At 43.3% G+C, this 576,716-nt stretch overlaps 1 protein-coding gene across 2 annotated transcripts; it reads right to left on the bottom strand.

Moving 5' to 3' along the window:
- Positions 1–272,852: 272,852 nt before the first annotated feature.
- Positions 272,853–540,210, bottom strand: RASSF9 (Ras association domain family member 9). Of its 2 annotated transcripts, none has more exons than XM_069629322.1 (2): positions 540,039–540,210; positions 272,853–278,669 (listed from the first exon to the last, which is right to left on the bottom strand). In XM_069629322.1, the coding sequence occupies exon 2, from the start codon at positions 278,651–278,653 to the stop codon at positions 277,418–277,420; it is 1,236 nt and encodes a 411-aa protein (XP_069485423.1). In that variant the 5' UTR covers positions 278,654–278,669; positions 540,039–540,210; the 3' UTR covers positions 272,853–277,417. The 2 variants fall into 2 exon arrangements, with proteins under 2 accessions (XP_069485423.1, XP_069485422.1); XM_069629321.1 differs by lacking the exon at positions 540,039–540,210 and adding an exon at positions 538,318–538,720.
- Positions 540,211–576,716: the final 36,506 nt, after the last annotated feature.

The following is a 576,716-nucleotide window of genomic DNA, read 5'->3' as shown; positions in this document are numbered from 1 at the left end:
GGCATGAGCGGGGGTGGGGGGGAGAAGGGTGATACGGGGCATGAGCGGGGGGTCGGGGGGAAGAAGGGAGACACGGGGCATGAGCAGAGGGTGGGGGGAGAAGGGAGACACGGCGCATGAGCGGGCGTTGGGGGGAAGAAGGAAGACACGGGGCATGAGCAGAGGGTGTGGGGGGAGAAGGGAGACACGGGGCATGAGCGGGGGGTGGGGGACTGGAGGGAGACACGGGGCAAGAGCGGGGGGTGGGGGGGTACAGGAGGGAGACACGGGGCATGAGCGGGGGGTGGGGGGGAAAGATGGGAGACAAGGGGCATGAGCGGGAGGGGGAAGAAGGGAGACACGGGGCATGAACTGGGGGGTGTGGGGGAAGCAGGGAGACACTGGGCATGAGCAAGGGGTGGGGGGGAAGAAGGGAGACACGGGGCATGAGCGGGGGGTGGGGAGAAGAAGGGAGACACAGGGCATGAGCAGGGGGTGGGGGGAAGAAGGGAGACACGGGGCATGAATGGGGGTGGGGAGGCAGAAGGGAGACACGGGGCATGAGCGGGGGGTGGGGCCACCCCCGCTCGTGCCCCTTGTCTTCCCTGTTCCAACAGGACAGACACGGGGCATGAGCAGGGGGTGGGGGGTAAGAAGGGAGACACGGGGCATGAACGGGGGGTGGGGGGAAAGATGGGAGACACGGGGCATGAGCGGAGGTGGGGAGATAAGAAGGGAGACACGGGGCATGAGCGGGGGGTGGGGGGACGGGAGGAACACATGGAGCAACGGCGGGGGGTGGGGGGAACAGGGGAGACACAGGGCATGAGTGGGGGGGTGGGGGGAAACAGGGCACACAGGGGGCATGAGGGGGGGTGTGGGGGGGAACAGGGCACACACGGGGCATGAGCGGGGGTGGGGGTTGGAAAGGAGGGAGACACAGGACATGAACGGGGGTGGGGGGTCAAGGAGGGAGACACAGGACATGAGTGGGGGGTGGGGGGAAGGAGGTAGACACAGGGCATGAGTGGGGGTGGGGGGAACAGAGGAGACACAGGGCATGAGTGGGGGTGAGGGGGAAGGGGAGAGACAAACGGGGCATGAGCGGGGGGTGGGGGGAGGGGGAGAGACACACGGGGCATGAGCGGGGGGTAGGGGGAGGGGAGAGACATGGGGAATGAGCGGGGGTAGGGCAAGGTGGGGCCCCCACCCCTGCTCATGCCCCGTGTCTGCCCTGTTCCAACAGTGCTGACACGGGGCATGAGCGGGGGTGGGAAGGAAGAAGGGAGACACAGGGCATGAGCAGGGGTGGGGGGTACAGGAGGGAGACACGGGGCATGAGCAGGGGGTGGGGGGTACAGGAGGGAGACACGGGACATGAGCGGGGGGTGGGGGGCTACAAGAGGGAGACACGGGGCATGAGCGGAGGGTGGGGGGAACAGGGCAGACACGGGGCATGAGCGGGGGGTGGGGGAGGAAGAAGGGAGACACGGGGCATGAGCGGGGGGTGGGGGGGAGAAGGAAGACACAGGGCATGAGCGGGGGTTGGGGGGGTGGAAAGAAGGGAGACACGGGGCATGAGCGGGGGTGGGGGGGAGGGTGACACGGGGCATGAGCGGGGGGTCGGGGGGAAGAAGGGAGACACGGGGCATGAGCGGAGGGTGGGGGGAGAAGGGAGACACAGCGCATGAGCGGGGGGTGGGGGGAAGAAGGAAGACACGGGGCATGAGCAGGGGGATGCGGGAGGAGAAGGGAGACACGGGGCATGAGCGGGGGGTGGGGGTACTGGAGGGAGACACGAGGCAAGAGCGGGGAGTGGGGGGTACAGGAGGGAGACACGGGGCATGAGCGGGGGCTGGGGGGGAAGATGGGAGACAAGGGGCATGAGCGGGATGTGGGAGGGGGAAGAAGGGAGACACGGGGCATGAACTGGGGGGTGTGGGGGAAGAAGGGAGAGCGGGGGGTGGGGGGAGGGGGAGAGACACACGGGGCATGAGCGGGGGGTAGGGGGAGGGGAGAGACACACGGGGCATGAGCGGGGTTGGGGGGAGGGGAGAGATACCGAGACACATGGGGCATGAGCGGGGGTGGGGGGAGGGGAGAGACACATGGGGCATGAGCGGGGGGTGGGGGGGGAGAGACACATGGGGCATGAGCGGGGTGTGGGGGAGGTGAGAGACACACCGGGCATGAGCGGGGGGGTGGGGGGAGGGGAGAGACACATGGGGCATGCGCGGGCATGGGGGGAAGGGGAGAGAGACACGGGGCATGAGCAGGGGGTGGGGGGAAGGGGAGAAGGGGAGAGAGACACGGGGCATGAACAGGGGGTGGGGGAAGGGGAGAGACACACGAGGCATGAACGGGGGGTGGGGGAAGGGGAGAGATACACGGGGCATAAGCAGGGGGTGGGGGGGAAGGGGAGACAGAAAATAACACGGACATGAGTTCGTTTGCAGGCGGCAGATCCCGCTCCTCGGCCCTTCGCTGGCCACATTGTGCTGATGCCGTGAGCGGGGGCTGGAGGAACAGGGGAGACACGGAGCATGAGTAAGGGGCGGGGGGGAAAGAAAGGAGACATGGGGCATGAGCAGGGGGTGGGGGAAGAAGGGAGACACGAGGCATGAGCAAAGGGTGGGGGGGAAGGAAGGAGACACGGGGCATGAGCGGGGGTGGTGGGGGAAAGAAGGGAGACGCAGGGCATGAGCGGGGGGTGGGGGAAGAAGGGAGACACGGGGCATGAACAGGGGGTGGGGGGGAAGAAGGGAGACACAGGGCATGAGCGGGGGGTTTGGGGGGGAAGAAGGGAGACACAGGGCATGAGCGGGGGTGGGGGGGAAGAAGGGAAACACAGGGCATGAGCGGGGGGTGGGAGGGGAAAGAAGGGAGACACGGGGCATGAGCGGAGGTGGCAGGAAGAAGGGAGACACGGGGCATGAATGGGGGCTAGGGGGAAGAAGGGAGACACGGGGCATGAGCGGGGGTGGGGGGGAGGAAGGGAGACACGGGGCATGAGCAGGGGGTGGGGGGAAGAAGGGAGAAACAGGGCATGAGCGGGGGGTGGGGGGAAGAAGGGAGACACGGGGCATGAGCACGGGGTGGGGGGAAATATGGGAGACAGTGGGCATGAGCGGGGGTGGGGGGAAAGGAGGGAGACACGGGGCATGAGCAGGGGGTGGGGGAACACAAGGGAGACACCGGGCCTGAGCAGGGGGTGGGGGGAAACAGGGCACACACGGGGCATGAGCGGGGGGTTGGGGGGAACAGGGCTCACAAGGGGCATGAGCGGGGGTGGGGGGGAACAGGGCAGTGGCATGAGCAGGGGGTGGGGGAACGGGAGGAACACACAGAGCATCAGCGGGGGGTGGGGGGGAACAGGGGAGACACAGTGTGGAAACAGAAAAATTGATATGAGGCCGGGAAGCCCAAAAGGAAACACACCAACACAGGTTACAAAGGACATACAAAGAGCTTTATTCAAAGATACAACAATTACCAAAAGTCAATTGACAAACGGATAGCTATTCGGCCCTCAGAGTAACAGAACAAACCATCAACGGTAGTTCGCCGTGTTAGTGTGAGAGACCGAACATTGGGATACTCTGGTTTTTATACTTTTTATCCGGCTCTGGCCAACCCCCTCGCAAGTTAACCATTCTCTGAACTAGACCTAGGGTTCGTTGCCAGGTCAATCCCATAATGTATGCATTTGATCAGTTCCGCTGATACAGTTGTTCGTTTACACATAGGTCAGGGATAGGACAAGGTCTCAGTTCGCGACCCTAACAAGTGGCCTGCGGGCATATTATTTATTCACGTGTGCGGAGGCGACAACGGCCAGAATCCCACTCGAAATGTCATTTGGCCTCCATTTTGTTGTTCAGGGTGACTTCCACACTACAAGAGAACCTAAAATGGCGGCTAAATCCAAGATGGCGATTTACACAATACATTAAGGTCAAGACCTTGCCACGGAATCTATGTACACAATGTTTTAGACTACTTGGCGTAGGCCAACATACATTCAAACAATGCAATAGGAGGTACAATATTATTTCGATTTCCACAGACCCTCCTTTTGGCCTATGCCAAGTGCTAAACATCATCCCTAATACTTTCGAAAATAACTCCATGTATTATCATCCATAGATTCCGCATCATTGTCTGTAATGTCTATAGCCATAAGGTCGTTCATAAGAACCTCTTGTAACATGAATTCTTTAGATGCTGTATCTGGGGTATATATTTTATGTCCTATTGCGCTCACTGCTTGAGCACAACACCCCCCTATCATTCCACACATACTTGGGAGGCATTGAAAACAGCAACAAAGGAATAACAGGATCCCTAAAATAACCATAATAACGGAAAGCACCTTCCAACCCCAAGATCGCAAAGAATCCCAAAACAAAGTACTAAGGTTCAAGTCTCCTACAGGGATATGGACTTCAGAACTGAGAGTATGTAAGTTCTGAATTGCTTTAAAAATTGTTGGCGAGGAGTCTGGTACGAAAACACAACAAGCGGACCCCACTAATTTGCATACTCCACCTCGTTCTGCCAAAATGACATCTAATGCCATCCGATTTTGAAGTTCTACCAATCTTATTGCCTTTTGCTCTAAGGTCATATTGTAGAGTATGTCCGTGGTCCGGTTGATCGTTCTCTCCAGTACCCTTGCTAATCCCCTAATGTTCTCCGAGTTTGCTATTTGTCCCCAAAAGGGCACTACTGATTTCGCTATGTCCCCCAATACTTGCCCAGGGGTATCTCCGTTGTCGTCTCGCCGCGGGCGAGCCTTAGAAATCTCTAATGTACTTGCTACAAATACCCCGGGAAACAATATTCCTAAGTAACAGGTTCCCTGCCAATCCTTGGGCAACCAGGGAAATGCTAAACTACCACAAACAAAATAAACAGGCCCCCCTACATACAGAGGCCTGTTTTCCCCAGTCAAATTTACAATGTTTTTACAAGCTTCAAAATCTCCCATTGGCCAAGTGCCGTTTCTCTGTACACAGAAGGGAACTGAGTCAGGACTATGATTTACAGAATAAAAAGGAGGTACAGCGTCCTTATTGCCTATCGGAGCCATTTTAAAGGAGATCAAAGTTTGAAAGGGAAGAGATAGTTTGCCAGACGGCCTAATAGAAGCGACGTTAGGTTTACTTCTATTTGCGAAAAGCGAGCATCCCAGGGGAGTCAATTCACGTTTCTCAAAATCATTTAAATTAGTTCCATCAAAGTTCCCTGAGATGCTATCATTCCATCGGCCAAAGAATAGTGCTCTAAGAGAGGCATAGCAAGCAGTTGTTAAAGGTAGAGGATGTATATACCATCCCAGTCCCTTGTTCCCATGTTGCGGTAAATGAGTACAAATCCAACAATTACTCTTATTAAAAATGGCATGAGTAGCATTCATTACTATCATCAGAGTGTTATTATGATACTTCTGTCTATGTTGGGAGTCTCTAGGGGACAGAGTGTGAAGGTGTACAGAGGGAGTCAAAACAGTTGGTACGATCTTGGTCGGTAATAAAGTTTTCAAAGGATAGATTTCTTCGAAATACCAAAGTCCTACAGCAGCAGTTTCAAAAATAACAATGATCAAAATCAAAACACAACAGTATGTTTTCGGGGCCTAGGCACATTGTTCATTGTTCGATTTGGTCACCCCCTTATCTAAAAGTCCAGTGCGGGGAGCAGCGGTGAAGGTGGCAGGCATCGTAGTTTCTCGATCGACGGCCCCAATGTTCGTTGCTGGCGACACTACAGTCGCGTGATTTCTTATTCCTTCCCAACCCTAGCCAGCAGAATCCCTTTTTGCTCAACAAAACTTTCTCATAACAAGACAATTTTCCAATCACTTCCTTTCCAGATGCACGACACTCGTGCAGTAGTTCTATTTCCGTGGTCGAAGGTTGTACCTGATGGTACCCAAAATTGTGTGGTCAGGAAGCAAAGTATCGTCACTTCCTGAGGGAAGCGACGTATCGATGGCGACGGAAGTCGCAGGGCTCGAAACAGTGTTTTCCGGAAGTGGTTTTTCAAAAGAGTGTGGAGACAAAATGGACTGGTCCCCAAGCTCCTCAGGCTCAGAGAACTTCTCAGACGCACTCACAGCGCTGTTTGCTACTCCAGGATCAGAGACTGTAGCATCAGCGAGGGGTTCTGCTTCTTCTGTAGCGTGTGGCGTCGGGTGAGGAAGTTTCTTGACGTGCGTCGCGTGAATCCAGTTCTTCTTTCCAGCCACCCGCACTGCTGTCCTGGTGACCAATAATACCTGATGGGGTCCCCGCCAGCGAGGCGCGAGACAGGAAGACCTCTTGTAGGCCTTCACGAGGACCCAACTTCCAGGCAGTATATTGTGTCCTGGGCCTGTGAACCGTACAGGTAAAGCAGAATTCACCTGCTGGTAAATAAAATACAGATTTTTAGTTAACTGGTTACAGTAGTCTACAAGCAATACATTTTCCACCTCCCTCAAGGCTTTAGGTTTCGGGAGACCCCAAATGTTAGCAGGTCTCCCCATTATTACTTCAAATGGAGAAAGCCCAGTTCTAGTCTTAGGTGTGGTACGCATAGCTAATAACACAATAGGCAAAGCATCTGGCCATTTTAGTTTGGTATCAGCACATGTTTTTGCAAGTTTGTTCTTTAAAATACCGTTGTGTCTTTCTACCAACCCAGCACTTTGAGGATGTCTAGCTGAATGAAATCGTTTCTCAATACATAGGGCTGCACATATTTGCAAAATTACTGCTGCGATAAAGTGAGGACCATTGTCTGACCAGATTATCCTCGGGAGCCCAAATCGAGGAAAGAATTCTTTTACCATAATCTTTGCAGTGGTCATGGCGGTAGCATCTTTGACGGGGAAAGCCTCGACCCATTTACTGAAGGCACAAATAATTACAAGAACATATTTTAGATTATTACATCGCTCCATTTCAATAAAATCAAAATGTATAACCTCAAAGGGGACAGAAGGGGGCCCAAAACTTCCCCTTGGAGTCACTGTCCCCTTACCCACATTGTGCTGTAGGCAGGTCATACAGTTCTGGACATGCCTCTTTGCAGTTTCCAGAATCTTGTCATTCACCCAGACCTGTTCTAACATTCTCGTGATCTGCTGGGCACACACATGCGTAGGACCGTGTGCCATCGTAACCATTGCCAATACATAAGAATCAGGAAGCAACCATTTCCCTTCGAATGTATGCACCCAACACCCTTCGTCATCCAGTTTCCCCATTCCTTCAGCCCACTTTCTAGATTCTTCCATCGTGGCATCAGTCTGAATATCTCGCACTAACCCAATACCTTCATCCATTATGCAAACATCTCTCATTTCCCTCGAGGCATACATGTCCGTGCTAAGGTTTGTGGCCGTTTGTCTGGCTATCAAATCCGCAAAAGCATTCCCTTTGCCCACATCATCTATGACCTTGCGATGTGCTGCACATTTCATGATCGCTAACCGTTTAGGGAGTGAGAGTGCCGAAAGTAATTGCACTATCAAGGGGCCATGCTGAATCTTGGTCCCATGTGAGGTCAGGAACCCTCTTTCCGACCAAAGTTTTCCGAAGTTGTGAGCCACCCCAAATGCGTACTGGCTATCAGTATATATATTTACTCTTCGCCCTTGGGAAAGTTCACAAGCTCGGGTCAACGCTATAATCTCTGCGGCCTGCGCGGAGTTATGCGAAATTCTCTTAGTTTCGACAACTTTGCTCAATGTAGTAACTGCATAAGCAGCTGTAGATGTACCATTCGAAAGTTTGAAGCAGGAGCCATCGCAAAACAGCTCCCCTTCTGCATTATCCAAAGGAGTATCTATGAGATCTACCCTGCCCTTCGTTTCTTGTTCGGTGGTATGCAGGCAGTCATGTGATTCTTCGTCACCGCAAACAGTGTTTTGCGGGAAAGGTAAAAGTTCAGCCGGATTGAGAACACAACACCTCTTAATTTGAATATGAGGGGCAAACAGAATGAGTTCATACCTTGTTAACCGTGCTGAGGTGAGGTGTTGCGTTTGGGTTTTGTTCAATAAAATATCAACAGAGTGAGGTACCATCAAAATCAAATCATGGCCTAGGACCATTCCCTCACTCTGTTTTACAGACGCGGCAGCAGCAGCAACAGCGCGCAAACATCTTGGCAAAGCGCATGCGACAGGATCAAGAGCGGAGGAGTAGTAGCCGCACGGCCTATTCTTCCCTCTGTGTTCCTGTGTTAACACAGCCAAAGCACATCCATCACATTCATGCACAAACAACACAAAGGCCTTGTCATAATTTGGAGTACCCAGAACCGGTGCCGAACATAGCGCGGTTTTGAGAAGCTCAAATGATCGTTGATGTTCCGATTCCCATGGCAGTGGCAGAGAAATGCCCTTCTTCGTCAAAGCCAACATCGGTTTTACCGCTAGTGCGAAATTCGGGATCCACAACCTACAGTAGGAAGCCATACCTATCAGGGCTCTGACTTCCTTCTGCGTATTTGGAACAGACATGCCAGAAATGTGTTTTATTCTTTCAGGTGTCAATCTTCTCCCCTCCTTTGACAGGAGGTAGCCTAGATAGGCAACCTCCTGACAACAATATTGAAATTTTTTAAGCAAAGCTTTGTGACCATTTTTAGCTAGATGAACAAGCAACAGTATAGTGCCTTCTTTACAGGCATTCTCAGAATCTGCAGCCAAAAGCAAATCGTCAACATATTGAAGCAGCGTGCAAGTAGGTGGCAATTCAAGGGTGTCGAGCTGCTCTTTCAAGGCTCTACTATAAATACTAGGACTTTCAGTATACCCTTGAGGTGCCCTTGTAAATGTAAATGAGCGTCCCCCCAAGGTGAACGCAAACAGATATCTGCTTTCTTTATGCATAGGGATACTAAAGAAGGCGTTTCTCAGATCCACAGCGCTGAAGTGTGTAGCCGTAGCAGGGATCATTGTTAATATCGTCGTCACATGAGGCACAATTGGAAATTGTGGGGCGACCACTCGGTTAATAGCACGAAGATCAATTATAAACCGGTATGGAATTGCATTGTCGCCTTTCTTATATTCGGGTAAGATCGGACTGTTACACAAACTACCTGTAATCTCTTCGATCACCCCACGATGTACAAAATCGGAGACAATGCATTTCAAAGCACATTCGCCATCGACTGATATTTTATACTGCGGGATGCGTGGCAGTTTCAACCCATGTTTCAGGACTATTTTAACGGGCTCAATCTGTAACACTCCGACATCATTGTCGTCCACCGCCCACAAACATTCCGGGACAATGCTAAACTCGGGAGGTAAAGGTCGAATCAAGAACTGAGAATTAGTAAGTTGCTGTGGTGAAACCGTTAGCCGTACTCCATCCGAAGAACAATGAATTACTGTATTCAATTTCTTTAACAAATTCAACCCCAGCAAATTCTCTCCACAGTTCGAAGTGAGAAGAAAGGGACAATGGTCCGTAAAGGGACCCAAAGAAACGGATACCGGCGCAGAAACCGGACAGACAGTTGGTACACCAGAAAACCCTACGGAAACATTTGTTTGCCCTGACAGTGGGATGTTTGGAACCCGAGAATGATCAATGGAGCACTTCTGTGCTCCAGTGTCAATCAAAAACTGGTGTTTCCTATTCCCCAATAATAATTCAACGTAGGGGCCTTTTTAATTAACGGGAATAGGCAAAGGTTCCAAACCCTGCTTCGGGCAATCCTAATAATACGGAGCCTCGTCAGAAGGAAGCTCTTCAGAAAGGTAGGCAGCAGAAGGGTGATCAAATATGTTTCTCGAGTCCATACTCGAGGTCTGATTTTCCCGTGAAAAAGGTTGCTGAGAATCTTGTAAAAGTTGACCTCTGTCAGGGCCCCCTGCTCCAGGGCGGCCCATAGGTCGTCTACCCATACCTCCAAATGCACTGTTTGACCTCTGGCGAAGGACAGGGCACTGTGCTCGCCAATGACCTTCCTGGCGGCAATAAGCACATTGATTAACATTTACAGTACTCAGAGGAGCATTTCCTTTTGGAACGTACTGACCTCTAGTCTGTGTCGTACCTCCTCTGGGGTTTCTAACAATTTGCTGCAATAATACTTTGGTTTTCAAATCTCCCTTTCTCTTTTCAATTTTCTCCTTTTCATTATTAACACGGTTCTCATAATACTGAGCCATGTGCAAAACCTCAGATTGAGATTTTGCCTGCCAAGCGCTCTCTGAGGACATAATTTGTGACTGGATGTCAGGTAACAATCCACGTACAAATTTGTCCACGAACAACCTTTTTCCCGACTACCTAAATCCTGTCCACTGAAGTCAGAAAATACCTGCTCGAATCTATTAAAAAATTTGGTGGCGCCTTCAGTTTTCCCTTGGACACAGGCCATAAGCTTGTCCCAAATAATCCTTTTCTCTGGAATTATAGTTTTTAGTTTAGCAACAATCCTATCAGGTAAAGTAAGTATTACCTGTGGCGGTTTCTCACCAGCTGGTCTTTCTCCATCAATTCTAATCATATTTGCCCACGTATCTCCCAACCTCGGCACATCATCTATTGTCCGAACCTGTTTCCATACATCTACGGGTAGGAGTACAGGGAATAACAAGTCAATGTCACTCAAGGTGAACACAGAGGAATGTAAGACGGACTCTATTTCTTTGTAAAACCCCGTCGGGTTTTTCCTAATATCGGGAACTGATTGTCTAATTGTGTTCACTTCCTGTCGTGAAAACGGGACATGAACAAATTGCAATACATAATGTGCAGGGATATCCACAGCGGGGGCACCAGTCCCAGCGTTGGCGGGGATCTCAACTTTTGGGACAAAGGTCGGAGGAACCTCTCTCATAGGCAACTGAGATATAGGTACCTCCGGCCGCTTACTAAGCAATAGAGCCAGGTCGAGTGCTAAGGCAGCTGTAGAAGTGTCGGGCGAAAAAGCCCTTTTACAAATCCCCAATAATTCTATGGGGCAACTAACCCTCTTCCTTACACATTCTTCTTGCAGGTGCTGTACCATCACCTGAATTACCTTTCTTTGCATTTCTACTGTATACTGACTATACGTGTCATACACTTTGTCTGGCGGCATCGATGAATCCAAGATCCATCGAACCGCATCTTTGGTACAAATTCGTACTTCCTCAGGTGCCGCTCTTCGGCACGGAAGGAACCGTTTCTGTACATATATTCTATCGTCCTCATCATCCTCATCTCGTGATTTTTCAAAGTCTTTCCTAAACTCAAACAATCTTTCAACATGTCCATATACTTTCTGCTCTGTGTCCCTCGAAAGTGCCAAAGCATTCAGATCTCTCACCCCTTGTGGAAGATCCGAATTTTGTAATCTACCCCACATCACACACAAATGAGTCCCCAAACCTTCGATAAAGACATTTTTCTCGGGAAAACTATTCAAATTAGATAATGTCCAAAAAACATTAGCTGGATCACCTTTCTCCATGCAATGCTTAGCCCATGCAAACCTGTTTCCTATCTGCAGAAAAAGTACTACGAGTCACAACCTTTGACCCTGCACCTGGATCAACTTCAATCAATACGGGGCCACTCGGGAGCGGAGGTATAGGTAAATTTAACAAAGGTGCAACTATCGGTGCAGGGGGAAGGGGCGGTGCGATAGGCGGAGGAACAACAACCAAAGGACTAGGAACAATAGGCTGTACAGGGGGAACAGGAATAACAACAGGCGCGACAACAGGAATAGGCAGAGCGCCTAAAATAGGGGCATACGGAGGTGGCGCTGAGGCATCGGGCCTGCGTTCATTTAATAATTTCTCAATAAATTCCTCAGAAACATGGAAATCTTTAGAGGGGTACATTTTTTGGACTCCGAGTGAAAAGGCTCTATCCATATTTGTAACTAATTCTGACCGCTTTTCTATATCATATAATGATGCTTTTTCAGCGTTTGTTTTATGACGACGTGCATGTTTATCCCTACTTTTAAGCTGCTGCGATGCTTCTTTCTTCCAATTTTGTAACACATCAAAGGCTGCTGGTCTAGCCTTTTTCTTTAACAAGATCGATTCTAAGTATTCGATACGGGGGATCTCAAAACTACCGTTGATTGGCCACTGAAATTCGGAGGATTGTCTGGTCTGTCTGTGCCAAATATCATTAAATATGATACTTGCAATGCCATACTTACATGACATAGTACACGCCGGCGACCCCTCCTGTGGTGCCGGGCGGCTAAATTCCAAAGATTGTCGATCGCTGCGGAACAGAGCCCTAAAACAGCTAGACAATTTCCCAGGCATTTCACAAAAAATTGGTGTTACCTGGTCCTATAATTGTGTCTGCAGATACGCCAAATTCAAATTGTCAGGGTTAAATTAAGAGCCGGGTCACGACTGCACCTGACCAAACCTAAGGAGGACTGTACTGTTTACAAAAGAACTTACCTAACAAATTTTACCTTGTGTTTGGTGGTTTCGGCAAATCTGCCCGCCTCAAAATTGGACCCTCGTCAAGATGCCGTGTCAGACCACACGACTATCGTCCAAGGATCGGATCTTGCAGCGCTGCCGAGGTATCGCGTCTCGATCGGTCGGGCCCGCAGAATCACACCGTCCGATCCCGGTTCGATAGTCTGCGTCAACCTTCAATGATCCGGCATCAATCTTGAGGGTCCCTATTCAGGCGCCAACTGTGGAAACAGAAAAATTGAGGCCGGGAAGCCCAAAAGGAAACACACCAACACAGGTTACAAAGGACATACAAAGCGCTTTATTCAAAGATACAACAATTACCAAAAGTCAATTGACAAACGGATAGCTATTCGGCCCTCAGAGTAACAGAACAAACCATCAACGGTAGTTCGCCGTGTTAGTGTGAGAGACCGAACATTGGGATACTCAGGTTTTTATACTTTTTATCCGGCTCTGGCCAACCCCCTCGCAAGTTAACCATTCTCTGTACCAGACCTAGGGTTCATTGCCAGGTCAATCCCATAATGTATGCATTTGATCAGTTCCGCTGATACAGTTGTTCATTTACACATAGGTCAGGGATAGGACAAGGTCTCAGTTCGCGACCCTAACAAGTGGCCTGCGGGCATATTATTTATTCACGTGTGCGGAGGTCACAACGGCCAGAATCCCACTCAAAATGTCATTTGGCCTCCATTTTGTTGTTCAGGGTGACTTCCACACTACAAGAGAACCTAAAATGGCGGCTAAATCCAAGATGGCGATTTACACAATACATTAAGGTCAAGACCTTGCCGCGGAATCTATGTACACAATGTTTTTAGACTACTTGGCGTAGGCCAACATACATTCAAACAATGCAATAGGAGGTACAATATTATTTCGATTTCCACAACAGGGCATGAGCGGGGGGGTGGGGGTTCACAGGGCACACACGGGGCATGAGCGGGGGTGGGGGTGGGAAAGGAGGGAGACACGGGACCTGAGCGGGGGGTGGGGGGAAAGGAGGGAGACACAGGGCTTGAGCGTGGGTGGGGGGAACAGAGGAGACACAGGGCATGAGCGGGGGTGAGGGGGAAGGGGAGAGACACACGGGGCATGAGCGGGGGTGGGGGGAGGGGAGAGCCACGCAGGGCAAGAGTGGGGGGTGGGGGGAGGGGAGAGACACACGGGGCAGGAGCGGGGGGTGGGGGGAGGGGAGAGACACACGGGGCATGAGCAGGGGGGTGGGGGGAGGGGAGAGACACACGGGGCATGACCGGTGGTTGGGGGGGAAGGGGAGAGAGACACGGAGCATGAGCAGGGGGTGGGGGAAGGGGAGAGACACACGGGGCATGAGCGGGGGGTGGGGGGAGGGGGGAGAGACACACGGGGCATGAGCAGGGGGTGGGGGGAAGGGGAGAGACACGCAGGGCATGAGCAGGGGGTGGGGGAAAGGGGAGAGACACACGGGGCATGAGCGGGTGTGGAGGAACAGGGGAGACATGGAGCATGAGCGGGGGGTGGGGGGAAGAAGGGAGACAGGGCATGAGCAAGGGGTGGTAAAAACTGGCAAGGCTACCTCCAACCTTGTAATGAGGTCCATTGACTTAAGGCACAAATACTGACTTTCAATCAATTTTAAAATTACAGCAAGAACTTTTGCATTTCCATTGTGGTAAATAAAACTTCCTACATACATCTTAAATGGTGTCATGCTGCACTGGAACAATGCACTTAAAGCCAAAGGAATGGCACCAATTTATATGTTATTTGGAAAGTATCGACAAAAGAAAACCCAGCACCTGTTTCTACATTACCCATAACACATTATTAACTTTTTTACTGAGATTAATGTATTCATTTCTGATTTTATGAACCAAAACTTTGGTTTGTGTTTCCAATGAAGCATCACATTGCTTAATTCTTCAATTTCAAAAAATGTTTCCATCTGTTTTTAAATGAAGCATCATATTGTACAGGGCAGGTTGGAGTGCATTTAATTCAGAACATGTGAAACAACATTAAATATAATAGTGATGCCTTTGGAAATGCAAATCAAAGTCTATTGTAAAGACACTAAGAAATAATAGTGTACATGAGACTTAAAAATAGGGAACACCCACAGTTTCTCGTTTAGTTTTTGGTTGTTTGCAGTCTTTGGCAGTTTGTTTACAGTCCTTACTGAGGAGAGGAGAAGCCACTCTACAAGAGCACCACGCAACACTGAGCGTTCTCAGAGTTTTCCGTTGAGTTTTTGGTTGTCTGCTGTCTGTGGCAGTCTGGTGCCTGGCTGGAGGCACTGCCTAACCGACATCCCTGTGTGCCATGGGCACCGCCTGTGGGGATGCATCCCGACCCGTGGAGCCTGCTGAATCACAGAGGTCGCTAGCGTGCTGTCTGACTGTCATGAACGGCAAGGTGAGTGCTGGGTCAGTCTGCCATGCGCTCCCTGTACCAACTCATGTGAATCCCCCTGTTGCACCTCTTACGCCACCGCCACCGCTAAACCCCTGCCCTTTCAACACTGAGGTCGAGATCACTGCAAGGACAGAGATTTATATTGAGTCTACCGCTACTTTTAATGAAGCTCCTCAGTGGTCTAATGTTTGCGGACCTATGAAAGAAGAAAGCGCCCCCTCCAATTCGCCTGCTAGTGCCTTGTCGTATCCAGTTCCCCTCTATCAGTGACTCACAACGCTGACCTCCCCAATATTCTCCCCAATATTCTTATCAATACTGAAGAGAACTTTTACCCCATGGTGGGGTAGCCCAGCTCCTTTTCCTCCACCTCCCCAAGCATCGCATTCAACTATGAACTTCTCGGTCCTGGGCCAAGCAGGACATCTCCACCCTCTGCAACTCAAGTGCAGCCTACCCCCCGATTCAGCAAGCAGCATCAGCAGCAGCGACAGCCACCGGAAGTAGGGACTGAATACTGTTACCCTTGATGTTGTTCCATCTCAAGGAGACAATGGCCCTCATTACGACCCTGGCGGAAATCGCGGTGCAAAATGCACCATGGAGCACGGCGGAAAGCTGCCGATAGCGCCATGGGGGTTGGCGGATTTTCCGCCCCATTCCGACCTTGGCGGGGCGGTAAATCCCCATCCCCCATTTTACCCTTCCCCATTCCCATTTTTACCCCATAGGGTATAATGGGAGTGGGGAAGGCGTTAATTACGCCACCGTAAAATACGGTGGCGTAATTAACAACAAGGTCCCGTAGCGCCATGGATTTCTCCGCCCGGAAAAACCAGGCGGAAAACGCTCCATGGCGCTACGGGAACTCGTAGTAGGGCGGACGGGTCCGCCGCGAATAACGCTGGCGTAAACCCACTCCGCCAGGGTCGTAATGAGGCCCAATGACAAAGTCTCCAGCAAAAGACCTTGGCTTTCTTCAACTACGTGGAGTGCTTCCTGGAACGCTCGAGACGTAGAAGCTCCCATCAAATTAAATAAGTCTACATCAACATTCTAGAACAATCCCCACAACAACACAGGTGAAAATGTCAACCATGGGCCTACATAGGGAATCAACGTGAATACGGTGGCCGCCCTTAGGCTTACCTTGGCTCCATTCATGAAATTGCATGAAAGCCTGAGTGACTAATTAAAGGATAACACCACAGTGTTAGCAATGTTACACTCCAAACTCCTGCTTATGCAAGGCTTCATAACAGCTCTACAAATCTGCTGCACAGTATTTTGGACCCAATTATCTTGGAAAAAGACAAATAGAGATTAGAAAGATATTCAGTGCATCTTGATCTGTCACAGGAAAGTACCCTAAATATTACTCTTGATCAGCCAACCTTTTCAAGTAAGGCTCCGCCCTCTAGTAAATTTAAGCAGCCTAACCTCACTATCAACTGTAATAAAAGTACATCGACAAAGGACCCCCTCATCTCCAATAACAAAGGTGTGAGTCTTACATCAAGTTTAAAAGAGCCTGTAAATAGACCAAACATGGTGCCCGCAGACAGTAACAACAATGTGGCAAGTACAGATGAGCTTGACCTCAATAGCAGCACAATTGTGATTGAACTTGCTGAACCAAGTTATCTGGCACTTGAACTGGACCAGTCAAACACAGCTGTGACCCTGGGAACACAGTACCTTGCTGAACCCTCAATAAACGAGGAAAGTACGGCCCCACAGGAATACAACATTTTCACAATGTTACAAAAAGCAAAACAAAATGGTGGTAACCCAGCCAAAGTGACTCCCAAAGTTAGTGTTAGAAAGGGTTCCTCGTTGGGGAAAAAAAAGCAAGTCAAAGAGCAACCACGAAAAAAAAAAAAAATGCTAACACTCCTCGAAAGTCTCGATCCAATGAGAGCAGACCGTTTGTAAGAAATGTATCTCTACCTGCCACCAAAGTCTCTCGGCCACATGACATGAATCCTACCAAAATGAAAGTAAGAAAAGGAGTCGGATCTCCAGAATATACATGACTATATATCTCTACACCAGGCTGTTGATGTTCAGTCTTCCTCAGATCCGCGTATGGATGTTGAAGAGGATTTGCTAAATATCTACATCTACACAATGTCGGACACAGAAGAGCTGGAAGTGGATCTAAGTGCCACTATCGTTTCTGAAGGAGCGCAAATTCAGCGTGGCCATCATGCCCACTTTGAGTCTGTGGCAGCTCACAACGGGGAGCCGAAGAGGGAGCCTCTGTCTGAGGTTGAGAACAATCCCATAAACATAAGTCTACACAACCAATCCTCGATCTATGTCTCTCGACTAGCCTCTGTGCATCAAGAGGAACGTAAACCCAGCTTGAGCAAGTTTGGCCACCCCTTTCGAACATTGGAAGTAAAAAGAAAGCAACTCCAACTGCTTGGTTGGCCAACTTGGAACGACTGCTCCTGATATTGGACAAATAAAATATCTAGGATGTGCAAATAAAGTGACAGACTTGGAAGTAGTTACAGAAAAAGAGAAACAAAACTACAAGTCCTTTTTGCACGCAAAGACGCTTCACAAGCATCTGGCATCCAAAGCTGTCACCACCCGATACTTGCCTTCAAGAGAGAAAGAGCGAGGCAGCTTGCCTGACCTGATGCATCTAAAAACCAGCGACTGCTTACCTTTGGAACACAAAAGGAAGGCACTTATCCACGGTGTTGAACAACCGAGATGGGAAAACCTTAACAACAGGACGACTTCAAGAAATCAACTTCCGGCTAAGACTGTCAGGCCACTGAGAAGCCAGTCTTTTTCTGGAATGGGTTATTTACATCAATGATCGGCTGATATTGAACATAGTGAACATACTGAGATTACTGCAGCATATCCCCAACTTCAAACTAATTACTACCAATAATTTGAAGAGTATAGATTTCCCAGAGGAGGACCGACTAGATATGGTGATCATTTACCTGCTGCCCAACTTCGTCAAAAAATGACTTCTTGACAAGGCTTCCAATTTGTTAACAATGGGTTTCGACTTAAGAGAGTTAACTCTAAATGATGAGGAAGGTCACACTGGACTTAAACGCATTCCCCATATGCCAGCTGTGGAGGCAGTGGTCAAAAGCACAGGACCCGTGATCCAGTACAGACAGCCTGAGAGGCCTTCTAGTAAATACCTAAAACCAGGAATGAGCCTAAACAAACGTGATTTAACAGTCACCTACACGGTTGAGAGCTCTGTATCAAACTCCACCGGCCACTCAGATAAAGCACATAGAAGAGTCCAGCATTATGTAGAGGATTGGAGTTGGTTGGCAGTGGCTCTGGCTACCGATGAAACTCAATCATAAGAACACAAGCAAAGAGAACTAAAAGATCCTACCATCGGAAGCTGGAATACAAGAGAGTTTAGGCACTTATTTGGACAGGGGGATCTGGCTCACAATTTCTATTATTATATTATTATTATTATTATATGATGATTTGTTTGCAGAAAACTTGGATGAGGAGCCCTCCATTCTTGCCAGGTTACACAATCTATCTCAACCCGGCCTTCAAAGGCCCGAAGGGAAGACCAATGTCTGGTCTACTGATAGCCTTAAAGCAAGAGGTAAACTGGCAAGTTCTGTCTTTGGAGAATCTGAACCCTTACATCTAGGCGCTCATGATCAGAGTGGGTGGGCTCAACCCTAATAGTTTGAAAATACTTATCGTTTTCAACCTCTATTGGAGTATATTAGGGCTGGAGGATGCTTCCTTTTCAACAACAATTCTGAATTTATTAGACACCTCAAGAGAAAAGTGGCACAACCCTTATTTAATCCTCTGTGGCGATCTTAAAATGTACTGCTTTGATGAAACTTAAAGTCTCATTACATCCTCAAACCCGGCGGCGACTGAAGCCGAACTGAGAGGCTTAACATGGCGAAACAGACTTCTGTAGAGAAACAGTGAGAACTTGAATGGAAGCACTGAGGGCGACCGCCCAGCTAGAGAAACATGGGGAAACGGATCAGGTGGCAAGAGCCTAGACTACTTCTTTGTCTCATGCAACCTGCTAAGGCACATGAAGCATTTAACATTTTTGGAAACATCATAGAGTGACCATAACATACTATAACTCACATGCAGGGCCCTTAAAGAGCAGCTGACCGAGAACTACTCAACAGCTTTGGAACTGGTCCCTGGGAGAAATTGATTATGTATTTACCCAGCTAGAATTTAACTAATGATTAGCAGATTTAAAGCCTTATTGAGCCACGATCCGACAGCTATACACCAGAACAAATCCTGGACTTGCCACAGCGAGATGATCGACTTTGAGGAAGCAAGGGGCCATGGTACAAAGCCAACCTTTACCCCAATACATACATTTGATCCAGTTGTGTTCATTCATTGATTTAGCCCAGACTTTTGACACAGTCGATCGTGCAAAGCTCTGGACCAAGTGTGAAGCCTGGAAATGCCTGATAGAAATTTTGGAAGTGGTAAAATATCTGTACACCGGAGCTTCTTTAAGGATCAGACTGGAAGAGAAGGGTCTGCTCTGTGAATCAATTCTGACCACGAAAGGCCTGAAGCACAGCTGTTCTTTAGCCTCTGCTCTATTTAACCTTTTTATCTCGGACGTCGCTAACACCGTGACAAAAACAAGAAGTTTCTCTCCTAAATTAGGTGATGAGAACCTGGTTAGACCTTTGTACGTGGACGACCTGGTCCTTTTAGACTAAACCCTGATTGGACTATAGAGGCAACGTGATGCCTTTCAAACATATGTCAGCGAAAATGGCCTTAAGATCAACACCAAGAAATCACAAATACTGACATTGGAAACAGCAAGTGGAAGAAGAAGCACAAGCCTTCCTGGTTTCTGAATGGCGAGAAACTAGTAAAAGTAAGCATGCTGTCATATCTAGGAATGTGCTTAAACATCAGCACCAACAATGCCCCAAGAGAGGCCATATTTAATCCTCTGTGGCGATCTTAACATGTACTGCTTTGACTAAACTTAAAGTCTCATTACATCCTCAAACCCGGCGGCGACTGAAGCCGAACTGAGAGGCTTAACATGGCGAAACAGACTTCTGTAGAGAGACATTGAGAACTTGAATGGAAGCACTGAGGGCGACCGCCCAGCTAGAGAAACATGGGGAAACGGATCAGGTGGCGCAAGCCTAGACTACTTCTTTGTCTCATGCAACCTACTAAGGCACATGAAGCATTTAACATTTTTGGAAACATCATAGAGTGACCATAACATACTATAACTCACATGCAGGGCCCTTAAAGAGCAGCTGACCAAGAACTACTCAACAGCTTTGGAACTGGTCCCTGGGAGAAATTGATTATGTATTTACCCAGCTAGAATTTAACTAATGATTAGCCGATTTAAATCCTTATTGAGCCACGATCCGACAGCTATACACCAGAACAAATCCTGGACTTGCCACAGCGAGATGATCGACTTTGAGGAAGCAAGGGGCCATGGTACAAAGCCAACCTTTACCCCAATACATACATTTGATCCAGTTGTGTTCATTCATTGATTTAGCCCAGACTTTTGACACAGTCGATCGTGCAAAGCTCTGGACCAAGTGTGAAGCCTGGAAATGCCTGATAGAAATTTTGGAAGTGGTAAAATATCTGTACACCGGAGCTTCTTTAAGGATCAGACTGGAAGAGAAGGGTCTGCTCTGTGAATCAATTCTGACCACGAAAGGCCTGAAGCACAGCTGTTCTTTAGCCTCTGCTCTATTTAACCTTTTTATCTCGGACGTCGCTAACACCGTGACAAAAACAAGAAGTTTCTCTCCTAAATTAGGTGATGAGAACCTGGTTAGACCTTTGTACGTGGACGACCTGGTCCTTTTAGACTAAACCCTGATTGGTCTATAGAGGCAACGTGATGCCTTTCAAACATATGTCAGCGAAAATGGCCTTAAGATCAACACCAAGAAATCACAAATACTGACATTGGAAACAGCAAGTGGAAGAAGAAGCACAAGCCTTCCTGGTTTCTGAATGGCGAGAAACTAGTAAAAGTAAGCATGCTGTCATATCTAGGAATGTGCTTAAACATCAGCACGAACAATGCCCCAAGAGAGGCCATATTTAATCCTCTGTGGCGATCTTAACATGTACTGCTTTGACTAAACTTAAAGTCTCATTACATCCTCAAACCCGGCGGCGACTGAAGCCGAACTGAGAGGCTTAACATGGCGAAACAGACTTCTGTAGAGAGACATTGAGAACTTGAATGGAAGCACTGAGGGCGACCGCCCAGCTAGAGAAACATGGGGAAACGGATCAGGTGGCGCAAGCCTAGACTACTTCTTTGTCTCATGCAACCTACTAAGGCACATGAAGCATTTAACATTTTTGGAAACATCATAGAGTGACCATAACATACTATAACTCACATGCAGGGCCCTTAAAGAGCAGCTGACCAAGAACTACTCAACAGCTTTGGAACTGGTCCCTGGGAGAAATTGATTATGTATTTACCCAGCTAGAATTTAACTAATGATTAGCCGATTTAAATCCTTATTGAGCCATGATCCGACAGCTATACACCAGAACAAATCCTGGACTTGCCACAGCGAGATGATCGACTTTGAGGAAGCAAGGGGCCATGGTACAAAGCCAACCTTTACCCCAATACATACATTTGATCCAGTTGTGTTCATTCATTGATTTAGCCCAGACTTTTGACACAGTCGATCGTGCAAAGCTCTGGACCAAGTGTGAAGCCTGGAAATGCCTGATAGAAATTTTTGAAGTGGTAAAATATCTGTACACCGGAGCTTCTTTAAGGATCAGACTGGAAGAGAAGGGTCTGCTCTGTGAATCAATTCTGACAACGAAAGGCCTGAAGCACAGCTGTTCTTTAGCCTCTGCTCTATTTAACCTTTTTATCTCAGACGTCGCTAACACCATGACAAAAACAAGAAGTTTCCCTCCTAAATTAGGTGGTGAGAACCTGGTTAGACCTTTGTACGTGGACGACCTAGTCCTTTTAGACTAAACCCTGATTGGTCTATAGAGGCAACGTGATGCCTTTCAAACATATGTCAGCGAAAATGGCCTTAAGATCAACACCAAGAAATCACAAATACTGACATTGGAATCAACAAGTGGAAGAAGAAGCACAAGCCTTCCTGGTTTCTGAATGGCGAGAAACTAGTAAAAGTAAGCAGGCTGTCATATCTAGGAATGTGCTTAAACATCAGCACCAACAATGCCCCAAGAGAGGCCATATTGCGAAGCAAAGTCAAGACCCTAGCTGCTCAGGCACAGATTATTTCGAACAGGTATTGCAAATTTACCATTAAACCACTACTGACATTCTATCGTATGAAGGTGTACCCCATTCTTACATATTGCTCAGAAGTGTTTTTTGCTCTCCCAGTTAAAACCTGCCTGCTCCTGGAGGGCCTCTTTTGGAAGAAGGTTTTGAATCTACCAAGAAGTATTCTTATCCAAGTCATAAGAATGGAGCTTGGCTTAACCTCCATGTAAACCTTTGTGGCTTGGAAATCATTTAGCTTGTACCGCACATGTATCCTTCCAAAGCCGCTTCTGAGCTACAAACTTGTGCAAGAAGCCATCTCTGAAGGTTTGGATGGTACATTGTGTAAATGGAAGGTCCTCTGCACGGCAATCCTTGAGGACCAAAGGGTCCCAGAAGCCACACTGGTTGCAAATCCAACAGTGTGAGACATAGACATTGGGCACAAGAATGGATCTGGATGAGAATGAAAGATTTGTTTTTTTGCTCTACGAGGCCGGCCAACTAAAATCTCGTTCTCTAAATGTGCTCCCCAACTGCCTTGTGAAGTTTCCAAGCCTACATAATCGAGCCCATTTTATACGCTTTCGATTAATCCTCTACCTGATTAGAGAGGTTCTTAGTGCCAGGTCAACTAGGAACACAGAAGAGCCAACTTGCAGTCAGTGTCCTCAATCGGGTTTGAAGGAAACTTTACAACATTTGGTTCTTTTCTGTCCAGGATATACAGAAATGAGGACAAAATGGCTGGGCAAATTCATCCAAGATCTACCGTCGATCTCAGCAGATGAGTGGTGGAAAATTCTGGCACAGGGCATGAGACTTTCAAGACAATCACCCTTATAAACCTTCTAAAGGAATCTTTTGTTTGAATCAAAAGCCTATAAACTTACCGAATTTATAAAGGATAAGTGAAATTGACTCACAGTCATAGTGGAGGGAGACACCTATTGAAGCTATTTGATGTAAATGTTGTAAATGATGAAAGTATGTTTTCCAAAACCATATATTAATTAAAAAAATAGGAAACTCATCACTGTTCAAATCTGAATAGGAAATCAATGGTTTTCTAATGTGGCTTTGCAAATGCTGATTTGCCAGGGAACCTTGCAACAAGCTGAATCTATTTTCAGTCCTGTAAACATTGTTGATGGGTGTTGGGGTGATAACCCATGAGATTTGCTTTCCATTGAAGATAAACAAGTATATTTATCTTACCTAGGTGACACCCATAACGTGTATAGGTGTCACAGATTATTTCGAACAAGTATTGCAAATTTACCACTAGCCCACTACTGACATTCTATCGTATGAAGGAGGACCCCATTCTTACATATGACGCAGAAGTGTTTTTTCTCTCCCAGTTAAAACCTGGCTGGGCCTCTTTTGGAAGTAGGTTTTGAATCTACCAAGAATTAGTCCTATCCAAGTCGTAAGAATAGATCTTGGCTTAACCTCCATGTATGCCATTGTGGCTTGGAAATCACGTAGTTTGTACCGCACATGTATCCTTCCAAAGCCGCGCCTGAGCTACAAACTTGTGCAAGAAGCCATCTCTGAAGGTTTGGACGGTACTATGTGTAAAGGGAAGGTCATCTGCACAGCAATCCTTGAGGACCTAAGGGTCCCAGAAGCCACACTGGTTGCAAATCCAACAGTGTGAAACGTAGACTTTGGGCACAAGACTGGATCTGGATGAGAATGAAAGATCTGTTATTTTGCTCTATGGTGCCTGCCAGCTCGAAACGCCTTCGCTAAATGTGCTCCCCAACCGCCTTGTGAAGTTTCCAGGCCTATATTATCGAGCTCAATTTATGTGCTTTCGATTAAACCTTTACCCGACTAGAAAGGTTCTTAGCGCCAGGTCAACTAGGAACAGAGAAGAGCCAACTTGCAGTCAGTGTCCTCAATCAGGTTTGAAGGAAACTTTGCAACATTTGGTTCTTTTTTGTCCAGGGTTTGCAGAAATGAGGACAAAATGGCTGGGCAAATTCATCCAAGATCAACCGTCGATCTCGGCAGATGAGTGGTGGAAAATTCTGTCACATGGGATGAGACTTTTAAGACAATCGCCCTGATAAACCTTCTAAAGGAATCTTTTGTTTGAATCAAAAGCCTATAAACTTACCAAATTCATAAAGGATAAGTAAAATTGACTCACATTCGGAGTGGAGGGAGACACCTATTGAAGTTATTGGATGTAAATGCTGTAAATGCTAAAAGTTTTTTTTCCAAAACCATATGTTAATTTAAAAAAAAGGAAACTCATCACTGTTTAAATCATAATAGGAAATCAATGGTTTTCTAATGTGGCTTTGCAAATGCTGATTTGAAGTGAGCCTTTCAACAAGCTGAATCTATTTTCAGTCCTGCAAACATTGTTGATGGGTGTTGGGGTGATAACCCATGAGATTAGCTTTCTATTGAAGTTAAACAAGTATATTTATCTTACCTAAGTGACACCCATAGCATGTATTGAGATGTCACCCAATCAGATAGACCCATTTCAAGGGAAATATCTTAAGAAAAAAGATATTGGATATTCCACATAGGCTAAATGTATGGTCTTTTGTAAAGATACAATCAAACATGATCATATGGTAGTAGCTGTATTTTCCAAACTCCCCAGCTTCAAAGAGCCAGAATGTAGTTAGAGTGTCACCTCTTGACATCAATTAAGGTAATAAAGTTTACCAGTGCCCAGTTAATGGAATATCAGACAAAGGGGCCTGTGAGAGCTGTTCATATGATTCATGATGCAGCACGTTGTTTCACAATTCAAGGAAATTAATCTCATTTAAATGTAGTACCAGTAATGCATTTGAAAACTATTTTTCACATAAATCTATCAAGACAGGGCATACAATCTAAAGAAAATAATGCTTTACTCCCACAAGGTTCTTCTCTAGCAAATTACTTTAAAAAAGATTTCTGTAGGAATATTAAAATGAATACAATTATAAATCTTAAGTAAGTCATATTTTATTGCATACATGTATGCAATATATCCTTGCATTGGTAGGAAGCATGGCAATACAGAAATCCATATTTCATCGATGTGTCATGTTGCTAAAATGAGATTTGGAAGAAAGGTGATTTTGAGCTTAGAATTGCCCAAAGTGTGCAGCCACCTCTCTATCACAGGTTTAGAAATATGATCAACCTTTGACAATTAAGTAGTGTATTCTCTGGGAGTATCTGTCTGTTAATTATGCCTATGGAAAGTACTGACCAATTTAAACATGTGATATCACAATGTCACATTGTGGGAATAAATACCATTATAAAAGTAGAATCACACAGGGAATGGAGAAGAGCTAAAGTTGTTTTTGTGCAGTAAAGAGAACACCTATTCCAAATGGAAGAGTTCTGATCTTGGATATGTCTTGATATAAAAGGGTCCTTAACCACGAGGAAACCGAAAGAAGATTTACCCGAGGCAGATATGCTTTCCTAGAGGAGAAGGAGAGAAGAGAGAATTCACAAGCTGCCAGCTGACTTGGAATTCCCTGGAAACACTCAAGGGTCCTTGCTGACTCTGTGCCTTAACACAATATTCAAAAGTGAGTATAGATATTCCTCAATGTAATTGGACCTGTGCCACTGGAGCCATATGTATGTTTTGTCCCAGGAATGGGTGGACTGGGAGTTACTTCAACAGGGGGAGATGCTTCCACATAGAATACATAAAAATGTAAAGTGGGAACTACACTTTGCTTTTTAACTGTACGCAACAGCAAGCTAGATTTGTTTTAAATGGGAAAAGTTTCTCAAAGAATAAAACCAGATCTGTGTAATCTCAAAGTCAATCAAATCAACACCTACAGGTTTTCACAGGTCTAGTCTGACACCAGATTTGTGGAAGGGTATACATATCCACATCTCCATTAATGAATTATAATTTGTGAAGTGTATAAATCATGGATATTTAAAAAACAGAGTAGAGATAAAAGGGAGCTTAGCTGTGACACTTCTTTTTCCATAGCAAATTATGCCAAAGAAAATTACATTAGCTGTTCACTCATACATCACACCATAGGGACCCTGCACCATTGAAGGGATATTTATTCCTTTATTGGAAAAATCATAAAACTATATTCCAATGTTGAGTGGATTAACCTTGACACTGTGCATTCTGAATTAATAGAACAGCATTTCTAAACACATGCCTAAAGAGTCTGATGCAACTCGCCACAGTTTGCATTCAACTTCCGTGCATATGCTAGAAACCCACAGCATTTACAAATAGGGGGAATGCATTTAAAATATATTTTACATAAATGTTATTTGTCTATGCAACTATTATGCAATATTTATACTTGCTACTGATAGTGAAAATAAAGTGTTTTAATTTGCTAGGAGATGTAGATGAATATACTCGCCGATAAGCGACAACGTAATTATTGCCTTGGATTGTGTTGTTTAGAAATTACATTGTCAAATTAAATTAGAAATTGTATTAATTGCTCTTGTGTGAATGCATATGCTCAAGCTTTCTTAGTGACATTTGCACAGGCAGGCCAATACTTATTTCTGTACACCAGCCATCAATATATGTGTATATGTTTTATTGTGGTGACTACACCAGCATACATGTCAGATCTTTTAAGATTCAATTAAAAATAGGACTACGGTGCATCCCCTAATTTAACGCCACATAGTAAACAATCCTACAACACAATTCGGGCACAAGAAATTGGCTGTATTAGCAATCAAAATGTCACTGTAATTCAAATAAAATAACCTGAGAGGTGGGGCTTCCTTTCAAGTCATTTTGCTACATGTTCTGCTGATGTCTCATTTGTTTGTACATACCCCCACTGCTAATACTGTAGAAGTGGAGATTCTGACTTGGTCACACCATATTCCTTGCTTGACAGATCTATAACAAAACATGGTCTCAGTACTACTAAATGATCACCATAATGCATATAGACAATATATCAAGATCATTTTGCTCAGATCTCTAAATGTTCTAATCAAATTACCTTGTTATAGGAAATATTCTTGCTGTGTTACCAATTTCATGGCCCATTGTAGTGCTCCAGGACCCTATTGTTTTCATCTAACCTACCTATACAAGTGTTTCCATTATATGGCTCTTCACAGAATCTTAATGCTGTGATGTCATCATGCAACGACTTCACTGTGTAGCCACACTAGACGTCTTTGCATGATGACTCCACCACGTTGCCCATGTGTGACATACAGTATCTATTAAACAACCAATTGCAAAAAGTACATAGATTTCTTGTAAGACAATCTTATGCCTAGCGAGTATTAATGCATAGTCAATGAAAAATCCACCATGACCAGGGCTTCATTATTTAGGCAAATGAAATTCAGTCAAATGTCTCAAGCATGCAAAATCATGCTTAAAGAAAGAATCACCTTGACCAAAGAATCGATGGTCATACAAGTGTTGTACCCTGTGGTTCACATTATTTATAATGTCCTATGCATACTGACTATATTGTAAGGGTTTGCAAATGTCACCACTCTACTTTGTATAGTATGTAGTATTTTCTTGGTTTTCTATGTGTCATGAGGTCAGCTCATAGTGGACATGCCACTATCATTCTTACATGTAACTAGCAATTTAAAGATGTAATGTGTGTTAACCTAGCCTATGTAGATATCTTACAACATGATATGTTATTAAATGGTGGAAAAATTGTGTCCATATTGATGGCTATTCTATGAATAAATATCACCATACATGTTCAGACGCTACTATTCTTGTAGTTATCTTAGAAAATATGTTGTGATGTAGTGTAAAGAAGGTATCTGTATTAACACCTGCTCTATGAATGAATATTACCATAAATGATCAGACAAAATGTTCTTGTAATTATCATAGAAACAACAATGTTCACGTTAAATATATATATATATAGCCTCCTCTTGCTACTGAGAAGCCGTCTTTTTTACTGCAAATACATTTTTGAATTAAAGTTTGAAATCTTCTTAAGCAAATTTTTCTTGCTGTGCAGTGGTCTGCTTTCCTATTTACTGGACATATTCGGCGAGCACTTGCTGATGGACACTAATGGATTTCATTAATTGGAGGGAGTGCAGCTTTTAAAGAAACCCGACCTCGCGGTCCGTGTTTGCTTTTCTACTTCATATATATATATATATATATATATATATATATATATATATATATATATATATATTCAATGAAAACACTTTGTTAACGGGACATTATGGTTAAGTTGCACTACTAAAAAGCTATGAAATTCAGTGAAAAAACTTTGTTTTAACAAATCCTTTAACAAAGGTTTGTTAAAGGGACATTATGGTTAAGTTGCACTACTAAAAAGCTATGAAATTCAGTGAAAAAACTTTGTTTTAACAAACCCTTTAACAAAGGTTTTCATTGAATTTCATAGGTTTTTATTAGTGCAACTTAACCATAACTTCCCTTTAACAAAGTTTTTTCATTGAATTTCATAGGTTTTTATTAGTGCAACTTAACCATAATGACCTTTTCAATAGATGAAGACCACTAGCATCCTAGGTCCTCAAAGTGGGAACACCGGGCGGTAAAAAAAAGATTTTTCTTCCCAAACAGGGACGCCTGCGGCATCCCGGTGTAGGAAGGAAAATCTTTTACCAAGATGGCCACCATGGAATGGGAAGGCGGAGTGTATACAGAGAACACAACAGGGCATCAGCGGATGGTGTGGGGAACAAGAGGTCAACAAGGGGCATCATAGGAGGGGGGACAAGAGGAAGACACGGGGCATGAGTGGGGGGTGGGGGGGACAGGGGAGACACGGGGCATGAGCGGGGGTGGGGAGGAACAGGGGAGACACAGGGCATGAGCAGGGAGTGGGGGGAACAGGAGAGACACGGGGCATGAGTGGGGGGTGGGGGAACAGGAGGGAGACACGGGGCATGAGCAGGGGGTGGGGGGTAACACAAGGGAGACACGGGGCATGAGCGGGGGGTGGGAGGGGAACAGGGGAGACACGGGGCAAGAGCGGGGGATGGGGGAACAGGGGAGACACGGGGCATGAGCAGGGGTGGGGGGAAGGAGGGATACACGGGGCATGGGTGGGGGGGAACAGGGGAGACACAGGGCATGAGCAGGGGGTGAGGGGAGACATGGGACATGAGCAGGGGGTGGGGGAAACAGGGGAGACATGGGGCATGAGCGGGGGATGGGGGGAACAGGGGAGACACGGGGCATGAGCGGGGGTTGGGGGAATGGGAGGGAGACATGGGGCATGAGCAGGGGGTGGGGGGAACAGAGGAGACACGGGGCATGAGCGGGGGGTGGGGAAAAAAGGAGGGTTACACGGGGCATGGGTGGGGGGAACAGTGGAGACACAGGGCATGAGCAGGGGGTGTGGGGAGACATGGGGCATGAGCGGGGGGTGGGGGAACAGCGGAGACACGGGGCATGAGCGGGGGCTGGGGGGGAAAAAAGGAAGTAGACACGGGGCATGAGCGGGGGTGGGGGGAACAGGGAACACACGGGGCATGAGCGGGGGTGGGGGAAGGGGAGGGAGACAGGGCATGAGCAGGGGGTGGGGTACAACAGGGGAGACATGGGGCATGAGCGGGGGATGGGGGGAAAAGGAGGGAGACATGGGGCATGAGCGGGGGTGGGGGGACCACAGGGCATGAGCGGGGTGGAGGGAAACGAAGGAGACACGGGGCATGAGTGGGGGTGGGGGGAACAGGAGGGAGACACGGGGCATGAGTGGGGGGTTAGGGGCGAACAGGAGGGAGACACGGGGCATGAGCGGGGGGTGGGGGGAACATGGGAGACACAGGCATGAGCGGGATGGGGGAACATGGGAGACACGGGGCATGAGCGGGAGGTGTGGGGGAACGGGAGGGAGACACAAGGCATAGGCGGGGGACGGGGGAAAAGGAGGGAGACACGGGGCATGAGCAGGGGTGGGGCAGAACAGGGGAGACATGGGGCATGAGCGGGGGGTGCGATGGAAAAGGAGGGAGACCCGGGGGGTAGGGGGGGAACAGGGGAGACACACGGGGCATGAGCAGGGTGTGGGGGGAAAAGGAGGGAGACACGGGGCATGAGTGGGGGGTGGGGGGGAACAGGGGAGAAACGGAGCAGGAGCAGGGGGTGGGGGAAAAGGAGGGAGACACAGGGCATGAGCGGGGAGTGGGGTGAACAGGGGAGAGACACGGGGCATGAGCAGGCGGTGGGGGGGAACAGGGGAGACACTGGCATGAGAGGGGGGTGGGGGAACAGGGGAGAGACACGGGGCATGAGCAGGGGGAACAGGGGAGAGACACGGGGCATGAGCGGGGGGAACAGGGGAGAGACACGAGGCATGAGCGGGGGGTGGGGGCAACAGGACGAAGACACAGGGCATGAGCTGGGGGTGGGGGGAACAGGAGGGAGACACTGGACATGAGCGGGGGGGTGGGGGGTAACACAAGGGAGACGCAGGGGGGTAACACGAGGGAGACACGGGGCATGAGAGGGGGTAGGGGGAACAGGACAGACATGAGGCATGAGCGGGGGGTGGGGAGTACAGGAGGGAGACACGGGGCGTGAGCGAGGGGTGGGGGAACAGGAGGGAGACACGCGGCATGAGCGGGGGGTGGGGGGAACACCAGGGAAACACAGGGCATGAACGGTGGTGGGGGGAACAGGAGGGAGACATGGGGCATGAGTGGGGGGTAACAGAAGGAAGACATGGGGCATGAGCGGGGGTGGGGGTAACAGGAGGGAGACACAGGGCATGAGCGGGGGTCGGGGGATCAGGGGAGACATGGGGCATGAGCGGGGGGTGGGGGGAACACAAGGGAGACACGGGGCATGAGAGGGGGTGAGGGGAACACGAGGGAGACATGGGGCATGAGCAGGAGGTGGGGGAACAGGTCAGACACAGGGCATGAGCGGGGGTGGAGGGTACACGAGGGAGACATGGGGCATGAGCGGGGGGTGGGGGGAACAAGAAGGAGACATGGGGCATGAGCGGGGAGTGGGGGGGTACATGAAGGAGACACGGGGCATGAGCGGGGGGTGGGGTTAACATGGGGCATGAGCAGGGGGTGGGGGGTACACGAGGGAGACACGGGGCATGAGCGGGGGTGGGGGTAACACAAGGGAGACACGGGGCATGAACGGAGGGTGGGGGATAACACGAGGGAGACACGGGGCATGAGCGGGGGGTGAGGGGTACAGGGCAGACACGGGGCATGAGTGGGGGTGGGGGCTACAGAAGGGAGACACGGGGCATGAGCGGAGGGTGGGGGAACATGAGGGAGACACAGGCCATAAACGGGGGGTGGGGGATAACACGAGGGAGACACGGGGCATGAGCGGGGTTGGGGGGAACAGGGCAGACACGGGGCATGAGCAGCGGGTGGGGAGAACATGGGAGACACAGGGCATGAGTGGGGGGTGGGAGGAACATTGGGGACACAGGGCATGAGCGGGGGTGGGGGAAAAGGATGGAGACACGGGGCATGAGCGGGGGTGGGGGAAAAGGAGGGATACACGGGGCATGAGTGGGGGGTGGGGGTACACAAGGGAGACACGGGGCATGAGCGGGCATAGGGGGAACATGAAGGAGACACGGGGCATGAGCAGGGGGTGGTGGGGGAACACGAAGGAGACACAGGGCATGAGCTTGGGGTGGAGGGTACACAAGTGAGACACAGGTCATGAGCGGGTGGTGGGGGGTACACGAGGGAGACACGGGACATGAGCGGGGGGTGGGGGTAACACAAGGGATACACAGGGCATGAGTTTGGGTTGGGGGTACACAAGTGAGACACGGGGTATGAGCGGGTGTGGGGGATAAAACGAGGGAGACACGGGGCATGAGCAGGGGGTGGGGGAACAGGACAGACACGGGACATGAGCAGGGGTGGGGGGAACAGGGCAGACACGGGGCATGAGTGGGGGGTGGGGGGCAACATGAGGGAGACATGGGGCATGAGCGGGGGACGGGGGGAACAGGGCAGACACGGGGCATGAGTGGGGGGTGGGGGAAAAGGAGGGAGACACGGGGCATGAGCGGGGGGTGGGGGAATGGGAGGGATACACAAGGCATGAGCTGGGGGTGGGGGGAACAGGACAGACACGGGGCATGAGCAGGGGATAGGGGGGACAGGAGGGAGGCATGGGGCATGAGCGGGGGCTGGGGGGGAAGAAGAGAGACACGGGGCATTAGCAGAGTGGGGGAATGGGAGGAAGACACGGGCCTGAGCTTACTATGCAGGCTGCAGATCCCGCTTGTCAAACGACAAACAAAGATGGCGGGCGTCTCTCAAAATACGACGCACTGCACACTTCACTGCAGCCAATGGGAGGGCACAACATCAGACAAGCCGCTCACCCAATCCCTGTTCTGTCCGCGGAGCAAACAGGGAAGTCTGTCCGCGGACCGAACACAGATATCACTAATTTTTTGTGACCTACATTTTGGTAATTTTAAAAAAAAACTACTGGACAGAATTTCACCAAATTTGCAAAAGCACGCTTTCGGGACCAAGCCGCTGCTCCTGGTCCAAATTTGGTAAAAATCCGTCCAGCGGTTTGGGCTGTAGGCGTGAGCAAAGTTTTTTCCCCATTCAGTCTATGGGAAAAAAATAGGTCTTGGCACCCCCTTATAACTTTGCCCCCCCGGACGAATCCTCACCAAACTTTGCAAAAAATTCAGAGTGAGCCATATACTTTTTTTGCAAAGTTTGGTGAGGATTCATCCAGGCAGAGCGAAGTTATAAGTCGGCCAAAAAGTGCTCTTCCTATGGAAACTGCAACTTAACCATAACTACATGGCCACTAACATGGCCATGTAATATATATTACATGGACGGTGAAGAGCGTGAAGCGCGTCAGATTTTCAGGCACGCCTGCCATCTTGGATTCGCGGATGTCCGCAGACAGCGCGGTGAAACTTGTTTGAAGAAATACTATTTAGTAGAGTGTGTTGGTGTGTAAAAGTGTTTGGGAAAGCTGGAGGAGTAAGAGATGGGTTAAATGTTGTATTTATTTAGGTGGTAGAACCCCCTGTTGTGTTCGCTTTGTCCGCGGACAACGCAGATGTTCTGAAAGGTTCTAAATAAAGGAAATGGGTGAGTTCTGAGGACACTACGCCTGTACGTATTTTTCGCAAGCAAGCTGAAAGCGTTCTAAGAACACTCGCGGTGTCCTGAAATGTTCGAAAATAAATTAAATGGGTGTGTTCTGAGGACGGTAAGCCTGTCCGTTTTGTTCGCAGGTAAGTTGAATCTGTTCTAAGAACATATGAAGAGTCCTGGGATGTTTAAACACAATGGGGGTGTTCTGAGGACACTACGCCTGTACTTATTGTTAGCAAGCAAGTTGAAACTGTTCTAAGAACACTCGCAGCGTCCTGAAATGTTTGAAAATAAACAAAATGGGTGTGTCCTGAGGGTGGTATGCCTGTCCGTTTTGTTCGCAGGCAAGTTGAAACTGTTCTAATAACACATGCTGTGTCCTGAAATGTTCATCAATGGACGAAATGGGGGTGTCCTGCACCCAAGACTCTATACCCTGGCCACAATCACCGCAGCATATCACACCCATAGTGGCTTATAACTTTGGGATCCAAGAACAAATGTTGTTTCTCGCTAATGCTCTATATGTTGGCTTGTTGCAGATTTTTGGAGCAGTTAGATACCTGTTGACACATTCTAACAGTCTATTTTTTGTTATAATGAAGTGGTATTGATTTATCTGTTTGGATATTGTAAAATTGTGGGGTAGTTAAATAGCAGTTGGCGTATTCTGTCTATTTTTTGTTATAATGTAGTGGTATTCATTTATCTGTTTAGTTGTTGTAGAATCTTGGGGCAGTTATATAGCTGTTGGCATATTGTAACAGTTTATAGTTTTTTAATAGAAGTTTAGTGAATGTTTAAGTACAGTTTAGTTAATACATTTTGGTTTTATGAACATTAAATAATCGTTTGTAAGATTTGCAGGTAATCTCTGCTTTAGAGTAATGGTACTATCATTACATTCGAACCATCCACATTTCTTTTTATATATGCAGTATAGTGACCTGCATTGGTTGTGGCTCCTGTGTGGTAGATTATACCTATTGTTGTGAAGGTTTTCTTACCAAGTGATACTTGACCATGTGTGAATCCAGTCAGCTTGCAGTTGTTTTTGGTACCATCTGCATTGTAATGTAGAAGCATTAGTATTACGTATTTACTATGTTTTTGTTTTAGTAAGGTGGAGCGATTATCCGAATTGCAGGTAATTCATAATCTACCATGGTTTGTATTTTGTACAAGTTGCTGAAATGGAACGGATTCACAATTAGGTATTGATACATACACAAAGCGCTCATTGGGGATTTGTTCTTGTGTCACATTGTTGCACAGAGTGCATGTATGTTTCCACATGTATGAAATGTTTTTGTTTTCCAGTACTTGTAGTAAGTAAATTAGAAATTCTTGTGGATCTTCCTGTGAGTTTATAGTGAATTTCACCATTCCAGCACACTAGTCCAATTGTTGTCTATTCCATAAACACTATATTTGTTGTCGGGATTGTTTGTTGCATTTCTATGAAGTACTAACATTTGCAAACACAATTGGTCTGTACTGTGTAAGTAAATGTTGTAAACTATTGGTGGTAATTGAAATTGAATATTCATTGCTACATTTGCGTAGCAACTTACAACAATTACATTTGAAAGTTTGAATGGACCAGGTAGTTCTGTATCTGAATGCTTTTTTTTGGAGTTTGTCTTTCTTCTTTGAAGAAGTACCTGGTTTACTTTCCCTAATAGGTTCTTTTTTGATTGTGGTACTTGATGAAGTATTAGTTTCTTTTAATCTCTTTGGAGCATTTGCAGTGACATCATGTTGCATTTCTGTTTGATTTAGTTTTCTTTTAGAACATTTTACTTTTTGTGGAATAGGATATGTTTTTAGATGGGGGTGTATAGTGAATGAAGTCTATTGTATTCTGAAATGCAAGGAATATCAGCGTTTACTTTACTTGCATCACAGTTGATTAGAAATAGACTGTCATGTGTACGTAAGCGTGATAGTGCTATGTAGCTCATGCCTTCTTTAAAGACTGTGTTACCAATGTCTATCAATGCTTTGTCTAGGGGAAGACCTTGTGATTTATGAATGGTGACTGCGTATGCAAGAGTTAGAGAAATTGTTCTCTGCGTACATACATGTCTTTCAAGAGAAGGAATCGAGCTGTTGAGCGTCCTATCCTTTTCAATTCTGAAAGTTTGTCAAAGAGAATATTGACAAACTGAATGTTGTTGTCACGTGGGTATGTTTGAAAGTCAACAACTGTACCCAGTGCTCCATTAACTAGTCCTTGATCCACGTCAAGGTTAAGTTTAAGCATTACTCTGCAATTTAAGGATAATTTTAATATTTTTGCCAATCCAGCTGTGTTGGAGTTTGAATTTTCTAAACTATTTAGTCTCGTTGTGGCTTGTTCACACATGGGTAGTGTCATACCATGTATGCCTAGTTTGTCTGTGGCGCTAATTTAAATTATTGGTTGCATTTCTTTTTTTTAACATTGTTTCATTGAATTTAAAAGAGCTACAAGAGTTAGCATTAGGCCATACAATTGACATTTTTGTGGGCTAATTTTTCCATAACATCCATAGCACATGCATTATCGCCATAAAGTGCATGAATGTGCCGGGTTTTCAATATTGCTTGTGCTTCTTGAGATAATATACCAACTCTAATACTTTTTAAGATGTTGGCATACGTGAGATCTGCAGATTGCCGCATGTTTTCTGTTAATTCTCTGTATTGGAAATGTTGCCAAAGGTTGACATTTCCAATGCTGCCAACAGTTTTACGGCAGAGTTTGTGTCCTAAGGTTTTAAAAATAGGCTCACCTTTCACTGGTGTCAATTGAAGAAGATCTCTGAAAACAATAATGTGTTTTCCTCCAAAGAGCTCTTCGTAGTTTATTTTGAGTACTTCTTGTAATCTGAGGTGAATCAAAGGCAACATTAGGTTGGAGACCATGCTCACTTCATCTATTAATAGCATTTTCATTTGTTTTAATACTCTGCGTAGTTCCATTGCAGCTTCTGTAGAAAGTTTGTAATAGTCTAATTTGTTTTGGTGTTCTACTGGCAGGAGTAGTAATCGGTGTAAAGTGACACCGCCTATGTTGTAGGCAGCTAGACCTGTGGGGGCAGTGACAATAGCTGACAGTTTGTTGTTTGTCAATTGTTGAAGGAATTTACTGATGATTTTGATTAAGAATGTTTTGCCAGAACCAGCTTCTTCACTGACGTACAGTAGTATAGGTTTGTGATTTTGGCAGGTGCATTCTTTGTTTTCATATTGTACACCATGTGCAATTTCTTTTGTTACTTCTTCAAAAATGCTATGTTGCTCATTGTTTAGTTTTGATTGTAGTATAGTTAAGTCTTCTTTATCTTCATACTGACTCATGGTGTTTTCTACTTCTTTCATGGCTAATTCTGCCTCATTTGTTAATCGTTGGTCTCCCAGTGGTTCTTGGCTTCCTGTTACAGAAGGTTGACTACTGTCAGGCGTGTCCTTATCTAGTTGGGCCTGGAGTTCTTCTTCGTTTTGCTGTTCATTGTGCAACATTGTTTTGTACTGTGTAAAGTTTACATCAGTTATAGTGCTTTCATTTGCTTTGAAAGTGTCTTCATAGGAGTCATAGTTATCTAGTATTTCTTCTTCTTTTCTCCATGGTTTAAAGAGTTGTAGCAGGGACATGTAATATAGTTCTTTATGTTGAGGAGTCTTTAATGACAATTTGATATGATTAATTAAATTTGGTTTGATGAGTTTTACTAAGCTGCCTTAACAATCTGTCACTCTGTATTTACCTTTTTTTTCATCTGGTTTTACATTTTTTTTGTATGTGAAGTTTTGGGCTATGTGAATTAGACACATGGTTTCCAAAGTGGTACTTCTGTTTGGGTAGTATGTGTCCAGTAAATTGTTTTTTAAAATGTCTTGGCTATTGGGATCATGTTTGGCTATTGTTTCTATATCTTCGTATGATTTTAGAACTCTTTTTCTAGATTTAGCAGGACCAAGACTTAGCCATACTACATTTTCAGATTTTCCATACAAAGCAGTACCAGTTAAACGATCTGCTTCTTCATAGGAGCCACATTCTCTATGGGAGAGCATTTTTATGCCCAAGCTGTATAATTTCTGAGACAGTGTTTTGTCTGATGACAGGTCATTCCAGAGGTCTTGGAGCACTGTTTTTTCTGCTTTGGTTAAGTATGCTGCAACATATCGTGCAACTGCAGTGTAATTGTCTGCAATGTACTGCACCTCTATGTTTGCATTACAAAAGTGGGCAATGATTGCATTGTAATCATTGATATATGTTTCTTCTTCTGTTCTTTTTATGTAATATATATTTTTAGGTGATTTACCTTTAACACTATGGGCCTCATTACGACCCAGGCGATAAGGGGTTTACGGCGGCGTAAACAGCGCCGACCCTTACCGCCTGATTCCGAGGTCCCTTAGCGCCATGGCGGATTTAACACCTGCTTTTAGCAGGTGTTAAAATCCATGGCGCTAAGGGACCTTGTTGTTAATTACGCCACCGTAATTTACGGTGGCGTAATTAACGCCTTCCCCACTCCCATTATGCCCTATGGGGCAAAAATGGGAATGGGGAAGGGTAAATGGGGATTGGGGACTTACCGCCCCGCCAACCTCAGAATGGGGCGGTAAGTCCGCCAACCACCATGGCGTAAACGTAGTTTACGCCATGGTGGTAAAGGTACGACCCAGGCGGTAACTTACCGCCTGGGTCGTAATGAGGCCCAATGTCTAACTGAAGACATGAAGTTGTTCACTTGACCTGTTTTTGTAACCAGTCTAGGGAAACCAAAGTGGCATTTGGGGTAGTGTTTCCCTTTGTTTTTGTATTTGCGACGACAATATTTGCCACATTTGTGTCTTTGAAATTGTAAAATTTGTGCATGAAGATCACTATTTGTGGCTTCTGATGGAATTTCACAAGTGACATATTTTTCAATAAACTGTAACACAGTGGCGTCATTGTCTTGACCAAATTTAGGAGCACCTTTAATCCATAAAAGCATGTGGATGTGTGGTGCTCCTCTGGCTTGGTATTCTTTTCTCCAAAAGAAGTGTTGCACTTCTCCGAGGGGAGGAGCAGTTTTATTACAAATAAAGTGTAGCACAGCAATGAAGCGATGGTGAAAATATCTTGAAACATTAACAGGATCTAGAGAACAAAGTTCTCCAGGTGTTAGTATATCTATGTTTGTTTTGTTTTTGTTTGATATGCGTAGGAAATCATGTAAATCTTCCCATGCATATTCTGCACAACTTAATGTAACAAACCAAGTGCGTGGACCAAGGTTTCTTATCATACAACGTACATCTCCATGACGTCGAAACCAGTACTCTTTTGTACCACGCGTGTTTGCTAATAGATTTGTAATATTTGATTGTGAAACCTCATCATTTTGTTGCACTTTTTGTAATAATTGTGTAGCTGACATATTTTGAAAGTGGGATCCTGATTTTAATGTGTGTGCAACTCTGTAACATAAAGTTGCTAGTTCACTTTCAAAGAGTAGGTGGAATATGTATTCCACATTTTGTCTAAATCTGGAATTTTCAGAATACATCCGCAACGAGCGGTATTCTGATGCTGTTATTTGAATAGGTCTATCATCGTACCTTCCTCCTTTGCCAGTAGGAAAGAGAAGAGGAAAAGCATGTGCTTCTATACTTTTTTCCCATATGCTGATTGGTGATCCTTTTGTTTGACGCATTTGGTACGCATTTGGTATGCATTTGGTACGTTTCCAGTGCATCATTAGAGTGCAATGGATGAATTGTATAATGGTCTAAAGTATTGGATATTGTAGCAGGATCTAGGAGCTCAAATTGACCAGCTTCTTGTGTCTCTTGAATTATTCAGTGGTATCCTTCAAGTTTTCTTCAATATGAATTTCTTTGTATTATTCATTAGTTTCTTTTAGATATTGCAAGGCTTGTCTAACTTTATGTAAATCTACCAGTTGTTGGAATTTTTTTTGTCTTTTGTAGGTACACCATTTACTAAGATAATTAAAGATTGCTCCATGGGATGTTGCACTCCTAGAGTGTGCACATTTTGTTTTAGATCTAATGGTAAATACACTACGTTTCCATGAATACCTTTCACTAATTCAGAGGGAGGTAATTTTGCTGTTTTTGGTTGAAGGCGTATTATTGCTTGAAAGGGGTGCACTGTTTGAATTATTATGCTCTCATAAAAATTAAGTTGTTGTAGGGGTTTTGGTAGTGGTAATAATTCTAAATTATTTGTGATAGCACGTGAAGGAGTTTGGTTGTTGTCAATTTTTGTAGTGCAGTAACTGCAAAGTATTAAGGGGTCAGTTATTTCGTATTTGTTTTCTGCTATAAGGTAGAGAGCTAATTCAAACCATTTAGAATCTCCATTGCCTTCTATTTTGTATGTTAGGTCTACAGTTTTTGTGTTACTTTTATAAAAAAGTTCTACAGCAACATACACACACATGGTTTGGTACTTCAGCAGATGTACTTTTAAATTTCAGTATTTATTTTTTGTATGTGTGTAGTAGAAGGTTGCCATGCATAGAATTGTTGCGAATTGGCTTTAAAGCTATTTCATTCTGTAAGTGGCTTTCACTTCAAAAATATTTTTTCTGGATATAGTCGATTTCTTCAAGTAGGTCTTTTGCTGTACCATGTAGAAGAATGTTATTTAAATTGGCTAGTGCTAAAGCAGGACTTTTAGCATAATACAGTTTATAGACGAGATTTCTTATAGTTGAATCATGTGTTTATATAAGTTTGATATAATGGAAGTTGGTTTTGCAAGTAGGTCCTGAAATGCAGGCCAATGAAAGTCCTTGTAGTCCTGTGTACTTGCGCACTGGACAGGTATCCATATTTTGTAGTAGTTTAATTTTGATTTTGTCTTTGCCTTTCACATATTGATTGAGGAATTGGCGTAAAGACTTGAAAGATTGTTTGGGAATGTTTCACATTGACGTGCATGGGCATTTGTATACTAGACGTTCTGATTCAGTTGAATGGAGAGGTAATTCTAAGTTTTCTGGGGATAATTTTGTAAGCAGTATTTCTTGTTCCATTATGGTATTATTAACTTTTTCATAATCTCGTACACTGCTATGTATGGCAATTGTATTTGTTTGCTTTTGTTTGTATGCTTCTTCATTAAAATATGGTTCTGTGCTTGTAGTGTGACTTCACTCACCTCCACAGATACTTAAGAAGTTATTTCTGTTGACATTTCGTTTATTGAGAAGTCTTTTTTGTAATTTAGTCATTAGTTTTGTTAGTGTTTTCATTTTGTTTAACACTAAAATAAATAGTTTTCTTTTGAGAATGATTGCACTTACTATTAACGCTTATAAGATTAATTTCCTACGAAAGCTTTTAAGGGTTGTGTTTGATTTATCTCACGTTTTTAAAAGATTTTCAAGGACTCTCTGACAGAACATTTTTGCTAAAATACTTTTTTTGGTATGCTTACTTTGCACTATATCAAGATTTAGAGGAGCAGCTTTATCTGTAGTGGTAGCTGAATTTGTGTTAATTGTTTTCTGGTTCGTTTTACATTTTGATAGAGGAGACAAAGTTTCTGTACTTGAAGCTTGTTTTGTTTCGCCAAATGACTGTATTAGCTGTTTTGTTTGAACTTTTTTTACAAATTCTGCTAGAGATGGATGCTTATTTTAGACAATTCTATTTTCATTTGTTCTGCTTCTGCGTTGCTTTCTACGGACTTGATTTTTGATAGGCATTCTTTAGGGTCTGTTGCAAAAATAAAGAAGGTATGGGTTGGGGTGTTCTGCAATGTATGCGTGCTGTGTGCATGAGTGTCTGAGTAAGATGATAAAGATGTATGTGATGTGTGTGATTATGCATTGGGCAACTACAACTCATTGGGATGTGTATTCTTGAATTCATGTGCTACTAAACCGGGGTTCAGATGACAGTAGAAAGTAAGCTAGTGGTGTGGAGAAGTATAAATAGTAAATCTAATGATATATAATTAAAACAGTTGTTTGTTCTATAATATCAAAATTCTAGGGGCTGAGTTGGGTCTTTTGTGTGCCGAAAAATAGGAATTTGTGCGCCATTCTGCTTGTAAATCTCTGTTTAAGAAATGGGGATTTGTGGACAGAATGGTGCACAATCTCTATTTTTAAGGGCAGAAATACCATGAATTAGTTTGAGTAATAGTACAAATATTATGGTGGTATTCAACTTACTTTTTTTCTGGAATGAGCAGGCTTCTTCTTAGTTGTTCTTTGTACTTCAAATTCGGCTGCTTCTTTTCAGGAGAATGGTCTTCACTGCAATTGTAAAGGAAACAAATTAGTAATTGTGTTTGTATATAGCACTGTTTTTAATTTAAACATTGATTTTTTTAATTGACATTGACCCTCAGCGCCTTCCACAAAACCATGAAAACTATCTTATTCACATAAGATGCGTCGGACCAGTTGAATACATATCATATGTTCTTAATGCATAAGCTGTATTGCAATGACTAACTGTACCAACCAAAATATCAGTTCTATGCCTTGTGGAATTCATAATGTACCACTGAATGCCACCATTCCTGTAACTAAGCTCTTGCAAGTAACAGCGCCTCAATGCCCATGGGCTGCTTGCGCGCTATATAAATATAAATAAGTAAATAAATAAATGAATACAGTTTCATGTTTTTGTACAAGTATTATTGTTTGATATTTGAACATACTGCGTGCATGCAATTTTGTTAGAGTATGTTAACTCTTTATATTGTACTTTAAATATGTTAGTAAAACATGTTTTGCAATTGTGTGTGTAAAAAGAAATTAAATAGCAGATAGGTTTGGAAGTGACAGTTGATTATAGGAGAAGGAAAAATGACAGTAAGTTCATTTTATAGATTATACAAGCTAAAAGTCAGTTAATCTGTTTATATGAATCTATAAGAATTGTACATGCAAGTAGAAATCTTGGAGACTTGTACAGTATTTCTTGTAGAAGGTGCTTTCCAATGATATGACACTTGTACTCAGAGAGATTAACAGTACATTTGAAGTGCTGATCTAGTATGATGCAGTTAGATGTAGAGGTCTTGGATGTGATTGGAGGATGGTCGTGTGACTTCTTAGCTATATCCAATGAGGGAATAGCACAGAAAGTGAAATGAAAATGGTAGAAGGACTGCCCATGTTACGATATGTCCACGGACATGGCGGTAGTCCGCGGACATCGCGTGTTACATCCGGGGATTCTGGGGTGGGGAGGCATGCAAATGAGAATGAGCAGACCAAAGGATTGGTCAGTAAAGTTTAGTGGGTGTGTTTCTCAGAGTTTCTCAGATACTCTTTTTGCTGAGAGAAGAACAGATAGCTATGGCTGTGTGTTTACAGAAAACAGATTGTTTGGATTTTGGGAGACTCGTGGATACATTGTTTGAAGGTGCATGCAGAAAGCTGTGAGTAGCTGTAGATCTTGGATTCCCACATATGGAAGTGCACTGGCATGGAGTACGCAGAATGAAGTGGTTGGAGTTGCTACCTCTCTGTGCTACTTTGGAGACAGAGCAACATCCAGACATAATTGTAATTCATTGTGGAGGGAACCGTTTAGGACATGTGTCTGGAATTTCTTTGCAATTTGCAATGAAAGAAGGACTTGGGAAGGTCATGGACATGTTTCCAAATTTTCAAGTAATTTTTTCACAGATTGCGCAGAGACAAATGTGGCTTCGTTCTTCTTCATTTGGTCCACAAATGGAGAAAGCAAGGCGCAATGTCAATAAGGCTGTTTGTGCCTTTCTAAGAGATTTTGGCATGTCCTCTTTTCACAATGAAAATATTATGTTTCATAGCACATACATGTTTCCCAGAGATGGAGTGCATCTTACTTATGCTGTCAATCAGATTTTTCTGAGAAATGTACAAAATGCATTGCGACCTTTTTTGGAATTACAGCATCCATTTTGTATCAGGTGTTGAGCATTTCAATTTTTTCAAACACAAACACCACCAAAAGGCTCTTTTCAGAGCCACCACTTCCTCTCAGATAAAACTGCAATTGTTATGATAGGGCAGCACCCCAAAATTATAGATGGTTGCGGACTGTCCGTGGACTTCTAAAAAATACACAGGGCCCTGCTTCATTTATTTTCACTTCTATTTTTAAACTGTGAAAGTGGCTCCGAAAAAAGCCTTTTTTTATTTTTGTTGTTTTATTTTTTTTTTGTTTTTTTATACACGACACACTAGGAGAGGAGGGAACAGGAGGGTAAAGGGGGGACACCAACCACGGGGATAAGAAAGGGCGGGTGGAGAGAGGAAGATGTAGAGTGGGTTTTACTTGGGTAGTGAGCAGATCTTCTCGTGCTCTGAGACCAGAGCCTCAAAAGCACTTCAAAGTGTCTCCCCCCTGCAGAGTACTGCATCGCAGCACATACACACAACTGTGACCCTTGAAAGGTAAGGGTCATCAGTATTGTGTATGGCCTGTGAGGCAATTTGAGGAATACGCTGTCCCACAGGAGTGTTCCTTGTAGTGACAGGATCAGAAACGGAGGATGAAGTAGAGGAAGTCAACCTACTACGCTCCTCACAAGATACAACCTTGCGAATGGCCCCAGTGTGGAATGACTTTAGGTGTCGCTTCATGGTAGTTGTCCCAAAGCTGTATGAACCAGGCCGCCCGCGACTGAGTACCATTTTGCACTCTTTGCAGGTTACTCGGTTCGCACACGCCTTAGGAACATTACCATGAATGGTAAATAACCGCCACACCCAAGACTCACGCCGAGTGCTGGTAGTAGGGAGTTCCTCTACCTCATTCTCATCATCTTCTTCATCCTCCTCTGCATCCTCACTCCTGTTCCCCTCTTCAGGCCCTTTGGGAGGTGGTGGTGGAGGGGGTGGGGGTGGTGCTGAGGCAGATGTAGCACCAGGTGGCAGTACTGCAGCCATGGAGGCCATCAGGTTTCAGATTAAAATCTGGAAAGTTGGCTGGAAAATGCACTGTGTTCTGTAAAATAGCCAGAAACACAATGAGAATGAGCTCTAGGGTGTGGCCTTTTATAGGGGTGCATGTGCGCGGTTCGCAGACACGCGCGCTGTCCACGGACAGATCGAACACCAAAAAAAGGTTTAAAAAGTTCCAAAAAGTATGTAGAAACTCAGGATTACTATGTGGGACTTGTGCTATGGTGAGTTATTATTGAAAAATATTGTGGATTGCTTGAAAAGGTTGTTTTAAATTGTTCGGGGACACAAACAGTGTTCGCAGTCAGAACACACGCTCAGCGTGGGGGCGGTCATATTATAGCTTTGCGAACATGTCCGCGAAGAGAGCGGGTGTCCGCAGGACATCAAATGTACTGAAACTGTTTTGTGCATGCGCGTTGGTGTTCTATGGACACTGTTCGGGTCCTGAAACTAATTAAAAGTGCGTCACAAGTGAAACAAACAATTACGGACAGGCGTTTGTTCTTAGAATAGTTTTAACCCGTTCGTGAACAATATGGACAGGCATAGGACACCCTATTTTGTTTATTTGAGAACATCCCGGGACACTTGATGTGTTCTTAGAACAGTTTGAACATGCTTACGAACAGCACGAACAGGTCTAGCGTTTTGTTTATTTACGAATATTTTAGGACACCGTGTGTGTTCTTCGGACAGTTTCAGCTTGCCTCCGAACAATACTGTTACGCTCACCTGGTTCCCACGGGGGCGTCGATCTGAACTGGCCAGCTGTTGTTTCCACCAGTGAGACGCGTAGTGCCGAGATGATGGACTGGACTGGCCCACCCAGCTTCGTTTGTTTGGCTCGTAGGAATATCCTTCTGTAATGGAGAAAGGGAATTAACCACCTGTGGAGTTCGAGCGCTAACCCCACCTTCCCCTCTCCCGTAGTTCTTCCAACAGGTCACTTTTGGATTCCCTCTATGCTCTCACCTGATGGTTTGGAAAGATGAGCTCTCCGTCCTGCTTTGAGCGCAGGGGCGTGTAGATGACCAGTTTCTTCACTGGTGTGGAGGAGTTGGGGAGTTCCAGAACGGTATTGACTCAAATAATGCTATCGAGACGCCGTAAGTCTGTAGTTCGTAAGAGTTCAAAAAACGTCTGGCCTTCACTCTGTCCAATTCCTTTTAGGTTGCTGAATTGCCCTTATGAAGAGTTCCACGTGGCAACAGGTAAGATGCAGGTAAGGGTTTATATTATCCGGCTCAGTTCGATAAAATGGTGTCAATGTATAACATGTGGCTTTTCCCCTATTCAGGCGCTGATGTGGTATGAGGTCTTGGGGATTGATGCCTCCAGCGGTAAAACCAGGTAAGTCTATTGGGAAAAAATCGGTTTCCCCTTATTGAGCCTTGCTGTTCTGTTGTTTCCCCATAGGGGCCGGGGCACGGCGGAGATGCAGCGGAGGCTGCGCCGACCCGAAATGAGGTAAGTACCCCCTGTGGTAAATCAGGTAAGTCTTGGGGGGTAGCTTGTACAGTCTGAGAGTATCCCCTTGGCTCACCTTGCTGTTTTTGTCTCCTTAGGTGTCGGAGAGCGGCCACGAGATGGAGAAGAGTGTGATGGAATGCTGAAGTGCTGCAAGGCAGGTGAGTACAGCGCGGCGCTGCAGGATGCGAAGTAAGGCGTTTTTAAAGACTTCTTCTCCAGATCCATGGCGTAATGGATCAGGATTCAGGTAAGGATTAAAGGTAAAACTCCTGTTATGACCTTTCCCCCTTCTTTCTTCTTGTTTCCAGGAGCTCTGGACTCGAGGCGGGCGTGGCTGGAGACTGGAAGCTGCTGCAGGCACGGTGAGCTTTACGCTGCGGATGCAGAATAACGCAAAGCGTGTGCTGCTGTCCGGCCTTGGAAGTAGTCCCAGGTAAGTATTCTTCCACAGCCTCACCCGAGTAAAAAGTAGTCCCTTAGGTAAAATAGTCCCTCCTAAGCCTCATTTGGCTTGTGGCTTCTTGCAGCATGGTCTGCATCAGGTAAGTTTGCAGCAGGGTCTGCATCAGGTAGGTTTTCTACTATGAGCCTGGCGCCCATGGCGCCAGGACTGACTCTATTCTTATGAGCCTGGCACCATAGGCGCCAGGACTGCACCCAAACAGCCCCTAGCTGGGGTTTTTGGGCTTGCTCCAAATGGCATGATGCCTGCTTCCGGGTTTGCTGGGCCTGGTCTGGTTTCCCGGGGGCAGGCATCATGACAAATACAGACAGGTAAAGCGTCCTTAGGACACCCCCATTTTGTTTATTTACGAACATTTCAGGATACTGCCTGTATTCTTAGAACAGTTTAATCTCGGCTGTGAAGAATACGGACCGATCTAGTGTCCTCAGGACACCCCCATTTTGTTTATTTACGAACATTTCAGGTCATAGCATTTGTTCTTAGGACAGTTTCAGTTTGCCTCTGAACAATACGGACAGGTATAACGTCCTCAGGACACACCCATTTTGGTTATTTACGAACATTTCAGGACACCGCTTGTGTTCCTAGAACAGTTTCAACTCACCTGCGAACAATACAGACAGGTCTAGCGTCCTCAGGACACCCCCATTTGGTTTATTGACAAACATTTCAGGACACCGTGTGTGTTCTTAGGACAGTTTCAGCTTGCCTCCAAACAATACAGACAAGTATACCGTCCTTAGGACACCCCTATTTAGTTTATTCACGAACATTTCAGGATACTGCCTGTGTTCTTAGAACAGTTTCAACTCACCTGCGATCAATACGGACAGGTCTAGCATCCTCAGGACACCTCCATTTTGTTTATTGACGAACATTTCAGGACACCGCATGTGGTAGTTTGATTGCGGACATTCCGAACACCAGCTCTGTTCTTAGAACAGTTTCAACTTGCATGCAAACATTACAGACAGATATAGTGCCCTTAGGACGCTCCCATTTTCATTTCTTTACAGACATTCCGGACACCCACGCTGTCCACGGACACTTGACCTGTTTTTTAAAAAAAGACAAGAAATGAATAAGGACACAATATAATAATTTTACTTTATTTTATATGGATGTTAAATTTATGACAGAGAAGGTGAGGCGGAAATTGAAACAAAAACAGGAGAATTGAGGGTTTCAATAGGATTTATATGAGGTGAAGAAGGGATGGAAGTCTCATCAAAACATTTTGGTTCATGGAGAGGCTTTGGGGATAATTGACTGGGATATGGTGAGGGGGGACAGGTACATGTGGGACAATGGTATGTAGTTGTTTGTTTCAAGTGATCCTCCACAAAGTTATTTTAATTGTTAAAATTTGCCATGAGTAGGTCAATTTTTTCTTCTATGTGCTGAAGAGTCTTATACAATACTTTTTTTTCTTTAGTATTTTCAATTTTTGTATGTCTGTACAAAAAAAATGTATATGTTAAATGTATATAAAATAATATTTATTAATTGGTTTATATAGTAAAGTGTCTACCATTAGATTCACTATCTTCAGACATTTCCTCACGTGGGAAATGCTCCTCTAGCCACTCCAGAGTACTAGACATTTACAAATATATGAGTAAAATGCAGTGCACTTACTAGCTTCTTGTAAGGTGTGTTCTTACTGGTCTGTAGATCTGCTGTTGGTCTTAGTTGTGGAGTTTCTGTGAGGTAATCATGTTGGAAGACTATCTTTCTTCTTTTGGTATATTCCATTTTAGAACATATTGTATTTAAATGAATGGTTAATGTGTTATATATATGGGTTACACTTCTTATTTATTACTACATATAATGGTTATGTGTGCTGGTTTGTGAATTTGTAAAATGTTCATATGTTATGATATAACAATTAAACATAACCCCCAGACTTTTTGGGTAGTGGTGCTGTTGTCTGCATATGTCCGCGGACATTAGAAGAGTTTGCGGACATCAAATTCAGTAGAGGGGGTTCAGTATGTTCTTTGTTACTTGTACATAAAGTCAGAGATATTATTGTTAAGTTGTGCTACAAAAAACCTATGAAATTCAGTAAAAAAACTTTGTTAAAGGGACGTTATGGTTAAGTTGCACTACTAAAAACCTATGAAATTCAGTAAAAAAACGTTGTTAAAGGGACGTTATGGTTAAGTTGCGCTACTAAAAACCTATGAAATTCAGTAAAAAAACTTTGTTAAAGCGACGTTGTGGTTCCAAGTAAAACCGAAAAACCCTTGAAATTCGCCAGTTATGGTAAGCTAAGCAACCATAACTCGCGCCACCACCTTGCACTGCTAAGACTAACACCCACGACATCAGTGGTAGTTTTACAATATGCCATGGCTACTTCTGTTTGCATAACACCCTTTAAAATGAATAGAGGAACCTGATATATCCTAAAGCCCGTAAACCCTGGGCAGAAGAGTAATATATGTTTTATAGATTCCTCCGAGTTACCACAGACTTTACATTGGATGTCTGAAGAACATGTCCATCTTGCTGTAAAAGTGGCCACCTTAAGAGTGTTAGTGTGACATTGAAGGAACAGAGCTCAATCATACTCTGGGTCCACAAAGTCTAGATAGAGCTCAAAGCACTCTAACTGCTTCAAAAATAGATAGGATATGACTGTCTTTAAAGCAGCACATGCCCTTTTCATAGCATCACAAAACTTTTTTTACCACCTTTCATGAACCAGATAATAACTCTGCTAGGCTAGACCAAAATGTTAACAAATTCAGATCCACAAACCCTTTGCGGAAGTGCTTGAGTCATTTAAGAGAGCTCGACCCAGGAACAGTCTGCAAGCTGATAATTGTGTCCCTGTGTTTTACAAGTTCGGACTTGCGCTGCAATTTGGCCCAAAATAATAATGGTTTACTGGCTGCTAGTCCAGACACGTGCATAGGATCACATTTCCATCGCAAACTAGCCATTGGGGCTCCTTTTGGTTGCATGATTGAAGACCACCTTGATGTGTGCACACACACAACGGCCCCACAATGTGGCCATATAAAGGGTTGCTGCCCATCCCAGGCCATTTACAATTTTAGGGCGGGGGAACATGCACCTCTCCCATGTGTACTTATAAATCAATGTATTCCACTGCTATACTTTTCTAGGGTGGTCACAGCCTTAGTACAATGTGCTGCCCATGATAAGTCTTCTGAAAACCTAACCCCTAGATAATCATAGAAAACATACCTGCTCTAAAACACACCCTTCAAATAAAATCATCACATTAATGTTCTTACTGTGTTTATGGCCAAACACCATCACCTTGTTTTTTTCTGTATTCAGCTCCATTGAAAGTGCATTACATTTTTTAACAAAAATGTTCAGATCGTGTCTTAAACCCATAGAGTGGTAGATAACAGCACCACTTCATCTGCGTAAAGAAGGGCTGGAATATATCTGTTCCAAGTTTGGGGAGTCAAGGCCAGAAGCTAACATTTCTTAAATTATTACATTTACATACAGACAGAATAGGAGGGAGGTCAACAGCCCCCTGGCAAACCCCCTCTCGACCGCAACAGTGTCAGTGGTCTCCCCACCCAACTCCCCCCTTACAGAAGCTCCATTGTTAGTATAAAGTGATTGGATACTGGACAGCAACATCCCTGGAACACCCCTGCTTCGCCGGTTTCTTATTGTCTCCCTTCTTATACAATGGGATAATGATTACTTCACGCCATGATTGAGGGACAGCTCCCGTTTTTACAACATGGTCAAATACATGGGTTCACAAGGGGGCCCACATGGAGGGCTGGTCTTTTAACAAATTGATGGAGATTCCATCTGGCCCTGGTGCTTTCCCGCTCCCTTAACAACTTATAGCATCTTCCACTTTAGCAGTTGAGAATGTCAGTGGAGTTTTAGCACAATTCTCACTAGCTTACTGCTGTGGGGGTAAAAATGGCTCGTCCTGTGCACTTTTATTGAGTTTACTGAAATGGTTGAACCATTTTACAGGTGAAATGTGACTGGAGACAGGTCCCAGTGATTTCCCTTCATTTCCTCCAACCAGCCTCCAATAATTCACCTGGTCACTATTCACACTGCTAGATAGTAGCTCATACCATTTATTCATGAAATATTGTGACTTCATGGAGGCCACTACTGACTTATAATTTGCCTGAAGTCGCCTTAAATGGGGCTTATCAATCTTAACTGCATTTTTAAAGGAGTTCAGCAGATCCTGCTTTGCTAACAGACAATCCTCATCAAACCATGCCTTATTGTCCAGAATATACTTTCTAAATTGATTTACAGGTTTTAGAAAAGAGGGCAACAGAACCTTCACCATGGCAATATATAAGTATCCTACACTAGGAGTCATGGGGTCAGCTAGGCAGATACCCAGTATTTTGGAATCAATAATATGTAAATGCTTGACTTAATCACACGCTGGTCCATGAATAGACCCTTGGACCACCTGTTTTGAGTTGCCGGCAACAGTGATCAGACTTCCACCCCTTTGAACCCCAAGTTTAACACTCCCGTCCCACTCAGGACATAAAAGACAACTTAGTGGCAATTGGTCACAATACCTCCGCTTTATTAAATTTGCTTCCCATTTAGACTAATTGCCTCAAGACAGTGCAGATCATCTGAACCCGTTGGTAGCACTTTGACTGTTATGGCCAGTGCTGGGCTGATCAAAACTAACAGCCCTCCCTTAGGTCTACCTCTAAGGCCTTTATTTGCACCTAGACTAAAGGAACAAATCCCTTGCAACTCAATGTTATCCATAGCCCACTTTTCCTGGAGGCAGACACAGCTAAAAAGATGGATAAATCGAACCCAATCTGAGTACAAAATACGTTTTTGGACCCCTGCCACATTCCATGAAAGCACATTCAGGTCCTTGGTGGTGGAGGTCTCTGCCTCCTGCGAGTGTTGCTGGGGCTCCTGGGGTGGGCAAGAAAGGCTCACATTATTTATTCCAACCAGTCAGTCTACCTCATCTAATCCCTCAGCAATCCCATCCATAACTCTTGACAGCATATTTGACTTGTAAGAGTCACTGGATGAGAGGTAATTGGGTATTGGTAATCTGGGGCGTAGGAAAATATTAGTGTGAGCTGGGGGGCATGAGCTCAACTCAATTGATAAAAGCCCTTCCACCAGATCTCAATTAACTAATGTGATCTGAATAAAATATCGATTTCCCTGGGGCATCTTGCATCTTTCAGAGTGAACAATGTCTTCCCGAATTACAGATTTACAGCCTCTAACATAACGCAAACAGTGTAAAGACTTATTCACCAGTGACATTTGGTCTTCAAAACAACCTGGCCTCAGTTGTGGGACATCATACATAAACACATGCCTTCCTCGGCCCCACTCTAGGTACCACCCAGGATCAGGTTGGTGTATGGCTCTTCTTTGCAATTGGGGTGTATACCTGCCGACGCCCCTTGAGTTATCAGTGTTCCAACCGGTACTTTGGTCCCTATAAACATTGTCAGGTGGGATTGCCAGTAAGGGCTGCAAAACTACAGCAGTTGAACCAATACTACCTGTACTCTCAGTCCTTTTAGTAGGGAGGTGAGAACCCTTGAAGGATTTCCCAGAACAGGGTCCTTCGTTTGCTGCTAGTTTTAAAAAGAACAACCTTGTTTCCAGACAACTCTTTGTCACCTATCGCTGTAGGCGGTTGTATTACATTACCAGTCAGGATTACATTGCCCTTGTCATTATCTGGGACAGCTAGCCGTGCTGTCATGCGTGGTCTCTGTGGCCTTGACCAGTTTAGCCATGCCCCTTTTTAAGTTTACCAATTCCTTTGTGATATTACATAAAACAACCATTAAATCACTAAAGCCCCTGCCACTACAGAAACAGGCTGTTTTGGTAGACTTACTGCAGGTTGGAAAACTCAGGGACTTGGTCTCAACAATATAAGTTTGAACTCCATTTGTATGGATAGCTTTTCTCCCACCCTTCTTTCCTTCCCTCTCTATCCCTTCTTTCACGCACCCTGTCTCCTCCTCCTCCACCTCCACCTCTTCTACCAAAGCCTCTTCATTCCATATTTCAAAACTATTTGCTACAGGGATAGTAAATTCGTGGAGATCATTCGGATTAGTCATGGACAACTGCCCCACAGGTTTAAGAGTATCTGCACAAATTGTACATTGTGACTGAGCATGGTCATCTTGAAACTTCAGATGGGTAACTACCACAGCCACTATAGGATAGACTGGGGGATCAAATGCTTTCACTCTGAACTGCCCCTGCCTCTGTACTTTGCTTGGTAGTTTGCGCTAATGGGTAAGGGGGGGTTCATAACCCTGAATATCTCCAATGGACCTACTACTTTCTTAAACATGGCAGCACTAGAGCTGTATACTAAGGCGAGAGTTGCATTGCTTCTCTGCTCAGCACGGTCCGTAGATATTGACATTAGAAATGAAACATTAAAAATTGCACGACAATTAGAATTCAAGGGTTGACCACTAGGTACCTCAATGGCTCCTCACCTGGCAACAGCAGTGTCAATAGCAGTGTCAATAGCATCAATAGCTTCAATGTCTTCTAAGAGGTCTTTAATATCTGTTATGAGTACATTGACGTCATCAGTGGGTTTAATTAATTTGAATAGTTTTTTGTTGGCTTCCGCTGGGGATATGGAATTGGCTGCTTTTATTTTACCCATAACAATTTAATTCAGACAGCCGACACCCGATAGTGGATATCCAAAGGGGGTATTGCCAGAGTTCTGATCAGTTCTGCAAGTTCTTATCAGTTCTTCAAATAGAGCAAATAGAGCAAACGAGCCGGTACTGCAAATAGTGCAGGTTGTGCTGATTTCTTATAATAGTTAAATATTGATGGACAATTGTTTGATTGATTGATTGATTGATTGTTTATTTATATAGCGCATATTCACAATGTGTTTCAAAGTGCTCCAAGGCGAAGGAGGGAGCAAGGGAATATACAATGAACATTCTTACAAGGCCTTGAAACGTTCAGAATGTGAAATAAGTATCATAATAGGTCTGGAGACATTTCTGATAGTCCAAGACCTATGACAAAGATAAGGGGGTGGGGGGGGGACAGACAAGCAATTAACTTACTAGGCCTGACAACATTTCTGGTAGAGCCGGAGAATTGACAAGAGGTGTGGGCGGAGGGAAGAGGAAGGAGGAGAGGAACAAAACAAGAGACTATCGTACTAGGCCTGACGACATTTCAGATAGTGCTGGAGTGGGAGGAAGAACAAGGAGGGTGGGTTGATAGTTGACACTTAGTGGAAAATGGAGCAGACTTTAAATATGCTCTCTGCCACATCAAAACAAGTCCTCCATTATTACATGAGGCAGGAAATCCGCAAAACAGACAACAGTGCTCAGGGCTCCCGAATGATGATATAAAGATCAAACTTGCATTTTTCAGCAATGAAAACCACGTTTTCAGGATGCTCCTGTTCAACGTTCTGTCGTAGATGGTACCAACACAACCACCCATACCCTCGACAACCACAAACTGAAGCGCCCTGCGCAACAGGCTTATGCCACAAGGGTGAGGCTCCTGGTGTTTTATCCTCAGCGGCTTCCTTCCGTTGTCATGGGGAGAGGGTCGGGGCTCACTACAAACTGCTCAACAGAATGCACCAGCCGCCCCCGAACATTCAATTTAGTAATTAAAAACACTGCACACACATGTTCCCTTTTTTAGTACCTCAAAGCTCCACATCATAATCAAACAATATATTAAACGGCAAACAAACCACTGTTGTGTCAGCTCTGGGCACGAATAGTCCTCAATGGACTTCCAAAAACAGGATTTGGAGACACAAAAGTCTATTTTAGGGAGATTCAACTTGTTTTGGACTGTACCAGGGAGTTTTTGGGGCTGTCAAATCTCAGGTCAAATATACATTTTTAGGACAAATCTCACATCTCATATCTGGTTTGCAAAGCCTTGTCGTATCTTCTAAATGAAGTTTGAGGCTTGGTAAAAGAGCCTGGCTTATTTTCTGGCCTGAAAGACGTCTTATTAAAATGGAGAAATGGGTTTGTGCCCTGCACACCGAGCCTGGGAGAGGACCCATCAGTCTTCTGATGCAAAGAAGTCAGTCCACATGCTTTACAAAACATCTTCATCACACCTTCATATTTTATGGTGCAGTTCTGAGGCTCTCTGCCTTCTGCCTTGTTCTTGGCGACAACAAAATTGCAATTTTATCAACAATTCCTATAATGTGTTCTTGTCCACTGTGGCACACACAGTTTGTGTGTTCACTATAGAACAATGACACCTCAATTTACTTTGGCAAATATATTGATAGCATGCAATAAACAAAGTTGAAATGCATATTAATAAATGTGAGTATCACAAAGGTTCAAAGGATAACTAATTTTGTTAAGCACTTGTTGCTGAGGGCTGTGTTCCCACACCAGGTCACAGTTCCAAGTCCCAGCAAAGCAGATGTCACTGTTCCTCTCTCTGAAGTCCATACATTTGAGTACATAAACCTTGGTGACAGTAACACATACTGTTCAACAAAACAATGTATCTACATCAGAAAGCACTTGTTTTTAAGAATAACATTGCATCAGTATGATGCCGTTTTAGAGTTCAGTCTCTCCAAGTGAGTGTTTTAAAAATAAAGCAGCCACCTTTAATGAAGAGCATGATCCAATAGACAGAAGGTTATTATGTGGCAAAATTCAAGACAGTGGAGCCAATTTGTCAAAATTCATATCGCTGTTATCCCACTGGACAACACTGTTATTTTGGACAAATCATTTAATTTCACGGCACACTAATGTGCTGTGTTCTATGAAAAGGTTTACTGTTTCTCGTTTTGATGGCAATTGTACCAAATGGCAATTGTCCAATTGTCTGCTCTGGCATTTGATGTAGGCTACTGGAGTAGAAGGGGTCCCAGACAGGAAAGAGCCAACCAAATGTCAAAGGCTTCTGACAAGTTTATTGACTCCCCTCAGGGATTTCCAGATGTTCTTGCTCCTCCTGTCATGTTTCACCCTATGGCATGTGTACCACTAATTTTCAGATATAGACACGGTCTTGTATGTCACACCCTCTCTGAATACTTTCTGGTCCTTACACCAACATTAGACAAGTTGAACTCTCTCACAAGCTGCCCACATGAGTTCCAGATCCTCCTGCTCCTCCTCCCAGAGGATAACTGATGTCATGTGTCTCATCCACTCCCTTCCACAAACAGATATTGCCTGGTGCGTCAACCAGCACCTCAAATCCCTAATGTTTCAATTTTTGGTGAACATTGCTTCCCGATGAGGTGTCCCCAGGGAAATGAAGAATCACATACATAGTTTATCTCTGCTTCTTTCCTTCTTGGGGATTCATCTCCTTTAATTCTCTTCAAGTGACATTTGCATAGGTTGCCAACTTTAAATCATTGAATATGTCACACAGCATTGTGTAAACAAAGCCAACCCTAAATATAACTCTCTAACTGGATCATAGTTGCTCACTACCTCTCCCTATGCTTCTTTCTACTCAATTACTCTTACTTTACTCCAGTCTACTAACCCTTTCCCAAGTGTCCTAAGTCTACCCCCAAAGACAACCCCCTGACTGAGATCCAACCACTTGTCCCACTTTAAGCCATGTGCTCAAACTTCATTTGAGTACTTCCAAACTTTTGATCCAAATTTGACCTGGTAAAAACATCTGAAATTTGGCTGATACAATGATTCAACGGGAAATATCATCCAGGCCTCAATCAGAATGACTATCTCTCTTGAGAACCAGAGACTCTTTTGTACAGGAGCAGGTGGACATATTATCCCTAGGTCCCGCCCCCTCACCTCTGTCATATTGGAACAGTAGGAGAAAAGCACTATGTGAGACACCAGGTATCATCACAATAGCGCATTGAGTGTATGAGAGATAATATGCACTCAAACAACCTTATCGAATGTTCCCTGAGAGGTTGGAAGGATGTCTGGACACACAATTGGACATCATAGAGCTATAAGTGTAATCTGACAAGAGCAGAGTGATGTCATAGAGGAGAGATACTGACACTCACTGAAACCATATGCAAATAGAGTAAAGATGTATGTGAAGTAACAAGAGAAACACGTAATTGAATATCAAGAAATCATATATGCAAAGAAAATAAAGTAACCTGCTGATTAATAAATGTACATGCAGAAATGCAAGTTAGATGAGACATTGGAAAGCATAACATGGTTAGCATGGCCATGATGGAAAGATGGCTGCCAGACTCATATTAAAAGCATTCAAGCTACCTCAGAGACAGACCAGGAATGCAGAATCAGGAGACACTGACAGCGTTGTGTGAGAAATAAAGAGAAGTCTATTGGCTTGGGATGAAGGATACTATTTCAAGGAATAATTGCAAGGCACAAGGGGAATCAAAAATATAAGCCACGTATGTAAGACATTTTTCTCTTAAATTAAGCAAAGGAGGAAAACATCTGCAAGAGCCAAGTATTAGATAGTTAGAAATTGTATAAAAACTATGTAAGATGGAGTGAGCAAGTCTCCAGAGGCCAAGAAGTATAATGACACCCAGCACAATTGAATCAAAGAGCAGTAAATAGAAGGTCAAGATGGAAACATTTGTGGTCTCCTCGCATGCGATTCAGAAGTTGAAAACAAGGGCTATTCATAAGCCCAAATGAAGATAATAGTGTGCCTACACTCCCTTGAATGGCCCAGAATAGAGAGCAGGCTTTGAGGTCAACTACAAAGGAGAAACCTTGGTTTGGGGCCTGACCAATGAGAGACGCTGGACTAACTGGGAATGTGGGGAGCAGACTGATGTTGCTTGTGGCACCTGAGTTTGTTTGGCTTACATGCTGCTAGTGAGCCGAAAGTCCAAGGTTGGGAAAGCATGCCAATCAATCAGAGGGTCGATGCACTTACATGCTATACAATGTTGCAGAGACCAACCCGCTACCATTTTGTCTGCTATAATCAGTATTATATGTATTTTGAGGTAGTTTCAAGCATACCCACCAGATAAGTATCCAGTATCCTTATGGTTCTGTAGAGATAGTAACAATGTGATTGTCCCCAGACCAATGAGAACAACTCCAAAGCCTAAGCAATTACTTGTTTGCAAGAAAACATCCCAAAAACTGAAAAATGTCATCAGTGTGAAAGTGAAGAAGACAAAGAACACAAAAACAAAAAGTGTTTGATGGTCTTCCTGTAAATGTGTATGGAATTTGACAATACCTGAATCTTTTATAAATAACAAGAAGAGTGATGTAGATGAAATTGGGAAGAAAGCAAAAAAGAGGATGAATGTTTACCACAAAGTTATCTTGGTTTCTGCACAATATGAGCCGATAGCCTGGGAGAAGACCATCAATGTTGGTATTTCGGACTCAAACATAGGGTCTAGGGCAATTTTGCCTGTTGCCTCACATGATTATCATCTAAATCTAGTTGCACTTAATATGAGAGGATTGTCAAGGAGAGGGCCCATTGGAAGTATATTATGGGGGTATTGCTGCCTTCCTCTTTGTCGGTAGCAAGTTGCTATAAATCAACAAATAAGCCGACAATGAGAGAGGAAGCTGAGGTTTTTGCTTATTCGAATGGTGTGCGTCACTCTAAAGTTAACTTGGTGGTGCAAACTGCCTTTGGGGTCACCTGTTCATATAAAAATGTATGCTGATACCTCTGTAATGGCAGCTTCTTCTATTAATATGTGGACTTTTGATGTAAACTGGGTGAGGTATATGTACAAAAGGCTATGTCCCGTGAGCAGGCAATCACATGGGTAACGGGAGAATGCCAATAAAGTGGGTACTCGACCCACTTTCAGCATATTGAAAGGCGTGAGGAGGGCAGAGTTGCCCCCCATCAAAAAAGGGAATTTAAAGAGAATATTCCCCCTTCTTTGGGGGATGATAAATCTTCACACATATTCGATACAATTTTAATTAAAAGTATTAAGAGGATAGGCATCTCTCCCTGAACAGATCCACCATTTTGCTGCTATTTTCAGAGTTTTTAAATTTGAGTGCAATTACCACAAAAGGCATTGAAAGAGATAAATTCATAGATCAGAAACGTACACATGTGGCACTTATTAGTTTTGAATCCAGGGTTGTCGATTAACTTATATTGAAAGAAGTTTCTAAATTATTTCTTTTGCTACGCCTTATGAAGATGAACCTAGTTGGAATAAGATGGCACGTTATAATAAGACGGTTCCAGCTGAGGCAAACCTTGGAGTTTTCACTGGGAGTGGCAACTAATAAACAAGGAAGTGTTCATTTTGGGGGAGGAGAGATGCCAAGGGGCAGAAATGAGCAAGACTGCCTCCTCATTCCCAAGTACAAACTCCAAAAATCAGGGGGGACCAGCTTCCCTGTGTTAGCTGCCAAGCTATGGAACTCCCTCCTTTATGCCCTCAGAGCCGAACCCCCTTCTGGTGCTTCATAAATGGAGTAAAAGAATGGCTCTTCTCATAGAAAACTATCTCTGATATAAGCGACTATGCCTGATCGTCTGCACCATTTTTGTTGACTTAAGTGATTCGATAAACTGTATTCTGTGCTGAGGCCTGGCATTATAACCAGAACTATGCTCACCTTTGCTTTCTGTATGACTGTCTTTTTGCCAAGCGTCAGCTAAGTGGATATGTAACACCAGTCATCTGTGTATATCTTTTATTTTATTCTGTGTCTGTAACCTTTTTTCCAAGTGGAGGCACCCAGATGCCACATGGTTAGGTGCGCTCTACAAAATAAATACACTAGACTTCACTAAATAAGGAGCAGCCAATTAAGTTATTAACACTTATGAATAATATAGGTACATATGTTCCCCTAACCAATTCCTCCCTTCAATAGGCTTTTAGTTTGCCATGTAGAATGAAATAATGAATGATGCACATCGAGGTATAAAACCTTTGTATAATCACATTTGGGGGAGAGTTTGTGAATTGCTGCTTTTCATTCACCAGATTGCCCTACTTTGTTTTATGCTGATAATAAAGTAGTACTTTTCAATATTCATAGTCTGGTTATTTGAGTCCGAGATCACTATTGGTAATTCCATCTAGAAAATGAGACACTTCAAGGTGCTAGAGCACCTATTGGTAGCAGTGCGGATGGTTGTGGTCTAATCGGCCTAGGCCCAGATCTAGAATCTCAGAATCTTGATTGATTTCACCACTAGCCAGAAGACTGTGGAACTTCCAGGTGCCCCATTGATGACGTCCCTGTCCAGTCCCCGCAGGTGCCCTGCCAACTGAAGACAAACTGGTTGATTGGGGAAGAGTTGACGCTGAGGGACTCAAGCTGAGCTACGGATGTAAGTAGAACATCGAAGGTGGCAGCAATACGGGGTGGGACTGTATTGCAAATATATGTATAAAAGTAACAGGATTTTGGATATAAGAAATAAGAGAAATAGATACCTTGATTCCCGGTTCCAATAGGGACATAAGGTTATGCATTAAAACTCCAATCTGCTGTAATATTTAAGGATTCCTCAGGCAGGGCCAAGAAAAAGAATGTGTAGCAAACTCCAAAATGGAGTAAGAAGTGAGATGAACTACATTTACTAAAGATAGTAAAGGAAGGGTTACAAAGAAAATGTAAAAGTGCACATGTGTATGGGGTTATAGATATGTCAGTATAAAACTTTTATTGTGTCTAGATTAGTAGATATAAAATGATAGTAAAAAAAATAAGGTGATTATCTGATATTAAATCAAGAGATTGACCTCAATCAGGAAGATAAAGATTAAAGGAGAACAATAAATAAGTATAGAATAGACTCTTAAAACATTGATATGAAGAAAAGAAACAGTAAAAATTGATAGAAAGTGTAAAAGAAGGAATAAAAAGAACATCATTGCATAGATTTTGAAAGTGGTTAAAAAATGTCTTTGGTAATAAGCAGCGATTGATAGTGCCTGCTCAAATAAATCAGTCTAGTATACTTGATAAAATAAATAACCTCGGCACAAAAGATCTTGCTGCAGGATATGTGGGTCATACTCATACACTATTTGGGTAATTATTTAATTTGGGTATACCTAAGAATCAAATTCAACATGTTGGTAACCAGAGAGATTAAAAGTACTTGTCGCCGGTCACTTGATTATGTGGGGAGGGGGTTTTGGAAATACCGATACATCTGTTATGTGGATGCAAATCCCTGCAGAAGGTAAGGCTGGGTGTGACACAATCTGCTGGCCTAATGGACACCCTTTCTGAGAATCTCCTGTGGTAGGAATTTATGACTGGAAATATTCTTGCCTGCATCACTCACTTTACCCTGCTCTGGAGAGAAACATTGAACGTTTTTAATATTTTATCATGAAATTAGTGATTTTAGAAATTAACCTACGAGGGGGATTTTATGTAAGATTGTTATTTCCTTTTTATATCTGTTGTGTACATTTGAATAAACTATACCACAATAAAAAAAGAATTAAAAACAAAATAAGAGAATACATGATCTGGTAATTATTGACAGAAGAGATCAACTTGTCATGATGGGGGACACTCCTCTTCTACAACAATGCCCGACACTGCTGAGATATACACTCAAGATAAGACAATATCACATGGAGTGGGTCAGAGGAAAAATTGATAAAAACACTCATGCCGTGGCCTCAGGAGGGTTTATTGTCAAAAACAGTATTGCGACATATGACAAATTATTTACATGCTACACACAAGGGGAAGAAATTGCAGAAAAGATTAGGCATTTTAGAATTGCAGAAAATATATCAGCACAAGAAAGAAGAACCGCCTGAGACAGAGTGGATGCTTAATCAGCATAAGGAGGAGAATATAACAGCTTTGGCTCCCTTTTCCACTCCTGAAAAAGAAAGACTCTTTCCCCTTCTGAAAACAAGAGCACAGATATTGAGGAACAAGGATGTTATCCTTTAAAGGAATTGAAAGCAGTGGCAGGATATGTTAATCCAACATACAAGCACCCCGGTTTATAACAGTGAGGATAATGCGGAAGAGAGCAAAAGTAGAGAACACAAGTATATGCCAACATGCAACAAAAGTAAACAGCGTGATGATGACATACAGATGGATTTAGAGAAAGAGGCATGGTGACCAAGGGAAATAAAAGATAAGGCTAAGGGAGTGACAATAGTACAGAATGAATGCATCTGAGGACAGATATTACTTAAGCTAGATGATAAGGGCATTCATGGGGTTCGAGAAAAGGAAAGAAAGAGAAGTGCAGGAAAAAAGAAAGAGAGCATGAGAGAGCATACGAAGAAGAGGAGGAAAATGAGAGGAAGCAAAAGGAAGAACAATGAAGGAAAGAAAGAGAGACTAGAGGAGAACAAGCGAGAAGAGATAGAAATTCAGAGAATGCAAGTGCGCAGGTTGAAAAAAATAGCAGGAAGAAGAAGAGAAAATAGAGATGAGAAGAAGGGAAGATGAGATGAACAGAAATAGGGGACCAAGCGATGCTGAGATAGATTATCTATTTCATAGCACCATAGTGCGATCGATGCACAAGAACGATTTGAGGGATATATAGGATCATTACAGCCGCGCAGGGAGCTGCAAGGGATACTGAGAATACAGAGATGGGTTGACGAACATGATGCACAAAACATAGAGAAGAGGATTGGGGATTTATATAGGCAAATGAGAGATAAAGATGGGAATAAAACCCAAGAGGATATTAAACAATCTTTATCGAAGGAAACAGGAGGAGGGTCATATGATGCATTACCAGATGAGCATAGAGCAATGTCTTTAAGTAGACTAGATCTTGATGATGTGGAAACAGATACAAGTCACACAAGCAGGGGCATAATGATGTCAGATGAATAAAGGGAAGAAAATGAGAAAGCGTGAATAGGGCGCAGGCAGTTTCTTAAAAGATATGAGTGTAGAGAAAGGGGTAAAATGGTGAGACTAAGATGACACTAAAGAAAAAACACCAGAACCAACACCATACACTGAGAAACCACAAGCACGGGCTCACAGTACAGGGGATGTATCCCCACCTTGTATACACAGATGTTACGCTCACCTGGTCTCTGTAGGGGCATTGGGGCACGGTTGGAGCCCTCCCTTGGCTTGGCTCCCCTGTATCGGCTGTCTTCCCCTGCTTCTGCAGAGTATGTTGTTCTGGATGCTGGTGTTGCCCCTGGGAGTAGAGGGGAGGCAATGAGGAAGATACCGCGTTGAAGTGGAGAAGAAGCAAAGGCTCCCGTGTCACTGGAAGTTCGAATCGGGTAAGAAAAGGCCCCGACCCTGATGGTGATGGAAAGCGGGTGGGGTGGCTGGGATCAGGTAAGTGCGCCTTCAGCTATGGAGCAGCTGGAATCAGGTAGGTGCACCTTCAGCGATGGAGCGGCTGGAATCAGGTAGGTAAGATGGTCTTCAGAGCTGGAGTAACCGGAATCAAGGTGAGGAACAGCGGTAAGCGTTACGCTGCAAAGCAGAGTAACGCGAAGTGAGGGCATGTGGTTGGGCTGGCCTTATATAGGCTGGCTCAGGCCCTTCCCTTTAGCCACGCCTTGTGGATCCACCTTGCCCCGCCCAAGGACTTTGGCATGTGCCTCCCAATGCTGTTCTATGGCCACGTCTGGCCCTGATGCACGTGCCTTAGGCACAGAGTGTGCAAAGCACACATTTCCATGAGCTTGGTGCCAGAGGTGCCAGTACTGGGTCCATGTGGACCCTGAGGGTGATGAAGGCCTGGGCCCTTACCTAATGGCCATGACAACAGATTAGGGTTTCTACTAGGAGAGAGATAAATGGGCAAGAGTAGCCCCACCTAGAAGACACAAAACATAGGTAAGTATGATTATGGATCAGGGTTTTCACAATTTCCATTATTAGAGAATGGGGCAGGGCGACCACAATATATTCCATGGCCGCAAGTGGACAAGGATAATTTGAAATGTACATTTCCTAGTTTGACTTCAGGTGCGGCAAAATGGATTTTTGAGTTAGAAAGAATGACATAAGGAATTACATTAGCCATAGGTGACATGAAAGGCCTGCCAGCAGCCATCCTAGGGGAGAGGGCTGACGACGTTTGGAAGCTATCAGGATTTGTGGGTGTGAATGCACAAAACACGACACACACTGGAGCGCCATTTAATAATTGCGGAGCAGATGTATGTATCTCAGAGTACAATATCCCGATACATCAGATATTGGTGCAATCATGACTAGGAAGATGGGCAAGGATGAAGAGCCTGTTGCTTTTATTCAAGATAGTCAAGAGAGATGCAGTCTCGAGACGAGGGAACTGTGGGACAAAACCGTGGCATTATTGTACCACATTTTATGTCACGGACTGCCCGAGCCAGTGCAAAGGCAGATGAAGAAACAGGTTGGGATGGAAGTGAAGCCATGGCCAGAAATGCAATTGACTATTGTGCACCATTGCCAATTGTTACAAGAAAAGAATAAGAAAAAAGCTGAGAGTAGAAAGCAAGAGGAAGCAAAGTTAGTTCAGCAAACATTGACAAATTTAGGCATAAAAGGAGTGGTATTAATGAGTGATGCGGGTATGATGACACACAAGATGCGACTAGTGCAGTAGCGTAATGTAGCATACCCTGTGGATCAGAGTGGGTCCAATTTCTGGCCAAGAGGAAGAGCGAATGGACCCAGGGGAGGTTGAGGTGGATTTCAGAACCCTGAGGGAGGAGGAAGATTTAAGTGCAGACAACCGCAACAATGCAGGAATTGCGGGAGGATGAGACATATCACAAGAACATGTAGAAATAGACAGGGTATGCAGCAAAATTGGCAAGCTCCAAAAGGGGGAATGGGCTACGTTTCACAATGTAATACATAACATAAGCAAACACAGCAAGCTCCACTACAAATGAAATAACCACAAGGGCAACCACAGCAAGTGCCTATGAAAGTCTAACAGATACAGACCCATGATGTTCAGACACAACAGGCCATGGTACCAACATGGAACACAAATACCCGCACCTAAACTAGGAAGTGTGACCATGTTAGGAGGAAATCCTTTCACAGGATCATGAAGGAATAAATAAATATCTTGATAATTCAGCTCACTTAAAAAATGTCCGATGGTACCAGAACATGAAAGAAGTGGGAGAGAGAACCTCAGATGAAAGCTACTACGTGTGTTCTCTCACCCCCTACACCATAAATGCAGCCAGAACTTTTACTGCAAAAGAGAGGCCTGCACATGATCTAGCAGCGTGCACTGGCGGACAATTCGAAGGAAAATGGGCAACCCTACGATGGTGATCAAAGAGAACCTTTCCATATGAAGACACAAAGGATGGAGAAAGAGATGGGTTGGACAAGAAAAAAACGTTTGTATTCATCCCAAATTGGAGAAAAAATAAAGGTGGTCGAAAATGAGGAGGATGGAATGTTCAGATATAGTGGAAAGATCAGGAGTACCAGGATGCTGGAAGAAACCTCAGCAATTGGTCTATGGACGAGTGGCTACCAGCACAGGATGTGAAAAAGGAATGTTATCTTGCCACACACTCTTATTGAAGAACGAACCAGTAAGCGTAGTACAAATACTGAATGACATGTGTTTAGAATCATGGGCCAAATACTCTAAGCTAATAAAATGGACTGACAATGAAGCAGGTCCTGTATCTATAATACTACTAACACATGTGACAACATGCTTCAAGAACAAAGGCCTGGTTGGAGAAAATACAGTGGCAAATAGGTGCTCAAAGTGCCAGGAATTAAAAGAGGAACTGCTACACTGCTGGATTAATATTGGGCCTGTGTATCCAGAGCTTATATGCAGCAGCCTGAAAATTGGGGAGGAGTATTTTCCCTTGTGGTTGTACATGTTACTTCATTGGTGATTCCTCAAAGTGACCTCCATATTGACAATTTTCTGAAAAGTAATGAACACCTTAGAAGGAAAAGGTCGCTCAATCTTTGCTGATTGAAAAGGGAGAACTATTTTTTATAAAAATCAATAGAAGCCTATAATGATATTCCAGATGAGCAGGTGGCAATGTTATCCCTAGCTCCCACTCCCTCACCTCTGTCATACTGGAACAGCAGGAGAAGAACCCCATTTGGGACACCAGGTATCATCCAATTACTGCTCTCAAATAAACGTATCGAATGAACACCCATACTTAGAGGGTGGAAGGATGGCTGCACACACCATCATAGAGCCATATGTGACCAGAGGGGGTGTATGTAGAGGAGCAGGTGTACATGTTATCCCTAGCTCCTGCCTCCTCACCTCTGTCATACTGGAACAGTAGGAAAAGAGCCCTATTTGGGACACCAGGTTTCATCCCAATACTACATTGAGTGTACGAGCAATGATATGCACTCAAACAAATGTATCGAATAAACACCAACACTTAGAGGGTGGAAGGATGTCTGCACACACCATTGGATATCATATAAGTGAAATCTGACAGGAGCAGATTGACATCATATAGGAGAGATAATGAGACTCGCTGAAACCATGTGCAAATACTCAAAGAGTAAAACATTTACTGAAGTAACAAGAGAAAAATGCAATCTAATATGAATAAATGGTATATGCAAATAACCTGCTGATTAATACATTTATATATGCAGAAATGCATGGTAGATGAGACACATAGAAGTTTGCAGCAGAGGAAAGCATAACATGGCTAGAGCGCCCATGATGGAAAGATGGATGTCGAGCTCGTATTAAAACCATTCAAGCTACCTCAGAGACGGACCAGGGCTCCAGAATCAGGAGATGATGGAAAAACAGCTTTGTGTGATTAATAAAGAGTGGTCTATTGGCTTGGTATCAAGTTTGCTATTTCAAGGAATAATTGCAAGGCACAAGGGGAGTCAAAAGCAAAAGACAAGTACTTAAGACATATTTCTCTTAGATTAAGTGAAGGACAAAAACCTCTGCAAGAGCCAAGTATTAGACAATTAAAGATGCAGAAAACCTATGTAAGATAGAGTGAGAAAGTCTCCAGAGTCCAAGAAGTGTAAGAACACACAGCACAATTGAATCAAATATCAGTACATAGAATGTCAAGATGGTCACATTTGTGGTCTCCTCACATGTGATTCAGAAGTTGAAAACAAGGGCTATTCAGTAAGCCCAAACTAAGATAATAGTGTAAGACTGTAATGTGGAGGAACTTTTTGGTATGGAGCTATCTTTGAGGTGTACCTTTGCAACCTGTTTCTGATTGCTTTTTTGGTCCAATTATGTCTTCTTTCTATAATATTTGCTTATTTTTTCATCCTTTAATGTTGGGTTGTCGCATGGGTGTAGGTCAACACGGAGACACTGAGTTCCCCAACTCCGTTTGAGAAATATGAGAAAAAGACAGTTTGTGCCTGCACCTCTTTGCGCCAATTATAACACGTAGTAAGAAGTCACAAAAGTCGGTTCACTTGAAAAAGTTTTTCTTAATTTATTTGACTTGTCGTTTAGCCCTTGTTGGATGACACGTGTTTCGGTGTGTATCTCGCGCCTTTTTCAAATCCGGGCCTTTCTATTTCGGTTTTAATTCCCCCTCTGGGATAAGAAGAGGAGGAGCACGGAGTCAGATGTAAGAGGCAGAAATCAGATTAGAAATTCAACCTACCACCCCTGAATGGGAGGCCAAAATCGGAATAACTCTTGAAAAATGAGCAAAATGGCACTCTGAATTCACTGAATAATTATTTTACATGTGCAGTTGAATGAATAAGACAGGAATTTGTGTGGCTGTACTAAAGAGACAAGAAAACTTCCAAGCTATAAGGCAAGGTAGTAAACAACATGAATGCAGGTAAGAACATCGACTTTGGGAAGGAAAAACAGTGCAGCAGAAATTACACGTGGCAGAATTACTTTTCTTAGTTTTCACAGGTTTGAAACAAGCATACATCTTAGAAAAGAAGTTAAACATTCAAAATCGGAAATCGGTTTTACTGAAGAGAAACAAAGGCAATTAACAGGTATGATAGTAAAGTGAACGGGTGGCTCTTGATGGTGACAGTATGGGATTCTTTATAGGAAAGGAAAATCAGATTTTAAAATGGAAACAATTTCACGGGCAAACTCGGTTTTGTTAGCAAAATGGTTCTACTGCAACTATATTTCAGTGGCTAGATACTTAAAGAAAGACATGGTATGCAAGGAGGTTAATTTGCAAGGTTAACCTATTCACAGCGTGTTCACCTCTATGGGAAATTAATTAATGTATTCAAAATAGTACTAAGGACTTACACAACAGACTGAAATGATTTAGAAAGAATTGTGCTAACACAGGGAGACTAACACAGATTCTACTAAGGACAGGATAAACAGAGGATGCTAACAATCTATGGAAATTACTAGGGTTTCTTATAGGATTCTATAGGGTTTGGACAGAATGCAAGTTAACAGAGCAGGCTATGCAGTCTTTGGTACTGGGGGGGTGATATGGGGGGTGATATTTACAAAAGGCACTTGAGTTGGGTAATTTGGACAGCTAACTGGGTCTCTGGGCAGCGGGACAAGGGTATGGTCAGTGCACAGCAGCTGGGCTCCCCTTTAAGGGAACAGTGGGGCAACCGGGGTCTAGTCACAGTGGACAGCGGGGTGCATCAGCTGGGCAAGGACACGTCTGGTCACGCGATTCTCCCAAAGGGTCTGCAGCCTTTCCCCCTTTCTCTCTAAATTATTTGTATTTTTGTAGGGTTTAATTTTTGATAATGGTTCTGCCTGGATAGGAGGTAATGCTTGGATCTGGATCAGCTACCTCTGGCCTGGCTTTGGAGTCTGGAGTCTTGTAGGGTGAATGTTGAATGTCTGGATCTCTGGATGCTTAATGCCCTGAATTTTCAATATCAGATTTTTTGAATGTCCTCCTCCTTTTATAAGCAGAATGACATCAGAGGATTTTTACTATGTGGGTGGAAATAACCTGGACATACCTCTAAGATAGGATAGGTCAGGCTGTGGGTGTCGCCGCCTCCCTGTAAGCGGATTGGATCCAGGGAAGTCACATCAGTTTTAGTGTGGGTGTTTTTATGATGTGCTTTGTTTCACCACAGTGACTTTTGCCAAAATCAGTTATGAAACAAAAACGCTTATATTTACAATTGTTATCATCATGAAAATTATCCCATATTTTACAAGGAATGTCCAAACATCAAGTCTATCCGATTTTGCATCACCCTTCTGGCACTCTTTCGCAATTTCTATGGAAAAAATCCTACACATAGATATTTCCATCAAGTTTCATAACTGTGCCATGCATGCTTTCCCCAAAAATGCCTTGTTACTGTTGTTCGCTCCGAACACATGTCACAAAGACCCACATGGTCTTATTTTAATTGTGCAAAAATTACATTAAAACTGTCATGATTTCACATTATTGCTTCTTTAGATTACTGATATAAATGTCTTAATGAAAAAAAGTATTTTAAATCAAATGGATGGCATCTGTCACTGTAGGGCAGTCATTCAAATCTCCATAGCCAGCACTGCCCCCTCTGTGTAAGTTCTGAACAACAGGGTTACCAGAGCACTCCTTTGATTCTTGGCAGTTGAAGCTGAGGAGAGGTGTCAAAGGAATTTGCATGCGTGTGACAGGGCTGATTCCCCTTGGTCCATTGTCCGTTGCTGGGAAAATGCCAGATAGTGTGACAAGGTCGTGAATTTCCACACCTTGGCCCTTTCACAGTTTGTGGAGGGGATTCCTTTCCCAGGAAGGTTTGGTGCCTTTAATTTCCTGCCTAGGCCAACTTATTCTGCTGTTTTCAAACATGTATGTTTTCCTTTCTTTCACAGAAACCAAGTCTTATTGTAAATATATATATATAATATACACTTAAACCACTCCAGCTCAACCCATAAAATACTGTTTCTGTGCAAGTATTTGGGATGATTTCACATTTTAGCTTGAAAAAAGTGTCATGTCCCTGTTTTTGCAAAAATGTATTTATACATGTTAATTTTACATGGGGATTTGACAAGATGCATTTTTGGCATACATTTTCTGAAAGGCCTTGACAGATCAGATCAGTTTCAGAGCATAGAAAGATGCTGGAAATAGTTGTCTTTGTAATTGACGCATAGCCAGGGAGAAAGAGTTTTCTTTTGAAGTACTCTGCGTGGGTTAATTTGTTGCAAAAGTGAACGTTGGCTGTGCAGACTGAAATTAATTTCTCTCTTCTTCACAGATTTTAATTGATAGACAATGCCGTTCTGGGCAGGATAGCCTTATTTGATGATGTTCAATTGAAATATATGGACAGGGTTGTGTAGAATTACAACCGGTCGACGGTGTTTGTTACATCTAAAAGGGCTCCAATTTGCCCTCATTTTAGTTTGGGCAAACATTTGTACATTGTCCCACTTTCCATGAGCATAAAGTTGATCCTACATGGGAAGTGGTGATTGTATTGTCTCTGTCTGTTGTTTTGGATTGGGAATTTATCCCATTTCCTTCTTTTGTGTCATTTTTAAACTTGAGCAACATAGGATTAGTGTGACAATCAATGGGCTATTAAAAAATTGTCTATCCCATTAGATGTCACATGAGTTGCTTTAAAGAGAAAAACGGATTCTCTTTATTGTCCTGGGTTAACTTTCTTTTTCCTTTCCCATGTTTTACTGGTCGTCTCTTCCGATTCAAGTTTATTCGGAAGAGAATAGGTTGGGACTCTCAAGGTTGAATGCATTACACACTATAGAAGTGGTAATTTCATTCTTATTCTGTCACTATTAGACAGGCGTTGTAACACCGCAACCTAGTTGAGAGTGCACAGTAGGCAGCAATAGTACCTTTGTTTCGCTCTATCCTTCTGTCTTCAGCCACAACCTTGTTCTATTCCCTTTTTTATGAATAGACTTGAGTCCACCCCACAGTAAAAAAACGTTTTGGGTTTGGTTCTACGAACTGGACCTAGTCTTGGGTTCTCTGTTAGCTGCTAGTAGCTTTTACACAGTTGTGTGTTGCCTAATCTTTTGTGTGAACATTAATTACTAAGGGCAATACCCTGTCAATTTGTAGAAATTGCCCTATTGTTTGTTTATAACCTGTGTAGAATTAGAACAAAAGTGTGAGGTTTGCAATGAAAGTAACACCAGTGCACTGTCATTTTAAATGCAGGTCCTTTATGGGTGCAGCCTTGAGTTTTCAATGTGACAGCACAGCAGCGCAGAGCCATTCTGCATTTGATTTATTTTCACTGGATTGACATGAAGAAACAAAATGCAGTCATTCTTGGCGGCTATGTTCCATTTTGCCCCATATGTGCTCAGCAGACACAGCCCAGCCATTATTCTTGTAACTGCTGAAAATGCAGTTTTGTGATGAGTTGGCTTCTGTTGGGCTGGTAAATGTACTCAACAATATTCCCCTAACCAATACCTCCTTTCAATCGGTTTTTAGTTTACCATATTTGATGATGTCATACATGATGCACATCAAGGTATAAAACCTTTGCATATTCATTTGCCAGGTTGCCCTAATATATTTTATGCTGATAATGTAGTACTTTGCCATATTCTTTGAGTCTGTCTGGTTATTTGCATCCAAGATCATTATTTGTATATTCCATTAAGCACATGAGACGCTTCAAGGTGCTAGAGCATATTTTCACATGAGCAAAACAATTAGACCTTTGTCCCACAAGACTTGTAACACACTCATTACAAATTACTCTTGCATAAGCCCAATTTTAGCATGTCACTGGGAATCCAGTACTCACAGAATGATATTTCCTGCTGTAAATGCCTTAGAGGTAGATCTGAGCAGCACCATAATGAAAAGAGCAAGAGCGTCAATAAGTTCATTTTCTTATAGTCAAAAAAATGAATTGACCAGGGACTTCACAAGAGCTGTATGTTTCAAATGAACAGCATATTTATGTATTAGTCTTAAAAATAGGTAGCAGAGGAGTTACGTTTGGGGCGATTGCACAACACATTACCATAACCACAGATATTTTTCAAAATCATACTTTCTCAAATATACTCTGTTTTGAGCCAGTTAAAATGCCACATGCTGCTCCATGGCATGCCATGCATGTTCTGCTTTGAGCCAAGTAAAAGTACAAATGTACGGCCATGGTATGAAACAAAAGCTATGGAAAACACACACACACCTCTGAAACTAATGTTTCTAACTCAGGGGCATGACTACTAACTAAAGGGATGGGACAATGAACAAAGAAGAGTTGGTATATTTTGTCTTCAAGACCAAATATAATCTTGGAGACAGTCCACATATGTACGCAGTTTGCTGATGATCACTCAGAAGTTCACTTGACAGACCAAGAAAGGCTCAGAAGCACTGTATCTAAATGGTTGAATTCAACATGAATGATCAGACCCTCAACTTTTTGACAGCATAGCAGACATTCTCATGCAAAGTTTTCCTTCTTTGGGCTCCATTTTAAATCGTGGTGGATTAAATGTAGATGCCAATGCTCTACCCCATTTAAAAAATGTGACAAGACAGAGGATGGGCACTGAGCAGAGATAAAATCTCCTCCCTGCATTCATCCTCCATCTCGTCAGTGTGTTTCGGTGCACGCCTGCATCACATTCATGCAGGTGTAACACATATTAAATAGGCATCCTTTTTTGAAGCTGCTCAAACCCAGGCAGATTGCAAAGGAACTCCTTAGTAAATGCTGCCTGCCAAGCAGAATTTGCAGCTGCTGTTTACTTGTTTTACAAGATGGAGAAAAATGAAAGAGTACAAGTAAATTTGCATGACTTTAATCTTTCCTTTTAGCCTCCACCATCTGAATGTTAGAAATTGCATGCAGGGGATCTCACATAACATAACTGCTAATGCCGGTATCACTGTGTTCCTTAAAGAGTAAGGCTGTCTATATTAGCAGCATTGCCTTGCACATAGAAATAAACATGTTCAATGGTTTTGTTTACAGTTCAACATTTATTGTAGTCTGTGTGAGAGAAACCCAGTGGTTCAGAAACTTGTTGCATGGATTGTTTTTTTTACTTTAAGTAAAATGCCGAGCTACTGATAATTATGCAGCATGAAAAACACTAAAGCACCAGGGTTGAATAATATGGCTATGCCCCATACTTGGTTCCATTGTATGGAAATGCAACAGTGTGATTTTTGATATTATTTTTTTTTATTTTTAACGCCAGCAACATAAAGGCAATATGGTGCACAAATAATACAATACAAATAAAACCAACAGTAACATTATAATCAAGTGAAAGAGCAACACGTGCCACAATGAAGTTGCGATAGGTAGATTAACCACATGCTGGAGAAAAGAAGAAAGAAAAAAACACATCATGCACCATGAAAGCACGTAGATAATCTATACAGCAGGACACTACTACAATAACAGCAGGGCAACATTTCACATAATAGAAACTATTACAAAGTACACATTCCTGTAAGCACATTAGCCATAGATATCCAGGAACAGTCCCCAAATATCATCGAATGTATCATTGCTTGAAAGTGGCTTTGCGTACATGGACAAAGTCAGCAATTCTCCACCCCATCATCAATACAGAATGCATTGGAGGATTTCCACGCTAGTAAGATAATTCTTTCCGCAAGCATTCAACTTTGCAGCAGCCAGATTTTCTTTGCAAATGACAGATACATCAACAGGGTGCTGTCACCAAGAATCAAAATGAAAGCCCTTCTAGGAATGGCACACTGCAACACCATGCCCATTCTCCTACATACCCTTTCCCGAAAGTCTCTAGTCTTGTTGCAATACCAGAGGAGGTTGGCTCAACATACCCCTTGCCTGTTCACAATTCCAACATTGGTCACTTTCTAAAAGGTGCCTCTTAAACATTAGTTCAGGGGTACAAAATGTGTTTGAGAGTAGTTTAGTCTAGGAGGCCTTCAGAACCCCAATCCATGCTTGCCAGGCGGACATTGTTACAGAATATAAGCCAGCAGCCAGGGCTGATCACTTCACTCAGTACCCCGGCCTAGACATTTGCAAGCTCCAAATCCCATTTGCAATTGGATACAAGGACATTGTACAAGGTGGCAGCGGGATGGGCGGCCTGGGCAAATAGTTCCAGCATTGACCCAGCAGCACTCTGCATGGGTTCCGGCGGTGTGGTAACAGACTATTCAGCAACAAGCCCCCTCAGCTGTTCGTAACCAGCATAACTGCAGTGATGCAAGCCAACCAGTATGTTTGATTCTGCAAATGTTTATGTGACTAACAGTACAGTAGATGTATGTGCTGAGTCCCAGAAATCCAGGTAGAGGATGATTCATGTGCAAACAATTGTGCCTGATAACGCTGAAACTCTCATAAGCCTGTTTAATCAGTAACATACATCTATACATTTAATTGGCATTGTAGTGAGCACTTATTTTTAAATGCATTGACCAATACAGACATGCATATGGATGTGGTTCCCAATTGTGGGGTCTTGAATTGCAACTTTAAGTCCTGCAAAAATAGTTCTGTTTAGCTTTCATGTATACATAATGTTCTTAATCACTCGTGGGTGCTATATTCAACCCAACGTTTGCTTGTGTGGTGGAAGATGGCGTCAGGGAAGTTTGTGTGCTTTACTCTACAGTGCCTGCATTTAAAAGTGCACAGGTGTAGTTAAAGCATTTCTGCTCGTCATGGTCATGCTCAGAAAATATAGAAGCATGAAGAAGTGAGGGGCAGTCTATCTGGGAGCCACAAAGCCAAACAGTAGTCCCAGAAATCAATGTACTAAATCCAGATACCGGGTTCACTGGAAGAGGATGTTATATGGCTTTGAATTAATCTTCAGGAACTACCTTTATTAAAGGAGAGCTCACATTTGGCATGCCAGCCCTGATGTTCAGGAAATCACTGCTATAGGCTACATCAAGCCATGGAAGACCCACTTGTTGTCTAGCAAGAAGGGGAAAGTCAGTGGGTCTGCAGGTTGTATCCCTCTGTGTGAAACGTAATGAGGTTAGGAAGAAAAGACCATGCAAGAGCACTGTATCTCATGGCAGCCATATGGTTTCTGAAAAATGTGAGGATGTCTATAACATGGCCTCGCCTACAAGGCCATACCCCTCCCTGGGGAAGGCAGATGGGTGCAAGCACCCAACACTTCGGCTTTTGGGTGTACTGTAGGAGGCCAATTGGTGTGATGAAACAGTTTTAGATTCCCCACCCTGTATGTAGCAATATGAAAGGGTGACCAAGTCAAAATTGAATTCTGAGCTCCCATTCTACAATGTAAGACATGGGTCTACCTGAATATTCAGTAGTGAGTCACATGTGTTGCACCAATGGCCGCAGCAGGTCAGAGTGACTAACTGCATTTGAAATAAAAGGCAACTAGCCAACACCTAAACTAGGGTGGAGTTGTAGGGACATTTGGTGGACTTGGGAAGCCCAGAAGGAATGATAGTGCAGTCTCCAAGGACCATTTAATTATAATCAGACAGGCTTCTGCAGTCACAGTGCATGGTTAATGAAAGGATGAATTGGATATATTAGAGTTCGGGTCACTTGCTATGGAAAAGGGATCTGCAAGCCCTAATGGGGCCTTGTGAATGATTTCAACTCAAGATTTTACCTAGCTGAAAGTATTAGTAGACACAGTGACAATATCTGAGTATGGTCCTCAAAGATAAATTAATTTAAGGGCAACTCAAGGCCCAACATAAATTACGATTGGAGGTGCATTCTTCTTCTCTTCCTTCTATTCCTCCTTTAAATATTCTACCATTCTTCCCATTCTCAAAAAACCCTCCTTGGACCCTATAGTAGCTGTGAACGGCCATCCTTTCTCTATTCTACCTTTTATTCCTAAACTACATTAGTGTTTTGTTTACATTCAAGTTTCATCTTTTATAAACCAGCATTCCCGTTATCCTCTGTTCCAGTCTGGTTTTTGTCCAACACGCTCTGTTGAAAATGTTGTTCTTCACAACACCATCAAATTGCTCTCCCTTTGTCACACTAAATGTTTTTAAATTGTTGTTATCCTAAATCTATCTGCTGCCTTTGATTCTGTTGATCACCCTACTGTTCTTTCCACACATATTTCCCTCTGAATTACTGGTGCTCTACTCCATTAGTTCCACTCTTATCTTTCCAAAAGACTGTATTACGTTTACCGGCTTGACACATCACTTTTTCACTACCTCTCCAATTCAACATCACACATGTCTCGATGCTAGGCCCTCTTCTTTTTTCATTCTACACCATCCGTCTTTGCTCTTATCACCTCAATAATAATTTTTCCTGTTCTTTCGACGGGTATGATATGACAGACAGAACTTTTCCTCATTCTGATCCTTCACTGATACTATTCAATGTACTGTTTCCCACCACCTTTCTTCTATCTAATCATCAATTAATTCCTACTTTATCCACCATATTTCAAACAAAACTGAAGTGTTATTTTATTTGCTACTTCCCTCACGCTCCCCATGCTTCCTCCTGTTCTATTGTTCCCACTCTTTCTTGTCTTTCTCTCATTCTCCTACTAATCCGGGTGTGCCTCTTGACTCATTTCTTTCCTTCTCTCTTTATATTTCCACCACTGCCCAGTTCTGTCACTCTCCCTTTCATCATGCTTAACGTTTTCTATCGTTTCATAGAAGTAAAGGTCTTGTCGTCTCCTGTCCGTGTTACTGCTGTGCTCTTCCATTCAGACTGCTTCTAACCTTACCCCTCTCAGATCAGTCCTTAAGTGTACCTTCCGTCTTTCCTTCTCTCTCCTGCCCCTTTCTCTATTATGCCCTTTCTTCTCACCAGTTCCCATCTCCCCTTCGACTCTTGTTTACTATTTCAATTCCTGTATATTGGCTAAAATGCATCCATGGTCTTGCCCAAGTATATCTGTCTTCTTTGATCTCTGTATCTTCCCTTTCATCCCCTCAACTCCCAATCACTCCATCTCCTCTCTATCCCTAAACCTCCCTGTGCGCAATCTCACTTACACACTTTTTCTCCCTTCACTCCTAAGCACTGAAACACTCTCCCTCTAACAATTCAATCTTCTTCTGCTATTCATGTCTTCTTTTCTCGTTTTACGTTTTGCTTTATTTTGGCTCTTTCAGACTCATAAACACCTCCTTACATCGTGACTGTTTAGCATTTGTATTTGTTTATTGTACCTTCTACTATTATACAGTGTAGTTAGTGCTTTCGCAAAACCGCTTCAGAAATCCAACTAAAATACAAATGCACTCCTGGAAGAGGATATGGGATAGAAGGACTGTAAACCTTGCTCTCATGTGTCAGAATTAGGGTGTTTTAAACACAACTGTAAGTTTGCCAAATTAAATTCTATTGAAGTTACTATGAACAAATGCAGATTCTTGCTAGCCCACCTGAAAGATCAGGGTGTTTGCAAAACATTGTAGTTTTGTTTCACCTGTTGACAAAATGACTTTTTGTGGGCTAGCCAATGGGGTTAGTTCTAGGTTCATCACGCAGACTTTATCAGAAAGTAGGAATTTCCATTTTGAGGTCAATTCTCTGTGGACTGTGCTGAGGTATATATGCTGGACGTGCGGGATGCCTGCTTAAGTGTTTGCTTGGAACATTTGAATGCATTGTACCAAAAACCTTGAGAAAGTAAAATTCTGATTTACATCAACACCAGTTCTGATTGGCAGATTGCAGGGAGCAAATCACTGCTGGCTCAGGAAGTGATAATTGTTCCAATGGAATAGTGGCAATCCACCTGGCAGAGTGTCTAGTCCATACAGCGGGAGCACGTGTCAACTGCTTAACCCTGTGAACAGTGAATGTTTAAAAACTGTTTCTAAATCAATGCTTTGCATCAGTGGAGGTACTGTGTTTTCCAGTCATTGTGCCCGACTTGTGAGAACTATTATAACGATGGGGTTGTTGGTGTGTATTGCATTGGCCCATGGTTTTCCTTTAAGTATTGACAATCTAAGAAAAACGTAGTGTACAGCTATCTAGACGAAAAATCCACTGCAAGCTCAACCATGAACTTAACAGAAACGTGTGAGTTCCATAGAGTCCCAGTCACTCCAGTCACCACACGTTTTTTGCTGTTCCTGCAAAGGAGAGGAAGGCAGCTACTGAGCCTTTAATCTTTGGAATCTCCATTAAAAGCTGACTCCGGGCGCATAGCGCCGCACATGAGTCCCGTTGAGTCCCAGTCACCCCAGTCACTCCTGAGAAGCGAGTGAAGGCGAATATAGACCACGGAATTAGAAAACTGTCTGCCAACACCCGTCTCCATCGATGGCTGAATGAGAACGCAGCCTGAATGAGGAGTCTGGACTTCCGTCAACGGCGTCTACTGCTTCGTCTCTCACAGTAAGTGGTGTAGATAAAGCGCACTGCATGAATATGACATTTGCCACGAAAGACTTGAATAATATGAGGCTAACAGTTGAAACTGTGCTGAAGCAAGGTCTTGATTTAACAGATGCCGAGATCCTCAATATCTGCCATGAGAGACCAGTTGAGCACACTGAACATTCTGTACAAACCGGACAACTAGTAGAGGCAGAAGCATTGTGAGCATTGGGGACAAGTTCAATCACGAACATTGTGTTGAATTAATCGAATGAACCGAGTTCAGCTACACATATTCCTACAAAAGAACTGGTGAACATAAGCCAAACAGCACTGTCGGAACTATATAGAATTCATAAAAAGAACAAAGCATTTGGATGCGGGAACGTTGAAACATTGGGGGTCATTACGAGGATGGAGGAAACCATGGCGCTATTAGCGCTATGGCTACTCCCTTACCGCAAACCGGGTCCGGGTTCCCTGAATTTGGAATTACCGGGCCATTCCAACCTTGAGAACTCAGTATTTCCCCATTCAGGGAGCCCATCCCCATTCCCATTCAAGCTCCCATAGGGCTCACTGGGAATGGGGACCATGCTAACAACGGGCCCGTTGTTAGCATGCTGGTCCTTTAGCGGCTCCCACTAAGGGCGCCTGGTAAAACCAGCCGCCCTTAGCGGGACCCTCTAAAGGACCTCGTAATGCGGCGGTAAGGGGTTAACGACACCGGCACCATTACTGGCGCCGTTAAGCCCTTACCTCCAACCTCGTAATGACCCCCATTGTTTCACCCGGAAAAAAAAAACAGCAGATGGGAAATCTCTACATGAGAGCGTTCAAACAGCTTGCTGGAATTTACCACAATGAGAATACAGATTTCTACAGCAGTGCTTTTAATATGATATGATAGGTTATTTATAATGCACTTAATACCCAGCGGTTTTTAAGCGTGGACCTGGGGATCAAACCTGTGTTCTTCCGTGTCGTCTTGCTTCCAAGGCGAGCACCTTGCCCCTGGGCTATCCTCCCGAGACTACGAACTAAAAGGCTGACAATAGGAATCAAGAGAACCAAGAGAAAGAAAAGATGAGTGTTGCATGTACAGCCCAGAGTGGATGCTCTGATACACAAATGAGGAAATGCAACAAACAGGCCGACCTAATAATTGACACTTCTCAGGAACACGTTCATGAAGTGCTAATAGTTAACATAACTGAAGAAACCAATAAAGGCATTTACAGCCCCAGAACACCAAAGGAACAACAAATGTTGACGCCATTGACAGCCGTATTGATAGCAACTAAACAAAAAATAGGCGGTTCAACTTTAGTGAGCAGTCAATTGCAGAAGAGCTAACCGAACATCATTTAAGAATGAGCTTTATTGCAAAAATTAAAGTAAAAAGGAGGAAAGTAGCAGAAGAACTGGAACTCAGATTCCATCCATGGTAGTACAGCAAGAACATGCCAACTGTCAACCTGATATGGTCATAGAAGTGGGATCCACTAAAAAGCCGACTAAAGTAATCAACAAGAGATGTAATAGTCACAAAGGTCCACCCATAAAAATAAAAAATTACAGCAGGCTGTCTAGAGACTGTGAGATACAGAGGATGGTCTATTCTCAATGTTCTCAATATTCCAACCAGATAAGAACCAAGAAATCAAAAACGCCATAACTAGTGGCGTAGTTAAGGATATAAGAGCAACCGTACTGAATCTGCAAAAAGAGAAAAAAATCAAACAAAATGAAACATGGCATTCAAATTAAATCAAATGGCACTCGTGCTTTCTTGAGGACCTTATCAATGCCTCCACAGCGTATAAATGCACAAGCCAAAAAAGGAGCAGATGAAAAATCAGAGGACGTTTTAATGAATCAAGTAAACCAACCAAGACTCTTAACATCGGTGACACATCTTTCGATGAAACCGAGAATGAATCTGATTATGAGGATGAAGTTGGTGGACCTGATTTGGTTGATGACATCTCATTTTATATCAACGTGAATGAGGATTCCGCCGGTATGGACTAAGAAGAATTAATGATTCTGTCAACTCACAGTTGTCAGATGTCAGGAATGAACAGCGAAAAGAGTCAAGGGGAAGGTAGTAAAAGGTAGACTGTACCCCGCTGGGAAGTAAACAAATGTCATCCTTTCTAAATCTTTCAGAAAAATGAAGAAACCTAAAGATGGCACTTGAAAAAAAAAACAGACGACAGTGAGAACCGGAAGTTCACAGTCAACAAATGGAATCCAAAACACTCAAAATACAAATCCAGCAACGATAGACAACAGAAGAAAAATCTACATTTAACCAAAAGTATAAAAGAGGAATTGTCGCAAAAGATACAACTGGAGAACATATTAGAGGAAAGACATCAGGTCAATCTAAATCAGAGAAACGTCATGATACATTAGTGTCCCTTCATTGAGGACAATAACTTCCGATGGTATAGCAATCGTAGAATATGTAGAAGAGGAAAGAGCCGACAGCGGTTTCCTGCATTTTAGATCAAATCTGGTGAAGGATTAATTACTAAAGGGAAGTAACAAAATGTTAAGACTTGGATTTGACCTGACAGATCTAGACTCTGGGAAGTCTGGTAAACAAGAGTTGCAGATGAAAGAAAAACCACACAGTGTCAAAACCTCAAAAGGTGTGACCGAATTACAGACAGAGAGTGTTATCGATGTTGAAAGACCAGTAGGCACAAGAGTCATATTTGATTGCGAGAGCAATAGGACCAAAGCTACAGGTCACAGTCGCACATATGAAGTTAAACCCAATGATGTAAACAAATGGGGTTGGTTATCACAGGCCTTGAACAAATCAAGGAAGGATTAGCTGCAACATAGGTGCAAATACCCGACCAACACTGGATTAGTAGAGGATTTCAACACTTATTCAATAATGCCCAGCCGGAACGGAGCAAAGCCCAGATAATATGTCTACAAGATACATGGTTAAGATTAACACTGGTATGTGAAGGCTATGAAGTGCTGTCAAATCCTGCTGAAAAAGGAATGAATGGAAAACCATTTTGATAAAAGAGGAAAGTAAGTTAAAAGCGGTGAAATGGGGGAATCATAATCCATACATGACGTGGTCAATCTTACAACCATCAGAGCAAGAGAGTGAGCTCAGGCCGCACATTGTTATAATAAACATATATTGGAACCAGATTAACATGAAGGCACATACAATGGTAGATGAAGTAACAGCTATAATTGATGACATGCAGGGGCAACATCATAGTCCAATACTAATAATATGTGGAGATTTTAATATAAAATGCCTCGTTTCAAATGGAATCCCACTTAACGAGTCAAAAAGAAACATTGACAGCAACAACTCAACATGGAGAAACACAATCTATACATGTTGAATGGACAAATAGAAGGATATGTCCCTGGAAAAATGAACTGGTCCAATGGAATCTCTTCATTAACAATAGACTACATCTCGATAACAAGGAATCATCTTGATAAAGTAAAAAAGATGGATGTTGTATCACATTTGGGTTTGGTGCTCTTTACAAATCAATAAACAAACAAACACACAGACTAGTAGTGATCATAATATGCTAAAACTAACCTGGAGTGTCAACAGTACCTTGAGTACAGTACTGGATAATCAATTTCTTGAAAAAACTCAGGAGGAAATGAAATAAAACTTAAATCAAAAGATATCACAGGATTAACCGATGCATATATAGGTATGAGTCAACAAGAACAACATGACACCTCCTACCACTTTCTTTTAACATCATATAAGACTATAAAGACTCGGTTGAAAATGCCTCCACTCCAGCCAAGGCATAAGTACAGTAATGCTGTGGTAGAACAAAGGAAAAATCTAAGAAGAGATTTAAGACTTATTCGGAAACAAAACTACAGCTTAAAGGAGACGATGTAAGGCGACTGATAAGGCGCAGGAGACAGAAATATGAAAACTGGATGATTAGCTTCAAAATATTACGTGACCAGGAGCAGGCAGAACAAAAGATTAGAGCAATGTCCAACAAGAACTCTGAAGAAATGTGGTCAATAATCAATAACTTCACACTTAATCGACAAAGTCGCCTCAGCTGTGGAGTCTCAGAGGTCAATTGGCTGACGCATTATGCAACTGTTTTTGGAAGTAATGCAATCGATCACACAGAGAAACAAGTTCATACTCAGCATAAAAGGATGGTGGAGACGGATGTGCTTTTAAAAGGGGACGCAATGTTAAAGAGTTGGTGAGTAGGAATGATATAAGTATCAAATTGGATAAACAAACCACCATCACTCAGCAGTGGGGGCTACCTAAGTTGCAAGGACATGCCCCCTGCGGCACGTGTGTGTGCTGCCCTCTAACGAAACGTACCACTCAGGTTGACATTGGTCTGGCTAGACCTTGGGTTCAAAGGGAGTTCTCCAATTGCAACTCGTGCCATGTAATCTATGCTATTTGGTGTCCTTGTGACAAAATATACATTGGCAAAACGGAAAGAAAAATTAAAACCCGCATTAGTGAACATAGGAGCTGTATTAGATTAAGGAATTTGACAGCCCCCCTGGTAGGTCATTTCTTAATGCGGAACCATGGGTGTGACGAGTTAAGATGGACAGTATTGAAGAAAATTGCGGTAACTAATAATGTTGCAGTGGACAAACAGACCTTATCAAGGGAAGAAACCAAACTCATTTTTTTGAGTAAAAGCCATTATGTTGGTTTAAATGAGGCAATAGACTGGAGTTTCTAGTCTTAGTTGCTTCATTGAGATAGGTGAGTCTGACGACATAGTTATTATATTGTCCTGTGACTTGGGATATATACTGATTTTTAATTAAATGTGGACTATGTTCACCTACACACGTTTTGGTGTTTGGTTTGAAGACACATTAACTGGTGTCTTTCCGTTATAAGACACATTAATTGTTGCCTTTTCGCTATATTCACGTAAAGTTGTATGTGCGGCTCTAAGTCCTAATTACTTAGACGAACCGCGTTTGGAGTTACGTGCTCATGAGGATTTAAAATTTGCTTTTGTTAGTGCATGGTTACTGTGTGCAGCATGCTCATTCGTGCATTTGTCCAGCTGGGATGACGAGCCCCTTTTGGGCCCAGTCTAGTGGGCGTGGTGATGCGGCTACTTTGCCGTGTCGCGGTGACGAGCCGTCTCAGCTGATTGACGATTGATGGGCGTATATCTATTGACGTACCAGGCAACCTTATCACGTGATTATCACGGGATTGGACGTATGCGTGTATATACTGTGGATACGCTTCGCCCGCACGCAGGACGCTAAGGCTCAGAGGAAGATTATAGCTCCCCTCAGAGTATACTCGAGAGTAATTCAGGTAAGCGTGGCTGCTGTGAATAGGTCTATTAATGTAGCCGCTGTCATGAAACCTCGGGAAAGTGACTCACTCTGCCGACGTTGCTTTGAATTGTCTGCTTGGTTGTCTGGCTACTCCAACCGTAGTTGGTGAAGGGGTCCGATCGTGGGTGCTAGATGTTATATGTCATCACGATCATATGATCTGCCCCCCCTGTGAGAGCCATGTTATTTATTAGATCAGTACAATCTATGGTTATGATCAGACTTACTGATGAGTGCCAATGGTTTGTCTCTCTTCTGTTTGTCTCTCTTCTCTTTTGTTGATACTGTGTAGTTACACACGTGAGCCGCGGGTCTCGGTTCATATAGACCGGATTATGGTGGTCGGCTGACGGGATGACCACTGCTAGATTGTATTGAACTGATACATACAACGGAGAGTTTGATACCCTTTAGATTGAGGTAAGCGATTATGAGTGTGCATGATCTGAGGGTGGTCAGTCTCTACAACGATCTAGTCTACTCTGTACAGACGCTGATCGTTCAGGTTAAGATATCACCTGCCCAGGTGAAAGTATTATACTTTTCACTCGATCATTGTGTGAAATATTAAGAGTTATTCAGTTATATTATTTTATTATATTTTGTTATATCTTTTTGTTTACCTCATGTTACTTGCAGGTGGTGTTTGATTAAACAAAATGGGGCCTAATCTCCCCGTTCCTTATTCGGATCTTTTGATCTGATCAGTGTCTTTAGGCGCTTGAATACTGAGCCTATGTGTTTTTTTACCGGAGGCACGGATAGAGACATCTACAAGAGACTTGCTGTAAGCGTTTGGCATGCAGATAATATAATCATTGCATGTGTCCACGTCTAGTGAAAGATCGTGGGTGTTCTCACTGGAGCGGTGTTACCTAATCAGTGCCGGTTGTCCCAACTAGCTACGTGGTGTTGGTGGTGGTGGTGTTACTAGGGACATACCAATTAATATGGTGTATCCGTCCTGGGTCCGATTTTCGGACTTTTGAGATATTTGCAGTGGTAGAGGCTTATGTAGGGTACTTATCACCCCTTTTTTACATCCCGTTGATGAAATGTTACGGAGATGGTAATGATCTATCTGATAAATTGAGCAATTACGCCAGATTGATGCTGTTTATTCTGTGTTTGTATTTAGGTGAGTCTTTCCGGTGCAGTCTACTCGTTCCATTGTTCTCCATCTACTATCCACCTGACCACATGGGACCATAATACCCCTGAAGAATTTCTGTTTACTTAAACTTACACAGAAAGAAACATGTCGGGTTGGGGAATGTACTGTTAATTATAAACAGTTTCAAGTATAACTAGCTAGAGTCGGACTGGAGTGTAGCACTTGAGTCCGACTCAGTAGTGAGTGTGTATAGTCCACATTAAATATTGGACATATACTATAAACTTGTTTTTTTAGTATAATCATTTTTAGAATGATAATTATTTGTAAAAAGTGCATGAATTGATGAATGGTTTGAGAGAGAATGTGGTATGGTTGATGTGTGTTGCTTTGTGGTTTTTAGATGGGAATGTTATATTGTACCAGCCCACGTATGAATTTGGGGGACTGGTTTACGATGTGAATAATATCAACATTCTTGATAGTGTGTGTTTTTTATGATAATCTTTTTCAAGAAATGTTAATAAATTATATTTAATAATGCTGGTGTGCCGACTGGATCGAATTCAATTTGTTTCTACCCAGCTTAATGCTTGTAATACGACACCTTGTTGTATTCTGTGTCTTTATGTCATAGACCAATGGGTGTTGGGAGACAGATAGATTGCACTGGGACTCACCATATAAACACGAATAGTACTCTGACCTTCTTTGTTAAGTATTCTTGTGCTCTATCCAGGCCAGGTCACAGTATTGAGATATCCCTGGTATCCCCTGTTACTCTTGTTTTTTGAGGGAGACGGATGTGACTCACATCAAAAACATAATAATAAAAAAAAAGAATTCGACAGCAGCTGGTCCAGACGAATTGACAAATATAATACTAAAGACCAATCCAAAGGAATGGGCCAGCTTTATATCAGTCGTAGTTGAAAAAATTCAAAAGTGTAGAAGGTTCCCAACATCGTGGACATCAATTCCAATTCATTAAAAATCCTTGAGAGATGACCCCGCCAATTATGGGTCCATTGCATTATTAGATGTGATTGGTAAAATCTTCGCATCCACATTTGAAGATAGGTTAACACAATGGGCCAAGAGAAAAGCGATAGGAGACCCACATCAAGCAGGTTTCACAAAAGGCATTGGTACAGACCTAAACCTATTTACACTCTCATTGCTAAAATTGGACACAATTAGATCTAAAGGAAAGCTATATATAGCTTTCATTAACCTGAAACAGGTGTTCGACGGGTTAAATCACCAAAAACTGTGGATCAAACTTCAGGCTTGGAAATATCCAGAAGGCCTGTTGAGTCAAACTGAGGCCCTACATGAAAATACAACAACTTGTGTCAGGTTGGAATCTAAAGGTACCGTAACAGCGGCAATAAAAGTTAATAGAGGAGTGAAACAGGGGTGTCCTCTGGCAGCAATGTTGTTTAAACTCTATATAGCGGGTTTATCTCAACTCCTGAATCAGAGTTTCCTCCCAAACTAAACAACACTTAGATCCCATTTATTGGATATGCCCATGACCTCGTAAAACATTGATCAAACACAGATCGTTCTTCAGCATTTGCTAAATAAAGTGCAAGAGTATATGCAGGAAAAAGACCTGGTGATCAACACTTCCAAGACAAAGATAATGGTTTTACTGGAAAGTATGTGAAGAGGGGAAATTTCTTTAAATGGAAAATTGGGGAAGATAAACTTGAGATTGTCCAGTCAATACGAAACTTGGGGATAAACTTTAATACATCAATAGCTGAACAGGCATGGCAAATGGAGCTAGTTCAAAAGGTGTAAATGGTAGCTTCCCATGGGATGATACTGAACTCTCGTTAGAGTAAATTCTCATTAAAGCCATTGTGGAACTTCTATGTGAATAAGGTAATTCCAAATCCTGTCATATGGAGGAGAGGCAATGCATAACTTACCTAGAGCAACATGGGAAGTTTTAGAAGGAAAGTTTTAGAAACTGACATTGTGGCTGCCCAAAAGCTTGCCAATGGTTCTAATCAGGAAAGAACTTGGCATACAGTTGCTACATTCGATTGTTTTTTGGAAATCCATGGTTCTGTTAAGAAAACTGGCTGAAGAACAACCAGCGATAGGGTATATAATTTGAAAACAAGAAGGGAATGGCAGAGGTTCAAAGACCTTGAACCACTGGAAAGAAAGAGTGGGAAACATCTAATCCATCTAAACTCGTCTTTAAAACTGTTGATAAAAAATCCTGAGAAACGTAAAGAAAAAATAAAGCAAATAGATTGGATTGACAACTTGGAAGCTAAAACACACCTGATGGACACAAAAAATCATAACATATTTCATCTGCCGAGAAATACACTTCCTAAATACCTCAAAAAGTTCCCAAGTAAAATCCAACAGGACAAATTGCTAAGAATTAGACTAAATATATATCCAACTAATGCATATCACCACAGGGCTGGGAGACGTGGACTGAACGAAGGACAATGCAGATTCTGCAATGATATAGGAAGTTTGGAAACAGTTCAGCATCTATTAACTTCATGTCCAGCATTAACAGAAGAAAGAACTCTGTTCCTACTTAAATATGTGGAAAACTATAAAACGTTGACAGCAGACGAATGGTGGGAACTATTCCTGCAGGGGAATAATCAAGGAATGGTCTGTGCAGGGATCAATTTTCTCAAAGGAATAATGTGGAAAGCAGACCGTTAAAAACATTGTAATAGTAACAGGATTAACATTTTAGGTTTTTAAAATGCGATGAAGGGACATGATATAAGAAACAATGGAAAATGAATTTTAAGGAATGTATGGATTGATGAAATGTGTAAATAGTTTGTAAGTAAACTAAAAATTAATCAAATTAAAAAAAAACTTACCAGAAACCTTCAGAGAGTAAAATGTTTATTTACATCAAACCCAGTTCTGATTGGCAGATTGCAGGCAGCAAATCACTGCTGGCTCAGGAAGAGAGCATTGATCGAATGTGATACTGACAATCCACCCTGGCAGAGTGTCTAGTCCATACAGTGGGACCAAGCGTCAAATGCTTAACCCTGTGAACAGCTAATGTTGAAAAACCGTTTCTAAATCAATGCTTTGCATCAGTGGAGATACTGTGTTTTCTAGTCACTGTCCATGACTTGTGAAAACTATTATAACAGTGGGGTAGTTTGAATGTATTGCAATGGCCCATGGGTTTCCTTTAAGTATTGGCAAACTAAGGAAAACCTGACTTGTAGCTATCTAGAGGAAACCTCCCCTTCAAGCTCGATCTTGAACTTATAGATTAATGTTTGTCTTCCGAGGAGCCAACACATGGTAGTTACATATAGATGTGTGAATTCTCTTATGGAAACAACTCAGGATTACCTTTCCACTTGGACAATAAACTGGACATAACGGAGAGGTACAGAGAATGTGTGAGGGTCCCACTTTATTTGTTCGAACTCAAACATTTTAGCCTTTACTCAGAACAAATTAACTGGGGATTGGTTATGGATGGGGCTATCCCTAAAGTTTACCAACAGCTGGATTTTACATCAAATTTAAATTAAGGCAATTAGATATAATTCCAGAGGACTTGAAATGACCACTTGAAAGAGCCCAATCAATTCTACATCTTATCACAGGTGTTCTGCCATACGTTTCAGTCACTCTCTAAACGCTGCCGAGCAATATGGGATAAATGAGCAGAAACTCCTCTGTGTATGGGTATGGGACAACATGCATGTAATGAATCTTTACACATCTCTCAAGTGCACAATGCTGTGATAATGTGCAAGGAAGTATCAGTTGGCAGGCACACCTGCACACTGAATTTTGCAAGGTGATTTTAAATGGCATACTACAGACACTCAAACATATATTGCATGACCCTTGCTTAAGAAGGCCTCTTTAGACACTTTGATTCCATGAAAACATTTCCCCTTATCAGGTCTTCTATGTTTGAGGAAACTGCTGGAGAAAGTACTTTATAACTAACTACAAGTGCATGTAGTGACACACCATGTCCTTTCGCTCTAGGGGTTCACCATGAATTGTACACACAATTTTCATAACCACCATGATGTATGACTTTAGAATAATGGTGGATGAGGGTGTTAATTGATTCTTCTAGAGCTCTCTGAGGCATTTAACACCATGGAATCTGGTATATTACTGGGCTGCACGACACAGCACTGACCTAGATCAAATCTGCCCCACTCATCTAATGTAGAGCATCATACTTGATAATTTCAACTCAGCTACTTATGAAGAGAACTGCCTGTTAAAACAATGTTTGGTATTATCAAAGATCTCCACCCAATACTACCCTGCCCATGTGGATCTCCCTCTTCCCTGCTCCCCCTACCAATCCTAGCTCCTCTGTTACCCATGCACTGCACTTGTACCACCTTGCATGTGTCCCTTTGTAAAGCACACTGTTGCTTCTCAGTTAGGTTTGTGCTTTATAAATCCCATATTTTATTGCAGAGACTACGAACTGAAGCTAGTTTTTTCGTTCAAGAGCAAATCAACATACATTATCCATGTGACTGTGTTCTGGTAAATGTGTATCAGTGTCCAGGAGGTCCTGATTAATCACCCACACCTTTCATCAACAGACCACGTAATCCCAATTCTAGCCTTAAGACTGGCATAGAAGTGGACTGTTGTATTGCTAGTAAGCTTTTACATGCCCTACCCTCTTTATTTGCCACAAACATACACACCCACATACCATTTTGAGAGGGATTTCTTCATTGTAGACCTTCAGCAAAGTAGAAAGGCTATGTAAGCCGAAGCAGGCAGAAAATGTGTCTAAAGGTGAGATGATTAAAGAGTTACTTATTTACAACACCGTCAGATGGGTTTTACCTATAAGTGGTGAATTTTACTTTATGTCAAGATACCAATTATATTTACTACACTTCTTAGCTGATGAAAAAGACAATATTTTAGTTTTGGTGGGGTATTAGCCAACTCAACAGGCACCTCCTAGCCACAGCCTCTGTTAATGTTCATAGTTTCGCACCTTGAAACACTTGAGTATAGGTGCGTTATAAATGCCATATCATATTATATATCATATCATATCATAGTTACATTACATAATGTTAACATGCGCAGTAACCACTAAGCCACCTTTAATAGCTAGCCAATAAATTCCCTGTTGAACTTTAAAAAATACTTTTTTACCATTGACCTCTATAACAGAAGGGGTGTCACATTTAACACAGCCCATCAAGACCACCCTTTATCCTACCCTCTAAGATAAGTTTAAGAACCAGTGACTAAGAAAGCATTTTATTTCAGGATCCTAGAGACTACATATATTGATCTTCCAAAATAACTGGGTACGCCAGTTGGACACATTTGTCAGGACAACATACATGGAAATGGACTTCCACCCTGCAACCTGGGTATTGGTTGTTGTGGTTTCTTTTGATGACTGTGATATCCACAAGGAAACAAAGACTGGTTCCTCCTTGTGTTCTATGGATTACATTTTCCTGGACTTCAAATGAAAAGTCAAAGTGATAATGTGGTCCTCTGAGAGAGCACAACATATATTTGACTCCTTCAGTTATCTAGCCACAATAACTGCATCTCTAGCCTACAATAACTGCATCTCTTGCCTGTGTGTAATCTTCCCTTGTTGCCAGAGCATATCTGCACCTGAACTGGGAGGGCCAGGTATGATGGATACAGGGAAGAAATGTCTTACTTTTAACTTTTTTGTAGCTGTTTCACCTTCATGAACAAGGTTCTAGCAAGATCATAAACACATTATGAACTGTTGAAAGCTCTACTTCCAAGATACATTGGTCCCCATCATCCACGTTCAATCTGTTCCATTGTAGCTTTTTGTGGACCTCATAGGGTACCTACACAATGTGGCGGAATAGTCACCTGTCTTTTGTGGCACCTGCAAGAATAACCAGAAGCCTTGTTTTTGTATCAATGCTTTTCATGTCCCTAGGGTGTGCATTACTGTGATATTCTTTTCAATGAACCCACACCAGTATATACAGTTGTAATTTAATCCAAATAATCTCTTGAGATTGGAGACTCATGCCCCTTGTTTGACCTCAAAAGGATGGTGAACCTAGCTAAAAGACCTATGTTCACATTTAGAATAAAACATGTAGTATATGTCTGATAAGAACCTCTGAAGTGGCAAAATCCTTTCATGATTTTAGCAGACTACATCCCAGGTGGAAAACACTTAATCATATAATCCGTCAAAAGGTCTTGCAGTCATTTAATTGGTTATTTATAATGGGCTTAATACCCAGAGGTTTCTAAGTGCGGACCTAGGGATTGAACTTTTGTTGCTCCGCCTCATTTTGCTTCTAAGGTGCACGCATTGTCCCTGAGCTATCCTCCCAGCCCAGTCAGATCAATGTATATTCACCTGTATCATTGAATTGTTTGCCATCTTGCAATATTTATCTACGGCCAATGTCAATCTATAAACACATCATTTCCCAGACTCCTGTCATTCAAATTGTGTAAGTTATGTGTTTTGCTCATTGCAACATTTCTATGCAAGTGGTTAAAGTGATGTATGCTTAACCATGTAATGGCCACATTCCTTTATAGATAGAAATGCTGCCATGGAAGCAAGCAATCTTTCTGAACTTTGCTAAACTTTAACGTACAGTATCCCTGTGTGGGAAGGGCAGAAGGATAGCTTTTTTGTGTTGTTTATCATTCTTCATAGTCTATCTGTAGAGGAGGAGTCACGTACCCCCACCAAAAGCTCTGCCCCCATGTTCACTATATGTTGGGAACCAGAAATTGAGACACGTGCAGTACTAGTGAGGATGCTTGTACCAAAGCGAATCCTGGAAACAAGGTATCCATTTTAGAAAACCCTATATGCATTCACAAAGAAATAATGGCCTTTTTGGACAAAGTTCCAGAGGAAGTGTGAACATTTGTAAAAAAGAAGACTGGTGACTACATGCGGAGCATAGCTGATGCACCCAGAAAAGATGAATGAGGTAAAAGAACATAGACATTCTATTTACACTTGTACAGACGCAGTAACGCAAGTAAACAAAGTGATCTCAAGTCTGGCTACGCAGTGAATAGTTGGGGCGATGCACCAATGTATAACACATAGCAATATATAGAACCTGGATATTCCATGATGCACTTTAAGCAAGGCTTGAAATCCAGTGATTGGCAGAGGTTTTTCAATGTGGCGCAGTTGCAAAATAACTAATGGCAGAGGAGAAATACAAGGAAGGCCTGGCTGGCCCAGCACCAAGAAGTCAAGGCCACCTTGAGCCCGTTGTCCATCCAGTAGTTATATGAACGTGAGAAAGAAACAAACTTCTGTTTGAGGTGAAATGGAAAAAAAAACTGAAAGTGTCAAGAGTTCATCATTTAATAATATTAAATGCTGCAAAGAGCTTGAAAATGTGGTCTCCAGTCAAATGGTCAGATCAAAATAGACATTGGGTTGAGCTACACCAAAACCAAGAAGATTCTCCCTTTTATTCCCAGGCACAGAGAGCTTCTGCAAAGCCAAGTTCAAAGCCTTAATTGACCGGCAGACTGCAAGAGTGATGATAGAGGTTGGGTTAATTGTGAGGGACGGCATGATCACGCCAACCCTCCCTGCACCTGGAGTGGTAGCCTGCGTGCTGCTAGTGTGTGGAATTTTCCAGAAGGGCACAAGGGTGCCAAACCAATTTTAGAGGGCCACATATCAAAGAGCCCTATAGTTTGTGTAACCAATGAAGTTTCAAGTATTAGTATGACACAGAAGATGACTTGGATTTAGGATGGGCTTAGTAATCCCTTCCCCCGTCAGTATGGAATGTATACTTAGATGTTCACTGTAAGCCTATCACATCCCAAAATAAGTTTTTGTAGTTTGCCACATAGTGTGATGCCATTGATCATGAGTTTTGACTATAAGAGTTGTGAGTTTTTATAATATGCGCTGAAGGAAATCGAGGGAACATCCGTTGATGTCCTTTGTAACTCCCTGTTTTAGACAATTGCAAATAAAACAGCACCAAGTTTTCCCACCTCCTGAGTTGGTTTGATTATTCATGTTTAATTAAATTCTGCATAAGCATCTATTCCTAAGTAATGCTACCCGGTTATAAAAGCTCCTAGGTATATGGGTTCATATGCATTGGGCATACTTTGGTCTTAAAGCAATTATTTAGAAACGTTTCTTAACGGATTAAGTGTTCATACTAGCATTTTGTGATTTAATGGGATTTAAGTGTCTTTCAAGAGCTGATAAAACATTGTTGTTTACTTCTGTCAAAAGTTATATATTTGAACATTATCATGCTTTTACCCAAACCCTTCCCATTGATTAAACCCGCCCGATTCATCCCAATGTAGGTTGCTGATGTCTGGTAGTGCAATGATCACACGTACAAATATTTTCCACACTGCTGTATTTAAAAATGTTTAACTCAGGTTTGTTTTGTCTTTTTACTGTGAGTGCAACACGTCTATGTCAACTGTTAAACTTACATTGTTGTCTCTTCAAAGGATTCATGTTTCACTCAATAGTGGAATGTATTTGCTCATTTTAAAATTGGTGCCAAAGCAGCCCAGCATGAAGACAGTGAGGTGTAAGATACATAAAGCATGTTTTAACATGAACACGTACAAAGGTAACAATGCCATTGTGAAATCTAACAAATTCAACAGTAAATATGAACCAGCCAAGGAGAAATGAGAGCTGGACAATCATGTTGCAAGAGGAAAAAGTGAGCGTCCCCCAAAAAGGCATTTAAAACTCCCCAGTGAGAGACAATGATGGACACACCCCAGATGGGAATGAGACCAAGACCAAGTGCGGGTGAAGTAAAAAAGTAAAAGTTTATCTAAACCAATATAGGGCAAGCAGAGAACTCTGCAAACTCTGAGAGCGCTCTGCCAAACATCAGCAAACATTCTTATTTATTACAAAGTTGCATCATAGATGACATAAGCTATAGGGGGCACATACATTGTGGGGATTGGGTGGTGAAGACCAGACACTATATAATCCTTATGCCCGGTGCTCCAGGATTGGCAGAGGTCCACGTTGCGCCAGCGCGATGCTTGCAGGTCATCTGAACTCATCAGGGTGGAGCTTTGGTCAGTTGATGGTTGATTGATACATCGCTGACTCTGCTAACTTTTGCCCTTGTGGCCTCACACACTCACTCTTTGTTAACGATAATTCATAATGCCATGTAAATCCTACAAACCGTTATTCTAACATCACAGGAGGCATAAAACATAACTCTGAGTGTGAGTCGTTCGTTGTTCTAAAGAATATTATACATGGGGTGAGCAATAGGTGAGTAGTTTTCATGGGTTCAGGAGGCTTATCAGGGGGCACAGGCAGGGATACATCTGACATTCCTCCTTGTTAGATCTATTGACGGCCACCTTTGTAGTATGTTAGTACAAGAGAAAATGTATGGTTTTTATGGTCAGTCGGGTTTAGGGTGAACTGGGATACTACCGGGTCAGAGGGCACTCAGCCGGTACCTTAGGAGGAGCTGGTATGGGAGGCCTGTCAACCATATTTCTTTCAATCAGAGTCTGGGGGCTTGGAAGGGTGCTCGCTGTGTGCAGGCACAAGGGAAGTGTGAGGGGTTACAATTGTAGCATCACATCATTCACAGGGCCAGGGCTTGACATCTCAGCCTAGCCAGAGTAGAAGGGAAGGTGGGGGCTGTGCATGCAGTGGTACATGAGAAGGGAGAAAAGGCTCTGTGGCAAGTTGGGCCGTACATTGTTTATGTTATGGGGGGGCACACATAGAGCACACATTTAAGCGAGGTAGACATAGGTTAGTGTGTGCATGGGAAGATTAACGGGTCGGCAACATTCTGCTTACAATATGAAGTACATGATTCAATGCTCAGAGGTTACAAGTATGCTACAGAGGACACGCTATTATACAGTCGACACACAGCATTATTAAACCATACATATCACAATACTTAATTGAATACATTTGAAATCGTACATCTTAAGAAAATCATTAAGCATATATTGATAACATACATTGCTTTGTGTATTCAGTGACAACCAATAATCCTTGCTTAGTGATGAAAGACTTAAACATACACTTCATGGTTCTGCGTGCAATCTGGGATGGGTGAGGGTCATCTTATTTCAATATATATATATATATATATATATGTATATATACAATTGATCTCGTAGCATACACCACCAGGAGTGAATTTATTGTCCCTTCAGAGGGATTAGCTGTACGGGTGGAACAGGGTGGCACCCGGGCTATGTATGTGTATCTGGCACTTTCAATGGGGAACAGGGTTGGGGGGTTATCCTCAGCATATATCATAAATGTGGGTTCTGCGAGGGGACAGGACAAGTTTTATGGAGATAGCTTGTTTTTCTCAAACCCCAGCTTCAGCCCAGTCATCTGCAGATCAATGAGGGACTCCGGAAGGTTAAAGATACAGTGTTTTTCATGTAACTTGTTCGTGCCTAAACTCCCGTGAAAACAGGCCTGCAGGAGGGGCGCCGAGGGGAGGAGGGCGAAGGAAGGAACTTGCTCGCTGTGCGTGATCAGGAGGGGCGAGTTGTAGCCCTGTGAGCCACTTCGGCCAGTGAGGCCTAAGTAGTTATGTTCAAAATGGAGTCTGAGTGTGTCACAAAATGGAATTTGGTACCATCCTGCCAGATGAGCATTGCAGCCACATGTGTCGGCCCGCAGTCAACCTGCATTCCTGGCCACAGGCGTATGGGTGGCTGCTGGACGAGTCATAGTCTGAATGCTTGGTGGGAATGGAGGGGAGGGGGGCCATGAAGACCTTTCCTCCCATACAATAAAAAGAAAAAAGGAACATACAATGAGATCACACAAGTTATGAATAAGCTAAAGTAGAGTCTTTGTAGATTTACAAAATTCCAGTTCAGAAGTAGTCACTTACTTCTTTACAGATACAGGGGCACAAGTGAAATCTTTAGCAAATCTTTTTCCAAGTTTGTAACCATGTAATAATGTAAAGTGCAACAAAGACTGTCGATAAAGATCAAACTGACATCATTTGTTTTTATTTGTGGATAGGTTTTGGCCTTGAAACAATCAGAATGCACATAATTGGAGATACCATCTGGGTAGGGAGTATACCAATACCAGTAAAGCCCTAACTCTCTTATTACCTTACATATCATTGCACACCGATGTAAGCCAGCTAGTAAGTATGATATTATAGGTTATTTATAATGCACTTAATACCCAGAGGTTTCTAAGCGTGGACCCGGAGATCGAACCTGTGGTGCTCTGTGTCTTCTTGCTTCCAAGGCGAGCACATTGCCCCTGACCTATCCTCCCGAGACTAAGTAGTTTAGCTTTCACTGTTGTGTCCCAATTTTTTGTGGACCTCCATTTTACTGCTGTGTCTCAAATATAGGTGTTTTCTCCCACTGCACAGGTATCCCAAATGTAGGTGTTTCTCCGTGCACTGTTCAATCTCAAGTGTAGGCATTTCTCCAACTCCTCAGATATTCCAAGTGTAGATGTTTCTCCATGTGCTGCTTAGTCTCAAATCTGGGCGTTCTCTCCCACGGATCAAGTATCCCAAATTTAGGCAGTTCTCCATGTACTGTTTAATCTCAAATGTAGGCATGTTCTCCCACTGCTCACATATCCCAAATGTAGGCATTTCTCCATGTACTGTTGAATCTCAAATGTAGGCGTTTTCTCCCAATGCTCAGATATCCCAAATGTAGGTGTTTCTCCATTACACATTATATAGTCTAATTGTGTAAAAGAGCCATTTTGGCACCCAGTCTTAGGATGTAAGCTAGCTATGCTCGATATACTCTTCACAGCCAAACTGTTGGATAGCCTTTATAGACCCCTGCTGAGTTATGAGATATATTTACACTGTGCCCTATAGTTGTCCATTGTGTTCCGCGCAATAGGTAGTTTCCATTGAACATTGCCATGCCCTATAACAGCCTTCATTAGACAACACCAGCTGAAAACACAACCATTGCTGAGCTCCAGATGTCCAGCCATTGGGACACTACTACAATTGTGCTACCCTCCATAGACAGCCATTGAGATAAGCTTAATAGTAGGCCATAGTAATGAATTGTGGAAGGAAATGTGTTGCACCTAAATGTACAAAGAGGGCAAATGTCATGCAGGATTTAGATGTAGTTTTGGGAAAGAAATGTAATATACACACACATCACCTAGCCAAACGACACACAAACACACACCCACCATAAATGAGACGTGCATTCAACAACAACCCCAGACTATGGTCCTTAACACTATGGACACAACGAGCCAGTGCGCACAACCATTACCTTACATACCAGTCAATTTAGAACATACAACACACGCCCAACATAACACACAGTCATTCACAAACAAAAAACAACCCATGCATTGGACCTCACCCTTACGGATACACAAGCCAGTGCCCTCAACCACAACCATAAATACCAATCTATTTATGCATAATAAGCTCAAACACACATTCAACATAGGTGACATCTACTTACGACAAACATCTCAGACATTGGGCCTCACCCTTATGGATACAACAAGCCAGTGTACACAATCAACCCATCTGCAACTAAACAGACACAGACCCAGTTTCTCCTGGTTCTGGACCTATCCTATCCATCTACCCTCAATAACCAACCCTGTGCTCTTTCCTGCAGAGCCACATTAGCACATGGAGACTGCCCCTGGGTGGTAGCGGTGTGCGGTATAAACCATATAACATAACATAGCATAACATAACACACCGTTAGTGTGTCTGTTCATTTGCTTTGTAGATAATATGCTGCTATCCACATAGCAACTCTTGGGAACAGAATCCAAGCTGCAAATATACATTGTCCTAAGAAACTACATTGATGAAACACAACTGCTTCCTGGCAGGGATACATACATCTAAAACATAGAAATGTTCTCTTACAAGCTTTGATTTCTGTGAGTACAGATGAGCCAATAGGAATATAATGGTCATCTATGTTTTTATCTTTAACACATGTCTGTCCATTCATTTACTCTTACTTCCCAAATAACTCTCTTCAAATGGGGTAACCCTGATTTTTAGACCAATATTAGACATATTTGTCCCCTTTAAAAGTACATTCTATTTAGTCCATTTTGAGAATGTGATTTCAATCTTGTACTTTAAGCCTGAGGCCCTGAGTCCCTGAGTATTTTTGAATTTCACTGACTTTGATTTACCAACTATTCCCTGTTGACCACTCATTTGATGCATTGAGAATAACATTTGAGTTGCTAAGTCCACCCCTCCCCCACATCCGGCTGACTGAAAATCTTTTATGCAGCTCACTGGCTCGTGGAAGCAATTATATGCCCCTTTTAGCTAATGCCATATAGCTGAGTAACACAATGAGTAACTCAATTCTTAGGATAAATGGGTTTTATTGATCACACAAATATCCTCTTAATATTTGCATTATTATTACTAATATTATTATTATTATTACTATTATTATTATTAGTAGTAGTAGTATTCATCTTATTGTAGTTATTGAATGGCATCCTAGCTTTGGGAATCAATGGAGCACGTTGCAAATTATAGGGGGAACGACATTTAATGAAAACACAGATAAAAAATGAATGGGGAAGCAAAAACATGTTAGGAGGAGGGGGTTTCCTTTGGCGGCAAGCAATTTATAAGAACCAGAGGAAGAAACAGGAGGTGGCTAATTAACCAGACTCAAGTTGGGGGCGGGGGGATTAAGGGTGTAGGGTGTGTAGACCTAGGTGTTATGGAGGAGCCATTCCTTGAATGGGGAAAGTCTAGTGTTGATGAGGAGGAGCGAGTAGACAGAGAAGGCCTTTGTTCTGGTTCTTTTCTTTCTGAAGCAGCAGAGTTCAAGTCGCACATGCCCTTGCTTCTGATGGATCATAGGCTCTGCCAGATGTTGTGTTTCTCAGTGAAGTACCTTGGGGACTTCAGGACGATAGCCTTTTAGATGATGCAGCATGCAGGATACATCTCAGGGGTGCCAGAGTTCTCGCCGGAAGGCCTTCCAAAAGGACATTGCCACCATTGAGGTGGGACATGGGCAAAGCTTGGATAGCATATCTGAAATTGTTTTCTGTAATGAGGGGCTTTATTTTCTGAAGTAGAATAAGTTGGTACCAAACTGTTTGAAGGCGAGGTTTCTGTCAATGACTAACCTAAAGCACTTGTCATAAGTGGCTGGCTGGAGTGTGAAGCCCTCAAGGTTCATAGCAGAGAGCCAAGTCTGATTGTCCGGGTGTTTGGTGCTGTTGGTCAGCAGCAGGAACTCATTCTTGGAAGGGTTGAGCTTCAGGTAAGCACTGGCCATGCAAACAATCTGTTTTTCGAATATACTAGAGAGCCACTAGAAAAAAGAGAATATAGCTGTATTTAAAAAATAAATTGTCAAAACGAAAGATGCATTGGTGCTCCTTGTCTACACTTCTTAACAAGCTACTGAGTTTCCAAGTCTCTAAAATACGTCTGAAATGAGGACCAAGGCCCGTGTTTGAATTGTCAGCTTAACTTATCCAGGTTTATCTTGAAGTATCAGCAAGGTTAATTTCTTAATTGCAAAAACAAGGACTCAAACCCACTTCACATCTGAAGTTTTAACTGAAATATGGGCATTTGTATAAACACTTGTATAGCTTTATAATGCATTTTTCCTATGTGAATCTGTTACTTTAAAAAACACCATTCCTAGTTTTGATGGAGCAACAACATATTTTCATTTGTAAAAGATTCTTAAAGTTGGCAGAAAATGACACTTTACAGTCATTTAGACACCGTGCCCCAATATTGTGTTTGGTGTTGGTAGCACATGATACTGGACTTCTTTTTACAGAATATTTTTATCAAATGTTGGTATGTGTATAAGTATGTTGCATGCATTAATAACACTACACAGTGTTCTACCTCAATAGACTCAAGCCAATTCTCAAGCGTGACGCCTTTTTTGCTTTTGTTTTAGCCAGAGTACAGAAGGCGGTAGACAAATAGCCTCTCATTAGCAAATTACAGGTAAGCCTAAAGAAAAGTCAGTGGATTATGGTAATTCCCTTGCATCAGGGGAAAAAACATGGTCAGGAACAGCCAGTGACCCCGAGCCAAGGCAAAAAAAAAAAAAAAAAATCAGGCACGTGAATAGTTATTTTTTGTGGGGGTGATCCGAGCTCCATGCATATTGCACAAGCCGAATCTCCCATGAAAACAAAAGAAAAACCAAGATGGCTGACACCATAGTAAATAGAAAATGCACTTAGTACACAGTTTGTTCTCACCCACATTTCCAGACACCTGATTGGCTGAGCACCCTTCCCTGTGTGCAAATGGATAATCTTCTCTCTACGTTTAACATCAAAGCAACAAGAAAACTGCAGACCACAAACATTGATGAAAGCATGTTTAGGGCTCTCTATATAGTGTGCAAACTCTGTGGCCATTTCTGGCTCTGATGCTCCCCCAACTGGCTCTACTGCCCTCAACAAATATTCTGAGATGGCTGTTAAGAAAAAGAATTGTCTTGTGGCATTTAGGAATGTCTTCCTGGAATTTTAAAAAGCTGAAGGGAGCCCTATCAATTTGTCAATATGAAAATCACTATTATAGCCAAACTTGTATAGTTCTAATTGACACTTTTAACCTGAGGGGGTCATTTCTAACCTAACTGAATGAGAAAGGCATGGACAACTGTGTGGCATTCATCAGCTGTCAGCTCTCAGTTGGTGAGCGGAGATGGGTAACTGCCAAAGAAAATACTTCTCACCTGTCTAAAAGGTACTACCTTTCACAAACAAACATACTCCGTTAAAATGTCAAAAGATGATGAATCGGGCATCCTATGTTGAAAAGGGGTTCAGCTTCTAAAATCTCTGGCATTCACTTTGCAGAATAATGAAGGAACTAGTCAATAAAATGCAATTGATTTGCTAAAAGGTGACGCCGGCTTGAACATTACAGTCACCCTGCACTGGACTTGACCCACATGTTGTAATTAAGTGATTATGCAAGGATGAGGAGCACACAGCTATAAGTTGACCATCATTGATGCATGGATTACCTGTTGGAAGCAGCTGCATAAGGCAGTGCTGCTTAACAGCCGAGGGGCCTTTCCTCTGATTGTCCTCCGTGTCGCTGTGAAGTGCCCTCATCAACCAAATCCGATTCCCTGTTTCTGTGGATACCGGACAGCGCTATGTTTGACTGAGTCTGCATTGCTCAGTTTGGGAGCAACTGACCATTCTCTGACCCTGGCAATGGCCACTGAGTTTCAATTTTCAGGAAGTATACATAGACACTCACCCCGGCGAGTTAGTAAAACAGAGTTGATCAGCCCTGGTTGTGGGTACCCCCTCACATTTTACACTCTCCATATTATACCATATTATACTATATTATACTACACCAAGCTCTATTTTACGTGGCTGCATACACATTTTTCATTTCCCTGTAGACAAAATTGTTGGGCAGAACCCTAACGACTTACAGGGTATTGATTAATGTTTAGTTTCCTTGTAGGCCTAGAGGATCTGGTAGCCCTTCACCATCGATTCAGTATGTCTACTTGATGACATCTTATTACTGAGCCACCCAAGAGATGACCTAAAGGAAGGCAAAAGCACCACTTTTCCGCCAACCAGTTCATTAAAAAACATTATAAACCATCCTTCAGCCGCTAAAAAGACAGTTTATTTCACACCTTCAGTCATGGAGGCATGTGAACTAATTGTGGAGATAGAGTCCTCATTGGGACATGTATTCTCCTCAAATACCCACCCCCCGTCTTGTGGACACAAATCTGGAAATATCTTCTCCTTTACCTTTCGCTACTCAAGGATCACAACAGACAACACTACAGGCAACCTTGCAGCAGGGATTTGGGGGGCATTGAATGGCACCTGACCCTCTGGAGCACAATGTGGGAAGAGCTGACTGCTCCCTCTACTCATTGCCCACAAACCCCATAAAGTTTTGATATAATGAAACACAAAATAACACATGATATTGCCCTATCCAACAGATGTGATTTCTGAAGAATTTTTGAATCTTCAGAACAATTTGTTGAGCGTAGTTGAACTGTTGGTCAATTTAATGGACATGGCTCCTTCTTCTGAAGCCCTTGTGATGGCCCAGTAGACTGCTAGAATACACCTTGCAATTCATCATCTCCCAGGCTCTGCACACTCCAGTGTGCCTGCCCCATGGTCTAGATCATCCCCATGCTGCGTTCTCTGGAGGATCTTCTCGCCCTGATGGTAGATCTTCGATATGAATGCAGATCCCTGAAAGAAAAGTTTTAAGTAACTCCCCGATAGAGTTCTCCTTGCCAAATATCCAACCACACCGTATAGACAAAGAATCAGTTAATAAGATACATGCCTACTTTCAGCCCAGCCCTTAAGGAACAGCATGACACAAGGAAATAATGGAATGTCTGCTTCTTTTAACTGAGTTCCAGACAGGACCAACCAGGCCCAACTCGCCCATAACCATGAATCTTTACTCCCAAAATCCTAGTCGATCACAAAAGGAAGGTAAATGGAGGATGGTGTACAACTATTACAGAGCTAAAATCTCTGAGGAGCACTAGTTAACAAGAGGTGCCCACAGTCCTGAAGGCCCATTTATAGCTCAGACCCAAGAATGTGTTTTTTTATGTTCAAAGTTCATGAGCACAAATGCTACACTAGTGAGTTTCCTGTAGCGCTAATTAATAACATCATTCACTGGATCAGACATAGCAAAGGCTGTGGCTCTATAATTATAGTCATATTTTATCAGACACAAGGTACACTGATCCAGAAAATGCTCCTTTGATGGAATTGAAGTTTCACTCTCCTGTCTCTGAGATGGTAAAAGGCCCGCTATTGATTTCAATACTTACCCACCTAATGGTGTTGATATCCATGCTGCAAAACTATTGTTCCATGCCCACTGACCTATCGATGAGCCCTATACCTTTAACATCCAACAGCTTCTCTTCTACAGGCCTTGCTGTGTTACCAATGGCGAATATTGATAGCATTTGGCTAATTGACACAATGACCGCACTGGACATTAGCTATGTGCTAACTAACTAGGCTTTCCCCTCAGAGAAAGTAGTTCCTCTCTATATACCATCTTGGGGCATTGGCTTGTTGCAAAGAATTGGTTGCAACTGTTATTCTACCACTGCTCTGAAGGGCCCCAAGGGCTGCATGAGTGGGGAGATAAGTATTTGGCTCTTGACTCGATTCGGGTATAAACTCAGATTAGTGAAGATCAAATGTTCCAATGTTATGTGTTTCAAGTGTTTAGCTCCAATTCGACGCATGTATGAGCCCTGTGGCTGGTAAATTAGATCTCAGCCCACTTGAGAAGCTGGAGCAGATTCTTCATGCTCATTGATCACTATCCTTGGGGAACAGGGAAATAGCAATAATTGTAACATGGGAATACAATTCTCAATTTAAACCTTTACTAGAATGTATGGAGATAACCGCTGAACAGGATGACGTATAGAATATCCCTGATATTGAAATTAATTCTGGCCATTCCCGATAACCTGAAGTCTCAATCTTATTCATCTTATATTTAAAATTGGACCTCACAGCAGCTGATGGGATGCTCCAAGACTACCATCCAGCAGCTCTCACTTTCAGGAGAGGCACAAGCAGGGTCCAATTTGGATTTTAGTCTATTGAACTTAGATAGCTGGTCCTTGGCAATTAGCCCGAAGTCTGAGTTAAGCACAAGAGAGACCATGACCTAGTTTGCCTTAAGTGTGGCTTAACATACAATAGCCCCAGATGTACATCCCCTTGAATGATAATTCTTACCTCCAACAAAGGGCATGCATCAAATTGCACAAATGATAACAGGATTCTATCGCCATCCAAATCATTGTAGGGATCTTAGTTTGCTTGATCATTTTGTAGTGAATATCACCTCTGGTAATACTGATGTGGAGGTATTCTACAAAGACTGGACTTTTGCAGGACAATCGTTCCTTTTCCAACCTTTGAGTTGGCAAGTACAAAAACATGGTCCAAAAACAAAAAGGTTAATCTATGGTTTGATCAAAAATACAAAGTAATAAAGACTTGATTGACATCTGAACTTGCGGGAATTACATTCCCAATGTGGCCTTGATAAAATCAATGTGACTGCAATACAAAACTTTTATCTCTCTTATCTGCCAAAAATGGTTTAGCAGTGTATACAAAATATCTAGTGATCAACCAAACTGTGATTGACAATAATTCAAGACGTTCTGGATCCCGGTATCGCAATTTAACAGTCAGAATAATCCACTACAGATATCATTGCCAATGACAGCTGATATTTTTCCAATATATACTCAGATAATATAAAGCCTCAGACATAGATTTTCCCAATACATCCAACAGGATAATAGCTATAGGAATGGGGGAGGCTGTAGTGGTGTTTAATGTACCTGAGGTAATGAGAGCAATTGCTTCCCAAAAATCAGAGAAAGCTCATAGAATGGAAATGTTACCAGGTGATCTATTCTGATGCGAAACACAGATCTGGGAACCTTTTTGAACCCTCTTTTTTAATGTATTAAAATCAATTGGCACAGTCTGGCGGGACTCCATGTAATCGATTCCCATTTTCAAGAAGGGCAATTACTCTTTACCTGAAAATCATTGTGCTATACCTTTGCTTATTTCCACTGAAAAAATATATGAAAAAGTTCTGCTGGTTCGTTTGGAGGACTGCATATTGTGATGAATCTTATGAGATAATCCCTAAGATCCCCACACAGGCCCCTTCTTATGTGGCCAGGGAAATGCAGCCAGTACGTGATCCTGACCCTGGGGTGGTATTATGTGGAAGGATCACATGGGAGGGGACTCATGTCAGGGAGAGTGAGAGAACTCTCTAAATGATTCCCCTAATGTTCCTTAATGGCATAGTGTTCACAAACTGACAATCGTGAGCTAAAAACAACTAGGCACTGCAAGTCCCATAATGCCCATAGTATTGAGTTGAGTAAGAGGGAATCAGAGCTGACGAAGTGCCATAAGTAGTCTAGTTGATTGGAGAGAAGGCATCTGAGTGGGACTTCTAAAAATATAAATGGACTTCAGGTACAGAAGCTGGAGGAAGCATTTGGTCTAGTTTTCGAGGCAAAAGAACACTGTATAGGAGACACAGTAGATGTTGGGAAACGTGGCCATCCAGACAATGTGCATCGGGAAGCAGTGCTGAAGCAAGCCACGCCATGTGGACGAGGAGCTCCTGAAATGCATTGAATTGTTCTGGTATCGAGGTCACATCAGCAATCACACAGAGCTACCAGAGCTCAAGTGAAGGGCTGAGCATGCAGCGGCAGTCGAACTGGAGCTGGCAGAAGCAGAGGATGTGAAGAGACGCACAGCAACACCAGCAAGTTAGACGGAGATGCCAAGGCATAACAGAGAGTTGGTCTGAAGCAGGAGACCCGGGGCTCTCTGAAGGAGACCGATAGGTGAACGTAATAATTTTGAATACTAAACAAATGAACTGATCCAAACTGAGCACAACCCTCCTAAAATGGGAAACCAATTAGGGGGCCACTGTAAGCCGCATTGCCAAAGCCAGAGAACATTGACCTTCAGGCAAACTGGGTGCAACTCTCCTAATCAGGTGTAATGCGTGTGAAAAATGAACTAAAACATGGCACTGGTGCACAGCCATTTTGGACATCCACTTCCAAACCGCAATGAAAGTCTACTTTTCTGTGAGCTCAGTTAGAAGGCAGATCTGAATTCTGCAATGGTTGCATTATTATATTATGAAACAGAGGAGCTCACTATGAAGGATAGTTGTTGTATTGTTCACTCAAGGATGAGCCAAGAAGGGAGTTGGTGATGTGCAGATGCATTGATAAGGGGTGCTGGGAACGAACGCACGGGAGACAAGCTGGGCTTTTCCACTACTGTCCAAGTTTTTCTGCTCTTTGCCTAGCATGCTTGCTGTTGTTCCTTCGGCCGGGGGCAGTTTGCAAACTATGAGGGGTGGGGATCTGTCCCCCATAAGAAGAGAGGTATCCTGATGAGGACAGAGAATTGGAACCCAAGGTGTTGAAGTCTTTCTGAGAGGGAAAGACTCCAGACCAGACCTCTTTAGTCTGTGTGATCTCTCTGTCTACCTGCCTTGGGACTGGGTAGTGTTGTTGTGGCTGAGATTAAGTTTTCTCCTACAACTGCACCAACAGTGATGTAGAGCCTTTGTAGCTATCCTTGTCTGTGTGTTTATGTATAACCAATTTCATTTATTCCAATAGGTATATGTATGTTTATAATTTGTGTGAATAAAGGGCCTGTAAAGAGCCAATTATAATCCAATTGTTCGTCTAGGTATGTATTATTGCCTTCCTGAGTCCAAGAATGTTTGGTCCGTGTAATAGGGTGAGTAGTTCTGAGGTCATTACACGTGTCTGAAAAGCAAAACACCAGAGAGATAATTGTAACCCGCATGACCAGCTGAAATGAGGTTGCACACCCATAAACCAAAGATGCAGGAGCAAAGCCCCCCAACCAAGTGGGTTGAGAACTGTACCCTGCATTGCCTACAGCCAAAAGGCAAGCAAGGCAACCATTATTCCTTCATGGAATATTAATTTGGGAATAATTGGAACCCACTCTGTTAAGAGATAAGAGACAAAAAGATTGTTGGTTCAAATCACCTCATTTATGATTCTGATGTGGAGAGTTTTGGAAAACACATTCCCCCAGAGTATTTTTGAAGTAGTAGGATTTGTATGTTGGCAGGCAAGTACACCAGGAAAGGGACCAATTGTAGTCAGTCATGTCAAGTGAGTATTCCAGGAAAGAAGAAGATGATTTAAAGAACTGTGGCTGTGGAAAAAAGGGGTAGTGAAGAGGACGTGTTAATTCCATCCCCTTGTCTTGATAAACGGTTCTATTTCTGAAAGTGATTATTGAGTCATGCTGACTAAAGTGTTTCTTTTGAAGAACAAGTATGATGCGCTAACAAAGTGGTTGGCCTTTGAGAAAAGAACAATTGCATTGATTAATGAATTTGTGTTTTGCAGGAAAAGACTTTCATTGTTCCAAGCAGGAGATTGTGGGAAAAATGAACACTTCCTTTGAATTGTGAACACGTCTCTGAAAGAGAGATATTCACTTTGCCAAGAGAAATGATATATTGAATGGAAGAGACTTTGTATGCTACACTGAAAGGAACTTTGTTATTTCACAGAGCTTTCTTGAACTTGCATTTTGTTTTATATATTCATCTATTGATCCAGGGGAATTGAATCTAACCCTGCCCACAAGGATTACTGTTTAAAGACTTTGAGTTTGAATCAATATGATATTTTGTGGAATTTAAGCCAACCAAGCCAACCTTGTATAATGTTGTTGTTGTGTATATTAGTGTGGGGTTCAGATACCTTTTAGACATTAGGTCATTTTTCTTCAGCCTTAGTTTGTTAGACAGGGCTATCCTTGTTAGGCTAGGGAAGAGAGGTGTTCGTCTAAACTTTTTATTTATTTAATAAAATGGCAACTTGTGAGAATACTGTACTTTTGTGTCTGTCTCGCATTTCTGACCCCTCACAGTAGTTGAACACAAGATTGTATGTGCTATACAGGGTAGTTTTAGGAAGAGGAGATTTAGAAAAGAGCAGGTTTTGATCTCACTGCCTTAATTTTAAATCTATTGACTTTAAAATGAATCCCTGTATATTGTCTTTGTAGATTGTATACAGTTTTTAATATGTTTGCATACGCAAAATGACGGCAGGTTATAAGAGAGACAGGCACCCCTTCTCTGCTTAGAGTAGCACAGTCTCTTTATTCTGAAAGTAAAGCTTGTGTCCGATAGGGCGAGAGTGGTGTAAGCATAGCCTTTTTCCCAATAAATAGGGAAGTATGTCCTGTGTGCATATTGGCATCATTTATGTTCTTAATGTATAATAACACATTGATAATTTTGGTCCAAAATCCAGGCAGCGATGCTGAAATGATTGATGGAAGAAAAATAGGGCTTTTTGGTTAAGCAGATAAAGTTCACATTGTACCCAAAAACTCTAGTTGCAAAAAAAAAACAACTTGCAATACGGACGGATTTTAATTTAACGATTAATAATTCAAAAACACTGGCAGCGGTGTGGCAAAACTCGGGAGAAAGAAAAATTAACCCTGCTTTTATTCTGAATGGTGAAAGATCCCCTTACTGGACCCGTTCAAATATCTGATGGTGTACTTCTTCAGTGACGTATACAGCATAATCAATTAAAACAGTGCAAATGCATACAGTGCCAACGGGCAGGTGTGACAATTTCCATTATGTATAAAACAGATGATAACACTACTTCCCCTGCACTGATAAAGCTACGGCATAGACTACTGCCACTTATGCCGTAGAATGATGGGGTCACTAGGGTCTTTGGGTTTGGCTGAGCGACAGTTACTCAGACAGATACTGTGATTTCCTCCAAATGCCCCAGTACTTAGAAGTGGCCATTCTCCTGATTATCTATGTGGCTTATCTGAAGACTTTGTTATTTTGGGTAAAATTAAACACATAAATTGTGTTACTTTTGCACAAAAGAATAATATGGCACATTTCAAATGATCTTGAAGGCAGCAACCGGAAATGGCTCAAATGTATAAAATTGTTTGAGCTTAATTTTCTTTGAATTGATTCCTATATATTTTCTAACTCTACCAAAAATAATTTAAAGGCACAATTAACGAATGTGCCGGGAGACATTGTATACGCTCACGACCACTGGGAACAATAACGAGAGTATATCTGAGTATTGAAACACATTGGGCCACCAAACAATATATAACTTGGTTTGATTATCCAGAATATAGAATCTTATTAGCCGGGTTCTGCTTAGATAATCACCTGCTAGCTACTTTCACTGAAAGGAGGGGCATATGTCCACAGTAACTTCTGTTGGTACTGTTATAATGGTTCTATGTTCTTTCGTCTGACGTTACTACGAATGCCTTTTAAACGTGTATTAAACATGTATAACATTACGAAAATGTTATCACATTCTTTTTTTTTTAATTCTTTTTTTCGGGGCAGGGCCCGCCGGCCCGAGACCTTCCCTCCTCAACCTATTCTTTACTATTCACAAACCCCACAACCCCTTATCTGCCCTGTCCCAACCCCTACCAAAAATTTCGATTAGCTTTTTCGTAATTTCACATACGTTTAAAAAACAGTTGTAGAAATGACAGGCGATAAAACAACGTTATACCGTTATTATACTCCTGAACCTATAGCCCACTTACTGTTGTTTGCCTATTGTACTTAATTTTAAGACAAAATATGGTTAGACCTCGTCTTAATGAATTAGGGGTCGACGGTAGAGGAGACAGGCAGGTTTTATAAACTATGCATTATTAGAGAAAATACGTTGGCCCTCATTACGACCCTGGCGGAAATCGCGGTGCAAAATGCACCTTGGAGCACGGCGGAAAGCTGCCGATAGCGCCATGGGGGTTGGCGGATTTTCCGCCTCATTCCGACCTTGGCGGGGCGGTAAATCCCCATCCCCCATTTTACCCTTCCCCATTCCCATTTTTGCCCCATAGGGTATAATGGGAGTGGGGAAGGCGTTAATTACGCCACCTCAAAATACGGTGGCGTAATTAACGACAAGGTCCCGTAGCGCCATGGATTTCTCCGCCCGGAAAAACCAGGCGGAAAACGCTCCATGGCGCTACGGAATCTCGTAGTAGGGCGGACGGGTCCGCCGCGAATAACGCTGGCGTAAACCCACTCCGCCAGGGTCGTAATGAGGCCCGTTGTATTTAGCTACATCTCTCTTACTTGCTTTTTCTATTAGGTGTTTGTTTGGTTCTTAGTTTTATAGATTGTGACTATTGAAATGTAACTGCATTGCATCTTATTAACACCTGGCAATGCTTTAATCTTATTGCATTTTTCTAAAGATTTTATTTTCTCCCTTTGATCACTTTTTTTTTGCACTAACAAAGAGATGTAAACACTGTTTTCATGATTTTATTTGTATTGTGTGCACTCTGATGGCTTAACCACTGAATTAAGTACAATTATGATGACTAAGGGTGTGCTATAAGACTGAATCCTCTATGTAACAATACTGATAAGCCCCCACCTGAGTCTTCAACAAGTATTTTAATATTGATTGTACCCCGGAGGTACACTACATTTCTCAGAATCACAGTGCTCCAAATCATACTTTTTTTTTTTTTTCCGTGACAGACTCTTATCACAGATGGCTGTGCTGGCAGTTCTGATTTGTAGCATCCTCTGCTTGATTCGTGTTGAATGGTAGCTACAGTACCCTAGAGATATCCCTTTCGGTAACACCTGTGTAAATCCAGCATAGACTCAAATAGTCCGATATTGTACCAACAAGAGAATAGGTAGAATACAAAATCTGCCATTTGTGGGCCTTGCTATTGTCGGTCTTAGAGAGAAAGTGTTGTATTTCACAGAATCCGATATGGCCTATTTGTGAATAATATTTGAATTCAAGCTTGAAACCACACTTTCAAAAATGCCTATGAAGAAGCCTATGAAGGTTAAATGTGGCAGCCTATATTGATCAGGTGGTATAATGAAGCCAGCCATCAAACTTTGTTGACAGGTCCATTGGCTTCTCTAAAGCCAAGGACAGCTAGCCTTCAAGGACTACCTATCCAGAGCAGTGAGCTAACTTTAGTTAATAAAGTGAAGGAACTGAAGCAAGCTTCTTCATTTTCTGAATTTCACCCTGATCTGAATGATATCATGTGCAATCCTAAAGAGCCAGCCAGCCCAACATTGTTGTGGTGCCATCACAGCACTTATTTGCAGGTTCATGGATGAACGAAAACCCCAAGCCCAAGCCCAAGCTGTCATCTCTGGCTCTGGGGATAATTTCCCTAACTGTGTGTCATGGTCATGAAAGGAGGGGCACAGGCATGAAGGGGCCGCATGCACAGGAGACCTGGGTGGACACTGTCCTGGTACCTTTGGCACCAGGCTCTTGAACAAAAGTAAACAAGAACATCCATTTAACAACAAAAGCTTTTATTATGGACATAGCACTTCAGATGCATTAACCTTGAACATTCCATCCATTAAGCGGGATGCATTAACCTTGAACATTCCATCCATTAAGCAGCCCCAAGTGCATTCTTGGGTGTGGCTGCTAATGGATTGACTTTGCACGTGCTCACTCCATAGGAGTGGCAGGATGTGGCTGGTAAACCGGCCCTAATGGGCATGCCCACGACCTCAACTATATAAACTGCCCCGATCCTCAAGACAGACACTTTGCATTATTCTGCACTCGCAAGCAGTGTTACGCTCACCATCGCCTGAGGTCAGACTTACCTTTGAAGATCCTGCTTCCTGGACATCCTGCTTCCTGCCAGCAAACTTACCAACTGGGGAAGCTGTTCTTACCTATACATCTCTTTGGCGAACCAAGTATTCATCTTAACACTTTCCGGAATGCAGAAATCTTCATCTTGGCAACGCAGCTTGACCTGCTCCATCGTCGACAGCAGCACCTGCAAGGAAAAACAGAAGACAAAGTTAGACATCGAAAAAACAGTCAGTTTAAGGTTGCGCTTCGCCATACTTTGCGCTTTTCCTTAAACCATCACTTGCCTGCTGTTTAACATTGCAGTAGCATCCATCTTCCATCTGGCCGCGTCTCTCGTCTCACAGCTGCATTAAGGCTGCATTTCCATCTAAGGGAAGAAAACAGAAGAGAGACATTATTGCGGGCATAAATAGGAGCAACATATAAAGACATTAAACAGAATGAACAGCATCACAAGAGCTCAAGGACGACTTACCAATAATAATGAGAAGCATAGTCGCAGGAGCTGGATTGGCCTAAACCTTATCCGGGATCAGTGAAGGAACTAGATCCCATTTGACGCGCCCCTGCCAGAAGCAGCGGAACGGAGAGCTTATCTTCCATAATTCACAGGTGAGCTTCATGGGCTGGTGTATGCTCACAGAAACTGTACTTTGGTGTGAAGGGTTCGAGAGGTACAACAATCACAGATTGACACACTCACACACTCTTATCTCCACGCAGGAGCAGTATCACCACATACCACCACTCACAGCTTTTCTACTGTGGGAGAGGCCTGAAGGGGGTGATTCAAGTTCAGTGAGGGCTGCAACTGTGCCCCAACGCCTCTGCAGACAGGTGAGCATAACACTGTGGGCCTAACACTAGACCCATGGGGGCTGAGAGCAAAGGTAGGGCCATAGAAAGTCCTGGGCGCCCAGGTCTGTGGTTCAGTGGAATAATGCATCCTCTACATGATCTGTGTTTGACCACATTTTCGGAGGTGTGAACCAGGGCAGGTCAACAAGGCCTTTCATTTCTTCGAGGCCAATAAAATGAGTACCTTATGTGTTGTATAATAAACATCTGTTATCTGTCAACAGCTCCGAGACATCATTGTGTGCATAAGCATGTGCTCTAAAAATGCACGTTAGGTTAATATTTAAAGGAAGGATAATACCACAGTATGGAAATAGAGAAACCAAGGTCAAAGAGTGCAGCAGAACTGATCATGGTAAACCAGGACATTTTTGCCTAAATCCTAAGTGTTCCCCACGCCATGGAGGCCGAAGGGAGCATCAACATGTGGCAGAGGAGACAAAAACAATTCCTGAGGACAAGGGATTTCCAAAGTGATATGAGGCCAAGCACAGCGGATGACCAGTGCAGGACACTGGAGAAGGAATTCAGCATGCAACTAAGATGTCCATTTCATCAGTTGAGTAAAATGTTAACCTACATTGGGAGGGACAATAAATTCAAGCAGCTAATGCCAAGACCATCAGGAATTACTACAGCCAGAGATCAATCAGACGTTGGGACGGAGAGCAGTGAGTAATGAAGGGAATATGCCAGGGGCAGAGCCACAGAAGGATGGCAGATGTGGGAGCAGGAGTGATGTCAAGAGACAGAGTACCATCACAGAGAGGATACCAAGGAGGGATTCAGGGCCAGGCTAGAGTATCAGAAACAGGCAGAAGGAGGAGAGGAACCAGAAATACTGGTGGGAGCAGGAACACACCAGAAGTGATCAAACAGGTGTTGAGGCTCTGAAGGGAAACATCTGAGTAAGCTGTCTCATGAGCTTAGCCCACCTGACCTGTTGAACCCCTGAACCTGGCTGTGAAGGGCATAATATCACTAAGACTGAGGGGGAACTATATCCCTTTTTAAAGGGATAAGGTGAGATACACCTCAGATGTGAAAAAGGCATAATATGCCTTTAGAAAAAGGAATTTGTTGAGACTGTGAAAGTGTGCATCCCCAAAAATACAGTGATAACTCCCCAATGAGAGTCAATAATGGACACACCCGAGGAGGGTATGAGACCAAGACCAAGTGCGGGTGAAGATAAAAGTAAAGTTTAGCTAAAATCAAATATTGCAAGCAGAGAACTCTGCAAACTCTTAGAGCGCTCTGCCAAAACATCTGAAACAGCACATTCATATTACAAAATCACGCCGTCTATGACGTGAGCTATAGGGGTTACATTGGAGTGTGGCCGTTGGACAAAGGGGACAGGACAGTATCCATTCTGTAGGGGTGGTGCTCCCGGATTGGCTGGCATGGTGCTGGTTACTTTATGAAGCACATGGGTCAGCTGGGCTCATCTGGGTAGGGGCAGGGTCAGGCGATGTCCGAGCAGTTACAATTTATGCGAACTAACATTGCCCTTGTGCCCACACATACCTTGCATATAAGAGTTATATCACTAGACATTTGCCCTGCACAATAAAATTGTGACTACAGGGGTCTATTTGCCTAATCAATTCACAATAATACTTTGATGACACATTCATTATACATTCCTTTAGATCCCATGAGAGAATGGTTTATTGTTTGTTAGTGTGAAGAGAATATATTACCACACATGCACAAATGAGGGGCACGCCACTGTCAATTCTAAAGGCTTTGGGGTGAAGAGTCGTGTAGTCTATATTTCTTAAAACAGAGGCCCTCATTACAACCTTGGCGGAGGACCATGGTGCTATTAGCACCATGGTCCATGCCGCTAAGGTTACGATTCCGCCATGGTGGATGGCGGAATTACCGCCCCATTCCAAGGTGAGTGGGGCGGTAATTCCCCATTCACCATTTGCCCTTCCCCATTCCCATTTTTGCCCCCACAGGGCATAATGGGAATGGGGAAGGCGCTAATTACGACACCGTAAATTACAGTGCCGTAATTAGCTCCAAAGTCCCTTTGCGGGTTGGATTTTTAACGCCTGCTAAAAGCAGGCGTTAAACACCAACCCGCAAAGGAACACTTGTGATCAGGCGTTAAGGGTTAACGGCGCCAACGGCGCCGTTAAACCCTTAACGCCTGAGTTGTAATGAGGGCCAGAGTCTGTGGGTGCAAGGCAAGTTCAGGGAGATATTGTGTGTCAAGGGCATGGGGGTGGATACTTGGTGCGGGCTTCAGCGGAAGGGTGAGTGGTTACATTTGTAGCATCAGGGCATCAGTGGAAAAGGGCCTCTCGTCATCAGCCCAGTATGAAGGGGAGAGTGGTGGGGGCTGAATACGCAGCGCAGCATGAGAGGCAAGAGAAGGCCCTGAGGTCTGTTAAGTTTCTGTCGTGTTCAATTTGTGGGATCATATGTGAATCATTAGGATGAAATAAAACCAAGGTATTGTCATTACATGTACAGCAAATAATAAACGAGTTCTGATTACATTTTAGGATATGCTTTTTCATGTACCATAATCATCGAGCTGCACAAAATGTCTCTATTTACATTAGCCTCATGACCTTATCGGATATATGTTGTACACATACTAATCTTATACCATCTAAACACATTTGTGAATATGCAGAGTATCGAAAATCAGTGAGCATGTGGATTATGTATTTTGCATATAGAGCAAGCTGCTTAGCATCTCATACATTAACGTGGGTCTCAGATATGAAAAGATGGGGGAGCAACATCATAGGACCTAAGCATATATAGATCATAAAGTTGTGTATAGTATAGTGTTTTAAATATAATAATAAAGGAACGTTTTGTTATATCACATAGCTTCAGTCTCATAACACATAACCACAGAAGGGAATTTACAACCTTCATGGAGGGGATTAACACTGTCGGTGAAACAGGGTGACACAAAGGCATGGGGTATGCGTCTCTTACTTCAAAAGAGGAGTGAGGTTGGGGGGTTATCCCCAGCATACATCTTAGATGTAGGGTCTGAAAATGGTGGAACATGTTTGTGGAGATGGATTGTGTTTCCCAGACGCAAGCACTTGCCCGGTCACTTACAGGACAGTGGTAGATGGACAAAGGTGAAAGATACAGTGTCTGGGCCTCATTACGAGGTAGGCGGTAAGGGGTTAACGGTGTTGGTAATGGTGCCGGCGCCGTTAACCCTTTACCGCCCTATTACGAAGTCTCCTCGCGGGATCCGCAAAGGGCGCCTGGTAAAACCAGTGGTCCTTAGCAGATCCCGCGAGGAGACCAGGGAGCTAACAACGGGCCCGTTGTTAGCTCCCTCCAAATTCCCATTGAGCCCTATGGGGGCTCAAATGGAAATGGGGATATACCGGGTCTGGGTTCCTCGAATGAGGAATTACTGACTCTTCCAAGGTTGGAATGGCCCGGCATATCCTCATTTAAGGAACCCGGACCCGGTATGAGGTAAGGAGGAAACCATGCCTCAAATTGCGCCATGGTTATCTCCAACCTCGGAATGAGGCCCTCTGTCTTGTAACTTGTTCACGCCTAGCCTCCCGTGAGAACAGTACTGCTACAAGGACACAGAGGGGAGGAGGGTGAGGGAAATAACCAGCCCGCTGTGTGCGATCGCGAAGGGAGAGCTGCAGCCCTGCAGGCTGGTGCTGCTTCTAAGTTCTGTTTTAATATATACAAAATAGAGTCAGAGTCTGGTACAAAATGGAGTCAGTAATTGACGTCCTGGCGGTCCTTTGCATCCATATGGGTCGTCCTGCGTCTATCCGGCATCCCTGGCCACAGGCGCATGTGTAGCCGGTGGACGAATCATAATGTCAAGTGGGTTGGAATGGCGGTGAGGGGGCGTAAAACACCTTTCCTCACATACAACCGCCTTCACAGTGGAGATGGCACTCCTTAAGAGAATGTGTGTGAAAGTAGGATACGGTGTTGCATGGTAAGTGAGAAGGGCATCCCAACTCTCATCATTAATTGTACCACCATGTTGCCAGATCAAAAAATGTGTGCTAGACACCATCCTTATTGTGTGGAATACACATTTTGAGGAACAGATATAGCTATCATAAGATTAATTAGGTCACTGAAGTGGCAGGGCACAATATTGCTGAGATTGTAAAATGAGAAAAGAAGAATCTGGATACTAGTTCCTTGTAACAGTGAGTTTGAGCTAAGGCCCAGCTGGTATAACGTTGTATAATAAATATCTGTTATGTGTCTACAGCTCCAAAACATCATTGTGTGCATGACCATGTGCACTAAAAATACACTTTTGGTCAATATTTAAAGGAAGGACAATACCACGGTATGGAATTGGAGAAACCAAGGTCAAAGAGTGCAGCAGGACTAATCTTGGTAAGCCAGGACATATTTGCCTAAGTCCTACATGTTTACCCACCCCATGGGGGCTGAAGGGAACATCACCATATGGCAGAGGAGACAAAAAACAATGACTAAGGATAGGCGATTTTTAAAGCAATCTGATGCCAAGCACAGCAGATGACCAGTGTAGGGCCTTGGAGAAGGAATTCAGCCTGCAAGTAAGCTTCAAATTTCATTAGTTCAGTGCAATGGTGAACTACAGTGGGAGGGACAATCACTTCAAGCAACCAATAATGAGACCATCAGGGATTACTACAGCCAGAGACCAATCGGAAATTGGGACAGCGAGTAATGAAGGCAATATGGCAGGGCCACAGTCACAGAGGGCTGGCAGATGTGTAAGCAGGAGTGATGTCAAGAGACAGCGTACCAACAGAGAGAGGAAAACAAGGAGGGAATCAAGGGCAGGATAGAGGAGTAGAAACAGGCAGGAGGAGGAGAGGAACCAGAAACACAGATTGGAGCAGGAATGGACCAGATGTGGACAAACAGATGTTGAGGCTCCGAAGGGAACATATACTAAAAGCTCACAAGGGAACATTTGAGCAAGCTGCCTCATGAGCTTAGCACCCTTGAGATGTTCAACCCCTGAACCTGGCTATCAATGTGAAGGGAATAATATCCCTAAGAGTGCAAAGGGCACCCTTATCATGGTGGAGGGCACTCCTTCAGAGAATGTGTGTGTGTAAGAAGGATGAGGTATGCCTTAGTGAGGGAGAAGGGCATCATTTTCTCTCATTCTTAACTATGCCACCATATTGCCGGGTCAGAAATTGTGTGCTAGACACCATCCTTATTGTGGGGATTACAAATATTAAGGAGCATATATAACTATGTGAATATTATTTAGGTCTCTGAAGTGGCAGGGCACAATATTGCTTAAACTGTAAGATGAGAAAGGAAGAATCTGGGTACTATTTCCTTGTGAATGTGAGTTTGAACCAAGGAACAGCTGGGCAATATATCAGGTAGAATTAGTGTTATTTTGGAGATCTTGAGGTTGACCAGTATCAACAACATAGGGAACCCCAGGATACTTGGATATTTTACCTATTCTGACAGTGTTGATTTAGAGCATTCCCAAGAAAGGAGTTCCTATTAAAATTATGTCTGTATGAAGTGCTAAGTTCGAAGCTCTGATATGATGATATGAATTGCTAATTGTAAATATCATGCGGGAAGGTCCAGTGCTGATAGAATATAAGTTACTTATATGAACTATGGCCAAACCGAAATTTTTTTAATCAAGTCCTCAGTATATTGCTATTTTTATTGTTTTGTATCTTGTATTATATTTTTTTCTTTGTTTTTATACCTTTTTTGTTTGTTACGTATGAATTTGACTTGTATATAACAGAATATGATCTTAAACCAATGTTGTAAAGATTTTGATATCGAAAAACAACAATAATAAAAAAAAATAAAAAAAAGGAGTTCCTATTGTGTTTTAGATAAACCTGTAGGCTGAATTTTTTTTATTTGAGCCATCTCCACTATAAACCGGAGATGAATTGTACTTTGGAGATTCTGGGGGAAATGAATATTCCATGAAGGGGAAATTCTGGACAATGAACTATTGGACTCATTATGACACTGATGAGTTAGGCCAATCCCCATGAGTGCCATCCATTTTTCTTGTGGTTAAATCAAATTCTCACATTGTTTCATCCCAATCCATTCTGACTAATACAGATTGGTACCCCTACTTATTTGTTATGTCTATGTGGGATCCAGCACAGAGGCTACTAAAGGTTTGAATTAGTTTGACATTGCTAGTCGAACGCCCACCAATCTTTCATACACACAGATTATCTGCAGCCATGGCTTCTTAAATCGTGGGGAGAGGGCCAAAGCACAGAAAAAGGCTTAAACAATGAGTAATCACAAGGGTGTACTGCTAGTCCCAGCACTCTTGTAAGAATTGTTCTTATGGGGAAGATATACCCAGTAGTAATGGGTTAACTAGTTAGAGAGAAACTGAAACCACAAAAATTGTCAGTGGTTTAAGTTCCCTAGACGTTTTGGGAAATCTGTTTTGAAAAGATGTGTGTTCACCTACGATGTGGCCACTGTGAGTGGTGTTAGCGCTGTGGACATTTTAGACTTTACATATAACAGATGTTTCCCATTTCCAGTGTTAGAGGACCTACTGCTGTAAATATAGTAAACAAAATATTATTTAATGCACGGGAAGCTGTTGCATCATGCTGCATTTCACCTAAAGTGGATATCAAGTGGGGGTTGAAGGAGGCAAAGGGATCCATGAGCCAATAGTTGAATTACTGAGAGGAAGAGAATGCAAAGGGAGGAACCACTGCCAATGTGCAAGGGGTACTGTAAACTCTGGCAAGACAGAGTAATGAGAGTTTGAAAAGGTCATGATGGACGTAATGTAGCAAGACATCAGACACGTAGGCAAATATCAGTGTGAAAGAGCCACCGAGCAGAGTCAACACACAAGAACCAGTCAGGTATTCTGGAAAGATCTTCAGACACATGGATTGTGATAAGTAGGAGAAGCACCATCACAAGAACATCCAATGAAAAGAATAAAGAGGATTTCAGATGTCAGTAAGGGTTTGGGGAGGTCAGCAAAGAGACTGTGGTTTTCAGTCCAAGTTGAAGGGAGGGAAAAGAGAGACCAGAAGAAAACGAGAATAAGCTAACATTCATGGTAAATTTTGGTAGATGCTGTTACCTGTGTTTCAAATAGCTGGTAACAGTGCTCAGTTGTCCTTAAACTGTGCCTCAACAACAATACCTTTACAGAAAGCCAACACACAATTTCAACAGACTACCATCATCCTGGCCAATCTAAAACCTGTTCTGCTTCTGGATAGGAACAGAATGATATTAGGGCCATGGAGAAATACCAGCGGCTGCTTCTCAATTATGATTGCATTCTGAGTGGTGTTTGGAGTTCCTTGTGTTCTCCTGTGGTATTGTGTTTTTTTTTTTTTTATAATTCTGAATGGATCATATTGATGACAACTACTGGCCCTGTCTATGTGGGGTGGGGTGGAGGGGTCTCTACCCCTCTTGTCTGTGGTGTCCTTCTTGGCTTCTGAAATTGGATCTATTTCCTGGGTTATTCATTTGGAACACCTTTTCCTTGCATTCGATGCATGGTTGGAAATAGTCCTTCCTTCATGGACAGTCGAGTCTTGCCCTGCCCTGGTGATCTCTTGTGTTTCGTGGCAATAACACCACTGGAGTTATACAACATTATACCAGCTGGTCCTTAGCTCAAACTCGCATTGACATGGAACTAGTATCCAAATTCTTCTTTTCTCAACTTACAGTATCAGCAAATGTGTGCCCTTCCACGTCAGTGTCCTAATTAATGTTAACATAGTTATATCTGCTCCTCAAAATGTGTATGCCTGGTTGGAAATATTCCTTCCTTCATGGACGGTCGAGTCTTGCCCTGCCCTGGTGAACTCTTGTGTTTTGTGGCAATCAGGAATACATTGGTTGTTATTATGTTGGTATTATTATGGTATATATTGAGCATGGACCGATCTTTGAGAAGCAATGGAGAACTTTACAGAGGTATTCAACAATACAGATACACAACAGAGTGCTTTACAGAGGTATAGACCAGCACAGATGCATAACAGAGCACTTTTCATAGGTAACAACAGAACAGATAAACAGCAGGGAGTGAGATACCGAGGGGCACAGAGGAGGGGTACAACGGTACCGGGTAGCAGGGATAAGAGGGGAGGGCAGCGTCTATCGAGCCAGGTGTTGTGGGGGGCAATGTGGTGGCTCAGGTGTTGAGGAGTACAGACTCCTTGAAGAGGTGATTCTTGGTACCTTTTCTGAATTGTAGAAGTGTGAGGGTGCATCTAATGCTGACAGGGAGGAGGTTCCATAGTCTTGGGGAATAGGCAGCGAATGCTTGTTTTCTGGTCCTTTCCTTTATGCAGCAGCAGATTTCAAGTCTACAAGTGTCCTGGCTTCAGTTGGTGCACGGTTTGCCGGAGATGATGAGTTTCTCTGTGAAGTAGCTGGGAGTGTTCAGGGTGACTGTCTTATTGATGATGCAGCAGGAATTGAAGGTGATTTGTGTGTGCAGTGGGAGACAGTGAAGGTCGATTAGGGCTGGGTGATGTGGTCGTATCTGCGTAGACACGTAATGAGGCTTGTGGCAGCATGTAGGACACTTCTCAGGGGCACAATTGAGGACAACAGGAGTCCTTCTAGGAGGGCATTGCCCCCATCCAGGTGGGCTCAGACCCATGCTTGAAAGGTGGATTGAAAGCTGTCCGGAGGGAGGAAGGTCTTGACATTCCACAGGCGGGACAGCTGATACCAAGCTGTCCGAGTTTTCTTTGCTATGTGTGTCTTGAAGGAGAGGTGTTTGTTGATCTGGAACCTGAGGGTCTTGGTGCACAAGTTGATCTTGGTTGTAAAGCCCTCAGGGTTCATGGTTGATTACCAGGTCTGTATGTCTGAGTGTTCAGTGCTGTTGGTGAGGCGCAGGAATCCAGTCTTCGAGAGGTTGAGCTCCAAGTATGCAATGGACATCCAAGACTGGATCAGCAAGAGGAAGGTTTTGAGTCCTTGATGGAGTGGATCATATGATAACGCTTTGTGTCATCTGTGTATTGTTCGATGTAGATGTGGTGTGTGGCTACAGGACTCCCAACAGCTCCATGTATAGATTGAAGATCACTGGGGAGAGGATGTAACCCTGCTGGACTCCACAGGTGACAGGTAGTTATGGCAATCTAGAGGAGTCCATCTGAACAAACTGCTGACGTTCTGCGAGGTAGGACTTGAACCAGTTTAGGACAAGGTTGCTGATCCCCATGCCCCAATGTAGGGAGTCCATGAGCGCCTGGTGGTCTACTGTGTCAAAATTGGCTGAGAGTCGAGTGGAACCAGGTTGCAGAGGTGGGCATCTTCATGGATGATGAGGGCATCATTGACTACCTGTATTGCTGCCTTCTCCGTGCTGCATCTGGGTCTGAACCCAGATTGGTAGGTTTGGAGGAGATTGTTGGTGTTGATGTGTTGCTGTAGTTGCACATCTACCACTTTCTCCCAGATATCATGTCTCCCTGGACCTTCATCCATTCCTTTACACTAACAAACCTTTCACCAGTAAAGTTTACAATCTTCTCCTGTGCTTGACTGCCCTGATCAGGCTAGAGATACGCTACCGATATGCGTGGCTAAAATTGTGCTAATTAAATCCAAGGACTGCAAATGGGTAAGATGGAACTTACGGTGATGGTTAGGATCCTCATTCTCATGTCATATTTTCCATTCCCTCTTAATGTTCAATGTTGTTTTTGTGGGATATCTCCAAAATACGTTAACTGAAATGCGGGTGAATACATAAGCCTTCCAAATGTAATAGAGACCATACTGAAGTCACCAATGCTATGTAAATGTTCAGTTCCGTCCTAAGGTAAACAACATTTACATGTATTGAAAAGATCTGCATAAAAGTGCAAATGAGAGACACCTTTGATGAGTATAGTGACTTGTCATGTTTTGGTACGCTTACTCCAAATCAATGGATGTCACATACAATGCATTCTATGTCAGCACTATTACAGTCAGGAGAGTTTTCATTTTGAAGTGGATGCCCTTGACCTAAAAATGTGAATCCTTCAGATTGAGTATAAGCTTGAAATCCCCTGTCGTCTTTTAGAACAGAAATACCATAGGGAAGAACCCCCTTAATTCCTCTAAACTGGGACCTTGCTTGATACATCTCTTATGTAGAAGGAATTGGTCATAATTATGACTCCAGAAGGCAGCAGGTAAGATCACTCAAGGTCCATTTATTACGTTGTAACATGTAGGTAGCTATGGATCAGGGCTGAGCCCCAGATGGGACCCACTGGCACCCCCACCCAGGCTCACATCTTCAACTGCCTGGGCTGGAACACAGTTCACATCCAAACTTTTCTGGCACCCTGTCAACATTCTCTCAGTAGCATCATACAGCCAAGCATCCAAGGAATCTAGGAATAACAGGAGTCTATCATCGTCTCTGTGCCCTCCAGTGTCATTGTTGTCTCAGTAGAGTTGATACAGAGTATGATTTTTGCTGGAGGATGCAATGAAAAATGTATCTAGGAACATCCTGAAACTATCTAAAACAACAAACAAACGATGACAGGAGAGCACACACAATAAATCAATAAGGTTATGAATTCTCTCATCAACTAGAAATAGAGTGATGCAGTTAAAAAATATGTTTACAATGAAGTAATGCAAATACTTTGTATTTGCATTACTTCAAATGCTGCTGCGTTCCCTAACAAAATGACATCATTATTGTTGGTATGGGCCTGGCATTTCACTAATGCCACTACTGTTGGTTCTTTCAATGCTTCTATTAGTTCTGCCAGCAATTCAGTGTGTTGCACTGGGGACCCATCTGCTCTCCAAAATCCCCTCCTTCCCCAGCATGCCAACCCTCCATGTGCTGCTGTAGTCATGTATGCAGAGTCAGTGTATATTGTCACTGCACATCCTTTGGCCGTGTGTAATGCTTCAATTAGTGCTACTAGTTCTGCTGCCTGTGCTGAAAAATGAGCGGGCAACCATTTCTGCACTATCACTTCATACTCACCTTCTTCTAGGCATACCACGGCCACCCCCACATATTTTTCACCTGTTTCAGAATTAATTGACGCTGACCCATCTATAAAGTACACTTCTCCTTCAGTTAATGCCTCCTCACTGGCTGTGGGTGTACCATCATCTTCCCCTTTGTATGTAGCACAATTGTGTGTTTGCATGTCTTCCACTGTGCATGCTTCTGTGAGGAAAGTGGCTGAGTTTACTGTTTAACATCTCACTATGTGTATATTTGCGCTTGAGAGAATTATCTCGTATGCTGTGGCTCTTTGTGTAGTCAGTGTGCTCTCGGACCTTTCTAATATTGCAAAAAGTGAATGTTCCACGTACAATGTCACAGAACATCCCATTACAATTGTTGCACTCTTTTCAATGGCGAACTCTGCAGCTGCGAGAGCTTGTTCGCAAGTGAAGTGTCCTTGCAGCATTGCGTCTAGTGTACCACTGTAATATGCCACAGGCTTGTGGCCCAATGATGTTTTTTGTGTCAATACTGCTGTCATTAGTGTCCCATTGCAATGTGAGAATAAATAACATTTGCGCTCATAATCTGGGTTTGCTAGGACGGGTGCTGTCAATATCTGTTCTTTCAATGTATTGAAGGCAGTGTGCATGTCTTGTGTCCATTGTATTGCTACTTTCTCTCCATGTGCTTTCTTGAGCCCCTGTAAAAGTGGTTTTGTGTACCATGCATATTTTAAGATCCACGGCAATAATTGCACATGCCAAGAAATGTCTGCATTTCCTTCACTGTATTAGGTTCATTCACGGCTCGCACTGCTGCTACTCTGTCGGGGATTATTCTCTTGCCATCTTTAGATATTAGCTGACCCAAATACAACACTTCTGTTAAACCATATTGTAATTTGTCCTTGTCCACCTTGTAGCCTTTGTGTGCCAGCAGTGTTAATAATGTCACATAATCTTGCCTGCATTCCTCCTCATTCTTCTCACATAACAAGAGATCATCTACATACTGAATGATTTTGCTCTTTGTGTAGATATTTCCAAGATCTTCATGTAAGATCCTGTTGAATATGCTTGGGCTCTCGCAATACCCCTGGGGCAACCTGCAATGCTCATATCTCTTTCCTCCCAGTGTAAATTCTGTCAAATATTGCGATTCAGGATCCAGTGGCACTGAGAAGAATGCGTTCTTCAGGTCCACTACTGTGAAAAATGAAGCATCTTTGGGTATGCTGCACAAAATTGATGCTGGATTCGGGACAAGTGGGAATTCTTTTTGTATGTCGCCATTGAGGGGGCATAGGTCCAGTATCATCCTTCACGCCCCTCCCTTTGCTTTCTTAATGGGGTACATGCAAGTGTTACATGGTGAATTTGAGGGCACTATAATCCCTTGTTGTAATAAGGAAGATATAGTTTCTTTTATCCCTTCTTCTGCTTCTCGTAACAGGGGGTACTGTTTCACCCGGGGCAGTAATGCCCCTGGTTTGAGTTTTATTTTTACTGGTGTTACCTCACGCAACAACCCTACATCATGTGGGCCTGTTGGCCACACTTTCATTGGTACAAGTTGCATGTCATCATTGAAAAGCGTAGGTGGAACACCCACCACCGCCATGAGTTGCACTGGCACTTGTCTTGTCTGAATCATTATGTCACAGGGAATTGCTATCTCCATTACTATTTCTATGTCACTGTCTGAGTTAGTGTACAGTTCCTAGTCAGATACATCTCGCAGGTGTGTATTGGCATTGGTACACAACACTGTTTGCCATTCACATCCATGTATGTCTACTCCAATTATGGCAATTCTATGTGCGGACACCTGCACTCCATGCAAATCTAGGGACCTCACTGTTCCTGGCATTATCCCGGGGCGTGCTATAGGGCGGAACACAAATTCTGTTGGCACTCTCCATTCCTGGCATTTTAATTCGGGTACCACTCGTGCTAGTGTCTTTAGACCTTGAATGAACATGTCTGCATCAACCGGTATCCCACACACCTCCAGTGCCCTGGCTCGTGTATGTATTACTAGCAATGCTCGCAATGGGCATATCACAGGGGCAGAGCACACTATCCCTCTTTCTGTAAAAGAAATGGTCATATTGAGCTTGCTAAGGAGGTCCCTTAAATTTATTGGCGATTCTTAGCACTACAATAGGGGTGCTCGTACTGTTTTGCCCCCCACTGTTACATCTTATTCTTATGTGTATGGAACCTGGACCACCGCCCCAGACAACCCCTGTGTCTCCATTTTGAGATTAGATAACGGAAACCTGCTTTCTTGTAGACATTTTTCTGCTCCTGAATCTACCATAAAAATGAACTATTTGTTTCCTATCTCCACCCCCACCAGTGGTTCCTCTGCTGAATTGAGGGTCGTTGATAGTACTGGACATGCAAGTTCTCTCTGCGGGCTGTCCTATGCTGAATATCTTGTATTTCCTTCATTATCAAATACATTACCCGACACCACTGCCACTCCTCCAAATGGTGCGAGGGCACCATTTGCCTTTGTGGCAAAGGGGTTACCTCGAACAGGGGCCATGTGTTCTCATGATCGTGGGTGTTGTACATTTTTTGGGGGTGCTCAGTGATCGTCTGTGTACCTCTGATCATGTTGCTCTTCCTTTCTTTCACCACCTATTGGCAGCGCGTGTGGGCTTCCCGAGTAGGGGTGACCGTACTGCTGTTCATTTTGGTAATTATTCATGGGATGGCTTCAACACTCCCTTGAGAAATGTCCCCTCCTCCCACGGTTCCAGCAATTCCTGGGTCCCCCTCTGGTTCCCTGTCCCCCATACCTTCTGTACCCATAACCACTTCCTCTAGATCCTCTGTACCCACTTCTTCCTCCGTGGGCCCCCCTTCCTTGCCATTGAGGCCCTCCATACCATTCTTCACCATCCCACTGCTCTTTTCCATTCCATGCCCAGTTTGCTGCCATTCTGGTTTGTATTGCTATTTACCCTTCCTCCTGCTCTCGTTCTCTACCCGTGGGCAGGGCGGGGACTGCTGCTGTGACCTTCACTAGTTTCGTCTGAATTAATTTAGCTTTGTCTGCCAATTTCTTCTGTACTATCTCTCTTTCTCTTTCTTTGATTTGTTTGCAATGGTGTACTATTATGCTCTGTATTTATGGCCATCCTTTGGCTTCTATCCCAGCTATTTTATCAAGAACCTTCTGTATTTATTTGGGGAGGCCTTGTTTTATTATGAAATAAAATAGGGAGGTGGATTGGTCCCACGCCGTGCCTGTCTCTGACCTCCACATCTCCTGAACCCGTAAAATGAAGTCCATCGCAACCTCCTCCTCTTCCATTGTGCACTGCATTAGAGATTGCAAATCTGGTGTGTCGGGAAAAGTATCCCTTAGTGCATCCCATACCCTTGCCCTTACTGTGTTGAAGACTGCCCCATCATGGTAGTCGCAATCTAATGTTATTCCGGGAAAACCTGCTTTCGCCCAGACCCTGTCTGCTTGGTCACCTACTGCGGATACTAATAAACTTTTGACATCACCTATTGCCAGGGGGACCCCGGCAGTGTTTTTCTCAAATGCGTAGATCCATTTTCTTGCTCCTCCGGAAAGCGGGGGAAACAATTTTAAAAAGTTTGCCTTATCCATTTGGGCCCAGGGGATATAATTAGGTCTTCCTAACCCCCTTGTGTATCAGTGGCAATTGCAGCTTGCTTTTTGCTATCTTCCCGGTACTTACCTTTGTTCCCTTTCTGCCCAGTTTTGCCATTTGCCCCATTCTGTTTCTCGATCTCCCGTTCCACTCTTCTTCCATTGCCCTTCCCAAAGGTGTCTGTCCTATCCCCACCGATGCCCTACCTGCTGCGATTCCTAGTCTTCTTTCCTCTTGTTCTTGCTCTTCTATGTTGCACCAAAATTCCTCCTCTCTGACTGATGTCATGCCCCCTCTTTCTGCCTCCCCCTTATTTGCTTCCTGACCTACCTCTATTATTGTCGTAGGTGTGTCATTTATCCGGAACAGGATCTCCCCCTTCTTCCATCTTTCTTCCATCGACCTGCCACGTGACTGTGACATTTGTGTCTGTTCTAGTCTGGAGGTGCCTGATCCCCCTTGCTCACATATATCTCTCAGTCGGGATAGTTCACTTCAGGCCATTGTTAACCTTGAGTCTAAGTCTTGTGTGAACTTTTCAATATCTATTGCCGGGGTACTCACCTGTTCACCCGATCTCGGACACTCGTATGGGGGAGGTGCTGTGGGTTGAGGTGTGGTCGAGGGCATATGTTTTGACACATATACTGGCTCACTGTACCCTTCGGCAGGGACTGGTTTTGGCAGGAGGGGATACAATCATGCAACTTATATTTGACCTTCCTTTTCTTTCCCATCCTTCCCACTAGTCCCTGCTGCCAGGGGAGATGAGACCTGTTCTTTGATTGGTTCTTTACATTTGATTGGGGGCACTTATTCGAAGAGCCTCCATGAATCTAATATCTCTCTTCTATTGCGGTACTGTTTGCCTTTGTATTTCATATACAGACATGTGGCTACCATGTCCAGTACATTTTTGTCGAATGATCCTCTTTTGGGTCACACCTGAGGTTGCCCTTCCCCTTTTAACTCTGTGATCCATTGATCATGGTATTTTGTAATCCTCTCAGCGTAACCTGGAAAATTCTGACAAATGTGAGCTAGTGGTGTTTCTGCACCCATTCTGTCTCCAACACTCCTACCTTTACCTTATGATACTTGTATCATAGTAATACCATTTTCACAATACTATAGTGTTTTGCGCCCTGTATATAGAATTTGTGTCACAGTATTCAAAATCTATCTTCAATTTGTCAGACTTGATCTAAAAATATGCAAATCAGTAATGCAGTACCGATTCTGCCACGGCTTGTCCGTGGACACTAGTTGCAACAAACACAATAAGACACTCACATGACATTAACCAAAAGACATATCACATATAACATTTAACACAAATCTTCCTGTCTGTCCCCTCTTACACCTGCTATCTACCCCTTGGTAGTCTATGTTTTCTCCCGTTTCTGTCCCCTTTTACATGTCCCTTTTACCCAAGAAAGAAAGAAGAAAGCGTTTCTAAACTGTACTACTCCGAGCCTCCCTTTATATGAGATTCCTACTGATTCCACTTATTTTCTCTTTTACTCCCAGTACTAGTCGAGATAGCACTATGCAGCGCCGCCTTCCACCCCCTCACGGAGCTAGATTCCCATATTCCTCTTTCACCTCGTAATCTCCTTAACTTGTCCTAATGGCCATATTCAAAAAGAATAGAAAGAATATATTAGACCCACAAGACCTCCTTTAGCTATTTTTCCCTTTACTCTCTTTTAACCCCCCTTTCCTTCATCTGACTCTGTATACTACACCTCTATCCCTTCTCTAGCTTCCTTTAGCATCGCTCGCACTTGATACTCACGTGTCTGTCTTGATCCGAGACCCTCCGGACCCGGTCTGTCCAGGCGCTGCCCCGCACTCAATTACCACCCCCGGCTCCGGAGAGCAGTACGGTGGGTTTTGCAAAGTGGGACCCATACCCTCTCGCCCTACTGCGTGCGCACATCTAAGTTTACTGGTTGCCGTAGGTGGGCAGCTCTCTTGAGGGGGCATGACCTGGGTCTCCGCTTTGGGCAAGCAGAGAGTGCTCTACCCAACATCCGAAAAACCTCTACGTTTTGTTACAAAACCACATCACCTATGACGTGGGAACTAGGGATTACATGAATCGATGCAATTGAGCAATGAGGGGCAGGCAGTATGGAAATTGTATAGTCCAAGCTTCAGGATTGGTGAGGCTCCACGTGGTGTCACAGTGATGCTTGTAGGTCAGCTGGACTCGTCGGGATAGAGCGCTGGGTCAGGCAATGTATAGTCTCAGCTGTATTAGCATTTGCCCTTGTGGTCACACATACTCATTTAGTGTTGATTACAATTCATAATGCACTGCAAATCCTACAAATCATTATTCTAACATCACAAGGAAATAGCACATATCTCTAGGTGTTCATGATCAATCATCATAAAAATGCTATACAAATAGATGGACTGCTTCACAAGGTCGGGTGACTTATCGGGGGGCACATTTCAGGGATACCTCTATCACTCTCCTACGTTAGATCCAGTGGGGGACATCTTTATAGTATGTTAGTACAGGAGTAAATATATTGCCACCATGCTCAGTCGGGGTTGGGGTGAGCTGGGATACTACCTGGTCAGAGGGCACATAGCTGGTACATCAAAAGGCGGTGGGATGAGAGGCTTGTTGTCCATATTTCTTTAACCAAGGTCTAGGGGTGTGGAACAAGTTTTATGGTGCTATTGTGGCTGTGGAGGTTTGGGGGAGGGCGGATACTTGGTGCAGGCTTAGTAGAGGGGTGAGAGGTTACAATTAAAGCATCACATCATCAATGAAACAAGGGCCTTTATATGTCATCCCAACCTGAGGGGGGAGGAAGGTGGGGGCTGATTGTGTGGCACTGCAGGAGAAGGGAGAGAGGGCCCTGTGGCCTCTAGCTGGACTACTTTGCACGTTAACGTACACATCATTAGAACGTGAGGTAGAATTAGGCCTGTGTGGTTGCAGGTACATCAAATAATATGCGAGCTATGATCATAATATAGGCTACACGTTTACGTTTATCATGAGCACCATGTTACAAACTAAATTCTATCTACAACAGTCTTGTGGCTTTACCGTCTTGCATTATATACATTTGGAACAGTATGCAAGTTGAACATATGTGTGAACACACATATATTTGTAAGGCCAGTGAACATCTGGATTGTGTACCTTGCATTATATCGAAAAAGTAAATTCACATATCATACATTAGTGTGAGTGTTTTTCGGAGAACAAGATTTGTTCAATAGTATGGGGCCTAGACATATGACCAATAGCTTCAAGTGCAGTTAAATAGGTAAAGATCTTCTTGTTTCATTTTCTAGAATCAGTCCCTTCATACATTTCTACCAGGGGGGTTCATAACCTCTATGGCGCGATTAACAGTGTGGGTGAAACAGAGTGGCACACAGGTGTAGGATCTGTATCTGTTACTTCATACGGAGAACAATGTTTGGGGGTTATCCACAGTGTATGTCATAAATGTGGGGTCTGCAAGGGGACAGGGCATGTTTGTGGAGATTAATTGTTTTCCTCAAACACAAGCCTTTGCCCGGTCATCCACAGGTCAGTGATGAACTGCGGAAAGTGAAAGATACAGTGTTTGTCATGTAGCTTGTTTGCACCCAGTCTCCCGTGGGAACAGGCCTTCTGCAGGGACGCAAATGGGGAAGAGAGTGAGGGAGATGACTGGCACGCTGTGTGCAATCTTGTGGGGAGAGCTGCAGCTCTGCTGGCAACCTTTGTCTATGAGACATGTGGTACCATGTACAAAATGGAGTCTGGTTGTGGTACAAAATGGAGTCTGGGGTCAGCTTTCTGGTCAATGTGTGCATACATATCGGTCGTCCCGCAGCCATTCCGCATCCCTGGCCGCAGGTGCATGGGTGGCCGGTGGATAAATCATAATCTGCACGTGGGTTAGAATGGAGGCGAGGGGGTCTCAATGACCTTTCCTTCCATGCATCGATAACGATAGCCAAAAATGTAGAAGTATTTTTATTTATTCCAATGAAAACAGTGGATTGTAAGGAGGAAGAAAATCAGTACATAAGGTTTGTATCAACCACAATTGCTAACAATTATTTTAAATGCTAGACATTTTAGATTACATTTTCCAGGGTCAAACAAAAACAGAAGGTCCTGAGGAAGGTAGCCAAACAATCATTCCACTGAAACGTTAAACTGAAAGCAGGGGAGACAATATCTCCCAAGTTCCAAAAAACACTATGAGGAGCAATAGAAATTCATTTATTTGTAGACGTAAACTCTGATCAGAAACACAATGTCCAAAAATGTACATGTGGGTGTGTAGTGGGTATCACATCACATGGCATCACAGATAAACATGTTTGTTTTGCATATTTTAAAGAAACAATGTTTGGATTAGGTGATTGTAGAAACATTATACTTGAACAATGAATCAAGAAAAGAAAGATGCATTATTCATTAACAATTTTGAAAAGTGAAAATATTACTGGCAGTAATTGATTTATGAAGCAATTGAAAACCATAACAAAAACACTTTCTTTATTAAAATACCACACCGATAAAGTTGAAAATTGGTCATACTGTTTTTCATTAAGGTAAGTAGAAAATGATTTCCAAAAGTGGTATTGAATTAAAATTGTTAGGCACACCATTGGTCAAAAAGACTCTGAAACTAGCCAACAATACCAGGGATGGTGAACAAGATACTTGCAAGCCTCTCCAAAGTCCTTCAGTCAACCTCCCACTGTCGAGAGACTTGTCTTCCTGCAAATGTCCAGACCACAGCACTGTATTGGCTGATTCTACAAGTTTCCCTGACCTGTTACACAACCTGTATGATGGCCAAGGAAGGCTCCTCTCCTGGATGGCTTTTAATTTTGCAAACATGAAGTTGGTTTACTTTTAGATGCCAATGTTTTACCCTGTGGAGGTCCTGAGAATGTTCTATGCTTGAACAATGTGCTTTTCTGTCTTGTCAAGCTTGGTCCGAAAAAAGCTTTCCTCCCGAGAATAGCATATGAAAAACAACGCTCGGCTTGTTGGATTTTGTCTTCCAGTCTCACAGAATGATGTGTCCACCTGCCCCTGCAATTGCTGTGCCAGTCAGCAGATGCAGTGATTACATTCATTGCAGAATCTGATGATGCTTGGGCTTGCTGCTCAATCCTGATAGGTTTCCCACCACAGTCTTCTTCTGCATCAAATTTCTGAAATATTGTGGACAAATCTTTAAGGATAGATTGTGCTAAATACACCTGCTATGCAACCTGTTCTTGGAGAAAGTATGAAACCTGAATAGGCCTTATTTAAAGTTGTGTCAACCATTCCATTAACCTGGTGAACTCCCATCCAGAGTGTGAAGTATAGAGTCCATAGTTATTGAATTAATGAATTCCGCCTCTCGTCCTTCAGCGGGATGTATCCTGGAAATTAACTTCAGAATTGTCAGTTTGTGCAGGTAATACGATTCTCTATTGAGAATTGTTGGCATATACCTGAGTACTGGCAACTGTGCTGGGGAAGAGGGTAATATGTTCTCAACAATCTTTTCATTGTCGTGGCCTAGTTCCTGTTCCAGGAAATTAAGGTTCATCTAAATATGTTAAAGTGCATTAGTCTGTGTTCCTTGGATACAAACCTCCCTTTCTGATCAATATCAATGTCTGAACCAGCCTCTCTGTTATCCAAGGCAGAGTTGTTTAAATGTTAGTGATGGCTGAAGGGACTGCTTGATCAATCATATTTTGAAACTCTACTCTGGAATTGGGTAAGCAAGGGGAAGGGATGCATGTCCCTTTCTCCCCATCGCCAGCGTCATATACAGTGTAGTGTGATGAGACTATCTCTTTTCTCTCTCATGCCAGTGGATGTGTTCTTCCCTGCTCTTGAGGGGTATGATCTGCCCATATGAGAGCCCCTCTCGTATATCGATGATATTGTGCTCATGTCATGACATCTACTCTAAGAGCTCTTTAGGTTGTCATTGACAGTTATGCCAGTGTAAATCAATGTTAAGGAACTTAAAATTGTGGTAAATAAATCTTCTGCCCTTGTCTTAGTAAAGTCACGTAAACAATTACAGGGCATTTGTGGTGAATGGTGATTACTTGGAGAGCATTTCCTATTTTAGTTATTTGGGAGTTATTTCAATTCAGTTGTGGATATTCTCTTCTGATATAATAATGATTTCCTGCTGCTGGTGGTAGATTTCACTGAGATTAAGGTATGGTTCCATGTCTCAAATTGGGTTCCCACAGATGGTAGTGCCAAGAGTTTCAAAAATATTTTTTTAATAATTAGCCCAATTTTCTGGTTTTCAGTTGGCTGCTATTGTTTTTCATTGCTTTCAGAGTGGTTAGTTGCGAAACTAAGTCTTGAGCTTTTTCCTGAGAGTGAGGAACCATTCAATTCTATAGCAATACATCTATCCAAGTAAAACTAAACCAGGGAGGTCTACTAACAAAATCCATTCTGACATATTGAGGCTTAAAACAAAGCTGCACCCTAAACTCCTCAATATCATTTTTATATTCAAGACCTAAACATCGCACTAGATACAACACAATCTTTTCCACCTAAAGTTGCTGAAAGCGTCATCTCTTGGCTCCTTTATGCAGACGATTTAGTCATCCTGGATCAGACTCCGGTCGGATTACAGAGGAAATTGCTTGTTCCTCAAACCTATGCCAGGGAAAACTCATCGGTCATAAATATGACTAAATCTAATATCTTGACCCTATCGGCTACCAAGCGGAAGAAAAAGCCTAATTACAGCTGGCGCATAGGCAATGAACATTTGGAATCAATCAATGATTTCTTCTATTTAGGCCAGAATAATGATAACAAATGTGATAGGCCATATAAAAAGAATTTAAATTCAAAATGGAACGTCTCACATCGCAAGCAAAAATAATACAAGGCAAATATGGCAAATTCTCATGCATGCCAAATTTATCTTACTATATTCAGAAAGTAGTTCCAGTAGTTACCTATGGAGCTCAATCAAAACTCCCTGCAAATCATCCCAGATAGAATTATCTTGGAGGGATCTACTGGAAAACGATATTATCACTGCCTAAAAATGTTCCCATACAGATAATGTGCTTTGAATTAGGGTTTGTCTCCCTCCAAATGGTGGTTAATTGACAAACCCTGGCCTTATATAGGAAATGTCTAATGTACGCAGAGCACCGATTAACCTTACTTCCAACTATTGCAAACTATTTGGTGCGTTATAAATATATAAATAAATAAATAAATAAATAAATAAATAAATAGCAAGATAAATCCTTAGACTCATGGAAGAGACACTGTGTGACCATCATGGAAAAACAAATATTGACAAGAACTTACTTGTAGAAAATCCTGATCGTGCAAAAGTAAAATTATATCGGTGTGACTGGAGTATTCTCTGGGATAACTGGCAAAAATACAAGGCATTTATGAATGGTAATTTTACTATTAAATCATTGAAGCAAATTACAAAATACCTTTTAAAATTCCCAGATCCCAAATTTCGTAACTCCCTATTGCGACTCCGCCTTGATCTATGGCCTACTAAAGCCATAGTAGCTTTGAGATCCAAGGACGAAACATCCTCTGTCTTGTGTAGATTGTGTAACGATCCAACGACAATTGAAAATCTTGAACACCTTTTGGTCTCTTGCTCACGTCTGACCCCCATGAGGAATTAGTTCTTTTGCAAGTTTTTTCAAGAATTTAGGATACTGTTGCTGAATCAAATGTGGTATAAAATACTGAGTGCAAACTAGGTCTCTTCGAACATATCAACAATACATGTTTTGGTTAAATTAGACTTATAACGATAAGTCCCCAAAAGAAATCCACAATTTTAAGTTGGGTTATATACTTGGAATTGAGAATTAATTTGGAACTCGTGATATTTAACCTAGCTTTTGTGTGACCCATTCCCTGATTGTAATTGGGATATATGATATTTTAATCTAGTTTGCATCTTTGTCAATATCTATCTAATTGCATTTGTATGGCCTCTTCTCATTTGCTTTTGTTTGTTTTTAATGTATGACCGACTTAATAAAATGTTGATGTTGATTACGATGTATTCAACAAGAAGGAGGCAAATAAAATGTAAAAAGACTTATTATGTGAATATCTAAATTTGAAAGATTGAACCTCAACCAAAACAAATAAAGGTTTTAAATAATAAAAAAATAAAATGCTAATTTTAAATAGGATGGTTCTAGTCTTATAGCATCATGAATAACACATCACAGAAATATGTTTCCATTGTTTATTCCCTATTGTGATTTTGTATCCGGATTTTACATTCTTGATATTTGTATAACATTTTAGGAATAGCATGTTTGTGATTGGAGTGTATCATTTTATTGTGACTTTGGTTATGTGTCTATTTCGTTGTCATTTGTTTTAAAGAATAATGTATTTTAGTCTGGTCCACATACACCAGGATATGTGGTGATCCTGCTCCATGTAGCAAACAACCATGTGTTAACCTCTCAGGTAAGTATTGCAATGCATGGTCAAACATACGGATCAGACTGGAGGTAGAATGATGGGCACATAGAGCCAGCGCTGTGGAACCCCATCTCTGAGAATCTAAGACAACAGAAAGAAAGCCTTGGTATTGCCAACAGTTTTGGCTTTTGTGTATAGGCATGGGAAAGGCATTTACCAGGCACTGCCATACTGTTAATAACTGACCATTGATAGCAGCATCTGCAAAATGGTGAGAGTACCTGGGCATATAATAGCAGTACCTGGAAAACACCTAGTACTTTAGACAAGCTGAAACTGTTGGATTTGTAAATGATTGCTTTTAATAGGAAACTAGTGAAGGACATGCATGGTGCTTATAAACAGGGTGTGTGGGGTGAAAAGACAGCTCCAGAGTGACAGAGATGGAGTGGCCATGCTAGGCCCCTATTGTGAGAGTGAAGCTGGCTAACGTGGAGTTCCATTGAAATATAAAAGCCAGTACAAAACAGTGATTTTCAACATATGGCCCAGTGAAATGGAAAGAAATGGGCCTAGCCAACTCCACTAAAAAGGACTGGTGTGCAAATGAAAGGGAATCTACCCGAGAGCTTAGAACTGATGGATATGCCCAATGAATGGGAAGTAACATAGGTGCTGCAGAGGCTGACTTTGTATAAACTGGGAAAAGGCACCTTTGACAGATTTAAACCTGTAGCAGTGCATGTGGAAAGAAAAGACACATTTGAAACACTGCCCATTTGGAATATAAAAAGGAGGAATGATGCCTGACATTTAAGAAAAGTCAAGTGACGGATTCCGTTTATCAGGAATAACAAGACTTAATTTTCATCATATAAAATGACAGCCTGAAAGGAGCAATGTCTATTTTGTTTTTTGTCGAAGTGAACACTGGTTCCTATGTTAACTTTGGCCTATCTGTGTGCATAAGATTAATAATGAATGTACCTCTGTTCTAATATAGTACGAAAGAAATATTTGATTTATGAACAACATGCCTAGGTGTAATACATAATGTTGCAAGTTAAAGCAGTTGTGTCAATGTTAAATTCTATTCTTTTATAAGTATGGATACAGCTGGTGTTTTCCCCACTGAACTGAAAGGTCTGTGTCTTTGAAAATTTGAACTCAAGACCTGGGCTCAGCCCTACCCCTCCCCCAGGAGAAGAAGGTCTGGTTTTCAGTTTAAATGCTAAAATATACAGGGATTTACATCAGAATTGTGGTGTTTGCAGATAACAGCCAGCAGAAATGACCTTTAAGGTTAGGCCTCCCCATTAAGTGTTCATTAGCTTCAAACAAAAATCTTTGAAGCAGAGGAGGGGAGGCCATGATCACATGGGCCAGCCAGATGTCCTAATCAGGTCACAGAAGAGAACTGAAATGTAAGAATTTGTGGGGGCTGGTGTGAAACTCAGGGACACTTACAGTGCCTTGCCATTGACAAATATTCAATACATTTTCTTGAATAAAAAGTGCATTGTATGTCCCAGTTTGCTCATCCCACCCTCATATTCAAGGGGATAAAAAGCCGATCAGAAGTTTGTGTGATGGATACAACTGGAGTTATGAGAACAAATATGATTCCGGCCTTCCCATAATTCTGAGGGAATTGAAAGTTGTTGTGATGATAGGTTATAGAAGTAAGGTTTCAATCAGGAAGGGCAGTTTTGTGACTATTGCAGCTCAGGAGTAAATTGATAAAAAGGTAGCTCCTCCCAGGAAGGGCATGCCAAGACTGATTAGTATTTTCCAACTGACCATAGAATATATAACGCAAAAATATATATGTGCCACCAATTATCTGGAATATGAGGGTAGCTGCCATGTTGTTAGATTTTCAGAACCCAAAAGTGTAAAACTGCCTGCCATTTTGAAATGATACATGTTTCCTCCTCCCTCAGCCTCCATCATTCACACCCCCTAACTCCTTGTCCTATTAGGAGGCAGCAGGCATATTGGGGGAGGGAGAGAGTTGGCCAATCCATAGTGTGGGATTTTTGATAATAATGGAGTGTCATCAGCACAAGAGGGGACTTGTAAGAAAACAACTAGAGAGCACAGGAGAGCTGCCTAATCCATCTGTGCACCACCTTGGCAGGGGAACAAAGCTAAACCAAGACCTAGATAGAAGTAGGGATAAAATGAGACCCAGGGACGTTGCTTGCACATCTGGGAAACCTATCTGAGAGAGGCCTGTGGCTGGAGAGGGCTGGCTGGTGGGTAGAGGTGTGAGCTGCCTGCCTGTAAGAGTGTCATAGGATCTGGTGGGCCTCCTGAGGTAAGAACAGAGATCTCCCATGTAAGTAGATATATCCCAAAGCAATCAATCATGTGGGGAGCTACATGCCTTAATACCTTTCCCTTAGTGGGTGAATGGGGGGCAAAACTGGGTAGACCCTGTCCATATTGAACTGAAAAGTTACCTCAATGAATTATCTATACAAGAACACTCTATCCAGTTACATTGAATTGTGTTGGAATGTTTTTGTTTAAACATTACATTTGCATTGGTGGGTGCTCTCCATTAGTTGTGGGGGGTGGTGGGGGACGGTCAAAGCATGTATACCCTTAGCACAATTAACTAAAAATATAATGTAATGAATTCCGATAGGGTCATTTATAATGGGGTGTTTTTGTCAAAATTCGAAACTGACAGAGGATTATCCCAGTGCACTTTAAATGTTTCTAGTCTGTAATCTAATCGGGTAACCCTGCTGTTTAATTGAATCCGCTGGTGTCCCCAAAACTAAAATACTAACACTCTGCATTCCCTTTGAATACAAATTTTTCAAAACAATTGTTCCCTTTCAGTCCAAACCAGAATCCCAAGGCCCTGCATTTCATGCAAATAAAAAGCCCAACATTATTTTGCCATTGAGTTGCTTTCATGACTTTGGGCCTCATTATACGGTAGGCGGTGAGCCATGGCGCTGTTAGCGCCATGGCTCATGCCGGTAAAATACCGGCACCGCCTTGGCGGAAAGGGGATTTACCGCCCCATTCCAAGGTTGGAGGGGTGGTAAATCCCCCTTCCACCATTGCCCTTCCCCATTCCCATTTCTGCCCCATAGGGCTCTATGGGAATGGGGAAGGCGCTAATTACGGCACCGCAATTTTGCGGTGCCGTAATTAGCTCCGAGGTCCCTTAGCGGGTTGGATTTTAACGCTTGCAAAAAGCAGGCGTTAAATCCCCCAACCCGCAAAGGGACCTCGTAGTAAGGCGGTAAGGATTTACCGGTACCGGTATTTTACCGGTACCGGTAAATCCCTACCGCCATCCGTGTAATGAGGCCCTTTGACTTTCAAATAAAATTAAAAAAACGATTTCTTTTGATTGTGTCTATTTGTCAAACCCTGTCTTTTAATAAAAAGCCAAAATGATTTTGCTACTGTATTCCCACTCCCTGTACCTTGCCTTCAACTTAAGGGGTCATACATAACTGATACCTGGCGGTGAGCGTTGCTGGGATAAAAGAGCTTGATAACAGACTAAGCAATCACTGGGTGAATTATATTGTTTGTGGTTGAAATTGCAAGAAAACTGATGTAAAGTGAGAACTATCCATCTCTAAATGTTACGTGTGTGTTGTTGTATCTGTATGTTCATTAGAAATATAAGTCAGTCAATTGGTGCAAGTAATTTGAAATAGTGATATTGTGTAGAGCCACGGCATTGGTGGCTGATGTGGTGGTTGCTATTCTTCTGTGTCAAACCTTAAATAAATATGTATTCTTACCATACACCGGTCTGGTCCTAGCTCATTGGTGGTACAGAGGGTATTTGCTGGGGTGGTGCGAAATACGTTGGAGTCATCACTAAAGTTGAATCTGTACATGCGCGCCACCTTGCTTGGGGGGGAAAGTAACTCCCTGAGTTGAGAGTGACTGTCTAATTATTGTGACAGGTGGCTGAAGGTAGAACCTGGTTAAGGTATGTTTATTACAGCAGTAATGACTTTACAACTAAAATTTAGTAATTAACTTTCAGAATACTGCAGGCACTTCTAGCTCAATGTTTGATTGTAAGGCTTAAGAAACCTAGCTCAAAGATATCCAAGGAGGATATGTTTTGGACAGGGAGGCAGGAAGTGAGTGGATATGGCCATAGGGATTAGCATGTCCTTTGGCATTCAAGGGTGGGCAAACAACCAAACAACAAAAACACGTTTTGTATCCCTCCTCATCTGCCCTTTCTCCCTATCTTTGCTCTAATGCAATCGTTTTGCCACCACCTAATAGCAAAAACGAAATTTCAGAAAATATGTGTTTCTATAGGGCTTTTCCCATTGAAATGTCTTGCCATCTTGTGTATACAAGTCACAGTGTTTTACCAACTGCGCACAACACACCACACAAGCTATGGAACCTCCTCTGACCACAGGCCAATTCATGCAATTCATACAATTCGTGGTTGGTAAATAGCTTGACCTAGATACTGCTTAAAAGCAAATGAGGCATATGTTTTTTTGTTAATTGTTATCTGGCTCCAGAAAGGAGACTCTGGGCCTGATTTACAAAGTGTTTTTCGGTGTGATTTTCCCATTGAAAAACATCTCTGTGAATCAGGCCATGTATGTCTAGTTGTGAACGTTGTATCCCTAAACCCTTCTCCCCAGCCCTACTTCCCTTCACTCCCTCCTCTCCCAGCCTTTCACCCAGTATTTTTGGCCTTGGTGCTTTTCAGCAGATTTTATGTTCAAGGTGCACGTTTCAAAACACAAAATAAATTATATATATTTTTAAAGGAAAGCAACTTTTTCTATGAGCAGCGTTCGACTGGGACAATACAAACAATTATACATGAAGCTCATTGTGTGACTTTTCGTAAGAAACTGTTTTAGTAGCCTTTTTGCTAAATATTGGGAAAGTAGTGCGTTTTAATACACGCTGGGCCAGGAAATGTGGTCATAACGACAGGCTGTTTATTAAAAAAAAAATGTACACACTGGCCCACAATGAACCTTCGAGGCCGGCATTTGTGGCATTGACCTACTGTCCTTTGGGCCAGTCCAACCATGTCTGCACGCCAGAAGCAGTCTGTTCAATCAATTGATTTGCCATATAGTTATTTAACCTGGGCAACTTCTAAAAGGAAAGCCAATGACACACCAGGGATGTCAATATTCTGCAATCGTGCAGTGTACTCTCCATTAAAACCTGCTAATAAATATCAGGCCATTGGAACGTGAACACGAAGCTCATGTCTGTCAGAGCACACATAATCCACGAACAGGCTATTAACTCACACTTCCTGTAAATATCACTAATGCATGGGCTTCAGGGGGAGTGCAGCAAGAAACGAACGTCGCCATTGTTTCCAGTTCTATATTATCAGAGCAGCTATTTCCTGAAAGAGCTGTAAAATTCACTGAAGTGTTTCGACAAAGTCTGTCCTTGTTCGGTATAAGGTTTTTTATCTGCTCATTTAGACTACGCTACATTGAACTATGGTCGCTCAGATGTGCTTTCAAAACCCTCAGTCCATTACCGTAGTAAACTGATACAATGGTTACCGGTTACTTTGTCAATAAGCGACTAATGGCATTGACAAATATTAACATACAAAGATTAGACATAAATGTATGCGAGTTATATGCATGACTTTCCTTCATGCTTCTTTCTTTTCGGTGGCCTCCCATGCGTGGCTTTAACATGATGCAATTGAATAAGTACGTTCTTTATAGGTTCTCAACAAAGCACAAGGCACAAGTTGGGTTCAAATCAATGAATTACTACTGCAACTATAAGTCTAACGTTTTTGACAGGATGCTAATATTTTTGTTATGGCTCACTAGATAGTTTACCACCACTTAGGCTAGGTTCTAATAACAATTCCCTCATACGACATCCAGGATAACTATTGATTATATCAGTATAGTAATCACCTTGTCATGACACGTGGGCCTCATTGCGAACTTGGGGGCAACACATCTGTAATCTTTGCATGAAACACTTGCTGTTAGCACATATAAGAAGTTTGCCCCCCCCCCCCGACTTGGTCCACCGCAGCAAGTACACTGTTGACTGTTCTGTACTGGCGACAGTAACTTATACTTGTTGCTTGCCATGCTTGGCCTTATAGTGCAGTGCTCGAGTGAGACAGCTCCATTAGAAGCCAATCGGGCACCTCTCTCGTCCTGCGAGAGAGGTGCCCGACTGCTTCTCAAGGTGTACTAGCGGTGCTGGAGACAGTACAACTGGTAGCCTGTGGGGCAGCCCTGGACCCTGGTAGTGCTCCTCCAACTGTCCGTGCGGTGCTGGAGACAGTACACATTGGGGCCTTTGGGGCATCTCTCTCATCAAGGAGAATGAGATCCCATATAGCAACTCATTCTCTGTATGCTTGTTAACAACAAGCATGCAGAGAATCAGATGGACACTGTTGGTGCAATTGGAAAGGTTGCACCTTTCGGGGCACGCTGCGGCGGTGCACGCTCCAAACACGCCATTAACTCTTTAAGATGAAAATCTGCTCCTGCACGAGGAGCACGTGTGGTCGCAGGTGACTTTCGCCAAACCCTCTGCTCCCACGCAGAGACTAGGTCCGCGAGGAGCCTCCTCAAGGACTTTGATAATTTAAAGCATTGTGTATGTGCTGGGGAGAGCCTATGTATCCGGCTTTCACGTGGTTTGTAATGTGATTGTTTGAACTCAAAATAACGAAGGCAGGCAATAGGCGGAATGTCTGAGCCACATGGCAATATGAATCAGAGCTAAACTATTGCCCCAATGTCTATTAGGTTTCCTGGCCCGTTCCATTGGCAGCAGTGGTGCAACTAAACACACATTTCATGGGGGCAGGGGGCTACTTTTCAAATGTTGGGAGAGGTGGTAACTTCACAGACTGTTTGGGTAGGTGCAAGCTTACTTGTGTTCTGGAATCTTATTTTTTTTTTACACGTTCTAAAAAGAGTCTTCTTCTGGTAAAGCTTCAATGTCAAAAGCAGTTACCTCGCTGGATAATGTCGGAAATCACACACTTATTTATTTATTTATTCACATTTGTTGAGCGCACAGCAGACCAAAGACATTGTGGCGCTAGTTACAGTGTTGCTTATACTTAGTTACAAAACAATTCATGTCCGTACGGTTACATTGGACGAAATGTACTTTTTTACAGATATGCAAGAGCAGCAGGAGCACCTGAGAACAGGGTTAGTTGAATAGGGCAGTTTTGAGTTTTTTCGGAAGGAGAAGAGAGATGCGTCAGCTCTAGGGTCAGTAGGTAGGGAATTCCAGAGTTCAGGTGCGAGTAAGGGGAAGCCTATTCCTCCTGCTTTAGTTCTGTTGATGTGAGGTATTGCTAGTTGATTAGTGTATTGTGCTCTTCTTGGTCTTGTGGATTGATATCTACCTATCGTGTCAGATAAATAAGAGGGGGCTGTGAGGTTGATGTATTTATGGGTGGTTGTGAGAATTTTGAAGGAGATACGGTCTTTGACTGGGAGCCAGTGAGCTGCCTTTCTGGCTTGTGTGATGTGTTCTCTTTTTGGTATGCTGAGGGCTGCTCTGAGAGCATTGTTTTGGGTTGTTCGGAGCCTAGATAAGTTTTTTTTGGCGGTACCGGCTAGGAGCGCATTAGAGTAGTCTAGTTTGGCTCCAATAGTTGCTCGGGCGATGGAGAGGCAGTTATCCTTGGTTAGGAATGGTTTTATTGCGTTAATGAGTTTAGTACTCAGTGCTGAGGCCGAGACTATGGCGCTGACTTGTTTGTCCATGGATAGCGTGGCGTCTATGTGAACCCCCAGTGTTTTGACTGAGGATAGGACTGGGATGATACAATTGTCTATGTTAAAATTGATGTACAGTGGGTTGAGGTTGGAGAGGGTGGATTTCTGTCTTAGAATGAGGATTTCGGTCTTGTCCCCGTTCAAGCAAAGGCTGTTAGTAGTCATCCAAGCTTGAATGGTAGAGTAGATTTGCTGTAGGGTAGAGGCGTCTTGGTGATAATTCCCTGTCAGGGGGAGGAGAACCTGCGTGTCAACGGCATAATTAGTGTAGGTGATCCCCAGCGTGTCTAGTTTGTCAAATAGTAGTTTGGTAAAAAGATTATAAAGCGTGGGGGCAGTGCAGGAACCTTGTGGCACACCACAGTGGATGGTGGAGGGTGCTGCATGTGCTGTGTTAGAAAACACTTTCATAGCTCTACCCTCTAGAAATGATGTTACCTAGGATGCTGCCTCACTTGAGAAGTGTGCAGCGTGTGTCAAGTGATTGGTAAGAGTAGAGTGGTCTACCAGATCAAACACAGCTGAAAGGTCAAGGAGAAGGAGGAGAGCGGGCTTGCCTTTGTCTAGGATGTTGGTAATTTCATTTTTTAAGTCTAGTGGGGCGGTTTCAGTTCCGTGTCCCTTGCAGAACCCAGATTGTCTTTTTCCTAGGATTACGTTCGATTCAAGGTATAGTTGAATCTGTTTGTGAGCGGCCTTGTCAAGTAGTTTCAGGAGGAATGGGATTGTGGTTATGGGTCGGTAGTTGTTAGGGTTAGCAGGGTCTAGCGTCGTTTTTTTTAAGAGAGGGCATACCCAGGCCTCTTTAAGGCTATTTGGGACTATGCCCGTTTTGAAGGATGCATTGATGAAGGCTGTGAGAAGAGGGGCGAGTGGTTCTGCACAATCTTTGATAATTTTAGGGGGGCATAAATCACCCTTGCATTGTGAGGGTTTGAGGTATCTGAGGATGTCAGTGACCTCGGCTTCAGAGATTTCGGTAAATGCAAATTTGGGCATGGTTCTTACTTTTACATTAGGTTTTATCTGTGCATGTGCACTTTGCTTTGGTAAGGTATTGAAGTGGTGGGTTATTATGTTTTGGAGGAGGTTTATTTTTGTAAGCATTGCTGATTGAATGCCTGTACACCATGCCTCATCATTGACGATCTCATCAGGGCATGTAGGTGGTACGGTTAGTTCTTTGAATATATTGAAAAGTTCTTTAGAGTGGGAGTTGGCATTGGAGATGCAGTGGTTGTAAGCTTCAGATTTAGCAAGGAAAATTGCATCTTTATATTTTCTTGCTATGGATTTGAAGTTAGCTTTTGTGGTATCGCAGGGGTTAGACTGCCAATTTTTGAGCGCTAAGCGTTTGTCTTTGCGCAAGGTCTGGAGTTCCTCTGTGAACCAGGAATTGGAGTGGAAGGATTTTTTTTTTCTTTTTTGTTTTCCAATGGGGCAACGGTGTTGACAGCCATAGTGATGGTGTCTTTGAATATTTCTGCAAGGATGTTGGGGTTAGGAGAGAACGGGGGCGCTAGGCATGGCAGATTGAGGAGTGCACTGATGTTGTCAGCGGTGAGTTTTTTGGCACTTCTGGCTAGAGTCGCTGGTGCTTTGGTAGGTACTTTAGCGCTTAGTAAGACAGGGATGTCAAATAGGAGAAGGTTGTGGTCTGTCCATGGGAGGCTAGTATTGGAGGTGATGGCTGTGTTACAGTTGTGGTCTATAATCCAATCTAGGATGCATCCTTTAGCATGAGTAGGCGAAATGATCTTTTGAGAGAAGCCTAGGTCTTGGAGGTCTTTGGCTAGGGAGATAGCAGTTTTGTCTTTAGGGTCGTTGAATCCTAGGTTAAGGTCACCTATAAGTAGTGATTTTGTGGATTTTTAAGGTTGTTTCCTAGGAGGTGATTGACTTGACCTATGAAGTTGGTGGTTGGGCCGGGTGGACGGTATACGGTGTGAATATTTATTGTGCTATTTGGACAGAGTGCTAATTTGACTGACAGGATGTCAATGTTTTCTTCCTCTTGGTGGGGTATGGTTCTGATGTAGAGTTTTTCTTTGTGAATAATGGCTACCCCTCCTCCTGTTCTGGCTATCCTGTCTTGTCTAAGGATGGCATATCCATGTGGTAGGGCTAGCGAGATGGCTGGGCCGGAAGCTTCGTTAAGCCAGGTCTCTGTAATTGCGAGTAAGTCTAGATTTTGGGTAGATATTAGGTCATTTATTTCTAATGCATGGGCATTGAGTGATCGTACATTGATTAAAGCACATTGTATAGCGTTGAGCATGAGATTTTTGTGGGTATGGTGTGGGAGTCTGCTTTAGGTACAGCGGTACATTGAGAGTAGGCGTTACCACTAGGTGTAGTAAGCGTGGGTTTGAATTTGTGACATATAGAGGTATTATTACAGTGGTGAGGTGTGTGCACTTTAGGGGTGCGTGAGCTAAGTCTGCAGTTTCTGTGTGGTATGTGTGTAGGGGTGGCATGATGGTGGATGGGGAGGGTGCGGGCTCTGAGTCTGTCTAATCTGTGGCTGTGGTTAGGTGTCAGAGCTGAGTTATTTGGAGTTTGTGAGGGCTTGGGCAGGAGGTCCATCGTGTGTCCTTGATGATTCGAGGTGAACTGATGGTGGTGGATGTGCAATAAAGTAGAGGGTTGAGGTGTGGTCATAAAGGTGAGTAGCGTGCTAACTATGCACATGATGACGGGCAGAGAGTACATATTGTGAGTGGGTTCGTTTAGCTCATATGCTCGGGGCATGTATTACTGTTGGGAGCTTGATAGAGATTGCACAGAATTGGCCTAAAGGGCAGAATGCACAATACACTATATTGGCCTGAGGGCTGGGTTGTGGCTAACAAAATGGCTAGATTCGAATTGCAGAGTAACACAATGAGTGACTAGATTTGAGTTGCAGAGCAACATAACAAATGGCTGGATTCGAATTGCAGAGTAACACAACAAATTGCTAGATTTGAATTGCAGAGTAACACAACAAGATGGCTAGATTTGGATGGTACAGTAACACAATAAGTGACTAGATTTGAATTGCAGAGTAACACAACAAATGGCTGGATTCAAGTGGCAGAGTAACACAATGGCTTTGAATTTATATGGGCACAGTATGGAATGAGGCTGATTTATATTTTTGTGAGATGGGGTAGGCATACAAAGTTCCTTTTTTTGTGGCATAGAATGGGCAGAGTAAGGAGTGGCTTAGCACAGGTGCATATGCATTAGGTGTTTGGTTAAAAAAAAGATTATAGCGCTTTAGGCGGCTCATATGAAAATAACATGCATGTCTGGGGATAGTACAAGGGTTAGACATAGCCCTCAGGGTTACCTTGAAAAGCAGAGGTCAAAGGACATGGGAGTCTCTAGGCTGTTCCTGCAGTGCGGATTGCTGTGGGGGAGCTCCTACTCAGACCCCTGTGCGTAACGGTTTGGTGTAGCTTGCGCGCTGCGCATGCTTGCTCCCAGATTCCTCCTGGGAACTTTACACCGCACCAGCTTTAAAACTCACCAGCCGTCACTGAGTAACATTAATCGCTAATGGCAAAAAAGACCAACAAGCCAGTGCTACCAACTATGGGACAGGGTGCAGGACAGGGTGGTGGTGTCTGAGAACCCTACGGCCACTAAAGAAATGTAACATAATGATGAGATGATGGGAAGTGCTGTGTGCATACCCCAATTGCACAGCACAGGCAAGAAGGTAGTTCCACTAGGGACGCACTGTTTCCAGATTTCTTCATTCAACCCGGGGAGGTGAGGACAGCCTTTCCAATTAACATCATGGGTGTAACTTGTTCTGGAAATGTATAGAATGAAGCCATAATTCAGGTTGCTAATGTCAAGTACATAAACAATGAAGTTCACTGTAGTGTAAAATAATGGTAAGAATGTGCTAATCTGGTTTTTGCCATGCAAGTGGGTAATACACATGAATAGGTCCACATACTACACCCACACATTGGCACCAAAAGCTATTCTCATGGGTTAGATAACGAACGTGGGTGTAAACCTGCACTTTTATGAGTACATCATGTTTACCCAACAACATATCTACATATCCTTATACCTTACCCCGAGCAATGCAGGAAGAATACCATATTTTAGTACAGCAGACTTATCTCCACACACCGTGTGATATCAATATCAATATTTATCACAACGCTGACAGGGCTACCTACCTAATGACACCCATCTTCCATTATGTTGCATCTGGGATTCAGCTGTACCTGCACAGTCCACCTGGAACAAGAAAAGGAGCAAACATGTTAGTAGGAAAGTTAAAGGAAGACTTAGATATACAAAGAACCATACATTGCCTATACAAGAAAACGTTTGTTTTACGTGTTGTATTGGATACATGACATTGCTACTATTGGGTAACAACCAATGTGACTATTAAGTCGTGGTTTCCAGTTCTACCTGGGAGATCTTCCCTTGGTACTGGTCACAACTGAAGAGACAGAGAAGTACCACACACCATGAACATACCCACAGGTTCTAAACGGTCAGGGGGAAGGGAAGATTGGTGCTAAGAGTCGTACAACTCAAACCAAACCTCACAACTCTGCTGTTTCACTGGGACTACTGGGAGAAAAGACACACAGGGAACACTAGTCTTGGAGAGTTCTTCCAATCTCATCCCACAGCTATTCTCACCCTTTGTGTTTTACCCTGTGGGTTGTACCCATCTTCCCTAGCAAGACATTGCAGGGGTAGGTGGTTGCATACATCAGAGCTTCAACTCTGTGTAGTCTACGGGAGCCAGGAACAGGTAGGTTGCTACATGCTTTAAGTTACAGTTTATCTAGATGCTCAGCAATAAGATTAATCAATTTCCTCGTCACTCCCTGTAAAGGGGAGGATAGTTGCCACTTACAGGAGTACTTCACCCGCATGTGGAACCTGTGTTCCTTGCAGCTTGCAGAGAATGCAAGTCTTTATCCAACAGCAGTTAACACGTTGTTTCTTGGGTATAATTAGAGAACAGAGCCTGCCTCTGCATTGGAACACCTGCCATCATTCACAACTGGAGGACTTTGAGAAGGACTGCTCTCCCAACAGGGTCCAAACAAATTATTCTGTTCTTCATAAAATTACAAAATGAACCAGAGAAGGAGTGGAGAACCCTACCATATAAAGGTGCATGGTCACAGGAGATTAGATAAAAGAAATTCTGCCTCCAAGACATCTTCATCCTTGCATCATACTCAAACTGCTCTGCTCTGAAGGATGCGGAGGAGACAGGAATGAAAGAGAAGCCCATAGAAAACCAAGGTGAATTAACCCTTCCTCTGTATTCCTCTACTCTGTGTAACTACTCTAGCTCTGACCCCTGCAGGTTTATGGGTGTGACTCTTTGAAACATGGTTCACAGTAGCTCTCCTGCTGAGAGTTTCCTGAGTTGGAGTGAGGTGTTTCCCAACCTTCCAAAGGAGCAAAGAGAGACAGCTTTCCTGCCTATTTATTGGTAACTGCAGCAGAGACAGGTAGTCTGGCTATGAATCTGGGATCTACGTGATCTGACCGCGGCTGATTTTGCCATGGCAGGACAGTTCGCATGAGAAAGGTGCGAACCACCAAAAGTTTGCACCTTTCTCATGTGAACACACATACAAACCCACACCCCCACCCGCACCCAAAATACACCCATGACACACCCCCCACTCACACCATCAACACACCCCCAACATAAACAAAACCCACTTACCTTTTTCTTCACATTTAAAGTGGGAGTCACCTGTTTAACATTTTTACAACATTTAAGTAGTGGATTCCAAGTACCTGCTAAGAGAATTTGCATACAGATTAAAAAGAAGTGGCACCAGTGATTAATTCTGGCACTGCCTCCCCCCATGTAACCTTACAACTGTAAGTGGGTTGGCCCTGTAAATCAAATCTCACACTCTTGTAGATGTTTCCAAATTAAGATCCAACGTTCTTCACTATCCCAAGCTCATGCAATGTGAAGCAAATAATGTTTAGGTACAGGTTGTTAAAGGCAGATGGCAAGTCCATGGATGTAAGATATAGTGACATTTCTGCTAACCATGCATACTTAGCTCAGAAAATATAGAGATTGAGGCACTTTTGCTCTGTCTTCATAGCCGTTCTAAAACCAAATTGAGTATCCAACAATATGTATTTTGCTTACAACCACTCAAGCAATCTAAAATATGTAAATGTACCAAACAATGTAGTGTGTATTAATTGACAAGATGGGTCAGTTGGCTCTTGGGTCAATCTTTGAGTCCTTTTTTCAGAACAACAGTACTTATAGTCAAGTCATTGTTAAGAGTACTACAGTAGTACAGTACATTGTGGAAAAAAATGGATACTTGTAATGAGGCCCTATGTGTGTTCAGTAACCAATTTCTGAAATACTGCTGCGCATATAGTTACAGTGACTTTTAGAGCCATCATTGCTTCCTCAAATGTGGCCAAGATCTCCAGTCTGCAGATGTTATTCTTATTCAACAAATCTCCCTTGTAGTTTCTATTTAAAATGGGGTATTCAATGCCTTCAACAGAGCCAACCTTAGTGTCTGGCAGTTATTATTCAACCAGGACATATTCTGTTGTTTTCTCACCATACATTTCCATCTAAGTAAAGACATACACACAAGTTTAGATAGATCTATACATTCTGTGACCTTATTATCTCCAGCAGTGTATGTTATCTCAAGGCAGTAAAGTATCATGGCTGAATTGTCTTTTAAAACCTTTGAATATAGAAGGCTTTGTTATTCTATACATCACTTAGGTTCCATGGCTGTAATTCTATCTTCCTCCTATAAGACAGGGCTCCACAAATGTTCACCTCCTACGCTAATATGGTAGATCAATTCAGTCTATGCCCCTCATTACAAATTTGGTGGTAATTCAGTGGCAAATCTGCTAAAATATCACCATACTCATTTACGCTTTCTGCCACTCGGTCCCATGGGTATACCATGAGATAATGAGCGGTGGAAGTGTAGTGTAAATCCATATTTTTTGAGTCCACAGTACTGCATGTGGATTTTGGAAGAATAACTGTGAGCTGTGATTCTGTCTTGGTAGTTCTACCGATTTATGGCATTAAACTATAATGCTGAAGGTAAATCCTCCACTTCAAGTTCAAACTCAGAATTGCCACCACTTTTTTACCACACTACAGAACTCGTAATGAAATTCTTCCAAAATAGATAGGGGGTGTGTATATATTATAACATCGTAAGAATGCCTCTGGGCATCCATTTTCACCCAGATTCAACAAGTAATATGTCAAAGCATTAATGTTTGTATCGCCATGGTTTTCTTGATTTTATTAATGTTTTCTGGATGTTTGAAAAAGCTGGCGCGTACCAAGTGAAGTACCAGGAAGTACATCTTAGCCTCGGCACACTATCCGCTGGACCCTGGACTTCAGTACTCTTCCTGTGCAAGCTTGTGCTATCTGGCGATTTTCTGTGGACATTTGTGCGGACTAACGTGTGACAACATTGAAGCCACGCCCACCTTTTGCCACTGCCTACATAACCAGCCTCCCACGCCAGTGCACGCACACCGAGCGAAGTACCAGGAAGTACCTCTTAGCCTCGGCACGCTATCCGCTGGACCCTGGACTTCAGTACTCTTCCTGTGCAAGCTTCGCCCTTTCTGGTGTTTTTCTGTGGACTTTTGTGCGGACTAACGGTAATTGACTGTAGTAGTATAAACCTGAACGTATAAACCTGAAGGAATATACGTTATTAGCTGTTTACTTGCATTTTACAGTGTGACAACATTGAAGCCACGGCCACCTTTTGCCACCACCTACATAACCAGCCTCCCACGCGCACCATATCCATGGCGCTAAGGGACCATGGAGTTAATTACGCCACCGTAATTTACGGTGGCGTAATTAACGCCTTCCCCACTCCCATTATGCCCTATGGGGCAAAAATGGGAATGGGGAAGGGTAAATGGGGATTGGGGACTTACCGCCCCGCCAAGGTCGGAATGGGGCCCATTGTGTCTGCTGAATTAGCACTAGTCGAATTTGTTGACAAAAGTAATTTAAATGCAGTGAAACTCTGGATGCAGTCTAGAGTGGTGTAGAACCTAATTTGGCAGGTGAAAGATTCTCTATCCAAACTGGGCTTTGACCTCAGCATTGATCATCATTCTACTCAAGTGGTCCCATCTCAGCAAAGCCAACTCCAACCGCCCCAATCAAATCCTCCAGTGACCAAAAAACAAAGAAACAAGAGACAACACCCACTCTAATAAGCCGTGCACTTGCCAGCACAACACACAGTAGAAATAACTAGGCTCTACCGCAAGCCTTCAATCACTCTCCCTTGTCAGTTGGAACACGAGAGGTTACAAGCATCTCGTAAATAACAATCAACATCAGCTAAATAGTTACGATCTAGTACTCTTGCAAGAGATGTGGTTAACCACACACCCAATTTGGGAAGGCTTTGAAGTATTTTTAAATCTGCCATTAAGTCAGCAGTGGGTAGACCAATGTCAGGGCTCATTACTGTGGTTAAGAGCGGCTTTGTCAAAAAAGCTACACAACAGCTACAGGAACTGGGTAAAGGGGCACAGGATATTGCTCTATCAGAAAGATGGAGCAAATATGTTGAGCACTCTTGCTAGCAAAAACATCTCTAAAATGTGGGCAGTAATGAATCAAGCCCTGGGTCATCACCAAATCTGTACTCAGTCCTCTGCTGTTAATACGCATCTTTGGATCGCACATTTTAGTGAACTTTATGCAGTCCCAGAAAACAGCCCATACTTAGATGCATTAAACACACCAATCACTTTCAAATTGCCTTTTGATGAAACTGAGATTCTCCAACTTATAGGAACTGCTAGTAAATCGAAAGCAGTTGGCCCTGATGGCTTGTCCAATTTTGTCATGCAAATGCACCTGGAACTCTGAGCCTCCATTGTATTCAATATTTGTACTGCTGTCAACCATAGTCAAAACCTCCCACAAACATGGACTCAAGCGATAACGGTTCCGATCTATAAAAAAAGGCGATTGTTCATTGTCGGACAGTGATCGCCCAATCTCGCTGTTCGACGCTCCTGGCAAAATCTTTTGCAGGATCATACTCAAAGAATTAAATGCCTGGGTTGAAGAGAAATTACTATTAGATCCTTTCCAATTGGGCTTTGTTAAGGGATTGGGCATTATCCCTAACATATTTGCCCTTTCCATGATCAGGCCCACCAATTGACACAAGGACAGCCCCTATATTTGGGTTTTGTTGATTTTAGAGCCGCAATTGACTCAATAGATCGGTCTGTGCTTTTGCTTAAACTCAAAAAACATAATTTTCCCCTTTCTCTGTTATCATTAATAACACTACTTCATACGAACACGTCAATGCGTGTACGCATATCTTTAGATGGAATGCTATCACCAACAATAATCACGGACAGAGGCCTGAAGCAAGGCTGTGCCTTAGCCTCCTTCTTTTTTAACTTTTACATTCTAGATATAGGCGATTCCTTGACAAATTGTGTGGGTGATCCCCGAAAAATTGGAACACAACAAATCCCGTATTTATTATACGTGGACGACCTAGTTCTCTTATCACAAACACCGATGGGAATACAAAACATGCTATAACAACTTGACATGTATGCTCAGGTCAATAATCTAAATATCAATACTCATAAAACTCAGATAGTCATCTGCAACCCTAGACAGAAGTCCAAAACACATAATCACAAATGGCTTTTACGGCAGTGTAAACTTGAGAACATATGCCAGTACAGATATCTAGGTGTGGTAATTCAACACAGAAAATCTTTAATACAATACACATGTGAAATCGAAAGCAAACTGCAATCTTTGGTGTCTGAAACCAAAATACTTACTAAAAAATTTGGAAAGTTCTCCATGAAACATATCATCATGTTTTATAAGATGAAAGTGGCACCAATCTTATTGTATGGAGTAGAGGCTAGTCTGCCGAAACAATGCACATTTTGGGACAGCATAGAGTCCATTTATTGGAAACAAGTGTTGCAATTGCCTAATGGCACACCCTTAGCACTGATTCGCTATGAGCTAGACCTCTCATCACTTTATTCACATGTGACATGGAAACTATGTGCCTTATTTCGGAAGGCCTTAGTTGGCCTAGATAAACCATCTATCTTAAAAGTTATAGCGTACAATTTACTTACATTGAAGAATAGGTTTCCTTTGAAATGGCGCAAGCACACTATAAGTGCACTAAGCGATGCAGCTGTAACTATACATCTACTCATCTCAAACCCTGACCGGGCAAAAGTAAAAATATTTCAGCATGATTGGGCAGAAAATATGACAAAATGTTCATTGCATAGAGATTTTGACATCTTCTTGTTTGGTATTAAAAGGTATGGGACACCAGCGAACTATCTTGTAAAACACCCATGCCCCATCACTCGCAGAAAGTACATGAGGTTCAGGTTAAACTTGTGCCTTACTTGTGATATATTGTATAGGAGAAGAATTATCCCCATTGAGCAAAATTATTGTCGCTATTGCTTGAACATAAACCAAACAGAAACTGTACAACATCTATTAGTTGACTGCAAGGCAGTGAGTGCTGTACAAAGCAAATGCTTTAAGGATAAATTAGTGTTCCAGAACCATCTAACTCAGTACCAAAAATGGCAAATGCTATTTTCTAATCCAATAATCACAATACAAATAGCAATTGTTCCATTTTTGGAAGTTATCTTACCGAATCCTGTCTATGATGAGTAAAAGCAATGTCATCTTTCTTATTAAGTGACTAAGCCTTGAGAAAGCTGTAAATGGAATGATCCCGGTTTAGAATGAACATGCAATCTTACTTTGTTGCCTTATCTGACATAACAATTAGGCTGCTATGCAGGAGCATGAGGTCCATTTTTATAATTAAAACTTTAGATGCCATTGTATGTGCGTAGGATCAACGGAGAAATGTGATATAGTTTGATCCTGAATGTTTAGGACTCTTATTCTGATTTTTTTTTTATTTGAAGTTTTTAGTTATTTTAGTTACAGCCTTTTTGTTTTCTTTGTTATGTATGAGTATGATGTTAATTTTAACATTTCTATTTGTAAAGGAAATCTTTTTGTATTAATAATTTGAAAAGTTGATACATCAACTAAGAAAATTAATAAATAAATAAAAAAAGCTGGTGCAGAATGAATTCAGTCCTAGGAGTCCCATTCTGGGTTATTTAAGAGCAACCTCATAAAACAGGATCTAATCTTAGTAACTAGTTTCCATGTGCCTCAGTATTTTACAAAGAACTTTCAGGTATCTACATGTTATAACAACACAATCACCATCTGGCAACTTTATTTATTTATTTTATTTTATTGGGCATTCATAAGGTGCTTATACATCGAGAAAATGGTATTTCAATGCACCCATAGGGCAAGGAAAGGGGACAAGGGAAACAGCAAAACAATGAAAAAGGCAAAATACAAAGAAAGCAGCCCTACTAGGCCTTGTGAACATTTGGATCATGCAAGTACAGGGAGAGAGAAGGGACAGGGGAAGGGGACATTTCTAGAGGATCCACAGAGGAGTAAAGTGCCAGGAGGATAGCTGCAAGGCAACAGCTAAGTGCAATAGTCGGGTGAGGAGGCAACCAGTAAGTGCCATGTAGTGACCTCAAGATGAAGGAGGGGTCACCAACCCAACAATAAGTGCACACCTGTAAAGCAACAGGCTAAGTGGTGCCTGAAGGTAAGTGCAGGGGGAGCGGTGGATGCTGCAGGCGATCGGACTGAAGGCAGGATGCAGATGGACACATAAAGGCCCAGGCCACCAATCAACAGCTACTGTGTGGTTTAGCATGGGAGGGAGAGAGGGAATGAGGAGTAAAATAGGAACGTTTTGAGGTGGTTGTGGAACTTGGAGAGATCTGGCTGAAGATGGATGGAAAAGGGGAGGCTGTTCCAGAGGAGAGAGCCAGCTGAGGCGAGGGAATGCCACCCGCTCTCTGATTCGAGAAACACTTGCCAAACAGAGGGTTGGTGCCAGAGAATCTGAGGAATCTGGGAGGAGAGTACTTGGTGAGAGCAAGTTGCAAATAGCTTGTTTCCCGGCCCCACACAGTCTTATGAATGATGCAGAGGGATTTCAATTTGATCTTTGAAGCAACTAGGGGCCAATGAAGATATTTTAGGGCTGGAGGGATAGGGTCACTGAGCTTAAGGCCAAGGATAAATTATGCATCCCTATTCTGGATTAGCTGGAGGGGGCGGATAGAAGAAGTAGGTAGAATAAGGAAGAGGCTGTTGTAGTAGTTCAGCCTGGATAGTACCAGAGCTCTGGTCACATTGAGCTTCTGGGGGAAGGTGAGGAAGTGTATGATGCCCCTGAGGAGGTAGAGTTGGAAATGTGCCTTCATAGCAAGGTCCTAAATGTGAGGAATGAAAGAGAGGGAGGAGTCGAAGATAACTCCCAGGTTTCTGGCCTCAAAGGAAGGAGAGGTGGGAGAGCCCATTGAGGGTGGCCAGAATGCAGGGGGAAAAGAGGGAACAGAAGTACTGATAAAAATAATCTCAGTCTTGCTGGCATTGACACAGAGGTGATTGGAGATACACCAAGACTGGATAGCGGAGGGGCAGTCAGGAATGACAGAGGAGGTTACAAGAGAAGCAGAGGGTAGTCTGAATAAGAGTTGGGTATCGTCTGTATAACACTGGATGTGTGGTGCTAAATTGGAGATAAGGTAAGCAAGAGAAGAGAGATACATGTTAAAAAGCCAAGGCGAGAGGACATAGACCTGGGGAACGCCACAGGTGGAGCTAGAGGTGGGTGGGGAGGAGGAACCCAGGTAACCTGGAGGGAAGGTCAGTGAGGAAGGAGGTCAGCCAGTCCAGTGCCAGCTCTAAGATACCAAGGGTATTGTGGAGCCATTTTATGAGGATGGTGTGAATCACTGTGTTAAAATCAGAGGAGAGATTGAGTAGAATGAGTTAGAATCAATAGATGCAAGCAATTATTCACGGGCTTTCAGGAGAGCAGTTTACGTACCGCTGGATGCCTGGAATCCAGATTGATGTTCATCTTGAACCAACCCATTGCACTCTCCTCATCATAATGTGTCTTTGGGAATCCAAATATATTTGGAATCAGTTTAAATTGATTTAAATATTAATGAGGAGGTAGATTCTATTTGCTTATTTTAAATGTGAGATATATTTTAATTATTAGTATTGTTATTATTATTAGTATTATTATTCTATTTATTGAGCACAGACCTAGCTTCGAGATGGAATTGAGTGCTTTACAGAGGTATACAACAATACAGATACACAACAGAGCACTTTACAGAGTTAACAACAGAACAGATATACAGCAGGTGTAGGATACAGAAGAGCACAGAGGAGGGGTACAGCTGTACAGGGTGGTGGGGAGGAGCCAGGCAGACAGCGTCTAGTGAGTCGGGTGGTGCAGGGGCGACATGATGTCCTAGGTGTTGAGGAGGAAAGACTCCTTAAGTTACTGACCATGGACCTAGCTTGGGGAAACAACAGATCTCTATAGAAATCATAGGGTGAAGGACGGGGAGAGAGAAGCGGAGAGATGAGAGCTAACAATTGGGGAGGAGGAGGATGGGCAATTTGGCAGCAAGGCGATCCACAAGTATATGTTGAGGAAACATAGGGAGTAAAACAACGCGATCAGGTTAAAAAAATGGGGTTGCTTGAGGGATTTCTGCAAACAATGCATGTGTTTTGAACTATAAGTTATGTGCATTCTCTGGTGAATTGTATGAACACCACATTTCTATATGTGAGAGAAGAGAGCACCCATGCACTGGACTGGTCCAGTTACTTGCTGATAAGTCTCCCAGGTGGTGCATGAGGAAGGACCCCACCCTCTCTATGTCTTTTCTAGAAATGGTAGTACCATTATAAGGGGTCCTGTGGGATACTGCCCAGCACAACTACACATCCCAAGAAATCAAGATGCATTGGCAGTCCTCAGATCAATGCAACAATCAAGCTATTACAGAACACCTGTATTTTGCAAAACTGGCTTATACATGAGTAACAGGGAAACTGAATTTGAACTTTACCTGCAGGAAAATGTATGATCACAGACTTGCAGACACAGAAGGAGAGAGCATGCAGTGTGTTTGGAGTCTCTGCAGAGTAGAACAGCTGCATATCAATTTGGAACCACTTCCCACATAGAGCACCTCTATAGCCTCACATACCCATGCAAGCTGCAATGAAAATGATAAAAATTAATTCCAAATATGAAAGTGTTAATAATAATAACCTAATCAAGGGAATCAAGATGTCCCATGAGAATACCCAATGAGACTCAAGAATTCCAACTGACATTGGGACATACCTGTCCTGAATGAGCTTCGTGGTCAGACCCCCTTTCAAGGAATATAAAAGGGGCTCAGAAATATCTGAGGAGAGTATCATGGATATGCTCCCTTCATACAAGGGGAGATTCCTGAAGAAAGGATCCAGGAAAAGAGTGCTCTATGGAAGAAGTCATGGATAATCTGGAGAAGACTGAAAGCAAACATTCTATAAGTAGTCCAGGCCCAAAGCACTGAAGAGAGAAGATAACCAAGGTGTGAGTTAAACAACTCCCCAACTCGTGGGAGTTGGGAGACCAAAGCCTAAATTCATCGACCAGAGACCCTAAGGTAATAGCTGCGAGAGACAAAATCAGTGGCAGGAGGGTAAAATCATATAAATTGCCAACAAAACCCCAATGAGGAGAGGGGATACCCATTGCTGCACTTGTGAATCCATAGAAAAACAATCTCCAAGATGGGCCTCTTCTGAATCCTGAGGAAGCCAAGGACCAGGAGTTACCTATTGTGAATGTTGTAAAAGTCAAATTCTAGGAGGTAAATTTGTGACTCATGAGAGAAAGTCCAGGAAAGACCTTTTTATTATCATGCAATAACGCTAAGGTACAGGAGCGACATTGTGAATCATGCGAGAAAGCCGAGCTCCAAAGGTGAGCTGTTGAGAATACTGAGAGAAATCAGAGGTCCAGAAGAGACCTGTTGAAAATCCTTTGAGAAAGTCAATGTTCAGGAGGGACATGTAGGGCATCTAGAGAAAACCAAGGTCAAGTAGGGACCTGTTGTCAACTACTTGAGGGGAACCTCTGAAAATCCTGTTCGGTCCAAGATCCAGGATGGACTAGATGTCTAGGTAGCCACATATAAAATCTTTGAGAGCTCTAGAGAAAGCTTAAGAAACCAAGGGTGAGGGGAAACTCAGAAGTAAATGTGATAATACTTGAGGAAGCATGAAAAAGAGAGTATTGTGTTTCCTAAATCCTGGGAAGGATGAGAAGCAATGTTACATTGGAGATGAATAAAGGAGAGAGCAGGCTCTGGGTAAAACCACAAGTATATCTCTAGAGAAACACATTCTGTTGTACTAAAGAAAGGGTTGGACTTGGAGGATGAACTTTAAGAACTTTTGTTTGGGCCAATCCTTAAAGCATGATGTGTTGTTAGCATAGGTGAGACATGAGGCTAAAAGACAGAAGATTAGGTGTTGGAACTTTATTGGTCATACATTTTAGCACTGTTAGTTTAGGAACTCTCAAGGAGAGACAAGAAATTGCAAGGTTAGGTTGAAAACCTTATACATTAAAGTAGACATGTACCAGAAATCCCCACATTATTCTGATATATCCTGGATACCACTGACCTTAGGTTAACCCTATTGCTTGTAGTTCTGTCTATTGAACCAGTAGGAGCAAGCTATGGCCATCAAATAATAATAAATCAGTCCTGGTGGTGTTGTGACAAAATAAAAATGCCTATAATAATAAACCTATTGCCAATCCTTACCTCTAAATACAAATAGTGTGGGAAACAATGTCATGCAAAAGAAAGAAGTGTTCGCAAAATGATATGGCAGGATGTCAGGATGTTAGGCCGTTGGCTTCCCTTCCCTGAATTTTCTGCACGGGACAAGGCAGTTCACTCGAGCGTAGTACAGTCTCTGGCTTCTTTACCACAAGTATACAGTTCAATCATTAGCATCAGGGCCTTGTGGGCTCAAGTCTGTCCCTATCAAAGTCTCTTCATTCAGAGGGCCAGATGCGACAAAATAAAAAATATGTTCTTTTCTTCTTTCAGGTTTTCACAAGTACTCAATTCAGGTGATTCACTATTCAGCCTGTATCCCTCTCTTCCAGGCTCAAAAGCATAGCGAGCATATGTGCAGTAGGTGTTGGCCACTTCAAAACTTCTAAGAACAAAAACAAAACCTCAAAAAGGCTCTTTTCAGAGCCACCACTTTCTCCCGGAAAAGAATGCAATGGTTTACCTGCTGCCCCCCCCTGAATGCTTTGGAATTATGTGGTCTACCCCTCTGTCTGAGGACTTCATGGTCTGTGCAGGGGCCTGCACCATTTCATTGGCACTTCTATTTTTAAACTGTGAAAGATGGCTCCAAAAAGAGCCTTTTTTATGTTAGTGTTTTGTGATTTTTTGTTTTTTTTTAAACGCGACCCACAAGAGAGGGAAAGGAGGGTAGGGAAGGGGCACCAACCACAGGGATACGAAAGGGCAGATGGAGAGATGAAGATGTTGGGTAAGCCTCATCGAGGTAGGGGGCACTTTTTTTCATGATCCCAGACTGCAGCCTTGAAACCACTCCGGACCTGCTCACCCCTGCACAGTACCATGTCATAGTACACACACACAAACCAGTGACTTTTGAAAGGCAAGGATCTACTGTGGTGCGTATGGCCTGCAAGGCTGAGTCAGGGATCTGCTGCCCCACAGGAGTGCCCCTTGTGGTGACAGGAGCAGATGTCAAGGATGCTGCAGTGGAATTCAACCTAATACCCTGTTGGAAGAGGAGGACCCTCCAAACTGCTTCTTTGTGGCTGGATCCCGGGTGTCGCTGCATGATGGTGGTGCCATAACTGTACAGCCCAGGTTTGCCACGACTGAGGTGCACTCTTTGCAGTGAACCGTGGCTGCTTGACCCTTGGCTACCCCCCAACAGTGGGAAAAAGCCTACACACCCAAGACTCACGTCAGCAGCTTGAAGCGGGGTCTTCCACTACCTCATCCTCAACATCTTCTTGTTCCTCCTCTGCATCCTCATGCCTGTTACCCTCCCCAGGCACTTGGAAAGGTGGTGGTAGTGGAGGTGGTGGGGGTGGTGCTGAGGCAGAGGCAGCAGATGTAACAGTAGTGGATGTAATTATTCAGGAATCAACTCAGGAGCTCAGCAATGTAGCAATTAGCAATGTGGAGCAGTAAAGCAGAAATCCAGCCAAATCCAGAAACAGAATGAGGAGCAGCACTGGGCAGTGGCCTTTTATAGGGGTGGTGGAGAGCGATTCACAGACAGTCTCGTGCTTCTCAGACATTCGAACTCTAAGCCGGTCTCTAAAAGTTCCAAAAAAGTCTCTAGATTGGCAGAGGCATGCAAGGGTGAAGTTTCACAGTAAAACACTTTGGATTGGAAGCACTTGTTTGCTGTTTGGGGGCATAGAACCTGTTCACGAATGAGAGCAGACGCTCAGCACAGGCGCAGTCACATGGTGACTTCGCAAACGTTTGCAAATGGGATGGCTGTCTGTTGGACACCTATTGCACAAGATTTGTTGTGCGCACGCACCTAGGTGTCCAATGGACAGGTTTGGGCTCCCCAAACTAATTAAACGTGTAACACATGTGAGGCGGACAGTTCAGAACAGGAGCAGTGTTCATAGGACCCAGGGGGTTCAATGCATATGTGCCCGAGTGTCCGCCGGACATGGGTGGTCTCCCTGAACTATTTAAAGTGCGTCACTGCTTTGCGGACATGCCAGACAGGCCCGTTGTTTGTAGGAACTGGGGGATGAGATGAGCATGTGCCAGGTGTCTGCAGGACATGGGTGGGCTCCCCAACCTAATTAAAGTCTGCAGACCATGTGGTCATCAGCATAGGGCCAGGGGGTTCAGTATGTTGTATGGTACATCTACACAAATTAATGGTATGCTGGTAGAAAACTATCAAATTCAGTGAACAATCTTTGTTAAAGGGATATTATAGGTACTTTGCCCCAATAAAAACCTATCCATATTATGGTTACATGTAAAATCGAAAAACCACAGAAATGTTCCAGTTATGGTAAGCTAAGCAACCATAATTCGCACCACCAACGTGCACTGCTAAGACTAACGCCCATGACATTAAAGATGACATAACAAATGTGATGTGCAGGAGGCAGCTCCAGATCGTGTCTGCAGGTGTCAGCAGCCGACAACCAGCTTCTACTAGGACCAGTACGGTAGGATAGGCCTAAAATCTAAACCATTGTCAAATTCACCTACACCAATACATCAATATTGCATTAATTCAAACCCTCTCACACGTCTCGCAAATCTGGCTGTGCCTGCTTGAAATTTCACTGTCTGGTATTCAGGTTGCATTGATAGGCCTCTCTCCCACTCCACAGATCCCTCAAATCTGGCTGTGCTTGTTTGAAATTGCACTGTCTGATATTCAGGTTGCATTGATAAGCCTATCTCCCACTATACGGAGCTCTCAAACCTAGCTGTGTCTGTTTGAAATTGCATTGGTAGGCCTCTCTCCCACTACACAGATTATCTCAAATCTAGCTGTGTATGTTTGAAATTGCACTGTCTGGTATTCAAGTTGCATGTATAGGTCCCTCTCCCACAGTGTACAGGTCCCACAAGTCTAACTATGCCTTGTTTGAAATTGCATTGATAGGCCACAGATCTCTCAAATTTGGCTCTGTTTGTTTGAAATTGGACTGCCTGGTATTCGGGTTGCATTGATACGCCGTTCACCCACTATACCGATCTCTCAAATCTAGCTGTGCCTGTTTGAAATGACACTTTCTGATATTCAGGTTCTATTGATAGGCCTCTCCACCACTATACAGGTCTCTCAGGTCCAGCTGTGCCTTGTTTGAAATTGCATTGATAGGCCTCTCTTCCACTATTCAGATTTCTCAAATCTAGTTGTGCCGTGTTTGAAATTGGATTGACAGGCTACAGATCTCTCAAATCTGGCTGCGCGTGTTTGAAATTGCACAGTCTGGTATTCAGGTTGCATTGATAGGCCTCTCTCCCACTATGCAGGTCTCTCATGTCTAGTTGTGCCTTGTTTGACATTGCATTGATAGGCCTCTCTCCCACTATACAGGTCTCTCAAGTCTAGCTGTGCCTTGTTTGAAATTGCATTGAGAGGCCACAGATCCCTCAAATCTGGCTGTGCTTGTTTGCAATTGCACTGTCTGATATTCAGGTTGCATTGATAAGCCTATCTCCCACTATACAGAGCTCTCAAACCTAGCTATGTCTGTTTGAAATTGCATTGGTAGGCCTCTCTCCCACTACACAGATTATCTCAAATCTAGCTGTGTATGCTTGAAATTGCACTGTCTGGTATTCAAGTTGCATGTATAGGTCTCTCTCCCACTATACAGGTCCCACAAGTCTAACTATGCCTTGTTTGAAATTGCAGTTTGAAATTGCATTGATAGGCCACAGATCTCTCAAATTTGGCTGTGCTTGTTTGAAATTGGACTGCCTGGTATTCGGGTTGCATTGATACGCCGTTCTCCCACTATACAGATCTCTCAAATCTAGCTGTGCCTGTTTGAAATGACACTTTCTGATATTCAGGTTCTATTGATAGGCCTCTCCACCACTATACAGGTCTCTCAGGTCCAGCTGTGCCTTGTTTGAAATTGCATTGATAGGCCTCTCTTCCACTATTCAGATTTCTCAAATCTATTTGTGCCGTGTTTGAAATTGGATCGACAGGCTACAGATCTCTCAAATCTGGCTGTGCTTGTTTAAAATTGCACTGTCTGGTATTCTGGTTGCATTGATAGGCCTCTCTCCCACTATGCAGGTCTCTCATGTCTAGCTGTGCCTTGTTTGACATTGCATTGATATGCCTCTCTCCCACTATACAGGTCTCTCGGGTCTAGCTGTGACCTCTCTGAAATTATCTGATATTCAGGTAGCATGATTATGCATTGTCAGTTACACCCATTAGGACAATTCTGTAGTTACTAGCTATACCCCTCTTAACACCACATAGGTGGTTCACTGAAGTAAACCTCTCCCAGGGAGACCTACATTAACGACAGCCACTGGAATACCCCGGGAATATAACCCTAGCAAAACCTCCCTTACCCTACCGGAGAAAGCAACTGAACTAACCAACAGTAGTAGCTTACAAGACCTCCAACAGACTGAGCCCAAAACCTCCACCAGACAACCCCCGACACCCAGTACCACACCACAAACAGCCGGACCAAAGCAAAAGCAACTCTGCATCAACAAACACAAATAAAGACCTGCAAAAAACGCTCAAGCTCAAAATGCTGCCCAAACAACCAGGGCTAAAAGAAAGACAAAGATCAGAAAGAACAAACACAACCAAACACCAACAAAGACTTGCAACTGCACAACATACTCCCACAGACGGAATGACAACCAAACCAACGCTGAGAGTAGAGAGAAATCACTCTACCTAAGCCCATACCTCGCAAACAACCAGTCACCAGAGCGAGCCAACCCAACACACGAATCGACAACAACAGACAACCAAACACAACCTCGCGGAAGAAGAACGACAAAGCCAGAAACAACAACAAGAACTTAATTGATGCAATAACTCCTTAAATCACCAAAACTAGAGGAACTTCCACCCAACTTCCACAAAATTTGGAAGAACAAACTTATGAAAACAGAAACCCAAGACTGGACCTAGAAGAACTTTTTAAAAACACAGACACACCTGTACCAACACCCCTACTAGAGATCGACCTGGAAGAAAATCTTAACACCGATCAGAAGACAACACGACAATAAAGCACAAACGAAACCACGGGCCTCATTAGGACCCTGGCGGTAGCCCTGCCCTTATTAAGGGCAGGGCTGCCGCTGGTAATTAATTTTTACCGGGTCCATGGTATGGGCAATTACTGGGTCATGCTGACCTTGGCAGACCCGGTAATTGCCCATTCCATGGACCTGGTAAAAATGAATCCCCATTCCCATTTGAGCCCCATAGGGCTCAATGGGAATGGGGATGATGCTAACAACGGGTCCGTTAATAACAGGCCCGTTGTTAGCATGCTTGTCCCATTGCGGGACCAGCAAACGATGTCTGGTAAAACCAGACATCCACAGCGGGTCCCGCTAGGGGATCTCATAATAGGTTGGTACGGGGTTAACGGCACCCTCCTCGTAATGAGGCCCCACATCTTTAAACTCCACTGCAATCTAATAAACGAAAGATCCATGTCAAAACACTCAACAGAGATCTTTGACCTACTCTATGAAACAGCATTGACATCCTATTCATCACAGAAACATGGCTTGACAACAACTACAAAATCACTTTCCAAAGCTGCATCCCACCAACTTTAAATGCCTTCAGGCAAACAGGAAAAATAAAAAAGCAGGAGGTCTCGCAATAGCACTCAAATGACACCTGAAAATAAAAACAGACGAACCGCTCAACATCATCAACTGCGAAACCATGGTCATACACCTATGAGCGAACCCAAAAAGTAACATCACTTTCATCCTGGTCTACAGACCGCCGACATTGATGCAACCTTTGTAAACAACTTCATAGAAGCTATCAGCAACTTAGCCATCAAGCACACACATCTAATAATCTTGGGGAACTTCAACATCTGGTTTGAAGAAAAACACACCAACTTCCAAAAACTCACTAATTGGGCAGCTAACAACCATTAAACTACGACAGCTGATCAAAGGGGCAACACACTCAGCAGGACACATCCTCGATGCAATCGTTACCAAGGAAAAACTCATCACCATGGCACCACCGATAAAAATACTGTGGAGCGACCATCTCATCATCCCACTCGTCATCACACTACCAAACCAAGTGCACATCCAGCCCCCCAAGCTCGCAACCATCATAAAAAGGAGCTGGAAAACCATCAAGCTAGCAACCTAATGGAATAAATGGACATGACCAAACCCTCAACTACAGAACTAGAGCTGGCTGACCTAGATGGGAAAGCAGAGCTACTCCACAAGTGGATCGCTGATACAATCGAAAGCATCGCCCCAGAAAAAAACATTCACCCCCTCAAAAAATGGGCGATGGCACCATGGTTCAACCCGCTACTAAGCACCATGAAAAAGGACAAGAAGATGGAATTGGAATGGAGGAAAGAACACAACCAAGACAAGAAAATACTGTTCCAGAAACAAATCCACGCATACATGAAAGAAATACAAAAGGCAAACAGAAGGCATTATGATGACAGAATCACCAATGCCAGCAACACACAAAAAGAAATGTTCAACATCATAAAAGAAATGAGAACGCCATCTGGCTGCAACAGCACCCCAACTCCCTCAGAGAAACTCTGCAATAACTTGGCAGACCATTTCAAGAACAAAATCAGGGACACCCGACAACTCACACAAAACAGACCAACCAAACATAACACTCAACCAACCGGACCGGAAGAAGAGTCACAGCACAAACTCCAAAACGTTCCTGAAATTTCGGCAAAGGCTTTCATCAAGCTCGTTAAACACAGCAAGAAAGCATGAGAAAAAGAAAAACTGTGCAGTGTACAAGGTAAGTGGCAAGCATCCTACTGTCATGAATGCATGACGTGTATGATATCATATGATGTGCAATTGTATGCTATGGCATGCGTAATGCGCCTATACACACGTTTAGCAAAGCGCAACATGGGAATGGATGGTGGAACAAAGGGGAGACAGAGACAATGAACCTACTAGGCCAGGTGTGACTTACATCGCCCAAGTGCATGGGTAGGGGAAGGGGAAGATGCAGTACATGGGTAGAAGAAGAAATGAAAATAAGTAAAAACGCAGGCCGATTGTGCCAAGTGCAAGGATAAGTGCACACATCAAGTGGTGCAAGAATTGTTAGGGATACAAAAACAGTCCCCAAGTGTGGGGTCTGCTAGAAAGGCAGTGCAGGGGTTCGCATGGCGGGGGGGAGGTGGCATGGGCCCGACATCACAGAGTTGCCAGGTAACCAGTGCAGAATCAGTTTATGCCAGGCAGTCAGCCGGGGAGAGGAGGAGAAAAAGCAGGTGCAAAGAGAAAGGTTTTGAGGTGCTTCCGGAACAGGTGATGGTTCTCCTCAAGTTTCAGGGAGGCAGGGAGGCTATTGCAGAGGGAGGTCACAGCCCAAAAAAACATCTACCACCAACTGGTTGCTTGCAGAAGCGATTTACCCTGAGGGAGATGGAGGAGGATGAGGGAAGAGCTTGAGAACAGAGATATATTGTAAGTGGGAAAAAGAGTATTATTGTAAGAGTATTTACCATTTTTTTTTCAGGCAGCACCACTGCATGGGTTTGGTGCATTGCTATAATGTGGTACAGCAAGGCATGTGTTGCCAGTGTGACATGGACATGTAAATGAAAACAGGCTATTCAGTCAAAAACGATTTCTACATCTAAAATGCAAATATTTTTTTTTCACAGTTAAAAGCATATTTTTTTTTCCACCTGAAATTCCTCTGTTGCAGGAGACACATTTGAGGATTAATGAACTAACCTCATTAACAATACTAACAATTCTAACTCATTAATAATATAATGTGTTCTCCAGCGCAAAATGACATAAAACATGACAGGCTCTGAAAGTCATTTTAAATGCGCATCCAGATTTTTTTTTCTTTGCTTTTATCTGCACTCAGTATTTGCAGGAAGCAAAGACTCGAATAAGCAGGAAATCAGTTTGGTTACAGTTGCAACTGTATAGGCCAAGCCATATTTAGAGAGAAGGAGGGTAGGACATGATAGAATTTCATTGGTTGAACTCGTTTGGCAGGCTGTAACAGAGCTTTGCTAATGAATCTTGGGGAAAAATATCGGAGAAGACATTTTACACAGCTGGGAGAAAGACCTGGCTGGTGGCTGGGGATTTTCCTGATTGAAAAAGCAGATCCCAGTGCACTGCTGCAGAGACTGGGAATTCCAGTCAATAAGCCCCGGTTTGAGTGACGGCAGATGCTCGTCCTTGCTGGGGTGATTTAAGAAGAATTCATTGAACCACTTCCAGAAGGCGACCAGCCGACGAACTTCACATGCTGGACAGAGTGTGGGGGCAGTATGTATGTGTGCGAAACTATTCAGTCAGCGTGGAAGAGGGAACTCCAGTGTTTTACCAACATGTTTAATGTTGCGAATTGAAAATGTTCTTGCCGCTCTCTTTTCATTTTGTTACAGATAAGGTTGTTACTGTGCAATTTCCATTTATTTCTGTAAAAAGAGTAAGATCGTGTTGAAATGCAATTTTTTATAATACACAAAAAATATCTGAAAGCAGACGGATAGTGAATTTTATTTTTCTCTTTTATTTGTGCATCTACCATTACAGTACTGATAATATGGGGAGAGGTTTAGACAGTGCAATTGTCATTTTTAAGCTAGCTAAAAATAAGACTTAGTGGTAGCTGTGTGCATGATTCCATTCAGTGTATAAGTGTATGTTTTCTGAACGGAACATAATAATAATATAATGAAATAGACTACTGCTGGAGGTACATGAGTCAGCAGAAAGAGAGGCCCTGGACATAGTTCACAGATGTAGATAAGTTGGTGATAAATACTGCATGTTAGCTCGCTGCCGTAGATAAGACAGTGAGGACAGCCCATGGTGGCACTCCAATTGAAAATTTGGTGTTCCTGAAATGTAAGCCTGAGGCCTCTCTAATGATCACACGAACAAACTAAGCAAAAATAAGGGGTTCTGGATATTGGGGCCACATATAAAACAAAGGAATTATGCTCACCAGAAATACCACCAATAACGCATACCAACATAATGTATACCACTAAATGTATCAGTGTGCTGAAATAATGTATGTACACTGTAGTACTATATACTAAATCTAATCTGAATGCAAAGAGTGATTATTACTGAATTATTTTCATTTTGGCGGTAAGAAAATACCGCTAGGCCCAAATCTATACAAAATATCATACAGTCCCAGGGCCCAGAAGGCCTTGTGCATAATGCAGAGGGTTTTCACCTTATTCCTCGAAGCCACTTGGAGCTATTGCAGACAATTCAGTGCAGAGGAGATACCATCACACGTTGCGCAGTCCTCTTCTAGATGCGTTGCAGAGGGCAGAGAGTAGAAGAGGGCAGATTTTAAAAGAGCCTGTTGCAATAGTGCAGCTTAGAAAGAAGCCAGCTGTTCAGACAGTGACATTTTGGAAACTTGATTCAGGTTGGTAAGACACGCAGTGCTGCTTTTGGTGGCATATCTTTACGATTTATGCAGGAGATGGGTTAGTGGGGAAAACATTTCGTAGCATTGTCGGCAGGAAAGCAGAGAGCTCCTGTTTCAATATTACAATGTATGATATGGGTACATGAAAATGTTGCAAGCACATACCACTGAAGTGCCTCTTGATGGGAGGGGATGGAAAAAAAGACAGTATGCTTTTAAAGAACGTAATGGGCGCTCATTGGCAGATAACATCCGCAGAGGCACTTATAACACAGTGGTAAACATACTGCAGAAAATGTTTTCATACCTCCATTTTAAGGTGATGGGTGTGCATGTGGAGGCATGTCGATGCACAAATGTTGCAATCTTTTACTGAACTTTCTATTGTTCCTGCAAGTGTCCTGGCACATGCTTTCGAGTGCCAGGACACTTGCAGGCTGATTTTGTAATGATACCTATGAAGTGTTGTGCAGAACTGACAGTGTTAGATGCTAACGTCTTGGATGGCATTGGTGGAATAATGTGTGCCTATTTACTCGTACCCAATGAGGTAGTGGTGGACAAAAGATAGTGGAAAGGAAAGAAGGACTGCTCCTGCTTTACTGGGGTGCGGCCGTCGCAGTACTTTGGGAAACGCACATGCCACAATCTGCGCTTCTCTCCATGCTGGCCAATGGACATGTGACTTTGGGGATTAACCAAACAGGTACTGTTGGTGTGGTTCACAGGAAGGGACAGTCATACTGTTGTACATTACTCTGCCTAGTGAGGATGGCTGACATGCCGAAATGCATTGTTGTGACTTTGGGAGATGCCTTTGTCATAGATCTGCACAAGTATGCCTTAGAATGACACTTATATGGCAATTTTGGTTTGGAAGGAGTGGAACGAGCGCAGTTTCACCGACATGCATTCACTTTGCAAAGACGTGCCCACTTTTGCTACTGCCAATGTCATTGTCATCCACTACGGCGGCATGCATATGGATTACATGTCTTGTTTAGGTTTGTTCCATTGACTGAAGAGGTTGCTAAACAGAGTGAAGGGGCTTTTTCCTACTGCCAAGATGCTTTTCTCATCCATAACACCACAAAGAGTATGGGACAATGCTCCTGTCTATTTTTTCCGAGCCAGAGCCAGGAAGGTGTCTCGTCAACAGAAGCATGTATACATTTTTGTCCACTGGTGGGATGATCTTCTTCAACAATGACCTCATTAGTTGTGGAAATGTCGAGTTTTTTCCAAGCAAATGGCATTTAGTTGTCGCCCATTGGTAATGCTGTTTTGCTTGCCTGTCTACGAGATGCGGTTAAGAGTTTACTGTAACAGTCAGCACAAGAAAACACAAAACCAAATAAAAACCAAAAAAGGTGTTACTCTATAATCCAATCAGGTGCTCAGGGTGTGCATTCTGTGCTTTTCACCATGCTGGCCAATGGAAATGGGACTGTGGGGATTGTCCAATCAGGTGCTCAGGGTTTGAGTCACAGGATGGGTGGCAATATTTTTTTTCATTACTCTGTGTAGTGAATTCTTAGTCTTGTGCACTTAAACTCTTCAAAACGCAGGCAGAGATGGAGAGACGCACTGTTTTGATAGTCGGTGATGCCTTTGTGGGAGATTTGTTCCAGTATGCCATCGAAAAACGATTTTATGGCAATTTTGATTTGGAGGCTTTGTGGTGCTGTGGCGATGTGTGCAGTTTGGCACTGTGCTTGCAGTATGTCGACAAGTGTCCACCTTAACTACTGTACATGGTGTGGTCGTGCACTATGTAGTGTTGCATTTCGGTTGCATGGCTTGTTCCAGTGTGTACCTTCAACTGAAGAAGTTGATGAAAGTAGTGCAGCACATTTTTCCCACTGCCAAGGTGCTTTTCTCATGTATACCACCAAGAATATTATGGGGAGTATTCCAATGATTGCAGTCACCAGCTAGAGGTAGGAAGGGGTCTTATCAACAGAAGCTTGTGTGCCTTCTTGAGCGCTGCTGGGATGTTCTCCTGTGAGAATGACAACACTGGTTCTCGATATATACAGCTTTCCAAGGCAAATGGCATGTCTTTGTCGACCAGTGGCAATGATATTTGGTTTTCCAATCTACAGGCTCCACTGAAGACTCTATTGTAAGAATGTGAGCTGAAGTACAAAACACAAAAATACTTATAAAAACCGAAAAAAAGTCATTTCTATGGAAGCACATTTACAAACAAAAAAAAGCCTCTTTTCAGAGCCACCTCTACTAACAAAGTCCCCTACTCTGGTTGCAATTTATTCCCACTCTCCCGCTTGCGCACAGCACAAAAAGTCTGAGGACATTGCGAGATTTGCAGGCTTGCACGTGTCACATATGCTCCTTTTGCAGATGACGGCCATAGAAATGGGCCTGCGGGGGCTACGGGATTGCTCTATAAGGTTTCTGGGTGTTATTTGTACACACACACTGTGGTACACAATGTATTTGTTGAAAGAAATGCAGAAGGTGTGGTTATGGCTGTGTGTTTCAGGAGCCACAGCATATGCTTTTTGGGGGAGTTCTGAATATATTGATTGAAAGTGAATGGAATACACTGTGCAGTGGTTGCTCATTATGCATTGTATCTTGTGGATTTGTACTGCTATGGAGTACCTACAATGAAGTGACTGATTTTGGTTTATCTTTGTGAGGCTTTGGGTGATGATGTCGACATTACTGTTCTTCAATGTGGAGGGAAAATGACACAACATGTTACACGACTTTCAGTGCCATTTGCGATGAAGGAGGCACTTGCCCAGGTCATGCGTTTGTTTCTAATTTCCTACATAATTGTTTATCGCATTACGCAGAGACAGATGTGGCTGCATTATTTTTCATTTGCCCTGGCAATGCAGAAAGCGTGGTACATTGTGAAGAAGTCTATTTCTGCCCTTTTACGACATGTGCCAATGTCGTACTTCACAAAGTGGGAATATGACGTTTCACAGCACTAAGCGTTTTCCCCAGAAAAAGTGTTTCTCATACTATTCCTGCCCTTCCGATTTCTGCACACACTATCCAAAATGCCTTGCTGCCCTTCTTGGAAGAATTTTGGTACTAGGTCTTGTGCACTTAAACTCTTCAAAACGCACTGCAACATAAAAAAACACCTCTTTTTACAGCGAGCACTTTCTACCCGATTCCACTACAGTGTTTTCCAAAGGGCCATGCCTCCTTTTACGGTACGCGGCACCCTGCCTCCATCCATTGGCAATTCCATTGGTGAACTCTGAAATGAGCTTTCTTTATTTAACTTCTCTCCTTTTCCAGTTGATTTCTATTTATTTTGGTCTTGTAACAAACGACACAGAAGGAACGGAAGGCAAGGGCTGGTACGGAAGGGGCAGCACCTACAGGGATAACATAGGGGACATGCATAGAGAGGTGACCCCTCACTTAAATAGGCAGCAGTCATTGTCATGCTCCCGGACTGACCCTTCCCAAGCACTTCCAAGTGCCTTCCCTCTGTACAGTAGCACCTTGCAGTAGATGCACAATACAATGCCTTTGCCCGGTAAGAGTCCGTACCACAGCATATGGTCTGCAAGGATGTTGTAAAGATCCACTGCTCTACAGCAGTGCCCATGTTGTTGGCCGCAACAGATGTGGAGAATGCTGTACATGAAATTACCCTTCTTCATTGTTGTTGGAAGGGCAGACCTTGCCCACTTGTCCCTTGTGCTTTGATTTCAGTTCTCTTCACATGAAGTACAGACAATTCATGGTATTGCATTAGCTGTTGGACCTGCATTCACGGAGATGAATACATTCACAAATATAAGAATGCTTACAACAACAAGAAACACAGCTTCATTACGTGGAGCAGGAAGATAATTATTCGGCGATACCCATGCAGCTGCACTACTTTTTAAACCACCACTGATATTCTTTGCACCCCGAAGAACCTGCTGTTTCCTTACTTCTCTTTACATGCACTAGTATCTGAGTGCCCAAGCCGCATCAGCTTTGCCATTTTGCAGACTCACTACAAACTGTGACACCTGCAGTGAAATGTTTTCTCCAACTCTACGACCCACAGGCGAACCCTTGACACTTTCCATCACAGTGCTATGTGCAGAGACGTGTGTCTGTTTCACAGGTCATGGAAAGGCAAGCAGCACATCAATCAAAGTAATGGGACATTTAACACACCCACCATACACTGAGGGTTGCTGTTCCTTGTTTTTCAGTGGGCCTCATACAGCCAGGCATGCTGCAGCCATAAATTGGTAGGTTTGCACAGCAACCCATGTACTCGCCAGAACTACTTCAAATGCGGTAGCCTATCATATGAATCTGTAGGGCTGATGACAGGGGCAGTGTTACCAGCACACAGATAATGCCCTATGCATGCGCATAGCTGTGCAAAGACAGACGTGCTCTCCCACAACTATTTAAAAGTGCATTAGAAGATGCGTCCATGCGGCCAGTACTGGAGTCCTCCGGATACCTGCCTTGTGAGTACACATATGCCGGCCATGTGCAGTCTCCTATGAAACTCCATATTGCTTACCTGCACTGATCTCATGCAGTAATGTGCTGCACAGACATCAATGACATTTGTGATGTCATCTTTCATGTCATGGGTGTTAGTCTTAGCAGTGCACAGTGGTGGCGTGAGTTATGGTTGCTTAGCTTACCATAACTGTTGAGTTTCTGGGGGGTTTCGGTTTTACTTGTAACCATAGTGTGGATAGGGTGTTGTTACTGCAAAGTTACTGTACCATCCCTGTAGCTAAGGTTTTTGCACTGAACTTGGTAGGTTGTTCTTAGGGTAACTGAAGCATAATGTCCGTTTAACACATTTTTTCACTCTATTTGATAGGTTTTTAGTAGGCCACTTTAACCAGAACCTTCCTTTAGCATAGTTATTGAGTAAAGGGGAATTGGATTTTAGTAGCACAACTTAACCATAACGTCCCTTTAACAATGTTTCTGTTCTAAATTCTCCAGCATCCTCTATCTCTGACTGGATTCCTAGATAAATCATCAGGAAAACAAATTCTTTAGCTGACACATGCTCAACAGCAACATCCAGTCCTTGTAATCTCGTCACCCACATCATTCTTCTTGATACCCCATCCAAACCTCTTTTTATTGAAAACTGCCACCTGGCTTCTTGTAGGACACAACATCCCAACTTAGATTCCCTTGTCTCTTATCCTATAAGTGTAAAGTCTGCACCACTATCAATTAGCATCAATATCTCTACTCTATTGAGTTCAAATATAGATATGGGTTTTTTCACACTAACCCTCATAACTGCATTGACCAAATTCACGATTTCTAATACTTCAAATATGTCATCTTCCATATCTCACTTAGAACAATTTTCAATCACACCTCTGCTCTGACACAAACTTTATCTGCACCATTTTACTAAATGACCTCCCCTCCCACACAACCTGCAGTCAACATGTACTGCTGTACACTCCTTTACCATGGTGAAATGTTGTGTGCTCCACATCTATAACGTCTCTTAATCTGTCTGTTAGGCAGTTGACTAATCTGCCAACCACTTCCTTCAACTTTCCTGCCGCTATTATTCCTCCATTTTTGTACTTTATTTCTCCAATCAGTCTCCCTTCTTGCAGATACAGTTAAACATGTTCATCTTTCCTTTTGACTACAACATTACTCTCCCCAGTGACCTTATCGTCTGCTTTGTTCTGTTCTTTAATGCAAGATGCTGTAGTTTCTACTTGTTTAGCTCTCAGTAGCTCTACCCAAATCAGGACCCTTTTCTTTCCATAACTCTTAACGTACGCGATCATTGGCATACTTTCTCGTTAATTGGTCTCTTAAATGTTGTTCCTGACAGTGACCAAATTGACATATAATGACTAAACATCTCAAAACCATAAACAACTCTTCAACTGTCTCTTCTTTCTTTTGCTCTCCGATCGCAAAGTGGTACCTTGCTAAAATTGGGTTCTCTTTAACCTCAAAACGTTTGTCCAACTTGGCTATGCTGCATTCAAATATAGTCCATGTCACCCCGTTATCTGATTGTACTAGTTCAGGCAATCTTGTATAAATGTACTGCCCAGCATGCCCTATGCAGTGATATAACAGCACATAGTTCCTCTCAATAGCGTAATTTGGTCCGTAAACAGCCAGAACGAATTTCAAGAAGTCTTCCTTCAAATCTTTACTTCTGATAAAAAGGCTCTTCAGGCCAGAAACAGTTCTAGCCCTGGAATGTTGGAAATATTCTAGGTTATGCACTAATCTCCTTTATATTTGTATGTCCTCCCACTCTCAGTCTTACAGTGTTAACTATTAATTCACTCTTTATCTGCCTCCTCCACACGTTCCCTTTAATGTGGTTTTACTTTGTCTCCCTTTCCCTTGGCCTACATTATCCACCCCAAAGCATGACCAGATCTGAGGTCCTGCTCCAAACAGCAAACTCAATTGTCCTCCTCTACTAGCAATGAATGCACTACTCATTGCCGAGTAATAAGTAGTGCATCTCCTTGTAGAAGTTGCTCGGACAAGTAAACATGATTGTTTACACATAACACCAACAGGCTGTTAGGCAATGCCTCGCTGTGTCTCCTCTCATACATGCAATTATACATCGCAGCAGGATCGCCACAACATGAGCGCCAGTATCATCAATTGAAAGATGGTGCTGTTGGGAGCTAAGTCGTGTGCGCTTGCCACACCATCCGCTGCCATGCTTGCAGAGAGCAAAGGACAGTGATCGTAAGGTTAACGACTGCATTGCACTCATTCCAGAATACATGATTCCTGTCCGCATCTAATGCGAAATATACAAAACATTTGGGGGAAACAAGACTGCCAGACATGCTCTCACTCAATTTCTCAGAGTTACAATTGATGACAATTGCTTTTGAGGTGCTGATTCATGATGAGAAACAAGTTACAAAAACCTATCCATAATAATAATGGTTTCACATTTCTAAGCTACATATATGTGTTATAGTTATAGGTATTGGTATATTTGTTATAGGTACAACAATTATGATTGGAGGGTCCCTATCTAATAACTCCACCCAGGGGACAACCCACTACAGAAAACACATGTACTACTCTTAAACTTCATTGGTTGGTGCTACACTAAGGTAAGTATGGGCCCTCATTGGTTGGCATATAACACAACCAGTCTTGGGTACCAACAAGGTGTGAGGAAATCTGGAGACACATGATGGGGGTAGAGAAATCAATGCTCCACCGTTTTTCCAATGAAAGAACAGCCCTACACCATCTTGGCTCTATGAGGTCTGTTGAGTTCTTAGAAGTTGTTCTTGGGAGTATCTATGGGCTGGCATCCCTTGTCTGCAATGGCAGATGTCTTATCAAACCTTAGCACATTGTGACTAACTACTGTTTTTAATTATGTGTTACCAGACCGTGTTTCAGATTTTCTTTCCTCTATTTATGTGTCTTTTAGTTATTTCTAAGCGGGTGCATTTTGCCTGGCTGATCGCTTGGGGAACCCATCTCTCATGCATAATGTGTTTTTTGGCTTGTTCATTGCATGCACCTGAACATCAGATGATGTTTGCCTTCTAATGTAGCTAATGTACTGGTCGAGCACTTGTCGGCCTGGAAATTGCTATCTCATGCTCTCGCTGTTCCTGTGTGAAAACCACACTTCTGGTTCCCGCAGCCATGAAATTCCTTTATTCTGAACTGCTGTGCAGCCCTGCAGACTTCTGAGATTTAACTGTATTGGTTTCATGACTTAATTTAGCTTTGAGGCCCATCTCAATCTCCAGAGTGTGTGTCCTGCTGTTTATTAGCAATGTGAAAGAATGGCAATGGCTGTGTCATGTTTACTTTCATGCTGACACATTTGCTTCTCTATCTACCAGATCCTGATGCATATCAACCATAGGTTGTGTCCCCTGCCCATGTATTCTGCATCTATCCTGCCTGCAGTTTTATCTGCCCTATCAGTGTAGTGAGTCCCTCTCTTTGTACGCTGGAACATACCTCCTTTCTATATTGGTGTCAGCACACTACTTGTGCTCTATGAAATCTAGTTTTAGTTCCTACACTAATATCATTAAAGCTAACTAATTCTTTATGGCAGTTGCATTGCCAGGAGTATTCCAAGCATGGTTTAAAATATGTTACTATACACCTTATATTTTCATCTCTTTTGAGTTATGTAGGAGGGGCGGGGCTTCGAGATGGGCGCTGGTTAACATTTGCATTTCCACACTTTCCCCTCTGGTTGATTTATAGACCATACAAGTATTTCTGCAAAATATATTGTTTTGGCCCTTGGGTAACCATACTTTGCACATCCCATTTATTTCAACTTCTCTTGCAGCATGTCATGAAGCAATAGTCTCCATCACCATTACAATTGATCCAGTGTTCACTATAATTGTGTAGGTCAATAGGAGGTTCACATGGCCCTTTAATTTTCAAAATCAGATTTGTTTGAGTTAGCTTGTCCACCTTGCCATTACTATTCACTATTAATGTCAATTTCACTGCTCTTGATGCCAGCCTTTTGTATCTGTTCAGTGCTATATCCAGTATAAAAAATCCCAGGTGCACCTGAACTAGTATTGCTATTAGCACTTTAAAGGCATTCTCTAACTAGGTAGGAATGCATGGGGTAAAAGATATGTGAACCAGTCGTCATCCTCAATATCTTCCAACTCCTTTTCCATTTTCTCATGCAGCTCTTGCAAGGAGGAAATTGCCTCTGTTACGGTCTCATTTTGCATTGCTGTGAGGATGTCCAGAATGTATCTGTTTTGGAGGCTCATTAGCCTTATTGCCCTTATCTCCCCCTTTATGCCATTGAAACCCCTTACAGTGCTATTGATTGTTTACATCAATTCCCATCTGGTGGTTTGTATCCATTGGGAATCTGGTGCTATGTGCACCCCTGAGGCTAAGAAAACTGTGAAAAACATAGATGTTTTACTGCACAACTTGTGCTCATCTGGTATCTCATCAAATTCATAATTTGCCTTTGTGAAGAAATAATTACTTCTTTTTGTGCATTTTAGGTCTAAGGGTCTTGTCCTTCTGTTTTAGCTCATCGAAGGTAAGTCTGTTGCATTAAATGTCACTATTGAGCATTTGCCACCCCAAATCGGTGGAAGCTGCATATACCCTCTTGTGCCACAGGCCCAATAGTGGTCCTTGAGTACAGCTTTGCCAATTTTCTTAACTAGTAAATCCATGATACTTTTGCATCTTCCATTTTTCCCAACTTTCACTGCCCCATTATTCCTGAAACATAAAGTTGTCTTGTGTATTTTAGTGATCGGTAATGGTCCTGCTTCATCCTCCACACCTGTTAAAAGCTTGGCAGTTTCTTTCCAATTTTCACAGCACACATTGTCTGCATTCTTTATCAACTCTGCAGATGCAGACAGTATTGCTTCTGGCTTGCACCCCGTTATACCGTCAGCCCATTCTCTGGAGGAGAATATCTTCCCTTTTATTTGCAATTGAGGTCTGTTAAAGTAATTAAGTATATCTTTTTGCTGGGCATCTTTGCACTTTAATATTTAGTGATCCACTATTTGGACATCTACTCTATTTGGGCCTGATAACGTATTCTTCAGTACCGTACCTTTAAATGAATATTATCCATCACGTGTGTCTCTTTTATATAGCTGTCTACATACGAGAAGTAGGATACTGTCAAATACTTTATTATGGCCAATTGTTCTTGAAATTGTCCCCTTAATGTGCACAATACAAGGTGTGTCAAGAAATGTGCCCTGCGTGCAGGCACTTATTGAGGTATGAATACTCTAAAGACTGTCATAGGGTATGGGATGAGTGATCACACAAAACAGTTTTCGCTTGATTTCTCTCTCCCCACCCTCTCCATGGACCCATAGCATAAATTCTTGTCAAGATGGATGGTGTTGTCAAAATATCTTTTCATATACTGTTCACCATCTGAAACACTTTTTCCAACTCACACGTTTTCTTTGATTGGGCGAAACACACTTTCAATTTCCGGCTGCAAATCTGAATCCCTCTTTACTTCCTTTCAAAGGCATAGGTCGAACACAAAACAGAATTTGCTTATACTCTGTTCTTTTCTGCTCCATCTTGGAAGATCACAGCTTCTGCATGAGATTTCCATTCAGGCATAAAATAAATGAATTCTTATGTAATGTACCTCAGATCAGCACCTGTTAAGGAGCATGCAGAATCCATAGGAATCCATTAAGAAACACTTCTTGCAAACTATAATTTGTAGGTGACAAATGTTAGGCAGAATTACATGCAGCATCCCTTGGGAACACTACACACAATTAAGACTACAGGTGTAAGCACAATTTAACCTCTGGTATAAGTCTGTACTACACCGTTTTTTGGTAGCAGGGCTGAGCAGCCAGACTTATCTCAAGAGGGATGTGAGCAGTACATGATGTTACACAAAGGACTTGCAATCACAGAGGTTCAAACAAACACTTACCCAAGGTTTCTTTGTAAAATAATATACATTTATCAATATCACACTATAATACACTTCAGTACCAAACCAGTAGGTTTCTGAACAAGTTAGTCCTCCTGAAGTGGGAGCAAAAAGGCACTTCAGTAACTTTCAAAAGGGGTAGAAAGACAAGGGTTATAAGAATCAAACACAATTACTTTCATAGGCAGGGCACAAAGTTTCAGTTAATTACAAGAGGCAGTTCAATTCAATAGGCCAGGGCCAAAGTCAATGGATCAGTGTCTTGGATAGGATAGCACAGTTCTGGTAGTAAACAGTTAAGTCTTTGCCAATGTTCTTAGAAGTAGTTTGCACACAAAAAAAGTTATAGGTTGGTTTAGGAGCGAAGAAGACTCCTAAACTGGGAAAGTTTCACAAACTTTCACTGCATCAAAGAGGATTTCTCTACCGCATTTGTACAGTACCTTTTGGGAGAAGAAAAGCTGTGGCTGAGGCAGTTGTTCCTGGCAGTTCCTGCAGATCTTGCTGTTCCTGAGCCTAAGCCGTGGGGACAAGAGGGAGGATGTTGGGAGGTTCCTGCACTGCACAGCGACAGATCCACAAGCTTGGCAAAATGTCGGTTTAAGGTGTGAGTGCCTTAAAGTCCACAATTTGGTATCCTTCCCACTGGCTATCCGGTTTTCAACAGTACTCTGAAGAAAATTCGGCCAGTATGGAAATGGATTCCAGGTGGCTTGCGAGTTGGGTGTTCCCACCAGCTCAAGGGAAGAAGTCATCCTTGAAGGGGCTTATCTGTTGAGGGAGTTTCAGGCAATTCGGACCTGCAGCAGGGCTTCAGCGGGCAAAACAATGGTCCAGGAGTTGCAGCAGTCGTCTTCCTTCAGCTCATCTTCGGTTCTTTCGTTCCAGTGGTCGACTCTGCCTTCCAAGTCCCAGAGACCTGCTTTTAAACAGTTTTCTCCCATTCATTTCAGCCTAGCTGTCACTCACCCAGCAGGGTGGCTGTCCTTGCCAGACAGTCAGCCAGCCAATCACACCACAGTGCATACAGGTCTCCTAGAGGACTAAGCACAGGGAGTTTTGGGCACCTCACTCACATCCTGTCCACCGCCAGACACTAAGGCACCAGAGGGGGGTTTCAGTACAGAAGCCTGCCAAAGGCAAACGAACAAAGTGGCCAAACCTGGTTTGGCGCACAGAGACAAACACTAGAAGGACCTTTCCATAAAGAAATGGCAAAAAGATTTGATCAGAATCTGTTTTCACAGATGGGGCTCAGACGCCATCTTGAAAAACATGGCTCTGGTGTATTTCAGCTACTGGAGCGTTTAAACAGGTTGCAGTCGGGGAAATCATGGTAATATCGCTGCCACCACTCATTCTGAGAGGAAAGGGTAGCTTTTGAGGGCTACATGAGTTTTCTAGGCATAGGGAACACTAGGTATTCCCTACAGCACTCTGCTCAAAGGCAGTGCGTACTGGGTCTAGCAATTTAAAAAGACTAGCAAAGTCAATTTGACTTTACATTCACTGGGATACAGTAGTCAGTCCCAGAGAAGGTATTGAAACCTTGGGAAGTCTAAAATACATCCCTGTGCCACTGCACCGAGGGTGCTTTGTGACACACAAGAAAAAGATGATGCCAATGTCTAAAACTCCATATCCAAAGAACACCAAAGTAAAACACACATCAAAATACATGAAAGAGTGGTAAAAAAGGCTCACACTCTTTCCAGGTAAAATGTAAAGTCCTAGAAATCCAGCAACGTTGCTGGGGGTCTCAAAAGGTACGGGAAATTAGCACATTTATGAGAATTCTCTCTTAACACTTGTCCCCCCCAGACTAAGGGACAGGAGGATTTAATCCGCTCCTGGATGAATCTCCTTACTCCAGTCGGTCGAATATCCTGGAGAGAACATCTGCATTTTGGTGGTTATACCCTGACCTGTGTTCAATGGTGAAATCAAACCCTTGCAGGCTGATTAACCATCTCAATAGTTTAGGATTTTCCCCTTTCATTTGCATCAACCATCTCAAGGGTTGGTGGTCAGTCTGAATCACAAAATTAGATCCATACAAGTATGGTATAAACGTCTTAAGTGACCACACAATTGAAAAACATTCTCTTCCAGTAGTTGCCCACCCTGTTTCAGGTTCCTTCAGCTTCCTGCTGATGAAGCAAATGAGGTGCTCCCAACATTTCTCATCCAGCTGACTCAGAACTGCACCTATACCTGTATCGGAAACATTTGTTTGCAGAATGAAGGTATGTTTGTAGTAAGGAGCTCTTAAGAATGAAGCTCGACAAAGGGCTTTCTAAAGTCCTTCAAATGCTTGAGTGCGCTCCTCATTCAACCTGACCTTTTTGGGAAATGTGGGTGAGGATATCACATTCAAGGGAGAAGCTATGGTTCCATAGTTCTTTATGAAGTTCCTATAGCAACCAGTGAGGGTTAGGAAGGCTCTCACTTGGGTATGAGTAGTGGGGGGGCAGTTTTGTACAGCGTGTACCTTGCTAGGCAATGGCCTGATTTCACCTCCTCCTACCTCATGTCGAAGGTAGACCACTTTACTCTGACCAATTTGACACTTACTTGCCTTTATTATCAGATGGGCCTGCTCAAGAGCCTGCAAAACATATCCTAACTGATCAATATGTTCTTTCCAAGTAGGGATGAACACTGCAATGTCAACCAAGTATGGCATGCATAAGTCCTTCATCCCATTCAGAACTTGATTAACCATCCTTTGGAATGTTACAGGTGCATTCTTTAGTTCAAAAGGCATTACCTTAAACTGGTAGAGGCCTGCTGGGTGGAAAATGCAGTGTTCTCCTTGGCATGGTCTCAGGGGAGAACAGCTCAGTGGCACTTCCACTGAGCTTTGGAGACGTCTGTTGTTGTTGTAAATACTACTTCAAATGTATTATCATTCAGATTTCAGGTTTTTATAGTACTTCATTCGTAGTCAATCTTCCATGGATCGACTACTGTTATTTGCTTGTATTTCAATCAATTAGGCATCTTTTAGTTACAATGTTTTCTTTATTGTGATCATTATGGCAGAAGCTCTTGCCGATGCATTTCGGATTATGCCCTTCCTCAGGGTGAGTTTCTAAAAAACATTAACAGATTGGGGTTAACTACACCCCAGATATAATCAATTTGAATCAATCAATATAATCTGTATTTATCAACATTCACATTCCTTCTTTTCTGATTGGGAATGCCAACAAAATAACACATACCTGCCGTCTTCTAATGCGCTATTCCTCTTCATCAAATCACACACTATATTGGCTGCAAACAATTCCTTGTCTTAAACTTCTGCGTCAGGTCACATGGTACTAAACCAGGATGTATTAGGATCTGAAGATGTTTGTAATGACACTAGTGATATGGGGACCTACAGAGAAATTCTGGAAAGAAATTGATAATGTTCTACTTTACATACATATTAGAAGTATGTCCTAACTCATAGTAATTGTACTAGTGCTCACTCACAATTATGTAAAAGCGCACCTGGGCGAATCTATGTACTGGGTTACCTTATCAGGCCGCCAGTAGGAAGTGTTGCTAATCAGATCTCTTATCGGAATCTCAAAGCAGCGTGTAGCGTGTGGCTAATCCTTCCTAAAAGGAGGAAATGTGTATCAGTACAGTGACTAGCGTGTATTTACTAATAAAGTGTGTGCTACTGTGGGCTTCGCTAAAAATGCTTACCTATTCGTGTTTCCTTGCGTGATCCTCTACCTCAGTAGTTTCCCTTGGCAACAGAACACTGCGCTCCATCGATCCTGACTTTATTTACTACGTCATCATGTCTGAACGCGCGATGACGTGGTACGGTAGTTCTTTGTGTTCAAGGGAGTTGTAGTTCCCTATGTCCGGTATTCATGTGTAAGGTAAAACAATGCTGATTGACGAAAGGGTATCTATGCCCCCTTAGTTGCTTCATAATTATAACATGCTCCCAAAATAATGTGTGACATGGTCGAGTGTCATTGTACATCCAATAATGTAAATATGATGATTATGTACTGTTTTGAGTGCTAGTGTGAGCTTAGTACATCCAGTAACTCCATAAATGTTACCTAACCTCCTGATGGTGATTGCAATGATCAGCCTATCGATTGTCTTGTGCTGGTATTTTTGAATAAACAGTGTCACTAAATCAACACATTATAATATGTTACCTATTCCTCTAGCTACTCAATGTGGGTTCATTAATGCCTACTGTACATACAATTGTTGCAGAATAACAGGGTTATTAAGTGACAATGGTTATTGCTGAATCTTTGTTCATATCTATTCTTATTTATCCATATAAATAACTTAGTACATATTATGCATACTGAAGTTGTGGCATGGCATGGTTATACGTGGACACATGTTGTTTCTGGTAACACATAGAAGCTCAGTTCCCGTGAATTGTTAGTGGAACTTGCCCTGATAATCGATCAGCTACTTTTCATCAGTCTTAGTGATATGTCTGATACCGCCATAATTCTGGCTTCCCATTTTCGGTATTTGTCTTTGTGAAAAACATACTTACATTTTATTAAGTTAACAAAAAGCAGAATAAGTCCAATTCTTCATTCAAACCTGTGGGGGCAACCGTTCCAAGTCTGTCAATCCAATGCGCTTCTCGCTGTTCCAATTTCTTTGTGATGTTCATACGTAAATCTTTGGTCCTAAATACTTCCAAGATTTGGAACCTCATCTGTGATACCTGATGTTGATAATCTTGAAAATGCCTTGCTATGGGTGAATGACGGTTGTTTGTCCTTACATTAGATTTGTGTTCATTTCAGTGTATACGTGCCTTATGGCTGGTTTGTCCAACATATGTGAGGCCACACGGGCATTTAATTGCATATACTACATTCTGGGCCTCATTACACGGAAGGCGGTATTGATTTAACGTTACCGGTAATGATTTACCAGTAATGTTAAATCCCTATGTGGATCACGACCCCGCACACCGCTATTAGCGGCACCGCTAATTACGATGCCACTAATAGCAGACACGCCGCGTGCGCGCGACCCGCCATTCCGTTAATTACGCCATGCCGCTATTAGCACAGCATCACAAGGCCAGTGCACATGCAAATAGCGGCATGGTAAATCCCCCCAAACCCCATACCGCCATGGTGCAAATACCGGCATCGCGGACCACCCGTTAAGGGAAATGGGCAGTGTACCCACCTGCCACAGGTGGACCAAATCAGCACAGGTGAAGGCAATGGAGACTGTGGCAGCTCAAAAGGAGCACACCACACCCCTTCCCACACCCCTCCCCACACCAAGATGGTACCGATACTGGCAGCATTACATGGCCTGGAGGACCTCATTGCAGCGCAGCTGCCACAACAACAGGCAGCACAAAGGAGACGCAGGAGGAGGAGGGGAGGAGGAGGACGAGGAGGAGGAGGAGGGCAAGACAGGCACAGCAGGCACCACAACGGCACCTAATCATACCAGAGAGGCACCCACCAGTACCCAGGACCAGAGCCAGTCCATTCAACCTGGCCCCTGAGCAGATACACACCCTGTACCATCTGGACAGGGCTCCCATCACCAGCATCGTGGACATGATCCACGACGACATTGCGAGCCTCATAGTCATCAGAACTGCCATCCCCCCGCTACTGAAGGTGGTGAGTGTGCTCCACTTCCTGCCCACAGGCACCCATCAGCATACAGTGGGACAGATGCATGGCATCTCGCAACCAGTATCCTCACGCACGCTGAACCAGGTACTCGATGCAATCCTGAAGCATGCACCTGAACACATATCCATGCCACAGACTGGCCAGGAGATTGCAAACACAAAAGTTGGTTTCTATTCACTGGCAGGCATTCCAAGTTGCATCGGGGCCATCGACTGTACCCATGCGGAATTGGTGGTCCCACATCACAATGAAGCAGTGTACCGAAACAGGAAGCAATTCCACTCTATCAATGCCCAAATGGTATGTGACGCCAGCAAGATAATCACACATTGCTGTGCCAGATTCCCAGGATCAACACATGATTCCATGGTTCTGCGGGACTCAAGTATGCCACGCTACATGGAGCCACACACCGGACAACGTACGTGGCTACTTTTTGAGTAGCAGGGCAAGCACATGGCACCGTGATTTTGGGGGGGAGAGATACATACTCCAACTGGGTGTAAATGGGGGGGGGGGGATACATACTCCAACTGGGTGTGAATGGGGGGGGGAGATACATACTCCAACTGGGTGTTGACTGGCGTCCGTAGGAAAAATGGACATACAGATGTACGCCAAGTCCTTCAGGGAAGGCCACGATGTACCTGAGAAGCATCCACATGCAATTAGATGGTGCACGACTATGAGAACAGTGCAGGCTGCAAAATATTACACATCCATCCCCATTGCACATCATGCCACGCCACACATTACACACATCATCAACATGGCGTCAAGATGGTAATACAGAATCAGCGCATCACAGCATCAACCCAGCAATGTACCCTTGAATGCATGCAAAGGGAACACCCGTAGACATGGCACTGAACCACACACCTATAGCACCACGGAAGTGATGCTTCACAGCATGGCAACATTGGTGTCAGAATGTCAGTACACAAGCAGTGTGCTACAAAATTTGCCTGGCCCAGGGACACCTAAGACCGGGCCACACCCAGGACATGTGAAAACTACTGTTGTAGGCATTATTGTGCCATTTCTACTTGCAGGGTTGGCCACACACTTGCACGTTGCTGTCACACAGACCATCTGCATGTATGCGCACATATCAGCACTTGCATCACAATGCTATGTCAATTTGTGTGATGTGAACAGGCCGCCCTTGAGGTGAACAGTAACAGGACCCCATTCATACCCCTATACAGGTGATGCGGCCTATCCCCTGAAAATCTGGCTCCTCACACCTGTACGGAGACCACAGAACAGGCATGAGGAGGTAATCAATAATGCACATACCCGTACCCGCATCGTGACTGAGCAGACCTTTGGACTCTTGAAGTCACATCCAATGTGCATTACCAGGTCTGGTGCTGCTCTCCTGTATGGACATGAGAAGGTGGGCATGATCACCATGGCATGTGTCATGCTGCACAATATGTGTGACAGACGGAATAGCCCACTGCCCCCTGACGTTGGGATAGAAGCACATGATAAGGATGATGGTGTTGATGTGGACGGAGGTGAAGGGGATGCAGGCGTTGCAAGAGGGAATGGCCAGGAGGCACGTGCTGTGAGACAGCATCTGATCAGGCAATCAATCTGCGGAAAATGTTTTCGTACTGTCACATGGATATGGGGAGGAATGCACTGGTGTATGTCTCAGAGCACGCAATGGACCCTGTCGCCAATGAAGTACACACACACACAATGAAGATGTCCAAGGCTGTGTTTTCATCAGAAACCAGTGTATTGACTAACATAAAGGTGAAGAAGTGCAAGCCCCACAACATCCCACCACCCTTCCCCCCCCAACAGACCCATAACACCCTTCCCACCCCCCCACAAGATCCCACCACCCTTCCCCCCAACAGACCCATAACACCCTTCCCACCCCCCCACAACAGACCCATAACACCCTTCCCACCCCCCCACAACAGACCCATAACACCCTTCCCACCACCCCCCACAACAGTCCCTCATGTCTCTGCCATTTTTGCCATTGCCAATGCACACCTGGGTATCCCCATTAACTCCCTAATTGCAATTGTCCTTGGAAGGGTTTTGAGGGTTGCCAGACGTGCGCCTGGTGGTTCGCATCGAGCGCCTGAGGGGGCTTGTTTGAGTCGACCCGGAAGTCGAGGATGGGGCAGACTGGCCTTGTGGGTGAAAGTGGCGGTCCATTGTGTCTGCCATGCGGACAAGCACCTCCCTCAGACTTGCAATTTCATTGCATATCCTGTCTGTGTTGGTGTCCAATCGCTCAGTGGAGTGCCTCGCCGTCTGGACTATCTTCTCGGTGAGATTTGCAGCCTCAGCGACATGCTGCCCAACCAGCACGGTCAGCTCCTGTTGGCGCTGCAGGATGGCGGTGAATTGGTGATCAGTGCCGGGTGACCGTGCATTGGATGCCGTGCCCTCAGATGGCTCCAATGCAACAGGTGATGGTAGCATGGGTGACATTATTGCAGGGTTGGTGTCCTCGTAAGTCCCATCAGAACCAGGGGTCTGGGATGCCACGGGCTCTGGGCTTCCTGGGGGGCTTGGGGTGTGCATCTCCATGTGCTGGAGTAGGGTGTCCTCTGGATCGGAACAGGGGCCAGTGGCGGCTGCCTCACCAGCAGAGCTTGCCGCAGCTGATGGTGGGCCCTGGGTGTCTGGCATTGTTGGCAGTGTGTTTGCCTCCGGTGGTGGGGCCACAGTTGGTGGTGCAGCTACTGCTGCCCTGGCAGTGGCACTGTGACGTAGGCTGCCCCTGGATGTTGTAGGGGTTTCCTCCGGCTCCTGTGCCCTTGGCCTCTTTGATGTAGGTGGTGCCTTTGATGCATCAGCAGCATCCTCCCCATCTGTATGTGAGCCTGTCAGGGACGAGAAGGGGGATGGCATTGGTTGCGTTTCAATATACTCAATGTAAATTACAGGAATGATGCAGTTGTGGACATTGGGACTTAGCAGTTGTGGATGCAGGTGATGTGCCAGTTCAGTGCCTCATCCATGCATGGTTGAGTTTGGGACTTGTCTCTGGTGATGTGTGCATGTGTGTGTGTTTGGGTCTGACACTGACATGGTGATGGATGGGTGCATGTGTGGATGTGTGTCCATGCATGAGTGGGGTCTGGGCTCACATATGGGGGTGACTGTGCATTCACACCGCATCCTGTCATGTGTACACTCACCTGCATCGGAAGTGGTAGCCACGCCGACCTCCATGCTGCCCACTCCCTCGATGCTCTCGGTGGCAATCATGTTGGCGCATGTCTCCTCCCATTCCTTCAGGCGTATTGGGGAGCCATCTCCGCCAGCAGTGGCAATGCGGTGGTTCTCCGCCAGGATGCCCCTCACCCGCAGCCTGAGGTCGTCCCACCTCTTCCTGCATTCGCGCACAGTGCGCGTGCTGGTGCCCACGGCACTGACTTTGACTGCCACCTCCTCCCAGATGGCTTTCTTCTTGAGCAAGGTGGCGCGGCGCATATTATTTGCAAAGACTACCTCTGCATGCTCTGCAAGGGTCTGTGTCAACATGACCAGTTCCTCGTTGGTGTGCTTTTCCTTCCGCTGCCTGTCACAGGTTTTCTTCAGGGACTTGGGCATGATGCAGGTGTCACGGTTGATTTCACACAGCTCACTACTCCAATATGGTCCAGGGGGCAGAGGATGGCAATGGATTGTGTTTTTAAAGATGGCCTCCGTGCTCTTTCCCGTTCCGGTGCGATGACGCTATTTCCGCTTCCGCTATTTGAGGGTCGATGCTAATAGCGGTCACCGCTAATAGCGGTGACCGCTAATAGCATGTACAGTGAGGGCGGAGGTGCTATCAGCACTTTGGGCGGGCCCGGTAAGGTGCTTTTGCGGCATGGCGGTAGGGTCATTTACCGGCATGGCCCTATGCGCGTGTCCGCTTACTCGTAATGGTGCGCTATTGGCGGTCTCCTGTGAGGGCGGACACGCTAATAGCGCCATGCCGGTAAATCCCATTTTTTAGCACCTACCGTGTAATGAGGCCCTCTGTGTTTCACATGTTGCATAATCCTTCAACAAGATTTTTTCACCAGTACTTGAGTGAGTCATGATGTTACCCTTGGTCACGTTATTACAGTTATTGCACGAAAGGCATGGATACGTTCCCAGATGTTTCCTGTGTTGTTTTTTGGTTCGATTGGGGTCAGTATTCACTAGAAGGTCTTTCAAATTGTGGCTTCTTTGAAAAACAAAAATTGGTTGATTGCTGAAGTTACCTTTATGTCTTGCGTCACATTCTAGAACTGGCCAATGTTTGGGTATTGTTTTCTTGATCCTGTTTGATTGGATACTGTACTTAGAAATCTAATTGTGGGTCAGTTTTACTCTCCTTGGCATGGTTTGTCAGTGCTATTTGCCAATAGCCTGAAGTGAGATCAAATGTTCTAAGGTACTTGGCTGAACCAAGTTTGTCCACCAGTTCATCTGTCCTTGGTAAAGGGTGGGCATCAGTCTTTGTGGCTGAATTAAGAGCTCTATAGTCCACACAGAGTCTCAACTCTTTGGATCCTGCCTTTGGCACTAGTACAACTGGACTAAACCATGGAGTGGTAGATGGCTCTATTATCCCGAGATCAAGCATCTTGTTGACCTCCCCCTTCATGTGGGTTCTTACATGATCTGACATCCTATAAACTCTGCTTTTAACAGGTAAACAGTCACCAGTGAGAATATTATACTGGCCCCAAGCGGTCGAGCATGGTGGTAGTGAAAACAATGAGGCAAACTGAATTAACAGAATTAACAGAAACTTGCACTCCTCCTGTTGTTCTAGTGTCTGATTAGAAGAGAGATTGACTCCTTCTATCTTCTCATCTAAAGGCTGTCCTCTGAGTAGGTCAGGTAGAGGTTCACTCTCCTCCTCCTCTTGAGCTGAAGCTAGAATCATAAGCTCCTACTTCAGGTCTTGAGACATAAGCTTTTAGACAGTTGGTGTGAAAGACTCTGGGAGCCTCCTTAGGATTGCCCAAGTCCACCATATAGTTGACCTCTCCAAGTTTTCCCACAATCTTGAAGGGTTTGTCAATTGTTCCTGTAAGGCCCTCTGCCTTGTAGGTCCCATAACTAAAACTTGCTGGTCTTGAGTAAAGTCAACCATGTTGGCCTTCTGGTCATGCCAATGCTTCACCAGAGCCTGACCTGCTTTTAAGTTATCTGATGCTTCTGCCATCATGTGTGACATACTCCTCTGGAGACCTATCACATAGTCAGTGACTCTCACTGGCTTGAGGGAAGGAGCACTCTCTAACCCCTCCTTAATTAGGACCAAGGGACCTCTAACTGGATGGCCATAGAGAAGCTCAAAGGGACTAAATCCAACTCCTTCCTGAGGGACTTCTCTATAAGCGAACAAAAGGCATGGCAGTAGAAAGTCACACTTTCTTCTAAGGGGTTCTTCTAAAGCACCTATCATGCTCTTCATTGTACGGTTAAGACTCTCTACAAATCCATTGATCTGTGGATGGTAGGCAGTTGATAACTTGTAAGTCACTCCACAGTTCTTCCGCATGGCCTGCATATAGTGGGACATAAAATTGGATTCCCTGTCAGAGATGACTTCCTTAAGAAAACTTACAGTCACACTCACCTGTGTCTCTGCAGGAGCGATGGTTGAGCCTCCCTTGCCCCGGAGTCTTCACTTCCCCTGTTTCACCCGGAGGAATACCTGTCAAATACAAGGTTTACACTCAGACTTCAATTCACCCGATTCCCCTGGGCCCTTCCCTTCCCTTCTCTTTACTGTGTGTTGTGATGTCCCCCTACGGGCTTACCTTGATCTTCAGTAGGGTGTGCACTCCATCCTGCATTTGCAGGGGCGCGATTCACTCATGTGATTGGTGCCAATGTCTGCAGGCTGGGTTGAGATGCCAAACGCTGTTTTATGCCTTCACAGCGAGGCTGAGAGTTCAAGGCGCCAGTTTCTTCACTGACTAGAATGTCCTTCCCACAAGAGAACATTGCGCGGAGAATGTTGAGTGTCCAAAAATGTCCGTATTGTCTTTGTTTGCCGGTATTTTTATGGGTGAGTAGCACTGCATGTAGAAGCTAGCTGCTGATAGGTTTGAGCAGCGCCTTCAATTTGAGCGTGCCTGGTAATGTCTCTCCCTTTCCCTTGCAGGAGAAATTATGTGGTATTAGCACCTCGAGTCTGGGTTCAGCGCTACTGGAGACTTGGTGGTTAGGTAAGTTTGCACAGAGGCTTTTGGTAAGTATACACCGCGTAGAGAGAGAGAGAGTGCAGTGAAATAAGCACCCGCGTTATTGGAGCGAGCGCAATGAATAATGTCGCTTCTTTCTTACAGGGGTTTGTGCGCTCATGCAACTAACCTGGATTCCAGCGTTGCGGGAAGATTCGGCGAGTATGTGCAGCATTACTGATGTGTGCGTATTAACACTGTTCTTCTTTGTTCTTACAGGTGCCGGTGTAGAAGTCCCCTCTTGACTGGAGATAGCTGCGGCGTGGAGTAAGAACCAGGTAAGCTGAAGCTGAATGATCCGGAGCGGGTAAGCAGAAGTAGGGTAATCCGGAGCAGGTAAGCAGAAGCAGGATGATCCGGAGCAGCTAAGCAGAAGCAGGATGATCCAGAGCAGGTAAGCAGAAACAGGATGATCCGGAGCAGGTAACCAGGTGCTGGCTGATCCAGAGCAGGGCAAGTGTGTTGCTGATCCAGCTCACAGTAAGCAACACGAAGCACTGGAAGAATATTTGGTGTGGCTTATATAGCCAGCCACACCCAATCACTAGAGAGTGCATGAGTTATCATGCACTTCCTGTTTGGCAACAGGAAGTGGTACCCATGAAGTTACTACAAACACTAGGAAGGAATGAAAGGAGGGATTTGTTATGGGTTCTTTGTGTGCCTATGCCAGGCCTGCCAAGCCTCCACCCAGCTTGCCCCAACTACCTGCCTGATACCCATGACACTTACCGTGGGAAAAATACCAAGTTGGGCCTTAGCAACAGCCTGAACTGTAACAGTCCTCATAGGTATTGCTTCAGGATATCCAGTGGCATGGTCTACTACAACCAGGATGTACATGTTGCCTGAAGAGGTTGGAGGGTCTAAGGGACCAACAATGTTTATTCCTACCCTCTCAAAAGGGACTCCCACTACTAGGAGAGGCACCAAGGGTTCCACATTCTTGGCTCCACTCTTGACAGATGTCTGACAAGTGTGATAGCTCCTACAGAATTGGTCTACATCAGACCCCAATTTAGGCCATTAGAAATACAGAGAAAGCCTTTCCTTAGTTTGCTTGAAACTCAAGTGACCAGCCACAGGTATCTCATGGACTAACTGTAGGAACTGGTGTCTGCTCTTCAGAGCCACTACAAGTCATCTGTAGTCTCCTGGGATAGACTCAGTTGGTTCACTGTAGAAGAGGCCATATTCCCAGTACAACCTATGCTTCCTTGGCTCTTGCCCTTTCAGTTGGGAACCTGCCTGTTGGCTAAGACATTCAGTTGTAGGGCACCCCCTTTGACCTCTGCTGAAGTCTGCCCTACAGGGTCCACCTTCTGCCAGTAAAGACTGCAGCTCAGGATGGTCTGCAGGATCCAGATCTCCAACAGGGGCAAGACCTCCTTCCAGCTCTGATTCCTCAGCTGCTGATTCGACCACTCCTGGTTGTTCCTCACACTCACCCTCAGAAGGTGGAGGAGTCACAGAGGTGACTTTGGACAGTCCTCTTGGGGATGTCCTTGTAGGTAGCACAGGATTGCTTGCTGGCTTTTTCTTTGAGGTTTTAGTGTTCCCCTTTTCCTCTTTTCCTTTGAAATAGCAGTCAGTAAGTCCTATGGACTGGGGGTTATAGTTTCCTCTATAATGTCCCCTAGAGAGCCCCTTAAGGTACTCTCTCTGGCCTTCCTTGTCTGCTCCTGTTTCCTTTTGCTGGGAGGCCTGTGGGTGCTTGATACAACTCCAAGAGTCTTTCAGTCATTCCCCACCAGGACTCTCCCAGGTACTTCACTCTGCACACTAAAAGGTATCTTGGCAGTCATGTCATTGCACTGGATGAGAACTGGTATCAGGGGAAGCATTTAGACAGGGCCTCCAGCAAGCTTAGTGTGGTATTTGTGTGCCCTAGCAAGATCCTCTACCCTGAAAAGAGATTCATCCACTACAGTAATGCTGGCCCCAGTGCCTCTGATGGCAGGGGTCTCCTGACCATTCACAAGTACACTGTTTTTGTAATACTCTTTAGTTTTGTCTGGGATGAAATTATAGACATCTAAGTTCTGTTGTTCCCACAGACACAGGGACACTGGCTGAGACTTGAATGGGTTCCTCAGCCAGTAGGTGAAAGTTTCCACTTGCCATTTGTACTTCTTCCTCTGGGGAGAAGGCTAATGAGACAGTGTGGATCCCTGAAGGTTTACCCTTACATATGGGATCCCCTTTCACATGGTCAGTTGACCCACAAGCAAAACACTTTCCAAAGGTTTTGATGAATGGGGGTTTGGTCTGACCTCCATCTAGTTTAGCACCAGCTGTTTCACTAGCCTGATTCGGTTTCCCAGGGGACTTACCCTTGTTATGTTTGTGGCCCTCTTTTGGATTGGAGGTATTGGAACTATCTTTGTTATCTTTCTTGTGCTGCTTTCCCTCACCTTCTTCTGAGTAGCCGCAGAATCCTTGTGAGTAGTCCTGTTGGCAAGCCACAAGTCAGCAGTCTTTGCTAACTTCTTTGGATCAATTTCCTTAGAGTCAGCCAAGTGCTGTCTCAGCTCAGGAGAGCAGGCATCATAGATAGACTCCAACATAAACAGATTTCTCATACCTTCATAAGTGTTAACTCTGTAACTCTTAACCCAACCATCTAAGTTTTTCAAACATTCACACACCCAGGTAGCTCAAGGGGTACCTTCATGCTTTTTAAGGGTTCTAAACTGTTTAAAATACTGGGAAGGAGTTTTCCCAAACCTAGCTATCAAAGCTAGTTTCACATTTTCATATCCCATTCTGTCTATTTCCCCCACCTCCATTACAGCATCAGTTACAACCTGGGGTAGCCTAGACAAAAGCCAAGGAATCAGCTGATTCCCTGTAATTTCCTGAATCTCATAGTTATACTCAAAGGCAGCCAACCAATTCAAAATATCAAGCTTAACCTCATACATACTTACTGCATCTTTGGGCATGCAAGGCCTCTTAGGACTGGAAGACCTAGAAGACTCTGGGAGAGAACCGTTCTCAAGAGACAATTTCCTCATTTCAAGAGCATGTTGTAATTGCATTTCCCTTAATTTAAGCTATTGATGTTTACTTTAAGTTTTGTGCTTTTAGCCTTTTGAATGAATTCTAACCCAAGTGTCATCTTCTCAAGACAGACACACTCTGGACTCAGTACTGGACCTGGTAGGGTCCCAGTGGCTAATGGTTGAGGCCTAAGAGCAGGTAGAGGTACAGTATGGCCTACATTTTAAGACTCTCTGCCTCTTCTAACTCATCAATGACATTTGAGCTGGACTCTGAAACATTATCATCTTCATTATCATTTTCCACATGTGCTACAGAATTAGGTATTGCAGACCTATTTCTTAGACTTTAACATTCCAACAATGTTTCTATGAATTCATTCTTTCTGCCTTTAACAGTGAGGTTCCTAGTTTTACACATCTCTCTTAGTTGATCAACTGTTAAAATGGCTAGGGCTTCCTGCCTGTAGTTATCCATATCAGGCATGATAAAACAATTGCTTTCTTAGCGGTGCATAGCCTTGTGAAGGTTATTTGTAAGTAAGAGCAGCACTCTCAATGTAACATCTATACTTTATCCTCACCACTTGCCACCAGTATTAGGCAGAATTACATGCAGTACCCCTTGGGAACACTACACACAATTAAGACTACAGGTGTAAGCACAATCTAACCTTTGGTATAAGTCTGCACTACACAGTATTGTGGTAGCTGGACTGAGCAGCCAGGCTTATCTCAAGAGGGATGTGAGCAGTAGAAGGTGTTACACAAAGGACTTGCAATCACAGTGGATCAAACAAACACTTACTCAAGGTTTCTTGGTAAAATAATATACATTTATTTACACAGTTAGTTAGAAAACATTCCACTAGTAATAAGCATTTCAATATCACACTATATTACACTTCAGTACAAAAACAATATGTTTCTGAACAAGTTAGGCTCCAATGAAGTGGGAGCAAAATAGCAGTTCTGTAACTTTCAAAATCCGTAGAAACACAAGGGTTATACGAATCAAACACAATCACTTTCATAGGCAGGGCAAATAGTTTGAGTTCACTACAAGAGGCAGTTCAATTCAATAGGCCTGGGCCAAAGTCAATGTTTCTCTGTCTTGGATAGGATAGCACAGTTCTGTTAGTAAAAGGTTAAGTCTTTGCCAATGTTCTTAGAAGTAGTTTGCACAAAAAAGAGTTATAGGTCGGTTTAGGAGCGAAGAAGACTCCTAAATTGGGAAAGTTTCACAAACTTTCACTGCAGGATAGAGGATTTCTCTACTGCATTTGCACAGTACGTTTGCACAGTATCTTTTGGGAGAAGAAAAGCTGTAGCTGAGGCAGTTGTTCCTGGCAGTTCCTGGAGATTTCACTGTTCATGAGCCTCAGTCGTGGGGACAAGAGGGAGGACGTCAGGAGGTTCCTGCACTGCATGGGGACGGATCCACAAGCTTGGCAAAATGTCGGTTTAAGGTCTGAGTGCCTTAAAGTCCACAATCTGGTATCCTTCTCACTGGCTATCCAGTTTCAACAGCACTCTGAGAATAATTTGACCAGTATGGAGATGGTTTCCAGGTGGCTTGCGAGTTGGTTGTTCCCACCAGCTCAAGGGAAGAAGTCGTCCTTGAAGGGGCTTCTTTGTCGAGGGAGTTTCAGGCAATTTGGACCTGCAACAGGGCTTCTCTGGGCAAACCAATCGTCCAGGAGTTGCAGCAGTCGTCTTCCTTCAGCTCGTCTTCTGTTGTTTCGTTCCAGTGGTCGACTCTGCCTGCCAAGTCCCAGAGACCTGCTTTTAAACAGTTTTCTCCCATTCATTTCAGCCTAGCTGTCACTCACCCAGCAGGGTGGCTGTCCTTGCCGGACAGTCAGCCAGCCAATCACGCCATAGTGCATTCAGGTCTCCTAGGAGACTAAGCACAGGGAGCTTCGGGCACCTCCATCACATCCTGTCCAACCCAGACACTCAGGCGCCAGAGGGGGCTTCAGTACAGAAGCCCACCAAAGGAAAACAAACAAAGAGACCAAACCTGGTTTGGCAAGCAGAGACAAACATTAGAAGGACCTTTCCAAAAAGAAATGGCGAAAAAAGTCAATCAGGGCCTGTTTTTACAGAGGGGGCTCAGACGCCATCTTGAAAAACATGGCTCCGGTGGATTTCAGCTACCGGAGCGTTAAAACAGGTCACAGTCGGGGAAATCATGGTAATACTACTGCCACCAGCCATTCTGAGAAGAAAGGGTAGCTTTTGAGGGCTACATAGGTTTTCTAGGCAAAGGGAACACTAGGTATTCCCTCCAGCACTCTGCTGTAAGGCAGTGTGTGCTGAGTCTAGCAATTTAAAAAGACTAGCAAAGTTAATTTAACTTTACATTCACTGGTAGACAGTAGTCATTCCCAGAGAAGGTATTTAAACATTGGGAAGTCTAAAAGACATCCCGGGGCACCTGCACTGAGGTTGTTTTGTGACACAAAAGAAAAAGATGATGCCTATGTAGTTGTCTAAAACTCCATATCCAAAGAACACAAAAGTAAAACACACATAAAAATACATGAAAGAGTGGGGAAAAAAGGCTCGCACTATTTCCAGGTAAAAATTAAAGTCCTAGAAATCCAGCAAAGTCGTTGGGGTTCTCAAAAGGTAACGGAAATTAGCACATTTATAAGAATTCACCCTAACAACAAAGAGAAAAGCCGAAATTGTCTGGTTGTTCTCTTGAGTTTTGGCACTAAGCTGTGTAAATGTTCAAAGTTTCATGCATGGGACACGTATAGCACGAGTGTGACAATGTTGTTGGTGCCTTGGAAGCAATTAGCATTTTATTTAAAATGACCGCTATAATGTGCGTGCTTGCTGCTGACTCGCCAGTAGTGTATGCACACCTTGCCCGTCGCAAATTATATGGAATCAAGGTTGAGTCAAACACTTTCCTTACAAAACTGCCTCACAATTCACTTGTTATCTGGTTCATCCATGTGGTAGAGAGCTCAATTTCCCACTGATAAGCAAAACTGCACATTCCCATACAAACGCCTCTGTGTGCATTGGCCAATGCTGCTCATTGTCCTTGAAAAAATAATGTATTCATAAAATGACAACACATTGAATACCATCTAAACCAGAAGAACTGCATCCAGCTTCCGTATGCTCCATCAAAATAATGACACAGCAGCACATAAACATGCGACCATTGGTGCACCCGACATGGACACGTTAAAAGCTATCCAGATAAAATTAATGACAGCATAACATAGGGAAATGCTCATGAATAACACTTGTTAAGAGTTGCAAAGTTAAATTTACATGTGCATAAACTACGCCCCAATTTCAAAAAGCAGGCCTTGAAAGTAAGAGAATACATTTATTTGTGTGTATTACACTCCAAGCTGCATTTCTAAATAGCCTTTATAACGCAGAGTATTCAAACGCCGCTGTTTCTAAATTAGTATTTTCGCTATCGATGTCACCGTGACCTACATCTATCAATGTTTACTAGTGAAAGGAATGCAAGTCATTCGGCTTAATATTAAAAGGCACAATTGCCCCTGTACTGCTGGATCCCAGCTAGAGGTGATAACATTTAAAACACTATCACAAACTGTTGATACTTAAGTCTCAAACATGGTTCCTGCACGGATTGCCACTTCCCACGCACACCTCAATCGAAATACCAAGAGCTGGGCTGGGACAGCTCTAACATCCAACATAAATTCAGCAACATCATTAGTCTGCACAGTAGCCAGTTGCCCTAGAGATTCCAGATAATCATAGAATTAATTAGCGCATATGATGCCAGTTACTGTAGATGGATGTAAAGCACCTCTCCCTCAAAGTGAAGAAAACAGAAACCTAAGTTAGTTCTCGCATAGATCCTCAATACACACGAAATTCATAAGTCATAGAGCAAAGTCGAGACCGGTGCACCAAACGCTCAAGAAGGCTCTTTGCTATTTTCATGGTGGTAGCTGTAGGGGCCTGCTCCGGGTCACCGGGCAGGCCCCATACTCATGTCGGGGGAACCCGACAGGGTTCCGTTGGGCAGCGATCACGCCGCGGATAATGCAGTGGGGATCACCCCACTGCGCTTCAGGTCACTGGAGTCCACACTGGGCTGGGGGCACCCAGCACACGACGGCCACAGCTCTGGGGGCACCCAGGCCGGGGTCGTCCCCAATAGCCATTATCACATGGCCCACAGACAGTGGAGGTCGGTGTTGCCCAGCAGGGGCGCCTGCCTCGTGGAGGGCCCGGTCCCTGGGCCTACGCCACGTGGTTTTGCTCCAGGCAGGCACACAAAGGATGACACCGGAGCCAGGGTAGAGTGTGACTGACGAGCCGGAAGCGGCATGTTACTTTTATTGTGTTGGTCACGTGACTACTGCCACCTGACCCATGACAACATCCTGGGAGCTACCATGCTCCCAGGAAGGTTACTATGCAACACCACTCCATTTTTTAATAACAACAAAACAAAGCTTACGCCACTACACACTACTGCTCCTATAACCACTCTACTAATTGTTCACCACTTTATTAACCTGGGTGAGTAGTTCTACTATAACAGAATAACTCTCAGAGGTACTGGCACCATCTTACATTGCCCACCACAAGGGCAATTTTACACCAGTCCGTCTCTGCAGGCCCGAAGTTTTAATCAAGGACGGCGGTCACGATATCCATTTCTCCGCACTCCTGGAATTGCAGGACGCCAGCCTGTGTCTTCGCCACTGGTCAGATCGGGCAGCCACACCAAAGTCATCACAGCCGGCAAAGCCGCACCTGGGAAGGCCCAGGGGCCACATCAGCCTAGTCCATATTCTAGGGGCATCTGTGACGGCATCCTGGCACCCTGATGGCTGGCATGTTATTACCCTCCCTCGTAGGGCCTTTGTGAGGACACCACCAGTGGCAGGTTGCTTGAGCCACAGGACTGGGAAGGTGCCCGAACACCCCCACAAGAGCTGTCACCCCTCCCTTCTCAGCTAGGTGCTGGTCCCTAGATTCTTCGTCCAGGCAGGATGATCATTCTGCCCCTTTCTTTTTTCCTGTTCGGGCCCGATGGGGGTGACCGCCGCGCTGTGGTGGGCGGCCAGAGGGCATGCTGGGGGAGGAGAGGCTCATCTCTCACTGGCAATCCCCCTCCACACGGGTGGGGGCAGCGGCTCCTCCTTACTACCTTTGGGGGCCCAGTTGGATTTGGGCCCTCATCATTGTTGCTTGGAGGCCATCCCCCTCCTTTCAGGCTGCCACACAGGTCTTGGTCTTTTTTTTTTTTCTTCAGGGACCCAGGTGGTAATGGGCCCGCTTATCACTCCCTTCTCAGGGCCACTGCTGGCCTGGGCCGCCCCACCTCCTTTTATCTTGTATAGCCCGCTGAAGGGCTCCGTTACCTTCATTTTTTTCTTCTTTTGCGGGCCCAGTTGGAGTTGGGCCCACCTCATCATCATCTTTTTTTTTTTCTGCTCCACTCCGGAGCACATATCTTCAGTGGCGGGCCCAGGTGGTGACAGGCCCGCCTCCTTTCTGTTCCACTTCAGCCCGGAGCTCACTTCTGACCTGCACAGCCCCAGGTGATGGTGGGCCCGCTTCTTGTTAGGGCAAAGAGCAGGTCCACTTCATTGCGACTCGGGGCCGCCAGGCACCATGACGCGGTCGGTGCCGCAGGGCATTCCGGCACTACAGGTGAAAAAAGGGGGAGGGAGCTCACCCTCACATGTGTGGCCGACGGGGGGGCACTGCAACCCAGTTCTTTTTATTTTTTATTGTTGCAGCGACCGTCGCTGCTTTTCAGCTTCCCCCACCCGCGTGTGGGGAGGGGCAGGCAGCACATCTCATCGTAGCGGCCGCATCTGCTTTATATCTTCTTGGGGGCGGGAGCTCCATCTCCACCACCCGCTGCTGCGGGAGAGGCCGCCTCCATGGTGTGGGAGGAGCAGCACCTCCACCAGCATGCTCCCTCTCTTCAGGGGGAAAGGGGCCGCAGATCCACTCTCCGGGGGGCCGCCTCAGCTGTTTGGCGGCCGCAGCACGGTTTAAGTGCTGTGGCCGATGCCGCTCGTGGTTCGGGGCCACCTCAGCTGTGCGGCGGCCCCCATTCGCAGCTGTCTCCCTCGCAGCCCGCGCTGCCTTTCCCTTCATTGGGACAGTCCTCCCCCAGATGGGAGAGGGGGGGCAGCTCACGCGGCCACTGCAGCACATCCTCCTTCCCATGGGTGGAAAGCAGCAGCTCCTCCTCCCGGGGCCACCTCACATTGTTGCGGCACGGCCGCAGAATCTTCTGTCGCCCTCAGGGGACAGGCAGGCAGCTCGCCATCGTTGTTTTCCTTTCACGGGCCCAGTTGGAATTGGGCCCGCCACACCATATCTTCTTTGGGGCACGCAGGGCCCGTATCCTCGTCGACAAACTGGACGTGCATGGTATGATAGTACCTAGGTGTCAACAAGTCACAGCATGACTTAATAGCTTAGAAAACTCTATCTCCAATACAGCTGGTTTGGAGCAAATTTTAACATTGTATTAAAACTGTAGAGTAAGGCTAAAGCTTAACCTTGACGTGGAGCAAGGTTTAGTTAATGGAGCACTTAGTTGTAACGCTCACCTGGTTCCTACGGGGGCGCTGGTCTAGTCTGGATTGCTGTGGCCTCTTTTAGCGTGATGCGCAGGACCCGGAACACCGATTGGACATGACCTCCAAATCGTGCTCGCCTGGCCCGTAGGAATATCCTTCTGCAGATGAGAAAGGGGATTAACAGTCTGCAAAATAGTGTGCTAGCTCCCCCCTTTTCCCCATCGTTCCTCTCTAACTTCCTCCAAACCCCGGTTTAAGCTCACCTTATGGTTTGGAAGGATGAACTCTCCATCCTGCTTCTGGTGCAGGGGCGCGCGTTCGTCCTGTTACTTCACTGGTTTTCAGAATGGCGCTGGCAAAATCCACTTGACTTTCCTGAGCGATGCGCCGTAAGTATGAAAGTTCAAAGTTCAATTGAGGCCCCCTTTATGTTGTCTTTCTAACCTGTGATCTGTCCTTTATTTCAGTTGCAGAATGAAGGCGATGCGTCGAGGGGTTAAACTGCCGAGGTGAGTAGTGATGAGGGCGATCCCTCTAAATGTCCTAATCATTCCCCAGAAATGTCTCTTGTCCTTTCCCCATAGGGGCCGGGGTACGGTACCTGCCAACGGGAAGGCGCCGACGCGAAATGTGGAAGAAAAGCCGGTAAGTATTATGGCTGTTAATCAGGCTTTCCTTCTGTGTTCCTTCTGCTCACCTTTTGTTTCTTCCTCTCTCCCCTAGGTGCAGAGATATGGCGTCCGATGCCGACAGCCGCGATGGAGCCGGGAGATGTCTCGAGGACAGGTGAGTGAAGCGTGGCGCTGCAGCAAGCAACGCAATGCTTTTAAATGGAAGTCTTTCTTCAGGGATGCTGGTGAGAAGATTCCGGATGCAGGTAAGAAGTTTGAAATAGTCCTTGGTTTTTACCTTTCTCTTCTCTTCCTTCCTTGCAGGTCTTCCAGGTTCGAGGCGGGCGTGGCTGGAGTCCAGGAGCAGGAGCAGACACGGTGAGCGTTAAGCTGCAGGAAGCAGAACAACGCGAAGCATGAGCTGCTGTCTGGGCGTGGCTTAAAAAGCCTCCAAAGAAGTCCCAGGTATGTATCCTTCCCCAACTAGGTATGTATCCTTCCCTGGCCACGCCCGAGTGAAAAAATAGTCCCTATGAAAAAATAGTCCCTTTTAGGTCTCAGGGAGGCCTGAAGCGTGCAGCATGGTCTGCATCAGGTAAGTGCACAAAGCACCTCCCTTTATGAGCCTGGCGCCTATGGCGCCAGGACTGATGTCCAACATGAGCCTGGCGCCAAAGGCGCCAGGACTGAGTCCAAAGAGCCCCTATAAGGGGCCGCTGGGCTTTTACCCGAGGGCATGAAGCCTGCTTCTGGGGGTGCTGGGCCTGGCCTGGTGCTCCGGGGGTAGGCATCATGACAGCACTCCCCCCCAAGGCCCCTCCAAAGGTCGTTCCTCCTGGAGGTTTCGGTTTGTTTGGGAAATTCCGATGGAACCTTTTTACCAGCCGAGGTGCATGTACGTGATCACTGGGTTCCCAAGACCTTTCCTGAGGCCCGTACCCTTTCCAATCAATTAGATAGAAAAGTTTTGATTTTGAGATCTTAGAATCCAAAATGTTCTTCACCTCGAATTCAGGCTCCCCATCTATCTGAATCGGTTCTGGTGGCTTTGTTAATTTGGTTCCTGGGTGCACTGGTTTCAAAAGTGACACATGAAAAACGGGGTGAATCCGCATGTTAGCTGGTAGATCGAGCTTGACTGCCACTGGGTTGATTATAGCTTTGATCGAGTAAGGGCCTAAATACCTTGGATTAAAAGTTCGAGGCCCCTTGAGTGATAGGTGTTTGGTAGCCAACCATACTTGATCCCCTATTTGGTATGGAGGCGCCTCTCTTCAAAGCAGATCTGCATTCTTTTTGTATTTCCCTTTCGCATGTTGCAAATGTGCAGTTGCATCCTTGAAGGCTTGAGTAATCGTAGAATGCAAATGGTCCAATGCGGCCATTTCAAGGCTCAGAGGTGAGTCCAAGTCTGAAGTACGAGGGTGATGTCCATATAGGGTATAAAAGGGGCTCTGACCAGTTCCAGAGTGTATCGAGTTATTGTATGCATATTCAGCCACCCATAAAATGTCCTTCCAATTACCCTCCGATTGGTGCAACATACATCGTAGATATTGTTCAAGGGTCTGGTTCGTTCTCTCCGTCTGACCATCGGTCTGTGGGTGGTGGCTGGTCTAGAGTCTTACGTCGATTTGTGCCAGTTGACAACACTTTTTCCAAAAATGAGAAATAAACTGGCTTCCCCGATCGGAGACTAGTATGGACGGGAATCCATGCAAACGGATGATATTTTCGAGGAATTCCTTGGCAAGAACAAAGGCTGAAGGTAATCCTTTCAACGGAATAAAGTGGGCCATTTTGGAAAATAAATCCACCACGACCAGAATAGTATTGTAACCATTACAAGAGGGCAGGTCCATGATAAAATCTAGTGACAGGGTGTGCCAAGGTGCTGGTGGAATGTCTAAGGGCTGAAGAAGACCGGCGGGTCTTGTCTTTTGACCTTTGTTTTGGGCACAAACTCCACAGGACATCACGAAAGATTTAATATCCTTTCGCCAGGAAGGCCACCAGAATTATCGTTTAACCTTTTCCTCTGTTTTGGCAATGCCAGGATGTCCTTCCATCAGGGTATCATGATGACGGGAAATAACCAGTTCTTGCAATTCCTTTTCTGGCAAAAATAAGCGTCCTTGGAAGTAAGGTAAGCCATCCTTGACTGAAAAGTTAGACCCCCTTTTGATCCAATCCTGCAAGGCTGAAGATTCCAGGAATTGTTTCACTCGTGCTTGAATGTCTTCAAGGGTTTGTAAAGTGGTTATCCCCAAAATTCTTTGTTCGGGAATTATCGGCACAGGTTCTGAGTTTGTGTCTATTTCTTCCATTCCAATTCGGGATAGAGCGTCCGCCTTACCATTCTTATAGCCGGGGCGGTAGGTGATTACAAAATCAAACTCAGCAAAGAACAAAGCCCATCAGAGCTGTCGAGACGATTCAGCCTTGGCCGTTTTTAAATATTGTAAATTTCGGTGATCATTGATCACGGTGATGGTATGCCGGGCGCCGAGGAGATAATGCCGCCAAGCCTAAAGGCGGACTTAATGGCTAATAGTTCCTTATCGGTGATCGCATAATTTATCTCCGGCGGCGAGAACTTTCTGAACCAAAATGCTATGGGGTGCAGTTGGTTGGTTTCAGGGTCTCTCTGAGATAGGACAGCTCCCATGGCTAAGATGGACGCGTCGGTTTCGACTATATATGGGAGATCGGGACGCGGGTGCTTCAAAATAGGTGCGGACGTGAACTTAGCTTTCAACTCCTGAAAGGCCTGTTCGGCTTCCACGGTCCATTCAAAACGTTTATTTTTTTGCAAGAGTGCAGTGATGGGTTGCACCACACGTGAAAACTCCGGGATAAACCTGCGATAAAAGTTGGCAAAACCAAGCATGCTTTGGACACCTTTCACCGAACTAGGTGATGGCCATTTGAGGATGGCATCCACTTGCCGTGAATCCATTCGGACCCCTTTAGGTGTCAGGATGAATCCGAGAAACTCAACCTCGGTGGTATAGAAAACACATTTTTCCAGCTTAGCAAACAGTTTGTGCTGGCACAGTTTCTCTAGGACGGCCCTGACATGCTTTCTGTGATCAGATTCCGAAGAGGAGTACACAAGAATGTTATCGATATACACGACAACACAGACATCGATGAGTTCCCGAAGGACATCGTTCATGAAGAATTGGAAGGCTGCAGGCGTGTTGCACAACCCGAAAGGCATCACCTGGTATTCGAATAGTCCATATTTTGTACGGAAGGCCGTTTTCCATTCGTCGCCTTCTTTTACTCGTACCAGATGATAAGCCCCCGGAGATCTAACTTGGTGTATACGCAAGCGTCCTTCACCTGGTCAAGGAGTTCAGGGATCAGAGGCAGAGGGTAACGATTTTTAACAGTTATTTGGTTCAATGCGCGGTAATCGATACAAGTTCTAAGGTCGCCTTCTTTTTTAGGCACGAAGAACAAAGCTGAGGATGCCGGGGACTTTGACGGGCGAATGAAACCATTGGCGAGGTATTGATCTAAATATTGTCTCAAAGGCAGATTCTCTGGTTCAGTAAGGGAGTCAATCCTGCTCCAAGGGGGTTGTGCACAGGGCACCAGATCGATTGGGCAATCGTACGATCTGTGGGGAGGTAACGTGTTGGCCTGTTCCTTTTGGAAGACGTCCTGAAAGTCTTGGTACTCTGGAGGTAGTTGCACGGGGACAGAGGTTACTGATGCTAGATTAATCTTTGGATTTTCTGGGTAGCAGGTTTGTGCACAATCCGGGAAGGTTATTCTCTTCGCTCGCCAATCAATTCGAGGATTATGTGTCTCTAACCAAGGGATTCCGAGAATAAGCTGAAACTGTGGAGCCTTGATTACATCAAACACAACTGCCTCCCGATGGCCATCCGGACCTACAAGTGTCACCTCAGCTGTGGAATGTGTTACTGGTCCAGAGGCAATTTCGGTTCCATCTACTGTGGTGATGACATCTTTGTTGGTTTTAGGACGCAGAGGGAGGTTTATCCTAGAGACCAATTCTCGATCCTCATAGTTTCCTATAGCCCCGCTATCGATGTATGCCTTTATAGCATGCAACCGTTTAGGCTGTTCGGGATCTACGAGGACCATTGGCACAATGAAATGCTAGGTCTGAGAGTTAGTTTTCAAGCTCGGCAAGTGGACCCCTACGCTTGCCGGGCGTGGTCGTTTCCCGATACAGAGTTTCCATGGATTTTATCAGCGGCTCCTATCACCTTCTTGGGCGGCTTAACCGGGCAATCTCGTAGAAAGTGTCCAGAGGACCCACAATGAAGGCATAATTGCATCTGTCATCTTCTTTCCCGTTCTTTTTGAGTTAGGGGTCCTTTAACCCCTCCGATTTGCATGGGCTCCGAGGCATCAGCCCCCTTGGGGTTAGCGTGGGTTTTGGCCAACACCCGGGTTTAAAACTTGGACCGATCTGCTTTTCTGTTTTGCAGCCTGTGATCCAATTGGACCACTAAGTCTATATATTCAGTGCATTCTTGGGGCGGATTTACAACTTGTGCCAGGACATCTTTAAGTTCTCCGCGTAGACCTCGATAGAATAACGTGATTCTTTTATCCTCTGGCCAACCAGTTTCCACAATTAGTCTATTGAAGGTTGCAATGTAGGATAGAAGGTCTTGATTGCCCTGTCGCAGAGATAGAAGTTCGTCATCCAGAGCCTGTCCCTGGGAGTGTCGAGCAAATAACCCTTCCATGCTTGTTTGAAATCCTTGAAAATCACGAAGAATCGGGTCATCTTGAGTTACCAGTGGGACTGACCAATCGGCAGCAGAGCCGCTGAGATATGACAACACAAAGGCTACCTTGGTCTGATCATTAGGGAAGGCCCCAGGTCTGCATAGGAAGTGCAAACGACACTGATTCATGAATACGGCGAATCGTTTGGGGTCCCCAGCAAAGCGTTCAGGTGGGGCCAGCGGCATGTTTCCAGGTAGATTAATCTGCACCGGGTTACTGGAAACCACAGGAGCGGGGTTCCCCCCGGAACCGGGTAAAGGAGTTTGTCCAGCTTGACCTTGCAAAAGCTGTCTAGCCAGGTCATCAGCTCTATCCTTTATTACAATCACTTCCCTCCTGAGGGCACTAGTCTCTTGACGAGCGGCGTGTACTTCGGCCCGTAATTCCCCCAGTAATTGGGCCAACTGGTCAGTTTCGGAAGTTTCCATAGCGCCTGGGTGGGAATTTGTAGGAAGGCTTCGCGTTCTGTAACGCTCACCTGGTTCCCACGGGGGCTGGTCTAGTCTGGATTGCTGTGGCCTCTTCTAGCGTGATGCGCAGGACCCGGAACACTGATTGGACAGGACCTCCAAATCGTGCTTGCCTGGCCCGTAGGAATATCCTTCTGCAGATGAGAAAGGGGATTAACAGTCTGCAGAATAGTGTGCTAGCTCCCCCCTTTTCCCCATCGTTCCTCTCTAACTTCCTCCAAACCCCGGTTTAAGCTCACCTTATGGTTTGGAAGGATGAACTCTCCATCCTGCTTCTGGTGCAGGGGCACGCGTTCGTCCTGTTACTTCACTGGTTTTCAGAATGGCGCTGGCAAAATCCACTTGACTTTCCTGAGCGATGCGCCGTAAGTATGAAAGTTCAAAGTTCAAGTGAGGCCCCCTTTATGTTGTCTTTCTAACCTGTGATCTGTCCTTTATTTCAGGTGCAGAATGAAGGCGATGCGTCGAGGGGTTAAACTGCCGAGGTGAGTAGTGATGAGGGCGATCCCTCTAAATGTCCTTATCATTCCCCAGAAATGTCTCTTGTCCTTTCCCCATAGGGGCCGGGGTACGGTACCTGCCAACGGGGTGGCGCCGACCCGAAATGTGGAAGAAAAGCCTGTAAGTATTATGGCTGTTAATCAGGCTTTCCTTCTGTGTTCCTTCTGCTCACCTTTTGTTTCTTCCTTTCTCTCCTAGGTGCAGAGATGTGGCGTCCGATGTTGACAGCCGCGATGGAGCCGGGAGATGTCTCGAGGACAGGTGAGTGAAGCGTGGCGCTGCAGCGAGCAACGCAATGCTTTTAAATGGAAGTCTTTCTTCAGGGATGCTGGCGAGAAGATTCCGGATGCAGGTAAGAAGTTTGAAATAGTCCTTGGTTTTCACCTTTCTCTTCTCTTCCTTCCTTGCAGGTCTTCCAGGTTCGAGGCGGGCATGGCTGGAGTCCAGGAGCAGACACGGTGAGCGTTAAGCTGCAGGAAGCAGAACAACGCGAAGCATGAGCTGCTGTCTGGGCGTGGTTTAAATAGCCTTCAAAGAAGTCCCAGGTATGTATCCTTCCGCAACTAGGTATGTATCCTTCCCTGGCCACGCCCGAGTGAAAAAATAGTCCCTATGAAAAAATAGTCCCTTTCAGGTCTCAGGGAGGCCTGAAGCGTGCAGCATGGTCTGCATCAGGTAAGTGCACAAAACACCTCCCTTTATGAGCCTGGCGCCTATGGCGCCAGGACTGATGTCCAACATGAGCCTGGCGCCAAAGGCGCCAGGACTGAGTCCAAAGAGCCCCTATAAGGGGCCGCTGGGCTTTTACCCGAGGGCATGATGACTGCTTCCGGGGGTGCTGGGCCTGGCCTGGTGCTCCGGGGGTAGGCATCATGACATTAGTACAGTTGTTGGCTTCCAGGCATACACACGTTACAACAGCATTCAGTTTGTCAACATCCACTTTGACAAACTTTCAGAAGTTGAAAAGATAGGATGCTCAACAGCCCTATTCCTTCTTTTCAATGACATGTATATACTCAGAAAATATTTTTCTCTACCTCTTGCATACGCAGTCACTATTCATAAATCGCATGGTCTAACTGTAGATCAAGCATTGATTGACATTGGCAACACAGTCTTTGAAGAAGGCATGAGTTACGTAGCACTGCCATCGCTACGTACAGTTGAAGGACTATTTCTAGTCAATTTTGATACAAGCAATGTCAAGGCTGACATTCCTTTCATTGCACAGACAGCAGACTACATGCACTCTACACACTCTATCTCAAAATGTACACTGTGCCTCAAAAAGGCAAACTTTGTAAAAGAACACTAGTGAAAACACAACTTATACATGATCTCCCAACCGTACCACCAAACAAATTGAAAGTAGCTGCTACTCCATCTAATACCACAACCACAGAAGGATGTACTGAAAAGGTACATGCATACCCAACTTCACAAAGAGACGTAAAGGCATGTGGACTTCCATCAAATGTCTCAGACACAGAACTGTATGGTCCATTCCAATTTTCCAACACAACTGGCGTAAATTGCAATGCAAATGTTGCAATCGATGTTTTATTCCAATTGCCACCAATTGTTGAAATCATTTACTTAAACGGTGCAGTGCGGGTTGTGTTTGCAAATGCTACTCCTTCATAACGATGCAACAAACAATCCTGACAACACTTACAGTGTCTCAGGAATAGGGCAGGAATTGGACTACTGTGCGGGAATGGTGAGATTCTCTATAAACACACAAGAAGATCCACAAGAATATCTAATGTACTTACTGCAAGTACTGGAAAGCAAAAACATACCTATAAATGAAATCTTGCAGATTTCATACATGTGGAAACATACATGGACTGTCTGCAGCCATGTGGGGCAGGAGCAAGTCCCTAACAAACGCTTTGTATATGTATCTATACCTAATTGTGAATCTATTCCATTTCAGCAGCTGGTACAAAATGTACATCAAGGCATGTTATGTACTACATGCAATTCAGTCAATCGTTCCATCTTACAGATACAGTCACATAGCCTGTACGTAATAGTAATGCTTTTACGATACAATGCAGATGGTACCAAAAACACATGCAAGCTTTACACACAGGCAAGTATCACTTGGCAAGAAAACCTTCACAACAGTAGGCATAAACTACCACATGGGCGCCACAACACTGCACGTCACTACACTGTATACATTAAAAAGAAATGTGGGAAGTTTGAAGGCAATGATACTTCCATTACTCTGAAGCAGATTTTACCAGCAAATCATGCAAATGCCTACTTAATATTCTTGAAACCAAAATAGAATGCTTATACTTATTCTATTTGAAAAATGAAACCCGGTGCTTTATAAAAACGTAGTTGAGGCAGCGATCTTGGGAATTCATTTCTCATATTTATTTACTCTGTTTGCTCAAACACCTGTAGTTTAAAAGGACAGGCCACTTCTCAGTGGGGGCAGTAGTACTCCAAACTACACCCTGGCAGTGCCCAATACCAGTCCCTGTTCCCATAGCATGTATCCTTCACAGCTGCAGCACTCATCTAATCATCTAAAACAAACATTCAATTTCCAACTCCTGTGCGTTGCTCAACCTGGAACAATTAACATGCTATTTTCACTGCACATCTCCCTTCTTTCCTCAACCTTTGCGATCAGGTCATTTGCTGGCGGTAAGGGTGCATAAACTTTAATTAAATGTTAAAAACAAAGGCTCCAAAGTCTGGCTTAATTCACCAACTACGAAAAAACTGCTATTCCCAACAAGGCCTAATCCAAAATGGCGGAACCCTTGCTCACATGGCACGCAGCCCTCGTATACCTACTACACAATCCATACCCAATTGTACTGCTAAAAATCTACACATTCTAAACTCTCCTCACTATTACCAAAACAGTATTTCAATTACTACTACTAGCTAAAAACTATTAAACATGCCCTAGCTTTAACCTCTAAATATATAGGCAACATCATTACATTTGTTACTACTCCTTGCACACCTGCAAAGTACATGGAGAGAGTTAGAAACCACACTTCAGAATTTGCTTGATTCTGCTGTACTCCAGAAATCACACCATTAAGATAGTTTTCTTTTCTTTATATGATACGGCTTCTAACTTGAAAGGCTCATATTATGACAGCATATTTTCATCAAACATCCTTATTAGACTCTTAGATGGTGGTAAGACTTACACTTTATCAGCCAGGTATGTTTTTGTCATGTGTTTTTTTAGAAATGTTTCACTGTGGTATTGTACGTTCGACAGTTTCTTCACAATTTGTACATTTTTAGCTGATCAATTTTGCAGGTTTGAATAGATAGGGCATTTTTGTGTAGATCGATTACTCTTTATATAATGTATATACTGTGCACGTATCCATGTAGTAAAGACACCTATGATATTCATGATTGTTATCTCCATATTGCGTATAGAGATAGCGCTGAGGATGGAGTTGCAGGCTGAAATTCGTCAGCTTCAGTCTCTGCTTCTTTAGTTATGAAGAAGTCTGTTATTAAAGAATGATACCTAGAAGATTGCTGCTTGTTATTTTTCTCAGAAAGTTCTCTTCTGGTTCTAATGTTCTAATTGTGATGAACTTGGTTATACAAATGTGGTTAAAGATGTAGTTTAACTAAAAAGGTTGCCATCAGAACTGATGAGTGATATTTGCACTGGCTATTGATGCCATCAATCTTGAGCTTAAAATTCCTAGTGTAGTTACGGAAATCTGGGCTGGTTGATATTCTCTCTGCTACCTCAAGTGCTTCAACAAAGCATATTTTCATATTTAAACTGTGTATCCTTCCCGACACGAGCAGATGAAAAACATTCATCTATACTTTGATATGTTGTTCCATAACAGAAGCCAGCATGTACTCAATGTTACTTTTAAATGCAAGTACACACACATCGACACTCATGGTTTGAAGCCAGTCCCCCAGCAGATATGCCACATTTGCATCACCTTTACGCCCATGGGCCCTTGCTACGTTGTTCTGGTTAAGTCCACATAGGTACACCAGAGGATGTGATGCATTGTGACAGCTGACTCGATTGGTGTCCTCCTCAAAAAAACATATTACAGCACTCACATTAGACAGCAACCACAACTGACAAGAGTGTCAAAAATACCCCATACAGATGGTTCAGTTCAGTTTTGCAGAAATCTGTGATGGCATTGAACTGCTCATGCAGACTGTCCAAAATGTGCAAAATATAGCTCTGATGGGTGGAAACATAGGTTTCCAAGTTGTGCAGTGGCAACTTGTGGCACACCTGCAATTGGTACAGTGCATTGTTTAAATGGAAAGTCAGAGTGAATTCCAAGCAGATTTTATGGGCCACTGTTAACATTTGTTTCAATTGCTGAAGTTTGCTGATAAACCAGGTGACCGTGACATTAAGGAAATGCATAAAGGAGACCTGCATTGACTTGCTCATTCAAATATTTTGAAGGAGACTTTACTCATTGCTTGCTTCAACATAGCCCAAATGCTAACCTGTGAACTCTGAGCCACTGCCCCCGCATCATCTAAACCTTTCTATGGACCCTGTAGCTTCAGTCCTGACTCTTGTGCCTGCACAGCAGTGCCTGGTGCATGTTGAATTTGCTTGCTGCCTCCAAAACCCCTGTTGTCTGTTGGTGAATGAAACACCAACCAGCCTGTTGTAATAGCCATTCAGACAGTACTCTGACCAATGATTGAAATGTTAATGATGAAGTGGATGTTTGCAACACAATCTTCTGTAGTGATCATCCGACTGTAGGCATATCCTTGTTGTACATTTACTTTACTGCATCACAGGAGAGAAAATGGTGCTTGAAAGTTTCCATCAATGGTCACATTTTCACAGAGTCTGCCACAATCCATGCTTTGCAAAAAACTGTTGGGCACAACTTCTATTTCCAGCATTATAGTCAGGTTAGCTTTGAGCAGGCACTGTCATGTGTCTCACATGTTTTTGGACACACTCAATTGGTTTCACAACACAGTCCTGATGCAATGGGGGACCAACACTGATATCTATGGCTATGGTACAGGTTGTAGGGATTTGTGTCCCATTTCCAAGTATAGCTGCTGTCTTATAGGAAAAGCAGTGGAGCCCAAGTTGGTCCCTAACTCTCACTGTGCAGTGCTTTTGAGCAGAGTGTGCATATTTCCATATTTGGTTGCTGTATATCTGGTGTCATATCCCACACCCACCTCGGTATCACTGCTTTCACAGTAATGCATGTCCTAGCCTTTACTCTGATGGAGTAAAATTTGTATGTCAATCATCATGCATATGTCATTGTCATGATCCCCATTTTCTGACTAATCAGTGGATGGGGGTGGTGGAGATTGAGACCTGGTATTCTGATTCTCATTCTAGTTATCAGCTACTTGGTGAGTTGTTCTTTCTTGCTCTTTTGTACATAGGCTCTGTACTCAGATTGGATGAGGAACTGAAAGTGCAACGTCCTCTGTTGGGCCTGGTTAATGTTTATTGTCAACATGGTAGTTGTCATCACGGTGCAATACATGTTCATCTACTTTTACTCTTGCATGTAATAGTGCAGTCTGACTTATGATGAGGGAATAGCACATGATTTGGATGATGCATTCAGTCAACCACATACAATTATGTGTTCCCATGTGCACACAGCAACTGCTGCTATAGATGTGAAAAGCCAGCAAGAGCACATATCCCCCTGCCTTTGTCTCAATTTCGTGCTGATGGCATGTGCTCTCAGTGTATGCTTCATGGATTTCTGCATCACTGGCCTTCTGGAATTTTTGCTACTGCTGTCATAAAACATAATACACACATGACCCGCTCACAATCAGACCTCTTGTTGGATGTTCTGTCACTCATGTTCCTCCTACCACTCAATGACACATGTCTTAGCCCCTCACTTCCAGAGATGGACAACAATTGGTGCATCTCTGCTGCTTCCTCTCACAAAAAGAACCTGGTGATCATAGCTGCCTTCCAAGAAATTGACCCAGGTTCGATTCCCGGCCAATGCACCAAATTATGTTAGGGATTTTGTCAGATGGCTATTGTATAACTTGGTGGTATTTTGGTAAAATAGTGGTAAACTGGGTGTATAGCGTGGTTATGCTAATGCCATATATGATGTGACAAAACTCCCCTCTGATACCAGTATTCTACTCAGGATCCACTCTAAACGCAGGATCGCCAGCTTCGTACTTGCAGGAACTCAACATTATTAATTGCCACTCCAGTCACTTATCTATGAGACTGGACTACAGTCTTGGACAGATTTGTTCATAATACATTCTCTGTTATGAACAATGATTCACAGGTCACACATGCATCATACATTTGTAACTGGCTAGCTAAGCCCCCAAACTGTACATCCCTGTTTTGCCACCTGTGGTAAAATGTTTTACCACTTTTGACACATTGGGGCTCATTCCTGTGATTTCCAACCCTCTTTGTCATTGAATTCACTTAGACACAGAAAAGCACAACCCCACTGATTCAGTTTCAAAAATGCTTTTCTTTTTATATGCACTATTGTTTGAAACAGGTTAAGCAGTTTAAACATTAAAACAAAATAACATATCTACATTACATTACATGATCAGCCTGAGATCACAAGAAAAACATTTGCATTTATATCTTACCCAGACCTTGAGTCACAAGGCAATTGGCAGACTGTATAGTCTAAGAGAAAAAACAACAAAAAAAAAGCACGGCAGCATGCCAACTTTCTTTTCCCTGTCTCCACTTCAGCAAAGGCTAATAAAACACTGTTCATGAAGTGACCACTTAATACTAACTGACTGTGAGAATACACATGTATCCGCATGTGCTCTTCAATTTTTACCAATACTCACTTTCACTGTATGAAGCTTCTATGCTGTTATCATGGAAAACCCCTCTCGGAAGTAGATTATCATCAAACGGGGATGTTGTGAATTCCGCAGAGCTCCGCCACCCACGCAGGACAGCTTGAGGCCGCAGCTTCATGGAAGTTTTGCTTTGCACGATTCTGCTCTCTACCTGCAGCTCTCCCATCCTTCTCTGAATCACTCCTGAAAACCCCCTTCAGACTCCTGTCACTCTAACTAAAACCTACCTATTTTTCTGATATCTACACATCATCCGAGCTTATTTCTCTGGAAGCACAGCTGGATAAAAAATGTGTAACAAACACTACCTCTGGTATAATGGGACTTTTCAATAGGAATGAGCCACAGCACACATTTCCCTTCGTAGTTTGTGCACTGAATGACAGCCAGCAAAGCTGCATGCACATTAAAACAGCACATTATTTTGACATTTCATCTGAAGCATTTTGCACTGCTTTGTTAAGGGTACATTATTAATTATAAGAAAGTGTTAGTTGATGAGAAAGTGTTATTTGGGTTAATATATGCATTCAGTTCAAACTGGACAGATGGCCTATTCACCATAAAGTGGATCATTTTAAAACATGCTTAATTTGCATTTCCATTTGCTGTCTGTATTTTGTATTCAGTGTACTGCCTCCTCTAAATATAATGCCATGGCCCACTTACTGCCTCAATATACATTATCCCTACCTCTACTATCTCTCTCTACACCTCCAGTGTCTCCTCCTACATGTATTACCAGTCTTATGAACCTGCACTACTTTCTAACAAAATACATCATGTAAGTTGAGTTCTACAAGTAGCCCTAGGTGATTCCCTTTTTCTTTAACTCCTCATCCCAGGTGTTTCGCAATGGCACATATTTGGCCCACTCATTTTAATGAATGGATACTGATTTGTGTTTCACTTGCCACCCCCAATCTCTTCTGCTTCCAACAACAAATATCACAGAAGTGTGACTCTCCTACAAGCAGCTGTGACGGGTAAGAAATGAGAGACGGACACAAGGGGGTAATGTTCTCAACATCAGACATTTTATTAAATTAAGCAAGGTGTGGGTAACGTCCTTCCTATCCCTATTCTACAGAAGGTTTCCCTACCTATTAAGTTAAAATTAAGGATCTGTCTTTGTCTCATCGTCCAAAAGTAGGCGAACTGTCCGTGTGACCCTCACACTAAAAATTAACAACAAAATGTTCAGGAAAAATGTTTCTGTTTTAAATTCAATACACAGTGTGCAAAAACCATACATATTTAAATTCAACAAAAACAATCCTTGTATCCAGGGGATGGTTCCATCCCCCATAATACAATCCAGGTATACTGTTGAAAATGTTCTATTCAGACAACAGTTCTTTAAGCAAAGTAGAAATGTCTCTTTCATACGACATTTCCTTAAGATGATAAATAAAACATATTTTACAAAAAATGAGGGTTGAAAGAATGGCAAAGTGTCTGTTACCTTAAGGTAACAAAGAAAATGTCTCATCCTGTCATGCCTGTGCCATGGGCGCATCCATTTGCGCTCAATATGGACTATTTGTTTATCATTTATTTACAACAGACTCTTGGATCAATCTATATTTATTTTGGGGACTTTATTTCCCATTTGCGAGACTTTGGTGCTTTATTATTTTTTCCAACAAACTACGCATACCACAATGCACTTGGCTATAAGCATCGATTCCTGGCTGTTCCTATTGGTCATCAAAGGAACTACACCCCCCAGAAGCCCTAGGGATTGGCTCTGCTTCCACCAACTCAGGAACAGAGAGGGAGGTGGCCGATTGTCTGCAGGTGTGCTTAGCCAGGTGCAACCAATTAGCCTGCCTCTGTGCTGGGCTAGGCAGTATAAAAGGCTGCTGCCTGCAGTGGCTCAGCCTCTTGCATTGAGAGACCTTCCTCCACCTTTCGTGTCTTTCTACGGATCTTTGTATGCTGTTTACCATCACTCCTGCTTGGACCCTGCCTTGCAGCTTGCTACACCCTGCTGCCTACAGCCCTAGCCTTCTGGGCTCCCTGCCTCAGTCCAGCTCCTCTGGGCTTCCTGCCTTGCAGCCTGTTACTCTTCGCTGCCTACAGCCATAGCCTTCCAGGCTCTCTTCCTCACAGCCCTGCTCCTCCGGGCTCTCCACATTGCAGCCGTTCACACTCTGCTGCCTTCCAGCCTCCGCCCTTGCCCTACCGGGCTTTCTACATTGCAGCTGATCACGCTCTGCTGTCTTCCAGCCTCCGCCCTTGCCCTGCCGGGCTCTCCACATTGCAGCCGATCACGCTCTGCTGCCTTCCAGCCTCCGCCCTTGCCCTACCGGGCTTTCTACATTGCAGCTGATCACGCTCTGCTGCCTTCCAGCCTCCGCCCTTGCCCTGCCGGGCTCTCCACATTGCAGCCGATCACGCTCTGCTGCCTTCCAGCCTCCGCCCTTGCCCTACCGGGCTTTCTACATTGCAGCTGATCACGCTCTGCTGCTTTCCAGTCTCAGCCCTTGTCCTCTGGGCTCCCTGCTCTGCAGCCTGCCTCACTCCGGCTGCCTACAGCCCTTGTCCTCTGGGCTTCCTACTTTGCAGCTGATCACGCTCCGCTGCTTACTACCTACCTTTTTCCGCTGGGTTCTCGGCCTAGCAGCCCTCTACAGTCCTCTGCAACCTTCTACGGTCAGCGGCCCTGCCCCTCAGGGCTCACTCCTTGCTGCCCGGCCCTTCTGGGTTCCTTGCCGTGCAGCTTGCTTTACTCTGCTGCCCTAAGCCCTTTCCCTCTGGGCTCTCTACCTTACAGTCCTACTCCTGTGGGCTTGCTCATTGCTTTCCTGGTCCTCTGAGCTCTCAACCTTGTTCCTTCCTGTCCTCTGCTATCCTATCCTGTTACACGACTTTCCCTTCATTTCCTTCCGCTAGTTTGCTATCAACCTCCTTTTCCTGGATTTGTCTGTAAGTATCTTCTCTTGTCCTGTTTGTAGACCCTTTTGTACAGTGCTTGTCTGTTGGTTCCCATCAGTCAACCTCTGCCCCTTCCCTTGTCTCGTTTCTACATTACAGACACCCATAGCTGCTGTTCCAAGTCATGAGCAAACAGCGTGGGCCTCTGTTATAGCAAACTGTGCAGAAGGCTTGAGTATTTCCTAAGGTTCGTGGAATACTCTTTTCCTATATCTGCATACACCCCAAGAGGGAATTCATTCTGTACCTTTCCTTGCTACTCTTGCCTACTCTTCGTTCTCTTTCCTTTCAGCTGTGTGTGTGCTTCTCTGTCCACTTTATTTAGGCACAACCACCCAAACCCTTTTTGGGTGTCCTGTGCCACTCTTAATAGAGTGCCATCCCTGACAGAATGCAAGAGCAAAAAATGTCTTGTTCCATAGGCCGGAAAGGCACACACAGACCAAAGATGCTTTCCTTTCGGGTTAAGAAACCTTTGCATAAACCTATGGTTTCCCTAAAGACAGCAAACAAGGACCTTAGTCTAAAGGACAGTCTCGCCTTAGTAAACAAAGATTTACAAGCACGGTACTATACTCACTGGCTAGCTGACCCTTCTTCCATGTACAATTATTATGACATTTGCGACTATGACCCGCAGTCCTTATCTGTTGCAGAGCTACAGCAAGAAAATGAATTCTTACAGATCTTGTTAAACCAAACAGTGAAAAACACTCCTGCGTCTTCTGACAAGCCTTCTAACACCGCAACAGCCAAGGATATAGCACTCATTGTGGGAGACTCTAAACCAGAATACGCTGTTGCCAGAGTGATATGTGCAAGATCAGCTTGGCAAGCTCCCCAGAATGCTGGAAACCCTTATTTGACAGGACAAGGCAGTCATTATCCTGAGGTTTGTGCATCTGGTCCTGGGTACAAAAGACCTATACTAACCATCGGTTGTCTTAATGCTTCCACAGTATCTACTAACCACAATAACCCTAAGGTCAGTCTTCCCATTGCTACAACCAAATTTTCTGCCACACCAGCTTCGGAAGCTTTAGATCAAACTAATGATACTTACCTGCTACACGAACAACTCCTACGCCTTAAAAGAAAGACCGAAGACCTCTATGATGACTTTGTTCATTTGCATTATAAGAATCTTATGAAGGGACACAAGTCACCAGACCATCTGACACTATGTCCAACACCTGACATCTTATCTTTAGAAATCGACATGATAAGGCCTGGAATTGCCACGCAGAAAAGTATACAGACTTATACCAAGCAGATGGAAGACCTAAATATAGCATATGTATCCCTTTTAAAGACTGACACAGCTCTTTCACCTTCCAGCCACAGAAACTCAGGTTGTTGTACTGACAGAAAAGAATTAACTCCTCCGGTGGGTCAAATCACTCACACAGCCATTACACCACAAAACAAGGGTGGTCTTCTGATTGGAAATCCCTCTGAGTCAAAGGATGGTTCCGCCCCTCACCCTTGCCTATTGTCCAGTACTCACACTTACAACCTCTTCTGGAATGACAACGTCAGCTGAGGAGACTGGCGCAGTTCACACCGAGCATGCTGAGTTGGCAAGCGGGGCTTGCCAAAGTGTGGCTGTGCTATCTGACAACACTCCTGAGCAATCAACATCTCCAGTTTCTTCGATACCCCCTGAATCGCCAGTGGTTGTGGTATACGATCTACCAGTGGTTGCAACACCTGAACTGTCTGTAGCTGCTACAGCACCTGTACTTCCAACTGCAATTCATGATCTTCCTGATGCTGTGGCTCCTAAACTCCCTGCCACATTTGAGTCTCCTGAAGTCCCTGCTGAAAATCTTGAGGTTGCTATAGCTACTGTGATTCCTGAAGCTACTGCTAATTCTGATGCTCCTGATGCCCAGATTTCTACTTCCTTCGCAGCTGTGCTAGCTGCAGCAGAATCCTCTGCTACACAACCTGATCCCGCAGCACCTTCTCTTCCTGTTCCTACATCCACCATGCTAACTGTTGCAAAGTCAGCAAAGGGTTTCCCTGTTATGACTACTGCTCCAGTTGTTCCTGCTGGTGTATCTATAGCACTAAGACTGCCAGACTCTACTCTACCAGTCTCAGGTGCATTCCAGCCCGCTGGTTCTCTCATGGCACCCACACACCCAGTTGCTACAGCCTCGATACTCTCTACAGCCATTCAAGATCTCACTGCTGCTGTAACCTCTGAACTGTCTACTAATCATGGGGAAACCGCCGCTGTGACTCCTGAACTCTCTGCGGCTAACCCTAACGTTGTCATGGCTGCTCCCGATGTCTTGGAAAACCTTCCTAAAGCTACCAACTCTGCTGTACCTATGTCTCCACCTTCCAGCATCATACTGTTGCCCGTCAAAGCATAATCTATCATGGAGCCTGCAGCAGTTTTTCACAGTTCCTCTCTTCATGCACACACAGTTGGGGTTTATGTTCCAAAGACTTTGTCTTTTCTGATTTCTACATCTAAAGTTCAGAACATTTGTACTGTCTCCGTCATTCAAGACTCTCACCTTGCAACCTTAAACCGTTTCTGGTGCTTCATGATGTGCCTTTTTGGATTAAGACTCTTGTACGGTGTGACAGACATTCTTCTTGTAGGTCGGTCTTCAGGGAGCCTGGAGAGGGGCCTGGAGAGGGGCATACTGTCATGCCTGCGCCATGGGCGCATCCATTTGCGCTCAATATGGACTATTTGTTTATCATTTATTTACAACAGACTCTTGGATCAATCTATATTTACTTTGGGGACTTTATTTCCCATTTACGAGACTTTGGTGCTTTATTATTTTTTCCAACAAACTACGCATACCACAATGCACTTGGCTATAAGCATCGATTCCTGGCTGTTCCTATTGGTCATCAAAGGAACTACACCCCCCAGAGGCCCTAGGGATTGGCTCTGCTTCCACCAACTCAGGAACAGAGAGGGAGGTGGCCGATTGTCTGCAGGTGTGCTTAGCCAGGTGCAACCAATTAGCCTGCCTCTGTGCTGGGCTAGGCAGTATAAAAGGCTGCTGCCTGCAGTGGCTCAGCCTCTTGCATTGAGAGACCTTCCTCCACCTTTCGTGTCTTTCTACGGATCTTTGTATGCTGTTTACCATCACTCCTGCTTGGACATTGCCTTGCAGCTTGCTACACCCTGCTGCCTACAGCCCTAGCCTTCTGGGCTCCCTGCCTCAGTCCAGCTCCTCTGGGCTTCCTGCCTTGCAGCCTGTTACTCTTCGCTGCCTACAGCCATAGCCTTCCAGGGTCTCTTCCTCACAGCCCTGCTCATCCGGGCTCTCCACATTGCAGCCGTTCACACTCTGCTGCCTTCCAGCCTCCGCCCTTGCCCTACCGGGCTTTCTACATTGCAGCTGATCACGCTCTGCTGCCTTCCAGCCTCCGCCCTTGCCCTGCCGGGCTCTCCACATTGCAGCCGATCACGCTCTGCTGCCTTCCAGCCTCCGCCCTTGCCCTACCGGGCTTTCTACATTGCAGCTGATCACGCTCTGCTGCCTTCCAGCCTCCGCCCTTGCCCTGCCGGGCTCTCCACATTGCAGCCGATCACGCTCTGCTGCCTTCCAGCCTCCGCCCTTGCCCTACCGGGCTTTCTACATTGCAGCTGATCACGCTCTGCTGCTTTCCAGTCTCAGCCCTTGTCCTCTGGGCTCCCTGCTCTGCAGCCTGCCTCACTCCGGCTGCCTACAGCCCTTGTCCTCTGGGCTTCCTACTTTGCAGCTGATCACGCTCCGCTGCTTACTACCTACCTTTTTCCGCTGGGTTCTCGGCCTAGCAGCCCTCTACAGTCCTCTGCAACCTTCTACGGTCAGCGGCCCTGCCCCTCAGGGCTCACTCCTTGCTGCCCGGCCCTTCTGGGTTCCTTGCCGTGCAGCTTGCTTTACTCTGCTGCCCTAAGCCCTTTCCCTCTGGGCTCTCTACCTTACAGCCCTACTCCTGTGGGCTTGCTCATTGCTTTCCTGCTCCTCTGAGCTCTCAACCTTGTTCCTTACTGTCCTCTGCTATCCTATCCTGTTACACGACTTTCCCTTCATTTCCTTCTGCTAGTTTGCTATCAACCTCCTTTTCCTGGATTTGTCTGTAAGTATCTTCTCTTGTCCTGTTTGTAGACCCTTTTGTACAGAGCTTGTCTGTTGGTTCCCATCAGTCAACCTCTGCCCCTTCCCTTGTCTCGTTTCTACATTACAGACACCCATAGCTGCTGTTCCAAGTCATGAGCAAACAGCGTGGGCCTCTGTTATAACAAACTGTGCAGAAGGCTTGAGTATTTCCTAAGGTTCGTGGAATACTCTTTTCCTATATCTGCATACACCCCAAGAGGGAATTCATTCTGTACCTTTCCTTGCTGCTCTTGCCTACTCTTCGTTCTCTTTCCTTTCAGCTGTGTGTGTGCTTCTCTGTCCACTTTATTTAGGCACAACCACCCAAACCCTTTTTGGGTGTCCTGTGCCACTCTTAATAGAGTGCCATCCCTGACACATTCAAACAATGGAGGTTTTGAGGATGGCAAAGTGTCTCTTGGCCTTAAGAACTGATATTTTTAATACTTTCTTAGGGATGATGCAAAGATTGTCTTTCCCAAACAACAATTCCCCAAGAATAGTAAAAATACCTCCTCTACACAACATCTTCTTAGGGCTGACAAAGAGTATTGTTTTGAGGTAGTGTTCGTTTCCATAAGAATGATGCAAATGTTTCTTCTACTCAACAGTTTATTAATTAAGGTCTTCTGGCATATCATCCTGCCAGAATCCCCCTTTTCATTGTATTCTTCCTTCAAACAATTCACAAAGATGGTCTCCTGGTATACTCTCTTCTGTTCATCAACTCTGCATGGATTCCCTGGTATACTCCCCTGCCAGGAATCCCCATATGGGCCTTAAATATCCCCTGGTGTACTCTCCTGCCAGGTATTTTCTCTACCCAAAGATTCACTGTCTGATGCACTCTTCCCACCAGGTCTTCCAACAATCTTTCAGTTTTCTCTTTCTCTTTCCTTAAGTATAACTCAGTTGTGTTCTTCACGGAATATACTCTATTAACTTCAAGTATCAATTGTCCCATATTGGCATTCAATTTTACAGAGGCTTGTGCAATTTTTAATAGCTATCTTCATTGTTAGCATTCATTGGCGTGTGGCTTACTCCGATCCTCCCTCTATTGAATGGTCATATTGGAAGATGTGTACAATTCTTCCCTTGCAATTATTCCATTACAGTTCATTGGTTCATCTGTCGGTAGTCAGATATTTTACCCAAAGAGGACAGATGCATAATTTCACAGAGTGTGCCAATGCATTTCTAACTTAGTCGGTCTTCAAGGACAGCTATATGTGAACACTATGTACAACCCAAACATAAGCTTAGCAACATGTGTAGGGTAAATGAGGACACAGGATCAAAAACATCAAAAACAAGTAGTGCCTACAGCAGGTGGCAGTGCAAGGGTTAAATGCAGACAACACATGTCTGATAGGTGCAGGTAAGGGGACTGTAGGGTTGCAGATACAGACCCAAGTGCAGGGTTGCTAGGCGCCAGTGCAGGTGTGTAACTGGGTGAGCACCGACCTGGGCCCGAGGTTCAGAGGGTGGCCAGGTGATCAGTGCAGTATCAGACAGGAGATCAGCAGGGAAGAGGAAGAGAGAAGGCAGTAGCAAAGAGGAAAGTCTTGAGATGCTTCTGGAACCGGAGATGGTTCTGCTCAAGTTTCAGAGAGGCAGAGAGGCTGTTCCAGAGGGAGGCACCAGCCGAAGAGAGAGAGCTGCCCCCAAATCGTTGCTTGGAGAAGTGACTGACCCTCAAGGAGTAGGAGGTGGAGGAGCACAAAGCTACATAGGAAGATATTTCTGAAGAGAGAGTTGGAGGTATTGTGGTGCCAGGCGGCCTTGTGGACAATGCAAAGGGTCTTGAACTCGATGCGTGTAGCCATTGGGAGCCAACGGAGAGATTTCAGGGCTGAAGAGATACGATTCCTGGGCTTGAGGCAAGGACAAGTCTTGCAGTTCTGTTCTGGATGAGTTACAGAGAACGGAGAGTAGAGGCATGCAGATTTAAAAAGAGGCTGTTGCAGTAGTGAAGCCTAGAAAGAACCGGAGCTCTGGAGACAGAGATCTTCTCGGGGAAGGAGAGGAAAGAAAGAATACCTCTGAGGAGGTGCAGTTGGTAGTTTGACTTCTTAGAGACTTTGGAGATGTGAGGAGAGAAGGAGAGTGTGGAGTCAAAGATGACCCTGAGGTTCTTAGCCTCACAGGTGGGAACAGGAAGAGGGCACATGGAGACCAGCAAGAGAGTGGCAGGAAAAAAAGGTGCAGGTGTGCCAATAAGGAGGATCTCTGTCTTACTGGCATTCAGGCAGAGATCATTGGGGGCAAACCACTCCTGGATTGCAGACAGACAATCTGGGATGAGAGAAAGAGAAGCAGCGGCAGAGGGGAGCCTGAAAGCGAGCAGAGTGTTGTCCGCATAGCACTGAAAGTTGGAGCAGAGAGCAGCAATGCAGTGGGCGAGAGGTGCCAGGTATTGGTTGAACAACCAGGGAGAAAGGTTAGGCCCCTGGGGAAGACCACCGGTGGAGAAAGAGATAGAGGAGAGGAAGGATCCAAGTTGGACCTGGGAGGGTCGGTGCAAGAGGAAAGAAGTCAGCCAGGCCAGAGCCTGATCAGTGATACCGAGGTTATCACAGAGCCGGTTGAGCAGGATGGCATGGTTGACTTTGACAAAGACAGAAGAGAGATCAAGGAAGATGAGTACTGAGGGGAGATTAGCATAAAGGTTAGATAGAAGGTCTTCACGGATGTTCAGGAGAGCAGTTTCCATCCTTCTTGCTGCTCTGAAGCCAGATTGATGGTCATGAAGACAATCAACAGATTCAGTGTCAAGATTAAGCTGGGAGATGGCCAGCTTTTCCAGGAGTTTGCCAAGGAAAGGGGTGATGGAGATCGGGTGATAATTAGCCGAAAAGGATGGGTTGGCTGAGGGTTTCTTGAGAGGAGGGTGCGCAAGAGAGTGCTTCAGGGGAGAAGAGAAGATTCCAGTGGTGAAAGTGTGGTTGCAGAAGTCAGCCAAGGCTGGAGCGAGGGTGTCAATGTGATGCTTGATGGTTTTGGAAGAACAGGGAAGAACTTGTTTTGATGAGGTTTTCATAGATCAGACTTGTTTAGAAACCTGTGGCCACATGGGGGCCAGAGAAAGAGGAGGAAGAGGAGAGAGTGGAGTGAGAAGCAGGAGAGGACGAAAGCGTGGACAGGATGTCCTGGGTTTTAGCAATGTAATGAGAAGCCAGGGCAAGTCAGAGGGCCTGGGAGAAACTACATATGTTCTTAAAGCTCATTGAGTGAATTATCTAAGCACGCCATTTTCTAGAATTAGGTTTCTAGGTTTTCTTCAAGTCTTTCAGAACACATATGTTTCCTGTCACTACAACTAATTCTTTTTCAGTGTTGATTTTCAAATTGAAAGTACTGCAAGTCACAGGCGCAATTGCATACTCCTTGCATACTTTCTCATCAAAAGGTTTGTGGGTTGACAACTGTAGCCTTCTAAGGTATCCACAACTTCTACATTTTCTGAACACAAAATGAATGCACAATCAGTGAACACTGTCAATGAATGTGCCTAGGCTCTTTTCGTTTTGTACATGTCTCATCTCATTACCGGGAATCCTTAAACAGACAGAAACATATTGTAGGATTTGGTGTGTTGTTTCAGTGATCACCTGCTCACCTTGAATTATTGGACAAAAATGTTGTCTGACCCATACTTTAGTCAGAAATGCCTTATCACATTCATTACATTGTGTCCAACCTTCAGTAAGGGATTTGCTTGTATAAGCTATCACTGAGAATTCCCTTCACTCTCTGTACAGGAAAACTTGTGTTTGGGTTGCAGATGGTTATGTGTTGGTGTGCATGCACCAGCTGTAGAGCTCTGGATAATGGCTTTCAGGTGAAGATGTATTTGTAACGGAAACAAAAACAAAAACACCAGCAATAATGTTGTATAGAAGGCATCGTAAGAGCTACAGGTGGACTGCTTAGGAACAGACTGGCACAAGTGGGGAGCAGGCTTTGGCAGTCTCTCAACTGCAACCATCTCCCTCAGAAATAGGACTGGCACTGGATATCTCCCTTTTAGAACATCCATCTCCAGCTGAGAGGGTTATCCATCCCCTCTTCACAAAGCATATGTGTCACAGGCAACCACACTTGTATACTCTATGCATATTTATAACAGTTGTTCCTTTTCTGAACTCATTTGGCGAACATCTTCTGCTTGTTCCTGATCCTCTACCAATTGGGAGGACTCTGGAAATTCATAACATTTTGGACTCTCTCTATTTTTTCTGAATGTGTGGAAGTATATATGTTTGCACTGCACATACATTGAGATATTTCATAACTCCTGACATTACTCCCTTTCGCGAATCATCACAAGCATCATCTGCCAGGAATAAGCTACCATGTGTCTCATCTTGTGAGATGACACGCCACATCCCTTTCATCATATGGTTACAAGGAATGTATTGTAAAACCTCTTCCTGGCTTGAAATTGATGAACTCAGGCATAACATCTTCCTCATTAACATACTGTTCTGGTATGCTAGCAGTATTAGGATTGCTTAAATCAGCAGTGTACTGGGTCTCTGAGATTGCCATTAAAATTGGGATACTTTCCAACAAGTGCACACTCTGGCGCCCTACATTCTCTCCAAGAACTCTTATAAGATCATTTTGGTATTTGATCAGGGGACAACAACACTGCTAAGGGATTGCTGTTAAAAATGGTTCTCCTTATAATTCACAAAAGGCACCAAAACCATTGAATAGTTGAAACTTTTTCATTCTCTGAGTTTCAATAAGTGATCTGGTCTAAGCTATAATGCACACATCTGTCTTTTACTGTGGTGCAATGGCCTATGCGATTAAACGATGACGGTTGAAACGTATTTCTAATGAGTGACATCTTGTGTCCTACACCCAGTCTGGACCACAACTATTGGTTCAATAAATCCAACACAAATCCCATTATTTGTAGAGCATCATTTCTCAAACATAATGACATCACAGCATATTTAACAATTCAAACTGCGATGAGTACATTATGATTGTTTTTATTGTTTTATTTTGATAATGCACGTCCATTCAATTCTGTGCCCAGATTCTGGTTGATCTAAACCAGACAAACATGGTTCTTGATTGCTAAATTAATTATGTTTCCTCTATTCTCTATCAGTTTGAACATACACCAGTAATATAACCTCTTCCTTGTCCCACTGCCAATTCTTAATTGTTTTTTAATGGCAGCACTAATTTGATCCTTTGGTCAGGGAAAAGCTCCTTACCTCTGAATTTCAGCAATGAGCGAAGTATATGTAACCCCAGCCAAATTTGCCCACTTCAGGTAGGGGGTTATACAAGAGTCCTACTATACCATGTGTCCTGTAAGAGATTTTGTTTTAGTGGGGTAAATTTGGGATTTGACGGTATTTTCTTACCGTAAAAATATTGACAGTAAATTGGTGGTAAATTAGTCTTGCATTTACATTGGGTTTGGCATCACACTATATTAGTGACCATACTTTGTTAGCTTATATTGGTGGTAATTTTAGTGGTATCTTGTTTTGCTGTATTTATTCCTGTGGTATAGTGGTGAGCATGGTTTTCTTTTTTTATACTATAACCCCATCATAAAACAAACCTTTCCTTTCTACTAGAATACCCCCAAGTTGTCTGTAGAGAGCTCCAGACTTATGCACCCTATCAGAACCCAATGATTTTATTCAGAGCACCACCTACAGTTTGTGGCTGGCATCACTGGCTTATGTAAATCCAGTAATCTCTGCTTTATAGCTGTTTATTACTAGCTTTCTCTTGTTTGCTATTTTACTTGCATTGGTAAACTGGCAAATGCACTAATGTACTTATATTAGCCTCTCCTTTATACATCACTTATGTAAATAATTCACAGATGCATGAAATAAACAAAAATCCCATTGGTTTTTATACATATTTCTTGTATTATATCTTATTTACAAGTCACCAAGTCTTAACATGGCTTAATTACAGCATCATCTGCAATACAAGATAAAACAGAACAAGCAGATATTTCTTTTTTAAACATTGATTAATGTTCCCACATTCTGAAAATAATGTAAAATAAACATGCAATGATTTCCTAACTTCCCTACACTATAATAAATCTTAGACCCATACACAGCATTCTTATCTGGTCCTCACTTGCACTTGTTTTAACAAGGTCGGCCCTTCTTTAAAGTCCTCCCCACAACCTTGTTGTTTTCGCAAATGCAGACCCAGTGTCAGCGTGAAATGCTTCTGTAATCTTGTGTGGGGCGCCTCTATATCAGCCCTCATTTTCAGAACAATGAAAGCTTTAGACCTAGAGTTACTGTTTCATATTTTCCTGCCACTTGCATTTTTCTGTTCTCCACAAGCTGAAGAAAACGCCAGTGTGCATTTAAACATGAATCTCAGCAGTGCCACCAAAACATGGATTTCACCTCATTTTGCATAGAATACCGCATTTCAATGTTATATAAGTTAGAATTAGTATTTTAGTAATGTTAAATAATATTAGTCAGTTATGTATATTCTAATGTAGTTTCCATGCATGAAGCATCCAAAAATAAAAATGGCGCACTTCATTATTTGACCTGGCAGCACACTAAGTTTTTCTATATGTGCTCTGAATATCTGCAATTTCAAGTTGGGCCTGGCTGTGATGTAAATTCGGTACTTTGCATACTACCAATAATGCTATATTATACTGGCAAAAAAAATATGCTATATTACATACTAGCAAAATACTATTATCTGCTGGCAATAAAATGCTATTATGTTTTTGCAAAATGCTATACATGTCCTTACAGTCCCCACCATGGGGATACACAGAACCCTAGTCTTTACAACAATATGTAGGTTTCCCCTGTCAGTAAAGATGGACTGGACATTAGGATTCCAAAATGGAATGAAGAAAATGACAGTTGGAAAATGATAGCTAAAAGAAGGAGTAGGGTACAGGGTGATAGAAAAATAAAGAGTCATAGACCAATGAAAACAGTGGAAAAGTAGAGAAAAGTAAGATTAGCACTCCCTGGGGGTCACGGCCTGGAAAACCGAGGGCATCCTCAAGGAGTCGAGCCGAGACATATACGCCAGCTGCAGCCCGTTGTGATTTGAAGCCCAAGGCCATGTGTGGGGTGCAGCCTGGGTGAAATCACACCCCCACTGGGTCTGAGTGTTTGCAGAAATAAACACAGGACACAGGAGTTTTAACAAAGTCTTTTATTTAATGTGCTTAACTGGAATTAGATGACTATACCATGTGTCCCCACCATGGGAATCCACAGAACTCTACACTTTACACAATATATAGGTTTCCCCTGCCAATAAAGATGGACAGGACTTTAGGATTCCAAAATGGAATGACGAGAAAGACCGTTGGAAAATGATAGCTAAAAGAAGGAGTAGGTTACAGGGTGATAGAAAGATAAAGAGTCATAGACCAATGAAAATAATGGAAAAGTAGAGAAAGGTAAGTTTAGCACTACCTCGTGGTTGTAAGTGATTTCAATCAGGCACACACCCAAGTCTCGCCCAGCATGTAGTGCGCAAATGAAAACCTTATTTATTTTTGTCTACAAATTCAATATTCTAAATGATATACCACTCATATCACACCCTTCTCACAATACCCCCAGGTTACACTGAACCAGGAATCAGGCTAGTTGCAATGGGTGACAAGAAGAATGAATAATATCTTTAATGCACTGGGAATCAGGAAATGAACACAAAAAGAATGCAGCACAGAAAAGAATACTTTTGGGTTGGTTTGGAACAGATGGCACTATGGTTAGGGGTTCTGCCTGCTACACCCCTCAACCCACCTATAGGCAATTTAAATAGGTGTGAGAAGAGAGCAGGTATTCAGGAATAATGCAGACCAAAGAGAATATCACTCCTACCTTCCCCCCTTAAACACAAGAGAAAAACGGATTTGACTTTTCAACTGTCAGAATGACTTTGAAAATAGCTGAGCAAAAACACAAAATATGTTAAAAAATGCTTAAATTATTATAAATTCATACGGGAGCCGCTTTGAACAGATGAAAGAAAGCACAAGCAATGATTTAATCAACAGAAAACAATTTGAATCTCAAAGGCCAAGTAGGAAACAATATAAAGGCAATTTGCACGTGTAAAACTTTCCAAACGTAAATTCACAGCAAACTTTTACTTATGCGAAATTTCTGATATAACAGGTCAATCGCACTGTTTCGCATTGTGGTTTGGAGTTGTTAAGTGGGAGTTGAAATTTCGCTTCTATCTCAAAAACTGAGGGAATTATGGAGGTTTTAGTGAGAGGTGTTTTTCGAAAGTAAAGACACAAATGTGGACAAGGACTTCAGTTTAGAATCAGAAAATATGGATAATGCTTTTACTCAAGGCTAGAGCGTTCAGGCTAGGCAACCAAGTCGGGACAAAGTAAGCTCTGAGACTGATTCATGACTTCAGTAACAGATCCCCATTAGCTTCCCGGGTGGCACCAGTTCAAAGACTCAAAGTGGGATTTATGGATCAGAGTTGCACAAATATAGATGACTATGCAAATGGCGCATTAGCAACAAGACAGAATAAAATAGCACTTAAGATTTTGACACTGTTACTGGTTATGAAGTAGGATAGTTTAGAGATTAGAGAGGAACAAGATAATGCAAGGTATACAATAGTTCTCTAGCATCCTATTAATACTCACAATCCACTGGGATTTAAGGTTGTGGACAGTCACAGGTCTGGTCAATGGATTGGGTCTATCAAGCAAAGACAGCACATCAGGCGCGGGACCGAATCAGCTGGGCCGGTCACCAGAACTGCAAAGGATCTGTCCTTCTTGTTTCTGGATATTTCAATTCAGTGGGATTGTGAGTTCATCAGGCAAGCATTGTGGTAGCAAGCCAGATAGCTTCAGGATGCTATTTTCAGGATGCTTTCTCACACCACTGTGCTTCACTGGGTTGTAAGAATTAGTTTGAGGATTGAGGCCTTGCTGAAAATGGTTCAGCTACTGCTTGGCCTGGTCCTTGGCATCTGATCTGGAAGGATGTTGAATGCTGGCTATTGAATGCTGGATCAGAGTGCTTCGCTGAAATCAGAAGAGTGAGTGAGTCCCTATGTGTTGTATTTATCCTTTCAAATGACATCACAAAAATGGGTGTATGGGCAGGCTTAACTAAACTCGCCCCAGTGGACTGGGATTGGATCTGAGCTGCATCTCTGCCTTGCATCTGAGTGATTCGATCAAAGACAGATGATGCCACATTTATGGTTTGGTTTTTACAATCCTTGGAAACCTCCCCTAGCAACTAGTATCAAAATCGAATTTTGTCCTAAATACATATTTATACATTTGTAACCTCCACAAAAATCACACACAGGATTACATATGTTATGGAGTATCTGTCCCTCAAAATCCTGCAGCTGTGAGAGCTTGTTTCGCGTTTCTGAAGCATTTTGTCCATTTCTCCATGAAAACATTTTTCAAACTTTCTCCAAATTTCCACAGTTATGTGTGTTTACTATAGGAATGTGTGTGCACATTTTAACAATTCTAGCATGAATACACAACTTGAAAACTATTAGAAGACTATCACTGCGCACAGAAAAAAATATATATATATATATATGTTCAACCAGATAATATGAAATGTTCAGATAATAGCAATCATGATCCGATGCTGTAAGTAATTGAAACCACACATCAAATTGTGAGAGATTTCTTCATTGTATTGTAAGGTAATAGCCGACACGTCTTTCGACCCCGACGGTCGTTTTCAAGGCCTCTGGGTTAAATCCCTGCATCACTTTCATGGGTGAGAGAATCCCCACAATCGATAAGCTCGCTCAGCGAGCTTATTGATTGCGGGGATTCTCTTACCCATGAAAGTGATGTGGGGATTTAACCCATTGACTTTGTGCTAATTGACCAGACAATATCTTGACTCAAGGTCACTCGAAAATATCCTATCTAAGGTTCGAATAACAACTTGTGCATCCAGAGGCCTTGAAAACGACCGTCGGGGTCGAAACACGTGTTGGCTATTACCTTACAATACAATGAAGAAATCTCTCATAATTTGATGTGTGGTTTCAATTACTTACAGCATCGGATCATGATTGCTATTATCTGAACATTTCATATTATCTGGTTGAACATATATATATATTTTTGTCTGTGCGCAGTGATAGTCTTCTAATAGTTTTCAAGTTGCGTATATATACTGTGAACCATTGAGTGGATGGTTCACCTTTAGAAAGACTTCTGCAGCCGGAAGCAATTTTATGCATTCCAATCACTCAACGAACTCAAAGGCTGGTGAATAGCGCACAATTCTAAGTATCTTTCACACTCAACTCAATTTATACTTCTAGCATGAATACAGTTCACATAGTACCACATATATTGCCATTCCTGTTCCCAAATGCTACACAGCTCCATCACATCTTGAAATGTAGCCCCAAAAATTAGACTAACAAATCTGCCCTTTTTATATTTTTCACCATTTCTGATAGCAAGTTATGAGTCTCTAAAATGTTGTTCATTACATGTTCTTAGCAGCAAATGGTCCACCTTTTGTCTCTTTCTGGAGCTCAAGGAGTAGGGCACACCTTTGGGAACCTTCTGCAAGCCAAGTTTATGACCTCTTCACACGTCCATTTCCTGGCCTGGAGAATCTGCCATTGTTTAGTCTCTGGCTGCAGACAAAAGTCTGTCCTACCCCCCCCCAATTATCATATTTTTTAACCTTTCAGTACTTTGTACATTCACAATGCTTCCTTAGGTTAAATGAATTTTAGCGCCAAGCCAGATTTTGAGTGTTAAGATGTGTTATGTACAGGCATTTTTGGAGTCTCCGCAGCAAAGTAAATGTTATTTACAGGGACATTTTGAGTTTCCCTTGCAAAGCGCTGCTTCTCACTCTGGACGTTATGTTTGTTTGTCATGGAGCCCACTGGCACTTTTTCTGCAGCGTGTGCTCTGTTACACCACACATGCACCATGGGTGGCAGGTTGTGTAGCCATCTCTTTGTGTGTTGAAACGTAGTTTTGGAGGTTTTGGCACGCACAAAGGTTTTGCCATTTTTGCTGTTTCTTGCACCATAGATAGCAGAGTGATGCCGCATAGTATAGCATAGTATAGCAGAGTGGGTCAATAGATCCCACAGGGTCATGGCCTGGAGCACCCCCAGGGCATCCTGAAGGTGTCAAACAGGGCAGAGTATGCCAGCTGCAGCCTTGTGTGATTTGATGCCCAAGGCCATGTGTGGGGTGCCTGGGTGAAATCACACCCCCGCCTGGGTCTGAGTGTTTGCAGAGACCCCAAGACATGTGCGTGGCCTGGTATGCAGCAGCCTGCCTAGGGTCCAGTTCAGACAGGCCAGGAGACAACGTAGTCACAGCCCACGTGGCTCACGGCAGCCCGGGTGAACAAAACTCCCCAGTCCAGGGCCGAGTGTCTGGTGACCCAAACCGGGGTGCAGCCAGAGAGGATAGGGTCTGCCCGGGGCTAGACCAGGCCAGCCAAAGGAAGCAGAAGTCCCGGGCCACCATGTGGTGGGCAGTGAACGGGGTGAAGATGGTGCCATCTGACTTGGGGAAGACCGCCTGCTGAAGAACAGACAGGGCATGTGGTGAAGAATGAATAAAACGTTGACGGCAGAAGTGACATGTGCGGGGCTATCAGCACCACCAGTGACTTGTGAGGCATCTGATCTCCCCGCGCCTAATAGGCAGAGTTGCGAGCACAGGACCTATATGGAGCCCAGGTGGGTGTGGCCTGGGCAGAGCCCAACTAGGACTTTCCCGCCCACTAACAATATGGGTTGCGCAGCCACAGAGCAAATGGAGAGTGCTGTGAATGCCCTTCATAAAAACCACCACCATGGTGGAAAATGAACACATGCACTGCCACATAGGAAAGACAAGGACTTCAAAATCCCAGAGAATGCATGCACCAACACAGAGGAAATAGACAGGGCTGCCAAATCCCCAAAGGGATAGGGTTCCGAAATCCCTATTCAGTTAAAACAATGTCATGGAGAAAAACCCAAGAATATACATGGCATGGGCTGTCCCTCTGAAAGGCATTTTACTATCCTATGCCAGCCACCCATGGCAGATATAAAGACAGATACAAAGTGCAAATGAACCAAGACAGACATGAAGATACCGAACAATAAGGTAGTGTGCTTTTGGGGACATGTTAACTTTTAAATCTGACGGAATTAATCATTCAGGGCAGATTGCAGATGCCAGCGGTAGTGAATGCAATATGATGGAATGTGTAGTGGGAAAAGAGTGTACAGTTTCAGAATGAGAGTATGGAACCCAAAGAAGGTGTGAATAGGAACTTGCTCAAAGTTCACACAGAGAGTGTTTTGCAGAGAGGGTACCTACTTCTCTTATAAATGTATCAACAAGCACTGAATGAACATTTGAAATGGGGGATATATTTATTAGAAGAAAGTTTAGACGTTTATCTGTTCAATAGGTTTACATGGTTTTTATATAAAAGCTGGTATGGGTCACAAAACTCTCCCTCAGGTGCAAGCTGCCTTATTTAATATTTTGGGATCCAGGAGTGTGAACCATCTCCTGTTATAATAGCTTTAAATCGTGGTTGCTCAGCGCCTCAATAGAACAGCTGGCCTGGGATGGTGCAGTGGTTCCAGTATGGCCCAGCAATTGCCCGGGGTAAGTTTAGAATTGTGCGCCCCCCAGGCCAGGGCATATGCATATGTGCTACATATATCTCCCTTCTTCTTAGACAGATTGGCCTGAGATGCACTACTTTGTTCTTGGGGATAACAGTTTAATGAATGGTCATCTATGTGTGTTTTCCATTACGGTTTGTGGTACAAATGAATTTTAAGAGATTGCTTTTTCCCCCTTTATTCTGATTCTGACACAACCATGAAAATGTTGGATGTGTCAGGTGAACATCTGATTTGTAAGTATATTTTGACTGCATTCTTAGACCTAGATACTGTAAGGCATTCCCATGTAATGGTCAATTGGTAAACCAACTTCTGTGGGGTAAACATTTACTTTACTTTACCTATTTTAAACTTAACTGCAGGAGTGAGCAGGGCCTACACTGATTTCTTGTGGGATTTCAGCATGAACAGTCAAACCATTAGCACGTAAGGGGTTAACCCTCAAGGGATCTCTCTGCTGCACTCAATGCTCTCTCTATTTAATTTTAACATGGGTACTTCTATAAGCTGATCTGCTTTTTAAAAGCATGTTCCTGTTCTCTCCCCTTCATAAAGCTGTCCAAAATTGTCGTTCACATGATAATAGACTGAGCATTAGTTGCTACAGCATGGCATTTCCCTGGTATTGTAATTAGTGCTTCTGAATCCATGGAAATAGTGGAGCAGATACCTTAGACATTGGACAAAAATCATCCTCTTTTTTAGTGAGAATTTGCATCTCTATTTCCTCATTTGTCATCTGTGGTGCATTTGTGTCTCTTTGGTATGCACATAGCTTGTTGTAATTACTTGGGAATTGATCCTGTGTCTTTTGAAAAATTTGCCTCACACCCATGTTTGCAGAAATCTGTCTTAAGATTGGTGACTATATCTATTTGGGCCTTTTTCTTTTATTTGATCGATCTCTGAATTCAATTCAGCTTTCTCTGTGTGTGTTTTATTATTTGCAAGTACAGTGACCTGTATTGACACATTTGTAGTTGGAGATCTAATGTGTGCCTGCTTCAGAGGTCTGATTGATTATGGCAATTCCTTTCATTGTTGAAATCTTTCCATTGAAATCTAAGGCTGTGAGGTTTTGAGCCTTGGTAAAGCTCCCTGTTATAAATACTGTAGTGATCCAGTGAATGTGCAAAGTTTGTATTTCCTCCAAACACATGGTTCACTCCCAAGGGTACTGAGGAGTGTTGTTTGGGTTGAGGTTAACCAGACATCTGGATGGACAGCAAGTGAATCTATCACATGCAGTTGCTATTGATTAAATTACATTCCATACAAATTAGTTTCAACCATTCTTGCACTAAGAAATTCCTTACATTTTCAATCTGTTTTAATAAAAATGAACCTTTAATTCCTTTGAACATAGGCATTTGCATGGTGCTCAATGCACTTCAGTCCCATGGTCCATCTTCAGGGACAAAGTTCTAAAAAAACAACCATATTGTGTCAATATTTGCATATATTGTATTCATATCTCTTTCCAAATACCCGCTGTATGAATGATGGTTACCTGCCTGTGCCTGGCACGGGACCGAAATGCATTGGACACCATGAACATGCCTATGTACAAAGGAATTAAAGCAGATTGAAAAATTGAAGGGATTTCTTACAGCAAGAATGTTTGAAACTCGTTTGTATGGAATGTAATTTAATGAATAGCAACTGAATAAGATATATTCACATGATGTCCTTCCAGACGTCTGGGTAACTTCAACCAAGGCAATACTGAGCATATTATTGCCCTGCAGGGCAAATGGAATCATCTGGCAACAGGACTAGGAAACTTTAACTTTAGCAAACATAACCTTACAATAAAAATTGAAAATAGATAAACTTAGCTGTGCCCACTCAATCAGAAATGTTCACTCCCAAGGATCACTATGAATATAATTACCTTGATCAGTAACACTTTTAGAAGCCTGTGGGATATGGTTAGTGTAATGTTGATACAACTGTTGGTAACTGTACCTCTATTCCAAGTTTGGCACTTAAAATCTGTTTGACCTTTTCAAATCCTTTTATTTAACTGGTCACGGTAGCATTACCATTGGCATACTCTCTGTTCTGAGCCATGCATATAGGCCCCTACAACTCTGCGTCAGCCCTTGATTCACTGGACTTTTCTGCTCAATTGGGGCATAGCAAAACCCAGCGGTTGGTTTGCTACCTGTGTAGTTTATTCTAATGTATGGGATTACCTGAGTTGGTTCTTTATTTTGACAGCCAAAATTTGATGACAGTGTTTTCTCTTGCGTTTAATTATCTTTCTGATTTCAAGGGTGTTAATCTATAAGTTGCCCTCCAAAGACAAGGGTCTTTGCTTCGGTGTCACAAACCTTTGTGCTACTCTTCTTTTGTGTAATTTTTTTGTCTTCACCATTCCTGAAATTTAGGATCTCCCAAACTCCTGTAGCACATTCTACCATCCATCTGAGTGGCTTTGAGTTTGCATGGTTTGATTTACAATCTCAAGACATACGCTATAAAAGTAAGAATTCATAACATTTTGGCTCTCCGGATCCAATTTTGTCTCAATCCTAAAAAAAAAACCTTCTTAATGCCTCATGAATGTGACTCATTTGTGCCACACACAAGCTAATATGCAGATAACTTGATCTCCTGAATGCATCTGTAGGGGGAAAACATGTTATCATTTCATCATTTGGTGGGCGTAGCTTAGCGCCAATGGAGATGGCTGCATAAAATGTTGCGTTCCTGCTCCACTGGCTTTTTTTGTTATTTTACTTACTTTATGGCTGTATAATTATTTAACTTTAACAAATTAGTTGTAACAGCACCTTGTGCCTCCCTGGTGGTCTGTGGAAGCATTTACAAAGAGCTGGGCGATATCTGGAGGTGTTCGTGGTATGGCCCTAAGATCGGAAGGTTCCGTGATCGGGGCTACCATAATCTCCTGTCAGCAGTTCAGATTGAGCGTAGTGTGTGGACCGCTCACTCACTGGCGGCACATTTCTTCCACAACACGGGCTGTCCACATTAACAAAGCTTGGACACTGTCTTTTTATGCAAGAAACAGGTACTGTTTGGCTTCTCTTGAGGCAGTGTATGAATTTGAATAGCTCTAAACCAAGAAATAACTACCTTTCTTAATTTTGACTCAAAGTATATATATTTCCACCGATGATTCTATTCTTAGGAAATATGAACCACAAGACTTAACTGGTACTAAAGTGCAATAAACCAAATGACATTTGTTGCTGCAAGTCATAGGGCTTCATTACGAGTGTGGCGGTGCAGAAAGAAGGGGCCGGTAAGCTTACCGGCACCCTTGTTTCCAGACCGCCACACCACAAGTCTGCCTGCCGGGGGTGGCATGTCCGTTAAGTCTGACCCTGTCTGGCACAAACGTCCCAGTAGGCAGAGTTGTCATGGAATCTCTGTCACTCCTAGTAATAGAGCCGGTGCTTGTGAGTCCCCATTCATGTGGAGTCCTATAGGAGTTCACAGGAAAGGGGACCTACCAAATCCCCCACCTGGCTTACCTTGCCATCGGGACTTGTAATGTCCCTTTGGCACCGGAAAGTCAGACAACGGATTCAGTGTTTTGAGGTCGGAGGCAACCCTCCAGATGCTTCGATTTGGCTACAACTAATGTTGGGACTGCAATGAGATCATGGATCCTTTTCTAGAGGGAAAGTCTATACAATTGTCTCACAATACACTTGTACTAATCTGTTAAAACATAAAAAGTAAATATATAATTTTTCTCATCAATCTAGTAAATCTCTTGCATCATACCTCAAACTTAAAAAAAGAAAAAGCCAGGATTGTGGTCCTCAGTGATCTAATAAGCAAAGGAAATGTTCAAAGACATTATCCAAACGTTTTCTCAATTTTACCAGAATTTATATACCTCTGATGCTCCTCCCAATAATATTCATGTTCAAGACTTTCTATGACAAGTCCCTCATACTGCATATCCAAAGGTAGATCTTCATTGATTGAATGTCCCTATGTCTCCCAGTGAAACACATAAAGCTATATAGGATCTTAAAAAAGCTAAAGCTAAAGCTCCCACCCCAGATGGTTTTCATATTTATTGTTTTGCTTACTTCAATAACCTAGTAGTGCCCAAACTTAATGAACTCTTTTCTCATTTCATTATGGCAAACATGGCACAGGGCTCCTTCTTAGAAGCTATGTTAATAGTTTCCCCCAAGCCCAATAAAGCACTTCCCCAGAGTTATAGGCCAATTTCTGTCATAAACAGAGATTGTTTCTTACCTAATTTACTCAAAGATGACCAGGTTGGTTATGTTACAGCTAGATTGTCATCTTCTAATATAAGCTATTTTTAGACATCTTAGACATAGGGCCTCATTCCGACTTTGGAGGTAACCACGCTGCTATTTGAGGCATGGCTGCCTCCAAAATCGTTCCGACTCCGCCCTGGTGAATGGAGTAATTACCGGTCCATTCCAAGGTTGGAGGAACCGGTAATTCCCCATTCACCAGGCCCTTCCCCATTTCCATTTGAGCCCTCATAGGGCTCAATGGGAATGGGGAAGGCACTAATAATGGTACCGTAAATTACGGTACTGTTATTAGCACTAAAGTCCCTTTGTGGGTCCCGTCCTTAACTCCTGCTAAAAGCAAGCGTTAAGGAAGGACCTGCAAAGGGAACTCGTAGTAGGGCGGTAAGGGTTTAATGGCACAGGTCTTGTTACCGGTGACCGTTAACCCTTACCACCGTACTTGGAATGAGGCGCATAATCTACAACTCCAAGGATCCCTGTGCAGACTATGGGCCTCATTCCGAGTAGGGCGTTAAGGGAAACCCGGCACCGGTAAGGAGACCGGTGCTGGTAATCCCTTACCGCCCTACTACGAGGTCCCTTAGCGGGTCCCTTCCTTAACGCCTGGTCTGACCAGGGGTTAAGGACTGGACCCGTTAAGGGACCTGGGTGCAAATAATGGGCTTGGCATACGCCGGCCCGTTATTTGCGTACTCCCCATTTCCATTGAGCCCTATGGGGGAATGGGGAATGGTTTGGTGAATGGGGACTAGACCTGTAAGTCCCCATTGCACCAAACCGGACACGGTACCGTTATTGGTGGCAGTCATGGCGCAAATAGCACCATGACAACCACCAAACTCGGAATGAGGCCCTATATGTTTGAAGCCCTTAGATGGCATGGTATTGGCACCCATTTTCTCTCCCTAATTAGAGTCGTATAATCTAATCCTAAAACAGCTGACTTTATTAATGGACAAATATCCCCATGCTTTCCCTTGTTCAGAGGTACACGCCAAGGTTTCCCTCTGTCCCTGCTTCTTTTTATTTTGGCTTTGGAACCTCTCTTAGAAGCAATCAGGCAGAATGACAATATATTGGGCATTCAATGTGGTGATGTATGCAGATGATGTATTGCTGCTTCCAAAGAATCCAAATACTAATGTACAATACCTGTTGGACATTATTTTAAAATTGTCATTAACCTCTGCTGTAAGCTAAACACAGATAAATGAGAAATGTTACCCCTTAACATACATTGCAAAAAACATCACACTCAAACTTTGGGTATGAGATGGTGTCCTAAAGGCATTACATATTTAGGAATCAATATCTCTGCATCCATCAAATATATTATTAAACAGAATACTAGAGCTTTACTGTCAAGAATACAAGATTTAACAAATTAGTGGTCCCCCGGTATCTATCCTGGTGGGGTCACTTAGAATCTATTAAGATGATGATCTCCCCAATTATTTTACATCTTCTTTATATGTTACCAATTCTTCTTTCCTTTTCCTTCTTCAAGTCTATAGATTTCGGTTTGGTTAAATTCCGATGGAAAAAAAGGCAAAGAATTTGTCTTTAAAAAACTATGTTTACATGGCGGAATAAGAATTCCAGATTTCAAAACATACAATATGGCATTTGTTTTAAGACAAACACAGCTATGGTTGACTCACACAATATCTAACAATGTGCCTAAATGGCTGTTTATAGAGAGAGCTATGATGTCCCCTTTAACTCTTGCTGATTGTTACACCATTAAAAGGGAAAATAGACTCATACATTGTAAAAGTAGTCTCATATCTCCCCACTATCTAAGAAAGTATATTTTTCCTTCTGTTTTCAAAATCATCTCACTTTATCTCACCATATATTTGGTTTAACTCGTTAATACGAGTTAATGGAAGGTTTATTTTTTGGAAACCGTGGCTGTCTTGAGGCATTAAGTATATCAATCAGCGGTTTGCTCAGGGTGCTCCAGTCAGCTTTAATGAGTTTTCTACCAATGTCCATATACCTCCTATATGCAGCAATACATGATTATTATCAATGCAATTGTGAAAAACTAGGTTTTATTAATATGTAATTCTAATACCACTAATGAAGAAATAATTTAACATTTGCTAAATTCAAATATTACCGCCTCTCGGTTCTCCAAAGCTTTTTCTGAAGTAACCTCTGCTCAAATTTTGTGGGACCTTTATATTTGGAACAATATCTCCAAAGTAACCTCATCAGCCAGCCTGCTTGAAACCATATATTTTTTTCATCACAGAGCTTTCATCATTCCTTTATCACTTGGCAAATGTGAAGCGGCACAGAACGTCACATGCTGGAGTTACCTACATGTTTAGGGCTCTTTTAAACATGTTTGTTGATTGTAAACATGCCAAATTGTTTGGGAAAATGTGTTTTCAACTTACAACAAGATTTTGGTTTTAGATTTCTCCTCCTAGGCAGTGCAATACTAACAAGATGTTCTAGATAATGCATGTTATTTGTTTGACATTCTTATTTTAGTGACAATCCAAACTATAACAGCTAACTGGAAAAATGTACATCACATTCATTATAAATTGTGTTGGAATACCATTTGTAATATCCGTAGGTTGGAAAGATGTAACGCTTCCTCTCCTTTTTACTACTAAAACATGAGCTGAAGTGGCAGCTTTTTTGAGATTCTTATCTGGTCTAGCCCCCAGCTAATATATTAAGCAATGAACTGTGCATATTTTGTTTGCATCTCTGTTCCCTCCCCTCCTTCCTTTTGTACATGTCCTTCTTGTTTGGTTTTGTTTTATTGTTTGTTATGATTATACACATTTTCAAAAATCAAAATTTCGTATACATTCATATGTATACTTGGCCTGCATATAGTTTAACTTTCATTCTTGACAACAAGAATTTCTTCATCATAACTTTACCTTAGTTATTATATGCCTTGTAGGTTTTTTGTTTTACATAAAAACTTTCAAACATAAAAAATAATGTCATCTTTGCATATACTCCATGACTGAAGATTGTGCTATTTTTTAAAACAATGTATTTAAAGTTTTCACATCAATACAAGGCAGTCAACCACAACAGAGCAGAAAATGCTATACTGTATCACCAGAAGCAGTCGACCCATGGGTGTACTGACACTTCTGTTGGTTCTAGTTCCAATCCCTGGCTTAAGATAATTGTTCTTTTAAAACGCGCTTAATACTGGAGACCAGTTTCTAAGTGCGAGACCAGGATTGAAACCTGTGTTGCTATGCGGTATCTTGCTTTCAAGACAAACGCATTGCCCTGAGCTAACCTCCAAACTTATCAAGTATGTCTCACATGTTATTGCATAGAAGGGCCCCAGCATATAATCCATTCAGAGAAGCAGATAATCATTACACGCCATTGTGTGTCCTGAGCTCATGGAGTATTCACACTTATTCTTGACTTACATCCACAGGTTTTCTGAGGTAGGTTTTAAACACTGCTCAGTAATCGTCCTGCTTGGTCAGGGACACAGCCAGATCTCTGTAAATGTCTCGTGAGTATTGCACTGCACCAGGTCCTTGTACCAATAATCCTATTTAGTAGGAAGCGAGGAGCACCAGAAAGTCACAACATGCTGCTTGTCCATCCACACTGATACTGCAACAAACCTCCTAACATACTTAGGAAAATCATTCGGGTACCCAAGCAAGCAGACCTCTTGATCAGGAAATAGTGAATGCTGTATTATTTCAGCTACTTTCTTTACCAGAAGCCAGAATCAAGCCACCTGGTGACATGACCAGGAAAGATTCAGAAAATAAGCTTCAGCCTGCTTGCATCCAAGGCAGGCACCCGTGGCTGTGGGGTCAAATGTACACACTCTGACTGGGGTGTACTAGGCCATATGCATACATTTGAATTGTAACAGTTTGTGCTACTGATTCATAGAGATCTGTGTGGTCTATTCGCAGATGTAGACCCATTATGGTTCCTCTATCACTCGATCCAGGGCTGCTTCCCATAGTGCACTCGCCTGGGCTTGCAATGCAGACTTCCACCGCACCACCATGTTATACCATTTAGAAATAGCATTCCTACTGGCCCACCCAGGGGTTATATAAGTTAGAAGAGGATCACTAGACTCTAAGACGTGAAATGTAGGCAGCACAGATTTAATTTCAGAGAATGTTTTAGTGTACAGCATTAGTCATATTAAGGTAGTGAGAGAGTTTCGATACTAGATGTTAGAGCCCACATGCGCTTCACTCAGTCTTTACAATTGTTTACTTGTTCCAGGTTTGTGAGCTGCACAGTCACAGGTTTGTGGAGGTGCTGCCTCCACCTCTCATGTGAATTGAGATTTGTTTCGACCCCTCAGGGTCCTTATCAAGGCTAAGGGGTGTTAGACTTGAGGCCAGGTCACTGGATTGAGGCCTGTAAGTATTGTGGTGGCCCGGGTGGGCTGAGGTCTGTTAGTGCTGTCTTCTGAGGGTGTAACAGTCTCGTCCGGCCCCCTGCAAATAATTACAGGCCACAGTCCAATGACCTGGCCTCAAGCCCAACAAACCTTAGCCTTGATAAGGACCCTGAGGGGTTGAAACACATGTCGGCTGACCACCTAGAAACTAAATAAACCTCAGTGTATTAAGTGTGTAGATGTTACATTTATTCAAGAAAGTGCAAGCTATCAGGTACAAACAAATCGGGATTAAGATAGTGCCCCCAAGATTTCTGAACTCAGCAACGTTGTTGATGTTGCCATCCCTGAAGAGGTTCTCCTTTTAATTTAAACTATCCCGAGGCCAGCTAATTCCCTGCAGCTGTTACTGCTAAATGAGGTGCACAATCTCCACATTTTGTCAAGGTATATGTTTTCTGGAAGCAGAAGGGCATGCCCAAATTCGCTATATTGATGAAGATTTTGTTCAACCAGGATATGGAAGAAATTGGCATGATCAGCTTCAATAGTCAAAGGGGGAAAACATTAATACATCTGGTATTCTTTGACAGTAATGTTACTGCAGGCTCATTCCACTAACTCTGAATGTTCCTTAGTAAAGGTGTTATCATGTTTACAAAAGATGTTCCATATCTTTTGTTTCAATTTAAAAAAGAATTTAGATGACTCGTTGTATTCTTGATTCCTGTGTTCAGCTTTGGTAAGCGGCCAGGGGCCCTTTCCTAGCTCAAGGATGACTTGTTTGATTTTTCAAATTTCAGTTTTGTTTAATTTCATTTAGCATTCAGCTGCATTTTGTTCCCTAAACTCCACTCACTCATTATGAAATGTACTTTTCTCGCCAGTCTACTGTGAGCCTCTCCATACAGATGGCTCCATTCTACTGGCAGCCTTGATTCGTTCTGAACTTGTATTACTGTCCAGACATGACTCAATTTTCTCTTTGACATTCTTCACCTGAATGGAATTCACCATGATATTTAATCATGTATGTACAAATAAATTAACCCACTTTAATGTAAACCAGCACACCTTAGATGTCCAAACCATTATCAAGAACACCCTCATAATCTCAAAGACCTGTCCTTAATTCCCCGTTTTGGTCACTATGTCTTTCTGAAATAATGATGTTCGTGATTCTGACAATTGACATTCAGTTACATCTTACTTCGCTTTGTTTCAATATGTTTTGCATGCAGCTCCTCAAAATCTGTCTACATCTACCATATGTATTATTTTACTTCTCCAATTGTGACCTCACTCAAGTTTAATTCATTAAAATACATTTTATAATTCCAATAGTTTTATAAATTCTACATTTTGGCAAATGCCAATTAAGTAATGAAAACAAATTGTATAAGCCTCTTTTACGTCAGGTAAAAACCTCCCATAGTGCTTATTCAGATTCGGAGTCTGATTTTCTAGTTGCTTCACAACATTCTTCAAAATCACTCTCTTAATTGAGGCAAACGACATAGAAAGACTTCTAATTCTTTGGCTATTCATCAGCAGTAATACTTTCTCCTGTCTCATTGTACACAAGATGTGGATACATACATGATTGCTTTCTGAATTGATTTGCACAAAACTATTCTTAAATCTGTAAAGAGAATAGTAACCCAAAACTGGAACAATAAAAGTTATCCAAAAGACCAAACAATCACTGCACCTCTTTGCAGGGGAAAACAAGGTTTATTACATGCAAAAAGGTTTCTGATGGGCCATACAACTGTGCTGAGACAGAGCTCATCACATACCAAGCAGTTACAGCTTATATAGTGGAGAATCATGAATCTGCATATATAGGTTACAATGTTATCCCTCTTCACTCATTGGCTACCATTTATAGAACATGCAAATACCATCATTAATCCTTGGACCAATTGGCCACAACTTATCCAAACCCGTTCCATGAGACACGTGACACACTGCATTGCACTTTTAAGTTCAGGTATAGGATTGGCTACTGAACATATTGACACACTAATAAATCATAACCATCACATGATGTGAACCCCCTCTGATCCAGACACAATTAAAGTAGACTGGCGAGGCCAACTCTATTTTGATAAGACAATAGGCCTTCTCATTAAACCAGATGCCGGAGCGCACACAAGCTGCACCCCCGACCTTGTAATAAATGTATTGGCATCACCTCTTCTCCTCCTATCCCAAGTCACGCAATGTTCCAGAAATGGAATGACCCTTATCTCCTTCAAAATCCCAGGTGCACAGTTCTAACCTGACCAGAGCACCATTCTTGGCTGAAGGCATTAGTGCTCTATATCTTCATCTGGCCTATTGTCATCAGAAAACCTCATGCCCTATTCTCACATGTGCCCTTCAAAGTGTGCATCCCTTCCTGCTTTCCCCATAGCTAACATACCATTCCCACCATTTTCAGCTCCTGCAGCTGATACAATAAGTGTATATCTGTGCACAGCAGGTGCCTCAGCTTCTCTCCTGGTGAATGGAAAAGGGATTTGTTTAGGGACTGAGCTAATCAGAGCCACAGCTCCACACCCGGGCCTGCATTCTTTTCTGTTCATTATGTACTAGTCCTCAACATCCAATATGTTGAGACTTCTTCTATGTTAACACACTGACCTCACTTCTACCACAGTACCTTTCTGACTCCATCTTCCACCTGTTTCTGCTCTAATCTGAAACCAAACTGGAAAAATAACTTTGTGTACTACTTCTAACCACTTCGTTCTGGGCCTATACCACACTACCCTATCTATAACCTCTGCAACTGCAACATTAATACATGTGTTGTTCCTTCTGTGTTGCTATATGTGGGTATCTAATATGTGTCAAATCTAACTACAATCAACACATGCGCCTTTTGCCATGCAAAACTCATTCAGCTCACATGGTGGTACATGCTAATGGTTTCTTCACAGTCTGAACCTTTCTGACTGGCTGGGACGCTGTATGTGCATCCCAATATTCTGCCCTTTAATTAATACTCCATTAACTAACTTAATTTCTTCTACAGTCATCATCATGTGTACCCACACCCTACACACCTGACAAGCAACACCTGCCGTCTCCTTCTAAATCGTCCCAGTTCTGTACATAGTTCTCTGGGTCTGGTGGGGATGTGGTCATGGTACCCGGGGGTCCAGAGTCCTGCTCTATTTCCATTGTCCTTGGTTTTAAAAACCTGTCCCAGCTGTTATCAGTCTGGGTGTACTTGTGTTTTGTGAGATGAGGAGCTCTACCCATTATTATTGACACCATCATCGTTGCAGGGTCTTCATACTACATCTCAGGATCATCTGACACGAACAAAAAAGCATGAGCAGAAAAACTATGGTGGGAGCTGTGATGAATCCCAGGGTATTGTCACTACTTCCATGTTGAAAGCCCCTTCCCATGAGGCCAGCAAGGTGAGGCCACTATCTGATAGTCCCCCTCGGGTTGGTACTCAGCGGGTGGATCTCATGGGGAGGTAGGCCCTCCATGGGACCAGTGACAATCACATTTGGAGAATGTGGTATTCCCTTGCTTACTTTCATCCCTCTCAGTACTCTGTGGTCCCACACACCTCCATCTATCTATTTAGAGTTAAGGAAACCAAGTCAAAAGAGAATACTGAGACGAGGAAGAGTGCTACTGAAATCTATGGTGATCAACAGTTCAGTACTGTGATAAGGAGGAAGGATAGAGCAATGAGGAATACTTATAGGAACCACAACATGCAGTCTAGTTGCTGGAGACTGCCTACTGCTTACACAAAGTGCAAATTAGAAGAAGGACTAGGCAATTTCTCAAGCCTGCCTAGAGGAACAGAGATTGAAGTTTGACTGCCGCAGACGGAGAGAGACACGAGAAGAAGTTGTTGACCTTGGTGACAGTGGAATGGGTCTGTCGTCTCTAAAGGTGCTGCCAAGAACCAAAAGACCACATGAAACTAAAGGGAAACCAAGTGTTCAAAAGACTTGGGATGCCTCCTGGAGAGAAGCTGCACTGCCTGAGTCGCGGAAACCAAAGATGGGGTGCAGAAAATAGCAGGCGCTGAGAGAGGAGGACCAGAAGATTGCCCAGAAAATAGGAGAAGGCTGTTTGGGATGTTATGTTATGAGAATGTGTAAAGCACTGCATTCCCCCCGAAAGCATCTTCGGTGAAACCAAAGTAGACCAAAAGAACAAGCTAATAAAGGGAAAGTTCAGAAGAGATAGGTTTTTAATGCATGACAGAAGGACAAATGATGTTCCATTTCACGCAGGAAAAAAGGTAGGGAGTTCCATGTTATTGATACAGCCACAGGGAAAGCACGTCCACCAATACGGGAACATTTAATCCAGGGAATTTGGATGGTCAGAGAGGTTTGAGAGTGAAGCGCTCTAGATGGAATATAGGGGGAAAAAATTTCACATGGAGATATTCTGCACCCTGATTATAAAAAATCTTTATGAACAATGCACAGAGACTTGAACAACACTCTCTTCTCAACAGGAAGCCAGTGAAGTTGGTGAAGAATAGGGGACATGTTAGCACCAAAGCCATGGTCTGTAGTGGCTGGAGTCAATATATTAAATATGCTGGTTGTGCTAGATAGAGCACATTGCAGTAGTAAATACAGTTCATTACCAGAGAAGATACTACAGGAGCATGAAAATGTGATGAAATGTGGGAAGAACCTTGCAAAGAACTGTTAACTTAAAATAGACTGATTGGCACATAGATGATACCTGATCAGACATTGAAAGAGTGTTAGAGATTTTAACACCTAACTCCTTCACCATAGAGAAGGAAAGGAGCCCAGGCTAGAAGGCCAGACATCAGAAGTCCAGAACAGTAGAAGATCAGCTGTACCCACAACCAGCACTGCTGTTTTATCCACATTTAGTTTCAGCCAGTTACTGGCCACCCATCCACCCACAGCCTCCAAGCACCCCCTAAGCCGAATGGCAGTATCAGAACAGGACAGATTGAACCTAAGGAGGATATTTGTTTCATCAGAAAAGGAGTAACATTGGAAGCATTGGACCGGATGAGACCAAGAAGTGGCTGGATGTAGTTGTTAAAGGGAATAGGTGATAATGGGGAGCCTTGAGGGACTCTGCAATTTAAAAGGAGGCAGGGAAACGGATTAAGATTGACCTGAGAGGAAGGAAGTAAAGCACTTAAGCACGATGCCAGATAGGCCAGCAGAGGAAAGCCGGGCAACCAGGGTGGGGTGGTCAACGGTGTCAAATGCAGCTGATAGATCTAAAGGAATCGTGCCCCAACCCCACCCTGATCCACCAACCAAGCCAGATCATCCACTACCACAACCAGCACTGATTCAGTACCCACTTCATAGTGAATGGGAGGAGAGAGAAAGGATGATAATTAAGAAGAACGGCAGGATGCAATGAAGGCTTTTAAAGAAAAGGAATTACAAGAGGGTTTTTAGATCATTAGGACTAAAACCAGAAGCAAGAGAATCATTCATCACCAGTGTAATCCAGGGACCAATGTCGGTAGAGATATCTTTCAGAATTGAAAGAGTAATAGGGTCAAGAGGAGAAGCACACATAAGCCTATTTATAGCAGATAGCACATCTTGCAAAGAAAAGGTAGGAAATGACCAACCCGCTGTGGACCCATTGTCAGCATAAAAATATCCAGTAGGTCGACAGGAGAGCATACACTGCTGAGGTTTTTGCAAATGAAAATAATCTTTTCTTCAAAAAATGAAGACATGGAAACACAGAGAGCTTGAGATGATATGATATTAGAGGAGATTTTTGCAGGTGAGGATAATGACTTTACCAACTCAAAGAGAGCTTTAGGTTGGTTAATGGCATCTGCAACTTTCTCACTAAAGAAGGATTGTTTCGCCAAAAAAAGGGGTTCCTGGTATTTGGTGGGGACTTCACCAAAAAGGATTTTATCGGCTGGTTTATAGTGCAGTCTCCATCTTCTTCTTTCCGTCTGCCTATGGAGAAGCTTTAGTGCTTTTAAATCTTCACTATACAAAGGTTCAGAAGGGCGAAATTTGGATACAATGTGCTTTAAAGGGCCAATGGAATCAGTTGCATTGCCAAAAGCCTCCACTAATGTGGTTAACGTCCAGGGAGCTGCCCTGGTACAATGTTACTCAATTTGAGACCTTAGATCTTGGCAAGAAGTAGAACGCCTGCCACGTTTCCAAAATAACCTGCATTGATCAGGTTTCTGGGCAGAGCATAGCAAGGATTGAGAAAGGAATAGCATAATGATCAGACCAAATGAGTGGTAGCGAGGAGAAGATACTAATAACATCATGTCCAGCAAACACAAGATCTAAGGCATTGGCAAGATGATGGGTTGGGTAAATAACTTGTTGTGGTATGCCAAGCAGCAAGATCCCAAAAGCAAGGTATGAGGGCTACCTGTGTCCATGAGAGGGGCTGGGGACCGAACAAAGGGAACCTAAGATGGGGTCTGGGACCCAACCAAGGAGGCTGATGATACACGGGTCAAAGACCCTAAGAGAAGTATTAGGATACAAATATATAATGTGTCTGTAGACACTTGGCAGGAGAGTAAACCAAGTGTCCCGGAAGGCCAATACAAAGGGGTCTGAGACCCAAGTGAATAGGCCAATAATGCATGGGTCAAGGACCCTAAAATAAACATAAGGACACAGACATATGCCACATTAGTAGACACTTGGTAGGAGAGTAAACCAAAAGTCCCAGACGGCCATTGCAAAGGGGTCTGGGACCCAAGCGAAGAGGCTGATAATACATGGGTCAAGGACCCTAAAAGAAATATAATGACACATACATATGCCAGATCAGTAGACACTTGCGAGGAGAGTAAATCGAAAGTCCCAGAAGGCCAATACAATAGGGTCTAGGAGCTAAGCAAACCACAGAGGGAAGGCCAAAATAAATGAGTCAGACACCTGACTGAAGTGGAAGCACAAAGCCGACGTAAGCGGGTCTGACCCTGACAATATCAAAAGGAGAGAGAAGTCAGCATATGTGAGGCGGGAGCCAATATCCAGAGAGACGGAAAAGACTAACAAGCAAATCATAAAAGTTGGAATAAACATTATAAAGTATCCTATAATAAACATTATAAAGTATCCTATGTGGAACAGTGCAAGGCAGAAGAATGCATAGGCATCAGCTATGTTTAGCTGGACATTGAGTGGAGTAAGTGTAGAGAACCCGCAAAAGCAGCACACCGAGGTCTGGGACCAATATTAAGTTGGATGAGGCCCACGAAAGCAAAGCACATGGTTTGGGACCCATACAAATAATCAAAGGTCTGATGCCCAGAGCAAGTCAGCGACAGCCCAGAAGTTTCTGAAATACATGTGAAAGAGAAGGAGAAGGCTAAATGCCTAGCCAACACTGCCCCTCTATACCTATCAGACAAATCCACTAAATCCCAATCGAATAGACCCACTCGTACAGCCTACTCACACCTCTTCACCGTCAGCAGGTTTAAACAAAATAAGGCAGGAGGACACAGCTTTCCGGTGGTAGCAGCTAAATCCTGGAACACACTCTTGTCTGCTCCCAGACCAGAATCCTCCCTTTGGTCCTTTCCAAAAAAAAACAAAGAAACTGTCTATTCACACTTGACACTTGAATCCCCTAAAGCCACCTTGACCCTCCAGGTGGCCCAACTGTTTATTCCCAAAGTAACAACACCATAGAACTGGACTGCACCTTATTGTAACCAGCATCCAGCCTCAACGCGTAATTTAATTTGACCAACTGCTTTGTTCTCATATTACTCAATGCATCCAGTGCACAGATGCCTATGGGCTATTAGCACTTTACAAATGCTAAATAAATAAATAAATAAGAAGCTGAAACCAGGGGTTGAGGACCCATTGCCAAAGGAAGAGACATTTTCTACATCCTATAACCAAGTCTGGCAGGATAGTTCATGAGGCTTGGCGCTACAGGATTTGAGTTGGAGGAAGAAACCATGGGAAGAGACCCCAACCCCCGGTACAAGAAAAGTATGTTTTGTGATATAGGTTAACACCTAAGTCTGGCAGGATAGTGAACCCAGTTTACCACTACATTTGGGAATTGAAGACAAGAACAAGGGGAGGAGACTCCCCTCTTTTGATAGTTGAGAACTGTGTTTAAAGAGACACTCATCGTGTTTTCACACTACGAAAAGGAACTTCCAAGGTCTGCATCCAAAACGAGGAAGCCTTCTTCTGGATCAAGATTATGCCCAGTTTTTCCTTAGTTTAGTGTAAGGGACGGAAATAGGTTTGGACACAGGACGGTGGACTTTATACGTTACACAACATGCTGCCAGCGTCCTTAGTGTTTTTGTTTAGGCGGGGCACCCCCTCATAGAAATAGGGCAAGATAGGTTTTTCCTTTGCTTTACTTTTATAATAAAAGTAATTGCCAATAAGAATGGGGTGACAACGACCACCATGAATGGGCCCTAAAAACTTTGATTGTGCCAGCAGTTTTCTCTTCAACAGTCGATTACATTTTTCTACATTTCCGTTGGCCTGAGGATGATAGATCAAGCACAGTTTGTGCTGTATCCCTAACAGGGATGTAATCCCTTTAAACAATTCATTAAAAAAAAAGATTTCCATTATCAGATATTAGGACCTCAGATAGGCCCAGCGAGGCAAAACCTTGCATACCAGAAATGTAGCTGCTGCTTTTACATCTGGTTGTGTGCAAGGACCAGCCTCAATCCAACAGGAAAATGGACATACTATAACAATAATTTAACAGTAATTAGTGCACCTGTTTAACATTTCCACCTAATCAATGTGGAGTTCCCGGAAGAGTCCAGTTGGATGGGGAAATATGCTGCACATCGTTCTGAGAGTCTTTCCAGTGATGTAAAGATGACACATTGTACAATGTGCTATACACTTGCTGACATATTCTTGTAGGTTGGGGACAAACCAGTCCTCCTGGCTATCGGCTGCAGTATGCTGTTTCGAAATATGCACTGGGTAATGCATTTGCTCAAGGGTAACCATATGCAACTTCTGTAGCATTACAACTTTACTTGTGACGTTTTGTCTCCATATCAAGTCAGTCAGTGACTGTGAGCACCCCCTTTTAAGCCATGGCTCTTTCTCATCCTGAAGGCCCTGACCTTGTAGCTCAATTATTTGCATGAGAGGAACTGCAGGGTACATAATTGTTAGCTGCAACTGGTGATTTGCCACCTCAGGATATGCAGTGATATCTGGTTCCTGCAAATACGCTGCTTCTTTGGCAGCCTTATCTGCTGCATCAATACCAAGTAAAGCAGGGTCTGTATTTTGGGTGTGGGTAGTGCATCTAACTACAGCTACTAGTGTTGGGTGGGAAAAAGCATAAATAAATCTCTCTAACAAGGCCACATGCTGCACAGGCATGCCATCTGACCCCCGAAATACCCTTCTTTTCCATCTGGACAACCCTGAATGTACGGTGGTGGTCATGTACACGGAATCAGAATATATGGACACCAAGCACCCTTGGGATGCCTACAATGCTTCAATTAATTCAATCAGTCCTGCTGCCTTGGCCAAATCGTGTTTTGGTAACCTCTTTTGAACTACAACCTCATATTCCCTACCTACAAGACACACCACTTCTGCACCTCTGGCTATTCTCCTGATCAATCGTTGATGGCCCCTCCATGAAGAGGACCTCCCACTCCTTCAAGTGCTCCCTTCCCTAAATCATTTTCAGGATGCAATGTAATAATGCACTTCTTCACCTTGCTGGACACGTATTGTAATAAATGTGGCTAGGTTCACTGTGCCGCACCCCACAACGTGAATGAGTGTGCTTGACAAAATTACTTCTTATGCAGAGGCCCTCTTTGTGGTTAAAGTGGATTTGGATTGATTAAGAATTGCAAACACTGCATGCTCTACGTATAATGTCACTGAGCACCCTATAGTGATTGTGAAGGATTTTTCAATGGCTAAGGCCACAGCAGCCATTGTCTGTTCAGAAGGAAAGTGTCCCTGCATCACTGAATCTAATATACTACTGTAGTATGCCAGGGGTTTGTGTCAATTGATGGTTGCTGAGCCAACATTGTGGTCATGAACTGGCCATCAGAATGTGAGAACAAATACAATGATGTCATGTATTCAGGGGTTGCTAGTACTGGTGCATTACAAATTGTATTTTTTTAGTTCCTGTAAACATGTTATCATTTCTCCATTCCATGTGAGTGTGCCTTTGCTTTTCTGTGCTTCTTTAAGTAGAAGACCTGTGTAACTAGAATAGTCAAAAATCAATGATCTACAACAGTTACACAACCCCAAAAACTGTTGTATTTCTTTAACCGTAGCGTGCTGTGGTGTGTTCTGTAATGCAGCTGCTCTTTTTGGAGTTACTCTTTTCCCTGCAGATGATATTATGTGTCCCAAATACACCACCTCCTTCTGACAATATTGAATGTTTTCCTTATCCACTTTGTATACTTTATCCACAAGCAATGTAAATGAATCAGCTCTACATAAGTCTTCTTTTGTGCTACCCAATAGGAACTCATCTACATACTGAATGACTTTAGTGTGTACATGTATGATGCCCAAATCCATATGGAGTACTCTGTTGAAAACGCTAGGCAACCCCTGAGGAAGTCTGGTGTGTTGGATCCTTTGCCGGCGGTAGGTAAGTATGTTGAGATATTGAGAATTGGGGTGCAATGAAATAGAAAAGAAAACATGCTTCAAATCAATAACAGTGAAATGTGTGGCCTCAGAAGATATATTACAAAGGTTCGTGGCAGGGTTCAGTACTACTGGAAACTCAGCTTCAACAATATTATTCAATGGACGCAAGCCATGTATCATCCTCCAACCTGACCATTTTACTTTTTTGACAGGATATATTGCTGTGTTACACGGGTATTCAGAGGTTACTATGATGCCCTGCTGCCATAGAGTCACAATTGTCTCATGTATTCTGTGAGAAACCAGAAGGTGCCTCACCCACTAGTCCCTGGGGATCTTTCATCCAGGTGACCAGACATGGCCATCGCTTTTGGATCCAGTTCCTGGGGGTGGACCAATATGGGGTGATCACCTGGGTGAGGGGTCTTCGGGGAGTGGGAGTGGGACAGGTTGGTGAGATGCAGTATCCCCTTCACTGTAAAACCTTCACCCAATCCTACCAGGTAGGTTATTTAGGAGCTCAACCCCACTTTTACAACATGAACACTTTTTCACAGGCCGCCTGCGATGAGAAAAAACAGACTAACCTCTGAGCCGTATACCTGAACTGTGCCAATACAATGGTCAGGCAAGGTCAGGCAATTACTGACCATCATACACACCTGACGTTTATTACACTTCCCCACATAGATAAAAGAAGGAGCACGAGAGCACACTCTGCGAGAGGCAAAGCACACGAAGAAACAGCAGTTCCAAGATGGCAGTTTAACATGAGGAGAAAAACGGCAAAAGAGAAGGGGATCACAAGGAGGCAAGTTCCCTTGGCCTTTTCGACAAGGAACCGTTACTTTCACAAAGCATCGAGAATAGAATGTGTAAGACAAGGAAACCAGGCTGAGGAATCCTGCATTGTGTATCAGAGGTACCCCGGGCAATCCTGTGTCGATAATCAAGGTGTGGAGAATTACCAGCTGCTGTGGTACTGTCCTTGGCTCCAACAACAATGCAGCATCAGTGAAATCAACACAGCCGGTGAGTTGGGGAGACATATACAAGACCATTCTGTGTTGAAGCCAAGGTAGCAAGCAGCATCATTGTATGACGACCGCTGGAATGAACATTTTATGAAACACATGTGATAACCAACGCAAGTAAAGTTGAACTGCAGATGAGTGATTGAACTTTGAAACCAAGATACAATATCTTTGACAGAGTGGTCCGGCACCGGGTGCATGCACAATCAAAGGTCTCTGTAATTTATCCAGCTGAGAGTTGACAAAAGTGAAATGGTGGCAAGGGATTGTAAATCTAAGTGGTCCTGCAAAGGGTCAAGCAAAATCCTGCGCACAATCAAAAGTCTTTGATGTTGATACATCAAAGAAAGTTGATGACAAAGTAGATAAAGTTGGTCCGAGTCCAGCAGAGGGAGATCAATTGAAAGCTTTGTGTTAAAGCAAGTTTGTGTTAAAGTAGATCAATTGGTCTAAGCCCGGCGGAGGGAGACTGATAGAAGATTTTGTGTCAAAGTGTATCTGAGCCCGGCGGAGGGGGATCTGGGGTGAACCGTGAATCACCCGAGAAATTAGAATACATGGAAATCCTTAGAACATTGAGTTAAAGTTGGTATGAGCCCTTGGACACAGATGGGCATGATGTTGAAGTTTTGAACGGCACCCCATCATGCTAGAGAAGCCAGAGACTGTGCAAAGCTTGAGTGTGCCACCTTGCCATGTGCTAAAAATAGGGTGAAGGGAAGCCAATGGCTTGAATATCTTGTCATATCATTTCTTGAACACTTTTCTTTTGCATGATATTGTTTCCCACACTATTTGAATTTAGAGATAAGGATTGGCAATAGGTTCATTAGAATAGGCCATTTTATTTTGACAAGACACCACTAGGACTAATTTATTTGATGGTCGTAGCTTGCACCCATCTTTAGATGTAGGATTAGATAGGCATTTTTCAAACCCAATTGAAGTTCAATAAACACCCTTGAACGGTGGTCACTTGTGTCTGCCTTACTGTTGATACCATGCCTTACTTACAGCTCATCTGTTTCTTGCGACAATGGATACTGTCACACCCTGGGTAACACTGCTCACTGCTTCAACTTGATACTTACAGCTCTTTTGCTCTTCAAGAGCCGCATATCATTGGGGTTGTCAGTCCATAACATGCTGGGGACACTGATGAAGTTCTCCTGTAGATAAGCAGGCATAGATATGGCAAGAAGTATAAGACAAGGTACATTTCTGTCCTGGATCATTATCTGACATGGGATACAAACCTCCAGTATCATCTCACCATCATTATCTGCATCTTGAAACAGCTGTCCATCTGACACCCCACTCAAAGGTTGTGTTGCATCAATAGTATGACACTCATTTCCCTATTTGCCAGTCTCTATGAGCACTATCTTGTAGTCAGCGATCATCAGCCACTCTGAACCTAGTGTGATAATCGTACCCAGAGCATGGACTTGGTGAACTGCTGGCCTAAACAAAAAATCAGAGGGCACTCTCCATGGTTTGTTTCTGATGCCTGTACCAAACTCAGCAACATGGTTGCTCCATACATAAATAAATCTGGGTGCAAAGGTATTTCTCTAGTAGCGCTGTCACTGTACAATGCATGTGTTATTTCCAGGATGCTAGCATAACACATTCCTGGTGTGGAAAACACTACCTCTTCTTCCATGAAGGAAATTGTCATATTCAGCTTGCTTAGCAGATCCCTGCCTAACAAGTTCACTGGTGTTAAAGTTCAAAACAGTAGCAGAACTAATTTGGGAACAGAACTTGGATACCTACCTTGATGGATTAGTCTTCTGTGAATGGAACCGATTGTTTTGCCCCAGAGAACCCCTGCATTTCCATTACCTTTCATGATAAGGGTAGGCTCCCTTCCTTTATGCATGATTTTGTTGCACCTGTGTCAACCATAATAACAAATGATCTGCACACCTACCAGGGGTTCCTCTTCCGGGTCAGCAGTGATTGACAGGACTGGGCATGTCAGGGCTCTCTGTGGGCTGCCCTGGTTGGGAAAGTTATGTGACCATCAGAATATGAAGGGGTTACCACCCACCACACTCATCCCTGTATATTGCATCAATGTGCCATGCGGCAAAGTGTTTTTGTCCCACAATTGTGGTGCTGTTTTTATCTGTTGCTGCACATGCACTGGTGTGCTATTGGGTGCTGGGGGTTGCATCGGCTGTGGTACTGGCGCCTGGTACTTTTACTGGGGCTGATGTTCTTGCTGGGCACCTGCGCAGGCACTGCACCATATGGGGCACTTGGTGCCACCATTCCATACTCCTGTTGTTATGTAACTGGGAACGCCGGCCCACTGGGGCACACAGAGATCATATGCATCTGCTTGCCGGCTCCTACACTCTGGCACGAAATGGCCCATTCTCCCACATGACCAACACGGTCCTGGTTCGCCAAATTGCAGCCTCATCCCTCCAAATCCTCCTCCTCTACATCCTCTCCCCTCTTGAAATCCCCCTCTTCCTCTTTGGGAACCTCCCTGATATCCTTGGTTATCTGGGTAGCGTTGATACCCTTCTGTCCATTGCAGTGCCATTCTCATTTCTACCAGTGCCATCCTCAGTTCTACCTATCCTACAGGTGGGCCCGTAATCACTTCTCATTCTATGCTCAACTTCACTAATTTCTCTGACCAAACCTTGTAATGCGACGGCCCAGAATGAACGGTGCCGGTCCCTTACGGGCACCATTCATTCCGCGGCCGCCTACCGTGTAATGAGGCCCAATGTTATATCAAGGTTTAGCAAGGCGTAGTATTAACTTACACACGTATACAGTTGCCTGAAAAGTCAAGTTTAATGTGGTTCATGCATGTGGTCCACAGTTATATTTCACATTTAAATATAAAACAATACCTCGCCTCCCCCAGACCCTTACCAACACACACCTCTCACTGTGTGAGCCTGGGTAGGCCGTTGTCCTTGAAAAAAGATCTGTTCATAAAATGTCCACAAATGCAAACCATCAAAACCAGTACAGCTACATTCAGCTTCAATATGATGTATTCATATAATGAAGGCAAGGGATTGCACAAAAACACAATCATTGATACAATTCATAAAAACGGTATATACATAAAAACAATAAAAGCATAATGTTGGCAAAATAGTAACAAATAGTAAGGGCTCCTTAAAATGTGCACATTCTAAACCCCATGTTATAAAACAGGCCTGGAATGAAAGATGATGCATTTCCTTGAATGTTCAACAATTGCCTTGTACTGGAAGATTACAGATTACATTCAAATAGTTTCTGTATTTCTAAATGGTGAATATAATCAAAAGATTTTCAAACGGGTCTTTTTTTTAAAGGGAAATATTGCTTTCAATGGACTGCAAACTAAATATTCCCATGTGCACCGGTCAAAGGAATGGAAGTTGCTGGCGTTACATTTAAAAGGGCTGTGATTAAGTCCCATGCATTTGAGCAGAGGAGAGACAAATACGCTCAATCTGACCCTGCTGATCTGAAAAAAAAGTGTTTAAATATACCAGCACTTTTCCAGACCGGCAGAGTACAAGTTTGCCAGTGGGGGTTTACTGATTTACCTCCAGCACCAGTCTTACAATCCCCTCTAAGGAATTCTATGGGACTAAATAGAATGGGAAAGAAGCAACCGTTGCTGGCACCTATAATATCGCGGTAATACCGAGATATCGGGCACCTGTAATGGTAGGTCCGTTTGCTGGTATCCTGATGTTTTTACTGCCAGGATACTGGCAAAATCAGGATGAGGCCAAAGACTCCTAGGACCATAAGTGGGGCCCTCTTGGCATCTGAAGAAAAAAAAAACAGGGGGAGAGAGAGCGAATGTCAGAAGGCCCTAAAGTGTGGAGGGTGTCTAAAGCTTCCTCGACTCCCTCAATCACCCAGCATAGTAAATAAAGCCTACCCCTTTATGGAAAAGAATTTGCAACATTTCCAAGTCACTGGTGAGCAGAGATGTAAAATTCTTTCTTCTGCTCCAATGCTGATTATGTGTCTTACTCGCACAAAATGTGGAGGTCACACAAATGCAAAGTTTCACTGGAACAATGGGAGATTGACTCCCGTTGCCTGTGCCAGGAAGAAAATAAATAAACTTAATTATCCCACCCCTGCTGGCAACTGAGGTACAAAGTTATTAATTCCTTGCCACAAAGGAATTACAAGTACTGAAAACAGCTGTGTATGCTTACCAAATCCAGTTGGGTTTTATTTGTCTGCAAATGTTCTACGTACTCCGTTTTGACGAAAGTGCTTAATAAATAACAAATTATTATCATTACCAGCAGAGCATTCAAGGTTAAAGCAGCAATGACAACACGAGCGGTGAAGGAGACCACACACGTACCAAAGCCCTTTCTAAAATCCCAAATGTCAACAGGCCTTCATGAAATCTCAGGCAAAAGCTTTCTCCAGCCACATGACTTGGTCCACATGTCCCAATCCCAAGATGGCACATCCCACACTACACAAATGCAGTCTATATCAATAACCACCACCCAATGAGGGGAAGGTCCAGACTGTAAAGTCAGTCCAATCAGTCAGTGTCATTCCACAGGAGACCAGGAAGAATGTGAACATCAGACCATGGGAGATCCTGGTCCTGGAATCCCAGAGTAAGGAGAGCTTGAAGGCAGAGCTGTGGAAGTAGGAGACCACGGTTTGTGCAAAGGAGGGAGAAGAATGGAGTATTAAGGAAAGTAGTATTCTTAATGAAGTAGAGTGCTTGTTGTTGGAGGAAGGGAATATTACTGTGGTACAGGAGGGAGTTTCTAGTTTGTTGGAGTTAGAGAGAGGTAGTGATTCTGTGTAGAGTATTAGAGATATTGCCTTGGAGAGGAAATATCAGGGTTTCTGGTAGGAAGAGAAGGAGAAAGAAGTTATGCTGTAGAGCACAACTAAGAGAAAGGCAGAGTAGATAGATACCTAGAAATAAACTGTAGAAGGTACTGATGTGTGGAAGGCAGAAGCATATATTAGTTTGGAGAGGCCAGGTGGAGAGACCACCTGCGAGAAGTACAAAAAAGATATTGACATGCATATAGAGGAGGGAGATGTCATCTTAAAACAGAGAAAGGAGAATTTTACCTGGCTGGGAATTGGTTTTAAGGGGAAGGAGGACTGTCGAAGGAAGGGAGGAAAGTACTTTTGTGGAGATTAGAGTGGAGTCAGCAGAGAATCGAATTAAAGAGTGAGATAGCTCATTCAGAGAGTAATTGGTTTATTGAATAGAGAGGGAATAGAGATGGACCATCTTAAGAAGTAGAAGGAATGAGGGGGCATTATAAAGCCAGAGAGACTAGTGAGGTTCCAGAGGGCTATGTTGGTCCAGAGGAGATCATAAAGGTCGTTGGAGGGATGATATAGCACCACTCCATCGGGAAGCATGGAAGACAGCATAGTAGTTGCCCTGATGAAGAAGGACCCCCGAGAGAACACTGAGAGGGACAGTAGGTTTATCTAAGATTGAGTTAGAACTAAAAAAGCAAATTTTGTTTATACTAACACATTGATTATATCTCATGTGATGTGGACTCACCTGTGTGACTGCTTTGAAATCTGTGCACACACAAAGCAGCCTGGAATTGAACTGCATGCAATTTCTGCACTTTGGCATTATTTTGGTACCCCTCCTATCTGGAAGGAAAGGGAAGGTCACCTAGTGTGCAGTCACATCCCAGTAGTCAATGCTCTGTTCACTAGTCCTCATTTAGCATCTGTTCAACTTTGAAAAGGTAATCATCATGCAACTTTTATACAATCATACAGTCATTGTGGAAAGTAATGTAAATTGGGAATTTTTGAGCGGTTACAGACTTCACACATGTATATCGACAAAAATAGAGCAAGAGATTTATAAACAGTGTTACTGCCAAGTTAGCTGTGAACAATAACCTAAGTTATGCAACTTGGAATATATTTGTCTCCACAAAAAAAAAAAACATCACACTGCCACACCGCTAAGAGGTATTATCACTGTGAGAAGTGGAGCTCAAGCTTGGTGTTTAGGAAAATATTGACCTAGCATTAATATCTTCTGGTGTGACAATATGAGATGGCAGTAACCTGGTAACTGGCTTCCAGTGGGAAGCATGCAATTGAGGCATTGTGTGAACATCCTAGTCCTGTGCATGGTATCACATCATGTGGGTCTGCAAAGATGGAAAACCAAATGTTGTCCCAGGCTTCCCACAACACCCAGTTTTCTAAAACAGAGTGCAGCTCCAATTAGATTCGTTTTTCTCTGTAGCTGTGGCATTGTCCTCCTCAGTATCAATGGATTTCAGATTGATGTGTTGTCGCTACTTGGTATTTGACTGTTTAGCTCATCATCATCAGTATGCTTAGACTTACTGCAGTTGGGTGGTGCTGGGTACCATGTGTTTCCCATATCCTTCTTCACTACACTTTATCCTGTTTATCCTGGCTAATCAGCAAAATCCATCTGCACCCTCCATCCCTATTTCTTCAGAAACAGCAAACAAAACCTTCGTGATACCTTCAATTGCAATGTGTAAGCATATGCTACTATCAGTTGTGCAACAATTTCTGCAGAATGAGACATTCATTCCTTCCATTTGACACACACATGTCTGGCCCAACCAATGAGCACAGTGGCTTCTGTGGCTAAGGTGAAGATCTCTCTAGATGCATACCCCCCTTCTGTGGCATAATTTAAGATGTTTTTTCTCCTGCCAATGAAAAGTCACATGTGTGTATGTCAAAGAACACAGTAACTGAGATACTTTCCTGTGTTGTACTATGTGGGAAGATCACATCAGATTAGCCATGTGTGTAGATCAGGAGAACTCTGAGGGCTGGAGATGCCCAGAAGCACTGTAATGTTAATGTGCTCACTGGAAAAGGTTTATGGGGCAAAGTGACAACGGGAAACCTCCTGTTTATTCCAGAAACAAAGGAAACAGTGTTAGGATTTCTGGCCTGTTGTTGGACAGGTGGGAGACCTCTGAAGCATCAGCAGAAGAGCATCCACACAATGTGTCACATTCTAGTATGGCTCTGGGTCCAAGAGAGGAACCTCTCTCAACCACTTTGTTCAAACATGTCCACCATTACAGTAAGGGACACCAGGTAAGCTGAGCAAAGCTACTTCATGTCACAACGCCCTTTGCTCAACTTCAAAATGGTTTACCAGAGGTTCAAACTCGCAGCCCCGAATAACGATGGAAGTCAGCTGCTGCATCAGAGTTGGAGAGAGATGAAAATCGGCAACTGTCAATCTCAAGCAGGGTAGGGAAACAACTGAGTGGAAATGGGGACAAATCCAATCCCGGGACATACATGAAATGATGAAGGAGAGGGTATTAAAACTTACATCAGAACTCAGAGGAGAGAAGGGATTGTCACAGTCTGGAGGGGCATCCCGGAAGAGAAAGTGTGAACAGAAAGATTTAGTGAGACAGAACCGTAGGCTGGCTGAGGGAGACATCTCAGTTGTTGGAAAAAACTAGGAAGGAAGGAATGAAAAAAGTCACAAGACAGTTGAGGGCTATATCTCAGACCTTGAACCCAGCATGAGAAAAGGGAAAACAAACTACTGCATGCCTACTGTGTCTATGCCTCAAACCTTGTCAAAACAGTGACCAGCAATGAGAAGCCAGAGCCTGGTGAAGGTTAAGGCCTATGGGAGTGACCTTAGATGGAGTGTGATAGGTTTACAGCCAGAAAATGACCCAGGCAAAGGGGTAATACATGATTGCTGTTACGTATACAGTAATACCATGTTAAGGTAAATCCTAGCAAGGTGGGAAGAAAGGCTTGCTGATAGAGGTGTGCTTGTACATTCTCTGAAGCGGAAGAATGGACCTCACAAAAAGTATCTGTGAAAAGAAGAATACCAAATCCAGGAAGGACAGGAAGCATACTGGGCACTGAGTCTTGCGACTGAGAAGTCAGTAAGCATGTTAGTCACTATACCCTGATAGTGTGAATTGGACTAATATGTAAGCTGGATTTCATGACCATATAATTGTCATATTTGATTAGGGAGTCTAAAAAAGGACACAGAGTATGTTTATTTAGGACCTTACACCTAAATAGTTCTCCTTACTGACACTTTGAGAATATCCATGCCTTTTGGGTTTGGGGGTTCTACCTGAGTTCATCAAACTACTGGCTGATGAAATGGTCATGTTTATTTTGTTTTCTTGAATGTTCATTTGATCTGACATCATCAAAAGGGGTTCGAGATGGTAATCAGCAGGACCTGACAAAAAGGTCCTATCCAGAGAAAATATACCCACAATTGAAAACAGCCAGAAAGTTACATTGCCACCTGAAAATATGATCCACAGTTAGACTGATCTTAAGGCAGCCAGTTATGATTTCAACAGATGTATATGGCAGCCAGGCAGATCAAACTGAGTTATAACCAATTTTCAGAAACAAGTTTCCCTAAATATATCTATCAACTAATCGTCAAGTTTGGTTTGACTGCAAACCATTAATTAATCAAAGGACCTGGAGATATGGACAGGGATTAACAGGTGGACATAAGGACACATTCACACATAATTCCTGGTGAGTATGCCATTGCTCAAAACATTTGTGAACACACGTTTACTAGTGGTCAAGGAGGTTCAGTGCCTGTCACCTACCCAAAGATGAGACAAGAGTTTTGGGTCAACCCATTCAAGTCAGAAAACCATGGCAATAAAAACACTCCTGGTGGACTTAGAACACTCAACAGACTTCTCGGATGTCCATAGGAATGACATCATCTTAACAATTCCTTTTCAGAAGCAATTCCTGAGATAGAGGAGAAGCAACAGTGACCATACTTTATTGAGAAAGAAGATTAGTTATAAAAAGGAGAGAACAATTTTAAGGGTGATGGTGTTGCGCTCACCTGGTATCCACAGGGACGCCACCCAGCCGGGTTACTCGCTGGTATGCTTCTCAGCTTTGCCGTGATGTGAATAGCTGGACACGGTGAGCGTCAGGTTGCAAGCTGCAAAGTAACGCGAAGCGTGTTGGCTTGCTCTGGTGTGGTTTAAATAGCCCCAACAAAATATTCCAGGTAAAGTAGTCCCTAGGCTACCACACCCAAAACACTAGACCGCCTAGCTTGGTTCTTAGGAACCAAGCTATGCGGATGCCTCCATGTTGGCTGACAATACAATAAAGTAGTTCCCAAGCACATTGTTTTTCATGGTGTATGAGCCTGGCGCCATAGGCGCCAGGACTGGCCCCATGAGGGCTTTTGAAGAGGATACCAGGGTCTAGAGGCCCGAGTTCTGACTCCACCTGGCCAATGGGTTTGCCAGAGGGGGTTTTGGGAGAGGGTCATGACAGCACTCCCCCCTAAGGTCCCTCCCATGGTGTTCCTTCTGTCTGGCCCAGGTTTGGTTGGGAAGTTCCGATGGAATTTCCTGATTAGACGTGGTGCGTGGCTATTCTCACTGGGATCCCAGGATCTATCTTGTGGTCCAAATCCTTTCCAATCAATGAGATGATATAGCTTGGCCCTAGAGTATTTAGAGTCCAAGATACCTTAGACTTCGAATTCTGGTTCTCCGTCAACAAGTATGGGCTTAGGTGGTGTCCCAATCCGTGTGCCGGGTTGGATTGGTTTCAGGAGGGACAGATGGAATACCGGGTGGATGTGTAGATTAGGTGGTAAATCCAGTTTCACGGCTGCCGGGTTGATAATTGCCTTAATGGTATAGGGTCCTAAGATTCTGGGATGAAAGGTCCGGGTTCCCTTGATGGGTACGAATTTAGCGGCTAACCAAACTTTGTCTCCTACTTGATAATCAGGGGCCTTTTTCCGGTGTTGGTCGACAAATCTCTTTTGTTTTTCTTTGGCATGAATAAGGTGTTCCTTTGCCCTTTTGAAAGCCTGAGTAATGGTTGTGTACAGAGTCTTTACCACTGGCATTTCCAAGATGGCTGGAAGGTCTAGTTCAGAGGTACGTGGATGTCTGCCATAAAGGGTATAGAAGGGCGTTTGTCCCGTGCTTGAATGCAAAGAATTGTTATATGCATATTCAGTTATCCATAGTAGGTCTTTCCAATTCATTTGTCCGTGGTGCAGCATGCACCGTAAATATTGCTTGAGTGTCTGATTGGTTCTCTCTGTTTGGCCGTCCGTTTGGGGATGGTGACTGGTAGATAGCCGAACGTCAATCTGCACCATTGCACAACATTTTTTCCATAAGTTTGAAACAAACTGGCTGCCTCGATCAGAGACCAGAAACGAAGGCTAAAGTGGCTGCGTCTGGGAGGCCCTTGAGAGGAATAAAATGGGCCATCTTGGAGAATAAGTCCACAACTACAATGATGGTGTTGAACCCTTGGCTTGGAGGTAGATCAGTGATGAAGTCAAGGGAAAGAGTGTGCCATGGAACTGGAGGAATGTCCAATGGTTGTAGGAGACCGGATGGTTTTTGTTTCTGTGATTTATTTTGTGCGCAGACACTGCAGGACTGAATATACTGAATGATGTCCTTACACCAGGTAGGCCACCAAAAGTTCTCTTTCACCTTATCTAGGGTTTTGGCGATCCCAGGATGCCCTTCGATCAGTGAATCGTGATAGTTTGAAATAATATGCTGTTGTAATTCCTTCTTGGGTACATATAGGCGATCCCTAAAAAAGGGTAGATGGTCCTTGATGGTATATTGTTCTCCTTGAGTTTACCATGCGAGGTAGGCATCAGGATTCATTGTCCATTGGATTTCTTTTCGTAGTTCTGCTTGTGTTAAGGTTTTCGTGATACCCAAGAGTTTGTCTTCAGGTATAATAGGTACTGGGTCTGGAGTTGTATATACTATTTCATCTATGCCCATGCAAGATAAGCCATCCGCCTTTCCGTTTCTGACTCCTGGTCGAAATGTGATTACATAATCCTATTCGGTGAAAAAAAGGGCCCACCGTAATTGGCACGAGGACTGGGCCTTGGCTGTTTTGAGATATTGCAGGTTTCGGTGGTCTGTGATGACTGTAATGGTGTGTCTGGCCCCCAGAAGGTAGTGCCTCCAGGCTTTAAAGGCAGATTTGATAGCCAGGAGTTCCTTGTCCGTGATGGCATAATTAATCTCTGGAGGTGAGAACTTTTTTGACCAGAAGGCCTCAGGATGTAGCTGGCCAGTTTCCGGGTCTCTCTGTGAAAGGACAGCCCCCATTGCGAGACTGGACGCATCAGTTTCAATGACATAATGGAGGTCTGGACGAGGATGTCGCAAGATTGGAGCGGAGTTAAACCTTTGTTTAAGTTCCTGAAAGGCTTCTTCTGCTTCTTTGGTCCAAGCAAACTTTTTATTGTTTTTTCGTAATAGTACTGTGATTGGGTGCACAACCTGAGAGAAGTCTGGGATGAACCGGCGGTAGAAGTTCGCAAAGCCCAGCATGCTTTGTACCCCTTTCAGAGACATCGGTGAAGGCCATTTCAGAATGGCATCTACCTTGTGCATGTCCATTCTGATGCCTCCTGGAGTAAGGATAAACCCAAGAAATTCTACTTCGGTGTCGTAAAAAAAGCATTTTTCAAGCTTTGCAAACAAGTGATGTTGACAGAGCTTGGTGAGGACTGAACGAACGTGCCTGACATGATCTTGTTCCGAGGCTGAGTATACTAAGATGTCATCTATGTACACTTAGGCGCACACATCAATTAACTCCCTTAAGTCGTCATTCATGAAATACTGAAATGCAGCAGGAGCGTTGCATAACCCGAAGGGCATGACTTGATATTCAAAGAAGCCGTACTTAGTACAGAAGGCGGTTTTCCATTGATCTCCTTTTCTGACTCGGACCAGGTGGTACGCTCCTCGAAGGTCCAATTTGGTATAAATCTGGGCATCTTTAACTTGGTCTAGCATCTCAGGGATAAGTGGCAAGGGGTAGCGGTTCTTCACGGTGATCTGGTTCAATGCGCGGTAGTCAATACAGGTTCTCAAATCTCCTTCCTTTTTCGGTTCAACGAACAAAGGACTGGCTGCGGGGGACTTGGAAGGACGGATACATCCGTTTGCAAGGTACTGGTCTAAATAGGATTTGAAATGAAGGTTTTCTGGTTCTGTGAGAGCGTAGATCCTGCCGCAAGGGATTTGTGCACCAGGAACAAGGTCAATCTGACAGTCATAGGGCCTGTGCAGCAGCAATGCATTGGCTTGGTCCTTTCGGAAAACATCCTGGAAATCATGGTATTCACTTGGCAAAGTATTACTTGCTCCCAGGGTTCATGGGTTCTATAGCATTTTCAGGTACATGGGGTGTGTTTTCCCTTGGTCGAATATACACAGTCTGAGGGTCCGTCTTAGACCAGTCTGCCTTTCGGTCCTGCAACCGGTGTTCTAGCTGCACAACCAGATTTATGAATTCTGCACAGTCTCTGGGTGGATCAACCACCTGGGCTAAGATGTCCTTTAATTCGCCTCGTAAGCCTCGATGGAATAACGTGGTTCTTTTGCTTTCTGGCCACCTAGCTTCGGCAAACAATCTGTTGAAGGAAGCAATGTATATTAACAAGTCCTGATTCCCCTTTCGGAGGGACAAGAGTTCATTGTCTACTGCTTGTTCCTGGGTATGGCAAGCAAAATGTTTTTCCATTTCTCTCTGGAACCCCCCAAAGTCATGTAATAGAGGATCGTCATAGGTTACCAACAGCACCGACCAATCTGCTGCACTACCACTCAGGTATGATAAGGCAAAAGCTATCCGAGCATGGTCGTTTGGAAATGCTCCAGGCCTACAAAGAAAATGAAGGCGGTACTGATTGATGAATGCTGCATACTTCCGTGGGTCGCCTGAGAACCTTTCTGGTGGTGCCAGGGGCACTGTTCCAGGTAACGTGATCTGTACCGGAGTGGGTGGTTATGGCAGGGTTTTGCATCGTTGGATTGATTCCATGTAGAGGCGTCTGTCCTGCCTGTGATTGCAAGAATTGCCTGCTAATCTCTTCAGTGTGTTATTTGGTCACTATTAGGTCTCGCCGGAGGGCATTAGTCTCTTGTCGGGCAGAATGAACCTCAGCACGAAGCTCTCCTAGTAATTGGGCCAATTTTTCCATTTCTGATGTCTTCATGGCGCCCAGGTGGATTTGTTATGGTAGGCTTCGCATTCTGTTACGCTCACCTGGTATCCACAGGGACGCCACCCAGCTGGGTTACTAGCTGGTATGCTTCTCATCTTTGCCCTGATGTGGTCTGTGGGGAAGGTTCTGCCTGAAAATACAGGAGGACTGTGTTCAAGACTGACCGACTGGGGTAAGTATCCTCCCTCCACCCCCGTATGATTTCAGTCCCTCTGGCGCCCTCTCCTCACCTTGTTGTAGAATTAGGCGTGCTCTCCGTCCTGCCTTCTTTGCAGGGGCGCGTTGTCTTTCATGGGCGATTGCGGACCAGTTACTTCACTGACGCTGGCCCGTTTGATATTGTTCAGGTAGGTCTTATTGTTGTTCTTTAGTTTTGTTGCTATCCTGCATGCCTTTCTTTGTTTAAAATGTCTTTTTTTTCTCCCTTAGGTATGCAGAGCTTCAGCGCGGCAAACTGGCTTGGTTGAACCCCGCTGGTAAATGATGGCGCATTAAGAGCACTATGATGCGGTAAGTAAGCGCTATGCACAGCGCTGCAAAGTCTTGTCTTTGCTAACCTGTGTTTTCCTTCCTTGTAGGTCACGGTGTTCTTCAGCAAGAGTGGAATGTCCGGAGTGGTGCCAGCCAAGAGGTGGCCAGCCAGGTAAGCCTTTTGAGCAGTTTGTAATTTGTAAATGTCTGTACTGCTTTCTTTAATGTTGCCTCTATCTTCCTCTTTCAGGTCTTTCAGTCCGGGAGGCGTGCAGATTCGAGGAAGCTGTTCTCAGTAGCTGCAACTGTTTAAAGATGAAGACTGCATGTAAGATGCTGCTGCTAATGATGTTCCTTTTGTCTCCTTGCAAGTTCTGCTTCTCCGAGTTTTGAGGGAATAGCTGGACACGGTGAGCGTCATTTTGCAAGATGCAAAGTAAAGTGAAGCGTGTTGTCTTGCTCGGGTGTGGTTTAAATAGTCCCAACAAAATAGTCCAAATAAAGTAGTCCCTAGGCTACCACACCCAAAACACTAGACCACATAGCTTGGTTCTTAGGAACCAAGCTATGTGGATGCCTCCATGTTGGCTGACAATACAATAAAGTAGTTCCCAAGCACATTGTTTTTCATGGTGTATGAGCCTGGCGCCATAGTTGCCAGGACTGGCCCCATGAGGGCTTTTGAAGAGGATACCAGGCTCTAGAGGCCCGTGTCCTGACTCCACCTGGCCAATGGGTTTGCCAGAGGGGCTTTTGGGCGAGGGTCGTGGCAGATGGTGGACTTGTTACCAACTGCTAATTCCCAAACCTATTCAGAAGCCCTGTTAGAGATGGCCCATTCCCATTTAACCACCTGCCATTTGGGAATCGCAAAGCCCAAAGACCATGCCCTTTCATGGTTCATTTTGGTACCGAATATACCACAAGTTTAAACATGAATGTTTCAATAGACACATTTGGCAGAAAACCTCCCTAGCCATAGTCATATAGGCTCCATGGCAAATTCTACCAATCATAGATCATTGCACTCCTTCCTTAAATACATCATGAAAGAACAAGTAACCTGCTTAATTCCAAATCCAATGAATGAAATTAATAACTTACTCTATATCAAAACCCTGCTTCTATCAGCCCTAAACCAATGGTTTAGTGAAGAGGTTCAACCAGTCACTTAATCATATGATTCAAAAACTGGTAGACAAGAATCAGAGGAAATGTAGAGGATGTGGTATTGAGGGCCTGATTTGCTGTATGAAAAACTCACTATGCCTCAAACTGATTAAATCCCTCTGTGCAGGCCTACATGCAAGAGCTCTGAGTAGTCATGGACATGCTTGTAGTGGTTTGAAATGATATGAAGGATCATCAACACCACTCAATTTGCAGAGAGGAAAATAGACCAAATTACATTATCCCGGAAGGTAAAGGACGAGCATTTATGGCAGGTCCTTGGTAATTAGAAACAGAGTTTTGATTCAGGTGACAGGCTGAGGAGATTCCAAGTGATGATCTTGCTTTCAACACTGACAAAAAGAACCAGGCCCCGTTGCATGTGTGTAGGTGATTATCAAACTTTTGTGTGGTGTAAAATATAATGTACAACAACCAGATAGCTACAATGCATCGCAAGTGTACCATATAAAAACAAAACAATGGTTTCAACTGCATGTCAACAGCAGGAAAGAAGAAGAGTAACACCCCTCCTACCATGCCTCAAACCCTCTGATACCTGATGACTTAGACCCATCCACGAAAAAAGCTTTACAAGACATCATGGAAAACTTCTCTGATGTTTTTCAGAGTTACTAGGACAAGTGCAAGAATACTTTCACCATAACCAAACTCCCCATTTGAAAGTACAGTTGATCTCAGTTGCTGGAAGCCTGCCACACTGCAATACAGTAGGAGAGAGAACGTACATCACACCTCCAATTCATTGAGAGATATGCAGCCAGTGGTTGTCCACTATCACCCTGGTAAAGAAAGAAAACAAAGGTTCCTTATGTTTCTGCATATATTTTCCGAAAATGAAAAAAACTCTTTCAGTTTGATGTCTATCAAATGCCCAGAATAGATGAACTTATTGAGAAATTGGATTTTTTATTGTCATCTCAATCCTCTACTCAGAGAAATGGTAATGCCAAGTGTATGTGGTCCTTAAGGATAAATAGAAACCTGCCTTTGCCACCCAAGCTGGGCCACTCCAGTTCCCTGTGCACCCGTTCAATTTCTATGAAAGTTTGGTTGAATTCCAGAGATTATTGGACTTTCTTCAAAAGTCCCACAACGTATCTGCCAGAGCATACTTGGATGAGATCCGTATACATAGGAATTGCTTTGAAGGAACACATGACACTAGTAGCTAATGTGGTGGACACTATTACAATAGGGTTTTACCGCAAACCTGACCGGTGCAAATTGAGCCAATCAGCAGTGAAGTACCTGGATTTGTGTGTATGGAATGGAGTGTTTTACATGACATATGAAATTGGAGGCAGTCCAGAGAGCCATACACCATATGAATAAGATGGAATTAACACCCCTTTGTGGACTAGTAAGGTATGGTGGTTCTTTCCCAGTTTGTTCACAATCGCTCGGTCCCTCATGGTAAAGTGTAATCTTATGGAAGTGTAAGCTTTACATGCACTTAAACACGACCCATACACCCTTGCTCATTATGTCTGATGTCTGCCAATCTTTCATTTTACAATCAGAGGCTTTGTAAATAAGCCTTAGGACTGTCCTATTCCAGTATCAACAGGGCACCAATGAGCCAATCATTCTATCAATGGATGTTGTTCCTTGGGGAAGGGGGTACCCTATTAATGGAATAATGTGTCTTTACATCAAATGGGCCCTAGAAGCACCCAAAAACTACTGAACAACAGGAGGATTTTTCTTAATACTATCCTATGATTATGCCCCATTGGTATATCTAGCAAACAGCAATGAGAGCAACTCTAGATTAGTGTGGTAGTCCCTGAGCTTTCAACTGCACGTCTTCACATTTACACATCAGGAAGGGGAGTTGACTCAATGTAGACACTCAAATAAACACCACATCACCCAAAATGAATAGAAGGGGGCAGGTTAGGGCAAGTTTTCTTTTCTGTCTGGTTGGATGGTGCAGATCATGTATCTTGGCGGCTTGGGCATCACCCCAACCTGCATTTTGCACAAGAAGACCTCTTGATCCTTTATGGAAGTCGCCCAATGGAGCTAAGACTCCAAAGACATGAGGACTGCTCAAATGATCTGGAGGACTTCTGTAAAACTAAGCCAGCATTGCCCAAACTATTTACAGTTGAACCACCTCATCTTCCATAGTTCCTTCATCCATTGGACAATTGAGTCAAATCAGACCTGCACCCTGTTTCAGCCTCCTGATGTCAGTGAATCTTGAGGGATGACCATGCATTAACCAGGCATGTCTACTGCAGTGGCCAACAAAGTGGAGCATGAGACCCTGCAAGTCATCAACATGTGATCCAAGAACATTCTTCCCCTCATCACTTGGTATCCAAGAACTAAATGGGCCTGCCTGGAGCATATTCTGTAATACCAACACAAACCAAGACTTCTGGCAAATGATTTGGGTTTCTTTGCCCTTGGGCTTCACCTGCTCTTTCCTGAGGCCCCCTTCTTATTGTCAAAGTCATCTTGGCTGCTGTACTGTGGGTCTAGCCCATCCTGCTGCAAGTCTACTGAATCCACCACACAACACAAAATTGGGCACACCCATTTACATCCACTAAAATGTACTCTATTGCCTTTAATCGATTCTAAGATTTGTATTCTTTGACCACTCACTTAAAGAAACTGAAAGTGCACTCCAACCGTAAAACAATTCGAAGACGTTTTATTCAATAACAACACCATCTTTAAAAAGAACAGCTATGAATGCGGTGCAATGGCAGCTCATAGCCGTGATTGTGTTCCGACCACTCCCTTCCTCTCCACAATACAAATGCTCCAGCATCTGTGCAGGCATGGATTTTCATTCTGACACAAATGCTGGAGATCCCTATGGGGTCCACCTGCCTTATTCACCAGCATGAAACAAGCCGACCCCATAGGGATCCATTGTACACGCTGGCTTTCATGCATCTCGGGCAGGGTTTAATTTAAGTTGGGAACACTGCTTACCATGAGCGCATGGTAAGCATTATTCTCGTTGAAAATAAACCCTCTTCGACATGCTCACACGTCGGGGGGGATTTAATTTAATTTGTGAGCACTGCTTTGCCATGCAAGCATGGCAAGCGGCACTCACAAACAAAAGTAAACACTGCCTGGTATGAAAATGGACACATGCGAAGGGCAAAAGGTGGCATACACATTTGTACGCCACCTTTTGCCCTTTACATTTGCACCCTGCAGTCCAAATGATGAAAATTTGGTGGTGGGGATCCGCTTATTTCACTGTATAAACATAATGGCTCCCCACTGTTAAATTATGTTAATGAGAAAAGTTAGCTCCTCTTTGTCATCATTGGTTGAAGGTTATCAATTTTTCATGTCTTCAAATGTTGATATATTATTTTTTATTGGGCATCAGACTGGTTGTGTCATTTGCTTTGTTATTGTTGCTTAGATTGACCAGACAATGAAAAAGTGTTATTGCATGGCTAAATTAGTCACCCTTTTTGTCTCATAGCTTTTAGAAGGGTCACATATGTTCTCCAGACACCAAATCTAATTCAAGGATTGTACAATATGCCACCTTCTTAGAATTTCCTGTGTTGTGAGGATTTCAATATAGACCTAAGATAATCCTGTTCTCAGATGTTCCTATGAATTAGGAGCCCATTGTGTGAGTTTCTTCTCCCACCTTGGTCTTTCGTGTTGGATATGCTTGGTCTTACGACATGACTGCAGTTGTGGTCCATTCCATCAGGGGTGTCATGTCAGGAACGTGCATGAAGGATATCTACTAATGTAAGGTTTGGTCCAATGAGAAGTTGTTCAGAGATGTTTATTGTTTTTATTGCTTTGACTGTGGATTTGGCCCAGATTTGAACCACCATTATGCACAGTCACTGTTTCTGTCATACAATACCTGATGTGGTACTATTTCAACATCAAGTCATGATTTCGGTAGGGTACATGGGAAAAGGATATCCTACTGCTGCAGAATTTATAGAGTACCCATGCTGCTACTTGTCGAGTATTTTCAGCCTCGTGATCTGGTGGCAGTGGTCCTGTCTTTTGTAGATCAAATGGTGGCAGTCTGCTTAGCTGGAGTGATAGTCTTTTTGGAGTGGAATGTCAGCACTCAAATGGACAGGAAAAGAGGAGTCATTATCGAGTCGAGTCCTGAAGGACTTTATGAAGGGGAAGAGCATGCAACATCCATGGAACTGTGGACACTATGAAGAGGGGCAACTGTATCCCAGGATGTTTTAACAGCGCTTGGTAAAAAGGTAGACCTCTGGGACTGGTTAGAGAACTTCTCACACTTGAGTAGTTTAAAGTCATGTGCTTTTGTTAGATATAGACTCTATAATTTTATGAAACCTCAAGCCTATTTGTACCTCTGCCCCTCCATAAGGCTCAGACGGTTTATTACTCTGTTCCGCCTGGAGCAATTACCGACTCTGTATAATTTAGGATCCAGGAAAAAGATCTCTACTACTGATCGAGTATGTCGTTTATGTAACCTCCCTGAATGCCTGGAGACCGCCAAGCATCTACTAACCGAGTGCTCTGTATTGGGATCCTCAATTTCTAAATATCTTGGGGAATTTGTGCACGACCCGCAAACTATATGTGAAAGACCATTCTGGCTTTATTGTACTAATACTTCCAATATGCATCTCTATATTGCATTGTATAATGTATGGCTACAGATCGAAAAAGTTATGGGCGCCTTGATTTAAAATGTCCTAATAGGAAGGGTTCACTAATATTCGAGTGACCCTGATTGGGAAGAGGTAATTCTTCTCCTACACAGCTAATGGGTATAGAGGCATGACGTCTCTGGTAAGGGTGTATAACTCCTGCATAACCATCACAATGTGTGTGCTAACATGTAGCCAAGGATAACTGGCTATATAGCATTTTGCATTTTACTTTACTTTCTCTTTGAAGTAATTCTGATGTATGTAAAGGAACTATGTATTGATGTATATATTTATGTCCATATTTTAAAGAGCTTATTTTTCGATGTAATTTGTAATATGTGTAAAGTTTGAATTACTTTCAATCTGTATCACATTAAAGTATTATCACTATGAATTATGGGGCTTGTAAAACCAAAACAAAATACTCCAAAATGATCCTTGACTCCATGTCTTAATAGAACAACTTTCCACCAAGAAATCAAAACCTTTGTCCTCACTCTCTAGTCACAGACACGAAATGCCACATGTATGAATGTCATGCAAGGTGCTTCCTGGGATTCTCTCTCCTCCTAGTAGTATTTATTAGTAGTCACAAAAATGGGGCCTGTCCGTTTTCAGCTACCTTGTACCCGTTCTTCAGCTATATTTCATTTCACATGTTTACCCCTCCTTTAACTAAATACTTTAGTTGACCACCTCTCCCTCAACTGAAGCCTGTTTTAATTGCCCTCGACTAAATCCTATTTTCTAACTCTCCTTTCCCTTAAGCTGAATCCTATTCATGTTGTACCTCTTCCTCACATAAAGATGATTCTCTTACCTGTGATAGCAACCTTCTGCCAATGCCTCAGCCTAAAAGACTGCTCCCAAAATCGAGCTGCATGTGCCCTATGTATACGATTTTTGATTCCAATATGGATGAAACACCCTACCGGAAAAGGCTGCTAAATATGTTTGCCAGTGGGTACATTTGAGCAATCAAGGGTCTGCCCATTTTCACTGTGTACGAGTTAAGCCTCAGCAATGTCCCAGTGAAGGCTGAACATGAGATTGTAGTCATTTTCTTTTGAAAATTGTCATATTTCCAATATGCCCAATAAACTATCGGGTCTTTTTGTATATAGTCAGGCAGATAGGTAGATGAAATAATGTGTAGATGGAACAAAAGGGACGGACAGATAGATATAAACTCGTAGGCATATGTACAAAATCTGTTGAATAATTCACAAAGACTACCTGGGACTGCTTAATAGCTTTTGTATGGCACTGATGATTTATTGAAATATAATTGTAGGCATATTATTGTAGGCATTATGAGCAAGATGAACAAATGTAGTTGCGCAAGCTTACAGACATTTGAGTGAATTCACCTTTATATTATGTAAACATTTAAGACTATTTTATCCATTTTTAGGCAATTGTTTTTCTGTATTGCACATGAAGGGAAGCATTGAATCGGTTCCCAAGAAACTCCTACAAACCAAATAAATATGATGGGTAACATTTTCCATGAAATCACACATATAGAGAAGTAGAACAGCTGCATGAGACAGACATATTAAACACTTAATCATAGTCTATGTGTTTCAACTTGATACGCATCAGGACAATGTTTATTGGTGTCACTGCAGGTTAATTAAAGCTGCTAGCTAAGGACGGAGATGGCAATATAACACAAATGAAGTCATCTCATTTCTATGCATTGCAAGTGCTAGTCCAGCATCGTTTAACATTTTCAGTCACATTGTGTAAAAGTATAAAAGCCACAGAACATGTTTTGTCACAGACACATAATATATTTAAATTACTAAAAATATACACTGTATTGCCAAGGTATACTTATTTAAGATAAACAAGAACGGCAATTAGTCTCAAATGAATTATTTGACGAATGGAGTACAACTTTGCACTGAATGTACACACTAGCGTCAGGAGGAGGCGGTAAGTGTTGACCACTCTACATGACCCTAGAAGGTATGTAACAATAGCATCATTAACACTGTAATGGCAGAGAAATACAGCAAATAGCACAATAATTGCATTTTCCTTTTACACATATTTACATTTTAAAAGTTCTCAAAATTGCTTCAAATAATCAACACACACTTTGATAAAGTGGTACTTAAAAAAGTTCCTAATGCATTTTCCACACTAATACATGCAAAGACGGCACTGGCTTAATTCATTTGCAGTAACCAGGATCCCAGACCAATAGATCAACTTTTGTTCAGATTTTCTATTTACAACTCTTAATTGGATATTCAATGAAAACACTACCAGGTAGCCTTCTTGAACTCAAACCATTTCAATGGAAAATCGATCCTATTATATATTCGTCCAAGGGAACAATTATGTCAGCTATGAATTCAGCTTATTCCACAGTACATTTCACTTAAAATGGCTTCATGCATCGAACAATATCATTGAGCACAATGTATTCAGCTATTGTGTGTTGTTTCCTTTTTTTTGCAAACCCTAAGTGCTGGTTAAGTATTTACATGAACATCTCGAACGATTTCTGATAAAGATGCTATAATTTCTCAAACTACTCTGAAAACATGCAAAGAATGTATTTGTTAAAATTTGAAGTGTGCCACCAAATTCATGGGTTAATTAAAAAGAAATATTAGGATGACCTGAATCTCTCAAAAATTATATTGAAACACATATTAGAGGTTTTCCACAACTAGCTCTGTATCATGACATTCTGATCAGTAATATTTTTTTACAAGTGAATGACTGCTTTCTTTTGCTTCCATAAACAGTAATAGTTTTTAATTCTTCATACAATAATTGAGCAATAAACCACAATTGGTACAGGTATTACTGGGTCAGGTATTATCCCTAGTCAAATTACAGGTCAGGGCAAAGTGAGGACCTTAACGTTAGCCCCGAGGCATTAAAAGACCTGGTAATGTCCCCACCCAGAGTGGTTTATTGTTATAAGCATGCCAGAATACTTTTCCAGGATGCTGACATATATATCAATCTATATTTTTTTCAAGTTGAAAAACTGCTTGGTATTGCTACGATTTTTACCGCCTACATACCACCTAACTTATAATGAGGCCCATAATGTCCCTTAACGTTTTGCCTATTTATTCCAATACTTCATTATTTTGAAAAATTTAATTTTTTGGGGAACTTCTGAAATATTTATAATAGTATTTTATTTTTCCTGATTTTTAACGGATTTCCTAAAGCCTGGTTTCCTATGTCTATGATAGAGATGTGCAATGAACGGCCCGTGGGGCGTTTTATAGCATTTTGTGCGGCCGTGATGGGCTCACTTTTGCTCTGGATCTGCTGCAAATCCAGGCACTGAGATCATAACGATCATAAGGGTCTTCCATGATGAGTTTAGAACTTCTCTGCTGGACCTTTGGGATGTTATTTATGTTACTATCAACGTCGAATCCAGGATTAATGCAGAAGATCAGTCTGCCACAATCAAGGATGTTAAGTGGGAGCAGCTACCGATAATCTAAAATATAAATGTTTATATCTGAGAGAGATAATGATTGCAAAATACGTAGTGACAAAGCCATTAGGCTTTTGAATTTAATATTTTTGTATTGGGACATAGGCAGCTCTTTTTATTTTAAAGAAGTAGCATTAGATGTCCAAGTACTGCCATGATATTCAAACCCAAACTCAAAGGCCCCAGAAATGCCATTCGGTTAATGTCTTAAGCATGGTTTAGTAACCAAATGTGAGTTGCAGACTCCACATGTCCATTTGCTGCAACCATATGTAAAGAAAAACCTCAAATGCCTCAAAACGAGGGTAATTATTCTCCCATTATGTGGTACTCGATTTATCAATCGCTGAATTCGAACTTTCCAACGGCAGGCTGGACCCATTTGAAAGGCAAACACAGATAGTTAACATGTTCCAAGTAATGTGCAGCCTCATGCATGCATGTTGTATGGCACTGTCTCAATTTGCTTTAAAATGCATGGTACTGTATTACATACGTTCTTTTTCTGGAACTATCTTTGTTGAGTCATCCAACTCCTTTGAACATTGTTGTTCCTTTTACAAAAACGCATCACATTTCTGGTCATTGTTACTGGTGCAAAGCGCATTATACTTTAGCACTATTTCTCTTTTTACAATTATTATTTCTAATGGTAGAACTCACAAACCTCCCTACAAATTGAAATATGCATCCTTCTATATATCACTAATGGTAGTTGTCCATCCGCTCTAAAATGCACAATTTGCCACAAGTGGCAACCACAATTCACTGGGTAAAACTCCCCACCCACTCATAATAGCTTTATGTAGATCCTTTTGTGTTGTATCAATATTACTTCTGCAATGTGCTTTTAGGAATAGTACTTTTTCAGGACATGAAACCATCACTCCCATTACATTTTTGGGGGGCTGATTTTTGGCAGTGGCATTGATCAATGCAGATCCTCAACAAAGACCAAGCAGAACATTTTGGCTACCACTGCTCTACGATATGAAATATGTCACTTAGAACATGTAACCAGTCACTCTAGACTTAACTCTCATCCATTCTGGCCAACTGCTTTTTGGTGCAACATGCACAGAAGCATAACTACATACTTGACTTTAGAGTTGACAGTACTAAACACTTGCTATAGGGAATTACTTCACTGATGGCTTGTTGGTGGAACAATGTGCACTGTTTAAACATGAGCCATGGATTAAAGTAAATGTTGTGATCCAAAAAAATGTATTTTGTTTGTTCTGCCTTCATCCACAAACTTGCTTTTTCTCTGAAAAAATTCTTCTTTTGGAAGAAATGAATGGGGGCACATAGGCAAAACATGTTTGTTTGTCGAATATATATTACGACACATAAACATAACCAAACATTGGAAGATACTTCCCATTGAATGGAATGGTCTAGCAACGTCTGTTATAAGATTTCTCTATTTGGGCCCAGATATCTAGATGCACCCTCAGCAAAATACAGACTTATTATCAGAAAAATATTGCAATTAATCTCCAATTGATTGTTTTCTATGTTAATTAGTGGAAAGCATGTCTTTCGTAGATGTAAAGAAACATCATTGGATGGTGCTATTTTGCGGCTTAACAAGCTCAATTAAGTGGTAACTAAAGTATACACAAAACAATTACAATAAACTGAAACATTTGCTTTGGAGGTTAATAACATTCAGGCAACAGCAATCTAAAATAAATGGTCAGATATTTAGCATATCTAGAAAAAAATAGCAAAATCGTTGATACTGTCAGGACCCATGGGAATAAAACAACAGAAAATAGTATTATCCTTATGTGATATTATTTGAAAATACTACAGGAAATAATGTGTCTTTAGACGTTTCTTTTGGGCAGTTTAAGGTGGCAAACCACGTAACCTTTTTTTTCAATCTGCATATTACACCAGGGCAAGAAAAGGGACAACATTGTAAATGCCCAATTAACTTCTAGCCACTGCAAATCCATAAAAGAGAATTGCATTAAATACAAATGGAGACACAATCACGTTTTCATACTTTACAATATATGTTTTGCATAATTAGATAAGTGCATATTCAAAAACAACTGTGCTTAAGTAATGTCATACTTAGTTCCCTGGTTACTATGTTCTTTTAGGCGTTTAACAGATTTAACTGGACCATTTGATGGCAGGACAACAATACATGGTAAAACGTGAATGGGGGTATACATAATATTACATTAATTTAAAGAGAAAAGGAGATTTAGAATTATTAGTTTGTCTTGGCTTTAGAAAAATAGTCAATTTCTGACATGTAAAGTGGTTGCACAGAAGTGAACACAACACATTACATTAAAGGGACGCCTGCAGTATCTATGTTGACAAGAGGATAACTTCCCTTGCAATGGTTTCAGAGTCCTGACTATGGGTAGAGCTGATGCCAGTGTCCGAGTCAGTATCATTTACATCCAGATTACTGAGTCTACAAGAAAGATACTTTTCCCCACAGCTACTTCCCTTTCCAAGATGTTCAACAGATGGACAAAGTATGTGCTCGTTCATGTCCCTAATATCAAGAGAGCTGAGCTCTTTGGCCAGACGGTCATATTCGTCTGCCTTCTTCTGAAGCAACAAGTCACTATATGACAACTCTTTCCCAATGCAGCTCAAGTGAGAGTGGATTTTCAGTCCACACTTCATGCTTTTTTCTAAGTCATGTTTGATGCTATCCAAGTTAGAATACTCATCCATGGAAGCCTCTTCTGCACAGGCACCTGCGGTTTCCTGGCATGTTGTCATTATCTCCTTTTGTATTTCTGCAGATAGAGTCTCAATAAGTAATTTATGGTACTTCAGTTCTTCATCCACATAATGTATGTCATCACTATTGCTGAACTGGGAGTCACGGGGGTGCTTTTGTCGATGCACTGTGTAAGTCTCTGCCCCAGCCTTGCTTGAACCATTCAATAAGTATGCATTCTGCACATAGTTTTCTCCATCAGTTTCCTCCCTGTCTAGGTGAAGGCTCGATTCATAAGATTCAATTTCATCATCAAGTTCTTTTATTCTGTTAAACTGCTGGTGTATGGTATGGTCCTGGGAAAGGATCAAATGCATAATTGTTTCCATGCTGTCTCGGTCTTGAGGGACCTCATGCCTAATCTTGGCCAACTTCCTGAAAGCTTTTCGAACAATCCTCTTCTGCTTGTCAACTGGTAGCATCTGGATAAAATGCACTGGACTGGGCTCCCGTTGCCTTTCTGCATTCGGAATGACCTTTGCTTCAGCTATCCTCCATGGTAGGATGGGAAGAGAGGCATTTGATTTCAACAAAACAAAATGCACGTTGAATTGCTCCTTCCCCCAGGCCTTCCAAAGTTTCAGCATTTTTGTCACTGGCGGTATAACACGCTCATAGCCCTTCCACTTTTCCACAATGCAATATTCACTTGGATCCCCCAAGAGAATACTTTTGTCTCCATGTGTGGACTGATGTTCCTCAAGGAGGGCTTCCACTACATCAGAACACGTTGTAGCTTTTATTAATCCACATACAATTTTCTCTTCTTGGCAAACCCATACTACAATTTGCTCATCATCAGATTCCATCTTTGCGCTTGATGACCTGCAACAGAGAAAACAGAATGAATATATAATGATGTTGCTGAATATTAGCGGCTTATAATCAGACATGACTAGCAGTCCAGAAATGCTTGGCTAGAGGGGTACGTTTGCTATGTTCTTAAGAACCACTACCTTTAAATATCTGAGAAACCATGCACTATGACAAACTTCAACATTGAGTAATACGTGTAAATTGTATGAATCAATTAGATTCCATGACATGCTAATGTCACTGCAATGCTGTACCTTTTATATACGTTACAGAAATATGCCTGTTTGTAACACCTGGTAAATGCATTTTCTGCATAATACTGTATGCAAACCTTTTGTTGGACCTCTCTGTGTCAACCTTACATCTATTCCTGCTACTTCTTGAAGTCAATATAATCTTGATATACTAAAAAGCAGGAAAATCAAATTGTCTTTATTTATTCTGCCACGAATCAGCAAATGCGGCACAATATACATTATCAATTTGTCATTATCCTTAGTTGGGACAAGATACAATTATGGAATGCACAATATTCATGCCCAACACTTTGTTGATAGTTGAAAATGATGTTGAGCATGCATATGCACTCTCTACAAATGCATTATCACACTGCACTGTGAGGTTTCCAGAGGAAGCAGGAGAACAGGAAGCCAAGATTCAAGCAAGCGAAATGGAGGCATTTTATCATTCTTCCAGCATAAGGAAAATGGCAAAATATACACACCCAGAAACTCCCTCAATAACATCTCACTAGAATATGTAGCAGCATACCTGGAGACATCCACCAATCATCCATCTCTCACTCACTGACTCCCCATCTTTCAAATATGGAACCCCAAATCACTCTCTATGCATACCAACAATCAAATTTCCATGTGAGCCAAGATACCTCCAATACTATACCTTAGGAAAGTGAGTTAGCATAATTTGTTGCAACACAATGGAACTGATCTGCTAGAATACGGGACATCATTCCACTATTAACATACAGGCACTCGCATAGACTCTCTCCCCCATCACCGTGAGATACATACACACCACCAAATCATAAAAACACACTCTGAATTCCCCACAAACCTTGCAATGCAAGCAGTCCTCCACAGCCACTAATAGATTACCCCTCACATTCGTTGGGGAACATCCATCATCAATAAGGATCAATAATTCAAGGATTGTCACACCCATTGTCCAAACCATCACCATATTTCCAAAGACCATATCCATTGAGGTCAATATCTTATCCCTCCAGTACATAACAAAGAAGAAATCGACAGGAAAGTAATTAATCGGACAGAAGATCACACGACACAAACGTGCACTGTAAGGGAGCAATCACATTGGAAAGCATGTACATATTGGGTCTTAGTTTCATATACCTATAGGACAAAGTAAGGGCAAGGTCAGAATCGAAAAGAATAAACGAACAACTAGTATCTAAACATGAATAAGCATCCGAAATATAAGAAACAACAAACACTCATTAACCATCAAGCATGAAATCTATGCCTACTGGCTTCAACCTTCATGCCCATTTGCTAAAAAAAACTTGGATTCACACCCATTGGCTTCAATCACCCAGGATACACACCCATGCATTGAAAACATATATCCCAAAATGCTCACAAAACATACAACACATTGAAGCAAACTACAATCTAAGCATGACATGTATTATGCAAGAAGTGATTTAAATGTGCAAGCACTTAAACACTCTATTGAACGAGACCTAAAGACAAAGATTATGCCGTGCATGCATCCTATCAATCTAAACCAATTGAGCACATTTCTCACTGTGACTATGAAAACAACAGTAATCAGTTGGATTTGTGGAAGGATCCCAACAATAAGATATTCCTCCATTACCCACAAGTAAACATTAGATGGGTTTGAAAAATAATGACGTGTCTATAGCAGTTCATGAAAGAAAAACATGTTTGAAAATCGACCTGCTACCTATGTAGATACCCACCTAGCAATAACAAATATGTGTAACGAGAAAAACATCTACTAAGGCATATAATAACCTCTCCAGAGACAAGGTCAACAACAACAACAACTACGTGAAAACGGTACTGCCACTGCACTAGCCCAAAGAAAGTGCACAGAATCTACTATCCATGAAAAGCATTTTTCTAACTGGAAAAGCTAAATTAACCAAAGCTGTAATCAGATGGTACTCATGAAGACTGGAACATTTCAAAGCATGTGAAACATTGTAAACACTTCAGGTATCTAAATGTAAAACCATAGATATTGGATAGAGCCATGAATGACAAAGGGCCTCATTCTGTGATTGGAGGTAGCCATGGTGCTATTTGCGCCATGGCTCCCTCCAATACCGGGACCGGCACCGGTCTTGTTCAATGGGGACTTACCAGTGCAGTCCGACCCTGGCGGGATCGGTAAGTCCCCATTGAACAAACCATTCCCCATTCCCATTTGAGCCCCCATAGGGATCAATGGGAATGGGGAGGGTGCTAATAACGGGCTTGCGACTTGCAAGCCCGTTATTAGCGCCCTGGTCCCTTAGCGGGACCCGTAAGGGACGTGTGGTCATTTAGCAAATACAACATAAATATACCATTGTATCCAGCAGAGCTCAGAAATGTAGCTTCTGAAATAAGTACCATTAGCACTTGGGGATGGCCCCACAGCCAATCAGCCAATCAGCTTGCTCATATTGCGGTCTGAATGTAACAATCAAAGACTTGTTCTGAGCAAGCTCATAGCTGCCAATGCCAGTGTCCATTTTCCTCATGCCCCCTTGCACCAGTCTCTGCTTCTTCACTCACCATCTAACAACACCATTCACCGTATTCCTCTGGCAGTGATGCTGCTGCCGCTTCCGCCTCTGATTCCATATACCGGGCCCCTATGAAAATGGTAGATCGGCTGCACAAGGAGCTCCACTTTCCATTTCCCTGGCAGCCGCCTTAGGTGAGTATTTGCTTGAATGAACAGGAGGCCACTAGCATGGGACCAGTTCATTCAAACAAATATATTGCTATCAGGACCGCAAATTAAAAACCCAGTGTGATAGTAGCATTAATACCCTCCATAGTGGGCCAAATAGGGTGGTTATGTCTCAGGGGCAAAAGTCATAGGTCCGAGCGAAAAGGCTGACAAACATTTCAAAAACTGACCTGGCTGGGCCCTAGAACATTTGAATGAAGATTGGACTCTACTGTGAGAATGGGAACTTATTTTGATGCTGATGCAATCCACGTAAACCTTGAGGCAGACTGCATAGTCTAGTGCAATGGTGTGTCTCAAGCTGCAAATCTTCATGTTCCTTTGTGTGTTTTGCTGGCTCTGAGAAAAGGAATACACACTTCAGTTTGACCTTTGGTATGTTTTCTTCGACCTCTGGAGCACAGTTGTGGGGTGTTTCTGGGAATTGCAGCTGTTTGGTGCTTGTCTTTGCTTGTTTTGGTCTTTTGTCAAGTTTCATATATCTATTTGAATTTTGTATTTGTTTATTATTTGTATCGCACGCCAAACCCTGAAGTAACTGGGCGCTTGAAAAACGTAATGGTTACATACAGATAAGGCAGGCATATTACAATCCAGTGTAGAGACAGCAAGGGGGACACGGGTAACAGGTGGGTCAGTAGAAGATAATATACAGTAGTATGACAAACAAAGATGAGCAGAAGCATAAATAGACAATGGTCGGTTAGCATGGTGGAGGCCTCTGAGTGATGAGGCTTGTTGCACAGCCAAGTTTTTATACTGGCTTTAAAGGTGAGGAAAGAGGGTTCCTGTTTGAGAGGGATGGGAATAGAGTTCCATTGTTTGGCAGCTTGGACTGGGAAGCTGGCTCTTCCACCTGTTTTTAGATTGAATTTTGGTATCACCAGCTTGTGGCCGTGAGATGATCTGGTGGTGCGTGTGGGTTGGTGTATAAAAATGTTGTCCGCCAGGTATTTCGGGGCTGAGTTTGTAAGGCATTTGTGTGTGATGGCAAGGGTGCGTAATGTGATTCTGTCATGGAAGGGTAGCCAGTTGACGTTCTGTCTGTAAGAGGAAATATGGCAAGATCTGTGAAGGCTGAGTGCTGCTCTCAGAGAATTATTTTGGAGTACCTGGAGTTTATTTAGGTTATGTAAAGATGAATCCAGAAATAATGTGTTGCAATAATCGAGTTTAGATAGAACAAGTGCTCTAGCCAACGCTAGGCAACTGCTTGTGGATAGGTATGATTTACAACTGTAGATCAGTTTATTGGTATAGTCCGTGGAGGACATCACACTGTTTACCTGTTTTTTGAGAGAGAGTGTTGAGTCAAGGTAGACCACCATTGTTTTTATCTCTTTAGAGATATTGATTATATTACCGTCAATGATGAAGGAAGAGTATCTAGTGTTCAGTTTATTCAGGCAAGCCTGAGTACCCACGATCATCAACTCTTTTTTGTCATCATTGAGGCAAAGACTGTTGGTGGCCATCCAGGCTTGGATTTCGAGATAGATGTTGTTTAGCGGTTTAGAATCATGGTCGTAACAGCCAATAAGGGGAATGAGGACTTGAGTGTCATCTGCGTAGTTAGTGTAGAAGACACCCAAGTTGTCCAGGCGGTCGAAGAGTAGCTTCGTAAATATATTGTAAAGTGTGGGTGACACACAAGATCCCTGAGGGATGCCACAGAGTATCGGTGTAGGGTCTGCTTAAGATGATGGGGAGAAGACTCTGGTGGTCCTATTTGATAAAAAGGATTTAACCCAGTCAGAGGCATTAGTGTATGTTTATGTGTTTATGTGTTATAATTATGTGTTTCTAGCAAAGTGTGGTGACCCTTTGGTTTTTGTTTGGTGCATTGATGGTGTGTTGTTATGTCCTATAGCCATAAAAGTGATGGGCGGAAGTTTTTGAATAAATCAAAACCACTGGCGCTTCACTGGGCAACCTTAAATACCACTATTTTTTACACCATCTATGTAATTGCAAAAGGGGTCCACCCTTATGCAAATCAGCTAGGTACTGCCACCAATGGGAGCATCTCAGCCTGAACTGCTCGGCTAGGTCCCCTCTGAATGAAAAAAACAAGCAACCCATGAGATGTTTTGTCCTTTTTGGGCATCGTCAGGGAGGTGCAGCTTGTTCCCTATGGCACAGCGAGCAAAGGACACACTTCTGGGCATACCCTCTCTCACACAAAAGACAACTATATCTAAAAAATATTATTGCTGGAAGGTTTTAAAGAAACCTGAACCACTGGTGCTGCTGTGTGAAACCTTCCACACCACCGATTTTTAGCCCGCCTGTGCCATTGCAAAAGGGGTCAAGCCATATAAAAATCAGCCGGGACTGCCACCAATGGGAGCAGCCCAACCTGAAGTGCTAGGCCAGGTCCCCTCTGCACGGAAACACAAGCAACCCTAGACATTTTTCAGCCTTTTTGGACCACACCAGTGAGGTGCAGCTTTGTTCTCTATGGAACAGTGAGCAAGGGACCCACGTCTGGGCATTCCCTCACTCACAAAGAGAGACAAACTATATCTAAAAATGTGATGGGTGGAAGGTTTTGAATACATCTGAACCACTGGCACTGCTCTGGGCAACCGTTAACACCACCGTTTTCAGCCTGTCTGCACCCTTGCAAAAGGGGTCAGTCATATGCAAATCACTCAGGTACTGCCACCAATAGGAGCAGCCAAGCCAAAACTGATAGACCAGGGCGCATGGAAACACAAGCAAACCCAGACATGTTTCAGCCTTGTGGGGCCTCATCTGTGAAGTGCAGCTTGGTTCTGTGTTAGGCGAGTTTTCCTAAAGTCCACCAGAAGGTAAGACTCTATAAAACTATCCCTTGGTATACAGGTACCTAAATCAAAGTATAAGTCTGTACTACACAAATGACTGGTAGAATGTCAGAGCAGCCAGGCTTATCTTATGAGAAGGATGCAGGACATCGGTAAGTACAATGAACCCAGTCAATACATTAGCAAAATGTTCTCTTACACACTGGAAGTTATACAGAAATATACCTTTATTTCATCTACACAAGGCAAAGCAAGTAAATACTATTTCAGACCAAACAACACACATAGGAAATATCAACAATAATTTTCATATGTGACTCCTTCAATAGTAAATATTTGCGCCCACAGTTGTTACAGAAAATGACAGTAGTGACAGTTCCACTCTTTAAATAGTTGTGGTGTGCAACTCCCATTTGTTACAGTGAAATGACATTTTCATTAATTTCCAAAGTCACTCAGACAAAGTCTGTAGAAAGGAAAAGGGTGTTATTCATTACTAGTAGCAGTGATGTACTTCTTAGCAATACTTTTCAAGGCTTCTAATGCTTTAGCATTCCAATCCCTAACTATTCAAGAGTTCAGCAAAGTCAATGTAGGTTGGAAGAAAAAGTCTTATGCAGCAGCAGAAAAGGCAAAGTGATACTTTAGTTATTTTAAATAAAAATGCGTTAGTAGGATAACACAATAATAACAACCCTGCAAAGGACTCACTAAAAGCACACAAGCTGTTGAACCTGGCAAGAGGTATGGGTAGACACCCAAACACCTGGTATTGCACTCCCGTCACACTGGAACGACTATTCAGTTTAAGGTAAATTCTACTTTGAGCCCCACTGTACCTTAGGGTGGTTGAAGAAAATGCAGCTGGATTCTTTCCTGTGCAGCAGCGTTTGACCTTGTGGGATGTTTTTAACCATGCATCCAAGCCCTACCATAAAACTGTGCAGTAAAACATCATGATGGCCAGAACTCCCCAGAGAGTGCACAGGGAAAACATGAAGAATAGGCTGCCACCCATGTTTGCCTATGTTGTGAGCACAGGAGGGCACTGCCTAAAACCACCATTGGGCTACATACACAGTAGCCTGAAACCATTGGGAATGGTAATGCTGATTGCCAAAAAGCAACTCAGAAGGGGAATTCATTTTCTTAATCCCAAAAATGGTTGCATTACCAGTACTCACCACTATCAGAAAGCTGGCGTTTTAAAACCACCAGACTTTTGTGTAAAACTGAACAAATGAAACAAAACCAGACCAAGGAAAGACTTGCTAAGAGGTGGATACAATGTAAAACTATATTCTGAAATGACTTGAAGGAAGTAATTATTTAATATGTAGGTAAAAATTGTCAGTTTGATTTGAATGTAGAAAACTGGGAACAAAAAGTGACGTTTAGCTGAAACCTGGCTTAATGAAACTGAATTCTGCCTGACAACTACCCCCGACAGGAGTTCAAACTGGATCAACAGCCACTCTTCCCATGCCTAGCTGCATCCTGCTGCCCCTTGCCAAAAGGAGTTGTCACCTCTCTGATTAGATTAGGGGTGGAACACCTGGGAACTGGATGGGACCGAACAATGCAACTTCCTTGACTCAGGCAAATGTTATATTGGGGGCGTCGTAAAATAGCTTCCTCTTGGGAGAAACTGGGGGGCAGCTGTGCCTCTGTGAACAAGATGCCTTGGGGGAAGTGGATAAACCAGTTATTCCACCATGTGATGTGGGAAGCCACACCCCTTTTTGACCAGGGCATAATTAAAAAAAAAGATGGATAATTCATAGTACGGACTTGTCAGAATTATAGAAGTAATACCATTATTCTTGTGATTTTTCGGTGCACATTTTAAGAGGCGTTAGGACCCTGTGGTGTATTCTGGGGGTTGCTAGCGGAAAATAGGGTCTCACTCCAAATGTATGCATGTTAAAAATCTGACACTTTATCATCTGTAACCCATATCCCTGGTGCACATTTGTGTAAAATCAGGAAAGGTTTAGAGGTCGTTATCTGGATGAAAAGGGGAGAATTCTGTCATCAGTGGACACGACATCGTACAAAGACAGGGATCGGATGGTTTGGTGCTACAGAAAATATGTTAATTGGACCTATAATATTAGAAAAATGGTATATAGCTAAATATCTATTTGGGTCAGAAATAGATTTGTGTGCAATCTGACAAGGGGAGGTTCCTCTGACCATAAAACCTACAGCATCACTCTGACTCACATTTCCTTCCCCCAATCAAGGGAGAGAGGAGGAATTGGCCAATGATAAGTGAGAGGGGCAGGTTTAGTTATGACCAACGCACACACCCACTTTCCAAAACACATAAAAAGAGACTGCTGGGACAGGTAGAGACATTCAATTCCATTTGCTGCGGAGCATTCTGACCGATGACTTCACATCCAGAGATCTAGACTTCAAATCCATCAATCTCCAGAACCTGTAGCAGAAATTAACTCCAGAATTTGTAGCAGAGAGGCCTGAATCCACCAGCTGAATCCTCTTCAGCAGGCCTCAAAACTAACCAAACTATTCAACAGCCGGGCAAGCTGTTTGAAGTTTTGCCGAGAATTTTTGCAAGAACCTGTAGCAGTACCCAGAAAGCAGTGTTACATCCAGAATCTAGAGAGGCTAGACCAGCAGAGCAGAGCTGACACAGATCGCTGTGAGCAGAACCGGTGCCTGATTGACCCGCCGAGCAGACAGAACCGCAGCCGGACGTGTTGACCAGATCCGTGACGAGGCCTAGTTCAAATTTATATTGTGAGTACCTAGCAGAACTGTGCAGAACCAATCTCTTAGTTAAAATAATCTAATCCAAACTATTTTAACCTAAGTAGAACTGCCTCCTAGAAATCGTGTCATCTGTCATTTTTAAAGCTGCACAACTGTCACCTGTCAATTCTGCAGCTGCAAGCTGTCACCTGTCATTGAGTTTTAATTTAAATCCGAAAATCTACCTTTATTAAATCGTCCGTATCTCTTGAACCGTTTAGGCTAGGAACGAGATTTAACTTTCATCTGAAAGATTAGAATCAAGGCTTTCCAGCGAACCTAGAACTTCCTACTCCCTATACTTTTCCCGTAATCGCGAGACACGCACTCGCGAAATTTACCGCGATTTGCGATTTTGGCTCAATTTCTCCAAATAGCAGCTCCATTCTTTCTTTTGTTAAAATCCGTTTGCAACTTGGTAATAACTCATAGAGCAATGTTAAAGTGAGCCTGAACTAATATAAAGTAGCCATCACCTATCCTGAACCTCTAGAGGGAATTAAAAGCAATTTTAGCACCTTTTCACTTCCTTGCAAACCACATTAAAGGAATTCGTCTGTGTTTAAAACTCATCCCTGTTTTCTCTAAGCTTGCTGGGAGAACTGGAACTGTGTATTGCATTATAAAGTGTGATTTGTTGGGATTCTTGAAGACTGTGTGCTCTCCTTCCATTTCTAGTATTGCATAGGGGGGGAGTGAATTGTCAAAAGAAAAAGTGATCATATTACCTTTGCTAAAATCATAACAAGTTATTTCTGTACTGCATTTTATTCCACCTTGCATTTCCTTGAACCACATAAAGCATTATTTCCCACCTTGTTCTTCTGTTCCTATTCATAGTTGCCTCTTGCTGATTACTGCTCATATTCACAAGTGTAATATCCATTATCAATTTATTTATAGAAGTGTGATATATATATTGTTTAAATTTTCAAATAAACCTTTTAATTTGCAAAACAAACCTACTTCTTGGCTCAGTGGGGTCAGAGGGATTCTAAGAGGGGGTTGTTATACAAGGGTTGTCATCCAGAGTACTGAACTGGATATAAAAATACATCAATAAGGGTTTTCCTCAGCATCCCAGACTAGGCATTGACTTAGCTGTAGTTTTGATTGAATATCGCTTACAACCTGGTTTCCAGATTCCTCGATCTGGTGATGAAAGGAAGGACTATCAATAGGATGTCACAGCAGCAGTTGAGAGAAAGCACCCTCAGCAAGGATGTCTTTGTTCTCCCATGTCTGTCTGCAGTTTTAGTGCCTTTTTACCAGCTCCAACAGTGAATGGTTACCACCCGGGAGATCCACCTTGATTCTTCAGTGCTGCATTCTGATGAGTGGATTCGTGCCTCTGGAGGGGCAACTGGTGCTCACCAAAATTCTGGGAGAATTCGTTCTCGCAAAGATGTTGCAGTGCAAATGGGTTGGCGGTCCCCAGGTATTCACTTCACAGTTTGCAGTCCTGGAATGTCACAACACCTCAGGGGATCAGTCGATCTGCAGTTTATCTGAGGGCTGGTAGATTCCAACAACCAAAGGGAAGTAGCTGTCCTTTGTCAATGAGAAAATGGAGTCAGGACAGCAGTGGTCACTTCACGGTTACTGAAAGGATCTGCAGGCATCTCTGATCATCTTCATCTTCAGATCTTCTGTTCCAGTGGTCAACTTGCCTTCTTGCACACTCTCCCTGAAGTTTACAGAAATGGGCAGGTACCTGTCCAATCAGGGCAGCCAGCTGTCGAGTGGAAACTGGTTCCATTCAGTCACATCAGCAAGTAAAAGACAAAGGAGTCTCAAACTCCTCCCGGGTTTCCTGTCCTCGCTGGCACACTGGAAGAAAGGCGGGCTACACAAAGGATTTCTGTCAAAGGCTAAACACACATTCAGACCTCCCCCTCCCAGAATGGTATATGAAGGGCTAACAAAGGACAACCACACTAGAAATGACAGAAAAAGAAAGGAGCCACCATGTTAGAACATGGATAACCCTTCTGTGCACAGCTGCAGCTGTGAATACAGCCTGTAGTAGAGAAATGCACAAAGATTGGTAGAACATGTTCACTGCCACCAGTCATAACTATAGGTTTGTCACTGTGACCAAAAATTCACAGGAGCAGAGAGAAGGGGGATACTAAGTATGCCTTTAGCACGCCACATAAGGTGGGGTGTGCTAATGTTTCATAAGTTAACGTTTTTGGATGGATACAAAATACCCTTATTTCCTTAAGAACTGTTGTTCTTAGGAAACAATGAAAGAATATAAACCACATGGTCCCCAGCAACACTGCACATATGGTGACTGTGCTGCAAAAGTGTAACACAGATTCCTTTAAGAGATGTGGAGGAAATCAGACTGCATAGAAAATAGGTAAAAAACAAAGAACAGAGTTCCCATGGTTAGAGCAAGTAAAAATGAATGAGGGGAAAAAGTCTCCCCTCATTCAGGAGAACAAGAAAACGGTCCAGAGTCCAGCAAAAAGTGCTGGGGATCTCATTAGGAGAGGGGAGTAAGCATACAACTGATTCACCCCCCTAACAATCACCCCCCCCCCGACTAAGGTACAGGAGGTTCTAATCCACTCCTGGATGGATGTCTGGTTCCAGTCCGTCATACTTTATGAAGACACCATTAGCATTCTTATGTTGGGCACCTGACCGATACTGTATGTTGAAGTCAAAGCCCTGAAGACTAATGGATCACCTGAGCAATTAAGGATGTTTCCCCTTCACCTGCATTAACCATTTCAAGGGCTTAAGGTCTGTTTGAATCCTGAAAGTAGATCCATACAAGTATGGTCTAAACTTCTTCAAAGCCCACACTATGGCAAAACATTTGCGTTCAATGGTTGCCCACCTTTTCTCCCTATCTTTTAGTTTTCTACTGAAAAAGCAGATCGGGTGCTCCCTGCCTTTGCTATCCATTTGGCTCAAGACTGCTCCAATACCTGTATTGGATGCATCAGTCTGCACTAAGAAGGCCTGATTGTAACCTGGAGCTCTCAGCACTGTAGCTTTACAGAGGGCATCTTTCAGTCCCTGGAATGCTTTCTCACTGTCTCCATTTTACTTCAACCTCACCTCTTGGGGTATTTGAGAGAAGATGCAGTATTCAGAGGAAAAGCAATGGTCCCATAGTTCTCTATGAAATTCCTGTTATATCCGGCAAGTCTTAGAAAAGCTCCCACTTGTGTTTGAGTAGTAAGGATGGTCCAGTCTTTTACTCTGCCCATCTTGACGTTTGCTTGCCTTGATGGTCAGATTGGCCTGATGAATAGCCTGCAACACTTGTTCAAGACGGATCAAATGTTCTTCCCACGTAGGGCTGAACACTGCTATTTCATCCAAGTATGCCATGCAAACATTGGGCCTCATAACGCGGAAGGCAGTAGCCATGGCGCTGTTAGCGCCATGGCTACCCCCTTACCGCATTCCGGGTCCGGGTTCCCGATATAGGGACTTGCCGGGTAATTCCAACCTTGGAGGACCCGGTAAGTCCCCATTCCGGGAACCATTCCCCATTCCCATTCGAGCCCCCATAGGGCTCAATGGGAATGGGGATGGAGCTAATAACGGTACCGCCATTTGCGGTACTGTTATTAGCTCTGAAGTCCCTTAACGGGTCCCTTCTATAACGCCTGGTAAAACCCGCTAAGGGACCCGCTAAGGGACCTCGGAATAGGGTGGTAAGGGATTCCTGGCACCGGTGCCGGTAATCCCTTACTGCCTACCGTGTAATGAGGCCCATTATCTAAACCAGTGAGAAAATGGTTTACCATTCTTTGAAAAGTGGCAGGTCATTTTTCAGTAAAAAAGAAACCTGCGGTAGAAAAAAATAGTTTTCTCTTTGTCATGTTCAGTCATGGCAATTTGCCAATAACCACTTGTCAAGTCCAATTTACTGAGGAATTTCGTTAAGCCAGTTTATCCACCAGTTCATCAGTGCTTGGCAAAGGATGGGCATCAGTCCTTCTAACTGAACTCAAGGCCCTATAGTCCATGCACAACCTAAGTTCTTAGGTACCTGCTGTTGGTACTAAGACAACTGGGCTAGCCCATGGACTGGTGGAGTGTTCAATATCTCAACAATCAAAAACCTTGTAGACCTCTTCCTTAATGTGATTTGTCACATGATCTGACATTCTGTAACCCCTGCTTTTCTCAGGAACACTATCACCTGTGTCAATGCCATGCTGACCCCAAGGGGTCCAGCCAGGTGTAAGTCAAAACAGAGGGGCAAACAAACTTAGCAGAGATTTGCACTTTTCTTGTTGCTGCATTGTCAAATTGCAAGAGAGTTTGACTCCGGCTATAAAACCATCTGAAGGGTGTCCCCCTAGAAGATCAGGGAGAGGCTCACTCTGTGCCTCTTCTTGAGCAGAAGCTAGAAGCAAAGCTCCTATTTCCGTTCTGGAGACATAAGCATTCAGTCGATTTGTGTAATAGAACCAAGGGGCCTTCTTGTGGTTGCCCAAGTTCACACAATAATTAACCTCTCCAGGTGTGGCTACAATCTTGAAGGATCCTGTCTATTTGTCCTGTAAAACTCTTTGGGCCTCATTACGAGGTTGGAGGTAGCCATGGCGCTATCAGCGCCAAGGCTGCCTCCAAAACCCTTCCGACTCCGGCCTGGTGAATGGAGAAATTATCGGTCCATTCCGAGGTCGGTGGGACCGGTAATTCCCCATTCACCAGGGCCATTCCCCATTCCCATTTGAGCCCCCATAGGGCTCAATGGGAAGGTGGCAATAACGGTACCGCAAATTGCGGTACGGTTATTGACCCCGGTATCCCTTTGCGGGTCCCGTCCTTAACGCCTGCTAAAACCAGGCATTCAGGAAGGACCCGCAAAAGGAACTCATAGTAGGGCGGTAAGGGATTAACGGCACTGGTGCCCTTACTGGTGCCGGTAATCCCTTACCACCCACCTCGTTGTCTTAATGAGACCATTACAAGAACTTGCTGGTCTGGAGTAAACTCCAACATGTTAGCTTTCGGGTCGTGCCATTACTTGACCTGGGCTTGACCAGACTTCAAGTTCTCAGAAGCCTCTTTCAGCATGTGTGCTATCCTCTGTCTGAGGCCTAGCACATAGTCAGAAATGTGTACTGGCTTGAAGGGTGACGTACTCTCCTGTCATTCTTTAATCAGGGCCAAAGGGAATCTGACTGGATGACCATAGAGGAGCGCAATGGGCCTAAAACCCATCCTGAGGCATCTCTCTGTAGGCATGGCAGTAGAAGGTCCCACTTACTTCAAAGGGGTTTGTTTAAAGAACCAATAATGCAATTTGTGGTTCTGTTAAACCTCTCTACCAACCCATTGGTTTGAGGGTGGTAGGATATGGAGAATGTGTAGGTGACCCCATAGGTTTTCCATATGGCCTGCATGTATTGGGACATAAACTTTGACCTCATGTCAGATACAACCTCCTTAGGAAAACCTACTCTGGTAAAAATACACCAAAGGGCCTGTAGCAACTGCCTGAGAAGTAAAGGTTCCCATGCGTATGGCCTTGGGGTATCTAGTGGCATGGTCCACTACAACCAGGATAAACCAGTTGCCGGGGGAAGTGGGAAAATTTAGGGGACCAACAATCCCCACCCTCTCAAAAGGAACTCCCACAACTGCGAGAGGCACTAAGGGTACCACATGCGTGGTTCCAGAAAATTGGTATGCGTAGCAGCTTCTGCAATGCTTTTCTACTTCTGCATCCATCTTGGGCCAGTAGACATACAGTGAGAGTCTCTCTTTGGTCCTTTTTGAATTTGAATGACCAGCCAGAGTGACCTCATGGGCTAATTGGAGAAATGTGGATCTAAACTCCTGGGCTACTACCAGCCTCCTTAGGTCTCCTGGAGTAGACTCCATAGTAGAGCCTATGCTTCCCAGGTTCTTGGCCTTCACTCTGGGAAGCTGCCTGCAGGCGCAGACCTTCAAGAGAGGGATCCTCTCTTCGTTCCTTACCAAAGTTTGTCCTAGAGGGTCCACCTTCTGCCAGCAAAGTCTGCAGCTCAGGATGGTCTCTAGGATCGAGATCCTCTAGACAAGGTTGAATCTCCTTTACATCTGATTCCTCAGTAGATAATAATTCAGAGGATTCTTTTTCCATCAACCCATCCTCAGCTAGAAGTGGGGTCACAGGAGTGACCTGGAGTTTTTCTTTCCCAGTAACTCTCTTTTTGGAGGAAGGTTTACGTTTGAAGCCCTTCTTTCATTCGGAGACTCTGGGATTCTACTTGGTCTCAGTGGGGAGGTCTCTCAAGGTTGCCTCCCTTGCTTTTCTGGTAAGCTCCCATCTGTTCTTAGAATGTGGCTTTGGTTTGCCGGAGGCTACACCAAGGGCCTTTAAGTAAGTTCCTCCTAACAGTACCCTACCAGGCACTACAGACTGAAAACTGACAGTGATTCTTACAGACATATCATTGCACTCAATGGTAGCTGGCAAAATGGGAGACATTTGGACTGGGCCTCCTGGTAACTTGGTAAGCCTTTTGGCAGCCTTAGCAATCTTCTCGGGCTGAAAGAAACGTTCATCTACCACAGTTATGGCCCCAGTGTCTCCAGTGGCAGGGGTGTCCTGTCCATTTACGAGCACAATGTATTTATAATACTCTTTAGTATCATCAGGGAAGGAGTTATAGACTTCTATGTTCTGTTTTCCCACAGTCCCAGGGATACTAAAGAAACTCTGGCTTGAACTCCAATGGGTTCTTCAGAAGGAGTGTGAAAGCTGGCACCTGCCATAGGAATTTCCCCATCATGGGTAAAGGATAAGGAGACAGATGGGTTCCCTGAAGGTTTACCCTTAAATCTGTGATCTCCTATCACATGGACACCAGACCCACACACCACACATTTCCTAAAGGTCTTTTGGAATGGGAATTGTTGATAACCACCTCCTGGTTTGGCTCCAGAAGTTTCATTAGCCCTATGATGTTTATGGGGGAATTTACCCTTGTGATTTTTGTGGGCCTCTTTTGGTGTGCGATTTGTGGAATGATCTTTCCCATCCTTCTTATGCTTCTTCCCCTCCTCTTCCTTGTGAGGAGCACCAGAATGATTCTGAATAGCCCTGTTGGCTATCCTCAAGTCAGCAGCTAGTGCTAACGTCCTAGGGTCAAGTTCTTTAGACTCAGCAAGGTGCTGTCTCATCTCTGGGGAACCGGCAGCAAAAATGCTTCCTAGCATGACAAGACATATCACACCATCATAAGTGTTCACTTTGTAGCCCTTAATCCATCCATCCATCTATGTTTTTCAGGTTCTCACACACCCAAGTATGGTCTCTAAACCATTGTAGGTATTGGGAAGGGGTCTTCGCAAACCTGGCTATTAGAGCAGTCTTAACCAACTGGTAATCTTCTATATCAGTACAATTTAATTCCATCGCAGCATCACAGCCCTTCTGTGGGAACATAGAGATAACCTGTGGAACAATTCAATCTGAAATATATCTCTTGCACTTTACAGGTAAATTCAAAAGTTCCCAACATATCCAGAATATCAGTATTTACATCGTACACACTCACCAAATCCTTGGGGAGACAAGGCTTGCTGAATATGGAGGCATCAGGCAAAGATGACTCTGAAGCAGTGCTGAGACAAGAGACAACTTTCTTCATTTCCTACTCATGCTGCATCTATTTTTCTCTGAGTTTCAGCTCTTGCTTAAGTTCCCTTTCCCTCATTTCTGACTGCATTTCCAGTTTTCTGAATTCTAGTTGCATTTTCATCTTTTCAATTTCCAGAACAGGTTCTGGGCTCATGTTAGTAGAAGGTAAAGATGAGCTAGGAGAGTGGGAGATGGATCAACAGGCATTTCTGTATCACCCTCTTCTTCTTCCTCACTTCCTGTAAGATGAGGACTAAGAGTTACACTTTGTCCTAAATCATCTTCACTCATATATATTCCTGGAGTAGGGGTTACAGGCCTGCACACAACAATTTGGTGAGATAACAGACTTTGGATCAATTCACATGTCCTTCCTTTATAATTGAGGCCTCTATTTTTAAACCTTTTAGTGTATCTACTGTAAGATTGATTACAGCCTCTGCTTTAAAGTTGTCCATGTTACAATGAATTAGTAGTCACAGTATAAGTAGCCAGCCTTATGAATGAATTATTTTGACACAGGTACAACCGAGTGTCAATGTAATCCAACACTAATCAATCCCACCAGCTGTAACACCAGTATTAGGGGAGTTTTCCTAAAGTCCACCTGGAGGTAACACTCTATAAAACTATCCCTTGGTATACAGGTCCCCAACTCATAGTATAAGTCTGCACTACCCAAAAGGATTGGTAGAATGGCAGAGTAGTCAGGCTTATCTTATTAGAAGGATAAGGGCTGCAGGTAAGTACAATAAACCCGTAAGTGTGTGCTTCTGGCTCCTGAGATTTGCTATGTGTTCTACACCAAATGTTGCAAGGTGCTGCTGTGCCATTAGTTTGAGACTGTCAGACTGTGTGAGCACTAAGAGGAGGCTCTACAGTCTAAAAACTGCTTCCTGCATAGGGCGTGCACGGAAGTGTGCGCAAGTGGTCTGTGGTGGATGTGGTCATCCCCTGTGCTACTGGCTCCTGAGCTTTTTACTTGGAGGAGCTTTGCTACGTGTTCTATACCAAACGCTGCAAGGTGCTGCTGTGTCATTAACTTGAGACTGTAAGGCTGCTTGAGCAGGAAGAGGAGGCTCTGCAGTATAAAAACTGCTAACTGCATGAAGCGCGCATGGATGTGTGTGCAAGTGGTCTGTGGGGGGGATGAGTAACCGTGGTACTGAGGTAAGAGTATTTATCCTCTTCTATGTTTCTTTAGTGTCTATGCATTATGAAACACCCTGCATTAAGGAAATATAGTCTCTGCAGCATTACTAACAGTTCTGCCAAAAGATTGAGGAGCCCTGCTTATGACAAAAGTGACTCCAAGCTACTCTCGGCCAAAAGATGACGTGGGTGGAGGCCCCCTTTGGATCTTTAGAGGAAGTTCCGAACATGCTTGAGAGCAATCAATTGGACCCTAACACTGAGCAGTACTCAACACAGCTAAGTCCCACCCCTAATGCAGATTGTAGGGCCTAATCCTCTTTCTTTGCACTGGAAAACAACAATTCGATTCTAAACATGGTAATTGGCCTCAAGGAATCTCTAGGAAGTGGAAATTCACTTCCTCTGAGCAGATCCCACGATAACACCATTGGCTCTACTCTGTCTGCAACCACGGATTGGACAAAATATTTCTACACCACCAGCCTCTTCTGTATCCTCTGACTCTGGTTCAGAATCTGATACCACCCGAAGCCCCAGAGAGGTTTAGCGCAAAATGCCACTTTTACCAACACGGAGCTAATTATTAATAAACTTGATGCATGGCTGCATTCATGTCTACAATTGTGTCCGATCAAGTAGCACTCAAATCTCGTTTTGAGAAAATGCTGGCAGTGATTTTGACTCATCTTCCTAAAAAAATGGCACTGGTCAACGTGAGAGCTGGCAAACCAGCACAAAAGAAAATACCATTGAGAAGCCTGGAACCAGTAGGGCTATTCCTGCGGAAGATGACTTGACTGAGATTTTGAAGAAATTCATATACCACCCCAAACCTCAACTATGACAACTACTCCTGGATTTCCAAGCAAATGCCCTAATCTAAATATAGAAGCATGCACCTGCAAGAAAAAAGCACATAGTAAAGGTGGGAAAGGAAAAGCTGCTATAACACCAAGTATAGACCCTAATCTGGTTTGTGCTAAGGCCCCTACATCTAAGTCAAAAAGGACAGGTAAGAACCCGGCCAGTGCCAAGCAGATTATTTCTTAAAATCCAATTGCCCCTCGCTGGGTACTAATGTTCCATTGAAGGCTAACCAATGCAAACTATAGTAGACCATAACTACAACAGTATTCTAGCAGAGTGAAAGATAGGTAGGGGCAGATTCTGTCGATTTATATGAGATTACAACTGAATTCAATGGCTGTAGTGGTAGAATAGCTAGGAATTAAGTTCACTATTTAAATAAAACCTGCATTTTAAGTCTTGGGATATAGGTTAAGGCAGAAAAGGGGTAGAAGTTGGGAACTGGTAGACATATTGGATGAGCATCGGAGAGTGGTGGGCCATTATCTACAGATGGCAGAGAGATAGTAGGAAATGTGAAAGGATAGTCCTTGGATTAAAGAGGAGATGGAGAAAAGGTGTTAGATATCATCTGGCACAAGGTGCTAGTAGAATCCAAGTAAGTAGAGAGGAAGTGTGGAATGTGAGGAAGGGCTGAACAAGAATTGTTCTTTGGGGAACTCTGACTAGGAAAGGGGTGCCAACGAATGACTATTTTTCCAGGAATTACTAAAAAGTCACATGTGATCCAGTTGAGTAACACATATTTGAGAACATTAAGGTAGTGGGTGCAGAGTGAAACAAATTGGTGGTTTGCTTGGTTAGTGACATGGATCGGTAATAGGGTTGTGCCTGGAAGCATGCAGGAAATGCCACAAAGAACCTCGAAATATGAAGAGGTGGAACAGGAAAGAGCAAGTAAGCTCTGCCAAATAGGTAATTGTCTCTTGGATACCACAGCCTGTACAATTGATGGATGGATGGGCAGCTTGCAGCAGAGGTGCCAGTTCTTCTCGTGGCGATGTGAGGGAAGGTGGAAAAAGATGAGTGGGTGAAGATGTTGGTTGATGATTAGAAAGTGTGAGGAGGAGGAAGATAAAGGTGAGAAGATGGATTGCCTTTGCTCACAGTGAATATCAATGCAAGTACAAGCCAAAGCCATGAGCAAAGAGAAATAGAGAGTATGCGATGGAGTAGGGAAGTGTCGAGGCAGCCTTTTTGGAGGGAAGCACATTGTTTACCAGACTGGGAGCAGACAGACAAGTTAAGGCTGGTGTAGCAGACGGGTTTAATACAACCCATATCATGGGAAGGCGCACAAAGTGATCGCTTCGAGCTGTCATCAGAAAGGGGGGAGTGGAACATCCACCTTTGATGCAAATGTTGGAAACTGATCATTTTCAGCTGCCAGATCTATAGTGTCATCCAGGGATGGGGTCGGAGGATAGCTGGAATGAAGGATCGATCGGGAGAGTGGTGTTTAAAGGGTGTACTCAGAACAGTGTTAATGTTTGTAAGAGCCCTTTTGACGGCTTTTGCTTAGGGTCTAGCAGGAACCTGATTAGAAGACTTAACTTCCCCAGTATAGTGAGAGAGTTACACAGGAGTAAGTGGTTTGGGGATCAGCACACACCAACGTGGTTAGACGGATACTAGTACATAAATCATCTGGTCCTTGGTTGGTTCGCATTAAAGGGTACCAGTTTTGCTGTTCCAGGACGTTTACATGGTGATAATTGCTTGGAAAATCTGCTTCAACTGTAGTGCCATGCCTGTCCCCTACGTATTCCATGGGACAACAGAGCTGGCAGAAGCAGTGGATTAATGCATACAAATAATACTTCCTTCAACTAAGATTTTCTGTGGGCTAGTTCAGGGACAATAGCAACACTCAATCCATCAAGGCAGAATAGCATATTCTATTTTAGTGGAATTGCTCAGGAAAATAAAATATGGGACTGAATTGTGTGTTTAATGCGAAAACTCAATGCAGGAACCAATTATGGTAACTCTTTGCGTTTGAAGACACGTTATATTTCATATGTGAACATGTGCCTATAAATGAGAGTTCATTTTAAATATATATTTGCTCTGAAAAGGAGATGCAAGGCTCTGAAAATGGCATACATCTGATTAATCACTTGGTGTCTTTCACCTCTAGTTTACAGACTCAGATCTGACCGAATTCGTTACTAATCAATATGAACTAAAATCGGACAGCTTTGATTGGGCCCATATGTAAAAGGAGCAAATGGCCTTTGAGGATGTATTGCCAGGAGTACACATCACACGCACACAAGCATTGGCACACTTTACACTACAGGTCAAAGTCTTTCACACTCATGCATTACCATTGAATATGTATCGAGGGTGATCCCTCCCTTCTGCTTGGCCAGGCTGGCAGTTTATATGTCTTTGCCCAACTTGAATTTCCAGTTATCCTAATCTATGTTCTTTTCAATTGTGCTGAACACTTCGCACATTCAGAAAGTGAAGCTGACACCCTGGGGCCATTCAGTTATTCTACATAAAGAACAATGACATTGGGATAGCAGACCCATTGTGTGCATACCAAGAAAAGTGAATGAATGATCAAAGCAACACAGGCGCTAGGGTTGCAATCTATTTTATGTCAAGCTAACATGATTGGTCACTAACGCCACTAAGAAGGGGGCTCCATTGGGATCACGTTTCATGGAACTAATACTGCCTTCTAATGAAGCACTTAAAGGAGATGACAAACGTTAAGTTGCAATTGTAGGATTAGTTTGGAGAGCTTGTTAAAAAAATCCTATAAAGTAAAGGCGTTTGCTCTTGCTGTACAATTTTATGAAGACATACCGCTTGTGAATAATGAAATAATTCAAAGTATCCCTTAAATCTGAGAGCCCTTAAATGATGCTTATGGGTTTTGTCTGAATGCATGGAAGGCTTGGCATTTGTTAAGCTTTCACAAACCGCCCAATACAGATAGATGCTCGTTTTTAGGGCTACACTGAAATAAATGATACTATAATAGACGTGCTAATAGAAATAGCAAATTATACAATATGCAGCTTTTGCTTCAAGCACATGATATGATATGATATGGCATTTGTAACACGTCTATAAACAAGTGTTTCAAGACACGACGAGGCAAGGGAGGGGAAACAGAGGGAAGACAGAGACAACAATCCTACTAGGCCAGGTGACATTGAGATCGTGCAAGTGGAGCTGAGGGGATGAAGTGGGCAGTGCAGTACATAAGATAACAGCAAAATAAATAAAGACAATAAATAAGAAGTGCGTCCAGCTGCTGCAAAGTGCACGGGTAAGTGCAGACAACAGGTGTCAAGTGCTAGTAGGGGCTGTAGGGATACATAAACAGTCACCGAGTGCAAGGGTTGCAAGGTGGGCAGTGCAGGTGTGCCACTGGTGGGCAGGGGACCTGGGACTGAGGTCAGAGGGTAGCCAGGTAACCAGTGCAGATTTGGATTCAGCCAGGAGATCAGCAGGGGAGAGGAGGAGAGAAAGCAGCAGCAAAGCAGATGGTCTTGAGGTGCTTCCGGAACCGGGGATGGGTTCAGAGAGGCAGGGAGGCTGTTCCAGAGGGAGGCCCCAGCAGAGGAAAGAGATCTACAACCAACATGCTGCTTGGGGAAGCGACTCAGCCTGAGGGAGTTGGAGGCCGATGAGCGAAGCGCTCGAGAAGGAAGATATTTAGGAAAACAGAGTTGAAGGTATTGATGTCCCAGGCCCCAGAAGGCCTTATGGACAATACAGAGGGTTTTGAACTTAATCCTCGCCACCATTGGGAGCCAGTGCAGAGATTTCAGTCCTGGAGAGATACAAACCCATTGACTTGAGGCCAAGGACAAGTCTCGCAGTCCTGTTGTGGATGAGTTGCAAAGGGGGGACAGTAAAGGCAGGCAGATTTAGAAAGAGGGTGTTGCAGTAGTCCAGCCTAGAGAGAACCAGAGATCTATAGACAGTGAGCTTCTGGGAAGGAGAGGAAAGGAAGAATACCTCTGTGGAGGTGCAGCTGGTAATGTGACGTCTTAGAGACGTAAGAGATGTGAGGAGAGAAGGAACGTGTGGAGTCGAAGATGACCCCTAGGTTTTTAGCCTCACAGGTGGGAGCAGGAAGCGGGCCAAGAGAGGCCATCCAGACAGTGACTCGAAAGAAGGAAGCAGGTGTGCCTATGAGGAGAATCTCGGTCTTACTGGCATTAAGGCAGAACTCACTGGCAGCACACCAATCATGTATGGCAGACAGTCAGAAATGAGAGGAGAAGAGGCGGAAGAAAGGAGCCTGAAAAATAGTTGAGTTTTTTTCCACATAGCACTGAAAGTTGGGGCAGCAATGCGGTGGGCAAGAAGTGCCAGGTATTGGTTGAACAGCCAGGGAGAGAGGTTAGACCCCTGGAGAAGACCACAGGTAGAGCTAGAGATAGAGGAGAGGAAGGACCAGGGAGGGTCGATCGGAGAGAAAGGCAGTCAGCCAAGCCAGGGCCTGATCGGTGATACCCAGGTTATCATGGAGATGGTTGAGCAGGGTGGCATGGTTGACCATGTCAAAGACTGTAGAGAGATCAAGTAAGATGAGGACACAGGGGTTGTTGGAATCGAGGTTGGAGAGCAGGTCTTGATGGATGTTCAGGAGAGCAGTTTCCTTGCTTCTCGCAGCTCTGAAGCCAGACTGATGGTCATGGAGACAACCAACAGATTCAATGTGAAGATTAAACTGGCCAGCTTTTCCGGGAATTTGCCCAGTAAAGGAGTTATGGAGATGGGACGATAGTTAGACGGGCAGGAAGAGTTGGCAGAGGGTTTCTTAAGAAGAGGGTGCACAAGGGAGGGCTTCTGGGGGAGGGCTTCTGGGGGAGGGGAAGACCCCAGTGGCGAAGCAGTGGTTGCAGAAATCTGCCAGAACAGGAGCCAGGGTGTCAATGTGGTCCTTGATGGTTTTGGAGGAACAGGGGTGAACCTGTTTTGACGAGACTTTCATAGATCAGACTTTTCTGGAAACCTCGTCAGAAGAGAACAGGGGAAAGACAGAGAAGGAGGGAGGAGAGGTGGCTGAAAAAAGGCCAGAGTAAGAGTAGAGAGTTGAGGGAGGAGGGCGGGAGGAAGAGTGAGAGGACAGAATGTCCTGAGTTTCAGACATGAAATGAGAGGCCAGGGCCATGCAGAGGGCCTAGGAGGGGACAGGAGTGGTAGAGACTGCAGCAGGATCAGCCAACTCCTTGCAGATTTTAAAGAGTTTGGCTGAGTTGTTAGATGCTGCAGAGAAGCGGGAGCTGATGTGGGTTCTCTCCTTGGTGCAGACAGAGAGCCAGTATTGTCTTTGGAGCAGGCGGCAGGCCAGTTTGTCAGAGGATGTACCGGAAGCATGCCATTTCCTCTCAGCCACCCTTTACTTGCGTTTAAGGGAGAATAAGTCTGAGCCATACAAAAGTTGCACCTGGCTTTGGGCTTCAAGCGGATTCTCATGACAGGGGCAAGAACATCGAGAGTATCAGATATAGCAGAGTGGAGCATGGAAAGGGCTGTGTTAGGGTGTGAGCCTGCCAAGGGGAGCGGCGGGTGTAAGAAATTGGTGGCGAAAGCCTCGACCGACACATGCTTCATGGGTCAGATAACCGAGAAGGTGGGTGGCAGTGCTGGTGTTGGCTAGGCCTGAGGGGTAGAGAGCGAGAGATGTGAGGAAAGGAGAAAGTGATCATTCCAGGAGAGAGGAGTGGTGAGAGGGATCGAAAGGGGAAAGTCTGAAGAGATCAGAACATCCAGAGTGTGCCCTGCAGAGTGAGTCAGGCGATATGTATGTCGGGACATATATTGTGAGAACGATTTAAGCTTGCAAACCAATAAGTTGTGTGATAAGATCTTGTTAACTTAGTGAAACATTTTAAAACAGACCAGGATACAGCCTGCAGTGCAATTATCAACAGAAAGAGGAAGAGAGGTAGCAAAAATACTCATCTGAGAAGCATTGAATAAATGGTGGATCTGACACAGACTCAAACTCAAAAACACATGCACACACAATCACATGAATTGTGCTACTTATGGTGGGTGGGATCCCTTTGTAACTAATTCTGCAGCCTTAGGCCACGTTTTAAAGAGCCTGGCACACAGACATGTTAACGACATCGACCAGTAAGGTAAGCAGGTATGTGAATTGAATCAGTTGTTATGTGCCTGTTGTGGTAAACCATACCAATCCATCTATCATAAGAGCAGACCAAATGTTCAATAAAAATGGCAGACTATTCAGGGGTTGTCTGTAAAAGTAACCCAAGAAAATTAGTTAAAAAAAAAGTTATGTTTAGACCTTGACAACCGCTTTCACAGTGCACTCAGGAAAGGAGCTGTGAAGCACATGTGAAATAGGCTTTTGAGATGAGGTATATGCTATCACATAACTGCGCATGATTCAGTAGATCTATGAGCGCTCAGTTCCCACATCAAAACAGGTTCAAGGAAAACGCTAAAGATGTTTTTGTTCCCAAAAGCTGGAGCTCTTGAAACCCTACAATGAACACTAGTGTCTGTATGCGGCTGTACTGAGATTTAGGATTCCTTAGCCAGCAGTTAAGCACTTGTTGATGTTTACTGCCATGCTCTTCTCTTTTCTCCCTTCCCATTGCACTTACAAGGTAATATCAGGGGTGACTGTGCTGTTTCTTTTTGTCTGTACTGCCCTTACCCTGTCCCCACTCCAAACCCCCCAGTTCTTAACTGCACTGGAATGGTCAAAGACTAAGAATGATGAGATGTCAATACCGAATACATTCCCTACTCTTCTGCCTCCTTCCTACTTTTATTTTATTGAATTTAGCTGAGAAAACTCAACTTTTATCAAAATGTAAACATTTTATTCACATTTTACAAATGTTCAAGTTAATTTGACAATTTATAAAAAGTTCCAAAGGTAGCAGATGAACAAAGCAAGCAGACAACACGCATAACACCCAAATCAAACTAAATATTAAACAACAAATTTAAAATGCACGAAAGTACTGTGCTCAAACAAGGTGTGCCGACTAGGAGAAAAAAAAAAGAAAAAAAAATGGCCACCTATTCATAAGAATAATTACATCACAAGATAATTGGAAAAATAAGACAGTTATCAAACTTCACATCCGCATAAAGATTTGAAAAGTGATCAAGCCATAGGGTTTCAGGGACCCCACTCAGTTGATCACTAGCTTGTGTCTGATTAGATGTCTTATTCAGTAAAGCCCACACTTGAGCAGAGTTTTTATTGTGTACTGACGGCATGAAAGCTTTGCTATCAGACTAAAATAACCTTGCTTTCCGTGCACGAGTCCAATTGCGATATCGGCACTTAATCCGTTTACGTGCCTGATTACGCTCAGACGGAGACAGCCTAAGAGTGGATTTCAGCTCCCTCCATTAAGTGATTCTAGATTGTTGTACAATAGGATCAGAATTATGCTTATGAGCAGAATGATATGGACATTTATCAAGATCGATATTCTGCAAGGAGGACAAAATGTCTATATAAGAGTCAGTCTCCATCCCATTGAACTTCTGTGTCGCCTCCACGAAAGCATCAAGTGATTTATTCGACCATTTAAGGCGAGCTTTGGCATTATTAACCTGTAAAATTTGAGAGGTCCATTGTTGGTTATGCTCACACAAATTTTGGTCCCACTGCCACCCCAAGGTTAAAGGAAAGTGATCACTTGCAGTTTGTTCACTTACTTAAATTTGACAACCCTTGAAAACAATATTGCAGTCATAAATACATAGTCAATTGTGGATTTGGAGGATCCCCTCTCCCAAGTATGGTGGGGAGGGCTATCTCCCAAAAAAGCTCCATTTGCCATGTAAAGATTGTGATCCGATACAAACCTAAGCCAACGCTCCCTGGCTGGGTCACATATTCCTTTTTTCAAACAGAAACAATCAAGATTCAAATCACCAACCACAACAGTTGCTGTAACATTATGATCTTGGACAACACTTTCTAGAACAGTGGATTAATCTCTGTAAAAGGTGTCTTCTGAAATGCCTAGAGGATTACGATATAGATTAATCAATGCCAGCGATTGATTGGAATCAGAAATTCTGACCAGTTGATTGAAGTTATTTGGTGCAGCCCATTTGGTCATGCTCAGCCCTTTACTTGTCTTAACAGCGACCAAGAGGCCCGATGTAGGTCTCCCCTTTGCGGACGCCAATGCTGGAGCAGAATGACATCATGATCGTCCCACAGAGGTGTTCTTTGTAACCATGTAGGGCCACTATATCATATTGATTTAGAAACTGATTTGAGCCCCATTGCAGGTGAGTATGTCCCCTGGTATTCCAACTCACTAGTGACAAAGTATGAGTAACAGATTCAATTAATGGTTATGTTCTTGGGCCATTTAATTCCACCTGTTGGGGTATGTCAATAGGGCCACAATAAGAGCTTGAGCAAATGGGTTGCCACCAAGCTTCCTCGTTTAAATTGATTTTGTATTCAAGGGGTGCCTTTTTTCCTCCATCAGGCTTTCAGGGTCCTGTGCTACCAAAAACCCCATCTTAAACAATTCCATTTTCGATTTCGAGATTGAGTTTAGGACCAAACCTGATTTAATCCACAAGCGCACAATAGACACATTTTGGTCACAAACAAATTCAACCTGGTCAATGTCGCTTGACGATATATCTTGCAAGTCATGTACATCTCCAAAAATATTCAAGATGCTTGTTCTACATAAGTCATATTTCTCAAAAGGAGCATCACGACATTTCACCACAAGAGAATGACAATTTACAAAGGTAATTTTATGTTGCTGAGAACCTGATTTAGTGGAACCATTGTTATTTATGAGCGTTTTTTGGGAAATGGTCGAAGCAGTTTTACCTTTCAAGTCGGCAAGGCCTAATGATCATATACACTCATAAGATTGTTTGAAGACACCCATCACTGTTTTAGACATTGAACAGATTACATCCTTTGTTGGACAGGAATCTTTTCCCGCAATGAATGGAACAGGTTTGGACCTGACAGCTACAAATACGTCTTTTACTTGACAAACATCTTCTACTTTATTTGCCGCAGAAGGTTTACTCATAATGGCTTCAGAGACACGTTGAATTAAGTAGGCGTCCACTGCTGCTTTGATCGTAGTCATGCAATCCTGCATATCTCGCTCTACTGCTTGATCATTTAATTTGTCATTCCCTGCGCGTGATATTGGTTGTGAGGTTGATTGAGTTCTCGGTGAAGGGTCAAGAATTGTCTGCACTGTTTCATTGGCCCTTGCTCCCACGTTATCAATCATCTGCACAATCTCACTAATGGGAGCATAATTCAAGTTGTTTTTATTTTTATGCAGAAGAGAGGCTCCTGTTAACACTGGTTGGGTATCCTCTATCACAATTGGAGCCTGAGTCACCACTAGAATCAGTGATGACATAACAGTAGTCTGTAAGTGTTCTATTGAGGGAATCAGAGCAGTAGATGGACTGGGGAGTATAAAGTGGGACGATTGACGAATGATGTGTCAATTTTTACGGCTGAGTTGGTGGCGATTGCATCAGCAATTGATAGGGTGTGCGAGTTGGGGTTAGATAAGGTGGTGATATTTTGAGATTCATTGAGTGGGTTGCAGGCGATTATGGCGGGGGATGGTGATAGGAAGGATGTGATTATGGATATCAGGAAAAAGATTGATCGGTGCGTACATGGGAGAATGGATTTGGAGTTGGCGTGGGTCCCCAGTCATAGTGGTATTTTGGGTAATGAGTTAGTGGATCTGGCGGCGGGTGAGGGTATGAGAAGGGGAGCGGTTGATGTGAGATTACCTTTAAGTGTGGATGAGGTGAAGGCAGTGGTGGTGAGACGGGTCATGGATGAGTGGCAGGAGAGGTGGGTGAGTGGGGCGAAGGGCAGGTGGATGTTTGGTCTTCGTGGGAAAGTGTCAGTGAAGGTGGATGCGGGGAGTTTGGAATGGAGGAGGGGGGAGGAGGTGATGCTGAATCGATTGAGGATAGGGCATGTGGGGCTGAATGTTTGTCTGTTTCGAGTGGGGAAGCGAGATTCGAGGGATTGTGCGGTGTGTGGGGTGCCTGAGACTGTGGGACATTTTCTACTTAGATGTGAGAAACATGTTGCAGAGAGAGAATTGATGAGGGTTCGGTTATCTGTGCTGGGCGTGGCTGAGTTGAGTGGGAAGGCTTTGTTGGGAGGTGATGGGGTGAGTGGCAGGAAGAAGAGCAGTGTGTTGTTGGATTTTGTGAGACAGACGGGGAGGTGGGAGGAACTGTGAGTTTATGTGAGCTAAATAATGATTGGTGGGTTAGGTGCACATCATCCTTTAGGATGGGGAAGCGCCTGCGTGGGTCCGCCCATACTTTCGATAATTTAGAAGAAGAAGAAGAATGGATTGAGAGGATTGTGAGGTCTGATGATCATGAAGAAACAGTTTTGCCACTTTTTTTAGGAGCTGTCTTTATTCTTGGTGCAATCTGTTTGGGACGGATGGTACGGATTGCCCTTTGAGTATCAGCATCAGCCCGAGCACCACTCACATTTGTACCAGCTTTTTATTTTGTGCTCCTGTCTAGACTAATCCAGGAGTCATTTAAATTGATGACTTCTGATGCTGGTTGTTCAACAGGACATATGATATTTGTAAACAAGGGTAAGGCCGATGTAGTCGGACATCTTTGCTCAATTTCCTCACCTCAAGCGATGGAACGCTCTTATTACCACCAGTCAAAGGGAGAAGTAATGCAGCAGGTAATTTGGAGGTCCAATCGAGTATCTGTTGTATTTGATTTGCTTGTTGCGTAATCTTTAAATCCAAACACTCAAACAATTTAAACAGGCTCGCTACTGTAGTGTTTAAAGCAGCCAGAGTAATTTATATGAGTGCTAGATTCTCCGCAGGATTATCCAGATGACTCATCTGGATGCGTCGCCGCGGTGTACAATGTAAGAAAGAATCCGCAATAGACTTGACAGACAGATCTAAGGATCCTGCAGTTCCATCATTTTGGCGAGGTTCCCCATGGATGGTGCTTAACTTCCCAGAACTAGCATGTATAGATATGTTCGACAAATCAAGCGCTGACTCTCTGTTCTCATTTACAGGAGACAGGAATTTACTCTTGTGAGGATGCTTGATAGGAGTTTGGGCTATTGTTAGGATAGTATGGTCAGAAATACTGGGCATGCTGGTTATGTTTGAGTCTCCAGCTAATCCAGCTAATCCAGTGACTAGAGGTAAGTGAGACACAGGAATACTCATATGTACAGATGGTGGTGCTATTTTTGGGAGGGGGGTCATCTGTCGTGATTGATACTTTGGCAGTTCCAGTTGCAGAAGGTACGAGTGATAGTAGAGTGGTCGTATGCACGGATGGCAGCACTTCCTAAGAGGGTTGCTCATCTATCATGCATTCCTTTCGTTTTGCACAAAATGCTTGGATGTCTCCATTTGAGAGAGGAGTTTGAAGAACTGGAGTGAGAACGATGGATTTTTTTTGACATGCGGGTATGGGGGATTAGCTTCTTAACTGCCTTTATCGGCGTGTGTAACAGGCCGGCTGACTCGGGCATGTTGGAGTTTAAGGTGTATAAATGAGATGTCATAAGACACTAATATAACACCTTGATAATACACAAGAGGCGAAGGAGTAAAGAATAGAAAACCGTCCACGTCCAGTTATCAAAGTGGACTCACTAATCCACAGCCACGTGAGTGAGCAAATAAACAAACGCAATTCAAATAGTCAACCAAAATAAGTACAGTATAAATAATGTTATACCTCACACAAATCAGAATTTGGCAGCATGAAGCAACAATGTAACAGGCAAAGCAAGCAACACGCAGCACCGTGGCAAAGTGGACACGCGGGACTTCCAGGGACTTGCTTGGGTGCACGTGTGCGGTGCATGCGCGTTCCTGGTTTTATAGGCGCTCCCCCTGTTTACGGGTTGCAATGCCTTGTGGCGCACGTAGTTTGTTGAGAGCAGTAAACGCTCACAGGAAAGCAGTCTTCCGTCATGTTCAGCAAAGCAGAGTCTCGCGGACAAGCTGACGACACTGCTCCAACGTTACACCGGCAAACCTGCCTCCTTCCTACTTAGGTTGCTATAAAGAGACCGTGGTGACAATAAGTACCATGTAAAGCTCAAATAAATCACGGAATACATGAATCAATAAATAAGGCAATATTTTAAAACATATCATACCATTGAAAAAGTGGTCATAGTTGCATAAAATTATGCTTTCCATGAACAAAGTGTAAAAACAGGTTTTCATATGTAATGAAGAAGGGAAGCTGAGGTGGGCTCTTTTTCTGCTTTGCATGAAGCTGGACATCTTGTGAACATTGAAAGTAGTGGAAACCCCAGCAGACCACAGTAGTTGTATTTTCTCAGGGGAGGAAATGCAATAATGCAGAAACTAAAGTTAGAAGTCTAGTTTCACTAGGTGGAATATTGCCAGTCCGAAAAAGGGGGCGGGGAGGGGGGTGCATTGTAATCTTGAAATACTATGGACCATCCTAGGATCGCGTTTCTCACATGTGCGATTCATGGTCTTCCTTGACTATTTACATGATCCGTAACTAGTTGGCATGCTTTTACTCTGGTGCCAGGTGTCACGATTGAACCACGCTTATAGGTGCACGTTGTAGATCACAGGGCTTCCTAACTCCTAGCATGCAAGGTGTTACTTTGTAGCCAGCCACGAGTTTGGATTGTGCCAAACCAGTTATGGTGTTAAATTAAATTGTGTCCACAGGTGGGAGTGCATATCTTTCTTGAATTCGAGCAGAGGGTTTTGAATGTTTTTGGTCGGGTGTTAGAGATCAGTGACACCAGTGTTCGGGTACCTCATTTCAGAGAATATTGAAGGTAAACAAGGTTGATTGGCATCCTGATTGTTGGTACTTCACAGAATGGATGGACGTGGTCCTCACAAAGAGTTTGGTACTCTGTCTGCTTGTCTCTGCAGTTACTCCTATAGAATACTGAGGTGACCTATCGCCCCTATTTGGAGAATTATACGTATCCAGTTAATGAAACATTTGGCAAGCGTCTACTAAGAAAACACCATTTAAGAAATTCCTTTTGAAGGCAATTTTCAATTCACTGATGGAACTGTGGGAGGGTTGGCCAATTGGTGGGCCGTACCTTTTATCCTGGTACACCAGTAGTTTTCACAGTTGTACAGGATTGTTTATTGAGTATTGTGGCATTCACCACAAATTTCAAGGATTCCCTTTTGTTGTTTGTATTGTAGGTACATTGGCATCCATATTGTGATGTGTAAAAGACCCGCTTAACACAGTGTTCAAGCAGTCTACAATTTTACAGTGTTCCCCTGAAGAATGTTCACCCATTGCAGAGTTTGAAGAACAGCAACATTTTGGGAATTGTTTTATGACACATTTAGAATGTTGAATGTTGTAGTGTAATGTCATCTGAAATCTGTTAGGCTGTTTTAGAAAAACTTGTATGTATTAATTTACCTTGCTCACTGTGTTGTTGAAGTTTGGGTCAATATGTGATTTAGTATTGTAACTATTTTTGAATGAACGTACATTATGAGTTTTTTTAATATATATAAATGCATACAGTCTATTTTTTCAGGACTAAGTATGCCAGAAAAACAGTGATCCTTGTGTCTTGATGATGAGATAAGATGTGCAAAAATGTAATCTATCTCCTTCCTTATATATATGTGTACAGTAGGATTACATGAGTAATGCCTATCATAGTATAATACAAAGTTCTGGCAAATCGGGTTAAATAGGTCTCATATGAATTGGGATGACTGTATGAGTCAAGTAATGAATAGAACAGGAAATCACATGTAATAGAGATGCAACTTGTACACATTCACACATGTAAAACATAATTCTTTGAATGAAGAGGGTAAGAGCTGAATTCGCAATGCGATGGAAGATTATTTAAGGATGTGCATGCATGATATTCAAGAACCTGGAATGAGCAGGTTTGCTCAAAACATCCCGAAAGTTGCCCTGCTGGAAAGTCAAGCTTTTATTCATGTATTTGAAATGCTCAGTGGGATTCCCATGGAGTCCGCCAGGGACAAACCATGCCACAGGTCTGAAGTCAAAGTTCTAGACCTGCCATCCAATGGAAAGGCCTGAGACTCAAGAGAGGAGTTTGACCAGCCAATCAGAGGCCCTGAGCCATTCCAAAATAGGTTTTATGTTCTTTAAGGATCTCGCTTGCTTCTGACTTCCTTTGCGTTTTTTGTAGCTGTTCACTTAATAGTGGGCATTGCAGGCTCAGAAGTGTGTGGATTTTAGAAGAGGTAAGAAACAGGTGTCTGATTGGAACATGCTTATTATCTAATATAGTCCGTAACCCTCTCCATTTGATGGGGTCTTATCCTGAGAGACTTAATGTGAAACCTAATGTGAGATCTTTGGGGCTATAAATGTAAGACTAGGCATTCATCTGTAAACAAGATGATTTTAAACAAACAAAATAGGAGCCTTTTGGTGGCTTCTGTAGATGCCACAATTCTGATAATTCCCATATGTAATTGATTTACAGGTTCTGTATAGGAGGAACTTATCCCTTCTTAAAGTTATTACAACTGTCCATTTGAGGACATTTGAACCTTGGATGAATAGCTCCACCAGCTTAACCAGGTAATTTCTAGACCTCATTTAGCTTTTACAACTTTACATTGTTGTAAGAAATGTGAGCAATCATAGCTCACTCCTGTTTTTATTATTTTTTATCAACAGTGATCCTCGCCTACTTGTGACTAAAAATAACTTCAGTGAAAGAAGATAGTGAACGTTTGGATCTCTCTTTGTGTGACCTCTCCTGATGGAAGTCCCATAAATATCAAGAGGACTGAAACATGTTGAGTCTACTTCTAGTGATAACTAAATCTAAAAGTGTATATTTAGTCTGATTAAGGGTCTGAACAATAAGAAGAACCAATTTTGTTTGTCGTATTGTTCCATATATAAAGTAGATGTATGCAACATCTATCTCTCTATTCAAAAGAATTCTTTGTCACTTGCACTTTACTTCTATGTTTTATTTGTATGTTCTAAGAGTAGTTCAATGAATTGCTGTGTATTGTGGTCTCAATTTTGAGATTTTTTAATATTGAAATCTTAATAAAATGTTGAATTAAACTGTAATTATTGTTTATGAGAGAATCACTGTTGATAGATTTTGTCTACCTTCTGTTTTTAAATGTATTCTGATTACCACAGCACTGATGGTTCTGAGGTCTACTCCTGCTTCATCTACTATAATGTCTATTTTTTTAACTCATGACTGACAAATTATATTGCCTCAAAAACCAATATAAAAAACTCAGGAGCAGACGCTGATCAATGCCTATTGCCCATGAAAACATAGAACATCTTTGAAACACCTTCAAGAACCAACAAAACCTGGAAAAATCTGTGCTTAGTATGAAAAAGTGCTATAAATGTAAATCTTTAAAAGGGTATATGAAATAGGTGACCCAAATGTATCTCTATCATTTCCAAAGTGACTAATCTAAGGAGTGGAAGGTCCAGCTCTACTGGAGATGTGCCTTTGAAATTATAAATACAATTCCTCCAGTCGCCTATAAAAAAATAACAATGGCAAAAGGGCAACAGACAGAAGAGCTGTGGGTACATAGAAATCAGCATATATATTGTTTCATCCAATTACAATTTGTGGCCAAATAGAGAAATGTCTGACCTCATGGATTAGGTGAACTCTGAATAAAAAGTGTAATCTGTGATAGAATGGATATTTAGATGAAACGAGGAATGCTTGCATATTATCATTTAATGTTACAATATTATAGTGTCAATGTTGGTAATTTAAAGTGTTATATTGATCGATGATAGGGGATGATAAGATAAATCAGTATCCTCTATCCGTATTTTGTACTATTAGACCTTTCTTCCCATGTCTCCTGGATAAATAACTAGAAGTTATTTCCAGCCTCGAGTGTACCTATAGATGTGCAGGTGAAGATGGAAGGCTGCCAAAATGCACCCCCTCAAAGAAAGTAAGGGTTCAAAATGGGACAATACAAAGTACCTAAATATGAAATGGAGAAACAAAGAATGGAAAAAGAATACCCTGCCAATGGCATCCTTTCTGCAAGCATATCAGCACAGGAGAAGTATTTTAAGAAATATTGTATACCACTGTAATGCATGTTCACTTAATAACGTGTATTCTACATCACTCTTTATCTCCGTAATGTACCATACCCTTGAAATTGTTCTTAAGCAGAAGGCTTGCCAAATGCACTGTAATTTCTCTACATAATATGCCATTTGGTACAAACTGTCTTTGAACTATGTACATATTACATTTTGCATGCCTTTAAAAATGCAAAAGGGCAATAGAACTGTACTCTAATATGCAAACATATAATATATGTGTTAAAATGACAAGTTACATTACAGATTAAATTCAGAGAAGAAAATTGCCATTGCATTGTGCTCTGAGCATGTGGGCCTTCAAGAATTTAGAACAGATCTATTATTATCAGAATGCATGGCTTTGAGGTCTGGTTTCCAAAGCAAAGATTAGTTCTCATGATGGTCAGTCATCTGTCAGAGCAAGACATCTCATTAATAAATAAAAGGAATTAAAGCTGAGCTGAACACAAAGAGGAACATTAAGACCATGATCCTCATTCTGAGTTTGGTGGTGTGGTCAAAAAAAAAGTGGCAGTAATTGCATTGCTGCCATTTTCCCACACCACCAAATTACAGGTTTTGGTGGAATTACCACTGGCGGAATTATCGAGTGCTAAATCTGCTGATTTTTGGAGGAAAGGTGGAGGATTTACCTACAGCTTGATGCTGGAGAATTTACCTGCAGCTTGATGCTGCAGGTACATCCACCACATTTCCTCAAAAAATCTGCTGAATTACCCCTCAGTAATTCCACTGATTGCAATTCTGACAACAGTCCCCAATGGACGCTACCAAACAATGCAATTGTCTTTTTTTGGTTCAACAACTCACTTTTTTACTGTTTATTTCAATGAGTGCACAAGTATTTACTTATTGTTCCCTAAACAATCTTTTTGTGAGGTTCACCTTGAGACTCAGTTTGTGTTTTGTCTTGCATATAAATCGGCTGTTGTTTGGGAAGCGTCTCCATTAGTCTCATCTGTGACTCTAATGTATCTATTTTCCTGGGTGTTTGGTGCAAGTTGTCAATTTTATTGCCATCCAATTTACTCAGAGTGGGGACTGACACCACTCTACCATCACTTGTAATTCAGTGGTAAAGCCACAAGACCAAGTGGTGGTAATGGTAACCGATTATGTTTTTGTTTTCTTTGGCAGATTTACTGGTGAAATACAGCCAAACTCGGCACGGGGCCTCATAGATAAAAGAAAAATACATGTAATTAAAGAAAGTCACACCCAAATACATATCCCAACATTGACATTCACGGTCTCTCTCTATTTTATGGCTGAGAGCTGGTCAAAATCACATTTTTGGTCATAACGTCTAAACTTTTTGTTGCAAAAAGCAAAACCAGATTTGGACTAAGCGGAGCATACCCAATAGTTTAAAACTAAACATGATATAGTTATGTCTGTGGAATATTAATACATTCACAAAATGTAATAAGATGTTCACATTTCACTCTACTGGGGTGTGTAACATGTCTTCTTATCATGAAATATAAGAAAATCTGTATTTAAATAACACAATGGGCTCCTAATTAAGTTTTGAGGAAAAAAGAAATGTGGGTCCAAATCTAACCTGACCTTGCCTTCCCATGTTACAAGAAAATATGTAGGCACCCGCAAACATAGGAGTGGGTGTGGAAAGCATATTTTTCATTTCCATGAGATGGAGAAATAGAGATAAGTGGCTACCTAGTTGAGTGTGGTGAACTTGAAGCAAAGAGAGCAGAGGATTGGAAGTAAGAAGTATGAGACACAGGGCCTCATTACAAGTGAGGCGGAACGGGTTAACGGGACCCGCTAAAGGAGGCAGACCCATTAAACCTGTTCCGCCTCATTACAAGCGCCCCTCGCGGGACCCAGAAAGTAACGCCTGGTCAAACCAGGCGTGCTTACTGGGTCCCGCGAAGGGAAGAGGGAGCAAACACCGGGCCACCGTAATTGGCCCGTTGTTTGCTCCCTCCCCCATTCCCATTCTGCCCTATGGGGGCTGAAATGGGAATGGGGAAGGTCCGGGCCCGGGTTCCTGGAGGGAGGAATTACCGGACCCTCCGTACTCGGAATGGCCAGGTAATTTCCCATTCTGGGAATCCGGACCCAGACCTGATTTTGGCTACCGCTGAAATCGTAATGAGGCCCACAGTGTTTAAAGCAGCAGATACATCAAGTAAGCTGAGCATAGTGAAGAGATGCGAGTACAAAGCAGAAGGTACAAAGTTGGACATGTAGGTGGGAGTAGGTATAGATCTTTATTTGCTCTAGAATCGCAATTGGAGGGGATCACAGAGTGAGTGGACCTACAAGACAACACGCTCAAGGGCTTGAGAGTAGTGGGGATGGAGGCATACAAGTATGTAAAAGGAGATAATACTAGAGTCAGCAATGTTTTTTTTTTATTACAGGTATGTGAATGGCACTTGTGAAGCAGTTATGGAAAATAAGGAGAGATAAGATGATAATGGAGCTAGGGTGAGCAGTTGACAGGCAGTAGTTTAAATCAAGAATTGTTAGGGACTCAGGGTGGATTAGTTGAGAGAGGCATGGTTAGGAGCTCATTGGAGGACAAGAATTGTGACAGTGAGAAGATTGTGGGGTGACAGGAGGTGGAGGGAGGGAAGATGTGGGCTGATAAGAGGGTTGACAAGGTGAGTCATATTTCTGTGATTTTGAATTAGAGATAGGAGGCATGTTTGTCAGTAGAGGGCGGGAGTCGGAAAGGGGGCAGCATTTTCAAGGGGGGGAGCATTGCCTGGAGGGTCATAGAAATTTTACAAGGCTGTGAATGGATAGGTCATATAAGGATTTGCCAGAGTCAAGATCAGTAGTGAGGAATAGAAAGATTCTTTGTGGCCGGTGAGAAGGGTGGGGGAGTGAGTCATGTGCCATCAGTCTTAAGGAGAAACATTGATGGCTTTACTTGTTGGATGGCCTTGAAAAGCCAAGATTTTGGTGTAGAATGGATGGGTGAAGCGATCAGCAGAGTGTTAGCCAAAGGAGGTGCACATACATTATTGATCTCGTAATACCTCATTTCACTGCAGTGGGTAAACAAGAAGAAAGGGTTTGATCCAGGTAGGGTGCCATAGGATCAGGTCTGAACATCCTCTTAGTAATAGATTAAGATAGGTTGAGTGTGGGGGAACAGAGGGTGAAGTGAATGAGAAAGTGGTTAGAGGGTGAGTAGAAATTAGAGAGGGGAGAGGATGCAAGTGTGCAGGATAGGAATATAACATCAAGGGAGTTCTCATGCATGTGAGTAGGTTGGTTATGTAAAATTACCAGAAGGTAGTTTGAGAGAATGCAGTCAAGCTGATATTGATGGATCCTATTGATAGAGAGGAGGTTAAGGTCCACCATTATTACTGACCGAGCATCAAGCTTGAATAAATACAGTTACATATGAATGCCTTATTGAGCTCTCAGGGAGTAACATATTGACAATTGTCTTTCAAGTCATTCAGAATAGATCATCACTGAAGGTCAATACCTTTTAAGATGATCCAAGGATGAGTAGTCTGAGTAGATCTTGCATTTTCTGGGCCTCTTTTTTGTAATGGACATCTTCATATGCAGAACGCCCTTACTGAATGCAGCACCTCTGCTCCTAGAAGGCTGAGCACTATTGACTCTGTGTCAAACTATGCAGGTGCAACAACAAAGACACTATAAGGACTTTGGGATGGTGTATGTGTATATTGCAAATCTTTCCACAGAACTGGTGCATGAGCCTGAGGATGGTTTGCACATTTAGCAATCAATGCATTTGTTATTGAACACATCATGTAAGTCTGATCATTACCATCATATTAAGGTAACTTAAATCTAGCAACTTAGAAACCCAACACAATCTTTGTTTTCTGCACACATCAGGAGTTTATGTCCAAAGATTTTTTTGAGTTTTAATAACATGATGTGGGTAATTCTGTTTATGAAAGGGAGGTCTACTAATCAAAGACCCCTTTTATAAAGCACCATGCCAAAAAGATATTTGACTCATGTGGCATTGCTAATAGTATCTCCTGACATCTTCATCTACAGTGGCATTACGGCAGGTTTAAAGGTCACATATGACTCCACGACTCGGACCTTGGAGAGTCTGACATATGCCTCTTTGAGGAGGACTGTGCCCTGGACGTGAGCCCCACGCAAGTGCCATCCACCACCCTGGCTACCACCACCCTGGCTACCACCACCCTGCCTACCACCACCCTGCCTACCACCACCACGGCCACCAGCACTCCTGCTGCCAACGATTCCTTCGAGGCTCGCCTGTCAAGGGTTGAGGCACAACAGGAGTCAATGCTTGAACTAATGCGGCAACAAATTGCTGATGGTAATGACTCCATGAGGGCCATTGCTACAGCCATCGCTGCCAACACTGCTGCTGTTGAGGCATCCACAACTGCCATGAGGGAGTGTCTGGGGGCACTTACGCAAGCTCTGATGTCAAACCTGCCTCAAATGCAGCGCCAACACCTTGGGGCAGGCATGGGACCGGCCACTGACACCTCCACTGCCACAACCCTTTCGACCTCAGCCCAATCAAGCCCCATGCGGAAGATGCGGAGGAGTGCACGGTGCTTGGACATGGCACCCCCGGATCCCAAAATAGGAAAGAAGTAGAGTGGGCAGACAATGCCATTGGACAAAGGGACATTGGTCAAGGGAACAGTGTTTGGTGTACATTTGGGGACATTTGGGGTTTGTAGGGTGGGTGAGGGAGTTCACGAGGATATTTTTGGTGTTTGTAGGGTGGGTGAGGGAGTTCACTGGGGTATTTTTAGGGTTTGTAGGGTGGGTGAGGGAGTTGACTGGGAGTTGTGAGGGGAATATGTTTACATTATCACGTGTCTGAAAAATACACCTGTTGTTTGCAAGAAAATCAATGGGTGGACATACTTCATTTTGTGCATGTACATTTAATGTGTGATGGTATACAGTGGCAAACTTCTAACAAAACAAGTGTGCATGTCCACATGCATCCAGTGTGTCACTGGCACATTACATTCATGGTCCCTGCACCCTGCGTTTCAAAAGTATTCGTCAATTAGTGCTTGGCGTACAGCATGGCCATCCCGTGCATCACGTACTGGCAGGGGGGCTCCTTCACTTCTTCTCCATCCCCTTTATCCTCACCCGGCCCATGCATGTCAATGTCAGGTAGCAGTGGTACATTCCTCCGGACGCACATGTTGTGCAGCATGACACAGGCAATGGTGATGTTTGCCACCTTCTCAGGCCTATATAGGAGTGCCCCACCAGACCTGCTTAGGCAGCAGAACCGCGCCTTCAACAGGCCAAAGGTCTGCTCAATCACAACACGGGTATGGGTGTGCACACGATTGTACTCCTCTTCATGGCTGTTTTGCGGGTTCTGCACAGGGGTAAGTAGCCACGGCCTCAAGGGATATCCTCCATCACCTGCAAGCAGATACAAATAGGTGTGTGTCACTTTGAACTGCCACCTTCAGGGAGCACAGTCATGGCAGCAGCTATTTGGTGTGGGCTTGCACATGTCCCTGTACGTATACAAAATAGTCACCTAGATGCAATGTATACTGTAATGAGGTGTGGTACACTGGATGGGGTTAAATAGATGATGCAGGGTGTAATCATGCATGCTGAGGCAGATGTGTTGTGGTAGTGCGACAATGTTTAGCCTCCAATTCATGCTGTATATTCTTCCCTATGCATGGTCACACTAGCCACATTGCCACAGTTGCCATCGTGTTCAGTCATGCATTGCTTGCCATCACCATGGTGGCCTGGTTGAGCCTCTTACTTGTTGTCATCCATATGCATTATTTGTGATATGAGGCCCAGTGATGTGTCATGTTCTGTTTGGCTGGTTCAGGTGAGGAGTGTTTAGCTCTGCATGCATTCTCCACTCACTGGCTATTTCCACCCAGGTGCACTATTCCCCCCCCCTTTCCCACCCTGGTGAACTATTCCCCCCCTTTCCCACCCTGGTGCACTATTCCCCCCCTTTCCCACCCAGGTGCAGTAGCCCCCCCCCTTCTGCATCCGCACACATTAGTACCCCACATCACAGCCATGGGACAGTTGTGCAACTCACCAAGCAGACAGGCACGTGGTCCAGCATGACGCTCCATGTGATGGGGTAGCGTGGAGTTGCGCAGTACCATGGCATCATGTGTGGATCCAGGAAATCGGACGCAGCAATCAGTGATGATCTTGCTGGAATCACATACCATTTGCACATTGATGGAGTGGTATTGCTTGCGATTGCGGTACACCGCTTCTTTGGCATGGGCGACTACCAGTTCCACATGGGTGCAGTCGATGGCACCAACACAATTGGGCATGCCTGCCAGTGCATGGAAGACTACTTTGGTTTCGGCTATCTCCTGGGCAGTCCGTGGTAGGGATATGTGGGTGCTTGCGTGCTTCAGGAGGGCATCCAGCACTTGGTTCAGCATGCGTGAAAATAGTGGTTGTGAAATGCCATGCAGCTGGCCCACTGTGTGTTGGTAGGTGCCTGTGGCCAGGAATTGTAGCACAGACACCACCTTTAGTAGTGGGGGGATGGCAGTGCGTATTTCTATGTGGCTGGCAATGTCGTTCTGTATCATGTCCACTATGATGGTGATGGTGTCACGGTCCAACCGGTACAGGGTGTGGATCTGCTCAGGGGTTAGGTTAATGGGCTGGGTCTGGAGCGAGGGATTGGTGGCTGCCTACGAGGCACTGGTGGTAATTGCTGGGCCTGTCTCACCCTCCTTCTCCTCCTGAATCTCCTCTGTGCTGCCTGTTGTTGCAGCTGTAGTTATTGTTGTTGTTGTTGCTGTTGTTGCTGTAGTTGTAGCAGTATAGGCATGTCCTCCAGCGCCATGATTGCAACAGCTAGTGGTAGCATTTTGGTGTAGGAAGGGGTGTGGTGTGTAGGTGTGCTCCTTTTGTACTGGGCCAGTCTACATTGCCTCCACCTGTGGGGGGTGTGTGGTGTGTGGGTGTGCTCAGTTTATACTGGCCCAGCTTCCATTGACTCCACCTGTGGGGATTGTGTGCACCTGTGGCAGCTGCCTTGTATGCTGATTGCTGTTTGTGGGTGGTCTGCGATGCCTGTATGTCGGGCATCATGCAGCCCAAGATTACTGGCTTCGCGATGCCGGTATTTACATGTCTGCGTAGGTTGGGATTTCCCCCTATTACCGGCATGCCGGTATTTTCTCCCTGAAGGGGCGCGTGTACGCGCCTATGCCGCTTTTAGCGGCACCGTTATTTAGGGTTACCGGGTTTGCGGGTCGGAATGCAACAGGACGGTAAACGATGCCGGTATTATCATACCAGCTTCGTTTTTGCCTTACCGGGCAACTTCGTAATGAGGCCCATAGTATATTTACTTTGCCTTATCCCTATCTCAAACCCATCCTATCTTTCATTCAGAACCAGTATTGTTAGAACCCTCTTTGTGCTGACTCTTTTCTCATCTGATGAAGTCGAGTTTCCTTAGCAGGCGGGTTGCCCTGATCAAGGAACTGTAAGATCCCTGCATGGTATTCGCTTCTTCATAGTCATCCCCTAGTGTAAGTAAACCTATTTGTCATTTTTAGAAGTGCATTTCTGTTTTTCGCGCCTATTTTACAAAAAACGACCTTTACTAAAACCGTGATAACTCCCTCAGTATTTGTGGTAGAAATTAAATTTCAACTCCTATCTGTACCTAACATCCATAGCTATCCATAGAACCCAAAACGGCAGTGCGATTCTCCCGTTATAGTGAAAATCATGCAAGGAAAAGTTTGGCACAATTTTTTAAATCAGAAAGGTTTACACATGTAAAATAGCGTTGAACTTCTTCCGACTTGGACCTTAAGATTTCAAATGTTTTCTGATGACTAAATCATTCCTTGATTGTTTGCACCTATTCAAAGCGGCTCCCATAGGAGTTTACAACAATTTAAGCATTTTTGACCATATTTGGTGTTTTTGCCCAGTCAATTCTAAAGACAATTGTAAAAGCCATGCTGACAGCTGAAAAGTCAATTCCGTTTTTCTCTTGTGTTTTATGGGGGGAAGGTGGGACTGATATTCTGTTTGATGTGTGCTATCCCTGAATACCTGCTCTCTCCTCACATCTCTGTACATTGTCTATTGGGGGTTGAGAGGTGTTGTGCAGGGGGAACCTCTAACCATAGTGCCATGTGTCCAAACCAACACAAAAGTATTATTTTCTGTGCTGCATTTGTTTTGCTCATTACTTATTCTTAGTGTATTAAAGATATTATTCTGTGTTCTGTCACCCCATTGGTGATTGTTGTGTACCTATTAAAATATACTGTGATTAAATTTTAAATACATAAATACATTTTTACCTTTGCAAACCAGCCTGATTCCTGGTTCAGTGTGACCGGGGGGTTTCCAGGAGAAAGGTGTGATATGAGTGGTATATCGTTTAGAATATTGAATTTATAGACAAAAATAAATAAGGGTTTCAGTTGTGCACTACATGCCGGATTTTGACTTGGGTGTGTGCCGGATTTAAATCACTTACAGCTTGGGGGCTCGTCCGGGATCCTGAATTATACATACCACTTGTGACAGTCTAACACAGCATGCTAGCTGACAGGGTAGATACACCGTGTTGGGTTACCGTGTTACCATACTGTGCTACAATGTACAGGCACCCCTTGAAAGAAACACTCAAATGAGTTGGGCCTGTTTGCAAAAGTAAAGTAACCCTGAGATAAGCCAAAAGGAAATTCATATTTCTGGAATGGCGACCCCAGTGGAATATTGCAAGGGAACACCTACTGCACACATTGTTTGTCAGGGGTGAATGGTTAGAACAGGACGAACAGGTATGGCTGCAGGGAATAAAACAAGAAATCACTGAAATCAATCTTAACATCTGGCAGGACAAGGGGCCATTACATCAAGCACTCAGTGAGCTGTACATGACCCCTAAAATAAAAGAGGAGCAATGCAAAATTGCCAAAATAGCGGCCTACCTATACCTCCAAATAGGAGTCATACAGGAAAAGTATGCAGACCATGTAGACTTCACAAAGAGTCAAGGGGAAGCACGGCAGAAAACCCACAGCAATCTCGACTCTGCAGAGCAAAGGCTCCAAGATAGCAAAGAATCTGAAACAGAGGCTAGGCAGCATGCCACCAAACTCCAAAAAGATCTGGCTCTCTTACTGCAAAAGAATGCAGAACAAGATGCCCAGGTACAGACACTGAAAAAAGAGTGTCAAGAAAGGTTGGATTCTCTACCACAGAGCCAACAAAAGCTGGAGCAGCAATTGAATTATAATAGAGTCTGTGCAGAACAGATAGTCACCCTGCAAAACTGCCTAGAATCCTTAAAAGAGGAAGATAATAAATTAATTATCAAAGACCTAGAATCCCAAACAGAGTTTGATGAGGAGTGCCAGAAAGCTGGTGCCCTTAAAAAACAGAGGGATGACCTGGCTGAGCAGAGGGGCACTCTAAGTCAGGAAAGGGAGTGTTACACTCACCTGGTATCCACGGGGACGCCACCCAGCCAGTTGGTCGCTGGTGCCCTTCTCAATGATTCCCTGGTATGGTTCTCGGTGGAATTCCGTCTTGTTATCGAAGTTGGTGGGCTCTCTGTCCTGCTTTCTGGGCAGGGGCGCCGTGTGCGGTCCAGTTACTTCACTGACAGCGAAGCAAGTAATGTCTTTCAGGTAGGTCTTATTACAGTTCATGGTGTTGTTATTCTTGCATGCCTTTTCTCTGTTCGATAATTTCTCTTTTAATTTCCCTTAGGTGCGCGGAGCGTCCGCTTGGCGAACTGGTTAGGCTGGTTCTCGCCGGTAAATGATCGCACAATAGCACTATGATGCGGTAAGTAGGCGCTTTGCACAGCGCGGAGATGTCTTGTCTTCACTGACCTGTGTTTTCTCTTTATCGTAGGTCGCTGTGTGCTCCCAGCGCGGGTGGAGTTCCAGAGCTATGTCAGTCGAAAAGCAACCAATCAGGTAAATCTCTAAGCAATTTGTGGTTGTAATGTCTCTACTACCTCTTTTAATGATGTCTTTCTTCCTTTCTCAGATCCTTCGATCCGGGCGGCAAACCCTTCAATGGAGCTGCCCAGGAGCTGCAAGCAGTGAAGGATGGAGATTGCAGGTAAGATTCTTCTGCTAACGATGTTCTTTGTTTTTCTGCAGGTCCGGATTTTGCCAGGCTCGTGAGAAAGCTGGACACGGTGAGTGTCACGTTGCTAGTAGCAAAGTAACGCGAAGCGTGTTGTTTTGTTCGGGTGTGGTTTAAATAGCCTCTGCAAAGTAGTCCAGGTAAAGTAGTCCCGAGGCCACCACACCCAAAACACTATACCGCATAGCTTGGTTCTAGGAATCAAGCTATGTGGATGCCTCCATGTTGGCTGAAAGCCTAAATAAAGTAGTTTGTTAAGCAGATGTCTTTCCCTGTTTATGAGCCTGGTGCTAAAGGCGCCAGGACTGGCCCCAAGAGGACCTTAGAAGCGGATGCCAGGCCTTATTTGCGATCCAAGTTCTGATTCCACCTGGCCAATGGGCTTGCCAGTGGGGAACAGGGCTGAGGATCGTGACAGGGAGGCCCTAGGCCAGGAAGTCAGCCATTTAAAAACAAAGTTAGAAGAAAATGACCTGGCCCTTCAGGAACTTGGTGAAATCAAAATGGATTACAAAAAGCTACTAGAGCACACCAGGCGGGTGGAGGATGCTTTGGAAAAGAATAACCAGACCAGTAAGGACCAAACTCAGGAGGTGAGTCTCCTGCAGCAAAAATTGTCCCAATACTCCCAATTCAGGCAGGAAGCACAGAGAGACAATGCGGCTCCCTGTGAAAAGAATGACAGGCTCCACCAACAGATAGCCATGCAAGAACAACTCATAGAGACCAGTAAGGCCTTAACAGAGGAGCAAAAAGTTCAGATTTTGGCATGTTATCAGGAAATAGGGGCTGGAAAAGATGAGGTAAGATGGGAGAGAGAAACCCTTGAGCATAACCTCAGGAACCCTGGCATCAGGGACTTTAATCCCTTCAGTTCCATGGACTCCGCCACCCCCATGTCCACTGGCTCATATGAACCAAGGGCCACGGGGATGGTAGACTTCAACACAATGGGAAAGACTAGGCCCACAAAGAACATCTTAAAAACCTCTTCCCAGCTAGGACAGTGGGGGGGTACTGGGCCAATCCTGGGAGCAAGGGAGAGTCAGAAGACACTTCTGAGTGCCACAGGTTCCAAGAGAATAGGCCCCCACATTCCGCCAGCCATTCCCAAGCCCGCAGAATCAGGGAGAGCCTACAGGAACAGACAGCCACCTCGGGTAACAGTGACTCTGCGTCAGAGGATGAGTGGACCAGGGTGATCAGATCTAAAAAGGCCAACAAAGTTAAGAGAGCTTTACTGAAAGATCCCCTGAAGCAAATCCAGGCTATTAGGAGCATCATCACGCCCTACCATAAAAATGCCAAATATTCCATTTGGGAGCACCTTGAATTGTTTGAGCAAATAATGGAGACTTTCCACCTGAAGGACAGCCAAAGCTGTATTCAGTATGTAAAGTGGACATTTTCACCTGAATACTCCAGCTTCTTTGCAGGGCTGGAGGATCAGAACCATTGAAGATGGTCCACCTATAGGGGGGCCATCTTAAAGAATTTTTCAATCCATAGAAACCCTCAAGAGGCCCGCAAGGCAGTCTACAACCTGCAATGAGGGGAAGACCAGGCCCCACAAGAATTTGTCCAAGAACAGAAATGTAACTTTGCGCAGGCCACCAGAAGGGTGCACACTGACAGTAGGGAATTTGTCAATACCTTCTTTCATGCACTCCCTAAATACATTATGACCCAGCTGGTGAGGGACTTTCATGAAAAAATATCACTAGACTGGGTCATTGAACAAGCAAATCGCATCTACGAAGTGCAGAAGCCACTAGAAAGTAAAAATGCTAACAAAATCCCAAAACCAACCAACACCCCTGCCACTGCTAAGGTGGCGGAGGTGAAGGTTGCCCCCATTTTAGATCTGGAGATGGGGGGGTCTAATAACATTCCTGCACAGAATCCTACCAACCCAAGACACAGAAGGCCCTCGGGCCAATCCCAAACAGGGAGTCAGGGAGGTAACCCCACAAATGGGCCCCCTAACTCCCCGGACTACATCAGCCCCATTACAAGGACAAAAGACCCATCCTGGGCTACGTGTGGACTCCTCCAGCCCAACGGGGGGATCCAACCAGGCAGCTGCCAACCCAGGGAACTTCCCTCCTCAATTTTCCCAGGAGGGCAGTAATCCCCCAAATTCCTGGTTGAGTTTCTTTTCCTGGTACCTGCCAAACCTCAACCCTCAAAACAAAACTTCTTTCTTTCCCCACTTTCCTGAGCCCAGACCGCCCAATCCGGTAGAGGGGAGGCCAAGGGTGGAGGGGTACCAAAAATATCCCAACCAAGGGTATTACGGGAGAAGGGACAGTTACCCTTCCTGTGATCAACCAAGGGTAGACCAGAGGACCCCGTACCATCCAGAGCGGGTGTCCCAACTGGAGCGCCAGGTCCAGAACATGGCACAGGATCTGGGTCGCATGTTGAGGGCGCAGCAAAACCCTATAATGAACATGGTGACTCAGAACTCCTAAAATCAAGGGTCTGGTGCTCCAGAACATTGACGGGGGAAGAACCCCGACAACCCACCAGTTCCCAGGGAGGAGGCACAGGGGGAAGAGGGGTCTAAAGCCTTAGAGGAAGCTTCCATCACCACTTGTGGAAAGCCCCTGGAAACCCAGGAACCAGAACCAGAATCTCCTGCTCCCGAAAATCTGCAACCTAAGGAGCAGAGGGCGGGTAGGAGAAATAAAGAGCCTAAAAAGGCTAATTTTGTGGAGGAGGTGCACATCTTCCAATTTGAAGCAGAGGGGTCCTCAGAGGATTCTGGGAAAAGGATCTTTTCCTTCAGGGAATGGGGAACTCCTCCCAAAGGAAAATGGGTCCCAAGATATCCTGATCAAGACTGGGAAGATGTGGGGACCGAGTTAAAACCGCCCATCACCATACCCCAGAATGACCAGCAAGAAAATCACCTTGGTCAAACCATTTCTGGTGACTGCCTCCAAAAAGAGGGTGGGGCAGCCCAGAATCAGACCCAGGGGAGCCCAAAACTCCCCCATATTCAACCATCCTGGTTTTTTTGCAGATCCCCTAGATCGCACACAGGACCATACCCAAACCTATTCTGGGGACTGCCTCCAAAAAGGGGGGCGGCCCAGAATGAGAGGAAGAAGAGTCCCTAGCTCCCCAAAACCCTTCTAAGGACTGTCTCCAACAATGGGGGGACAGCCCTGAATCAGAAATTGAGGAGCCTGAGACTCCTCAAATCGCTGAGTATGAAACTGTTTGCTCAGATACCCAAACTATCCCAATCCGTTCTGGGGACCGCCTCCTAGAAGGGGGGAGCAACTCAGAACCAGCCCAAGCAGAACCCCAAACCTTACCAACCACTTCTGTTGACTGCCTCCAGAAAAGGGAGGGCAGCCCAGGAAAAGAACAAGGGAAGCCTGAGACTTCCCAAATAGCAGTGTGTCAAAATTCTGTGCTAGATTCTCCAACTCCGACACAGTCTTTTGACACAACCATCCCGGTGTCATAATCAGAAATAAGCAAATTGACCATCAAGCTTACCCAGAGTACCCATTACCTTTGCCCCTTGGAGGAGAAGGAAGGTAGATTCTACGCCTCCATCCAGGTGCAATGGCAATGTGCAATTCCAGCACTGGTGGACACAGGATCCCAAGCAACTTTGCAGTCAAAGAGAGTCTTTGAGCAGCTAAATTCGGGAAGGAGCGGAATACCAGATTCCTCTCACCACTCTTCATAGACAGCTTCAGAACTGTGACGGGAAGAAAATTCCTGTTGAAGGTTCTGCAGAGCTGGAAATTTAAATTGGGTGACACAAAATGAAGCACCCAGTCCTAGTTGTGGTGCCAGAGGTAACCCCCTGTCTATTAGGGAATGACATCCTCCGCAGGCTGTCTCCCCTCATTGATTGCGTCTACAACGTCCTCTGGACCTAGACCCGCAGGCTATTTAAATTAAAGCAAAGCATCAACCATGTGAGTCTAAATGGCACATGCCACATGGTTGAGCAAAAACCGGACCTAGTTAGGTTCTACTTTTAGAACACTGACACACCCCACATCACCGTTATAGCTATGGGACCACCACACGGTGAGGTGAACTCTTCTGCATTTCTTCAAATCAGCCTCCCTTCGAGTCTCAAGTGGAATTCTACCCTGGAGGGAGATACATTGAAATTTTATACTAATGTACAATGTGAAAATCCCAAGTCCATAGCCAAAATTGACATCAAACCAGCACAGAACTTAGCTGGCATTCTGAAAAAGGGTGAACAACGCTTCCTCCCCATTTAGTTAAATGACAGGAAGGAGTCTGTCATCGCCCGAGTTGACTTGAATAGCAAAGAAAGCTTCATCAGCGAAGCGCTATTTAAAAAACTCGCAAAAGACCAGACCCTACCCTAGTCAGTGCAGCAATGGGTACGGGATCTGGAAGCACCCCGCTCCAAACACCATCTGCTTAGCAGTTGTATGATCAAAATTTCTAGGGATGACAAAAGCATAACAGATACTTGTTGGGTTGTGCGAGGTGTTCCTTCCACCTTTTATATGAGCCGTGACCTCCTCAACCAAATTGAGATTAATTTGGACCTTAGGTATTAATGGAATTTCAGAAATGGAGGAGAGGTGACCATCCCAGGACTCACCTACAGAATCCACCGGTTAAGACCATTAGTGAACATAGATGGGGAATATTGCCAATTATAACCAATGCAAGTGTCTTTCCCACTGCTGACATCCCCAGATGACGTGTGGACACAGTAGTAGGAAAATATCCATAACCATGCTATGTTCTATCTTCTAGCATCTAGACTAAGAATCATCCCAAGGATTGCCAAGGAGGACCACTCGGGGACCAGGAGGAAAGAACCAAGGAGCCCGGAGTGCCGCTCCATACTCCCAACTAGAACCAGCAATATGCCAAACCAGAACCAGCACTACTCCTTACCAGAACCAGTGAGGAGAGAGGGTCGCCTCCAGCACTGACGGGAGAAGCAGCTGAATTTCTCCACATGGAAAAAAGAAAAGAACATTCCAATCTCCCGACTTCCCTTTGACGGGTGGTCGAACCCAAGTTGGGAGGGGGGGCTCTGTGGGATGTATTGACCCACTCCATTATGCTATGCGGCATCACCCTGCCAGTTATGGGGAAAGAAACAGCAACAATGGCGGCAAAACCCTTGTGCGTGCCAAAAACCTACAAAAACTGTGTGCTTCAGCACACAAAAAGAGGGCTGCACAACCTGCCACCCATGGTACATGGGTGGTGGAATAGAGCACACCCTACAGAAATGTGCCAGTGGGCTCCATGACCAGCAAACAGAATGCAGAGAGAGAAGCAGCACTTTGCAAGTGAAACCCAAAAATGTGCCTACAAATGACATTTGCTTTGTTGCCAAAAACTCCAAAATGCCTATAACACAACACTTTTCAACATTCACAATCTTGCCAGGTGCTAAAATTCATGTATCAAATGAAACATTGTGAACATACAAAGTCCCAATACGAAGAGCAAAACATTCCTTAGACAAACTGGATTGTCTGAAAACGGACAGCATAGGCCAAAATCTGGGTGCAGTACCTGGGGTTACCTGAATGACAGCTATCAGAGGAGTACTGATGAAACTTTAAAGTGACCTAAAACTAAAAAGTCTGCTCGATTAGCAAACATAAAAAGGATTGTTGCCAAAAAGGAATACAGATTTTAGTTGTGTTTTTTCCCACAGATTTTAAGGCCAAGAAAGAAATGTATTCATGTTTGGTGTAACAAATTTGGATTTTGCTGGATTTAAGAAGTTAATTAGACTGGCTGAAGCTGCAAGAACTGGAAAATCAGGTTTTTCTCCCAGAAGGAGGGCCTTCCTCTCAGCAGAAACTCACTGGGAGGTGTTAATAGCGGGTTAGAACAGAATCTTGTCTACAGAAAGCAAAGGAACTATGACAAAGCTTCAGCCTAGGAAACTGGAAGTGTGAAGGGGGTTGTAAATGGCCTCTGGAAGGAACAAACAAGGAGGGAGATACCGTGGACTGCAGGGAGACAAAAAGGGGCGAACCATCTGTTGCTAAACATGAACAAAGAACACATTTTTAAAAGTCTCATAACTTGCTATTCAAAATGGTAAAAAATATTAAAAAAGGCAGAGTTGTTAATTTAATTTCTGGCTGCACGTGTGAAGAGGCGGTAGAACTGTGTAACATGTTCTGGACAGGAATGGCAATATATGTGGTTTTATGCAAAATATATTACTGTTATAATTGTGAAAATGTACATGCATATCCCTATGTTAAACACGCACATTTGTGGAAATTTGCATAAAATTTGGAAATTGTGCTCATAGCGAAAAGGGCAAAATTCTGTAGAAAGCTGAGACAAGATCCCACTGCTGCAGGGTTTTGAGGAACAGCTGCTACATACAGTATTGCATCTTTGTTTGTGATTTGTATAAAGGTGACCAATGTAGAAATGTACATTTAGTTTAAAATCCTATTTTGAGACCAGTGGCTAAAGGGAGGTCTCTGAAGATTGTAAAACCAATCACAAAATGTGACATCATCCGGCCTTTATCCAATCACTCAAATTGCAAGGCGGAGATGAAGTGTGGTCCTTTCCCAGCTAAGCCGGCCCATACACCCCCTTTGTGATGTCATTTTAAAGGATAAATAGGGACAGCTGACAAAACATAGGGACTCACTGATCAAGCCACTTTCCTGATTCTGGCGCAGCACTCTGATCCAGCTTTCTACATCCAGCTTTAAATATTCTTCCAGATCCAGATGCCAAATCCCTTGCCAGCAATAGAGAACTATTGATTTCCAGCCAGGCCCAAATTCTCAAATGTATTCTCTCCACACAGTAAAGCACTGTGTGGTGTTGAGAAGGCCTTTTGAACCAGTATCCTGAAATCCTCTGGCTTGCCACGACTAGGCTTGCCTGAGGAACTCGCCATCCAGCTGATTCAAATACCCACAGACTAGGAGGGCAGATCCTGTGCAAATCCAGCGACTGGAATAGCTGATCCAGTACCGTGCCTGATGTGCTGTCTTTCCTAGACCAGCCCCAATCCATGACCAGAACTGATGGTCCCATTTAAAAATGTATCCTGTGAGTATTAATAGGAAGAACTGTGACCCATAGTAGATTTACTTTGCCTTATCCCTATCTCAAACCCATCCTATCTTTCATTCAGAACCAGTATTGTTAGGATTATCTTTGCATTGTCTTATCCCTATCTCAAACCCATCCTAACTTTCCTTCAGAACCAGTATTTTTAGTACCATCTTTGCGCTGACCCTTTTCTCATCTGAAGAAGTCCCGTTTGCTTAGTAGGCAGGTCACCCTGATCAAGTGACTGTAAGATCCCTGTGTGGTATTCGTTTCTTCATAGTCATCCCCTAGTGTAAGCAAACCCATTTGTCATTTTCAAAAGTGAATTTCTGTTTTTCATTCTTGTGCCTATTTTACAAAAATGACCTTTACTAAAACCTTGATAACTCCCTCAGTTCTTGTGATAGAAATGACATTTCAACTCCTACTTGTACCTAAAATCCATAGCTATCCACAGAGCCCAAAATTCTTCCATCGCAAAAGGAAAAGTTTGCCACGATTTTAAAAAATCTGAAAGGTTTACACATGTAAAATAGCTGTGAACTGCTTCCGACTTGGACCTTAAGATTTCAAATGTTTTCTGCTGACTAAATCATTGCTTGTGTTTGTTTGCACCTATTCAAAGCGGCTCCCATAGGAATTTACAACAATTTAAGTATTTTTGACCATATTTGGTGTTTTTGCCCAGTCAATTCTAAAGACAATTGTAAAAGCCATGCTGACAGCTGAAAAGTCAATTCCGTTTTTCTCTTGTGTTTTATGGGGGGAAGGTGGGATTGATAGTCTGTTTGATGTGTGCTATCCCTGAATACCTGCTCTCTCCTCCCATCTCTGTACATTGTCTATTAGGGGTTGAGGGGTGTTGCAGGGGGAACCTCTAACCATAGTGCCATCTGTCCAAACCAACACAAAAGTATTATTTTCTGTGCTGCATTTGTTTTACTCATTACTTATTCCTAGTGTATTAAAGATATTATTCTGTGTTCTGTCACCCCATTGGTGATTGTTGTGTACCTATTAAAATATACAGTGATTACATTTTAAATACATAAATAAATATTTACCTTTGCAAACTAGCCTGATTCCTGGTTCAGTGTGACTGTAGGGGTTCCAGGAGAAGGGTGTGATATGAGTGGTATATCGTTCAGAATATTGATCTTATAGACAAAAATAAATAAAGGTTTCAGTTGTGCACTACATGCTGGGCTTTGACTTGGGTGTGTGCCGGATTGAAATCACTTACAGGTGGTTTAAAGGCAATCCTGAGATAACAAAGCTACTCTCACGCCAGGGTGCTGATCACTGGAGTCCATGTGCAGTCAGCTGGCATTGTAAGGGGGTGTAGTTAAAGTAGACTCCAGGACACGGTATGTCAGGAGAGCACTTCCACCAGTTTGGTCTCTGTTAGGGCTCTCCAAACGTCCTACCCCTTTTTCTTATTGCAGACAAAGTATTCTGGGAATTATGTCTGTTGGCAAAGGACACTTGTTAAACAGCCTGGATTGAACCCTGTCCTTAGTTGACTAATCTTTTGACTTGAAAACATGAATTATTCATCGGAACTCTGGTGGGAAAACCAATGATTCCAAAGCCCATTGCCACAGGGGTGAAGATAGAGACCTCTAAGGCTGAGGAAATATTGATCCCCGAACCATCCACAGGAAACATTGAGGTTGACACTGCTGTGGGCCAGCAAATGTGTACTGCCTGGTGACTGGAAAAAGGAATCTTCTCAATGGAGGTGGAGGACACCTTGTGGGTGGTAGACAATCTTCCTGGAGTGAATGTGAGGAACCCAGGATACACCTTGTCCATGGAGACTCAGAATTGGGCCTCCCAGCAACCCAGAAGCACAAATGCAGCAAAGGACCAATTTCCTACCTCAAGAAATCCTCAAGCCAGCTCGACCATGATTGACTCAATGTCTGCCAATACAGAAAACATGGTACTGATTCTGGATTTTGAACTGCTTACCTGCTTTGTTGAGCTACTTTGACACTGATTTTACCTTATGTGTTGTACAGAACTCTACCGCTGGCTCGTCATTGTAGAAGCGCCCAACCTGCATCTCCGGTGCACTGACTCAACCCAACCGATGGGTCATTTCATCATCACAACCAAACTCAAAAGATGACTCAGCCTGTTGGAAGCTGACAACTCACCAGTCTAAAATGCCCACAAGACCCAGCAGATGGATTGTTTCTATGCAACCGAACTGTCAACCGGACTGGACTGCAAATGTTAGCTGTTGGGAAGCATCAACTCGAACAGTCTTGAGTGCTGAATTGGCCCACAGAGCACTGCATCTCAAAACCAACCCAACACCAACTCACCACTGAATCAAGGCGAGTACATCATCTCACCACATTTTAGTAAAGCACCCAAATCTGGCCTCAATGTCGTCAAGCACCCAAAACAAAGAGACACATGTATTTTGAGGAGTCCTGTCTCCGAGTCCACCTTAAAAGATTACAGTGACGTTTAAACCCCCCTTCTTTGCCTTTTGAAGAAATGTATGTGAGCATTCACATTGCTTAAATCCTTTAGCTGAACACCCCATTTTATCAATCTAGAATGCCCTTAATTGTCAAAGTCCATATTGTCTGGGCTTCCTTTACAAGGTTGGTATTTAGTTTTAATTTAACATTAATTAGTTGCACACATTGATTGTTCTCAGCCTCCCTGACTTGTATAATATAGCCTGTCCTCAGCCTACATTATCAAAGAGGTGAAATAGTTATTTCTGTTGGGCAGTGTCTGTTTCACCTAGTAGTCGAAGTATACGAAAATAGGTAGTGGAACTATGTTCCCTATTAGCCTCCACCCACTCCCCACAAACACCAAAGCCACGCCCCCTCCCACACACAATAAAAACTCACCTAAATGATTGGGATCACTGCTGGTTTGGTACTGAATGTTCATTTAAACATGTTTTATCCATATTCTCCAACAGAGCAGTAGTCATTTAATCACAATTGGTTTCACCACTAACGAACATGTCAACGGGTGTGAGGGGAGAGAACCCTTCTCTCCCATAACCATCTTTATTTTAAGGTTTATTTTTGCAGAAGTAGGCATATTGATCATGTGCTCATGAATAACAGGCCGGCATGTCACATCTTGGTGGGTGTGGCCCTCTGAGAAAGCAATTCTAGTGTGGGGACTTCCTGACAAGGACATTTGGTTTTGACTGTCACTAGTACTGTTGCCAAAAAAAAAAAAAAGATTTACTAGCCGTGCTGCTTTTTGGGGAATCTGTGTGATTGAAATGTGTCCAACATAGTCGTTAATAATCACTGGTATATGCCGAAATGCAGGAAATGCTAAAAGAAAGTAATCATCACATGAAATTGAAACTCCTATTTATACCAGCAAAAATATTAATTGACTAGAACCCTTAACAATCCAATCTACACCCCATCTATAGAATGTTATTGTATTAACCATAATGTATATTGCTATCACCTGCCAATCATAATGCATTTTGCAGAAAATTATAATATAATCGTCATACAACCATTAAAATGTGTGGCCATATGCTACTTCATAAAAAGCACATTCAATGTTCAACTTCTGTTTTCAGATGTTTCTGTACCACCTGCATTTCCCCTCTCTGGATACTAAACTAACAAGCACGGCTCTTTTAGATCTTCTCAGTACAAACCCAATTGGCATGACATCTCTAACCTAACTCCCTTATACCATTTGAAAATGTCAAACTCAATCGCCTGAAACAAGTGTCATTCCTTCTCTGTGATCTAAATCCATCTTCAATTTCCCTATAAGAGTAATTCATGACACAACAGTGATCGTTGTTGCGCCCACTCACCAAACGCTCTGAAAGCTTCCCCATACTGTAACTGGGCCGACGTTCATACTTAGTCCCTCCATCTTCGTGGATCTTACATATTAAAGGTACAAAAAAAGGGAACAACTGACGCCCTCATTTGCACACTCAACTCCTCTATTTCATAAGCATTCTGGTTGCGTTATCTTACCTAAGCAACATTCTTCAGATTTTGAGAACAGACAGAACAGTGTTAATGGGAGAGCAATATGTTGAATTCCTGTCTCAAACGTTGTTGAACATTAATTCATATGCACGTTTGACGGTGATGTATTTCTAGTAAAAAAACGAATTGACAAAATGAGGCCACAATAATGAAACCCATGAGTTGCCAAGGAGAATCAATATCATGATAATGAATACCTTTTATGTAACTCCTTTAAATGTTTTATATGCATTGTGACCTTTTTAACGACTGGAGGTTAATGCTACGTGATCAGCTCCATCTACAAGGCCTCATCTATCAGTGTATGGACCCTCCCAGGAGAGTGCAAAGAATATGCAACGTGATGGCTGGACTGGCATAGAGAACACGTAGCAGAAATGTATACTCTATGGAAATTAGCCTTTGCGAAATATTGTGGAAATTCCAAAACGCTGCATTTCTCCTCACAAATGTGCAATCACTTTGATAACACATTGCTCACTGGAAAAAAATCAAGGGCCCGGTTCATGGAATTTTTTGCACACACAAGGGGCTTTGCACTGCTGAAAAGTGACTTTGCACTGCCGACACAAACCCTGATTCATGGAACAGTGCAAAGTGATTTTTTGCTGTGCAAAGTCAGTACAAAGTCATTTTTTTCAGTATAATATGACTTTGTACTGAATTTGCACTGCAAAAATACACTTTATACAGTACCATGAATCAGGGTTTGTGTCGGCAGTACAAAGTCACTTTTCAGCAGTGAAAAGACACTTCGAACCATGCAAAAAAATCCATGAATTGGGGCCATAGTGTTTTCACCTTGTAATATTAGCCTGGACAATGATATGCCATCAGTGGAACTGCGTGCATCATGCTTTTTTAATCATATCTAACACACAACAGGAATCTTACTTCTGCTTTTGTTATACAAGCTGCACCCCCTTTGACTACTTCCCAGTCTTCCTCTGATCAAGACACCCTTCCATAGTGGCATTATCCTTTTATGAGTGTCAAGGTTGGGCATGAACATATTCTTTGAAAATGAAAGAACTCTAAGGGACTGATTCATAGAATTTCTTGCATAGTGTATGTGACTTTACACTGCTGCAAAATGTCTTTACACTGCCAACAAACACCCTGATTCACAGAGCGGTGCAAATTGTATTGGCAGTGCAAAGTCACTTTGCACTAAAAAAGTACTCTATGCACTGTGCTAAATGGGCCTATGGGCCTAATTCACGGTGCAAATAGTACTTTTGCAGTGCAAAGTGACTTTGCAATGCAAAAATACACTTTGCACCGCTCTGTGAATCAGGGTGTTTGTTGGTGGTGCAAAGTGACTCCCCAGGATGGTGAAGACATTAATGACAGAGTTGTTGGGGACCTCTAGTTGTGAGTGAGGGTGATGGTTTTAATTAATTAGAAAGGGGAATGGGGCATTTGAGGGTGTCAACTGAGCTACTTGTTGCTCCTCCTAGACTGTTGAGTAGCCAAATAGATGTGTGGATGATCGCCAGTCATAAAACAGACTGGTTCAACCTTTTCCAGAGTTGTATACTGTAACCATCAGGGGTGAGGCATCTAGGATGTTGGGCGAGGAGGGAGTGAGTCATGTTTCCATGATGAAGAGTGTGTCAAGGTTGTGAGTAGTAATATTACTGTAGCTCATTGGGGGAGACAAATAGAGATACTAACAGTGAAAATATAGTGGCAACTGAGAGGTTCGGAACAGCACAGTTGGCTGGAGGTGGGTGGGAGATAAACACAGAGAAACAGAATGACCAAAACAGTTGGAAGTGAATAGAGAAAAATAGCACAGAGGGCTGGAGGTTGGCAGGGCATATAACAAAAACGTGCAGAATATAGCCGATAGCAAAGGTTACAGCGCCTGATGCTACTCAGCCAAGAAGGCAGACGAGGCACAGGTAAAGATAGGGAGGTGAGGTGAGCTGGCAGAGTCACCATGAGGGCTAAAGGTGGGTGGAGGAGAAATACCGAGACAGGTACAGGTGAGCAGAGAGGGCTGGAGGCAGTTGGGGAAAACACAAACGTTTCTTTTTTACAGAAGTGGGCATATAGTTTTTACCATTAAAGAATTGGCCATAACATTGCCTCCTGATATCTTGAGTTGTTTCTGCCAAGTTGGCAGAGGTGCCTTAGATATGGACATGGAGGTAGTGTAGGATTTTTCATAGTATATGTGGGGTTGGGGGAAAATAGTGTAGCTCTTATGTACTATGGTGAAGAGGTTTAGTTGTTGCCTACAATGATGTTGGTACTGCAGCAAGGAGAACTGATTGCTTTCAGAGGGGCTAAAGAGGAGCATGGAATGCTGATGAGGAGAGAAATAACACTGGCTACATGGGGGATTGGATGGCAGGTCTAAAGCTACTGCATGGAGAAAGGGCCTGATTTTGCATAGTGTCAGTGCCAACACTGTACGGGTATTGGTGGAGACACAAGTCTTGAATGGAAGCTCATGGTCAATGATAAATCTAAGAGAATGTGCATGCAATAGTGCACACAATGTCTCCCATTCATACCTGCACCGTTGCATGTGTTGTGGAGGTGGTATCTGTCTTTGTTGAGTTTAATTCCAAGTAGGCGCATAACATTCATGGGTTGATGTGTAAAGTGCAATGGCCCAGATGATGGATGCCATGAGTAGAGTCAACTTTCACACAGAGTTGAATATTATTAAATGTTCATGGATGCTGATGCAATGTTACCCTTGGCTAACATTGTACATACATATTTACCTAGTGTTTCCATAAATGGGTTGATTCTGAAAGACGAGAGCATGGAGTCCTGAAGGATGTCCAAGGTAACAGGTCCATGTTGGTATCTGCAGGAATCCATCTGTGTGAACAGGTGTATATTGTCCTGTTAACAGTGAAGCACCAAAACCCATGCATGTGGAGAAAGTGTGGCGTGTCATACTGTGTTTGACCATGTGGAAGGAGGCTGATAGATCAAGAAGTATACAAAGGCAGGTGTTACCTCTTGATGGTGCAAGGAAACTTTGTATCTACCAAGACCAATGTTGTGTGGTGAACGAAATTGAAAAGCTCACATCTATAGAAGGAGATAACAGCTGCAGATTTGTTCAGCAGCATTCATAGAAACGACCTCCTCCCCCTTCACCCGCCTTAAACAGGATGAAACTAGAGTAATGGTGAATCATGTAACTGCAAATGAGGTATCAAACAGTCACATCATAAGAAGACATCACCAGTCAATTGCTAAATGACGCGGGTGAAGGTGTGGTAGGTTCACTTTTTGAAGCCTTTAAGTGACTCGTGTCATATGAAGTGAAATTGTGCATTGGGTCCTGGAGAAAGTGGGACATTAAAAACCCACTAAAACCAGTCAACCACAGATAGATGGAATGTCTAACTAGTAACTGGACATCTTGGTGAAATAACTCTCTTGTAATTCACAGTGAGCAGATACGTAAAAAGGAATACAATTAAGTCTGACTCCCTTCTGTGCTCCTGTTCAGTTATTCTGAATTTTAGTGATATTTAGTACCAGTGCAGCTAAATAATCAATTCTAGATATCGACCTTTTAAAGGCTTAGGGCTAGCCTCTTCTTCTATCCCCTAACCTTATATAAGTGGTGCGCCAGCACTCGCTAGGGCAAGCTACCTTATGAGGGATATCTATTGGAGGTTGCAGGGCAAGTATAGCTAATATTCTAGCTTGTAACAATTTAATGAAGGTGTATCTAACTGGACATCTTTGTGTGCTCAGATATTACCTCTAACCAGGATGTGTGGCAGATTGCCATTTACCGCATTGGTGGGCCTTCCGGTGCTCAATTCTGGACAGAAGCCACCTTAGTAGTTGCAAAGGTGTTTGTATTAGGCAACATGCTGGGCATCTAGAGAGTGGCCAACTTTTCATTTATCTGATTCATGATGGGCAAGTGAGCAAAGCTCAGGTAGACTGCCTTAATATATGGACCAGAAGAAGACATTTTAAAGTGAGGGGATGATTGGGCCTGTTTATTTGTATATTGGGAAAGAGGCTTTCTGTCAATAATGCATTTATTTTACAAAGCACTGTGTTGAGGACTTATTCTGTGATGGATTTGACGTGGAATGTTGGTAGGGTGTCATCAATTAATTTGTGGCTCAGATGCTGCATGGATGCTTTAGAGTTCAAACAAATCCAATGGTGCATGTATTAATGCAGGTGGGTGTGGGTATGGAGATATTAAAGATATCAGTGTGCTGTGTAATGTTATCATATTTGTCAGTGACTAATTCCTCAATGGTATTTTTGTGAACAGAAAATATCTGACTTCAGGGAGGGACTGAGCTATTGATTTGTTTGATGGTCTTGACCATTGCTTTCCTTTAATTAGTAATATCCATATTGACAAATGTATAGTATGTGGTTTTCACAGTTGAGTTATGATATGATATGATAGGTCATTTATAACATGCTTAATACCGAGAGGTTTCGAAGCGCGACCCGGGATCGAACCTGTGTTGCTCTGTGTTGTCTTGCTTCCAAGGCAAGCACGTTGCCACTGAGCTATCCTCCCGAGACTCAGGTTCATGTTGACCATGCTGACCATGCTGAGAGATATAAGTATTACATGGTTTGTGTGTTGTTTGATTCTGTAGAATATGTTTTATTGACTGTGGATAGCACATTTACTATTGCTGAGTTGTTTTGAAAAGCAGCGTGCCGAGCTTTTGGGTATGTAGTCTCAGGTTTCAGAGGTGTATTGGAGTTGATGGTGTCTAGTAAACTGTTATTTAGTGCCAGTGGAAGGGTGCTGCCATTAGTGGTTGAGTTAGAGGTGGATTCTTGGAGGATGTGATCCCATTAGGTATGCTCATCGGGTCGTTTTTGAAGTATCCAAAGTGAGTTTAGATTGACGTCTGTGGTGTGGGATTCATTGGTGAATTTAGATGGGTATTTGCTGAAAAGGCTCTTTAGTTCCGGAGAAGAGGTTAGACATCTGGGGCCAGATTACAGAAACTTTGCACTGGTGCAAGTGCAAAGTTTGCATGGTATTAGCACTAGGACAAAGTTTGTCCTATGTTTGAAAACACTGGGACACATTAAAAAACCTTTCCCCAGGACAAGTCCAGTTTGGCATATTAAAAGGACCAGGCCTAAAATTGCCCTAATGCAAAAAAGATGTATTTTGACTACATTTTTGCACCAGGGCAAAATATGCTCTAGTGCTAATAGGGAATGGTATTAGCACTAGGGCAAACTTTGCCCTAATGCAAAAATGCAGGGAAAAGTTATCTTTTTTAGACTAGGGCAATATTTGCCACGGTGCCTGTACCATGCCAAACTACACTTGTCATGGTACAATGGTTTTTAAATATTGTCGAGTGTTTTTAGAAATAGGGCAAACTTTGCTCTAGTGCTAATACCATGCAACTTTGCACTTGCACTGGTGCAAAGTTTATGTAATCTGGCCCTTGATGTTCAAGGAAAGTGTTAAGACAAGATGAAGCATGGTGTGATTTGGTCATGGACTAGTTGTTTCACCTTTAGAAAGTTTTGAGTGCACAGACTTTTTTTACATGGTTTTGTCACATACTCACTGATAAGTGGAATTCTGCAAGGAAAGTTGTGTTTGAGAGTTCGATGAAAGGGGAAGGAGTCATGATGAAGTCCTTGAGCATCACCAAAAAAGATTGGACTTTTGGATTGAGAGAGGCAGTTTAAAAATGTAGAAATTGTCATGTTTTGCTTTTTTGGTAAAGTGGCAGATTAGGCATTCCATCAAGGAGAGTTGAGGAAGTTTTTTGATGTGCAGGTCCCAACAGACCTATGGATGATGGAGATGTAAATGTGGAGATTGCAGTATGCTGTGAGTATGAGAACTTCAAATATTATATGGAGGTCGGGTAGACGCATGTTTCTGTGATGTAGTGAGTGTCAAATGGGCAGGGTCAGACTGGTCATATCGGTCATTCAGTCGCTTGCCAAACGACCTTGAGGACCTGGGGGGCCAGTTTTCATCAGCCTGCCCCAGGGCCAGTTTTTTGTTGCAGGGACTTAACTTGCAGGTGTTTTGAATAATGGGGGCCCGTCCGTTTCGTGCCATGGTGGAACTGGGCTACCGGGCTCAGGGCTGGTACTGGGGCACTGCAGCCCAGCATTAATCAAAACAAGGTAACAACGTGTGTGTTTACATGTTGTTACATTGCTTTGATTTAATTTGCAAATTATTTACAATTGCAATTTTTGTGCAAGCATCCATACGCGACTGGCCCTGCCCTGGCTGCACTTGTGTGGCTTGTTGGCCTTCCTGGGGCAATTTCCAGGTCTGGGTTATCTGTGGCCCGGGCTGGTGTGGCAGGCTGGCACCAGGCTGTGCGATGCGCAGAGAGTTGATAGCAAATGTCAATGTCTCGACTCTCTCAAGACAATTGACAAAAAGTGCTCTACCTATGTGTGAATCTACTACTTTGTGAGTGATTGTAGTTTGTAACACCGCCGGCCCAGGGCTCGTGAGAGCCGGGGCCGGGCGTGCTGACTGCTGGGCTGATGGGCTGTGCCGGCTGAGGCCATAACAACACAAGTACTTCATTAAGTTGCTTTCAACTTTACACTGCTGGAATTAACAAGACATTTGTTGCACTTCACTTGCATGCAAAGTTGAAAGCAACTTGTGCCTGGACCGGGCTCTGGGGGTGGGGCAGCCGGGCCCGCCGCCACTGGGGAAGGGAGGGGAAGAACCAATGAGTGCAGCAGAACCCGCACACAGAGGCTCTGCGGCGCCACTAAGTTCATTTCCGTGGTGTGTGTCGTGGGTATATGGGCCTCCTGCTGCTGCGCCTGCACTGTGCATGATTTGATTTGCAGAGCAGAGAAGAGTGAGTCTCACTCAGACAGGACAGCATATGGCGCGCACACAGTGCAGCAGCAGGTGCACTAGCAGGCAGTGTGATTGTCTGTCAGTGTGCATGCACAGAGTCGGAGCCGGAGGTGACCGACGTTTCAGCAGCAGCACAGTGCGGCCCACTGTGCCTGCCAGTGCCAGCTGAGCTGAGCCACCTCGTTGATCGGCACTGCTCTGATCTCTTCAGAATCGGATATCGAATTCCATTTCCAGACCAGGGTCCAGGTCCATCACCCACCCAATAAGTACGTTTACGCGTAGCACAGAAACCTCTTCGTTTGTGCCCAATGCCCTGATATATATGTTTTTTGTAATCTTATTTGCTTTAGAAAATGGATTCTTAGTGTGCAAAGTGTGCCAAGGCATCATGTCCACTGACAGTGAGCTTGCCGCCTACTATTACTGACTGTACTATAATTACCTTCCATTTAATCTGCAAACAATGTGGGGTTTAATTTCAATTTGTTCCTCCACACACCAACGTTTGCATGCTGGAGTTCCGAACATCTCCCGTCCATACGTTTTCCTGCAAATAGTGCCTAGAAGGTGACACTAATAAGCAACACTTACAAGGAAGCACTATACACGCAGCAAGCCTGCACAGAGGACCAGGAGAGATGTTTTAGGATGCAGGAACTGCAACAGCGCGGGTCCAAACCACTGGTAAAAAAGTGACTAGAAAATGGCGATATTTGAAAGTTACCATTGCACGATTCATTCACGCACTGAGAAACAATAACGTTTCAAAATGGAACAAAAACACACGCCGAGGGCTGGCACCTAAAGCGGGGCCTATCCCAAAGCGACGGCGAACGGCAAACTGCCTCTGTGTGATCATTTTGCACACAAAAACATATTTTTTTGGCTGCGGACCGGATCTAAATGTGTGTTTTTACATCAGTGTATGCCCTCGCCTTTTAAGCAATGTGTCAGTAGGGTCGAGTTGTTATTTTTTTTAAAGAGATTTCTTTTCTGCTAAATCAGATCTGAGGGCATTTATTCAGAAAGGCAAATGGGGTGGGGGATTGCGGGAGGGCGATGGGTGAATTTTCAGAGATGTGTTTTTGTTTTATAAAAATGAATGAACGTTGCTATAATTGTCGGAATTAGGATGCAGCCGCAAGAGAATACTGACAATGGGCCTCATTACGAGTATGGAGGTAGCCATGCCCTTAAAAAGGGCATGACTGCCTCCATACCGGGCTCCAGTACCGGGTTCCTCCAATGAGGGCTTACCAGGCTATTCCAACCATGGAGGACCCAGTAAGTAATCATTGGAAAAACCATTCCCCATTCCCATTTGAGCCCCCATAGGGCTCAATGGGAATGGGGAGGGAGCTAATAACGGGCCTGTTAATAACAGGCCCGTTATCAACTCCTTGGTCCCTTCACGGGACCCGGAAAGGACGTCTGGTTTTACCAGACGTCTGTTCCAGGTCCCGCTAGGGGACCTCGTAATCAGGCATCCCGTAATGAACGGTGCCGGTCCTGTACCGGCACCTGTCATTATGGGAGCGCCTATCTTAAAATGAGGCCCAATGTGTTTGGTGTTCCCTAGTACTTTCCCTATGCTTTGCAAAGTCTTTCCTGTGTTGTGTGAGCAGCACCCCTCCCCAGAAACACCCCCTCACACACAGACGCATACCCTGACATTCAATATGATGTAGCAGGCTAGCAGCTAAAGATGGACCATGGGCTGGCATACGAGCGCTGTAAGGGTGATTGAGTACAACGTGCATTAACCAACCCCAAAGCAGCCCTCTTTGGCCACAGGCATGACCCGAGAGTTGTGCGTTCTGTACTAATTCAGCGTTATCTGAAACCATCCCAGGAGATGCCGAGTATCTCCTGGAGTTTCTTTATAAATCGGTGTTGTACGTAAAAAACAGCAAAGTGTGATATATTGACTGTGATTGTATAAACCAGTTGCATGCATTAGTGGGCCAGATTCATGGAATATTTGCCCGCCTCAAAGTGAAATTGCACTGCTGAAAAGGGACTTTGCACTGCCAACATAAACTCTGATTCATGGAACTGTGCAAAGTGTATTTTTGCCATGCAAAGTCATTTTGTACAGCTGCCCTCATGAGTCATATTTCAGTCATTACGGGGGAGCTCTAGCTGCAGCAAGCGTCAATACTCTCTCCTACATTGCGACGGTGGACTGGGCTGGATGTGTCAAATGATGCAGTCTCTGCTGGCTGCAGACCGCAGTTCCTCGCAGTGCTGGTGAGGGCCGAGGAGTCCAGCTGGTGCCCGGAGGAGATGGTGCCCCAGCCCTTCTGGACTCTGCTCCAGGCCTGTAGTGAGGGTGAGAGCACAGGTCATGATACGGCCACTCAGCTCGTTCTGTGGGGTGGTGGCTCTCTAATGACCAAAGGGTCAGTGAGCAGGGTCTGGTCCTTGTGGTGGATGGGGAAAGCATCAGTGGGATCATGGAGACATCATATACTGGCAACACATTGGGCCTCATTACACGGTAGGCGGTAGGGATTTAACGTTACCGGTACTGGAATACCGGTAACGTTAAATCCCCATGCCAATTACGACCCGGCTCACCGCTATTAGCGGCACCGCTAAGCACGGTGCCACTAATAGAGGCCAGTCCGCGTGCGCGCGACCCTCCATCCCGTAAATAACACCATGCCGCTAATAGCACACCATCACAAGCCAAGCGGACATGCCAATAGCGGCATGGTAAAGCCCCCAAAATCCCTTACTGCCGTGGCACTAATACCGGCATCGCAAACCACCCGTTAAGAGAACGGAGCAGTGTTCCCACCTGCCACAGATGGACACAATCAGCACAGGTGGAGGCAATGGACACTGTGGCAGCACAAAAGGAGCACACCACACCCCTTCTCACACCCCTTCCCACACCAAGATGGTCCCAATACTAGCAGCATTACATAGGCTGGAGGACATGATTGTAGTGCAGCAGCAACAACAACAGGCAGCACAGAGGAGACGCAGGAGGAGGAGGAGGAGGGCAAGACAGGCACAGCAAGCACCACCACGGCACTTAGTCATATCACAGAGGCAGCCACCAGTCCCCAGGATCAGAGCCAGTCCATTTAACCTAATCCCCTGAGCAGATACACACCCTGTACCGTCTGGACCGGGATACCATCAACAGCATCGTGGACATAATACATGATGACATTGTGAGCCTCATAGACATCAGAACTGCCATCCCCCCTCTACTAAAGGTGGTGACCGTGCTCCACTTCCTAGACACAGGAACCTACCAGCATACAGTGGGGCACATTCATGGCATCTCACAACCAGTATTCTCACGCACGCTGAACCAGGTACTCAATGCCCTTCTGAGGCATGCACCTGAACACATATTCATGCCACGGACTGCCCAGGAGATTGCAAATACCAAAGTTGGCTTCTATTCACTGGCAGGCATCCCAAGTTGCATTGGGGCCATCGACTGTACCCATGTTAAAGTTAAATTGGTGGTCCCACATCACAATGAAGTTGTCTACCGAAACAGGAAGCAATTACACTCCATCAATGTCCAAATGGTATGTGACGCAAACAAGATAATCACACATTGTTGCGCCCGATTTCCCGGATCAACCCATGATTCCATGGTCCTGCGGAACTCAACAATCCCACGCTACATGGAGCGACAAGCCGGACAACGTTCGTGGCTACTTGGTGAGTAGCAGGGCAAGCACATGGCAGTGTGATTGGGGGGGGGAGATACATACTCCAACTGGGTGTGATTGGGGGGGAGTTACATACTCCAACTGGGTGTGATGGGGGGGGATACATACTCCAACTGGGTGTGATGGGGGGAGAGATACATACACCAACTGGGTGTGATGGGGGGAATACATACTCCGACTGGGTGTGATTGGGGGGGAGATACATACTCCAACTGGGTGTTATTGGGGGGGATACATACTCCAACTGGGTGTGATTGGGGGGGAGATACATACTGCAACTGGGTGTAGCTTGTCGTCCGTAGGACAAATGCACATACACATGTACGCCAATGTCAATCTGGGAAGGCCGCAATCTACCTGAGATGAACCGACATGCAAGTATAAGCTACACAACATAGCGAAAAATCTAGGTCTACAAACATCAAACATCCATCCACATCCACATTGCACAACATTCAACACCACAAAATACACAAGTCTCCTACATGCCGTCGAGACAGTCATACAGAATCAGCGCTGCACAACCACAATAATGCAATGTGCCCTTGAGTGCATGCAAAGGGATCACCCCTACCCATAGCATTGTACCACGCACCTATAGCACCACTGAAGTGATGCCTCTCAGCATGGCAACATAAATGTATGAACGGCAGTACACTAGCAGTGTGGTACCAATTCTGCCTGGGCCCAGCGACACGTAAGATCAGGCCTCACTCAGGACATGTCAATTACTTTAGGAGGCATCAATGGGGCATGTTCACTTGCAGGGTCGAGCTCAACTTTGCACATTGCAGTCACACAGATTGTCTGCATGCATGCTGTTAACTGTGGACTTCAACCACAATGCAATGTCAATTTGTGTGATATGAACAGGCCGCTCTTGAGGTGAACAGTAACCAGACACCATTCATCCCCCCATACAGGTGATGCCGGCTATTCCCTGAAGAGGTGGCTGCTTACCCCTGTACGGAACCCACAGAACAGGCACGAAGAGGACTACAATCGTGCACATACCCGTACCCGCGTTGTGATCGAGCAGACTTTTGGCCTTTTGAAAACACAGTTTAGGTGCATTAGCAGGTCTGGTGGCGCTCTCCTGTATGGCCCTGAGAAGGTGGCCAAGATCACCATGGCACGTATCATGCTGCACAATATGTGTATCAGACGGAATGTGCCACTGCCCCCTGACTTAGAAATGGAAGCACCTGATGAGGATGATGATGGTGATGAGGACGGAGTTGACGGGGATGCAGGTCATGCAAGATGGGATGGCCAGGAGGGACATGCTGTGAGACAGCATCTGATCAACCAAATATTCTGACTTACATTTATTCTTTTTGTAGGAATGGATATGGGTAGTAATGCACTGGTGTCTGTTTGGAAGCGCACAATGGACCCTGTCGCCAACAAAGTACACATACACAATGAAGAAGTCCAAGCCTGTGTATGGATCAAACACCAGTGTATTAAGAAATGTAAAGATTTAACAGTGCATGTCCCCAAACATCCCACCACCCTTCCCCCCACTCCCCACAACAGCCCAAAAACACCCTTCCCTCCACCCCCCACAACAGACCAAAAACACCCTTCTCCCCAACCCCCACAACACCCCAAAACCACCCTTCCCCCCACCCCCCACAACAGTTCCTTATTTGTCTGGCACAATGTTGTCGTCCAGCTATGCACGTGGAAGCTTGACCACGCATTCCCTATTTGCCATTGTCACCACCAGCAGTAGGAGGCTGGCTAGACATGCGCCTGGTGGTGCGTGAGGAGCGGCGGAGGGGGCTTGCCTGCCTCGAACTGGCGGATGAGGAAGTGGCTGACTGTCCTGGTGGAGGTGGTGGGAACTGGCGGTCCATTCCATCCGCTATCCGTGTGAGGACCTCCCTAAATTGCACAATCTCCCCACACAGCCCGTTTGTACAGGCCTCCATCGCCTCCCTGGAGTGCCTGGCTGTCTCGGTAATCTCTGCCCTGAGACGGGCAGCCTCCTCCGCATGCTGCCGAACCAGCACAGTTATGTCCTCTTGGCGCTGGCTGATGCTGGCCAGGTCGAGGGCACTGTTGCGTTCTGGTGGTGTGGCTGCTGCGCCTTCTGATGCAACCAGGACAACAGGTGAAGCCACGGGTGGGCTACTGAAACCTCCCATGTTGTCCTCGCCAGGGACACTAGCCCCAGGTGTCTGCTGTGGTGATGGCTTAGGGGTTCCGGGGGGGTTGGGGTGTGCATCTCCATGTGGAAATCTGTTGTATCCTCCACATCTGAGAGTGGTGCAGTGGCTGCCGCCTTTCCTGTGGAACTAGTTGCAGCTGAGGGTGGGCCCTCTGTGGCTGGGATCTGTGGTGGTGGGTTCACCTCAGGAGGTGGGGTAGTTGTTGGTGGTGTGGACAGTTGCATCTTGGCAGTGGCGCTCCACGGATGTTTGCCACTCTGCATGTGGACTCTTCTACCTTTGCCCCTTGATGTCCTGGGGTGTCCTCTGTGTCCTGTGCCCTTGATTTTTTACTCACGGGGGGTGCCTGAGATGCAGTGCCAGTATCCTCACTGCCTGTATGTGAGCCTGTCGGGGACAAAGAGGGGGATGGTATTGGTTACGGTTCTATGTACTTAATGCAGTATACGTTAATAATGCAGTTGTGGGCATTTGGACTTAATTGGTAAGGATGCAGGTGATGTGTCAGTTCAATGGCTCATCCATGCATGGTTGTGTGTGGCACTTGTCTCTGGTGATGTGTGCATGTGTGTGTGTTTGGGTTTGACACTGACATGGCCAGGGTTTTATGCATGTGTGGATGTTTGGGCATCCATGAGGTGATTCTGGGCTCACATTTGTGGGGACCTAAAGATTCACAGAGCATACTTTCATGTGTACACTCACCTCCATCTAAAGTGGTTGCCACGCCATGCTCCATTGTCCCGACTCCCTCTATTGATTCCATTCCAATGAGGTTGGCGCAGGTCTCTTCCCACTCCTTTAATTTAATGGGCGAATCAAATCCACCTGCTGTGGCAATGTTGTGGTTTGCAGACTGGATGCTTCTGACCCGGAGGCGGAGATCATCCCACCGCTTTCTGCACTCATGCAAATTGCGGGTGATGGTGCCCACAGCACTCACTTTCAAGGCAACCTCTGCCCAGATTGCCTTCTTTCGTATGAGGGTCTCCCGATGCTTGTCGTTCGCAAAGACCACAGCGGCATTAGCAGCAAGAGTCTGTGTGAGCATTATTAGCTCCTCTGTGGTAAACATTTCCTTGCGCTGCCGGTCCATGGTTTTTTTAACAGCCCTAGGCATGTCGAGGGTGTCCCTGTGGATTTCCAATTGCAAGCAACTCAAAACAGGTCAAGGGGGCAGAGGATGGCAATGGATTGTGTTTTTAAAGATGGCCGCCGTGCTCCTTCCCGTTCCTGTGCGATGACGCTATTTCCGGTTCCGCAATTTAACAGTCACTGCTAATAGCGGTGACTGCTATATGCACGTAGCGTGAGGGCTTAGGTGCTATCTGCACTTTCGTCGAAGCTGGTAAGGGAATTTTTGGGGACTTTAGCGGCATGGCGGTAGGGTCATTACCGGCATGGCGCTATGCTCGTGTCCGCATACTCGTAATGGTACACTATTAGCGCTCTCTTGCAAGGGCGGACACGTTAATAGCGCCGGTAATTTGCGATTTTTACCGCACAACTTGTAATGAGGCCCATTGGATGAGAATGATTTACAGTAATGGGCCTTGGAGTTTCAATAAGGGAATAAGGGGCAGGTGAGATACCACTATAGGGTGCCTGGGAAAGGGCCCTTTGCCTGGAAAAGGGGTGATTTATATTTTTAGAACCAATCCAGAACACCTGTAAGGTGGTTGTGGTCTATGTTTTGGGTGTCTCACTGTGCGGTGCTAGAAGTATGCATGGTTCTGTGGACCACGGAATTGTCTCACAACCTGTGTAATATGGTTAAGGGGAGTCTCCAAGCCCGGTCCTCGAAAATACCCCAACCACACCAGGTTTTGAGGATAACCATGGTCATGTAAAAAGCTCCTTTCTATAATGTGAGTGATAGAATGTATGCAATAGAGACTGCAGCTGGAAGCAACAGAGGGTAGGACATAGGACGGGGCGCTGAGCAGAAAGGAGCACCCCATCAATTGCTAAGTGTCCCCCTCGGACTCTGGACCTCAGACCTCATTACATACTCATCTCATCCCCCTGCCATGTTGGGTCGGACTGGGGGGCCATGAAATTGCCTCGGGCAGTCGCATCAATGAAAAAGTGGGCAGTGGGAGGCCCACAGTTGAAAATGACTATTAATTCCTTTTGTTACATTGTTGGAATAGTAACCAAGAGGGAGTTTTTTGATAAAGTGTGATGCAAATTGTGCATTTTAAAGAATATTATTCAACAACATTGGTCAAAAACGACTTTTTAACAGTCAATTAACTCATCATCAAACTCATCATCAAACTACTCCAAATTGGCCCAAAAAGTGGCCACTTACTTTGACCAAAATAACTTGCCTCCACCAGCATGTTGTGTTTTTGGTTCGGCCATGGGCCTATTGCCAGTCCGTGCCTGGCTGACACAATGAAGTAATGTATGGGGTAAGAAGCTGTTGAATGCAATTAATCATAGCACCCCCTTTCTCAGTGGTCTTATTCTTTTAAGCACATCTCTTAAGTTACCCTCACTTTGAGGGCCTCCACCATATCTTTGTTACAAACCCTATATGTATATTATATATACTGTGTTAATTGGGTTTTCGTCATATTTACTTTGTTTCTTTTTGCAGGCAGGTTGCTGTTCAAGTATCCACTCTAGTCAGGCCTTAGCAGAGCTACCAACAGCCAGGCGTGCCCATCCCTCTAAGTAAGTAACCACTAGTGACTGACTGTATATCTTCAATGCAGTGTAATGTAAGGTGCTGCTGTTTAGCACACTTAAACCACTTTGGCGACCTTCATTATGCACACCTTTTGTCTCCCCCAGGAGCACGGCCACCCAAGGCTCCAGTCTACCCTATAAACAGCAGTGACCAGGCTGAACTCCTACCCTATTCCTCCACACGCAAATTAGAGTTAGAGAATCACTCGCTCTCCTTTTTCAAACTGGTCAAGTTTTGTTATTGTGAATTTGTATCCAGGCCTAATGTGTGCAAGGCCTGTAAGGATATTTGGCGTGTTACAGCACAGAGTACAGCACTACTGCACAGGTAGCAATTTTATTTTTTGATGCAGCACCAAATGCCTATGGTGCATTGCTATATGTGTTACCAGATTAACAAGGAAAGACAGGCTATTCAGTCAAAAACGATTTTAACATATAAGATGCAAATCTATTTTTACAGTTAAAAGCACACGTGCACATTCAAAAATGCACACTATTTTTCACCTGAAATGCCTATGGTGCAAGAGACACATTTGAAAATTAATAACTAACATTACTCATAAATAACCTGACTAATAAAAATTGAATTTAACATAACCCACTAATAAAAATGTGTCTCCACTGCAGAAACAGGCCTACTCTGAAAGTGAACTTTTAAACGCACATTCATTTTTTTTTTTGTTTTCTCTGCTGCTCTGTCCACATAACTACAGGAAGCAAAAGGGCTCGAAAGAACAGGAAATCAGTTGGTTACAAAGTATTACTATAAAAATGAGCCATTGTGTAGAGAGGGAGGAGATGGCATGATTGATTCTGATTGGAGCAGCGTCATAGCAAGTATCATGCTAGAGGCAGTGATTAGGGTTTTGCTGGGGGGAGTTTGAGGAGAGAGAGAGGACAGTGGAGATTTGGAGAGCTAGGAGAAGGACCTGTTTTTTCCTGGTTGGAGCATTTCTGCTGAAAAAGCTGAGAGTTCCAGGCAATGACTCCGGTTTGAGAAGGAAAGGTGCTCCTTTTCACTGGGGTTAATCTTCAAGGGAGCCACATTCAGAAAGAGAACAGCTGAAGAAAACTCGGGCTGAACAGATAAGGTAATTACATAAGTGTGGGAGCTGAGTGTGTACGAGAATATTCAGTCAGAGTAGGAAAGGAGATTCCGGTGCCTTAATCACATGTTAATGTTGCAAATCGAGTTATTTGCTCCGCCACTCTCTTTTCAGTGTATCACAGACAATGCTGTTACTGTGCTATTTTATTTATTTCTGTAAAGAGTGAGATCGTGTTTAAATGCAACTTTTATAATACAGAAAAATATTTGAAAGCAGACGGGTGGTGTGTCTTATATTTACCAATACAGTGCTGATGAGGAGGGGAGATTTTTAAACAATGCAATTGTCATTTTAAGACAGATGTGTGCATGATCATATTCAGTATGGACAGTTGAGAGTGATTGTTTGTAGCATAGCTCGTTGGAGGTACATGAGCCAACGGGAAGAGGGACTCTCTGAACATAGTTCCCTACCGTATATAAGGTAGTGGAAATTACCACAAAATTACCACATATAGCTCTCTGTCGTAAATAAGTCAGTGAGATCGTCCGTGGTGGAACACTAACACTGAAAATGTGGTATTCCTAAAATGTAGGTCTGAGGTCTCTCTAGTGATTACACGAAAAATATAAGCAAAGATAAGGGATTCTGGACATTGGGGCCACAAATAAAACAAGGGAATTATGCTCACCAAAATACCACCAACCACGCATACCAACCACGCATACCAAATATGCATGTCTGGGTGCTGAAATAATGCATGTCCACTGTATTATTGTTGCACATGGCCCAATCTGAATACAAGGAGTGATTATTGCTAAGTTATTTTTCGGCGGTAATAAAATACTGTCAGGCCCCAAATCTCCACAAAATACCCTACATATTTATGGTGCGTTGCAGGCCGGGAAAGTGATCATAGAGTACCTACTGGGCGTGGCAAGCGTGTCTCACACTGCCATTTGCACATTAAAGGGAACCCATTTTATAATAGCAGTGTGCCACTAAAAACGAATTTCAGAATGTCACAAAGGGAAAGCACATTCTCAGATCTAGTGCAATATTTAGAGGCAAAGTTGTTTGCACATGGGAATTGATCGTCGAATAGCACGTTAGAATGGAGTAACCGCATTCAGGGTGAGGTGCAGAAAGAAAAACTAGACAATATTTTTGCAGAAGGCAGCATAATTCAGGTCTGCCTTACAAGATTATTGAATGCAACCGATAAAAGTGCAGAGAAAGACTGTTTAATACGGCTATGCGGCAAAATATGGTTTATTTTAAACAAGTCCCTGCGAATGCAAGAGAATGATACTCAGCTAATTAACAGGTTAAAGACTGAATTAGATGGGGCAAGTAAAAATCAGGAAATGTTGAGAGCAGAATTGGATGTATGCCAAAAAGACATGCAATTAAAATGCAGAGACTTTGATACTCAGTTATCCAAAAGCAAGAAACAATTTGAAGATAGTGAGCAAGAATTGGCACACTTAAAAGCCTTAGTGGATCACATTAGACGGGATAAAGATGAGGTTGTTTCAGAGATGCAGATTTTACGAAAAGAACATTGTGAAAAAGAAGGTGATCTCCAGAGTGCAGAACAAGAAATGATTAAAATGATTCAAGAAAGAGACAAGAGAAATAAAGAGTTCAATGAATGCCAAATGCAAATGTGCGACATGCAGGAGGTGATTAATAAGATGAATGGTGAAAACAACTATTTGCAAGATGAAGCCAACAGACTCCTTAAAAAGTGTAAGGACTTAGAACAGCAAATGTGCATTCCCAGGTCCCAGGAGAGGCGGCAGGGTACCACATTCAATGGAGTGGAGGTGAATTCTTGCTCTGCCCAAAGAGCTAGTGCTCCAGTGACTGGGCCGGTGACTGAACTTGGTTTCAGCGCCCTTGGGGGATTTGATACTCCCATTGGGGGCAGCCACCAATCTCATACACCTGAAAACAGGATTGAATCACAAAATAGTGCAATTCCATGCATTGCAACAAGTAGCCCCATAAAAATAATGAAATCCATTAAAGCCCTGATCAAACCATTTAAAAAGGGAGGTGAATGCTGCATTGAGGATCACTTAGAAGCGGTGCATGACATTTTTAAAGCACTCCAGATACCTAAGGAACAGTACAGACAATATTTTCATTTAACTTTAGATGCCCCGACGGCCAGCATCATAAGGGGATTAAATGAATAGCAGAATATGACATGGTCGGAGTTTGAAAAAGAAATTAGGCGTCATTTTTCTCCTTTTCAGTCATTGCAGGAGGCAAAGAAAGTCGCGTACACAATTACTGCTGGACCTAATACATCTCCTCGCCAATTTTTACAAGACTTAAAAAGAGCATTTTCTCGCTTTGATGTATCTTTTGACTCAAATTCCAATGAGTTTAAAACTGCATACTTCTATGGGCTACAGAAAGACATCATATCCCAATTGGTCCGTGAATTTGACCGTGACAAGTCCCTTGAATGGATTGTACATCAAAGCACAAAACTATATGAGGTACTCTATTGTCAGGGTAGAGAAAGTGATAAAATGAAAGATACTAGACCTAAATCTAAAGAACCCTCAGCCACAGTAATGGAAATCAGGTCAGCCAAAATGTCCCTTGAGTCTGCTCAAAGCCAAGGTAAAAATAATGTGACACCTGAACAAAGGGGTAATCAACAAAGATCGCCATTTCCTGTACCAATGTTCCAATCACATGATCCTAGTAATAGAGAGAGCTACATCAGCCCTAGGTATTTAGGGGACAGACCCCGGGTAGGATACCGGCCTGATATGGCAGGTATGAACAATAACCAGAGACAAAATCAAGATCAAAGAAATGATGGTCCCTACCAGTCATTGGGGACACAGAGCAGATTTGATCCCAGCACCATGATATATGGTAATCAGGATAGGCCCCGATATGTGGATCGATTTACTGAAAATGGAAATCAACCTAGGGGCCAGTACCCACAATTTGAGAGACAGGACATGAGGCAAAACGTGAAATACAATCCACGCCAGTACAATGATTCCCCACCAGGGGACTATAATCAAAGGATGGGTGCAACCCGCTCCCCTCCACAAATAAATCAAGAGTTCAGAAACCATCCCAACCGACATCAATCACCTGAGAGGTATCAGAATAGATCCAATCAGGGGGAAAACAACCAATATCGACCTAGGCCACAGAAAGAGGATCCTAGAGAGATGGAAAGGTTCCAATGCCTTGAGGCCCAAGTGAAAATGTTAGCTGAGCAAATAGGAAAGCTCTGTACAGCGCAAAAACAACCTTCCAAAGAGGGGGCTGATGGCCATAGCAATGACCGGGGGGGATTCCGAAAAGTGACTAAGTACTCATGATAACTGCAGTGCCAAAATGACAGATTGCTCTGATATAATTTTGCATAACGACTCTGAGATGCCTAATGGATTAAAAATGAAAGTGCCAGTAAATGAACTTGTGACAGAAAGTGCAAATACTTCTAAAAAAGAGGTACGATTTAACCTAGAGCTAAATAAAACAGTAAAGATTTGCACAAATGAAAAAGAAACATTAGGAATTCCATAAGAATAAAGGGACAGATTTAAGAAAAATGACTCATGCATGGGGAATACCAGTGAACAGGGAGTAAGTGGGGATGCTATAGCTCCTTCCCTGGGCAAGCAAAACAATGACCAAACACAGTCAGAAAAAGGAAATACTCACAAGGAGGGTACAAGTCAATCACCTGAAGAATTCTTTGAGCCACATTTTTTTGAAGAGGCTGAAAGGGCTGGTATCACACTAAATGATCACAAATGCACAGAATTAAAAAATGACAAATTGCTGAATGATGTTGTTACACATGTTCAGTTGGAGGATTGTAATGTGGTCTCTGATGTTACCCAGATGGATGGGCGAACAGTGGCCACACTCCAAAAAACCTCTGATCATGGAGAAATTAATAAAATCTCTCACGCAGAAATGGGTAAAAAGGAGGGAAAAATGTCTTTCCATTTGCCAATGTGTTTAGCCAAAAGTGAAAAAGACCTGAGAAAGGTGAGCCCTGAAATCAGTAAGAATTCACATTTCTTATGTGTATTAGAGGAAGTTGAGGACAGATGTTATGCACCCATCACTGTAGAAGAAAAATGCCACACCTTTGCTATGATTGACACTGGCGCACAGGTCACAATTATGTCCAAGGAGCTGGTAAAGAGTATCAATGAAGGGAGACCCCCACAGAGTCAGATCACAGTGAAGGAAAATCAAGGCCCAGTGCATAACTTTAATGGGGAGGAGGTGCCCATCATAGGTGTAACTGAGGTTGACATAAAAATAGGAAAGCACAGAATGAAACAAGAGGTATTGATCACATCTATTTGTGAAATTCCATTTCTGATGGGGACAGATTGTCTGAAAAGATTGTCTCCTCTAATAGATGGGGTGAATGGAGTGCTGTGGTCCTTAACCAAAAAACCATTGAGGCCTAAGAAACTAAAATCACAAAACAGCAATATAAATGAATGTCACACCGTTGCCAAAACAAATGATGCTGTGGAGGTATATCTCCAGAATAGCTGCAAACCTAGTGTCACTGTTATATTAATGTGTCAAGACAAAATGCAGAGCGACAATGAAAAACTGCCTGTACAAATATACTTGGACCCAAGGAAAAATTGGCAGACTGCCATAGATGAGCACACATTACGTTTTTATTTAAAAGAGAAAACATACAAACAGAATATTGCTCCTAAAACAGATTCAGAAAAACACATTACCACTCTGGCAGAAACACACATGGAAGATGAGCAACCATGGGTTCATGTTGGTATAAATGACTATTTTAAAACAATAAAAGCCACTTTAGCGCTTGAACATGAAAGGAGTTTCATTAATGAGAAATTGTTGCAAAAAATAATGGAAAGGGAAGAAATCCCGAGATTTAGGATTAAAAACCAATATGTTTCTGGGTTGGACAGTCCAGACTTTGAAAAACGAATTGCAGGCAGATGCATGCTTAAAATTAGCATTGGGCAGAAAACAATTTACCATAATGTATGGATAGTGAGTGGAGCACAAAATGAATTTTACATGGGAAATGACATCATGCACAGAATGTGTATGGTGTTAGATTTCCTTAATCAAAAAATATGGTCACGCCTAGGTGGTCCGGCACCTGAATTTGAAGACAAAAGAAGGGCTTACCATTGTGCACAACTGGTTCCTTATGCAATCGAATTACAAATGAGGAAAGATACTATTATTCCTGCATTTACAAAACAGTTTGCAATAACACTGAAATGCAAAAATGGACAGCAGATGAAAGTCTCTGATGCATTTGTATGCCTGAATGAATCCATAAAACAGCAAGGCCTGGATTATGAATACATTCCATTGGTAGATATTGGTGAAGGATCTGTAAAAATTATGGTAAATAATAAAGGTTGTCAGGATATTCATTTAGAGGAAAACTCCCCATTAGGAATGGCCATACAAAAATCACATTATACGGCAGATTTAAATAACATGGTGATTGGAAATATTCCTGAAAAGTATGTAGATGCCAAGGGTGAGTTACCAGAACACCTGGACTCTCAGCCCAAAGGAATATTTAAAATTAATTCTGTGTATCCTTATGATTCAAATGAGACAGTGTGCTGCCATCAAGAGGATTGCATAATATTTAATTTAAATGAAAATGAAACAGAAAATCAGCCCATTGAAGTGGAAGCTGATATGCCAAAATATTTAAAAGTGGCAGCTTTACAAAAAGACACAGCCACACAGTTAGAGGAAAGCGCCGAGATTCCCTTACCAGAAGATTTTCCAGAATTTTCCAAAATGGTAGAAGAGCAGATCTCCTTAGCGGATGCATGTGAAAGCAATGAAGAGAGGGACAATCTGAGGGAGATATTTATGGAGTTTAAGGATGTATTTGCAAAAGATGCTTATGATTGTGGTTTAACTGATTTACATGTGGCCACACTACCAGAAGGGTGTAGCAGAAACCCAGTGTTTGTACGCCAGTATAGACTACCGCTGGAATGTTTAGAATCATTGGCAGAGATTATTAAACATTTGGAATCGCGGGGAATCATCAGGCCCATTCATAGCACATCCAATACACCTATTTTAGGTGTGTTAAAGCCAAATGGTCAATGGCGGCTGTGTGCAGACTTGAGAGAGTTAAATAAAAGAGTACCAGTATCTAGATGGCCACTGCCATTCATTGATCAGGGCCTAGCTCAGGTACATGGTTCAAATGTATTTACCACATTAGATCTAATCTCTGGATATTGGTGCGTGCCATTGGCAGAGGAGATACAACATTTATTTTCCTTTACATTTGACAGGACTCAATATGCCTGGCTTAGAGCTCCGTTCGGGTACATCAATTGTGGGAGTGAATTTGGCATATTTTTGAGAAAGGCCATGCCGGATGCAGCGGAAAGAGGAACAATAGTTTATGTGGACGATGTCCTGATAAAAAATGAAAGCCTGAAAAGCCATTTTGATGAAATAAGACATGTACTTGGCCAATTGCAGAAAGCAGGCGCCAAAGTATCTTTGCAAAAAGCACAATGGTGCAAGAAAAAAGTGAACTTTCTAGGGCATGAAGTGACTGAACATGGGCTAAATCCACAAAATAAGAAAATAGAGGCCATACAAAGATTAAAAGATCCTAAAAATGTGAAAGGAGTAAAAAGTTTATTAGGGATGACAGGCTATAACAGAAGGTTCATTGAAAATTATGCAGAAATCACTCAACCATTGACTAAACTGCTTAAACTGAATACTCCCTGGAAATGGGAAAAAGGGCAGTCGGATGCAGTGGCTAAATTAAAGGAATGTCTTGTAAAGGCACCATGTTTAGCATACCCCATAAAGGACAGGGATTTCTTTATAGAAATAGGTTTTTCTGAACATTGTATGTCAGCAGTGTTATCACAAAAACACGATTTGAATCAAAAAACCATTGCATATGCAAGTAAGGCATTTTCCCAAGTTGAAATGAAATTTAATGAATGTGAAAAGGCCCTATTAACCACTGTGTGGGCGCTACAACATTTCCGCCCCATTGTTCAGGGAGAAAAGGTAATTATTGAAACAAATCATCAACCTTTGCAATTTTTAGAGAGTAAAAGAATTAGATCAGGTAATCTAGCGCAATCCAGAATCACTTCATGGACGCTGGCATTACAAGGTTTTCCCGTAGAAGTGAGATATGGACAAAATAAAAAGAACCCAATTGCTCAAGGGTTAGCTGACTTACATGACTGTGCAGCTGAACAAATACCAAATGAAATGGAAGTAGAAACTAGTTTGCAGGAATTTGACCAATCACCACACAAAGCTTTTGATGAAAAAACATGCAAGGATTTGCCAACTGTATATGTGGATGGTTGTGCTTTTCACATTGAAAATGACAGTAATAAACAGTTAGTGGCAGGAATAGGAAATGTCTGGTTGAAATGTGAAGGTGTCCCCAGTATAGGGATGAGGATTGGAGATAGGAGCAGTCAGGTGGCGGAATTGGCAGCCATTTATAAGGCAATTGCTACTGCAGTTGTTAAAAAGTTCAGTGAAATTGCCCTGGTGACTGATTCTGACTATGCACGGAATAGCTTTGTGGAGTATTTGCCTGGTTGGAAAGCAAGAGGCATGATTACATATAACAAAAAGCCACTTAAGCATGGAAAAATGATACAAGCCATAGACAAATTGGTGTCAGAGAATAAGTTAACAATATACTGGAGAAAAATTTGTGGGCATTTAAAAACACCAGGAGAGGATAAGGAGGGAAATGATAAGGCAGACCACCTAGCTAAGATTGGGGCTGTGATGGGAGAATTGCTACCTATTGATTATTTAATGGGTGAAATACAAATTGATGCAGTCACACGTTCTAAAGCACCAAAGGAGGTAGATCAACCGGTGGTGCAGTGGAGTCATGACACGCCAGACCAAGATTTGATTGAGGCACAAAAGAATGATCAAATTTTGGGAATCTATTATAATCATTTGATAGATCCCGAACAAAATCTTTTAACAGAAAATGATTGTATGGGAAAAGAAGAGTTGAGGGTGCTATTAAAGAACAAAACACGAATTAGATTACAGGATGGACTCATGATTAGAGAGTCCATAACAGGACAAATACCGTGGGTAGTACCCCTTTCATTCAGAGGACTAATGCTACACCATGCACATGATGCCATAACTGCAGGCCATAGAGGTTCACAAAAAACATTAGAAATACTAAAAGATTATGCTTACTGGCCACATATGTCCCAAGATGTGGAATTATATACTAGAGGATGTCTAGTATGCGCCCAATTTAAACCTGCTTCACCAATGCATAGAGCACCATTGATGAAAAGAGGCCTAACTCTCCCATGGTCAGATTTGCAAATAGACTATGCAGGTCCTTTAAAAAGGTCGAGCAGGGGACACCGTTATATTTTGAGTGTGGTATGTTTGATGTCGAAGTGGATTGAATGCATTCCTGCACCAGATTGTAGTGCGCAAACAGCAGCCACATTGCTGGTGAACCATGTGTTCTCAAGGTTTGGGTTGCCACAAAGAATTGAGTCAGACAGAGGAAGTCATTTCACAAGTACTCTAAAGAGTAAGGTATGGCAAATACTAGGTGTGAAAAGGAAACTACATATCGCATATCGGGCGGCGTCTTCAGGTACAGTTGAAAGAAGCAATAGGTCTGTTGTGGATATTTTAAAGAAATTTGTGGCAGAAGCAGGTTCCAGCTGGGATTTACGTTTACCGTTGGTTTTGATGGCAATCGGGTCAACTCCTGCCAAAGCAACAGGTGTTAGCCCCCATGAGGTCTTAACAGGTGGGAAAATGGTGTTACCACAACACCTACTATACAGAACACAGGAGCAGACACTTGTGAGTGCATCCACAGTTCATGAATATATTGATGAACTGAGGAGGCATTTGCAACATGCATTTGCTTTTGTGCAGAGAAATCTTGAAAGAGCTGCTGACAGTGAAAAATCTCATTATGACAAAAAGACATCAGTAAAGGAATACAGTGTAGGGGATCAGGTGTACAAGTTTCATTTTGGAAAAAGTAAACAGAAAAATTCTAAATTTCTAGCAGCCTGGCAGGGGCCATTTCGAATTATAGATAAGGTCTCTCCTGTAGTTTATAAAATTTTGAAAAATAAAGGTGAAACAGCAATAGAGCAGTTTGTCCATGTAAATCAAATCAAACCATGCCATCCCAGACATGAGATCAGGCAGCTTGAGCATGTAGAAACAGATAAAGTCCCTTGAACACAAAAAGAGAAAATAAATAGGTACAATCAGGAGGCAGTGACAAAGAAGTTAAAAAGTTGATTGTTATAATGGCACATAAACACTGTAATATATGTAAAAATATATAATATAAAATAAATAAATAAATAAATAAATATATAATGGAAGCTCATGGTTGGTGTGCGGAGAGAAAATGTATTAAATATTGAATGCTGTTTATATGTGCTTGTTTTCATTTAACTTGTGTTTAATTTCAGAAAAAAAAACGAAATATTTTTACCAAGCATGTTTTATTTTTGGCAAAAGGGTGAAGTTAGTATTGTGCTATGTACTTAATTTGTTTATTTTCTATTTGATTTAGAAAATTAACATTATTTGGTCGGAGGTTCCGGGATCAGAGGCCACGGGAGACGATGGAGCCCTGGAGTCCCCTGGATGAAGACCAAAAGATGCCTGCCTCCAGGTGGAGGTGAAGACAAGATAACCAGAATGCTAAAAAAGATGACTCCTATGGATCTAAGATTGCCAAGATGAAAGTGTACTCGAATGAACCAAATAACATCGCTGGTCGGGACATATCAGAGGCAGACAAGAGTCCTGACATATGGAGTTCCACGTATTTATTATTTTAATTATTTATTTTAATTTGTTATATTAATTATTTGTTTTGGTTAGTTGTTTTATTTCATTGTTTTTAATTGACTTGTAAAATCTAAACTTAGAGTAATGCCACTTCCATTGAGAAGGCAAATGTAGAACATTTTGTAAACTAATGAACTCAGATGAATACTGTGTTGATTGCAACTTTTTCATTGATGCACATGAATATTCATTTTGTTGGATTGCTATATTGTGAAAAGAAGAAAAAGAACAAATTGTTTTTAGGAATTGGCTTGGATCGGAGCCAAATTCTAAAAACAAAAGGAGGGTATGTAAGGATATTTGGCGTGTTACAGCACAGAGTACAGCACTACTGCACAGGTAGCAATTTTTTTTTTGATGCAGCACCAAATGCCTATGGTGCATTGCTATATGTGTTACCAGATTAACAAGGAAAGACAGGCTATTCAGTCAAAAACGATTTTAACATATAAGATGCAAATCTATTTTTACAGTTAAAAGCACACGTGCACATTCAAAAATGCACACTATTTTTCACCTGAAATGCCTATGGTGCAAGAGACACATTTGAAAATGAATAACTAACATTACTCATAAATAACCTGACTAATAAAAATTGAATTTAACATAACCCACTAATAAAAATGTGTCTCCACTGCAGAAACAGGCCTACTCTGAAAGTGAACTTTTAAACGCACATTCATTTTTTTTTTGTTTTCTCTGCTGCTCTGTCCACATAACTACAGGAAGCAAAGGGCTCGAAAGAACAGGAAATCAGTTGGTTACAAAGTATTACTATAAAAATGAGCCATTGTGTAGAGAGGGAGGAGATGGCATGATTGATTCTGATTGGAGCAGCGTCATAGCAAGTATCATGCTAGAGGCAGTGATTAGGGTTTTGCTGGGGGGAGTTTGAGGAGAGAGAGAGGACAGTGGAGATTTGGAGAGCTAGGAGAAGGACCTGTTTTTTCCTGGTTGGAGCATTTCTGCTGAAAAAGCTGAGAGTTCCAGGCAATGACCCCGGTTTGAGAAGGAAAGGCGCTCCTTTTCACTGGGGTTAATCTTCAAGGGAGCCACATTCAGAAAGAGAACAGCTGAAGAAAACTCGGGCTGAACAGATAAGGTAATTACCTAAGTGTGGGAGCTGAGTGTGTACGAGAATATTCAGTCAGAGTAGGAAAGGAGATTCCGGTGCCTTAATCACATGTTAATGTTGCAAATCGAGTTCTTTGCTCCGCCACTCTCTTTTCAGTGTATTACAGACAATGCTGTTACTGTGCTATTTTATTTATTTCTGTAAAGAGTGAGATCGTGTTTAAATGCAACTTTTATAATACAGAAAAATATTTGAAAGCAGACGGGTGGTGTGTCTTATATTTACCAATACAGTGCTGATGATGAGGGGAGATTTTTAAACAATGCAATTGTCATTTTAAGACAGATGTGTGCATGATCATATTCAGTATGGACAGTTGAGAGTGATTGTTTGTAGCATAGCTCGTTGGAGGTACATGGGCCAACGGGAAGAGGGACTCTCTGAACATAGTTCCCTACCGTATATAAGGTAGTGGAAATTACCACAAAATTACCACATATAGCTCTCTGTCGTAAATAAGTCAGTGAGATCGCCCATGGTGGCACACTAACACTGAAAATGTGGTATTCCTAAAATGTAGGTCTGAGGTCTCTCTAGTGATTACACGAAAAAGATAAGGGATTCTGGACATTGGGGCCACAAATAAAACAAGGGAATTATGCTCACCAAAATACCACCAACCACGCATACCAACCACGCATACCAAATATGCATGTCTGGGTGCTGAAATAATGCATGTCCACTGTATAATTGTTGCACATGGCCCAATCTGAATACAAGGAGTGATTATTGCTAAGTTATTTTTCGGCGGTAATAAAATACTGTCAGGCCCCAAATCTCCACAAAATACCCTACAGGCCACAAGAAAAACCTGGATTATACCTCTCTCAATGTCCCTGTTGCACATACTGTGTTGGAGAGTAGGATGATTACACAAATGTGTGCATTTGTGTGCATCCAGCAGGAATTCACTTGCTATATATGTATGTATTGCTGCATGCCCCTTTGTGTTTTTCATAAATCATGCAGCTTTCGTTTTTTGGCTGCTATTTTCTACTGAGACATCAGACCATAATACAACATCCAGGCCACTGGCCAGGAAAAGTAACATGCAAGCATCCAGTTCATTTACCATGACATGGGGCTGGATTACTGTTAGACTCAGCATTTTATAGACCCAGCTGGATATTGTTCTCTTTCTTGGGGAGAGAGGTTATGCTGAGGCTGGGGAACAGTCAAATCTTTAAATGCTGACAATGATCTAATGGAAAGCACTTGTCTCTTCTTAATGAAATGCTGGTTTGAATGTTGGCAGCCAGGTTTCTTAGACCTGCTGTGAGAGAGGCAGTTATCTGATGCCCATTTCAGGTAATTTTATTTTTTAGGAGAGATATTTATTAAAAACAAAGAAAGGTTGGAGCAGAAAAACTACGAGAAAAGAAGAAAAAGCGGATTGAACAGGAAGTCCAGCAAAACAAAACAATTGAAGATTGGTTTACAGTTTAGGCCACCAACATGTCACATGGTATTGCTGGGAGAAAAGTGGAGGAGGGTGACCAGACATCTTTTCAGGTACAACAAGTGTTAAACCTGGTTCTTCACTCGAGCCATCAGCAAGAGCTGAAGATGTGAGAAGAGAGGAAGTGAAAGAAGCCAGAGTCTCTGCAGTTATAGGGGACATCTCAACAGAGGCAGATGCAGCAGCAACTACAATGTCAGTAATCATTGAAGCAGCCCCCCAAGAGGAAGTGTCAGAAACAAGTCTGCAAGAAATAATTGAGGATGTCCGTCTCGTGGAAGTGGCAGCCAGTGGTGGTACCATTCTGTCACAAAGAAGTGAAGCTTCCCCCAAGGAGGAAGTGGCAGAAACCAGTGTGCCTGAAATAATTGGAGACAACATCACCCCCCGCCCCCAGAGGAAGTGCCAGGTACTAGTCATTCAGAAGAGTCTTTATCTGCTTTAATAGTACATACTGAAGACTCAGGGAACTCGGATGTGCAGCACAGAGCTTGGAAAGATGATCCACACACCTTCCAAACATATACACATTAAAGCAGAGTTAGAATTTTGGAGGAAAGATGGGAGTAAATGGCATTGGTTACTCTGAAATACAAAAGGCCCTTTTATGCACAGTTTGTTTAGCGTTTACTAAACGTGGAGAGAGGGGTCCTTTCAACAATGTGATGAAAAACTGGAGGCGTCTTAATCAGCAGATTGTAGAACATGAGGCACGCCAAGGTCATCGGAGGTGCACAGATTCATATATGTTGAATTTTTCAGGGGTCGACATAGGCGATCTACTCTTTCACTGACAGAAATTAGCTCGAAGTGAGGAAAGCAGAAAAAAGAGAGGCATATTGGAGCATGTGATAGATATTGTAAAAGTCATTGGGAAAAGGGGCTCAGTTTTCTTGGGAAATCAGAGTCCATGTTTGAGCTGGATAACGAAGAGCTGGATCATGGCAACTTCCTTGAAATCCTTTTGCTCCTAAGTAAATATGACGGACCTCTAAAGGAACACATTGAGGCCGTGCGAACCAAATCCACAAAGAAAACTGGGCAAGGACAGGGTGCTTCTGTGACCTTCATGTCAAAGACTAAAGTTGGGTATGTGACTGAAGCCATTTCCAAACTGATTAAAATGGTAGTCAGTAAAGAAATAAAGGAAGCAGGACTATTTTCCATTCGGATAGACTCAAACCAAGATGTGAGTGTTACTGATCAGTGCTGGGCCACTACAATGGTCTCACATCCTGGCTCAGTAAGGAATCCTCTGGTCAAATACATATCTGTTGCTATGCACATGTATTAAATATTGTACTTGTAGAAGGGACACCAGCATCACATTAATCCACGTCTTTGTTTGGCCTCTTAAACTCCAATGCCATTTTTTTCCGGGACTCCTACAAAAGGATGGATTTGTGGAGTGAGCAGTATGTGGAAGGCCCCACAGTCCAACTAATAGGAGAAACAAGGTGGTGGGCAAAGGATGCAGCACTACGGAAAGGGGTTGGCTCCTTTAATAACCTAAACAAAGCAATGTTCATGGATGTGTTTGTAGCACTCAATAATATTGGCTCAAATCCAGATAATTTCTATGCAAACGTCAGTTACCAAGCTTTACATTTTCCGAGGCTCTGTAGAAATTCCAAACAGTGCTCACAGCCCAGTTATATCTCTGAGTATTTAATTCGACAACCCCATTATCTAATGACCTCCAGACAAGTGAAATGGACATCCTCCAGGCACAAAGAATAGTCTCAGGCACACCAAAAAAAGCACTTGCTGCAGAGTGAAGAAATTTTGATTCTGCGTAATGTGCAGCAGAAAAATGTGCAGAATTGGCCAATGTGGGTTTGGAAGAGAGAGGCTATGATAAAGGAGTGGAAACTGCACTTTCAGAGGGGAGAGTGTCCCACAAAAAGATGATGCCTGGAATGAGTGCAAGGGATGAGCCAATGACCTTTGCTAAAGACCGGTTTAGAGTTACTGTACATAATGCCATTATGGACAACATTATTCAAAGCCTAACTGGTCATTTTAAAACCCACTCATCTCATGCCAGAGATATAGCATGGCTGGATCCCAAAATCTTCAATGAAAGTCTACCCGACAATGCTCTTAGAAATATTTGCTCCTTGCTTGAAAGACTGGATCACTCCATAATGGTACAGGGGTTAAGGGAAGAAGTCTTGGACAGTGCAACCAAGAGGACTAAACTGAGGAGGACACTACCAGAAGAGTATGCCTTTGAAGCCCTACTACATAGTGAAGGTCCAGCACTACAAGAAGAATTTGGAGCGCTACCTAAACATTTAGTACAGAAATGCAATACATGCTGTAACTGTGCAGCATGTTTCTACTCAATTCTAAAAATGTATTAACTTTTTAGTAGTGCTTACCGGCAATTGTATTTGGCATACAAGTTCATCTTGACCTTATCTTGCAAACAGTTAGCAAGAAACCCCAGCCAGGACAACCTCAAAGCCTTTATGCTCATGTCTGTGGAGCGGAAAGTGCTTGTCCAATTGCAAAATCCGGACATAATCAACCTGGTTGCACAAAAAACTGCATTGTTGAAGGAACTCGTGATTGAGTGCTTTTTAGGATTTCCAGGAAGCTGAAAGCAGGACTTCCAGGAGCTGTGGACCCTGTCACTGACCTGTATGCAAAGTTATGTTTATGTTTATGAGTTGTGTTTTTATTTGAGCATAAATACAACTGGCAACTGGTACTTTCCGGTGTCATCATTTGGCTGTACTGCTTATAACTCTATTTTCTTTACCGGTGGCAAGGAGTAGGCATGCCCTGAGTCTGGTTTGCAAAATAAGTATTAAACTATGTGATGATGTGGATTTTTAAAAAAGAACAAAAGGAATGTTATTACTTTCTCAAGCGTTTACACAAAACATAACATGCAACAGGCACATGAAGTCGTGAATTGACGCAATTTACAGATGATGGTTTGAGGGCCACTTTTTTGAGGCGCAGGGTGGCCCATGTTTTTTTGGGTGTCCGGGTCTTTTTCTTGTCCCAGTCCAACCCTGCAAATGGGTGGTAGATCGTGTTGATTGAAAAATCATTTAGCATGGAAGTCATCAGAGTGTGCACTGGGCGTGAATCTGAATGAGTCTTTGGAGACTTGGAGATGAGTACTGGTGAGTGAGATGTGAATGTGGTGAGAGATGCTGTGCTGTGGTTCTTGAGTGGGTAGTTTGTAGGTGGTTGTGTGCATGTGTGAAGTAGTGGATGCACTAGATGTGAGTGTGATGATGCATGTTGTGGGTGCATTGAAACAGGATTTCTCGTGCCTGGATCTGACCAGTTTCTAACAACACAATAAGAATTGCCTTTGTCTCTAGTGCACTTGGTTGTACCAAAATAGTTAGGACAGAAGTCTGTAAGATTTTAATGCCTGGAATCCAGTTTAGGCAACAATGGCATTTATATTAAAGATCTTATTACTGGCTATAGTTCAGGATTATCATCAACACACTCTTTTAAAGAATGCCATGCCATTTCATATGCAATCTCGATTGCAGAATTTCTGATAACCACGGCCATGTTCAGGATTTAAATTGCCTCAATAAATGTAAGTTGATCTATTCGGTCTCTGGAATACATGCTGCTTGCTGTTAATAAAACAGTTCCAACTACCTGTGTATTAAACAATATTCTTTGCATAATTTTGACACATGAGATTTAGTTCATTGGTCTTTCACATAAAATTACTGTTGTGCATAATTAGGTAAAATGAGTGACGGCTGTTAGCAGTAATTGCGTTTCCTCATAAAATTAGGCATCAACACCATCAATTATAATTTTAATTTCGCATTATCTAATAGATACACTTTAAGCATACAGACTAGATCCCTTGCCTTTCTAGTCATAACGTATGAAAATATTTAAAATACAGCAGGTGTGCGTAGGCTGTGGTTTTGATGTGATAATGTCAGCTGTCAAGCTGCACTTTGGCTCGCATACACCGGAGTGCACTCTCATGCATAACCAATCACATCTTTGTCCTTTAACGTATAAAAAATATCATATTAACACCAATAGAGGCTACATTCCCCAAAAGAAAACCAATTCAATTCAATTCAAACAATCAATTAACTTGCACTTCAAATCTAGTGAAAACAAAGGTTTTGGTTAAACAAGTCAGACACCTTTGAAAAATGTGTTGGTGGTGGTTAGGGGCATAATAGACACACCTGTATCTACTGCTGGGCAGGGGTCATAGGGTCGGTGTAGGTCTTTGGGTGGTGAGAATACCATTGATCTACCTCTCAGTTTTCAAGGAGACCACAGTGTTTACTGCTACGTGAATAACAGTACAATTGTGTCAGGAACAACTTGACTGCACGAATTTCATGCTGTAGAACTGTTTAAGAGGAGCTAGAGATGGAAACAGACCGGTCATATGCAAGTGGTGAGAGAAGATGTCAGTATCGTGTGCACGGATTAACAGTTAGAAACTGGGGCAGGAGTCCTTTTTTATATATACTTTTGTAACCTTAAATAGAATCATATTTTTTTAGCAACCAGTGCCTGCCCCATTTTATCCTGGATAATACAGGGACTGATGTATACTTTACTTCAATAATATGCAATTAGTTAACATGGTAACAGTTGTGTGTTTCAGTTGCTGCAAAATGATGGATGTTGTCAGTTTTGAATTAGTAGAGGGTGTTTTGATTACACTTATATTTCCAGCAATCTAAGTTCATATTGGTCAAGAGTGCATTTCTTGCAAGGCTTTAATATGCATTTTAGCTTAAATAATGTGATATCATCCCTAGTCTCAACAATTTCAGAATGCTGCATACATGTTTATGCTTGTCAGCATATGAAAATCTAATGTTTCACTAAGCACTTAATTAAGAGTTTGGCATTAACAGTAAAAACAATGCTGTTCTGAGGGTTCTGAGAAGCCAATGTAAAGGTGCAAACAGTTCCAGGCCAATCTCCTTTTAGCAATGTTGGTGATCAGTCAGTCTTAGAGCAGCAGGGACAATGCTTGGCATGAAGTACAGTAAACAAGGGCAAGTTATGGAACAAAGGTCCCTGCCATTAAATTCACATTTTTTTCTTAATCTCAGGAAATTACTAAAATCAACACACTTCTCGTGCCACTATTAAACATATACACACCTCAGATTGGTAACACTAAAATGGATTACCTAACATTTAAGATTACAATACAGTTTAGAATGCAATAGCAGAAGAAATGGCTACAGTGGGGGTTAGGGAAAATGATTACGAACATTTGCACAGGCCACAGGCAGCAGACATACACTTCAGTATCAAGTGCAGCAGCTATATAGAGGGTACAATACCGTTCTCTGGGCCCTAGATGACTGAAACTAGATCTACTGATGCAGACACCACCACCTTTGGCCGGGAAAGATAGCAGTTTGTTCACTTCTTTAGGCCCAATGCAGGTCAATACGGTTGGAGTGCTTAAATAGGCATAATGTATGTTGATGCCTTGACTAAGACTTGCAACTCCACAAGCACCAAAGGACAGGAATTGGTGGGGACAATGGGGCTTACCAAAGGCTTTTCTGTAGAATGTCCACAGGCTGTAGATTTGAGTCATCTGGCAATGTTTATGCCATGTTCTCTTAGGGACCATAAGACAGGGTTATAATGGCTCATATTTGATTCCAGCAGCACAGCAGGGCACACCAAAAGCAGCAGTCATTATGGGACGTTGGTGTGACCCAGGGTCATCAGGAGCAGTGTGGTCACGTGAGACTTCGGGTTTCAGCAGGCCCTTCCTGAGGAGAGCTGGCAGCCGCAGCTGGGCACAGTCCCAACAGAGTGTTGCAATGCAAGTTCAGCTCCCATGCTCACCCAAATGATTTAGGTTGAGGAGAATATATTAGTGCACGAGAAAATTAACATGCACGGCCAGAGGGGGGAGAAACATGCAAAATAGGGGTAACACATGCAGCATTTTGTAGCAGTTGTGGAACCATAGGTAGGTCCAGGTATAGGGTGTGTGTGATATTAGAGTATATGGGTTGAAATGTAATGAATAATAATGTAAATGTCAGCCCCTGTCCCCGCTGAGAGAAATACTGAAGCAGCACAATATTGATAGTGAGGCCTAGTCTGCTGCAGGCCATGGCTGAAAGGAGAGGCACAGCATGGTAATGAGTTCTGAAACACTTTCCCATACTATGCCCCAGCAGGGAAACAGAACATAGAGGCCTTCAGGTCCAATAGATAAAATACAATTGTACCATGTTGAAGGCATGTAACTGTTTGTGCATTGGTAGGGGTGTACCCGTCCTTAAGGATAAACCCATGGGAGCCCTGGCAAAGGTCTTGAGCTGCCAAAGGCATGGTCTAGATTTATGGCACTAGCACCCCCAGAGTAATGGCCAACCCTTTTGAACTACCAGTCGCCCACAAACAATAAACCTACATCCATCAGAATTTGGCTGATTAGTGTGGTGCTCAATTGCCCAAGAAAAAACTCCAAGGAGGGGCAGCTGATTAGGGGGGAGTGAAGAATCGAGGGATTTGTACTACGAGGAGAAAGAGGCGATGCCAATAAATGTAAACCTGCGACAGAGCGGCTCCCGTAGGTCTGGGATCAAGAGAAGCACTTCTTTATTCTGAAAGGGCCAATTTGACCTCAAAAGTATCCACTGAGCTCATGTCATTGACCAGGTGCACATCATGTGACTACAGCCATGGGGAGGGTAACATATCAAGCAACCCACCAATTGGGTAGCAGGGAACCAAGGTGACGGGAATGAAGACCACGTGTCAGAGGGCAGGGGTGGATTAAGATGTGGCCAATCTGTCGAGGGAATATAGGGAACTGATAGTATATCTATAGGTGGTACCCAATGAGAGTGGAGTGTTAGCACTCTATGTGCTTATGTCACGTATGACAAATAATTGCCTTAAAAACATTGTGACTGCTTTGAACTAACAGTGAGCTCTGTGGCAGCTGAGTTCTACGGCACCCTCTGTCACTGTTTTCCTTTATGTATACAAAATAAACTTGTATTCCTTGCAAAGAGGTGCACCTAGCCTTTTTCCTTACAGGATTATTTTTTTGGTCTGGTTGTCTGGTGGTCTGCATCATAAGAGCTCAGAGAATGTGGGAATGCTTCAGTGATGAGGCAGGAAGGTGCTTGTACAAAACTCCAGTCCAATTCCAGTCAGGTGCAGGGCAAATTCAGGCCTGGTGACTACTCAGAATGGTTCCATGTGTTAATATCCCTGCAAAAATATTGTGATACAAAAATATCACCATATTAGACCCTTCGGGGGACACCCCCACAAACCCTGCATTATTTTAAAATATGCGGGGGACCCCCCAGAAACCCTCGCTCCCACAAATTATCCCACCAAAAATATCGCTTATGGTGAGACACACGGCCATATGTACGGTAATATTTTTGGTTGGGATATTTTGTAGGGGTACCCTCAGAACTTGAAACAGTGATGGAAGCAGAGCAGAGTTTCCAACTGGTTGACCCCACCAATCCAAAGGAAGAAGACACCAGTTTCAGCACTTGCACGTCAACACAAAGCCAGATGTCCAAGGTTGGTAAATGCTGGTTGTAGAAGCAGTCCTCTAAGGAGTCCCTGACAGTACTTAGGTCTCAGGAATTTGGATCATGTGGTCAGTGATCTCATATCAGTCCAGATCCTCTAATTGTATCCAGATTTCATGCAGGGGGCTGCCGAAGCCCATCTATAGATGGGACCTGCAACATTCAAAATGGTAGAGGTTGGTCAATTCAGGGAGAGCATGTCTGCTCACAATCTACCCAGTAGCATGACAGATCTTGGCTGAAGTATGGATTAAGACTAGTCAGTCTCAAATCCCAGTCGTAACCAGTTCACTCACACAAAGCAGTGACCAGCAGTGCAGAGCTGGATTACAGCTGAAGAACATGCCCTTATTTGACAATTTGCAACCTGAAAGGGAAAAAGATTGCCAACAAAGAAGATGTCACAAAGAAGAGATTGTGCATCATGAGTAACAGCTATTTTAACTATATGGCACACAAAAAGGCATCATCAAAGGAAACAATTAGGGTGTATGGCTGTGCACTGGGAAAAACATTAAATATTGTTCACTGAAACCAGCATCTTAAGCACACATCACAAAAGTAACTGGAATTTTGCATAAGGAAAAATAAAAGGGACACAAAATATCCCTGCAGCACTCTGCATTCACTGTAAAAATAAATGTGAAAAAAAGGGAGACACATTCCCTTTGTTGGTAGCTATGGGGACGGACCAGTACAAATCAAATGAAATGAAAGAAGCAAAACGGCCTTGCCCACACCGAAAATCAGTTAGAACCCAAACAAATAAACATATTTGTCTTGGGTACTCCATTTTAAGTCAAAGGAGCAACATTGTAAAAAGAAAAACTTCCCAAACACAAGCAGTATTCACCACCCGATTTAAGAATTCCTTCTGCTCTTGAGTGGAGGAACCTAACTACTTCCATACAACTTTCTTAAGAGATGTAATAATACTGCATGCATCAATGTGGTATTTTTTCATGGGGTACATTGGAACACAACATGGGGTGTAACTGAAGGGCTTTCATGGCTACATCATGCATGTGGACTCTCCAAGTCCCTGCATACTTATTCAGGAGGGTGCATGCATTGTTTCAGTGTAGAACATTATCATCACTTTATTATATTGTATTTTATCCTAAAGCATGTATGATTTAACATGTTCTGGAAACAGACACTTAAAAATGCATGTGGTCAATTAGTTTGATTAGAAACAATGAAAACATCTGCATGGTCCGCAGGAAGGCAGCAGTTTGTGTAATCGTGTCTTTAACCTGTGTACCCATAAATAAAAGGAACAAGCACTATACTAAAATGTAAACAAGATTGCAGTAAATGTTAGAACGAGAATAACTAATGTAGATAAAATATCGTATTTAAAGCACGTCTTCAAAGAGTAAATTATATATAAAGGCATTCTGAATTAAATTTTTTTCTTTAAATTGTGCACTTGTATAAACTGTAACGTTAACGACTGGGTTACACATGCACGTACAGCACTGAACTGGGAATTAATCACTAAATTATGTTCGAAAATGTCCATATTTTAGAAGTAATGTGCACTTTAGTTGAGAGATAGCTGTCAACCTGCTTCAACCTCCTTAGCACACACTCTACCTACGTTGCGAGCTGGCCATTTTCAGAATTATTTTAGCAAATGCTTCTTCGGGCTCTCTGGGTTTTTACTGAACAATTGGGTTTATTTGGTATCATGCCCCTTGAAACACGTGTGTACTGGCGCGTTATAAATGACATATATCCTATCATATCATGCATAGTAATTTTGGAGGTGAAAGTATATGTGATTTAGAAAACATAAACAATACATATTTTAGATGACGTTTTTCATATTGTGCTATGCAGGTATTTTGGTGTGAGAAATGGCTATCTTCTGAAATCGATCCTTATAGAAAATGTCCAGAATGTTTGTTTTATGTTTTTTAAATTGAAACCCTAGATTGAATGATTCTATGAAAAATGCATTGAAATCATGTTATGCTGGTAATGCTTAGGGTTCTTTCAGGAAATTGTATTCCACAATATGCTAGTTAATGCACAATGCCACACGTTTGCTATAAAATAGAACAACATTGTGTCTACAGATTACTTTCATTACATTTAACCGACCCTCCATGGATATGGATGGGGAAGTGGCAGATGTGCCTTAGTATTCTTTTTCAGAATTCCCAAATGTCAATCAAATGGAAGGACCGGGAGTAGCCTCGTCTGCACATTGTTAGTGACTTCAATCCAGCATTCCAACTAAGTCAATTCCTAGTCTGGGATGCCCAATGGAAATCCTTATTTATATATTTTTATGTCAAAGTTCTTTAAATCTGGATGATGAACCCTTATATAACTCCCCTCTCTTTGAATCTCCCCGAACTCACTGAGCCAGGAAGTAGGTTTGTTTTGCAAATTAAAAGGTTTATTTGAAGAATTGAACAATATATAAATCACACTTTTATGAATAAAATAATATCTGAATATGAACAGTGAGCAGCAATGGGTAATATTACAATATCAACAATCTCTTTAATCACTTATGAGTAGGAATAGAAAGGATAAGGTAGCAGAGAATACTTTGTATGGTTCAAGGAAATGCAATGATGGGAAAGAATTCAACACAGAAATAAATTTGATATGATTTCAATCAAAAGACAATATAATCACGTTTTCCCTTGTGACTACTCACTCCCCCCACTATGCAATATGAGGAGAAGGAAGTGAGGGCACACAGAATACAACCAATAATGCATGTCAATTCCAGTTCCCCAGCAAGCTTAGAGAAAACAAATATGATTTTAAAACAGGCAGAAATACTTTTCAATGTGATTATAATGAAAGGGAAAATATACTAAAATTATTTTAATTCACTAAAGGAGATTCAGCTCTAGTGAGAATTACTTTGGATTGGTACAGGTCAACACTAGCAATGATTCATGAATGATTATCAGATTCAAAACGAAATTCAGCAGTTGAAAACAAGAAACAGCTATTTTGACGAGTGGTGAAATGGAGCTAAATTGCAAGTCGCAGCAATTTCTCCACGTGCGGGAAACGCGATTGCGGAAAAACTGTAAGGAATTGGAATGTTGTTTTGGGTCCGTTGGAAAGCTGAGGATCTTAGCTTCAAAATGACTCGGTTCTAGGACGTGCGGTTCAACAGTTACCGAGGTTTTTGTAAAGGTAAAGATTTTTCAGAAATAAAGTCAAGATTTCAAAATGAAAGATGCGCTTTAAAGATTTACCAACAAGGATAGGCTTATACTAAGGGGCTATGAAGAAGCAAGACACTCAACGGGCAGCCACCAGACAGTGGCGCCTCCGCTCTGATCTCTGTCCATCAAAACACTTGTCCCTCTTCAGAAAAATATCAGCGCAAAGATGATTATTGCTACAATTATCACAGACAATATAATGAGAAGAATTCAGGAGGGACACAAGATTCTATAATGCTGTTCTGGATGGGTTGAAATTAATGGAATAGAATTACTTTAAACTAAGAGATTGGTTATGTACAGTTCTAGACTGGATACTCACTCCTATGGCTTTAGAATGGAGTGGGACCAGTCAAAGATCTGGTCAAGGGTTTGGCTGGGATTCTCTCTCGCCACCGGACAGGTCTCAGGCACTGGGTTCTGCTCTCAGCACTGCACTGCGGTCTGCGCGGCCTCTTGGCTGGATCTGATGGGTTCTGGATACAGCTCTGCTTTCTGGGTCTGGATCTTGGTTCTAGCACAGGGTCTTGGCTAGAATATCAAAACAGCACAGCCTGGCTGTTGAATGGTTTGGTTAGGCCCTGTGGAAGTTTAGGGGTTAGACTCAGGTTGCAAAAGATTCTGAAGGCCTGCTGAGAAGGGTTCAGCTTTTGGGTTAGGCCTCTCTGCTTCAAAGTTCTAGAGTTGGTTCTAGAGTTTGATTCTAGATCTATGTCTGGAGCTTTGTCTGGTGCCTCTTGCAGAGTGTTTCGCCAAGAAATCAGTTGAGGAGTGGAAAAGTGTGTGTCTTGTCTGTCCTCAGCAGTCCCTATTTATGTATTTCCAAAGTGGGTGGGGAGGCTAATTCTACAATGTCCAACCCTCTAAGGATCTAATAGGTCTGGGAATTTCCTATCCCCTGATTGGAGAAAGGATCAACGTGTCATCCTGTGTCATGTTTATGGCTTAGGGGAAAACACTCCCCTTTGTCTCTGTACGGTAAATCTTATTTTTCATAAAACACATATTTACAATATACACAACTTGTTAATATTACAGAAATTACATGACAGATTAATTAAGGTACATTTCTGTTCAACTCTCATCTTCCTAAGAGCTTTGGTACAGAAATGACAACTTTTTCGCGCTTTCGGTGCGTTTCTCAATATTAGTTCTGCACCAATTTTTAGACATGCATGCACCCCCCTTCTGGGCACATTTCTTTTTAGGTTCCTGGCATAAACACAGTAGCTACAATATGAATAATTCTGGGGTTTGGTCTCAGAATATCGCACAGAGTCCAGCTTAGTCTTAAACTGTGAGAAAAATGTTCATTTTAACAATCTCAAAGTTTCACATTTTTGTCAGTTTGGTACAATATTTTATAAGCATTTTTCTAAAACATACATTTGCTGTGCTTTCTGAATCCACACAATGGGTTGTCTCCGCCTCCAAGGTCTGGGCTGACTCAGAGGTCACATGTCTCTCCTTCCTGCCAGCAGTTTATTGTCAGTCACACCCGAATTAGCATTTTCTATTCAGCCCAAGGATTCCTTTGTCTGCACTAAGAGCAACAGGCCAGGGTGCTCCTCCTAGTTCCCTTTCACAACAGCCTGTCAATCTCTTAGCCAAGGGTAGGGGAAAGTTTCCTTTGTCCAGGGAGAAGGTGTGGAATTCGTTTGAACACAGTGTGGGAAACTTCTTAACCCGGTCTGGTGGAGGGGGGACTTACCAGGACATTCCGCCCTAGGCGGACCTGGTAAGTCCCCATTCCAAAAGCCAGTCCCCATTCCCATTTGAGCCACCATAGGGCTCAATGGGAAGGGGGAAGGCGCTAATAACGGACTTGCTAACTGCGAGCCCGTTATTAGCTCCAAGGTCCCTTAACAGGTCCCGTAAAGAACGTGTGGTCCGACTACACATCCTTTACGGTTCCCTCCAAGGGAGCTCAGAATCGGACGGTAAGGGATTACCGGCACCGGTCTCCTTACCGGTGCCCAGTATCTCTACTTCAATGGTCCATGCTGCAGTCATTGCCTATGCAAATGTATTATTAGATTGCTATATAAAAGAACAACACTTCAATAAAATGTTTTGGCCTAAATAAGGCTTTTCGAAACCAGGACCAATATCTGGCAGAGAGACTCCCATGACCCCCACTTGTGTATTTGCATATTTAAGTAACTTTGGGTGTCACCCTAAATTACTAGGGCAATCCAGACACTATTCTTAGAGAGGCGTAGCTCCACCCTACTGATGAGGTCCAACCAGATTGAAACGTGTGTCTGGGGTTGCTGTTGGTACTCTTGTTCAGAGGAGAATTGCCTAGCATTTCGGTGCTGGACTGCCCCTGGGAAGGACAAAGACTGATATGTTTTAACAAAGTTCTTTCAGAGAATTTCATAGGTTTTTTCCAGTGCAACTAAAAAAACGACTAATTACATTTTTGTTCAAACTTTACATCAAAAAATCATTCTACCCACCATTCAGCAGTTCCAATTTCCGCAGACAGTATCGTGCATCCACGGACGTACCTGAGAGCAGGTTGCATGAACCCAACCTCAAAACATAGGGGACAACACAATTTTCAAGTTTCCTTTTAACTAAAAACAATATACATTAACCAATATTACAAACTATTAATACTACCCAAATGTACATCTATGCACGCTTATATCTTTCCAAATGTAAAAGCAATGTGTTTTTCACATTACACAATATTATGGATTATACAAAATACTGAACATAACTGTACACCTTAATTAAACAATGTCCTTCAACACCTATTACAAACGGAAGCACAAAAAGACAGCACAAGAAAACAGTCGCTCTCAGTAAACAATACCTTCTCTTTTATTCTAAATGTTTACCATAGGAAGTTATTACATTTACAATGTTTTTTCAATAACTGAAAATAGTCATTATATATTTGTATAGAAATGGCAGGCACACTTGGGGGGCTCGAGGAGTACTTCCATGAAGATGAGATGATTAATGAAGAATGTTTTAATGGTAAATACAGACATATTTATTAAAATGCACAGAAATAATACAAGTTGAAAATGAATTATTAAATTACATCTTTTTCATATTTCTTATTCTCAACAAAGTCCAACAAGAAAAAATCTAGGACAGTCATCATGAGGAACTAATTGTAAATACTGACGAGGGACAAGTCTTCAAACCAGAATTATTAAATGCTGTACTCAAATGCTTGAATTAAAAAATCAAGTTGCTGAACTATCGAATTATGTAAAGAATCATGTAATCCGTAATATTGATTTTCATTGCCCTATATGTAAGTGTGATCCTTTTTGTACACAATGAACCCAATCCTTCCAAAAACATTATTATCATAAGCGTTTTGATGAAATTTCGATCCCCAATTCTCCCAATCATGAATACTTACAACCTCCAAATTCCCCTATTTTTGTTTCACGGTGTGATTCCCATACCTTTCTTAAAACAAATACATATAAATGTAATCTTTGAATATACGGCCCAGAAATATTTTTTCTAAATATTTAATGTAAATAAGTCAATATAAGATAGCAACATACGTGTTTATTCGAAACGCCATTTTGATGTCCGCAGATTATAATTATGCCCAGGTCCGCATGCTTAGATACCAATGATGCATTTTCAATGTTGTGTTGTTAGCAAACATGCCACCTAGTCTGCGGAGCAAACTACATCACTCCAGCACTGAAAGGCCTACACTGGTTAGTAGTAAGAAAACGCATTAAATGCAAAGCTCTCTGCATCAACCAAACAAAGCCTTGCACAGACAAGGAGCTGATTTCCACCAAGACAAGACCAGCCACTTCCACCCAAGAAGGAACATCAGATCAAGCATCAACCTACAAATAGAGACAAAACATTATGAAAAAAGGAAATTTGTCAGAACAGCATTCTCGCATCTAATTGCAAACCTCTGGAACACCATGTTCAAAGAAATTAGAACCACAGAAGACCCCATCACCTTCAGGAAACTACTCAAAACCTAGTTATTCAACAGACAATGAACATCGCAAAGGGACACCGGCAGCAATAACATCACAGGCAAACAATTGGAGAAGAGATGAGAGGGGACGAGGAACCGCAACCGAGAACATGGGCAGATACCATCAAGCAGCAACCAAAGAGTCACACTAGGGGCTCCACCAAACTGACCAATTTACTAACCCACTTCCCCCTTCCTGCTCCTCCAACATAACCAACAGCACTACAATAGACCTTGGGGTAGCCACACTACACATAAACACACCAAGAATCAATTCAATGTTCACACCACACCATCTCTCTGACATTCTGGAACCACACCTAGAGTGAACAACCAACCACATAATCCATAAAACTGTCAATGACACTAGTACACACCGAAACACCTGATAGTCATACAGCAACAGCCACCCGCAACTCGGGATCCCTTGTGGACACAATCTAATCAGTCTGCACAACCACAACCCACCCTAACATCACGCAGCACACTAAAACCAAAACAAACACTAGCACACAAGTGAGGCACTGAGCCTTACTGATATTTTATAATGCACAGGGCCTCCCGCACCAACCCCACATGCAAAACAACACTCAGAGACACCAGTTGGTCCTGGTTCTAAACCGATCCTCTAATTCTATCCTCACATACCCCTAACACCCTCTCTTGCAGAGACACACGAGCACCTGCAGAGTGCCCGTGGGTGGTAGCAGTGCGTAGAAAAAATCAGCATAATATAACATGACAGCGAGTGAGTTAATAATGGAATAATAGAAAAATAAATGCAACTGGGTTTAAGGAAATAAATTATGTTTTTGCACAATAGCAATGTTTGGCCCTGTTCTAATTGCATTTGCAACAGGGGACCTTTTTGGAATACTGTCTATTATTTTGTTTTAGGTAGATTAGGAGTGCATTTTATTTATTAGATAGTTTGGACATTGTACATCCCAGGGGAAATTTAGATTAAGAGTGCACAATCACATCAACAGCACTGCAAGCACAGTGAAAACACATTTGCAATGACAGTTATTGAAAGGCACAGGTGTGGTCTACACATGCACACATTGAAAACTGCATTTATACATGTATAATGAATTGTAATTATGTCCTTGTTATTTTCGTAAATTACTAATAAAAGCATATTTATCCAGTGTATACGTTGCCGGTGAAGGAGCAAGCCACACCCAACTCTTCCCTATTAGCCACGACTATCCCCAAAATATGGCACATACGGTGCAGCAGTAAACACATGGCCACAATAGGATAATCATGTGCTTAATAATGAACACTATCTTTGAGGAGACTTCAAGCTAGGTGTAGCTGGAGAGACTCCAATCGTCCAGTTTCTGTGAGCAGAGTAGGACCACTATGCACATCCTTTACGAGCAATAGTTCGAGGAGGAGCTAGATTGGATTACCATAACGTGTACCATTCATCAATCTAGAGTAGTGATACTGCTGATGCCATTCATTGATTCATTAACGTGCTATCAAAATATGTCAGCAGTAGTGTAAGCAATATTGTTGTACTTCAGGGGACAGAAACTCTAAGATCAGGGGATGAAGCTTTCATATATTCTGCAAGACACTGACACATGCAAGCCAAAAGAGCGTGAAATTCAAGACTGGGCACTGAAAACACGATAGCGAATCAAAAGAGACAAAAAAACGAACATTAAAATGAACACTTTCTTCTCCTCTCGAATAACTGCATTCCACAGCCAAAACAAGAACCTAAAATTAGGTATCTTAAAATAAGATACTGGAATATCCAGGGGTTGCAGTCAATGATGTTTGGTGACAAAACAATCAATGGGGATTTTATTGGAAAAAACACAGAAGCATGACATCATCATCGAAAAAAAAAAACTCAGAACAATTTAAAGGAAGATCATGAGAGGGAGTGAACATCTGATACAAATCAGAAAGCTTCAAACACACAATACCAATTAAAAGAGGGCCACACCACTTATGTGTGATCCCACATACCTAGGCAGCTATTGCAACAAAGAGAGAAGGTTATGTACTGTACAAACTATTTGGGGGAATCATTAGGATTAGGAGGCATTCAATACAATAGAATCAGAAAATAGGGTTTTTCAAGAATAAGTGGAATACACTGATATGTAGGGGCCTCCAAAAATGTACTCCCAGGGAAATAAGCTTCATCCCAACAGAATGAGATGAACCCATCCTAGAAGATAGCACCATTCATCCAACGCCAAGATGCCTTTTGGTGAGTGTTGTGCTTTACAAATTTCGGTAACACAACATAACAATGACAACCAAAGACAGGCCTATGACCAGCAAACAACCAGCCATAGAAACATTTTCGTACGATCTATGCAAAAAAATTAAGCCTCGTCCTCTTAAATGGCAGAACAATAAGGGGCACTTTGGGATCATTCACATTAAATGGCCCCCTTGTTAGCAGTCTAACCTACTATGTTATCACCGACATTAAGGCAAATCAAGGCATTCACAATGAAACCTCAGTGCCACTTATCTGGCCAAAACCAAACTATTTCATAACTTTGGAGCAAAGAACCTGACATGCTGAACGACAACCCATGACTAGCACTTCATACACTTTTCCTGAGATACAAATGGACAACAAATAGTTGTATGCACTTTGAGGACTGAGTTAATATTTGAGACCCAAATAGACTCCTTCCTACATTGGAAATACAGAGCTGATAAACAAGCGACCAGTCAGACTGCAAAGTCAATAGTCGTGGCTTTTATTTAGGTATCCGTAATGGTACGCCCTGGCCACATAATGGCAACAGCGGGAAAATGGTGTTAGTACCATGGCTTTTTAAGGTAGTGCCTGGCAAGTGCCAATCTAATGCCTATAAAAGAACGTAAATGGTTGGCTTTAGCCATGCTTGTTTTTAACAAGAATTCAGTGGAAGGAACAGCAAGTGCACATACTGTTTATAAATAAGTTGGCTAGCTATTTTAAGGCATTAAGAGATGTGTATTACACTTGGAATGGGTTTATGACTGAATTTATGCCATTTCCTTTCAGATAGCTGGTCCAGTTTGTGTCTTTGGTTTCATTTCACGTGCTTTGTTTTTTATTTTATTTTTTACAGAGCTTGCAGTCCCCGACAGCAGCTGGCGAGTTATTAGGCTTCATTGCTGACGTGTCTGTTCTTCTGTATTTACTGTCCGGCTTTCGCTTTGTTTCCTTGAAAACAGGATAAGGACGTGGAGTTGGAACGCATACACACAGTGAAAACATGCACCTGCTGATGTGACTAGCTCTTTTCTTTTAATACTTTGGTTCGTTATTTTGTGACCGAGTCGTGAATGTTTGCTGCAGAAGAACGGAGTGCACCTGTTTTCAACGCCTTGGAGCAGCAATAAAAGGGGCAACGCTATGTGAGATAGATGCAGGACGTGCACTCATATTCAGATGTTCAGTAAACATGATTACGGTTAATTTTAGTAATAACGGTGCTGCTTTAAACCTGTTGTATTATCATCATGTCTCTAATTCTCTCTGCACCATCTATCACATAAGGGCATCTGCTTTACTCTTATTCGTTCTACATATAAACTTCGGGTTACCATGCTTTGTGTCAAGAAGGGGAATACAATTGGTGTGTCTGTACAAAGTAATGTACTATGGGCCTGATTCATGGAAGTGTTTTATAATGGTGCAATGCCATAGGAAAATGTTCTGTGTACAAATTTAGAGCATTTGCTTGACTGGCAGTTTCATGTGGAAAAGCCCTCATTCAGCACGTTGACTACATAAGCTAAGGGGTTTTCTGTTTATTTCCTATACTGGCTGGACTCCCGCAGCATCAGTTTGTTTTTCATTAGATCAAGAGACATACCTTTACAAAGAAAGGACAAGTTAAAAAAGTCATAACAATACACTCGTGAATTACTGACAGTTGTTGTTGCATGGTAACCCCTCCTGGGAGCATGGTAGTTCCCAGGATGTTGTAATGGCTCACGTGGCAGCAGCCATGTGACCAACATAATAAAAGAAGCGAGCCGCTTCCGGCTATGCAGTCACTGCCATCACGACTCCACTGTGTTCATTGTCTCGTGCCATGCTGGTGCCACGCTGCGTGCTGTGGGCCGAAGGATGGGGCCCAGCACGAGGACGGTGCCCCTGCCGGGCAATGCCGTCCCAGGGTGATCCCTGTGCCATGTGACCATGGCTATCTGTGGTGACCCCGGCCTGGGTACCCCCAGAGCCGGGCCTGCTCTGCGCCGGGTGCCCCTGGCCACGTGTGGAGCTCCGGTGCTCTGGAGCGGGTGGGTGGCCCCCCACCCAAGAATCTGTGGCATGATTGCCACCCACAGGAACCCCGTCGGGTGCTCCCGACATGTGTCTGGGGCTGCCTGGTGATCTGGAGCAGCCCCCCCAACAATGGCAACGAGGAACGGGCCCTGCGTGCCCTGAAGACATTGTGGTGTGGCGGGCCCATCTACATCTGGGCCCGCATTGAAGAAATGTTGTGGCGGGCCCAACACCAACTGGGCCCGCAAGAAGAAGCGAAGATGGTGAGGCGGGCCCAACTCCAGCTGGGCGTGCGAAGAAAACATGGTGGGCGAGCTGCCTGCCCGTCCCCTGAGGGAGACGGAAGAGATCCGCGGCATCGGCCACGTGGGTGGCTGTGCCCCTCCCCCACCTTGAACGCGGACTCTGCCGCTACAAGGGAGGGGAGAAGCAGATGGGCAGCGTTGGCCGCAAGGGGAAGAGAGTCTTCCCTCCACCATCACCAGCAGGAGCGGGGAGGCCAGTTTTTCCCCTTACCCCTGGGAGGGAATGCCCGCGGCATCGGCCGCGGCGAGGAGGTGCTGCCCCTCCCCCACCCGTGACCCACGGAGGGGAGGAGCGGCTAACATCGCCGCAAGAAAGGAGAGGAGGTGGGCCCAACACCAGCTGGGCCTGCAAGGACAATGGAGTGCTCGCGCCGAGGAGCGGGCAGAGGAGATTCCCGGCGGCCCATCCCGCAACCGCATCACAGAGGTGAGCTGCCTGCCCCCCCAACAGAAGGCGGGCCCAAGCCTGTGATCCAGAAGGAAGTCCGCGGCAGCCCCCAAACATCTTGGGCTTACCGTGGTAAACAAAAAAAAAAGATCTGGATTGCAGCACCCCCTGTCGGATGCACAATTGGAGAAGTACGGGGCCCGCCAAACAGCTGAGGCGGCTCCCCCCCCCACGGGAGGCAGGCCCAAATTCAACTGGGCCCGCCAGGAAAAAAAAAAAACAGGAGAGAACGTGCCGAGTACCACCTGGACCCATGTGAACAAAAGATTGGGTGAACTAAGGCCATCAAGGTCTGAATAGGACAATGGAGTGGGTGGGGCCTACAGCAAGCTCAGGTCTGCGGTGATGTGAGAGCACGGCAGCTCAGCAAAAGGGGATCACAACGAAATCCCTGACCAACATCATGAGTTGCCTGGTGCCTGCCAGATGAGTGCTGTAGTGGCCCCTCCAACAGCATGGGCAATGGTGGCGGCAGGCATGGAGGAGGGTTGCAGCTCTCATGAGTGCTTGTGCGCCGTCTACTGGAATGAGCAGCAACCAAAGGAAAGGAAGTGGCCTGCCATCCGGCCACCAGCCCACCGTCCAGTCAGGGCACTACAATGAGCCTGGGCACCAGCAGGAAGAGAGGAAAGGTGACCAATAGCACCCCGCCGAGAAGAGCTGCAGGAGACATGAATGGCCAAACACAATGCCAACAGCCCCTATGTGAAGGGGGAAGTGTGAGGAAGGGCCTATCATCCGTCACCAGTGCCCTGCCACGGGTCGCCCCCATACAAGTGGACCTAGCCATTGTGGCCCCTGGGCCTCCCCAGGTGCGGCTTTGCCGGCCCTGTTTTGACTCTGGTGAAAGTTGGTGAGGGCTCAGACTGTGTTTACTGCAACTCCACAGGTGTGGAAGATGGACATCCCCATCGACATCCCCATGAGGACTGGGGGCCTGCAGACACGGACTTGCTTTAAATCGCCCAGTTGGTGGGCATTGTGATGTTGTGAACACCCACACCTGTAGCATGCGTCCTGTGGTGCCAGTAGCCCTCATCAGAGTAGTGGAATAGTAAAACCACTCACCCAGGTTAATAAAGGGTGTATTAATAGAGTGGTTCAAGGTGTGTGTAGTGTTGCAAGTTCGTTTTGTTGTTATTAAAAAATGGAGTAGTGTTGCATGGTAACCCCTCCTGGGAGCATGGTAGCTCCCAGGATGTTGTAATGGGTCACGTGGCAGCAGCCACGTGACCAACATAATAAAAGAAGCAAGCCACTGCCATCACGACTCCAGTGTGTTCATTGTCTCGCGCCATGCTGGTGCCATGCTCCGTGCTGTGGGCCCAAGGACGGGGCCCAGCACGAGGACGGTGCCCCTGCCGGACAACGCCATCCCAGGGTGATCCCTGTGCCATGTGACCATGGCTATCTGTGGTGACCCCAGCCTGGGTGCCCCCAGAGCCGGGGCCGCTGTGCGCTGGGTGCCCCTGGCCACGTGTGGAGCTCCGGTGCTCCGGAGCGGGTGGGGTGGCCCCCCGCCCAAGAATCTGCGGCATGATCGCCACCCACAGGAACCCCGTCGGGTGCTCCCGACATGTGTCTGGGGCTGCCCGGTCATCTGGAGCAGCACCCCCAACAACTGTTGTGAGGTGGGACTGTGACAGAAGAAGTGAGAAAGCACAAGGAAAACAAATAATAGCAATGGCAACAGTTTGGGATTTTATGTAGGCATGGGAAAGACACTTGTCAGGCACATCTGTGTTAACTGGCCATTGATGGTAGCAACTGCAGAATGGTGTCAGTCCCTCGGCATCTAATAGCAGTGCCTTGTAAATGCATAGTAACTATCCACAAGCCAAAACATGTGGCTTTGCCAATGCTTGTTTGAAACATGACTTCAGTGAAAGGAATGCATAGCACCTATAAGTATAAGGTCTGACGGGAAACCTAGTTGCAAAATTATTATCACACCAGAATCACGTTTACACCTCCAGTCAAGTCATTCACTCTTAGAAGTCTGGTTTGGAAAAACACTGTCGGGCACTTTGAGCAGAACCTTTGATAGTAAGGCATGATAAACCTAGCTCATATCGACCCCAGGAGGACATTTCTGGGAGGGAAGGGGCAGGAAGTGGGTGGGAATGGCTATAGGAAATAGGATGGCCATGGGAAGTCAATGTGAGGGCAGCCAAACAACACCTACACGCTGTGTATCTCCCCTCGTATGCCATTTCTTCCTAGCTGTACTCTAATTCAATAGTTTTGGTTTACAGTTGGTGCTTTAGCACCACCTAATAGCCAAAACTACAAATGAGAGTCTAAAAGGGTATCTTTGCACTTTAGCCATCCATGGCAGTGCACATTTATAAGATATGAGTGACTCAAAGGAAGGAACGTATGCACAATTCAAAAACATGTTAAATAATTTCAGCTGTGTTGCTCCAGTGCACAAAGCTCACAGAGGTAGTACTTCGTGGTGTCATGAGAGATGGGTTAACCAAGAATGTAAAGCCACCAACCTGACTATGTGTACATTTCTCAATAAAGAACTGTAGTATGCGAGCAAGATGTGCCAACTGTCCGAAATAAGAGCATAGCAAGCTACTCGAAAAGAAATTAAACTGGCCCATAGACAATGAAGTCAGATGGCAAATACGTATTTATTCTTGGAGCTAGAAGCACGGGGGGTTGCTAGCTGCATTCTTTTAGGGAAGGATTGGATCCCCTCTTTGTAAATGAATGGCCCACGTTAACAAATGTTACAAGGCACATATGGAATCCCTCCTGGTGAAATGTGGTTGTAGGGGTATCTAAGAGTTGCACTCCTCTTAGATGCTAAAATATTAATGTGTGTGCAATCTACAAATCAAGGAACACGTGACAGCCTTAGATCTTTAGATCTGAATTGAATCGTGGGAAAGGTTTGTGTTCTCCTTTGCCAAAGAGATCATTATTAGCTGGTTTCTAACATCTGAGTATTATTCAATGATTGAACCCTTATATGAGTAGGGGTCCCTGAGGAATCATATTGCTTCCCACAACATCATTACTAGATGTGGCACAGAAAATATTTTTAAAATGGCTGCACTAAAGCTGTATAGTCCTAGCCTGAGGGCTGCACCCAGAGTTATGGGCCTTAAAGACTAAGTTAAGGGCCCAAGCACAGCAACAGTGTATAATGAGGTCTTCAGGGACCAGAACTCCTGATGCGGCCATAGGGTGTGCTCTACAAAAATATTATGTCCCTTAAAAGTATAAAAAAGGAAATCTGCCTTGATTGATGAAGAGGGAGGGGCACAGGTTAAAATATAGCCCGGCTGCATCTGTCAGGTGCGGCTTGGAAAAGACTTTAGGCAGCAAGTGATGTGGAAGGGCCCTTCCCCACCCCAACATTCTAAGGAGTGGGGGCAGGGTGCAGGTGATTTCACATGCTCGCGCCGCGTGAGGTTCAGCATGGGCAGGAGGAGAGCAGCACTGTGAGGTGGGCCTGCACCCTGCTCTCTCCTAAGAAGTTAAGGAGTGGACTGTGTCCGTCAGATTCAGTCCTGGGGAAGAGCACAGCACTACCCCCTATGGCTCACAGTCCCTCTGATCATGGGAGGGACATCCTCACTGAGAGCACTGCAGAGATCTTAGCATAGTGTCCCGTGATGAGCAGAAGCGAGCTCTCAGCATAGTGCCCCGTGATGAGCAGAAGCAACGCTTTTAGCACTCTGCAGCTCTCGCATAACAGACGCACAGTACCGACAGCTGTGTCACTGCACTGTGACACTGGTAGAGTGGCAGAGCTATGCACAATTGGCAATTTCAGGCCTTACGAAAGTTCTGAGCCATACCAACTTGTATGGCCCGGAAATTGGTAAATGGGGGGCTGCGGCATCACTCCGCAGAACCTATTGTAGAGTATAAGATTGTCAACTGCTGCAGTAAAATATCCTAGCCTTGCCCTAAATTTTGGATCCTGAGGATGGGAGCATTGTCTGTGATCCCAGAGAGTATGGACTGATAGTCTACATATTTCTTTGTAGGTATCTTAACAATGAAATGCTTTACTTATAATTTGAATGTTGCTTTTGAACTGACACCTTTGACTTTTGTACCACCATCCATAGCCACTTAAACCTATATTGTGGTATTACTGAGCCGTTTGAGCTATAGATGTGTGTTTGATTTGTTCGATCTAAATCTGAACGGCTTGTCTTACTTTTCTGAATCATACCTGGACACTGTATAGATAGGCCAGGTCTTGTTAAGATGTAATATAACTGTTGTGAGTTACTTATAAATTAAAGTTTTATCATTTTTTTTTTATCATTTTTGTGTTAGTCTTTCTTTCCTCAATTTAAGAACTATTACAGTATATACATCTCTTTACCTGCTTGCATCATATAAAGGTAGGTAGCACATTGTTGCTTACTAAACTATGACTGCATAAATGTTAATAGTCTTTACTTGCCTGTATTAGTGTCTATGGATTTAAATGACACAGTAATTTTGTATTCATATTGTGGGCCTCTGTTAATTATGTATTGTTATGGGAGCCAATTATCCATCCAGATTCTAAGCCTTACTGATCTGTCACTCTACCATCGAGAGTGTGGCTAGTCTTTGGTGTAGCCCTTGTTGGAATACTAAGTTAGCTTCTCAGAATCCCTCACCAGAGTGAGGGATTGCACCTTCCGTGTGTGACGATGTGTTTGGGAAACAAGAGGTGCCAGGTTCTTGATGATCCTCCACTCTGGAAATAGGGTCCCCAGGTTACACCTGTCTGCTTGCACTGCTATGACATGAGCACTGGTCTCTTCTACTTCTGCAATCATGAGGAAGGGACCAGCTGAAGTCCGTATGCAGACCAGTATTGTTTTCCCTGTCCAGCATCCCGTTTTACGAGGGAAAATCCTTTACCAACATGGCTGTCATCAAAAGGGAATTCAGGGCTCCGTATGGAGCCCCTCTTCCCATTCCATGGCGGCCGTTCTGAGCAGAGAGGAAGGTGCGGCTGCGGTGGCGCTGCAGCTGCAATAAGGTAGGTTTAGTGGTGAGGGGTTAAAAAAGGTGACAGGGGCGGGTGTGAGCTTTAAGATGGCAGCAGGGGAGCCGGCTATTAGGCGGCTTTGAACGGGGCTAACACCGGCGGTTCAGGCCTGCGTTCCTAGCCACTTGATTGACTGGCTCCCCCCTGCCGGGTTCTAATGCATGTCCTTCAACACTCATTTCTACTTTAGTAGGGCACTGCAATCAGATTGATCTGCTCAGTGGAAAACAAATTAGATCACTGACATTACTAATCTTTTAAGAAAACTCTGCTGATACTAGTACACGTGACTGTCATCCTTTGACAGTGTTTTGAACCAGCCACATTGCTTTCTGTCCAGGTTCTGAAACGGTTTCTCTCTTTTTCACCTTAAAAGAAACAAAGGGCGTGTGTGGTTATCTCTATAAGAGAATATGCCCAGAAGAGATCCTGCTGCTCTTTGTAGTATCAAAACTAATATCAATGGTAGCAGCCTATTTTTTGTTCCGGAGATCAGCACCATTTTCTGTCATAGAATACCGACATTCCATTAGATAGTTCGTATTGCCCTGTGCACATGAATTTTGCCTATTGTTTTTTAACTGCTTCTTTCCCAAAAAGTAAATAAAAAAAATGAAAACTATAGAGATCCATCAATTTAAAACCATTGTGAGAAGGACTGAAAAAGGAGACATGTGGATCGTAGTCGGCGTATATTTCAAATTAGTACCACGGCAGGGGGTAGGGGAATGAGTGGCATCCTCCCAGCAAATCAAAAGGCTCAGAACAGGGGCTTTACCACCCCTTTCATCACCCCCAGTTTCCTTTTCCTCGTCTACAATACCCCCCACTCCTGGCCCACTTACCTTGTGCTGCCTGGTACCTTGCTAGTGTTCCCAGCGCATCCCTGATGCTGCAAAGGCTGCCATGATCGCCATTCAAAGGGATAAGGGACTATGGGCCCATGGCGGGCAGAACGGCACCCGCTCTCAGAACTCAACGGGAAATGGGCAATTACTGGGTCCGGCGAGCCGTAATGCCCCGGTAATTGCCCATTCCTGGGCGGCGAAAAATTAATGACTCTGGCACCAGCCGTGCCGGAATTTCCCATCACCGCTCCTGCCAGAGTCAGAATTAGGCCCTATGTGTAGTTTTCCCGGATCCATATTGCCCATCTTGTTTGCAGTTTTTACTTTGAGAAACAACGTGTTTTCTGTTTCTCAACTTAAAAAAAAAAAACAATATTTGTATCCCGGTACAATATGCCAGGATACTAATAGCAATATAACCCTTGCATGGGGGTCATTACCAGGCTATTGTTAAAGCTCTCGCTTCGCTCAGCCTGAAAACTGGCCCAGGTCTTTACCTGGCCTGGTAATGCCCCCAGATTGGGTTATATTGCTTAATTATTAATGATGAGGCATGTAGCATTAACTATAATTATCTCGGTACAAGCTTTCCAAAACATCATTTGTGCAGCACACATTCACTAGTTTTTCTAGCTTTGTATAGCATGCTGACTTAAGGTTACCTATTGTTCAGGAGCCTGGAAAAGAATACCTCTGAATTTTGAAGCCCAGGCAATATAGCCTTACAAACCAAGGGAAGGGTAATTGTGTACTGAATAATGACCCATCCATAAATCATCCGTTTGAATAGAAAGTAAACTCAATTGCATATGCAATGGTATATTCGGGGAACTGTCAGGCAAGCGTAACCACCTTTTCAAGAAATTGTTTTCTGCGACATTATTCGTACTACAATTATAGCAACCCTACAATTCTGCCCCATGCAACTTTCCTGCCAGAACCTGTGTTCTATAGACCTCCACCGCTGCTGGCAACAAATTGCACTTTGCTTTGTTAAATTGTGTAATGCCAGTACATTTTCCCCCCATATTAAGGCTTGCATTGATCAAATGATTTACCCATTTTCCCTCACTAGATATTCTTATGCCCACTTCTTCAGTGGTCTCCCCCTTGATATCAACAGACACATTAAATGGACGACCCTGACGTTTAAGACATCTCATAAACTTAAACGTCTGCCATGGTAATTCTGCCAGGTTTTGCAGGAAAAGTGGAGGATTTACCTCTAGCATGTTGCTGGATGTAAAATCTTCACTTTTCCTACAAACTCGGAATTTGGCACTGCAGTAACAACTGTGGTAATTCCACTACTGCCAAAAAAGTGTCAGCAGCAGAATTACCACAACTTTTTTTCACACACCACCAAACTCGTAATGAAGACAATGGGCCTCAATCTGCGAGTGGTGCCTTTCAGCACGTCAGGTCTGACCTAGCAGGCGGAACAGCACCTGCTTGCAGAACTCAACAGATGCACCTGCACCATTCATGAATGATGCCGGTGCATCCATCCTCCCCAATGGGACTCAAATGGGAATGTGGAGTAATGAATACCGGCTCCCGGCAATGGGACCGCCGAGGCTGTAATGCTGGGTGCTGGTAAATTCATGACTCCGGTATTTACCAGCAGGTCTACCGCCAGGGTCATAATGACCCCCCAATGTCTTTTGAGCACCAAAGGCAAGATTATAAGGTATTTGAAGTGGCGCTGTCCCATTGGTCTGCCTTAAGATACTCGAATGACTTTTAAGTCCCCGTTCTCTAACTTTTGAAAGCCATCCTCATTAACTTGACATTGTGCTGAGGAAATCTTGGCCTGAGCAGAACTGTCTTCCATCTCAGAGTGCCTTTTCCTTTAAAGTCTCCCCTCCCTCTTTTTTCACTTACAGAAGTGAGTGAGTCTTGTGTTGTACTCAAAGCCAACAGCAACTGTGAATAGAAATGGATTGTCTTCGGATGGATTGGAACCAAGTAGGTGTATGGGAAACGAATGTCCACTCTCCCCATGGCTATTTGTCCTCGTGATGGAGCCATTTGCTGAGGAGTTCAGAAGGGATCCAATGATTCGAGGAGTCCAATTTGGAGAGGCATCACACACACTGTGGCTTTATGCAGACCACATGTTGCTGGTGGTACATAGTGTGGAAACATGAGTTCTGGTGGCAATGAGAATAATTTGATACCTTCCATGATTACTCAGGATACAAAATAAATGGTTTTGAAATTGGAAGCAATATCGGCATCAGACGCTTGCACCAGTGAGCAGCAGAGTAGTTATGGTTTCAGTTGGTGAACAGAGAGAATGCGATATTTAGGTATTTGGTTAATAAAGGACATGGATTGCATGATGGAAGTAAATCTGAAAAGCAAGATGGAGAATTTGAGAAGATGGAATTAATTGGGTCTGAGTCTTTGGGGGAGAGTTAATGCAATTAAGATGGCTAATACTCCACGTATTAATTACATCCTGATTATGGTCCCCATATGATAAGTCTTTCGTGTGGGATGGAAATCAACCCCACCTGAAGCTGTGGACCATACAGTTATTGAGCGAGAAGGGAGGTTTGGGAGTTCCAGATTTTGCAAATTATCATTTAACTTTAACAGCATGAAACTTGTTTCCTTTTGTTGAGGATTCAACAAATGTTTGGACACATGCAGAGACAAGTAGGTGTGCAAATCTGTCACTGAGGGTGCTCCTGACATCTGAAGATGCAAGTGGAAGCAAATCATAGCCACTGGCAAAATTCTTGAGGGAGTGTTGGCATATTCTTGTGAAGTTGACCAAAGAGGATGTCTTCTGTTTAAAAAAAAATCATTATGGCTTAACCCTGTGGTTACGTTAGAAGGGAAAACGCGGTTCTGGACAAATTAGTTCCTGAATGGTATCCAGTGGTTCAGAAAACTATTTACACGAAGAAAATTGATCACTTTTAGTAGTTTGACTGTTGAAAGTGGTCTGGATTATTGTACATATGCAGAATATTGTATATTAAAGAGGGCTGTCGGTGAGAAAATCCAAGAAGGAAGCAAAGATTCTGCAGACTGGTTGAAGGAATTCAAATTGGATGGTGCTATTGCTTCAATGGTCTATAAACACCTGGATAAATACCAGGAAGTTAATGGAAAACTACCCGACAAATGCCCAGAAGCAACAGTATCAGAAATGAGTGTGTGTAGATGGGACAATTTGTTGACGAATGTGAAGATGACATCATTAAACCTTGGAGAAAGGGCAAAGAAGGTCACAGTGGGCTCCACTTAAACTCTATGAAAGAAGTTTGCTATATTCTGAGGTGTGATGGAGATGCAAACACAGAGTGGGTTAATTTGAACATATGATATGGGAGTTCAGCAGTTTGAAGGTATTATGAAAAGAAATCACACTGACTATGAACAAAGTTTTGATGCTAGATGTCGATTACGAATTTGCAATCATTGTCTTGGAGGAGGATTTAATATCAGATCTTTCATACCCACAGGTGTTGCTTATTTAGGGCATCATTGTTTGCGAAGAAAATTGTACTGCGAGGATGGAAAAGTGAGAAAGTGCCCTCTGCCTCTGCGTGGTTGGAGGATATGCATTGAATGTCTTTAATGGAGAGGTGATCATGTACAGGAATAAGAAAAGTAACCATTATGAAGGAATTTGGGGAAGATTTTTGGCATTGTAAATAGTTGTACTTCTAACTGTAGATATGGTTGGGGGATCTGCATACAATGTGTTTATTATTAGGGGTGATGGTGTATAGAATTTAAAGAGAGACCTTTGTGAAGGAATTTGGAAAGCCTCTTGGAATGGTAAGTAGGGGAACTGTTCATTATACCTGTGAGGGAGAGGACGGGAGGGTATATATGTGTATTAGTAAAATGTTTTTGAATGTCATGTGAAATTTATTTTTCAATAAACATGTGAATTAAAAAAAAAAACGGAAGTGACCCCTGTCTCTTTCAATTTTCTGATTGGCATCTCTACTGGTTTGGCAGTACCGTGTGGCTGAGTAGGTGATTTAATCAGTACTCATACCTGTACTCTTGCAGTGCAGTAGTCACTTTGTCACACTCAAGGAACAGTGCCAGCAGGAAGAGCTCACACCCATAACTTGCTCTTTTGCATTCAATGAATTGCACTCCAGCACCAGCAAATGGCATTGATATACTTCTTGGGACAGACTGCTGTCCCTCTACACCTCTCTTCTTCATCCTTGTGCTTCACTCAGCTCCCTGACATGCTGACCTCCTAGCTGACTATTGCCCCCACATTGCATCCTTCTTGATAAGCAGCAATCATATTGACAGCATAGCCTCCTGTAGTGTCACAGACATAATGGCAAAGTTATGTTCTGGATATCAGCATCGCAGTAAGCCCATGCTCCTTGGAAACCTTTTCCACATTTTCTCCTTCAACCGTGCTCCATAGTTTGAGGAAGAAGAGGACAGTTGTCCTTTGCCCTACCACTCATTGAAAGTCGTTAACTGAACAGTATTAAGAATGATCAGAAATAGTTAAGTTTGATGGGTTGGGCAACATGGCATCCGTTCCTTTAAATCTGATTGTGGCAACAATCATGTCCTTTGTTGATACATAACTTATAGGGCTTCACACCCAACACATTAAGGACAAGATGCATTCTTGTGGATGCTATGCCAATATGCCTGGCCCTTTTTTTGCATAAGCAGTCAACTGCTTCCCTCCCTGCCCTTTAAGGCCAGCAACTATCTCATCCACCTTGGACCAATATGAAACAATTCAACCAGACACACCACAAATTCCCCATGAAAGATCCACAGGAGGAACACAGACTAATTTAGCCATGTTGTAAATGTGCATGTCCAATGTCCTATGGCAATAACCTCCAAGCCGGGGGCCCCGGGGGCTTTACCATTAGGCGGTAATGGCCTGCCAGCGAGGGGGTTATTGCCATTAGTATTCCGGGGTTTGTAGCCCCAGGATACTAATGCCATAGTCAAACCTTTTCAAGCAGCATTTCTTTTGCCGTTTGAAAAGGCTATCACAGCAGTACGTGCTAGTTCTAGAAAGACTAGAACACGTGTACTGCTTCATTACTATGGATCAACAGGGCAAAATTTTGGGCCAAGTAGATCCGTAGTAATGTATGGTGGCGTATGGAGTAAATAAGCCTCAGTGCACCCAGCTCGCAATGCACGCAAATGCATACACGGGATTACACTGTGGTATTTCTCGGAATCGAGCCAATCCACATTAAGTGTATCCTGTGGCATTGATGCGCCAGGTACTTATGAGATGTATATTTCTGCCATGTTATTGGATTGGTTTTAATTTATGCTGCCTGCTAGAGAGTCTTTGGGCTGCCAAGTATGTGGTAGCACAAATATGTATGGGTTATTTCATAAGGCCTTGATTATATTTTCTCATGAAATCTTCCCCAGAAAGTCGAGAATACTATGAAAATAACGGTTTGTGTTCTTGGCATATCCAGACAGGTACTCAATAGCAACAAAGACATGTTTTAATGTGGGAGGGTAGCAGGTTTTGGGACTAGCTTGGGATGCCAAGATGTCTGGTCACACGTGCGGGAGTTTCACTGCATCTAGTTGTTGCTATGGGGAACAGGTCTAAATCTCCCCACTCCCTGAATGTTAGGTCATCTGCAATGGGATGCACATAGAATATTGCATATTGCTGCAGCAGCCAATTACAGTAGGCCAATTTCTGTTGTAATTAATCTGTATAGGCAGGAGTCAATAAGATGGTTAGAATGTACTTACACCTAGACTGTATACAAATGTATTCTAATGCTGTGTTCTTTGCCTTTAAATACTACATCCCGAAGTGGACGTGTCAAGTTTTCAATTTTCCATTCTCATGAGACTGGCTGACCTCCTGGCAGTTACTTTGCATTACTACTGGGCTTTCTTGCAATGTGTGCCTCTCTTTATTTTCTCCTGAAAATTACTAACAATCTACATCTATTGACCCCAGCAGTATCTCCAATACCTCCAGAACAGGTTGGGGTCCCCCAGCACATGCCCTGGACCGTGGTGACTGCCTCCAGGGAGCAGTTAAGACAGGGAGGTGAGCAGATGCCATGTTTCTCTAAAGGTCTGTCTGATTTCTGGCTTGGGGGCACTGGGCAAGGGCGTTAAAGGCTGATGATGGGGGCACAGCATCGTGGGAGACTCAGTGGACACATAGTGAGTGCACATTTTGCATAAAATACAGTGATTTTGATATTTTGCTATTGCATATGTGTTTGATGAATTATTGGGGGATGCTCTTCTTAGAGGGGGACCGTGGTCGAATTTGGTGTGGGGGATGGGAGTGGTGCTCCTCTACTTGATTAATTAAGTTTTACTGTTGCAATACTTTTATTTTAAAATTAAACTGTTCCTGAATGGTTTCATTTTAAAATAAATGTGTAGGAAGAAGTTGAAACTTGCACTTTAAGTGCACTGCATTAATTGTTCCCTTAAACAGTAGGCATTTGATTAGGGGTTTGTATTGTGCATTGCTGGGGTGTAGCAATGGGGTTTGTGGGGAGCAGGGGCAGGCTAATAGTGAACATAGTTTACTTATTTTCGTACATTTCAAGCACTAGCGGGGAACAAAATTGTTGTATGTGCAGTGATCATCCTATGATAAAAAAGGGCAGGATATCCCTCAGTTCAAGAGTAAAGGACATTTTCTCGAGGTAAAGAGACCAAGGAAGGATCTACATTGTTGTGTAAATAAAAGGTATTTTTTTTAGGCATTGTTAGAAATTGTGTAAATAAATGTGCTTTGTATTAGGTATTGGTAGCAATGATGTACATACAAGGTGTTTTTTTGGTAATTGTTAGAAATTGCGCAGACAAAGGTGTTTGGAGTAAGATATGTTTTGCAAATATGACTGTGTTTATCGTGAAGTGTTGTTAGCAGTTGTCTGAATAAGCAGATCTGCTTTTAGGATTGACAGTTTTTTAAATAGGAACATCTGGTGTTTTGTTAAGGGACCAGCCACTAGGCCGGTGTTAGCCGACTTTCTTTTGAGCACGTGAAGAGCCCGTGGCAGTATGGATACGCCATTCAAGCATATGTGTAAAGATTTTAAAATAAAATAATGATTGAGTCCAGGGAACAGTGAGTAAAATGTCTAGACCCTGTCCTGAAGAAGCCGCGCAAGGTAAGAGCTTTTTAGGACATGTGCATACATACTTCCTATCAACCTATAAGAGGAAACAATTGAGAAATTGGCAGGGCCATCTAGATTCATGGAAAATGTTTGTGGAGGAAGAGCAGGATTTTGATAATGGTGGGCAGGGGTCCAACCAGGTGAGCAAAAAGAGCTACTTCCCACCATCCCCCATACGTGTCCTTTTTATTTATTTATTTGTTTGCTTGTTAGGCGCTTGTACACTGGTACAAAGTGCCCACAGGGAGCAAGGGTGGGAAATACATTAAAAACACAATATTTAAGGTGTGGGCTGGCACAGAAAGGACAAACCTACTATGCCTTGTGAGTATTCAGAACATGAAAGTGCTATCCTTTAAATACCGTTGTGGGGGGCACAAACCCCAGTTCACTCCTCCAACTGAAGACAGGAAGGTGAAGCCAGGGGAAACAGGAGACACCACCAGAAACCCATTGATTTTACAAATTGAGAATGTGGCTTGCAGATGATTATGGGCAGCATTATAAAAGGTAGATCAGGAGCTGGAACAATCATTTCAGGGCCAAAACCAACAGCATGGGCAATGGGAGGGGCAGTGTACATCTATTGCCACAGACCAATGGAGGGTGGCACAGATTATTTTCAAGATCAATAGTAAAGTTGCGCAAGATCCCCAATTTAGGGGCCATTATTGGGTTCTGCAAGGTATACATAAACACAGCAGTATTGTAGATTATAATTTGGTATATACAGAGAGGAGAATGATGATGAGTTTGAGTCAGATACCTTGGAGAAGGTAATACCATGGTGGCACATGCTTCGACCACTGGTCAGCCAAATGGCCGTAGCCAACACCAAAAGGAAAGTGTGGGAGTTGCAGCCTGTCAAGGAACCACAGAAAAAAGATGTAGCTAAGGTGCAGGGAGCCTAGTTCCTGTTGTTACAATAGGCACCAGAGGACCTCATAATGTGCCCTGGCCTTGCATAGATTGGGTAGTCTTCCCTTACAGCAGGAGCTGGAAAGTGGATGTATGTCCTTGAGAAGCAGACATCAGGCATTACTTTAGCAATGGGGTACATGAAGAGTTGGTTTGCTTCCATGTTAGTGGAGTAGGCAGAGGAGATATGGACAAAGGCGGGGTACAAGGAGTAATGTTAAGCAACACTGCTCATGATGGTGCTCCGTTTGATAACTGTTGAGCGCACATATTAAAAGTATTGTGAGATATGTACCCCGACAGAGCTATCATGGCATGCACAATCAGAGCAGATGCGTACCCCACCCTTTACATACAGCAGATTCAGGAGATGTGACGGTTAGAGATGGAGGAGACTTGTGACAAAAACATGTTTCTTTTACCGAAATCTTACACCAGGGGGGATTTAAATAAGGTTGTTGGGATATAAGCCAAATCATGCCCTGAGAAACAGGTAAACATCAAACATTATTGTGGGCTGAAATAGGAGAAGGATAAGGATTGGACAGAACAAACAAAGAGGGCAGAAGCATAGTTGGTGTAGTTAAAGCTAGCAAAGCTGAGCGTGAAAGGTACAGTGATAGCAGGCACTGCAGAAGGACAGCCTGAACACAGCCCCATACATGGGTGGGTAGAGGGGCCTAGAGATTTCTGGAGGTAAAGAGGAGAGAATGTTTCTACAAGGGCAGAAGGGGAGGTCTGGGAAACATGAGGCCCCAACTGAGGCCACAATGTTGGTCCTGCAGGATGATGGGGCATTTTGCATGAGAATGCAGGAGCAGGCCAACTATGCAATTTATTTACAACAATCCCTCCTACCTACCCGCCTTTCACCCACAGCCCCAATTTGACCCATATGCCCCAGGCCCAGAACAACAACAATGCATGCAACCTCAGGCTTCCAATTTTAACCAGTCACCTGCTCAGCCATGGGATAAGAACCACCTGCCACAGAGCACAGTCCCTCACTTCACAGAAGTGAGCATGTTGGGGGTACTCCTTTCCTGCTCCCACAATCAAATGTGCACCTCAAATAGGACAGCCCACAGAAAGCATTGGCTTGCACAGCAGGCCCAAATCGGACATAATGGCAAAAGGAAATCAAGCACTGGGGCCCGAGGGGCATTAAATTTCAAGTTAAAATCTCCCAGCACAACAAGATGTGCAAACTTAGCTTGAAGATCAGTTACATTATCTAATAAAGGTTCAAGAGAGGCTGCATAAGAACCTGGTGGACAGTAAATAACCAGAGAATGGCAGGTAGAAAAAGTGAAATAATGCATCTCAGTAATAAGGCTTCATTGGCAGAGAGTGGGAGAACATCAACTGCATGACGGCAAGAGGCGTTTTAAAAATCACAGATACCCCGTCCCCAATCTGAGGAGAAGGCTGGTCAACATGGAATATTTTAAAATCAGCAGGGATGGCCTGAACTAAGGCCAGAGCCGAGCCCTCCTGCAGCCAGGTCTCAGGCAAAGCAGGTCAGGTTGGTGGTCTGACAAAATATGGTAAATGTTGGCAACGTGGGCTGACAATCAGCGAGTTTTGAGTAGCAGAACTGTCAGATCCCGCACATTCAGAACATGGATAGGCGGCAAATATAAGCCAGATTTCAGGGCAGCAACAGGAGAGTCTTGCCAACCCCAAGGAAATTGGGTAATAGGGGGCGCCAGAGTCAGGAGTTCCTGCCGAGATAAGCGTGAGACTCCATCCTGCACGTCCGTAGCACAGATGGGCACAGACGGACTTGCCTTAAGTGCCCGCTGGGTGGGGGCTTGCTCCAACACATATAAGGATGTAGAGGAGTGAAAGCGAGGTGTGAGAATGCCCTCACAAGGAAACAGAAAGAGGACTGCTGACAAGTGGCATCCTAGACTAGATTCACAATGTATAAAACACACACGGTAGCAATAAGGCTACAATAGTAAGTAAATGAACATCAATAAAAGGTAGCACACAATAAAAACAATATTCTACAAGTCTACCACCAAGGGGCTTTAAATAGATGTCCTCACGAAAGGACAGACTCACCTCATCATAAACAACAAATGGCATACGTGTCAAGATCGAGTGCCAAAGGGGAAAATAAAATCACATTTTTATTAACAAAAACATTCAAACCCTGTGTAAACACAAAAAAACGTAGTGTACACACATTATAACATCACATAAAATACCTATTAGGCTCACATATGAGATTTAAAAAAGCACATAATTCATTAAGTGTCAAAACATCTCTAGAGGAGATCAACAATATAGTACATCATTGTATTAATTCCTGATTAGAGTAGGTTCAGTAACCCTCACTGGTCAGTACTAAACATACCGCACTAGCAAATGAATGTGATCTCACATTCAGTCAGATATTATTAATGACTCTGAGCCAACATGTTTCTGTCCCACATACTTGGATTACAGTACATTCCTCAGTGGTAAACAACAAGATGTAGACCTCCAAAATATCTACTCAACAACATTCCATACAAGAAATATCAATAAACATTAAAGCCAAGAATCAGGACAAAAAAGGCATGTGTCGCTCCAATTTGAAAACTAGTCTTCATGATGATTAAATGACCCGTGGAGCACATCACACCCAACCAAGGTAACTTTAGTTATCAAAATATATGAACAAAACGGACAATGAAAAATTATAAAGTATAACCAGAGCACTCATTGTACGGAAATTCTATAGTATCAAATAAATTGAAGTCTAGCAAGCACCATTGCCAACAGCAAGCAGTACGTACCTTAAATGCTCAATCGATGCTGCCAATCTCACAATTATTTGAAGAACACTTCAAATGTGTCAATTTCTAGAAAACATGTTTGGTTTCATAAATGCATCTCAGTTCTGAAAATCTGAAAGATGGCACAAATTATTTTATAAACAACTAGCAGAAGTACCCGTTCTCTGAATAGGATATGTAGACAGACATGATAGCACTGATCCTGTAGGTCAATGTTACGATTTGCTTATCACTTGATGTGCTTTACACCTGACGTAACTTGCCGTAAGAATGGGCGTGTGTGGCTGGCTGACATACCCCAGAGCAGATATTGGAGGGAGGCAGGAGTTGGTCTGCTGCTGCATACTGGGACCTTCTGTGCTCTCTCCCCACCTGTCACCTCAACCTGGTGTGCTGCAGTTTGTTGCAGTGAATTGATGTACAAATATCTTGGAAACCGTGCATCCTAGGGCCTGGACATCAAGCTTTGTTTGTCGTGTCAGGAGCGGTCCATCTACAACCACATTGATGTTTTCAGATTTCAGGCAACCATCTCATGTGTGAAGGTGCTGAAATCCGGGCCGGGGTGGGGTGTACAAATGTCACATAGCTAGTAATGTCCAGAGGGTCCTAAACGGTAACTGTACAAAAATGTGTGCAGATTGATGAAAAGGTGTGGAATTGTGCAAGGAACAATGCTTCGCCACACACCCACACATTTTGACTTTTGCTGATAATGAGGGAAAGGGTGAGGTGTCCAAATATGTAGCTGATGTGGATGTGTATAAAGAGCCATGCTTTGCCACAAACACATTTTGACTTTCATATATATAGATTATGCCATGCTTACTGTCAAAGCATAGCAGTGAATTCAATGCACCAAAAACAAAAACATGCAATGTATGCAACCCACTAGTAAGTGGATTTAGAAAACTGTCCAGTGATTCAAACACTGGAATGCTCATACTCAAACAAACTATTCAGAACAAATATACACCATGGAGAATACAAAAAGATAGAAAGACACAGGTTTAGCTATATACTACTTGGAACAAACCACTGGAATGCTAAGAATAACATATTTTCCAGGAGTAAAAGACTCACCAAAACAACTTCTGCAAATGGACCACAATGAATAACCTGCACGGAGACTGTGAGACGGCTTGCCCTGTATTTGTATCTCTCTGAGGGAAAATGTTGCACCATAAGTGTAAAGTCACGCGATCGGTTCCTAGTGTACAATGGGATTGAGAAGCATAATCCAGAGTGAGACAATGACTAAGACCATCAAACTGGGATTTTCAAAATAAAACGTGTGGAAATCAAATAACCTGTGATCAACAACATCATACAGGAAAATCACCATATGAGAATCTACCCTTAAATGCACAGTAAAAAAATCATTAAAGGTCAGTAGTGTTGGGTGTCCTGACCCACGTTTAAGCTATCATGCCACAACATTTGGTGCTGTGGGCTTAGAAAATTCAAGATGGCGGAAAACCCACATGTGCGCCGAAATCCAGGAAAGCTGCGCAGTTTGTGCGCACACCGAAATGGTTGCCTCACTTGCCACCCACCAGTGCGAGAATGAAAGGCCGGGTTGCCATGAGGGAAATGGGTTGCCAAAGGAAAAACAGTAGCGCCGGTTAGCTTCAAAGCGCTTTAAAACCACCATTGGACTACCCGCACAGTAGTCTGAAACCATTGGGAATGGCAATGCTGATTGCCAAATGCAACCTAGAATGGTGGGGAATTCATTTCTTAAATCTCAAAAATGGGTGCAGTACCAGTACTCACCACTATCCAAAAGCCGGCATTTTAAAACCACACCAGATTTTACTTTTTTGTGTAAAACTGAATGAACCCAAAGCAGGCTAAAGAAAGACTTACTGAGAGGTGGATACAATGTAAAGTGATATTCTGAAGTGACTTGAAGGTTTATAACAAGACTGGCTGAGCTGTGGATTGCAGCAGTTTAAGTTGCACTGGATTAAAGACACTAAAATCGAAAATGTTTAGATTAAATGAGTGACCTATGTTTGGTGTCACATGCCTTTGTAACTGTTGAAATGTCATAGTTTTGCACTTAGAATCAGCATTCTAGCTGCATGTGTAAAATTGCAAGTTAATTTAAAAAGCAACAAAAAAACATGACAGTTAGCTGAAAGTCTGGCTTAAGGAACTTGATTTTGCCTGGCAACTACCCCCATCAGGAGTGAAACTTGAGTCACAGCTGTGTTCCCAGGCTATCTGCCTTTTGCTGGCAACACTAAGGATATGCCATCTATCTGATAATTGAATTACCTGTGCTCTACAGGAGCTCTGAACAAAGCCTGTCTTGACTCAGGCAAAGGTTTTATTACAGCAGTCGTAAAATGTAGCTTCCTCGGGGCAGAAGCTGGGAGGGGCACTGCCTGTGAGAGCAAGCTGGCTTGGCAGAACTGGATAAACCAGTATTTCTACTTTGTGCTGAGAGGAAACCACACCCCTTTGGAGCCAGAACATAACTTTAAAAAGATGGATCACTCATAGTACGGACATGTGAAAATTTTATAAATGACACCATAATTCTTGTGATTTTTCTGCCCACATTTTAAGAGGTTTTTCGACCCGGTGGCATGTTCAGGGGGGTTTTAGCGGAAAAGTGTATATTACTCTAAATGTATGCATGTTAAAAATCTGAAACTTCATCAGTTAATGTCCATACTCCCTGCGCACATGTATGTAAAGTTGGGTCAATGTCAGAAATTGAAAAATCAGTTAAAAAGTCAATTATGTGCCATTTCTGAATGCAAGCTCTTAGAAACAGCAGATTTGGACAGAGACATGGCTAAATTCAGCCACACCATGTATATGTAATTTCAAGCAACTGTGTAACTGTGAAATATGTCTTTTATTATCAAATATAGAATGTGTGCAATCTGACAGAGGAGTGTCCTATCTGCAAGCCATAAAATGACATCACTCTGACACAACTTAGCTTCGCCAATCAAATGATAAATGGAAGTTTGACCAATTAGAAGCTGAGAGAGAGGTAGGGTCAGTGATGCTAGAACAGACCTACATTCAAAACACATAAAAGCAGACAGACAGGACAGATAGGGACCTTCAATTCCATCTGCAGCGGGACGCTCTGCCGGAAAAATCCATACTTACCTCCATCAATCTTCAAAGAGCCAACACTTAGACTCCAAGATAAACAGAGACTTCAGAACCTTAACCAAAAAGGCCACTGCCAGCAAGAGTATTTGTCAGCAGGCCTCAAAATATTTTTGCAACTGAACTCTTCAGACAGCCGGGCGAGCCGTCTGAATTTTGCCAAGAACTTTTGCAAGAACCCGGTGACAGAAATATCCAAAGAGAAGGCAGGACCCGACCCAGAGAACCGGTGCCTAGCAGAGACCAGGCCATTGTATCCAGAGTGCTGACCCCGATGCTGTGAGCAGTTCCAGAGGCCAGGCGCTGTGAGCAGAACCCGGGAAGACCTGACCAGACTGAAGTCCGTGACCAAGTCGCTTTCCGGTTCAAAATCTCTTGTGAGTACTCAGCAAAACTCAGAACACCTCTCTTAGTTAAAATCATATAATTCAATCTATTTAACCTAAGTAGAACTGCCTCCTAGCTGTCACCTGTCATTTTAGCTGCAAAATCTGCCACTTGTCATTTTGAGCTTTTAGAATTTGCAAAACCAAAAACGACCTCTATTAAATCGGTCATAACTCTGCGACCGTTTGTGCTAGAGACTTGCAGTAACTTTCATTTGAAAGCTTAGAATCTTAGCTTTGAATCGCACCAAGAACCACATTCCTACCCCTTATAGTTTTACCGCAATCGCGGAAAACGCACGCGCGAATTTTGCCGCGATTTGCAAATTTCTTCACGTGTAAAAAGACAGCAGTTTTGCTTTTCCTTGCCAAAAACTTCGTTTACCTGCTAGTTACTACTAAAGCATTGTTAAGGTGATCCTGAATTCATAGAGAGTAGATACCAATCACCCTGAACCTCTGAAAGGGAATTAAAAGCATTTTAGAATATATTTTTAATTCATTGCCAGCACATATCAAAGCAATTTGGGCCTGTGTTTTCAAACTTCTGTAGTGTAGGTTTGCTGGGGTGAACTGATTTACATTGATTGCATTTCTGAGAACTGTGTGTTTTCCTTCCATTTCCTTGCCTTGCATCAAGGGGGGGAGGGGATTGCCAGAGAAAAGTGATTACATTGTTTGGTTGAAATCATATTGAGTATTTTCTGTACTGCATTCATTGAATATTGCATCCACCTGAGCTTACATAAAGCATCCTCTACCACATTATACTTTTGTTCCTATTTACCAGTGTGCTACCTTATCCATTTCATGTCAACTCATTAGTGATTATAAGAAGTGTGCTAGTGCCAGATTCTCCGTTGTTGATCTTTATCATATCAGATTAAGTGTGCTATTCAATTATTAATTTATTATAAAGTGTGATATATATATATTTTAAATTATCAAATAAACCTTTTAACTTGCAAAACAGAACTACTTCTTGGCTCAGTGGGGTCAGGGGGATTCCAAGAGAGGGGTGTTATATAGGGGTAGTCATCCAGAACGCATGAACTGGACATAAAGTTATATCAATAAGGGTTTCCATTCAGTATCCCAGACTAGGCATTGACTTAGCTGTAGTGTTGAATTGAATCCTCTTACAAATTGGGGGCTCGAGCCGAGACGTTGGGTTAGATTTACCACTTGTGCAGCTTAATACAGTGTACTAACTGACGGGATACATACATCCGGTCGGATCACCACGCTGCATTACGCTGTGAAGCATTCCTCAAAAGGGACACTCCAAGAAAAGTTCTGTTCTGCAAAAATAAAATACAAACTTCTGTAAGTCAGGACAGAGACCAATCTCTAGAATGACGACCTTAGTAGACATGAAAATAGCCAGAGAGCACCTCTTGCATAAGCTATTTGTGAGAGGTGAATGGACCGAACAGGGCCAGGATGTGTGGTTGCAGGCCATCACACAACAGGTCACTGAAACAGGGTCAGATATATATAGAGATCAGGGTCCCTTACATGTGGCCCTGAGTGAACTATATATGGCTCCTAAAGCCAAAGAGGAACACAATAAGATTGCCAGGATAGCAGCATACCTGTACCTATATATGGGAGACATGCAGGATAGATGTGCTGAAAGCCAAAATCTGGCAAATAGGCAACAGATGGCATTACAGAAGGCCCAATCTGATCTGGACTCTTCTGAGCAGAGGCTGCAGAGGAGCCAGGAGGCAGAAAATGATAGTAGGCAATATATCATTAAAATAAAAGAGGATATGGGCATCCTACAACAGGAAAAGACAGACCAGGATACCCGATTTCTGGCCCTGCAGAAGGAGCACCAAGACAGTTTGGACTCCTTACTGCAGAACCAGAAAAAGCTGGAGCAACAGATCAATTTCAACAGGGCATGCACAGAGCAGGTAGCCACCCTGCAAATCCAACTAGACAGAGAGAAAGAGGAGAGCAATAAACTGATTCTGAAAGACCTGGATACCCAGGCAGAGTTTGATGAGGAGCGCCAAAAAGCTGGTGCCCTTCAACGGCAAAGGGACGACCTGGCGGCACAAATGCAGGCTCTTAGTCAGGAAAGAGACGCCATAGGCCAGGAAGTCTGCCACTTAAAAAAGGAAATTGAAGAAAATCACCTGGCCCTCCAGGGGCTGGGTGATCTCCAAAAAGAAAACCAGAACTTGGTAGAGCACACCAGAAGGGTGGAAGATGCTCTAGCAAGAAAGGAGCAGGCCAATAGGGACATTGCCCAGGAGGTAAACCTCCTGCAGCAAAGACTGGCCCAGTTCTCCAGGACCAAACAGGAAGCACAGAGGGAGAATGAGGCCCTCTGTCAACACAATGATAGGCTCCAACAACAGGTAGCGATGCAGGAGAAACTGATAGAGTCGAGTAAGGCCTTAACAGAGGAACTGAAAGCACAAATGCAGGCTCTTGCATTGCAACAGGGAGCAGGGGCGGATAGAGATGAGGTCCGCTGGGAAAGAGAGATTCCTGACCATAACCGCAGGAGCCCTACCACCAGGGGCCTTCATCTCCCCCAGTCCCTGGACTCTACCACCCCCATGTCCCCTGGCGCACATGAGCACAGGGCCACAGGGATGGCAGATTACTATCCAGCTAAAAGTATGGGGCTCATAGGCCAGTACCACTCAGGAATGGAGGGGTGGGCATCCGGGTATGGGCACCCAAGTACAGTACAGTTCAGTGGGGAACCCCAGGAGAGTAGGCCCATTAAGGGCATCCTGAAAACCTCTGCCCAGTTAGGTCAGTGGAGGGGGTACCCATCAAATCCTGGCAGCAAGGAGGAATCTGAAGACCCCTCTGAACTGCGCAGGACACAGGAGACCAGGTCCCCACATTCTGCCAGCCATTCCCAGGCTCGCAGAATCCGGGAAAACCTGGAAGATCAGACGGGAACCTCTGGGAGCAGTGCCTCTGAGTCCGAGGATGAATGGACAAGGGTTACCCGAACCAAAAAGGCCAATAAGGCAAAAAGGGCCTTGCTTAAGGACCCCTTAAAGCAGATTAAGGCGATCAGGAGCGTCATCACGCCTTACCATAAGAACGCTAAGTATTCTGTTTGGGAGCACTTAGAGTTGTTTGAACGAATGATGGAGACTTTCCATTTGAAGGACAGCCAAAGCTGTATTCAATATGTAAAGTGGACATTCTCCCCGGAATACTCCAGTTTCTTTGCGGGGCTGGAGGACCAAAATCATTTAAGATGGTCCACATATAAGGCGGCCATCCTGAAACATTTTTCTGTTCACAGAAATCCTCAAGAGGCTCGCAAGGCAGCCTACAATTTGCAATGTGGGGAGGATCAGGCCCCACAAGAATTTGTGCAGGAGTTAAAGCGTGCTTTTGCACAGACCACAAGAAGGGTGCGCACAGATAGTAGAGAGTTCATAAATACGTTTTTCCATGCCTTGCCCAAATACATCATGACCCAGCTCGTGACGGATTTTCACGAGAAAAGATCCTTAGATTGGGTCATTGAACAGGCTACCCGGATCTATGAGGTGCAGAAACCGATAGATAGCAAAAGTAATGCCCAGAAAAACCCCAAAGCCAACAGCACCCCTGCTGCTGCCAAGGTGGCAGAGGTAAAGGTCACCCCCGTTTTGGATTTGGAGATGGGGGGGCCTAAAAACCTACCTGCACCTAATAATGCTAGGCCCAGGAGGTCCTCGGGTCAGTCACAGACAGGGAGCCAGGGAGGCAGCCCCACAAATGGGGTCCCTCGCTCTCCTGACTATGTAAGTCCTCGCTACAAAGGTAACAGACCCATCCTGGGTTATGTGTGGACTCCTCCAGCCCAAGGGGGGGGATCCAGCCAAGCACCTAACCCAGGGAACTTCCCTCCAAACTTCCCACAGGAGGGCAGAAATTTACCAAACCCTGGGCAGAACTTTTTCCCCAGATATCCACCCGACTTACAACCCCAAAATCATCCATCCTTCTTTCCCCAATTCCCTGAGCCCAGACCACTGAATCCGGGAGAGGGGAGGCCAAGGGTGGAGGGGTACCCAAATCTTCCCAACCAGGGGTACTACCAAAGAAGGGACAGCTACCCTTCCCGGGATCAGCCCAGGGGAGAAAACAGGGTCCCGTATCAGCCTGAGCGGGTTTCCCAGTTAGAGCGCCAGGTTCAAAACATGGCGCGGGATATGGGTCAAATACTGAGGGCTCAGCAGAACCCTCAGATCGGCATGCCGGCGCAGAACGTACCCAACTCTGGACCTGGTGCTCCAGAACAATGACGGGGGCAGCACCCCGATAACTCACCGGTTCCCAGGGAGGAGGCACAAAGGGGAGGGGGGTGTAAAGCCTTGGAGGAAGCTTCCTTCCTCACTTGTAAACAGCCCCTGGAAACCCAGGAACCGGAAACAAAATCTCTTGCCCCTGAAAGTCTGCCTCCTAAGGAGCAGAGGGGGGGTAGGAGAAACAAAAGACCCAAACAGACTCAGTTTGAGGAGGAGGTACGGATCTTCCAATTTGAGGGAGAGGGATCCCCAGAGGATCCTGGGAAAAGGATCTTCTCCTTCAGAGAGGGGGGAACTCCTCCCAAAGAAAAATGGGTCCCTAGGGATGCAAATCCAGACTGGGGAGATGTGGAGACTGAGCTACCGCCGCCCACCATCTCATCCCAGAACCAACAGCAAGAAAATCCCCTGGTTCAAACCCATCCTGGGGACTGCCTCCAAAAAGGGGGGGGCAGCCCAGAACCGGAACCAGGGGAACCCACAATGGCTCTGATCTCCAGTTGCCAACTTTTTCTTTCAGATTCCCAAGACTCTCCACAGAATTCTGCCCAAATCTCTTCGCTATCGATGTCCAAAACCAGAAAGTTAGCCCACCAGTTGTCCAAAAATGTGCATTACCTGTGCCCCCTTGAGGAGAAGGAGGGAAGATATTATGCCCCGGTACAAGTACAGGGGCAGGGTACAATCTCGGCACTGGTAGACACTGGATCTCAAGCTACCCTTCTGTCCAGAAGGGCCTTTGACGAACTGAATGCAGGAAGGGGAGAGAATTACCAAATTCCTCTCACCTCTCTTCCTGGACAACTACAGAACTTTGACGGGAAGGAAATTCCCGTCGAGGGGACGGCAGATTTGGACATTAAAATTGGGCGACATAAGTTGAAACACCCGGTCATAGTTGTGACCCCAGAGGGCACCCCTTGTTTACTAGGGAATGACCTCCTGAGAAGGTTGTCACCCCTAATAGATTGCGTAAACAAGGTCCTCTGGACCCAGACTAGCCGACCGATAAAATTAAAACAGAGTGTCAACCATGTTAGTTTAAACGGCACCTGCCACATGGTTGAACAAAAATCTGACCAAGTAGAATTTCACTTCCAGAACAACCAAATTCCAGACGTGACAGTCATAGCAGTAGGACAACAGACTGGTGATGGGGGGTCCTCTCTATTTCTGAAAATCAACCTTCCTTCCAGTCTAAAGTGGTATTCCACGCTGGAAGGAAACACTTTGAAATTCTATACCAATCCACAATCTGAAACTCCCACTCCTATAGTCCAGAAAGATGTGAAATCAGCTCAAAGCCTGGCTGATATTCAGCAAATTGGAGAGCAGTTGTTCATCCCTGTTCAGTTAAATGATGGGAAGGACTCTGTTCTCGCTCGAGTGTGTGTGAACAACGGTAAGAGCTTCATCAGCGAAGCCATGTTCCGCCAACTCCCAAAAGATCCAGCCATTCCCACCTTCAAACTAATAGACAAATGGGAAATGGACCTGGAAGCACCTAATTCCAAACATCTCCTGCCAAGCAGGTGTATGCTCAAAATCTCCATTGGCAACAAGAGCATAGTCCATAATTGTTGGGTCGTGCGAGACGTCCCTGCCGCCTTTTACTTAGGCAGTGACATTCTCAATCGCTTTGCCATTAGTTTGGACCTAATAAACTTCAAAGCTTGGTCCCGATTAGCGGATAATCCCATGGGCTTTGATGATCCAGAAAAAGCATTTAGGTCAGCTCAATTGCTACCTTATGCAGTTGAAATTCAGGTTAAAGAGGAAGTCACCATCCCAGAAAGGACCCGACAATTCTCCCTGGAAGTGAAAGTTAAAAGGCGACAAGAGTTGAAAAACCCTGATGCTTACATACATCTAAATGCTTCTCTCCAACAGCAAGGGTTGGGGGTAAACCCAACACCATTAGTCAACATAGAACATGACACCATTCCAATAGAGGTGGATAACAGCGACTTAAAGAGTATTACTCTAGCCGCAGGCACCATTATTGGAATGGCGGTTGATGACCGACATTTTTCCATCGACTTAGTAAATGAACTGTTAGGACCAATCCCCAAGGACTGTTTTGACAGTGACAGTGAGGACAATACAACACCAGACAGGATTTTTACCCGGCATGGGGGGAACTTCCTGGTGTACACTTCCTGCCCTTATGGTAAGGAAGATGTGACTTGTGAATTCAGGAGGGATGAGGTGATTTTCCAGGTTCATGAAGGCTGCCTTGCCCACCTGAAGCCTCCTGTCCAAATCAGCACTCTGACCAGGGACTTCTCCACCCATCTGGAGGAGGCCGCGGAGATAGCCAAACCAGAAGTCTTTCCAGGCTTCAGGCAGATGGTGGAAGAGAGAGTCAACCTAGCTGATGCCTGTGTGACTCTGGAACAAAAGCAAAAGTTGAAACAAGTTTTCTTGGATTTCCAAGATCTCTTTGCGGTAGACTCATATGACTGTGGTCGCACTGACATCCACACAACAACAATCCCCACGGACCCTGGCATGACTCCTGTGTTTGTGAAGCAATATCGCTTGCCTCTCGCATCAATGGAGTCCCTTACTGAAATAATTAAGAACCTTGAGTCCCGGGGAATAATCCGTCCCGTCCACAGCACCTTCAATAATCCGGTGCTGGGAATATTGAAGCCAAACGGCCAGTGGAGTCTCTGTGCCGACCTCAGGGAGCTCAACAAACGGGTCCATACTTCCCGATGGCCTCTGCCCTACATTGACCAAGGGCTGGCCCAGATCCAGGGGTCACAGGTATTCACAGCAATAGACCTGACCAATGGATACTGGACTGTGCCTGTCAGTAGGGAGGACCAATACAAGCTGGCTTTTACCTTTGGGGGCCAGCAGTACACATGGACCCGGACTCCCTTCGGATACCTCCACTCCGGTAATGAGTTCAATATTTTCCTACATAAGGCCATGCCCGACCTGGGTGCGAGGGGTAACCTGGCTTATGTAGATGATGTCCTCATCAAAAGCTCAACTGTTGAGGAACACATAGCGGAGATCCGTTATGTTCTGACACAGTTGAGGGCCGCCGGAGCAAAACTTTCCTTTCAGAAAGCACAGTGGTGTAGAACCCGTGTTAATTTCTTGGGGCATGAGATTACTCCTCAGGGTCTCTGTCCCCAGGAAAAGAAAGTGGAAGCACTTCAGAAACTGAAAGACCCCACAACTCTGCGAGAACTAAGGAGCCTCCTTGGACTGACTAATTACAGCAGAAAGTTCATTGAGGGCTACGCAGAGATCACCAGACCCCTGATTCATCTCCTAAAGGGGGGGTCAAGTGGGAATGGGGTCCAGAACAATCCGAGGCAGTAAGACAACTCAAAAGAAGCCTCTCACAAGCGCCTTGCCTAGCTTACCCTGTCAGAAACAAGGAGTTCTTCCTGGAGACGGGGTTCTCTAATACGTGCTTGACGGCAGTATTATACCAAAAGCATGACAAGGTCAATAAAGTAATCTCCTATGCGAGCAAAACTTTATCCTCTGTGGAGGAAAAATTCAACGATTGTGAGAAGGCACTCCTGGCAACGGTGTGGGCATTGAAGAATTACCGCCCGTTTATCCAGGGGGAACACATCATAGTGGAGACTCCACACCAGCCTCTGCAATATCTCCAAAGTGATAGAATCCGGACCGGAAATGTGAGTAATTCCCGAATTACTTCCTGGATTCTGTCAATGCAAGGCTTTCCTGTGGAGGTCAGATATGGCCAAAACAAGAAGAGTCCCCTCGCGCAAGGTCTGGCTGACTTGCATGATTGTGCCAGAGAAAACTGTCTCGAGGTCGAAAGTCTAAAAATAAAGGACAACATGGAGGCATGCCTTAATTCCCCACACAAAGTCTTTGAAGAGGACAAGTGTGAGGGAATGCCCACTGTCTATGTGGATGGATGCTCTTACCATGTTGACAACAACGGGGAGAAAGAACTGGTGGCTGGCGTAGGGAATGCATGGGTGAATGAGTCCCCAGAACCCTCCGCTGGATACAAAATTGGTCCCCGAAGTAGTCAGGTGGCAGAATTGATGGCTGTGCATCAGGCCATCCTCACTGCTGTCCAGCATCAACTCCACGAACTGGTCATAATCACAGATTCGGATTATGTACGGAACGGGTTCGTGGAGCACCTGGTTAATTGGAAAACCAGAGGCATGTTATGTGCTAACAACAAACCCTTGAAACATGGGAAGTTGATCCAAAACATTGATGATCTGGTCACATCGAATGAGATGACCATCTATTGGAAAAAGATCAAGGGTCATTCCAAAGTAGAGGGACCAGACAAAACTGGAAATGACTTAGCTGATCAGCTGGCCAAAACCGGGGCCATCCAAGGGGATCTAATTGAGATTGAGTCCCTGTTGGGGGAAATCCAGGTCACTGCCATCACTAGGTCCCAGACAAATGCTCACAACGACCTTTCAATTGCACAATGGAGTAAGGAGACCCCTGATGCTGATTAGATTACTGCTCAGAAGGGGGATCCAATTATTGGTAAATTTTACCAGCACCTTGAGGACCCTGAGAACTTTCCCCTGACTGATACCGATTACATTGGGAAAGAGGACCTAAGAGTGTTGATGAAATGTCCAAAAATGTTCCGGATCCAAGACGGGTTGCTGGTAAGGAAATCCAAAGCTGGCCACGATCAGTGGGTGGTTCCTACCTCATTCCGAAGCCTGATGTTAAGTCACGCCCATGATGCGGCCACCGCCGGTCATAGGGGGTTTCACACAACATTGGAAATCTTAAGAGAGGTTGCATACTGGCCACACATGGGGCAGGACCTCGACCAATACTTGAAGGGGTGTCTTGTGTGTGCACAATTTCAGCCATCATCCCTCACGCACCGGGCGCCTTTACAAAAGAGGGGGATGACACTGCCATGGTCAGATTTACAAATCGACTTTGTAGGCCCTGTGATTCGCTCGGCTAGGGGGAATAAGTACATGTTGACTGTGACATGCTTGTTTACCAAGTGGGTGGAATGTCTCCCAGCCCCAAATTGCAAGGCAGAAACTGCAGCTGCCTTGATGATTAACCACATCTTTTCCCGTTTTGGTCTACCTCAAAGGATTGAGTCAGACAGAGGTAGCCACTTCACCAGTGAAGTAATGACAAAGATGTGGGAGATACTGAGGGTCAAAAGGAAGTTGCATATTGCTTATCGGCCAGCTTCTTCTGGGGCAGTAGAGAGATATAACCGAACCATTATGAGCATATTAAAGAAGTTTGTGGCAGATTCTGGGCCAAGTTGGGATATCCGATTACCTCTGGTCCTAATGGCTATCAGATCTACCCCTTCACCTGCAACCAAAATGTCACCATTTGAGTTGATGACTGGGCGCAAGATGGTGCTTCCTCAGCATTTGCTCTATAGGACCCAAGAGCAGACACTGATAAATGCCTCCACTACTCATGAGTATGTAGAGAATTTAAGGAAACACCTCCAACATGCTTTTGCTTATGCTCAGCGGAATCTAGAAAGATCAGCTGATAGCATGAAGACCCACTATGACCTGAAAACTTCCAGGAAGGAATATCAGGTGGGGGACCGGGTCTATCTATACAACTTCCAAAGGAACCAGGCCAAGCAGCGCAAATTTTTGCCTACATGGAAAGGACCCTTTGAGATCATCGACAAGATCTCACCTGTGGCCTACAAAATCCACATCCCCAAAGGCGGTTCGGCAGAGGGGGAAGACAAGTGGGTCCACATAAACCAGTTGAAATGTTGCCATCCCAGGCACACTCTGCAACAACTGGAGGAATCCTCTGGAATCCTAGCGGGTACTGTCTCAGACTAATTCAGTTCCAACCATAAAACATACCACATCTAGTCTCTAAAATATTGTGATTTGCATGAAACTGTCTCTTAGTTATACTGTTTTTATTGTTTCAAAATAAGAATGTAATGTGTCGTGATGATGAAATGCATATGCTGCCCCACTATCTCAACAGTGGTGGAAAAAGTCTATGAGTAGGTAGTGCCGCTCTTCCTTTGTCGTCCTAGGAGAAAGAAAACCTGAAGACGGGCCAAGGAGGATGATACGGAGACCGGGAACGAAGATCCAATGGGCCCAGTGGACCGCCCAATATTCCCATCAGGACCGGCGAGGAGAACTGATCGATCAGTAACGGATGGAGAAGAAGATGCTGAACTATGCCATCTACAGAAGAGGAAGAAGATTATGCGGACAGACCGGTGCGTGGGTCAAAACCCTTGGGCACGCGACTCCCCATCGACTCAAATTCAAAGTGCAGTCGCGTGGGGGGGCTTGTTGGGTGTCCTGACCCACGTTTAAGCTATCATGCCACAACATTTGGTGCTGTGGGCTTAGAAAATTCAAGATGGCGGAAAACCCACATGTGCGCCGAAATCCAGGAAAGCTGCGCAGTTTGTGCGCACACCGAAATGGTTGCCTCACTTGCCACCCACCAGTGCGAGAATGAAAGGCCGGGTTGCCATGAGGGAAATGGGTTGCCAAAGGAAAAACAGTAGCGCCGGTTAGCTTCAAAGCGCTTTAAAACCACCATTGGACTACCCGCACAGTAGTCTGAAACCATTGGGAATGGCAATGCTGATTGCCAAATGCAACCTAGAATGGTGGGGAATTCATTTCTTAAATCTCAAAAATGGGTGCAGTACCAGTACTCACCACTATCCAAAAGCCGGCATTTTAAAACCACACCAGATTTTACTTTTTTGTGTAAAACTGAATGAACCCAAAGCAGGCTAAAGAAAGACTTACTGAGAGGTGGATACAATGTAAAGTGATATTCTGAAGTGACTTGAAGGTTTATAACAAGACTGGCTGAGCTGTGGATTGCAGCAGTTTAAGTTGCACTGGATTAAAGACACTAAAATCGAAAATGTTTAGATTAAATGAGTGACCTATGTTTGGTGTCACATGCCTTTGTAACTGTTGAAATGTCATAGTTTTGCACTTAGAATCAGCATTCTAGCTGCATGTGTAAAATTGCAAGTTAATTTAAAAAGCAACAAAAAAACATGACAGTTAGCTGAAAGTCTGGTTTAAGGAACTTGATTTTGCCTGGCAACTACCCCCATCAGGAGTGAAACTTGAGTCACAGCTGTGTTCCCAGGCTATCTGCCTTTTGCTGGCAACACTAAGGATATGCCATCTATCTGATAATTGAATTACCTGTGCTCTACAGGAGCTCTGAACAAAGCCTGTCTTGACTCAGGCAAAGGTTTTATTACAGCAGTCATAAAATGTAGCTTCCTCGGGGCAGAAGCTGGGAGGGGCACTGCCTGTGAGAGCAAGCTGGCTTGGCAGAACTGGATAAACCAGTATTTCTACCTTGTGCTGAGAGGAAACCACACCCCTTTGGAGCCAGAACATAACTTTAAAAAGATGGATCACTCATAGTACGGACATGTGAAAATTTTATAAATGACACCATAATTCTTGTGATTTTTCTGCCCACATTTTAAGAGGTTTTTCGACCCGGTGGCATGTTCAGGGGGGTTTTAGCGGAAAAGTGTATATTACTCTAAATGTATGCATGTTAAAAATCTGAAACTTCATCAGTTAATGTCCATACTCCCTGCGCACATGTATGTAAAGTTGGGTCAATGTCAGAAATTGAAAAATCAGTTAAAAAGTCAATTATGTGCCATTTCTGAATGCAAGCTCTTAGAAACAGCAGATTTGGACAGAGACATGGCTAAATTCAGCCACACCATGTATATGTAATTTCAAGCAACTGTGTAACTGTGAAATATGTCTTTTATTATCAAATATAGAATGTGTGCAATCTGACAGAGGAGTGTCCTATCTGCAAGCCATAAAATGACATCACTCTGACACAACTTAGCTTCGCCAATCAAATGATAAATGGAAGTTTGACCAATTAGAAGCTGAGAGAGAGGTAGGGTCAGTGATGCTAGAACACACCTACATTCAAAACACATAAAAGCAGACAGACAGGACAGATAGGGACCTTCAATTCCATCTGCAGCGGGACGCTCTGCCGGAAAAATCCATACTTACCTCCATCAATCTTCAAAGAGCCAACACTTAGACTCCAAGATAAACAGAGACTTCAGAACCTTAACCAAAAAGGCCACTGCCAGCAAGAGTATTTGTCAGCAGGCCTCAAAATATTTTTGCAACTGAACTCTTCAGACAGCCGGGCGAGCCGTCTGAATTTTGCCAAGAACTTTTGCAAGAACCCGGTGACAGAAATATCCAAAGAGAAGGCAGGACCCGACCCAGAGAACCGGTGCCTAGCAGAGACCAGGCCATTGTATCCAGAGTGCTGACCCCGATGCTGTGAGCAGTTCCAGAGGCCAGGCGCTGTGAGCAGAACCCGGGAAGACCTGACCAGACTGAAGTCCGTGACCAAGTCGCTTTCCGGTTCAAAATCTCTTGTGAGTACTCAGCAAAACTCAGAACACCTCTCTTAGTTAAAATCATATAATTCAATCTATTTAACCTAAGTAGAACTGCCTCCTAGCTGTCACCTGTCATTTTAGCTGCAAAATCTGCCACTTGTCATTTTGAGCTTTTAGAATTTGCAAAACCAAAAACGACCTCTATTAAATCGGTCATAACTCTGCGACCGTTTGTGCTAGAGACTTGCAGTAACTTTCATTTGAAAGCTTAGAATCTTAGCTTTGAATCGCACCAAGAACCACATTCCTACCCCTTATAGTTTTACCGCAATCGCGGAAAACGCACGCGCGAATTTTGCCGCGATTTGCAAATTTCTTCACGTGTAAAAAGACAGCAGTTTTGCTTTTCCTTGCCAAAAACTTCGTTTACCTGCTAGTTACTACTAAAGCATTGTTAAGGTGATCCTGAATTCATAGAGAGTAGATACCAATCACCCTGAACCTCTGAAAGGGAATTAAAAGCATTTTAGAATATATTTTTAATTCATTGCCAGCACATATCAAAGCAATTTGGGCCTGTGTTTTCAAACTTCTGTAGTGTAGGTTTGCTGGGGTGAACTGATTTACATTGATTGCATTTCTGAGAACTGTGTGTTTTCCTTCCATTTCCTTGCCTTGCATCAAGGGGGGGAGGGGATTGCCAGAGAAAAGTGATTACATTGTTTGGTTGAAATCATATTGAGTATTTTCTGTACTGCATTCATTGAATATTGCATCCACCTGAGCTTACATAAAGCATCCTCTACCACATTATACTTTTGTTCCTATTTACCAGTGTGCTACCTTATCCATTTCATGTCAACTCATTAGTGATTATAAGAAGTGTGCTAGTGCCAGATTCTCCGTTGTTGATCTTTATCATATCAGATTAAGTGTGCTATTCAATTATTAATTTATTATAAAGTGTGATATATATATATTTTAAATTATCAAATAAACCTTTTAACTTGCAAAACAGAACTACTTCTTGGCTCAGTGGGGTCAGGGGGATTCCAAGAGAGGGGTGTTATATAGGGGTAGTCATCCAGAACGCATGAACTGGACATAAAGTTATATCAATAAGGGTTTCCATTCAGTATCCCAGACTAGGCATTGACTTAGCTGTAGTGTTGAATTGAATCCTCTTACAGTAGACCCAAACATTTAAAATATTGAGAATCCACAACAAGGTATCTACAACAAAGTATGCACCCCCTGCAGATTGTTTGTAATAGGGGTGATTAAATGATCACAACTGTTCCAGAATCAATAATGGGGATTCACCTCACAATAAAAACCGGAACTTGATTCATAAATCAAGATACACATTGGCCCCCTCTCTAAAACAAAGGATGGGTGTTATGCCTCTTGATGTTTTCATTAAGACCCACCAGATGACATTTTGTAAGAAAAATAAGTTTCTGTTCCTTTTGCAGTAGCTTACAATTGATCATCTCCTAAATGGTCCCAGAAATTATTATCAAAATATCTGATGTGATGTCTGAATAGGTGTCACCCAAAGTCTGGAAATGCTTAACCAGAGGAGCTCTTACAGCATTATTTTTCACAGACCTTTGTGCTTGATATTGCAGATCTTGCATTTCCGATTGGTTTTTCCAATATGCAACAATCCACCAGGGCACCGAATCCTATATACCACGTTAGTGGGGTTGAAATTAATTAAATCCCTCATTTTCCACATATGAGGTAATCTGAAATCAACCATTTGTGTGTTGTAGGTCAAATTCTAAACAGCACAGTATCTGCAGCGGTGGTGACCAACAATGGGCTCAACACCCCATATCCCTGTAATCATATGTTGTTTCAGGTTACCAAACTGTATGTCATTGTGTACTACCAGATTCCTGATACTCATGCTTTTTTTGAATGGAAACAATGGAAATGTTTCAGATTTGTTAAAACAGCATCTCCAATTTTTCTTAATCAAATACTTTATTTTATATATTCAATTAGTGAATGTATTCACCTACACCACTTTGTCAGAGTGTCTTTCTCTATTATGTTCTTCGCCCAAAAGGATTTCTTCATAATTGTATAGAGCTCTCTTCATGGAATACTTAGCCAATTGTCTGGGTAAGCCTGGAGTTTCCAACGTATTGGTGAGATGTTGCGCTTCAGATGTGTATGATTGTCTAGTACTGATGTTGCATCTCAAATGGAGAAAATGTCTAAATGGCAGATTCATTTTGATATGTTTGGCATCATGACTTTCATATAGCAATAATGCATTCTTGTCAGTTGATTTATGATAAGGTTTGACTAAAAGGGCCCCACTGGCATTGTAAATGGTGATGTCCAGAAAATTAACCTCTAAAGGACTCATGGTCCAACCGAATTTTAAATATCTGTTCTGAGCATTAATCCATTACACAAAATATAGGGCCGAACTGCTTGTGCCTGACCATCCAATGAATATGTCGTTCATATAATATAACCATAATTTTGTATTGCCATTGTATGATTCAGAATCAATGTAGATAGTGTTTTTTTCAAACATATCGAGGTATAGATTTGGCAGATTGGGGGTCATCGTCGCCCCCATAGCAGCTCCTTTAATTTGCTGGTGAACATTGATTTTGAAAAATACATTTTTATTTTGTCAAAGCAAACACAACACACCACTACATAATTTTAATTTGACACTGGATGGTCATCAGTCCCCCAATAAGGATGTTCTCAATAACATTAAGAGTGGCTTGTTAGGGTATATGAGAATGTAATGACTGTATCCAGACAAATCAGCATTTGACATGACAAATCAAAATTAAGACCATTTTACTTTTTGATAACACTTCTGGTGTAATGGACATAGGATGTCATCCTACTCACAAAAGGTCTAAAGTAGAAGTTAGCAAACTTAGACAAGGGTTCCAAAATTGATGCAACCGCTAAAACAATGGGTCATGCTGATAGATTAACCACATCATTATGGATCTTTGGAAGAATGTAAAATATGGAGACCCGACCGCTTTGTCTTACTAATAATTCAGTCTTTTGTTGACTGATCCATTTGTGGACTAAACTGCTATCCACTTTGGGTTCAATCCCATTCAATAGCTCTGTAGTGGGGTCACCAGGTAGTTTACAATAGCATACAGTGTCAGAAAGCAAATGGTTGCATTCTGAAATATAAGTAGTCAGATTTAATATGACTATGCCACCCCCTTTGTCCGCTTGACAGATGATAATCTGTTGATTATGGCCAAGTTTATTTAACAAATGAATCTCATGTTTGCTCAAATTGGAATGCTTAGAGAGTGCTTTGGACTCTAAAACCTCAATATCTGCTAACACTTCCTTCTCCAATAGTACGGATTCTGGAGAATGAAACTGAACAGGAGGGCAAAAGGAAGGAGAATTCTTGAGTCCTGAATGTTTATTAGTGTCTTGAACCTCACAATCATTAAATAACTCTCTCAAGTGAGTTTTCTGAGGAATTGATAGAATTCATACCAGAACAGAAAAGCGTCATGATGTTTTGCTATAACGAAACCAAAAACCACATTCAACACTATGTCCTCATCATGGGAGATTGGGATGGGATGTTTAGACACAACTCCATTGTAAGTTTTTTGAAATCTCATATGTGAGCCTAACAGGTCTTCTATGTGATGTTATAATGTGTCTACAATACTTTTTTTGCATAGGTTTTAAATGTTTTTTTAATACAAATGTGTTTTGTTCCCCTTTGGCACTCAGTCTCGACACTCATGCCTTTTGTTGTTTATGATATCTGTACTTCCCTTTCAGTAGGCGGTGTTGCAGCGCCCTGTTCTTAGAGTATCCTGCAAGAGAAAATGGTAATAGGAAAAAATTGTTTGAGTGCACTCATAGAAATGTATCGAAAGAGAGGGCATGGGATACCTGAGAGATGGGAAAAGCAGGTCAAGAAGAATGTTTTTTTTAATAACATCCCCCAAAGCCTAAGTACACCGTATTTATAAACAACAGGTGGTTTCTTCTACAATGGCAGATGGGTCCCAGGACTGTTTGGATGCAGAGCAGGGGGGATGTTTAGGTTACATGAAGCTGTGCTTGTAAATGCAAACTGTATTGCAACATGGGGCAAATATGTGAAAGGTCTAACGTGGTTAAATCAAAATGTACCCCTACTAAAGTTATGCGACTCTCATGCTTCTCCTTGTTTTTCAGGAGGAACAGCACTGTGTTTGTGGGATGAACTCAAACTGAAATGTAACTTTTGATCTTCCTGATATTGAAGGGGGTACTGCTGCTCTCATGGATTTATACTGGTTGTGCAGTGGTCTTTCGTACTCACAACTGCCACCGTCCTGAGGAGGTGTTTGTTACATGGCAGCCTTGCAAACTCCTGTCCTGCTATTAACTGATGTGAACATCACAGCAATACACAAGCATCCAATGATCAAGCCCATGTATTTATTGCATCAGCAGGCTTGCGAATCTCTGAGCCTGTGCCACCATTGACCTAACTATATAACACAGGAATCAAGTGACAAACTGAATGCAATAACATAGGAATACAGATTGTTCGGCAGTAATAAAACGATTTTTTTAAATTTAATTTCTCACTCATGTGGTGCAAGCAGGAGCAAACACCAAGTGGCTGCAAATAATGATGTGAAGCTCATTCAAATGGAATCCGAAGAAATTATTGACTATAAAATAATGAGCTTAACACTTAGTAAACAAGAGAAACATATATATCGAATTTATCTACCTTTATAGGACAAGATTTTGCATGACCAAGCGTCTGGATATCTGAATTCCCTTGTTACATGCTGCATCATCATACAGGTACTTACAACGGCCCTCATTACAAGTCCGGCGCTGGACCATGTTGCTATTAGCACCATGGTCCATGCCGGACTCCGGCATGGTGGATGGCAGAATTACCGCCCCATTCCAAGGTGAGTGGAATTACCATTTGCCCTTCCCCATTCCCATTTTTGCCCCATAGGGAATAATGGGAATGGGGAAAGGCGCTAAGTACGGTGCCGCAAATTGCGGCATCGTACTTAGCACCAAGGTCACTTTGCAGCATGGGTTTTAACGCCTGCAAAAAGCAGACGTTAAAACCTGGGACCTCTTAATCAGGCGTTAAGGGTTAACGGCGCCGACGGCGCCGTTAAACCCTTAACGTCTGACTTGTAATGAGGGCCAACATCTTACCTGACTAACAGTAGAACTCCCACTGAGTTACACAATACTAATATTATTTATTAATATTATTCACAGATTCTCAGAGATTTGTGCCACGAGATGATGTTTCCATTACCCCACAGTCAAATGATCTTTTGAAAGACACACAAGACAATTTAGTTGAAAAATGCAATCATGTCTATATTAAATGTAAAATAGGCAGCCATTGAATTGCTAAAATATTTTTGTCAAAAATTCCTTTGTCAAAAGAAACTTCACATTTTTTTGTTTAAAGCATTCCCATTGACATGATTCTGTGAAAAATATGATGTATTGCTCCTGAAGAAGAGAGGTTCACTCTTGAAACGCGTTGAGCTCATGATTAATATAATTTGATACTATTGAGTGAATTGAACTCCTATTTTGATTCTTGATTAAAAACATTCTTGATTGTATGTATCCTTGAATGTTTTTGAAAACAATTGTCACAACAAAAATTGGTTACCTAAAGATAAAACTGATTTGAACTACTTAAGCTATTTAAATATTGTTTGGAATTTTGATTTCCAATACCAATTGGTGTGCAGGGGACGGGAGTTCCTATTTGACAATAGGAACTTTGTTTGTTTCAATGATATATGTGACTTTCTGATACCAGAGTCCGTTTTTTTCTCCCCGGCACCCTTTAAGATTGATAAGTTGTGTGAGCATTTTTTGGCTCAGATTATTTTGTAAAATTAACAAAATTACCTCTCACCCAAAGGTTTGCAGTCTCTCTCGCATATGTTCTTTGAGTATAAAATAACAAATGGGTAAAATAATGGAATTTCGTTACTGAAACATTTCAAATTTGGGGAACATTTTTAAAAAAATACTGGTGTGGCATCTCCCCCCGCATTAAGTTAAAGGAGTAATTTCTCCCATTTGTGTATTTCTCTATAATCCCATTCAAATGGCCAATGACACAGAGAAGGAGTTGAATGCTATTAGGGAGGAACTTTGGGCCATCACACTAACAACCTTGCAGAACTGTTACATACTCAACATTTTGACTGCCATGGAGAGAACTGGCCACTTATTACTGCATGTTCATACCCTACTGTGATGCAGATAATGGAAGCCTCACACAGGGAATACAAGCTTTGCACACTTAGTGCACCACCATGGTGAAAGAAGGTGGGGTGCAAAACATCGACTGGTTCACATCGATTTTTTCATGGATGAGTAATCTCCTTAAAGTGCTGATATCTATCATTGTTTTGATGCTTGTTCTTTATTGCATTTACCAACTGGTCCTGGGATGCGGCAAGAGACTAATATTTAATGGAGTCCCTATGATGTCACTCACTATACAATCCACTGATCTTACCCCACTTGTGAAACACACCCACAACTAAACTGAACAACTGGACAAGCCTTTCATGATTCGAATCTGACACCCAATTGGCCCAGAGGGAACAGTCATTCAATACCCCAATGATCATGAACATTATTATGATACATATATCTAACCTTAGGAATTGTTGTTTTTTGCAATGTAGCCCAGAAGAGTATACTGGGATTTGTGCAATGTGATGAAAGTGTGGATACCAAAAACTCCCTTTGACAAGGTGAAAGAGATGGGTGGTGTACTTTTCCAAAGAATTAGGCCTCGATTATATTTTCTCATGAAACCTTCCCCAGAGAGTCGAGCACACTATGAAATAACAATTTGTGTAATGGCATATGCAGACAGGCATGTGATAGTAACAAGGGCATGTTTTAACTTGTGAGAGCCGCAGGTTTTTGGTATAGCCTGGTATGCCAAAATGCCTGGTCACACAGGAGGGAATCACTGTATATAATTGTTGATAGTGAGGCAAGTCTCACTCTCCTTACTGACTGCATGTTAGGTCATCTGCGATGGGATGCACATAGAATGTTACATACTATTGAAGCAGCGAATTAGAATAGGCCAATTTCTGTTGTAATTAGTCAATATAGGCAGGAGCCAATAGGATGGTAAGAATGTGCTTACGTCTTATGTCTAGAATGTATACAAAAGGTTTCTAATTGTATGGGTTTCACCTTTAAATACTACAGCCCAATGTGGGTGGGTTGCGTTTTCAGTTTTCCTGTCTCGCAAGACTGGCTGACCTTTAGTATGCTATGTTGCATTTGCAATAAAAAACTATGTGTTCTTGCAATGTGTGCATCTCTTTATTGTTTCCTGAAAATTACTAAGGGTCTAAAATGTACCACATTATTGCTAAATGTTCACATTTTTCATTCTTATCTAATCAATATCTGCAAATAATGAAGACAAACAAATTGCTATGTTTTACATTTTGCTCAACAGGGATGGGCAGACCTGATAGCAATGAAAAGAATGTCATACAATATTATTAAACACAATTAATCACTATTATATGCTGGAAAAGGCTTACATAATCAGGGTAAACAACTGCAACCTGCTACTTTTGAGATGATACAGACTTCCACTCCCATCAGCCCTCCACATTGAATATCCTGTGAAGAACTGATGGGATTTGTTGTAATAAAAAACATGCATTGAACAGCTACAGAGAATACAGCCAATGCTTATCTAACTGTGTATGTCCCAGTCGCAGAAGAGACATGAAAAAAGTTAATATCATTTGACATTACTAAATATTAATAAACATATTACATTGCAACTGAATGCACCATTCACATAAAGAAACAGGGTTTGCAAATGTAAACTGTGGCTAGCAAGATGATTTGGACTGATGGGAGTTGCCATTAAAATATTTAGTGAATAGTGGCAGAGAATAAAGTCATTACTGACCTGGAGCCAGATCACAGAAACGTTGCACCGGTGCAAGTGCTAAATTGCACTGTATTAGCAATAGGGCAACGTTTGTCCTAAAACACTGGGACATATTAGAAAACTATTGCACCATGACAAGTGAAGTTTGGCATGTATAAGCCCAAGGGAAACAATTGTTCTCGGGCAAAAAGGATAGTTTCACTGCATTACTGCAACAGGGCAAACTTTGCCCTAGTGCTAAAACAGAATGGTATTAGCACTAGGGCAAACTTTACCTTGGAGAAAACAAACATTGATTTTTTTTTTTTTTTTTGCACTATGGCAATTTTTGCCCTGGTGCTTGTTCCATGCCAAATTGCACTCGTCATTGTGAACAAGTTTTCTTGTATGTCCCAGTGTTTTTAGAAATAGGGCAAACTTTGCCCTAGTGCTTATACTGTGCAACTCTGCACTTGCACCAAGGTAAAGTTTCTGTAATCTGGCCCCTGAACGCATGTGGCTCAAGGGCAGATGGGGAATTTAAAAAAAAAGATCAACTGATATAAATTAACATTTAACAAGATGTTTCATTATCATTGTGCACTAGCATGTTCATGCAAAAGCAAGTGGAAACTGGATAATGTATGCAACTTGTGGCGCTTTGATGTTGTGGAATTCCACTCCCATTGAAATTCATGGATACGACTCAGTGATGCTGTAGGAAAAACATTATGGGCATAGAGTACTCACACGTGAATGCGAACTAAGAGCTCCCCCTTGCCCACAAAATTGCAGCATAGTAAATAGTGTGGCCACACTGCCCTGGTATGGTCACAGTATGCACTATTTGCTCAGTACTGCAGAATAAGAGCATTTGTTATCAAAATGCGTTTGAAATGAAGGTAAATTGATGCTTTTTTTTGTAATATCAACAGTACTAACAACCCCTGCAAACTTGCATGAGTATACTGTTCACTACACACCAGATATGTTGGCAACTCATAGCTACAGAACATAGGGAACCCCACATTAGAGTTGTGTACAGTATGACTGTGCCCTATACTGCACCATATGGTACTCATTCTAAAAACACTTGCAAATCATGGATTTTCTGAATAGCTTGTGCTGACATGATGGCAGTTTTCAAAAGAACTGCAAAATATGTTTTTTTAGTTTTTTTAAAGTCACCTAACTCCATATACTGGACACAAAGACAGCATTGATAGGGATTTAAAAGCACACAACTCAGCATAAAACTAATCACAGAACTGGGTACAGCACCTGGTACAGCAGTGGTTCAGACACCAGTGTGCCTAGTTATGTGTAACATTTTATCTACCATATGTTATGTTATAGTGCATTTGTATAGTGCATTATGTACCATTGGTATGATCTGAAAGCTCTGTTGGTTGAATGCCCTCGGGGACTGCAGTCCATATCAGTTGAAAGAGTAGCATAGCATATAGTGCTAGGGTGCACTTGGAATGTGAGCAGCCAGAGTGGTTTTCACGGGTTGGCTGCATTCTAATGCTAAGTTTGGTGCAGTGGATGTGAGAGATCAGTGTAATGTGTGCAGCAAGCAGGGTGGTTTCTGAGTCTGCATTCTCGCTTCTGTGAGGCATGTGAGGCAAAATATGTGTGCCGTTACAACAATTCTTTTCGTGGGGTGTAGCTGCCTTCTACCAGGCTATTGAGGTGTTTTATGAGCGATATAGGTATATGTGCAGCTAGGCCGAATTGATCAAGTGGTGTAGCTGCAGTCTATTGTTTGTTGATGTAAAGAAGAGAGTGAGCGTAATGGTATGAATTACTGTCTGTGGTTATCAGTGGGTGGCTCCTGGCCGGTGAGGGTATGATCATGTATTTTGGATAGGCATTCCTTTTTCCGAGACGCTCTGTGGTTGGACTTGAAGGGCCCATTTTCAGGGTCCTTGTAGGGATTTTGAGTTGGGTTGTTGGATGCTTCTTGGGATATTCTGCAGTGTTGTTTTGTTTCAGGTTAGTGCTGATTCTCACAGGACAATGGTCATAAGGGGATGGGTATATGGCCATGGGCGGTCCTTTTCAAGACGCTTTGTTATTGTACTTGGAGGGTCCATTTTCAAGTTCGCTGTAGGGATTTTGGGTAGGGTTGATTGGTGCTTATTGGGATATTCTACGATGATACTTTGTTCTCACAGGACAATGGCCATAAGGGGATGGGTATATGGCATGGGTGGACCTTTTGAAGGAATTGGGAAAAGCCATGTTTTTACTGCTTTACTGAAGGTGATGTTGTCCTGGTTGTGCCAAATATGACTCGGTATCAAATTACATAGAGTTGGTGCAAGGGTAGAGTTGGCTGACTCTCCAAGGCTGGCAGAATTCGAGGCTGGGATGATTAGGAGGGCCATGTTGGGCGGTAGTGCATAGTCTTCTCTAGGATGTATGATGAGCTGCCCTTGTACACTGCTCGGTGGGTGATGCACATGATTTTGAATGTAGGTCCTTTGTCCAATAGATAGCCAGTGGAGGGTGCGGAGAGCAGGCGAGATGTGGTCTCTTCATCCCAGTGCAAGTAGGAGTTTAGCAGCTGTGTTTTGGGCTCTTTGGAGTTTGTTAATTTGGTATGCTGGAGCAGCCATGTACATGGAGTAGAGCTGTGTTGCACATACCATGACCTCAGTTTTCCCTGGGTTGAGAAGGAGGTGGTTTCTAGACAACCATAGGTCTATCTCATTGAGGAAAGCTGCTAGGTTAGGAGGGTGATTGTCTTGGGGATTTTCTGGGTGTCATCAGCATAATTGTAGCAGGTGAAGTTGTGCGAGTGGATGATCGTGTGCGAGTGGATGATCATCTGGTAGCGGGCTCATGTAGAGGTCGAAAAGGAGCGAAGAGAGGCAAGCACCATTGGGTGCTCCGGTGTTCATTGGTTGAGCTCAGGAGGTAAACGAGGGAGGATAGTGATTTGTTTCCTGCTGTTAAGGAATGAGACAATCCAGTTGAGTGCCAAGTCTCAGATTCCAAGTGAGTGAAGTTGGTTAAGGAGGATTGAGTGGTAGATGGTGTCAAAAGCAGCTGTGAAATCAAGGATAACCAGATCGGTGCAGCCTTCAGAGTCTGCCGTGACTTTGAGGTCATCCCAGATTGAGATCAGTGTGGTTTAGTTCCATGGCAAGGCCAGAAGCCAGACTGTGGGGGTCTACTAAGTTGTTGGATTCAGCGATTCTGTGAAAATATTGGTTTTGGAGAAGGCAGAGCAGTCGATGAGTTTCACCAGTAATATGGTGTTGGAGATGGGCCTCTAATTGGATGGTTGGAGGCAGTCGAGACCTGCCTTTTTCAGAATGGGTTTGACGTGCACTACTTTGAAGGGGTCTGGGAAGGATCCATGTGTTACTCATTGGTAAGTGGTAGGTATATTTCCCTTCACCTAATTAAGTCCAAAAGAACATACTTCCATTACTAGAACTCAAATTAAAATGAAAACTGTAATAAGCACAGATCATCTAAACATATCTGCAAGCAATGAAGAACCCAAACACTGTCCAATTTATCTTGAAGTCCTAATGGGCAACTAACTAGCACAAGAACCACAAGTAAATACAATAATCATGAAATGTTCTTCCTCCTGCACACAGTAAAAAGGATCCCACTTTTCCTCCACTTTACCCATAAAACACCATCATCTCCCTCATGTCCAGAATAGATTATACCAGTGCTTATACCTAGGAATGCTGGAACACCTACTAAACAAACTGAAAAGTATCCAAAATGCAGCATCCAGACTTTTTATCCGACTATTACAAAGGGCCCACATCACCCCATTGCTAACAATGCTAAATTGACTGCACATCAGACAACAAATAAGGTTTTAAACAATGTGCATAATGCACAGAGCTATCCATTGCCAAGGAGCAGAATTCCTACAAAGGAAAATAACCATCTACCTACGGCAAGATCACTCAGATGAAGCAACAACATTCGCCTAGAACTGAAACCATACACAAAAAGAAAACTTGGGTTGGGGGTGGGTTCATATTTCACCCACCTGGCCGCAAAAACTTCGAACTACCTTCCAAAACACACACGCGATACTAAGGATGACCTAAAATTCAAAAAATGACTTAAAACTTGGCTCTTCACCTCAGAATCAGAAGCAAACGACTAGGAAAAACAAGGACTCCACTGGAAACAGAGCACACCTCAACGATCATACATTGAAAAAACCAGCCAGGGAGAGAGTCTGAAAGCCATCTGAATAAGAGGGGTGGGGGGAGACCCGCACAACCGCTAGGAAATCCCAAATAACTGGCACCCCAGGAGGCCTTAGTGCACCCGGTCCTCGGTGGACAAGGAATCGCGCACAAGATACCCACAGAGGAAACAAACCCCAAATCACAAATCATCTCCAGCCAGGGGATGCGGGAGGCCCGCACAACCTTATACACCCAAAGAACAAGACAAATAGAGAGAAAGTCTACAAATTGTGCAATACCAGTCAAAGAAACCATTACAAAACACTGAGCACAGAAATCGAAAGCAACAAGGTAAGAATAAGCCATACTAACCCAACCCCAAAACCTCAAGATCTGCATACACTTCTCACACGCAAAACAAAGCCAACCACCTCTATGCACAGCAATCTGCATGCACTTCACTACACTGCAACGACAAAACAAACCACGTACAGCCCTGCACAATAGCACATGGGAATGTACTGAGCCGCAAATCACACCCCAGCTCAGCAAACGGTACACACTGAACTGAAGCTGTCAACAGGACATCAGAATTCTTGCTTTACGTATTCACGCTATACACTACTAACCCCCCCCACACTCACACTTACCTTTCAGATGCACCAGAGCGCCAGGGGACCGCCTCAGTGGTGATTGTGCGTGGTGCAAATGATCTTTAAAATTAACATTTAATATTACAAGACTGAAGAAAGTGGTCTACAAATCATAATTTGTATATCTAAGAATAATTAAATACTAACTGTAATCGACCTAAAATTGTCATGTGCTAGCCTACAACTAGAACCCTCTGTACAATAAATGCTAAAGGCCTCATTACACGGTAGGCGGTAAGGGTTTGCCGGTACCGGTAAGGGCACCGGTACCGGTAAACCCTTACCGCCTTACTACGGGGTTCCTTTGCGGGACCCGACCTTAACGGCTGGTGTAGACCAGCCGGTAAAGTTGGGACCCGCAAAGGGACCTTGGTGCTAATTACGGTACCGCAATTTGTGGTACCGTAATTAGCTCCTTCCCCATTCCCATTGAGCCCTATGGGGCAAAAATGGGAATGGGTAAGGGCCATGGAGAAAGGGGGAATTACCGCCCCGCCAACCTTGGAATGGGGTGGTCATTTCCCTTTTCTCCATGGTGGTACCGGTATGGTACCGGTAGCAACCATGGTGCTAATAGCACGATGGTTTACCGCATAACGTGTAATGAGGCCCTAAGTCCAATTTTTAACCATAACAGTGGGCCTCATTACTAGTTTGGAGGTAGCCATGGCACTATTAGCGCCACCAAACCCGGGTCCGGTCTAACAGAATGGTGACTTACCGGGTCATTCCGACCTTGGAGGACCCGGTAAGTCCCCATTCTGTAGACCATTCCCATTCACATTGAGCCCCTATAATGCTCAATAGGAATGGGGAAGGTGCTAATTAGGGGCCCGCAAATAGCAGGCCCGTTATTAGCGCCCTGGTCCCTTAGCGGGACCCGCAAAGGACGTGTGGTCAGACCACATGTCCTTTGCGCGTCCCGCTAAGGGAACTCGGAATTGGGCAGTAAACGTTTAATGGCAATGGTCTCCTTACTGGTGACCGTTAACCCTTAGCGCCCAACTCAGAATGAGGGCCTGTCTCCTAAGAACTACCACCCTACCTATATAGCATGTGACAGACTATTAGTAAAGCATATCTGACTTACTCATGAGTACACAATACAAGATCCCTTTTCCCCCCATTGCTCGATTTGTATGTACACATTTTCTCTCCCATCAATCCATTTCTATATAGTGAGCAGGAGTGTTGGATAAGGCTGTGGTGAGAGACTGCTTCGCTATTCATTTTCTGCTGCTGTTACTGACTAAGAAAAACAGAATATGCCTTCTACCTCTACCCGTGCTGGGAGGTGCTACAGCACAAAAATTCACTCCTGTCGTGGGGCGACACGCATTGCGCAGGAGTGTTGGCTCTGGTGCAAAACTGCTTCACTACGCATTTTCTACTGCTGGTACTGACTCAGAAAAACAAAGATTGCCTTCTACCTCTACCCGTGCTGGGAGGTGGTACAGCACCGAAACGCACTCCTGTAGCGGAGCGATGTGGAGTGCTCAAGAGTCTGGCTGTGTTGCCTTGGAGCCCTCCGAGACCTAGGGACAAGCATTTTGCATTCTTGGATTTCCCTCTGCGATGGACCCCCTCATGGAATCAATAAGGTTTTTCCCGATGCCCTGTACCAGGCAACAGCTGAAATCATAGGTGAGCAGTCTTCCTACTACTCGCTAAAATATTGAGAAACTATCACTGCATTCATCCCCCCACTCTGAGTTAACTCACAAGCAGGTCCATTTGCTGACAACGAAAGATGCTAAATCCTGATTACAGGACTCCAAGGGGGGGTGGAATGCCTGAGACTTGTGCATGCTTTGAAAGTGGAAAAAGCGCCTCAACACAATGTAAATACGGTTGTGACGCCCATGAAAGACTCTTTTTCTCTGAACCTAAGTGAGAAGACACTGGTACGAAAGACTGAGACCTTGCCTAACACTTCCCTGAGAACTTCCCTCCAGCCTGGGATTTCTCTTGACATTACAGATGCAGAAATCCTGCAAGTGAAGCTACCCCAAAAGACTCAGCATTGTATGAGCTGGAGGCAAACAAATATTCCACAAGTTGTGTACCTGTTCAATCCAACTGGGGTGCGCATGACCCATTGCGACATAAAACCCTGGAGGACAACTCTGTTGCCCAAAATGTTGTTTTGAGACAGGACGCTCCACACTTATGCCATATCTATAAAGCAATAACAGGACTTGTGCTCCCCTCCCCAACCTCTTCTTTGGGATCAATGAGTCCTTCTGGTGCCGCACCAAAAAATACCATCAATGCAAAGACAACAACCGGACCCTCAGATATAGAGACCGGTAAAGGGGTAGAAATAATACCACACAAAGAGGCCCTGGTTGATGATCCTTGGTTCTCGGTAGAACAAATGAACCCTCGTCATACTGTTGTGGCTCTAAGGGTACCGCCATAGATACTGATGTCTGTGGCGAGAATCAATGATAACTTGTCTAACCAGTTGGACCAATAAATTCCATACTAAAAAGTGACATCACCTTCCAAAGCTTCCCAACGCTTAATTTATTTTTCTATGGAAAACAGAGCTCTGCATCATACACCAAAGGGCCTCCAGTCTACGGTGACTCTGTTCTTGGATGGTTCGGTATTTTCGCCCAAAACATCTGGTGACCTCAGACAGGGGGTTTTCCTCTCTGTATTCAAGTCGCCACGTAATATGATGGCGGCGCTTACAATCTCGTTGGCCCCATTTCTGAAACTATATGAGACTATGAATGAAAACGCTCAAGACCAGGCCACTCTCCTCATGATGATTTGTTCGAAATTGATATTAATTGAATGATTTGTTACATCTCTACAATCCGGAATCTATCACGAGGCAGAGTGTGTGGATGTAATTCAAAAGAAGTTGCAGAAGGCTCTGGATCTAGAAAGAGCAGATAAAAAAATGAAAATTGAACTCAGTTTTGGAACTGCTCCAACTAAGGTCTATGGTTCAAAACAGGAAAGTGTGGCAGCCTATGGTACAGAGGCCATTTCCACTTCATGGGCACCTTTGCCACATTAGAATACCACTGCTGTAAATTGCTTTGGATTGGCTGACAGGAAGCCATATCATAGATGCAACTGTCACATTGGATGTGGGAGTTGCCAGCACAATTAATCTGTGTCCTAACAAACTGATATGCATGATCAACTATTTGCTGAAACTCGCCATGCATATTTGTTACAACAGAAGTCACCATTTAATGGTTTGAATCTACACCTTTACAATAGACAAAAGTCCAGAGGGCAAAAAACATGAAGTACTTGGCACTTTGCAAGTAATTAATGCATGACTCCCTATCAGCCAGGCACACCTAGTCTGTATTACTATGCAATTCAATGCAAGATGGATAAAAATACCATGAGTTAACAGGTACAATGACCCATTAAACATGCCATTAAACATGCCATGTGCATGGCAGAGGGCAGGTGAAGAGTGCTGAGATAAGAACAGATAGTATAAGCCATTATATAGTAAAGTTGGTAGTCCACTGGAAAGCAAAATCCTGTGTTTCAATTGAGCAAATTATTTGGGGTTGTTTTGTAAGTTAATTACAATGGATGCCAAGGGGCAAATAACAAGGACATTCTGATATATGTAGAGGCTATTTTCTGTTGCTAAGTGAGTGCAAATAACCCTTTCTGTACCAAACCGTGACACTAATTGCTGCCCGTAGAGTACATGCACTTTGAAACATTATTGAATATGATGTTTAACTATTGTTCTTGTCAATGGGCAAACAAAAGCAACAAAAGAAAATGAACAACATCAAAGGCCAATTAAAAAATGTATTGGTGAAAATGAGATCCAAACCTGGAACTCAGTAGTGCTCCATTTTCCAGATGTTAGTGTTAAAAGCATTTCACAACCAGTGGAGTAACTTTGAAGTCCATTGGCCTCATTACACGGAAGGCGGTAAGGGTCAACGGTCACCGGTAAGGGTACCGGTGACCGTTAACCCTTATCGCCTTACTACGAGGTCCCTTTGCGGGACCCCACATTAACGCCTGCTGTAGACCAGCCGTTAAAGTTGGGTCCCGCAAAGGGATCTTGGTGCTAATTACGGTACCGCAATTTGCGGTACCGTAATTAGCTCCTTCCCCAATCCCATTATGCCCTATGGGGCAAAAATGGGAATGGGGAAGGGCCATGGAGAAAGGGGGAATTACCGCCCCGCCAACCTTGGAATGGGGTGGTAATTCCCCTTTTCTCCATGGTGGTACCGGTATGGTACCAGCGGCAACCATGGTGCCAATAGCACCACGATTTACCGCCTTCCGTGTAATGAGGCCCCATATATGCATATGTAAGCTTCAGAAAGCCAGGCACGTCATCACACAAAATGAGGTACTTGGATTGGCAAAGCCGTGCACATTGGTAAGCCTGAGTGAACTTTCTTAAAAGTGATCCACAGGCTCCCACGAATCTGCTGGCAACATTCAGGTAGGTTAGCAGATTCACACTGATTTTTCTCTCAGCCCAAATCTGCCTGAATCTCCTTAAAGAGACAAAAATCTTCAGTTTGGGAGCAGTTGGGAAGTTTCAGGCTGATTCATAGGAAAATTGCATTTACAAAAAAACTTAAAAGGCATCAGGGGTAAAGAGAAAGGGTAGGGGATAGGGAGGGGTTAGGTGAGGGCGGGTGGGGGGCTTAGCAACAAGAAAAATAGTCCAGTGCATATGTGAAAGTTATCTAAGAAGGGCAACACATTGAACAATGCAGTAGGATATATCATAAGATTAATTCACCTTCTTCATGGATCTTTGTGTAACCTGCAGGTCCCACGTTTTAATCTGGGTAAGAAGAACTCAGCCTTTCAGACATTTGAAGTGATCATTTTAGTGAAGTTCGAGTGGATTGCATGTCAGGGCAGAAGAGTCTGTCAAGCCTGCCTGGATCCGCTTTTCATCTTTAAGTGGTCACCACATTATGTATTATTGAGATTCATGATATTACAAATAGGGAATGCATAATAGACATGAACCTCTGAAAAACATGCATGGCAATGGAACAGTCAGTTATGCATTGTGGATGCATGCAGTTTTAGCCTCCTGAGTTTGCTTGCATGAGGACTGAGGACTATGAGGTTATTTATTTAATAATAGGGTGAGTCAATGGCTGCAGGTTAATGACCTCAGAAAGACCAGTAGGGCTGAGATAAAGGCCCTCATTACGACCCAGGCGGTAAATTACCGCCTGGGCCGTGACTTTACCACCATGGCGTAAACTATGTTTACGCCATGGTGGTTGGCGGACTTACCGCCCCATTCCGACCTTGGCGGGGCGGTAAGTCCCCAATCCCCATTTACCCTTCCCCATTCCCATTTTTGCCCCATAGGGCATAATGGGAGTGGGGAAGGTGTTAATTACGCCACCGTAATTTACGGTGGCGTAATTAACTCCATGGTCCCTTAGCGCCATGGATTTTAATACCTGCTAAAAGCAGGTGTTAAATCCGCCATGGCGCTAAGGGACCTCGTACTCAGGCGGTAAGGGTCGGCGCTGTTTACGGCGCCGTAAACCCCTTACCGCCTGAGTTGTAATGAGGCCCAAAGTCAGTTACAAGTTAAGCATGCATGATGTAGACTCTAATGCTCCTCCAGGGCAAACTATTTAGCTCTGTGTCTGAGAAAGAACTCATAGCATATATCTGCACTAAGAGGCCGATGGGTGCAGGGATCACCATAGGTGACCCTGACACTAATCTATGCATGGTAACTGCCCAGTTTATCATTTGTGCTGCAGCACAGCCCCATGGAAATGCAAATGACACCTTTGAGAAGAAGGTGACCAGCACATTTCTCAAAGTAATGCAAATACATATTCAAATATTTACATCAAAATCTTTTGTCAGCTGCAAACACTTATTTGTGGTTCTATATTAAATAAACGGCCAGATGAAAAGCATTAGTTTTTCAGACACTTTGCTTTCTTATAGTATCCCTGGCAGGAAAGGTTCTTAACTTCTGACTTATTCCATTAACTTTATAATTTGTTTGCTTTGAACATGATCTGGCAAGAAAAGGTCTGACTTCTTCAACCCAGCAACATATTATCAGCATGAATTGTCATGAGCTTAACCCAAGTCTGTCACCCCAATCTACTAAATGTTCGGCCAAAACCGATTCAAACGAATACAGTACAAATTCTGGTGATTTCCGGTTTGGCTAAATCTATTCAACCAGGTTTACACAAGGCCAGCACAGTTTCCATCTAGTGCACACAAAGAGAGGAGTGGTGCCTTAGTTTATCTTAGAGTATAAATAAATAAATCTACTAGAGGTCAATCAAGACAAAGGGCCTGATTTACTAAAGCTTTTTCCATGGGAGTGTGCTATTGTAAAATGCTTTTGCAAATCAGGCCCTTAGGCTCTTAAATTGAGGCAAAGAGGGAATCAGGTGTCAGGCAATATTCCAAATGTTGCTGCTAAGTACTGTACATTCATGGTGGACATTTGGCGCTGCAGGCCACAAACAAAAGGGATGGAAGCAGTCAGAAGCAAAATAAGAGATGTGAGGAAAAACTCAATTACCTTGATAAAGCACAACTGGCCTGAAATACATGTCAGCAGCTACAAATATCCCCATCAGTGTATTAAATAAATCTTCTGCGAACATAACAAATAATCAAATTATTGAACATTTGTTCATTCAAAATGGACTCCAAAGTGTGTTGTTTAGTTTACAAATAGGAGAGTTTCTTTTTTATCTGTTGCAATTTGAAGACATTACATTTTATCATGGGTCTCAAAGCATTAACTTTATTGCAGCATCCCCATCCCATGACCCAAAGATGTATCTGATAATACAGAACTAGAATTGTAGACATTTAGCAGATGTAAGTTAATTTTGAATAATATGAATCAATTAAGCAGAACTCCTTGAAAACATCGCAAGTTAATGTACTTAATATGATGACTTATTGACTGCCATTAAGTGTAATAGACTTGGCCTTGGAGACACAGTCACCACATGTTGGTTGGTTGTTATATGACAAATCCAAAGTAAATACATATTTGTCAATTAAAATCATCTTTTATGCAACAATATTTAGCCATTATTTGCAAATAATGGCAATAAAGAATTAAAATGTTCAAATAAAAGGTGCACATACTGATGTACATCGGGATACATGCCATTAGTGATATTCTATCTTTTAACAGGTTCTAGGTCTTCGTATCCCGGGAATAGTAAACTAGACTGATCATAAAAAGGTAATAACCAAGAGACATCATTTTACATTGAAACCAGTGTTAAAAATAAAAAATATATATTTTTTGAACAATTTGGAGCATTCTTTGTTTCTACTGGGGTGGATATGGTATGTTAATGTAATATCTTAAGCTCACAGTCACCAAAGGTATCTTGGTGCTGGAGAGAAGGGCAAACAACCATGGAAGAGGCTGCAAGCAAATGACTACAGAACTAGCAAAACAGGAGAGTCTTAATTGCCTTCCTAAAGGTCATATGGTTCGAAAGTGTCTTTATTGAAGGGAGTAATTTGTTCCACAATTTAGTTCCGGCTATGGAAAAAGCCCTGCCTACGATCCTCGTACAGTGGTAGGAGGGTACAGTAAGCAGATTAGCGCAGACTGAGCTCAGTTGATGACCTGGGCAGTAGCGTGAGAATTTGGTTTGTAAATACTAAGCACCCTGAGCATGTATCACGTCGTGAACTGTGCAGAGTGTCTTAAAGCTAATGCGCTGGTTGACAGGGAGCGAGTGCAGAGAGCGTAGCACAGGGGATATGTGTGTTTGGTAGAGTGTACCGGTCGCCACCCGAGATGCCATATTCTGGAGGCGTTGTAATCGCTGAATGAGACCATTTGGCTGGGCCAGATATGGTGAGTTGCAGTAGTCCAGCCGAGATAATATCAAGTATCCTACCACTGGAGGGCGGAGAGAAGCAGGGATCAGAGGGAGAACTCTCTTTAAGACTTTCAACTGAAAGTGTCCCGCTTGACAGATAGCAGCAACTTGGTTAGCCATAGACAAGGAAGTCGAAAGAATAACACCCAGGTTTTTCACTTTAGCCACTGGGAGGGGGAGGTCACCCAGAGAGGTAGGCCAGAAGGAAGAAACCCATAGTGAAGGATCGGGGGGACACCCCACCACCAGCACCTCTGTCTTGTCTCCGTTCAGTCTGAGCCAATTGAGATTCATCCATGCTCCCACGGCAGTCAGGCAACCCCGTAGGCACAACAACATCTCAGCCTGATCGAGATCTAATCGGATCCGAATCTGAATGTCATTGGCGTAGGAGTAGCACCTGATGCCGTAGGAGTGGATGAGACACACAAGTGCCCAAATATAGATGTTAAATAAGATCGGAGACAACGACGGCCCCTGCTGAATTCTGCAGCTAAGATGGCAGGCAGTAGATAGAAAAGGTAGCATGGAGATATTCAGAGCACTAGAGCATACCATGAGAATGGCTTGTTCCTACTTTCGTCCTTTCAAGTATCCAGCCTGGTGATTGCCTTACTGCAAGATGACGATATGCCACATAATTTTTTTAGTTTGCCCATCAGGTGATTGTATTGTACATCAGGCACACAGCTTAGAACAGGGTTGTAGCCATAATGGGGAGCCAGTTTAATTTGCAAAAGTAGGGGGTGATGTTGTCAAAGTTCCTAGAGCTGGGGGGTCAGACAGGAAGGGGCATGGTGAGGCCCTTTAATGGGGGTTCAGATAAGGTCTATTTCAAAATCCTGCAAGGATGGTGTTACCCCTATAAAAATGCAAAATCACTTCAGCCTGAACCCCTATTTGGAAGTCTTAGGGCATGAGGAAGGGCTTCATCTTGTGGGGTACAGAGGTTCTATACAAAGCCATTTGAGTCATTTTGCAAAGTGCATTTGGGGTGATAGATTATCCACAATCCAGCCTAGGTATTTTGCTGAGTAGGTGAGGTGATGGTTGAACCCATCGAACCACATTTCACCCATCCAGCTTGTTGTGGGTTCTGGCTCAGAGGATGGCCCAGGAATACAAATTCAGTCTTAGTGGGGTTAAGCTGTATGCAGGAACTTCTCATCTACATTTTAATGTTTGCAAGGCATGAGCGAATTTGATCAATATATTACATGTGCTTGATCTTTAGGTACAATTGCATACCATCTGTGTACTGGGGTATCACAATGTTGGGCGCAATGAGGAGTGATCCTTGTGGTTCCATATTGAGGTTAAATGTTACCGGGGAGAGAATGAAACATTGAGGGACTCCACATGTGAAGAGGTAGCATTCAGAGCCTTGGGCCCATCTGAATAGTTTGGTGTATGCCAGATCATTTTTTTTGTGAGCCTTTTCAGGACAGTGCTAGAGAAGCCCACCCTGTGTAAGTAGGTTGAGTAGCCTGTGATGGCCAAACATGTCAAATGCAGCTGAGTGTTCCAGGAGAGTTAGCAGGTATGTTGAAAAAGGTATGTCCCCTTTTTCAATAAATGTAAGGGCATCTTTGGCCTCATGGATGGTAGCTGTTTCAGTACTGCATTTGGGGTAGAATCTGGATTTGTTATCCTAGAGTAGACCAAGTAACTTGATTTTGTTAAAGTATCTTTTTAGCACAACCTTCTCAATGACTATGCTGATGAACGGGAGGTTCATAATAGTGTGGTATTTTGGTAGATCTTTGGGTAGATCTTTGGGTTTGAGGGTTTTTGTTTTCAGGAGTGGGAGTACAAGCCCTGTTTTAAGGACATCTTGGAAGGTACATTTGCATTTAGGGCTGGACTGGAATGTTTTTAAGGATGGTGGTCAGGAGGATGTTGCTGATTTAAGAGGTTGCTTTAAAGATGAAAGCATGTACAAGAGGTCCTCAAGATAGATGGGAGAAAAGTCAGTCAAGGGTACAATAGCTCATCGAGGAATATAGAGAGGGGAATCAGAGGATTTTGGAGCCTGCACTTTGGAGCCTGATCATATCGATCTTGTGAAGAACTTATTGATAACCTCACACTTCGCCTGTGCTTCTGTTACCAAAGGGTATGTTGTGGGGTAGGAGCAGTACTTGACTGCTGTGGAAAGGGCTTTGCTCCTGTAAGAAGCTGCCACGTTGGTTGTGCTGTGATAAGAAGCATTGGCTTTATATAGCAATGTTTGCCACTTAGAATGTAAGGCTTTGAGGGATAGTCAGTCCTCTTATTTGTGGGCCCTGCTCCAGTTGACTCCTTTTGTTGATAGAGAGTTCATGAGTATGCGAGGGGCAGACCGTTTTGTTCTGGTGTGGCCCAATTTATCTGGAGCAAAAGTATCTGCAAACTCATTTGAGCTTTGGCTAAAGGTTTCTAAAAGTGAGGTGATATTACAAGAGGTGGGGAAGTTGGTGAAGCTATTATCCAGTACCTCCACTGAACTATCTTTGAAGGAGTTACGTCCCACCATGCAGCATTTATCCTGACATCTGTGGGTGGGTAGAGAGTGTGATAAGGAGAATGGGACAGCTGAATGTTCTGTGCAGTTGAGCACCATGTGGTCAGAACAGCCTATACGCGGGAAGAGTTATGATGACCTCTAGGTTATTACTTCTGATGTGTGTGGGGGCTTGTACAATTTTCGTTAGGTCCAGCAGTGCTACCAAGGAAGGGAAAGAGTCTCTAGAATTTTTAGTTGCTTGGGTGCCATGGATGTTGGTCCCAGCAAATATAATTACATTTTTTATTTAACTTGTTTTTCTAATACTTGGTAAGTTTGTGCACAGATGTGTATTTATTTTTAAAATGTCTTTCTTTGCACTTTGATTAACCAGTGCAAGGGAAAACCCTACTTCTGAACTCATATCACAACCCTTTATTTACACCTTCCTATTTTTATCTGTGAAGGTAATAAAATAGAGGGGTCGACTAGTATCCTAGTGCATCTTTCCAATATACCTTTGTTTTTCTTGTACTGTCCTCTGTTATAATGTGTTATATTTAAATGTTCATGCTGGTTTACTTTTGTTTTCTTCATGCATAGCTTAGATGGTTTGAGCACATGTGTTTGAGATTCCTTATTTTTGATGAGTTGTGCTCACTGTCTACTTTAAAAAAAAAGTGTTCACTTCTCTCTACAGCCACAAATGTGAGTCTAGAAATTACCCTCCCATTACATAGGCGATGTATTTTGTTGGCTGAAAACCAACTGCCTCATATGTTCAGCATTATTAATACAGACTCATGAGCATGACCAGAGAGCGTCCATTTTGTAGGAATAGAATTTGCCATTTTGACAAATTTTCACTTCTTGTTTTCTGTTCAAACTGCTTTGCTGTAAGCATATTGTATTCCGTTATTGCTCATGCATAGAGCAAGGTCACAAGTTACATGTTGAAACGCAGCTCAGGCGACCCAGACAGCAATACCCGGTCTCCTCCTTCATAAGTCCTTGGAAGTAAGCAACAAGGCATTTAATCAATACGCAGATGCCAGCTAGTCTCGCTGATGCGGTAGAAATGGTAGAAACGAACAATTAATGGCATGAATTATGCTCTCTTTTACGGCCCCCCTTCACTGAGCCCCTGTAGAGCGAGCTGTCCTCTAGCACACAAATAGAAACTAGAAGATAGTGAGGCCTGGAATGTGTCTCTCTCCTGCACGTAGCTTGCTTGTAAGAACAAGAGCATTATGTTCCCTAAAACAAAGAATTGTGTCTGCAAGTCCACAAATTGCAAACTGTTGCTGAATAAATGTCTGAAGGTGCCATATTCGTCATAATTTTCAATCGTCAAAACCATTTCAAAGGAAATACATTATGGGCAGTATTGAATATGTCACGACTGATAATAAGATGTTTGTTTTGCATATATGTAACTGTTGTAGAATGCTCGCTCTCTTGCGTCCCACGGGGTCTGGAGACACACGTTGCGGGACGTGAGACCTAGTCGGCCGACTGAGACTATATGCTTTGCAATAAACCCTAGATTTCGGGAATTGAACCTCGTGTCTGGCGTATCAGTTCGTGTGTGGTGATTTTGCCTTGTTTCCATACGCGAGGGTCCCCTTGGGGCTCCATCACAAACATGACTATCCCATGTCCGATTTGTATTTATTTATGAGTGAGCAAATATATCTTGACTAAACATGTACAGCATAACAAACAATAGGATAGGATGTTCTTCTGTCAGGTGCACTAATAAGGAAATAATAAGTACTGCGTAGTTAGCCCAAGACCTAGTTGCGATCGGGTAGGATCAATACCTGGACTGGGGACAAATATGGAGTAGGATATCTACTCATATGTAACGGGATGGATAAATGGGGTAAACAACAGTTCAGTGTTGATAGCTTCAATGGGAAGTTATGATGTGCTGGAGGGTGGCGGCTACTTCTAGGTGCAAGTGGTGGAGCTTGAATGTTATTTTAAATGTGTGAATGACACTGTTTTTTTTCATGTTCAAGGAAGATTGCAGAATTGGCAATCCTAGAATAACAAGTAGTACACACAAGCATATCTCCTTCCCTGCAATTCTTAATGTAAAATGAATTATCCTTTGAAGTGTCAAAATTGTTAGGTATTGTTTCTGAAGTTGATTGCATTGTTCTTTCAAATTATGAGCAATTAACCTGCTTGTCTGATTGGCAACCTGACACACCACACTTTTAAATTCTGGACTACCGCACCTTTTTCCACGTGCCAAAATTTAAAAGACATGAATACCACATTTATTTTGCAGCAGGAATGAAGGCTGCATCAAGTATTTTTGTGTGTCTTCCGGAAAAAAAGTGACATTTTGCATGTTCTTACAATCGTCGAGATTCACTGTTGTTATGGTGCCAAAATGTCACCCCAGTTTTCCCTCTGCTGATAATGCCATTGGCAGCTACATGTGATTACCTTATTGTAGCAGTGGTCCTGCTTTGGAAGTCACAGTATACCTTAATATTAAATCAGTATTCTCATTCTCGATACAAACTTCTCCAATTGTAATAATTGTAATAATTTGTTATAATGGATCATCCCCCAATCTTGGATTCCTAATTCTCTAGAGAAACATTTTCATAGTTGTATTGTAATTGTTTGCAACTATAGTCACTGCTAAATTCATTACTACCAACATTTGCCTACAGATTCTGCCATGAAATTTTACTGAGCGGCCAGCAAGAAATACAGCATCGCAGGGTGGGGTACTGTCACAACTGGAACTCCCCCACATCAAGAAGACTGCAGAAGGGTGCTACTTTCCCTCTTACCCATAAAACTAGGGTCAGGATTACAATGCCTGACGAGGCCGCCTCTAATGAGGTGGTGGTGTAGATGGTCTGGCTAAGCAGCAGGAGTGAGAAGCAGTGAGTTGCCGGGTGGACCATAGGCCAAAGCAGAACATAGCCGGGAGGTCAGTGGAACAGCCACTGTGCTGGAGAACATGGCATTGACGGGACCAAGAGCAGAATCCCATGCTCCCATTTAAGTCAAGGAGTGACTGTGCACCGTAGGCTGAGTGCTGGCAGTGGGGCGGGGATGAAGAGCTGGCCTTTTGCAACCCATGGCCCATGAAGCCTGTCCCATTGGAAGAGGGTCATGGGTGGAGTGTAATGAGGCACGGTTGAAGTCGTGGAGTGGATGCATTTGGCCATAGCGGTGCTTCCTGCCACGCGGAGACCGGGATGCTACCAGTGCGGTCATACTGGGGCTGCTAACGCCTCTGCTGGAAGCAGAGAGTACCTCAGAGTGTGGTGAGTCGGAGCACACATTCGGCACCCTCCGGTGATTGATGCATCGTGCCAGGAGGCAATGGCAGCAATTCAGAAGCCTGGGATCAGGGATATGTTGGAGCGATGTGCCTCCCTGCTTGCTTCACTGCGGTGAGCGAGGATTGACCAGCGGTGAGCCCTGGAGGAAGCAGGCTGCCGTGGGGTCGGTTCCTGGAACATACAACCAACTCCTTTGGCCAAAGTGCACTGATCCTGCTGGACATAAAGCCTGGTCACACAAGAAACGAGGGCACAGAACTGTGCCAGCTTAAGTGTTTGGAGATAACTGGTGAGCTGGGGTGTGGGGGACCCTGAGAAGCCAAGGGGATCCTGGGGAATAATTGCCAGGACAAGCCAGCATTGCAGTGGCCTGGGGGCCTCACATGGAGTCCGGATGTTGATACCATTGGAGTGGGACCTCCGGGTGTTGATACCATTGGAGCGGGAGCTGGCCTCCTTGAACTTATAGATTATCTACTGATGGGGGCTCTGAAGGTGAGATATATATTAAAGATCAAAGGACATGCTGTGGTAGGGCCTCTTAAATACAGCTAAGAGTAAAGGGACATTTCATGGGGGGGGACATTTCATGGTTTGCTGCACACCAGAGCAGATTAGGTTACATCAACGACCATTTTAACACAGAGCCACGGTTGATTGGCATCAGAAATCTAGTTGAAGCAGAGTTGCCTGCCCAGGCTCGGTCATGAGTGCTTTGCTATGCTTGGTATACATGGATTGTGAATGGGATTTAGGGTCAAGACAATGATTCTGTGTATCACAAACAGACCCTATGGATATAGGGCAGAGCAATGCCAGAGTGATGCTCAGAGAATTGTGAGCAACTGGTGAACAACGGTATAAGGTGGAATGCGCAGACTGTGTTGTTGCACTGGTGGAGCCCTGAGGCAGGTGCTGGAGTTCATGGGGCAGTGGTACTTTACAGTGGACTCCTGAAGCGCAGGCTAGTGTGAGAGTCTTCCTGCTTTAAGAACCTTAAGAACCTAAGGCCTTCATCCGCTTGGAAAGAGGGCCTGACTGGCCGTTGCAGCCATGAAGAGTCTGGTAAAGACACTGGCCCTCATTACGACCCTGGCGGAAATCGCGGTGCAAAATGCACCTTGGAGCACGGCGGAAAGCTGCCGATACCGCCATGGGGGTTGGCGGATTTTCCGCCCCATTCCGACCTTGGCGGGGCGGTAAATCCCCAATCCCCATTTTACCCTTCCCCATTCCCATTTTTGCCCCATAGGGTATAATGGGAGTGGGGAAGGCGTTAATTACGCCACCGTAAACTACGGTGGCGTAATTAACAACAAGGTCCCGTAGTGCCATGGATTTCTCTGCCCGGAAAAACCAGGCGGAGAAAGGCTCCATGGCGCTACAGGAACTCGTAGTAGGGCGGACGGGTCCGCCACGAATACCGCTGGCGTAAACCCACTCCACCAGGGTCGTAATGAGGGCCACTGTCTGCTTCTTTCTCGGCATACGTCTGGTGCTAGGTCAACTGGTGAGTTTGTCATGCTTTGTGCAGTTCTCTGTTCTCTCTCCCCTCTTTATTTCCATCTCTCTGCTTTCTTCCTCCATCCATGGGTTCCATGTGATAATATCGCCGCAAAAATATCGTCATACAAAAAGTTTGCCATATTTTTGCGGCAATGTTACCCCACGGAACCTGCGGGGGACACCCCCGCAACCCCCATATATTTTGAAAGGGAGCTGAGGACACTCCCGCAACCCCCCCATCCATTTACCCTATAAATTATCCCCACCAAAAATATTGCCTATGGCCGTTCCCGACGACCATATGTACGCCGATATTTTTGGTGGGGATAATATTACCTGATACCCATCCATGGTGCTCTCCATCCCACCTATTTACTCTAACTGATATTCTATCACCTATCCTACCTCCCCCTCGAAACCTGGAAGAAAAACATTAAACAAGGGTCCTCTGGTATCCAATCCAGGCCTGCCCATTGCCAAAACCTACATCAACAGTTCTTCCTGGCAGACTGTCACTGTCACCCTCTTTGTCGCTCCCTCCCCGGACATATGGACACCACATATGTTCTATGTCCTCTTTCCTTTCTTCTTTTCTCAAATTAATGGAGGTGCCGATTGGGAATTATTCTGGGAGGGCTTTTCATCCTTCAGGTGCGTCATTCATGTCTATCACAATGGCACTGTCATGGCCCAGGGCTCTCAGCCCAACCTTCTCCTTCATGATAGGCGTCTTCTGTCTCTAATCAACTTCCTCTCATCTCCTGTCTCTCCTCTGGTGGACACCCCTCCTGCCCCTTCTTCTCCTCCGATGAGCATACCCTCATAACCCCTCTACCTGCCTCGGAATACCTGCAAAGATGGTAACCTGGCCGACCTAGCTACCCTCAACTCTCGCTCTGTCATCAAACATGCTTCTGATATCTGTCTCCTTCTCAAAACTTTGACCTCAATGTTCTTGCCCTCACTGAGACGTGGTTTACTGCCTGCTCTGTGACTGATTTTGACATAGTCCTACCTGAGGGTTACAAGATCCTTTCCAAGCACATGCCTAACCGGTCAGGAGGTACAGAGGCCTTAATCTTCCCTGACTGGATCCCTGCCACTATCATTCCCACACAGTCCTACTCTTCCTTTGAATGCCTCATCTGCAGGATTAGCATCTATGCAACCCATTTGCTGACTATCGCCACCATCTACAGGACCCCTGGTATAGTTGCCCTCTTCCTCTCTGATTGGTCTGACCTCACCTCTTTCCTTCTTGTCTCTAACACCAATCTTCTCCTTCTCAGTCACTTCAAACTTCACCTTGACTCCTCTGAGGGGGCCATTGGACACTTCTGCAGCCGCTGTGATGTAGTTTCCCTCATCATTCATCCCTCCAGTCTGACTCACTTTGCAGGACATACCTTGGATGGTCTCTCTTCTCAGATATTCCAATCTCCAACCTTCTCACTAATGCTCTCTCCTGGTCTGAACATTCCCTCCTGTCTTCTCATCTTGATATCTTAGATCCCCCTGCTCAGCCTCTGCCTGAACTGCCTGTCTCCTTCTCAATCATTTGACCGATGAAGCGAAAGTCAGTTGCTGCCTTCCTGCACTCTTCCTTGGCAAACTCCTGGAGAAGCTTGCAATCTCCCACCTGACCCAACATACTGAATCTGTCGGCTGTCTCCACAAACACCAGTCTGGCTTCAGAGCTGCCAGAGGCACCGAAACTGCTGTACTGAACATCTGTGATGACTTGCTCTCTAATCTTGACTCTAACTCTCCTTCTTTTCTTATCCTCCTGGATCTTTCCTCCGCCTTCGACATGGTCAGTCATGCCACCCTGACAAATCGGCTCTTTGACACCCTTGGCATCATGGGCCTGGCACTGGACTGGTTGGCCTTCCTCTCAAACCGACCTTCCCAGATTCAACTGGGCTCTTTTCTCTCCGTTATTACACTCTCCACCTGCGGCATCCCTCAAGGCTCTACCTCTAGCTGTGGCTTTTCAACATCTATCTTGCTCCCTTGGCCCACTTGATCTCTTCCTTCTCTCCTCACTTGCAGTGTGATGCAGATGACATGCAGCTCTTCTTCAAGCGTCCCTCCCCTTCCTCCACTTCCTCCTCTATCATCCCTGACTGACTGAGATTCAGTCATGGTGCACTGCCAATGATCTCTACCTTAATGCCAGTAAGACTGAGATCCTATTCATTGAAACCCCAGCTCCCACCTTCCCTCTCTCCTTCTGGCCACCCTCTGTGGGTTCCCTCACCCTCTTGTGCGGCAAAAAACATTGGTGTCATCTTTGATTCCTCTGTCTCTCCTTCTCTCCTCACATCACAAACCTTACCAAGAAGGCCCACAATCTGTGTACCTCCTCAGAGGTATTCACCCTTTCCCACATTCCCCCAGAAACTCAGTCTTCAGAGCTCTGGTCCTCCCTAAGCTTGACTACTGTAACAGCCTCTTCCTCAAACATAATTCATCATGCCTTCATCCCCTACAACTAATAAAGAATAGAACTGCTAATATTATTCTTGGCCTCAAGCCCACAGACCGCCTCTCCAGACCTATTTTCTCTCCCCTGGCTACGGATTGCTGCACAGATCAAATTCAAGTCCCTCTGCATCATCCACAAGGCTTGCTGGGGCCTTGGACCCCTCTACATCCAACCCTCTCTCCCTAAATATCTCCATGCTAGAGCCCTTCGGTCTGCTAACTCCAACTATCTGCGAGTCAATGCTTCTCTAAAACAAAGAGTGGGGGTAGATGTCTCTCCGCAGGAGACTCCCTCTGCAATGGTCTCCATGCCCTTCTCCTTAAGTTCCGTAAGCTTCTCAAGACCTTCCTTTTCTCTTACTCCTTCACTCGTCCCCTCCCCTGCTAACACCTTCTTCTGAATCAGTGAAGGGCTGTCTGGTTGCCTCTGAGTACCATAGGGCTCCATGCCCCCTCTCCCGCAGTTCACCCCCTTGAGTGTTTCGCCGAACTTACCTGCGTTCCCTGGCACTTGCCCTCTGGCCTCCCCTTAGCACTTTCACTTTGCCCCTCACCCTTTCCCTTCCCACCTAAGCATTACATTTTTGCACAGACTGGCAATTCTGCCCTCCCCCACACTTCATGTTCTGTACTTGAACCATCCGAATATCGCAAGGCCTAGCACGACTGTTATTGTATCTTTCTTCCTTGTTCTCCACCCCTTTGAAAGACCATTTGTTGGTCCAAATATATACAAATATCCAATAAAATAAAAAATAAAGAACATATGCATTCTTCTGTGTGCAGTAAAATCGAATTCCTAAGAATGTAATTGTTTTGTAATATGAAATGTAATATGATGTTCCTTGAATCCCCATCACTTAAAAAAATCTCATGACCTTGACTTTGGTGTAGCAAAAAAGCAAAGACAATAGTTCTGGCTGTTCTGTAGACATGTCACTGCGGCACTAAGAAGTCCTGAGATGGCAGCAGCTGGACAATGGTGTGATTACCCCAGCATGTGATACTAGTGCTAATGCTTATTCACAAGCCAATACGCAAGTGGCTATACATGATATTATTCTAGAAATAATAACCCAGACTGAAAATGATGAAGGAACAATTAAGAGGTTTGAATATCACATTTTACATTGGAATCATCAGTAAAAGTGGCCATAAACAATGCTTGTGTTTTAACAGAACATCAGTGAGAGGAACACAGTTCTTTGACTTAAAATAACAGCGGCAGGCTCTATAAAGCACAATGTCCTATGGTATTGCTAGCTAGATCTAACTGAAGTAGACCCCAGGAAAAATGTGGTAATGGTCAGCTAGTGGATGGGAATGGTCATGGGAATTAACATGGTTGTGGGCAGTCAGTGCGAGGGTAAATAACCAAACAAAAAAACAAAAGGCTATGTGTCCCTCTTCACATTCTATTTCATTCCTATATGTACTCCAATACAATGTGTTTTGCTTATAAGCGCCATATAAGTGCCAAAACTAAAAAACAGGGAGATGAACCTAGGTACCACAGGGGAATCAACCAATTTCCGCCCATGAATACCTGCGATGAAGCGGGTGCTTCGGTTAATGCAGTGTGAAACGTGTCAGCGATTAACACCCCATCTTCTTCTTATCTGTACTCCAGTGCAATAGTGTTCGCTTATATGTGGCACGAAAGTGCTCCAAATAAAAAACATGAATCAGTGTACTAAAGAAATCATCTGATTTTACAACAAAATCATCAATTTGTTGAATTGTATTGAAGCGAAATTAGCATTAAAAGGTGTTGGTAACTGCACATATAGACAAGACAGATCTGTATCAGTTACAAAGTTGTTGAAATATACACATTTCATTTTATGATAGCTCTCAAGGCATTACACTTTTCTTAAGAATTTGTATTCCATGATTGGGAGGTGTAGTAGATGAATCAGAATTAGAAATGTAGAGATTTAGCATATGCAAATTAATTTTGTAAAATGCGAATCAATTAAGCAGAAGTAGTAAAAAGCATCAACAAATTAATACGATTAATATGATTAATATTGTCTGTCATAATGTGTAATAGGCTTAGCCTTGCAGACACAGTCACCACCTGGCGGGTATTACATGAACAATCTTTAAAGTGCAGACATATCAAGTAAATAATGTTTTATGGAACAACACACGCCCCATTATTTGAAATGAACGGCTGTACAGAATGAAAACTTTAAAAAATAATCCATGACGAAATAGATTGTATTACTGATATCCATCCTTTCAAGTTGCTATATATCATCTTATTCTAGCAATAATAACCCAGACTGAAAACGATGAAGAAAAAAATAAGAGGTTTGAATATCATATTTTACATTGGAAGCATCTGTAAATGTAAACATAAATAAGTGTAGTTACAGTTACATGGCATCAACATTCTAGGAAATGCACAGCCATTATTGAGTAGAACACCAAAAACATATATAAACTGAAATGTGCAAAAAAGTTCAATTTATGTTATCTAAGAACTATTAGTTAGAAAAGATTCATACAAAATACAGAAAGAATGTATAAAAATCAATTTGAAAAACATATATCCAAATAACGACTGTAAAAACGTACACACAGGAGATCCCTACAAGAACATAGCACAAAGAACCATGAATTCACAATATACAAAAAGAATAAAAGCCAAAATCCATACATTAATTTCAATAAATATGAACTGAATTAATCTGAACCCATGTATGAAAGGAGTAATTTAATTTCTCAAAAAGAAATACTTCATTTAAAAGTGTTTTTTGACATTTCCAACTTTCATACGTTTATTCAAATCAAAACAACTCGCTTTTGCAGGTGATGAATGAGATAATGTTGGACACTTAGGTTTCAGCCTCACAGGTTTGGGGGTCAATAGGCCTGGCCTTCTTCAGGGCAAGACAACAGATCACTGTGGATCAGCTGAAATGAGCGCATGTAGTATGTACTCCACATTTATCGTAGGTGGTGACTTGACAAGTCACAAAGTTCCAAGCTGAAGTGCACCAAAACTCTAGGTTGCCATTCAAAAACACTTAGAGTTGGACTTCCTATTTTAAATATTGGTAAAGAGACTTCCCAATTTTGTGAAAAGTAACAACGATAATACAATGGTGCAGCTCTATCTTAATTGTTTTACAAAGTGCCACTGCCGATAATCTGCCCAATATTGAATATCAACATTTTAAGTGAACCCAGTAAATATAACAAAATGTAGTATTTGACATTGGTATTGTTATTATTTTCCATTAAAAAAAAAACAGTCTGTTAACATATCTATACTTGTTTTCAAAATGTGCGTTTGTGTTAATTGTTTAACTAGTACAAAAGCTAAAACCCCAAAGCAGGCACTAGCTAAGCTCAGCATCACTTTCGTTAAACTTTCATATTTCCATCAGCGACGTCATTAAAAATCGAGCAATGTCCTCATATGTTTGTGCATCTTCCCAGCACCCCTGTGCTTCTTGTTTTGTTATGAGTTTGTTCGAATTAAATCTTCAAGTTAGTTTATTTTTTAGCTTTGTTATGTTCAATTAAAGTTATGTACTTGTTTTATCAGTATTCTACATTTTAGCTGATTTATTTTTTACTGTATGTTCTATAGTATTTCATTCACATACAACCACCAATATAAGCCAACAATATTTTTAGTTTATGTATTTAAAGATGGCACAGAGCAAGACAGGTTTGATCCATGCTTAGAAACCTCAGGGTATAAAGAGCGTTATAAATAACATATCATATCATACTACGGAGGAAATATGTCAGTATCACACATTAGGCTTGGCAATCCTGCAGTCAGTGACGCTGCAAATTAATTATAAAGAATTGTATAGTTAGAACATTACCATATCACGATGGTGATTGAGTAACACAGGGTGGGGAATCATTTGGAGCAGTACGTTATAGGAGGAAAACCTGGGGTGACAGTACGCGTAGTAGTGGAAGGTAAGGAAACTTCAGTGGAAGTTATGTTGTGTGATGGGGTGGCTAATTCATTACGTTGCAGAGGTGTGACAAGTGCTAAATCAAATAAATGAATGTTAGGGTTTGTTTTGCTATTCAAGGGAGATTTTGCCTCGTTACGATTCTGGCAGTAACCGAGCCGGAAAAACCGGCAGGTTACCGCCGGACTTGTATTACCATTCCGCCTCCGTGATTCCCGGAATCACCGGGGCATTACAACCCCGGTGACCCGGTAATTCCAGAGGCGGAATTCGGTAAATCCCCATTCCCATGGAGTCCCATAGGACTCCATGGGAATGGGGAAGTGGAAACACTGGCACCATCTCGTGATGGTGCCGGTGTTTCCACATCCGCCTGCAGGCGGGTGGTGTTAAACCCGCCATGTCAGACCTGGCGTGAATGACACCTCCCACCTGCAGAACTCTAGATCAGCCGGTCCGGAAACAACGGTGGCGGCGGGTTTACCGCCACTGTTATTTCCGGACTGACTGACTCGTAATGAGGCCCATTGTCCACTTTACACTCTTAGGGCCTCATTACACGGATGGCGGAGAACCATGGCACTATTAGCGCCATGGTTCATGCCGGTAAAATACCAGCACCGCCTTGGCGGAAAGGGGAATTACCGCCCCATTCCAAGGTTGCCGGGGCAGTAATTCCCCCTTCCACCATTGCCCTTCCCCATTCCCATTTTTGCCCCATAGGGCTCAATGGGAATGGGGAAGGCGCTAATTACGGTACCGCAAATTGCGGTACCGTACTTAGCTCCCTGGGTCCCTTTGCGGGTTGGTTTTTAATGCCTCCAAAAAGCAGGCATTAAATCCCCCAACCCGCAAAGGGACCTCGTAGTAAGGCGGTAAGGATTTACCGGTACCGGTATTTTACCGGTACCGGTAAATCCTTACCGCCATCCGTGTAATGAGGCCCTTAGTCCTAAAAGTACGGCAGGATCCTAATTTCTTGAACACACCACCCTTCTTGCAGTGGTAAATGTAAGATATACCACTCTTTGTAAAGTCATGTTTCAGGTCTTTAGTCTGAAGTTGATACCACTGTAGCTGCACGGTTTATTTGATTTTGCACAGATGGCAAATATAGTCTAGCTGAGCCCAGGGGAAGTTCTTGGATCCCTTCACAGCTCACATATCCCTCCCAGTGCCAGCACGTAAAAGGCATGTGCGACACATTTCAAATAGAGCAGGGATGAAGACTGCATCAAGTATTTGGTTTCTATTAGGAAATGTGTCATTTTCACCCATTTGCAATGGTGCCACATTTGATGTTATTAGGGTCGCAAAATGACAGCCCGAGCGACCACTTTGGTGGTCCTTGTGGTTCAATAGATAGCTGCCTTTCAATATTTTACTATGACAGTTGCCCTGGTTTGAAGGTCACCGTTTATCCTCATACCATATCAGTATATTCGTATACTCACATGCAAGCTTTTCTAATTGTAGAAAACTGTGCTCGATTTTCCCTCAATTCTAGTCTCCCACTTCTCCAAATAGAGGCCTGCTTGCACAGTTCAATTTGAATGGCTTTCACCTATTTTCACTGCTATGTTCATGACTACCAATGCATAAATGCAAACAAGTCATCCAGATCTTGTCATGAAATATTCTACTATGTGTGCACACATTCTTCAGTAAATAAATAACCAGATTTTGTAGCAATTATTTTATCTGTTTATCTGGACAATAAATGTTGTATTCTTTGGCTGATCTGATGTGCCTTCAAACACCTATCACTTATAAATCATCATTTGACTTTGAAGTTTTTGAAACATTGAGATGGGCCTCGGTACCACAGGGGAATCAACACATTTCTGACCATGAATAGCTGTGTCCAGATCAATTTGGAGCTCAGCTAAAGCTCACAAATCACGTATTCTAGACCCTAACATTATGAGGCCCGTGACTCCCTCTAATGTGTAAATAAAATAGCAATTTCAAGATGACATAATAAAGACTACCTCTCCCAAAGAATCACAGTTAAGAGTTACCTATAGTTTTCAAATTATCATTCTTCAGTCTTTTTTTTAAAAGTCCCAAAGCGAATTTGGGACTTTTTCACAAAAGACTGAAGAATGATCATTTGAAAACTATTTGAACGCTAATTGAACATTGGGGAAATAGCTGCAATGTTCTCCAAAGGGCTCAACGAGAGTGTATCATTAGCTTAGAGACTACTCTTAGCTTTCTAATTTATACTATATATCCTTGTACCAAGGTTTTGCTGGCATGCTCCGAAGAATTTTGTTTACGAATTTGAATATAATTTTATTTGAAATGACTATTACTTTTGAGTGAAGCAAACAAGTGGTGCCCACCGTCCCATCCAGTTTAAATTAAGAGTTATGTACTCAAAACGGCCCTGGGGTTGATGTAATGGGATAGAAATGTGTAGTTATTGATTCAGAATATAGTAGTATTAAATGGAGCACTGTTCACCTATTTCAGTGAAAGTAATCCAATGTGTTCACTTCAGGTCACATATTGATGAACTTGAAATAATCTTTCTGATTATCAATCAATCTCTTAACACTAGTTTTGACCCATACATCCAGCTGGAACTGTGAAACATTTCACTCTACTTGCTATTAATGCAAATGTCATCTAGTATCACATGAGTTTTAAAACGACTCCCCAACTCAATCAAACTGAAACACATGCAATATTAAAACAACAGAACCTGAGGAGAGGGGAGGGGGCCTTACCAGTCAGGTAATGCCCCTGGGGCGAGAGATACAAGCCTAAGCAAAGCATGGGTTTTAACGTAGCCCCACGGGCATTACCTGGCTGGTAATGCCTCCCTCCTAGGGTTTTATTGCTATTGGTACCCCGGCATGTTGTAATGTGGGTACTAATAGTATTTCTTCTGGAGTTGGGAAAGGGCATGGACACAGTTTTGAGACTCGAGAAGAAGAAAAGAAAAGAAAATGGCCGAAATTGATCGCGGTGAAGGGACAAGACGTAGCCCCTTCTTGCTTTCCATGCCAGCCACAATAGAGATTTTTTTGAAGTAAACAATGAAAATGGCTGACATAGAACAGAGAGAAGGGAGTACACGTAATCCCTTCTCCCTTTCCATGGTGGCTAGTTGCAAATTGGGAACGATCAGTGATGCACGTGGAGCACAGCAGGTAAGTCTTTGTGGGGCTGGTAACGACCCGGCGAGGACCAATCGGATCAATTGTAACAATCTAATTGTCCCTCGCCCAGTACTAATAAAAGGTAGGAACAATATGTGAAGTAAGTATAACAGTAGGGATAACAGGAGTGCGCCACAAGATTGTGGACATATGCTGTTCTTCATGTAAGTATAACAGGTACATTTGTCCATGTGTGCTCAAATATGTAATGTGTTTGCACAAACTGGGCCAGATTGACAGAAAAACGTTTGAATGGGAAAATCCCTTTGAAAAAGGCTTTGTAAATCAGGCCTGCTGTATGTTAAAGTAAAGGAGTGAGAGGAATCGCCAGGGTCAGAGGGGGGAGAAGAAGTTCCGAAAATAGGGACTAATGAATGAGTTTGAAGAAGTAATACAGATGAAAAGGTGATGGATCAGGATTGAACTTATTAAATAGGAAATCAGAGAACACTCAAGAACAAGGGTAGCAAATAGTAACACATGATAAGGAAAGATATGGAGACTAGGAAATGGAGAGGGGTAAGAAGGAAGAAAGAGTGATGAGAAAGAAAACTGATGTGTGACAATTAATATAATGATTATATTCCGACAATCAATGGTCTGCAACCTGCAACATTCCAGATATTTTGGCTCACAACTCTGAAGATTACTCACCTTTAATTATTCGCCTTCAGACTGATGGGAGTTGTAGTCAAAAGCCGCTGAAGAGCTGAAGATTGCAGACCCTTCAAACATTACCTAATGGTTGAAATGTTAGCTCTTGTTTCACTATTGCCCATGCTAACATATTTCCCAACTTCATGTGTTGATCATTTGAATGGTACAACATGACAACTATTAAGGGCTAACATGTTGTCCCGTAGATACGTGGATGTATTGGCATTTTCACATCCATCTTATTTCCCTTTTTTGGACATTTGGGGCTGCTTGAGGTGTTTTCTATTATACTCTCCATCTTCATCTCCATCTCCATCTCTCTCTCTCTCTTTCTCTCTTACACACACACACCTCTCACACACACACTCTCCCTCTCTCTCGGAAACACGCACACTTCACACACACACACACACACACAATCTCCCTTTCTCTCTCCCTCTCGCTCTCTCTTTCTCACTCATACACACACTACACAGACACAAACACACTCTTTCTCTCTCTCTCTCTCTCTCTCTCTCTCTCTCTCTCTCTCTCTCTCTATCTCTATCTCTCACTCACTCTCTCACTCACACACACACATGCTCTCTTTGTCTGTCATTCTTTCTTTCACCCTGCCAAATGTCTGAATGTTTCTATGTGATCAAATTAATGAACATTTTCTATTATTATCAGACTTGCTATAGTGCAAGAACACGCAGTGTTCTTCAAAATACCTCAATGTTCCTGTCATTATACAGAACACTTCTACAATGATGAGAGACAAGAGGGTCAACCAAAAGTAAAGATAGCCCTTGCATTCTGGGAAGTTCACCGTCCTATAATAATCTCCCAAATGAATGTTCTATTTTTACCTATACTTAGTATAGCATATTATTATTCTTTGTTGCTGTTGAAAGTACAAAAATAGTTGATGGCGGGAAAAAAAGACTCCCTTTCTCCTGTTCTCTCTGTATCGAAATATCTCATAAATGATCACTTTCTTTTAAAATAGCAGATAATGTCAGCATGTAGAAGAAATACCCATCAGAAAAATCCCCAATTTTTGTTAAATATTCAAAGGCTCACAAGTAATCCGTATTAGCAACGCATGTTTTAAATATCTGGAACGATTCTTAAATCACATTCAATAGTATCACATGTTTGTGGGACAATGCAATAGTATTAACTGTTTGCACATAGGAAGGAGGAATTGTTAAGACAGCCCCACAAGGTTTCAGGCATAGGTCCGTACAGGTCATAGATTGTATCAGACTAGTCCTTTCGTGCCTCTAGATAGTTGCATCTTTTGTTTCGTCTTGTCCTGTCTTGTTTCCTTGTGAGCTTTGAGGCCTACGGGCGAGTAGCGCGATATAAGAATCAAAAATATATAAAGAAATAAATATGGCAGCATCGTACACACAGATTATGAAATGACTGCTTAAATCACTGAGCTATTTTGCGTGATAGCTTTGTCAAAGAGTCTTTACAATATGTTTAAAAGAGCTTTGTACAGACCACTTGTTTTTAGTAGGCCATATCAGCCTCATACACAGATCTTAACTCTGTCTTCAATGTTGATCATGGAGAGCCTGTCAAGATGCCATCGTGTCATTAAATGGCAATGGAAGCACATGCACCTTTTTGCGCTTCTTAGCATGTATTTTGCTTTGATGTTCAGGGAGTGAGAGATAAATACTGGTAATGAACGCTGGTGTCTGTGGGCAGTGTTGTTTATTGTAGCTGTAAATGATTTCAATCCGGCATACACCCAAGTCAAGCCCGGCATGTAGTGCACAATTGGAACCCTTATATATTTGTGTCTATAAATTCAATATTCTGAATGATATACCACTCATTTCACACCCTTCTCCTGAGACACCCCCACCCCCGGTCACACTGAACCAGGAATCAGGCTAGTTTGGAAAGGTAAATATTTATTTATGTATTTAGAATTTAATCACAGTATATGTTAATAGGTAAACAACAATCACCAGTGTGGTGACAGAACACTGAATAATATCTTTAATACACTAGGAATCAAAGAAGGAGCACAAAAGCAAATGCAGCAAAGATAATAATACTTTTGTGGTGGTTGGGTATAGATGGCACTATGGTTAGAGGATCCCCCTGCAAACCTTCAACCCCCCAACAGGCAATTAAATAGATGTGAGGAGAGAGTCAGTATTCAGGAATAGCACAACTCAAACAGAATATCAGTCCCACCTTCCCCCTTCAGCTGTCAGTATGGCTTTTAAATTGTCTTTGGAATTGACTGAGCAAAAACACCAAATATGGTCAAAAATACTTAAATTGTTATAAATTCCTATGGGAGCCGCGTTGAACAGTTGCACAGTCAAAAGAAAGCATTTGGAATCTCAAAGTCCATGTAAGAAACAATTTAAAGCTATTTCACACTTGTAAAACCTTTCAAATTTTAAAATTGTGGCAAACTTTTCCTTGCCCGATTTTTGCTATAACAGGAGAAATTTGGTTTCTGTCATTAAAAACAGGGGGAGTTATAGAGGTTTTAGTAAGAGGTGTTTTTGCGAAATAGGCGCGAGAATGGAAAACAGAAATGCACTTTTGAAAATGACAAATGGGTTTGATTACACTAGATGATGACTATGAAAAAGTGAATGCCACAGAGGTATCTTACAGTCAGGTGATCAGCGTAACCCGCCTGCTGTGGATACTCTACTTCTTCAGATGAGAAAAGAGTCAGTGCAAAGATAGTTCTAACAATACTGGTTCTGAAGGAAAGAAAGGATGGGTTTGAGGTTGGAGTAAGACAATGCAAGTATACTGTGGGTCACTGTTTTACCTATTAATACTTACAGTCCTTTGTAATTAAATGGGACCATCAGTTCTGGTCATTGGATTGGGTCTGGTCTGGGACGGACAGCACTTCAGTGTGGGACTGGATCAGCTAGGCCGGTCGCCGGATTTGCACAGGATCTGTCATTCTTATTTGTGGGTATTCCAATCAGTTGCATAGCGAGTTCCCCAGGCAAGCCTATTGGTGGCAAGACAGAGAATTTCAGGATACTGGTTCATAAGGCTTTCTCATCCCATGGGTGTATGGGTCAGCTTAGCTAAGCTTGCCCCTGTGCACTGGGATTGGAAGAAAACTTCATCCCTGCCTTGCTTTTGAGAGATTGGATCCAGGCCGGATGATGTCACATTTTATGGTTTGCTTTAAAGTCCTCTGAGACCTCCATTTAGCCATTGGTCTCAAAACCGGATTTTATACTAAATGTACATTTCTACATTGATCCCCTTTATACAAATCACACACAAAGATGTAGCATCTGTTCCTCCAAATCCCGCAGCTGTGGGATCTTGTTTCAACTTTCTACAGAATTTTGTCCTTTTCGCTATGAACACAATTTCTAAATCTTATGCAAATTTCCACAACTGTGTGTGTTTAACATAGGGATGTGTGTGTACATTTTCACAACCTTAGCATTAATACATTTCGCGTAAAACCACATATATTGACATCCTGTCCAGAACATGTCACACAGGTCTACCACCTCTTCACATGTGCAGCCAAATATTAAATTAACAACTCTGTCCTTTTTATATTTTTCACCACTTTGAATAACAAGTTATGATTTTTTTAAACATTGTTCCTTTTTCATTCTTAACAGCAGATGGTCACTTGGCTCTGCCCCTTTGTCTCTCCTGGGAGTCCAGTGCACCACCCTCCTTGGGGAAGTGACTTCCAAGAGCCATTTACGACCACCTTCACACCTCTGTTTCCTGGGCTGAAGGTCTGTCATTGTTCCTTCTCTTTCTATAGACAAAAGCCTGGGCTAACCCGCAATTAGGACCTCAAAGTGAGTTTCTGCTGAGAAGAAGGCCCTCCCCCTGGGAGAAACCTGCTTTTCCAGTTCTTGCAGCTCAGCCAGGCTAATTAATTTCTTAAATCCAGCAAAACCCAAACTTGTTGCATCAAACATAAATACATTACTTTTTTGGCTTTACATCTGGGGGATCAAAGCACAACTAAGGTCTGTATTCCTTTTAGCAAAAATCCTTTTTATGTTTTCTAATTCAACAGACTTTTTAGTTTTAGCTCACTTTAAGGTTTCATCAGTAACTCATCTGACAGCTGTCATTCAGGTAGCCCAGGGTACTGCAACCAGATTTTGACAGAGGCTGTCAGTTTACAGAAAATCCAGCTTGTCTGATGAAGGTTTTGCTCTTCAAATTAGGACTTTGTATGTTCGCAATGTTTCCTTAGATTGCATGAATTTTAGCGCCAAGCAAGATTTTGAATGTTGAGAAGTGTTGTGTTATAGGCATTTTGGAGTTTTTAGCAACAAAGCAAATGTTATTTTTAGGCACATTTTGGGGTTTCACTTGCAAAGTGCTGCTTCTCTCTCTCTGCACTCTGTTTGCTGGTTATGGAGCCCACTGGCACATTTTCTGCAGGGTGTGCTCTATTCCACAACACATGCACCATTGATGGCTGGTTATGTATCCATCTTTTTGTGCGCTTAGGAACGCAGTTTTTGTAGGTTTTTGGCACACACAAGGGTTTTGCCGCCATTGTTGTAGTTTCTTTCACCATAACTGGCAGAGTGGTGCCGCATAGCACAGCAAAGTGGGTCAATACATCCCACATTACCTATCGCCTTCTGTTTTTTAAAGTACATAGTAAATGCATGGGACATACTATATTGGTATGTACTACCTGCAAAACAAAACAGAAACAATTTCCAGTACTCTTCATGATGAATCCCCCTTAATTAAATGTGTTGTTCAGCTATAGCTGAACCTACCTTCCTGTTGTTCATGACCATTCGACAGTCATTGATACCTGAGAGCAACCACAATCACAGATGTAAAGGTGAGGGGTGTGGACATTTTGAACTTGGCCAGAGCCAGCATGAAACACTCTGCAGGAGGTTAACAATCTCCATTTGAGTGGTGCATCCTCACCCTAAAGCCACCAAAATCCTACATTTTTAGTTGAAGCTGCCACAATAAAGATACACTACTCTGATTATTATTATGTTTTTCAACAAAAACAAATGAATGATGTACAATGTCAAACAGTTCCAGCACTGTGCTATTTAAGACGTGGAGAGATTGCTTCATACTAGGGGTGTACCAAAATATAGCTATGAGAAAGTAGTTGGCCGAATTGAAGCTGAAAATATGTATTCAGCAGTGAGCAAATAGTTTGTTGATATTTGGCTTCTCATATGAATGCACGGTAACGTGTTGGAGGCAAATATGATACTTAGAATGAATAAGAGAATGGAATTAAACATTGACAACAGTCCTTATATAATATCAGACTAAGAAACAAAGGTTTGTTTCTTGGAGAGAAGGAGAATGCTTTAAGAATTCACAAATGTCAGTGGGGAACAGTAGGTCTGAGTCAGTCACTTATGTGTTATGTACCCCTGCCCAGGAACTTTTTGTTGGTATTGCTCCAGTTCCAGTTACACTGGTGGTCAGTCTGCCAAAAGGAGTATTTATTTTATTGTATTTTTTTCTACAGAGCTGAAATCCTGTTGGGTGGTGCTGGGTGGGAGAACTAAAACAAAATGCAAAACACAGAAAAAACAGGACAGCTCAGCATGGTTATTCAGGAGATTATGAAAACTACTCAGAAAGAAACCTTTTCAGTTGTTGGCGCAAATTGACCATGTTTGTTTCAACTCTCAAGGTCTGAGGTAGTGAATTCCAAAGTCGGGATGAGGTCAAAGGGAAGGATTTCCCCAATCCGTTGACATGCTGAAAGCTGGGTTGAGTCAATAGGGCCTGATTGGAAGAGCGAAGATCTCTCGTGGGAAGATGAGCGGTCACCACGTTCTTGAAGTCTATTGGGGTGTGTCCATGGATACATTTGGCTGCTTTAATTGTATACGTGCAGAGATAGGCAGCCATTGAAAGGATTTCTGACTACTCAAGATGTGATCTTTCCTAGCTGTACCTTTAATGATTCGCACAGCATCATTCTGGGAGATTTTCAATTTTGCCAGGTTTTTCTTGCATGTGCCCAGTAGCACTGTGTTGCAGTAATCCAAACATGAGAGAATGGTAGCACATGTGATGGATGCACAATTGGTCTATGAGAGAAATGGGCAAATGTTCCTGAGCAAGTGAAGATGGTAAGAGCAGGATCTACTCACCTGGCTGACTCTGGTGTCAGCATTAAGAGCAGAGTTCAAGTAGGACCCTAGGGTCTTGATCTTTCCCATGACTGGGATGATGCAGTCATGAACGACAAAAGACTGGTAATCAGGTTTCAGGTTACCTCTGGCTTGAGGAAGGCCCAAAGATCAAAAGTTGCATTGCCATTAAAGCACATTCAGTGATGGTTCCTCCAGGACTCAATCCAGGTCTAAGGCATGTTGAATCTAGCTTGTGATCCCCAAATAAATCGAGAACTATCTGGGTGTCGTCAGCGTAGTTTGTAAAACAATGAAATTATTATTTTCCAGGACTTCACAAAGGGATCAAACATACAAGTTAAAAAGGAGTGGGGATTTGCAAGCTCTTTGAAGAACGCCACAGGTAATGTGTGATGAGGGAGAAGTAGCTTCATCCCAGCACACTCTGGAAACTCGTTGCGATAGAAATTACTGGAACCAGATGATAGAGTCTTCACAGCATTCACCAGAGTTTCCAAGGATGGATAGGAGACGTTTGTGATCCAGGAGATCAAACGTGGCTGACAGGTTCAAAAGGAGCAGGAGGCCAGATTTTCCCCTATCAGCAATTTCAAGCATATTGGGACTGTAAATTGATAAGGGCCATCTCAGTACTGTGAAAGGGGTCTGAAACCTGTGTTATCAACAAAGGTTTGATATTGGGTGGTCGCAATCTTATTCAGAATTATTAGCAAAAAGTTACAGTTTGTAATAGGTCTTAAGTTGTTGGAAACATTGGGCTCTAGACCGGGTTTCTTCACAAGGGAAGTGACAGTGACTACATTGATGGCGGTAGGGACCAGTTTCCATTGAAAAGAGGAGTTGACAAATCAAAAGAGGAAGGGAGCAAATATCTTCTGGTTTGCCAGCACTAATTTAGGTGGATAGTATTACCTGGCATGAAGTATATTGGCCAAAACCTTTATGATCTTGGTGGTGGTAACAGCAGATGATAGAAAACTAGGAGGGTATTCCGTAACGTGATGAGGCGTGGGGTGTAGTTTGGGAGGTTTCTTAATCAAGTTGTTCTTTATCATATTCCAGGCTTTGACACTTTTGTTTCAAAAGCTAGTTGGGCCCCTATGCAGTCCTGGTTGAAGGGGGTAAAGTCAGGGTGCAGACCTCTGGTTTATGCAAGGATTTGAGGATCTCAAATAATTATTTGGGTTTGCCATTTGCTTCAGCTATCTGATGACTGAAAAAAAATCTTTTTGGCATCAAAGATGGAAGATTTGTCGATTTTTTCCAGGTATTTCCATTTATTTTTATTTGTTTCAGACAGTTGCTTGAGTCATGTGGATTCATTTCCTTTTCCTTTTCCTTTTTTTTAAAGGTTAAGGTCTGCAGTGAACCATTTATGGTGGGTTGAATTTTCCTTGATGGTTTTGGTCCTTATGGACACAAGACTTTTTATCAGGCAGCGAAGCAAAGAATCAAATATGTTAGCTAAAGTTTCAGGGGAGTCAGCATTCTGTGTGGAGGCCATAACATTCTCTATGCATTCCTGAAAGTCTGTGGCGTTCACTTTGTTAAAGTTGCGGTTGAGGACCCTTCTAAGAGGATTTTTGATTTTCACAGGGAGGTTGTGGAATTGAGTAAGCAAGTCAATTATGAATTGGTCCGACCAGATACAGGAAGTAGTATTAGATATCTGGACTGTTAGGTTTCTGGTCACAACCCAATTGAGGATGTTACCTTTCACTGAGGTTGGATCACTGTTAACAATAGTGTAGTCAAGATTATTCAGGCCGGTTGCTACGGTGGTAGCTTCTTTATCCTGGTTGTTGTTGAGCTACCAAATGAAGTGCCCAGCAAGTAGAGTATAGCAGTTTGGGCCACTTAGCTCACTGAGAAAATGGAATATTTCCTTGTTGAAATCTGGCATGTCAGCAGGGGGCCGGTAGACAACAATAATGTTAACACAACTGTGTGCAGTAGGCGTCATTTTTAAGTGAAGTATTTCACAGTTCTGACACTGGCTGGGGGCCTAAAGAATTCCAAGTGTCTTTTGGCAATGACTGCCTCAGTATAGAGAGATAGGCATCATTACTCTGTATGAGATATCGTTTGGGAGCTATGCCCTCTTGGTCAAATTGGTAGGATGGTAGGATGTTTAAAAATCGAGATTCTTCCCACCAGGTGGACTGCCTCTTATAGCTCAATAGAGCTGGTGATGAGTCAGTTACCTGTCAAGCAGGTCAAGATGTGACCGGCATTCCCAACCCATATTGGACATTTGGTCGCACTTGCTTATAGGCAAATCTATCAGATACAATTGTTGTCCTGTCTACTCATTCATGAAAGGTACGGCAGATGAGATCAGAGAACAGAGAGTGATACCAAATTCTTTATCTGCTGTTATTATGGAGTCGAGGGTTGAAGAGTAAGAGATGCAAAACAAGCCACAGATCCTTGGATCCTCCAGTGTGGTAGTAAGGCGAAAACCTCTGTAGTCTGAGTCATCTTGCTCCCAAGATGAGCGCATTGCCACTGCACTATACTACCCATGCCTTCCCTTGGTGTGGTTATCCCTGATCCAAACCCATGGACCTGTCTATGAGTGTCCTCTCCTACTTCGAAAGGGTAACAGGTGTAAGATGGAGTCCACTAACTTTACATGTACCCATGACTTGTGTCCTGCACAAGCAGAGAGAACCTTTTTATGTATTTCTATGAGAGCTGCAAAGGGGGCCGGAATCTCACTTTCTGCCTAAGCTACCTTGCAAAACACAAGAGATTGCAATGTGTCTAATTCGCAATGACAGTTGAAAAGTGAAATTCCCATTTTGCTCACAGCAATTTATCATGTTATCAGGGCAAGAATTCACTTGCCAGCTCAATTCTATCCATGCAGACAACACAACATTTCTTACTCACCAAGAGTCAATTATTACTCACCAATGGCTAGTGGTGAGTGAACATTTTGTAGCATGATTTTAGCATGTGTGTTTTCCAACACTTTAAGTAGCACTGGTTTTGTATATACAACATCCTTCTGTATATTTGGCCCCTGCAATTTTGTTAATCTGTTTTTTTCTGGTCTCTATACATTACATAAGGTTGGATGATATGTTGGTATCCAAGAAAACCTTTTACAAAGAAAAGAAAGAGCATAAAACAATAAAATGTCATCCAATGTTAATATGATGACAATCGTAATACTTAAAAAAAAAGAAAATAAGAAGATGGAAAAAGAAAACAAAAAAGAAATATGACTTCACACTCTATACATATTCTATAATGCACAACGATAAAAACAAGAGAGCTAATTATCCAAACCAAGTACTCACAATGTCAGGAATTGCTCCCTATAGAGTTATCTAAAGCAAATAAATAGCTTTGAAACAGAGGAGGCAAAGGGGAATAATAGTCGTTAACGATTTGCTTGAAATGGCTATGTTGGGAGACACAGAAAGGGACGAGACAAGGAAGAAGGTTTGCCACTGATGAGCCAACTAATTTGACAAAACGATGCTTCATCATACTACTCCACCCATTATCTGTCGATACATCAGTACCGATTTTAAGCTATGATGCCTTGTTTCATGGCAAATGAAAAAATAGAACGAGGGGAAGAAATGTGCACTAAGGGCGACAAGATGCATGATGTACCAGAGAAATTAAAATGTGAATCAAAATCCACATCCCTCGGCACCAAGTGAAAGATGGAATCAAAAAAGAAGGAAGGCGAAAGCCTTGCTGCTGTACCTGTTTAAATATGTTTAACTTTTAAAACAACACATACATTGTTACCTTTGGTTCTACAAATGTTTAGTCCAACCATACCCATCAGCCATACATACCAGTGTCAATGGCTAAGCATCATGAGAATCGTAGTCCAAAATATTGGGAAACGCGTAGGTTACAGACCCCCGCACAAAAGCTGAAGCTAGCTTTGCCAATGCTTGTTTTGCAAACAGTATAAAGGTGCAGAGTAGCATAAAGAGGAATGGTTTGGATCTGCAATGAGCTTTGCCTGCTGTGATGTGGTGGAATGCAATTGGCACTGGTATGAGATCACATAGTGAGAAATTCAGATGGGTTGATGCTCTGGTTTGATTTTCGAGGATTCGTCTTCATGATGTTGGTGGTGAAGTGGCAACAGTATTAACGTCTGGTAGCGGGAGGTTAGAGTAGCTGAATTTGACTGTCACCCACGGCAACATGTATTTCCTTGCACCTTTTTTAATGCATTTTGCAATTTTTGTTTCGATGTCTTTAAGCATTCAAATATGCAAAAAGCCAAAACACAGACTACAAGTAATAGTCACAGCCTACAATACGATATACAATTAAAGAGACTTGGATCCAAAGTTATCATCGCAGATTGATTGACTGAGGGGTTTTGTGAACTGACATCCTGGCTGGAGATAGTCTCTCCTGTATCAAAGTGCTCAGGGAGGGTTAAAAATAATCCCTCCAATGACAACACACAGGTTTATAACTGCTTGTCAACCAACATCATGTTGGGCTTTTATGTATTTGTATTTTGTATTTTATTTATTTGTAATGCGCACCTAACCCGAGGGTAGCCAGGCGCAGAGGCAGCAAGAGGGTTGCAAAGCTTCGTTACATACGTGTGGTGAGGTCCAGCTAGGGTTACATTGCCGGACGTATCACGCCAAATAGGAGGGTAGAACATGTACATTAAAGGCAGTACTATAAACATATTTACATTCAATGAGTAGGGGTAGAACATAACATGTACATTAGGGCAATACTATAAACATATTTACATTCAATGAGGCACCACATGGTAGTGGCGAATCTGGGTCTCTAAGAGTCGTTATGCGTCGAGAGATTTGAGCCAGTGGACGGTCCTAGCTCTGAACTGGTGGTAGGGTAGGTCCTCCCTGCACGACGGAGGGAGGGAGTTCCAGAATTGTGCTGCTTTTACTGGAAAGCTGTTTCCTCCAGATGTAGTACGTTTAAACCTGGGCACCAGAAGAAGGTTGGAGTTGGCCGTTCTCGCGGGGCGGGAGAGGGTAGGTCTAGTAAATCTGGCGGTGAGGTATTGGGGGGCTGCTTGGTGGAGGCATTTATGAATCAAAGACACTGATTTAAGAAATATCTTGTCCTTGATAGATAGCCAATTAACAGATCTTCTGGAATCTGAAATATGGGCTTTCTTCGGGATACTAAGTGCCGCTCTGAGGGCATTGTTCTGGAGGATTTGGATTTTGTTAGAGATATATTTGTTGCAGCCTACATATAAGGCATTGCAATAGTCCAACTTGGACAGGATCAGCGCCCTGGCCAAGGTGGTGCAGTTGGTGGGGGAGAGAAAGGGTTTGGCTGCCCTGATAAGTTTGCAAGTGTAAGAAGTGGCGGAGGCCATTGCGTTCACTTGTTTGTTGAAGGTAAGGGTGGAACCTAGATAGAATCCAAGGGTTTTAACCTCCTTAGCTACCATGATTTTGTTGTCGTCAATTATGAATGAGGAATATTTGTGGCCCAGTTTGTTGAGGTAGTGTGTGGAGCCTAGAATGAGAAGTTCCGTCTTGTCATCATTCAGGCATAGTCCGTGCGAGGCCATTCATGCCTGGATGATGAGGTACACTTTATTAACGAAGGCCAAATCCTTGTCATAATCCCCCGACAACGGGATGAGGATCTGGGTATCATCGGCGTAATTAGTGTAGGTGATACCCATATCGTCTAGATCATCAAAAAGGGGCTTCGTGAAAATGTTATAAAGTGCAGGGGAGACGCACGATCCTTGCGGTACGCCGCACGTGATCGGGATAGGGTCGGCTGCTGCTGTTAATGAGAAGACTCTCATCGTACGGTTATTAAGGAAGGATTGGATCCAGTTAGTTGCATCTTGAGAGAAGTGGCAGCTATTTGTAGGTGGTTGCACAAGATCTCATGGTCGACCAGATCGAAGGCCGCAGAGAGATCAAGGAGAAGCAATAGTGCTGTCTTCCCCTGGTCTCTCAACTCATCTATCTGTGCCTTGAGATCTATGAGTGCAGTTTCTGTTCCGTGTTGTGGCCTGAAGTCTGATTGACGGACGCCTAGGAGCTGGAAGTGCTCAAGGTAGTGTTGGATTTGTTGGTATGCTATTTTATCGATGATTTTAAGGAGGAAAGGTACTGTGGTAATAGGACGGTAGTTAGTTGGGGTGGATGGGTCCAGATTCGGTTTTTTAAGCAGAGGAAGGACCCAGGACTGTTTTAAATTATTAGGTACGGTGCCTGATGTGAAAGACGCATTTATTAGTTTGGTAATAAATGGTGCGAGATCACGGGCAGCATCCTTAATCAGTTGAGCGGGGCATAAGTCTCCATGGCAGTTTGAGGGTTTGAGGGTGAGAATAGTATTCTCTACCTCTTTGGTGGATACTTTGTGGAAGTTAAAGGAGGGGTTAAGCGCTGGGGGGGAGGATTGAGTCGGGTGAACCTTTTTGTGGAGACGGTACTCTGCTTGGTGGAGGAGAGTAGAGATTCTTTTTTAGTGCTTATTTTAGTCTTAAGGGATGAGATTTTGTTCGCTAGGGCATTTTGAATGCCCGTGCACCAATTTTTATCTTTGATACACGAATCAGGTACTTGAATCGGGGATTCAATCTCTTTAAGTATTGTGAAAAGCTCTCTAGTGTTGGATTTGGCTTGTAAGATCCGCATGCTGAATGACGATTGTTTAGCCAGTATAATTTCTTTTTTATATTGGGAGGCTAGACTACTCAAGTTTTTTTTGTTTTTTTCTGAGGGGGAAGCTCGCCAGATTTTTTCACAGCGTCTCTTTTCCTGTCTGAGGGCTTTGAGATGAGGCGAGAACCAGGAGTTAATGTGTTTCCGGGGCTTACTCTTTTTTAGCTTCAAAGGGGCTATAGCGTCGAGGGATGAGAGCATGATTTTATTGTAGATATCCACCATTGTGAGTGGATCAGTGTGGTCCGGGATGGCATTCAAGGTTGGTGTGATAAGCGGGATCAGGTTTTCCGGGGTGATGTTTTTTTTATTTCGGGATCGGACAGCTGGAGCTATGCAATATAATGTAAAATAATAATAATAATACTAATAATAATAATAATCCTACCAATGGTGTCACTTTATTGTGACATCTGTATTGAAATACACACTACGGTTTGGCCTGCCTTTTTAATTTCTCACCTTTATTACAGTACCTTTGAGGTGCCAACTCGCTAGATAAGGTTTAATACTATCTCTGTTGACATCTTACACCGTTTCGCAAAGGGCCCATTGTCTGACTATTGGAGAGGTGAGCCAAGGCAGGACCACTTTAGCACCTGCAATCCCTAAAAAAGTCAGCCCTAACAATTTCTCATCTCATTAAGTAACTGCTTCCATTTCTAGAATACAATTCTCAAAGGAGATGGTATTCGAACGCAGATCACATGACTGCTCTTCATTTGGAGGCCCATGTTGTATCCATATGACAATCCAACAGCATGCGACTGAAGCCTGCAGATGCACAGGTGAACATTGGCAAATTCCATACCTCACCATTAGCTCTGCTTGGGAAATAACTTGGGCATGGACAGTGTGGTTTCCGTATAGCGCCGGCCCATGGAAAGAGTAAAGAGGTGTGGTTACTTTCTCTTAAGGTGTAACAGTGACAGAGAATAAAATCAAGCAGAAGTCACTTGATGAAACAATGGGCCTTGCATCGGGTCTAAGCATGCTTTATGTGCCAGCCGATGTTATAACTGTTGTGGACAGGGACTGTACAATGTCATGAAATTAAAAGTTTAAACATGTATTAATTCATAATACATGTTGCAAGGGATGTACTAGCTATGCAAAAACACACACTTTGAAGGAGGCATAAAAACACAATATAAAAGAACGAGATCATAATATTCCTGTTTGGGGCGTCTTCTTTTCTGAAAATTACACCCCAGAAACTCTTTGTGCTGTGGCCTTCCCTCTGATAAAATGCAAAGGACATCATTTAGGGGTCGCCAGGCGTCGCAACTGTGACCCCTGTGATCTCCCTTGCTACCCCTGTGGTCTCCCTTGCCTCCCCTACAAAAAATGGAAAGAAAACAGTTTTTTTTTGTCATTTTTAAAAAAATGCAAGTTCCTGGGCTCTGATCAGCACCATGTGGCTCTTTGCTTCTGGAGTTGCTGGCTTTCTTGTTCAGGCCTCTTATAAAAATAAAAAAAGACAAACAAAGAACAGGGGTTCCACAAGTCTAACACGTTCAGCAGTGACCCTAAATAAGAAAGACTAAGAATACCAAAAATCTTTCTTTCCGGAATTCTATACAATAATTTCCAAACTCATGAAAGGTTTATTTCAGGTACACTTCAGGGGATGAATCATTAATGTAGTATGTTCTTAAATACCTCAACGTAGCCTTTCATCCTTCTGAGGTCGATAAATGAGTACCTCAGATTCACAAATCCCTCACTAGACCATCAGGGAGACCAATCGTGTCAGGATGTGAATCAGTTGTAGAACCCCTCTCAAAGTTTGCAGATGCATTCATGCAACCCATGGTAAAAAAGATGCTGTCCTTTGTTAAAGACACTACTCAACTAATAAAAGAAGTAGAAGGAAGACCCTTTAATACGGAAGAAGAAATCCTTGTTTGCCTAGATGTGGTTGCACTGTACACTAATATACCACAGCAGGCATCCTTAGAAGTCCTAGAGGAAAGACTCTTGAGCGAAATAAGAAACAGCAAGACCCCAAGTTCTCTGACCCTGTGGTGTGCTGAAGTAGCACTTACAGAGAATTACTTCCATTTCAACCGAAAGTTTTACAAGCAAATGCAAGGAACAGCAATGGGGGCTAGGTTAGCACCCAGTATAGCCAACCTATACATGGAGGCATTTGAAAAAAGCGTCATCTACAGTGAAAATAACCCATACAAAGATAACATCAAATTATGGAAAAAAGTACATGATGCGCTGGTAATATGGAAAGGTGATGGACAAAGAATGTTGGACTTCTTTGTATGGCTAAACCTACTAAATCAACATCTGAAGTTTACATATAATCATAGCAAAGAAGAAATGGATTATCTCGACATTACCATAAAGGCTGACACAATGAATGACACACTCTATGTAAAGCCTTATAGAAAGCCAACAGATTGGAATTCCATCTTACACTACCAAAGCTTCCATCCAGTCCATATTAGAGACAATTTGCCTTTTGGACAATTTTTAAGGTTCAAGCATAGGAGAAACAATTTGCACAATCGGGGATATCCGGCAAATCTGACAACGAAAGCCTTGAAGAGGGCAGACAACAACAACCGGGAGGCCCTCCTGGAATATCAAAAAAAGCCAATGGAAAATAAAAAGGTGGCATAGTGTTTGCTAACACATACAGCAATCTATCGAATTAAATTTGAAAGATTATTTACGGGAACTGGAAGATCTTAAAAAAAGGTAACACTCCAATAGAGAAGCCTTTGATAGCGTTTTGTAGAAGTAAAACCCTCAGAGACCAAGTGATGAGGAACAATATTACAACACAAAAGAAGAAGCAGCCAACATTGACTGAAACATGGGGTTTAAAAACTCCAACAGGACATTTCCCGCGTGGAAATTGCACATGCTGCCAACAGACTAGAAAAACAATGGAAATAGATATAGGATTCGGAAACAAAATGGAAACAATGCAGCATGACAAACTGCAATTCGACCTTTGTAGTCTATGGCATTTGGTGCCCATGTAATAAACTGTATGTTGGAAAAATGGAAAGGAAAGTAAAATTAAGAATTTCAGAACACAAGAGCTGCATCAAGAATCGTGTCCATACAGCATCTCTAGTAGGACATTTTGTGGAAAGAATTCACAAAACTGAAGATCTGATATGGTCAGTCATTTTCAAGTTAAAAGGAGCAATGACATCAATATGGATCGAAAAAGGCTACTTAAGAAAGAAAAAGAGCTGATTGTCCTTACTAAGAGTGCAGAAACAGCCTTAAATGAAAGACTATACTAATTGTAAGATGCCATCAATGAAATACACAAGAAGATAAGAAGAGACTGCTGCTACTATGGGCCAGTACCTACACCTTATATTTTGGACTGCAGTTTTACATGCTGGACAGATGCAGACGGGAGCTATTGCTTGAATTCATCTCTACTGTCTAATACGTATACTCATTTGTCGAGTGAGTAGCAGAATAAAACATACTTGAAGTGAGAATCGACTTAACCATCAGGTTGAATCTAAAAGAAGTGTTAAAACGGAGTAGATGTACCTCTAATTACAATAATTACCTTTAGGAATAAATAAACGAGGGAAAAATGTGTAACCATTAGAAAAAAGGACCTAAGATACGCCAAATTGACGGAATGACATCATTGTGAATATAAACCTATGTGGGATCCAGCCAATAACAGATGTGAGGTGGGACAGACGGATGTTGCCAGCAAGCAGATGTGAAGACGGAACGAGGTTCCAAACAAGGAGGAAGACGAGGCTACTTGAAGAAGGACCCCCATGTAGAAGTAACAACAGGAGTACGGGAGAGTGAGGACACAGCACTCGCTAACAAAGAAGAGGATGTCTGAGTACCTCGGGAAAAATACGCAGGAGCAGAAATTCCTACATGACGCGCGTTTACGAAAAAGACCCTTGGGAACCTCAGGAAAAGCACGCCGGAGCGGTTTCGTAACCGCGGGAGACCACGCAGGAAGAGGAAAAGAACAACCGGTGCCTATTTTAAAGGTAAAAGGTAAGACAGATCACATCCTTTCCATACCCAAAATGATCCTAAATTGGAATTAACTGCTGGAACACACAGGTGACACAATACTCAGTAATTTCACCTAATGAATCTCTAATTTGTTAACCCCACAGGGTACTGAAGTCTGAAATATAGTTGTACCTGCCTGAGACATCAATAAGCCCCCTGATCAAGGCCAGTAGAAAAGGTCTTGACTGATTTACTCTAGAAGAGGAACAGACAATTGTCCTTTGAGTAAGGATTGTGAAAATTGTAAAAGAGGATAAACGTGGAATGAGGTAATACTTAACACTGAGGAATTAAGATCTAACCCAATGGAAGCATGACGTTGGGATTAGAACCCATTATAATACCACTCTAATCTCATTCTATTATATTGGGAGTGGAATATCAAAAATTAAATCCAAAACAACCAAATAGAAGAACAGATACGGCAGCAATAGAACTAACAGCTACCCGCATCAGGAAGATTACTCCCTCCCCAAGTAATTGTGTCTTTTATATTGCCCTATTAATTACCATCTAGGCACAAAAGTCTCTCATATTTGTATGGAAAGAGGACTCCCTAGCAGGGAGAGAAAATAATGTCAAACACGTGACAGCGTGACAGGGTTTGCTAACAAGTATATGGGGGATGCAATTGTGGAGAAAAAGAGAAAGATGATAGGGACAATTGTACCCATCTATAAATGTAATCAAAACATAAAAAAATGTATGAGTTATACTACATTACAAGAGTGGGAAATAATAGAGCCCTCTGTATTCCTTGTGTTTCCACAGAATATCATCCAGAAATTGACCTAGAGCTATAACTATAAGGGATAAGAAAGGAAACCTAGAAGTCTGGTGAAATCCAAGAATAAGGAACAATTTCGAAAACAAAGATTGTTTTTTATCTAGTGTGTTTTTCTTCCCCTGAAGAATTTCCTGTAAAGTAGTGTGTTAATTGGTAATGAAGAATGAAACATTTCAGGTATATTCGCTTGAGGAATGAAAGAATGGATGAATGATGAACCATCGGTGCAAAAATGTGGAGATACTAATAGACGGTATTCTACAATAACAAAAACCGTGATTGAGTATCCCATGGTGTGATTTAAAGCAATAACAAATTAGATCCAAAATTAATTGCCTTTGAGAGATGTACCATAGAAAATGGTTGCCAGCCTAGAAGGCTAATTGTTGTTGTATGCAATAATCTATAAAATAATTGAAACAAAAAAATTGATTGTTCTCACATATAATGAAATATGTATTTTCTATAGGTGAAATGAAGATACTGTATATTTTTATATGAAAATAAAATTGTGATTTTTTTTATACAAAATTCTCTGTAGTATGTCGAAACTTAATTGAATAAAGACATGCACTTAGGGTCAATAGCTGGATGATCCATGGAAAGCAAGGGACCTTTTGCACATTTAATACTATATTGTAGGCAGTGTTTCGAAGAGGGTTGTTGCATAAAGGTCCAAGACAAAAATATAAGTCAAAAACCTCGGGTCTCTCAAATTTGTGCAATAAATGAGTACCAACACAGGTTGGGTGATATTGTATGTATTCTACATAAAGCACTTAACCATAAGTGGTATATAATAAAACATAATTATCATTCGGCCATGGACGTCTACTTGCAGTCACAGTCATTTGGTAATATGGGCCTATACACACTGATCTTAATGATGCATATGGCGATCCATTCTTGTATGAAATGTATATAACATTATAGTGTTATTGTAACCATATTTTTCGTACTGTACTTAGGAACAGTGCTATGCGATACTACTTCCTGTTTTGCCAAGGGGTGAAAGGTCGTGTTCCATCACTTCCTGTTATATCACTTCGGCGTGGGGTCAAATGACATCACTTCCTGTGATGTCATCAGTGGTCAAGGGTTGTATGATGTCACTTCCGCTACACCTTGAATTTTGGTGAAATGGTGTCCCTGTATGATGCCCGCCCTCTTTCTCCTTTCCCACCCTTGCTTCCCCAGCCTTGGCGGAATATCTCAAGCTGTGACTCCCTCATTTGCCAAGATCCCTGCCGCTCCCCATTCACCCCTGTCCATCTTTTTATTCATGGTTAGCCATTTCCCTGTGGCATACTTCTGGTTCCAGGTACTTGTCCCTGAACTTGCCCACTTTTCCATCTAATGCGGGACTAAAACCAGGGTTCAAGTCGAGGGTACATGCGGGTTGACAGAGTCCACCAACTTTTTTCAGAGGATTGACTCAGTCCCCCCCAGCGAAACAAGAAACATTGAATGTCCTCTTTGAATGTATGCATTAAAGCCAACCTCAGGGATCGAACCACAGTCGTCAGGTTTGCAGGATGGACACTTCATCGCTGCACTATACAACATGATGAAAAATAACAAACAACTCAAGGTGAAATGTCTCATTTCGGTATTGCATGTTGCAGGGAAAACATTTATATTGGTTCTAGAAGTTTAAAACATGCACATCTTTTAACGTTTTCAAAAACACTATTAGAATACAACATGATGAAAAATAACAAACAATTCAAGGTGAAATGTCTCATTTCGGTATTGCATGTTGCAGGGAAAACATTTATATTGGTTCTTGGAGTTTAAAACATGCACACCTTTTAACGTTTTCAAAAACACCATTAGAAGACAATATCCTATCTTGGTTCTGTGTGTGTGTTGAATTAATGAAAGACATATGCCATTTGTCATGTGCAATGTGGGTGGTTATGCAAAGCCAATTTAATCAAATGTGCATATTTCACCTTGATGTGATAATTTCTGATGACATCACATTCCAGTGCGTTTATTAATTAGTCCCCCCACTTTAAATTTTAGGACTTGAGCGCTGACTAACGCAGTCTCCCAATTTAAGGCCTGATTCATGGAATGTTTTGCACGGTTCAAAGTGACTTTGCACTGCAGAAAAGTGACTTTGCACTGCTGACACAAACCCTGATTCATGGAACTGTACACAGTTTATTTTTGCAGCACAGGGTCATTTTTGCAGTACAAAATTACTTTGCACTGACTTTGCACTGCAAAAATACACTTTGCACGGTTCCATGAATCAGGGTCTGAGCAAGCAGTGCAAAATCACTTTTCAGCAGTGCAAAGTCACTTTAAACTGTGCAAACAATCTATGACCCTGTCTGGTTTATTTGGTGTTGTTTTTTTCATAATCCCTATTTTTCTATCCTTTTTCCACTGGATACTCTGAAAGGATCCCAATTTATGGGCTAAAACAGTCCCCTTTTTACCAAACTTCGCACCGCTGCAACTCTTAGCCCTTTGTCTGAAGTATGCGTTCATGCGAATTTCAGCCAGGGGTAAGAAAGCCCAGCTAACTTGGCCCGCCTCTGAAAATTCATTGAGTTGTTTAACACTTTAGCCGAAATTATATTGGTCCAAATTTCATAAACAAACAATTACATGAGGAGAAACCGCCTTTGAACATGCATTTCAGTGTAACTACAGGAGCATGTGCATGATTTACATATAGTATACTGAATTAAAACATTTTAAAACAACTTCACACATTAGTTTCCAAATGCAAAGCAGAATACTTTTTGCTGTTAGGTTTTTGATTAATTGGGAATCTCTACTTTATAGTTGACTTCATTAAACATATACCAGACTTTGGAAATGTGCTTTTCCACCTCTGGTTTGTATGAAACAAATATGCAACAATAGCCAGAAGATAGGTAACAGCTAATAAACGTTATGCCATGTTTAGTGTTGTCTCTTTGTATCACCTATGTGTGAGTCAAAATAAATGCTATTGATGTGCAGCTATTAGAATGTGCACATTGTTGACAGATTTAGATAATAGATTTTCAGATGTTTTACGGTCATGCAATTGGTAGTATTACGTGCCTGTACACAAGAAACACTTGTGTACAGGCACATTATAAATGCAATTTCATAACATATCATTATTGAAAGCGGTCCAATTTTATGAGCAGGGAGTGGACTTGCACACTTGCAGGCTCCATCGTCAACAATAGCTGACCATGGAAAAATCATGGACGTCAGTTCACCAAAATGCCAGGGGTAACAGAAGTGACATTGCACAACCCTTGACCTCTGATGACATTCCAGGAAGTGATGTAATTTGACCCCACCCTGAAGTGACATTACTGGAAGCGATGGAAAGTGAGCTTTCATCCCTTGACAAAACAGGATGTGGCATCACATAGCATTGTTCCTAAGTACACTATGAAAAATATGTTTACAATATCACTGTAATGTGATATACATTACATACATGAATGGATTATAATATGTATTGTTAATATTAGTGTGTATAGGCCCATATTACCAAATTACTGTGAATGCAAGCAGATGTCCAAGGCCAAATGATAATGATGTGTTAAGCGCTTTGTATTGAACAAACATACATACAATATCACACAAACCTGTGTTGCCACTCATGTACTAACCTCAGAAAGTTGGAAGGTTGAGTTGGCTTTGTGGGGATTCAAACCTGCAACCTGCTGATCACACACACATTGCAGCAGCAAGTCCTCAACCCCCTGAGCTATCTTACCAGCTAAGCTAGCTTACCGGCTATAGTAAAATGAGCAAGTCAGAAAGCAAATTACACTCTGTAGTGGATTCCATCAAACTGGTAACTGAGATTTAACAGCAGGCCAGTTCATCTGCAGGTCTGGTGCAAAGTTGGCCAAATGTCAAGTCTGCATGTATCTATTTTTCAGGCTTCAGAGATTGGCAAAATACATATATCACAGGAAAAGCAGCAACTCACACGCCATCCCGTACTCGTTACCTCCTACATGCAAACAAACATCCTGAACAGCATGCTATGGATAAAGGAAAGACACATTACAACAAAACATTAATTGTGTCACAATTAAATCAATGGCCACTTTATGTGCTTTGGTCAAACATTTCTACACTGTACACAAGCTTTTAGGCACAAGGATTTTGCAAAGTGACCGAGGACACTGAGATGAGATGTCTTGTGATGATAGTAACAGAGAGAACGGCAGAAAAAACATGCTATAACTGCAACTTCCGAAAAGCAAAATACATATTCCGAAATGGATGCTTATTCTACTCTAAATGCTTTTTGTAGGTTCTTGTCTGAAGTGTGAATTTGAAGTGTTTAAGAACAGACTAAATCAGTGACTCAACCCCTGAAGTGTGCCTGAAATAAAGCTTTAATGAGTCTAGCAATTATTGTATAGAATTCTAGAAAGACACATTATTTGTGATTCCTATTCTTTCTGATTTAGGGTTAATGCTCAAAGTGTTGCACTTGTGGAACCCCCTGTTTTTTAAGAAGCCTGACCAAGAATGTCAGCCACTCTAGAAACAAAGAGCCACATGGCACTGGCCACAGCTCAGGAGCTTCAAATTGTAAAAAAAAATACATTTTTTTAGGGGTAGCAAGGGAGGCCACATGTGTAGCAAGGAAGATCTCAGGTGTTGCAGGTGCGGCCCCAGCGACCCCCAAATGACGCCTCTGACCACAATTGCCAAACATGATCAACCATCACAGATCATTGCCAATCATTGTTGGCTATCCCCAAACACTGGCTCATAATATTAACAATCCCCAACCACCACCGTCTGAGTGGACTTTTGCCGTCCATTACCAACCATTGACAACCATGGTTGACCACCACCAACCATTGCCGACCATCCCCTTTCATCTACTGGGATTTCTGTCAGGACATGCGCAGTTCCCTTTAGCAAAGCCAAAATTATTGGCTTTGCCAAGTCTTGTTTAATTTGTGCACGTTTCAATGGCGTCCTTTCGTTCTTCTCAAAAGCACTGCAATTAAAATTAACTAATGTAGGTGTCATCGAATATTATACATAACTAAATGTGACTGCAGCTCATTTCAAGGGTTAAGACGTGTGATTGGATGACATGCATATACCTCTCCTTTTACATAGGAGTCTATCAGATGCACACAAATGCAATTTGGATTAAAGCAATACCCTTCAGAATATTTCCTGGCATTTCAATTGACTGCATGTTTCTGTTGTTAATGTTAAGTTCTTAAGTCAGTGGGCCTCATTACAAGTGAGGCAGTATGGAGTTAACGGCGCCGGTAAAGGTGCTGGCGCCGTTAATCCTGTACCGCCCTATTACGAGGTCCCCTTGCGGGACCCGCTCCGGACGTCTGGTCAGACCAGACATCCTTTGCGGGTCCCGCGAGGGGATCAGCATGCTAACAACGGGCCCAACATTAAGGGGCCGTTGTTAGCTTTCTCCCCATTCCCATTGAGCCTTATGGGGGCTCAAATGGGAATGGGGCTGGTCCGGGTTCCCTGGATGGGGAAATACCGGGCCCTCCAAAGTCGGAATGGCTGGTATTTCCCCATTCAAGGACCACGGACCCAGACCCGAGTTTGGAGGCAGCCATGCCCTTATTAAGGGCATGGCTGCCTCCAAACTCGTAATGAGACCCAGTGACATGCAAACCATATGTTACCTAAAGGAAGTAAACAACGTATTTAATGTTTGTTCTTAAAATACACAATCTCATATGTTATGTTGTACTGCAACCCGCTTTGGCAATATATTCCGATACCGCACATAGCCTAAAGAGGCCAGTGAGAAGGTATATGCTATTAACAAGGGCGAAGCTAGAGACCCCATGACAAAGAGGAGTGCACTCCTCGCGCTTGTGTTCGTTGGGCAGATTTCAGTGCAATTAGAAACTGCTGGCAACACTCATTTGATTGAAATTAAAACATGTAGCACACAATATCGCAGGATGCTTTGGTACACTGATAATAGAGGTAACTGGACATCACAGCCTTTCCCCGGGGGCAGCAGATGCTTAAATGTTACTTTAAGCAGCCATTTTAGAAGAGAACAACCAGGGGTCTCATTAACTAAAGTGCGCTCCCTGCATAAAAGTCACAATCCTCAATCAGGCCCACAGTGTCGCTTTTGCTAGAGTCCATGCACATTAGCATTAGTGAAGGGGTCGCTATATTTCTCCTGGGAGCAAACGTTTAGCCTCATGCAAATGCGGGAATCTGATTGCCTGTGAGCATGTTTTGTATTATTTAAGTATGTATTATGGAAAACAAAGCCCTCCATGTGCACCACTTTGAAAGTTGTATATGCGCACTTTGGGCCCACAAGATACACTTTTCAATAGGGTCAGCATAGTACAAGGGACCTTCCTGCGCAACCCATGAAGCGATGGTTTATTTATCGATTTATTTATTTTGAAGCTTATATAGCGCTGCGAGCCCACAGGCATCTGGGCGCTTTCTTGAGAACAGAAGTGTTTCAGTTACAGTTGTTGCACAGAAAGTACATAGAGGACAGACAAAATGCATGATATTAACACTGCTGAGAGGACGTAGATTATACAGTATTTACCACTGGTCGAAGTGAGAGGGACCGGGTGGGAGCGGTGCTCCTCTACTTTTTTAAATTACCTTTTGCAGCTCCTATACTTTTATATTAAAAAGAAACCGTTCTGGAATGGTTTCATTTTAAAATAAAAGTGTAGGAAGAAGTTGAAGCTTGAACTTTCACTGCACTGTACTGAACGTTCCCTTAAACAGCAGTCGCAAGTGTTTGGGGGTGTGTATTGTGTGTGGGAGGGGACGTGGTGATGGGATTTGTGGGGAGTGGGTGCAGGCCAACAGGGAACATAGTTCCACTACTTCTTTTCATACACTTCGACCACTGGTATTTACAATAATTACAGGTTTTTGGTGTGTGTTGTGTACTGTGAGGGTGTGTGTTAGTTACCCAGGCTGAGGGTGAAGAGGTGCGTTTTGAGTAGTCTGCAGAAAATCCAGAAGGATTCTTGGGCTCTGAGCGGGAGAGGCAGTGAGTTCCAAAGTTTGCTGGCAGTAGTAGGAAAGCTGCTACCACCAGCATTTGGAGCTTGAACCTGGGAATAGCGAGACTGCTCTGGTTGGTCTTGTAAATTGTGTCATGGTGATTTTGTCAGAAAGGCATGCAGGGGCCATCCCGTGAAGACATTTGAGAGTTCTGGTGTTTTAAACATGATGCGTTCATGTATCTGTAGCCAGTGTTGTTGATGTCTTATTGCAGATATGTGTGCTGATCTGGGGATATTCAGGGTGGCTCTGAGGCCATTTTTTTCGATGAGCTGTAACTTTTGGATGTTCTGGAGCTTGGTACCTGCATATAGCCTGTACTACTCACCTGTGTGTGAGCCCGATTCCCTTTCATACAGTAGTCGGGATTTGGCCATTGCAGCCCTGAAAGCAACATTGAGGGCCCAAAGAGTAAGCCGCCTCAGAAACATGATGAACCCCCCGCAAGTGCAGCAGATGAGCTTGAGAGCGGTATGTGGATTCTTTGCCTTTGTACCCCATTGTGACATGAGTGTGCTGCACCATGTGCTGCTTTGGGCCTAGGTACATACGCCCTAGGAGAGCAATTTGGGTATTTCATGTACTTCTCAATTGTTTAAATATCTATTATTTTATTATCATCATGATAATACACGAGTGCAAGCCCAGTTTCCTATTAAAGTGCTCAAGGCAGTCATGCATTTCACTTGCATATGAGTTTATATTATGCTGGTGTGTAATGCAAATACCTTGCATCTCTATATTAGTGATTGGTTCAAATAATGTTCTGCTCATCTACCAGGTGCAGTTGTATTTATGGTGTTTCCAGTCATCAAAAGGGATCAGCTATTGAATTTACAGGGTGTAGACCCAGTAGGTGTGAGCACCATCAGGATTCTTGACTAATTTTCATGGTATTGCTTCAACCCGATATGATCCTCTTCCTACAGCCTCCTCAGACAGTCTCATCGTCACGCTCATTTAACTCTCTGGCTTATCCCTGTCCTGCTATAAGGATGAACACATTGCTTGCATAAACACGAGGCCAGTTCACCTCTTTTGACATTTGCCATTGTTCGTTTTATGCTTGCATTAATCTATTTAGTTTCTTAAGCTCCCAGATACGAAATCCAGTTTAGCTGTTTGTCCCTCAGAATCAATTACGCAACATTTAAAACAAACAATGACCAAATAGATCAATATCTTTCATGCTACATTACGAATCAATTTCCTTTCCATCTTGCATAACAAGCGTTTTTACCCTCCGCATAGAGATCTCACAAAAGGTCAAGAAGCTTTACGGTAATGAATTCCACCCGTTGACTCCCCATGCCTTGAAGAATATATTACTCTATTTCTGTTTACAGGCTCGTAGGGAGCGGAAAGGAGAGGAGACACAATGCACAATGGTGTGTGAAAATTACGTTCAGCATCTGCTCTGAGGTGGGCGGCAAGAGAACACAGTGTTTGGAGTAGATTGGTGAGTGCCATTCAATGGAGTGAATGAAGTGGGGAGCCTAATGGATCGGCCCTGGGCAGGGGGGCAAAGAGCCTCCATTGCCAATGTTGAAACTGGGCATTCCAGCCCACACGTGTAAGCTGTCGAGGAAAACAGTGTCTTAGCCAGACGGTAAGAGTGGAACTGAGAGTGTCAGCCCGGCCGCAGGAATAAACAGACACAGACATGGGGAGTCCTGTTAGTAACTGACCTGCATGGTCACCTTTATTTATCCCTTGTGATGCGGCACGCACCACGTGGTGTCGTGTTCACGTCACCACATCCCTTCTTAACGTTAATACTACATCACAACATAAACAAATAACTTTGGTAATGACAGCTATCTCAGTGCAATTCTGTTAATTCCACCACATTGTCCTGTAATCTTGATGGTGGCCTTCTTGCCCTGCTCAACGGGTATCATCAATCTCCAGGTGGACTCCTCTGCTGACCCTCCCATGCTTGGGAGTGGGGACTCTGTCCATCCTGACCGTGTCGAGACCTATCGATCATCTTCACTTGCCTCCTTGTTCATGTCTTCCGTGTCCTTTCTATCTTCCCCCTGCACAACAATCTTCCGGGACCAGCTCGGTTTCTCATGATGCTCTCTTGCTCTCTGTACCCCTGCTTGCCATCTCCATCGACCCTTTTCTGTGCTTCACTGTCCATGGGGAGATCTCACATGGTAAGCACAACTTGTGTGTGGTGTGACGGTTATTGACAAGCGATGTCCCTCCAACCCGTGATATTCGACACCACCAGCCGCCTTCATGCTATCTCCCACTCATTGCCCATATTCTGTGCATTGTGTACCTTGTCCATGTCTATCACAGGGCTATTTCCAGAGCTGTGTCCGGGCATCGCTGAGTGCACTGTGCATCCCTTAAGTGCTTTAGCCGGAGACATCCTTGCCGACGAGTGAGGGGACATTCAATATGCCATTAGGAATGTCAGTAGAGCTGTCTTGATTTCCGTGTCTTCTTGCAGTGCATTTCAGAACACCTTTTTGAGGGTTCTCATGAAGTGATCCCTGTCTGCAATCATGCTTGACCAGCATAGCATGATCCGGATATGGTGTGTGCCTTGAGCTTCAACAGAATCTCAGAACTGTTGCCCTTGAAATGTTGCTTCGTTATCTGACCGGAGCGAGTGTGGAAGTCCATGTCTCTCAAAGATATCTTGTAGTACTGGCATCACACATTCAGCTCCGGTGGACTTTATGGGCTGAACCTCTGGAAACCGGGAGAATTCATGGAGCAGCATCATGAAGTGTTTGTCCTGCTCGATCATGCCAAAGTCTACACTCACCAGCTGCCATGGTGTCTTTGCCCTTGCAGGGGATTCGATGAGTGATGCCTTTGTTGGTGGGTTTGCTGTTTGGCACCTCATGCATCAATCTGAGAGTAGTGTTTCTCCGTGGCTGATAACGTCTTGCTGCCATATGCCACGGGTGTGTACACACCCTTGCTGTCCGTCTGTACAAGTACTGCCCCCTGGCCCACAGGGCTTGCATCCATCCATATCACATACTTTTTCCTGGTATCAAGGAACGCCCTCTTTGTTTGAACAGTGAAGGCTGCCTTTAATTGTTCAAATGCATTCTGGCCAGTGGTCAACCATGCCCACGCCACCTCCTTCTTAAAGGGCACTCTGAGCAAGTCTGTGATGTTGGCTAGGTTTAGGATGAATCTGCCACAAAAGTTCACCATGCCCAGAAAGCTTCTCACCTCTAAAGGATTTGTTGGTGGTGGCAAGTCTTGTATGGCGGCTAATTTTTGCAGGACCTGGTATATCCCATCCCCTTGAAACACAAGCCGAAATAACTGTACTCTGGGCTGAAGGAAATTGCATTTTTCTCTGTGCAGCATAAGGCCCTTTTCCCTCAGGCACCGGAAAACCGCACGCAGTAATTGAAAGTGCTCCGATTCAGTGTGAGTAGATCAGCACTTTGTAGCTGATCTTGTTTACTCCTCTCAATCCAGCAAGTACTACCCTGATGGTAAACTGGAAGACTTTGGCTGGAGAGGAGACTCCAAAGCTGAGCCTTTTATACCAGAAGAGCCCAATGTGGGAGGAGAACGTCATAATGGATCTTGACCCCTCACGTACTAGTACCTGATGGTAACTTGCTCTCAAGTCTATAGTGTAGAATACTGTAGTGGAAAATACTGCTGCACCTTGCAAGTCCGCCATTATGTTGTTGAGGGTGGTTGTTGGATGCCATTCCCTCTTGATCACTTTGTTGGGAATGTGCATGTCTACACATATCCTCACTGCCCCAGGTTGTTTGGGCTTGGGACGACTACTATTAGTGACACCCAGGGTGTGTGTCTACTAACGCTCTCAATGATGTCCACCTGTTCCATGTGTCCCAGCTCCACTTCCACCTTCTTCCTCATATGGAAAGGGATATGCCTGTGTTGTAGGGCCACGGGTTGATTTGTGTCATCCACATGTAATCACACTTCCTGCCCTATTAGGCACCCTATACCATGAACGGGTCTTATATTCTCTACACAGCCATTCAGCATCTGTGAGATAGACCTGGAATGCAAAGTGCACTAGGCTCAGTATTTCAGCCATCATGCTACTTAAGAGTGTGTTGTCTGCTTTCCTGGTATAATAAAAGGTTGCCAGTGTTTATTGTATCCTCTATGTGAGTCACTCTGGAAGTGGAGAGCTCATGTGCCCTTCCCAGCTCCAATATTCTCATCAGTGGCAGTCCTCGTTCCTTGAGAATCTGTTTCCATAGCTGGTTGGAGCTACATTTTTGGATAATCTGTCCACGCAACTCCCCTTCCGTGTATGAGAATGTACATGTCATCGCCAGCTGTCGGAGTAGGGTATAAAAACTGTCAAGTTACTCATTTGGCCCCTGCACTGCATGTCATAGCTGAAACCGTTCATAATCCACATTCACCATCGGGTTGAAGTAGTTATTCAGGGCCCTGCCTATGTCAGGGTAGGAGACGTCACCTTGTGGTGGTGTCTTCAACAGCTTGTGTTCCTCACTCCCTGCATAGAGCTGCGGCCATGAGAATCACCTGTTGAGTGTGGACACTAGGTGGTGCTGTACTGTGCCACGCCCGCACTGCAGGGTCCGGCTGCAGGAGCACTCTCATTGGAAGAGCTGCAGCCGGGATCCTCCCCTGCGTTGTGAGGAGGAGAGGGTCGTTCTCCCAGTTAGTAGACTTGAAGCACAGGTTGTCACAGTGGTCCCGCTCACAATTTACCTCATGTACTTCCTATGCTTGGAGGTGATTTACCAGCTCTCTGCTGAATGGATTTTCCCCAAATTTGCAGCAGGAACGGCGGCGTGGTTGCAAAAGCGTGCTTTTGTAAATTTGGTGGAAATCTGCCCAGTAGTTTTGTTTGAAACAGGCAACATGTAGGTCCTCCAGCCATGCATCCAAGAGTCTAGGAGCAGGCCACAACCATCACAGCATAATGCAGCCATGCACCCAAGAATCTGGCCAGTGGCCCCAACCCACACACATAAGACAGCCACCCGAGGCCCTGTCCACTTCTGTACATATACTATTACAATACTTGCAACCAGTGGACACCACAGCATAATACAGCCTTTACAAACATCCTCATATCATCTACATTCCACTTCCTTACCCTAAAGAAACCTGCCTGCAGTCAACAGACAAGCAGCCCCCGGCCTGCCGCAGTACCCACACAGTCTTTTTACACCTAAACAAGTACATCATATCAACCATCTTTCACTCCCTCCCCCTTCCCAACCCCACTTCTCAACACCAAATGCCCCAATAAATGTTTCCCAGTCCTGTTCCCCACTGCGCTATCCGTGGATATTCACGGATACAAAATGGTGCGCATTCCGGAAAAATATGACGCATATCACGCTTCCCTCCAGCCAATCAGCCGGCGCATCGTATATCTGCAGACATCACGTGGCCCTCCAGACCAATCAGAGTTCATTTCACAGAGCGAAGAGGAAAATGGTTCTGCAAAGGGGACCAAGATATCACTAATTTTTGGGGACCTACATTTTGTCTGTTTTGTCAAAAACTACTGGACTGATTTCCACTATATTCACAAAATCATGCTTTTGGGACCAAGCTGCCGCTCCTGCCGCAAATTTGGTGAAAATCCATTCAGCGGTTTGGTCTGTAGGTATGAGCAAAATTTGTTTCCATTGAATCTATGGAAGAAAAAAAAATGTGGGACCCCCGCCTATAACTTTGTTCCTCATTCATGAAACCTCACCATATTTGCCAAATAAATAATGAGCGGGACATTTACTTTTATTGCAAGGTTTTGTAAGGTTTTGGCCGGGGGAGCGAAGGTATAAACTGTCCAAAAGGTGCTCTTCCTATGAGATGACCAACTTAACCATAACTACGCAGCCGCTACGCCAGGCCTTGTAATATATATTTGTTTTAATTAAAAACACCATATGCAAAATAACTAAATAGAATACACTACAATAACCAACCTCTGTGGAAACAACACAGAACATGCAAAGATAGAATGGGGCAGCACTCTTTACTAATATAATATGGCTGAAGGACAATCAACAATCACAATTTTGTAAAAGGATATTTCTTGTGCAAGAAAAGGGATCGAAAGTGACCTAACTAGTCTCTAGGGTCCAAAGAGCTTGGCACTGGGCCAGTGGTTCAAAGATTAAGAAAGTGCTAAAAGCAGAACCAACGGGTCCTGGCAGTTTGAATTTGTCAAACATTCTCAAAACACATCTCAATGCAGTTTAACAGTGTAAAAAATTGATACAGACTGATCTGGCTCTAAGGTTGTTGTAACTCACAATACAGGGGCTTATGGGCAAATTAAGTCATTGCTCTTATTCTCCCCAACATGGGCGAGGCAGGCAAACACTTAAGAGTGAGGTACTGGTAAAAAGTGTGGCTGGCAGTATGGCAGATCTTGTTTGAGAAGGAGCCCACAATGTGCACTGGTGATGGTTAGAAAGAAAAGCCTGCCTCTGTTACGGAGCACCTGCTTTTCCCCCATAACTGGAGGACTTTGGAAAGGACTGTTCTCCCAGCATGTTCCAAATAAGTTCTTTCTTGAAGTATTGAAGTCGAAAGAAGAATTCAAGAAACAATGTGAGACCCCCTCTTTTATAGGCAAAGGTGTACAGGTGATTGGACAAATGCAAGTCAGATTTAAAGGGTCTAATCCCTGTCTTGTGATAAGTGAGCTCTGCCTTTATACTGCATACCAAAAGTGGTGGGTGCTAAAGAAAGTGAACAATCAACGAAGGAAAGAGAAGAGCAGAGAGAAAAAAAAGATTGTGGAATCCTTTCCCATGTGTGCTGTGGTCCCTCTCTCTACAGTAACACCACCCAATTCTCAGACCTATAGCATCAAAAGTTATTTGGTTTGCACTACCCTGGGGGGAGGCTAGTCTTTTTGTGTACTGTGTGCCCTTTGATTCCTGTTTCCCAGGACAGCTCCTAGTGCGAAGACGTCTTACTGAACACAGGTGTTACATGTCCTCACAAAAGATCAGATAGAGGTAGCTGGGTGCAGCAGAGATAGCCAGTCTGCTGGGAATTAACACAGCTTTTCCACAGCAGGCCTGGCCTCACGGCATTGGCACATGTATGATACCAATCAGATGTGTCTTTAATAATTATGAGAACTGCTGGCCACCATACCCTAAACTCTGGTATGACTTACATTTACATTTTACAACTGCCAACAGGATAGTAACTCTCATAATCATGTGGTTTTTGGACAGAGGTGCAGATTCAAATGCAGCCTCTGCACCACAGTGTCTTGGCTGTCAATGCATCTGCCAAAAACAACTTCTTTGACCTCTGAACCTGCTCTATGCCACTGGAAAGCATGTGCTGCAGACCAGGAGGTTGATGCAGTAGGGCATGTGTGTTAATATGCTTTTGGCATGGAGCTTTATGAAAGGGTGGGTCTGATTGGCAGGCATTTCTGAAATGTATTAATAAAATAATTAAAAAAATAAATAAAGAACATAATTGTATTAAATAATACATATCAAACAATCAAGGGATTTTACTCCCCTGCCAGATGTCAATTCCTTACATATAGTCATATTGGTTTGGTGATGAGAAGGCATGTGCCATGACTGTAATTGTATAGTGATGCAGCATCACAACAATTAAAAATTGTTTCTTTGAAAGTGAGATGTGGTGACAATGGGCACAGTCACAGATGCAAGTTGCACATTCAGCATTCCATGATGTCTGAAAGGCAGGCATTTAATGCAACCATTTTACTACTGATGGTAGATGTCTCCAATTTCCTGTCAACACTTGTTAACCTCATAAATGGCTACAGGACCGAGTAGCGAAACATGGAGGGAAACTACGTGTTCCCCCTTTCAGTTTGTCAGAGAAATCAAAGACCGTACCTGCTTCAAACGGCATGCGGTATAAACCATCTCAGTGTTTACATCCTGAATGGTTCTCTTTTCAGTGTTAATTTATGTCTGCAGTGCCCAAATAAATCCCCAGAAGACAGCGGTAAAGGGTGATTTCAAGGGGATGCAAGGATGACACTGGTGTGTGGAAGGAATGAATATCTAATTTAGGATAGATCAAAATAAAAACATTGTACATGGCTAACTCTTTCGAGCATGTAATTCCCAAAGATTTCCTGTTTTAGCCCTGTTGAGAGTAAATAAATGGGTCTCTTCTTTTGCGAAATATTTAAATATATTACTGAATTTGAGTTCTAAACATGCCTTTGTTCCGTAGTAGGATTGGCATGCTTCTACTGTGTGCAATCTTCCCAATTTGTAAGTAGTTTTGTGTATGATTCTTGTCCTCTCCTTAGGCAACCGTGATTATGGAACGAGAAAGAAAAAGCGTTCCATTGTTTTCAAAATCTATGTTTATTCTGCTCTGACCATACATACCCATTTTAGGTTTGTTAAAAGGGGAATAGTCTGTCTGGTGCAATGACTACTTTACCTGTTGTGAAAATTGGTGGCTGCAGGGGTTTGTCTCTTTTCCAAATGCCTGAGCAAAATCTGCAGCAAAATTAATATAATTTCTGTCTTATGCTTCTTAGCCACATTGTTAAATATAATAATTGACAACACCTAATTGTGACTGCTGGTTTAAATAAATGTACTTTTAATTTAATTAAAACAAGTACTGGCAATGCCAACCGTTTTGTGAAGGCATGGGAAAGGCACTTTCCAGGCTCTACTGTAGTGGGAATAACTGGCCGTTGATGGTGGCAGGGGCAAAATGGTGTGAGTACCTAGACATCTAATAGCAGTCTTGGATACAGAAGTGAAAGAAGCTGTGGGGGAGGCAGAGGTGCCTACTTGCACTCCCTTATTTGACAAGGAGATCCATGAGGAAAGAAAAGTCTGAAGGCAGAGAGGTTGAAGGTAAAAATGTAAAATCTTGGGAGAATCCTCCAAAACCCAAGCTTTAAAGAGTCGTAGCATCTGCATCCTGGAAGGAGATGCTGGTCAGGAAATTTGAAAATATGCTCACATGCAGAAGAAGTGTGCAGTAAACAATCTTTCATCAGTGACCCACATGCTTCAGAGATGATTTCCAAACCTGTGGCAGAATAGTTTTCTAAGAAAACCAGCTGCCTGAAAATAACCCTAATGAGTTGAGGATAAGTACCCATCCAAGTATACTATACTCACGGTCCATGAGTGACCAGTCATGAAAACCCAATGTTGATCACGAAGTCCAGAAAAGCCCATCAAAGAAAGAAAAGGCTAAACCTGAGGTCCAGGAAGAACAAGACAAGACTGCAAATGGTGACTCTGAGCTCTAGAGCTGTAGGACATGACAAATGCAATAGAGTCTCAATCTGTTGTCTTGGCAAAAGGGCAACTGCAACAGGCCCAATCCTTATCCTTTGAAATATCAGTTACTGGGTATTATTGCGAGTTTGGCGGTGCAGGAAAAATCAGAGGAAATGCAGCAGTAACTCAGTTACCACTGCATTACTGCACCGCCAAATTACAATTTTGGTAGTGAAGTGGAGGAAAAACCTCCAGCAAAATGCTGGAGGTAGTTCTGATGCCTTACCACCAAAATATGCCCATTTTGGTGGTATTAATGCATGCAGTAATGATTGGGTACTATTTATCAAATAACCTGCCCAGTGTGGCATGCTCGTAGCTCCATCGGGATAACCAAGATAATAGTTGGAGAAATTCACACCAAATCTGCGATATGCAATATGCTCCAATCCCAATTCTGCATGCATTGCATAAATTGGTCCAAACATTGGTTGGACCTGCAATTCCGGTAAAAATTGTTATCAACATTTGAGTAGACAGTCTCATAGCATCACATTTTGGTGCCATATTGGTCAATGGATTGTACTGTTGCCATATAGTGCCTTAAGTAATATATCCATTAGTTAACATGGCAAGTGTTTCATTAATTCTCTTAGACCACATACTACGTGTGAAATTCTTCCCACCTGACTCACAAGGGGCCCTTTCCTGTTAACATGTGGTATACAATGAACATCCAAATAGTCAAATGATCTAACACTTTCTAACCACAGATGATCTTAGTAGAATGTTCAAATTATCTTATGTGGAATAACCATACGCAGAACAACTGGTTCACTAACATTAATTTTATGTGCTCTGTGTACGTTGTTAAAGAAGTACCACCATTAGTCTGAACCTGCAAGGCTTTTGGGTTCTGCCCATCAGGACAACATCATCATCATATGCCAACATTGGCAATTTGCATGGACCATACTTGGGCACATCTGTTCAAATCTTTTCTAAAAGACTTAAACAACAACCTACAAATATATAAATTGGCTCAGACAACATAAGCACTCTACTAGAAACTCAAACTGGTTGAGACTGTTTCATTGGTTAAAAACTAACAACTCTAGTAATTTTTGGTCTCAATATAACGATTTCCATAAAATAAATGTCTCCTAGTGAATTAAATCCAATATCACAAGAGGTTTTGTGTAGACACATCCAGGAAATTTATTTTACCATGGTTAACTTCAAACTATGAGTACTGTTATGTCAGTACTTAAGCCCCATGTCACAGAATATTTTAATTCAGATTCTTTTAAGACAATTTTCATAGACTAATAGGTAAATCTAAAGCCTCTTGTGCACCAGATCCGGATGGTGTTCCAAACATAGTACTTAAAGACCGTCTGGAACTATGGGCTAAGTTATTAAGTGCTCTTTTCCAACATATAGAGCAGACGGGAAGCATTCAAGGTATTCGGGGACTTGGCAGCAATCTATAATGGTCCCAATATTTAAAAACGCAACAGGCTGGATCCATCTAATTATCTTCTATTGGCAATGATGGACTAAAGCCAAAAGATATTCGACAACATTATTTTAGAGAAATTCACCTTTTGGTTAGAGGATAGAAAACTCCTTACCATTTTCCAAAGAGGATTTAGAAAATCATTTAGCACAATTACAAACATTTGTGTGTTCCAATTTCTTAACGCAGAATATGTAATTAAGAAGGGTCTAAACTTATTCTGTTGTTTTGTGGACTTCTCAAAGGCCTTCGACTTCGTTTCAAGACCTAAACTCTGTGTTAAACTGAAAGAATGGGGAATTGATTGCATCTTGCTTTATTACATCCAGCAATTATATTCCATCACCTCCATATCTATACGGCTCAGGACAGAAGGTGTTTATTCAGACTTTTGCCAAACTAATAGGGGCTTGAAGCCGGGCTGTGTGTTAGGCTCCATTTTGTATAATGCCTACACTGCGGACTTAGCGCAAAACATGCATCAGCCTCGTAACTTTCCTCCTCAGATAAATCGCACTAAGGACACCATAAAGATGATGTGTCTTGGTAGGGTCCCTTTTACTATTAAGCACTTTAAAAGGAGCATTGAGAATACCGTGTTGGAAGACACACAGGAAATAATACACTTGGGATTTCCAAATAAAATGTGTCTGTCCTCTACCTATTACGAATCTCTTTTAACAGAGAAAATTTGGAAAAAAATGGCTATTGATGGAGTCGAGAATCGGGGGGATATAACATCGAGGGCTTTGTTGAGATCTGCAGACTGAACATCATTCCTTCCATTTTATACTCACTGGAATTATTCTGGGTTTACCAAGTAGGATGATTAGGAAGGTTTGAGGCAAGCCTACTACGATGTATTTTTTTATTTTATTTATTTTGACATTTATAAAGCGCACAAAGCCCACAAGCATCTAGGCTAATCTATAATCAACCTCCCCAAAGCTGTACCATTCGAGGCACTAAGGCTCGAATATGGCTTATCTTCACTGTACTCTTCATGGTGCATTCAGAGAGTTTTACTTATTGGAAACTGCCTAAACTCGACCGAAACTAGAATCTACTGTTACAAATTTTAGGAGAACGACAGGGTGGCGAGGGAAATAACCCCTTCATAGAGGACTTAGACATTTTTACTCTAAATCATCTGACCTATTTGGGTATAGATAAAGTATTTTCAATGAAAGTCCTGATTATAAAAATATTATTAAGCATAGAACCCAGCAGTAGGATCTTGCCTTACACACTGAAAAACTACATGACCTCAAAAGGTGTAGAGAATGTTCCCATCAACGTTTTTGGGGGAACAATATCACTATTTATTTAACCAAAGTTGTAATATTGAATTGAATCAATTTATTTTTCACCTCCGGCTTAACATTCTATCTACTAATGAATATTTATGAACATTTATGACTCGTCGTCACAAGACCTTCTTTGTAGGCTTTGTCAATTAGGTACTGAAATTAATCGACATGTGCTTACTGCTCGTCCTGTATTGACAGATCATTATTTGAGGCGATACAGCGATATGTCAACTGCATTGATAACATTCGTGAAGACCAATTTTGGTCATCACTGCTCGGGGCTCAATCAGTTTTGATTACTGCTGCTGCTTTTTCCATATGGAATATTGCGATAAAGAAAATTGAGTTTTGGAGTTTATGAATTAACAATAATTTGTATGCATACCTATGTTGATTGAATTTTTCTTTTTACTATTTTTATGGAAATGTTTTTTTCTTTTTAAATTTAAATTGTTCTCATTATTAGGACATAGTTATGTGTTTAACGCTTTGTAACTAAACTAAAGCACAATAAAATTCAGGAAAAAAAAACATTACACATAAATTAAGTAAGAATGGGGCAAGGGCATAACTGCCCACCCCTTCTCTTGAGTTGTTTAGGAACTGTGTTTTAAGTAGGTTAAGAAGGCCTCACGGCATTACCATCACATTTAATACAGTGCACACCCACTGGCAATCAACCAATTTCAATGCCTTGGACAAGTCCATAAATGCTAGGTAAATTGTTGACCTTTGCAAAGTAACATATTATTTTACAAAATAAAGGTTCATAACATGATTAATTACATTGTATCCCTCCCTAACGTCTAGCTGTGCATCAGCCATTATATTTATATTTTCTCTTTTAAGCCATTTTATTAATCTTAGACATACAAGGCATCCAAATAATGTTGCTGATCCATCAAGAAACAATATCAAGAGATATGAGCTGGTTGAAGATGTATCCCCCAAGTTAAAACATGGAATAAATATTGCCTGATTCCATCTTTGTGGTATTCAAAGCATGCTTTATATTGTGCTGAAGACAATAGTAAGTAATGGTGCCCAGAGATCAATAATGTAGTTAAATAGATGAATAGGTATTCCATTGTGTCCCTGATTTTTATTAGAATTGTGGTTGCCAATGGCCTGATGAACCTCACCAATGTAACTAAAGTGGTATTTCCTCAAACAAATTGGTTAGAGGAGTTGGATCACTGGCCCCAGTTATGTTTTGAGGTCCATTAATACCATACAATTTAGAGATTTGATAAATCCGGACTTATGCTGGCACATTGGACTCTAACTTATGGTTAATGTGATATGGGAGATTGATGCACCTGCTGATCTAGTGATCTCTTCTCACTTTTCAGCCACCTGTTCATCCTTAATGTTCTTGCAGGCTTGAGTGTAAGCGTTACTTACCATTCCTATCAAATCAAAATTGTCTTCACTGCATCACAATACTGCCCATAACTATTTCCTGGTCACTCTACACCATTCATTAAACCAGCAGTGGCACTTAATTTAGGATCCTGTACTAGATTTCTATAAATAATGTTGTGGCCTTCTGAAATAGACTACAAACAGCATTCATATGAGTGTTCACTGGGAAATTGGGGTCAAGACATGTCATTTTGTCATTCCTCACTCTACTCTTCTCACTAGTGAGTGAAGAACCTTCTCATAACATCTCATCTCCCACAGTATCATTCTCTTTGAATTTGCAAATTCACCCTAATTTCCAATCACAATTTCCATCTTCTGACCCAGAACTTTAAAAATCAAGACAAGTGGGAGATGACTGGTTTTGTCTTGCTTGACCATCACATAGTCCACTATGAAGTTCCAATCCTTCGATATCACCATGAAGTAGACAATTAAAGATGATCAATGGTGACCAACAAAATGCCTGTTTACCTGGAGAATCAGATTGCGTGTGACCATTAACAATTTGCTGTATTTATTACAAAAGTATTAAAAGTTAAAACTTGCTCAGACAAATTAACAGATGTTAACTTAGAATTTGGAATACCCCTAAGCTAGATCTTCTTCTGGGTGTATATAATTTGTTGGTAGTTCTAAGCCCAATTTCATACTAAAATTGCCAAAAACAATGATGAATTGGAGGATCCATGTCAAATACTCGAATAGCCATTGAAAAAATCGTACAGCCTATTAACTGGTCCAACCCCCATTTTTGCCTTAGCATGATGAAAATCAAATATAAAAATTCCTTATTGTGTTTTGACCTCAATCTTACTATAATTAATTAATTCAAAAATATTTGAGTATCAATCGCCACCAGTGGTAACCCAGTAGAAATATATACCACTGGTTAGGCCCATATTATTGTGGGAAGCTGATGCCTTGAATGAACTTCAACCATCTATTTATATTTCTTCGAAAACCCAAGTCTCCTGGAAACAATTATATCCCGTCCGCATATGAAATTCTCCAAGTGTGATCTAGCAAACTCCTCTCCAAGTAAAGAAATGTTCAATGCCAAACATCACAGGTGAAATGCTCCTGTATCTTTCTCAAATTGTTGACTACACTGGAATGTTGTAGACGTACCTAATTATATGCTACTCCTGGTGGCGATCAATGGTTATATCCCTGATTAAGGCTATAGGCAGTTAATGGAGAAGCTGCATAACCTGGTTATTCTGGCCAGGTTGTATTGGTTAATCTTATCATGGAATCAGTGTTCTCCAAACTCCATGGGTTCATCATGGCTCTTATCTCTAGCTACAGTTGTGGTCCTAGTGGAAACATTTCCCCTAGGATGTATTTTTGTTTCATTATGGGTGACATTGTGGCCTTGGTCAATTTACCATAAGCTACAAGTCCTAAATATCCTGCTTCACTCGTATACATAGGCCTGGTATTGGGTGAGAAGTCAGTGCACTCATTCATAACTCCTTAAGGAAGCAAATCTATTGCTACACAACCAGTCACCTGCCAAATCATATGATTTCAATAGGCAAACATTAAACACTTGAGGGAATTCTGATAATGTTAGAGTGCAAGTCGGTGGCTTTTACCTGAGCCAAAGTTTTGGATGTTGCCATAAATCCCATATGACCAAATATTGTTTATGGAAGACCCCTTCTTTATAAATAAAACCTAAATGGAGAGCTGTAATTTGGAAGGTCTAAATCATACAACACGAGGTCCCCTGAACATGGTGTGGTAACCCATGGATCTCAATACAATTTCAGACAGATGTTGCAATTGAAACATCACAAAAACGCAGCCATCATCCAATAACATGGAACCACAGCCTACTCGGTTTACCCACTGTGCCATAACGAGTTGGCGCCCGGCTCCAGCTTCAGGCCTTCTTTAAGTGTTCATTTGATAAACAGATTTTGCCAGAGTGAGCTTGTAGACTCTCTCTGCTGGTTTTTGTGTACAGGTACAAGAGCTAGAAGCATTAGTAATCATGTTGCTTGTAGAAGTAGACTCAAGACCACTGAACTTGCAGTAGTTTCATGAGTACCCACATTATTTGTTTCAGATTGGCTCAGATATCTAAAGAGCTCTTGCCCTTCTTTTTTCTTGTCCCTTTGTTTTTTCCATAATTCGTCCAGAAGAGACAGGAATGGTCTTGTGCAAGGCAACTCCCACAGGCCTCTGCCCTTTCTCTGCTCCAACATACATCTGACTCTGCTAGGACATATGTGCTTTAATGGTTATTCCTTCATTTCACATCAATAAAACTACTATCTTATTTTGAACCAGCTGTTCTCACTGTGCTGCCAACCTCACTCCTTATTGTGGTTTGCACAGCTTGTTGGGAACATTCTAGTTGACTCTGCTTTTCCAGAATGTCATACCTATTTGAAAAGGAAGTTAATCTTGCTTCAATGGCATTGATTGAACCATGAGCCTTGTCAAGGGCCTCCTTCAAAAGATCAATCCCAACTCCCCTTCTTGACAGCTAGTTTATACACATTGTGCAGTTTTCCATGCATTTCAAATGGTCTAAGTCTGTTATTCCATAATGATAGTTCTCTCTTGGCATTTTCCGATCATATCAGCAGCATAGCACAATTTTTACCAGAGAGTTCCTTTTGAATACTGGGATCATCAGTCTCCTTCAAGTGTAAAGCGATGCAGGTCCAGTGGGTCTACTTCCTAGCTTCCTGGCTGAATCCCCATTGTCTGGTCAGCCAGCATTGCATGATCTTGCTCTGCAGGAAGTGGGGGACAAGTGAAGAAGCTGTGCTGCAGTGTAAAATGACTTATGTGCCTCATCCCTCACCTCTCACTGCTTTTCCACACATCTTCATCCACAGATTAAAGGTAAATTATTCTCCATACTGTAAAAGTAAACAAATGGGCCATCCAGTGTCAGCATTCAACTCAATCTAGCCATCTCATGCTAAAGTGTTCAGTATGTATTGCCCTTGGCGACCTAGCTGCATTTCTGTCTGGTTTCGCATCCTCACGTTTTCATTTTCACAACCAGCTAAAATATGTTCAAATGTCATAACACTGAATGTGATGGTAGCATCTGACCCAATGTATTTAGACAGTTAATGATCCTCCTTTTCCTTTAACTGCCAATTTCAGCGTGGGATAGTATGTGATGCCATCATACACATGCAACACCTCCTGGCACATCAACGGTCTGGGCATAGGGTGCTCTTCTGTATTATACATATCGATAATAATGTTAATTCAGTTGTTACCTTGTTGACATTACAGTAATGCAAACAATGAAAAGAATACATTGAATAACATTAAATCTTGCATACTACTATTAATATCTTGTACTGTCACTATTGCTACTAAAGTAATACACATAGCTGTTAATTTCATGCACACACATAGTCATGTTGTACTGCAAAAATGACTATGCGCTGACTTTGCCCTGACTTTGTATTGCAAATATACACTTTGCACAGTTCCAGGAATCAGGTTTGTGTCGGCAGTGCAAAGTCACTTTTCAGCAGTGTAAATTCACTTTGAACCAGGCAAATAGTCCATAAATCACCCATTGAGTGTCACTAAATATCTTCCTTCTCGAGCTCTTCTCTCATCCGCCTCCAACTCCCTCAAGGTCAGTCGCTTCTCCAAGCAATGAGTTGGTGGTAGATCTCTTTCTTCGGCCGGGTCCTCCCTCTGTACAGCCTCCCTGCCTCCCTTAAACTTGAGGAGAACCACCTACGGTTCCAGAAGCACCTCAAAAACTTTCTCTTTGCTTCTGCTTTTTCTCCTCTTCTCCCCTGCTGACCTCCTGGCTGCAACCGGAACTGCACTGGTTACCTGGACACCCTCTGATCTCAGGCCGAGGTCCCCCCGCCAGTCTCACATACCTGCACTGCCCGCCTGGCAATCCCCACACTTGGGGACTGTTTCTGTATCTCTACAGTCCCCCTACCAGCCCTTGACACCTGATGCCTGCACTTACCCTTGCACTTGCCACTTGCTGGCCGTTACTTTTACTTATTGATATTATCTATTCCCATGTACTGCATTGTCCCTTCCACCTTCCCACGCACTTGCGCGATCTGAATGACACCTGGCCTAGTAGGATCGTTGTCTGTCCTCTCTTTGTTCCCCCTCCCTTGCCTCATCGCGCCTTGAAACACTTGTGTACAGGCACGTTATAAATACCATATCATATCATACCCTAAGCATTTCAATCACCTGAGCCAAACTTAAGATTTTGTTTAGGGTGCTACTGCCGAATTACTACTATTATTACAAACCATGTTTATACTATTAGCACACTAATGAATATAATAATAAGAATAATAATAAGTGTAATACTAGCAATAATAATTAAATAAACAACAATAACAACAATAGAACAAAAATAAGTAATGCTATTAATTCTTGCTCCTTCACCATAAAGGGCAGATTTCAGCTGTTAAGCACAGAGTACATATAAACAGTTTCATACTGAGATTATTTGGCAAGGGTAGAGGAAGGTCTTCAGAAGCACATGTCAAGTTTAAGAATATGTGATCCTTGCGGAAATTCCAGACACGCATAGTGGACGTATATTCGCAAAGAATATATATCACTTCTCCCATTTTAGGGATTTGTGGCAATGCAAAAATAGGACCATGCTTAGTTTGTGAAAAAGAAAACTGCATCAACGTCAACTGAACATTGTTTATAAAGAGGCAAGCCACTTGATCTTGAAAACACAACATTAATGTGAACTATGCAACTCTTCGCTGTTTATATTTGATTGACAAGGTAATAGTAAAATCAGTCCTATCCAACTCATCGAGGTTTGCACATTATTTGTAGTCTGAGTACCTCACAGGACGCTCATGGCAGATCGCAGGCAAATCAAGAGAGCCCAAGCTAGCATCCCATGTTGGTAGATATCGGGATAATATGAACTCTAAATAATGTATAGCACTTGCTTATAAGCATGATGTGTCAGCATAGACAGACCCGCTCAGTACAAAATGCTTTCAGCACTTAATGAAGACCTGTTGTCAGGTGGATTGCTGTGATCACATGGATGTCTGCTGATGGGAAACTTGACAAAAAGCTCAGAGGTTTTCAAGCGTTACTTATGCTACAGAAATGCTGTCCTGGCAATGTCTGACGTGTCATCTCATTCATAATCCAAGGCTGTGATTGAGTGCAGTGCTAAAGTGGCACGCCAGTACAGATAAAGGAAAATGCTGTCAAACTGCACTCGACTTTCTTGCAGTACCGCTAAAGCAACCCAAGACTGGAATACGATAAAGGTGAGAGGTCTGCCATTCCAGCTTTGTGCTTAAGGATAAGAGGAATGCAGGAACTCCTGATGTAGATGTGTTTAACAAGCACAGAACAAGTCTTGAGATTAAAGAAAGGGAGGCAACATTTACAACTCAAATTTAAAAGGTCTCGGAAGTAAATAAAATACTAAACAAACCTCCAAATCATAAGTAGCACTAAGAATGCAAAAAAAAGACCCAGTTGAGACTGTATGATAAATCCCTATCAGCCATCATCTATGCATTGCTGCTTCTCGAAGCGAGGTCCGCACTCAGTAAATACCATAATAATAATAATAATAATAATAATAATAGTTGATGTCTGAGAAACTATCGCTGTTCATCCATCTAGTGCTACAATAAGGTGATCATAGACAGCTGATTAGGCCATCATGAGCCGAGTATCACCAGAATATGATGCCCCTAGAAACATCAAAGTTGCCCCCATTATGAAGGAGGGGCACCAAAATGGCACTTCAACTGGAGCAGCATGTATCTTTGCATGAGCCCAGTCTGTTCCTCGACTGATCCGAAAATGTTCTGTTTATTGTGCACAGCAACACCTGAGTGGACAGAAGGCACACTTCAGCAGGCCCCTTTTGTCTGCAATAGCGTCTGTAGTGCTGCAAAAAAGAGAATGCATTCTATGGAATGTTTGTACCAATTTCTATTATATTGTGCTTGAAAAGTGTTACATAGAGCGACATGAAACATCAGAGATGGAGATGAAAAGCAGCTGAGCCACACTCATAACCGCTTGCTCTTTGGAATAAGAGGATTTCACGGGCATTGAAATAGGTGCTGGTTGTTGGAAGAGGTGATGCCAGAGGCCCAAATGTAGAGAAGTGACCACATTGTTGAAGGGGGTGGCATCCACCACTGCTTCAGTGGGTATTTTTGGTAGCTGGGTTGCTACTTATTATTTGGATGTATCAGCCTTTCTACTCCACTTGATGAGCAGATAGACCAGACCATTGAGAAGACAATCTCTGAATGTGAAACAAGCCATACTAAATCCAATCTATCACTTAACTGTGAGCTGACGGGCCACCGACAAATATATTTCACACAGCAGCAAGTGTTTGAAAACTGTGATGCAATTCTGTAGCCTACTGGCTGAATTTACTGGCAGGTTAGAGTATAGAGAATGTACAGTAGGCAAGCCATCACAATATCAATATGCAGATGAGGAGCGGTGATGGAATATCGGAAGATACTGAAATATCTTGAGACCTATTTGGTATTTACGCATCCTAACATTCTGAGCTATAGATGACTCAGAGGACATGTCTGGTTACATTAAATCCTTAGGTTGCATGTTATTAGGGCAATCACCAACAACTCAACAAGCTCTGAGAACACAAACACAATACTGCTTAGAGAGCATTGATGTAAATGGACTAAAAAGCTGTTTTCCTTCCTAATCTACATAACAAATAGGCAGGCCAAGATTTCTTCCACATTAGGTTTTGTACCAGGTCTACCCCTCTCACCAGGCACACAGCCAGCTGTGTGTCATCAACAAGCATCTTCAATTCTAAGCCATGTAATGTATTGTAAGGCAGTGTAAGGTAAAGTGCTCTTGTATAGCTCACTTCTGCCATTTTGGTGGCCTTTCTATTTTCAGCCCTAAAAAAAAAAAGAGTGAGCAGGTTGTTAATGGGATAGAGGGAGAAGCAGATGTGAATCCTGTGAATCATGCTCACATGCAGTAAGTACCCAAGCCCTGAGTATTAGTGTGGTTCTAGGTGCGCTTTGGCTGCAAGAATCTTTGGCATGTGTTTCATCCAGAAGGGAGAGCCCAAGATCAACCTGTTATAGTATGCACTATGGGGAACTTACAGGCCGCTTGCATGGGGATTAGAGGATGATGAACTAGGCCTGGAAGGATAGCCCAGGGGCAACACACTTGTCTTGGAAACAAGACAACATGGAGCAAGGGTTTGATACTATTTAAATGGTGTGGGGCAGACTGACACAATTGAGTCTGATGCCTTGTAGTCCTTGGCTGATGAGTTCTGTATAGATTGTTGGCATGTTTTGATGCATTGGACTATTCATTGTGCAATACCTGGATTGCTGATTGAGTATCCCATTTGGACCAGTCCCTTGCACATTAATATTGGATTGTTCTCCTAATATGACTTTATCTTTCCATGTAAAACCTGACCACACGCCTTACATTTAGCGTGTAGGCTCCTTTCTACACTTTATTGTGGATGCTTGAACACACAGTGGTAGTTCAATTGTTTGATTGACCAGGAATTTGGATAGGACTTTCAGAGAAAATCTTAGCTGTGTTCTGAATACCACCTTGACTTTGTGTATGGCATCAAATTCCCCTACATTAGCAGAACTTGCCCCATAACGAGTTGTTGCCAAAACTGTGACATGAGAACGAATGGTGATTACAAATGAAGCTGCCATATGTCTGCTCTAGACTCTTAAACAAATCTGTAGAGAGAGGTGTGATTTGGGAGGAGAGAGAAGGGTAACTGTCCAATCCTATTTGTGAGAATTCTTCCAGGATCCTCCCCAAGATTGTACATTTATGGTGTCATCACTGATATATAAGGTGGAATGTACTACAAGGAAGGGACAGAGCTGCTGAAACTTACCATCTGACAGCTGCAAGAAAACACCAGAGGAGTTTGCTGAGAATGCATCTGGATGGAGCTGTCTATTTCTGGAAAGGTGTAGAAGCTGACTGGCTCCTATGGTGGAGAGCTGGGGACTGTCCTTGAGAGTGTAGTGACCAGACCCTTTCCCTACCTTTCCAGAGGGTCCTGACATGCAGCTGGCTTTCCTGAACTTTAAACAAAGATGTTCTATGTTCGTAGAAGTGAACGCTTTGCAACCAAAAGGTGGGGGAGTCTGGTTGCCTTAAACCCTGTCCTTTTATAGCTGGCAGGTGAGTGGGGAAGTCTGTGTGAACCCTTAGTCTATTTAACTAAACATATTAATTGAATTAATTCCCTTTGGCAGAACACAATGGGGTGATTTTTGTTCAAATTGGAAATTAACAAAGCTCACTTCCCAGTGTGCACTGAAAAGCTATAGCCTATAATTGAATTGGGTAATCTTTTTTGTCTTGTGACCCCGACTTCTTCAAGGAAGAGTGGTGTCTTTGTTCTTAAATTAGTCCAATGTTTTTGTCCAACTTTCCCCAACACAGGGTTTTCAGTGTAGGGGGATCTGAAATCCAAAATTCTTCAATCCTAATTTTTCTGTCAGACTTCCCCAACCCAGACCAAAACCGGAGGGGGCTAAAAACAAACTGCTAAATCAATCTGTGGTTATTTTAAATCAAATGTGTGGTCGAAATCATAATTGCCATATGCATATCTGCAAATCTAAAAAACAAAACTGCTAGCCTTTTAAGCACGCAGGAGAATCAAAATTGAAAAACACTACATTTGTAAGTTGTGTTCACTGACCAGCACCAATTCTTTTTTAAGTGAAATTTGTAGAAAGTCAAGAATTGTGATTGTGTTCTTTTCAACACACTTGTGTTATTTATTTTTGTTGAGAGAGGTTTATTGTGTTGTGCCACGGATAAAGTGGTGTTTTTCACTGCCAGTTTCATAACATCTAATTCAAATAACATAAATATGTTTCCTGTCCGATGGCCTGGTTCTTGGCTCATTGGTAGCGCAGGGTGAGGCATCCAAGAGGTATTAGATGAACTGGAGATAGGGCTGAATAAAAGAATCCATTAAACAGTTTGTTGTGTGACACCTTGAGTGGGGAGGGAAGGGACTCTCTGTGTTGAGGTTGGCCTCTCAATAAACCGTTCCATGGGCTAAGCAAAAATGTGTACTGTCTACTCCTATTGTCCAGTGTTCTCAGATCTTGAGTGCAGACATTGTGCAAAAATATTGACTTTTTCTAAGAAAGTAGGGAATGTGTCATATCTGGAAGGCTAGCTTCAGAACCTGGGCATTCCCAGGAGCCATAATATATGGGTCAGTGGACCTAGGTTCAGGGACTTGGCCCAAGATAGAGACCAGACTGAAAATGTTTGCTCCTGCCACAGCCTACCACATTGCTTGACTGTATATAAAACATTGTATCAAAAAATAATTGCAAAGACAACCTTTGAAATATCAACAACTGCTAGGTGGATTTAAGCCAAACTAAAAAGAAAGGATATCAATTTGAAGGAATATGTACATTCAAGTCCACATTTTGTGCCATACGTTCCAATATTTTTGTATGTTTAGTGTTCAGAAGTTCCTATGAGAGTTTGAATGAAAAATACTATTTTTTTAGACACCATTATAACACCTCCCTACCCGCTGACCTAGCGGCATGAACCTTTACAGTTTTAAATACACAAATAGTTTTTGAGGGGCAAGCTTTCTGCTGATTTGTTAAAGTAGACCAAAGTTGCAAGTGGGTCTACCAACAATCTATGTATATGGGAAATGGGATGGGCAAGTGTCACTGTTCTCCATTATGTAATGTTTATGATGAAAAAGAAAACTTGCACATGTACTTTTAGAAGAGCTAAGTAAATGGTTTGAGAATTTAAAATACTGCCTTTTAACCAGACTAGTTTCAGGCCCAGGGAGTTCTGTAGAACAATTGCGGGAAAACAGTATCCTATGTGCTGGACTAGTAACAATTCGTATCTATAACGCAGTAGTGCATTTCCCCTATTGGCATCCTTCTCCATCCCTATGGGAATTAAATTGGATACCTACGTCCAAGGGTCGGAGGCTCTGCACTTTAGTACCAACCATGTGAGCTACAATAGCTATATCATTTTTGTAAACCGTTGTATAGCCTACATTCCAAAATGATACTCTTCATTTTATTATGCAGTGACAAGTTTGTTTATTTTCGTGCATAAATATCACACCGCCTACAAGTATTTTGAGCATGACATTGTTCTCTTAGACCACATCCCCACAGGCCTCTCGAGAACAAATAGGGTACCTACATTTTCTGAAGGGCATAGGCTTTACTTTAATGGTAATAATAGTAAGATAATTGTTGTTAACAGCAATTCCAGGGAGAGGGAATTAAATGTCATCTGAATGGAGGTCTCAATGAACGGGTACACCTTTACAAACCTCTTGGAATCATGATAAATAGGTGATAGGGAGCTAACTTGGAATGATTACTTAAATTATTTTGCTGACAATGTTAAACAGTACATGTGTCCATTACAATGTTTTCTTGCCAAACATAGCGGATTCAATAAAAGAGCTGTCATTGGGGCTTATATTTCTAAATAACTCTAATAACATTATATAATTGTGAAATAAGGGGCTACAAAAATCACAATCAAACTAAGAAAACTGAAGGGAAATGCTTTCTACCCCAGGGAATTCATATTACCTTTGTTCTGACTGACCTGGGTTACATATTTACCAACATTCTTGCAAACGGATCCGTCTTAAACTTGTACAATAAGTTAATGGCAGCCACCCCCTACACCTTCAGTGCTATCACAAGGGAAGAGGTACCAAAAAGCAAGTTTGATGGTTACTGGAAAGGTTTGATGAGGGAGTTGATCTGAAATCTGCTTTATAATGCATGTCAGAAAGGATAAAAGGAGCAAATTAGACTTCTGCAAAAACTATGTGCAACTGAGAGCATTACTGTGAATCCGACACTACTCCACTCAGTTTCACTGCCCTAGTAAGAGGTGGGTCTAACTGAGACTCGTGTTTAATCCCCTACCCACTTTAGAAGTTATGGTACATGGAAGGGCATACCACAATCTTGAAGGTTGTGCAGACTGTGTGAGAATGGAAACTGTTGCAAAAATATTACACATGCATTGCTTTATTGTCTGATATTGGAGTCTGAACCTTACATAAATTTAGGCCTGGTGTATAAAGGTAACAACGACTATAAGGATATGTGCTCCAGGATTATGGAATTTGTCGACCCTGCAATAATGCTAAACTGCATGAGGCTCTTTGCTATAAGTCATTGCGTGAAGTGTGGAAGGCAAATTGTGTTGTGATTCACTAACGGGAACACTGCATTTATTTCTCCGGGAGTCTGTCCCTCGCTGCAGCCTGCGGTGCCTTTAAGTGAATTGGAGGAGCCCTATAAAGACCAAATCCCGCACAAAGCATGGATGCGAAGTTTGGAAGGCAAAGTTGGTTGTGTGTTTGGTGGTCAGTGGCTGGTGTTCAAGGTGGAGAGCACAGAGTTCCCTTGAGTTCCATGGAGATCTACGGTAAGCGGCAATAATGATCCATATATCTTGAAAGCAACCGACTCCCTGCCCAGCACACATTCAACACACCTTTGAAAAACACAGCAGAGACCCCGGGCAGATATAACTACCATTATGGCTGTCTACTCTGCAATAGAGATTGTGCATTGTTGTAACCAGATTTGTGGTTTGGACTATCAGAGATGGCAAAACTCCCTCGAATTCTTCCCACAATCCTGAAGTATCCTCGAACCGGCTTTGGTGGTGGAATTGTTAAATGCAGAGTAGGAGGTTGCTGATGTAGATCGGAGTGCGAGTTGACATATAAGGACTGTGTCCCCATATAGGTCTACACTTGTGGGGAGATTGGCCCGAACGTAAACAAAAGTGAGCTGCCGGCTGACTGTGGGAAGTTTGCCTCTGGACCCGACAGCCAATTGTGGCCGGTTTCAATTATTCATTTATTTATCGGAACAAAGATCAATGGGGTGTTATGTATAGTATTTTTTGACTCACTGCATTTGATACTTTTGGAAGGGTTATTTTCCAGAGCAAAATTCAGGGTGGCTTTGCTAAGAAGTAAATTGAGTCAACAACAAGGAGAGTATGATCCAAGCCAAATAGTAGATTTGGTTATGGACATTTTTGAGATTCTGAGATTGTGTAAACTAGATTAATTTCCACTACCCAAGCATAGCTGGTTACTTAGGGCATGGAGGAGGCAATTGCTGGAGGGAGTGGGGTGTGTTTAAATATAGCCAAGCACGAAATTGGTGATGGGGCAGAAGCTCCATACTGTAGCCCAAAGAAGGCCGTGGCTGAGACAATAAGATCTAAATTGATTGGGAATCTACATCCTGCTTGAACCCCCATATTATCCCCGGGGCACGGCCAAAGAAAGGAGGCCTTAGTATCATTGACCCCAGAAACAGGTGGTAATGTTCACTGTGGAAATCATTAACAAAGTGGATCTGGTCTCGGACATCTCCATATTGGCCCCCGTTATATAACATGAACTCGGGTAACAAGTCCGATTGTCCTTGGACTCCAAATCAAACTTGTGGTCAAAATTAACTTAACTACTGAACCTACTGAACTGAGATCCTGCTGAATCGGCTCATGCAACCAGAACTTATTCATGCTGCCCTGCCATCACCATCATGGCAAACATTTATGGAGTCAAAGGGGGAAGAGCAGCAGGGGGACATGGGTGGGATTAATGTACACAAGTGTCTGGAAGCAGTAGGAGGTATTGGCCAGCAAACGTTTGAAAGGTGTTTGGGAAAGGGCCATGGAGACAATATTTCATTTCCAGTGCTGTCACATCTACTGAACTCAATGGACCAGGCTTATGATACCTTTAACTTTGAAATGTGTGAAGTGCATTTGATTTTGAACGAACTTTTTGCAAATATTAGTTTAATTTCAGCCTCAAATCTTTTACAGAAAAATAATGACTTGAGGGGGTGTGGAAATGTACCAGTAATTGGCCATATGGTATGGTTTATGGTAATTGGCCATAAAAAGGTTGAAAAATTGAATCCGGGTGGCAATGGAGAAAGGAATAAGCCCTTGGAGGTTATTGATTGGTTATCAGCCCCCTTGCCAGATTATGGTATACATCATATGGCGAAGGAGTCTCCTCCTACTGTACAAAACATCTTGCCACAGACCCCAATATGTAAGGATATGCTGCCAAAAGTCTCGATGTTGGGTGACGCACCCTTGGGACAATGGTGGCTAGTGATCCGTCTCTGCTAAATAGTAACATGATAGAATTATCAACTGGTCCCATGCCTTTGGCCCAAATTGTGCTAAAAAGTAAGAATCCTGGAAAAAATGAAAAGAAACCTAAAAATTGGAAAGCTCAGTGGAAAAAACTGTATAATAGGTCTTGACAATTTATGCATCAGCTACGGCTAAGGGCGGATCATACCATTGGTAAGCTGGCTGGTTCTACGGAAACTGTGAAATTTGCACCCATTTTCCAAACAAAAAACCAAGGTGCTACACAATCTATGGAAATTGATCGGCACCTAATCAACTGACAGTTCAGGACTCCAAAAGTCAATTTATGGGTGATGAGGGAAGATAGGATGAAGTATTTGAACTGAGTAATATCTCAGTACACCCTAGTTTGGGTGCTCTTGATGACCATATATTGGGTAGTGTTGAACTGAGCGGGCCAAAAGAAGGATCAAGTTGGATAAGAATGGGTGCTGGCAAAAGTCGCTCTATACTTCTGCCCTATGTTGCAAATCTAATGTTCAACATAGGGAGGATAGCTCAGGGGGATAGCTCAGGGGCAAAGTGCTCACCTTGGAAGCAAGACGACACAGAGCAACACGCGTTCAATCTCGGGGTCTGCGCTTAGAAACCTATGGGTATTAAGCGCGTTATAAATAACATATCATATCAATATAAATGAACTGCTACTGTATTTAGGCAATGGGAAGGCCCTCCGTAAATGTATCCCATCTTTAAGACACTAGAGGAAAAGAGAATAGCAGCTAAGGAGGATACATATCGAGGATAAAGTTATCCTGCAAGCCCCAAATAGAGGTGTTGAGCCTAGAAGTGCACTGAGTTTGAAAGGAAGGGGTAAGACTCATCCTGATGAAAAGGCAAATGATAGCAAGAAGGAAAGAATTCCTTTACTTGGGTTGCCTTATTGATGAGCGTAAAAGGATCCCCCTGAATCAGACACATATTTGGCCCTATCGGGGGAGGACCCCAATGTCTGTTTAATAAGCTCCAATGATATCCTACAGGTTGTGTTTGTCTATGTTGATTGTATAGATTTGGTAAAGATAAAGCTGCACTCACAGATAATTAAGAATGCGATATTGGCCAAATGTGAAGCTTCCTGTCTTTGAGTTTCAAAATGTTTGAATATTTTGCTCCTGAATCGATTAGTTATCAAGGGCCGATTAACTCACCACCCATGAGTCAGGAAGGAAATGTACCTCTCAAAGGGTCAATGAAGCAACTTGTGATTAGGTTATGAAATAATGGGGACACCAAAGAAGGGGATACCTTAAGGTTTAATTCACAAAATAGAGAAGTCACATATGATTGTTCATCGATTGTGGAATCCTTGCACAGAATGGTGCACAATAGCCAGCAGAATCCTCTCTCTTACCTCTAGAGGGTTTGTAAACATTATTGGAAATAATGCGGTCTTAAAATCTTTTATTATTATATGCCTACAGGGAACCCTGATGATGGATGCACCAATAATGGATGGATATGAGGTTTATACCATGGGAGCCAAACGTGGCCCAAAGGGTAGGCCCCTAGGGCCTTCTAACAACTGTAAAATGTAATCAAAGGTTCACTGTAAGGTATATTGATACGGATGGGCCTGATATGTTGGTGACCCTGCTATCATGGGAAGACATGTCCGCAAATAAGAGCCAGCAATATTTACAATTTAACATGTATGTTAATCTGAGAAAAGCCCCAATTCAGGCATTTTTGGTTGAATTCTCATTTCACATTTTAGGTGAGACTCCTGAGGGGGGAGCCTCTACAATAGTTGAGGGTGACTTTAACTCTGAATGCCTGGATGATGACTGGTATCATAAACTGGGTAGGCTGGGTGCTCCAAGTATAAAGATAACTAATGGCCACCTGATCAGGCATAAAATGGCTGCCTGGGACTTGTCCCCACTCAATGGTGTAATCGAGGGTGACATTCCTCTGAATTTCACCTGGCATCATAACAAATGGAAGTCGGCTCTTGATTATATTTTTGTTTCGGTGGATCTTCAACTGAAAAATGGAGCAATGGATATTTTACTGTCCCCTTTAAGTGACCATTTAATGGTCACATATTGGTCCTCTTTGATGGCTTTTAAGCCTAATGTTCCATTGAATCTGGATGTTGTGATCAACCCCAAGAGACTCTAGAGTAGGATGGCACCATAGAATTGCCCTGCCTTTTAAGAACATGATGGCAGCCCGATAATTCAGGCAGTACACTGTGTGACCCGCTTAATTTTGAGCCCATAATACGCTCTACCTTGGGCCGCCTTTGGCTGCTAGTTAACTCCATTGGGTGGTCTCAGTTTCACCACATAGCCAGGTGTTTGACCAAGAAATTCAGCTTTGTAAGAGGGAACTCAGATAAAATGTTAGGAGGTTACAAATGTTAGTACCTGCAGCAGATAGAGAGATTTCTGGTCTGAAGGCCATATTTTAGAATTGGCTTCGCAGTCGTAGATTTGTTATGTTGAAACATGATGCCGAGAAGATGTTAAGCTGTATCTCAGAGTCATCTCTGGATAGATTATGGAGTCTGATGAAATCTCCAAGTATCGACCCCTTTATGCAAACACAGCCGATAACAGAACAAACGTGGTTATCCCATTTTAAGGAATTGTATACCGCTGATAAAGAGGAAGTGGTTATTGATTACAGTGGTCCCTCTTGGCTTGGAGCTATAAAATGGGATCTGGAAGACATAGCTAGCTTGAGTAGAAGTAGTAAAAAATCTAATGCTCTGGGTCCAGATTGGATCTCACCAATGACTCTAAAATCTGATGTACTGCTTGGGGCAAGAATCCTCTCGACGCAGTTTGAAAATATTGTGGCAACTCAGCTCCTTCCACATACCTGGAAACTGGCTGTTATAATTTTGATATTCAAGGGTGGTGACAGATTCTCCCCCTTGAATTACAGGCCAATTCGTTACTGGGTGTTTCAAACAAAACTTTTGCAAAAAAATGCTGCTGTATGAGCTCCAGGTTTGGGCTAAAAATACTGGCAATTTGGACCCATATCAGGCGGGCTTTAAAAAGGGAGTCACAACGGGATTAAACAATTTATCTGTCTCCCTTCTAGACACTCAAATAAGGGGCCAGAAGTGTGCTTTGTATCGTACTTTTCTGACCATACGGAATGTTCTTGACAGTGTCAATCATGCAGTATCATGGAAGGAATTGTTTAAGTGTGATGCCCGGCCCCATTAATGGGTATTCTTGTGGCCCTTCACAAGGACACAGGATTATGTGTAAGGCTGGACTCTTCAGTGAACTGCTCACAGTGGATTGAGACAAATCGGGGATTACCGCAAGGATGTGTCCTGGCCCCCTTTTTGTTTAATTTTTACATCAAAAACATGGGGTCTTGCTGGGACTCAGTATGCACTAATCCCCCACACCTGGGTAACATTAAGGTCCAGTATTTGAACCATGCTGATGACATTATTATATTAAATACAACCACGATTGGCTTGCAGCATGCCTTACATGGTATAAATCAATTTTTGATGGGACTTGAATGGAATTTAAATGTGCCCAGGTCAAAGGTTTTAATTCAGAATGTGGCTCAATCAAAATGGAAACATTTTAAATGGCACATTGCTGACCAGTCAGAGGAGGTTGTGTCGCGTTTTAAGTACCTGAGTGTTATTTTTGTCATCCGCATATCAGCTAACTCAATTTGACTACAAATATGGCTGTTTTTTGCCCATTCCAATGATTAAGTTCTATAAAGAGAACATTGTGCCTAAGTTGATTTTTGGTACAGAGCATACATTAGTGGAGATACCATGGTCTACACTGGAAGCACTCCTGTGGAGAAAGGTATTACAACTCCCAAATTCGGTCCCAATATCAAGAATAAGGTATGAATTGGGATTTTTGCCATTGGGGCTGTTTGTAGACTGGAGGGTGTTGCAAACATATGCATGAATTATGTCACCACCAAGTGATTCTCTGTTTGTAAGCTTGGGGAACGCTTTGTGAATGGGCACGTGTAAACCCCTGTCACAGTGGAAAAACAAGTGCAAGGAGCAATTGATTAAGCTAGACTCCTCGGTGGAGGTGCACATTACAAACCCCAATAAAGCCAAAACTAAACTCTATAGGCACAAATCGATTAAGACCCGGGAATCAGTAATGGAATATCGTTGTTTTGATTACCACTTTAAATGGAATATAAAAAACTTTGGAAATAACCATATCTGATAAAACATCCATCGAAACTTTTCAGACTGACGATTTTAAGACTTCAATTGAATCTTTGGCCAACACTTGGGGCCTCATTACGACCCTGGCGGTAAGGGGTTTACGCCAGCGTTAGCTGCGCCGACCCCTTACCGCCAATTACGAGATCCCTTAGCGCCATGGCGCTTTTAACACCTGCTTTTAGCAGGTGTTAAAATCCATGGCGCTAAGGGACCATGGAGCTAATTACGCCACCGTAATTTACGGTGGCGTAATTAACGCCTTCCCCACTCCCATTATGCCCTATGGGGCAAAAATGGGAATGGGGAAGGGTAAATGGGGATTGGGGACTTCCCGCCCCGCCAAGGTCGGAATGGGGCGGTAAGTCCGCCAACCACCATGGCGTAAACGTAGTTTACGCCATGGTGGTAAAGTCACGGCCCAGGCGGTAACTTACCGCCTGGGTCGTAATGAGGCCCTTGATGTCCTGGGTATAAGGCAGCAGATTCCAATAGTACGAAGGCGTTGCTGTCACTGTGGTCAACATTTGGAGATACTCAGACATGTATGCATAGAATGCTCTGCCCAGGGAGAAACTGAGTAAGTGTATGCAAGCTGAGGAGGGTCATGATCATGTATATCTGTGGGTCCGCATCCTAAACACAAATTAAATCTCTCTACTACTCGTGACTTCAGAATGTTTAGCCATTGGGCCTCATCACGACTTCGGCGGTAACCCTTAAATCTGGCGGTAGTGCTATTACCGCCGGATTTAAGGGTCCGCCGAATCAGGGCTTCGGCGGATTTCACCCCAGCTCTTGGCTGGGGGGAAATCTGCCGAAAATTCGTGCTATTACCGCCGGCGGGAAATCCGCCGGCGGTAAGAGCGCGAATTTTCCCCATTGAGCCCAATGGGGAATGGGGCATTCCCGAATGGGCTCAATGGGGAATGGGGACTTCCAAGTCCGCCCAACTCGTGATCCCACGCTATTAGCGCCGGGGGCTATGGCGGTCGCGCTAATAGCCCCCGCGCTAATAGCGTTAGCGTTACCGCCGATGTCGTGATCAGGCCCATTGTGTGTGACAAACTGCAATGAATGTGTTTGCTTATAAAATGCAATATTTCATATTTATGACGATTTTAATTATTTATGAGGATTTAAAAGGATATTTGTATCTTGCTATTTTATATGTAATGATGTGTGCTGTTTGTTCTACTTCTTGTAACCAATACACACAATAAATAAATACATACAAATAAGTCATGAAAAGTTGCTATTTTATATTAGGAGTTATGTTTAATGAACACTGTATAGTTATTGTATAAAAGGTTATAATAATAACTAAAGTACACTAAAGAAAGTAACCATACTTGCATCTAAAAAAGATGCCTTATTTGAAAAAAATAACAATCTCCCAAAAAGTACACACAGAGGATACTCTTTTTAAGGGGAAGCCAAGACAAATGCAATCTTTTTAAGACATAAATATGTAAGTTGTGAACAATGAACTTTTGCTGTACACCGAAGACGCAATTGTTCTTTTTATCCAGTCATGACAGACGGTTCAAAAACAAACAAAACTGGCACAAAATCAGCGGATATTAATTTGTGGTTTTACATAATGGGCCTCATTACAACTCAGGCGTTAAGGGTTAACGCCACCGTTAACCCTTAACGCCTGATTCCCACCTTAACGCCTGCTTTTTGCAGGCGTTAAGTTCCATGGTGCTAAGGCACCTTGGTGCTAATTACGGCACCGTAATTTACGGTGCCGTAATTAGCGCCTTCCCCACTCCCATTATGCCCTATGGGGCAAAAATGGGAATGGGGAAGGGAAAATGGGAAATGGGGATTTACCGCCCCACTCACCTTGGAATGGGGCGGTAAATCCGCCATCCACCATGGTGTAAACGGAGTTTACACCATGGTGGTAAAGTTGGTGCACTTAGCACCAAGGTTGTAATGAGGCCCAATATGTTTTACAATAGAGTGAGTTTGTTCACAGCTGACAGAATGTATGCTTTATTAAGAAGATGCAGATGTTGGCATATAGTAAGACTCCCCTATCTGGTACAATTATCAAGACAGTGGGTTATCTACACATCATAGGAATGGATGGAAAACTAGATGGCCATTGACAGAAAGGGCCAGGAAGAGCTGCATGGATTGAAATCCTAAAAGGAACATGCACAGCACATCAGTCGTGGGATATCAGTCTACTATGGGATATGGTGGCCACAGAAAACAACATACCACCAGAAAGACAAGATTGAACGGCATCGCTGCATGCTTTGTGGGCCACCTTGTACTGCTCCTAGTTGCTCTTCAGTGGCTCACCCATTCTGTATGATTGTGGTGCTCCCACTGAAATGTTGTATTGCAAGAATGACACGCTGAAGCTATTCGGAATGTTCACACAGCCAATAAAAAACCCTCAATTGCCCAACTCCTCACTTATGGAACATAAGTGAGATATTTCACAGATAACTCGTGAACAGGAATAGACAAAGCAATCGTGAAAAGGGATAGTGAATGCCTCTTTGGGTGACAAATATTAATACAATCGAAATCGTTTGTCTTAAATATCGACAAAAATAAAATCTGGTCATGTGGGTGTTCCTTTTAATATGTAGCACACAGTAAATCATGGTCACATAACTTGTAAATCATTTTGAATTTAGTGATCTCCATTTTTGCTAAAAAATGGTATGTATTTTGTTGGTTGTATAGTATCTAATAGGCAACCGCCAAACACTGAAAAGTGTAAGCCATTAGAAGGCGAAGTTAACACTCATATCAATATGTAGACAACATTCTGGCGGCCATTAGGTCAAGTCAATCAATACTGGCTTAGGAGTACATACTCACAAAGATAGACGTGGTGTGCCCAGTGGCATAATGGTAAACTTTTAACTGAAAAGCCATAACGTCTAATGTGGCGTAGGAAAGAAACATTCCTTCTAGTCTGGTGTATTTTTCAAGAGTTTTCACCTTTGAAACACTAATAGCCCTTATTCACAGAGAGTTTTACAATGGGGCTTTGCCATTATAAAACGCATCTGTGAATTAGGCCCTGTTTAGACGTTTCATATCAAAAAGCCTGCGAAAGCATAACTGCGTGGGTCTGAAAGCTGTACTATTGCACTGCGTTTCCTCATACCATTGTCTCGGCAAGCAATGGCAGCACAATAACACTCCTGCCACTCAGACTTAGGCTCCCAGTAGCTGTAAAAGCGTTTGTGTGATTAACATTCCAGGGCATAAAAGAGAAAGGAAAGCAAACATTGCTCAACTTTGGGGAGGTGTTTCCCTTTCAGTCCTTCCTCTCCGCTTTAAAAAGTTGCAGGGGAAACACCCACAGGGCTGGCGCACATTGACCTTCCTGCCTCAAAAGGATGTGGAGTTCAAACACCAGCTCCAGCAGCGGCAAAAGTGACGCTGCTGAGGTGGTGATATTCGAATATTTCAATAAGTTTGCTTCATCCAGACAAAGTAACAATCCTACCGTGGGTTTCTTTATGCGTGTTCGAGTTTGGCATTGAATATCTGTTTTTGTTCTGTCAAATAGTTTGCTTTAAACTTGACTAAAGTCAGCAGATTGTATAGTCCTGTTGGGTAAAGAGCTATGAACCACTGCACAAAAGCTCTAGTATTTAGGAAGAATAATGTAGGTTTATTATGTTTCTCCTCTAAACATATTCACTGGCAAGTTCCCAAAGACACAATTGGCTATGGCTTTTTACACGACGATTCTCTGAACCAAAACTCAGCCCTCAGACGTTCAAGCCCACATAGCCTAAAGCAACCCACATCCACTGGCTGTAAAACGGCCCGACTCACAAGACCCCACACATCAACAAACACACTTGCAACCTAAACAACAACGTATATGGCTGTTACTGGCCCAACCACCCTCAAACATACCACCTACCCACAGACATGTATACGTTCATTCCTACTGAACACTTAAGATATGTGCAAGTGCTCTGCACAGACAATACATATTCCAACTCCCTTACTTCTCAGATAACCCTTCTAGTGATCTGCAACCAGCAGCTCTCCACATGATTTGGACTCCCATAGTCCTTTACCATCGCCTGTGCTAGCTAAGGTTGGTGGTGTGAGATGTAGTCGAAAACACCTTGAGAGCCACAGGTAGCTGACCTCATCCAATCATTGTTCTGGGAATAACCTGGCCCACTGTCTTTTATGATCCGCTCACAGAGAAACTCACAAACACATATCCCTGGACCCCACTTCCCCTAGGAACACATGCGTTAGAGAAGGCAGCCAGCATCCTATCTGGCTAATTGTATGTAATTCGTCCTCTACCTGAAAACATAACAATTCTCTCCACACACACACACTAATATCCAATGAAAAAAACCTGATGTCTCACGTGCCACATAAATCAATTATAATGCAAGATAATGAAACATATACATGGTATAATACTCATATGCAAGGATCACCATCACATGACCAGTAGCCACCATCATATAGCAAGCATACCCTCATGTGTTCCAGTAATGCCCTCCCATGCCAGTCAAGGTCACATATGCATGTTATCATCATCATTTGTAATGGTCATTCTATATGATGTGCATCAAGTAACTACTATCATATGCCAAACACAGCCTTGAATGCCATCAAATGTGCCATGTCCCTGATATTGTTCCCATGTTTAAGGTGCAGCATCAAGTGTGCAGTGTGAAGTGCAGCTTTGTACGCCTCAGAAAGGACATCTAGTGACATGTAATACCTTACATGGATGGCATACATCATATGTAAAGGGGAACCTAAAATGTCCAATTTCCATTGTAATTTATGAAGCTTCACATGTTCCAGTCATACCGTTCTATGTGGGTTAATAACTTGCATGCAAGGTGCAGCCTCACATGTGAAGGAGAGTATAGGTTGGGAGCACTAGAGGTGTCGAACTCCAGCGCCTGTTCGATAATTAGGACGGTACACTGCTGTGTATGCTGGTGTCTCTTTAGGACAGTGCCCCACTGTCCTGGAAGGTAAACATGGAGGAGTGGTTGGAGACCCTTCACAGTCACACTCTGCACTGGAAAGTATTTAGATCAATATCTAATCTTCATTGATGAGTGTGAAACTTGGTTGGATACAGTGTAATGGTTGTGTTTATTCTTAGTGTAGCCGACTCGTGTATCAACCCACAGGGGTTTGTCTCAAGGCTAAGAAATTAATGATCAGAAAATCCAGATGCGAATTCTGGGGAGAGGCCCCATGCAAACACATAGTGGAAGATCCACAGAATATACGATAAGAAGCCTGAAGGGTACCAATACTTTCGAGTACACAGCACAATTGTGAAGGGTCTCCAACTACTCCTCACATGTGAAGGCATTGCCATCATATTTCAAGCACTGCACTGAGCACCCCAGTAATGACATGTAATTGCAGCTAATCCGTCATATATATGGTGTAAACACACCATCTAATGTGTATTCTCGGAAGTACAGAATCTTACCCATGATCTATCCCTCACCTATTGTTCCCAAACGAACTATTCCAAATATGTCTTCAGCTCTGGCTCCATCTCCTAGCACAGCTTTGGCACCCGTACAGACAATCTGACCAGCTTCATCTTCCCACATATTTCTCAATTAACATGCACACATAGCAGCCAATACTTTTGTGCTATGTAATAGTGGGAATTTGTATTTGTATTTATTTATTTAGCAGTGTGGATGTAATTTGTAATCAAAATGATGTACAGAAGAAACAATACATATGGCGAAGGGATTCCCTAATTAGGGTGCCTTTGCAATTTACAATGTTTGCCTGCATGAAAATATGCCGAGTGTAATATTAAAAGATGGCGAGGACAAGAGAACAGATATAAATAGGATATACTTTTAGGATCTCATTTCAGCATTTACTTGGTCAAAATGTACATATATGCAATCATGTGTGACATTGCCGATAAAGGCAGGTTGGGTGAGCAGTTGAGGAGGAATAGCATGGAGGCAAGTAGACTTCGAACAAAATTACACCCAGGGAAAGGTGTGATGGATGGTGGAGTGCGTTTCTATGGAGGGGGACAAATAGAGACAGGGGGTGCAAGCATGAGAAATCACAGAGAAGGGGGGGCAGACTTGTGCAGAGACATGAATTGCATAGTCTGAATTGCATAGTCTGTGTGGGATGTTCTTTCCCACTAGGCTGCCCTGCAACATCACTGTGGGCTGCTTTCATCAAAAACAACAGAATGGCCGCCAAAAAGCCCTATGCGCTAAAAATCTCTGAGAAGTGCGCAGGGAAACCTGAAAAATAGGCCGCCAATCCATTTTGCTTATGTCAGTGGTAAAATCAGGAGACCACACTGCCAAAACCTATCATTGGGCTGCCCGCAGAGTGAAATGAAACTACTTGAAAAGGCAGTGCTACATTCCAAAGGAAAACCCAGAAGTGCTTTAAAAATCAGTTTTTCCTTGGCTATTGAAAGTGCAAAATCATGGTTCCCAAACAGCAGGGAAGATCCAACATCCTTGTGGGATGTTCACCATCACCTTATTTAAGGAATCCCCATAAGCACAATGTCAGGAGAAGCACCTTTCATCATTCAAAAGGTGCTTGCCTGGGAAAAATATGTCAGATATGGACGTCATACCGCCGCTCGCCTGTATCCAAGCTGTCATTTACCTATACTGTCAGTTTAGAACTTGTGTCTTAAAGTCAAATTGTAGAAAAGAAGAGAGTTGCCATCAAAAGCAATATGGGTTGCTACAATTCAATTTCTATGTTTTAAAAAGACTGGAATGAAGAGATCTATGTATATATTTGTAGAAATTGCAAATTGTATTTTTAGAAAAGGCCATTTTAAAAGTGAACTAATGTCATCCACACTGGACTTCAAAGACATTCCACAGCTGCTCCCAAACAAAGGAATCTTCCTCCTGCTCTCTGCTCAGGAACTGGCATTGAGTTGTTAATGGAGGTGGGAGGAGATTTTGGCCTGTTGCTCTGAGTGGAGACAAAAGACTCCCTTGACTGAAAGGAAATGCAAATTTGGTTGTCAACAGAAACCAACTGCCAAAGGAAATAAAGCCTGGGACTGCTCTGGCCCAGCCCAACCTTGGAGGCGGGACTAGACAAATATGTGTATCTTAAACTCCAAGGAAATATCTCTTTGGAAGAAGACTCATAGAAAACTGTGTAAAACTTGGAAAAATCTGTATTTTATAGGTTGTTAATATGAAAATGCTGCTCACAGTTTGAAACTACTCTGAACCCTGTGCGATATTCAGAGACCGGACCACTAAAATGTTGATGTTGTAGCAATTGTGATAATGCTAGGAATATGAAAATATACAGGATTATGCCCAGATGTCATGCACATGTATGTGAAAAAAAAGTGTAAAGATCTGACGCTGGGTAACCAACCAAAAGTGCGAAAAACTGTCAATTTTGAACCGAAACTCTCAAGAAAATGGGACTTGGACGGATACGTGCTGTGTTAAATCTGTGATGTGAATATGTATTATTAGCCAGTTGGTGATATTGTAAATATATTTTATATGAAAAATAGGTTTTCTGTGTAGAAACAAAGGGGAGGTTTTTACCTGGATTGTAATTTGCAGCATCACTATGACACTCAATTTCCTTCTCAAATCAGGAGAGGAGAAATACTCTGACCAATCGGATTCCTAGGGTGGGTTTAGTATAATCTGCCTATCCACATCTTTGGGAAATACATAAATAGGGACTGTGTAGGACATAGAGACACACAAACATTCACCCATCAACTGACTTACTGCCGAAGCGCTCTGCAGGAGAACCCCAATCCAAGACTCCAGAAATATGAAAGCAGAAGGCACAATTCCAAAGCTGAACCCTTCTCATGTTGGCCTTTAAAATCTTGCAACCTGATTTTAACCCCAGACTTCCAAGGGGAACCCCACAAAAAGAACAGCCAGGCGTGCTGTTTCTGCTTTCTTGCCAAGAACTCTTGCTAGAACCCAGAGATCCAAACCAGTAGAGCAGAGCTGTAACCCAGAACCAACCCGTCAGATCCAGAACCAGAGGCCGTGCAGTGTCCAGAGTGCCATGCTGAGTGCAGAACCGGGTCCCTGAATCCTGTCTGGTGGGCTAGCAGATTCCCCTCCAAACACTTTGACCAGATCTTTGACAGGCCGATTCCAAACCATAGTTATGAGTATCTAGCATAGAATTGTTCATAGCCAATCTCTTATCCTTAAGTAATCCTATCCAACCCATTCTAAAATATCCAAAACTGCATTATAGAATCTCGTTTGTCTTTTATTGAATCTTTCCCTCACCCATATGGTCCTTTGATAATTGTATTGATAATATCATCTTTGCGTTAATATAGTTACTGAAGAAAGGCAAGCGTCTCGGCAGATAGAAACCATCCAGGGGCGTCACTGGATCGGTGGCTGTGCTGTCGTGTAGCTTGTGGCTTCATAGACTCCCTAGTGTAAAAAAATCTTTGTTTGTAATATTCAAAAGTGCATCTTTCATTTGAAAATCTTGACTCTTTTTGAGGAAAATTGACCTCTACTAAAACCTTTATAACTTTTGAACCGTACCAGCTAGAAACAAAATTTAAGTGTCAGATTGAAGCCAACATCCTCAGCTTTCAGAACGCATTCCAAGAGCATTTGACCTGTTTTGAAATCATTCCTGTTTCTCTCTGCTTGCTGGGGGAATTGGGATTGAAACTGCAATTGTTGAGTGCATATTCCTGAAACCTGTTTTCTCTCCTTCCATCTCTCTATTGCATATCAGGGGGGATTGAGTAGTATCAGGGGGAAAGAGTGATTACATTGCATTTGATTGAACACACAAAAGTATGATTTCTGTGCTGCATTAATTTCCTATCATTGCATTTGACTGAACCCACACAAAGTTTTGCTCTATGCTACATTATTATTCTCATCCATACTCCTACTGATTAAAGAGATTGTTGATTGTGATATCACCCATTGGTGATCATTGTATAAATATTAATATAAAGATATCTAGATATTTTTCAAATTCATAAAAGTGTGATATATATATTGTTCAAATTCATAAAATAAATCTTTTAACTTTGGAAAACAACCTACTTCTTGGTTCAATGAGACCTGGGGGAGGGATTCAAAGAGGGGGGCATGATATAAGGGTACATCATTCAGAAATAAAAGAACTTTAGACATAAAAATAAATAATTAAGGGTTCCAGCTGGGCATCACTCTCTAGGCATTGGCTTAGGTGGAGTGCTGGGTTGAAATCACTTACAGATTTTGGGGCTTGTGTCCGGGATTTCTGAATTAGATATACCACTTGTGACAGCTTAATACAGTGTGCTAACTGACATGGTACATACATCCCTGTTGGGCTACTACGCTGTGTTACGCTGTGAAAAGCACCCCTCAATAGGAACACTCTAAGGAATAAGTCTGTTTTGCAAAAATAAAATAAACTTCTATAAGTCAGGAAGGAAATCAATATTTCCAGAATGGTGACTTTGGTGGAGATGAATATGGCTAAAGAGCACCTATTGCATAAGTTATTTGTAAGGTTTGAATGGACAGAGCAGGATCAGAATGTGTGGTTGCAGGCAATCACAGAACAGATCACTGCAACAGGGTTAGATATATGGCAAAATCAGGGTCCATTACATATGGCCCTGAGTGAACTATATATGGCCCCTAAGGCAAAGGAAGAACAAAACAAGATTGCCAAAATAGCGACATATCTATACCTATATATTGGAGCCATACAGGATAAATATGCTGAGGGCCAAGATCTGGCAAACAGGCAACTGCAGGCAATAGAAAAGGCCCAAACTGACCTGGACTCTTCTGAGCAGAGGCTGCAGAGGAGCCAGGAGTCCGAAAATGAAAGTAGGCAATATATAATCAAAATAAAAGAGGACATGGGTATCCTGCAGCAGGAAAAGGCAGAACAGGATACCAGAATTCTGGCCTTGCAGAAGGAGTACCAAGAACGTTTGGACTCTCTACTGCAGAGCCAGAAAAGGCTGGAGCAACAGATGAATTTCAACAGGGCATGCACAGAGAAGGTAGCCACCCTGCAAAGCCAACTAGACAGAGAGAAAGAGGAGAGTAATAAATTAATCCTGAAAGACCTAGATACCCAGGCAGAATTTGATGAAGAGCGCCAAAAAGCTGGTGCGCTTCAAAAACAGAGGGATGACCTGACGGCACAGAGGCATGCTCTTGCTCAGAAAATGGACTCCTTAGGCCAGGAAGTCTGTCATTTAAAAGAGAAAGTAGAAGAAAATTACCTGGCCCTTCATGACTGGGTGACCTCCAAAAAGAGCATGAAAGATTGTTAGAGCACACCAGGAGCGTGGAGGAGGCTCTAACAGGGAAGGACCAGGCCAGTATGGACAGGACTCAGGAGGTACCCCTCCTGCAGCAAAACTGGCCCTGTACTCAAAAACAAACCAGGAAGCACAGAGAGACAATGAGGCTCTCTGTGAGAACAATGACAGGCTCCACAAACAGGTAGTGTGCAAGAGTGATTGATAGAAACCAGCAAGGCCTTGATAGAGGAACAAAAAGCTCAGGTTCTTGCATGGCAACAGGGAGCAAGGGCTGATAGAGATGAGGTTCGCTGGGAAAGGGAAACACCTGAGCATAACCTCATGAACCCTAGTACCAGAGGCTTTCACCTCTTCCAATCCCTGGACTCTGCCACCCCCATGTCCACTGGCGCACATGAGCCAAGGGCCACGGGGATGCCAGATTTCAATCCAATCAGAAATATGAGGATCATAGAACAAAACCTCCTAGGAATGAATGGGCGGGAATCTGGGTATGGGTACCAAAGTACTGTGAAATATAGTGGGGAACTCCATGAGAGTAGGCCCAATAAGGGCATCCTGAAAACCTCTGCCCAGCTAGGACAGTGGGGGGGTACTCATCAGATCCTGGGAGTAAGGAGGAATCAGAAGAGTCCTCTGAACACCCCAGGACACAGGAGACTAGGTCCCAACATTCTGCCAGCCATTCCCAGGCTTGCAGAATCCGGGAGAGCCTGGAAGACCAGACGGGCACCTCTGGGAGCAGTGCCTCTAGTCAGGGGAGGAGTGGACCAGGGTTACCCAAACCAAGAAGGCCAATAAGGCAAAAAGGGCCTTGCTTAAGGACCCCTGAAAGCAAATCAAAGCGATAAGGAGCGTCATCACGCCCTATCATAAGAACACTAAGTATTCTGTTTGGGAGCACTTAGAGCTTTTTGAGCAGATTAGTTTAGTTTAGTTTAGTTTATTCATTTGTATTGCGCACCAGACCCGAGGGTATGAGGGCGCATGAGCAGCAAGGTGATTCAAAGCTTGGTTACAGGATGCTTATACTTTACATTACATAATTATACTTTACATTACATAATTACAGTGTGACGATGAAGGAACATGTGTACAGTTTGGCAGGAGAGAATGCAGTAGATGTATTTGAAGAATTACAAATATATACAAGTTTAGTATTACAAATTTACAGATTCTCTTAAAGCATGCAACGCGGAGAGCAGCCGTGTGGTGTTAGAGGTGTTAGTGGTTCGTGTTCTTTAACCAATGGATGGAGTTGCGTCTAAAAAGTGAGTAAGGTTGGGGAGTTCTGAGCGATGGTGGTAGGGAGTTCCAGTGTTGAGGTGCTTTCACCTGGAAGCTGTTGCCACCCATTTTAGTGCGTTTAAACCTGGGGACGGTGAGCAGATTAGCATTGGAGGTTCTGCTGGGTCTGATGGGGGTGTGTTTGCATATTCTGTCTGCCAGATAGCGTGGGGCAGCATTATTCAGGCATTTGTGGGTGAGCGATGCTACTTTAAGTAGGATTTTGTCTGTTGTGCTGAGCCAGTTATGGGATTTCCTGATATTGGAAATGTGTTCCCTCCTGGGAATATTGAGTGCTGCCCTAAGGGCGTTGTTTTGATGGAAACTTTCCATTTGAAGGACAGCTAAAGCTGTATTCAGTATGTGAAATGGACCTTCTCACCAGAATACTCCAGCTTCTTTGCGGGGCTAGAGGATCAAAACCATTCTAGATGGTCCACCTATAGGGTGGCCATCTTGAAGCATTTTTCAGTGCACAGAAATCCTCAGGAGGCTCGCAAGACAGCCTACAACTTGCAATGTGGGGATGATCAGGCCCCACAAGAATGTGTGCAGGAATTAAAGCGTGCCTTTGTGCAGACCACCAGAAGGGTGCGCACGAACAGCAAAGAATTTGTCAATACTTTTTTCCACGCTCTCCCCACATACATCATGACCCAGCTAGTGAGAGATTTTCATGAGAAAAGATCACTAGACTGGGCCATTGAACAGGCCACCCAAATTTATGAGGTGCAAAAGCCCATAGAAAACAAGAATAATGCAAAAAGCTCCAAAGCAACCAACACCCCTGCTGCTGCCAAGGTGGCAGAGGTGAAGGTTGCCTCCATTTTGGGTTTGGAGATGGGGTACCTAAAAACCTGCCTGCACAAAATCAGAGCAATTCCAAGCCCAGAAGGCCCTCGGGCCAGTCACAAGCAGGGAGCCAAGGAGGTAGTCCCGCCAATGGGATCCCTCACTCCCCTGACTATATTAGTCCCTACTACAAGGGGAACAGACCTATCCTGGGTTATGTGTGGCCTCCTCCAGCCCAAGGGGGGGATCCAACCAAACAGCAGCTAACCCCGGGAACTTCCCTCCTCACTTCCCCCAGGAGGGCAGAAATTCCCCAAATCCTGGACAGACTTCTTCCCCAGGTACAAAGAAACTTTCAACCCCAGAACAACCCATCCTTCTTTCCCCACTTTCCTGAGCCCAGACAACTCAATCTGGGAGAGGGGAGGCCACGGGTGGTGGGGTACCCAAATTTTCCAAACCCGGGGTATTTTCAGAGAAGGGATAGCTACCCTTCCCGGGATCAGCCCAGGGGAGACAACAGAACCCTGTATCAGCCTGAGCGGGTGTCACAGCTAGAGCGCCAGGTCCAAAACATGGCACAGGATCTGGGTTGCATGCTGAGGGCTCAGCAGAACCCTCAGATGAGCATACCAGTGCAGAATGCCTCAAACCCTGGACCTGGTGCTCCAGAGCAATGATGGGGGCAGAACCCCGAAAACCCACCCGGTTCCCAGGGAGGAGGCACAAGGGGAAGGGGGGTGTATAGCCTTGGAGGAAGAATCCTTCCCCACTTGTAAAAAGCCCCTGGAAACCCAGGAACCAGAACCAAAACCTCCTACCCCTGAAAGTCTGCCACCCAAGGAGCAGAGGGTGGGTAGGAGAAACAAAGAACCCAAACAGACCCATTTTGAGGAGGAGGCACAAATCTTCCAATTTGAAGCATAGGGATCCTCAGAGGATCCTAGGAAAAGGATCTTCTCCTTCAGAGATGGGGGAATTCCTCCCAAAGAAAAATGGGTCCCAAAGGATTCAAATCCAGACTGGGGAGATGTGGGGACTGGGGATTCTATGCCCCGGTCCAAATACAGGGGCAGGGTACAATTTTGGCACTGGTGGACACTGGATCCGAAGCTACCCTTCTGTCAAAAAGGGCCTTTGATAAACTGAATTTAGGGAGGGGGGAGAGTTACCAAATTCCTCTCACCTTTCTTCCTGGACAACTTCAGAACTTTGACGGGAAGGAAATTCCCGTCGAGGGGACTGCGGATTTGGATATTTAAATTGGGCGACACAAGGTGAAGCACCCGGTCATAGTTGTAACTCCAGAGGGCACCCCTTGTTTACTAGGGAATGACCTCCTGCGAAGGTTGTCACCCCTAATAGATTGCGTAAACAAGGTTCTCTGGACCCAAACTAGCCGACCAATAAAATTAAAACAGAGTGTCAACCATGTTAGTTTAAACGCCACCTGCCACATGCTTGAACAAAATTCTGACCAAGTAGAATTTCACTTCCAGAACAACCAAATCCTAGACATGACAGTAATAGCAGTAGGACAACAAACTGATGATCGGGGGGTCCTCTCTATTTCTGAAAATCAACCTTCCTTCCAGTTTAAGGTGGCATTCCACACTGGAAGGAAACACTCTGAAATTCTTTACCAATCCACAATCAGACATTCCCACTCCTATAGTCCAGAAAGATGAGAAATCAGCTCAAAGCCTGGCTGATATGCAGCAAATTGGAGAGCAGTTGTTCATCCCTGTTCAGTTAAATGAAGGGAAGGACTCTGTTCTCGCCCGAGTGTGTTTGAACAATGGTAAGAGCGTCATCAGCGAAGCCATGTTCCACCAATTCCCAAAAGATCCAGCCATTCCCACATTTAAACTGATAGACAAATGGGAAATGGATCTGGAAACACCCTATTCCAAACATCTCCTGCCAAGCAGGTGTAGGCTCAAAATCTCCATAGGCAACAAGAGCATAGTCCATAAGTGTTGGATCATGTGAGATGTCACTGCCGCCTTTTCCTTAGGCAGTGACATTCTCAATCGCTTTGCCATTAATTGGACCTAATAAACTTCAAAGCTGGGACCTGATTAGCGGATAATCCCAAGGGATTTGATGACCCAGACCCGACAATTCTCCCTGGAAGCGAAAGTGAAAAGAGGACAGAAACTGAAAAACCCTGACGCTTATCTAAATGCTTCTCTCCAACAGCAAGGGTTGGGGGTAAACCCAACACCACTAGTCAATATAGAACATGACACCATTCCAATAGAGGTGGATAACAGTGACTTAAAGAGTATCACTCTAGCCGCAGGCACCATTATTGGAATGGCGGTTGATGACCGACATTTTTCCATAGATTTAGGAAATGAACTGTTAGGACCAATCCCCAACGAGTGTTTTGACAGTGACAGTGATGATAACACAACACCAGACAGGATCTTTACCTTGCATGGGGGGATCTTCCTGGTGTACACTTCCTGACCTTATGGTAAGGAAGATGTGACTTGTGGCTTCAGGAGGGATGAGGTGATTTTCCAGGTCCATGAGTGCTGCCTTTCCCACCTGAAGCCACCGGTCCAAATCAGCACTTTGACCAGGGACTTCTCCACCCAGCTGGAGGAGGCCGCTGAGATTGCAAAACCAGAAGTCTTTCCAGGCTTCAGACAGATGGTTGAAGAGAGAGTCAACCTAGCTGATGCCTATGAGACTCTGGAGCAAAGGCAAAAATTGAAACAGGTTTTCTTGGATTTTCAAGATCTCTTTGCGGTGGACTCATATGATTGTGGTCGCACCGACATCCACACAACAATTCCCACGGACCCTGGCATGACTCCAGTGTTTGTGAAGCAATATCGCTTGCCTCTCGCATCAATGTAGTCCCTTACTGGAATAATTAAGAACCTTGAGTCCCGTGGGATAATCCATCCAGCCCAGAGCATCTTCAATAATCCGGTTCTGGGGATATTGAAACCAAAAGGCCAGTGGAGACTCTGCGCCGACCTTAGGGAGCTAAACAAACAGGTCCATACTTCCCGATGGCCTCTTCCCTACATTGACCAAGGGCTGGCCCAGATCCAGGGGTCACAGGTATTCACTGCAATAGACCTGACCAATGGGTACTGGACTGTATCTGTCAGTAGGGAGGACCAATACAAGATGGCCTTCACCTTTGGGGGGCAGCAGTACACATGGACCCGGACTCCCTTCGTACACATCAACTCCGGCAATTAATTCAACATTTTTCTACATAAGGCCATGCCCGACCTGGGTGAAAGGGGTAACCTGGACTATGTAGATGATGTTCTGATCAAAAGCTCAACTGTGGAGGAACGCATAGCGGAGATCCGTTATGTTCTGACATAGTTGAGGGCTGCCGGAGCAAAACTTTCCTTTCAAAAGGCACAGTGGTGTAGAACCCGTGTAAATTTCTTGGGGCATGAGATTACTCCTCAGAGTCTCTGTCCCTAGGAAAAGAAAGTGGAAGCACTTCAGAAATTGAAAGACCCCACAACTCTGCGGGAACTAAGGAGCCTCCTTGGACTGACTAATTACAGCAGAAAGTTCATTGAGGACTAAGCAGAAATCACAAGACCCCTGATTCATCTTTTGAAGGGGGGGTCAAGTGGGAGTGGGGTCCAGAACAAGCCAAGACAGTAAGACAACTCAAAAGAAGCCTCTCACAAGCGCCTTGCCTAGCTTACACTGTCAAAATCAAGGAGTTCTTCTTGGAGACAGGGTTCTCTAATACATGCTTGACTGCAATATTATATCAAAAGCACAACAAGGTCAATAAAGTAATCTCCTATGCAAGCAAAACTTTATCCTCTGTGGAGGAAAAATTCAACGGTTGTGAGAAGGCACTCCTGGCAACGGTGTGGGCATTAAAGAATTACTGCCCGTTTATCCAGGGGAAACACATCATAGTGGAGACTCCACACCAGCCTCTGCAATATTTCCAAAGTGACAGAATCAGTGCCAGAAATGTGAGTAATTCCGGAATTACTTCCTGGATTCTCTCAATGCAAGGCTTTCCTGTGGAGATCAGATATGACCAAAACAAGAAGAGTCCCCTCGCGCAAGGTCTGGCTGACTTGCATGACTGCGCCAGAGAAAACTGTCTCGAGGACGAGAGTCTAAAAATCAAGGACAACATGGAGGCATACCTCAATTCCCCACACAAAGTCTTTGAAGAAGACAAGTGTGAGGGAATGCCCACTGTCTATATGGATGGATGCGCTCTTACCATGTTGACAACAAGGGGGGAAAAGAATTTGTGGCCGGCGTAGGGAATGCATGGGTGAATGAGACCCCAGAACCCTCTGCTGGGTACAAGATTGGTACCCGAAGTAGTCAAGTGGCTTAGTTGATGGCTTTGCAACAAGCCATCCTCACTGCTGTCCAACATCAAATCCACGAACTGGTCATAATCACAGATTCGGATTATGTACGGAACGGGTTCGTGGAGCACCTGGTTAACTGGGAAACCAGAGGCATGTTTGCATTGATGGTCTGGTCACCTCGAATGGGATGACCATCTACTGGAAAAAGATCAAAGGTCATTCTAAAGTAGAGGGACCAGACAAAACAGGAAATGACTTAGCTGATCAGCTGGCCAAAACCGGAGCCATCCAAGGGGATCTACTTGAGATCGAGTCCCTGTTGGGGAAAATCTAGGTCAATGCCATCACTAGGTCCCAGACAAATGCTCACAATGAACTCTCAACTGCACAATGGAGTAAGGAGACCCCAGATGCTGATTTGATTACGGCTCAAAAAGGGGATCCAATAATTGGTAAGTTTTATCAACACTTTGAGAACCCTGAGAACTTTCCCCTGACGGATACCAATTACATTGGGAAAGAGGACCTCAGAGTATTGATGAAATGTCCAAAAATGTTTTGAATCCAAGATGGTTTGTTGGTAAGGAGATCCCTAGCTGGCCATGATCAGTGGGTGGTCCCTACCTCATTCCAAAGCCTGATGTTAAGTCACGCCCACGATGCGCCCATATCCGGTCATAGGGGGTTTCATACAACACTTGAAATCTTAAGAGAGGTTGCATACTGGCCACACATGGGTCAGGACCTCGACCAATACTTGAAAAAGTGTCTTGTGTGTGCACAATTTCAGCCTACAACCCTCACATACCATGCGCCTCCCCAAAAGAGGGGGATGACACTGCCTTGGTCAGATTTAAAAGTCGATTATATCGGGCCTGTGATTTGCTCCTCTAGGGGAAACAAGTACATGTTGACCGTGACATGCTTGTTTACTAAGTGGGTAGAATGTCTCCCGGCCCCAAATTGCACGGCAGAAACAGCAGCTGCCCTGATGATCAACCACATCTTTTTGCATTTTGGACTACCCCAAAGGATCGAGTCAGACCGAGGTAACCACTTCACTAGTGAATTAATGACAAAGATGTGGGAGATACTTGGGGTCAAAAGGAAGCTACACATTGCTTACCGCTAGCCTCTAGTGGTCCAGTAGAGAGATACAATAAAACAATTGTGAGCATATTAAAAAAGTTTGTGGCAGATTCTGGGCCAAGTTGGGATATTCGATTACCTCTTGTCCTAATGGCCATCAGATCTACCTCTTCATCTGCAACTAAAATGTCATAGTTGAGCTGATGACTGGACGCAGGATGGTGCTTCCCCAGCATCTTCTCTACAGAACCCAAGAGCAGACATTTATCAATGCCTCCACAACTCATGAGTATGTTGAAAATCTAAGAAAACACCTTCAACATGCTTTTGCCTATTCTCAGCGAAATCTAGAGAGATCTGCAGACAGCATGAAGACCCACTATGACTTAAAGACTACTAGAAAAGAATACAATGTAGTAGACCGGGTCTACTTATACAATTTCCAAAGGAACCGGCCAAACAGCGCAAATTTTTGCCTAGCTGGAGTGGACCTTTTGAAATTGTAGACAAAATCTCACCAGTCACCTACAAAATATGCATCCCCAAAGGCAGTTTGGCAGAGGGGGAAGATAAGTGGGTCCATATTAACCAACTGAAGTGTTTCCATCCTAGGCACGCTCTGCAGCAACTGGAGGAGTCTTCTGGGACCCCAGAGGGGGTCACTCCAGCTCCCTAGAAATTCCCACTATAAAATATTCCATATATAGTCAATAACTTACAAATAGAAAAATGTGTCATGATTTGTCAAAATGTATGTGTCCGCCCCACTATATTAATAGTAGTGGGGAAATGTCTAAAAATATGTTTTTGCTTTGTCATCATAGAATTGGAAACCATGGAGACTAAAACCAAGGAGTACCACCCAGGGACCGGGAGGAAAGATCCAAGGGGCCCTGGGTATCGCTCAATACTCACATCAGGACTGGGCAAGGAGAACTGGTCGATCCACCCCTGGTGGAGGAAAAGATGATGAACTTTGCCATTTTTGGAACCAAAAGAAGAGAGACTGAACATCCCAATCTTGCGACTTCCCATTCATGAACGTTCAACGCCAAATCGCAAGGGAAATGCAAATTTGGGTGTCAACAGAAACCAACTGCCAAAGGAAGTAAAGCCTGGGAGTGCTCTGGACTAGCCCAACCTTGGAGGCGGGACTAGACAAATCTGTGTATCTTAAACTCCAAGGAAATACATTTTTGGAAAAAGACTCATAGACACTGTGTAAAACTTGGAAAAATCTGTATTTTATAGGTTGCTAATATGAAAATGCTGCTCACAGTTTGAAACTACTCTGAACCCTGTGCGATATTCAGAGACTGGACCACTAAAATGTTGATGTTGTAGCAATTGTGATAATGCTAAGAATATGAACATTTACAGGATTATGCCCAGATGTCATGTGCATGTATGTGGAAAAATGTGTACAGATCTGACACTGGCTAACCAACTAAAAGCGCGAGAAACTGTCAATGTCAATTTTTAACCGAAACTCTCAAGAAGATGGGACTTAGACGGATACGTGCTCTGTTAAATCTGTGATGTGAATATGTATAGCCAGTTGGTGATATTGTAAGTATGCTTTATATGAAAAATAGGTTTTCTGTGTAGAAACAAAGGGGAGGTTTTTCCCTGGATTGTAAATTGCAGCATCACTATGACACTAGATTTCCTTCTCAAATCAGGAGAGGAGAAATACTCTGACCAATCTGATTCCTAGAGGGCGGGCTTAGTCTTAGTATAATCAGCCTACCCACCCCTTTAGGAAATACATAAATAGGGACTGTTTAGGACCTAGAGACACACACACATTCACCCATCAACTGATTTACTGGCGAAGCGCTCTGCAGGCGAACCCAGATCCAAGACTCCAGAACTCTGAAAGCAGAAGGCCCAATTCCAAAGCTGAACCCTTCTCAGCTTGGCCTTTAAAATCTTGCAACCTGATTTTAACCCCATACTTCCAAGCAGAACCCCACAAAAAGAACAGCCGGGCGTGCTGTTTCTGCTTTCTTGCCAAGAACTCTTGCTAGAACCCAGAGATCAAAACCAGTAGAGCAGAGCTGTAACCCAGAACCAACCAGTCAGATCCAGAACCAGAGGCTGTGCAGTGTTCAGAGTGCCGTGCTGAGTGCAGAACTGGGTGCCTGAATCCTGTCAGGTGGGCTAGCAGATTCCCGTCCAAACCCTTTGAGCATATCTTTGATGGGCCCATTCCAAACCATAGTTGTGAGTATCTAGCATAGAATTGCCCATAGCCAATCTCTTATCCTTAAGTAATCCTATCAACCCATTCTAACATATCCAAAACTGCATTATAGAATCTCTTTTGTCTTTTATTGAATCTTTCCCTCACCCATATAGTCCTTTGATAATTGTAGTGATAATATCATCTTGAAGAAAGGCAAGCGTCTCAGCAGATAGAAACCATCCTGGGGCCTCACTGGATTCGTATCTGTGCTGTCGTGTAGCTTGTGGCTTCATAGACTCCTTAGTGTCAAAAAATCATTGTTTGTAATATTCAAAAGCGCATCTTTCATTTGAAAATCTTGACTCTTTTTGAGAAAAATCGACCTCTACTACAACCTCTGTAACTTTTGAACCGTACCTGCTAGAAACTAAATTTTAAGTCAGATCGAAGCTAGCATCCTCAGCCTTCAAGGGAACCTAAAACTGCTTTCCCTTTAGTTTTCCCACAATCGCGCGCTGAAAAGTTTGCCGCAAATCTGCATTTGGCTCAACTTCATCACATGTAAAATAGCTATTCTTTGCATCTGACCTCAGAATTCAGTTTCCAATCCACTAGTCATTCAATCCTCATTGCTAGTGTTTACCTGGAGCTATCCAAAGTAGCTCCCACTAGTTTTGAATCCAAGTTAGAGAATGAAATCCATTTTTCAGTGATTTTTCCCATTCATCCAAACCGCATTCAAAAGCATTTGACCTGTTTTGAAATCATTCCTGTTTCTCTCTGCTTGCTGGGGGGAATTGGGATTGAAACTGCAATTGTTGAGTGTATATTCCTGAAACCTGTTTCTCTCCTTCCATCTCCCTGTTGCATATCGGGGGGATTGAGTAGTATCAGGGGGAAAGAGTGATTACATTGCATTTGATTGAACACACAAAAGTATGATTTCTATGCTGCATTAATTTCATATCATTGCATTTGACTGAATCCAGACAAAGTTTTACTCTATGCTACATTATTATTCTCATCCATACTCCTACTGATTAAAGAGATTGTTGATTGTGATATCACCCATTGGTGATTATTGTATAAATATTAATAGTGTGATATCTAGATATTGTTCAAATTCATAAAATAAATCTTTTAACTTTGCAAAACAACCTACTTCTTGGTTCATTGAAACCAGGGGGGATTCAAAGAGAGGGGCGTGATATAAGGGTACATCATTCAGAAATAAAAGAACTTTAGACATAAAAATATATAATTAAGGGTTCCAGCTGGGCATCACACACTAGGCATTGACTTAAGTGGAGTGCTGGGTTAAAATCACTTACATCTGTGAGGGAGCAAAAAGAAAGAAGCAACCAGCAAGGTATTGGAGGCAAAACCATGGACTGATTTAAAGACATGGAGTCAGAACTTAAAGAGTGAGCAATTTTGCCTGGAGAGCCACATAGCATGGTGTTGGACTGATGATGTGGGAGAGGAACTGAAAAGGCTACAGGGGGTGTGTGGCAAAACTAGGAACTCTGTTATAGTCCAGTAGTAGAAGGGAAGATTACCCCTACGTTGAACAGCTTAATCCAGTATGTGAAGGCCAAGCCCATGGTTAACTGATAAGAGTGTAAGGCATTGGTTAAAGACAACCCCAAGAGTGGTGGCGTGGGGTGGGCAGTATGAAAGCAGAGGTGTGAGTTTGCTTAGCATTGGATGGTTGGAGAATGTTGACGTCCATCTTGGAAGAGTTTAATGGCAGGCAGAATAGTGTCATCCAGTGCCAGATGGTGTAGAGGTAGCCAGGCACCTATGCTAAAATTGTAGGGGGGAAGAAGGGAAGAATTCAATGATCTGGGTATCACCGAAAAGTGGTGGTAATGAAAACCAAAGGGTGAACTAAGTGGATGCATAGAAGAGGTGTGAAAGGTGAAAGGGAGTGGGCCTAGGACTGTTCCATGAGGACACCGATTAGAAATGTGTGTAGAGAGGTGGTATGTGTTAGAGGCCCAAGAGATGAAGATGGGGTGGCCAGAAAGACAGACCACCCAGTCAAGTGTGGCATCCTTGAAGCTAAGGAAGGAGAGAGTTTGGGTGAGGGAGGGATCATTTATAGTGTTGAAGGCTGTGGAGAGCTCACATAGAAAGAGGATGGTTCAGAGATGAGAATCATGAGCAGTGGTTAGAAAGTTATAGACGTGTGTGAGAGCCATTTCACTGGCGAGTTTGCTCTGAAATCCAAATTCAAGTGGGTTGCATAGTGTGTACACCTCAAAGTGGTTGAAGATGCAGTTAAAATACCTTGTGTAAGTATTCAAGAATGGTGGATCAGGAATAAATAGGTCTGTTGAATAATGGATTGTTGGTGAATTACGTGAATTTCTTCGGTATGGGTGCAGTGGGTTTCTCTGACATGGCAAAACACTGCTATAATTAGAGCCCTGGTTTTACTGAAGGAAACATCACTATGAATAAACAGCATGGGCTACTTTTCATATAAGGTCATTTGCAAATACAGCTGCAATTTTGTAAGATGTTGCTGTTGTATATGTGCCAAAAAGTGAATAATTGAAATGTCACTAAACCTGAGACTTCCAAGAGTAAGTGGGTCAAATTGATTGCTTGGTTATTTAAGATCCTCAAGATGCTTATCTGCTACACGCAATGTGTGTTACATGTGCAGAAGTTGGGTCACAAAGCTAAGTTATGCGTGCAAATTTACTTTAAATTGCAAAATGTATGTTGGCACAATACGTACTTGTTTCAGAAGAAGTAAAGGGAACACAAAGTAATGTAGTGCATTTTCCCAAACTGCACTGTAAGTGCACAAATTGCCATTGATAGATATGTCTGTAGTATATGATTTGATTATTATTTGAATTTCACAGGAAACTGAGGCAAAACTTTTCAAAAGGTCAGAACTATGCCACCTCGATCATCTTCCATCCCGCAAGAACTTATCCCATCAACATAGTTATAAAGATCTTGGACTTGCTGCCAATTGTGGCCCGCCACTAAGGATGGGTGGGCGCTACCCTCTCACCTGAGAGGTACCACCCGCCCAAGTGGCAGGCAGCACAGTCCACCCATGTTCTTTACTTGGAGGGGCCACTCTGCTGCCTGCGTCTGAGCCGGGGCACATCGCCCACTAAAATATGATATGGCATTTATAATGCGCCTATACACAAGTGTTTCAAGGCACGGCGAGGCAAGGGAGGGGGAACAGAGGGAAGACCGAGACAACGATCTTGCTAGGCTAGGTGACATTGAGATTGCGCAAGGGAAGGGGGAAGAGGAAAAGTCGGGGGGCAAGGGAGAGGCACAGTGCAGTACATGGGATTGAAAGTAAAAAATAAATAGAATAAATAAAAGCAATATGCAGAAAGTGCAGCCAGCTGGTGGCAAGTGCTGCTAGGGGCTGTAGGGATAAAGCAAACAGTCCCCACGTTTTGGAGGTTGACAGGGGGACAGTGCAGGTGTGCAACTGGCGGGAGAGGGGACCTGGGCCCGAGATAAGAGGGTGGCCAGGTGACCAGTGCAGTTTCAGTTTCAGTCAGGAGTTCAGCAGGGGAGAGAAGGGGAGAAAGCAGAAGCAAAGAGGAAGGTTTTGGGGTGCTTCTGGAACTGGAGATGGTTCTCCTCAAGTTTCAGGGAGGCAGGGAAACTGTTCCAGAGGGAGGCCCCAGCCGAAGAAAGAGATCTACCACCAACTCGTTGCTTGGTGAAGCGACTGACCCTGAGGGATTGGAGGCGGATGAGTGAAGAGCTTGAGAAGGAAGATATTTAAGAAGAGAGAGTTGAAGGAATTGAATCCCCAGGCCCCAGAAGGATTTGTGGACAATGCAGGTGGTTTTGAACTTAATCGTCACAGCCACTGGGAGCCAGTGCAGAGATTTCAGTCCTGGAGAGATACGATCCCTGGGCTTGAGGCCAAGGACAAGTCTTGCAGACAGATTTAGAAAGAGGTTGCTACAGTAGTCCAGCCTGGAGAGAACCAGAGCTCTGGAGACAGTGAGCTTCTGGGGGAGGGAGAGGAAAAGAAGAATACCTCTGAGGAGGTGCAGCTGGTAATGTGACTTCTTAGAGACATCAGAGATGTGAGGAGAGAAGGAGAGTGTGGAGCCAAAGAGGACCCTGAGGTTTTTAGCCTCAAAGGTGGGAGCAGGAGGAGGGCCAAGAGGCGGGCCATAGAGTGACAGGAAAGGAGGGAGATGGTTTGCCGATGAGGAGAATCTCAGTCTTACTGGCATTAAGGCAGAGATCATTGGCAGCACATCACTTGTGGATAGCAGACAGACAGTCGGAGATGAGAGAAGGAGGAGAAGAGGCTAAAGGGAGCCTGAAAATGAGTTGAGTGTCATCCACATAGCACTAAAAGTTGGGCCAGAGAGTGGCAATGTGCTGGGCAAGAAGTGCCAGGTATTTGTTCAAGAGCCAGGGAGAGAGGTTAGACCCCTAGGGAACAACACAGGTAGAGATAAAGAGAGAGGAGCGGAAGGACCGAAGTTGGACCTGGGAGGGTCGATCAGAGAGGAAAGAGGTCAGCCAGCCAGGGCCTGATCGTTGATACCCAGGTTATCATGGAGATGGTTGAGCGGGGTGGCATGGTTGACCGTAGCAAAGACAGAAGAGAGATTAAGTAAGATGAGGACACAGGGGGTGTTGGAATTGAGGTTGGAGAGAAGGTCTTCATGGATGTTCAGGAAAGGATTTTCTGTGCTTCTGGCAGCTCTAAAGCCAGACTGATGATCATGGAGACAATCAACAGATTGAGTGTGAAGATTAAGCTGGGAGATGGCCAGCTTTACCAGGAGCTTGCCCATGAAAGGAGTGAAAGAGATGGGGCGATAGTTAGCTGGGTAGGACAGGTCGGCAGAGGGTTTCTTAAGAAGAGGGTGCACACAGGAGTGCTTCAGGGGGGAAGGGAAGACCCCAGTGGCAAAGGATTTTTTTTGTGGAGCACTAAGGCAATAAATGTAGTGCTTAATAATAAGAGGCTGCGGGGTGGCGGAAGACTGGCCACAACGCCTTTCATTATTGTGCTAACACTGTAGACATGCTGACTGACAGGAGAGAAGTCTTCTCCTATCAGTTAGCATGTCTACAGGTGAGGGACATCCGGTTCTCCAAGATGATGTGAGGCATCCAAAGGGTGCAAGCAGATACGGTAAGTGTTTTTTTTTTAATGTAATATGTATGTGTATATGTGCACGTCTATTTTGGTGTGTTTGTTTTCATGAATGTGTGCATGCAAGGAGTGGTTTGAATGATTTGTGAATGAAAGTGTTGTATGTGTTCTTGTGTGTGTGTGTGTGTGTGTCGGCCTCCATCCCCAAACTTAGTGGCTGAGCTCATTGGGGCCCCTACATTTAGGGATGGGGCTGCTGTTTGAGCATGGTATTGAGTTTTCTTTACCCTTGATGCACAGTACTATGCATTAAAAGGTAAAGAAAACATATGTGTTATTTGAAGTGTTAGTACATGGCTAGACTGGCCTATCCTGAATGTAGGCCAATCTAGCCATGTAATAACAATTTTGTTTGCTTTCTCCTTGATGCACACTGTGTATTAAGGGTAAGCAAACATGATGGGTCGCATTATGTGAACAGTCTAGCCACGTAAAATGTTTGCTTTACCCTTGATGCAGAGTAACTCTGCATCAATGATAAATCAGAAATGTTAAGTGAAGTGCAAATAGCGTGGCTAGACTGGCCTGCATTCAATGTAGGCCAGTCTAGCAATGTAATAATCCTTCTCATCTTTGCTTTATCTTTGATGCCAAGTAAAGAATGCCATGCCACATTATGCAGTATATGCAGACTGGCACTACTCGTGTCAGTCTGCATATACTTTCTTAATGTGACATGGCATGTTTTGCTTGGATTGAAGTCTATAGCAAACATTATACTTGTTATAATGTGAATTGACTGGCCTACATTATTAGTGCCAGTCTGAATTTACTTTCTTATTGTGACATGACATGTTTTACTGGCCTACATTAATGATGCCAGTCTATATATACTTTCCTACTGTGGCAAGGCATGTGTACTTGAACTCCAGAGTAAGGCAAAAATAAGTTTATTTACATGGCTATCCTGGCCTTTGGTGTCAGTGTTCATTTACCTTCTTATTGTGGAAGGGCAATGTGTTACTTTTTACTTGGTACCAAGGGTAAAGCAAACATGAGAGTTATGATGCTGCTAGACTGGCTTACATTGGTGGCCCCAGTCTGATCATATAGTCATTTTGTGTCATGGTATTTTTGTACTTTTTGTACTTTGCACTAATGGTCAAATCAAACGTAAGTGTGATGAGGTGGTAAACTGGTCTATATCGGTACAGTCAGTCTGCATACGCTTTCATTCTGTGGCATGGCATTTTTTATGGTGCTACTGGCAAATGGTGATGCAGCCTGCATAAACATGTATAAGCACAGTCAACATTATATACTGGCATATGCAGTGGGCAAAAGCATCAAGAAAATGTGTTGGAAAATGGTCCTGCACAGTGTTGGAGACTTGCATCTATTCTTGTTTTTTTTTCATGTACTACCATACAAATCGGATTGCAAACACTCTGGGGTTTTTTCCCAATTTTTCACAGAAAGTGCTGAAAAATGCACTGTTTTACCCATTATTTTTAAAATGTTATCAGGGGCGAACTCTCTCCCCCTGAACCACTCTTGTTTGGTTCAGGTTCGAGCTCTCTACTCAGTCGATCCCACATATTAAGCACAGACATGTATGCCCCCTAGTTCAAAACTTCGCCAGCTGCCACTTTTTGCTGCCTAATAAACAACGAATGGGTTTAAATCTATTGTTTAGAATCCATAAAGTAATCCATGCCCAGGCACTACACCACTTCTCCGAAGGTCTATCAGTTTACCAGCCAAAGTGTGGGCCATTTCCCGTGACCTGTTGGCTCGGCACCGATCAAAATACGCTAGTTATCACGGAAGATGCTTCCATCAACAAGTCTCCTGGCAAGACCGTGCAAGATTCTGGAGCACTCCCAAGACGCGCTTGCAGCTCTCGGCATATCTTACATTTGTCCCTGGGCCTTCTTCTTTCCATACCACCCTTTTCCCTAGTAGTTCTGTAAAGTGACTATTAGGCGTGATACAAAAACACCAAATAAAATGCATGCAATAAAATAAAGACTCCAGGAGACCTGGAGGGAACAATTATTAACCCCGATTTGTAAAGAGTACACAGTAACATTCAGTGCAAAGGAGTGCTGCTTCTGCATTGAGTGCTAAAGCCACGAAATGCTTATGGATTTACAACAGAGTAGCATATCACGTATTGGTGTTTACTTAATCCGGGTTTGGATGACCCGACTCCAACAAGACGTGCCCTGCTTGGGCATATATGGTGAACCATTCTTTATCGCAATTTTCTCTGTGTCTACCCATTGCTTTGCTTAACATGTTTAAGTGAATTCCTTACAAGTGTTTCTTCTTAATTGAACTTGAGGATGTTCCCTACGTGGGACTTGTGCCTGTGACCGAAATTTGCATTTTTGTAAACATTCACAAACATGTGCCCCTGTAATTAGAGCCAGTGCAATTTGCTGAAGGAGTTCAGGGAAGTATTGTAGATTGGCCAACGTCAATAATGTCGCGGGCGCAAAGAATGCCTGTTGCACTCTGCTTTTATTTTACTTTTCCGGGCCTTATTTGCACCAGTGGTACGTTTCTGTAAGACAGCCGCCGGTGTGAAACCTTCCAAAAATAGCTTTTTTAAAAAAAAATGAATCGGCCCATAATTTTTAGTCATTCTCTCTGTCTAGGCAGGCCAGACATTGCAAGAGTTTGAGGGAAAGTACTAACAAGCTCACGGTTTAAAATAAAATCGAAAAGCATGGGTAAGAAAGTCACTACTGAGAAATGCGTCATTTCAATTAATGTAGGGTTTAAGTAAATTCAACGATTAACGATTAGCGTAGGAAAGAACACTGCGGTAAACATAAATGTATTCATTTTTTGGGAAAATCGATAAATCCTCTCCCAGCAGAGACCTGTCTCCAAAATGCACAGAACAACCTCACCCTGCACTCTTTTCCACCAGACCTCTTAGGAAATGCACACAGGCGTTATCAGGGTGGATTTCCTGCACCATCAGGTTGAACAGTTCTGCGCTGTACTCTGAGAAAGACAGGAACACGTAGAGAGAGTTGACTTACTCTTCTGAGTACCATGTCCCAGCCTGGGGTGCGGTTGCTTTTTCTGCAAGGGGGGGGGGGGTTCCGTGGGTGAAAGAGTATAGGCAAGCGCCGGCATGCCAACCCTGTGAAAACGCACATATGAAACTTAACAGTTTGTTCTGTTCGAGGTCCCGAAAGCGAAAGTCTTTTTACAACTATAAACGCTTCAAACACCTTCGTTTGGACACAGTGCCATGCATTCATCGTCAACAAATCGTTTTCAAAGGGATATAGAGCAGTGCACAGTGGGGTAGGGGGCGTTGGGGCCATGCTATGCGCACGGGGTTGTTAGGTGAAAAATACCCATTGTTTAAAACAATCACAAATGTGCTTCCGTGGCGAGTGCTTCCGTAGCGATTGTAGAGTGTCCATAGATTCTTGATAATTCATGAAAGGATTTACTGTCCACCCTTGAAAGTGGCAACTTTGGAGCTGGGCAAACCAGGGGTGCCTTACCTGTGCTTGCGTCGTGCCTTTAACAGATTCTTCCCAAAGGGAGACATGGCGGTGGGCGCCAAGTAAACAGCATCCGTCGCGGTGACAGAATGCCGCCCGTCCCCCCTTTCTCAGGGCATGTCTGCGTGCGGCTCCAGCTTGTCGGTGGCAGCGGGTGAGGCGAGCAAGTGCTCGGAAGTAACAGGTTGGGCAACAAGGGAGGCTGTAACTCCGAGCAGCCAGCGCCGTGGTTCGGTGCCTCCGCGCCGCTCTTCTGGAGGCCTGCCCAACTTCAACCTCACTGGAATAGGCAGTAGGCAGCAACAAAAAAAAGCAACTATTGTGATCTGTCTTTTATTGACATTCCTAACCTTTCAGCCCGGGCAGGGCTTTGCAGGAGTCAACGCAGTTACTTTGTTTGATGGCTTAAATGGCGTTTAGCAGCTGCCTGGCTGCCACCCAGTGAGTTTCTTGTGGGCATGCCAGAGGGAGTGGCAGGGGAGGGTGATTTAAATATTAAGGTGGGTAGTTATGTTGTGCTATGTTCCCAGGGATTCTTTCGCACATAGGTTTAGGCAAAGTGCGCATCGGTGGCTTTACAAGCGGGCGGGTTACCCAGCGAATTCAACTCTTGTCTTAGACATGAGGCCATGACCATCCTCCAACCACCCACAAGGCCTTTTCCCGGAAACCCAACTCAACTTTCATCTTTGCCATCTGTATATAGCCCTAGGCTCAGAAGTGTAAGGAATGCTGCATGATGGCTCTACAAAACACGACATTCATGCGGGATGGCAACCTGGCTTAAGAATTGCTGTGTGCACCCGCAGTTCACAGGTACAAATCCAACAGGGCGGACTCCGCCTTTCATCATTCTGGAGTTATTACACGCGATGCTATTAAATTAGGTACTAGCAACATATCGTTGCTTAGCGCGTTAGATGTGGGAGCATTTGGACATGAAGTGCTTCTAATGACGTAACGTACTGATATGAAGGGAATATACAATCACCACGCTGCCGTATACACCCCTAGGGCAAGGAAGGGCGTTTTGTGGACTCGTGCCTCAGTATTAAAACACCCCATAACTATGTGTTCCCTTTTATCTAATAGCCACAGCGAAGGACATCACAAGAAGCAGGGCAGACTGTAGTTTCTGAAATGAAGGATATTCCAACATGTACAATTAGAGTTAGCACACATGATTGCATGCTTTTGCGGAAAGCTCAGCAGGTTTAGAATTACTGTAATACCATAGAATTACGGTACTGTCTAAAGCTCAGCTATCATTGTTTAGACTCGATGGGAAGCAATGTCGCCAGACACTTTTACCAAACTTTAATTCACTTGTGTGTTTTTTCCATAACGTTGCAGTCAGCGTTGCAACATTGCCTTACATGGGATGTCTAGAACATAGGGTCACCCCGTTTGCATCGGAAATCAGGAACATTACATGTTTAAAACAGAAGTGACAGAGTTCGAAGTCTTGCCGTGGGCTCGGTTTGACATTGAAGCGGCGTAGCACCTACGATTTGCATTACACATTTAACAATGGATGCATTATCCGCCGATGGGAAGGGAAACACGCACTGTTTACGCCACATCCCATATCCCACGAACTTGTACGTATACTTAATGAGGCAGGATAGCCCTCGGGCTTCAGGTAACATTACACTACACAACGGTTTAGCAAGCCTTCCTGCCAACACAGCCGGCTCCAGCACTTTCTCCGTGTTCGTTACCTGCTACTTCCGGGACTAATGGTGCGTGCGTTTTTTGTACCGCAGGGAAGGGGCACTTGCTACTCGTTCAGACATTTTCCACGTTGCTTCTCCATCCGCTATAATTCACTCTGCTGTTCAGCTTCAAAACTCAAGCCTGGCCACAGCGACCGTAGAGAGTCACACACCAAAACCCCCGAATGGCGTCCACAGGGATAGGTGACTTATTAATGACGGGCCGCTGGATGCCGCGCATATTTCAGCAGGGAATCAACCGTCCCACGCCACAAATCCCCCGAGCTGGAACAAAGAGGTGGAGTGGAACCTCTTACAGCAACTTCGGAGATTTTCAAACAGGGGAGGCATACAACAAAACAGAAAAAAACAGCACTGCAGGATAATACCGGGATCAAAGAAAATTCCGATGTAATAAGAAGTTGTTCCTGCACGGCCCAAAACATTATGAACTGTGCAAGGAGCATGTTGCCGCTAAAGAAAGGAGCCAGCCGGTGCAGGGTAGCAGTGCTCTAAAGCAGTACAGAACTAAGCAAACATTAAGGTCATCTGTCAGGAATCAGCCAGGAATGCTGCCTTTTATCCCCTGATAAAGTCCCAAGCTATTTTACGCGTTATTGATAAGGAATGGGTAACGTGTGTTTAGCCTATGAGATTGCCCAAGCAAAGAACATTGAGGAATGTGACAACAGTATTGAATTATTTCTCACAACCTACACTTGTCTTGCATTATAAATCATACGGTTATCGATGCCAAGATGTTAGTTCATTTTCCTGATTTGCAGTACACCTAAAGCACTTATATTTCACAATAGTTTCTGTGGCACTCAGAAAACTAGATAACTAAACAAGCATATTAAAATGTGTTTGTTAGTAGTCGCTGTTAAAAACGCCCAACTGCACTGAATCAGAGCTACACAATTGCAAAATACATCATAGTGAGTTTGAAAGTCCCAGAGCCTAATTCATAGAAGTAGTGCTAAGTCCCGGCAAATTACTTAGCACCATAAACGGTTCTGCGCCTACATTACGCGTGTAAAAAATTTTGCACAGTCTGCGGATTCATGGATTCTAAAGTGCAAAGTAACCCGCTGCAAAGAGAACAAGTTGCACCTGGAAGGCCTACAATACGCCTCACACAAACAAAAAAAGAGCAAGAAAAACCTTTGTGTCAGCCTTTGCACCAACATCCAGCACCCAGGTGATACTGCGTACTGGCTCCCGTAACTCAAGGCAGCAACCCAGCGATACTGCGAACTGTGCCCCATAACTGAAGTCATCACTGCGGCGATGCTGCATACTATTCCCCGTGACTGAAGTCAGCACCCTGGCAAAACAGTAGACCGTCACCCCTAACTCCATGTGCAGCACCCCAGTGATATTGTGTTCTGTCGCCTGAAACTCAAAGGCAGCACCCCGGCGATACTGCATGCTATCCCCAGTAACTAAAGCCAGCACCCTGGCAAAAAAAAAGTGGGCCGTCACCCCTAACTGCAAGCAGCGACACAGCTTACTGTCCTTGTTACTCAAGGAAGCACCGCAGCAATACTGCGTACAATCTGCCATAACTCAAGCCAGCATCCCAGCAAAACAGCGGACCATCACCTCTAACTCCAAGAGGCAACCCTAACTCCAAGCGGAAACTAAACTACGTACCATCAACCCTAAGTTCAAGTGGCACCACCATCCCTTGCAAGGCAGGCCAGCAACCCTGCAAAACTGGGACCGTCACCCCTAGTTTCAAGGCACCTAAACTGCGGGCCTACACTCCTAAGTCATAGCAGCCCCCTTAACTTATGACACCACCCACCCCCTCACTGCTGCCCCAAACCCCAGGCACCCCCCTCAAGTCCTGACACCACGCCACCACCCACCACCCCCACTCAGCTCCGCCTCAACCCCCATGCAGCCCCCTCTAGGCCTTACACCACCCACAACATGCACTCACCACTGCCCCAAACCCCAGGGAGCCCCATCAAGTCCTCACAACCCCTACCACCCCCACTCACCTCTGCCCCAACCCCCAGGCAGCCCCCTCAAGTCCTGACACCCCCTCATCCCCACCTCAACCCCAGGCAACCCCCCCAATTCCTGACACCACCCACCCCGTCAACTCCACCGCAAATCCCAGGCCGCCCCCTCACGTGCTGACACCACTCGCCACCTCCACCCCAACCCACAAACAGCTCCCTTAAGTCCTGCCACCCCCTCACGTTCACCCAATCCCCAGGAAGCCCCCTCATTTCCTGACAGCACCCACTTCCCACTCATCTTCGCCCCAACTCAACCCCAGACTGCCCCCTCAAGTCCTGATTCCAGCGACTCCCCCAACTTTGCTCCAACCTCCAGGCAGCCCTCTCAAGTCCTGACACCACCCACCAAACCCAATGACATCCGAACCAACCCCCAGACATCCCCCTCAGGTACTCACACCACCCATCCCACTCACCTCAGCCCCAACCCCAGGCAGACCCCTCAAGTCTTGACACCACTCACCACCCCCACTCACCACCGCCCCAAACCCCAGGCTGCCCACTCAAGTACTGACACCACCAACCACACCCACTACACTCCGCCCCAGCCCACAAGCAGCCCCCCTAAGTCCTTACACCACCCACCCCATCACCTCTCCCCCAAATCACAGGCAGCACCCTCAAGTCCTGACACCAACCACCACCCCCACTCACCTCCAGCCCAAACCCCAGACAGACCCCTCAAGTTCTGAGACCACCCACACTCACCACTGCCCTAACCCCCAGGCAGCCCTTCAAGTCCTCACACCACCCACCACCCCTACTCATCACTGCCCCAACCCACAGGCAGTCCCCTTAAGGGCTCACCCCACCCCACTCCCCTCTGGCCCAACCCCCAGGCAGCCAACTCCAGTCCTGACACCACCCACCCCCCCACTACCTCAGTCCCAAACCCCACACAGCCCTCTCAATTCCTGACAGCACCCCCACCCCTTGCCTCTGCCCATCACTACCTAGGCAGCGCCCTCAAGTCCTGACACCTCCCACCACCCCCACTCACCTCTGTCTATAACCCCTGGCAGCCCCCTGCCAGTACAGTCTACTTCCACTACCACCATCACCTCCATCCATCAACCCAGGCAGCCCCCTGCCAGTCTGCCTCCTTACCGTTCCAATGTGGAGTTTCAGCTTACCTCAACCCCCTGGCCTGCCTCCAGCATGAAGTATACCTGCCACATAGCCTCCTCAAACACGATCAACTGGTAGCACTGCTGTTGAATCCAGGCCTAGAGCAACTTCCATTACTCCCTGGAAGACCACACTGAGCTGCACCTCAACAGAACAGCACACTGTTGCACCACCTACAGTGTGGCCACCCAATGTACATGTGACGTGTTAATTCACTGCAATGTGGCATATGTATAGTGCCTTTGCGCCATTGCAATGGCCTCAAAGTGTTATGGAGAAATTCAGTTCTGTGCCAATTCCCTTTAAGCTTAGAGATTCCCAGCCCTTTGCTGGAATCTGGGACTTTTTTAATTTTTACCTCCCGATTGATTCTCTCGTTTTGCCAACCACTCATGCCTTCTCCCTCTGACTAAGATTTTCTGTTCCTTATGTTTTAATGGAGTCTGGTAAACTCTGCAGGCATCTAGTTTTTATATAGTAAACAGAAAGCCCTTTGTGCAGTGCCACTACGTTTGAATACTTGTTCTTGTGTGAACTACAGTTCCCAAGAATAGTAGGACAACTTTTGTCTTACTTAACTTTTTCCTTTGTGAGTCCACCACACACCACCTTATGTGGAGTGCTGGGGGATTACACAGTACGTCCTTATCACACTTCTCATGTAACTATTTGTTACACTCGCAAACTTGAAAGGCTGGTGGCTGTGGTTTCTTTTTACTACCCTTTGTGCAATTTATCTGCAGGCTGATTTCTCATCTGTAGTACAGCACCCACGGGTCACCATTTTTACAAAATGGCCCCAGTCTTCTTTTCTTGCCATTTCTTGTTTATTTCCTTTTGGGCTTTTATTCTGTTGTTTAGATTAGGATTGAGTCCATGGCGTGTTTTGCCTTTGGCGGGATTCAGCCATGTAGCCCGCCCAGGCTCCAGTGTGTCTGGGAAGGCAGGAAGTGAGGAGGAGCCCGAAAACTTCACTGGCCTTTGTTTGTAGGCATGACTGGCCAAAAACATTACCAACAGGGTGGGTGGCTGTCTTAGAGGACAACCCCCCCTATATGATTGACAGCTTAGTGCTGTGAATGAATGGGATTTCACATATAAGGTGAGGGTTTTGGGACTACAGGCAGAGCCAACCACTGGAACGTTGCATACAAAGAAGAAGATGCAGATAGAAGCCAGCAACACCTTCGAGGACAACAAAAGCAGCAGAGAAGCCTTCCAGCTGTATTGAGAATAGCTGGTACTATGGTGTATGCATAGTATGAGAGAGAGTGAGTGAATCTTAGAGTTGCGACTTGCGGCTTTCGCCCACAAGGTATGAGGCAAAAGATGCTAGGCGTGAAACACACAACATAAAGCACCAGTAATTATTATAACAGGGATACATGGGCTGAATCATTTTGCATGCTGCCTCGTGCTACATTATCCCCTGACAGTCACCTAAAAAGCTCAGCAAGATGTAATTTTAGCCAAAACATTGCCCTATTGTTCAGCCAACTTCGTTCTTGCATCAGCCTTCGCCCCACACCAAACACAGACAATGTCCAGGCGATCATTAATGAGAACAGAGCACCCTAAGCTCTGCTCATCCGAGGCCTGACATCTTCAATTACCATCAGCAGAAAAGTGACACAAACACGAGCGTGACCAGGGCCTGACTTCACACACCACTTCCCATCTTTCCACCAGATGCTGCACAACATACTCTTCCAAGCGCCACTCCCAGTTGCTAAACAATGATTAAGCTGCATCGAAAGAGAGCAGCTCCTGGTGCCCGGACCCACGCTTCCTGCGTGGGACTTTTAATTCGCAGAACAGAAGTGGGGGTCGCGCTTTTGCAAATTCCCTCTTTTCGTAATGGGATCTGGGGAGCACTCAGAAAGCTTCCAGGTCAGAGCTAGCCCTCACTCTCGCACTTTTCTCTGAGTTCAATTCCACCTAAATGGCTTTCGACTTAATTGGGTAGTGAAACGTGTATTGTCCAATAAGCATACCTTGCCCATCCCATTTCCTCCAAGCAGATGCAATCAATAGCATTCACCGAAAGGGGTTGGGGCCTCCAATAACATACCAGTAGCTGTTCTCATCCCTGACATATTAAACCCCCAGCCCCTGATGGAAGGGGCTGCAATGCAAATGTAGCGCCCGTGTGACATTATCCCACTCCCCCCCGAGTGGAATGGCCACAGAACACACAGTGCGTGAGGGATCATTTAAGCTGCTGCTCAGACTGCTTGCAATTAAAGGGACAGGCTCGCAGGCAGTCAAAGGCATCAGAGACTCGCTGCAGCTTACCTTTCACTTGCGTCTCGTATTCGGCAATGATTTCTTTTTCCTTCTTGAACCTGCTGGGGTGTCGACATTGTTCAAGGATTTAAAAACCGCAGGGCCGATCCTTGGTTGGGGTCTTTGCCACAGCTGACCGCCGATGTAGCAGGGCCTTGTAGCCACGCACGGACGGTGCAACTAGACTATCCAAAGTGAAGGTGGGCCTTAGGTGGCACGCACCCTGCGTCACCACCCCGCTCCCACACTCAAATGTCATTGGCTGGCAAACAGCCAATGACATTTCTGTTTCTATGTGGGTCATCAGGACTCGGACACAGTGGAATCTTATTGTACTATTTGCATATATATTATTACTTGCGGGGCCAGAACACAAGCGCCCTGCCAACATCCTAGTTTAAATGGGTTTACGTAAAGTGCATGGACCTACGAGCTCCATGAACTTCACTATAAGAAAAGCTGCGTAAAACGGGATGCGACCCGCTGTTATAGCCAACCCTGAAGACTGTGCACACAGATGATTGAGCCTCACGGTAATGACTGGTATTTAATTTTTATTGTGATTTTTGTTTCTGCATCACTGTGCTGTTGCTGGCAATGAGAAATTCAATTTGTATTTGCCAATACACACCAAGATCTGGGAAGTCCAATAACTTTAAATTAATTATACCTTGGAGGGGACCCTGCGGTGAGGGGGCGGCACCCCCCTGCCCTATGAAAGCGGCCGCCACTGGTATTATGTTTTCAAAATGTAAATGTCTAAAAATGGTTTAAATATTTCAGGTGCAGAGGAGAAGACTACAGCCCTAGCATATGGGTTTGTAGTAGTATATAGCGCTTTATAGTGTCTTGAAGTTTATAGCGCCTCACTGAATGTGAAAGCATTTTGTTGCCAGCAATAATGTGGCATACACATATAGCCAGTCTATGTTGCCAGCATAACATGTCAGTATGTGGTTGGAAACAAGCTGCAGGTTTAAAAGTGCACCAGAATTTTTTCTTTCTCTTCTTTGAAATACCTCATGCATAGGGGACTACATTATTCATCTAACTAACTGACTTAATTAACAATTACTAATTACTAGAGCTAATTTATTAACATTATAATGTAATCTCTATGTGCAAATGGGGTGAAAATACATATTCTGAAATTCGTTTTTCAAATGTGCACTGAATTTTTCTCCATTATTGTTCTGTGTTCGCAGTAAGCAGAGAGCCTGCATACCAGAAAATGATATTAGTTACAGTTGCTCATTGGGTGACTGTTCTATTGTGTTAAAGCAAGGGTGATGTGGCCTTTCAATTTGATTGGTGCAAAGTATCTGCAGTTGTATTACGTAGGAAAAGGGGAAGCTGCAGAGGTTTGCTGGGGAAAGACTGACAGAGGCAGAGGAGTTGGAGAATGACTGGGCTTCCAGACGGACGTGCCTGGTTTCACTTAGTGCTGGCTTGAGAACTCTATGTTTTCGCCACACACTCCAAACATTCGAGATAACAGAGAACACCCCTGCTGACTGGGACCGTTCTTCTGAAAGGAGGTCGTCTGGGGGAGAGAACTACAAATATTTGGTAAGCAGCCAAAGTTGAAGTGAGGAGGTCGCGGTGTGCTTTCGTGCGAATGAGCAATAGCAATCTAAAAATGTCAATTAGGCAGAGTAGCCAAAAGAAATCCCCTGCATTTAATTTGTCATATGATAATGTTGCAAAGTGAGTTTTGTCTGTCTCTGTATTGTTTCTTTTCTTGTTTTTTATTACAGATAACAATGTGATGTACATGGTAAGATGTTATTTTGAATTGCAATTGTTTATAATACAAACAATATAAAAGCAGAACGTGTAGAGAGTTTTTGTTTTTTTCTTTTCTTGGTGCATTTGGAATAGCATTTGTGACACGGGGAAGATTTTCTTTAGGTAGTACATTTGTCATTTTTCCATGTATATAAAATAACAGACAGAATAAGCTGTCCTAAAATAAGACTTAGCAGTGATAAATAGATGTATGCGTGTGTTCCCCAGTACATGTTGTCTTGGGGAAATCTGATACAATATATAGATTAGTGGGGGTCTATGAACCAGTAATGAGGCCTATGGACGCACAGTTCACTGGTGTAAATAAATCAGTGATACCAGCCACAGGTTGTAGGTGGCACTCTATATACAAATGTGGTGTCTCTGAATGTAGGTCCAAGGCCCTCTATAGATCACTAAGAGTATTATAATAGTAAGGAAAGTTTTGTGTATGATGGGGCTATAATGTAGGGAAGGAAAATCATGCTCACCACTAAGTAATTTACCACCAGGAAATACTGCCAATAGTGTATATTACTAAATTCTCCAATACAGTGTAACACAATATGGTCACTGGAATGAGGTAAGGCTAAACCCAATCTAGATGCAAGGATAAATTATCACCAAATTACCACTCTTCTTTTGGTGGTAAGAAAATACCGCCAGACCCCAAATCTACACAAAATATCCTACATATATGGTGTGTTTCAGGCCGGGAAAGTGATTATAGAGCACCTAATGGGCATGGCAAGTGTGTCTCACACAACCATCCGTGCATTAGAGGGAACCCATTTCATAATAGCAGTTTGACACTAAAAGTGAATTTCAGAATGTCTCAAATGGAAGCCACATTCTCAGAGCTAGGGCAATATCTGGAAGGGAAAGTTATATGCACATGAGACATGGTCATCAAATAATGCCACAGAATGGCATGACCGTATTTATGGTGAAGTACAGAAAGAACCATTAGACAGCATTTTTGCAGAAGGCAGCATAATTCAGGTCTGCCTTTTGAGACTATTAAATGCAGCTAATAAACATGCAGAGAAAGATTGTTTGATACGGCTATTTGCCAAGACATGGTTTATCCTGAACAGATCCCTGCGAATGCAAGAAAATGACACTAAGCTGATTAACAGGTTAAAAGCTGATCTGGAATAGGGCAAGTAAAAAAGAGGAAATGTTAAGAGCAGAATTGGAGGTATGTCAAAAAGACATGAAGTTAAAATGTAGGGATCTTGATACTCAATTGTCTAAAAGCAAGAAACAATTTGAGGATAGTGAACAAGAATTGGCACATTTGAAAGCGTTGGTAGACCATATTAGACAAGACAAAGATGAGGTTGTTTTGGAAATGCAGATTTTGCAAAAAGAACATTGTGAAAAAGAAAGTGATCTCCAAAATGCTGAACAGGACATGGTTAAAATGTTTCAAGAAAGAGACAAGCGAAACAAAGAATTCAATATATGCCAAATGCCAATGTGCGATATGCAGAAGGTAATTAATAAAATGAGTGATTAAAACAACTATTTGCAAAAAGAGGCAGATAGGCTCCTTAAGAAGCGTAAGGATTTGGAACAGCAAATGTGCATTTCCAGGTCCCAGGATAGACGGCAGGGCACCACATTCAATGGAGTTGAGGTGAATCCTATTTCTATCCAAAGAGATAGTGCCCCAGTGATTGGGCCGGTGACTGAACTTGGTTGCAGCGCCCTTGGGGGATTTGATACACCCAATGGGGGCCGCCACCAATCCCATACACCTGAAACAAGGATTGAATCACAAAGTAGTGTAATTCCATGCATAGAAACAAGTAGCCCCATAAAGATAATGAAATCCATTAAAGCCCTGATCAAACAATTTAAAAAATGAGGGGAGTGTTGCATAGAGGACCATTTAGAAGCAGTGCATGACATATTTAAAGCCCTCCAGAATCCTAAGGAACAATACAGACAATATTTTCACTTAACTTTGGACGCCCCCAGAGCCAGTATCATCAGGGGATTAAATGAACAGCAGAATATGACATGGGCAGAGTTTGAAAAAGAGATTAGACATCATTTTTCTCCTTTCCAATCATTACAAGAGGCAACAAAAAGTTGCTTACACATTTACTGTTGGGACTAACACGTCCCCTCACCAATTTTTGCAAGACTTCAAAAGAGCTTTTTCTCGTTTTGATGTATGTTTTGACACCAATTCCAATGAGTTTAAAACTGACTTCTTCTATGGGCTACAGAAAGACACTATATCACAGTTGGTCCGTGAATTTGACCGTGACAAATCACTTGAATGGATTGTACACCAAAGCACAAAACTATATGAGGTACTCTATTGTCAGGGTAGTGAAAATGATAAAATGAAAGACACTAGACCAAAATCGAAAGAACCCTCAGCAACAGTGATGGAAATCAGGTCAGCCAAAATGTCCCTTGAGTCTGCTCAAAGTCCAGGTAAAAATAATTTGACACCTGAACAAAGGGGTAATCAACAGAGATCGTCACTCCCTGCACCAATTTTTCAATCACATGACCCTAATAGTAGAGAGAATTGCAATAGCCCTAGGTACTTAGGAGATAGGCCCCGGGCAGAATATCGGCCTGATGCGTCAGTTATGAATAATAATCAGAGACAAAATCAGGATCAAAGAAATTATGGTCCCTACCAGACATTGGGGACACAGAGTAGATTTGATCCCAACACCATGATATATGATAATCAGGATAGACCCTGATATGTGGATCTATTTACTGATAATGGGAATCAACATAGGGGTCAGTACCCACAACATGAGAGACAGGACATGAGGCAGAATATTAATTATGCTCCATGTCAATACAATGATTCACCACCAACAGGGGACTACAACCAAAGGATGGATGCACCCCGCTCCCCTCCACATGTGAATCAAGAGTTCAGAAGCAATCCCAATAGAAATCATTCTCCTGAGAGGTATTAGAATAGATTCAATCAGGGGGAAAACAACCAATATCGATCTAGGCCACAGAGAGAGGATTCTAGAGAAATGGAAAGATTCCAGTGTCTCGAGGCCCAATGGAAAATGTTAGCTGAGCAAATAGAAAATCTTTGTACAGCACAAAAACAGTCATTAAAGGAGGGGACAGAAGGCCATAGCACTGATCGGGTGGTTTCTGATAAGTTACTAAGTATTTCTGATACCTACAGTGCCAAGAAAACAGATTGCTCTGTGGTCATTTTGCATAATGACTCTGAGATGCCTAATGATTTAAAAATGAAAGTATCAGCAAATGAACATGTGACAGAAAGTGCAAATCCTTATAACAAAGAAGTTTGGTTTAACCTAGAGCTAAATCAAACATTGGAGATGTGTACCAATGAAACAGGAAAACCTGAAATTCCAAAAGAACAAAGAGACACATTTAAGAAAAATGACTCATGCATGGAGAATACCAGTGGACAAGGAGTACGTGGGAATGCTATAACTCATTCCCTGGGCAATCAAAACAATAACCAAACACAGGCAGAAAAAATAAATACTCAAAAGGAGGGTACAGGTCAATCACCCGAAGAATTCTCTGAGCCACATATTTTTGAAGAAGTTAAAAGGACTGGTACCATACTAAATAACTACAAATGCACAGAGTTAGACAATTACAAATTGCCAAGTGATGTTGTTACACATGTTCAGTTGGAGGATTGTAATGTGACCTCTGATGATCACTGGATGGATGGGCGAACAGTGGACACACTCCAAAAAACCTCTGAACATGGGGAAATGAATAGAGTCTCTTACACCGAAATGGACAGAAAGGAAGGAAAAATATCTTTCCATTTACCAATGTGCGTAGCCAAAAGTGAAAAAGGCCTGAGAAAGTTGAGTCCTGAAATCAGTAAGAATTTGCACTTTTTATGTGTGTTAGAGGAAGTTGAAGACAGGTATTATGCTCCGATCACTGTGGAAGAGAAATGCAGTACATTTGCAATGATTGACACTGGCGCAGAGGCCACAATTATGTCCAAAGAATTGGTAAAAAGTATTAATGAAGGGAGATCTCCACAGAATCAGATCACAGTGAGGCAAAATGAAGGTCCCGTGCATAATTTTAACGGGGAGGAGGTGCCTATTATAGGTGTTACCGAGGATGACATAAAGATAGGAAAACACAGAATGAAACAGGAGGTATTGATCCCATCTATTTGTGAAATTCCATTTCTGATGGGGACAGATTGCCTGAAAAGATTGTCTCCTCTTATAGATGGGGTGAATAGAGTACTGTGGTCCTTAACAAAGAAACCATTGAGACCTAAGAAAATAAAATCACAAAACAGCAATATAAATGAATGCCACACCGTTGTCAAAACGAATGATGCAGTGGAGTTATACCTCCAGAATAGCTGTATACCTAGCGTCATCTTGATGTGTCAATATAAAATGCAAAGTGAAAATGACAAACAATCGGTACAAATTTATTTAGACACTAGGAAAAAATGGCAAACTGAAATAGATGAGCACACATTACGTTTTTATTTAAAAGAGAAGACATGCAAACAGAATACTACTCCTAAAACAGACACAGAAAAACACATTACTATTCTTGCTGAAATACACATGCAAGATGAGCAACCATGAGTTCACATTGGTATAAATGACAATTCTAAAGTAATACAAGCCACCTTAGTGCTTGAACAGGAAAGAAGCTTTATTAATGAGAAATTACTGCAAAACATAATGGAGAGGGAGGAGATCCCAAAATTTAGAATAAAAACCAATATGTCTCTGGTTTGGACAGTCCAGACTTTGAAAACCGAATTGCAGGCAGATGCATGCTGAAGATTAGTATTGGACAGAAAACAATTTACCATAATCTGTGGATAGTGAGTGGGACACAAAATGACTTTTACATGGGCAATGATATCATGCACAGAATGTGTGTGGTGTTAGATTTCCTTAATCAAAAAAATTTGGTCACGGCTAGTTGGCCTGCACCTGAATTTGAAGACAAAAGAAGGGCTTATCATTGCGCACACTGGTCCCATATGCAATTGAATTACAGCTGAGGAAGGATACTATTATCCCTGCATGCACCAAGCAGGTTGCAATAATGCTAAAATGCAAAAATGGACAACAGATGAAAGATTCTGATGCATTTGTGGGCTTGAATGAATCCATAAAACAGCAAGGCCTGGATTATGAATACACTCCATTGATAGATGTTGGTGAAGGGTCTCTAAAAATGATGGTGAATAATAAATGGTGTCAAGATATTCATTTAGAGGAAAATTCTTCATTAGGAATGGCCATACAAAAATCACATTATACTGCAGATTTCAATAACATGGCAATTGGAAATATCCCTGAAAGGTATGTAGATGCCAGGGGTGTGTCGCCAGAATACTTGGATTCTCAGCCCAAAGGGATCTTTAAAATTCTTTCTGTGTACCCTTATGATTCAAATGAGACAGTGTACCGTCATCAAAAGGATTTTATAATATTTGACTTAAATGAAAATGAAACAGAAAATCAGCCCATTGAAGTGGAAGCTGATGTGCCAAAATATTTAAAAGTGGCAGCTTTACAGAGAGACACAGTCACACAGTTGGAAGAAAGCACAGAGATTTCTCCACTGGAAGATTTCCCAGAATTCTCAAAAATGGTAGAGGAACAGGTTTTATCAGCAGATACACGCGATAGCAATGAAGATAAAAATGAATTGAGAAAAATATTTATGGAGTTTGAAGATGTCTTTGCTAAAGATGCATACGATTGTGGAATAATTTGCATGCTGCCACATTACCGGAAGGGTGTAGTAGAAGCCCAGTATTTGGGCGCCAGTACAGATTACCACTGGCATGTTTAGGGTCATTGGCAGAGATAATTAAAAATTTGGAGTCTCAGGGAATTATCAGGCCTATTCATAGCACATCCAACACACCTATTTTAGGTGTGTTAAAGCCAAATGGTCAATGGCGTCTGTGTGCAGATTTGAGAGAATTAAATAAAAGAGTGCCAGTGTCCAGATGGCCACTGCCATTCATTGATCAAGGCCTGGTCAGGTGCATGGCTCAAAAGGGTTTACTGCATTAGATCTCACATCTGGATATTGGTGTGTGCCATTAGCAGAGGAGATTCAGAATTTATTTTCCTTTTCATTTGATAAGACCCAATACGCATGGGTTAGCACTCCATTCGGGTACGTCAATTGTGGGAGTAAATTTGGCATATTTTTGAGAAAGGCTATGCCTGATGCAGCGGAAAGAGGAACTATAGTTTATGTGGATGATGTCCTGATAAAAAATGAAAGCTCAAAAAGCCATTTTGATGAAATCAGACATGTTCTCGGCCAATTGCAAAAGGCAGGTGCCAAAGTATCTTTACAAAAAGCACAATGGTGAAAGAAAAAAGTGAATTTTCTAGGCCATGAGGTGACTGAACATGGACTAAACCCACAAAAGAGGAAGGTAGAGGCAATATAAAAACTAAAAGACCCTAGAAGTGTGAAAGGTTTGTAAAGTTTATTAGGAATGATGGGATATGACAGAAAGTTTATTGAACATTATGCTGAAATTACTCAACCATTGACTAAACTACTGAAGCTGAATACACCCTGGAAATGGGAAAAAGAGCAATCTTAGGCAGTGGCTAAATTAAAGGAATGTCTTATAAAGGCACAATTTTTAGCATACCTCATAAAGAATATGGATTTCTTTATAGAAATAAGTTTCTCCGAACATTGTATGTCAGCAGTGTTATCACAAAAACATGATTTGAATCACAAAACCATTGCTTATGCAAGTCAGGCATTTTCCCAAGTTGAAATTAAATTCAGTGAATGTGAAAAGGCCCTTTTGACCACTGTGTGGGCGCTACAGCATTTCTGCCCCATTGTTCAGGGAGAAAAGGTATTCATTGAGACAAATCATCAACCATTGCAATTTTCAGAGAGTAAAAGAATTAGGTCAGGCAACATAGAACAGTCCAGAATTACTTCATGCACACTGGCATTGCAAGGCTTTCCTGTAGAAGTGAGATTTGGCCAAAATAAAAAAAGCCCAGTTGCTCAAGGTTTGGCAGATCTACATGACTGTGCGCTTGAACATGTATCAAATGAAGTAGAAGTGGAATCTAGTTTACAGGATTTTGGGCAATCACCACGCAAAGCTTTTGATGAAAAGACATTCAAGGATTTGCCAACTGTATATGTTGACGGTTGTGCTTTTCACATTGAAAATGACAGTAATAAACAATTGGTGTCAGAAATAGGAAATGTCTGGTTGAGGTGTGAAGGCATTCCGAGTATAGGGATGAGAATTGGGGCTCGGAGCAGTCAAGTAGCGGAATTGGCAGCCATTTATAAAGCAATTACTACTGCAGTTGATAATAAATTTTGAGAAATTGTCCTGGTGACTGATTCTGATTATGCACAAAATAGGTTTGTGGAATATTTGCCTGGCTGGAAAGCAAGAGACATGATTCCATACAATAAAAAGCCCCTTAAACATGGAAAAATGATACAAGCCATAAACAAATTAGTGTCAGAGAATGATTTGACAATATACTGAAGGAAAATTCATGGACATTTACAAACTCCAGGAGAGGATAAGGATGGAAATGATAAGGCAGATCATATAGCTAAAATTGGGGCTTTGATGGGAGAGTTGCTACCTATTGAACATTTACTTGGTGAAATACAAATTGATGCAGTTACACACTCTAAAGCTCCAAAAGAGGTAGATCAACCAGTAGTGCAATGGAGTTATGATACACCAGATCAAGATCTGATTAAGGCACAAAAATATGATCTAATTTTGGGAATCTATTATAGTCATTTGATAGACCCTGAACAAAACCCATTAACAGAAAATTATTGTGTAGGAAAAGAAGAGTTGAGGGTGCTATTAAAGAATAAAAAACGAATCAGACTACAGGATGGACTCATGATTAGGGAGTCCATAACAGGACAAATATAGTGGGTGGTACCCCTTTCATTCAGAGGGTTAATGCTACACCATGCACATGATGCAATAACTGCAGGACACAGAGGTTCACAAAAAACATTAGAGATACTGAAAGATTATGCTCACTGGCCACATATGTCCCAAGATGTGGAATTATATACTAGGGAATGTCTAGTAAGTACCCAATGTAAACCTGCTTCACCAATGCATAGAGCCCCATTAATGAAAAGAGGCTTAACTCTTCCATGGACAGATTTGCAAATAGACTATGTAGGGCCTGTAAAAAGGTTGAGCAGAGGGAACCGTTATACTTTGAGTGTGGTTTGTTTAATGTCAAAATGGATAGAGTGTATTCCTGCACCAGATTGTAGTGCACAAACAGCAGCTACATTACTGGTAAATCATATATTTTCAAGATTTTGGTTACCACAAAGAATAGAATCAGACAGAGGAAGTCATTTCATAAGAGCTTTAATGAGTAAGGTGTGGCAAATACTGGGAGTGAAAATAAAGCTGCATATTGCATGCAGAGCCGCCTCTTCTGGTGATATTGAACATTGTAATAGGTCGGTTGTGGATATATTAAAGATGTTTGTAGCAGAGGCAGGTTCCAGTTGGGATTTACCTTTACCTCTTGTTTTGATGGCAATCAGATCAACTCCTGCCAAAGCCACAGGTATCAGTCCCCATGAAGTATTGACAGGTAGGAAAATGGTGTTGCCGCAACACCTTCTATACAGGACACATGAACAGACACTTGTAAGCGCCTCTACAGTTCACAAATATATGGAAGAACTGAGGAAACATTTACAACATTCATTTGCTTTTGTGCAGCAGAATTTGGAAAGGGCCGCTGACAGTGCAAAATCATATTATGGTAAAAAGACATCTGTGAAAGAGTATAGTGTGGGGGATCAGGTGTAGAAATTTCCTTTTTGGAAAAGGTAAACAGAAAAATTCGAAATTTCTGGATGCCTGGCAGGGGCCATTTCAAATCATAGATAAGGTGTCTCCAGTGGTTTATAAAATATTAAAAACAGAGGGTGAAACAGTAACAGAGCAATTTGTTCATGTTAACCAAATTAAGCCCTGGCATCCCAAACATGAAGTAAGGAGGCTTGAGCGAGTAGAAACAGATCAAGTGCCCTAAATACATGAAAGAAAACACATGGGTCTATTTATAGGGCCCAATATCAGAGAAATAAAGACAAAGGTGATTGTTGTAATGGAATAGATGTAGATAAAAATACTACATGTGATGATCATTAAAAGGGGGCTGAAGCTAATGAAATTATTTTTTAAAAAGTTGAAATATGTTAAATGACCAATGATGCTTTGTGTATGTTTGTTTTCTCTCTAACATGTGCTTAATTTCAGAAAGCGAAAGAAAAAAGGGCAAAATATCTTTGAATATATAGATATTTTATTTTTGGTAAAAGGGTGAAATTAGTATTGTGCTATGTACTTAATCTGTTTCTTTTCTATTTGATTTAGAACATTAACCTGTCTTTTGAGGTCGGAGGTCACAGGACCGGAGGACACGGGAGATAATGGAGTCCTAGAGTCCGCGAGATGAAGATCAAGTGATGCCTGCCTCCGGATGTAGGTGAAGACAAAGTAACCGGGATGCCAAAAGAGATGACTCCTATGGAAAAACATCCAAGAGTGCCAGGATGAAAGAATTCCCCAGATGAACGAGATGATGTGATGTTGCTGGTCGGGATGTATCAGAGATGGACATAATTGGAGAAACAATATTGAACTGAATTGGCAGCGTTGTGGGTGTATTAATTCGGACGCATCCTGGAAGTATGGAGTTCCACACCTTTATTATTTTATTTAATAATTTTAATTTGTTATGTTAATTATTTGTTTTAATTATTTATTATATTTTATTATTGTATGATTGACTTCAAGTATTGATAAAAAAAATAAAAACATTGGACTATGGACACTTCATTTGGTAAGAAATATGTACAATGTATTATAAGAACTGATGGACTCATTTGAGATGAATTTTGATTTTATGGTGGTTAAACAGTGATTTAGTGTGAACAATGTGAATATTGGTTTTGTTGAATTGCTATGATGAAAGAAAAAAAGGTGCACAAGTTGGGTGTCCTCCAATCGTGGCTTGGAACACTGCCAAACTGTCAGAAAAGAAGAGATAATGTAGTATTATATAGCGCTTTATAGTGTCTTGAAGTTTATAGCGCCTCACTGAATGTGATTTCTTGCCAGCAATAATGTGGCATATACATATAGCCAGTCTATGTTGCCAGCATAACATGTGAGTGTGTGGCTGGACACAGGCTGCAGGTTTAAAAGTGCACCAGACTTTTTTTTCTCTGAATTACTCCGAAATTCCTTATACATAGGAAACTACATTATTCATCTAACTAACTGACTTAATTAACAATTTCTAATTACTAGAGCTAACTTATTAACAGTATAACGTAATCTCTATATCTCTATGTACAAATGGGGTGAACATACATATTCTGAAATTCGTTTTTCAAATGTGCACTGAATTTTTCTCCATTATTGTTCTGTGTTCGCAGTAAGCAGAGAGCCTGCATACCAGAAAATTATATTACTTACGGTTGCTCATTGGGTGACTGGTCTATTGTGTTAAAGGAAGGGTGATGCGGCCTTTTAATTTGATTGGTGCAAAGTATCTGCAGGTGTATAACGTAGGAAAAGGGGAAGGTGCAGAGGTTTGCTGGGGAAAGACTGACAGACGCAGAGGAGTTGGAGAATGACTGGGCTTCCAGACGGACGTGCCTGGTTTCACTTAGTGCTGGCTTGAGAACTCTATGTTTTCGCCACACACTCCAAACATTCGAGATAACAGAGAACACCTCTGCTGACTGGGCCCGCTCTTCTGAAAGGAGGTTGTCTGGGGGAGAGAACTAAAAATCTTTGGTAAGCAGCCAAAGTTGAAGTGAGGAGGTCATGGTGTGCTTTCGTGCGAATGAGCAATAGCAATCTAAAAATGTAATTTAGGCAGAGTAGCCAAAAGAAATCCCCTGCATTTAATTTGTCATATGATAATGTTGCAAAGTTAATTTTGCTGTGTCTCAGTATTGTTTCTTTTCTTGTTTTTTATTACAGATAACAATGCGATGTACATGGTAAGATGTTATTTTGAATTGCAATTGTTTATAATACAAACAATATAAAAGCAGAACGTGTAGAGAGTTTTTGTTTTTTTCTTTTCTTGGTGCATTTGGAATAGCATTTGTGACACGGGGAAGATTTTCTTTATGTAGTACATTTGTCATTTTTCCATGTAGATAAAATCACAGACAGAATAAGCTGTCCTAAAATAAGACTTACCGGTGATAAATAGATGTATGTGTCTGTTCCCCAGTGCATGTTGTCTGCGGGAAATCTGATACAATATATAGATTACTGGGGGTCTATGAACCAGTAATGAGGCCTATGGACGCATAGTTCACTGGTGTAAATAAATCAGTGATACCAGTCACAGGTTGTAGGTGGCACTCTATATAAAAGTGTGGTGTCTCTGAATGTAGGTCCAAGGCCTTCTATAGATCACTAAGAATATTATAATATTAAGGAAAGTTTTGTGTATGATGGGGCTATAATGTAGGGAAGGAAAATCATGCTCACCACTAAGTAATTTACCACCAGAAAATACCACCAATAGTGTATATTACTAAATTCTCCAATATAGTGTAACAAAATATGGTCACTGGATTGAGGTAAGGCTAAACCCAATCTAGATGCAAGGATACATTATCACCAAATTACCACTCTTCTTTGGGCAGTAAGAAAATACTACCAGACACCAAATCTACACAAAATATCCTACAGGTTGCATAAGGGAACTCTATGTAAGACACATTCCTAATTTAGGAAACTCGCGTCCACTGCTCACTGTTTGTGGCTCGAGAATAAAGCCCAACTTTTATAAAAAATGCTAGCCTTGTGAAACGGTAGCAATTGAGTACATTAATTCAACAACTTTTTGTATACAATTGCACAATGTTCATATTTGCGATTTTAGAAAAACCACTTTCAAGATGTTCTTCTTCAGATGTGTTCTTTTATGGCCCAATGCATTTCGAGACTATCCATCTCTTCTTCAGTGGCTGATAGTTTAAAAAATGTAAAAAAAATAATGTATATTCAATTAGATCAGAATCTGTTTTTCAATCATTAAATATTTCAATGTTGCATGTTTTTCATCATTCATGTCAAGTCCATACTTAACTAAACAAAACTCAAATGTTCAACAGAACTCATGTGTCTAAGTCAACAATGTGTGCAGAAAGAGATTTCCTTCATCACTCTTATGCTATTTTGCATATTCTATATACAGGCACGCTGTGGCATCTAGTCAACAATGAGAACATTTTGTATGCACAATATTTGTCCACCATAGCATGATGACGCCGCTTATTTGGCGGCCATCTTGCAATCTTAACGTGTGCAGAGCTATAACAAAAAACCCCTGTGGAATCGCTGTCTCAAGATTTAGGTATTTTACTGCTTTAGAAACAGGATTTTCGGAATTACCTTTCAATTAGATCGCCCTTCTAAACAAGCCACTACCATTGTTATTTGTATTTTAACAGACCTAAACACGTATTCTGGCAACTCAAGATTTGGATAGGAGAAGAATACAAAACACCTATTATCCATCTATAGACCTCCTTAACAGATGCAGGTCATTTCAAGAATGATTAGACAACCTTTGCTAATCACTTTTGCTAATGGATTGGTTGAGTACATTTGAATTCAATTATGTTTTGCAAGGTATAAAAGGGAATGATTTAGTTTTATGGATAATGTCTAGACTCCCCCAGAATGGCTGTAATGCTGTAATGGAATTGAATGCTATTGATAGACTGGACTATGAACTAATCAAACAGGCTCTTATAGCCAGGTTTGGGAAGGCTCCTTAGAGGATTTGGAGATCACAAGAAAAACGGATGGGATATATTGTGCTACCTGGGTGTGTGAATGCATGAAAAATGTAGATGGTTGGGTTAAGGGTTACAGTGTGAACTCCTTTGAAGGAATGAGGCATTTATTTTTTACTAGAAGCTATTTTTGATGCCTGCTCTCCTGAGCTGAGACAGCACTTGGCTGACTCTAAGGAACTTGATCCCAAGAGGATAGCTCAGGCTGCTGACATATGGGTAATCAACAGGGCCACTCATAAGGATTCTGGGCCAACTCAGAAAAAGGATGAGGTGAAAAAGCACAAGAAAGATGGTAAAGAAAATTCTAATCCTCCACCACCAAAACAGTGCCACAAACACCAATAAGAGTAAATACCAAGGGAAGTCATACAGGTCGAGTGAAACCTCTGAGGCCAAACCAGAGGGAGGTTACCAGAAACCCTCATTCTTTTTTTTATTTTTTATTGTGCATTAGTTTAATATCCAAACTTGAAGCACATTTAAAAGGGATTCCAAATAGCTGCCTAAAACATGCATAACAGCAACAATACATTTTCAATACACCATAATAAACAATATAAAACCTGCTACAAATACATAAAAAACATAAATAATGTAATTAATCTCACTGATAAAATCTTACTATCAATATGACATTTCTTCGTGATCGTTAGTATAAAGTAAAAAGTTCATCATGTGCTTATCTGTTCTGATCTTGGTGGTCCGCCTTGATGGTCGTGCAGCTATAAACTACCTCCGTCCCCAAGTACCGCTCGAGCAGGTATAGAATACTGCCCTAGCAATCTTTGAGGCCACAGGTGTGGAGTGGCGCTGTCAGTCTGATACCGGGAAAACCGGAAGGACCCCTGAGTGCTGTAAAGCAAAGGTTAGGATCAGGTATACTTTGAAAGGAATGGCAGTGCAAGCAAACAAGGTAAAATGACAAAGCTTACCCCGTGGATGGTAGAACTGGTGGGAAACCTGAATGGGCAGCAAGGGAAGACAAACAGCAGGCTGGGATGTACTGCAGTTCCTCCAACCCACACCTGCAGCAAGACCGTGACCAGTTAGCGAGCCAATCCAAGGTCCAAGTAGTGAGCACATTAGTTAGTGAACCCCAAGTGGTTCAGGAGGCAAAAGCGTGATAAACAGGAATTGTGTGGTTCGTAGTTCGCCAAGACAAAAGGGTAATCCAGTGCAGTACCAGGGCCAGAAAGGGAGGTCAAGAGTTCCAAGGGTCCAGAAGATACGTCGAGTCCAGAGGAAAATCCAGTACAAGTCCAAAGTAACGTTCCGTGGTCGAGTTCCAAACTGTAGCAAGAAGAAATGAGTAACGCCGAACAGGTCTCTGGTAGAAACAGCTGTGAAGCGCTGAGCGTTTCCTCTCGGCTCCTTTTGTGATGGACATTGAGGTCACGTGACAGGGCACGTGACCGCACAGGAGCGTCACGTGGGGCCGGATGCCAGCAGTGATTGGTGTTGCCCAGTGTGTGGACGCCGGCGTCAGCGGCAGACGAAGAACCCGTGACTAATCACGTGATCGCCTGAGCAAGACGCAATCGGGTTCTCCAGTGCGCGGGAGCTGGAGCCGACGCCCCGGAGCCGTCGGGCATGGATGAGACGCCAGGGCAAGCGCCAACACGGAAATGGACGGAAGGACGTGGTCCTGCCCCCTCTGACATCCCGCCTGCAGTGTTTTCCCCGTTGGTGTGGGTGGTGGGTATGGGAACGGATGGTGTCGGGTAAGTGTCGGAAGGAGGGCAAGATTGAGGACGTGACAGAGCCCCCCCCCCAAAGGCCCACGACCGCGTGGGCTCGAAGGGTTGTCATGGTGAAAACGGGCCAACAAACGGGGGACATGCACATCACGGGAAGCAACCCACGACCGGCCTTCAGGGCCATAACCCAACCAGTCTACCAAATACTGCAGGACACCCCTGTGGACACGAGAACCCAAAAGAGCCCGGACCTCAAACACATTGGGAGAAGAGACAGAGACAGGGGCAGGAGGAGACACCAAGCGGGTAGGGCCAAGGCAAGGCTTAAGGAGAGAAAAGTGGAAAACCGGGTGGATCCACCAAGCGGAGGGCACCGCCAGACGCAACGCCACCGTGTTCAGAACCTTGACTACTCTGTAAGGACCCACAAAACGAGGCAACAGCTTGCGGCAGCCAGGGATATGTAGGTGACGAGTGGACAGCCAAACCCAATCCCCCACCCCGTAAACGGGCAAAGCAGCCCTTTTTTTGTCAGCAGCCGCTTTCATGGAAGCCTGTGCTTCACGTAAGTGGACCAAGGTATGGACATGGACCGATATGATGTCTCGAGCACAAGCCGAGGCGGCTGGGGTGTTGGAAGAGGAAAAGTCTGGAATGGGGAGGGTACGAGGATGCTAACTGTAGAGTGCAAAGAAAGGTGAGTAACCGGTAGCCGAGTGCAGAGCATTGTTGTAGGCAAACTCCGCGAGTTGTAGCAGATTTAGCCATGTGTCCTGGTATTGCAGCGTCAGGCAGCGCAGATACTGCTCCAACGTTTGGTTGACCCTTTCGGTCTGTCCGTCACTCTCCGGGTGATACGAAGAGGAAAATCGAGCATCAATGCCCAACAGAGCGGTTAGGGCCCGCTAAAAGCGGGAGGTGAATTGGGAACCACGATCAGATACCAACACATGGGGCAATCCAAAGAGACAGAATACATGCTTGAAGAAATGCTTGGCCAAAGCAGGGGCTGAAGGTATTCCCTTGCACGGTATGAAACGTGCCAACTTGGTGTATGAGTCAACTACGACCCAAATAGTGTCAAACCCATGAGTGCGAGGGAGATCAGTGACTAAGTCCATGGAGATCGTATGCCAAGGTCGCGGAGGTATCAGGAGAGGAAGGAGAAGACCCAAAGGCCGACCCCTGCGCGATTTGCCCTGGGCACACACCGCACAGGTATTAACATAGTCTCGTACGTCCCGCTTCATCGTAGGCCACCAGCACCAACGCTTAAGGAGGTCTAAGGTGCGAAGTTGTCCGGGGTGACCGCTGATGGCGGCGTCGTGGGACCAGGTCAGCGCTTGATTCCGGGTTTCACTTGTGGGTAGAAGGAGTTTTCCCCCGTGTACGAAAGGCAGCCCGTCTTGCATGACCTGGTCCCATTCCGACAGTGACTGCGGGTACTCGGAAGCCCATTGTCGGATAGTGGATAACAAGGAGGGAGTCGGTGTGCATATACAGACTATGTGATTTTTTCCCAACAAGGTGTCCGGAAAAGAGGGAAGGGTCTCACCCCCAGGTGAACGGGACAGGGCATCGGCTTTGCCGTGTCCAACACCGAGCCTGTGTTTGACCACGAAATCATACGCGGCAAAGAAAAGATGCCACCGAACCTGGCGACTGTTTGTGCATTTCAAGGAATCAAGGTCATGGAGATTTTTATTATCAGAGAACACTACGGTCTGGTATTTGGCACCTAGGAGGTGGTTTCTCCAGACCTGTAGCGCATCCTAAATAGCCAGCAGTTCCTTTTCTGTAACCGTGTAGTGCAGTTCGGTAGTCGTGAACTTACGGGAGTGGAACGCTACTGGATGCAAACGGTTGGTGGTAGGACAGGACTGGGACAACACCGCACCTAATGCATAGGAAGAGGCATCTGCTTCGAGAATATACGGAAGGTCGGGGTCAGGGTGCTGTATTACCAGAGCTGTGGTGAACAGGGTTTTCAGTGTATCGAAAGCGGATTGCTGAGCCATGGACCAGACATAGGGGACAGAAGGGCTAGTGAGTGCAGTGAGTGGAGCTGCAACAGAAGAAAACCCTGATATGAATCTCCGATAAAAGTTCGCGAACCCCAGGAATGACTGCAGCTGCTTGAGGTTGGTCGGAATCGGCCATTCGTCGATCGCCCGAACCTTGGTTTGGTTCATAGATAGCCCCTTGGGTGTGATATGGAACCCCAGGAATTCGACTTGATCGGTATGGAACGAACATTTCTCGGGCTTGGCGTAAAGAGCGTTGTTTTATAGTCGCGACAACACTTCCCTGACATGTGTGATGTGTTCATCAAGGGAGGCGGAGAAAACCAGTATGTCGTCTAAGTAAACTACTACATAAGTGTTCAAGATATCGTTGAAAATGTCGTCCATGAAGTGCTGAAAGGTAGCTGGGGCATTTCATAGACCAAAAGGCATGACGGTGTATTCGAATAGGCCTTGTCGTGAGCAAAAGGCCGTTTTCCATTCATCACCGTCACGCATGCGTATAAGATTGCATGCCCTGCGGAGGTCTAGTTTGGTGTATATCGTAGCATGGGTGAGTTTGTCCAGCAACGGAGTGATCAGAGGTATGGGGTAGCGGTTCTTCACTGTGACGGCATTCAAGCGCCTATAATCGACGCAGGGGCGGAGGTCCCCTTCCTTCTTCGGAACGAAGAATATAGGACTTGCAGCCGGAGAGGTCGATGGGCGAATATGACCTAGCCGTAAAGCCTGTTGGATATACTCCTGCAAGGTCCGTTCTTCCATCTGAGTCAGGGAGTAGATACGACCCTTCGGGACAGATGCGCCAGGAATCAGGTCGATGGGACAGTCGTAAGGTCGGTGCGGGGGTAGGCCCTCTGCAGACCTCTTGTCGAATACCGCCTGGAAATCGTGGTAAACCGAGGGTATCCCACCCGTGACAGCCCCTACCGTGTGCGTATCGTGGTGGTCAGTACTGTCCTCTATAGCCAAGAATATGATGCTTCCCAGGATTCCCGCGGGACTGGAAACCTGAGGCGTTGCCAGTAGGCAGTAGTGTTGACATGTTTCGGATTCAAATGAGACGTGACCCGTCCCCCAGTTGATGAGGGGATTGTGCAACCTTAGCCAAGGAATGCCTAGAATCACCCCAAACTGAGGGGTGGCAATGAGATCAAAAGAGATCGTCTCCTTGTGGTTTTCCTGAATGATCAGCTCTAAAGGAGCTGTCTGTTGCAGGATCGGACCAGAAGCAAGAGACGTACCATCCACCGCCTGGACCGGTTCGGGACATTTCTTCGTGACCAAAGGCAGGTTCAGTGAACTGGCCAAGGCTATGTCGATGAAGCAACCTGTAGCACCTGAATCTATCACTATTGACACTGCGTGGGAACCCGTAGCGTGGTTCAAAAAGGCCTGAACTATCACGGGTCGCACAGGACCGAAAGTAGGTTCAGAGGTATTCCGTATAGTACTTGCTCCCACCTCTGATCTTAGGGGCGAGCCTTCGGAAAACCCGGGTTTCTGGTTTTTGGGCGGCAAGGACACTCTTTTACGAAATGCCCGTTGAGACCGCAGTAGAAACAGGCATTGTCTGTTCTCCTGCGCTCTCGTTCGACATGTGAGATGGGGCTGCGGATCCCACCTATCTGCATGGGTTCAGGAGTAGCATTGACCGTGGATGGGGGTGGGAACGAGGATGATCCTTCCCCCCGTCGCTCCGATCGTCTGGCATCGACTTGTAACGTTAAGTCCACCAAATCAGCATATACTGTGGGAAGCATAGGCACTACAGATAAAGCATCTTTCATGACCCCAGATAAACCTCGGTAATACACCACAGCCTTTTTATTTTCTGGCCAGGAGGTCTCAGCAGACAACTGATTGAACCTGGTGTTGTACTCTATGATGGTTGAACGACCCTGCTTGAGATCCAGGAGTTCCATGTCCCTAGACTGTGCTTTGTACCTGGTGTCGAATACTTTTGCCATCTCTTGGGTCAATATCTCAAAATCGTACAAAACAGGGTGGTTGTTTTCCAGCAACGGATTGGCCCATGTGGCGGCTACCCCAGATAGATGGGAGAGAAGAAAGGCTGCTTTTGATACGGAATCGGGGAAAGCCTGAGGACGACACATGAAATGCAGCTTACAGTGATTGATGAAGGTGCGGTATTTCTTTGGGTCGCCCTGGTATCTTTCGGGAGCTGCCAAGGGAAAAGGGTTTTGGATCACCACAGGGGCGGCCGGGAAGGAAGGGGGTATGACAGGAGGAGGGTTTTGGGGAGGAGTGGTTTCATCAAACTCAGCCTCTGCGGGTAAGGGGTGGCGTGCCCTTAGCACCGTGTCGAGGCGGTGGTGTAATGCAGTAGTGGCAGCGGTCATGTCAGCGCGTAGGGTTGCAGTAGCGGTTGCCATGTCGGCCCTGAGTGCTGTCACTGCCTGCATTAAAGCCGTCACAGGGTCCCCGGCTGAGGTGTCCATAGCTGGACGACCACGAGGCTTCACAGTCTGTTCTGATCTTGGTCGTCCGCCTTGATGGTCGTGCAGCTATAAACTACCTCCGTCCCCAAGTACCGCTCGAGCAGGTATAGAATACTGCCCTAGCAATCTTTGAGGCCACAGGTGTGGAGTGGCACCGTCAGTCTGATACCGGGAACACCGGAAGGACCCCTGAGTGCTGTAAAGCAAAGGTTAGGATCAGGTATACTTTGAAAGGAACGGCAGTGCAAGCAAACAAGGTAAAATGACAAAGCTTACCCCGTGGATGGTAGAACTGGTGGGAAACCTGAATGGGCAGCAAGGGAAGACAAACAGCAGGCTGGGATGTACTGCAGTTCCTCCAACCCACACCTGCAGCAAGAACGTGACCAGTTAGCGAGCCAATCCAAGGTCCAAGTAGTGAGCACAATAGTTAGTGAACCCCAAGTGGTTCAGGAGGCAAAAGCGTGATAAACAGGAATTGTGTGGTTCGTAGTTCGCCATGAAAAAACTGTAATCCAGAGCAGTACCAGGTCCAGAAAGGGAGGTCAAGAGTTCCAAGGGTCCAGAAGATACGTCGAGTCCAGAGGAAAATCCAATACAAGTCCAAAGTAACGTTCCGTGGTCGAGTTCCAAACTGTAGCAAGAAGAAATGAGTAACGCCGAACAGGTCTCTGGTAGAAACAGCTGTGAAGCGCTGAGCGTTTCCTCTCGCCTCCTTTTGTGATGGAAATTGAGGTCACGTGACAGGGCACGTGACCGAACAGGAGCGTCACGTGAGGCCGGACGCCAGCAGTGATTGGTGTTGCCCAGTGTGTGGACGCCGGCGTCGGCGGCAGACGAAGAACCCGTGACTAATCACGTGATCGCCTGAGGGAGACGCGATCAGGTTCTCCAGTGCGCGGGAGCTGGAGCCGACGGCCCTGGAGCCGTCGGGCATGGATGAGACGGGAGGGCAAGCACCAACACGGAAATGGGCGGAAGGAGGTGGTCCTGCAACCTCTGACATCCCGCCTGCAGTGTCTTCCCCGTTGGTGTGGGTGGTGGGTATGGGAACGGATGGTGTCGGGTATGTGTCGGAAGGAGGGCAAGATTGAGGATGTGACATTATCCATCCATTTTTATATTTGAAACTAGCTTCCAAATATAAAGAACTGCTGAATTCATAACCACTGATTGCGCTCCCACCAGTGTGGCCCAAAATTGATTCCCACTTACATTTTCAACAGAGCTGACAAATCTCCCATGACGCCTTCTATAATATTTCTTCAATACCGTGCAGGAAGTCAATATATAGCAGCTGGTCTCAACCTCCGACTTCGAACACCTACATAGGCCATCCTGCATTGTAAAAAAAAAAATTCAATGAATTGTAAACTCTTTGGCCTGTAGAATGTTGAGGCAAATTTGCATTGTAACACACGCTGGAGACCAAGTAATAATACTGGGTCACACAACCGCTCTCATATGGGGCCCAAGATGGGCACGTATTTATATCTGATTCACGACAATATGTTCATGTATCCATAATATACCATACTTCTTAGAGAAAGGAAGATGAGTCTTTCTGATTCATATCAAAAATGATTTATCCATAATAGTTCAAACAAAAAGCTATCACTAATAATCCTTAGTGAGGAAGCAGTTGCCACAATCCACATGTATTAGACTAAAAAAGCCAATGCATTTCGGAAATTATTTCCTTCATCAGGGCGAGTCTAATTATATAAGTCCAGCAAGCAAGTATATAACATAACAAATGCAAGTATGTGACATAAATTCATAAAATGGTGACAATTCAAACGAAACATACATTGAAAAAAATGAAAGGAAACATACCAATTAGTAGATGTTACATCATGGGTAAATATCAATAGCAAAAAAGAAAAAAGAAAAAGAAAAATGCCGTAAGTGGTTTATAAGGTAAATAAATGAAACCAAAGAATATTAGGTATGGATTTACCTCATTGGTGTGGTCAGTGGTGAAAAACAGAACGTCCTTTGTTCATTCCCACTCAGCAGTGGGTTGTAAATGACAATATGCACAAAGGCATGGAGAAAATCCACTCGTGCTTACAAGGAAACCAATCTGTGGATCATAAAAGATCCAATTAGATACTGTGTTTTACACTCATACTTGGTCAAAGAGAAGGATTGTAATCAGATTCTTACCTTGTAATACACAGAGAGAAACGATCCTCCACTGTGGAGCTGCAGGGCAGTGACTCAGACTGCAGTGTGAAGCCGTTGTCTAGGCAACGGTTCTTTTGTTTAGCATGTGACCACCTCGTTTCTGTGAGATGCAGGTGGTCACAATTAATGATGTAAAATCGGCCAGGGCCCACAAAAATGACAAACCAAATATGTATGGGGCATCATCAGTAGGTGCCCATAATTGTGATGATAAAATCAGAAAAAAATTAAACATTAGAATAATGAAGATAGAAAAAATACTGTCACAGGTCCTGTGGCTGTCTGGTCACAATACTGCTGTAAAGTCGGCCAGGGCCCCCAAAAATAAAAAATGAGGTATTTATAGGGCATCACAAATGGGTGCCCATAATTGTAATAACAAATTCCCAAATTAAAAAAAATTATGAAAAAACAAAGTAGTAGTGATACATTTATGCAGGTGGTCACAAATAATGATGTAAAATAGGCCAGGGCCCACAGAGATGTCAAACCAAGTATTTATGGGGCATCATAAATAGGTGCCCATAATTGTGATGATAAAATCCGAAAAAAAATTAAACATTAGAATAATGAAGATAGAAAAAATACTTTCACAGGTCCTATGGCTATCTGGTCACGAATACTGTTGTAAAGTCGGCCAGGGCCCACAAAAATTAAAAATTAAGTATTTATGGGGCATCACCAATGGGTGCCCATAATTGTAATGACAAAATTCCAAATAAATATATGAAGTAACAAAGTAGTAAAGATAGAAAAAATACTGTCACAGGTCTTTAAGCTGTCTGGACAGCAAGACATAACAAAATTAAGCTAAGGTGATAGTAAGACTATTCAAACGTAGATGAGCAGTTGAAGTACAGTCACAGTGCGTAAGGTGTCGCCCAGGGGCGGCACCTTGGGTCCCAGACATACGTCCGGGACTTGCACTAGGGCTGTTACTAGAATGCTCCAAACATAATTAGACAAAAGGCAACAAATGCCAGACAATAATTAAGAAAATAAAGCAAAAAAGGCTACATGAGGTAGAGTGATTCGAACAAGTTAAGCTCAACGGCTGTCAACATGTGGAAATGTAGAAAGAGCAGTATCCAAATGTTCAGAACATCTTTCACAAATTACTCTGAGCATCATATAGAATAGCCAATGCAATCAAAAAGTAATAATTAGAGCACAGGGCAAAGAGACCCCTATGTATGAAAACATGTTAAAGTATACAACTCAAGCACAGAAAGAACAGTAGAAACAGTAAAATCACAAGAGGAACAGTAGAGACCCTTATGTGTGAAAACATGGCAAAGCATACACCTTTAACACAGGCAAAACAGTAGTATCACAATCAAATATAACAGTGGTAATTGATCTCCTCATTCAGACCGCTCGGGACCAAACTACAGAGTTTATCAATCCAAAATGTCTCTCTGCGATTGAGGCGCAGACCTAAATCTTCATGAGGATTATTTCTTCTGAGTACCTCCAGAATCAGAAACTTAATCTGTGAGAGATTGTGATTGTTCAAGGCCCAGTGGCGAGCTACAGCCGAATTAGGGTTGGAATTACGGATACATGACCGGTGTTCGTTCCATCTGATTTTGGCTGCTCTAGTTGACTGGCCGACATAGTATTTTCCGCAAGGACATTTAATGCCATATATGATGTTGGCAGTGTCGCATGTGCCAAATGTCTTGAGGATGATCTTCTTACCTTTGCGTGGATGGAAGATTATATTGCCTTTAACGACGGAATTGCAATTAATGCAGTGTAGGCAGGGAAACGTACCAGAGCGTTGTGTGATAATTTTTTTCAATGGAGGTCTTGTATGTACAAGTTCGTCCCTGAGATTCCTACTCCTCTGGTATGCAAACACAGGTAATTCAGAAAACAAGTTTTGTACTCTTATGTCGTTTTTGAAAATGTTCCAGTGTTTCTTAATTGTTTGTTTGATTTTATTGCTCTGGGTAGAGAATTTTGATACATATACTGGTGATTTAAGGTCCCTTGTTGGTTTCTTAGGAGTGGATAGTAAGGTTTTACGGTCAAGACTGTTGACCCTTTCAACTGCAGAATCCAGTTCTTCTTGATGGTAACCTCTTGCAAGAAATTTCTCTTTCATAGCCAGTTGCTGTGAAATACAATCCTCGGGGTCACTTACAATCTTTTTGACTCGAAGAAGTTGACTAAATGGCAGGTTCCTTAGTAAGCTAGGCTGATGGAAGCTAAGGCGGTGTAGCAGATTATTGCGATCAGTTGGCTTCCGGAAAAGGGTGGTACTATAACCATTGTCTTTCTTTATTATTTGTACATCTAGAAACGTAATCTTGTCCCGTGATGATTCCCTAGTGAATTGAACTCGTTGGTCAATGTTATTAAGGTGCTCAAAGAAGTCATCAAATGCTGTATCTGTGCCTGTCCAAATGCCAAAAATGTCATCTATGTATCGAGTCCACATGTAGATATCCTTCTTCCATTCGGGTTTGTTCAAAATGTGGTCCGACTCGAATTTGTACATAAAGCAGTTGGCGTAAGTCGGCGCCATAGTTGCGCCCATGGATGTACCAGAGACTTGAAGGAAAAACTGGTTATGGTATTGAAAATAAGAATTTTCAGCAATAAATTGCAGAAGGGTTAGAATAAATTCATTTTGGGCTCGAACATCCGGTGATTGAAGTAAAAGCCATTCTACTGCTTCAATTCCAAGGTCGTGTGGTATAGAAGTGTATAGACTTTTGACATCTATAGTAAACATCAGATGTTCCTGTTGGAAAGTAATATTGTGAAGCTTCTGTAAAAAATGAGTTGTGTCTCGAGTATAAGTAGGGGTTTCTTGAATTAGGGGTTGTAGGAAAAAATCAATGTAAACACCAAGTGGCTGGTTTATACTGTCCATTCCTGCGACAATGGGTCTGCCAGGGGGTTTGATAGGGTCCTTATGAATCTTAGGCAGAGTGTAGAAATTCGGAATTCTCGGATGTTCATTGAGCAGGAACTTATGTGTATGTTCATTTACCCAATTTAGTTTGAGTGCTTTGTCCAGCAGAATAACTAAGTTCTGTTTGATTGAGATAGTTGGATCATGATCTAGAGTGGCATATGTGGTCTGATCTTGAAGTTGTCTACTGCACTCAGAATCATAGTCTGTAGTGTTAAGGATGACAAGGGCGCCTCCTTTGTCTGCAGGGCGAATAGTGATTTTGGTGTCGCTGTAGAGATCTCTAATAAGTCTCATTTCGTGAGGTTTCAAGTTCTTGTGTGGCGGGGTTCGATAATTGATCCGTTCAAGATCTCGAGTGACCAGTTTTTGAAAAATATCGATAGAGGGGACACTGATGGGAGGTATGAACCCACTTTTAGCCCTAAACTCTTGGAAATCAGGCATGTTGGTAGGTTTATCGTATGTTTCCAATTCTTCAAAGAACACTTTCAATTTAAGCTTCCTTACAAATTTATAGAGTTCGATCTTACTGTTGAACAATGTTGTACTATAGGTTGGAACAAAACTGAGACCTTTTTGTAATGTGTCTTCTTCCTGTTTAGTGAGAGTTCTGTCTGAGATATTAATCACTAAGTTTTCCTTAATTGTAGACGTGTTTGAGGTTTGGGTCTTAGGCTTCCTCCTCCCCCTGCATTGTAAAATGCCCCAACTCCAGGTTAGATCATTTAATTATGTAGCTTTGAGGTGATCCACTCTTGAAGGATTGAAGCAAATATTCCCTGTATCTCTTAAGGTTATGTCGCCTGTCAATGTTGTTTGCTAAATCCACTTGCAATGCTTTGTGTTTAATGACTCTTTCATAGTCTGGGGATTTTCAAACACTTCTAATTGGAAACAACCTAAGTCAAACAGATACTTTTTAGTAAAGATCTGTGATTAAATGATTTTGACAATCTGCATACATCTTTTGACCCAGCAATTTCAATAGATCATTAGAGCTACAGGCATCTTTACACAACTTTGCAAATAACAACAGACCATATAGAACACAGTGATTGAAGGCCATATTACAGCGCCAGACCTTCCAAAGGCACTCCTTTAGGGAGGTTAATAATTGATCGTAGTAATTTTGTCTCCAATTTTTCCAAACAAATTAAATGTACTGCTGGTAGGACTTCAAGGGCATATAATATAGATGGAATGATACTAATCTTATAAGTCTCAACAAAGCCCTGAATATTTTGTCCCCCTCTGGGGCTCAATATAATTTTTGATAACCAGCCATTGTTTCCAGGTCTTCACACATATACACATTTCATAGTAATACAGGGTTGGTCTGGTCGTTATGGGAAAACCTAGGTATAGTACCTCTTGTGCATTCTCAAACATGGTACTTTTCATCTACCATTTAAACCTCTCCAGAACCTCATTCGACCCTCCTAAACACATCGTTTTAGGATTTGTTTTATTTATGACCATTTAATTTTCCCTGTTTAGTTGGATAATCGTTCAATTTACGCTGAAAGCCAATTTGGGTCTGGTCAAATAGGATAATATCATGGGCATATGACATGCTGACTACTTTAATGCTGTTTATCCTAGGTGGAATATTACATGTGATCTTAAGAGCAGGGGCCCATTACACAGCCTTGCGTCAATCCCTGATTTGTAGCTGTATTTTCAGAGTAATTACCCTCAGAGCTAAGGCGAATTGCAATAGATGTATTTGTGTAGAGTGACTGTATATAATATAACAATTGTGGATCTATGCCCCGCTTTCCCAATTTGGCCCAAAGTTTAGGTCTTGAGACCAAATCAAAGCCCTTAGAAAAGTCCACATAGCAACAATACAGTTTACCCTTCACCTTAGTAGTTAGGTCTGTAAGAAATTGTAAAGTGATGATGTTAGTAATCATATTATATCTCTTTCTGAAACCTGTTTGAAAAATGCTCAAGATATTCTTTTCCTCTAACCAACCAGCTACCTGCTCCAAAGTATGTTTGCAAACAAGTTCTGACTGGAGTTCATCATTGCCAAAAGGCGATAGTTCGATGGCTCCAGTCTGTTTCCCTTCGTAAAGATTGGGACTAATATGCACCTCCGCCAGCCATCTGGAATATGACCGGTCCCAATAATGTGATCAAAGAGTACAGTAACTACCCTTGCCAGATAATGAAATTGTCCTTGAACACCGTATTTGGGATTCCATCAGGGACTGGAACACACAGAGCTTTAGATTTTCCAAATAACCGTACCTGGTTTTCCTCGTTAATTTCAACCCCACGTGGGCCCTGTGTCACTAACTCGGTATTAACAGGGTCAGAAGTACCAACCAACCTAGATTCCATAGATGAGTTCACTGGGATAAAATATAACAATTGAATATATGATAGCCATACCATCTGGGATATAGGTTTCATTTTCTGTCAGTGAGAGGGACGTGCAAAAAGTGTTATTATATCACCAAAATTTGACCTCGTTCTGCGATTTTAGACACTGAAATAATTTCAACCAGTTTGATCCTCTTATTGATGCTTTATGAAGTTTATGCCAATTTCTGTATTTGGTAAACACATTTGTTTGCATTTTCTGTTTTTGCTGTGGGTCTATACTGGGATTAGTTCTAACAACCATAAGTTCCCTACAATATCATTTCTTTCTTTCCTAAATGGTGTAATCGTAGGGTTTACAAATATTTATGATAGTATTCGTTCTGGTTCTCCAGTCACATTCATAGGCAATTGCATCTTCCCAAGTCCCACTCCGCTTCAGTAAAAGCAGCCACAAGAGCAGATAAACTTTTGTTTATATTCCCATTTACAATTTTGAATTTTCTATTATCCCATCAGAGTCTATTTCCTGCATGTTTAATCAACACCATGGAACATTTTCCCACAAGCGAGGGAATCATTTGTAAATTCATGTTCCAAAATAAAGCCCTATGGTCACATAATTTATTATGAATAATAGCAATAGGGGTGCACTGGGGACTTAGTTCTGAATTGACTATGTGTAGTCAATGAATGATTTTACTATTCCATTTGACCAGGTATATTGAGATTCAAAATTACTCATAGATGATAAACCAAGAAACCTTAAGTCAAAGTACTCAATGATTTTAAACCAGAAATGATATCTCCTAGTAGAGATATTATCATCCAAATGCAGTGCCCTTTTATTAAAATACCAGCTAATACAATATGACTATTCAGTGACCTCTCAGGCCAGTAAGAGATAGTATTTATTAAGATGTGTTATATAGTGCCGATTTGAGCGCCACCAGGAGGATTGTAGATGTTTAGGATCAACATTTCATCTGATTTAAATGAGGGAAATTCCAATATTCCCATTAAAATATTTGCAGATGGCTTCACATTTGGGAAAGGGGACAATTGCATATGAGCTTTTGCTTTGATTGCTAGGGCACCACTAGTCCTACCCTTATTAGAGGGGTTAGCGGTTTTAGACAATATTTGATAGCCAGCAATAAAAATGGCTTTAGTGCACCATGTCTCTTGTAGAACAAATATGTCCAAATCCTCCAAAAGTCTTTGACCCTCTGTATGCACCAGAAATGATTGATAGCCCCATGTGTTCCAAGATAAGCAACATAGTGGTGCTATTGATTCAGTTGGTCAGTTTGCCCCATTATAAGGGCACACCGGCATCCAAAAGTCAGTAGGCCTTACCTCTTCACGTGCTTGAGTGCTTTGAGTTTGCATGGCTCTCAACTCATGACACTCAGAGGTGTGTATGGTGATTGGTCTAACCCATGCAGTTACTTGTTTTTCCTCACATTGGGTGGCATGCAATCAAGGTGTATCCTGCTTGAAGCAAAAGCTCTGCATGGGTTGTTAGAAGGGCCACCATTAAAGGGGATGCAAACTGAACCAGTACCCAATGTGTGGCACTGTTCCATAAAGGTAGCTCAATTTTCAGTATGTTTATTGATTATATTACATCCAAATATGGGAGTTGTTTGAAAATTGAAAGAAGAGTCGATCTGTTTAAAAAGGGATTATACATTGTTGGAAAATTCTCTTCCAGAATGAGCCATGTTCCCTTGTCTTTAAGGGCATTTGGATGTATAATAGGTAGAATGGTTTTCGCTTCCACAGACACATAGAGGCATATGATTTATTAGTGCCTTTGCCTGCTCACTCATTTAAATCCTAACTACAGGGGTCGACAAATCAGATTAGAAACCATCCACACCCCTAATTATCTGCTCTTTAGTAGGTTCATCCTTCGTTGATTGCAGTTTCTGAAGCAATCTTTTCCACCCTATTTTCAAAGGGCCCTGCAGATTTGCCTGACGGGTGGTACCCTCTGGGGCACATTTGTGAATCAACGTACCCTTACAACAGCAGTGACTCTTGACACCATGAGCTACATTTTGTTTTGTCTTAGTTGTTACAGTCAAGGGTTTTTTATTACAGGTGGTAAGTATGGGGTCTGTAGTCGACGCTTGTTCCGTAGGCGGGAGGATATGCACTTCCTCAAAATCCCAACCCACTGAGGACGATTTATTTTTCCTCTTGGTTTGATTTCCTTTAGAGCTTTCTTTTCAATCAGCCTCTTTACTGCACAGCGTCCCCGATAATAGAAACCCCCGATGATGTCAACATTTCATTAATGGATATTTTCTGCTCAGTATTTTTTATAGGTGCTGAGATGAGGTCAAGCAATTTGAGCGTAAGTGCTTTGCTAGCATGCTGTTCCTCAATTATTAAGGCCAAAGTTGAGGATTGAAGATCACTCTTAGTCTCCATTGAAGCGAGATAGACCTTAAGACCACCCTAATCTCTTCAAGAAGTATTACTGAGATCATCTGCCTCACTTTCGCTGATGGAATCATCAGTACTAACGGAATCAGAATGTGATGCAAAAACCACCATATCCGGTGTGTTGGATACATTGATATCAATAACGTCCTTCAGATTTTTTGTTTCATGTAAAGTCAGTTACCCACCCATGGATGCCTGTTTCAGATTTATTACAAGCTTCATCTCAGGATTGTTGTTGTCAATGGTCTGGGACAGTGATTGTTCATGTTCTTCATTCAATGAGATGGATGAATGGCTCGGGGCTGCAGGGTGCTTTGACCCAAAAAGCCGTAATTTCTGCTTGTGAAGACAGAGTATGTGTAGTGTTTTTAAGCAGGTCTGGCTTGGTTTGAGATCTCATAATATGACGCTTGTTATGTGCAGTGCATTGAGCAGGGTCGCTTTCCGTGTCATTTCTTAAAGCAG

This window comes from Ambystoma mexicanum, chromosome 12 (assembly GCF_040938575.1).
Source record: "Ambystoma mexicanum isolate Mex_15411 chromosome 12, UKY_AmexF1_1, whole genome shotgun sequence".
Taxonomy (NCBI): domain Eukaryota; kingdom Metazoa; phylum Chordata; class Amphibia; order Caudata; family Ambystomatidae; genus Ambystoma; species Ambystoma mexicanum.
The sequence above is the reverse complement of the archived record's forward strand: the minus strand, read 5'-3'. Positions and strand labels throughout refer to the sequence as shown.

Bases quoted from the DNA above. Each gene is read 5' to 3' on its own strand.
- RASSF9 (XM_069629321.1), bottom strand. From the start codon at position 538,364: ATGTCTCCCTTTGGGAAGAATCTGTTAAAGGCACGACGCAAGCACAG. The intron at 278,670-538,317 runs GTAAGGCACCCC...TCTCTGTTGCAG, and splicing joins AAGGCACGACGCAAGCACAG to GTCATCAAGCGCAAAGATGG.